The sequence below is a fragment of the Notamacropus eugenii genome, chromosome 2 (assembly GCF_028372415.1).
Source record: "Notamacropus eugenii isolate mMacEug1 chromosome 2, mMacEug1.pri_v2, whole genome shotgun sequence".
NCBI classification, from domain to species: domain Eukaryota; kingdom Metazoa; phylum Chordata; class Mammalia; order Diprotodontia; family Macropodidae; genus Notamacropus; species Notamacropus eugenii.
Window position 1 is genome coordinate 186,425,671 of NC_092873.1, and position 521,874 is coordinate 186,947,544.

At 38.4% G+C, this 521,874-nt stretch overlaps 3 protein-coding genes across 8 annotated transcripts; 1 reads left to right on the plus strand and 2 right to left on the minus strand.

The window, feature by feature from the left end:
- The first annotated feature begins 57,147 nt into the window (after positions 1-57,147).
- Positions 57,148-70,126, plus strand: MTRES1 (mitochondrial transcription rescue factor 1). Of its 5 annotated transcripts, XM_072642976.1 has the most exons (5): positions 57,201-57,328; positions 60,725-60,776; positions 63,203-63,666; positions 65,202-65,274; positions 69,547-70,126. In XM_072642976.1, exons 2-5 carry the CDS (start codon positions 60,765-60,767, stop codon positions 69,724-69,726), a joined length of 729 nt encoding a protein of 242 aa, XP_072499077.1. In that variant the 5' UTR covers positions 57,201-57,328; positions 60,725-60,764; the 3' UTR covers positions 69,727-70,126. The 5 variants fall into 5 exon arrangements, with proteins under 5 accessions (XP_072499079.1, XP_072499077.1, XP_072499082.1 ...); XM_072642978.1 differs by lacking the exon at positions 60,725-60,776 and having other exon boundaries at positions 57,148-57,328; XM_072642981.1 differs by lacking the exon at positions 60,725-60,776 and having other exon boundaries at positions 57,202-57,444.
- A 10,065-nt stretch (positions 70,127-80,191) lies between these two features.
- On the minus strand, positions 80,192-153,213 carry BEND3 (BEN domain containing 3). Of its 2 annotated transcripts, XM_072642974.1 has the most exons (4): positions 153,124-153,213; positions 125,648-125,695; positions 124,158-124,369; positions 80,192-85,940 (listed from the first exon to the last, which is right to left on the minus strand). In XM_072642974.1, the coding sequence occupies exons 2-4, from the start codon at positions 125,682-125,684 to the stop codon at positions 83,682-83,684; spliced, it is 2,508 nt and encodes an 835-aa protein (XP_072499075.1). In that variant the 5' UTR covers positions 125,685-125,695; positions 153,124-153,213; the 3' UTR covers positions 80,192-83,681. The 2 variants fall into 2 exon arrangements, with proteins under 2 accessions (XP_072499075.1, XP_072499076.1); XM_072642975.1 differs by lacking the exons at positions 124,158-124,369; positions 125,648-125,695; positions 153,124-153,213 and adding an exon at positions 94,121-111,769.
- Positions 153,214-202,655: 49,442 nt separating this feature from the next.
- Positions 202,656-487,307, minus strand: PDSS2 (decaprenyl diphosphate synthase subunit 2). The gene is made up of 8 exons (XM_072642982.1): positions 486,855-487,307; positions 366,552-366,686; positions 307,468-307,666; positions 280,427-280,501; positions 263,581-263,754; positions 262,513-262,644; positions 242,190-242,222; positions 202,656-207,301 (listed from the first exon to the last, which is right to left on the minus strand). The coding sequence occupies exons 1-8, from the start codon at positions 487,127-487,129 to the stop codon at positions 207,143-207,145; spliced, it is 1,182 nt and encodes a 393-aa protein (XP_072499083.1). The 5' UTR covers positions 487,130-487,307; the 3' UTR covers positions 202,656-207,142.
- Between the last annotated feature and the right edge of the window lie 34,567 nt (positions 487,308-521,874).

A 521,874-nucleotide genomic window follows, 5' to 3' on the forward strand; every position in this document is an offset into this window, starting at 1 on the left:
TCTGGGTTAGTGTTATAATTTCCATTAGAATGTAATACCATGAGTGCAAGGACAATTTATGTATTTATACACAATTTTACATATTATATTTCTATAAATATGTTTATATAAACATATATATATATAATTTATACTTTATATTCCCAGGCTTTAATGTAACAACACAAAAAGGACAACCCAGAGCACTCTACCTACTTAATAGGTACAGTGGAGTAACAGACTTGTGGTCTGAGAAGCTTCCTGGGAGCTGTATGGTTAATCTCAACTCACTCACCTGTTCTTTTTCCCAGGGCTGGGGACCTGAAGTCTTCCTACTCTATCCTAGGGGAAATGTAGCTACTTAGTAGGTACTTAATAAGTATTTAATAATTTCATTAAAATTCATTAAAAAGGAGGAAATCACTGGCCCCATGACAATAAAGATATTTTCTTACCTAATTCCCTGGTGATCTTTTTGAAGTTTTGTGCAAGGATATGCCAGGACACTTTTGTGCCATGTACCAAAACTCAAGTGTTTACTGAGAACCTAATGTTCATCTCAAAAAGCATTTGTTGATTACCTACTATGTGCCAGGCACTGTGCTAGACACTAAGAACATAAAGAAAAAATGAAATAATCTTTATCCCAAAGGAACTGTGCTGAGCCCTGTGGAGGACATAACAATGAATAAGACATAATATCTGCCTTCAAGGGATACCCAGTGTTTGGAGGGATGAACACATATGGGAAAACGTAATGAAAAATATAATACACAAGAGATTCCCAAAATAAAAAATTGACTTTTATCTGAAGTCTGTAGCAAATTGGCTCTAGAGAATACTTCATTTAGAAATCAAATTGAACTAATGGAAAATTATATGTATGTGGAACAAGTTGGTGTTGTCCCCAATTAGGACCATAGGGCAAGTAATCAAAAACCACCCAGCCACCCACACTGTTATATCCTGAGTTCTTTTGTTAATTAAGGTGAGCCCCTCAGAGGCTCAGACCCCACCTACTGGCAGTTTTTTCTAGATCCAATGGACTGTTTCAGTCATGCAAACCAAGGGTGTGCTGGTTTATCAACAGGTTCTCAAAAAAAAAAAATGTATGTACTCTTTTAGGTTTAATCTGCACTATTAACATTTTCTCCATTACTTTTTTAAATCTAGACAATCAATGAAAACAAATCAAGCCCTGATTCAAAGCATTTGCCAGTTTCTGAGATGTAAATGTTCATGCTGAAAATTTAACAGTCAGTTTTCAGGAACCTGAATGAGCTAGGTCTAGCACATCCCTGCATGAAAATCAAGGTCATGGCTGGTAAGTAAAATTAGTGAAAGGATGGCAGAATCAAGACAGTATTATATTGGTTAGTGTATCATATACATATTTAAGTAAATAAGTAATAATAAGAAGTTTGTTGTTTACTCGTATCCAACTCTTTTTTAAATAAATTATTTATTTTTAGTTTTCAACATTCATTTCCACAAGATTTTGAGTTCCAAATTTTCTCCCCATCTCTACCCCCTGCCCACCCCAAGACAGCATGCATTCTGATTACCTTTTTCCCCAATCTGCCCTCCCTTCTATCACACCCCTCCCTTCTCTATTTTCTTGGAGAACAAGATAGATTTCTATACCCCATTGCCTGTATGTCTTATCTCCCAGATGCATGTAAAAACAATTTTTAACATTCATTTTTAAAACGTTGAGTTCCAACTTTTCTCCCTTCCTCCCTCCCCACCCATCCCCACTGAGAAGGCAAGCAATTCAATGTATGTTACACATGTGAAGTTATGCAAAAGACTTCCATAAAAGTCATGTTGTGGAATACTAACTATATTTTCCTCCATCCTACCCTGATTCCCATTTATTCTATTCCCTCTTTTGGCTCTATCCCTCCTCAAAAGTATTTACTTCTAATTATGCTTTCCTCCCATTTGCCCTCCTTTCTATCATTCCCCCACCCCAGACTTCTCCCCTACTTTCCTGTAATGTAAGATAGAGTTTCATAGCAAATTGAGTACGTAAGTTATTCCCTCCTTAAGCCAAATCCTCCCCTCTCTTCTTTTCCATTGAAAAAGCTTTTTCTTGCCTCTTTTATGTGAGAGATAATTTGCCCCATTCTACTTTTCCCTTTCTCCTCTCAATATATTCCGCTCTCACCCCTTAATTTAATTTTTTTAGATATAATCCCTTCCTATTCAACTCACCCTGTGCCCTCTGTCTTTATGTATATAATCCCTCCAACTACCCTACTACTGAGAAAAGTCTCAAGAGTTAAAAATATTGTCTTTCCATGTAGGAATGTAAACAGTTCAATTTTAATAAATCCTTTATGATTCTCTTTCCTGCTTACCTTTTCATACTTCTCTTTATCCTTGTGTTTGAAAGTCAAATTTTCTATTCAGTTCTGGAGTTTACATCAAGAATGCTTGAAAATTCTCTGTTTCATTGAAAGACCATTTTTCCCCTGAAGTATTATACTCAGTTTTCCTGGGTAGGTGATTCTTGGTTTTAATCCTAGTTCCTTTGACTTCTGGAATATGATATTCTATGCCCTTTGATCCCTTAATGTAGAAACTGCTAGATCCTGTGTTATCCTGATTGTACTTCCACAGTACTCGAATTGCTTCTTTCTGGTGGCTTGCAATATTTTCTCCTTGACCTGGGAGCTCTGGAATTTGGCTACAATATTCCTAGGAGTTTTCTACTGGGGACCTCTTTCAAGAGGTGATCAGTGGATTCTTTCAACATTTATTTTACCCTCTGGTTCTAGAATATCAGAGCAGTTTTTGATAATTTCATGAAAGATATCTAGGCTCTTTTTTAATCATGACTTACAGGTAGTCCCATAATTTTTAAATTGTCTCTCCTGGATCTATTTTCCAGGTCAGTTGTTCTTCCAATGAGATATTTCACATTATCTGCTATTTTTTCATTCCTTTGGTTTTGTTTTATAATTTCTTGATTTGGGGGGTGGAGCCAAGATGGTGGAGTAGAAAGACGCATATACTCTAGCTCTTTCCCCAAAGCCCATAAAATACCCGTAAAGAATGATTCTCAACAAATTTTAGAGCAGCAGAAGCCACAAAATGACAGAGTGGAGGTCATTTCCAGTCCAGGGTGACCTGAAAGGCCAACGGAAAAGGCCTGTTGCACTGGACACAGAGTGGAGTCCAGCCCAGCCTTGACCAAGAAGTGCAGGGAGGAAGACCAGAGCAGGCCTTGGGGGCAGAATCCCCAGTGACAGCAGTGGTGGTTTGCAGATCCCTCAACTCACAGGCACCAAAGGTCAGTGAGAGGACTTTTTCAGCTGGCCCAGAAGTGAGCAGAGTCCCCCCATAGCTCTGGCTTCAGGTGGCAGTGAAAGAGACCTCAGCAAGCAGGTGGCAGCTCCCACAGCAGGCAGCATCTGACATCCATTGTTGGAGGCCTCATTGTAAAGCCCCTGGGAGAACTGAGCATCTGATCTGAACCTCAGCCTTGAGTGGTGGCCTGGTGGAACTGGAGGTGAGGATGTTGTGGAGAGGAAATTCTACTACTCACAGATTCTGGGCACAAAAGTTTCTGGTGGCTCCCAGATCAGTGTTCAGGCTTGATTGTACCACCTTGGAGGAGATGAGATCTTACAGAGTATACCCTACTCTTGACAAAGAACCGAAAAGTCAAGTAACTTGTTGGGGAAATGCCCAAAAAAGGGACAAAAAAATAAGGCTAAAGAAGGTTACTTTCTTGGTGAACAGGTATCTTCTCCCATTCTTTTGAATGAGGAAAAACAATGCTTACCACCAGGGAAAGACATAAAAGTCAAGGCTTCTGTATCCCAAACATCCAAAATAAATATTCAGTGGTCTCAGGTCATGGAAGAGCTCCAAAGGGATTTTGAAAATCAAGCAAGAGAGGTGAAGGAAAAATTAGGAAGAGAAATGAGAGAGACACAAGAAAATCATGAAAAGCAAGTCAGCACCTTGCTAAAGAAGATCCCAAAAAAATGCTGAAGAAAATAACACCTTTAAAAATAGACTAACTCCACTGGCAAAAGAGGTTCAAAAAGCCAATAAGGAGAAGAATGCTTTCAAAAGCAGAATTAGCCAAATGGAAAAGGAGGTTCAAAAGCTCATTGAAGAAAATAGTTCTTTCAAAATTAGAATGGAACAGATGGAGGCTAATGACTTTATGAGAAACCAAGAAATCACAAAACAAAACCCAAAGAACGAAAAAATGGAAGATAATGTGAAATATCTCATTGGGAAAACAACTGACCTGGAAAACAGATCCAGGAGAGACAATTTAAAAATTATGGCACTACCTGAAAGCTATGATCCAACAAAGGGCCTAGACATCATCTTTCATGAAATTATCAAGGAAAATTTCCCTGATATTCTAGAGTCAGAGGGCAAAATAAATATTGAAAGAATCCACAGATCATGTTCTGAAAGAGATCCAAAAAAAGAAACAACTCCTAGGAACATTGTAGCCAATTTCCAGAGTTCCCTGGTCAAGGAGAAAATATTGTAAGAACTAGAAAGAAACAGTTTGATTATTGTGGAAATACAATCAGGATAACACAAGATCTAGCAGCTTCTACATTAAGGGATCAAAGGGTGTAGAATATCATATTCTGGAAGTCAAAGGAACTAGGATTAAAACCAAGAATCACCTACCCAGAAAAACTGAGTATAATACTTCAGGGGAAAAAATGGTCTTCCAATGAAATAGAGGACTTTCAAGCATTCATGATGAAAAGACCAGAACTGAAAAGAAAATTTGACTTTCAAACACAAGAGTGAAGAGAAGCATCAAAAGGTAAACAGCAAAGAGAAATCATAAGGGACTCACTAAAGTTGAACTGTTTACATTCCTACATGGAAAGATAATATTTTTAACTCTTGAAACTTTTCTCAGTATCTGGTTAGTTGGTGGGATCACACACACACACACACACACACACACACACACACACACATATATATATATATATATATATATATATATATAGAGAGAGAGAGAGAGAGAGAGAGAGAGAGAGAGAGAGAGAGAGAGAGCACATGGTGAGTTGAATAGGAAGGGATAATATCTAAAAAAAATAAAATTTAGGGGTAAGAGAGGAATATATTGGGAGGAGAAAGGGGGAAATGGAATGGGGCAAATTGTCTCTCATAAAAGAGGCAAGAAAAAGTCTTTTCAATGGAGGGAAAAGGGAGGAGGAGAGAGGGGAAAAAGTGAAGCTTACTCTCATCACATTTGGCTCAAGAAAGGAAAAACACTCACACTCAATTTGGTATGAAAACCTATCTTACAATAGAGGAAAGTAGGGGAGAAGGGGAGAAGCAGGATAGGGGGGATGATGGAAGGGAGGGCAAATGGGAGGAGAGAGCAATTAGAAGTAAACACTCTTGGGGAGAGACAAGGTCAAAAGAGAGAATAGAAGAAATGTGGGGCAGGATAGGATGGAGGGAAATATAGTTAGTCTTATACAACATGACTATTATGGAAGTCATTTGCAAAACTACACATATACAGCCTATATTGAGTTGCTTGCCTTCTCAGTGGGAATGGGTGGGGAGGGAGAAAGGAAGAGAAGTTGGAAGTCAAAGTTTTAGGAACAAATGTTGAGTATTGTTCCTGTATACATCTGAGAAATAAGAAATACAGGTAATAGAATACAGAAATTTATCTTGCCCTACAGCACAAAAGAGAATATGGGGATAAGGGAAGGGAGGGGTGTTAGAAGGAAAGGCAGATTGGGGGAAGGGGTAATCAGAATGCTTAGTATTTTGGGGTTGGAGGAAGGGAGAGATGGGGAGAAAATTTGGAACTCAAAATTTTGTGGAAATGAATGTTGAAAACTTAAATAAATAAATAAATAAAAATAATAATTTCTTATTGTTTCATAAAGTCATTAGCTTCCATCTGCTCCATTCTAATCTTTAAGAAATTATTTTCTTCAGTGAGCTTTAGGACCTCCTTTTCCATCTGGCCAATTCCGCTTTTTAGGCCATTCTTCTCTTCATTGACTTTTTGGATCTTCTTTGCCATTTGGGTTAGTCTATTTTTTACAGTGTTATTTTCTTCAGCATTTTTTTGGATCCTCTTTAGCAAACTGTTGACTCATTTTTCATAATTTTCTTGCATCACTCTCATTTCCCTTCCTTTTGCTCTACTTCTCTTACTTGATTTTCAAAATCCTTCATGAGCTCTTCCATGGCCTGAGACCAATTCATATTTTTCTTGGAGGCTTTAGATGGAGGAGCTTTGACTTTATTGTCTTCTGTTTGCATGCTTTGGTCTTTATTGTCACCAAAGTAAGATTCTATAGTCTGATTCTTTTTTTCAGTTTTTGCTCATTTCTCCAGCTATTTACTTGACTTTTGAGCTCTTTGTCAAGGTAAATCCCTGCTTCCAGTGGGGATGGGGGTTATACCGTCCACCACTTGATTCCACTACAATCTGTGGGCCTAGAGCTCCAGAAACAGTTGCTGTCTTTGTCCCTCCTGCTGCTGTGGCTGCTGTGGGTTCCTCCGCCCCCTTCTCCCTCTGCTGATCTGGGGTAGACTACTCCACTCTTCCACACTAGTCCCGCAGGCTTTTTCCACTGACCTTTCAACTTGTCCTCGGTGTTTTGGGGTCCTGAAGTCTGGAAACTGCCACAGGTGTGAGAGATTCAGTCTCCCCAAGGCCTACTCAGGTCCCCTCTGTGCACTCATGGCCCAAGCTGGACTGCACTCTACTCCCAGTGTGGTTAGATAGACACTTTCCAGCGACTTCCCAGGCTGTCTTAGGCTGGAGATTTGCCTCACTCCATCATTCTGTGAGTTCTGCAACTCTAGAATTTGTTTAGATCCATTTTTACAGGTATGTGGCTAGGCTTGGGGGCAGCACTCTAGAAAGTGCAAGCTATTACTCTGCCATCTTGGCTCCACCCCCTTATCCAACTCTTCATGACCCCATGGGGGGGGAGGGAGTTTGGCAAAGACAGTAGAGTTATTTGCCATTTCATTCTCCAGCTCATTTTACAGATGAGGAACTGAGGTAAACAGGGTTAAGTGACTTGCCCAGGGTAAGTGTCTGAGGCCAGATTTGAACTCATGAAAATGAGTCTTCCTGATTCCAAGCCCAGTGCTCTACGTACTATGCCATTTAGCTACCAATAATAAAAAGATTATCCTATATCATAAAAATGTGAGATTTTAAACTCTTTAGCTCTAACCCCAAAGTAAACATCAGCCTTCATGTTGGAGGCCATTTATACTTCCTTCAGTTTTCTGAGTTGCAAGACAAAGAGATGATCAAGTAATTCATTTACTCAAAATGCCCATCTTCACATAGGTTCTATAAATACCCTTGTACAAATAGTCCTTTTTTCATCTTTAGCTGGCTAGTAGGACAGAAAAGGTAAATGACAAATGTTGGCAGGGATATGGAAAAAATGAGATATTAATGCACTGTTGGTGGAGTTTTGAACTGATTCAACCATTTGGTAGAGCAATTTGGAATTATGAACATAAAAAAAAGAAATTAAAGCTATCTATAGTCATTTGAAAAAATGCTCTAAATCACTATTGATTAGAGAAATGCAAATCAAAACAACTGTGAAATACCACATCACACCTATCATACTGGCTAACATGACAAAACAGGATGATGACAAATGTTGGAGAGTTAGAACACTAATTCACTGTTGGTGGAGCTATGAGCTGATCCAACCATTCTAGAGAGCAATTTGGAAGTATTCCCAAAGGGCTACAAAAATTTGCATACCTTTTGATCCAGCAATATCGCTTCTGGGGCTCTATCCTAAAGAACTCATAGAAATGGGAAAGGGTCCCACATGTACAAAAATATTTATAGCAGCTCTAATTGTGGTATCCAAGAACTGGAAACAGTCCATCAGTTGGGGAATATGAATCAATTGTTGTGTATGAATGTAATGGAAGGACTTATATGAACTGATGCTGAGTGAAAGGAGCAGAACCAGGAGATCATTGTACACAATAACAACCATAGTGTGCAAGAAATTTTTCTGGTAGACTTAACCTTTCATAGCAATATAAGGACCTAAAACATTCCCAAAGGACTCTTGAGGCAAAATGTCATCCATATCCAGAGAAAGAACTATGGAACTGGAACACAGAATGAAGCAGAATATTTTCTCTTGTGCTATGTTTTGTTTTGGTTTGCTTTTTCTCACGGTTTCCTCCATTCATTTTAATTCATCTATGCAGAATGCCTAATGTGAAAAATGTGTTTAATAAGAATGTATGTATAGAAACCATATAAGATTGCATGCCATTTTTGGAAGAGAGGAGGGAAGAAGGGGGAGAAAAATCTAAGACTTATGGAAGTGATTGTAGAAAACTGAAAACAAATAAATTAATATAATTAATTAATTAATAATTTAATTAATCTAAAAATTAATTAATTTTTTAAAAAAGACATGGGCTGATGCAAAGTGAAATGTACTGTATATGAAGTACATTGTACTGTATACAAAGCAATATTGTAAGGTGATCACCTGTGAATGACTTAGCTATTCTCAGTAATACAACAATCTAAGACAATTCTTAAGAACTTATGATGAAAATGCTATCCATCCCCAGAAAAAAGAACTGATGGTGTCAGAATACAGATTGAAGCATACTTTTTTTTACTTTTTTTGTTATTCTTGAGTTTTTTGTCTATGTTTTCTTTCACAACATGACTATTATGCATATGTTTTGCATGACTTCACATGTATAATCTATATCAAATGATTTGCCTTCTCAGTGAGGGGGGGATGGGGAAAGAGAAAAGGAGAGAACTTGGAACTAAAAGTTTTAAAAACAAATGTAAAAATGTTTTTACATGTAACTGGGGGGAAATAAAACACTAAATAAAAGATTCTGCTCAAAAACTTTAAATTAAATTTGAAAGAATACAGACCTAGTAGTGGTACTACTGGATTAAAGGGTATATACAGCATTTTGTAACCCTTTGAACATAGTTCCAAATTGCTCTCTACAATGTTTGGCTCAGTTCACAACTCCACCAACCGTGTATTAGTGTTCCAATTTTCCCACATCCCTTCCAACATTTAACATTTTGCTTTTCTGTTACATTAGCCACTCTACTAACTGTGGGGTGGTACCTCAGAGTTGTTTCAGTTTGCATCCCTCTAATTAATAGTGATTTATAGCACTTTTTCTTATGACTATAGATAGCTTTTATTTCTTTGAAGACTGCCAGTTCATTTTTTTTTTATCATTTATCAATTAGAGAATGTCTTATATTTTTATAAAATTTGACTCAGTTCTCTATATACTTGGGGAATAAGGCTGTTATCAGAGATATTTGCTGTAAAAAAAATTCCTAGTTTTCTGCTTTCCTTCTCATTTTGGTTGCATTGGTTTTGTTTGTGCAAAAACATTTTTAATTTAATATACTCAAAATTATCCATTTTACATTTCCTAATGCTCTCTATTTCTTATTTGGTCCTAAATTCTTCCCTTATCCATAGATCTGACAATTAAACTATTCCATGCTCCCCTAATTTGCTTATAGTGTCACCCTTTGTGTTTAAATCATTTTCTTCCACTTTCAATATCTGTGTGCCCAATGCTTATTATGTACCTCACACACAGGTCCCTGGGGAGTTACTTTTAGGACTCACATACTCCAGCCCATAGGCCTCCAGGAAATTTAGTCTGCCAGGAATACTTGCCTACTCAAACAAAGATCTCCTATTTGTAAACACACACACATAACTTCCTGCCTGACACCAATACAGAATCATGGGGTTGCAAAGGATCACAAAGGTAATTTAGCTCCATTCATACCTGAAGCATCCTCACATATCACAAGTTCCTCTATTCCAAAGTCTCTCTTTAAGATGAGCTGAAAGTCAGTGGATGCATTATGCATACAAGGGTTCTCTGGGAGGATAAAAATGGAGGAGCATTGACTTGAATATTTCTATAAGTCAAAACAGCACATAATAAAATATTAAAAGAATGATACATGTAATATCCTGTTATACTAATCCCCTAACAGGGACAGAATCTCCTTGTAAATTCTTTCAGGCTTTACAGAATTCTTTCAAAATCTGTTAACTAACTTGTTCCAAGATACCACTCAGTAATATGGAAACCAGATGCAGGTTTCCATCTTTTCCATAATCATTTGTAAATGATATTATTCTCACCAAAGCAACAAGTGTTCTGGGATATTAAGCTATTAAAATGAAGCCAAATGCTTTAGATTAGCTAGACTGCAGCCTAAAGACAAAATTCTCCTTTGAGAGTCTTAGTTTTAGATTTAGAAATTTCTCTATATCTAGATGTTTGCCTAAGGTGCAAAGATTAATTTAAAATTTATTCTTATAATATTGAAATTGACAAAAATTCCAACCCACAAGGGTAAAAAAAGATTCTACACAAAAATAAAAACTCTATAATTTAGTTGTTTTTTAAATGTGCATATGAAATTTAACAAGATTAAAAAAATGTCCTATTTGCTGCCAAATCCCCTTCCAAACTGATTCTTTGTATTTTTCTAGACTTTTTGGCCAGTATTATTTTTATGCATACCTGTACCAATGTTGGTATACTATTGGGTATATTATTATCCAGAGTCTGCTCTCATCACTTTGCATCATTTCATATAAATCTTTCCATATTTCTTCGTAGTCTTTATAGTTGTAGCTCCTTATGGTGAAATAATGTTTATTATGTTCATGTACCATAGTTTCTTTATTCCCCAGTTTTCTGATACATATGTTGCTTCCTGTGATGTAATATTATTAATAATATAGATACTTATGTACATGTCAAAGGGGTGAACTGGTGAACTCCTTGATTCACAGAGCATATACTCCTCTTCTTAAAGCCCCCCAGTGCCAGGATAGATAGCACCTGTCTACCAGATAAAAGGGTTCCCCAAATTACCCTTATTTCATAAATATTGATCTTTTCCCCTGCCAGTTACATCGTAAGTACTTAATACTGGGCTCATTTGGTCTAAAGGGCATAAATAGTTTTTAACTTATATGGTAATGTGGTCATATTGTTTTCTAGAATCATAATTCCACCATCAGAGTAACAGTGTTTGTTTTTCCACAGCCTTGTCAGCATTTAATTTTTTGGTTTTTAAACTATCTTTGTCAATTTAATGAATAAGGTAGTGTGACAATTATTTTAATTTGCATTTATCTGATTATAGTTTATAAAAACTTTTGGGAGTTTACTGTGGTTTTTTCTTTTATAAATTGCATAAACTTTATATTCTTTGACCACTTAACTTTTAGGCATGGATTTTGATTTTATAAATTTGTGTCAGTACCCCACAGATTTTGAATGTCGTATTTTTATCAGACATATTTATAGTAAAGATTCACTCATTCAAACAAATAAATGCTTCAGTCTTCCAGCACTTGTTGGAAGCCACCTTGTTTTGTCTTTAACTTCTCAGGTCAAAGGCTGGGAAGAGTGTGCAGCCAGAGTCTTGGAAGACTCACTTGTTTCTTCATCATAGAATACTTAGCATCTGACTGGTCTGGGAGTCATGTTTACTTCATGATGGGGCAAGAATAAAGGACAAGAAAGAACAGGTTATTGGAAAACATAAGGTATTTAAACGGAAAGTAGGCCTGAGAGGGGCATTTGGAACATTCAGAAGGCAGCCTGAGAGCATTACACTCTTTAAGGACATAGATTGAAAAACAAAAGGATTTGGGAGAGAGAGAAAGGTACAGAAAGGCAAATGGGTGGGATCCAAAGAGTCATTTTCAATTTTGCCTAGAGGTGGTATGTTGTCTTCCCCTAGAAGCCAAGAACAAACGTCACTAAATTCTTAATGTGTTCTTTCCCTTTCCTGTCCCTAGAGCATCATGCCCATCATATCTACATCAAGGACCTGGGTATGCAATGAGATGATATGGAAATTTGATGTCATGATGGAGATATTTCTTGTCATAGGACCTTGTCTTAAATTCCAGTCATCTAACATGATATTGTGTTGCCTGAGGAATTTTGCAAAGCCAAGCTCTTATAACATACAGTAGAATTTAGGTCCTCAGACAAAATAAACAAGCTGATAAACAAACATACATTTATTAATTTCCAGCTTACCAGGATCAGGACCTCAAACTTTTATCTGACTCAGGGATAAAAAGTCCTTCTAACTCATTTTTAATGTTTGATTACCAGTCTATATCCATTCAGCACCATTTTAAGGGCTTACCCTTTCTCAATAAATCACCAGTGTTTACTTGAGGTCTGAAACCTATCCCCACCATTTTTCTCAACTTGGAGATTCTTTTAGATCTCCCATTAAGATTAATGGGAGAAGTGAAAGTCAACAGAACAAAAACCTCTAAATAGAGTTGCTTCAAGGCCTCACCTTCTGCTTCAATCACCTCAATCCCTTGTTCCAGATTCCTGCCTTTATTATATAATGTATGGCTGGCAGCAAGCAATACTGTTTGGATTTGCGCTGATAAACAAAAAATATTTTCCTAATTAGCTGGCACCTGGGCACCTGAACCATTTGGCTCTGACCACCCAAAATTCCTCGATGTTTGATTAAACTTTGGATGATAAAATTTGGATTCATCTAGCTCTATGAAAGTACATTCTCTTGGCCTTCCAGTCAAGAGAACAGAGGCAGACCATTCAGCTCACACATATTTTCTGCAACAAAATTCTGAAGTTCATAACAGACTGAATAATGATCAAGAAATGCAATGAGAAAATATAGTAAGTGACTTCTTTCACCCCAGAACTTCAAAAAAGTAAGCCAAAAGCCCAAGGGCAAGAGGAAAGGGAGCTGCCAACAAAGTTAGTGCCAGACTGGGCAAACTTGTTAGTAGCTTCCCAGCACAACCAGAAATGTAGGTTATAGGACTCTGTGATCAGAAGCAGCAGGAGTAGAGAACTCCCCAAAGAAAAATCAGGGTGATTAAAAGGACCAAGGGCAGAGACCTTGGAAGTGACCAGGAGCAATAACTCAAACCAACATAGCCCAGGCTCCCAGGAGCTCCATGGTCTCTAACATTCTATATTGAGAAACCATAAAAGGCCTTGAAGATCCAGTACTCTGAAGCTCAAAGATCCAGATCTCCTTAAGCCCAGGAGACAGAGATCAATGTAAGAGCTTGGGTGAGCCAGAGTGAGACCAAAGAGGGAAAACCCCACCATCCACGTGATGAACAGCAAGAGAAGGAATCTGGCCCTGATGCAAAGCAAAATGTATTCCAGAAACCGAAGCTGAAGAGATGAGTAGACTAGACAAAGACACTAGCCAGTGTAAAAAGTTTTGGTAGATCTAGAGATCTACACCTAAAGATGCCAAAAAAATTTAGTCTAAAAGGCGAGATTAACTTTGTAACAGCTGTAAACAGAGACCAAAAAAAAGTTGATTTTCTACAAGGACTTCATGAATATGTGGAAGAAATGAAGCAAGAGACAAAAAATAAAATAAAAATTCTAGAGGAAAGAAATAACTTAAAAGAGAAATAGTAAACTTGACCCAAGAAATGTAATCACTGAAAATTTAAATAGATCAAACCAAAATCAATGGCTCTATGATCCTGAAATAAATATTAGAACAAAATCAAAAGATTTTTAAAAAGAAGAAAATGTAAAATATTTGACATCAAAACATCTGACCTAGAAAGTAAGTCAAAGAGTGATCCTTTAAAAATCATGGGACTCCCTGAAAAGCATGACTTACAAAAAAATCTGGACACTATATTTTAGGAAATCATAAATGAAAACTTTCAAGATCTATTAGAACTAAAGAGTAAATATAGAAATAATAGAAAGAATCCATTGAATACATCCTAAAAAAATCTTCCAAAAGAAGTTCCAAGAATTTTATAGCCAAAATCCAGAGGTTCCCCCAGAAAAAAATACTGTAAGCATCCTGAAAATGGGAGTTCAAGTACCAAGCAAACAGTTAGGATCTCACAAGACCTGGTAGTTTCCATTATAAATGAGAGAATATCTTGGAATATACATAATGTAGGAGGTAAAAAATATAGACTTATGACCAAGAATAACTTGCCTTCTAAAATTGAGTATAATCCTACTGAAGGAAAATATATATACATATCTTTAATAGAGTAGAAGACTTTCAAGCATTTATGATGAATAGTGCTGAATAGGATATCTAGTGTTAGCTTTTTGTACATTATTCCCTTTCCCACACTGTATGAAAGTCAAGAGAAACCTAGAAAGATATATTTCGAGGATTCAAATCCCAACTCTGTCACTTATTATCCAGGTGACCTTAAACTACGCATTTAACTTCTCTGGGTCTCAGTTTCCTCATCTCTAAAATTAGTTTTTACTAATAGATGACTTCTATGATCTCGTCTAGCTCTAGATCTAGGCTCCTATGAACTGTGTACTTTTGTATAAGTGAAGTTACCCTTCAGGCTGTTTATATTTATGCTAAAAATGTTAATATTTTTGTGTAGCTGAGAGACAACACAGCATAGAAAATGCTATCCTTTGCTGCAGGAAGACCTAGTATCAATCCTTCCTCTGACACGTATTGTCTATGTAATAATGGGCCAGTCACATAACCTCCCATTGCTCCAGGCTACCCTAAGAATGTAAGCTTTAAAGCAAGTGATGTATACAGATAGAGGGAGTTTCGTTACTCATTGTTCCTAATAATAACATTTATATAGCATTTTAAGGTTTGCAAAGTACTTTTCAAATTTTATCTCATTTTATCCTCACAACAACCCTGGGAGATAGCTATTATTCTCCCCATTTCATAGATGAGGAAACTGAGACAGAAGTTGTGATTTGGCCAGGGTTACACAATTAGTAAGTTCTAAGGTTAAATTTGAACTCAGGTTTTCTTGACTCCCCAGGCAATGCTGTATCCACTAAAGCACCACCTAGTTGCCTGTGTCAATGAAATCACAGATCCAGTACAAAATGATCTCCATATCAAATACATTTAATGCTTATTATGTTTCTAAAAAATTATTTTAACTCACACAGGAATGAATTTATGATCACACTGCCCACTATTAAAAATTCTTGGGTGCCCCTGACTAAAACCATAACAACCTACAAAATTTTTCTTTTAAGAAAAATGAGGGGGAGGAGACAAGATGGCGGAGTAGAAAGATACACATATGCTAGCTCTGAACCCACAGCCCATAAAATACCTGTAAAGAAAAACTCTTAACAAATTCTGGAGCAGCAGAAGCCACAGAACAATGGAGTGGAGGAGATTTCTGTTCTAGAGAGAAATGAAAAACTGACCCAAAAGGTCCGTCGTGCACCAGGCCCGGAGCAGAGCCCAGCCCTGCTTTGGCGGCACAGCACAGAGAGGAGGAGATCCAAGCAGGCTTCAGGGACAGAATCTCCAGCAGCCACACAGGTCCCTCTACCCACAGGTGCAAAGGTCAGTGAGAGAGTCTTTTTTGCCAGACAAGAGGGGAGGGAGGTATCTCCATAACTCAGGCCCCCTTGGGAGGCATCAGCGGAGGGGGCAGCAGACAGGGGCTCCCAAAGCAGGCAGGAGCCCAGACCCATTGTTGAAGGGCTCCTCATAAACCCCCTGAGGGAACTGAGCCCCTTGTGGCGGCCCTGCCCCCACCCAAGCACCTGAACTTAATCTCACACTGAATAGCAGCCCTGCCCTGCCAAAGCCCTGAGGCTGGGAAGCAGCATTTGAATCTCAGACCCCAAGCTCTGGCTGGGTGGATCTGCAGGCAAGGTGGATGTAGAGAGGGCACTCAGAAGTCAAGTCACTGGCTGGTAAAATGCCCAGAAAAGGGGAAAAAAAATAAGACCATAGAAGGCTACTTTCTTGGTGAACAGGTATCTCCTCCCATCCTTTTGGATGAGGAAGAACAAGGCTTACCAACAGGGAAAGACATAGAAATCAAGGCTTCTGTATCCCAAACATCCAAAATAAATATTCAATGGGCTCAGGCCATGGAAGAGCTCAAAAAGGATTTTGAAAATCAAGTTAGAGAGGTGGAAGAAAAACTGGGAAGAGAAATGAGAGAGATGCAAGAAAAGCATGAAAAGGGGGGGCGGAGCCAAGATGGTGGAGTAGAAAGACGCACATACACATAGCTCTGAACCCACAACCCATAGAACGGCTACAGGAAGTAACTCACGGCGAATTCTGCACCCAAAGGCCACGGAACATTGGAGCGAGGGAGATCTCTGTTCCAGAGAGACCTGCAAACCTCTCACAGGGGGTCCTTCGCGCTGCAGACTGGGCGCCGGGACTGGGAGCTGAGTGCAGCCCTGCCGCGGCCGCGGCACCAAGAGGTACAGATCCGAGCAGGCTTCAGGGACGGGATCTCCAGCAGCCGCGTGGGTCCCTCCACCCACAGGTGACGGGGGTCAGTGAGAGAGTCTCTTTGGTGGGTCGAGAGGGGAGTGGGATGCCCCCATAACTCAGGCCCCCCCGGGAGGTAGAAGCTGAGAGGCGGCTGCAGACCGGGGCTGCCCAAGGGGGCAGGAGCCTGGATCCATTGTGGAAGGTCTGTGCATAAACCCCCTGAGGGAACAGAGCCTGAGAGGCGGCCCTGCCCCGACCTCAGCACCTGAACTTAATCTCACACTGGATAGCAGCCCTGCCCCTGCCAAAAGCCCTAAGGCTGGAAGCAGCATTTGAATCTCAGACCCCAAACACTGGCTGGGAGGATCAGGAGGCAAGGTGGGTGTGAGGAGAATATTCAGAGGTCAAGTCACTGGCTGGGAAAATGCCCAGAAAAGGGAAAAGAAATAAGACTATAGAAGGTTACTTTCTTGGTGAACAGGCATTTCCTCCCTTCCTTCCTGATGAGGAAGAACAATGCTTACCATCAGGCAAAGACACAGAAATCAAGGCTTCTGTGTCCCAGCCCACCCAATGGGCTCAGGCCATGGAAGAGCTCAAAAAGAATTTTGAAAATCAAGTTAGAGAGGTAGAGGAAAAGCTGGGAAGAGAAATGAGAGACATGAAGTCAAAGCATGAACAGCAGATCAGCTCCTTGCTAAAGGAGACCCAAAAAAATGTTGAAGAAAATAACACCTTGAAAACTAGCCTAACTCAATTGGCAAAAGAGGTTCAAAAAGCCAATGAGGAGAAGAATGCTTTCAAAAGCAGAATTAGCCAAATGGAAAAGGAGATTCAAAAGCTCACTGAAGAAAATAGTTCTTTCAAAATTAGAATGGCACAGATGGAGGCTAAGGACTTTATGAGAAAGCAAGAAATCACAGAACAAAGCAAGAAGAATGGAAAAATGGAAGATAATATGAAATATCTCATTGGAAAAACAACTGACCTGGAAAATAGATCCAGGAGAGACAATTTAAAAATTGTGGGACTACCTGAAAGCCATGATCAAAAAAAGAGCCTACACATCATCTTTCATGAAATTATCAAGGAAAACTGCCCTGAGATTCTAGAACCAGAGGGCAAAATAAATATTCAAGGAATCCACAGAACACCGCCTGAAAGAGATCCAAAAAGAGAAACTCCTAGGAACATTGTGGCCAAATTCCAGAGTTCCCAGGTCAAGGAGAAAATATTGCAAGCAGCTAGAAAGAAACAATTCAAGTATTGTGGACATACAATCAGGATAACACAAGATCTAGCAGCTTCTACATTAAGGGATCGAAGGGCATGGAATAAGATATTCCAGAAGTCAAAGGAACTAGGACTAAAACCAAGAATCACCTACCCAGAAAAACTGAGTATAATACTTCAGGGGAAAAATTGGTCTTTCAATGAAATAGAGGATTTTCAAGCATTCTTGATGAAAAGACCAGAGCTGAAAAGAAAATTTGACTTTCAAACACAAGAATGAAGAGAAGCATGAAAAGGTGAACAGCAAAGAGAAGTCATAAGGGACTTGCTAAAGTTGAACTGTTTACATTCCTACATGGAAAGACAATATTTGTAACTCTTGAAACATTTCAGTATCTGGGTACTGGGTGGGAGTACACACACACACATGCACACACGCACACATACATAGAGACAGAGTGCACAGAGTGAATTGAAGAGGATGGGATCATATCTTAAAAAAAAAATGAAATCAAGCAGTGAGAGAGAAATATATTGGGAGGAGAAAGGGAGAAATGGAATGGGGCAAATTATCTCTCATAAAAGAGGCAAGCAAAAGACTCATTAGTGGAGGGATAAAGAGGGGAGGTGAGAGAAAAACATGAAGTCTACTCTCATCACATTCCACTAAAGGAAAGAATAAAATGCACACTCATTTTGGTAGGAAAACCTATCTCACAATACAGGAAAGTGGGGGACAAGGGGACAAGCAGGGTGGGGGGGATGACAGAAGGGAGGGCATGGGGAGGAGAATGCAATTCGAGGTTGACACTCATGGGGAGGGATAGGATCAAAAGAGAATAGAAGTAATGGGGGACCGGATAAGATGGAGGGAAATTTAGTTAGTTCTATACAACACAACTATTATGGAAGTCATTTGCAAAACTACACAGATTTGGCCTATATTGAATTGCTTGCCTTCCAAAGGGAAGGGGTGGAGAGGGAGGGAGGTAAAGAAGTTGGAACTCAAAGTGTTAGGATCAACTGTCGAGTAATGTTCTTGCCACTAGGAAATAAGAAATACAGGTAAAAGGGTATAGAAAGCTATCTGGCCCTACAGGACAAAAGAGAAGACGGAGACAAGGGCAAAGAGGTTTGATAGAAGAGAGAGCAGATTGGTCATAGGGGCAATTAGAATGCTTGGTGTTTGAGGGGTGGGGGGAAGGGGAAAATGGGGAGAAAATTTGGAACCCAAAATTTTGTGAAAATGAATGTGAAAAGTTAAATAAATTTAAAAAAATAAAATAAAAACGGTAAAATTACATGTAAACCAAAGAATTGTTTTAAAATAAATTTCTTTATGATTTCTGATCAAAAAGAAAAAGAAAAATGCGGAATTGACAGATGAGTTTGTAACTGAGGTCTTGCCTCCAACTGCCCACTCCCATAGTGATATGGTGGTATTTGTTTTACAATAGGTTGTCCCAGAAGAAGAGAAGAGGAGAGGAGGGGAGAGAAGGGGAGGGGAGGGGAAAGAAGAGGAAAGGGAAAGGAAGACGGAAGGAAAGGGAGAAGAAAGAAAGAGGAAGGAGGGAAGGAAGGAAGGAAGGAAGGAAGGAAGGAAGGAAGGAAGGAAGGAAGGAAGGAAGGAAGGAAGGGACAGGAAGAAAAATAAATGTACATTTAACACACTTTTAAGTTTAGTTCATACTATGGACTTTTTCTCTATTACTTTCTTAAGACTGAATGATTAGCAAAAAATAAATAGACATAGCCCTGATTTGTAATATTTGCCAACTTCTCAGGTAGAAGTACGTATGATGAAAAATTAACAGTTGTCTGGCATGTTGTTGTTACTTAGTAGTTTTTCAGTCATGCCTGACTCTTCATGACCCCATTTGGGGTTTTCTTGTCAAAGATACTGGAGTGGTTTGCCATTTCTTTCTCCAGATCATTTTACAGATGAAGAAATAGAGGCAAATAGGGCTTAGTAACTTGCCCAGAGTCACGCAGCTGGTAAATGTCTGAGGTCAAATTTGAACTCAGGAAGATGAGTCTTCCTGACTCCAGGTCCAGCACTCTATCCACTGTGCCATCCAGCTGCCCCACTGAGGCATAGCCTCCCTACATTCCCATAAAAATCTCAGATCTCCTTCCTGATCTTCTTTGAGAGGCTCAAAATTCCTTTCTTGCTAAGTCACCTGCCAGAGTTTGTTCACTACATGGGGAAATGTACAAAAACCAGGAATGTTTCCAAATGTGGACCCAGGATTCATTTGCCCCTATTTAATAGGAAGTATCTATAAAGGTGTTTTAATCATGTATAACTGATTGACTACACATGCAAACATAGGACTATTGATTTAGATAATTGACAAAGAATTTAGGAATTATCAAATTTACAGGTAAGGAAACTGAGGTCCAGAGACAGAAGTGACTTGTGCAAGATCACACAGCTATAGAATGCCTTTATCATCATCCTGTCTGTGCTTTTACAGGCAATCATTCATTCATCATCCTTTCCATAAACATTATTCAGTCTCTTCAGTGATCTGGGCATTGTATCAGACAAAAATTAAATACTCCTTGGCCTCAAGAAACTTACATTCTACTGGAGATTACAACATGTGCACAGAAAAGTAAATGCAAAATTTATACAAAGTGAACACAAGTCATTTCTGGGAAAAATGGCACCAGCAATCAAGAGGAAAGATAGATTAGGACAGGTCTTGTCTAGGAAATGAACCTTGAAAGAAACAAGAGATTCTATGAGGTAGTGAAAAGAGAAGGCATTCTAGGCATGAGAGAAGAACTGTACAAAGGCATTGAGGTAGGAGATGGGATATACAGGAAACATCAAGTTGACCAGTTTGGTTGGACCATAGAGTGTGTGAAAGGAAAGTCAGATACAATAAGCCTTGAAAGGGAGGCTGGAGAGAGACTCTGAAAGGCTTTAAGTGTCAAACAGAGGGATATACATCTCATCCTAGTGACAAGTGAAATCCATTTGAGTTTATTAAACAGAGGAATGACACAGAGAGATCCATGCTTTAGGATTATCACTTTGGCTTTTTGTGGAGGATAGTTTAGAGGAGCGACTGAAAGGAAGCAGACTAATTCAGAGGCAATTCCAACAATCCAGGAATGAGTAATGATAAGGGTGGAGGAGGGCATGAGGGTGGAAAGTAGGGAACAAATTCAAGAGACATTTGGGAGGTAGGATCAATAAGACTTGGAAATAGTCTTGGTTACAGGGAGTGAGGATGGTGAAGAGCTCATGATGATGCTAAAGTTGAGTTAGTATCCTCAACAGAAATAGGGAAGTTCAGAAGAAGGAAGATTTGAGAGGAAAGGAAATGAATGTAATTCCTCTCCCATCCCCCAAGGCCCAGGTAGTTGGGGCAGTTTCCTAAAGGATAGCACTATGATGATGCATTCTACATAAGTAAAGGAAGACTTGACTCCTGATTGGCTGAAAGACTAGTGACCCAGAGATATTAAATAATTGTGGAGAAACTTTGGAAAAGGAGAAAGAAATAAAGTTTAAGAGAGACAAGTTAAAGAAACAACATGAAAACTTTTTACTGGATGATGAGAGACCCCAGAAACACAGACATGTGGGAAAAGCCTGTCCCCCCAATATGTCCCTTGATGCCCAGCACCTGTATTCTTAAAGACTGCTAAAAGTGAACTTTTCCAGTCATTTTTGCTTTCAATCAAGCTAAGATTTTTCTCTTGATTTGGAATTGAAGAGAACATTAATCTTGTGTTTCTATCGTCTTCTACTCTAATCTATATTTCCCCTGATTTCTATTTACTATTTGCTTAGATAAATATGTTGCTTATTATTTATGATTATTTTTTGTGTGACCAGCAGTTGTTGAAAGGAAGTAAAGCTGACCAAGAATAAGCCAACTACTACCCTCCCTTTCAGAGAGATCAAGAAAACGGCTCCTAGACTACAAGTATCTGAAGTATAATAGATAGGTATACATCTAACTTAAAACCCCTTTTGGAGACAGAAGAAGGAAGGGAGGACTTCCTAGCCATGATTGTCTGGATCCTGCCTGCCTTTCCCTGCTAGGCTACTACTCCTATAGGCAGGACATTCAAGATCCTCCTGAAATTCTCCGAGAAGGGGAAAGGATGGGCCAGATCCCAAATCAGATATCCATCTGTCCTATCACAGATAATCTAGTCAATCTATATTAGACTCATCCATAGTTGAACTAATTAGTAATTAATTTGTCTATATGAATTAATAAAAGGGTTCTGTTTTACACATGCTGAGTTTGAGAAGTCCACAGAATACCTAGTTCAAAATATCCAAAAGGTAATTGGAGATGTGAAACTGAAGCTTGGAAGGAAAACTGGGGCTAGATATATAGAACTAAAAATTATTTGCATGGAAATAGTTGAACCATAGAAGTTGATGAGATCACTAAGAGAGTATGGAGAGAGAAGAGTGTCTAGGACATAATACTGGCAGACAACCACACAAGAAGGGCCAGGACAAGGATGACGGTCCAACAAAAGAAACTGAGAAGAAACAGCCAGTTGGGTTGGAGGAGAACCAGGAGAGAACAATATCAAAACCCAGGGAGAGACTATAGAGGGGAGGAGGGGCTCAGTAGTGTGAAATGGAAAAGATAGGTCAAAGAAGGACTGAAAAAAGGCCATCAGATTTGGCAGCTAAAAGATCAATGATTACCTTGAAGAAAGCAATTTCAGGTAAAGAATAAGGTGAGATGCCAGGTTACAAGGAATTTTGATTTCCCCATGCTGGATCATAGCCCCGTGAATAATTTAAAGTTAACCTTCATCTTTTAGTTAATTCAGAATCTACAATATAATTTTCCAACATTCCCTCCTCTAAAATTGTGCTTTTAAAAAGAATTCAATGCATGATTCAAGCAGAATGTGGAAAAATCCCAGTTTCCTCCTGATTAATTGTATTAGTCTCTAGCACACATGTTGATTCCATTAGTGACTATTAATTAGAAATAAAGGATGTAGTGTAGGCTTTGCAGCATTAATTAGAAATAACACACACAACACAATGAATAAACAAATAATTCAAAATAATTAGCATTTATTTGCTGAATGTATAGCTGTCATGGCTAATAAGGAAGTTTAAAATAACTAGTGCTTAATTTGCAATTGCATTTTCGCTTTAATTGCATCTGCCACCTGCTGTTAATTTGAACAAAATAAACCCCCAAGGGCAGCATCCAAAGGCAGAGAGATAAAGCCAACTTTCAACAGGAATTGTAAAACAGTTTCACCCATTTTTCAAAACAGGCTGAATCGTTCTTCCAGGAGTGACAAACCATTTCCCAATTAGATAGTATATCACGTAAATGAGCCAGGTGATACCCAGAATGCATCAAGCTTCCTAAAGCGGGGTGAGGGAACCTAGGCTAGATGGTGCCTCTTCTCCCTAAAGCTGTTACCTGTTTCAGTGCTGAGTATTAAAAGTGAATAATTTTACAAAGATCTGGTTAATTCAGGAGATACTTAATATAAGTGAAGTAGTAACCAAATAGGCCTATGGGGAATTCAACCACAAAAGAATTACACATATACAATTATCCCCAAAGAAGGGTGAGATATCATTCAGAAACTTAGGAATGCAGGGAGGTAAATGTGTGGGACTATATCTGTTTTCTGATTTGAGACTTCAGACCAGAACTTGTCCTGACTATTCACCAGGGCCCAATTTTCTCCGGCACGGAAGGAAGAATGGGTTATGGCAGCTATGTGTACAGATAAAAATCATTGTTTTTCCAGATTCAGGCCAAGTAAGGTAATTTTGATCCAGCTCTGCCTCACTGAAATTCAAGTCATGTACAAGTCAATCCATCACCCTTGTGATGTCATTGGTTCTTTGAGAATGAAGAACAAGTAACAATGGTAATTTTGATCAAGGACTTTCTGGAAGAAACAGTCATTCCGCAGCTCCAAACTGACCATACTTAAACCATTCCTAATTGCTATTCAGGCAGTAGTGGGAAGTAGAAAGTGGAGGGATTGTTTTGTTGGTATTATCCAAAAAGTTCTCTGTTTTCCATTTTGCTTTATGAGTGAAAATCTGACCTAAAGATCCCTATGTCCTCATTTGCAAAACAAGGATACTGAATGAAGAGGGTTGTCATGAGTTCTGCTTTGCAATCAATCAATCAACAAGTATTCATTAAGCACCTACTATGTGTTTAGCATAATGCTAGGCACTAGGAATAAACAAAAAAGAAATAGTCCCTTTCCTCATGGAGTCTACATTCTATTGGAGTACACATGAATAGAAACACATATATGTGTATATGCATATGTATGTAACATATGTATATATGTGTATATTATAATCTGTTCTAGAAATGCTACTAAAACTAATTTGTACCAATATTTTTTTTCTCAGTGGGCAAGAATAACATTCCCCCATGACTATGATGGCTTGTACAACTCCCCCATAATAATAGAGGACTCCTTAATAACATGGACTTCTACATTCTGTAGTGTAGCCATTTCTCTATGAGTTATGGGCTATAACATTTGCATTTTTGCTAGGGAATCTAATAACATAATTCAGAATCAGTGTGGTATAATGGGAAAGAGCACTGAACTAGCAGATAGTTGCTAAGAATGTTGGTTCTGCTATTCTGGAGCTGTGAGACATTCAACAGTTTGATCTTTCTAGGCTTAGCTTTCTCATTTACAAAATTGGATGATGGAGTTGACTAAATGCTCTATGAGATACCCTCTGTCTCTAACATTCTATGATTTTATGAGTCCCAGAGGAATTTGTTCAGTTGTTTTAGTTGTGTCCAACTCTTTGCGACCCCATTTTGGGGTCTTTTGGCAGAGATACTGGAGTGGTTTGCCATTTCATTCTCAAGGTTATTTTACAGATAAGGAAACTGAGAGAAACAGAGTTAAGTGACTTGCACAGGGTCACACAGTTAGTAAGTGTAGAGGGTCACATTTGAATTCAGATCTTCCTGACTCCGGGTCCAGAACTCTGTCCAGTTCAACACCCAGGAAAATAAATAACCTTAAACTATTTGATGGAGTTTGAGTTTCTTCATGATTTTTTTGATCTTTCCAAATTAAATTAAATTAAAAGGTGAACAAATTTTCCTCAAGTTTGCCCACAACACAGTTGCCACTGGGTCCCATCACTCTTTACATTTAATTTTCATAAAAATGATGAGATAGGTACTGTAGGTTAACTATTAGATACTGAGGGTCTGAGGGGTTAAATGAGTTGTCCATGGTCCTAAAGCTAATACATGTCAGTGGTGGAATTTGAACCCAGATTTTTTTGGAATTCTATTCATTAGTCAATGCCACCTTTCTTCTATGTTTCTATGTGCTGTTTCCATAAACATAGAAACAATGGTATAATAACCATTTATCCATCCATCTTTTCAACAAATCTTTAAGCACCAAGAAACTGTAGCTAATCACTGCGGAGATACAAAGATAAATGAGACATCCCTGGCCCCTGAGAGCTTCCAACATAGAGAAATAAGGTAATTAGCTATAGCATCGAGGGAGAGGGAGGTCTTGGAGACCACTATAAGGTGTGGTACATACCCAAATGGGCTACAATTAGCTCCAGGGATCTTGATGATACAGGTACCAGCCATCTTCTAGGGTCAGCTATGGCTACTTCAGCACTGCTGTACTAACAGGCATCCTCAGAGAAACTACACTGTTGCCTTTACCACACATAGTGCTATTGCTAAGCTTTCTTATACCAGATTCACAGGAAAGTCCAGGGATATGTGTATATGTAATGTATTGTACATTCATAAAACCAATTTACTTTTATGTATGTCTATTAGGGCAGATGATACTTATAAGACTCACTTATCAATGCAAACAATCAAATTTTATCGATTTCAGTAATACAAACATCAGCTTTTCTAGGTATAAACAACCAACCTGATTCCTAAAGGTCCCAGTAAGCATGTCTCACACTGGTGTCCATGACAAGGTTTCCTCTCTGCCCAGTCAGAAACCCTGTTTGTTCCTCTAAGTTGGTATTCATTCATTAGTACTGCTCTCTAAAATGGTTTTTAAAAATGGAACCATCATTTACTGCAAATGGAGAAGTTTTTAATATTGTGGATAAGTTCACTTACCTCGGCAGTATACTTTCCAGGGATGTACACAATGATAAGGAGGTTGGCACACCCATTGCCAGAGCTAGCTTAGTGTTTGGGAGGCTTGGAAGGAAAATGTGCAAGAGAAGAGGTATTAGACTGACTACCAAACTGAAGATCTATGCTGACAGTGCTGACCTTATTGTTATATGTCTGTGAAACTTGGACAATCTACCAGCACCATGCCAGGAAACTGAATCACTTTCATTTGAATTACCTCAGGAAGATTCTGAACATCACCTGGCAGGATAAGATACCATACACTGAAGACCTTTCTTGAACTAAACTGCCAAGCATTCAAACATTACTGCAGAGAGAGCAACTCTGATGGACTGGCCAAGCTGTTCAAATGCCAAATGTACAATTGCCTAAAAGACTATTTTATGGAGAATTCACATAAGGCAAGCACTTACATGGTGGTCAGTAGAAACAATACAAGGACATCTCCAAAGTCTCTCTGAAGAACTTTGGAATTGATTGTGACGTGGGAGACACAGGCACAAGATCGCCCACCATAGCATTGCCCTCACCAAAAAAGGTGCTGTGCTCTATGAGCAAAGCAGAATTGAAGTAGTTCAAAAGAAAGGTGAGATGCATAAATTTAGAAAATCCGTCCCAAATGTCCACATGGAGTATTTCTGCCCAGTCTATGGTAGAGCATTCTGAGCTTGTGATGTCCGATCAAGTACAGTGGGACACATTGTAACTTAACTCTTACATAGTGATGCCATTTTGGTCCTCTTTGAGAATGAAGGACAACAACCACCCAGCTGCTCTCTAACACAAACACGGAATGCTTGAATTTCCAAGTGTGGGGAATGCAAAAGTCTGTCTTAGTAGCAGGAGCAGGGTGATGACTGGGACTTCTGGTGGGTTTTCATAGTGCTGGCTAAGAGTGTTTACAGATTCATCTAAGTTCTGTCTACTAAATTTATGATGAAAGGAAACTATGAATCATAACTAACATGATTAGCAACTGTTTAATGAGTTGGCTTACTAGATTTAAAATATACATCATTAGCAAGTATTTACCAAATCGGGAGTATATCCATCATTCATTAGTAACTGTTTAGCAAATTTGGAAGACACATATCATTGCCAAATAATAGACATCGTAAACTCAATATGTCCAAAACAGAACTCACTATCTTTCCTCCTAAACCTTCCCCCAGTCTCTACCTTCCCTATTAGGGGCAGCTAGGTGGTACAGTGGATAGAGCACCAGTGCAGGAGTCAGGAGGACTTGAGTTCAAATCTCACCTCAGGCCCCTGCCACTGACTAGCTGTGTGACCTTGGGCAAGTCACTTAACCCCCATTGCTTCATCCTAGGTCATTTCCAGTCATCCTGATGAATTATCTGGTCACTGGATTTAGATGGCTCTGGAGGAGAAGTGAGGCTAGTGACCTGCACAGCCCTCCCTCACTCAAAACAAAGTCAAGTGCAAGTCATGTCATCATTTCTCTGATGACATGGCCTTCTTTGGCAACGAAGGACGAACACACACACACACACACACATACACACACACACACACACACACACCTTTCCTATTACTGTACAGGGCAACATCATCCTCCCAACCTAGAAGTCATCCTAAATTCCTCACTATCTCTCGCTTTCCATATTTGAGTTATTGCCAAGACCTAGTGACTTAACCTTTGATATCTCTTCAATATGCCCCTTTCTCTCCTCTGACGCTGCCACCGTTCTGCTGTAGGCCCTTATCATGTCACACCTTGATTATTGCAAAAGCCTACTACTGAGTCTGCACTCCTCAAGTCTTCAGCCACTCCAATCTATTCTCTATTTAGCCACTAAAGTGATTTTCCTAAAATAATGTCACCCATCCCCCCACAGATAAATTCAGATTGCCTCCAAGGGCAAATACAAAATGCTCTCTTTGGCATTCCAAGCCCTTCATAACCTAGCTCCATCTCACTTTTCTAGTCTTCTTAAACTTTATATCCCAACACTTACTCTTAGATCCAGTGACACTAGCCTCCTGGCTGTTCCATGAACAAGATCCTCTAACTCTTGGCTCCCAGCATTTTCTGAATGGTTCTCTCTCTACCACTCCCACTACTGACCTCCCTAGCTTCTTTAAGTCTCATCCAAAATCCCACCTTTTATAGAAGCCTTCCCTAACCTCTCTTAATTCCAGTTCTTTTCCTCTTTTAATTATTTACTATCTATCCTGCAAATAGCTTGCTTAATATGCATTTGTTTGCATGTTATCTCCCCTTTTAGGTTGTAAGCACTAGAGGGCAGGGATTGTATTCTGCCTCTTTTTGTATCCCTAATGCTTAGCACATAGTAGGTGTTTAATAAATGTTTACTGATTGAAATAATATTATTCCAGTGCATATCTTATTATAGAAAACAGCTCACATAACCACTGCTTAGTCCAAAATGAAGGCTTAAAACAAAATGGGATTGTCCATCTTAAATTAGCATTCTTACTCCCACAAAACACACAGATGTATTTTTAAGCATATACATTCTGGAAAATTATTTTAAAATAGCAAATTTTTTTTCTCTTTTTGACTGTGGTTTCCATCCCAAGTTTCTGCTAAAGGAAGAAATGCTTTCTCTTCCTCAAAGGTATGGGTTACCCTCTTTTACTTTCAAACTTTGTGTTCAAGAATTTGGACATATATTATACCAAGTAGCCGTGATTTACATTGGATTTAAATCATACCTCTGACACTTACTATGTGACCATGCACCAGTCACTTAACTGTGAACTGTGGGGATTAAAATTGTCCAACCTACAATAAAAGAGACTGAGGCAGAGCTCTGAGCCAATGGCACTTTATTAAAGTATGCATGGTCCCTTTTGATGAAGTAGACCTCAGATCTTCATGATCTGAGATGCTCCCTTCTTCCAGGACCTTATTTTTCTAAGTCTTGATACCAGATTTAATATCTTAACTTTCTAAGGCAATACAAAGTACAGAATCCCTTTGGTTGATAGATCTTGTTTTAAGAGCCAAAAAATGATGCATCAGCTAGAAATGGTATGTCAGTTATGGGGTCTCAGGTTGAGCAAAGCATGGGGAATCTACATAAGATGGTTACCTGCTCATATAGGACAAGGCAGAATGGTCCAGAGGTACAAAAAATAAGTTGGGGGACTTTTCATATAATTGAATCAGCTCTGCCACACTGGGCTTGGTCACCATAACAAGGAAAAAACAAGGGAGGAGGGCATCTAGTTGGCTTCCTATGATTAAACAAGTAAACATATTCTGCAGCTCTCAGCTTGGGGGCCCAATATACAGAACTTACAATTGCTACTCCTTTGGAATCACAGCAAACTGATTAATACTGATTGGAATAGAGTAGGAGTCCAAATGAATTATTTTTCACAGAACCACAGTTTTCTTCTCTGTAGAATGGGGGTGATAATTTCTGTCATTGTTCAGTTGTTTCAGTTGTGTCCAACTCTTTGTGACCCTATTTGAGGTTTTCTTGGCAAACATGCTGGAGTGGTTGACAATTTCCTTCTCCATTTTACAGATGAGGAAACTGAGTCAAACAGGGTGAAGTGACTTGCCCAGGATCTCACGGCTAGTAAGTGTCTGAGGCCAGATTTGAACTCAGGAAGATGAGTCTTTCTGACTCCAGGCTCAGCACTCTATCTACTGCACCACCTAGCCGTCCAGGGATAATAATACCCCACCTAAATAAGATTGTTGTCAAAATCAAATTAGATAATTGTAGGAATAATAATGGCGCATTTATATTGAATTTAATACTTTTTTGCATCTTTGCATTTATATTGTATTTTCAAATTAAATTTTTTTTATTATAAACTCAACAAATGAACAAATATAAACACACACACACATATGCACAAAAAGGGTCAAGAATGGAGACTGGAAAAGAAGGAAGAAGGAAAGGAAGGAAGCAAGCATTTATTGAGTTCCTCTTATGTGCCAAGTACTGTGCTAAGCACTCTACAAGTATTTATCTCATTTGATCCGCTCTACTACCCTGTAGGCGCTATTATTACACACATTTTACAGTTGAGGGAACCAAGGCAGAAAGAGGTTAAATGACCTCTTCACACTGTGTGTACCCAGGGGCCCATAGCTAGTAAGTATCTGAGACCATATTCGAACTCAGATCTTCCTGATTTCAGACCCAGTGATCTATCTACTATGTTATCAAATTACATTAATCTATCGTATACAGTTCATTTTAAATATATATGCATATGTATGTATATATATATGTATATGTACATGCAGATAGACACACACACATACACACACACACACACACATATATATATAAAATTTGGGGAAGTTCAAAGACCCTCTTACTTCCCATTTCCCCAATTTCATGGAAGTATGGACTAGGACAGGGCAACTAGGTGGCATGGTGGAGAGAGTGCTGGGCCTGGAGTCAGGAAGACTCATCTTCTTGAATTCAGACCTCAAACATTTATTAGCTGTGTGACCCTGGGCAGGTCACTAAATTCTTCTTGCCTCAGTTTCCTCATCTATAAAAGGAGCTGGAGAAGGAAATGTTCAACCACTCAAGTATCTCTTCCAAGAAAACCCCAAATGGGATCACAAAGAGTTGGACATGACTAGAAACTGACTAGGATAAGAAGAAAAGGGTTAGTTTTCTCTTAATGGTTCCATGCTAATGTAACATTTCTTTTTTATTCAAATCTGATGTATTGAATAGTTTAACAAGTGACATTACAAATTATCCTTTCAGTCTTTATGGTACTATTTATGTCCTGAGAGAGTTTAAATGACTCCTCAACTTGTCTCCGTTCCCCTAGGGGTGAGCTTATACACTAAGAGAAGCTAGCTTGGCAAGAATCATCTCACCCTTTTTCACCTGGGAAATCCTTAACTACTTTGAAACAGGAATCAGAAATTTTGCTTGAAGCTTAGGGTCATTTCTCCCTCTTATCTCCTACCAGCTCCTGGGCCAACCTGACGTGAAATTAAGAAATTTCTAAATAAGAGTTCCCCTGTGACTGTAACAGGAGCTGTTACAACTGGCTCTTAAAATCTTCACTGAATAATAATCAGATGGCATATATACAATTCATAAAATGCCTATTGGAACCAGGGTGGAAAGGTTATAGCACTTAATTCATTTAATGTCAATGTGGTGAATAAGCATGACACTGTACTTACAAAGCTTTTTCTGGTTCATTATATGACGAGTATTAGCTGAATTCATACAATACAAAGAGAACAAATTTTGAAAAGGATGCCATCTCAAATAGAAAAGGATGGGAATGCTCGCTCATTGTCCTCCAGCTCTGCCCCTCCACCCACTCACCTTTCACTCAGCAGTCCTGAAAACCTAAGAGTTAAGTTCTGTTGTAAGAGCAATGAACCTCACAGAAATGCTTACGTGATGGATTGCTGGGTGACCCTCCACCCTTCCAGTAGACAGGCATTCCTGCTGACCAGCTGGCCCTAATTTCATATAATTACAATGTTCATAAGATCCTGATTCTAATTACAGATCTCTTTTCTAATTTAAGCACCCAAAATGGTTTCTTTTGCCCACTGTGGAGGTTACTTTCACATTATTTCTCTATTAAATTTTAAGTTTTAGCTCTCTAGCCTATAGTTTCTTTCTCCCCTTCAAAATGAACACATATTAAGAGCACAGGCTAACTGAGAGATCATGAGTATTCCCATGTGTGTCCAGGTTGTACCCCCAGAGCCAGCCTTTGTCCTTGGAGTGATTTCGGATGGATCAGCAGAAAACCTAGCAAAGCATTTTGCTAATACAGCTGCCAGGGGGGCTCTTCTCTTAAAGTAAAGGGTAGAAAAAGTGTAATATCAAACAGTCTGAGGTTGATTTTAAAGCAAAAGCTAAATCCCAATGAGAAAGCTCACTTTTGAGAAGCCAAAAAGACAAGGCAAGAACAGGAGAGAGGAAAGATCCCTGGAAAGGATTAAATCCATCCTGAATATAAATAAAAGTCTGAAAGCAGATCACAGGTAAATTTATAGCACACAGTAGTACCTGGCACTATGAAGAGGACAACATCAAGGGAATGGAAATGAGGAGCTGTGGATTCAGTATATTTATCATCTCATAATGTCTGGGCAGAGGCAGTTAGGTGGCAAAGTGGATAGAGTGCCAGGCCTGGAATCAGAAGACTCATCTTCCTGAGTTCAAATCTGGCCTAGACACTTACTAGCTGTGTCACCCTAGGCAAGTCATTTAACCCTGTTTACCTCAGTTTCCTTATCTGTCAAGTGAGCTGAAAAAGGAATTGGCAAACCTCTCCAATAAAGAGGGTAATGAAGAGTCAGACACAACTGAAAACTACTGAAGAACAACAAAGGTCTGGGCACAGAGCTGGAAGAAACTTCAGAGGTAGTCTAATCCAACTCATTCCTAAATGAAACTCCATCCTATAGAATCACTGACAAATGGTAATCTAACTTCTTAAAGACTTCAGCAGAAGCCCATTCTACTCTTGGTTAGGAAAATTATCCTTACATGAAGTCTAAACTTACCTCTCTGAAACCTCACACATTGTTTTATTTCTATTCTCTTTGAGTTAAGGGAAACAAGTCTAATTGTTAGGCCGATGAGCTACCCGAGTCTTCTTACCTTTCGCAGGTCTTCGGTGGCCGTCCGGATAAATGTATTGAGAGAAGAGACTTTCCAGAGTCAAACAAGGGTTAGGCTTTATTCAGGGTCTTAGTTACGTATCCATATGCAGGGAGAATTCTTCCCCAGGAGAGAGGAATCCTCCTCCTCCCAAGGGGCAAGGATCATACAGCAAGAGGATGGGAGCGGAAGAGGGGAGGGACCCCCTGCAGGGGACCCCGCAGCAAGAAGAGAGCCTTCAGGCTTTCCTGTCCCTACTTAAGCTCTCCCGCCGCATAGTTTGCACGTGAATGCTGTGCATGCTCTCAGCCCCTAGCTAATTAACAACAGGTATGCTCAGACCACGGACCAATCTCAAGGGTGGGATGCTCTCCCCAGCAAGTTTCCCACTGAGAAGAGGTGGAAATGCACGAGATAGCCCATGTTTCACGCCTCAATCCCCAGCTGTTCCCTGGGGGGCCTCATGAGAACTCTGAGGTTTAGAGGTCCTCACTTTTACCTGCCCGAGACTGTCCACATGAAAACTGAGCTTACACCCCAACATCTGATGACTTTCACATGACAATCCTTTAAATACTTGAAGACAGTTGTCATGTTCCCCTAAGCCTTTGAAAATTCTACAGCATCCCAAGCCACTGTTTGTGCCTCCCAGGGTCTCTGTCTCTCCCTAATTGGACAGTGTGCTCAGGTCTGTCATGGTTGCCATTTAACTGAATTTGTTGAAACAAGTTGATTTGAAGGTTAATTTTAGGAAGGTTGCCATCTGGTGCCACTGATGCCTGAATGACTGGGGACTGCACAAAGCATGGTGGGATAGCATTCAGGATAGGCAGAGGGTCCTTCATGAATGTGACCATACAATAATATTAATAATGGCTGGCATTTACATAATGCTTTAAGATTGGGGAACCACTTTATATGCTTTTTCATCTGATTCTCACAACAACCCTATGAGGTGGGGTGGGAGTGGGGGTTGGGAAGGGGAAGAAGCAGAGTGAGACCAAGGAGGACCTCACCTGGGAAGCCCCTGGAAAGTGTCATGGGTTTAACTAATTTTAACTAATTGTTTTTGCCAACTAGATGCTAAGTTATAAGATATTTATACACTACTAAGGAACTGAAAAGAGCCAGCATGGTATAGAAAGTTAGCCTATGAATCCGGAATCATAGATGGAAAGGATCTCAAGGTCTATCTAGCCCAACTCCTCATGTTATAGATGAAGAGATTTAGATCCAGTGAGACTGTGTCTTGCCTAGGGTCATCCAGGTAATAAGCAGTGGCATTAAGATTTGAATCTAGGTCCTGTGACTCCAGTTTCATTACATTTTTCCCCTGTGTGAAGAAGTTTATTGGAATATAATCATTAAAAGAATATATAAAATATGTAACCTATATCAAATTGCTTGCTCTCTAAGGGAAGGGGGAGGGAAGGGGTGAAGACTTTGGAACTCAAAATTTTATAAAAAGTTAATGTTAAAAATTGTCTATATATAATTGGAAAAAATATAATACTATTTAAAAGAAAAAAGAGGATATGTAAGAGAAAATAACAAAAATACATATAGACCTTTGATTTAAGAAGATATTTGAGCTATTTATCTACTGGATAGGCTATTCACATGCTAGCATATTCAGTTGCTCTGTTTACTTTATCATACTACTACCATCTCCAGAGGGACACCTGAGTTCAAATTCTGTTGCTCACACACACGATGTAGGACTTTGGGTAAGTCATTTAATCTCCATGCTTTGGGCAATTCTCCAAAACTATAAATTGCAGTATAGTTTGTAGGATAATAGGATCACAGATTTAGAGCAGGAAGAAATGATACAAGAAGAAAACATAACAAAAAAGGATATGAAAGAGAAATTCTAACCATATTACCCAAAGGGCAACAGAAAGACAGAGGTAAGGGGATATAAATAGGGTACAAAAGTTAATCAGAAACAGACTAGAGTAGATTACTAACAGTGATTTCCATGTAAGAAAAATCATCCAATGTATGTATTGCTAAAAAAGATGAGCCTGTAGTTTAGTGAGAGTAAAGGATAATGGATGGACAGGAGCCCGAGTGTGTCATGGTTTCCTTCATGTTAAGAAATCTAGAAGAAGATTCTCCACTCATTGAGTGGACCACCATTGGAAGATTTATGTAGGTGAACACAGAGGAGAATTGTAGAAGACAAGAAAGTTAGATGGGCTGCAATCTGTAATGTTGGAATCTGGAACAATGAAGTCAAATTGAGGACAGTAGTAGTAGAGAAATAAGTGTAAATGTGCGTGTTCTGTTCACTTCACTATCAGTTCCTGTAAGTCTTTCCAGATTTTTCTGAAATCATCCTGTTTATCATTTCTTATAGCACAATAATATTCGATTACAATCATATACCTCAGCTTGTTTAGCCATTCTCCAATTGACGGGCATTCCTTCAATTTCCAGTTCTTAACCACAATAAAAAGAGGTGCTATAAATATTTTTGTACAACTAGGTCTTTTCCCTTTGTCTTGGGATATCTTTGGGATATAGACCTAGCAATGGTATTGCTGGATCAAAAGGTATGCACAGCTCTATAGCCCTTTGGGGATAGTTTCAAATTGCTCTCATGAATGTTTGGATCAGTTCACAACTCCAACAGGGTTGCCCCAGCTTTCCCACATCCTCTACAACATCCATTTTCCTTTTTTGTCATATTAATCAATGTATTACGTATGAGGTAGTACCTCAGAGTTGTTTTAATTTGCATTTCTCTAATCAATAGCGATTTAGAGCATTTTTTAATGTAACTATAGATAATTTTGATTTCTTTGTCTGAAAACTCTCTGTTCATATCCTTTGACCATTTATCAATTAGGAAATGATTTGTATCTTTATAAATTGGACTCAGTTCTCTATCTATTTGAGAAATGAGGCCTCTATCAGAGTCACTATGAAAGACATTTTTGAAATATAAAGTAAATTGGTCTTACTGTGTTGCTTTCAAGACAGCTCTGTCATTCAAAAGCATCTTGATTTACTTCTGGTTGTCCCTGATTCAAGGGTCCACAGGGTACAATGGAATCTTGGAATCGATTGAAGCCTTGCCCCTATGAATCAGACTGAGGGAAGGTACATTGACTCAGAGTCTAGTCAAGGTTAGGGTCATCTTCTCTGAGTCAGGACAGCCCAAGGAGGTATCCTTATGAGTCCCTTTTGGTCAGCCCAGCTGGGTGAGGGCACTGGTTTCCTACCACAAAGACCCACTCCCAGGCATGTCTTTTGATGTGATTGAGTAGTCCTTTAAATTCATGCTCAAGTCTCTGAAGTGCTTCCTTCAGTAAAAGACTCTTTTATGAACTGATGCATGGTGAAGTGAGCAGAACCTGGGGAACAATTTATGTTATAACAACAGAAAAACAACTTTGAAAGACTTTAAGAACTTTGATCAATGCAATGACCAACCAGAAGACCAATGATTAACATCCTAAACACTCCTTGACTGAAATGTGGAGAACTCAAGGGAGAAGACTGAAGAATATATTATTTTGGATATGGACAAGGAAAGGATATATTTTCCTCGACTACGCATTTGAGTGGGGAGTGATGCCCAAGCGACAGGGCTGTTCATAAAAAAAAGAAGAAAAAATGTGTTTAATTTACAGAAAAGAACAGAACGAAATGCAGAAGAAAATATAGGCAAAAAGGACAACTTTGAAAGTAACATGTTGAATTTATTATATGCTTTCTTGAAAAAAGCAGTATGTTTAATAGAGATTACCAGTTTGGCAAAAAATACTCTTGCGTTCTACTTTGCATGTGAAAATGCACATTTTATTTGGTTTTCAAACCCAAAATAAAAATAAAATTAATTTTAAAGAAAAACTTCTTAGTCCAAAATGGTATTCAGTGAGCAAAAATGATCCTTAATGGAGTCTCAGCATAGCTTTAGCTATCCATCTATACTTTACTTGCAATTGGAGCACCCCCAAATAACTAAGTGCTCTAATCTGAAACTGCCACCTCTTCATGCAGAGGGAGTAAGGCTCCCTTTTCTGCAGAGGTTCTCAATTCAGAGTGCTACTCTTCCCAGACCTGTTGAGAAAATCTGTAGTTAGGTATTTTTTTCTGTTTAAAAATAATTTTAGGGGTAGCTATGTGGCATACTGCATAAAGCACTAGCCCAAGAGTCAGGAGGACCTGAGTTCATATCCAGTCTCAGACATTTGACACTTAGTAGATGTGTGACCCTGGCCAAGTCATTTAACCCCAACTGCCTCACCAAAAAAATAATAATAATTTTATTGGCATCTTTTATTTTTTATAACACCTACATTTCCCAATATATTCTTGCCCCTCCCAGATGTCATAACAAGAAGAAAAAATGGGGAGGCAGAGAAGCAATTCACTAAAACTAACCAAGATTAGATAGACAGATAGATAAATAGATAGATAGATACAGATATAGATATATGTATAGAGAGATAGAGAGATAGAGAGAAAGAGAGACAGAGAGAGAGAGAGAGAGAGAGAGAGAGAGAGAGAGAGAGAGAGAGAGAGAGAGAGAGAGATACTATATTTGGTGTTTCATATCCATATCTCCCTGCTTCTTCAAAGAAGCAAGGTAAGGTACCTTCTCATTTCTTGGGAGATGGGGGAATGGCTAACAGATCTTTTAAAAACATATATATTTTCTATCTAAATATATATCTCCTTCATTTATGAATAAATATACCGTTGGCCAATCTCTTCCCTAGCCAGCTAATCTCTTGTGATAGAAGATAATATAAAATAAAAGACAGTTCAGCAAAACCAAGACTTTTGCCAAACTTCTGATATAAAAGAGAGAGATTGATAATCTCAGAGTTTTCAGCTGAGTTACTCCCTCTGTGCTCCAGAGTTCAGTTGCCCTAGCTGCCCTGACTGTGTAACAGGCTAGAACTACATAGAAGTTGAGTCTGCTCTGCTGATACTGCTAGATTTGCAAAAGCGTTGTTGATACTGATCAGAGGCTTATTGGTTTTTACCTCCCAGAGGGAGATAGATGAGTCATCAATTTCTGGCTTTGAATGCCCTTCCTCCTTCCCACAGGAAATAATGACAACCCCAGAGAGAAATGGACAGATATGAATGTAATTGCCAGGGGCAGTTTCAAATCATCAATGGAGCTTTGAAGATCAATGGGTGGATTCAAATTTACTGATTTGGAATCCCCTAGCCAGTGATGTACACAAACAGGTCAGACCTGGGTAGAATTAGAGCCTGCTTAGCCTTAGTGGATAGAATTCTGGTCCTGGAGTCAGGAAGATCTAGACTCAAATCCAGCCTCAGATCCTTAGCAAGTCACTTAGCCACTGTATGCCTCAGTTTCCTCATCTGTAAAATAGAGTTAATAATAACATCTTCCTCCCGGGGTTGTCGTACGGATGCAATGTTATGATATTTGTAAAACTTTTTGCAAGCCTTGAAGCACCATGTAAGTGTTAGCTGTTATTATTATATAGGGAATACTCCACTTCTTTTGGGATAGAGCACCCCACTAGCTGATTTTTCCCCTTCAGTAAAAGTCCATATGTTTAAGCAATATTATGATTATGATAGAATAGGGAAGTTAGGTCTACAAAAATTAGCAGGGCTTGATGAAGGTCCGGTCCTATCATTAACAAGATGCAATACCGCATTTTTGTGGAGATGGAGAGACCACAGATTAATACACAAGAACTGTCCTATGCCTAACTGCAGGCTCTGAGGGTGTAAAGGGAAATGTTTAAATCTTATGGAAATGCCAGCAGAGAAAACAGCTGCAGTTACTTATTAAGGCAAAATCAGAACTGTAAATCCCAGAGAATGTGTGTGTGTGTGTGTGTGTGTGTGTGTGTCGTTGCACAAATGTATAAAAAGAATGCACAGAGCAGCCAGATGCTGAAGCGTATGATGCCAAAGGCAGCGCCTGCTGTGGTATAAACAACCAAGCAGCTACTGGATATGAGGCAGATGGCCTTCATAGTGTTACAGTGTTACACTCTGAAACATCTGGTGTGATCCTCATTCTTGGAGGGTGCCGGCAGCCATCTTCCAGGTTTCTTCTCATGACAATGAAAATGTGGCTGACGGTGAAAAAGAAAATTAAACTTACTTCTTTATAATACCATTTCTTTCTGTTGCCCCAGCAATTCCCCATTCCTGAAAGCATAACTTTTCAGTTCCCTATCCCAAGTCAGCCCTCACAAAAACCTCTAAGATCTAATATTGTAAAAAGCATTAAAACACAAGGTAGTTTCAGAGCATCACACACACACACACACACACATACACAAACACACACATACACCCCTGAATCAAGGTGGCTTCAGAGCAAAGACAGTTATTTAGTACAAAGTATTACTCCACATAAAATTGCTGGGAAGAGTGTGCTGATTTATACACTGACTTATTCCTGTTACCAAGTAGCCTGAAACACCCCAAGCCCTGGGGCTCACAGAGACTGAGTTCCATCACGGACTTACCTAAAATATCAATCTCTCATTTGGCTTGTTGCAGAGTTTACTCCAGGAATAATCACCAAATATAACTTATGAGTAGGTCTCTAAAAATGTAGGTAATAGGGTCCCTGGATACCATACAAACACTTAATGTAACAAATGATATGAAGTACAGGATAGCCTTGATTTTTATCCCACAGAGAATTCAAAAGATGCAAAGGACTTAGAGGTTCTGTTCCCAGTACAGATTTGTATAAGGTTAGAGTAGATAGTCTCTGAGGACCCTTCCAGCTCAATGATCCCATACTATGATATACCACCCACTTTTTTTTCTGTCGGGAGTCAGTTTTGAATTGTAATGTACTCAACAATTCAGCAAAACTGTATTGCTAGCTATTTCCTAATGTCGCCCTGCTCTCTAACTCAGAGGCAACCACCAAAGCTGAGGATAATTTTCATCTAGGAAAAGATAGATGGGGTGTAAATCAAAATCCAAAAGGTAATCTGGGTCAGAACTAGAGTTGCTTAGGTGCCAAGATCCAAAGCCAATCACAAAATCTGAAGGTCCTGCTCAGCAGTCCTCAGTTCCATGGAGTTTTTCATGATGCGGCCAGCTGGAAACCAGTATCACCTAGACCATAAATTCAAAGGGGTTAAAGAATGTCAATCCCTTCATTTCACAGATGAAGAAACAGATCCAGGAAACTTACCTGATTTGTGTAAGGTCACAGAAGGATCCGAATTTGAAAGCTTGTGGTCTTTCCCTCCTCAAATTTTCAAAAGCATTTTACCTAGCTCTCTTTTCCTTTTTACTTTATCATATCCCACTTATCTCTGTACATGCTGTATCTCCTCTATTAGATAGTAAATTCCTTGAGGGCAGGCACTGTCTTCCCCCCACCCTCATCCCTATGTCTTTTTAGATTTTTATTCCTAGCACAATGAATTACAAATAGTTGTTTGTCCTTCATTTTCAAAGAGGACATCACAGGTGATGTCTGGTCAGTGAAATGGATTTCCATGAGGCAGAGTTGCACAAAGTGATGCATCAGCTTCACTCTCTCTTCTTGAGTCATCCAAGTCCAATAGCAAGACAAAATTCAGGAAACTGGTGATGACCCAGGATATGGTGGATGACCTTGGCATCTTCAATGTGTGGCCAAGCTCTGACTTCCCCACAGCCTTCATGGTCATAGGAACAAATTGTTCTCCATCCATTCTGCTAGGGGAAGTCTTCACATGCTTGGGGTAGACATCCCCCTAACTCAGCGACAGGTTTGAGGCCCATCTGCCAAGACAGTTTTACTCAGATGTGGCTGCTGGGTTTTCAGCTTCTTGGAGCCACAAGTGAGCATCGGGTAACAGGGGGCCACTAAAGGTGTGGGAGTAGCCCTGAAAAGGGCTCAGCAAACCTTCACACAAGAGTGTCCTCCTGAACACCCCATTGCAAATCGTAGTCACTTAATAAATGTTTATTGGATTGGATTAAATTACACTAATTGCAGGAGATCCATAATTTTCTGTACACTTATTCTTAACAAAAGGAAAGAGGGAAGGGTAGTTCATGTGTCTACATCTCTCATAGGACACTTCTTTTTTTTTTTATTTTTTTATTTTTTTAATTATTTTTTAATGTTTAACAATCACTGCCATACAATTGAGATTTTATCCCCCCCACACCTACCCCTCACTACCCCTCTCCCTCCCCACAACTGCATACAATTCTATATAGGTTCTACATATACTTTCCTATTCAGTATATTTTCACTATAGTCATGCTATGTAGTCAGACTAAGATAAATGAAAGAAATCATATAACAAATCAAAACATGATACACAAAAACCTACACATACACAAACATGATCTGCTACATTTTGCGAATGATTTCCATATTTCTTTCTCTGAGTGTGGAAGGCATTTTGCCTTGAGAACCACCTTTGGGATTTTTTTTTTTTTATAAGAAGTTCTTGCGTTATTACAAAATTCCAAGTCTACCAGAAAAAACTCTCGCACACTGTGGTCATTGCTGTGCACAAAGTTCTCCTGGTTCTGCTCCTTTCACTCAGCATCAGGTCATATAAATCTTTCCAGGCCTCTCTGAAGTCTTCTTGTTCATCATTTCTTATGGCACAATAGTACTCCATTACATTCATATACCATAATTTATTCAGCCATTCCCCAATTGATGGACATCCCCTTGACTTCCAGTTTTTGGCAACTACAAAGAGTGCTGCTATAAATATTTTTGTACATGTGGGACCCTTTCCCATTTTTATGATCTCTTGGGGATACAGTCCTAGTAGCGATATTGCTAGGTCAAAGGGTATGCACATTTTTGTAGCCGTTTGGGCATAGTTCCAAATTGCTCTCCAGAATGGTTGGATGTGCTCGCAGCTCCACCAACAATGAATTAGTGTTCCAACTCTCCCACATTCTCTCCAGCATTTATCATTTTCTTGTTCTGTCATGTTTGCCAATCTTATAGGTGTGATGTGGTACCTCAGAGTTGTTTTGATTTGCATCTCTCTAATCAATAGTGATTTAGAGCATTTTTTCATATGATTATAGATATTTTTAATTTCTTCCTCTGAAAATTGCCTGTTCATATCCTTTGACCATTTATCAATTGGGGAGGACACTTCTTTTCAAGCCTCTAATTACATGATCACACAACATGTGAAATTAGCTTGGTTTTCTTTTATAAAACTACCAACAAAAATAACTCACAAAAGATATAGATACCTGGACTCAAATATAGCTATTGGGAGAAAAACAACCTTTCATGGCTAATTAGAACTAATGATGGATCTGACAATTACAGAATTTAGAGATTGAAGATAATTACACAAAACCATGAAAACGTCCCTACAAACATTCCAAATCACACAACACATGAAAAAAGAAAGATAAAATGAAAGATAAAAAGAACTTTTTGTTCTTGATTCAGTAGTTAAGTTGTACTTCCGAGTTTGTCCTTCATATCTAAGAGGACAAATATAAAACATAATTAAGAGAGGAAAACTCTCCCCAAATACTGCATGAAACACTAAGGGTTCATTTCCCACATAAAAAAAGTTTTCTTCATGTTAAATGTATCTATCACAGTTTCCCACAGGTATCTATTGGTATTAGTTTCATCATTTCTATTAGAGATGCAGGGTGACACAATAGATAGATAATAGACAGACATAAAAAGAGAGCCTGACTCAGCACCAAAAAAGTCCTGGGTTCAAGTTCTGCCTCTGACTGTGTGACTCTGGGCAAGACACTTAACCTCTCAGCATTCTAGGCAACTGGAAGACAGCTGTTTTCAAAGTGTGGTCCACTGAACCCTAAAGGCACCTAAGGCTCTTTCAGGGAGTCTTCAAAGTCAAAATAATTTTGATCACAAATATCAAGATTTATTTGCCTATTAAAATACTTACACACATCTGTGTGAGGCCAGATTTTTTTCATCTACTTTAACAAAAAACACAACAGATTTAATGCAGAAGTAGATAAAAGAATCTAGCTGTCTTTTATTAAACCAAACATTAAAGAGGTTTGCAGAAATATGTAAAACAATATCACTCTTCTCACTAAATGTTTTAGTTTTGAAAAATGGTTATTTTTCACAAAAATGCTATTTACATTAACACAGTGAGTTTCTTTTTTGGACAGGAATAAATAAATATTTTTAAATTTTATCAGTTTAAATTTCTAACACAGAAATATAAATAAATATATCCTACATAAACAAAAGCTCTTCAGGGCTAGGAATAATTTTTAAGACTGAAAAGGGATCTTGAGACCAAAAATTTTGAGAATCTTTAATATTACAAGTAGGTGAAAAGGTGCTGGCCTGCATTGATACAGGGAGTTTCCTCAACTCTATACTATCGAATCACATATCCAGGCTCTTTTCTCAACAAAGATAAATCCTTTGAGGAAAAGTCTGTAATTAAATCTATAGAATTATGGGTGACTTAAAGACAGAAAAGTGTGCTATGCTCAATTAGTCTGATCCAGTATGTTATCACCTCTGCCATTTTCCCACAGGAAGTAGAGCAGTGATTGTGATGTGATTAGTGCTTGACATATAACATTTCTATATTGCAAATTAGGAATGGATTTACCACAAGGTAAGCTGGGTCAAATGTCATGAACCCCGACTTGGACCTTTTCTCATGGACCCTATAAGGAATTATTAGCACAATACCTAGCACATAATAGATGCTTAATAAATCTTGATTGATTATTCTTCCCTTCTCTTACCTCTCTCCTAAAGATGAAGGAAACTCCCCTGGACATCAGATGTAAGTGAATTACAGCAAGGATTTTGTTTTCTTTTGCTTTACTATCTCCTGAGTACATAGTAGGCACTTTATAAAGGCTACTTAACTGATGGATTGAATGTTGTTAGTCTGACCAAAACTGTTAGGCTCCTGGGGGCTGTGTTGTAAACAGTGAGAGGCAGAGTGCTACACATGTGTGGTAAGACTCCATATGTGTCCAGAAATAAGTGGCAAGGATGATGTCTTTATGTGTGTGGCTTAAAAAGAGGAAAAATAGAAATCTCTAGCTTCTTCTGCCCCCACCCTTCTCCAAGTAAAGTTTAATTCCTGCCAGGGAAACAAGAAGTTTCCAAAGGTAGCCAAAGGCTACCCTCTGCTGTACTCAGAGAGAATGGGTATCAGGCTACAAGTATATCTATCTGTTCCCTTAAATATTGTTGGTCTAAGGGATCCAATTAGATTCCATCTAACTTTTGATTGCTCTGTCATTTCTGATGGAAGAAAACCCTAAGCTTGACCATTTTCCCACCAGTATCAGTTTCACCATGAGCACATAGAAAATAGCAAAGAAACTCATTTATCCAAATCATGGCAAAACAGAAATCAGAGAAGGTATACATACCAGACAACACAAAGCAAAGGATCTTTCTCATTGGGAGAGAGATAACTCACATCAACCAAAGAGAGTATCCTAGAGCTCATTTAAATGGAAACTCACCAAAGTCTCTAAAGTAGCAAGCTGGCAATAGGCACATGATGGAGACTGCTCTGTCTTCTCATATCTTCCCAGACTTCAGCACTGTAGTGGGGTTGGCCTCTTCCATTTTCTCTCTAGAACCAGGAATGCTAGAATCAGCTTGACTCTTGGAAAGTCCCCAAAATTGACTAGAAGACTGGCTGAGAATTCAAGCTTTTGCCTCCTACCAGCTAAGGGTCTCCTCTTATGCAAGGCAGGGATTTCATCTCTACCAATAAAGAGAGAGTCCCATACCAATGGGGACAGGGGATAGATATAGATATGGATATAGATATTCACACACACACACACACATACACACACATATATATATATGCACACACATATATAAATATATATAATATGTAGCTATTTATAAGAGCTTATATAATGGGCAAATATATATATATGTATATATACACACACATATATACATATATTAAGATATAGATACTTACAAGAGTTCATCTAGGGGCAAAATTTACTTCTAAAAGGATAGTCTATTTTCAAAGGTGATTAGGGGAAAAGGGAAAGAACCTATATGTTATAAAATGCTTATAGAAGTTTTCTCTGTGCTGGCAAAGAAATGGAAATTGCAGGAATGCCCATCAATTGGGGAATGACTGAACAAGCTGTGATATGTGACTGTGATGCAATACTACTGTGCTTTAAGAAATGATGAGCTCAATGATTTTAGAAAAATATGGAAAGACTTGCATGAAATAATAAAGAGCAAAATGAGCACAACCAAGAATATTGTATATAGTAACAACATTTTAAGAACAACTTTGAGTGAATAAGTTATTTTCTGTATTATAAATACCCAAAGTAACTATAAAGAAACTATGAAGAAAGATGCTATCTGCATCCAGAGAAAGAACTGATAAATAGAAGTATATATGGAATAATTTTACATATATATATGCATATATGTATTATATTTTTATTTTATGTAATTTTTTATCATATAATTATGTAATTTACACACACACACTATGGAGATATATATATATATATATATATCTCCATAGTGTGTGGGTGAGTAGGTGGGTGGGTGTGCTTGTGTCTAATGGAAGCCATCTCTAAGGGGGGAAGGGAACAGGAAGATACAATGAAAAACATTTACACAATAATTTTGTTGTATATTTAAAAGGAATAACAAGTTGTGAATAGCAGATTTGCAATTTCATATACAATCCTCTTTTTTTTATTTTACTATGTTATGGAAATGCTTGTTTTATTCCATAAATTAAAAATATTTTTTAAAAAAAGACAGAAAAAAATGTTTGAAGCTAATTTTTTTTCTAAACTTTTTGGATGACAGTATTTCAGCTTGGAATAGCTCTTGGTGTTGGCTCCAAGATTTTCCTAAGTGCAGACCATGAAAGAGCACTGTATTTTTCCAGAAGGTGAGATTTTTCTCCCTTGGTTGGCAGCACCATCTTGATTCCTGAGTGCTGATGCTCCCAGAGACCCAGCCAAAGGTGAAGTTAGAATCTCCTGAGGACAATTGTAAAAGCCACTTTTGCCTATGAGAAGTTTAAAAATGTATTATATTTTTAATAATATTTCATTTCCCCCCAATTACATGTAAAAACAATTTTTAACATTCTTTTTTTTTAATTTTGAGTTCCAAATTCTCTTCCATCCTCCCTTTCCTCCCTCTCCCTGAGATGATAAGCAATCTGATATAGGTTATACATGCGCAATCATGTAAAACATTTCCATATTAGTCAAAGAATATATTTTATTAAGAATTTCTTTAACCACACCTGTGATTTCTTTGGTCTAACTTTCTCTACCAATTCAGATCAGGACCTTCTCTGAAACACTTAGTTTTAGAGAGTTGTCTGAGACACTGAGAGGGTATGACTAGCCCAGGGTCATATGCCTGATATGAATTTAATATTGAAAAAAAAATACAATTAAATGTGCTTAATAATTATTTACATTGAAATTAATTCATTTCAATGCATAAAGTATCATCATAATTTTTCAATCATTCCCTCTAAGTTCTCATCAGGATATCTTTGTCTTTTCATTCTCATTTACTTTTTCCCTTTATATGGTTGTAATTAGTATGTACTCTTCTGCCTTTTTTTCTGCTTTGTGTTATTTCATAAATTTCTTTCCAGATTTCTTCCTATTTCTCATGTTTATTATTCTTAATTGCATTATAGTTTTCCCTTATTTCATTGTACCATGATTTACTGAACCATTCCCAAGTTGTTGGACATACTGTTTTGAAGGTATAACTGAGCTTATCTAATTCAATCCCCTTATTTTACAGATAAGAAAACTGAGGCCCAGAGAAATTATGACTAGAACATGATCACACATGTAGTATGTAGCAGAACTGGAATTTTATTTTAGGACTTCTATCTCCAAATTCAGCACTTTTTTTTTTCACTACGCATTTAGAGTGCTCCCATTTTCTTTTTTATGCAATTACACAGAATTCTACCATCTTTGAATACTTTTTGTTTTGTTTTCAATAACAACTTTAGGGTATGTTCACCAATAATGGGCATATTCAATTAAAGGGAATCATTATTTTAACAACTTTTGTCAGATTACTTGCAAAAAGATGGGAGTTTGCAATTCTGCCAGCAATGAATGTATATCAATTTCTCTATAAGGCTACCAGTATTGTTACATCGCTTTTAATTATTTTTTGCTAATTTAATGGGTACAAAGCAAAACCTTGAAATTGATTTAATTTGCATTTCTGATTATTGGCAAGACTGAGCATTTTTTCAATTGATTGCTAAAATTTGGGTTTCTTTTTTCTTAATTGTTTAAGAATTATAAACCATTAGTGGAGGCAGCAGCAGACAAGGGCTCCCAGAGCAGGCAGGAGCTCGGATCCATTGTTGAAGGTCTCAGCATAAACCCCCTGAGGGAACTGAGCCCCATGTGGCGGCCCTGCCCCCACCTGAGCACCTGAACTTAATCTCACACTGAATAGCAGCCTTGCCCCCGCCCAAAGCCCTGAGGCTGGGAAGCAGCATTTGAATCTCAGACCCCAAGCTCTGGCTGGGCAGATCTGGAGGCAAGATGGGTGTGGAGAGGACACTCAGAAGTCAAGTCACTGGCTGGGAAAATGCTCACAAAAGGGAAAAAAAAATAAGACCACAGAAGGTTACTTTCTTGGTGAACAGATATCTCCTCCCTTCCTTTTGGATGAGGAAGAACAATGCTTACTATCAGGGAAAGACATAGAAATCAAGGCTTCTGTATCCCAAACATCCAAAATAAATATTCAGTGGGTTCAGGCCATGGAAGAGCTCAAAAAGGATTTTGAAAATCAAGTTAGAGAGGTGGAGGAAAAACTGGGAAGAGAAATGAGAGAGATGCAAGAAAAGCATGAAAAGCAGGTCAACACCTTGCTAAAGGAGACCCAAAAAAATGCTGAAGAAAATAACACCTTGAAAAATAGGCTAACTCTACTGGCAAAAGAGGTTCAAAAAGCCAATGAGGAGAAGAATGCTTTAAAAAGCAGAATTAGCCAAATGGAAAAGGAGGTTCAAAAGCTCACTGAAGAAAACAGTTCTTTCAAAATTAGAATGGAACAGATGGAGGCTAATGACTTTATGAGAAACCAAGAAATCACAAAACAAAACCAAAAGAATGAAAAAATGGAAGATAATGTGAAATATCTCATTGGAAAAATAACTGACCTGGAAAATAGATCCAGGAGAGATAATTTAAAAATTATGAGACTACCTGAAAGCCATGATCAAAAAAAGAGCCTACACATCATCTTTCATGAAATTATCAAGGAAAACTGCCCTGAGATTCTGGAACCAGAGGGCAAAATAAATATTCAAGGAATCCACAGAACACCGCCTGAAAGAGATCCAAAAAGAGAAACTCCTAGGAACATGGTGGCCAAATTCCAGAGTTCCCAGGTCAAGGAGAAAATATTGCAAGCAGCTAGAAAGAAACAATTCAAGTATTGTGGAAATACAATCAGGATAACACAACATCTAGCAGCTTCTACATTAAGGGACAGAAGGGTGTGGAATATCATATTCCAGAAGTCAAAGGAACTAGGACTAAAACCAAGAATCACCTACCCAGCAAAACTGAGCATAATACTTCAGAAGAAGAAATGGTCTTTCAATGAAATAGAGGACTTTCAAGCATTCTTGATGAAAAGACCAGAGCTGAAAAGAAAATTTGACTTTCAAACACAAGAATGAAGAGAAGCATGAAAAGGTAAACAGCAAAGAGAAGTCATAAGGGACTTACTAAAGTGGAACTGTTTACATTCCTACATGGAAAAACAATATTTGTAAGTCTTGAAACTTTTCAGTATCTGGGTAGTGGGTGGGATTACATACACACATACACACGCGCACACACACACACACACGTATATACACACAGAGACAGAGAGTACAGAGTGAATGGAATAGGATGGAATCATATCTTAAAAAAATGAAATTAAGCGGTGAGAGAGAAATATATTGGGAAGAGAAAGGGAGAAATGGAATGGGGCAAATTATCTCTCATAAAAGAGGTAAGCAAAAAACTTTTTAGTGGAGGGAAAAAGAGGGGAGGTGAGAGAAAAACATGAAGTTTACTCTCATCACATTCTACTAAAGGAAGGAATAAAATGTACACTCATTTTGGTATAAAAACCTATCTTGCAATACAGGAAAGTGGGGGATAAGGGGATAAGCAGGGTGGGGGGGATGATGGAAGGGAGGGCAATGGAAGGAGGGAGCAATTTGAAGTCAACACTCTTGGGAAGGGACAGGATCAAAAGAGAGAATAGAAGCAATGGGGGGCAGGATAGGATGGAGGGAAATATAGTTAATCTTACACAACATGACTATTATGGCAGTCATTTGCAAAACTACACAGACATGGCCTATATTGAATTGCTTGCCTTCCAAAGGGAAGGGGTGGGGAGGGAGGGATGAAGAGATGTTGGAACTCAAAGTTTTAGGAACAGCTGTTGAGTTCTGTTCTTGCTACTAGGAAATAAGAAATACAGATAAAGGGGTATAGAAAGTTATCTGCCCCTACAAGACAAAAGAGAAGATAGGGACAAGGGAAGGGAGGGATGATAGAAGAGAGAGCAGATTGGTGATAGGGGCAAATAGAATGCTCGATGTTTTGGGGTGGGGGGAGGGGACAAGTGGGGAGAAAATTTGGAACCCAAAATTTTTTGAAAATGAATGTTAAAAGTTAAATAAATAAATTTTTTAAAAAAAGAATTATAAACCATTAAGAGCTGTGTGGAAAATTGCTCTAACTCACTAATAATCAAAGAAATGAAGATCAAAACGAATCTGAGGTTTTACTTCACTTGTAGCAAATTGGCAAAGATTACAAAAGATGGAAAGATGAATAATAGAAGGACCTGAGGGCCACAAGTACACTAATATACAATCGATGGAGTTGTGAATTGGTTCAATAATCCTGGAAAGCAATTTGTAATTATATTAAGGAAGTGATTAAAATGTCCATCTCCCTTTAAGTCAGAAATCACACTGCTAGGAATGTACTCCAAGGAGGCCAAAGACAGAAAGAAAAACACCACATATGGCAAAAATACTCAAAGCAGTATTTGAGTTTTTTTGTGGTAGTAAATAATAGAGAGAAAAAGTAGGCATCCATCAGTTGAAAAATGGTTAAACAAAATATGGCATAAGAATGTAATAGAATATTACTATACTATAAGAAACAATGACTATGAAGAAGTTCAGAGGTACATGGGAAGATTTATGTGAGCCGAGGCAAAGTGAAATAGGTAGAACCAAGAAAACAATATGCACAACTACAGCAGTATAAATGAAAATATCACTCAGATGAAACTAACAGTGCAAGCATGATGGCTAAACTGAGACTTGGAGAAGGCCTGAGAAAATGTCCCTTCCTCCCTTCTCTGTAGAAGTGAATTCCTTGTATTTAACATTGCTTTTTTGTGTAGGAAATAAATACCTACCCCATACCTAATTTATATCTTACATTGTGTACCTTTTTGCTACCCACTCTAGAGAAATATTAGACATAAGACAAACCTAAACTTTAAAAACTTTCTCCCTGGAGAGTGGGTTTGGGGACATAAAGAATTAAAAAGTATGAAAAAAAAGTCTGGTCCTTCTTTTAGGTGATTAGGCTGGACTGAATTAATGGGCCCAGACCACCGGTCACTTAGCAGAGAGGAAGAGCTTTCAGACTCCCCAGCCCTAGACCTACACCTCCAGGACCCAGCAGCAGTTATTAATTGAGCAGCATTGACATTTTCTTTTAGAACCTAGAAAAATGTAACTCCCTGAGGTTAAGCACTGTTTTTCATTTTGTCTTTGTATTCTGAGCACCTAGCATTATGTATGACTTGTATCTACTAAGCAGTTGCTAAATGCTTGTTGAATTAAATTAAACTCCTTTTCATATATTAAGGAACAAGACAGTTTCATGATTTGTTAAATAATATTCTAACATCCATATCTGGTGAGTATTGAAGAAGCTAGGTTTATTACAAGTAGAAGCTTTCCAAAGCAGACGGTGGGTATCAAATTGTCTGCCCTAAATATTAAAGAATACACATTTTACATTACAAGTTCCATCTTGTTTTCCCCCATCATGTTTCCCAAGGATTGTGCAGTAAAGGGATTAGGTTTAATACGGGTCTCTTTTTCAAGGTACTTGCAGTTCAACTGGGCCTCTCTCTGCTCATGCTAAATGGAACAGGTATTTTTGTTCCTCATTGACTGGATAGAGGCTGAAATGAAGAGAAAGTAGAGCAGGCAAGGGAAAGCTAAGCAGTGTAAAATAAGCCTTTTTGAGCCTCTGGAAGAAACCTTGTCATTTTCCTTCATTAATAGATTCTTCAAATAGGCCTGTCAAGTGAATCCATTATCTTTCCACAATCAGCAGAGTCTGGCGATTGATCTGTGGAACTGGAAGGCAGCAGCTGTTGCCAATAATTCTAATGAGAGCACCAGTCTCTCTTTCCCTCTGAGGCTACCCACAGACATCTTATAAAAGCAGGGCTATCCCCAATTTTTGAATCAACACATCCAATTAACCTTAATACGGAAGAGCAGACTTAGTTGGAGGAAAAAAAGAGCTGGGACTGAGCAGTGAAATTCCAAATAGTCCAGTTACATGGATGGCTTTCTCTGTGTATCTGTGTTCCCCTGCATTGTAAGAGTCTTTACCACCAGCTGCTTTAGGTCTTAAGACATTAAAAAGGAGTTTCACCCCAGACTAATGCTACCAGAGAGATCTGCAGTCACATCTTGCCCCTCCTCACCTACAGATTGTTGCATACTGAGACAACAGTAAATGTGTATATAATATGTGGTCCTCCTTTCTTTTGCCAGAGGGAATCTAGAGCCACTACCCACCCCTCCTTACCAACACTATACTACCATGAGTTTTCATAAATGGGATTCCCATTCTTATGGACCATCTGTTTCTCTGTGTTCTCATCTTCCCCAGGTGAAATGGCTAGATAAGAGCAGCTGGAATTTTTGGTATGTGGAAAAGACAATGTGCTATCATACCTAGCCAGGTAATCAAAAAAGCCAGCAGATTGTCCCAAGCTAAGGTTGTCTTTAGACCTCTGAATGCTGGCTCGTAGCCCTTAGTACTAGACATGTATTTGACTTGAGGTTAAAAATTCCTTTTATCTCCTATTAATCCCTGATTTTGAGCCTATATTCTCAAAATCCATTACAAAGACTCTGCCCTTCCTTAAATCTCGTATGATCTTCATGGAGGCTCAAATCCTAAGGCTCACCTCAAAGATCCTATTTGATAGGCATATAATGAAGCTAGGAGTCAGAACAAAAGCTATGTGATAAAGGGGGAACCATTACTCTCCCCCACCTCGTTCACATTCTTGATTTTATCACACATATCTGCCAACAATAAAACTCCTGACTACATTTCTATATTTCTATGATTAAGGAGTCCTGGGATCTAAACAACTGACTTAGAAAGTTTTGACATAAAAAATTATCAGAATTAGGAACTCACCCTACAGTAGTTAGCTAATATGTAATTATTACAAGTAGAAGCTTTCCAAAACAGACAGTGGGTATCAAATTGTCTGCACATTTTACAAGTTCCACCTTGTTCTCCCCCATTATATTTCCCAAGGACTTACTATGTGCCAGGCATTGTGCTAAGTGCTAAGGGTACAAACACAAGCAAAAAGACAGCTAACCCCTTCCCTCAAGGAGCTTACATTCTTATGGGGAAGACAACACATAAAAGGGAGCTGAAAAGTGGGGTTGAGGGAGAAGGCATGTACCCATGTGGTGTGAATGATGGGAAATCTAGAGAATGAGAATCAGATAGGGAAAAAAGTGGATGACCATCCTGGGTCCTTCCTCAACATGAAGGTTCCTGGACAAACTCCCCAATGAGGGCATACTGGAAGCCAAGAGAGATGATACAGAATGAGAAGGCAGCTGAGGCAAGGTGGCAAAGTTTGGAGAGTCAGAAGCAGAGTGTGGAGAGGAAAGAAATCTGGCTATCCTAGGCCCTCTTTACTTTACTAAAAAAAACAAACAAACCAGCTTTTATTACTATACTACTTTAATAAATTCCAGTGCCTAACAACTACACCTTATTTTTAGCAAGTCTTATGTCTTCAAAATGTTTTTCTTTCTATCTCCAAAGCAACTTACCAAGCATCTCTAAAATCTGTAAATTAATATATAAAAGTTCTACTTCAACATCTCATCATAGGTGAGGTAAGCCTGGGGTTCTCATGCTCTGGCAGGCCCTACCAAGGCTGGAAAGGTGCCCACTAGTAATGGACTATATGTTAGTCATCTGAGGACCAGCCTTATTAAATCTGAGTTACGCATCACCAGTGTGGTCCTTCACAAAGACCATCTGTTACACTATGAAGAGGATGTGACCTATGTTGGTAGGTGGGAGTATCCTCACCAAACTCATGAATCTCTGAAGTGTGAAAGCACTAATTGAGGATTAGTTTCTCTTTCCATATAATTCTGTGGGAGGAATCTACTCTGGAAATCTAGACCCATTTTTTTTAATCACTACTCTTATTTATATATTAAACTAACTTTAGATTGCTGGAAGGTCTGTGGTCAAATTACAGTGCTCTCTCTCTCCCACTTTTTTCTTCTTTCTTTTCCTTTCTTTTACCGTACCTCCCTGAGAAAAGCCATATGACATTTACAACAGGGATTCTTCCCCTTTTTTATGTCATGGCCCCTTCGGCAGCCTGGTGAAAACTATGGACCCTTTCTCAGAGTCACGTTTTTAAAAATTGAAGGAAATACTAAATTTCACTTAGAGGTTAGTGAAAATTAAAAAAAAATTTCTCTGTCAAAGTTCATGGATTTCCTGAAATCTATCTCAGATTAGGATTCTATGATAGGAACACCTGATCTAGAGAAAAAAGAGTAAATAACACTCTAGGGAAGAGAGTGTAAATAGCATGGGATATAATTTCCACAGTACATTTTAATCTGACTACAGTATCTGAATATAGTTTTTCTTTCTCTTTTTGGTGATAACTGGCACTTTTCATTTTTAATTTAACTTTTAGCTCATAAACATAATTAGATTTTACTCCAGGAGTTAATATCATCAATAGTTCCCTTTGAAAAAAAATGTGATGCAACTTTATTGTAAAGAAACATACATAGCTATCTATATGTATATGCATATGTATATAATAATAAATTACAAAGAATATGAGAGACAGTATAATATGGTAGAAAATGAACTGGACATGGTGTTAGGAGACTGGTTGTGAGTCCTAATTTTGACACTAGTAGTGTGACCTTGGGCATTTATCCTTTCTGAGACCATTTTCTCATCAGTAAAATGGGGCTAAGAACACTTGCAACTTAAGAGAGTTTTTGTTAGGAAAGTGACTTAGTAATACGGAAGCACTACAGAAATATCAGTTAAGATCTAATAAGTTTTTTTAAAGACTAGTTACCATTTTGATTTTACATGGTCCATTAATAAGCTATTTTAACTTTGCTCCATAACAATAATATACACATTTTATTTTGATCCAGACCTGCGATTTCATTAATATAGAAAACTCCCAATAAAGGAACTCCCCCATCCCCCTCTCCCCTCAAAAAAGCTTCTTCGAGCAAGGCCTTTTTTGCCTTTCTTCTTTAGGCTCACCAGAACCTAGCACAGTGCCTGGCACATAATAAACAGTGGAAAAAATGTCTGTTGATTGATAGGTTGATGCAGATGAACACTGTGTCAGGACCAGGGTTTCTTCATTTCCCTGCAATAGGGATTAGGTTTCTCTAAAAGATACCAGAGCTGTTCCTGGAATCTAACTGGCCCCTGACTCCCTGAAATTTCTTGATCAACTATGGTCCTAAAAAGTCCCAGCCATGTGAATTCAGTGCCCCTCTGACTTGTTGGCTATATGAACATATGAATGACCATACCCTGATGGCCAGATGCATTTCTATATGGAGATTCCAAATTTTAGAGAGGCTAAGGTGTCATTATATCTTTATTGTACATCCTTGCTGTTTAAGGGCATTGGAAACCTCCTGAATATCTCACTTTATCCTAACTTCAAACTAACAGCATGCTGGCATTATGCCTGCCCCTAACTGGCACCAACTTTGCAATTTAGTCTTAAAGAGCTGTCTGGCACACTAAGAAGTTCAGTGACTTGCTCAGAGTCATATAACTGGTATGTCAGAAGTAGGACACGAAGGTAGAGCTTCTTGACTTCTAATCCAGCTCTCTGTTCTCTATATCCCACTGCCTTTAAATTTATTGTCCTACTATAATATTAATCCTTTTTTAAGCACCTTAATAGAAAAGGCAAAAATATATATAACACACAAAAACTGCAGAGTATATGTGTAACCACCAACACGTGGCACATCCTTTTAAACTAATGTGTGATGCAACAGATAAACACTTTAGCTAAACTGGAGGGACATGATATACATCTTTTGCATTATCTTCCAGCTTTAAATACAGTATACAATTACTGATACAAATTTTATAAGCTGGTGTTACTGGATACAGTAAGGAAAGCATGAGGACATTGCAAATCCTCAAGGTAGAATTGCAGATATAAAAAGAACCAAGAAACTTGTCTCCAAAAGTAGGGGAATGGTGATACTGTTTCCTGAACTTAAACTAGCATGTTTCCACAAGACCATCTACATGAAAATTAATAAAACATTATAGACCAGATTGTTTTCTTGAATTTCCTTCTTCAGTTCCTGGTTACATCTTATTGAACTGGGGCTAAAAGGCTAGATTTCAACAATGTATAGTCCAAAGTCCTATTTTCAAAGAGTGCTAGACTTTGGTCACCAGATCTTATGTGAGAGCAACCTGACGAGAGTGGCTGGGCCTTTCTTCTCTTTCCTCCCACAAAGTGTTATAGCCTACTGTACAGAGGGCTGCTTTTGCTGACCAGGGAAAGGTTCCCTTATCCTTACAACAACAACAACCACAATAAACCAGCACCAAGAACAATAATCAACAATAACTGTAGCTAGGTGAGATCTTATAAGCTGTAATGCCTTATGTTCTTCGTGGTACTTTGACAAATTAGATGACACATTAGATGAATGAATCAAAGAATTTTAGAGAAGGAATAGACACCATTGGCTATGTGTTATAACCCATATACAAAAGGAATCTCCATCATAAGCATACTGAAAAAATGGTTATCCTCTGCTAAAAATGGTTCCAGTTCTGCCTGATGACCTCCAAGTATGGGAAAATCATCATCTGTCGGATAGTCCATTCCAATCCTAGACAGTTCTAGTTGTTACAAAGTTTTTCCCAATATCAAGTCTAAATTTTCTTCTTTGCAACTTCCACCAATAGTTCTGTCCACTGTGGCCAATCAATCAACATTTATTAAGAGCCTACTACATGCTAAGTACTGGACTAGAGTAAGTCTCCTTCATCTTGACATCCCTTAAAATATTTAGTTGTTGTTGTTTTAATTGAAGGAGATGTGATAACATGTTGGTACCACTTTCTGGAGAAAGAATTCTCTAAGCTTCATGTAGTGTTTCCCCCTGCCCACGTCTGTTGGAAGATCATCCTGGCAGGTCACTGATTATTCAGCCTGGATTCTGCCGCTGACAGTTCTCACTCCTCTTTAGGGCTAGACCCTGGAGAAGGTTCCATTTCCAGGGACCCAAGAATTAAGAGAGCAATAACAGCAAAACGCAGAAGAGGTAAAGAAGGTGGAGATGGGGAAAGGCTAGTAAGTTCAAAGGTAAAACACATGAAGGAAAGAAAGGGGACAGAAATGTTAGTTCATTGATTAGTTGATTGAAGGAGGGAGAGGAAGGGAGGAAGAGGGGAAAGGGAAAGAAGGTAAGTAGAGTAAGAGGGAGAGGGAAGGAAGGAAGAAAGAGTGAAGAAGATAGCATAAAAGAGGTGAGCAGGGAAACAGGAAGGAAGAAGAGGCAGAGTAAGAGGAGTAGGAGGGTAAGAGAGGTGGTGGACAGAGGGAAGAGGAAGACTGAAGGGAAAGTAAAGGACAGAGCAGGGAGAAAAAGAGTAATAAAAGTAAGGGTATAAGTAAAAAAAAAAAAGAGCCAGGAAGGAAGGAGAGGAAAAAGAGGCAGGAGGAGATAAAGAGAGAAGGAGTAGGAGGGAGAAGGGAAAAGAAAAGCAGGAAGGAAAGGGAGAGAGGAAGAAGGGGGGACATAAAGAGAGGGAGTAAGAGGAATGGAGAGGAAAAGAAAGGGGAAGGAGAAGAGGAGAGGGTGGAAAAGAAAAGTCCCACTTTCTACAGGAAGCCTTCTCTAGCCCTCTTACTTCCAGGGCTCGCCTCCTTTTTAATGATTTCCTATTTATCCTGCCTACGGCGTGCTCCGTACATATTTGTCTGCGGTCTTTTCCCGCCAACTGCAAGCTCCTCAGTACGCTCAGCAGAGCGCTGGCACGTAGTAGGCACTTAATGTTTATTGACCGGTGGATCGAAGAAGGGAAGAGAAGGAGTAAAGAGGAGGCCAAGAAGGAAGGAGGAGAAAAAAGGATAGAGGAGAAGAAGAGAGCAGGGAAAGGGGAGGGGAGAGAAAGAGAAAGACCTGGAGGGAGGGGGGAATGAAACGGAGGAGAGAGAGGGAAGAAAGGGAGAAGAAAAGGCGAGAAAAGAGGCAGAAGAATGGAAGAAGAGGGGAAGGGAGGAAGGAGAGAAGGGAAAGGCAGAAGACCTTGGGAACGAAAAGTCGGGCGACCTGGAGGCTGCGTGGGGCAGGGCGCGGGGCAGGGCGCGGGGCGCGGCGCGGGGCAGGGTGCGGGGCGCGGCGCGGGGCGCGGCGCGGGGCAGGGTGCGGGGCGCGGCGCGGGGCAGGGCGCGGGGCAGGGCGCGGGGCAGGGCGCGGGGCAGGGTGCGGGGCAGGGCGCGGGGCAGGGCGCGGGGCGGGCCCGGGGCAGGGCTAAGTCCTCCGAGCCCGCATCCCCAGCAGGGGGCTCTGCTTCTCCGTCCCATCACGGCCGCTCTCTCTCAGCTCGCCACTCTCCTCGCTGCTCTGCGCCGGCGCCGGGGTGGAAGGGGAAGGGGCTGTCAGACCAGGCCGGGGCTGCCGTCGAGGGGGTCCCCGCCCCCTTCACGCACTGAGGTAACCCGCCCCCATCGGACGCCCCCTGCCCGGCCCCAGCCAGCTGGGCCCAGCCGGGCCCGAGCGGCCCACCCAGGCCCCCAACGAGCCCCGCGTGTCCGTGGGGGTTTGTGCACGTGGGTGTGGGGGCCACAGGGGAGTGGGGGGGCAGCGCCAAGGGAGCGGGGCCGGGAGTTTCTGTGTTACGGAAACCTGAGCGCCTGGTTTCTCCTTGCTCTTGACCTTGGGGAAAACGCGCTACCCTCCGTGGCCGCGTGCTACGGAAACTGGGGGGGAGGGGGCCCAGGGGCGGGGGGGCGGGGGCAAGGTGACCCCGGGGCGCAGCGCACTGGGCGCTGTGCCTGGAGTCGGGAAGATCCTGCTCCCCTGGAACCTCTGGACGGTTTTCACAGTCTGCTAGCTCTGGGCAAGTCGCTTTTCCCCAGCCTGTTTCCTGCTCCGCCTAAAAGTGGGGCTAGCAATAGCCCCTGCCCCCCGGGGTGGTCGTGAGGGTGGCTCACACTCTCTTTGCACCGCGACAAGAGCTAACTGGTTACGGTTCCGAGCACTTGGAGAAAGGCGACCCGAGTTCAGTACAAGCTCGGACCCATACACACTTCGTCACTCGGGCAAATCACTTAACCTTTGCCCATCTGCAAAATGGGGGTGATAATAGCATCCACCTTCCAGGATTTGTGTGAAGACTGTATGAGAATCTAGGTAAAATCACTTTGTAAACCTTAACTGTGCTATATTAACGTTAGAATGCCTTTCTGAGAAGCCCAATTCTCTTTATAACTCCAAGGGTTTCTCCACAGGAGTGAGTGTGGAGCTCAGTGAGTAGAAGATTCCGTTGACTTCGAATAGGAGTTCTTAATTTGGGATCAATGATGTCCTGTAGATAGGTTTCATGGAGTCTGAAATTGGATGGGAAAAAAATTATATCTTTGTTTTCACTAATCTCTAACTGAAAATTAGCCTTTCCTACCATTAGGAATGTAGGCAGCAAAGGCTAATTTTCACTAATCTCTAACTGAAAATTAGCCTTTCCTACCATTAGGAATGTAGGCAGCAAACCACCGTTAGTAGTGTTAGCAGTTCCTGTGACATTGTCATCAATAGAAATCAGATGTTTTCATAGCACATTATAATTGGAGCTATCTCAAAATATCGTTTATGCTCATCACTACTTCAAAACTACTGTAGTTATTAGGCCTGCTGTTACATCCTATATGATTGCAACCCTCACATCTAATGACTGTATTTCAATACAGTTTGTTTCCTTCGGAATCTCACGTATTTTATACATTAAAAACATTTTGCTGAGAAGGGGTCCATAGGCTTCACCAGACTGCTTAAAGGATCCATGACATAAAATCAGTTTAAGAACTCCTTACAGGGAAAGTCAATTGAGATTGACAGAGGTATCTGTTGTTAGCCTCATTCCTCTCTTACTAAATTTCCCTCCTCCCCTTCCCTCAGTGTGGGTACAGAACTTTGTTGGGTTTAGCCATGATCTTTAAGGAGTTTAGAACGCAGGGCACAGTTAGAGGAGATAACATACAATAGATGAGTGGTCTGTGGTATGGTACCAATTATGAGAGCTCTAAGATCCCCTTCAGCGTCCTGGTGGTGTGACTCTAACCTTCAGAACAGCTTTGTCTGTAGAGTGAAAGAACCTGCATTCAAATCCCACCCATAACATTTGCTACCAGTGTAACTTTGGGCAAATCATTTATCTTACTTGGATCTGTTTTTTCCTCTGTAGAATTAGGCGGTTGGATCAGATGGCTTCTGAGGTCTGGCTTCCAGCACTGGTTTTGTTGTTTGTTCTTTATTCTCAAAGAAGACCATGACATGAGGGAGGTGATGCCATGACATGCAGATCAATTGGATTTAAGTGATGGAAGGCTGTGCAAAGTCACCAGCCTGGCATTCTTCTCCAGAACTATCAGGGTCTAGTGGTGAGATCTAGATCAAGACCAGGGAAGACCTTGGCCTTTTTAACTGGTCTCAGTTTAACTGAGACGCTGCCCAGTTCAGTGATTAAGAAAGGAGACAGAAAATGGCCTCTTAGTTCAACAGAAAAAAAAAAATTAATCTGGGAGGGGAATACCCTCAGGATTTTTGGCCACTAGTTTTATGATCTTGTTATCTCTTTAGGCTAGAGTAGTTTGGGAAGGGCTGGGTAGGAATTGTGCTTGCAAAAAGGAAAGATTTGATGTGGGATTAAGGAAATGATATAAAGGTCAAAGCTTGAACTCCTATTGAAGGTAGTAAGACACCTTTCCAACCATCTTGGTGCCTTGAGGCCCTTATCTTTACCCACTTTTTCAAGCCTGGAATTATCTATTCTAAGTGGAGGTCCTAAGGGTCTAAGTGACTTACTCAAAATCTCAACCAGCAGAATTATAGAGATTTAGTTTGAATTCAGAATTTTTGACCTCAGATCTTCAAGATGAGAGTTCAGTTGGCATAGGACATGGAGTCGCTGGCTTTAGAGCTTTAGAGGAGGGGCTCTAGAAATCCTCTACACCATGGTTTTTTTCTAGATGAGACTGAGCAAGGGAGGTCAAGTGATTTCCGTAAGAGTACGCATTTATATTCCTAGCATTTTACGTAGAGTAGTAACTTCATAAATGTTGGCTGAATTGAATTGACCTCCAAATCTAATAGGCCCAGCCCTAACCTCTAACCTGAGCACCAATGCTACATCTGATTGTCTTTAGGACAGCTTTGTTTTATAGTGGAAAGAGCTCTGGTTTGGGCTCAGGGGTCCTGGGTTTTAATCATAACTCTGCCACTTACTACCTGAGTGATCTTGGGTAAGTCATTTGACACTTCTGGTTCTCTCAGTTTACCTATCTGTAAAATGAAGAGTTTGGACTAGCTGATCTTTAAGATCTCTTCTAGTTTTAAATCTTTGCTACTATGTCCCATACTCAGGGACTTAGAGTTCTTTCACGTGAATGCCAGAAAGCAAAAAATAATTTGTTGAAGTGCATTAACAAAAGTGATAAAAACCTAGGACTTAATCCTTCCCCACTGGGTAGGCATCCCACACATGCATCTAGTTGATGCCCAGCAACATGTTGTAATTTTGAGCTAACTGATGCTGCCAATGTTAAGGGCCCTAACCACACAAAGTAGCTGTTGTGATCATGGGCAAGTGTCTGCCTCATTTTCTTCATCTGTATGGGGATAATAATAGTGTCTACCACCCAAAGTTGTCATGAAGATTAAGTGAGAAAATATTTGTAAAGTGCTTTGTAAACCTTGAAGTGCTATATAAATACTAGCAATTATTAAATTTATTATTATTGATGGCAATGGAAGGACTTGAGCCTGAAACTTACTACAATACGTCATAGGAAAGAGACCTCTGAGACCATCTAATCCAAGCCCTTCATTTTACAGATGAGGAAACTGAGGCCCAGGGAGGTTAAGTCACCTACCCATGATCACAGAGGTAAGCCTCAGAGATAGTATTTGACTCCAGAGTCACTGCCCTTTCCCCACATCCAAGATAAGCAATATTTCCTGTCTGAGTTACAGATGGTTCTTCCCTACTATAAAGTACCTCAGGGTCTTAAGGAATGTATATTCTTTCACAGAAAAGGAAGAGGTTCAGTAACCAAGTCTTGGTTACTTGGTGATTTAGGGTAGGAGAGGAAGTAGATTTTGGAAGTGCTAAAAAGCATGGGGTATTGAATGAAGAGCAAGTCTCCTTAGGTTCAAGTCTTAGTGCTGACATATCACCTATTTCACTGGGTTAGTCACCTCACCTCTGAGTGTCCCAGTTATCCAACTAGCCCAAGTCACCTAATCTCTGAGTTTCCCAGGCAATTCTTTAAAACTTCAAGTTGCAGAGAAAATCCCAGTTTGTACTGGTAGAGGAAACCAGAACGGGGTCCTATACTGGTGAAATCACAAGTTTCAGTCCAGAAACAAAATTCAAAGTGATAGAACAGATCATACCCTTTCTGGGTTGCTAGTGTTTTGATGCCTTGCAAACCTTAAGTATTATATAAATTTAAATTAAATCCTATTACTGTTAACATGTAAATTCACTGGAAGCAGCCAGATGGCATAGTGGAGTCCAGTGAATAGGAGAGACCTGAGTTCATATCCTGCCTCAGTTATTTTAGTCATTGTGATGCTTTTCTCTCAACTTTAGTTTCCCACTTTTAAAGTAGGGATAATGATAGCACTTACCTCATGGGGTTGTGAGGATCAAATTAAATAACATGTAAAGGCCTTGGAAAGCCTTAAGGCCCTATGTAAGGCCAGTGGTTGCTATTCTTCTTATTGATCCAGATCTTCTTTGTCTCCACGGCCTTCTCTGGTAACCTACTCTGAACTGAGCGTTCTTCTGTTAATAGTTACGACCCATCTTCTGCCAAATGGAACAGGATGGGATGGAAAGTCATTTCTGGCAATATTTTTTCATCAGGATGAGTAAGTGACTGAGAGTCTGTGGCCTGTAGTTGGGTTAGCCATATGACAGTATATGGCTTTCACCACCTGATAATTGTTTACATCAGAGGAAGTACTTTCTCAGGAGTATCTTAAATCATACCTCTTCTGTAAAAGCAGCCACTGATTTGGGCATGCTTTATTTCCTACATGAGCTGCAGCTGTAGACTGGGGGACCATGAAAGCATTAGAACAAGAGGTTATGTGTTTAGTGTTCTATCTCATCAAACCAGCAAAAAACAAGGCCCAAAATGGCAGCAGATGGAGGTTAGTGACATGTCACAGTAGCTTCCTTGCTTTTATGTAAGACTTGTGGGTGGTTGTTAGTGATCACTTTGTGTTATATGGTGAGATGAAAGGGGAAAAAAGATAATAAATTGAAATTTATTAAATTTGAGTAAAGTAAAATATAAAGATAATAGAAAATAAATAAAAAGAGGGTCATTATTAAAGGATATCAATTGTAAAGTATAACCTTAGCAAAAAAGTACTTTTTCAGACTCAGGTACCCACTTGTTGGCCATTTAGAAGGCATTTGTGTTTTATGGTTATCGAATCAGTTTCTAAAACCAGTTTTGTACACATTAGGAAGCGTATTTATCTATGTGTGTGTGTATATATATATATATATATATATATATATATATATTCTCTAAGAAGGTAGTTTCTATTGACAGTGGTGGTAAATTGATTGCTCTTTGGCTCAGTTTGGTGGTATATGAAAATTTTTATATCTGACATTGCCCTCCCTCACTCCCTTATCTTTTTGTTTTCTGACTTAAGAATTTTTCTTCTATGGCTTAGAGAAGGGACCTTGCCTGTGGTGACCTATGTGGAGCCAAAAGTCCCTTCTGTTCATCCAAATTTTCACCCATTTTCTATCAGATAGGACAAGATAAGGAAAATGCTAAGGGAAGAAGAGTAAGTGAAATTCAAATCTCAATTTGGCTAGTTAACTGTTTGGGTTGGGGTCAGGAAGGAAGTTGAAATGAGGGAAGGTTGAGAATTTTCTTTGGATTTCACAAATCCTTGTTGTCACATCTCATTAGTATAATCAAAAACTCTAGTTATAGAAAAATTATCCTAAAAATTTTGTCTACATAATTTTCCAACTTTAAAAAAATAATTATTAGGAAATCACTACCAATAATTGTGTGCACTGGCATAGTTGGCCACTATTCCCAAAGCTAATTCTCTTCTGGAAGTAGAACCAAGACTGTGTATGAATAAATGGTTTAATTACTTTGAGTGTATGCAGCATGCCCACTCACTGGAATCATATCTTCTAGCTGTAGGAAAGACTTAAATTTGACCTAAGAAAAGGGGATGGCAGATCTGCATTGTGAATTTTTTATATTATGTACCTTCAATAATGCCACATGTGGAAAATGCATCTGATTTAATGTTTGTCTGTTTCAGGAGATGTATGCTATGACTAGTCTCAGATTGCCCCTCCATGTTTTAAGAAAACCAAATGCCTGGATTGGACTCTGGGGGACATCTCTTGCACATAAACCCTGTACCTCTTGGAGTCACTACATAAATTCTTCTAGTTATCAGTTAAATCCATCAAACTATAGAACACTGTTCTTCTATAGCATTTCCTCCGTGAAACTCCCAGGGCTTTTAATATCCCCAGAATGCATTTCGCTCTTTTCCATAAGACTGAAAAGCAACACAGGATCTAAAAAGACCAGTAAAAAGGCTTTGCGGAAAGTAGATGATGACGATGACTCTGATGAAGATCGGGGAGAGATGAGTGAGCAGGAAGATGAATTTGAAGATTACTCCAATGTAGTAAAAGACTATAAGGATCTGGAGAAAGTTGTCCCCTCTTTTCGGTATGATGTCATCTTGAAAACAGGTCTGGATCTTGCAAGAAAGTAAGTTTGGAAGGTATATGATGGTACTACCCATTTGTTTTTTATATCAGTTGCTGTAATCTAGCTTTACAAATATTCATGTGCCCACCCTGGGTGACTAATAGTATAAAATAATAAAATCGCAGAATTTCAGAGCTGAAAGGTTCCCAAGAGGTCCTCTTATCCAGTATTCTCATTTTACAAGTAGAGAAATAAAAGTTTAGAAATATTAGTGACTTGACACCCCAGTCAGTTTTGGGGAGATCTGAGAACAGAACTTAGGTCTTATGCCTCTTAGACCAAAGCTCTTTCCACTTTTCCATATTATTTATACTACAAATGGGGGGAATAAAAAGTTAATTTTTGGCCTTTGGCTGCTTTTGGATCCATGAGGAAGGGTGAGGCATAGGATGATTATGGTCACACAAAATGATTTTTTTAAACCATTTTTAGAGAGTTATTAGTGTTTTTCTGTACCTCTTGCTTAGCTAGCTATAAAAAGAGTGAAGATTTTCATGAGGCTGAAGTTAAAGTGTTTTAGAGAGCTCTCCACAATTGAGTTTATTAAGCATCACTTTTCTCTGTTACTTTGTTCCTTTATTATTCAAGTGTGCAATTTGCCAGACATCCTGTGTTTATATAGAAGATTGTTTAGTTTTTCAGTGCCTTGATGCATCTTCAACTTGTATCTGGACACAGAATGTATTGGAGCTTCAAGCAATCAATGACTCCCATCAGCACAGTGTCCTGATTCTCCTCTGGTCAGTCAGAATGATCCCTATATTCTCCATTCTAAAGGTGGCTTCTCTGTGTACCACAGGAATATCTGCTACTTAGTTTATATAAGCCAAATCACAGAGATCAGGAAAACAACAATAACAAAACAAAAAAAGAAACTTGTTTATTGTTTAACAGTCTTTAAAAAAAATTTTTTTAAAGCCAAGGTGAAAATGAACTGACTTTTTTTGTGTCTTTTAATCTAGCTGCTGACATAAATTTCAGTAGGATGCGATAAACATGGGAAATGCTTATTTAGCATCTGTTTAATTGTAGTACAGCTGTGGGGTTTGTAGATGGCACTCACTGTACATACTGCTTCTGATTTCCTAGAACAAAAACATATGATGATAAAGAATATAATAACTCTTTTTAGAAGGATCCCACCAATTGGGGCCACTCTTAGTTGATAAGGTTGATAATCAAGGGCACATTAACTTTGTAGACAAGTTCCCAGCTGGTGGGATTCCATAGAGTCTGCAGCCCTAGATAGTAACTTCAATATGTGTCCATATTGGGCTCGTAAGAGTACTGGTAGGCAGCACATGGTCATTGTGACATCTGTGCATCAATTCACTGATTCGGAAATGGCCATTGGTGTCATTGTTTTAGAAAGACATAGAATTAACCCTTGATGTCCCCTTGCTTTCAACATGGACAGTCAGTTTAGACTTCCAGTCATTCGTTCACTACTGCTGGTAGACTTTCTCCAGCAGGTCTACTGACCATTGTAAATTTAATACTACTCTAGAACATCTCTCTCTTTTTTTTCCCTAAAGTAAAATAGAAGATGCATTCTATAAAGGTGAACTCAGACTGAATGGAGAAAAGTTATGGAAGAAAAGCAGAACGGTGAGTTGTTTAAACTTAAACTGATATTGAAATACATTTGTCAGAGAGACTACCAATCCTGAACTGGTGCCACTCCTTCCCTCATCCCAAATCCATTCATTTCCCTGGTGGAACATGAGTGTTCAAAGCATAGCCAGAGCCAGTGGCCCTTAGGAAATTCTGGTGGGAATGAGAGACAAAGATCATATTAAACAGTTTTATTCTTCAGGAGCCTCAGCTGTCATTTTAATGATTCATGTCTTTTTTCTGTACTGTTGCAAGTCAAAGTCAGAACCTAGTGAGATCACAATTGACTGAACCCCTGAGTTTTCTTTGCTTCTTCCACAGTAATATACCCTGAATAGCAGTGGAGAAAGGTTTTCTTTTGAGGGTTTCTTTGGTTTCATATCAAAGAGCCAGTGTTCTGTTCAGTAGTCAATTAAACTAATAGCCCAGTGCTGGGTCCTATAGAAAATACATAGTAAGCACGTGACAAGGCCTTTGCCTTCAATGAACTTGCAGTCTTTGGAACAGCATGAGGCAGTACCGAAACTGGGTTTGACCAGAGATGGTACTGACAAGCAGTGCTGTAGGAGTTTTGAGAATTTAGAGGAAAAAAAGATGCTGAATTCTTTAAGGGTTCAGGAGAAAGTAAGACTTGAGATGGACCTTGGGGGAACAGGAGGTAATGGTTAGATGAAACATTCTTAACCTGGCATTTAAAAATTTGTTGTTTTCTTAAACTGAGGTAACTATTCTAATTATTTTCCTTTGTAATTCCATATATTTTATTTTATTCAATAGAAACCCTTATTGTAAGAAGGGCTCTGTCAGTTTCTCCAGATTCACTCCTAAAGGGGTTCATGACGGAAATGGTTAAGGACCCCAGATTCATACAGAGAGAGGAAAGAAAATAGAAGAGCATGTGGGGTAGATGAAGGACAGTAAAGAAACATTGGACTTTGTTATTATCATTATTAGATTAAAAACTTTTAAAAATTAAACATGTTTAATGGATATTTTAGAATCATGTATTTTTTTTTCCTATGGTGTGAAACATGTATAACCAATGCTTTCAGTGCCCTAAAGGAACTACTTTGCATAAGCTGTAAGCATATGAATTTCAGAGGGCACCTGTTACTGTAGAAGCTTCCTTTGAAAGCCAGAATCATTTTTTCAGGTAAGAATTTAATAGGGATCCCAGTAATTCTGGGAAAAATAGCTAAGGAGCACTTTTTATTTTCCATCATAAACTCCCTTTTCATTTCAGAATGAATCATGGCATATTAGCTTCTGAGAGCAGTGCCTTGGTAATTCTGGGGTACTGAATGGGGATGTTCCTTGTTTGGGGAATGTTATTATATAAGCTCTCCCAACTAAACATACATGATAGAAAGAAAACCTCTTTGTATCTTCCCTCTTCCTCCTAGTTTCATAGCCCTTGCCCTCAGCCAAATGCACTCTTCCTCTTTGACTTTTATAGTTTTTTATGGTGGGGGACCTCATATCAGTCAGTCACTGCAGATATAAATTACAAAAATAAGTCATTCATCCTAAAATTGGACTGAGCATTTTGTATCAGCTTTTTTTCCTTGAACTTAGTCCAGTGACTTCCTCAGCTAACTATTGTAATATTTTGTATACAATGTTCCCAGAGCAAAAAATGATTGCATCCCAGCCTGGCCATCTCTTCCTTCCCAACACCATGCCTTTTTTCTTCCTGCTATGATGTGCTGTTAACTGCCTAATTGCTTCTTCCCCAGCCTATCTTCAGTTTTATGTTGCCTCACTGCTTTCCAGATTTCTCTTGGGGGTCAGTGGAGGATGAGGGCAGTATTAACATTCTGCTGTCTGAGAGGTTGGCCTGCCTTGTTACTAGGAAGTGTGGTAGTCATAGTAACAGTGTAACTAAGTAGAGATTTGAAATGTAGATGGTTGGAACCATTGAACCAACCCAACTCTGCTTTTTGTAGATATCAGGCCTAGTTTTCCTCCCTGGACCCCACAGTAGGGCAAACGAGAAACAAAGAATTTTGTTTCATTTTCATTTCATGTATCATTTGGATGCCCCTTCCTAGGTATCATTCCTGGCTAATCCCTTGTTCAGCATCATAGCTATGCCCCAGCATAGCAGAGCCAGTAAAAACTTTTCAATATGCTAAAAGTGAAGTGCTTTTCAAGTGTTGATCTGTGGAGCTAGTAACTTTGTACAAAATGCAAGATAACTTTGTATAGCAGTGCTCTGTCAAACTCATCTGCCCCTATTTCCTTTAGGCTCCTTAAATAAGCATTTATTATTATGAGAACATACACGGCATCAGAAAAGCATCGAAGACATTGTCCTCCATTCCTCTGAATGAAGCCAAGGGGGAATCCAGTCTGAGGTGCATGATAGCATAGTGTAGTACTGGCCATAGACTCAAGCGAGGGGTTCACATCTGAGCTCTGATGCTTATTAACTGTGTGACCTAAACCTTTCCTCAGATATAAAATGAGGGTAATTTATATGTGTACTGCCCACCTCAGAGGTCGCTCTAGATTGTAAGTAATGCCAGGGTTCTTGTGAGGAAAACATTATTTAAACCTTACAAAGTGCTACATAAGTGCAATAACTTAGTGTTATTCTTTCCTCATGGGACAGAACAGACATTGTCTATTGCCTTCATGCACTTATTCTCCTTTTCCTCCAGAAAGTTGGACTTTGGGTAACAATAAGAAAACTCTGACCAGGTTTTATAATTCCTTAAAACTGGTCCAACTCACTTGTTCTCTGCTCTGAGGATGGAGATAAACATCTTGGAGAACATGTTTTGCTTCTTTTCAGTGTGGGGGTGACTAAATTGATAGGTTTTCATATCTGCTTTTTCATGGGAATATTGTGCATGCACTGGCTACTGAATACAGTTTTGTACCAAGCTCCACTGATTTGCCAGTTTTTCATTTGAAACAAAAGGTCTTTGATGCCCCCATTTGAGGTAGCATTTGGGGAAGGTGGTTCATGGGTGATTCTCAGTGTGGTACTTTTTAGTCTGTCAGAGCTGAAAGTCAGGTCAGTCAATTATCATTTATTAAGGGCCACTGTATTGTGCTAAGGGCTGGGAATTCAAAGAAAGGCAAAAAAAACCCCAAAACCAGTTCCTGCTCTCAAGGAACTCTCACAGTCTGATGAGGGAGTCAACATGCAGACGTGTGTGTGTGTGTGTATGTGTGTCTGTATGTGTGTACACACATATATACACAAATAGATGTATACACACACAGGTTTTCCTGTCTTAAAGGACATTTAGAGCTAATTTTACACATTTATAGAAAAGAAGGTAAAAATAAGACACTTGAACCATATTGCTTATTTCTCACCTGTAGGGCAGAGTAAGTTAACTAGGCTTCCTAAGTGTCTGTGTGTCCTAGTCATTTTATATAGGAGGAAACCAAGGTCCAGTGACTTAAGTAACATCACAGTAAGTAGAAGAGTCAGGATTTGAACCCAGGTCCTCTGACTCTGAACTCACTTCTTTCCCACCCTGCATCTCCTGGGGTCTGTTCCTATACAGCCTGATGAGGTAAAACTTCTGGCTCCTTTCTTACTAGGACTCCCTGTGGACATGCTGTTTCCTTCCTCTCCAAGAAAATTCTCAGTCTCTGAAAGAATGGATGACTGTGGGTTCTACAACAACCAGAATGAGTCTGTGCACCGAGGTCATTTGGCAGACAGATAAACAGACATAATTTGAAACCAACAAAAAATGTTGAACCCTAACTTTCCTTTGCAACACATGTTCACAGTGGTGTAGGGACAGCTTATTACAGCATCCTGTTGACTTGCAAAGTGCTGCCCTGCGTTCATGCCTGGTGCACGACTTGTACTTGAGTCTCTACCTCACAAGTGAGCCCTTTGGAACATGCCAGCATAGTGAGTGGTGTCATCCCCAAAGACTTCTCAAGAACTCAACAAGCAACAAGTTATTTGAGCCTGAGCTTCCTTCTACAATGAATCATAAGATCATAGACTGAGAGGTCATCTAGTGCAGCCTCTTTGTTTTATGGCTGAGAAAGATGAGGCCCAGAAGTTAGCTCAATGGTAGGCAAAGAACTACTGGTGAGCAGCCTTAGAAGAAAAACCAGGCTTTCTGTTTGTACTAAGTCCCAGACTGCATTCTAGGAAAGTGGTCACTGTACTCTGTTGTCAGTGCCAGCTGAATTTCTAGCTCATGAAAAACAAATCAAATTCAAATGGTTGTTATATAAGTTAATCTCTTTTCCAGAATGTCATGATGGTCACTTTTAAATTTTCAGGTGAAAGTGGGTGATACACTGGATCTTATCATTGGAGAAGATAAAGAATCAGAAACAGAGACAGCTATGCGAATTGTCCTGAAAAAAGTGTCAGAAGAGAAAACTGAGTCTGAAAAGTACCGAGTGCTTTTACGCCGGTGGAAAAAAATAAGATTGCCCAAGAAGAGCATTTCTAAGTAGCCAGATTCCTGTGGTAGCAAGAATCCAGGAATGCAAGTGGTTTTCATCTAGTGGGGAAATGGGACAAAAGGGGCCTTTCTGAAAAGGGACATTTTTACTAAAATAAAATCTCATCAGATCTGGAATCTGCTAGACCATTTTGTGAAAAAAGGGATAAGCACATCTCCATAAACGCCTAGTGCTAGGCTTCAGAAAGTTCTCTTGGTAACTTGGTTTGTGCTTAGTTTGACTTTTTTCCTGGGTGTGGGAATGAATAATTTGGTTTCTAGGTCATTTCACTCAGCATAAGATATGCAGTGAATGAATGAAGTCTAGAGAGCTTTTTTAATGATTTGCCTGTTTTCCTAACTTAACTACCTCATGACTGTTGTAAAATAAAACTGGCCTTGTCATTTCTTAATGTTTTTATTTGTTTTATACTTACCAGTCAAAATGCCTCTCTGAGACTAAGCTTCCACTAGCAAAGCTAAGCGCAGGGAAGACTGCTCTCTGTCCAGATAACTCAGATAAAGTATTGGTAACAGTTGTTTTGGCTCAGATTACCCACATTCATGCGCCTCCCTTCTTTCAACTCTTTTATCTCCATACCTTTGGGCAGCAGAGGCACCATGTGACCAACCAGACAAGGTCTGAACATGATCCCAAATAAAATGGTTTAGTAGCCCCCTGGAAGGTGACTGGCTAGCACCATAAGCAGAAAGGTTCTTGTTGATTTGATTAAGGACAGGCAATGTCAACAAGACTATATCCACTTTTATGAACTCTCTTTTGTCTTCAATTTTTGAGCCTTCTAGGGTTGGGAAGTTTCAATTAAAAGGGCTTTCTAGTAATAAAAAAAGACTTGCTAAATGTAAATCAAAGCATATGGTGCTAGGGCCTGTGACCCTTAAGTCTTCCATCAGTCCTGGTTTTTTTTTTTAAAACAGGTTACAGAAAGGTTATAGAAAATTGGTTTTTATTAAAAGGTGAAATAAACTCTCAGGAGCTCATAATCAATGTCTTCTGCAGTGTTGCCAAGGGAATAGTTTATTTTATGACTGGTTAATCTAATTTTTACCACGTCATGAATTATTAATGAAATACTTGTGAATTTGGATCCATTCTCAGATTTTTTTCTCCTCCCCCCCAAACCTTCCCTTCCATAATGAGAAAGTTTAAGATGGAAATGCATGGGTGGTGGGAGCAACCTGTTACAATGGTAAGAATATGACCTGCAAGTCAGGAAGACCTGACTTCTATTCCCAGCTTTGCCATTAAATAGATATGTACTTGGTCAAGTCACTTACTTTAACTAGTTGGTAGGTGGTACAGTAGATAGAATACTTGGTTGGAAGTAAGGAAGATTCCAAGCACTAGGCTTGGAATAAGGAAGACTTATTTTCACGAGTTCAAATCCTGCCTGACATTAGTTTTCTAACCCTGAGCAAGTCACAGTGTCTTAGCCTCAGTTACCTGGTCTGCAAAAAGAAGGGAATGGGTTTGATGCTTCTATGTTTGTGCTCCTATGTTGTTGTTGAGACGTTTCAGTCACATCCAACTCTTCGTAACCCCTTTGAGGTTTTCTTGGCAAAGATACTAGAATGGTTTGTCACTTCCTTCCTCAAACTATTTTAAAGTTGAGAAAACTTTGGCAAACAAAGGTTAAGTGATTTGCCCAATGCCACACAGTGTCTGAGGCCAGATATTAACTTGTGAAGATGTCTTCCTGATTCCAAGCCCAGTGCTTGATCCACTGCACCACCGTCTAAGCTGCCCCTATGATCCCATGTACTTCTCTGTAACTGAGTTTTTTTATCTGTCAGAGTCTGTACTTGTCATCTGATTGGTATAGGGAATTTCCAGATGAGAAAATTCCTTCGTGAATTTAGGTTGCTGCCTTTTTTTGCAGTTTATCTTTTTAAAACACTGTTCTTCACCAAGTTTGGCACAGTTGAGTGACTTGCCCATGGTAACATAGCCAGCATGTCATAAGCAGGTTCTCCTGACTTTGAGGCCAGCTCTCAATCCACTCCATTGAAGGAGAATAATACTGTTCCACTTCAGGTTAATGTGAAGATCAGAAGAGATGAAAATACTTTGAGAATGTTATGAAGATCATGGTTTTTCTCCCTTGAGCTCACAGAATGATTGACAAATGAGCTTGATTCTCTCTCTGGGTTTGACCTAGGCCAGACTTGGTCTTCCTTAAAAGTCAAAGTAAGGAAAAAGCATTTGGTTACCAAAAAAAAGGCATGTATTACAAAATTCCCTATGGGTAAGAGGAACTAGTAATGTATTTAGGAAACATTAGCAGTGGCATAAAAGCAATTAATAAATGCTTTATGGGACTCTTGAAACTCATTCATTACTCTATACTAGTGACAGCTGCCTCATAAACTAATCATAGTGAGGTTCCATTAATGAAAATGTGAATAGAATGAAGAAAAACAGTTTAAGAGACTCATTCATTACTATAACTACTAGAGGAAGAGATTCAGGGCCTTCTAGGAAAACATGGAAAATGCCTCCATTTTTCTGCTTGATACTTTTTTATGGATGGTCTAGAAGTCTAAATTTCAGCATGGCAGCTGACAAGAATGAAAAGGGGAGGGAAGAACTCCAGGTCTTTTCTCAGTAGATATCATCTCTTCAAAGAAACTTTCTTTTGAGAAATATGATGCTAATTTTATTTCTCTGATAAATGGCACTTACTGTTTCCTGGAAAACTGTAGTATGGATCACTAAGCAAGAGTTCCATTTTTCCTTTTTCATGGAAAAAGCAGCACTTTGTGTATAACTCCTAAGTTATGGTTTATTTGGGCAGTAATGGGTTAGAAAAGCTATCACTTCAGGAAACCAAAGGAAAACTGATTTTGTCTGAAGGGGAAAAAAAGCACATCAACTCTTCTAAAGATCATATCTTGTATACAGGAGTAGGTAATGCTTTCCCAGAACTATTTTCACATAGAAACCTTGCATTTAGAACAAGGCTACTGTATTATATTGGTTAGAGAATCGTCAGTTACCAAAAAACTCCGTTAAAGGCAATATGGTTAGGGCACATGGGTGGAAGGAAGGAAGGAGGGTGGTGGTAGTACTAGGAAAGAAATATAACCAAAAGACAAAAGCTTCTGACCACAAGTCAACTCTCCTAGCTGCTGGTTAAGAACCAGGAAAACCTATTTTAGGTGCAGACTTTTATTCATGTGATGAACAGAGAATGAGAATTCTAACACTTCAGATTAGAGGTGGGTAGAACCAGTCACTCTTCAGTAGGAACACTGGGGTTAACTTTTATATGTCCAGCCAAAGCATCCTGAAAATAACTTTTAATCTATCTGATCCAAGAATGACATTATTGACAGGTAAAGTAATAGTGACCAACAAGAGCATTTCTAGACAGGATTTAAAGGACATGGGTCAGAGCACAATCTAAATGTCCCTTGTTTCCATCTCATGATTTAAATATCCCCTTTATTAATAATTCCCTTAACTTCTTCTGATCCATCTGATGATGGCAATATTATTACCCCCATTTGAGAAATTCAGAAACTGAGGCAGAAGTGAAGGTAAGATGTTTCAAAAATCCAGTTTTCTGCTTGTCACAAGGGTACAGACTAAGGTTTAACATCCTAAACAGGACAATACACCACCACAAAGCCAGGCTACTGAGCACTGCTAATAGCATTCACCTCACACTTAACAACTGTGTATTTCAATCTCCAGAGGAATAAGAGGGCCAAGAAATGGTGCAGCCCTGTGGGCATGCCTTAGGCAGGACAGCAATCCAACCCTATTTGCAATGGTCTTATCTCACTATTTGCACCAAGCAGAAGAACAAAATTCTGGATTTGGTTGTACTTGAGTTTTTATTTCTTACACACTAGTCTCAGGGCAAGGGGGAGAAAGTAATTTTTGAGCTAGTTACCACTGGAAACTATCTTCTGAAAAATAGTTATCTTTTGGCCAATTGGACTTAAGAATTATCTTGATTTTTTTAATTTTTTTTTTTAAATGAGCTCTTTCTTATATACCAAAAATGATGCTCCTGATAATAGCCTAATTTCCTAACAATTTTGATGGGTCTGCCATCAGAAACATATACTGTCTCCCTACATTCCCCAGTAGAGGCCAAGATGGCAGCTTTAGTCTTCTTAGATGTTGGGTAGTTTTTCTTTTTTTAAAAAAATTTAAGCCTTACATTTTAAAAGGATAGTAGTTGAAGACCAAAGAAAAATTCCTTATGGCTATACAGATAATTGAAAATGTAAAAACAATTATCATGTAATTAACTAGAAAGCTAAAGAGCCATGTCTGTCTGCCCTGCCTTTAAAATAAATATAATCCCGGTGGGTAAGGACCAAGGCTTTACTTGTTCTTAGCAATTGCTGAGTTGGTCTCTAAGCATTTGTTAAATACCTACTAACGTACCAGGCATTGAGCTAAGTACTAGGGATACAAAGACTTAAAACTATCCTTTTTCTAGGGGAGTTCAGCTGAACATGAGAGTCAACATGAAAACCACTATGCACAAACAAAATTTACAGGATAGAGACAGAGCTAAGATGAGGGAGAAAAGGCAGGCGCTCTCCTGAGCCCTCCCCCAAGCCCCTCCAAATACCTTTAAATAACAACTCTAAACAAATTCTAGTGCAGCAGAACCCACGAAAAGATGGACTGAAACAATTTTCCAGCCCAAGATAACTTAGAAGGTCAGCAGGAGAGATCTGTTGCACCAGGGTGAAAGAGGAGTGCAGGCTAATGCGGACCAGGAACTGGTCTCAAGGCAACTGAATCAGTGGTAGCAATGGCAGTTTCCACACCTCTCAGTCCAGAGACAGTAAGGGGATTGGACAATGGGTTCGAAGATTTACAGGAGTCACTTTGCTGGATCCAAGGGCAGGTCTCTGTTGCATTGCTTATACTTGAATCTGGGTCACAGTATTGTGTCTTAGTCCCAGTGTTAAAAGGAGCACTAACAGCAAAGCTTCTGGTCACAGGGGAGCAGGAACACCAGTCACAGTTCGAGAGCTGGAAAGAGGGCTAGTGATCACTCACGAACCAGAGCACAGTATAAGAGAGTAGTAAACACACTTCTTCCCAGATCATACCACCTTGGGAGAGCCAAAAAGTTACAGGTCCCCAGAGTTACCTCTGAAAACAGCTTCACAAGAACCCTAAAACTTGGGACAGTGCCCCCTCCACTTGGGAATCACAGCTCTACTTTAGCATAGAAATAGGCTGGGAAAATGACTAAACAGAAAAAGAAATTCTGACCCTAGAAAGTTACTCTGGTGACAAGGAAGATCAAGACACACACTCAGAAGAAGACAACAAAGTCAAAATTCCTGCATCCAAAGCCTTCAAGAAAAATATGAATTTGTCTCAGGTCATGGAAGAACTCAAAAAGGATTTTTAAAATTAAGTTAGAGAACTAAAGGAAAAGTTGGGAAGAGAAATAAGAGTAATGCAAGAAAATGAAAAAAAGAGTCAAAACCTTGGTAAAAGAGGCACAAAAAAACACAACACTTAAGAAAATAACACCTTAAAAAACAGAATAGGCTAAATGATAGAGAGGCACAAAAACCCAATGAAGAGAAGAATGCCTTGAAAAGCATAATTAGCCAAATGGGAAAACACATACAAAAATTTAGTGAAAAGAACGTTTTAAAAAGTAGAATTGGCCAAATGAAAAAGATACAAAAGCTTGCAGAAGAAAACAATTCCTTAAAAGTGAGAATTGGGCCAAGTAGAAGTAATGACTTTATGAGACATAAAGAAACAATCAAACTAAATCAAAAGAATGAAAAAAATAGAAGAAAATGTTAAGTATCTCATTAGAAAAGAGATCCAAGAGAGATAATTTAAGAATTATTGGGCTACCTGGAAGTCATGATCGAAAAAAGAGCTTAAATATCACTTTTCAAGAAATTATCAAGGAAAACTTCCCTGACATTCTAGAATCAGAGGGTAAAATAGAAATTGAAAGAGTCTATCAATTACCTCCAGAAAGAGATCCCCAAATGAAAACTCCCAGGAATATTATAGCCAAATCCCAGAGCTCCCAGATCAGAGAAAATACTGCAAGTAGCCAAACAGAAACAATCAAATATCATGAAGCCAGTCAGGATAACACAAGATTTAGCAGCAACTTCATTAAAGGATCATAGGGCTTGGAATATCATATTTCAGAAGGCAAAAGAGCTAAGATTATAACCAAGAATCACCTACCCAATAAAACTGAGTATAGTCCTTCAGAAGGGAAAAATGGACATTCAGTGAAATAGAGGACTTTCAAGTATTCCTGATGAAAAGACCAGAGCTGAATAGAAAATGTGATTTTCAAGTACTAGATGCAAAAGAGGCATAAAAAGGCAAACAGGAAAGAGAAATCATAAGGGATTTGATAAGGGTAAACTGTTTACATTCCTACATGGAAAAATGATATAACTCCTAAAAACTTTCTCATTATTAGGGCAGTTAGAAGTATACATAGACAGAAAGCAGAGATATGAGTTGAATATGACGGTATGATTATCTAAAAAAAAAAATAAAGGGATGAGAAAGAAAAATGGTGGGAGAAGGTGAAAAGGAGAGGTAGAATGGGATAAATTATCTAATATAAGAGGCCTGAGATTTTACAGTGGAGAGGAAAATAGGGGAAGTGGGGAGGGGGGTACACAAATCTTACTCTCATTGGAACTGGCTCAAAGAGGAAATAACATACACACTCAGTTGGGTGTAGAAATATATGTTACCATGCTGGGAAGTAGGAAAGGAAGGAGTTAACAGAAGGGGGGAGAAGGGGAGACAGCTGATAGAAGGAAAGGCAATATAGGGAAGGCAAAAGTCAGAAGCAAAACACTTTTGAGAAAAGATAGGATAAAAGGAGAGAGAGAGTAGGATAAAAGGAGAGAGTAGGATAAAAGAGGGGGGAAATAGGATGGAAGGAAATATATATATAGTCAGTAATCATTATTGTGAAAAAGAAGTTTTTATAGTGAGTTTCTCTGATAAAGACTTAATTTCTCTAACATATAAAAAACTGGGTCAAATTTATAGAAATAAGAGCCATTCCTGTTGATAAATGGTCAAAAGATATGAACAGACAGTTTTCAGACAAAGTAATCAAAACTATAGTCATGAAAAAAATGCTCTAAATTACTATTGATGAAAGAAATGCAAATTAAAACAACTCTGACCTACTACCTCACACGGGCCAGATTGACTAATATGACAGGAAAGGAAAATGACAAATATTGGAGGGGATGTGGGAAAATTAAAACACTAACGTACTATTGGTGAGGCTGTATATTGATTCAATCATTCTGGAGAGCAATTTGGAACTATGCCCAAAGGGCTATAAAACAATGCATACCTTTAACCAAGCAATACCACTACTACGCCTATATGCCAAAGAGATAAAAAACAAACAGGAAAAGGACCCAACATGTACATAAATATTTTATAACAGCTTTTTTAGTGGTGGCAAAGAATTGGAAATTGAAAGGGTATCCATCAATTGGGGAATGGTTAAACATACACCTGTTGTATATGACTGATGGAATACTACTGTGCTTTAAGAAATGATGAATAAGATGATCGCAGAAAAACATAGGAAGACTTAACATGAAGTGATACAAAGTGAAATGAGCAGAAACAGGAGAACATTGCACATGCTAACAGCAATATTGTATGATGATCTACTATGAATAGCTTAACTATTCTCAGCGATATGATGATCCAAGAGAATTCTGTAGGACTTATGATGAATGTTTTCCAGATAAAGAACTGGAAGGGCCTGAATGCAGATCAAAGATACTTTTTCTTTATTTTTCTTGGCGATTTTTTTGTCTGTTTTATTTCACAGAATGGCATGTTTTGTATGACTACACAAACATAACATGTCAAACTGCTTGCTTTCTCAATGAGGGGGAAGGAAGGGAGAGAGAGACTTTGGAACTCAAAATTTGAAAAAAGAATATTAAAACTTTTTACATATAATTGGAAAAAATATTAAATAAGAAAAAAAGATTTACAGGATAAAATGGAGATAATCAACAGAGGAAAGGCACTAGCATTAAGTGAGATTAAGAAAGGTTTCTCCTAGAAGATAAGATTTTAGCAGAGACTGAAAGGAAGCTGGGAAGCAGAATATTCCAGGCACATGGAAAACAACCAGCGAAAATGCCCAGAGCCAAGAGATAGCGTCTTGTTCATAGAATAACCAGTAAAGTAAGTCAGTATCACCAGATTGCAAAGTATATGGGGAGAGGAAGGAAGTAAGGTGTGAGAAGAAAGGCAGGAGGGACCAGGCTGTGAAGGACTTTGAATGCTAAACAGGATTTTATATTTGATCCAGGTGATAGGGAGCCACTGGAATTTATTATGTGTAAATGAGTGTGATTTTGTGTGAGACACATGGTCAGATCTTCACTTTAGGAAGATGAATTTAACTTCTGGGTGAAGGACAGACTGAAATGGGGAGAGACTTGAGACCAAGAGAACAACCAGTAGGCTACTGCAATAGTTCAGCTGTGACATGATGAAGGCCTACACCAGGGCAGAGGCAGTGTCAAGAACCGAGAGAAAGGGACATAAAATGTTGAGAACATAGTGCTTTCTATCTGTATTCTCATTTGATCCTCACACAACCTCGTGGGGTGAGTTCTATTATTATTCCCATTTTACAGATAAACAAGTTGAAATAGGTTAAGTGACTTGTCTAGCAAATATCAGGTGAGATTTGAACTCAGGTCTTCCCCACTCCAAGTCCAGCAGTCTTAACCACTTCACACTTACATAGTCCTTTTTGGTTACAAAGAGCTTTTTAACTATATATTATCCCTTTTTTGAGATTGTCACTTGCCTACCATGGTACAGGTAGTATTATTCTCACTGGGACCACGTGGAGTTGGGAAGACCTGAATTCAAAACCAGCCTAAAGACACTAACTGTGGGACTCTGGGCAAGTCACTTAACCCTTCTGCCTCAGTTTCCTCATCTGTAATATGGGTATAATAAGAGGATGGACCTTGAAAGTTTGTTCTGAGAATCAAATGAGATGATAATTGTAAAATGCTTATTGACACAGTGCCTGATACACAGTAAAAGCTACATAAATGTTAGCTATTTACTATTATCATCATTGTCATCTTTACATCAGGAAAATGAGATTGAGAAAGCTGAAATGATTTGTCCAACACAGGTCACACAGCAGAACTGGGGCTTCAATCCATGTTTCTGACTTCATATCTACTCTTTTCCACCATCCCACCCTGTATCTTATTTGAGGAATGGTAAAACTTAAAAATGTTTTAAAACTGTTTATCACAATATATTAAGCTGTTCATAGAAATCCCTACTTCTTTAAAAAAAAATCACCTATATATTTTGTTTTTTCCAGGAAACAAGACCCCAGTTATAAGAGGAATTTCAAAGAACTCACCTTTTTTCCAGCCGACTCTTCATTTAAACCCACAAGTGATCTGAATGTTACGTCCTCGCTTTTGTGTCTGGGAGCACCAATCACATAGTTCAATTATCACTCACTAATGCTGTAGGTCTACGGTAGTTACTACTACCTTAGGTCAGAGTACCCTAAATACAAGTATTTACCCAATTCTATTCCACTGCTATCAAAAGGAAGAAAAACAAAGCAGAGATGGAGAATTATCTACTGCCAGAAGTATTCAAAATCATGTCCTACACCTTCACATCTCAATAGCCCCTGAGAGGAAAATCTCTCTCCCAACACAGTATTAAAGTCCCTCTCTCTGCAATGAATTTATAAATACCTGAATTTATAAAATAGCAAATTCGGAGGAGATAAGAGGAGAAAGAACATGGGGCCTTCCGGCCATCAGCTAATAATAGAGACCAGCGTCAATGAAGTGAATCCAATTTAATCCAAAATGATAAAGGGGAGAATTTCATTAGGCAATGTAAAAGTGTTAGAAATGGTCTGGCATGTGACCAAGGGGTCACCAGCCTCCACTCAGAGGCTCATGAGGGAGAGGGCTTGTTAATGAACTCCTCTGACTGACTTCTATCAGGGAAGTATCAGGCCTAATTGTGACTGAAATAAAAGACGCAGCGGTTAATCAGCACCAGGTATTAGATTCCAATGCACCCCACTGGTAGGAATGACCAAGTAGTTTTTATATTCTTTGGTACAGAAGGTGTTAAGGAACTGGCCAAACTGGAAAGGCAAAAATAAACCAAGCAGCTCACAAACCCATGGCCTGAAGATGAGGAGGGGGACCCCAAAACCGCTCTCCAGATTTAAAACACTAGATTGCAAGACTCTATACTTTTTCTATGACATTTTATATAACCCATAAAACAGTGCTTGTATAAAAATTCACACAAAGTTGCTAAAGAGCATACAATTACAAAAAAAAGTCCTGGGTTTGTGTTACATTCAGGTTTCTAAAGACGCATTTGAATCAAAAGGAAGATGCAGCCATTATGGGGTATCAGTTCATTATCTTTGGTAAAACTGTTTTTATTTCTCTACAGAAGGTTTTTACCCTGGCATCCTCTTTTTGCATGGTCTGTTATATCTAGAATGTCAGAAAGGGTTAAGGCTGGATCTACACGGGCAAGCTTTTATTTTTATTGGTTTTTTGTTTTTTTAGTTTTTTGCCTCCCCAGATGCACAAGGTAAGAACTCACTTGGCCAAAGTCAATCAGAAGATTTTCTTCTCTAGACTCACCCCTACCCCACCCCTAATCAAGCATAAAACAAAACATTCAGAGACCAAGGTGGGACCAAAGGCCATAGCATACAGGTCCATAATAACCAGACCAAGGCCAACCCAATTCCTCTTACCACTTTTAACTGCCAATTCAATTCCCTACAAAGTAGATCCAATTGATTGATGATTAATCCTTCCCTCCCCTTCCTCCCTTTTCTCACCCTCCCCCAACCAAAAAAAAGAAAAAAAGACAGTGAAAAGGTAAACAGTGACAAAGTGGGATTTGTTCCCTCACTTAGACATTAAAGCACCTATTACCCAGGGCATAATTTTATTCCCTGTTGGATTGTGATAGTGTAGACACAGCCTAGGAGAATTTAAATTACATTCATAACTGTACATTCTTTTTAGATGCCACGAACAGGTGATGGCTGTTGAGTGTGTGCTACTTTAGGAGATAACTGTGCTAATTCTTCTGGCCTTAAAATACAAGGTTTAAAAAAGAAAAAGATTTTAGAAGCAAAATAGAGTGCCAAAAGGGTGTCAGAATGCTTCTAAACTCCTGGGGAAATATCAAGTACTCTGTACTTCTATTGCTTAAATATAAAAAGTGGGCTGAAGTGGCCTGCTAATGACAACACAGAAGACACCATAAGGACTGAGTAAAGATGTGGAGGCATTTCCTGGCTAGAAGAGATAAGAAATGGCTTTCCGGAGTTATTCTACAACTTTATACTGGAGTTTATTCCTTCCAATTACTTTCTGGAAGGCAAAATCCTAGGCAGTTAAGATAATAAAGGAAGAGTGAGCTCACCACAGATTTGGAAAGAAGACTGACTTCTCTCTAACTCAGAGGTTACAAAGAAGCTTATCTGATTCCTGTTTCCTGCTAATTTCTCTTAAAAAAAAAATTTTTTTTTTTAAAGAACAGGGGAAATGGGTATTTTAAAAATGAATTATTAAATGACTGTACCTTTGTAGGAGGAACTGGGCTGTGTTCCATCTTCTAAAAACAAGGATAATTTTCATTGGCCTTAGGATCCTCTCCAGAAGAGTTCCAGAGGACAGGTACTAATTACCAACTTACCAAATCCTCAGTAATTCAGTTCAGCTATCTCACTGAGTAGTGATGTTGCTAGGAGGGAGATGCAATCCACAATCCTTAGAGCAGACCAATGAGGGAAAGCTTAGACATAATAGAAAGGCCTAAATAAAAGAAAATATGCCTCTGGTGACTCCCAGGGCAACCCCTGGCTGTCTGGACATTTCTGAAGCCAATGAGGGCTTTTGTGATTTGGACAATCTTTGTGCACATTGAAATTTCATTAACTTAGGAATCGTTCCTAATGTTTGTGGGTGGAAAGAAACAACATATACCCTGAAGTTTAAGACAACTACGCATAATGTTTTCCAATTCCAGATGCCGAGATAAATTTATAAATATTAAGATAAAAAGGTAAACTGCTCAATGGCTGATGGAATTAATTGTGAATTTCAAGAAAAATTACAGATGAAAAAAATCTTTTAACATCTTTTTTTGGGGGGGGGGGGGGGCGGACAGGCAAAGAGGGTGAAAATAGCAGAAATATATCAGAGGCGAGACTTGAATCAAGGGTCTTCCAGACTCCCAAGGCAAGCCTTAGGCCATGCTGCCTCTCAAACTGTATTATTAAACTTTAAAAATTTTAAATTTTAAAAATTTCACAAGGATTTCATAAAGACTGTGGATGCAATCTATTAATTTCATGTTTAGCCTACTCAATTTTCAGTGAGAGGTACCTGTATCTCCTTAGGTATTTGACCACATAAACATGTTGAAGTGTCTGTGACATCATCTTTTTTATAAGGATTTCTCTGAGTCTCTGAGAGTTATAACTCCTTGAATAGCATGCCACTAGGCTAAAGTGGTCTTTCTTCATTAGCTAGACAAACAGGACAGTATTCTACTGACATAACTATGAGCCTAAGAAATAAAATAGGCACTGAAAGAGAAGATCAATTTAAAGAGTCCACAGGGAAATTTCAAAGAGGATACTTTGAAGGTGAGTGGGATGTAAAAATATGGTACAGTTTGAGGCCGAGTGTGGCATTTGTCCCCAACTGCAGAGGCTCTGGGGCAGGCACTGAGCTAGTCCCGAAGTATAGGATCTTTTGATGGATTCCCTGGACAGCCGCTGAGGTGTGGTGAATTCTCTCCACTCTCTTGAGATTCTGTGACCTGAAATCACCACGGTTTCTAGAGTTTGCCTTTTGGAAGATATCTAGGAAATGTAAGTGGTACCTTCTTATAACCATAAAAAGAACTGTTTTTAGGCAGAATAGTGAACCTAATGGCAAAATTGCATTTCACAGAAAATGTGTTTTTCCTTTCCCTATGTGAAATAAGGGGGAGAAAAAGCGATAGCTAAAACTCTGATGGTGCGCTAAATGTGGGTTTCAATATCTGTCTACATTCTTATCATCATCCAGTGTTTTTTTTCCCTATAGATAAGTGAGTCTAACATTCTATTGAGTGTGGGATCACAAGAGATAACACATGTACACCATGCCTAAACTTCAGTATTGATCACAGTGAAAAAAAAATGTGGGCAGTTTCACCCTACTGACATCAATATAGTGATCTTGGTCATGCCAAAACCAAGCATTAGGACATGGACAGCAGGACTCATGGCTGATATACCATGCCTGATGCTGAGATCGGCTCTAACAAGCATGGCATTTCCAAGGATTACAAAAATCTTCAAATGTCTTTTTAAAAAACTCTTAAGTTTGAAAATGTCTAGTTACAGTACTTCAGCTCAACTGTGTAAAAGCTATTTTTTTCCCATGAAAACTGCCCTCAAAGAGTTCAATGATTTTTTTTTGTTATTTTCCTGTTTAATTTTTAAAAAGTGATAAAAATGGAAGATGCAAAAGTGGGGAGAGGAACAATACAGATGCATGACTTGCCATTTAAACAGTAAAAAGGAAGGAGTAAAAAGTCCTTCCATCCTAGGCTGGAAAATTATTGCTCAGAGCAAAGTCTGTCTGCCTGAGCGCTAAGGGAGCTTGGTGCATATGCATTTTAGACCAGGGCCAGAAAAGATTCAAAGCTTTCTTTTGCTTTGTTTTAGTAGGTCTCTACGTGTGCAAATGTAGTAAGCCACTTCCCACTGTTGCAAGTGAGCACCTCTGTGGATGCCACACCAATGCTAAAAAATAACCATCTGAGTCTCCAAGTAGGCCCTTCACTAAGAACTCAGTGACCCCAAGTTTCAGAGGTTCAACAGTTTCCTATCACTTCTTTACTTTCTTGGCTTTTTTCAAGATATCACACTTTTTTCTATTGGGTCTCCGACACCTCTCATCAATGCTGGGGATACATTCATAATGCCACACCTCCTCCATCTTCTCCACAGGGTAAACAGCTTCGACATAATGGCGGATCAGTCGCAGTCGGGTTGGGTCGAGTTGTTTCTTGTTACAAGCACCAGAGTGGTTATATTGCAGTCTCAGGTTCTCTGGGGTAAAGAGTTCTGGGAAAAGTCTGACCAGGAGACGGGCAGCAAAATTGCCCACGGAGAGGCTCTGCTGCACGATCTCCCTGACCTCCTTGTCAGACAGAAGGTAGAGAGAAGGCACGGGGAAGTCTGGGGAAGGGACAACCAATTCATCTAAAGGGATCTTACAGAAGTCCTTGCTGCTCCTTTCTGGAGGCAATGGGGGTCCTTCAAACTCTTCTCGGAACCTCTCGGGGTTGATTGCATAGTTCATGAAGTCCCTCCTCTCGAGGCCCGGCACGAGCACTTTTCGCTGCTGCTGGTAGGTGCGCCTCTGTTCTGTGTCTCTCCGACGGCACCTCTCATCCAACTTGCCAACAAACTCCAGCGTCCACACCCGGTCGTTTTTGGCTCTGGGGTACAAGAGCTGCACATAGTGTCGGATAAGCTTGATCCTAGATGGATCAAGTTGTTTCTTGCCTAGAGAACCACTGCAATTATACTGTTTCCTCAGATTCTCATGGGTGAACAGTTCAGGGAACAAGTGAACCAGGAGCCGAGAGGCAAAGTTCCCTATGGACAGGCTGCTTTCATAGATGCTCCGAATCTGTTCCTTATTGAGCAGATAGTCAGCCATGGGCACTTCAAAGTCAGGAGGGGGGATGTCCAGTTTGTCAAAGTCAATAGGAACCAGCCAGATCTTCTTGGACCTCCGGCCAGGTCTCTCATACTCAAAGCTGTCTTCCACTTTGATGATAGACACATCATCAGGAAGGCTGGAGGAATCGTAACAGTCATCCCTCAGCTGCTCACACTCGCTGCCGTCAAGGCAGAGGCCTTCCAGCTCATCGTTGATCCTCTGGGCACACTGCTGTTGCCACGCCTCTTCCTCCTGAACATCAGGGAAATAGATTTCTGTGTAGCGGCGGATAATCTGCAGGCGCTGGGGGTCTAACTCCTGCTTGCCACCATCTCCATAGCAGCTGTATCGTTCTGCCAGCTTACGGTGATCAAAGAGCTCGGGGAACAGTCGGTGGAGGAGAAAGACGGAGAATTCCCCGGGGGAGGAGGCCTCATCTAAGAACTCATTGAGGTCCTGTGCATCAAGGACAAAGTCAGAGGCAATGGTACTGCTGCGGTCCAGGGACAAAGCTTCTTCTTGCTCTTTGTCATCTAGAAAGTGGGGGGTTTCCACCTGTTCTGTCTCATAAAAGCTGGACGTCTGGCCTCCTGGCTGACCACTCTCCATCTCCCGCTGGGCCCAGAAACGATTGAAGAAGTCATTGACCTGAGGCAGGCACTCCACTTGCCACACAGCCGTGTTCTTCACTGAGGGGTAGCAGACTTCCACGTAGTTTCGGATGAGCTGGAGATGGAGAGACTCGAGTTTCTTCTTGTTCACGAAGCCACAGGCAGTACAGCTCCGATTGAACTCATTGTCACTGAACAGCTCTGGAAAGAGCTGCACCAGCAAGCGGCAGGCCAGATCACCCCCCGATGAGCTCTGGTCCACAATCTGCTTGAGCTCGGCTGCAGTGAGCTGGTACTCAGGTGGCGGCTGGAATTCGGCTACAGACTCTGTAGGGCTTACTTGCTTCTTGATCCGACTGACTTCCAGGGAGAGCAGATCCACTTTGCTGTGCAGCTGGGACATGTTGGAATTCAGTGTGTTTAGAGTATAGAACATCTTCTGAATTAAGGAGTAGATGTTGGGGTCACTGTCAGCCCCAGCAAGCATGGCCCCTGGAGCAGTGTTGTTGGAGTCCCGTTTCCTCTGCTCATTCAGAAGCCGGAGGGGTGATGGACTGCTGTTGGAAGTGACTCTCTCATAGAGCTCGTAGTTGGTAAGCTGGTCTCCACTGGGTGGGTTCTTCTTTTCAGTGATCTTGTGTGAGATGCCGTACAGAGGCTTCTTGTAGGAGGGGGCGGTCACATCGCTCAGGGCTTCCTCCTCACACAGCCACCCAGTCCCAGAGCTCTTGCTTTTGCTGGCCTGCTCTCCATTCCCCTGGCTGGGGGAGCTGGTGTCTCTGCTCTTCATGCCAGCCAGAAGGGCCTAGGGGAGAAAAAAAAGTTTTCCATAGTGGTTAGGTGGGTACTACCATTTATCTATCCTCTCGTCCCCCCACATCCAAGGCAGACACACTGAGAAATGCTAATGACTGATGGAGATGTGAGGGCAGGTTAATTGGAATAAGAGAGAGAATTTTTCCAACCCTGATCTTAGTCCTTTCAGAGAAACCCAATCAGCTAAAGTTCACCTAGGCTATTCAACCCTCAGCTCTAAATCAGCTTATGACATAAAAATTAGGCAACATATGTATAGTGCTTTGCATACCTTAAAGGCTTCCTATTATTACTAATACTATTCTTGTTGTTATTATTTTTTTATTATTGCTACTGGTGATAGTCCCACTTCATGGGACTGGTCCAGACACGGCTCTGAGTTTCTTCTCCCTGAAGAGACAACAAAGAAATGAGAATCTGGAGGAACTCCATTAACTAACCTGACCTGGCGTTGGCCATATGCCCTCATACAGTAAAAAAGTATGGGGCCTGACTATATATTTTTGCAAAAGAATTGAAAACACAGGGTAGCAGTCTTGGGTTCTAATTTGGACTCTGCTACTATCTAGCTGTGTGACAGGCAAATCATTTCACCCCTTAGGTAAATGGAGACAATAAAACCTGTTATCTCTCCTTCCTATGTTTTTTTGAAAATAAACTGAGAGAAAATCTGTTAAAAAAAAAAAAAAAGCCATCAAAATGAAAAAATACACAAAAGCACAAGAAGTCAAGACCAGCAGATGGCGCCATAGCGCACAGAGCACTGGCCCAGCAATCAGGTAGATCTGAATTCAAATCTGTTTTTGTATACTTAATAACTGGGTGAACCTGAGCCAAGTTACTCGCTGCCTGCCTCAGTTTCTTCATCTATAAGATGGGGATAATAGTAGCACCTGCCTTCCAGGTCTGTTGAAGAGCTAATGAGATACTTTGTAGAGCGCTTTGCAAACCTCAAAGTACTTTATAAAGCATGGACAGCAGAAGCTAGTCAAAATGCGTCTGGGGGGAAGAGAAGCTGCAGCAGTTTAATTGCACCATCCTACCTAGCTTCCAAACCAATTTCACTCCTTCTTGAACAAGTCCAACCTCTAGCATTTATCTTGTAGGGGATATTTCTCTGCAGAGGCAGGAAACAACTTGCTGAATTTCCCAGAATGGCAATTCTGCAGGCCCTACTCCTTATCCCTGTAGTCCATGATTCTAGTAGGTCCAGAGGGAATCCTTTCCCATAACAGAGATCCCAGCAAAGCCTGGATGGGAACTTCTCTAAGCTCTCCTCCTAGAAACATCCAAAAAAATGTAGGCAATTCAAAATCCCCCAGGGAGGCTTAGGATCCAAAGAAGTTTCCCTAAAACTGTTCTTAGTCAAGGGTGTCCTCAATCTCTGGTCCTAGCATAAACTAGAAATGGACTGCTCAATGGTTGATACAGTGAATATGAACAGAGTATGGGAGCCCCTGCAGCCCAAATCTGTGCCTCCCCCAATGGAAAGTCTAGAGAGCAGAAATGAATTCCTCCAACCACAGGACTGAGAGAGCATTGAAAAGATGGCATCCCCCTTTATTCAAACTGTACCCACATTAATTCATGTGCCAGGAGGATTTTCCATAGTGGTTAAGTGGGTTTTACCAGAAGAATGGATATCCCCAGGCAGGCAATTATTTCCTGTGGAAAGGGAGCTGGAAATTCGCTTATCCCAGTAAACTTTCAACATCACACTTGGGGAGAAACACCTCATTTTATATCAGTTTTAAGTAACAATCAGTCAATAAGCATTTTGTGTGTGTTTTATTTTTACTTTTTCCCCACTTAACAGTATTTTATTTTTTCCAATTACATGTAAAGACAGTTTTCAACATTCACTTCAATTAGTATTTTTTAAGTGCTTACTGTGTGCCAGCACAGAGAGAGGCGGCACCTTGACCTCAGGGAACCCCCACAGTAATGGGGAAGACAATACATACAAGGAGAAGAAGGGGAAGAAAGTATCCTTGTCTGGGGATAGTGATGTCTAGAGAATAACAGATGGCTGGTTTGAGACCTTCCCCAAAGATGGAGGTTCCAGGAAGAACTCACCAAAGGGAGAAGGAGCCCATGGGAATAGCATCAGGAGGCAGCAGGGTAAAGAATGTAAAGGGAAATGGCCTGGAAGTAGGAAAACCAACACAGCTTGTCAGTAGAAGAATTAGGACTAAAACTCTAATGAGTCTTTCATCTTACGCTGGTGTTTATCTGTAATACTAACAATATCTAGCATTTACATGATACTTTAAGTTTTATTAAGTACTTTACAAAGGTTATTTCATTTGATCCTCAAAATAACTCTGTGACTTAGGTATTATTATCCCCATTTTACAGATGAGGAACCTAAGGCAAGACATGAACTCAAGTCTTCTGACCCCCAAGTCCAGACCTCTACCACTGAACTACATAGCTGCCTCTAACAGATTTCCTGGATTCACAGGTAAAGTCAAACTCATAGGCTATGAAAAGAAGCACATTTTCCTCAATACATTCTTGGAGAAAACAATATTATTTTGGTATGATTTTTTTAGTCTGACTCTAATATATACATCAAATACCCATGAGTTCAGATTCCATGATGCCTTCAACAGCTGGTATTTCTTACTGGCCCTAGCTGCCAATAGCCTATGCCAGACTTCTCACCTTTGTCTTCTAAAAAGAATGTTAGAGGGCTTTTTGGTTGTTTGGCTTATTAAATGGTTGCCTTGTAATACAAAGAGATGCCTAAAAACAAATGGGAATGTTGACTCTGCAGATCTATAGGTAATACTCCAGAAAGAATACAAATACTAGCTAAAAGGGGGCAGAATAAGTGGTTAACAACACTGAACCAGTTAAGTCCAAGTGGACTCTAGGGTGCCAAATCAAATGCAGACTTGCCACAAAATTCTAAACAAGCCTCAGTTTTTCTATAAAGGGTGGAAAAGGAGGGGATCTTAAGTTTTAACCAGTGCAAGGGATTTTTTTCTCAAGAACAGTATCATATTTCGACTTGATGGCATAAATAAAAAGTAAATGAAGCCAAGTTCACAGATGTATGTAATCTGTCTGTCTGTCTGTCTGTCTGTCTGTCTATCTATCTATCTATCTATCTATCTATCTATCTATCTATCTATCTATCTACAGCAAACAGGATCTATCTATCTATCTATCTATCTATCTATCTATCTATCTATCTATCTATCTACAGCAAACAGGATCATCTTTAAATATTCTCCAGTGTTTCCTAAAGGAAATATAAATTTTGACTTTACTTCTACCCCTAAAAAGTGATATTCAAGCTTCATAAAGGTCAAAGGAATTGCAGAATTGAGGCAGGAGTGATAGAGGGCTACTCCAAATGGTTCATGTGGAAACAGGGAGGGGGAAGCATTTATATAGTGCCTACTACATGCCAGGTATTGTGCTAAGCATATCATGATTACTGCTTCATTTAATGTAGATGCTGTTATCCCCACTTTACAATTCAAGAAACATGTGAAGTGATTTGCTCAGGATCACACAAGTAAGAGTTTGAGGTCAAATTTGAACTCAGGAAGAAGAGTCTTCCTGACTCTGGGCCTACCACTCTGTATACTATGGCACCACCTTGCTGCCCCTAGTAGCTCATAGGGGTGATAATATACCCTATTCAAGCACAGTATGTGTCAGCTGTATTGTCTAAAAACACTGTTTCAAACATGGGAAAAGAAAGAATTGTATGAACTAAGACAGAATCTAAATAAACAGAACCAAAAGAACAGTATACATAACGTAACAATGTAATTAAAATAGCAATGGTCCCAGAGAACAGAAAATGAAACATACTTTGCTCTTCTCAGTAGAAAAGTGGAGGTGATAAGGGCGGAATGGTACATAGACTGTCAGATTTGAAAAGGTGTTAATTGTTTTACTCAACTGTTTGTCTTCTTTACAAGTGGAAAGTGCCAACCCATATCTATCAGATTAGCTAATATGGCAGAAAAGGAAAATGACAAATGACAAGAGGGGATGTGGGAAAATTGAGACACTAATGCACTATTGGTGGAATTGTGAACTGATTCAACCAATCTGGAGAACAATATGGAACTGTGCCCAAAGGGTTATAAAACCTTGCATACCTTTGATCCAGTAGTACCAGTATTAGATCTGTTTCCAAAAGAGACAAAAAACAAAAATGAAAAGGAACTCTATATACAAAAATATGTATAGTAGCTCTTTTAAAGAGCAATGGCAGAGAACTGGAAATTGAGGGGATGTCCATCAACTGGGAAATGGTTGAACAAGTTATGATATGTGATTGTGATGGAATACTATTGTGGCATAAGAAATGACAAGCAGGATGCTCTCAGAAAAACCTAGATTTACATGAACTGATGCAAAGTGAAGTGTGCAGAACCAGAACACTGTACGCAGTAGCAGCAATACTGTACAATGATCAACTGTGAATGACCTAGCTATTCTCAGTAATACAATGATCCAAGACAAATCTGAAGGACTTAGGATGAAAAATGCAATACACTACCAGAAAAAGAAATACAGATTGAAGCATACTTTTTAAAAACTTTGTTTTTCAGGGGTTTTTTTGTCTGGGTTTTGTTTTACAACATGACTAATATGGAAATATGTTTTGCATGACTACACATGTATAATCTATATCAAATTGCTTGCCTTCTCAATGACAGGGGAAGAAGGAGGGAGAGAATTTAGAATTCAAGACTTCCTAAAAAGAATGTTAAAAATTGTTTGTATGCAATTGGGGGGAAATAAAACATCAAACTAAATATATTTCACAAAGAAAAAAAGGACAAATGAAAGTTTAATTCCTAGGTAGAATGGGAGGGGAGGAGCTATATCCAATAATGACTCTCCTATTGCGAAATAAAACCCAAAGTAATAAATTATATCTTTTTTAAAAATGTATTTCTTCCACTTTCAAAGTTCCTCCAGTAGACTGACTCATCTGCCCTCTCAGTAGAGACAGACAAACAAACATGGTCCATTAAAGGAACCTAAATACCCAAAGAGTGGTTATCTAGCCTTTGAATCCAGCCCCTTCCATTCTGGGACAGGCCTAATTACTACAAAGTTTCTTCTTACACAGAGCCTAAATATGCCTCTCTGCAACTTCCTCTCATTACCTCTGGTTCCTGGGGTCACAGAGAACAAAAAAGACAGTTGATCAGAGTGGCCCTGGATATAGTTACTGCCGAGACAATCTTGACCTCAATATAGCAGCACCCTAGACAGTAACTGACCTAGCTGATTACTGTAGGACTATAACCCTCAGCAAATGGCAAGCTCCTACTTATATCATTGCTTCCATGAGGGCAATCCCCTTTTGATTCCCCCTATCTGATTTGTGGGATTCCATAGCAGGAGTACAGCCCTACCTGCCTGACAGCCCCTAGTGGATGCTCTTCCCAAAGTCAGTGACAAAATTGCTGGCACAGCTAATTTTCATTGTGCAGTACAAAACCTGCTAGCTTATTGAGAAATTCCAAAATCTGTATGCAGCACAGTACACCCAAATTAAGTGAATTTTTTTTTCAGGTTGAATTTTATTTGAATGTATTTTTGAGGGCTTCATTAAACAATCAGACATGGTAGAGAGTAGACAAGCTGATTAATGGGCACTTTTAGATGCACAGGGAAGTACACGGCTGGACCTAAGCAGAGTATTAATCAGCAGTGACAGACACAGTCTTATTACACTTAGAAAGTGAGCATTCAAATGAGGAGCATTTTTAGGTCACATGTCCTCACCTGGAAGAGGAAGGGTCATCTTCAACCAGAAGGGCAGTAGCTGCTATCACTGTTGTTAACTGGCCAGACACAGTCTAGTTTCATTTGCAAGTGTGATCATGTCACCCTCATACTCAATATACTCGAGTGTCTCCCTATCACCCCCAGGATCAAAGACTTACATAACAATCCCCTTTAACTACCCCCCAAAAAAACCCAAACTTTCCAGTCTTCTTAAATCTTCCTCCCTGTCATATACTCTTTGACCCTGTGACACTTAACCTACTTTCTGTTCCTCTCACAGGACACTCCACCTCTCTCTCCTGGAAATTTCTCTAGCTGTGCCCCAGGTCCAGAAATAATCTCCCTCTCCTGGTTTCCTACAACTCCCAACTAAAATCCCACCTTCAACAGGAAGTCTTTCCTAACCCTCTTAATTCCAGTGCCTGCCTTCTGTTAATTATTTCCTATTTGCCCATATTTATTGGCTGCTTCTCTCCTCTACCAGACTGGGAGCTTCCTGAGGGCAGACTTGCTTTTGCCTTCCTTTATATCCCCAGCACTTCTTACGGTACTTTGCACATAGTAGGTACTTAATTGACACTCATTGATTGACTCTTTTCTTTAAAAGTATGGAGAGAACAAATTTTATTCTCTGAAATACTTAATTCTGCTTGCTGAAAAATGCAGAGAGAATCCCTAGAGGAAAACCACAGATGCTGTACAAATACCAGTGTCTGGTATGTGACACAGGACCCAGAAGATACCACTCTAGCGATGGTCAAGAAATGGAGATTGCCTAACACGGGCACATAAACCTTTAGTCCTTCAGTATTTTTCCCAGGCTTACAGAGATGTATCTCATTTTCATTGATTGTGTTAAGGATCTTCCCTTTAGCGAATTAATCTGCATCATGTTAAAGAAGGATTAACTTTGCTCTGGCATCTTCCACAAAGTCAATAGATGTATCTTAAAACAAAAATACACTCACAAATTAAATCACAGCCACTTTACTTCCCTAATAGCCATAAGTCAAAGAAAATCAAATTAGAGCTCTAATGACCTGATGAGTGGTTCAAATGCCTTGCTAGAGCTGCCTGTGACAGCTAACGAATGACCAGGGAGAGCCCTTTACTAATCCTGCTCTCTCTTCAGACCTGATCGATGGACCACAGTCTCCTAGAGACAGATCAAAGAATCTACAGAGTGGAGGGTCTGTCACAGAAAATGAAGGCTATACTGTGCTAAGTATAAATGCTTCGGACACAATATGGTTTATTTAATAGCATCTAGAATACCAAGTTTTACGTAAGTTATTTTCACATCACAGCAGAAAGCCCACAGGAACAGCAAATAATCCCTACCCAATAAATAAATGAATACATGAATGGAAAGCCCTCCTACTGTTCCTGACCTAGTGGCAATCCAGTTCTACACTGGAAACGACTGTGTGATACTTACACTGTTACTTGGGATGGACAGAGGAAATCTGAGTTCTACAGCTGAGCTCTTCATGATCCTGTCGCTCTGCCTTATAGCAGTAATCACCAAATTAGAAACAAACGTGCCTAGACTCTGCCCCACAAATAATTCAGCAAAGAAAGCCTGCAGTTCACGTGAATGTGTGCACATGAAGAAGCTAAGGGAAGGCAAAGGGGGAATGTGGGAGAGGCAAACGTGTGGATTGGATTTCTCCTTCTTACCCACCCCCCAAGAAGTTCAAAGCATTTTCCTTTTTTGTTTTGTTTCCTGTAGACTGGGAATGTGGTTTCCAACAATGTTAAGTCATGATAAAATACCACCACAATAAAAAGGCTTTTTTTAAGTCCCATTGGTCTTTAAGTTATATAAAAAAAAACCAAACCAACAAATTTACAAAATGAAGAAATTAGTACATGATTATTCACATTACAAATTATTTTGAAAAAAAGAGTTAATGAACAAATTCTTTAATGTGTGTATGGGGGGGAGGGGAGGGTACTGCCCCATTGCCATAAGTTAGAATTGGATTTTAAGATAAATCTTCAGAAACACTACAAACCCACGATAGTATTAGGAATGTAAATGGGAGATGCGCTGTATATACTGCCCAGATAGAAAAAGCTACATGTTGAACCACAGAACCTCCAAGACAGATGACCTAATTCAATCCATGCCAGAAAAAGTCATCGCTGCAACACAGCCAATAAGTGGTCCATCACTGCTCAGATGACTCGCAATGAAGGGGAACTCATGTTCTAAGACAGCTCATCCCACTTTGAGAGAGCCCTAATTACTGTAAAGTTTTCCCTGACAAGGTGCCTAAATCTACCTCTTTGTAGGCTCTATTCATTATTCCTGGTTCTGCCTTCAGGGGCCAAACAGTATATCTCTAATTCTCATTCCATGTGAGATTATATCATATATGTGAAGACAGTTACCATGCTCTAGGACAGCCAGATGATGCTGGGCTTGGAGTCAAGGAAGATTCTTCTTCCTAAGTTCAAATCCTGCCTCAGACACTAGCTGTGGGACCCTGGGCAAGTCACTTTACCCTTTTTTTGTTGCTTCAGTTTCCTCATCTGTAGAATAAGCTGGAAAAAGAAATGGCAAATCATTCCAGTATCTTTGCTAAAAAAAAAAACCCAAATGGGTCATAAAAAGTCAGGCACAACCAAAAAAATGACTGAACAACATCATATCCCAAGTGATTCTTTTCTTCTTTAAGTTAAACACTCCCAGATCCCTCAACAGATCATCGTTTGAATTCAAAACCCTTATCTTCTGGGTTCTTTTCAACCCATGAATGTCCTTTCTAAAATGTGCTGCCCAGACCTGAGCATCATACTCCAGATATGACCAGAGCAGAGTACAATGGGACTATCATCTCCTTACTCCAAGAAGTTCTGCCTCTCTGTAGCCCAAGATTGCATTAGCTTTCAGGGAGGCTACCAAATCACATGTTGCCTCATCCTGAGTTTTCAAATCCACTAACCCCCCAGATTGTTATGAGAACTGCTGCTAGCCATACCTCCTCCACCTTGTATTTATGAAGTTAATTTTTTGAACTCAAGTCTAATACTTTATAGGGTAGCAAGGTGGCACAGTAGACAGAGCGCTGGGCCTAGAATCAGGAAGACCAGAGTTCAAATCTAACTTCAGATATTTACTAGCTGTGGGACCCTGGGCAAGTCATTTAACCTTGTATGCCTCAGTTTCCTCATCTGTCAAAGGAGTTGGAGAAGGAAATGGCAAACTACTCTAGTATCTTTGCCAAGAAAACCTCAAACGCATTCACAGAGTTATAAATGACTGAACAAAGACAACTAAGACTTTAAATTTATTGCTGCGAAATTTCATCTGATTAGAGTCTAATTTTCTTTCTCGCTGAGATCTCTTTTTGGATGCTAGTTATTGCAGCTCACTTGAGAGTCCCTCCCAGAGCTTCCACCATTTAAAGAGCCTATCTGGAGCATTCACCTCATCATTTGCAACCTGGCCACTTTCTTGGACTTTATGATGTCCGGAAACTCATCTTTTGGCAAGATGAAATCAATTCTGAAACTCTCACCTCCTCAGATGATTTCCCACCCAGCTGCAGGCCCTCATCATGCCCTGAGTAACAGCCCCCTCTCTATACCCCCTTTCTGTTTCCCCCAATGAGACCATGAACTTCTTAAAGGCATCAATTGTATTATGCCTTTCTTTGTATCCTTAGCAAATGCTGAGCACAGTGCCTAGCACACAGTAGGTGCTTAATAAATGTTTATTGACTCTGAAATTTGATAAGCATTTTATCTGTCCTTTTATTCAGGTCACTGTTAAAATTGTTAGACAACCCAGGGACAATCGTAAATGCCGCTCCATTATAGAGACTGTTTCCAAGCTAACATCAAACCATCTGTCTATTCGGGGGTCCAGCCATTCAACTAACTGTAGTATTCCAAATCCAACTAACTGTACTATTAGATGGTAGCTGGCAACCACCTATCTTTTCCACAAGAGTAACATGAGATGCCTTATCAAATATTTTGTTAAAGTAAACTTAATAGTGTTCTCTTGATCAACTAGTTTATAACTGTCAAAAAAGAAAATCAGGTTAGTCTAGAGGGGGTTCTTAAGGAACCTAAGCTACCTCTTTGTAGCTCCCAATTCCTTTTCTAGACATTCATAAACCATTTCTTTCTACAAGCATTCTACAACATTTCCAGAAGTCTATGTCAAGGTCTACATTCATTCATTCTCATTTCTTTCTCTCTCTCTCTTTCTCTCTCTCTCTCTCTCTCTCTCTCTCTCTCTCTCTCTCTCTCTCGCCTTCTCCCTCTCAAATTAGTACAACATTTATCCACCAGTCCCAGGGAACCTCTCTATTCTTCATATTCTTCACTGACAGCAGCTCAGCAATGACATCTACCAGTTCTTTCAATATTCAAAACTTGATTTCATTTCACTGAACTGAGAATCAGAGCACTCTCTTACTATCACAGCCCTACTCAGCTTGGGTATCAACTCCCTATTAGCTATTTTTATTCTGTCTTTTCCTTTCCAAAGGTCATTCTCTTTAGCAAAGAAAACTGAAGCTGAAGACCTTTTCTCTACTGAATGTAACTATATGAAAACTAGCATCCAACAAAAAAAAAGCCTTTCAATTTCACCTGGAAATTGTTTGTGTCCACTCACATAGGAATCACAGAATCACAGGATATTGGGAGCTAGAGGGGGCAGCTAAAGCGCCAGGCTTGGAGGCAGGAAGACTCATCTCCCTGAATTCAAATCTGGCTTCAGACACTTCCTAGCTGTGTGACCCAGTTTGCCTCAGTTTTGTCATCTATCATATGAACTGGAGAAGGAAATGGCAAATCACTCCAGTATCTTTGCCAAGAAAACCCCGAGTAGCATCACGAAGAGTCAGACATGACTGAACTACCACAACAACAGAAGGGGCAAGAGATAATCTTGTTCATTGCTTTTATTTCTCAGATTTAAAAAAAGGGGGAATAAGGCTAAACAAAGGAGGAAAAAATCAGGACTGGGTGGGAAGTCACCTAAAAAAATACTATCATTCGTAATATTCCAGCTGACCCCTTCACTTTCCTTTCCCCTCCATATCTAATCAGTTTAATCTAATCCATTTCTACTTCCACAGCCTCTCTTGCAAACCTCTTCTCTATACTCATACAGTAGGAGAACCATCTTAGTTCAGGTCCTCATCACCTCTCTCCCCTACACTGCCACAGTCTCCTAACTGCCCCCAACCTCCAAGCTCTCACCTTCTAGTCCATGCTAAATTTGGCTGCCAAACTAATTTTCCTTCAGTGGTGCAGATCTAACCACATGACTCCCCTACTCAATCAATTCTAGTGGCTTCCTTATTGCCTCTAGGATAAAATGTAAACGACTTTGTTTTAATTTTTAAAGCCCTTAACAACCTGGCCTCAATCTATTTGCTCAGTTTCACTAGTCATTTTTCCTCCTGGCTGACTCTTCAGTCCAGCTAAACTGACTTTTTCTTGTGCTTCACACAATATAGTTGATTTTGAGGTCCCATGTCTTTGCACACAGCATTCCCCCATGCCTCCAATGCAGTCCCTCCTTACTTATGTTTCATAGAGCCCCTCCTTTTTTTAAGCTCTAGCTCAGGTACCTTTGTTGAAACAAAGTCTTTCTTGATCCCAACTGCTGAAGCCTTCCCACTTAGACTACTTTGTATTTATCTGAATTTGTTAATTTTGTTATTTATTTGATATTTTTTATTTGTTATTCATTATTGTTAGTAATTATTAATTTTATATTTATTCTCTACATACTAACATGCATACTTGTCTTCCCTATTAGAATATAAATTCCTTTAGTGATTGTTTAATTCTTTGTACTTATATCCCTACCCAGTGCCTAGTATAATAACTCATACCTAGGAGGAGCTTAATAAATAATTGACTGATGAATAAAAATATTTTGATTCCTACTGAGGTTTAAGACTCCTAAAAATCCTTGCTCTTGTTTTAAACATTTTGGACTCACACGTTTAAAAGAGAAATTTGCCAAGCTCCAGCAGAGGGCAATATTCTTCATCCAAAGAAACCTTAGATAAACAACACAAAACAAAACCCTTTCACCACAGAGAAACTTCTTAGCTGTCCCTACATTCTCTGTCCTGTCAACACAGTGTTCTGATTCATTCTGCTCACGCTGCCAAGACTACAACAGGGCTGGCTGCACATTACAGCTGGCCGATGATAAAAATCACTCCGCTCAGCTGTCCAGGAGTATCGAGAAATCTTTAAATCTGTGCTACTTGGCAGAGTGTTTCCTGGCTCACATTGTTCCCAATCCTCTAACTTGTCCTCCAGCCTTATGGGAACCTTTTAAGCTGCTGTTCAAAATCTGGGATGCTGATTTACTCTCCAAAGCCAGATTCAGGTGCCGAAGTAGCCCTTGTGAATTCGAAAGCAACCTTCCCCTGGCCACCCCCCCACCAACAAATCTTAACATAGAGGTTCAAACAGAGCCTGAGGTCACTGCTACTGGGCAATCACCAAGGGGGTGGTTAAGTATGTGTCTGGGGTAGTTCCAGGCCATCATGTCAAGTTCAGTGCTGGTTATCAGATCACCAAGGACACCTTCCAAGAATTCAAAGACCTTCACTAGGAATCCAGGCACTGGATTCTGCTCACTACATAGGAACCTGTTAAATGATGCACAATCAGCCCAGGAACTGTGATACCAAGAACCCAGGAGAAGATCTCAAACATGAACTTGACTTGAGGTGAAGAGGCAGCCCACACCAGGTCCAGCTAACCTGCTGTGAGGAGCATGGTACTATACCAGCAGCTAAACTAAATGGGTATTAGAAACCTTCCTGTGTAGTATCTGTTTCCCCAGAAATATCTCTTAATATCAAATGGCAAGGCAGAAGTCGTAAATAACAAGCCCTGTCTTAATGAGAGATTTATACCCAACAATACAAAGGTCATCCTAACACCTAATAAAGCATGTTAAGAAGCCAAATGGTAACAGGACATCTAAATAATTAAGATTCTTATACAAGTATCATATTAAGAGTATATTTACCTAGCGCTTTAGGGTTCATACAAAGCATTTTGCATGCATTATGTCACCTGATCCTTACCACAACCCTCTGAGGTAGGTACACGAGTATCATTTTCTCTATTTTACAGAAGATGAAACTGAGGTGGAGAGAGATTACATGATGTGGCTAGCATCACATGACTAGTGCTGGCAGTACTTCAGCTGAAAGTCCAACGGAAAGGGCCCATGGACTTAGTGTACAGCGAGAGGTACAGCAGATGTTAATGTCTCTTTGTGTCATTTCAACAGATAAAATGGTATCAGTTTCCAGTCTCAGACCATTAAAACAGGATGCCTTTAATTGTATTCCCTCACATCAGTCCTATGAGGCGGATAGTGCAGATATTATTATCCCTACTTTAAAGATAATGAAGATGAAATTCAGGAATGCTAAGCAGTTTGTCTACTGTGACTCACAGAGATTGAGCTCAAATCCGAGAATGTGTGATTCCAAATTCAGTGACCTATTACTCCCCAAAGTTTCACAGCATGCTACTGTGCCCTCATCTCTGAGTTTCCACCAATCAGGTTCAGTCTTGAGGACTTTTCACAAATCACTCATTAGTTCACATCCCTATCTAGGGTTTCTTTTAGAATATCAGGATTTGGTTTGTATCTAATGAGAGTATCAGTATATGTGTCTAGATCTCCCCAGAAAAGGTAAAAGGATCCATGGCTCACTCACATGCAAGGGTTCAAGGCTAACAATATGTCAAATACAGGACATAATTAATTTATACCCTCTCCCCAAAAAAACCCCACAAAGAAACAGAAAATGGACAAGATTCACACCTGAGTTCATTAGCAGTCAAAACAACTCTCCTTCCCCCAAGAGTATAAATTACTCCAGACTTAGAGTTCTATTCAGTGGTTAAGTTCTCCCAAAGAGGAAACTATTTGAAATTACTATTAAGTCCACTCCTTCAACAGGACACAAATCACATGGCTCATACGTCAATTAAGTGCGGGTAAGATTTGTGACTCTATGTTATGGCCCTCGTCCTTACTGCTCCCTGGCATGAGTTCCTGCTTAATTCTAGAACTCTTGCTTAGTCCAAGAACTTCAATCAATCAATCAATATTTATTGAGTACCTATCTTGTACCAGGCACTGTGCTAAGCTCTGGAGATACAAAAAGAGGCAAAAGATTAAATCAAGGAGCTTAAAATCTACCATCAAACAACATATGCAAAGCAAGCTATGTACAGAATAAACAGGAAATAGTTAACAGAGGGAAGGCATTGGAATTAAAGGGGTTAGGAAAGGCTTCTTATAGAAGATGGAATTTTAGTAGAGACTTACAGGAAGCTGAGGAAGTCAATAGGCAGAGTTGAGGGAGAACATTCCAGGCCTAGGGGACAGTAAGAGAAAAGGCCCAGAAAAGGGCTGGGATTATTGGAGGAAAGGTAGAAGGGGGCTAGGTCAGAAAGGCCTGTAGATAGATCTGATCCAACTTGCTGCTGTCTGTGAACTCTTCCTCTTCACTCTATAAGGCTTGGTTCAGGAATTGCTCTGTTTGTCCAGGGCCATTACTGCAGCTACTACGATGTTTTTCTCTGTGACCAAGTGAAAGTTCTTCCTCCTCTCCAAGGGCCACACGTGATTCCCTTCCAGATGCTTAGCCCTTCCCTCCAGGGAACTAAGCTTAGTCTCTGTAGCCCTTGTCTAACTGCAATCTCTTAGTTCTCATTCTGCCATCCTCTGAAGTTAACTATTCTCTGCTACTCCCATCTGCTAGAGCTGCCTGCTGGTGCCACAGGCTTTGCCCTCAAAGGAAGTGTTATCTTTCTTTTGTGATAACCTCTAGAGCCAACTGGTCTCAGCACTAATTAATCTATTTCTAGCTCTTTTGTAAATCAGGCCCACAGTCACCTAGGCTAACACACAAAAAAGTCAGGGAGCTGTCCAGATCCTTTTAAAACTTCAGTCAATGTAAATTCCTTGAGAGCAGAGTGGGTTTTGTTTTTATCTTCGTATTCATTTCCAGCACATGTTTGTGGTTAGGGTCTTGTAGTATTGTCCAGCTCTTTGTGATCCCATTTGAGGTCTCCTTGGCAAAGACACTGAAGTGGTTTGCCATTTCCTTCCCCAGCTCATTTTTACAGATGAGGAAACTGAGGCAAACAGGGTTAAGTAACTTGCCCAAGGCAACACTTGAGGCCAGATTTGAGCTCCAGAGGATGACTCTTCCAGACTCCAGGCCCAGTGCTCTGTGCACTGCTCCACCTAGCTTTCCTCCCAGCACACAGCAGACACTCACTAAATACTGGTTGAATTCAATCTAATTAATGTCCTCTCCCACTCAACCAAACCAAGGATAGCTCCTCAACCTTCCCTCCTTGTAGTTCTGGAGCAAGTCAATTCCTTTCAGGTCCTATCATGCCTCTGGCAGCTAGCACCTAAGCCATGTAACTTACCTTCAAAGTCTGGCAAAACTCAAGGAGGCACTCAGCAACCTTTGGTGGGGGTGAGGGTAGGATGGGGGAAGAGGATGAGCAATATCCTCCATTTCTGCCACTCTAGCAAAGGTTTTCCCCTCTTACATTACAGAAGTCTGTATTAAATAATATTTCTGTCTCACAAAATGCAAAAAAAAATCACATGAACATTTCAGAATTCTTACAAAACAATGAATTATTGTGTCCTTGGGTGGGGAAAGATAAGAGAATAAATGCTAACTTCTACCTGGCAGAGAGCTTTTGAATTTCACCCACACTTCTGTGAACAAAAAGAAGTAGGCACTGGTACCAACAAAAACTTTGGCTCTTCACCTTCACCATCTGCTCTATCTGGCTACAGAGCTTTCAATGGTGCCAAACCAGTCTCTACATGGCCTTTTGTTTGATTTTTTTGAGGATGGTATTTTTTTCCCCTCCCTAATGTTGCTCTGGAGTGGTATAAATCTGAATGTAGGAAAGTTGCCCTTGCTTGAAGAGAAAATGGCCCTAAGTCCCCTTGATTCTCTTTCTGAAAGGGAAATAAGGAGAATGGGATCAAAATGAGGTGAAGATTGTTTGATGAATGGGAAAATCATAGAATTTTAGGGTTGGAAAGGACCTCAAAGTTCATCTAGTCTATCCTGTTGTATAACAAAAATCTCCTCTATACCTTATGTGACTAGAGTCATCCAAGTTTCACTTGATGGGGAATTTATCACCTCCTGAAGTATCTCATCTGACGTTGAGACAGTTCTAACTGATGGATATTTTTCCATTACATGGAGCCAAAACTCTCTCTGAAAATTGTCTAAGTCATTGTGGGAGGTGCTAGGGAATACAAAGATGAAATAGAGTCCCTATACTCAAGTATCTTACAGAGTTTTGTGTGTGTGTGTGTGTGTGTGTGTGTGTGTGTATAAATATACATATACACAGAGATATACAGAGAGAGAAGAAGGGGGGAAGGAGGGAAATGAAGGAAAAACAGAGAGATGAGAGAGGGAGGGAGGAATGAGAAAGAGGTAGAGACAGAAAAAAAATGAGAAAACACACTTTTAGCTGATGTATCTGGAAAAGCTTTATGGAGAAGGTGGTACCTGAATTCACCTCTTGAACAAAGAGAGATTTCAAGCAATAGAGATGAGGAAGATGTGAAGGAACACCTGATTGAATATACTGGAGGGAGAAGAGGCAAGGTGAAAATGGGGAGAATTTTTTTTAATTATGAGAATTCTTTTTAAACAGTTCCTACCTTCAAGGTGTTAAACATTCTAATGAGGGAGACAACATGTAAATAATTAGGTACACACAAGACATGAAGAGTGAACTGCTGAGTGGTGTCTTACTCTTCATGACCCCATGGACCATAGTGTCCATGGGGTTTTCTTGACAAAGATACTGGAGAGGTATAGGGATATTCATCCCACAAGGAACTGGAATCACTGAAGGTTTTTGAGAAGGCAAGCAACCTCTATGAATTAGGAAGCTCACTTTGACAGCTCTGGAAAGATGAACTAGAGAGGTGAGACACGAGAAATAAAGGGACTGGTTAGAAGAAGTGTTACAGTAATAGTGCAAGAGAGGGGTGATAAGAGTCTGAAACTAGGGTGGTGGCACTGTGAGGGAAGAGGAAGGGGAAGAGTGAGAAACGTCATACAGGTAAAAAAAGACAGAACCTGGCAACTGACTGAATATGGGTGGGGATGAGAGAGGGAAAAATCAAAGAGGATTCCAAGGTTTTGAGCTTGGGTAACTGGGAGGCTGGCATTGCTCTATATAAAGAAATAAGAAAATTTAGGAGAAAGAATTTGTGGTGGAGGAATGGAAGATAAGTTTCGTTTTGGATACGTTGAGCCTTGGGGGACAACTGTAATTAGGGGGTGGGAGCAGGAATAATGAATGAAGGAAACTGAAGAGAAATCAGGGAGGTGAATACCCAGACAGCAAGCAGCGTAACAGAAGCTGAGAGATGAGAGAAAAATCCAGGAAGAAGGGGACAACAAAATCAAATGATGAAGGTCAAGACGGATGAAAACTTGGAAAAGGGTATCAAATTTAGCAATTAAGATGTCACTGATATGTTAAAAAAGTTACTGAACTATGCAAACTCTTTGGCTTATCAATATTGCTGGTAAGTCTACACTCCAAAGAGATCAAAGAAAGAGGAAACAGACCTATTATACAAACAGACCATATACAAAAATATTTATGGCAGATCTTTTTGTGGCAGCAAGAAGTTGGAAATTGAGGAGATGCCAATCATTTGGGGAATAGTTGCACAAGTTATGGTGTACGAAGGGTATGGAATACTATTGTGCCAAAAGAAATGATGAAGGGGATGGTTCCAGAGAAACCTTAGAAGACCTGTATGAACTGATGGCAAAATGAAGTGAGCAGAACTAAGGGAACAATTCACAGTTACAGCAATATCATAATAAAAGACTTATGAACTCTGATCAATATAATGGCAATCACAACTCCAAAGGAATCATGATAAAACATGCTATGCCCCATCCAACAGAGAGCTGATGGACTCAGAGTACAGATTGCTGCATGTTTTCTTCTTTTTTATTGGATATGGCTAAAATGGAAATTTGTTTTGTATGTTTTGCAATGGATTCTGTTGCCTTGCCTTCTCAGTAGGTAGGCAAGGGGGGGAGGGGAGGAGGGAGAGAATACAGAATAAAAAATAATATTGAATTTTTTTTAAATGAATGGATGTTCAGAGATACCTCTGAAAATTTGTATGAACTGATTTAAACTGAAGTGAATAGAATGAGAAGAACAATTTATATGACCATGATAACTTAAAGAAAAAGCAAACCTGGAAGATTACAGAACTTTGAATGCAGTTACCAATCATGATATCAGAAAACTGGTGATGAAACATACCTCCCACCTGCTGTTAGAGATGCAATGGGCTAGACTAGAGGAATAGAATGAGACATATTTTCAGATACAGCTAATGTGTTTTTTCTCTTCACTTATTTTTTAAACAAGGGAGGAATTCTGGGAAGAAGACAATGAGTAATGACATAAAAGGGAGAAGAAAAGAGTATCAATGAAACATTAAAAACACACAGACAAGGACAGAAGACACTTCTGCTCAGGCTTTGCTTGAATCCTCTTGAATTTGAGTTAAGTGGGTGAGTTACAATGAAACTTAAATTTGAGATAAGTGGGTAGTGGGTAAGGTTACAAAGGTGGACAATACAAGGATAGAATTGAGTCTGAGTGGAGGTAAGAGAAAAGCTTTGCCATTAAGCAAGTTTCTCCGGTAAGGGAGAATATTAAATCCTTGACAGCTTAGTTCTTAAAAATTGAATTAAAATCAGTTTTCAAAAGAGGACATAGTCAAGCAAGGTAGTCTTGTTACTAATGTGTTAACTAATGTGGACTCAAAAATGGTCCATAACAGAAGTTCATGGTTTCATATATCTATTCTTTTATATCAAAAAAGTTCATGTTTGTGGATGTTAAGTTCAAAGTAATTTTTTCTTAAAGAGGTCATTGGTGAACTTTGAGAGTAGTTTCAGTAGAGTGGTGAGATCAAAAGTCAGATTATAAAGGATTGTGCAACAGGCAGTAAAAAAAAAAAAAGCTGAAAATGTGAAGTATTCTTCCCATGAGTTTAGCAATGAAGGGAAGGAAATATAAAATGATAGTTTTGAGAAATGGAAGGGAAAAGGAAAAGTATTTTTTTAAGATGGGGAGAAATGAACATAGATGAAGGATTCTTAACATTATTTCTCAGAAGGGAGCTTGAATTCAGCTTTTTCTGACTCTGGTACACCCCTGTATCAAAACAATTAACTTTTCAATGTTATTCCAAAATTATGGCACTCAGAACAACTAAACATATACATACTCTGGATGTGGTCTGAACAAGGAAGAGTATAGGGCAAACACTACTACTGTTAAGGGCTCAGTCACATAGGCTAGCCACCTGTGTATGTCATCCTCAATCCATCATTCTCTCTCATCCCAATCAGCTACTAAGTCTTGTCATTTCTGCCTTGCAGTATCTCCCATACATGCCTAGCCTTCTCTCCTCTGGCACTGCCACCATCTTGTTGCAGGCCCTTATCACCTCATGCCTAGACTACTGCAATAGCCTGCTGGTTGGATTCCCTGCCTTATCTCTCCTTTACTCAGCTATCAAATTGATATCAAATGAATTTGATAGATCTTCCTAAAACACAGGTCTATGTCATGCTCCATTTCAAAAAACTCCAATGGCTCCCTATTATCTCCAGGATCAAATATAAAATCCTCTGTTTGTCTTTTAAAGCCCTTCATAACCCGGCCCCTTCCTACCTTTCCAGTCTTCTTAAGTCTTACTCCCCTTTAAGGACTCTACAATCTAGTGACACTGGTCTCCTGTGCTGTTTCTTGAATACAACCGGACAGCTAGGCATTTTCACTGGCTGTTTCCCCTGCCTGGAATGCTATCTCCTCATCTCTGCCTCCTGGCTTCCCCAAAGTCTTACCTTCTGCAAAGAGCCTTTCCTGGTACTGCTTATCATTATTACTTTCCCTCTGAGGTTATTTCCAATTTGTCCTTTATGTAGCATGTTTGTACACTGTTGTTTCCCCTTTCTAGGCTGTGGGATACTTGGGAGGATAGATGGCATTTTACTTTGCCTTTCTTTGTATCCCTAGTGCTTAGCACAGTGCCTGACACACAGTAGGTTCCTGATAAAAAGCTTATTGATTCAACTTAGTCCATATACTCTATTAAAGGGTGTATGATACCAGGAACCATAAGACTTGGTTCAAATCCTTTTTCTAATGCTTAGCCTATGAGGTACCTTCCAGTACTAGATATATGGCAAACACATATGCATACACACACACATATACACATACATTTATATGCAGGCAAATAGATATATGATTCCTTGCCTCAAGCACAATGCCTATCAGACAGTAGGAACTTATTAATAAATTGTTGATTGATTGAAGCAACATTAGGCAAAATGACAAAGTAGGTACTAGACAAAAAGTCATCTCTTGGGAAGAAAAAGTAGAATATCTCAAACTGTGAATATTAAAAAAAAACAATCCCTGAATGAACATAGTTTCTTTCTGTAAGGGCCATCATTCAAGAAGTTAATTAAGACTGAACCTAAGCAAAATTGTGAGAGAACAAATATGTCACTGTAAAATTGAAAACTGATTCTAATTCAATTTTTAAGACTTAAGCTGGCAAAGATTTTAATATTCTCCCATACCAAACAAACTTGCTTAATGGCCAAGCTTTTCTCTTGTAATTACCTCCACTCAGGACTCAATTCTATTGTGAACTGAATCTCTATCCTTGCATTGTCCACCTTTGTAACCTCCCCCACTACCCACTTATCTCAAATTTAAGTTTCATTGTAACCTCACCCAACTTAACTCAAATTCAAGAGGATTCAAGCAAAATTTGCCAGATCTACATCCAGGTCTGCAGACTAATTCAATCACCTGAGGTTTACTCCCATCTTCCAATGAGGAAGTAATGGGGAAGAGCTTGGGTGATTCAACCAACCTTCTCATTAAAATATCTACCAATCAGGATTGCCATGATGTAATGTCAGGCCAATCAGATAAGGTACACTTATAATACTCTAGATTTTGCTCTGTCATCTTGATAATTGTCACAAAAGACCCTGTCAACCCTCACTCAGGATCTCTGGTCATTGAGAGAGATCATTGACCCAATTTATTCATTAGTACTAGCTTAACTAATAAATTGATCATGCTCAGAACCTTGTCTCTCAGTTTACCTTAATTTTCAAACCTAACATCATAAAAGTCCTCTACCCCTTTGTAAATCCCTTTTTCTTCCCTTGCTATCCTTTACCCTTGTATCAATAGCTCATATAGTCATAAGATGATTAAACTGCTATTATGCACCAGGCATTATGCTAAGCACTTTATAAATGTCATTTGTCCTACGAAACAACCCTAGGAAATAGGCATTATTATTACTTTCATTTTACAGTGAGGAAACTGAGGTAGAAAGAAATTAAGTGACTTACCCAAGGTCACATAGCAAATTATTTGAATTCAGGTCTTTCTGACACAAGCCTAATGTCCATTCACTGCACCATCTAGCTTCCTCTAAGAGACACCTTAGAAATAAATCATTTACAGCAGAGGTGTCAAACGTGCATATGGTCTACAATACTCCCAAGTGCAGCCTGACCCAGATTAAAATGCAATTGGGAAATACTTAACAAAATAAATAAAAATAAACATAGATAATTTTAATATATGGTTTTTAAATTCAATATGTGCCTGCTTAGTGCCCTGCCCCTCACTTCTGTTAGAGTTGACCCCAATGATCTTCAGGCAGTACCCTGAATATACCTGCATTTAACTTCTTTCCTGCACTGAACAGAACCAACTAGTTCAATCAGTTTTACAGATAAGAGCTACCTCACGGCAGAGCTGGGCCTTGAAATCTGAGCATAGGCACACCTTGGAGACACTGTAGGTTTGGTTCCAGACCACTGCAATAAAATGAGTCACACAAATTTTTTGGTTTCCAGTTCATAAAAAAGTTATGTTTACACTATACGATGGTCTATTAAGTAAAATGCTGACCAGCATCTGAGCCTTCAGTGAGTCGTAATCTTTTTGTTGGTAGAGGTTCTAGCCTCAACCTTGATGGCTGCTGAGTGATCTGGGTGGTGGCTGCTGAAGGCTGGGGTAGCTGTGACAATCTGTTAAAATAAGACAACAATAAAGTTTGCCTCATCCATTGACTCAGCCACTGCAGAGTTCTTAACTGGCCTAATTTCAATATTGTTGTGTGTCAGATAATAGAGAGGCTAGAGGAGAAGGAGACAGGGAAGGGGATCAGTGAAGTAGTCCAAACACATGCAACATTTATGGATTATGTTCACTGTCTTCCATGGGCATGCCCCAAAACAATTACATCAAAAATCACTGATCACACTATAACATATTATAATAATAATGAAAAAGTTTTGAATGTTGCAAGAATTACCAAAACGTGCCACAGAGGTGCCACTGTGGGAGCACATGCTGTTGGACAAATGGCGCTGACAGACTAGATCAACACGGGTTTGCTACAAACTTTCAATTTGTTAAAAAATGCAATATCAGCTAAACACAGTAAAACAAGGTACATGCCTGCACAAGTGTCTGGAAAACAAAATGGTACACTAAAGGTCACTGAATTTAGAGTCAGAGAACCTATGTTCAAATATTAGCTCTAGCTTATAACACAAACTGCCACTTGCTTCCAATGTCACTTTGGAGAAGTCACCTAACCTCTGCCTGCCTCAGTTTCTTCAAGTGTAAAATGAGACTGTCAGACTTTTTGGCTTGAAATCCAGGCTCCTAGAGTGATAGTTTCTAATGTAGTTGTGCTCCTTCTGCCTAATTCTCACTGGGCTTCTAAGAGAGTAGGGAAGAGATAGTAGAAAATGTATATTAATTAAGGACTTTAGTGGCTTTCAAAGTGGGAAAGTGCTTTGTATACAGCAACCTCTCAAAAATGGTTGCTGAATCATCAAAACCACTTGGTACTGGCTAAGAAATGGAGGGGTAGATCAGTGGAATAGGTTAGGAACATAAGACACAGTAGTCAATAACTACAGCAGTCTACTGTTTGATAAACCCAGGGACCCCAGCTTCTGGGATAAGAACTCACCGTTTGACAAAAGCTGCTGGGAAAACTGGAAAATAATGTGATGGAAACTGGGCATAGACCAGTACCTGACACCATACACCAGAATAAAGTTCAAATGGGTACAATATAGGTATAAAGGTTGATACCATAAACAAACTAGGCGAGCAAGGAATAGTGTATGTCAGATTTATGGAGAATGGAGAAATTTATGACCAAACAAGAGATAGAGAACATTATGATATGCAAAATGGATAACTTTGATTACATCAAATTGAAAAGTTCTTGCACAAACAAAGCCAAGAAATCAAGATTAGGAGGGAAACAGAAAGCTGGGAAAGAATTTTTATAATTAGTGTCTGTAATAAAGGCCTCATTTCTAAAATATATAGAGAACTGAATCAAATTTACAAGAATACAAGCTATTCTCCAGTTGATAAATGGTCAAAGGATATAAACAGGCAGTTTTCAGAGGAAGAAATTGAAGCTATCCATAGTCATATGAAAAAATGCTGTGAATTACTATTGATTAGAGAAATGCAAATCAAAACAATTCTGAGCTACTACATCACATCTATCAAATTGGCTAACATGACAAAACAGGAAAATGATAAATGATGGAGAAGTGGGAGAACCGGAACACTGATTGTTGGTAGAGCTGTGAGGTGATCTAACCATTCTGGAGAGTAATTTGGAACTATGACCAAAGGGCTACAAAAATGTGCACACCCTTTGACTCAGCAATACAGTGTCTAGGGCTATATACCAAAGAGATCATAAAAATGGGAAAAGGATCCACATGTACAAGAATATTTATAGTAGCTCTCTTTGTAGTGACCAAGAACTAAAAATCGAGGGGATGTCCATCAACTGGGGAATGGCTAAACAAGTTGTGGTATATGAATGTAAGGGAATACTACTGTGCTATAAGAAACGACAAACAGGAAGACTTCAGAAAATCCTGGAAAGACTTATATGAACTGATGCTGAGTGAAGAGAGCGGAGCCAGAAGAACATTATACATAGTAACAGCCACTGTGCTTCAGGACTGTTTTTGATAGTTTCGGCCCTTCACAGCAATGCGAGGATCTAAAACATTTTAAATGACTCGTGATGCAAAATGCCATCCCAGAGAAAGAACTATGGAGTCAGAATACCAAATGAAGCAGACTATTTTCTCCTTTGTTATGTTTTGTTTTTCCTCATGGTTTCTCCCATTCATTTTAATTCTTCTATGCAACATGACTAATGTGAAAATGTGTTTAATAGGAACATATGTGTGGAACCCATATAAGATTGCATGCCATCTTGGGGAGGGAGGATGTATCAGCAAGGACTCCACCATACACAAGAAAGCCTGCTGTACAGGTTCCTAGATCTGCTCTCCTAAAAGGAAAGCAACTTTTGAGGGGTCAACAATCTACTTTAATCAAGCACATATATCATTCACTTAGTTCAGGGGGAAAAGTCAGCACCCTGAACTTCAGGGAAAATACAAACAGAAAAATAAAGACCAATACACAGGACTTCCAACTGTCTGACCATATGCAGTACATAGTTACCAGAGAGAAGCGCCAACATCTGGGCTTTCAAAGCCAGGGGCTTCCCAGAGTCAAACAAACACATGCAATAACTAAGCCCCAAGTAAAACCTCACCTCAGAGTATTTATATACTTTTCAGAGCTGGAGGGCAGGACTCTCTTACCCTGTGCCTCAACAGAAATTAACAAAAGGTATTAAGGCCTATTAATGGGCAGGAAAGATCTTTAACTCTTTCCTCCACCCACCATTAACCTTGCATTAACATTACTGAGGAGGAAAAAATTTGGAACTCATGGAAGTGATTGTTGAAAACTGAAAATAAATGAATAAATAAATTCCGGGAAAAAATAGTTGCTGAATGAAAGAATGAAATGGAAACAGCAATGCTAACTGCAAAGAATGGACATCAGACTCTATTGGCAAGTCAATGGACAAAAAGAACTTTCTCAAGGAACTCCAGTCTAACCTTCATGAAGATGGTAAAGCCAGCCCAGAGACCAATTATTTAGTTTGTAGATTATCAAAGTTTCTCTTCCTCTATCCAAATGGTGAGAATTCTCACTTCTTTTGAAACTTATTATAGCACTTCTGCCCAAACATCTGAGGCTGGGAAGAAAGGGGGCTATCATGGTGTTTCATTTATCCAAGCTCTTCAAGCCTCCCAGTGCAATGTTTAACAGGGCATGAAGTTGTTTTTCTCTGACTTATTCCAGTGACTGGAGTTCTATATTTTTAAAAGCCAAATCAGGAGAGAATCAGGCACCTTTGTTCAATATAAGGACTATTCATTTGGACTTGAAATCTTTAATAACATAAAAAATACACATTTGCTATAACTGCACATAAGTGACAGACGGTTTCTGCTGAGACACCGCCTTATGCCCTCTATCACTGAAGAGCACATTTTAAAGAAGTAGACTGCTTGGATTTCTCTTGACACTTTTCTCCTCAAGTATTTCACAGCCATCAATGGATTTCTCCCCCTTATCTCTGTAGCCAGCGCAGGGACCTTTCCCCCACTTCTTTTGAAAGGTTTCCCTTGTGGAGAGAATGCATTTGGGAGGATTTGGAAAATGCACAGCTGAGGGGGAAGGGAGGAAACATCCTCAGCACACTTCCCTTGCTAATTTAAATAATCCCTCTCTGAAACCCAGAGATCCTTCAGTATTTGAGAGAGAGAATAAGAATGAACTGAACCACGAGACTGTGCTTCCTCAGACTGAAAACCACCCTATTTGTGATCCGGTCAGAGAACACCTTCATAGTCACAGTATGGGAACCTACACTTGGTACCAGGATCTCTCAAGAACAGAGGTTCTTAATCTGACATGTGAGAACTTGGTTTAAAAAAAATTATAAACACATACATATCATCATATATATGTATGATATATATATGTACACACATACATGTATGTAAATAGAGAGAGAAAAAGAGAGAACTATTTCAATATAAATGGTTTCCTTTTTGATCCTACAAAATATATTTTATGGATATTTCATCCAGAAGGAATAGGGAGCCACTGGAGTTTACTGAGGAGGGAAGGGAGTGACCAAGTCAGACCAAGACTTATGGGATAGTTCTTGGGAGTCTGGATAGAGTTGAGGCTTGAGGCAGGGAGACACATCAGCTGGCCAGGCCAGAGGTGAGGAGGGCCTACATCAGTCTGAGTGGGCAACTCTGTTGGGTGGAAACACCTACATTAAAATAAGTCATACGTTTAGGAAAAAAACTATTTAACAAACCTTTTAGCCTTCAAACATTTAACAGTAGATGAGAATTTGAACTGTAAGTTTATTCTAATGATTAATAAATCTGAAACAACAATCAACCCAAAGAATTGTTCTTTAAAATTTATTGATACTACCATAAAGTTAGTGCAAGGAATAATATGGTATAGCCTCCTCAACTAGTAAACTGCTAAACAAGGAAGTTACTCTGACAGATTAACACCAGGCTTAGTAAAAGCCCCAGGTCCCAACTAGAGGCCAATTTCCCAGAAGTCTTCCCTCTCATCACTTGCATGAGTCAGTATATCAATCCCCCTGTCCAGGCTCCAGCTCTCTTCCCTCAAAACTTAGGCCTATTAGATCTAGATCTAGATAAGATCCTATAAAAAACCAGCAGGTTACTGGGAGAGGATACCCCATAACTTCTATTGCCTAATTTCACCCAGGGTTTTCCTTCAATATTTTGTTGTTGTTGTTCAGACACCCACTTGGGTCTACTTGGCATAGATACTGGAGTGGTGTGCCATTTTCTTCTCCTGTTCCTGCAGCAGAAACTGAGGCAAATGGAGTGACTTGCCTAGATTCATACAGATAATTAAGTGCCTGAGATCACATTTGAACTCAGCTCTTTCTGACTACAGGCCTGGTACTCTATCTACTGAATCATCTAGTTGGCTACTTTTCCTGCCTAATAGTGAGCTCCATGTTTCCTTTTACTAGGTCTTTGTTATTCAGAATTTCCTAGAGTCTACATTAGCAACTCCATTCCTGAGTAAGCAGCCTGGCTGCCCAGGTCTGAGAGTCAGAGGGCCCGTGGTTTAAACCCCAAACTTGCCCCCATCTCCCTACTTCCTCCCCACCCCAGACCCTGGACAAATTACTTAATCTCTATGGACCTCTATTTCTTCATCTGTTAAGGGATGGGGTTGGACTCATGACCTCAAGGGTTCCTTCCAGCCTTAAATCTATGATCCACTGTGGTATGAAAGGGATCTGCTTCAGGGGGTGGAGTACCCACACCAAGGTGTAGAGCCAACAGCAGGTTTAACAACCTGCACCTAGATGACTGGTTAAATCAGTCCCTGGACAGCCACAGAGCAAGAGAAAGGTGGGGGCAGCTAACCAGCAGAAGGAAAAAAAATGTCTCAGGTGAAGAAGCTACTTGAGACAAGTCATGATGCCTACGTTTCCTTTGAAGAGTGTTCTCCATGATGGACTTTGGGGCACTCCTAGGGCTTTGGGCTTTCAGCTATGAATTCTTTTCTGCCCTCGAGTATCGTTTGAATTTGGTTACCTGGGAAATTCTACAGACCAGACCACTCCTGTGCCTTTACCCAGTTAATTCTGAGTCCATCCTCTTCCCTGAGTATTTTATTATTGTTCAGTTATGTCTCTTTGTGACCCCATTTGGGGCTTTCTGGGCAAAGACACTAGAATGGTTTGCCATTTCTTTCTCCAGCTCATTTTACAGATGAGAAAACTGAGGCCAACAGGGTGAAAGTGGACTTGCTCAGCGTCACACAGCTAATAAGTATCTGCTGCAGGTTCTGAAATTAAGTCTTCCTGACTCCAGGCCCAGTGTTTTATCCACTATACCATCTAGCTACCCATGAGGTTTGGGATTACTCAATCTAGTTTCAAGATCAAAACCAAAACAAATCCCAGTTCCCCTACTCTCAACTCAAGACAACAGGAAAATCCCTGTTAAGCCCCTAAACTGGGCCAGAAATCTGAAGAATAGGTTCCTCCCCTAGAAGGGTCTGAGATCCTGTCTAAAGCAAACGAGTTACTCTGGAAGTGGGGTCAGTTGTTGGGTCATTCATTTACTACCTAAGTGACCCTTGATCAAGTTACTTAATCTCTAGGTTTCAGGTATCTTATCTGTAAAATAAAATGATCTCTGGTCACTTTTAGCCTTAAATCTGCAATCTTGATTCTTTCTCAGATATGGCAGAAGACTTCACAGGATTTCTGGTCTAAGAAACTTTCCATTTCTAGGTCATGCCTCGAGTGTCCCCACAGATTATGCCAAAGTGGCCTTTGTCATATTCTACCTGGTAGGGCTGACTACCATTGGCCCATCTCCTACCTCACATGAACCAGGAGCCAATCATAACTTGTAGATGGATTGGAGAGGAATTATAAAGGACTTCTGGCACATCCTTGCTCCACTCCCTTTCCATTTGAATTATAATTATAATTCTCACTACTTGTGGTCCCTCAGTCTGGTTTGGACTGAACTGAATTTGCCAAATCAGGCAGGGGTGAGGGGCTATGCTTGTTCCTTCCATATTTTAAGTCAGAATTTGTCACAAAATAGTCCTGTCTTGATTGCTTAATGTCTAGAAAAGTTAGCCATATTGAATTTTTCATGACAAATTAGCCCAAAATGAGGTATCAGTAACCAGCTTGTTTATGCTTGGCCTGACACATCCCCGTATTTTAGTCTTGCCTTGGATTGGGCCTGAAGCCAAGGGTGGTCCCATCAGCACGTTCTGAGCCTTCCTGCAGTCTCTCCTATGTACAGAGCACAGAAGGGCACAGAAGAAGGTCTAGCCCACCTAAATCCTAAGTAATACAGAGTCATACACAGGCCAGTCTACTCATCACTATGGGTAAAGGCAGGGGCATACTGAAGCCAGCCCAGGAGTAGGAGTATTTACATCTCAGATACTGGCATACACTACAAATGCAGGCTCAATTTATTGATTGTTTAGCCTTAAGAAAGTGATGGAAAAAACATTAATGATGCAGATTAAACTGAAAAGTGCATCCTGCTTCAGAGGGCCACTTGTTAAATATTGACCAGCACATCCCTGGGTAAAGCAACCACAGTAGCACCTCCTCCCAACCTGTCCTCAGGCATCCCAATTAATTACTTTTTTTTTTAAGGCAAATCAAGTTATGTGACTTACCTAGGGACACATCTAGTAAGTATCTGAGGCAGAATTTGAACTCAGGTCCTCCTGATTCCAGGACTAGTGCTCTATCCACTGCACCACATAGCTGCCCCTAATTACTTTTTTAAATATTAATTCAGGGGGCAGAGCCAAGATGGCGGAGTAGAAAGACGCACATACACATAGCTCCGAACCCACAACCTATAGAACATCTGTAAAAAGTAACTCACGGCGAATTCTGGAGCAGCAGAGGCCACAGAAAAGTGGAGCGAAGGAGATTTCTGTTCCAGAGGGACCTGCAAACCTCTCGCAAAAGGTCCATCGCGCTGCAGATGTGGAGCCCAGCCCAGCCTTGCTGTGGCCCCGGCACCAAGAGGAGCAGATCCGAGCGGGCTTAAGGGACGGGATCTCCAGCAGCTGCGTGGGTCCCTCCACCCACAGGTGACAGGGGTCGGTGAGAAGGTCTCTTTGGTGGGTCAAGAGGGGAGTGGGGTTCCCCCATAACTCAGGCCCCCTCAGGAGGCAACAGCAGAGGCAGGAGCAGACCAAGGCTCCCCAAACAGGCAGGAGCCTGGATCCATTGTTGAAGGTCTCTGCATAAACCCCCTGAGGGAACTGAGCCCGTGAGGCAGCCCTGCCCTGACCTGAGCACCTGAACTTAATCTCACACTGAATAGCAGCCCTGCCCTCGCCCAAAGCCCTGAGGCTGGGAAGCAGCATTTGAGTCTCAGACCCCAAGCACTGGCTGGGAGGATCTGGAGGCGAGGTGGGTGTGAGGAGAATATTCAGAAGTCAAGTCACTGGCTGGGAAAATGCCCAGAAAAGGGAAAAAAACCAAGACTATAGAGGGTTACTTTCTTGGTAAACAGGTTTCTCCTCCCCTCCCTTCTGATGAGGAAGAGCAGTGCTCACCATCAGGGAAAGACACGGAAGTTAGCGCTTCTGTATCCCAGCCCTCTCAATGGGATCAGACCTGGGAAAAGCTCAAAAAGGGCTCAGAAAATTTTGAAAATTATGTTAGACGACTGGAGGAAAAACTGGAAAGAGCAATCAAAGACATGCAAGCAAAGTATGAACAGCAGATCAGCACCCTGCTAAAGGAGACCCAAAAAAATGCTGAAGAAAATAACACCTTGAAAAATAGGCTAACTCAATTGGCAAAGGAGGTTCAAGAAGCCAAGGAGGAGAAGAATGCTTTCAAAAGCAGAATTAGCCAAACGGAAAAGGAGATTCAAAAGCTCACTGAAGAAAATAGTTCTTTCAAAATTAGAATGGAACAGATGGAGGCTAATGACTTTATGAGAAACCAAGAAATCACAAAACAAAACCAAAAGAATGAAAAAATGGAAGATAATGTGAAATATCCCATTGGAAAAACAACTGACCTAGAAAATAGATCCAGGAGAGACAATTTAAAAATTATGGGACTACCTGAAAGCCATGATCAAAAAAAGAGCCTACACATCATCTTTCATGAAATTATCAAGGAAAACTGCCCTGAGATTCTGGAACCAGAGGGCAAAATAAATATTCAAGGAATCCACAGAACACCGCCTGAAAGAGATCCAAAAAGAGAAACTCCTAGGAACATTGTGGCCAAATTCCAGAATTCCCAGGTCAAGGAGAAAATATTGCAAGCAGCTGGAAAGAAACAATTCTAGTATTGTGGAAATACAATCAGGATAACACAAGATCTAGCAGCTTCTACATTAAGGGACTGAAGGGCGTGGAATAGGATATTCCAGAAGTCAAAGAAACTAGGAAAGAATCACCTACCCAGCAAAACTGAGTATAATACTTCAGGGGAAAAATTGGTCTTTCAATGAAATAGAGGACTTTCAAGCATTCTTGATGAAAAGACCAGAGCTGAAAAGAAAATTTGACTTTCAAACACAAGAATGAAGAGAAGCATGAAAAGGTGAACAGCAAAGAGAAGTCATAAGGGACTTCCTAAAGTTGAACTGTTTACATTCCTACATGGAAAGACAATATTTGTAACTCTTGAAACTTTTCAGTATCTGGGTACTGGGTGGGATTACACACACACACATGCACATGCACACGTACACACACATAGAGACAGAGTGCACAGAGTGAATTGAAGAGGATGGGATCATATCTTAAAAAAATGAAATCAAGCAGTGAGAGAGAAATATATTGGGAGGAGAAAGCAAGAAATGGAATGGGGCAAATTATCTCTCATAAAAGAGGCAAGCAAAAGACTTATTAGTGGAGGGATAAAGAGGGGAGGTGAGAGAAAAACATGAAGTTTACTCTCATCACATTCGACTAAAGGAAGGAATAAAATGCACACTCATTTTGGTATGAAAACCTATCTTACAACACAGGAAAGTGGGGGATAAGGGGTTAAGCAGGGTGGGGGCCATGATGGAAGGGAGGGCATGGGGAGGAGAATGCAATTTGAGGTCGACACTCATGGGGAGGGACAGGATCAAAAGAGAATAGAAGTAATGGGGGACAGGATAGGATGGAGGGAAATATAGTTAGTCTTATACAACACAACTATTATGGAAGTCATTTGCAAAACTACACAGATTTGGCCTATATTGAATTGCTTGCCTTCCAAAGGGAAGGGGTGGGGAGGGAGGGAGGTAAAGAAGTTGGAACTCAAAGTTTTAGGAACAACTGTCGAGTAATGTTCTTGCCACTAGGAAATAAGAAATACAAGTAAAGGGGTATAGAAAGTTATCTGGCCTTACAGGACAAAAGAGAAGTTGGAGACAAGGGCAGAGAAGGATGATAGAAGAGAGAGCAGATTGGTCATAGGGGCAATTAGAATGCTTGGTGAGTGGAGGAGAAGGGGACAAAAGGGGAGAAAACTTGGAACCCAAAATTTTGATAAAATGAATGTTAAAAGTTAAATAAATAAAAAAAATATTAATTCATAAAACTTCCAAACCAGCAGGTATTGCAGGAACTAGCTTTGGTGAACTCAGGGATTCCCATGAATTTTATGGATGCCTGGATGAACAAGCAAAAGTAAATTCCTTGTTATACCCATTCCTCATAAGAGGACTGTCCTCCATGCACAGGTAACCTGACTGACTTGTACCTGTAACCTACCATCCAGGAGAGTAAGGCCTAGCAGGTCTACATGGGAAACCACAGCCAAGTATTCAGTCTACAAGTAATCCCCTCCTCAGTGGTGTTCGGGCCCAGCAGATGATGCAACAACTACTGCAGAACAATGGCAACATTTCAAGGGACTTAGAAAAGGTCACATTCCACTCCTAGCACTGTGGCTAAATGAGGTCTCCTACCAGGATCTGAGTCAGACTTTCCTCCACAGCACTGAGACTTAAGGGACATTTTTATAACTATCAAGGCAGAAAAGTTATCCCCACAGAAGTAGTACAACTTTATAAATGAAACAGTTTGGGGAGGGTCAATTCTGGTTCTCTTCTAATTTTTTTTTTAAATGGTGTGATATTTAATATTCAGTTCAAGTATTTCCTGGGAGCAACAATTTTAGTCAATTTACTCACTGACCAGGGCACAGCCTATATTGACTCTGCAGGAAGCTTATATAAAAAGAGAGAGAGAGAGACAATCTATCTACCTTTCTCACTAAAATTCTAGAATCAGATTGGGGTTATAACTCTATTATATTATAGAGGGGCAGTCAGGTGGCCTAGTGGAAAGTGACAGGAAAAGTGATCTTTCTGAATTCAAATCCAACCTCAGACACTGACTAGCTGTGTGACCCTGGAAAAGTCACTTCACCCTGTTTGCCTCAGTTTCCTCATCAGTAGAATGAACAAGAGTAGGAAATAGCAAACCACTCCAGTATCCAAATGTCGCCACCAAGAGTTGGACATGAATGAAACAACTGAACAATAACAACGAATTATTATAGAACCTTGAATATTATCATCACCAAACCCTGGACAATGCTACTGATAAAGTGAACTTTTAGAACAGTTGGCAGAGATAGTAGTACTACTTGCCAAACTGGATCTCTGGGGTTAGGAGAGGGATATGCTACCTTATCCAGATACAGGAAGGGGACAAACAGTTCTAAAACTAGTATGGTCTATAGCAATGTCACAGTATACCCTTTGGGTTGTACTTTGTCCTTGCAGTTCCCCAGAGGTTCATGAACTCAGGATTTCAGACCCTGCTAGGGTGGGGAGGCTGCTGCTTTGATGATCTCATCTATTGCTAGAATACTGCCCAGAGTCCAGAATTGATCCAGGCTCTCCTCCACCACCAGAGCCAACACCACCTTTTTCCTAAACTGGCAGAAAAGCCAATTCAAGAAGCAGGAGTTCAATATCCTAAAGCAGGTCAATGGGTAGGCTACCTGACACAATTTTACATCAATGAAAGAATTACAGGATTCTTTCCCAAGGCAGGGGCTATGAGTGTGTGACACTTGATGTGCTGTTGGACTTGACTGATATACTGGTTAGTTTTGTTAAACTCCTTTTTTTTCACTATTTGTCATAAGGAACGGCTCTCTGGGTAGAGGAGAAGGAGGAATATATTGGCAAATTACAGTGATGTGAAAATAAAAGATAATTTTTTTTACAAGAAAGAACCACATTTCTTCCTTTCCAAAGCATAGTACTATATTTTTTATAAGCAGGTTTCCTCTGCTGATAGAGATTCTCACTGATGCACTCAAACCCCCAACAAAGCATTGTGGTGGACATGGACTGGGAAAGGTGTTTAATGAGCTTAAGAGCTGGTTTACTTATCACAGGCTATACCACACTCCCTAGTGTCACAGACCTGACAGTATTTCTCTTCCACAAAGCTATTAGCTTTGAAAGCCACATTTGAGGGATGGAGGTTAACATTTGAAAGACTTGTTGCCTGATGTTACCTAGGTTAAACCAGCATGGCAACTGTTTAACTTTGTCATCACTCATGCTCTAGGTCTCTGAACTATATGGAGTACTGTGCTGTCATGTGTAAATACATAAACAAACAGATAAATTTGATATTACCCACTAAAGATAATTTACATATTTTTGTTAAATTTTAAATAGTGAAAAGTTTGTGATTTTATAATAATCTTTCTTAATTTTTTTAAATTTCTGTATTTCTTTGCTGTTAAAAGTCCTATACAAATGCTCAGTAGTATAGTAGAAAAAGCATGGGTCTTGGGCATCAGGAGGACCTGAGTTTGAATCTTGCCACAATTAACCAGCTGAGTGATCTTGGACAAGTCACTTCAGCTCTGTCTGCCAAAATCTCCTCATCTATAAAGTGAGGATAATGATAGGACCTGCCTCCCAAGTTTCCAATAAGATAATATTTACAATGTGCTTTGCAAACTTTAAGCAGCTGAATGTTGGCTATTATTACTCTTCTTTTTCTAACTAAAAGAAAGGATGATTTTCATATATTAAAGCTCAACACTTTCTATGAAATCCTTAAGTTCTCTCATATATTTGAGTCTGTCAACTTTAAGTACACCAGAATTTTTAAAAAATAACAAAACAGAGGGCTAGGGGGTGAGATCTCATCATTTTTCAGCTAATGATGTATGATCCTTGAAATATTTAGAACACCGGCTTGGAGAGATCCTCAGAAGTCAAACTGAGATGTTTATCTCGATTACCAGAACAGCTTGAATCTGCAAAACTAGTCTGGAAAGCTCAAGGAAAACATTTATGTAAATTTTATACCTTTCAGCTTTTAATTCCAGGTGAGGTGACTCTAACATGGAATCATGGGGTCCTAAGATATTTAAAGAAATCAACCATTTCCCTTCAATCATGACCACATCTAAAGTGGCCCAATCCAATGAGAACCACATCTGGACTATACTAATTACCTTAAAAGGTTGAATTCATCCCTTCACTCCCTTACTCAAAAACCTTCAATGGTACCCTTATTACTTAGAACAGGGGTTTTTCTCCTTGGTTCCTTGAACTTTCTGGTTATTCATTTATTGAAAATTCCATTTTATTTTATTTTCAGTCCCCAAATCTCTCCTTTCTACCAGCTCTCTCCCATTCATTATGAAGGTAAGAAAAAGAAAACATACTATAAATACATAGTCACAAATTTCCACATTAGCCATATGAAGGAAGGAAGGAAAGAAAGAAAAAGAAAGAAAGAAAGAAAGAAAGAAAAAAAGAAAGGAAGGAAGGAAGGAAGGAAGGAAGGAAGGAAGGAAGGAAGGAAGAAAGAAAGAAAGAAAGAAAGAAAGAAAGAAAGAAAGAAAGAAAGAAAGAAAGAAAGAAAGAAAGAAAGAAAAAGAAAAGGGAGTACGCTTCAATCAGCACTTGGTATCTATTGCCTCTCTATCAGAGGGTGGGGAGCATGTTTCATCATGAATCCTTTGTGTTGATCAGAGTTACTAAATCATCATGACCTTTTAAAAAATATATGTTTTGATAACTGAATTTCAATAGAATTGATTTCCTTTGTAATACCATGTATTTTCTTTTATGTATTTGAAAGCATTATTCTGAAGAGTCCATAGGTTTCACCAGACTGCCAAGGGGGTCTATGACACAAAAAAAGGTTAAGAACTCTTGACTTAGAGGATAAATTCCAAGCTGAGGAGTTTACATTGAACTCCTAGGCAGCAAGGTGCCATCTACATATCTGACAAGGCATCCAGGCTCACCATAATCTGACTTTTTATTCTCTACTTCTTCCTCAAAGACCTCTCTACTTTAACCAGGCTAGTCTCCTCACTTGCCCATCCTTATTCCCAGATCCAAGCTGCTACCACAGTAGAACAGATAGGGCAATTTGAATTTTAGTTTCAGCAAGGGACTAGCTCTTGCAAATAACAAGGGTACCACAAGCCCCTGTCTCATTCTAAGACTGTTTCTAAGCAACATAGAAAGCTTGAGCTTCCAGAATGGTGGTCCCAGATTGGGCTCTTCATGAACTTCTTTTAAAATTAAAAAAAAATTTTTAAATAGACTTTTTCATTCTTTTTTTCCTCCTATTCCTTGAACTCCTAAAGCATTTACAAATTATAAACTCATCAGGCACTGATCACGAACTGCTATGGTTGTAATGCTGGCTATAATGAAAAAAGGAAAAGCATTAGAGTCAGTTAAGCTTTCTTTGTGGCAAATGTGTGGCTTTTAGAAGACTAGTTACTTGGCTGGTATCTGTGCTTGTGCTCCTTTATGTTAAGTGTATATCTAGACAAAATCTTAAGATTGCTTAATTGCTTAAGCATTGTGCTATAAACTGCCTGAGACTTGGGCAAAACATACATCAAAGGAATATACAATGGTGAGACTGTCACAAAAAAAAGCCCCATCTTTAACAACAACCTTGGAACCCTTCCCTAATTCCCTAAGCTAGGTCTGGGACAAAGGTCATGTGGCCCCTGACACAAGCCTTTCCTCATGCTGTTCCCCTCAATTGAAATATATACCCCTCTTCTTCATAAGAGACACACTTGAAAGAGAAACTTACACAAAGAGTTAAAATAAAGGTCTAGGGCAAAATCTATTATGCTCAAGCTGAAGTAAAAAAAGGCAAGGGGTAGTAATCATGATCTCAAAGCAAAAGCAAAAAGAGACCTAATTAAGAGAAATAATCAGGAAAACTACATTTTGCTAAAGGGATGATGAAGTAATATCCAAAATTTGTATAGCAAGTTTCTCTGATAAGGGCCTCATTTCTCAAATACATAAGAAACTGAATAAAATTACCATTTTGGAGAACAATGTGGAACTATGCCCAAAGGACTATAAAACTCTGCATACCCAACAACACCACTACTAGGTTTGTACCATGAAGAGATCAAAGACAAAGGAAAAGGACCTATTTGTACAAAAAATATTTGTGGTAGCTTTTTTTGTAGTGGCAAAGAACTGAAAATTTATAAGATGTTAATCAGGGAATGGCTAAACAAGTTGTGGCATATGACAGTGATGCACTACTACTGTGCTATAAGAAATAATGGGGGAGGGGAGTTTCTGAAAAAAATCTGAGAAGATCTATATGAACTGAAACAAAGAAAAGTGATAACCAGGAGATCATCGTGCATAGTAACAGTAATATAATGTAGAGAACAAAGGGGCATCAACAAAAATAAGATGAAATAATTTTTTTAAAGAGATAGGGGGCTTAGTTTTTGAAAGAAGCTTTGTGTGCCAGATAAGACTCTGGGCAGCCACTAAGCAGCCCCCCAGCTTTGAAAACCCAGATGTTGTGCTTCCTTCTCTGGTAACCATGTATGTATGTATGTATGTAATGGTCAGACAACTAGAAGCCATTCTGTTGGTCTTTATTTCTCCTTACATTTTTCTCTATTAGTGAATGATACATGTGCTTGATTAAAGGAGATTGTTAACCCCTCAAAAAAAATAAAAGATAAGAGATGGTTCTTGCTGACATGAAACTTAGTTAAAACATACTCAAATAAAAACACAATATAACATAATTGGTTATGTGACCCTGGACAAGTCACTTAATATCTCAGGCTCCCAACAATTCTCTAAGATTAGCGACAACGAGGTGGAACCAAGGATAGAATAATGGGCCAGGAGTCAGGAAGACTAGACTTCAAATCTGGCCTCAGATAATGACTAGTTGTGCAACCCCGGGCAAGTCACACAAGTTCTGTCTCAAGCTGCTTTAAATAAAAATAACGATGATGATGATGATGACCAATGCCTACCTCCCAGGACTGTTATGAGAATAAAATGAGATGCTATTTGTAAAGCACTCTGCACCTAGAGTGCTATAAATACTAGCTATTACTACTACTATTAATGACACTAACGATGATGAAGATGATGCCAGTGATAATAACAATAGCGACGATGATAAATGGTAAAGAAGATACCTCTCCCTACACTGGCAGTTTCCTCATTGGAAATTCCCTAATATTTATAAAGCATTTTGTACAGAGCACTATAAAAATACGAGTTATTACTACTATAACTAATTACATGATGAGCAACAATAACAGTGACAATAATAAATTGCAGAAAAGACATGTCCACCTACATCACCAGAGTCTCCTCACTGGAAGTTCCCTATACCCATGAACTCACTGGTCCAATCCCCATGCCTGTAATGAGCATACGACAGCATCACAAACAACATGCTATATAACGTTAACAGTCCTAGAAGACACCTGACCAAGCCACATGAAAAGTCCCATAAAAGGGAGACCCACCTCAGGGATCAGACGTCTCTTTTTCACACTAGGTAAAACGTCCTGCTGGCCTCCAACGCCATCACTTGCAGTCTGCTTACGCTTGCTGGAGTCCTGAAGGGATGTAAACGAGCCATCCGATGGGGGCTTCTCGGCAGCCCTAGACGTCACAGAACAATCCAGCACAGCATCCCCAACTTCTGTCTCCACTTTCACTGGATTATTTTTTATAACTGCCATGGGGAGGAAGTACAGGAGACATGATCAGGATGGTAAATCAAGGCTGCTATGTGTTTCTGCCTACTTAGCACCCCACTCAAAGCTTAGCTATACTCTCTTAAGTGGTCTTGCCCTCTGACTTCATCTCATAGAGAATTCTAGTTCTAATTCATTTCTAGTCACAGAAAAGCAAGTTTTGATACAAAGCTATTTCTCTCTCTCTCTTTTTTTTTCAGAGAGGGGAAGGCAAGGCAATTAGGGTTAAGTGATTTGGCCAAGGTCACACAGTTAGTAAGTGTCTGATGTCTGAGGCCAGATTGATTTTCTCTAATTTTACAATACTTTAAACAGAATTCCTACTTCAATATTTCAAAAAGGTCTGTGACTTTATCACAGATCAACATAAATCATGACTGTAAATATACAATTCCTTCTAAGTGAGCAGTCATCACGAATTGCTTAAGTCCTCAAAATAAAAATTAAATGCTGTTTAAAAAAACAAACCTGGTAGCCAAACAACTCTGCATTTATTAATAACAGATAAATTATTTAGTTTGCAAATAATTTTATTTATGTTATCTCATGTGAGATAGATGCTGTTATCAGCCTAATTTTATAATAAAGAAACTGAGGCACAGTGATTTGCCCAGGGTCACACAGCTAGTAAAGGTCAGAGGTAGGATTTAAATTCAGGTTTTCTTTCTTCTAAATCCAACATCCTATGCACTAAGCAACCTTGATGTCTTAGCTATTCTGGTTCTTAGCTGGAAGCCATATATTTTGTCACTAAGTCTACATATAATCCTTTTCTATGTCAGGAGCCAAGCGGTGTGGGGCATACGTAGAGTGGCAGGCCTGGAGTCAGGATGATCTGAGCTCAAATCAGACCAAACACACTTAACAGCTGTGTGACCCTGGGCTTAACTTAAATGCTATCTGCCTCAGCTTCCTCAACTGTAAAATGGATAAAGATGATAATAGTAACTACCTCTCATAGTTGTTGTGAGGATCAAATGAGATAATAATTATAAATGCTTAGCACCAAGAATCTGGAACAAAAGTAAGCACTATATAAATGTTAGCTGTTACACTTATTTTAATAGCCTTTGAGATCCCAGGGTCACCTGAAGGTCATGACGACCCATGAGAGTGTAGCTTTAGAGTGGCTACACTAAAGTGCCCGCCCAAGTGCATATCTGTCCAAAAATAATGTTTAAAGTTTTTTTGGGGGGGGAGAGGGCAGAGGGTTGGTTGGGGTGGTGGTAACAGACTAACAACGTGGTGTATTTTACCTTCTTCTTCATCATCACTGAATTCAGCTGAGTTCATCTTCTATGCCACTAAATAAAAAGACAAAATATCCATCAGAACCTAAAAATCTGCAGGACACACAGAATCAGGAGTTGGTTTTTATGGGGAGTAAGTGATTGTTGTTAAGAGTTTTATTTGCCCAAACCATAGAGAAACAGTTGTATAATAACAAAGAGAAATCAATTATCTTACTCTGATTTCTAAGTCTTCATTGGGAACCAGTCCTTGGACACATACTAATGGTAGCCCTTCTCAAAGATTTATCACTGCTGAACAGAGGAAGTATTACTGGAGTGCCACTTTTAGGGTTGTGTGGAAATTACACGTTTAAATCAAGAATTACAAAAGTCCCTAGTTTGGGTAATTTCATTTCAGTCTCTAAGGAATATACCTTATTAGATGATGGAAGCATAGGATGTAGAGCTAGCAGGGTCTCTAGTGACACTGCATCTAGTCTCACTTCCTTGGTTTAGAGATGAGATCCAGAGAAATAAAGCAGCTTGATCAGGGACATCCTGACAGTAAATAGCAGAGGGAGAACTCCAACCCATGTCCTACCTCCAAATTTGGTATATATGACAAAGTGGAATTAAAAAGGTTATGGATCATTCTAGACCAGAGTTGGCCACATATAACTCTTAGATTTCAATAAGTAATGGTAAGAATTAAAAATATTATGTCCTAAGAGACCTAAAATATTACAATGCAGAGATAGCATGACAATGAACAAATGAAAGGATAAATAAATGTATATGTGTTAGTTTAATTTAAGATAAATTAATTAAATTGATGGAAAGAGGGATATAGGGGGATAGGGCTAAATTTTAACCATCTGTCTAAGATCTGCTGAATTCTGTCTCTTCCCTTTGGCTAAGCTGGCTGTCCTAGCAAGAGGCTAGCATTAAAACTCAAAGATCCCATTTCTTCCCTCTAGAGCATCTGCCCACCCATTAGCCACCTCCCAGTCATTTTTCCTAGTCTCAAGAATTCCCCAGCCCAAATCTTAATCAGCAATTCTGAAGTCATAGGCATTAAAAAAAAAAAGGCCTAGGAAATTAGAAAACACACCTTGGGAATCCCCTTCAGGGGTTTGGCATATTCAAAAGATGAAGTTTTCTGGATCCTAAACAACACAAAAATCCCAACTGACATTTCTCATAATTATCTGCTTTGGGGCTATCTCTTGCTCTTAGGTTCAGGTTAGGTTAAGATTCTGGTAGGGAAAGAAATGTAGCCTCCTAATTAAAGTCTACTATTTAATCTCTCTCTCACTTTCACGTCTAATCAGGAAGGTGTTACAAGTGAACCAAACAGGCAAAGAGAACAAACACAAAGCTCCCATTTTTTTCTTCTACAAAACAGAAAAGAGCAGGCAAACATCTATTTGGTCAGTCCCTACCTGCACCTTGAAAGGTAAATTATTAACTAGTTCATGTAAGGGGGGACGGAATATTCTGGTTAATCAAATGTTCTAATTATGGTACACATTCACTTATATGTTAAGTCATACCTATATTACTAGTGGTTTTTAAGAAAATTAGAATACAGCTAATCTTAGAATATACTTAACACAAAGCCCATTCATGTTGTTCTGATATCTATGTTCTAGATATAGATATCTATATATTAGATATATATGAATGGGTAAACAGATATTGTTAACAGAATTTTACTAAGCCAGACCTGGGAATGACCAGAAACAAAGTGCCAGTAATCAAGTAGTGATTGAATTAATTAGTTTCATTACAAGGAATAGATTTGCAAATCTGGAATTCTCCAGACTGGAATTCCATCTTGCTATAGTGAAGGCAGAGATTGTATGCACAAATCACAAGTAGGAAGGGAGGGAAAAGGTGGATTCCAAGCAATCCTTTCCAGGGTCTGAGTGATTTCCCACAACAAGCCTAAGGGTCCACAATGCAAGTGTTCTGGAGTCCTGTGGGAACAGCATTGTTTCAGGTCATTGGAGGTTGTTACTTGGTGGGTCACAGGACCAGAGTTCTGTGGCAGGAACAGGTTCTACAATCTTTGATTCAATTCACTTAGGGTATACAGGCAGAAGAACTCAGAGATTGTGAGAGCTTTATCAAGGGTTTTATTGATCATTTCAAGCTGCACTGCAAGCTTCTGACTTGCAAGCCAGAAGAGGCATTTCTGAGAAATCTAAATTATTAGTATATTCATTACACATATCATATTGATTAATATGAAAATCATAATTCCCTTCACAATATAAATATCTAGATATCATTACAGTCAGAATGGGCTTTATGTTAAATATATTCTAAGATTAGCTGTATTCTAATTCTCTTAAAAACAACTGATAACACAGGTATGACTTTCATGTTGTAACGCCAATCCCAGCAGCATACCTGAGGACAGCTGCTGTGAATGATTTTAAGGCTCTAATCACACAGGATAACGAACTCTGTTCATTTAGCAATAAACTAAACATGGCTCAGTAAAGTAAATCATAACATTCATAGCAACATCTAATACATATATGCGTCTCACAACACTCAGTCTATCACGTGGCACCCCAAAGTCAGGGGGTCCCAGGCTAGGGTCTTCCCTATCACAATGCATCTATCCCTAGCTCAGGGTAAGAACAATCTCTGTAATTAGACACAGTGTCCAAAGAAAATCTTTTCTCATTTTGACTTGAGAAGCCGATTTCCAAACCCCATGGCTACCACTCCCAGCTCTCGCTGAGTTCACACATAGGTAGCAGCTCTCTCCTCCTGCTCCGTATCTCAGCTCACAGGGACTGTTGCACTCCAAACTCTTCCTCTGTCTGCCTGACAGCAGGCTCCAGGGGCTCCTGCCCACAGCTATGTTTCTAGGAAAACAAAGCTTAACAGATCTATAACAATATTTATACACATTACCAGCACCATCATCTCAATTCACTCATAAAGACCAACAAACAGCACTTCTGTCTGAGCAACTACCCCAGATCAACAGGCAGGGCTTCCAACTTCACAAACATTCTTTCTGCCAGGCTTCCCCCACAACCAAGTTCCCCTAGCCTGCTCACGCTCACTTCTCTCTCTCAAATCTGCTTCTCTCTCTACTCGCTCCTCTCCCTCTAATCAATACAATATATGTATACGTATATATATATATATATATATATATATATATATATATATATATATATATATATATAAAATGTTTCCAGTCAAAGATTCCTGATTCAATCAAAGGCACCTGACTGGCTAAAACTCAATCCAGAAAAATAGCAAAATAATCCTACTTTGCTTGCTGTTACACTTGTATGTGAATAAGTACTATAACAGATATCTACATCTAATAGATATCTGTATCTAATATATGGACATCAGCACAGCCAGAATAAGCTTTATGTTAAGTATATTCTAAGATCAGTTGCATTATTCACATTCACACACACACAGACACACACGAAACTGAGACAGAGAAAGCCACAGACAGAGAGATAAGAAACAGAGAGGGCAGGTCAAGGGAGAAAGGATGGGGAAGAGAGAGGAAGGAAAGCTGGGAGAAAAAGAGAGGAAGGAAGGGAATGGGGAGAGAGAAAGAGAAGAGGACAGAGAGAGGGAGAGAGGAAGACAAGGAGGAAGGCTAGAAGAGAGAGAACTAAGTGAGGGAGTATAATATTGAATAACTTGTAGTTGAACTGAACTGAATCATCATTAATGGGTTTATATAAAGGGTGGGACATATAGTAGGAAAATAAAGGAAAAGAGTGGAGTTCATTGCTAGTAGTAATAGCAATACCCTGTGAAGCCTTTTAGCTGTTTCATTTGCCATCAGAGAGCAACTCAGACTCTGGGGTTACAGAAATAAGTTGCACAATGAGTATTCTTATGAACCCACCCTTATATGGATATTTCTCTGTCTCACCTGGTATGCCAACTCTCAGGAACAGGGCCAAGGAGTCACATGTGTGCCTGTGTACTCCTTCCTCCCAGGTGTCTTCTGTGCAGTGACTATAACAATAATATTAACAGCTAACGCTTACATGGCGCACTTTAAGTTTTGCAAAGTGTTTTATGTATAGTATCTCATTTGATTCTTACAGCATTCCTAAAAGGTAGGTGGTCTTACCTTCCCTTCTTTGTAAATGAGGAAATAGGCTGGAAAATGGTTTAGTGACTTACTGAGGGGCACACAGCTAATAAATCACCACTATCTGAGGCAGAAATCGAACATAATTTCTTCAAGACTTGTACTTCCACCATTCCCCACTGACCAGGGTTTGGTCTTGTAGTGTAAGTTCATATTTGCCAATGAGGCCTTTTCTGATACATCTTTTAAGCTGCATCCCTATGTGGCACCAACCTAAACCTCTATTCCAATCAGCCATGAAGGTACCTTGAGAGTTCTATAATACATACTTTTCAGTAGATCCCGTATCATGTTTAACATTATAAAAATAATGGCTCAACATTTAATACATGAATATATATATAGGGCAAATAATAAACTAAGCAACAAATTATCTTTCAAGAGTCCAAGATCTACCCCATACAACTGAAATTTTACCAAGACTGAAGGTGGAATTTAGTACTTCCTTTCCCATCAATCAGCAGGAATTCACTATTGTATTTTAAGGCAAGATGAATAACCATTAGCACCCTTCAACTGAACAGTTCAAAGTGTATTACAGATATTTACTAGGTAATTCTCTCAGTATCATTCAGCAAGTTGACAGGTATTAATATTCTCATTTTAGAGGAGACGAATGCGGAGAGATTACATCATTTGCTGTACAGTGAGTCAGTCTCAAACACAGAAGAAACTCAGGTCTCTGAATTCCCCACCTAAATGAGGTTAGTCTGATGGGCTCTTAAAGTCCACTTAAAATATGGATTTTTATGTTAAAAAAAATCAAAAAGTTAAAAAAAAAAGACTTCCTTTTAATTCCAATATATGAGCTTAAAAATGTTATTTAGAGAAGCCCACAGGCTTCACCAAAATGCCAAAGGGGCCTATGATGTAAAAAAGGTTAAGAAGCCCTGCCTCAGCACTTCTCTATTGCAAAGTCCAATAATAGGTACTGTCACATGGCCCAACTGACTAACCCAAAAAAACTTTCCGGGCACTGTGGTATAGTGGAAAGAATGCTGGATTTTGAGTCCAAAGACCTGGAGTCTGAATCCTAGCTTTGTCATTTTTGAGGAAATAACTTCAACCTTTATGGGAGAGAACACCTAGGTTTTCTTGTCTTTAAAATGAGGGAGGGAGAAGACCTAGTAGTTGCCTTCCATTATAATCATTATAATGATGATCTAAATCGGGTCCAGTGATATGTGGGGAGAAAATACAGAAAAGACAGGAGACTAATACTAAAAAAAGAATAAAAGGAATTTCTCCAGAGGATAGGAAGGAATGTTTCACCAAATGAATGACAAGCTATACACAAAAATTGAAATAACAAAAGAGAGGAAAGAGGGAAGAAACTTGACAAAGAATAAAGCCTTTGAATGAACAAAGAAAAGAATTTGAGGGTAAAATAAACAAAAAAGGGAGGGGAAAATGAAAGAATGAAAAAATTAGAGTATGATTTTTAACAAAGAGACAGTGGATAGCACCACAAAATGCTAACAGGCAAGTCAATTTTATTTATTTGTGATTCCTCCACTGGACACCCTAGAGTGGTTAGTGGAGACAGCTATGTGGCACATGGGGATAGAGTGCTAAGCCTGGAGTCAGGAAGCTCATCTGAATTCAAATCTGGCCTTAGACACTTTCTAGTTGTATATTCCTGGGCAAGTCATTTAACAACCTTGTCTGCCTCAGTTTCCTCATCTGAAAAATGAATTAGAGAAGGAAATGCCAAAACCACTCCAGGATCTTTGCCAAGAACAGTGGGACTGAAATGACAACACAGTGTGGACTAGGGAATCACATTATGATTGAAAGCACTGGGATTGGAGTCAATACTGTGGCATGTCTTCATAGGAAATATGACTTGGAAAACAAACTGGAGACCTATTTTCTGTGAAGCTACTGCAGCAGCAAGCAATTTAGCACTTGCATTTGGAATCTCCCCCAGAGATTCAAGCATCAAAGAATGATGATGAGAACACCTGAGTCACCCTCTAGACAAAGGTAAAACAGAGGGAGAAGAGCCTCAAAGGCTCAAAAAGGGAGAAAAGAGGGAGGCTGTCACGTGTCCTGTGGCGTTAAAAAGCTTTCAGACTGCATCTATGTTGGAAAACAGTTCCATGTTCGCTTATATAAAATGTTGTCAGATGTTGTGTGTGTGTTTGTGCCTTCATTGCCAAAGAAGACCATGCCATCAGAGAAATGATGACACGACTTGCACTTGACTTTGTTTTGAGTGAGGGAGGGCTGTGCAGATCACCAGCCTCACTTCTCCTCCAGAGCCATCTGAACCAGTGACCAGATATTCATCAGGATGACTGAAGATGACCCAGGATGAGGCAATTGGGGTTAAGTGACTTTCCCAAGGTCACACAGCTAGTGAGTGTCAAGTGTCTGACGTGAGATTTGAACTCGGGTCCTCCTGACTCCTGCACTGGTGCTCTATCCACTGCACCACCTAACTGCCCTGTCAGATGTTGAAGTTTCCCAGAGCCCAGTGCCCATTTCTTTCCAGACAGCTAACAAAAAAGTTATTTCTTTCTGAATCAGGAGGCAAAGTTCAATCATTTTCCAAGAGTCCAGTTCACAAGTTCTTGAAAATTCCAATTTGTTTTTTTTTGTTGTTTTTTGTTTTTTAAACATCAGGCTACATCTGAAAATGTATGGCTCTGAATCCACTGAGTTCCTCAACTCTCTGTTAGGAGATGAGTACTAATGCTTCATCTTGATTCTTTTGGCAAAGTGGTTCATCACTGTGTTAATCAGAGTTCTAAAGCCAGCCAGATATCAACAAGCATTTATTAAGTACCTACTATGTGCCAGGTACTGTGCTGAGCCTGTGAATATAAAAAAGGCAAAAAAAAAAAAGTTTCCCCAAGATCTCACAAACTAATGGTCTTTCAAAGTTGGTTATCTCTTTAATATTATCACATTATAAATCATTCTCCTAGTTCTGTTCACTTCTCTCTGCATTAGTACATAAAGGTCTTTCCAGTTTCCTCTGAAATTGTTCATTTCATCATTCCTTATGGTATAATGATATCTCATTACCTTCATATACCACAATTAGTTTAGCTATTTCCTCCTCTAACTTCCAATTTTTGGCTACAATGACAAGAGCGTCTCTAGTTTTGTACATTTATGTCTTTTCCTTCTTTGATTTCTTTGGGGTATAAGTACTGATTTTTTAAAAAAATGTTGTTGTCACTTCCCAATAACCCTTATCTCCCTTTCCCCCAAAATAATCTTCCTTTATAACACAGAAGCAAAACAAACCAACACACTAGCCATGCCTGACAATGGATGCCTCCATTTACATGTGTACTTCACCACCTCTCTCCTACAAGAAGGGAGATATCGTTTCACTATCATTCCTCCAGAGTCAAGATTCATTTAAATTGGGTTGATGAGGAGTTAAGAATCTAGGAATCTAACAGCTAAGCAAAAACAAAACAAAACAAAAAACCTCTCAGTCTTTAGAATTCTTTTGCTGGGAAAGCAGGTGTCATCTCTAGGCTTGGCTCTACCAGTGCTATAGCAGGCAAGCGGACCACCAGCCAGCAAATGTTCCCAATTTATTTCCTATCAGCTGCATGTAGCAGTGGAGAAGAACCTGGTTTTCTTTGTTTTTAAGTGAATTCTGTCCACATGTTATCACACAGAGAAATCATGAGAAGTGGTATGTCTGTGTGTGTGTGTGAAAGAGACATCCATTTATTTATCGAGATGAGCATTTCGAATAGTACCTGAGAGACACTTTGACAGGGATGCTCGATTAGCGAGAATAAAATACACCATCCACAATCCACAATTCCACTGATTTAACTCCCAGACAACACATTTACTACAGTCATGATGAGATAAGAGAGGGAATTGAGTATCACCCCTCCACATTTCCTGGCAAGACCTTCTGCCTAGGTGATCACTACCATCCTAGATTAGTTACTTACGTAATGTGATTTCATTGTGAATACAAAACTGGATACCTGAATATCTAACATGTCAAAGAAATGCTTTTTCCTTTCAAGACTATGGGCTGTTTGGCTAAAGAGGGAACTGTGAAAACATAAAGCTATTGGGACACTAGCATGATTTTCATTTCATAGCTGGGTACTGGATTTTGCTGGGGGGAGGAGGGGGTGCACTGAGAGAAGTCGTCTCCATTTCCATAAGCTTTCTCTACTGTCCATATGACAAAAATCTATTCCTCCCTCCAAGTACAGTAAACATTATTCTACTTTGACTCCATTCTCCCCCAGGGAAGCAGCTACTTGTCTGAGACACAAATCCCTCAAGTTCCCCAAACTGTCTTGGATTATACCGTGGGAAGAATCAGATAAAATAAAAAGTCCAAAATGAGATGTGGATGGCTCATTGCTTTGAATTAAATGTCCACAGATTCTAAGTAGCTGAACTGCTTATTGGTGGATCATATAAAAAAAAAAAAAGTATCACTCTCTGGTGGTTAATTTAACTAGTGAAAATGCTCATTATTTTTTGACCAAAGATTCTGTGCAGCTTGAGGCAAGGTACAGAAAGTTATGAGCTCAAATCTTGCTGAGTTGTTTAAAAAAAATAAACTAAAAATTCCAATTTTCTCTTTGACTTCTGCTTAGTTTGCTTATTTTTCTAAGCAAAGGAGAAAGGGAAAAAAGAGAGCAGTAGCATACAAAAGTTTTGTTGTACAATACAAACAAACCAAATTAGAAAGGGGGAAAAACCTCACAACTCACAAGGTCAATTAGAGATATGCTTAAAAGCCAATTGCAAAAGATTATTTTGTTTCAACTGGCAACACAGATGTGAAAGCCAGCCCTGTCTGGTGAATCTTACTAGTACTCAGCAGGATGAGGTTCATTTGAGTATAGCCTATCAGGGCCTCACCGACAGGAAGGGATGGGAAAAAGAGAAGATTCATAAAGAACAGGTTGATGAGATAACCATCAGTTAGGAATGGTTCACCTATGGTTCATGTTATGGAGAATTATACTCATTTTACAAGTGAGGAAACTGAGGCAAACAGGGTTAAGTGACTTACCCAGGGTCACACAGCTACTAAGTGTTTGAGGCCAGATTTGAAATTAGGAGAACTCCAGGCCTAGCACTCTATACACTGCCACCTAGTTGACCTGGAATCCCTCCCCCACCCACTGAGAAAGCAAACAATATTCTATTAATTATACATGTGAAACCATGTAAAATACATTTCCATATTAGCCATGTTGCAAGAAAAATAAAGTGAAAATTGATACTTCTACGTGTACTCAGAGTTCATCGGTTCTCTCTTTGGAGGTGGAGCGTTTTTCACCATGAGGACTTCATAACTGTTTTGGATCACCATATTGTTAAGTCTTTCACAGCTGACCATCGGACAATCTTGCTGTTACTATATACGATGTGTTCTCCAGGTTCTGTTCATTTCACTTTGCATCAGTTCATAGAAGTCTTCCCAGGTTTCTTCTGAAAGCACTTTGTTCATCATTTCTTACAGCATAATAACACTCCATCACAATCATATACCAGAACTTGTTTAGCCCTTACTCAGTTGATGGGCATCTCCTCAATTTCCAATTCTTTGCCACCTCGAAAAGAGCTGATAAGAAATATTTTTTGTACAAATAGGTCCTTTTCCTTTTATCTCTTTGAGACACAGACTTAGTAGAGGTATTGCTAGGTCAAAAGGTATGCAGAATTGGTATGCAGAGTTTTATAGTCCTTTGGGCATATTTCCAAATAGTTCTCCAGACTGGTAATTTGTTCTTCTTTAAAAGTAGAATTTTGAGTTTTAGTTTATACTCAGCAAATTGTTAATGAAAAAAATTAAAATGTTGAAGATGCAGTGGGAAAACAGGCACTTAAAATATATTGCTGGTAATACCATGATTTGGCCCAACCATTATGTAAAACAACTTGAAATTAAATGGGAAAAGTTTTTAAACTTTTCATATCTTTTTTGACTCTATGATCCCAGTACTAAGCATACATCCCAAGGAGGCAAAAAAACATAAAGTCCCCAAATACACCAAAATAGTCATAGAAGCCCTCTTGTGGTAGCAAAGGACTAGAATTAAAGAATTAAAATTTATTATTTTCTGGAAAATGGCTGATGACTATCTAGAACACAGGAGGCAGTTAATAAATGCTTACTGAATGACTGACTAATGAATGCTACTTTGAGGCAGTTACAAATAACGAATATGAGGAATTCTAAGAAATATGAGCACATATAGGAAGTGACGTAGAGTCAGCAGATTCTAGAGAACAACACACAATAACAAGAATGCAAGTGAAAAGAAGACTAATATAGAAGCTAGACTTGAACAGCTTTAATGATTAATTTTGGTCTTCGAGAGCAGATAATTCTTTTCTCTCAGCAAAGACATGGAAAAACTACAGAATATTACATATATATATATTTAGATATGGTCACTGTTATTATTTCTGCTGTTTTCCTGTGGTACAAGGGAGAGCTCAATACTGGTAGGGTGGAGGGGTGGCCTGCGGGAAAATATCTGAAAATGACTGATGAAACAAAACATAAAAGAAATATGCACTGAAGTGGAGGACCCACAGGGAACAGTGCAGCTAGACAGACTCCAAAGGATACCATTAGAAAAAAATCTTAGTTTTAATTCACCCATAAATTTAATTCCCAGGCTCCAGGACTCCCAAGTTAAAAAGAGCATTTTTAAAGTAGGAAACAGTTCCTATAGCAAGTCTTTCCAGTTCAGATCACCCAGGAACACTTGCCAATAATGAGAATTTTTTTTAAAAAGAAATTCTAGGATATGATTTGCCACAAAGGAAACAAATTTGTAGCTAAATGTAATTTGTCTGGAAAAGGTAAGCATGATCCTTGAGGAGGCACAAAAAAAAAAAAGCGGGGAATGGTGGTGGAACTTTTAAAGAATTAAAAACTTCAGCATCTTTTCTGAGAAAACCAGAATTAGTGCAAACATAGGGTGCAAAAGAAATTTAAGAAAGGTATTCATGAAGACCCTTTGCTTCTAAGCTATCCTGTAAGACTTCCAAATAGATCATTTGAATCTTGTCCCTAAGGAAATTGTCATTTTCTAGGTAGTCTTTCATGTCTCTGATAACTTTGATTATTTTACTTGTAACATATATAACAAAAAAAACAAAGAAAAAAAGTTGACTGCATTTTTGGTAACAGAAGCAATGGAGAGGAGGGGAAGCATCACAATGAGTGAGAAATGAAGAAAACCAAGAATCATAGGATCAAAGATTTAAGGCTATAAGAGATCTCAGGGATTACTGGGTCCTGGAGTTCCTAATCTTTTTCTTTTCAATGCCATGGTTCCCCTTGGCAAGCAGTCTGGTGAAGACTATGGACCCCCTCATCAAAATAATGTTTTCCAAATGCATAAAACAAAATATACAGGGTTAGACAAGAAACCAATTTCATTGAAATAGTTATCAGAATTGGGGGCAGGAGGGGGCAAGGCAATCAGCGTTAAATGACTTGCCCAGGGTCACACAGTTAATACCTCAAGTGTCTGAGGTTGGATTTAAACTCAAGTCTTCCAGGGCCCATGCTCTCTATCTACAACTCCATCTAGTTGCCCCCAGAATACTTTTTAAAAAGTTCACGGATGCTGCCCCCTCCTGAATTAAAAACTACATATATAGTCCTATGCTCTCATTTTTCAGAGGAGTTCAGAGGAGTGAAGTGAGTTGCCCAAAATCACACAGACACTGTGCCAACAGCACACCTCTCTAGAACTCTCATTTTAGTGAGGCACATTTGTACTCCATTATTCCAGTCACTAAGGTGCCAACTTATACACCACCGTAACACACAAATCAACACTTTTCTAAGAAAACTTGTTTCCTCGTGTTTTAAATTATACATGGAGGCACTATACCATGTGTATTCCAAGGTTTTTCCAGTACAGTACAGTGAAGAGAGCACTGGCTCTGGAGTCAGAGGACCTGAGTTAATAATATACTATCCCTGACACTTGTTTTCTTATCTGCAAAATGAGATGGTTGTCCCTTAACCTCTTAGGGATCTCCAAAAGGACAACTCATTAAAACTCTGCTGCACAGGTTGAATCAAAATCACTCTCATCATCATCGAAGTAAGATGATGTCCAAAGCTCTCTGACCTTGAACTGAAGAATTAATTAGATGATGATCTTCCATCATTCATCAGGCTAAAATCCAGGGACATACCTATCTATTGGCAATCCTAACTCACATCAGTTTCTCCCACCCCTGAAATCTTATCTTATATTTATTTATACTTAGGACAGTGAACACAGAACATACTAGGCATGCAATAAATATTTGCTCGATTCATAAAGACTTAGAGCTAGGAAATACCTTAAAGTAAGTTATTCAAGAATCTTTATACATTTAAAATAAGTTTTTTTATTGATATCATTCTAAAAAAAGTCACCATAATCTCCTCCAGTATCTCTCCATCCTCCTAGAGACCATAACATAAAAAAAAAATTTTTTAAGCAAAAAAAAAGGATGAAGAAAGAAGCAATCCTTACTGATGCATACATACTAAAAGTCTGAAAATATGTGAAATGTATTATACTTTTCAACTCCTTAAAAAGGTGGGGGCATCTTTCCATATCTCTTTTTTTCAGCCATGTTTATTTTTTGTAATTTTGCAAAAGTCACTTTTGATTTTGTGTGTCAATGGTTATTCATTCCATTCACACTGTTTCAGAAATAGTGAATATTGCTTTCTTGGCTCTACTTTCTTCATGTACTTCAGTTCGTGGAGCTCCTTCTATGATTTTCTATATGAATCATATTTATCATTTGCTAAAGCAGAGTAATAGCTCATTATATTTGTGTACCACAATTTATTTGGTCATTCCCAGATTGGTAGGCATTTACTTTGTTTCTAATTCTTTGCTGCCATAAAAAGTTTTGCTATAAACATTTTGGTATACGTAAGACTTCCTCGTGAACAGCTTCTGTTGGGTATAAGCTCCATAATGGGATCTTACAGTCAAAGGATATGAATATTTTAGTCACTTTATTTGCATAATTCCAAATTGCTTTTTGAAGCTGTTGTACTGATTCACAGCTCCAACAAAAATGCATTCATGTGCCTATCTTTCCACAACACATCCAACATTGTTTTATTGACAGCTTCTCACAATCTTTGCCAAGGTAGTGTATGAGGTGAAACCTCATTTGTTTTGAATTGCATTTATTTTTTTATTAGTTATCCAGAACATTATTTTATGTACTTATTAACAGTTATCAATTATTCTTTTAAAAACTGTTCATCACGCAGTTTTCAGAAGAAATTAAAGCTACAGTCAATATGAAAAAATGCTTTAAATCACAATTGATTAGAGAAATACAAATTAAAACAAAACTAAGGTATGACCTTATACCTTTCAGATTAGCTAGCATTATAGACAAGGAAAATGACAAATGTAGAAGGGGATGTGGAAAAATTGGGACACTAATGCACTACCGGTGGAATTGTGAACTTATCCAACCATTCTGGAGAACAATTTGGAACTATGCCCAAAAGGCTATAAAACCGTTCATAGTCTTTGACCCAAAGGTCTATATCCCAAAGAGATCAAAGAAAAAAGGACTTATAGGTACAACAATACAGACACTCTTTCTGTGGTGGCAAAGAATTGGAAACTGAGGGGGATGCCCATCAACTGAGGAATGACTGGAGAAGTTGTGGTAGGTGATTGCAATGGAATACTATTGTGCTACTAAGAAATGACAAACAGGATACTCTCACTAAAACCTGGAAAGACTTACATGAACAGATTCAGAGTGAAATGAGTAGAGCCAGGACATGGTGACAGCAACAGCAAATGGTGATCAACAGTGAATGGCTTAGTTATTCACAACAATACAATGATCTAAGACAATTCTGAAAGACTTATGATGAAAAATGCTATCCACCTCCAGAGAAAGAACTGATGAAGTCTGAATGCAGATCAAAGCATACTATTTTTCACTTTATTTTTCCTGTTTTTCCCCCATTTTTTTGGTCTGTGTTCTTGCGCAACATGGCTAATATGGAACTATGTTTTCACGACTGCTCAGGTATAATCAACATCAAAGTGCTTGCCTTCTCAAGGAGAGGGAACGAGGGAATTTGAAACTCAAATTATAATAAAAAAAAAGGAATGTTAAAATTTTACATGTAATTGAGAAAAAAATATTTTTAAAAAGGACTTCACATGCTTTGATCACTAATCTACTCACAGTTGTGGTTTTTGGATGTGTGTGTGTGTGTGTGTGTGTGTGTATCTGTTAAGGTTTTGAATTTCATGTAATCAAAGCAATCTATTTTATTTTCTATAAGTGTCCGTATCTCTTTATTTGGTTAAGAATACACTTCCTACCCTTGGCTGAAAAGTATGTGATTCGTTCTTTTTTTAGTTTTTCTCTAGTATGATCATTAATATTAAGGTCACGTATCCACTTTGAATGCATCGTGGAATATAGAGTAAGCCAAATTTTTGTCCTATTGCTTTCTAGTTTTCCAAGCGATTTTTATCAGACAGGGGTTTCTTTTCTAAGTAGTTTGTTTTCTGGTTTATTAAATACTGGATTATTGGCTTCCATTGTTTCTTATTATCCCCTGTCCAACCTTTTACACTGATGGTCCTATTTTTTTAAACCAACGTTAGATGGTTTTGATGATTGCTGCTTTATCGTATAGTCTGAAGTCTGAAAGTGCTATTCCCCTTTTGTCCTGCCTATTTTCATCATTTCCCTTCACACTCTAGATATTTTATTTTTCCAAGTGAATTTACTTAAAGAGTTGTATAAAAATCCTCCTGATAACTTAACTGGTATAGCATTAAAGCATAAACTAACTTTGCTAGCATTGCCATTTTTATTACATAGGCATGGTCCAGCAACGAATGCTAAATATTACTCCAGTTATTTGTTCTTTAATTTTTTAAGGAAAACTTGGTAATTGAATCTACACGAGCATTCTGTGTGCTATTGCAGACTGACCCCCAGATACTTTAAACACTGTGTAGTTTTGGGGCAGGGAGGTGGCTCAGTGGATAAAGTGCTGGGCCTGCAGGCAGGAAAAACCCAGTTCAAGTCTAGCTTCAGACACTTAGCTATGTAACACTGGGCAAGTCACTTAGCCCCATTTGTCTCAGTTTGCTCATCTATAAAATGAACTGGAGAAGGAAATGGCAAACTGCTCCAGTATCTTTGCCAAACCTCAAATGGTACCACAGGAGAGTCAGACACAACTGAAAACGACTAAACAAGAAATATCAATGTATGGATTTGTTTCCATGTTAGAATGTAAGCTCCTAACAAGGAAGGATATTTTCATTTTTTGTGCTTGAATCCCCAGTATTCAGCATGATGCTTGCCCCATGGCAGGAGCTTAAGCAAGACTTGTTGATTCAGAGTTAGGAGACCACACACCAGTCAAACCTCACATTGTAAGGTCCTTTACTGGCTTCCATCTTTGAGTCTAGTTTTTTTTCCATACATGTTTTCATAAATTCTACTTCCACACAAAGAAAACTATTAGCTTTCTTCTACTCTCATCTCACTCTCTTTCATTTGCCAAGGCCCTCTTCCTTACCCAGAGCTCATCTCCCCCATGTGCACACTTCTTTCTGAAATCCTCTTAGAGGAAGCTAGATGGCACAGTGAACAAAATGGGGAAGACCCGAATTCAAATCTAGCCTTAGATACTTATAAGTTGTATGAATCTGGGCAAGGTACTTAACCCTCTGTCTGTACCAGTTTCCTCATCTGTAAAATGGAAATAACAATGCCATCTACCTCCCAGGGTTGTTTTGAGGATCAAACAAGACAATATTGTAAAGTGCTTAGTACCATGCACGTTATTAGGTGCTTAATAAATGCTTGCACTTTCCTCTTCAAGGCCCAGCTCAACAACTGCTTCCCAGCTCAACAACTGCTTCCTCTATGCACTTTTTCCTAATCCCTCCCCAGCTGAAAGTAACTTCTACTTCATCAAATTTCTTATGGAACTAGAGGTTCTTGACCTGGGGGTCTCTGTATTAGTTTATAAAAATTCATAGTTGTACTTCGATATAATTGGTTTCTTTTGTATCCTATATATTTTATGCCCTTAAAAAGATTATTCCAAAAGACTTATATGAACTGATGCTGAGTGAAAGGAGCAGAACCAGGAGAACTTTGTACACAGCAACAACCACAGTGTGCAAGGAATTTTTCTGGTAGACTAAATACTTCATTGAAACTCATGGACTTAAAAAATTTCCAATGGACTCTTGAAGCAAAACGCCTTTCACATCTAGAGAAAGAACTATGGAATTGGATAGGAACAGACCATTTTCTTTTGTATTATGTTTTGTTTTATGGTTTCTCCCATTCAAATTCTTCTATGCAACATGCATTTAATAGGAATGTACATGTAGAACCTATATAAGATTGTATGTCATCTCAGGGAGGGAGTAGGAAGGAAAGGGGAAATGAGGGGAAAGAGTGGAAAAAATCTAAGATATATGGATGTGATTGTTGAACACTGAAAACAAATAAAATAATTCAATTAAAAAAAATTATTCCAAGAAGAGTTAACCAAAATGCTAGAGAGGTCCAAGACACAAAAAAGTTAGCAAACTTTGTTTAGTCCTTTCCTTTTTTTTATTTTTATGTTTTTATTAATTTTGACCCTGTATTATTTCCCTCCATTGGGTTGCATGCCCCTTGGGAACAGAGAATGTACCGTTTTTCCAGCTTTGTATCTGCAGGGCCTGATACATTAATAAGCATTGAATTTTTATTACCATATCAATATAAACTCATCAAAAATCTCCATTAAATTAGGATTTATGGTTTATAATAAACATACTACTAGCTTTACTTGAATTCAACAGAGGGATAGTAAGATTGACCCAAGATCAACTTCCAGAACAGCCTGCTCTGGATTGTCTAGAATGTTTCAAGAACAAAAATGTTCACCAAAACTAAAGCCTCTTCTTAGGACCTTAGGACAGGGTATGAAGAAGAGATATATGTAAAAAGTCAGCCTCGGCAAGAACACTACGTTATTCCTGAGGTTTCTAGACATTTAAGAGTTTCTCAACTAGAGTCAAAAGCAAGAATATACTTGTCAGAAGGCTCTCCTCAGGAAATAGTGACCTGAACACACTCTGCCCTTAAAGGATGAGTCAATTAGACGGTGTCTAGGATTGATTTCTTCCACAGACAGGAATTTTTTTAAAAACAACAGGACAAAATGTGCTCCCACAGCCAGTCCTCTTGAAAGGGAAGCCCAGAGAAGGCTGGGATCCAAAACCAAGGGGGATTTTGGACTTGGAACTGGGTCTCTCTGCTCTATAGGTGGAGCTAATAAGCAGTGGACCTAATTTTCTCCTCCTCCCCAGAGACTTGAGACGGTCCAAGATGGGAGCAGAAGGATAATGCCTTCCAAGTGTTGGAAGAGGTCAACTTCAAGGTCAACTTGGTAAAGGCACCCAAGCTGATGGAATAGAGTAGAGCATATTCCCCCCCAAATTGGATGAGCCAGGGCCCCCAGCCAGGCCCCGGACTTGCTACCATTGTTGTAGTCTCTAAGCTCTGCCTTCTTAACTTCTAACACTCAAAGTCAATGGACATGTCATGATGTTAAACTCCAATTACTCTGCTTCATAATCATAAATTATAACATATTTAAAAGTTCACTGGGGGAAACTAAAGGCAGAAACAGTTAGTTATGCTCAAAATTACACTCACAAGTAGAGACAAGAATAGTTATTTCTGTCAAATCAAATCATTCTAACTTCGAGCATTTAAAATATTCATGCCACAGATAACAATGTACCAAACATTAGAAAAGAAGCAAACAAATGTGATCACCAGTGTAAATATGTTGGTTAAGAATTTTTTCACTTTGTAATTTTTACTGAACTGCTGGTCACTGACAGTGGAATAAGGCTTGTAAGCATTTTTAGATCAGAAAAAGTCTTGGCCATGTGTGAATAAGGGAATAAAGATGTGCTTTGCAATCATGCTAGGAAACACCATTATTTCCTTGTAGGTGCTTCACAGGATATACCCATGTAATTTATGAGCATTTAAAATTCTTCTTAAGATGAAATGACATCTCAGAAAAAAACCAACAGACTAAAGTCTCCCCAATTCTAGGATTTTCAAAACAGTTGTGCTGGAGATCATTTATACGGGACTTTTATGGTTGGCTGGGAAAGCTAATGGGCTGAAGTCATTTCAACAAGATGTGGACACCCAAGGAGCTGTTTTACTATATTTTGATTGATGGGGGTGGGGAGAACAGAAAAGACCTTTAAACTATATTTTTCTTTCCCAGATCAATTAGGAAGATGTTTTGGAATAATAACTCCAAGTCTTCCCTTTTCTGACACTTAAAAAAAACAGAAAGACCTGGGTTCCAGGTCTGTGTCTGACACATATTAGCTGTGTGACCCTAATCTCTCAGTGCCCCCTCCTACCCTCTTCCTTCCCTCCCTTCCAAATTTCTGGATTTGTACACTGCAGTGATTAATTCCCTAAGGGCAGGGACATTCTTTGCTTTTGGATGTGTATCCCCAGAGCTTTTCATAGTGCTTGGCACATACTAAGCTCTTAATAAATGCTTTCCCAGGCTTAATTCACTCCCTTCATTCATTCATAGTAGGAAGAGGTTTCCTCAGTGAGAAATCCTCAAAGGAATAAAATCATAGATCCACACACAAAAATATTTTTAATTAAAAAAAGATATCTTCATATCTTGATCACTGCAACCTGAGACTTGGAAAAGTCAGAGAAATTTTTACAGATGGGGACACTTAAGGTCCATGCAGATTAAGTGACTTGACCAAGGTCACACAGCAAGTAAAGGGGATGGTAAGGTTGTTAGCTAAAACTGAATGATTTTGGACTCACCCAAGAATGTGCCAATTCTGGTGCCACCTCTGAAAAGGAAATGTTTTCCCCGCTCAGTTCAAAGCCATCGGATGGCTTCTGATTCCATTGAATGGAATCAGCATGAGTCCAACCAGAGAAGTATGATTCCAAGAATGTTTGCTGTTTACCTAGAAAGCATTTTTTGATTCATCTTCAGGAACCCCCAAGTTCATACATGGGTGATACCTAAGAGTCTTAGGTTTTCCAATCTAAACTATTCCTAGCACTCCATGTCCTGCAGTGAAAGGAGAAAAGGTGGCTGTCTCTCTCTCTCTTTCTCCCCCCTCTCTTTCTCTCTTAAGCTCTTGTTTTAAAAATCCTTATCTGAATCCTTATCTGAATGTATATACACGTAACTGTACACAGTCTCTTGAGCCTCTTAAAATCCCTGCATGATCAGGCAAAGGTTTTATAGAGTAGTCCCTGAGCCAGAGTGTAAAAATCTGGTCCAGACATAGGAGTACTTGGGCTTCCAAAGTTCAAATCTCAGCCTTTGTACTTGTTAAAGCAGATATGTTCCCTGAGGTTTGTGAGGTTTGTCGTAAGGTCTCAACACAGGACTGGCTTTCCACAAAACATATGGAAAACTTAGTACTGTCTTTGAAAAACTCATTTGCAAATGAGGGAAGTAGGTGATACTGCTTAGAGCTCTGGGCTCGGAGTTAAGAACACCTGAGTTCTAATCTAGCCTCAGATACTAGCAGCGTTGTGTGATCCTGGACAAGTCATTTAACTTCCGTCTGCCCAAGTTTTCTCTTCAGCAGAATGGGAATAATGGCACCTACTTCACAGGGTTGTTGTGTGGTGTTAAGTGACATGATTTAGCCCAATGCCTGCATATTCATTTAATAAATGCTTGTTTCTTAGTGTCTCTTGTATGACTCCTTTCCCCAATAGTGTTTCTGTACTCTCAGAAATTTTCCATGAGAATATGATCCATTATTTATAATGTGCTTTTGGAAGGAGACTTGTGGTGAGTGGCATGAGGAAGCTTCTCACTTAAGAACAAAGGCAACATATGCTAAATTTTCTTTTATTACTTCTAAGGTGTCACTAATAATAATGGGCAGCTATGTGGCACAGTGAAGAGAGTGCCAGGCCTGAAGTCCAGAAGATGCATCTTCCTGAGTTCAAATTTGGCCTCAGACATTTACTTACTAGCAAGTTACTTAGCTCTGTCTGTCTTAGCTCCTCATTTGTAAAAGAACCTGGAGAAGAAAATGGCAAATCACTCCAGTATTTTTGCCAAGAAAACCCCAAATGGGGTCATGAAGAGTCAGAAATGACTGAACAACAAAATAATAATAAATAAGACTTAGAAAAGAAACTAGACAGCAATGAAATCAGAAATATCTATCCTTTTTTTTTTTAAGAACTGCCATAACCTATTGATTTATGTCATGATACCTCTCCTCTTAAAAGAGCTATAGGGAAGTTAATTACTTTTAAAATTTAAGTTAATTAAAATAAATGCTGTTGTCCTCCTTTGAAATAATTATAGAAACTCAGGGGAATATTGCACCAGGCTCAAAAATATCTTGTTTTCATGAAAGGCACTTTCCTGCCATATCATTGAACTATAAATGTACTCTGACACCATATACCTTTCCCATCAAAATGGAGCTTTTCCTGAGAAGAAGTAAGAAATTGTGAGCCTAAGAAAGTAAAGGCAAAAAGGATAGAGAAATGTCCTATTGTCTTTGCCTCATTCAGGTTTCCAAGGCCTGGGTGAGAGAGTACCTAAAGACACTGCCAAATCTAATGGCCTTTTCTGTGTCTTCATCCTTCCTGACCTCTCCAGCAGCCTTTCACAGTGCAGACAGTCTCTCTTCTGTTGGGTTTGCATGATACCACTCTCGTCACTCCTCCTACTTATCTGACTAATCTTTAGCCTCCCTTACCAGATCACATCCTTCCCTTAACTGGAGGTACACCCTAAAGCTTTATACTGGGCCACCTTTCTTCTCTACACTCTCTTGATAATCCCATAAATTCCTATGAGTAACTATTACCTCTATGCAAGTGAGTCCCAAATCGATGTACCCAGGTCTTGCCTCTCTCCCAACTGCAGTCCAGCATTGCCAGCTACCTATTAGACATTTCAAACTAGATGTCCTGAAGACATCTCAAATCCAACATTTCCAAAACAGAATTCCTTGTACCTTCCCCCACCAAGCTATCTCTCTTCTGAATTTACTGTCTCTGGTCAAAAGCACCATCATCCTTCCAATCCCACAGGTACCCAACCTTTAGAGTCACCCTTGATACCTCACTCTTCCTACCCTTCTTGCCTCCTCCCTATATCTGATTAGTTGTCAAATCTTTCAGATTCTACACATCTATCATCTTTCTAACAGGTCTCTTTGCCTCAAATATCTCCTTTTTCCAATCCATCTTAAATACACAACTGCAGAAGTGATTTTTATAAAGTATAGTCCTGACCAGGTTCACTCTTTATTTGATAAGCTCCAGTAGTTACCTTTAGCTTCTAGAATCAAATACAAACACTTACGTTTGGCATTTAAATAAACTGCTTCACAATCTGGCTGATGTCCCATAGGCATTTCAAATTCAACATGTCCAAAATAGAACTCATTAGCTTTCCTCTCAATATCCTCCCCCCTCTTCTACCCCACTTTTCCCATTACTGTCATGGGCACTACCCTCTTCCCAGTCACCAAGGATCAAACTCACTCAACTCCTCACTTTCATTCACTTCATGTATCCGATCAGTTGTCAAATCTTGCCACTTCTGCCAGGTAATATCTCTCACATCCAACTCTTCTCTATTCCTATAGTTACCATCTTAGTGTAGGTACCAATCTCTCACCTTGATTACAGAAATGGTCTTCTAATATGGTGTTCTTGTCTCAAGTCTCTCTCCACTCCAATCCATCTGCCACTCGGATGCCCAACTGAATCTCCCTACTCAATAAATGCTAATAGCTCCAACTTATCTCCAGAATCAAATATAAAGTTCTCTCTTTGGCATTTATAGATATTCAAAACTTGGCTCCCTCTTCCTTTTAGTTGTCTTACATAATACTCCTTTTCCCAATCATCTTTCCATATTGGCCTACTACATTTCCCATCTCTGTTTCTTTGCACAGGCTTTGTCCTGATGCCTGGAGTGCCTTGTTTCCTCATCTTAATGTCTCAGAATCCCTAGTCTCCTTCAAGACTGTGCTCACCTTCAGCAGGACTTTCTTAGTCCCCTGGATACCAGAGACTTCCCCTCTCTAAATGCCTTCCATATACTCAGTATGTATCTAATTATTTACATCTCCTCCACTGTGCAAGCTCCTTCAAGGCAGAGACTGTTTCATTCTTTGTATCTGAGGTACTCAGAACAATGACTGATACATAATTGCCTAATAAATCCATGTTAAATAAATAACAAATGCTTATTGATCAATTGCTGAAAGGGGGCTCAAATTTCATATATATGTGTATATACACACACACACACACACACACACACACACACATATTTCCTATAGAGATCCCTTACTGTAGTGAAGTAGAAAGTATACAAAGAAAATGAAAAAATAATAACCTAAGTTAAATAAATCTCCAGAATAAATCTCTAGAAGAAAACTGGCTTCTTTGCTAAACTTCCAAGGGGCATTACTATATTTAAGGTCACAGAATATGAGATAAAGGTGGAAACATATTTTAAGCTGGGAGGGGAGGACTTTCAAATTAACTGCTTGAGAAGAGCATCATATCCTAAAGAAACTGAAACACTGGGGGGAGGGAGCAGTTATACACATATACTCAAACTTTAAAACCTTATCAAACTTTTCTTAAAAAAAAAAAAAAGCATTCAGGTGATGAAACCAAATAAAATGCTATCTCTATGGCCAAAAAAAGAATGTTCCCATATTTTTTTACACTTGTGTAATCTGGTGTCTCATCTGCTTTTATATGGAAGATTGGGAGCCTCAAGGCTGTGCTGAAGCCTGTCTCACAGTGGCATTCTGCCCATGGGACTTACAGGGCATGTTCTCAATTTGTTTTTATTTTTAGTTACATCTGCTAATGCAGTTTGAAAAATACCGGTCCTCTCTCAACCAGGGCAATTTTTCCCACAAGTTTTTCTAAAGCTGTAACTGTCATCGCCTGTCCTTATGAGCTGTCAAATGGCAAACTCATCGTCCCGTGCTCAATGCAGAACTAGATTTGTGTTTATTTTCAGCTCTTCAATCCTGACTACCTGTAATTTAGTATCTTGTCATTTAGTCACTGTGGTTGTGTGTTTGCTACATTGACAAGTTGGTCTTCCTCCGCTTAGGCCTCAAATTCTCTTGACTTTGTTCTTAACTCTCTAGTCTTAGACACCAGAGAGAAAGAAACAAAAAAAAAATGCTCATAATTTAAATAATGGCAAAAAAATAATGGCAATCCAAGAAATTCATTATTTTAAAAAAGACTGATGGCTCAAGGAGAGAGGGAAGACACCTCACTTTAACAGTGGGAATAGAAAAACTTACATTTAGAAGCAAAATGGGACCTCAAAGGCCATTCAATTCAATATCTTCATTTTACAGATGAGGAAACTGAGGCCTCAGGATATTAAATGATTTGCCAAATAAAAAAATAAGGATTCAAACTCAGGTCCAGTAACTGGAAAGCCCATTTTTCGGCCCTTTGTTGGTCCTTTCATCACAACCAACGCACAGTCAACAGTACATACACTTGGATATGTTCTCCAATGGAGACGAAATTGTTCCCATGGATCCATTCTCTCTCTGCCCTCTCACAAAGCGATGTTAGCACAAAGTTCAATTCAACATAACAAATATTAAAAGTTGCAAGTTACCAGGTTGGGGATATAGTTTGAGAGCCTGGTGCAGTGGAAAGAGTACTGTTTTTGAGTTCCAGATTGTTGTTGAAGCATTTTTCAGTCATGTCTGACTCTTTGTGACCTCATTTGGGGTTTTCTTGGCAAAGATCCTGAAGGAGTTTGCCATTTCCTTCTCCAACTCATTTTGCAGGTGAGGAAACTGAGGCAAACAGAGTGAAGTGACTTGCCCAGGGTCACATGACTAGTTTCTGAGGTCAGATTTGAACCCAGGAAGATGAATCTTCCTGAGTTCAGGCCAGCCACTCTATCCACCGCATCACCCAGCTGTCCCAGAGTCCCAAAACTGGGATTCAAATTCCAGCTCTGTCATAACTTAACTTTGGGAAAGTTATTTCACGTACAGAAAGAAAGGGATGGATGAGAAAACTTCTAAGATTCCTTATAGCTCTAAATCAGAGTAGGTAAATCATGCAATCTGTGAGTACGTAATAAAGCAAAGCTAACTGGTTCACACCAGGACTGAAACCATGACCCAATGTGCCTCAACAGCACAGATGTTCTAACCAAATTAGCAAATCTTCCATGGTCTTCTCACCTGACAGTGAGGCTCAAGAGAGGGAGCAGGGAAGTACTTGACTGAAAGTATCCATATTCTGCGTTTAAAGACCCTTTATTATTTTGCAACAGTACTAGGGACACACAGAAAACACAATGTTTATGTTTATTTTCCAGTAGTAGGTGAGGCAGTGTACACTTTACATTCTGAGAGTTCTATAGTCACCTCTGGTCACTAACAGCAAATTAAATATTTTGGTTTTTAAATAAGCAGGGATAAAAGTAAGGTGTTGTAAAACTCTGGCTCAAATACACTTATTTTGTAATTAAATAAATAATCAGGACCTCCCAATAACAACATCAACCCCCAAGTCACCACTTTCATGAAATACCATCACTGAGGTTAAATGCACTCAAAGTTGACATAAACATGAAAGTCTTTTATTTTAGCTTGGCATGCACTGGTCCCAATGTAGCAGCCAATTCCAGACCACAAAAGCTATGGATTGAAATAATGAAGTTGTAAAAGATGCTGTAGTAGTATCAGAGGGAAAAGCAGCACTGTCAGATCTGGAGAGGAAAGAGACAGGCAAAGTAAGAGCAGATTATGCTCATGGGGGACATCAAGGCACTAACTTGAAAATGAGAAGAACTACAGATGCAGCACCAGATTCACAGGATCCACAGCAGCAGACAGGCTTAATTCTCACCTATCCAAACTTCTCATTTTATTGATGAGGAAAATGAGATCTGCAGAGGTGAAGTGACTCAAGGGCAGAGAGGTGAACAAGAGAGTATAATGGAAATGACTTCCATTCTTATCCTTCACATACTAGATTACCAATACACAGTCCAATCTGGGAGTTAATCATTACAGTGCTATTTCTCCCTACATAAGAACTCATGGTCTTCCAAAGGATATTCCTTTTGCAAAGTCTTGTTAAAAATGACACTTCCTGGGACTCAATGAAGAAATACGAGAAGACACTCCCAAATTGTGGAGGTAGGAGCTCCATAGGTATTACACATATTTTTGGACTTTCTTAATGCATCCATCAGTGGTAACTTTTGTTCTTTCAAATAAAAGATATTATTTGTCATATGGGACGGCTCTTAAGAAGGGAAAAGGCACATAAGGTACCTACAGTAAGGGAAGAAACAGAAAATATCGATTAAATTTTTTTTTTTTTAGGAAGTACACTTTGTTATCTTGAAATTAGGATCATGGGAAGATGTGCCCTGTACGACACACCTGCCTCTGCTGCCCTCGCCTTGGGCAGTGTGGTATCCAGCCAACAGGCTGGATCTGGAGAGGCCCAGGGAGCCTGGGTTCAACTACGAAACTGCCCTCAGGTAAAATGGTGGGGATGAATGAGATGATCCATAAGGCCTTCTCCCATCTTAAACCAATCACCTTGCTTTAACCCCCTTCCCCAGTGCCATTGTTAGTTATGCCGCTTCAAGCAGGAGGACAGCCCTGGACACCTGTCTGCGGACTGAGGACGAGTCCTGAAAAGATCACTGAACTTCCTGAGGGTTCCAACTGTCCTCCAGGGCTGCTAAGAGAGAAAACCAGACTCCCGGATGCCAGTCTGCGGCGCGCTCCACCTCAAAGCCAGGAGCCGCATTTTTTTAATTACACCAAATCGACTCTTTACTGGTATCGATGGGACGGAGCTGCTTGCCGACTTCGGGTTTTCCAAGCACGCTTCCAGTTTCCTCTCAATCACCTCTAGGAACTCCCTCGCCTACCACCCAGAGGCAGGCGTTTAAAGGGGGCCAGGAGGGGGCAAAGACTCCTCCCTGCTCCGGCTCCAGCCTTGGTTGGGGAAGGCAGAGGAGGGCCCTGACGACAAGCAGAGCCCGGCCCGCACGTCCCGGCCGGCCCCCCAGGCTCCCGCTGCTCCTCGGGGCCCCCGCCGCCCTGGCACATAAGCCAGCCCCTTTTCTTTAAGTCCTGATCTATACGTACGCTCAGAAGCACAGGTCCGCACGCGCAGCTGGGCACTGCCCGGCTTTCCTTTCCCTGCTGCGGGATGCGTGCGGGACCCGGGAGGAGGTCGGGGCAACTTGAAGCTCGCTGCTTTGGGAGGCTTACAACGCGCTTTACGTTCTTTACGCTCTCTGATAAAGTAAGGGGGCAGCGAGCGGGGGGTACTCGAGAAGAGGGCACAGGGGTCACCCCCCTCCCCTGGTTCCCCCTGGACTGGGATGGGCAGCATCGTCAGTCTGGAAAGGCGCGACCACCAAGGGCGGGAAGGCGGGGAAGAGGGGGGAGAGCCGGGGAGCACGGAGGGCAGCGCCCCCTGGCGGCGGGGCGGGCTCGGTCGCCGGCCCCGGGCTCGCTCGGCTGGACTCGTTCGGCTCCTCCGAGCGTCTGTCTGCCGGCGGCTTCTCCAGGCTCCCAGCCGCTCAGCTCAAAACTCTCCCCCCCCCCCAGACTCCGCCCCTTCACCCGCACTCACGTACACTCACACACACGACACTCCCCAACACACACGCACACAGAGGTCGGCCCGCTCCGGCCCATCCCCGGACTCTACGATTCTTCCGCGGGTTTGGCGGCCACAGCCCCCGTCGCCGCGGCTGCCCGAGCTCGGCCGCTCCATAGTTGGGGGAGCGGCGGGGGTGGGCGGGAGGACGGCGCGGAGTGGGGCCGGCCGGCGAGCGGACGACCGGACCGTTCCACTTCGCGCTCCCCCCTCCCCCCCGCCTTCCCCTTCCCCGGGCCCGATGGAGGAGCCTCCTCGCGCTCGCGTTCCGCGCTTTCGGCCTCCCCCTCCCCACCCCCTCTCCCCCGGCGCGTGCTCCTCAGTACGCCATGTAGCCGAGTTCCGAATAGGCACAAAGGGAGACGCCGCACAATGGGGCGAAACGGCCCGCGCGGCGTCCCCTCTGCCCGGGTGCAGCGCCGCTCCCGCCACTCCGGGCGGGGAGAGGCGGGAGCTTCCCCCGTGTGCAGCCGGCGAACGCACTCGGGGCACCCCCCCTCCCCTGCTCCCGCCCCCACCCCGCATGGATGTGGCAGCCCCTTCTCCCAGACGCCTGCAGCCGTTGCAGCCGTTTTTATTTCTCTCACACACTTACCTGGGACGAGTTCTGTACTTTGCAAGAGCGGGAGCCAGCCGAGTTTGGGCTGCGCGTGTTGGGGAACGGGGCCGGGGAGTGGAGGGGTCCACAGGAGAAGTGGGGGGGAAGGCCCGACTGGGGCGGCCCGGGGAGTTGCTAGGGGTGGCGGGCGCCGTGTTTTTTCCCCTCTCTTTGTGTGTGTCCGTGCGCTGCGCTCTCGCGTGACGTGACGGGACTCCGTGTGTCATTTCCGCACAAGGACACAGGGAGCCCCCGCTGCAGTGGAACCACCAACTCCCCTCCGCCTCCCCCGCCTCGCTCCCCCCCACCCCGCTCCTCCCCCTCCCTGGGCGCAGCGGGGCACACGCGGGACGAGCGACTGCGCTCGGGCGTGAACAGCCCCGGGGGGAAGCGCGCCCGCGGAGGGACGTGTGGTCGGCTCGGCAGCCTCTGGGCGGCGAGGCGGGCGCCCTCAGCGCGCCGCTCCACGTGGGATGGGCTCGCCTGTTCCCAGTGTCCCCGGCCCCAGCCCGTGGGGACTCCCCGCCCAGTAAGTTTCCCTGGGGAGGAGCCGCGCGCGCGGAGGCCTAACTGGCGCGGCTTCGCTCGCGGCGGCCAACGTGGGGGAGCCACGGAGCCCGGCCCCGACTCCCCGCAGCCGCGCCCGCAGCCCTGCGAGGAGCGGGGAGACGGCCACGCGCGCCGTGTTTTGCCCTTTCACGTGCCGCCCGAACGGGCTTGCTCCCGCTGGAGCGCCACGGGCAGCACGACCCTTTCCACGGGTCAGCCGCGCGCTGTAGTAGTCCTAGTGGCTTGCCCTCTTCCCTCCCGTGGCTTTCCCACGTCATTAGCTTAACCGTCCTGGCTGTAAGACGCTTGCAGAAACCCGCAGCGCTAACAAGGCCCACTAGGGGCTTCGGGAGAGGCTGCCTGGGGCACCGGGGAGGACGGGCACCCATGGTCTCTCGGGATCCGCCATGGAGGCAGGCAGAGAGGCCGAGGGCGCCCCGCGCCGGGGCTGGCCACGGAACCAGAGCGCCCTCTCCGAGGGGTCTCCTGCACGAACAGCCGCCCAGCCCACGCGGGAGCCTGGCTCGGGGTTCGGGCCCCGCGGGCGGGAGGTCGCAGCCTGCCCCGAGAGCTTTGGTGAGGCGCGGCTCCCGGCCCCGCAGAGAGGGGCAGCGCCAGCCTGCCTTCCATTCGGAGCTGCCACCGCAGAGACCCCCAGAGCTGCGGCGCGCCTTCCGTCCTCCAACGGGGACAAACTTACAAAGAGGGAAGTCAGAGAGAACTAACACCCAAAGAGCCGGCGGGAGAGGACCGCAGCCCGGCGCCCGGCCCCGGGGGTCAGCAGAAGCGCGGGCCGAGCTCTGTCCGATCCGAGACCCAGAGCGGGGACTGAGCGAGGCATGGCCCCTCCGGAGCCTGCCCTTGGCCCACCGCTTCCCACACCACGTGGGAACGGGCCCGTTGTTGCCTGCCTTCAGAGTGTGCACCGAGAAACGAAGCTGCAGTTTTAAACGAAGAGCTGCAGGATAAACAGAGGATAAACTGAGGGCAGAACTAAAACAAAGGGGCCGGGAAGCCCTGAGCAAGTGGGCTGGAAGGGTTCTCCGTGGGCTGGGCTGCCATTCAAAGCCGGGGATAAAAGGGCTAGCCCCAAAGAGCCAGAAGGCAAAACTGGACCCTTCACATTCAAAATAACTTCTAAGTCCCATCTGCATTTGAAATGGAAGAGGGAAGGGGGGAGGAGGCTAAGTAACCCGGGCAGACAATGGCTCTTCTTAAGGGAAGGTTCAGCTTTTACCCTCTTCATGGCAGGGATTCAGATTTCTGCCGTGATTGTACTAAAGAACAAAGACAAAATTACTGGCCTCAGCCCTTTATTTAGTCTGTCTGTCTTATCTGCTGTGTGTCCTTCTCTGTAGTTACCTCTCTGTGCTTATTTATTTATAACTGCTCCGTCAAAAAAAGACCAATTACGTTTGAAAAGGTGTTACTTGAGTTACTTCCAAGGATTAGAACTTGAAATAGCTGGAAGTGCCATTTTGCAATAAGAATTTAGGGAAGTAAAATTTATTAGTACAGATTGTAGCAAGGGGTGGCTAGGTGTTACGGCTCTCCAGAAAGCCACACCTGATTTTGTTCACCACCCCATCTGAGGTTTTCTTGGCAAAGATACTGGAGTTGATGGGGTGCTTGGCCTTGGACCCCAATTCCAAGATTTCTCCCAGACTCAAAACACTCTCCCTGACAGTTTTCTCCCCAGCCCAAGGACACCATGCCTAGTAATTACTCATGAGTGGGCCCCAGTAAAACAATCTTTCCCCATCACAACAACAAGCTGACCTCTGGAGAAATTTGCTTGTAACCACAGAATTATCATGTACTAATTCCCATACAAGCCAGAGGTCAAGCTATAGGGATCAACTCTCAAAGCTGTCAGATGCAACAGACCAAAAGTGTACCCCTTAGAAACTCCTTCCCCTGATTGGCAGTGGTGAGTGATGCCTCTGACCCAGGTTGTTAAGTTATCACCTCATTAGTATATCTTCCATATAATCCACTACTTTTCCTACATAAGCTTTAGCATTCTGTTAAGTTGCAAGTTCCCTAAGGAACTCTGCCTGCCGTGTTGGCATTACAATAAACCTTTGCCACCTTGACTGGAAGAATGCTTCAGTCTGTGAATTCATTCCAGACAACCCTCTCCTGTACTCCAGTCTTCAAGGGGTCCCTGAGCCCCTTAAACCACATCAGAGTGGCTTACCATTTCCTTCTCCTGCTCACTTTAAAGATGAGGAAACTGAGGCAAATATGATTAAGTGACTTGCCTGGGGTCACATACCTAGTAAGTGTCTGAGGACAGATTTGAGTCTTCCAGATTCCAGGATTGGCACTCCACTGCACCACCTAGCTGCCCTTGGACCACCCGATTAGCAAGAAATATTCAGGAAAGCATCAATGTTAAAAGCCCAGGGTTAGACCACAGAGAGACACAAAGAAAAAGTGAGACGCTTCCAGCATTCAAGAAGTTTGCATTGTAAATGAGGAAATTATAAGAAAAGGACAGAAATTAAATCGGTTTCATTTTTACTCAAAGCTAAACAAAACTTTTCCAAGAATTACCTAATCTTATTTAATGACAATTTTCTATATAGAGAACTGTTTAACTTCTGGCCCAATTATTTTAAATGATCAAGTTGCTTTTTTTTTTTTTTAACATATTTCCTTTGGACAGCTTGAGCAAAAAGAATTGCTCATTATTTTAAGTGAATGACATAAAAAACTGGCATCAATCATAGTTTTATATAACTGACAAGTAGTTTCTTTAACCAAGCCATGGTTGATTCTAAGAAATTACTAATAGATAGAAGTCAAAGTAGTATTAGGTTATATAGTATATAGTATATATGGGATTTGAAATATTTCTACCTAAGATGCTCAATGAATGGCACTGGGTGGAAAAAAGATCACTGGCCCTTTTCCCTGTGTAATCAGTTATTACCTGAGTGAACATCTGCAAGTGACATCATCTCTCTGGGCTCCATTTCCTCCCCTGTAAAATGAAGATATTAGACTACACAGCTTTCAGCTCTAAATCCAAGACACTTTTTTTACTCTTGATTTTTTTTTAAAGGAAGAGGTCACATAAATAGCTTACTATTATCTGATATATATATATATTTATGAACAGAAAATTATAGAATGAGGAGTGAAATGAGCAGCACCAAGAGAACATTGTATACAGTAACACCAATAGTGTTCAAAGAATAATGGTGAATGACTAAGTTATTTTGAGTAGTTTAAATACCCAAATCAATTATCAAGAACCTATAGAAGATACTATCCACCTTCAGAGAAAGAACTGATAAATAAAAGTATGCATACTATGTTTTTACACATATATGTAAATATATATCAATATCGGTGTATTGATGTACATATATACATACATATATATACATATATATGTTAGATGATGGTCTTCTCTAGTACAGGAAAGGGAAGGAGGAAGGTAGTTTGAAACTTAAAATGTAACAAAAAAATAAAATTTAAGAAAGAGAACAAATTTTAGAGCCCTGTTTTCCCCCCTGGTAGTTACTAAAGAGAGTAAGGGGGAAGGCAGTTTAGAAGTATTGGTCACAGTATTGTCCAATTCAACTCTACGCTGTTTTTTCTCTCTTGAATCCCTAGCTCCTTTATCATATCTGGGATTTCTGCACACATGCTGCTGAGAAAAATCATACAACTGTTCTGACAGGGTCCCCTTTAAATTTATTTTATACAATCTCAACTGGGCCCTTACTGCTGCTAGGCAACTCTACTATAGCTCCCTTATCCACTCACTGTCCCACCTTCCACAATGGTTCTTTGAAACCTTTTCAACCCTTATTAAACCTCCCATGGCTCTCTCTCCCCCAGTTTTCTCAGCTGGGAACCTTGTTTCATATTTTACAGGAAAAAAAAAAGGAGGTGATTGGTGTGAAATCCCTGTTCTCTTCCTCATCTTCTCTCACTGAGATGTTCTGCCACTATCTCCTCCTTTATCTGTCTCACATGATGAAATGAACTTACTAGTTAAGGCTAACCCCTCCACTTGTTCAGGGGATCTTATTCCATCCTTACTTCTCTGACACATTGTTTCCTCTGTCATCCCTATATTTTCACTTATTTTTCAATCTCTCCCACTCTACTGTTTCATTTCCCACTGCCTATAATCATGCCCATGTATCCCCCATTCTGAAAAAAATCCTTGCTTGATCCTTCCATCCCACTCTCATCCTATATCTCTTCTGCCATTTGTAGCTAAACTCCTAAAAGGACATTTATAATAGGTGCCTCCACTTTGCTCTCACTCTCAAAGCTGCTCTTTTCAAAATTACTAATGATTGTTTAGTTGTCAAATTCACCAGCCTTTTCTCAAACCTCATTCTTGATTTTTCTACAGCCTTTAACACCACTGATCACTCTTTCTTCCTTGACACTCTCTTCTCCCTGTGTTTTGGGGACACCATTTCTCCCCTTGTTGTCTTCCTCCCTACCTGACCTTTCTCTGTCTCCTTTGATGGATCCTCCTTCAGATTATTCCCTCTAACCATAGGTGTGCTTATGATTCTGTCCTGGGCTTCTTACTACATTACTTGGTGATCTTGTCAGCTCCCTAGGATAACTCTCAAATTTTATTTGTTCTGTCCTAAACTCTAGACTGACTTCCAGTCTCACATATTCAACTACCTTTCAGACATCTTGAACCAGATATTCAAGAAACATCTTAATGTGTCCAAAATGGAACTCATTATCTTTCCCCGTAAACTATCCCCACTTTTACCTTCCCTATTATTTTAGAGAGTAAATCCTCCTAATTCTTCAGACTCACAACCCATGAGTTTTCCTTGACTCCTCTCTATCTCTCACCCCACCATCCGTATTCAATCTGTGACCAAGGCCTGTTGATTTCACCTTTGCAACATCTGTTGTATATGCCCCCTTGTCTCCTCTGAAGCTGTCACCACCCTTGTACAGGCCCTCATCATCTCCACCCTTGTCCATGCCCTCATCACCCCCATGTCTGGACTATTACAATAGTCTGCTGGTGGCTCTGCCTGCTTGAAGTCTTTGTTCCCCTACACCTCATCCCCCACTCAACAGACCTCAAGGACACATGATTGCCTCCAGAATTAAATATAAGAAGTCTGTTTGGCATTTAAAGCCCTTCATACCCTAATCCCCTCCTACCTTTCCAGTCTTCTCATACCTTACTTCCCCAGGTGTACTCTTTGATCCAGTAAGACTGATCTCCTGGCTCTGCTCTTGACTATCTCCTATGCCTGTAACACTCGGCTGACATCCCTGACAATACTGACATCCCTGACTTCCTTCAAGTCCCAGCTAAAATCCTGCCTTTGCAAGAAGCCTTTCCCAACCCTTCTGAGTTATAGTGCCTTCCTTTTGTTAATTCGTTCCTATAAATCTTATATATAAGTTTCTTGGTATATATTTGTTTGCATGTTGTCTCTCCCGTTAGACTGTAAGTAAGGGCTATCTTTTGCCTCTTTTTGAATCCCCGGCACTCAGCATGGTGCCTTGACTGAGTGAATGTTTAATAAATGTTGATTGTCTATTTCTCGATGTCAGTACTGCCATTTTAGGAAACAGCCTTCATTTCAAATGTTAATTTGAAACTTTAAGATTTAATTCCTTACATTATTTCTTAAAATACTTCCTTTGACAAAAATGTATAGGAAATATTAATAATATATATTTGTAGCGTATTTTAAAGTTTGCAAAGCATTTTGCCATGTGAGCTTCCCAACAGCCCTGTGGAATATCTAAGGCAGCTATAATTCCAATTTTACAGCTGAGGAAATTGAAGCTCGGTGAGGTTGTGTTGTGGTCATCTAGACAGTAGTAAAGACAGGCTTTGGGCAAGGGAGGGGCGGGAGATGGAAACAAATAACTGATATTTATATACTTTAGACTTAAAAGTTTGCAAAGGTTTGACATGCATTATCACCAAACCCTGTGTAAGTAATACTGTATTATGAGGATTAAAAAATAATATTGGAGAGGTAAAGGGACTTGCTTGTAGTATCACAGCTAGCTGCAAAACTACTTCAGGGCAGATAACTGCTAATGGCTAATTAGTACATTTATAAAATATTGGATGAAAAATTAGAGAACTCCTAGGGCTGGATTTTGGTGTTTTCTTTTATTGAAAATAACTAATTAATATTTTGCATGACTGTGCATATATAATCTATAGCAAATTGCTTATTTTCTCAAGGAAGGGGGAGAGGAGGAAGAGATAGAATTATCAAATTGCTTACTATCTTAGGGAGGGAGAGGGGAAAAAGGGGGAGAAAAATTCAGAACTCAAAATCTTATAAAAATGAATGTTAAAAATTGTCTTTACATATAATTGGACAAAAAGTATTTAAAAACAAATGTTAAAATTGTTTTTACATGTAATAAAAAATTTATAAAGAAAATGAGTATCAGGTAACATATAGAGCACTTATAAGGCTTATGTTTCAAAATCAGCATGTAGGCAGGACTAGAACCTCTGGTGTGAGGGTTTGCCCTTTTCTGGGCTGCTCATCCACCTTTGGTGTCCACCTTTACCCAACTCTCACCTGTGGCTCCAAGAAGCTGTAGCATGTGCGGCTACAAGTAAAACCTCCCTGCTAAACCAGGTTGAGGGTAACCAACAGGCCTCAAACCCTTCAGAGAATTAGGGGGATGTCTACCCCAAGCATGTGAAGACTTCTCCCAGCAGAATGGGCCTATGAAAACAGTTTGTTCCAATGGCAATGAAGACCCCTGAAGAAAGTGCTGTGAAAAACTTGAAGCTTGATTAGACATCAAAGATGCCAAGGTTACCCGCTACCTCTGGGGCCATCACCAGTCATCTTGTCTTCTGTCTTGCTGCTAAACATTGATGACTCTGGAAGAGAGAATGAGACTGATGGCTATGTGCAACTCTGCCTCACTTAAATCCAATTCACACAAGCGTCAAGACATCCCCCTATGATGCCACTGGTCCTCTTTGGAAACAAAGAACATACAACAACATCAGTAAAACATTGTAATAATAATCCAATTAATAAAAATAAAAAACTTAAAGAAAATTAATTGAAATGGCATTTTTCAATACTTCAGATTAAAGCTGCAATTAAGATCATTCAACCATTTTTAAATTGACCTCAGTAAAATAGTTTAAAAAAAAATAAAACTAGGCCACTCTGCTTAGGACAGATCATATCTTGCATGCTTTCTCATTTACAGATATGAAAAATATAAGAAAAAAATTACAATAAAATTAGAATACAAAGTTTTGGAAAATAGATATTAAGTTTTAGTTACTTTACACTATTAAAGGCTTTAATCTCTTATATTTACAGTTACTAAGAGAATATTAAAAATATATTTTTGTAAAGTAGTCATGTTAAAACAATGTCCCAGATTTCTCTGGCCACTTGTGAAAATTTTCTACTATATTTTTTGCCTGCTATATGCATTCTTTTGCCAAGTGTTCAATTTCAAACAGAAGTAGCTAGCTGATCCAGGTTTCTTCAGCAACAGAAAAGATGAAAGGGAGGGAGAAAGAAACCTTTAATTTTAATAAATAGAGTTTAATAAAAGAAGTTACCTCCCCCTTTTCCCCAACATACCCAGGCGAATAACAACCACTCTGAACCTCAGTTTCTTCATATATAAAATAAATGAATTGTGTTACATAGACTCAAACATTCCTCTGACTCTTAATCTATGACCCTGGTAACTAGGGGTAGGGAAAACTTTTGAATACCAAAACCATTTAATCAAACTTCTTCCCTTGGGATTAGAAGAAAATCACAGACTTCAGGAATTGGAAGAGACTCCAGAGGCCCCCTAGTCCAGTCTGCCCCAGAACAAGAATAAATCATCCAGACTCAATAAGGCAAAATAAGATGATGAATAGAAAACCCTATAGATAATGAGACTGCTTGCTTATTCCCCTAATTGAACTTTCTATAATGCCTCAATCTCATACCTCCAAACCTTTGCATAGGCAGTGCTCCCAGGCGGGGATGCATTTCCTCCTCACCCTAGCTCACAGGAATGCTGAGCTCCCTTCCAGACTCAGCTAAAATACAAACTCTCTTTCTGGCCCTCTCCCCCAGTGTTCCCCACTAAATTAACCTAGTATTTACTCTGTATTTATGTAATACTTACCAATATTCTTATGGTTTCCCCAAGTAGAAAGTAAGCTCCTCGAGGGCAGAGGTTGTTTTCTTAGTATCTCTTAGTATCCCATGAACCTTAACTGGTCCAAACGAATCAAAGTGAACTTTTTGTAATGTTGTAGTTGGGTAGAGCTGACCTATTAATACATGACTGTTGTTGCTTAGTCATTTAGTTATATTTGACTTTACATGGCCCCATGCAGTTTTCTTTTCTTCCCCCACGTAATAGTATTATTTTCCAGTTACATGTAAAGATAGTTTAAAACATTCACTTTAATAAGATTTTGAATTGCAAATTTTTCCCCCTTCCTCCCCCCACAAGGCAAGCAATCTGATATAGGCTATACACTTGTAATCGTATTAGATATATTTCCACTTTAGTCATGTTTTGAAAGAAGAATCAGAACAAAAGGGAAAAACCACGAGAAAGAAAAAAAATAGTATGCTTTGATCTGCATTCAGACTTCATAGTTCTTTCTCTGGAAATGTTGAGGTTTAAGGGTGCTGGGACCCCAAAATAGTGACACATGGGTCCTGTCTGAGTAAATTACACCCAAGCCTTCTTCCAGCCAAAGATCTGTTAAAGACCTGCCATATTGGCTAGACTATTACAGAATCTAAACATTTGTTTGTCTAGTGGAAGGGAAATGATTGAATCTGGGCCCGTTAATGGAGGTCAAGATGGATCTTATATACAGAAAGACTGTGGGAGGGATCTAGGGTTGGCCAAGTAGTCTGGGGTGATTGGAGGAGGGGGTCTAGGGAGGCTCTTGATGGGAGTGGCCAGTAGGCTGGGGTGACTTGATTGGAAGCCAAGAACCAAGAGAACAGGGTTTAGATAGGATCCAGAATGGGAAGTAGCGGGAGGCAATCTAGAGGTAATAGACAATGAGGGTCTGGGCTAGGTTAAGGGTAACAGAGAATTGGGTGTAAGGGATAATGAAAGGCCAGTTGAGGGGATTATAGCCTCAGGTGAATGCCAGATCAAGTGAGAAGATTCCAGGAGAGTTCTGGGGGGTTTCCAGAGCCTGTACCCCATCAGATGTGGACAATATTTTCCATCATGTGTCTTTTTGATTTGAGTTAGATCCTTGTATTGGTGAGGAGAGCTAACCAAGTCTGTCCCAGTTAGTCATTGCACAATGTGGCTGTTACTGTGTACAATGTTCTCCTGGTTCTGTTCACTTCACTGAAGTTAGCTCTTCTCACCAATACAATGATCTAAGACAATTCCCATGGAATTTTTTTAGCAAATATACTGGAGTGGTTTGCCATTTCCTTCTCCATTGTGCTCTCATTTTACCGATGAGGAACTGAGGCAAATAGGGGTTAATTGATTTATCTAGGATCACACAGCTAGTAAATATGAGGCTGCATTGGAGCTCAGATCTTACTGAACTCAAAACCAGTGCACTAACTACCTGCCCACTTGATAATACATAACATGGTCATTTAAGACTTCAAACACCTATCAGAGTCGTCTAATTTAGTCGAATGTCTGGCTTGTGCAGTAAGATAGCACAGTAGAAAGAGATGCATGATTGTAGGCCAGCTAAACTCTCTGACCCTCACAGTTTCCTCATTTGCAACAACTTGCGGGGGTTGAGCTAGATGAACTCTAAAAGTCCCTTCCAGTTCAGTCATTCTAGGATTCTGCAAAAAGAAGCAGACGACAGCAAGAAAGCTGGTGCAATCTCAAACTCAATTTCAAAGCCTTCGAGAAAGCAGTTGCCAATTTGAACTTGGGCTCATTTGATTCTCCAGTGCAGGCCCGAGGCTTTGCAGCCACTTGGGGCCCCCAAGCCCAGAAGGGCACCTGAATGGCTTGAAGCCAGGTCTTCAAGGACAGCATGCCACTATCACTGAAGAGTCAGGAGGAGGCTCGGCTGTCTCCAGGGAGTGCAAGGAGCAAGTTTAGACTGGTTTCCTAATAAGTCAAATCTCATTAAGGGGGAAAAAATGGCCTTATAGCTACCCTAGTACTAACTGATTTTATAAATGGTTTTGTGCTACAGATCAAAAGACTTTTTTAAAAGCAGTAATTTGTTTATTTTAAAAATCTTTTCAGTGGTTTTATTTAATCTCCCTCTTATTGCCCTTAATCTCACCCTTCCCCAACCTATCCATCAATCAATCAACAGACATTTATTTAGTACCTAATATGTACCAACACGGTGCTAGGCATTGGGGGATACAAAACCAAAAATGAAGCAAATTCTGCCTTACACCATATCAGAGGAGGCAAATATTTTCCCCAAAACCTTGAAGAAACTAAAATTGAATCAAGACTGATTAGATCAGTTAAATGGGACCCTAGACAGGACAGTAAGTTGGGGAGCAACAAAACTTTATTTAATTTCAACAGTTCATACCCCCTCCTTAACCCCCCATACACACACACAGTCACACACAAGTATTTATTAAACAGCAGTCGGGTGTCACAGATAGAGTTCAGATATTATCCTGGAATCAGGAAGTACTATCTATGACATGATTAGCAGTGCTGAACAGAACCAAGGCACTTGACCCCCTCAGTGTTCCCAGGCACCAACTTGACAGTGTCAAAAAACTGACAGTCTATGTGGATGGAAGGAGTTATGCAAACTGATGAAGTCACAGATCCCAAGCCAAAAATAGAAATGCACAAGGTAATGTTGTTTGTGACCCTATTTGGCAAAAATAATGGAGTGCTTTGCCATTTCCTTCTCTAGCTCATTTTACAGATGAGAAAACTGAGGCCAAGAGGGTTAAGTGACTTGCTCAGGGTCACACAGTAAGTGTCTGAGGCCAGCTCTGAACTCAGGAAGATGAGCCTTTCTGACTCCAGGCTCAGTGCATTATTCACTTTGACACCAAGCTGTCACTGCTAAGCACTAAGGAAATAAAAATGAATCAAATGACAGGTGTTTATTAAGCATCTACTATGACACAGAGTATATAGTTTTGGGAGGAGGTGCACTAATAGGTGGGAGAATCATAAAAGATACGTAGAAAGTAGCTCTTGGGCTAGGTCCTTCACAGAGACTCCCAGCCTCTCCACCCCCAACCCCCACCTCATCATATTGATCAAGCAACTTAATTATCTCTAAATCTTCTCCATATATTAGGTCCAGAAAATCCTGGGGAAGAAAAATAATTGAGCTCTATCCAGCTCTCAGCAGAATTCAGAGTCATGGAATGTTAGCAATGGAAGGAACCATATTGATCAATTAGTACAATACCTTCATTTTGCAGATAAGAAAACCAAAACCTGAAATCTGGACCAGAATCTAGATCAAATGCTTCTTACAGCTACTGTTAAGGAAAGTTGGCTTAGCCTAGCCCTTATGAAGTGGGGCAGCTGGTGCAGTCTTAGTGTGGACTCCGGGGTATGCACACACTCTGTCACAGGATCCAATCTGCTAACCTTTTGGGGAGGAGACAGACTTCCACCTGGTTGCTGAACAATGCTTTCAAAAGCTATGACCTGGCCCAAATGATCCTGTTTCTCTCTCCTTCCTTCTCAGGCTGGAGGCTGTGGAAGTCGAGATGTTAGCTGGGAACTGAAGGGTGTCATCAAAGCTGGGAGATAAAGATGGGAAATCCCCTGAGTTGGGAGATGGAGTATCTTGAGTGAGGAACAGCAAGGAGGCCAGTGTTACTGCATCAGAAGAGGGAGTGTATTAGATATATGAAGACTTGGGAAGATGGGGAGGAGGGGTGAGCTTATGAAGGGCTTTAAATGTCAAATAAAGGATTTTAGTTTTGGCCTCAAGGGGGCCAATGGAGTTTATTGAGGGGATGGGTGTGACAGGTTCAGGTCTGCACTTTAGGAAAATCATATTTTCTTGAGTGGAGGATAGACTGATATACTGGAGTATGGAGAGTCTTATTGACTGAAACCCCCTTGAACTCCCCTGGTATCTTAACCTCTTGATCTGACATTCACCTGAGGCATCTGCCCATCCCAGTCTATTGACCTTTCATTGTCTGCATCTGGCCCCACCCTAGACTTCCCACCCTGGATCTTATCTAGACTTCGTCCTCCTTTGGTCACAAGGTCCAGGTCCCTGGTTGTCCTGGCCCTCTCTGTTACCTCACAGTCACCCCAGCCTATTGGCTATTCCCATCAAGATCCTCCTCAGACCCCTCCTCCAGTCACCCCAGACTACTTGGCTGCTCTTAGATCCTTCCCACAGTCTTTCTGTATATAAGATCCTTCTTGTTTCCATGAAAGTGCTCAGATTCAATCTCACTTATATTAGCATTACAAATGTAAAGCTTCCTGAAGAGTCTGGCCAATATGGCGAATTTTTAATAAACTTCATTTTTCTTTGACTGAAAGAAGGCTTGGGTCGAATTCATTTGGGCAGGACCCATGTGTCACTATTTTGGGGTCCCATCACCCCTAAACTTCAAATTAATGGCAAGCAAACCAAACAGCAGGATATTGCAACAGTCCAAGCATGAGGAGATGAGGGCCTGCACCATGGTGGCGGCAATGTTAGAGAAGAGAAGGAGGTATACTCATGAGATACCACAAAGGTGATGAGAGTGAAGAGTTGAGGATGGATCCTAGGTTACTATCCTCTGGTAGTGGTTCCCTCCACAGTAATATGGAAATTGTTAGAGGGAAAGGTTGAGTTGAGAGAGAGGGAAGAAAATCGTGGCTTCAATTTTTAAATACCGAGTTTAAGAGTCTACAATTCATCCAATTCAAGATGTCCAGTAGGCAGTTGGAGATGAGAGACTGGAGATCTACAGAGAGGTTGGGGCTAGGTAAGTAGATCTGAGAGTCATCAGCATAGAGATAATAACTGAATTCATGAAAGCTAATGAGATCAAGCGAAATAGCATGGAGGGAAAACAATGCACAAGACAGTACATTGGGAAACACCCATCATTTGTGAATCTGATCTGGATGAAGATCTAGCAAAGGGGCCTGAGAAGGAATATTCAGATATATAAGAGGAGAACTAAGAGACGGCAATGTCCTGAAAATTTAAAAGAGGGAGATCAGCAATGTCATGGGCTGTACAGAGAATAAAGAAGGATAAGGATTGTGAAAAGGCCATTAGATTTGGCAATTAGATCATTAGTAACTCTGAAGGGAGTTGTTTGTTGTTCAATTGTGTCCCACTCTTCGCAACCCCATTTGGAGTTTTCTTGGCAAAGATAATGGAGTGGTTTACCATCTCCTTTTCTAGCTCATTTTACAGATATGGAAATTGAGGAGTTAAGTGATTTGCCCAAGGTTGCATAACTAGTAAGTGTCTAAGGCAAGATTTGAATTCAGGAAGATGTCTTCCTGATTCCAGGCCTGGTGCTATATCCACTGTGCCACATAATTGCCCAGTATATCAGATGATAAGGTCAGAGCCAGACTGGAGAGAGTTAAGAAGAAAGTCAGAGAAGAGGAAGTAGAAGCAACCTTTGCAGACAACCTTCTCAAGGAGTTCAGCCACAAAATGGAGGAGAGATATGGGATAATAGTTAGCAAAAGATGGATGAATCAAGGGGATGGATTTTTTTTTGAGGATAAGGGAGATTTGGTTATGTCTGTGGACAATAAGAAGTCAGCCAGTAGACAGGGAGAACTTGAAAGTAAGTGAGAGAGTGGGGATGACAGAGGAAGCAATCTACTGGAAGAGAGGAAAAGCTATGGAATGGGCTCACTTGTGCAGATAAAGGAACTTGCTTTGGACAAGGGCCACTTTTTCTTGTGAGTCAAAAGGGAAGGAGGAAACAGTGGTAGAAGGTATTTGAGCAATATGAGATGAGGAAGCAGGAAGGCAAATAGTTCTTGGCAAATAGCTTCAATTTTTCTGTAAAATATGAGGCAGAATTTGCAGCTGAAAGGGTAGGAGAGAAGGAATCATGGGAAGTTTGACAGCGATAATCTATAAAGGAGCTTGAAAAGAAGGCTCAAGATAGAGCCTTACAGGGTATGGGAGGTGGATATTTCTTGATGGAGTAGAATCAGAAGAGGACAGGGTCAAGAAAGCAGAGGAAGGAGGAAGGGGAGGGTGGTCAACAAAAGCTCCAGAGAGGTCAAGGAAGGAAGAAAGCTGAGAAAAGTTCAAGGAATCTCAAAATCACATAATTTCAGAATTAAGAGAGACTTCTGGGGCTATCTAGTCTCACCTATATCTGAAAAAAAACTTCCATAATGGGAATTATTGGGGAGGAAAAGCATTTGTTAAGCACTTACTTTGTGCAAAGCACTATCCTGGCTTTCGGGGAGTTCACATTCTAATCAGGGAGACATCATGACTGCAAGTCAGTTGGAAATGTCTCATGGTCCTCAGGATGCATAATGTTCCTAAGAAGATGTTATCAAGTTTTTTGTGTGAGGACATCTAAGTCATGAAGGTCTTGAAATAAAAGGTCCCCAAGACCTTTTGCTTGAAGAACTCCCTATTTCCTAAGTAAGCCAATGAAACTGAGGGTTAATTCTAATTGTTAAGAAGCTCTCTTTAGTCAAGCCCAAATCTGCCAGTCTGCAGTTTCCAAGCATGATTTCTAGTTCTGTCCCTCGGGACCAAACAAAATTAATCTACTGCCTCTTCCTGATGATAGCCCTTCAGACATAGAAAGATACCTATCATGGCCCTTCTAATCACTTTTCTTTCCAGGCTAAACATTACCAGTTCCTTCAAATGATCTTCATGACTTTTCACTCCTCTAGGCACCACCATTCTTGCAGACACATCAGTGATGAGTACAGACTCTGGGAAGCCCCTTCAACTGATTTCTTCCCCCTTGATCTGGCATTTGCCTGAGAACATAAGCCTTTCATTATTGCTTTGTCCAATTGCCTCTGGCTACTTCCCATCTTTGATTCTATAGCCCTCTATTGTCTGTTACCTCTGCCTACTTCTCACCTCAGCCCTCCATTATCTGTTACCTCCAGATTACCAGCTGTTTTCCACCCGTTATCACATCAAAATCCCACTCTCTTGGTTCTGACCTCCAGTCACCCCAGTCCCATCAAGGTCCTCCTTAGACTCTGCCTCTCTAAATCCCTTTTCCCATTATCCCAGACTACTAGACCACCCCCAGGTCCCTCCCACAGTCTTTCTGTATATAAGATCCTTCTTATCTCCATAAAGGTGTTCAAGTGCTAGTTGGCTCAGATTCTATTTGGCTGTTTGTCAATACAAGCTTCACAAATGGTGAGGCTTCTTAGGAGTCAATCCAATATGGCGGATCTTAAGTAAACTTTGTTTTTACTTTGGATAAAACAAGCCTTGAATCTTATTCATTCAGGCAGGACCCGAAGTATCCGTATTTTGGGGTCCCAAGCACCCCAAACCTCAACATATAGTTCCCTGACCTCAATATCAATCTCTACCTCTTCATATCAGTCTCTACCTCTGAGACATAAATTTAGACCTTAGCAGTCATTGATTCCAGTCTTTTTATTTTATAAACTGAGGACCAGAGAGGTTTGTATGCAGTTTGTGACCAAGGATCAATAATAGTTACTTAGTTTCTGAGGCAGAATTCAAAACCAGATCTTTCTGAGTCCAAGTCTAGAGCTGTATACACCTACTGTACCCCAGAGTTTATGTCAAATCAGCTGCCAAATCTTGGTAATTTTACCTCTACAGAATTTCATGCATGTGGCCTTTCTCCTCCACTTGTGTGGATATGATTATAATTCAATTGTTCATCATCCCTTTGCCTGGATTCTTGCACAAGCCTTCTAATTGAATCCTGGCTTCCAGAATCTTTCAGCTCCAATCCATTCCTAACACCAGGAGTTCTAAAACCCTTTGGGCTCAGGACCCCTTTACACACTTAAAAATTATTGAAATGCCCAAAAAGCTTTGATTTATGTGGGTTATATTAGAAATGAAAACTGATAAATTTTTTAAAAATTATTTACTAATTTTAAAAACAATAAAGATAAACCCATTATATATTAACATAAATAACATTTTCATGAAAAATCCTCTAATCCTTTTTACCTCTCAGTTCTCTCCCAGGTCACTCTCTCCTCTTTGTCTTGACCCTTTGGTGAACTATACCAAATTGACACTGTTTTCTTCTCGTGAATTTCTGGCCCCCTTATCATATTGCTGATTTTTCTCTGCCAAGCCTTAGCCTTGGATCACTCCCTCCATCTACACCTTTACAACATCTCTCCTGTGATATTGCCAAGACCCCCAGTGCAGACTGTGATCTCCTCACACCTGTATTATTGCAATAGTCTGAATTTGCCTGCCACTAGTCTCTTCACACTCCAATCCTCCATTCTGCAACCAAAGTGATTTTCCTAAAACATGGTTCAACCATGTAACTTCCATATTCAGTAAACTCCAGTGACTCCCTATCACCTCCAGGATCAAATGCAAAATTCTGTGTTTGGCACTGAAAGCACTTTATAACTAACTCCTTATCCCTACCCACATTTCCAGTCTTCTTACTCACCATTATATAATTTTTGATCTCCTGACACTGGCCTCCTTGCAGTTTCTAGAACAGGGCACAATCTCCAGACTCCATGCATTTTCACTGGCTATTGCCTATGCCTGAAATGTTTTCCCTACTCAACTCTACCTTCTGGCATCCTTCATTTACCAGCTAAAGGCTACCTTCTACAGGAAGTCTTTCCCAATCCCTCTTAATTCTAAAGTTCTTTTGTCTGCAGATTATTTTCCTGTTTATCTGGTATAAAATCTGTACAAATTTGTTTGCATTTTGTCTCCTCCATTATATTTTGAGGTCCTGGAGGGCTAGGATTGTCTTTTGCCTGTTTACAATGCCTGGCACATAGTAGGTGCTTAATAAATGCCTATTGAGTATTTTCCAAAACAAAAAAAAATCAGTGAGAAGAGTTCTATTATGTCATATATTTTTGAAAATCTCTTTAATAGATGCTTAATAGATGACAGCTGCTTCTGCATTCAATCTGTTGCACTATTTTGTTTTGGTTGAAGTATACAAAGAAAATCCAGCCTCACACAGATGCAACCCCTGGTAGCCAAAAGCACCCAAATCCACTTGACTTGGAGCTTTATGAGTCTCCATTTATCCAATTCTAATTTTTAAGCAATTATTTTCTTCAGTGAACTTTTGTACCTTCCTTTCCATTTGACTGGTTCTACTTTTTATGGAGTTGTCTTCTTTGATAAATTTTTGTACACTATTTTTCTATACTTCCTACTTCCTCTGTCAATCTCTGGCTTCTTTCTATATTAATCTCTTTCATTATTCTCATTTGTTCTTTCAACAACTCTGCTAACTCTCTTATTTCCTTTTGAAAATCCTTGCTGAACTCGTCCAGGAGTCCTTTTTGGACGAGTGACTCATTCACATTTTTCTTTGAGGCTTCACTTGAAATGTTGACATTCTTGTCCTCTTCCAAGTTTCTGCCTTGATCCACTTTCTATGGTCAAGTCTGCGTTTTGGTTTTCACTCATTTTTCTGCCTATTTTTTGGAGCAGCAAGGGAACTGTCCTAAGGAGGGGTAGGCTCAGGGTTTTGCTGCTGAATAACACTGAGAGCAGGGCTTTGCTGCTGACCCTGTGGGGTGTGCTTGCTCCTGCTGCTACCCAATCACACTCCCCTTCCACCCCAATGCAATACACTTTTGCTGCTGACCTTCCAAACTATCATAGGCTGGAAAATTGCTTAATCACCCCACAATTTATTCCGGGGCATAAAAATTGCAAGGTTGTTTGGAAGGGAATTTGAGAGAATGCAAACAAGTTCCTGCCTCAGTCCTCTATCTTGGCACCAGAAGTCTCGAAGATCTTGAGTAACTTGGCTTGGAAGACTTGGAATGAACCTGAAGGAGAGTCCAGACTCAAGAGCAGCCCTTTGCAAAGTCCCTTGGTGAAATCAATAAGTGTGTATTCAGAGTCTCCTACTCAAAAGTCACGTTGAGGACCAATGAGAAATTTAAAGAGGAAATTTCCTGAAGTCTGTCCGGTAACAAGCTGGAAGCAGGGACAAGATGGCAACTAACAGTCTTCCAAGAGTCTTTTCCTTCAGCAACTGGAAGTGGGGTTGGTTTCTACAAGAGCCTGGAATGAGACTGGAGAAAAGAAAATCACTGAGCTTTATGAGTCTCAAAAAGGGACTGAGCCCTGAAGAGTCCAGAAGGGGGACTGACAGAGGCTAGAACTCACTAGCCTCTCACCAGCTCCACTCAGTCTCTCACACAGAGCAAGGCATTCAATCTCTACTATCAACAGAATTTTGAATGCAGTCCAGATTGGACTGGTCTCTAACCTGGGAACGGCCAGAGCCAAACATAGCAAACTTGAGGCAGGTATGTCAGGACTCAAGGTAGCAGTATAATTTATTTCAGAGTGAGGAAAGTGACTTCCCTAGCAAGGGAAGTCCACCTCCTAAGAAGGAAGGCTCAACATATTGCAGGGTAGGACTATGACAATCATTCCAAGTAGTATTTTCCCAGGGCAGGCTCCTGCATGGACAAGGTAGGCATTCCTGGATCCTGTGGGAACAGTCTCCAAATTGATTCTCTCAGAGCCGGGTAAAGTACCTGGTTCAGTTCACTTCGCTGTTATAAGGAACTGACCTACCCTTATGGTCAGTAAAAGAGAGGCAGATAAAGCCAAGATTCCACAAGAAGCCTATTGGGCCAGGACAACATGTTGCCTGAGAGGGAGAGAGGTCTACTTCTTTAAGGGGACCTATTTGGGCCCAGTTTCATTGCCAGCTACTCTTATTATATTAGGAGAACAAAGAGGGAAGGCCACATGCTTGAATCTGGGCCTTGGTGGTTAGGCACATAACATAGATTCAGTTTCAGCTGCGCAGGGAAAGGTTCGAACAATGCAATGAAGTTATTCACACATAAATTACATTAAGTCAGATGCAGATCAAACTGCTTGGAGGGCTCACAATGGACTAGTTCTAAGAAAGGAGATTTACATGTCACCAAGGTAACCACGGAAACTTAAACATTAACATCAAGTCCCATCTACAGAGGCATGAAGCTAACAGACTGTGCAGAAAGGATAGGCCCAGATGTTTCAAGTAGTTAGCCGGTCCCTCGATATCTTCTCTTGAATAATATGCTTTATTCTCAGGACAGTTCTAAAAGGGTTCCAAATCTAGAGGTTACTAGACAATTCTGACATAATATAGTTTAGTACTATCACTTAAATTTGGTTTTCAACTTTTGAAACTTAAGAGAATTTCTGTTTATATACCACTTGCTAGTTCTATCCTTCCCTAAATCCTATACTTGATATAAAAATCTTTTGAAAAATTTATGATGGCTTAACTGAAAATGAACACTTCTGCTTTTTAATTATCAGACAGATACTTTAATAATGGGAAAATAATTTCATTTTTTGCAATTATCAATAAAATTTATGTGTAAAATCCAAATAATCCTTAATTAATAAAATCTAAGAACTGATTACCAAACTTAATACTAAAATCTGAATATCCATGATAGATAAATTTTGGAAGCCAATCATATATATATATATATATATATCTGTGTATAGTTCTTAGAAAACACAGTATAATCCTGTTACTTTTCAAAATTTACTATTCCATTTAAATAGAAAACTTTTACATTACACCTTTGCATATTATCCCTATATTATAATTTGACTACAAACATGTTAAAATTGTAAGACGCTCACACTTGCATTCTTTTATAGTAACTCAGAGATGTTCCAGTATCAATCTATTACTTGACAGATTTAGTATTGTACTTGCAAAACTTGTTAACTATAGAAATTTTCTGTGAAAGGAAAAAGAGGGATATAGTTATAACAATGTAAGGGGTGGGTGGGAATTCCTTTACCTTTGTTTGATTCTAGGCATGAGTCATATATGACAACCAATCATGTAGTAACAGAGTGTTAAAGGCAAGGCTTAGGATTAAACAGGTGGCGAATTTTCCTTTCCAGAAAGGAAACAGCACAATGAGGAAATAAAGTCAGGGGGATCCTATGTACACTGTGTCCAAGGTCATCCCCAAAACCTTTCCCAGGCACAGGCATCCTGTAAGCAGTTCTCAGACTGCTGCACATGCCATTTCTACTCCTGGCTTCATGACAATTCAGACAACAATCCCTGTAATCAAAGTTCAAAACAGTAGTAAATTATAGTCCTGGAAATTTTTACCTTAAATAGCAAAACTTCACTAACCACAACTTAGGACTTGAATATCTTTCCTGATGTTTCCCTAACAGTTAACACATTTGTTAATCCTTTACTTATAAGTTAAAACTACCCATTTGTTGTTGTTGTTGTCCTTCATCTTCGAAGAGGACCAAAATGACATCACCATGATGAAGTGAGATTTCTGTGTGTCTGACTGTGACTGATCAGACCAATATGAGCTCAGAATGCTCTACCACAGGCTGGGCACAGATAGTCCATGTGAATATTTGGGGTGGATATTCCAAATTTGCGCATCCTGCATTTACTTTATGCTGTCTCAATTCTGCTTTGCTCAAAGACACAGCACCTTTTCTTACGTGGGCATGCCATGCTGAGCAGTCCTGTGCCAATGTCTCCCATGTTGCACAGTCAAATCTAAAGTTCTTGAGAGAGACCTAAGAGTGTCCTTGTCTTGCTTCTTCTGGCTGCCATGTGATCACCTGCCTCATGCAAGTTCTCCATAAAACAGTCTTTTTAGCAAGGGTATATTTTGCATTCGAACAACGTGGCCAGCCCATTGGAGTTGTGCTCTCTGAAGCATAGTTTGAATACTTGGCAGTTCAGCTCAAGCAAGGACTTCAGTGTCTGGTACCTTGTCCTGCCAGGTGATCCTCAGACTATTCCTAAGTGGAATGGAAGTGTTTCAGTTTCCTGGCATGGTGCTGGTAGACTGTCCATGTTTCACAGACATACAACAATGAGGTCAGCACAACTGCTCTGTAGACCTTCAGTTTGGTAGTTAGTCTAATACCTCTTCCCTCCCAAACTTTTCTTTGGAGCCTCCCAAACACTAAGCTAGCTCTGGCAATGCGTGTGTCAACCTCATTGCCAATGTGTACATCCCTGGAAAGTACACTACCTAGGTAAGTGAACTTATCCACAGCATTCAAAACTTCTCCATTTGCTGTAACCCATGGTTCCATGTATGGATGATGTGGTGGTGGCTGATGGAGCACCTGTGTTTTCTTGGTGTTAATTGTTAGGCTAAAATTAGCATAGGCAGCAGAGAATTGATCCATATTTTGTTGCATCTCAGCCTCAGAGACTGCATTGAATGCACAATCATCTGCAAACAGAAAATCATGCACCAGCACTCCCTCCACTTTGGTCTTGGCTTGTAGCCTTTTCAAATTGAAGAACTTACCATCAGTACATAGTTGACCTTGATGTCCTGTTCATCCTCATTGAAAGTATTTGTCAACATGGCTGAAAACATCATGCTAAAAAGCATGGGAGCAAGCACACAGCCTGTTTCACTCCACTGGTGATTGGGAAGGCACAAGAGCTTTGTCCATTATCCAGAACCCAGGCAAACATGCCATCAGGAAATTGACATACAATATTGATGAACTTCTCTGAGCAACATAATTTTCTATAAGCCCTCATGACTAACAAAGGCCTTGGTCAGATCTACAAACATTGTGTACAGACCTCTGTTCTGCTCCTGGCATTTCTCCTGGAGTTGTCAGGCAGCAAACACCATATTGACTGTTCCTCGGCCCTTTCTGAAGCCACACTGGTTCTCAGGTATATGACCATCTTCCAGGTGAAGGATCAGCCTATTAAGGAAGACTCTAGCAAGAATTTTGCCAGCAATGACTAAGAGAGAGATCCCCCTGTGATCGTCACAGGACAACTTATTCCCTTTACCCTTATAGAGATGGACAGTGGAGGTATCCTTGAACTCCTGGGGGATAACCTCCTCTTGCCATATAACCTGGAAAATTTCAGTCAGTTTTTGTATGAGTAATGGTCCCCCTACCTTGTAAATCTCAGCTGGAATAGAATCACCACATGAAAGGAGCCTAATGGCCCTCAAAACCTCTTCTTCAGTTGGAAGTTCAGCTAAGGAGGGATTGACTTCAACCTGAGGAAAATGGTCAATGGCCTCAGCATTGATTGATGATGGTCTGTTGAGAACACTATGGAAGTGTTCAGCCCATATCTCTAGGATCATGCCCTTATCACTAATCAATGTGGCTCCATCAGCACTGAGTAGTTGTGATGCACCATAGGTTTTTGGTCCATAAATAGATTTCAGAGAATCATAAAAGTGCTTTGGATTGTTACTATCAGCATAAAACTGAATTTTATCTGCCTTCTTACTGAGCCAGGAATCCTGAGTCTCTCTAAGCTTTGCTTGTACTTTGCTTTTGATGGAATTAAATGCTGCCTTCTTAGTGGTGGATGAACTATCCTGCTGGTAAATCCTGTGGGGTTCTTGTTTTTCATTTAGCAGCTTCTGTATTTCCCCATTATTTTCATCAAACCAGTCTTGGTGTTTGTGAGTATTCTCACCCAGATGAGTAAAAGCAGTGCTGTACACCAAATCTCGGAATACTGCCCACTCCTTTTCTGCTCCATTGTTGCCAACTGTGTTTGGCTCAACTTTCTCTCCAAGTTAGCAGCAAACTGTTGACACTCAGAGAAGAGCTCTAATTTGTTGACATTAATTCTTCTGGTAGTCATTTTGCTTTGGGGTTGGTGCTTTTGATGAATGCGAATATTTAGCTTGGAAAGGATAAGTCTATGATCAGTCCAGCACTCTGCATCATACATTGCCTTTGTCACTCTCACATCTTGTCTGTCTCCTCTCCTCACAATCACATAATCTATTAGATGCCAATGTTTGCTGCAAGGGTGCATCCATGAAGTTTTATTGTGTTTAGGTAAACGGAAGACAGTGTTGGTGATGAGAAGGTCACGTGATGCACAAGTCTTCAGCAGTAAATGACCATTGCTGTTGCTGTTTCCAACTCCATTCCTCCCTAGGACTCCCTGCCAAGTCTGGTAGTCTGAGCCTATTCTAGCATTAAAGTCACCCAGAATTAGAAGCTTGTCTTCTTTTGGCACATTGACAATAAGGGTCTCTAGGTCTTCATAAAATTTTTCTTTGACTTCATCAGGGTTTGTCATGGTGGGAGCATAGGCACTGATGATGGTGGCATGGTGTTTTCCTACGAGTGGCAATAGCATTGTCATGAGCCTGTCATTCACTCCTTTTGGCAGGCATGCCAGCTTGCTGATTAGATTAGTTTTGATTGCAAAACCCACACCAGTTTCACGGTGCTCCTTTTCACTGTGTCCACTCCAGAAAAAGGTGTATCCAGCTCAGTAAGCTGGCCTTCATTTGCCAACCTTATTTCATTCAGGGCTGCTATTTGGATGCGATACCTGTTGAGTTCTCTTACAATAAGAGCAGTTCTTCTTTTAGGTCAACTTGATTTTGTGTTGTCTATTAGCATGCGCACGTTCCATGTGCTGAAAGTGAGTGGAATCATCTTTGCAGACGTTTTCGTACTTTTTTTGTGTTTCAACCAGAGAGTGGTATTCCCTGCCTGCCACAGTAATCGGGCCAGGGTTGGGTAAACAGGCAATGTTTAGGGCACCTTTTCTATCCTCCTTCCTCACACCAGGAGGTGATTAGTACGATCTTTAAAAGGCTGCTCATATACTCAGGGGGCTGCCGAGTCCCCCTGCTGCTTCCAGTGAGAAATGACCCTATGGCCTGGGCTGCAGGGTTGTTACTACAGCTCCCAGTGTATCCGCACCTACTGCTTTATCACTTGCCTATCACCACAGGATTTTGAGGCATAATAGTGAAGTGGTATGGGTGATGTCTTTTGATTCGTGAGTAAATTGGACTTAAGTGAGGCAGAGTTGCACGAAGTCATCAGCCTCACTCTCTCCTCCAGAGTCATCATAGTCCAGTGGCAGGACAGAGTCAAGACGACTGGTGATGGCTCCAGATGCAGTGGATGACCTTGGCATCTTTGGTGTCTAACCAAGCTCTAAGCGCTCCATATTGCCTGCTTCATCTACCTTCACAGCCGTTGGAACAAATTGTTCTCATCTGCCCATTCCACCAGATGAAGTCTTCACATGCTTGGGATAGATACTCCTCTAACTCACCAATGGGTTTGAGAACCCTTAGTGACTCTCAACCTGGTTTGGCCTATCTGCCAAAATGGTTTACTGGGGTGTGGCTGCTGCTCATGCTGCAGCTTCTAGGAGTCACAGGTAAGAGTTAGGTAGAATAGGTGGACACCAAAGGTGGAAAGAGCCCCAAAGGTACTGGTACTGGTACTGGTCCTCCCTGAACACACCCTACACCCTAAACAAGTTGGGGTGTAAACTACCCATTCAGACATACAGCAAATACCTAACATTTGACTCATCATTAATATGTTAAAACTACATCTTTAAGCTACCTTATACACTTTCATAATAGACAAGAGTTGCAAATGAAAATTTGCTATTATAGTAAATACTAGTTGTGAATAACTTTTGTTCTCAAAGAAGAACAACATGACATCACTATTCTAGAGTCAAGTTTCAGTGTGTCTGACTGCGGCAGATCAGATTAATATGAGCTCAAAATGTTCTACCACAGGTCAGACACAAAGAGTCTGTGTGAACATTTGAGGTGGATTTTCTAAATTCGTGCATCTTGTGTTCTTTCTGAGCGATTTCAATTCTGCTCTGCTCATCAAGCACAGCACCTTCTCTGATGTGGGCATGCCATGCTGAGCGGACCTGTGCCAGTGTCTTTTATGTTACACAGTCAATTTCAAAGTTCTTAAAAGAGACCTTGAGAGTATCCTTGTATTGCTTCTTCTAACCACCATGTGAATGCTTGCCCTGTGTGAGTTCTCCATAAAATTGGTTTTTTTGGTAAGTGTATGTTTTACATTTGAACAATGTGGCCAGCCCATTGGAGTTCCACTCTCTGAAGTAGGGTTTGAATGCTTGTCAGTTTAGTTTGAGTAAGGAAATCAGTGTCTGGTACCTTATCCTGCCAAGTGATCTTCAGAATCTTCCTAAGACAATTCAAATGGAAGCAATTCAGTTTCCTGGCATGACACTGGTATACTGTCGAGGTTTCATAGGTGTCAACAGTGGTTCTGTAGATCTTCAGTTTGGTAGTCAGTCTAATACCTTTTTTCTCCTACAGTTTCCTTTGGAGCCTCCCAAACACTGAGCTAGCTTTGGCAATGTGTGGTCAACCTCATTACAATGTGTATTATCATCATCATTGTTATTATTGTTATTAGTAGTAGTAGTATTACTTGTTTTATAACTAAATATACCTCATTAAATATTTAACGATTTTTAAATATCCAATTTTTATCACATCCTTTTAAAAGCCCAATTCATAATTGAATAGCATCCAGATTAAAAGAGAAGTTTGCCTAACAGCATTTCTGGTTTACAATAGTCTTTCAAATTTCACAATATAGATTCAGAAATACAATACAATTTAAAAAATATACTAATAACACAAACAATAAACTTCAGATGACATCATTTGCATTTCCAAATTATAACATATAAAAATCATTGATTTTATTATCTTTAGCATTTTAAAAACCACTTTAGAGTTATCAGGCATGGAACAATAACATTCAATTAAAGAAACAATAATTACAAATCAGGAAACTGGAGCAAATAGAGATAAGATAACTTGCCTAAGATTACACAACTAATAAGTTTCTGCAACGAGAACAGAGAAGGATAGGCTTACCAAGAGCAGAGGCTGGCTACCTCTCCCACCTTGTATTGCCATGCTAGTCATTGACAGACTCTCCCAAGCAGCAGCTGAGTGGGACCTGCCAAGGGCTAGGGCTACCCTAGAAATACCAACTGACTAGGCTTGGGGGGGGGGTGGTGGCAGAGGGTACTGCCTAGGGACCTAGGTGCCAGGCCCTTCCCATTGGTGATGGTTTCTGGTGATGGTTCCTGGATCATTGGTGATGCTGGCTGTGGGGCCTGACCATCCAACACCGTCTCCACACATACACACACACACACACACACACACACACACACAAATACGCAGAGCTTCAAGTCACTGAAGTCATTTGCAGCTGCTGGGGAAGGATGGGCAGTATGTACTAAATTTCCCTACAATTCTCTAGCCTTCCTCTTTTGTTAATCTGATCTGAGATGAGAAGTTTAACAGAATAAAAGGGAGAGGGTCTCTGAACTGGGGGAGGGAGGATTAACAAAAGGTGTCCTTAAAGTGCAAACTGTTCACCTATTTTTTTCACTTTCTTCATTCTGGGATTTCTGCTAACTAGCTTTCCTTCATTACCCTAGAACAATGAAACGATTAATCTTGTCAATTACTTAAAACTTTTAAAAACTTTTATAAGATTTAATCCTTATTTTTCTTTATAACAAATTCTACAGAGTGGTACCCCAAAACTTACTAAAATATTTCAAAAGTGAGTGAGTTTCTGTAATTACTTCAAAGTCTCAGGAATTTTCTCCTGCAATCTCAAAAATGACTAATTTCCAAACTCCTTAACAATTAATCTCCAAACCTCCAGAATCTGCTAAGATGTTTTTAGTGGTTCTACAACTTTGATTATCTGACTTTAATTATCTGGGATTATGTCTGTAATCCTAATTTTGCCAATGGTTAAAATGACAGAAAAAAAAGTGTTGTGTGGGCTTTTCTTATAACCTAATCTCCCACAGAAAGTCTAAAGAGGAGGTTAGTCTTGTTACTGGAACAACTGCTTCAGCTATGAAAGTTCATTAATCTTTACCAGTGTTCTAGCTATAACCCTTAAAAGTTTTTCTGGGTGACTGCATTTTAAATCTTTCAAGGTAACAGAATCTCGCTCACAACACAAACATAACACAGACATTCTGCATTTTATAGAGACAGACAAAATGACACAACCAATGCAAATAACAAAGTACACAGATCTTATTTTACCCGCTTGACAAAAGGCACACAGACCAGAGGCCTAAGCAGAAAGTCCCATGCCCATGGGCTTTGGGACAAGGGTAACAAGATGTATAGTTGGAAAAGGGAGGAATATTTTAATAGGCAAATATCATCTTAGTATTATTATGAAAATAGCATTTGACCTTGAGGAACCCCTGAAAGTGTCTTGGGACCTGCAGGGGTCCATGGGCTACACCTTGAGAACTGTTGCTCTACACAGTTATAGAAACCATTTTCCTGGAACTCAAGTCTGACTATGTCACTTCTCTCACCAAAAATCTTTATTCATTCTCCATTGCTTCCGTTGAACCCCACTCAAGAGAGCATTTCCTTTCTGCTCCATCTCCTCTCCCAAACCAAGGACAGTTCTGAGACGGTATTAGGGAGGCTACACTTCTAAGACAAAATAAAAACTTCATTTTTAAAGACTTTCACAACATAATCTGGTTCAATTTCACTTTCCCAGATTTATTTCATATTAATCCAAAAAGGATGTTACAACCAAACTGACTTATATGCTTTCCCCTGAACTCTGAGCTCTCAACTAAGAGCCTTTGTACAGGCTGTCCCCCATGCCTGGAATGCACTCCCTCCTCATGTCTGACTTACAATTCCGGGTTTATAATGATAAAAACAACTAAAATTTATGTAGAGTTTTAAGGTTTGCAAAGTACTGTACATATATTATCTAATTTAGTCTTGAAAGCTAGGTACTGTTATTATCTCTATTTTACAGATAAGGAAACTAAGGCTAAAAGTGGCTCAAGAGACTTGCTCTCACACAACTGGATTTGAATTCTGGTCTTCTTGACTCCACGACACCTCCTAGCTTTCCTTAAAGATTCAGTTTATTTTGTTGTTCAGTCATTCCCACTGTTTGTGGGGGTTTCTTGGTAAAGATACTGCAATAGTTTCTGCACTTTGAAGCTCAGATACCATGGGGCCTCTGCCCCCTGCCTAAAGGCTCTCTTCTGGACCCTGCTGGCTTTAGATTGACTATCAATAGTAACTGCTGCTGTTTCCTTCCCAGCCTGATGTCTTTCTTTTCTTTGCCTCATTAAAAGGGCCATGCCCTGACTACTTCTTAAACAGTCCTATTCAATGAATGGGCATTACCTCACCCTAAGTGAGTAACTGCAAAGACCTTGGCCTAAAGGAGCCAGTGCATCCTGGGTCATCTCTAGTCATCCTGATGAATATCTGGTCACTGGATTCAGATGGCTCTGGAGAAGAAGTGAGGCTGGTGACCTGCACAGCCCTCCCTCACTCAAAGCAAGGTAGAGTGCAAGTCATGTCATCATTTCTCTGATGGCATGGTCTTTCTCAGTAACGAAGGATGAACACAACAATAACTGCAGTGGTTTGCCATTTCCTTCTCCAGCTTTATTTTACAGATGAGGCAAACAGGGTTAAGTGATTTGCTCAGGTAGTAAGTGTCTGAGGCCAGATTTGAATTCAGGAGGATGAGTCTTTCTGACTCCCGGCCCGGAGCTCTATCCACTGTGTCATCTGGTTGCCCCTTCAGTTTATTAGCCCTCCACCTATTGGAAGCCTTTATGGATCACTCTAGTTGGTAGTATCTTCTCCCTGCTCAAGTATCTGTTTATATTTAATATCCTACTCAGACAGGGCTTCTTAACCTGGAGACAGTGAAATTATGTTCTTCTTCTTATTACATGGCATATGATAATATACTATATACCATTAAAATATTTTGATAAATCTATTTCCATATAATTGCTTTCCTTTTTACAAAGAAAAACAATTATGTGGAAACCAATTTATTAAAATAAATCTTTTAAATATATCCTCTATCTTTCGATTTATGCATTTTAAAATATTCTTTTGAGAAAAGTTCCAGAGTCTTCATCAAATTACCAAAGGGGTCTATGACACAAACCTTGGCCTAGAGCAGTGGTGGGGAACCTGCAGCCTCAGGGCCACATGTGGCCTTCTAGGTCCTTGGGTGCCACTTTTTGATGAGTCCAAGTTTTACAGAATGAATCCTTTTATTGAGGGGATTTGTTCTATGAAGTTTGGATTCAGTCAAAGGGCTGCACTTGAGGACATAGAGGGTCACATGTGGCCTTGAGAGTCTAAGTTGCCCACCTCTGTCCTAGAGGATGGTAAACTCCTTGAGGGCAGAAACTGTATTTTGGTCTGTTTTCAGTAGCCCCAGGGTCTCATGAAGTGCCAGGAACAGGGTAGGCATTTAATATTCAGTGCATTTTGGATTGAACTGAATAGACTTGGTGGTTTTTCCTAATCCTAGTTGCCCTCTTCAAGACCCTTTCCAGAGAAGCAGAGAAAGCATTTTAGAAATTTAGAAAATTATAATCCTTTAAGTAGCTGACCTCATTATTACCCTCTTGACCTGTATAATGATCATGGCATAAAAAGTAATAATCACTCTTAAGAAACCCTAGGGGTGTGAGTCTAAGAAAACAGCCTGAGGAAACTAATAACCCACATTTAACTTCTCTCCTCTAAATGTTTTATATTGGAAAGTGAAGTTTGTTCAGGAAAGAAACCATGTCTGCAGAAGGAAGCAGAATACATAGTGTGGTATGGGTGTTATAGAAAAAAATTTTTATTAACACAAATTTCAGAGAACCATATTATTCTTAAGTGGTGGTGGAGGCACAAACCAGTTATGTAGTTCTTTCAGAAGAAATGGAAATCAAATCATTATAGTATCCCCTACCAAATATTTTATTTCTATTGCCTGTAAACTTGATGTGAATGTTTCTTTAGGGCAAAGCTAGTGGCTGTCTAGAGTACAGTATAAACAATTATTTAATGGTTTAAAATTCATACTATTCTAACCTTGAAGAACTGAGGCTGGGCCTACAGAGACTGCAGGTACAGTGTCCCTACCTGTTCTGTACCCAGGCTTCCAGTTTGGATTATATTCAGTCCTAAAGGACCTTGGCCTCTAAGGAGACCAGTTAGGTCCTGCAACCCACACCCTGGAGCCCCAAGATGTTTTTATTAATAGCTTAACTGGGGGTGAGGAACCTGTGGCCTTGAGGCTACATGTGACCCTCTAGGTCCTCAAATGTGCCCCTTTGACTGAATCCAAACTTCACAGAATAAATCTCCTTAATAAAAGGATTCGTTCTGTAAAACTTGGACTTGATCAAAAGACTGCATTCAAGGACCTAGAAGGCTACAATGTGGCCTCGAGGCTACAGGTTCCCCACTCCTGGCTGCAGTTTATGCCTAAGGTCTCCCCAAAAAGAAGGAATAAGAAAGATGCTAAATGTACAATGCGAATCAAGTATGGGGTGGGTAATTTATTCCTACACACAAAAAAAGTGCTAAACATAAAGGACTAACCATCATGCAACTGACAAAAAACAACTTAAACCAGGATTCAGTACCTTATAACTGTTGTTTTAATCTGCCAAGAAGATGATACCTACACATCATTAGGACATAGAAGAATTTGTGGAACTATCAATTAGGCATTTTATATTTCACACCAGGGGGCAGTTAGGTGGCACACTGGATACAGCACTGCGTCTGGAATCAGGAAATGTTGTTTAGTCATCTTTAAGTCTTCTCTCCATGACTTCATTTGTGGTTTTCTTGGCAAAGATACTGGAATGGTTTGCCTTTTCCTTCTCCAGCTCATTTTACATTTGAAGAACTGAGGCAGACAGGGTTAAGTGACTTGCCCAGGGTCACATAGTTAGTAAATATCTGAATTCAAATTTGAGCTCAGGCCATCCTAACTCCAGGCCTGGCACTTTATCCACGGTGCCACCTAGCTGCCCCACTGTGCCAGATACCTCTTAAGTAAAAGCTGAAGAATGTTTATTGAATTATTGAATTGAATTGGACACCTGAGGTAGGCAGATTGAAATAGAGGAAAGAGCTCTGGATTTAGGGTCAGCAGCTATGAGCTTGAATCTTACATCCTTTCATTTCTCTGGGACCCAATTTTTTCATCAGTGCACTAGATCTCTAAATGTACTTTCTGCTCTAAATTCTCCTAGTAAGCCTATGTCTTATTTAGGAAAGAGAAGATAACATAAGAATTATGAGTAAACGAATTACTTTAACATAAAAGAATTTCCAGTCTTGCTATATACCAATATTCTCTTGAAGAGGTTAACTGCTAACTTAAGTTCCATGCCACACATATGTTCAATATGGTTGTTACTCTTTAGATGAAATCCTTCAATTCTGAAATCCTCTCTTTGTGTGTTGCAAAGTTAACTTTGCATTAATGAAGGCTGTTTACTCATAATTGCTTTTAAATCAGTAAACATCACCAGTGCTCTAGATCCGTGGGGCAAAAAATAGTGTCTACTAAGGTGCCAGGCATTCAGAGGGCACTAAATAAATATTAATTTATGATAATCAACTGACAATTGAGGAGAATATTCTCTGGGCATAGACTACATTCCTCATTAACCCTTTTAATTTTCCCTCAAGGGAAATTCACCTCTTCTCACTCTGACATGGCTTTCACTATTTTCTTGCTGCAATTTGTATTTTTCCTTTAACTCACCTACAAAAATCTTATTTTTTAAAAATTAGTATTCTTAATTCCACTGCTCCTTTCCTAATGCTCTTTTATTTATAATTCCTAGGTTTAACTGACACAAGCAGCCTTTCTCTTTCCCTTTTACAGGCTTTTAAGTTAAAGGTCTCATAAACTGGGTTCTCAAGGTAGGTTCACAATTGAGCTGGGAAGAAGAAGCAGTCACACAGAAACTGTAATACAGATTAGAAGAGTTCCGAACCTAGCAAGTGCTATCTACTCCTCGATCTACCTGGGAAAGTTCCTTCCTTTGGCTAATTCGTGGGGTTAACATGTGGGGGGAAGGGCAGTGGGACCTTGGAGGTGGAAGGTTTAACCTAGGAGGTTTGGCAGGTACTGATCTTGATAAGTCCATTTACCTTGGACTCACTGATCTAGAACTCTGTCTCTGAAACTTTAAAAGCCTAATGTTCTAGGAAAAGGAGATGAAAAGACTAGGCAGCACAGTGGGAGAGGAGGAAGGGAATAAACCTTTATAATGTTGTTCAATCTCAGCTGATTGTTTGTGACCCCACTCGGGGTTTTCTTGGCAAAGATACCAAAGTGGTTTGCCATTTCCTTCTCCAGCTCATTTTACAGATGAGGAAAATGAGGCAAACAAGAGGGTTACACAGTTATTAAGGGTCTGAGGGCAGATCTGAACTCAGGAATATGCATCTTCTTGATTCCAAGACCAGTGCTCTACCCGCTGAGCCACCAAGCACTGTGGTAAGAGCTTTACCAATATTAGCTCATTTGATCCTCACAAGCATTTAGCACAAGAAGGGAGGGGAGCAGATGCTACTATTATCCCATCTTACCGCTGAGGAAACTGAGACAGACAGAGGTTAAGTGCCATGCCCAGAGTCACAAAAGCTAGTATAGGTCAGAGGCCATATTTGAACTCAATCTTCCTAACTCTGATCTATCCACTGTCTCCTGTGGATAGGGGGTTGGACTTGGAATCATGAAGACCTGAGTTCAAATTGTGCTTCCAACACTTACCAACTGTGTGCCTCCCCCACCCTCCAAAGCAAGTCATTTCATTGCACTCTGCCTCAGTTTCCTCATCTGTAAAATAGGGATAATAACATCAAATGAGATATGTACAATGCTTTGCAAACTTTAAAGTGCTATAGAAATTTCAGCTATTGAAAAGAATTTAGAGAGCATTAGAATGAGGATAAGCTAGAAGGATGAGGCCCAGGTAGGATACATCAAACTCTGGGATTCTTCATCTAAGCAGGTCCTATACCAGGTAATGAAAACCACATTATGTGCATATTTCTATTTTTAAAAGCTAGGGTTATTATCACTTAAGTCACAGATGTTTTTATAAATGCAATAAAAATCTCTAAAGAATACAGAAATGCAATTTTTAGTACAATTTTCTTCTTCGTAGACTCAGTTTTTTTTAAATGCTGGTATTGAACATAATAGTGTAAGCAACTAAGCGTAATTGTAGAAATTATTGCTAGGAATTAGCATATGAAATATACACCTTTTACTGCCTCTAGTTGGCATTGTTTAACTAGGTTATAAATAGTACAGCTGAAATACTGCAAACAGAAATCAGTTTATGATGGGCACATGCTTTGAATGGAAGAAATGTTCAAATTTGATGTTTAAGTTGGAAAGCTTTCATCAAAACTAGCCAAGGGGGAAAATGGTTCATTTCCTAATCATGCTCTTGGTTTTAAGAAGCTAGTCATATAAAGAAGCTCGGAGCACGGCCTTCTAAAAACAGATCTGTGCCATTATTTGGATAAATGCTTTTCCTTCCTTTGGGTAAATTCAGTGATATATTTCACTTATTATTGTTTTAGAACTCCCTAAGTTTGACTAAACATGCATTTGAACACACTGGGGTTATATGTACTAAGAAAACTTTTAAGGAAATTCCATTTGGCTTCAAAGATCTCTCATTATAGGCTGTATGTAGGATGGCATTTTACCTAAAAAGTGGTCTGGGGCAAATAGAAAACATGTTTTTCATTTGTAATCTTCTGAAAGCTGGAGCTTCAGGGTAAGGGGTTTTGCTATACAAAGTCCTACTTTAATACCTCATTGTGGTGGTTTTAAATTTCAGTTCAGAAGAATGTAAGCCGGCCTATCATAATGAAAAGGCTTCAAATCTGGTCCTGGGAGAAGGTAAACTTTCTAAGAATGAGCTAAGTACAGAGAGACTCATGACCACTTGGTGATGAATTTTTTGGACATATTGTTGTTATGTTATTTCTGATATTGGAGTGGTTTGGTATTTCCTTCTCCAACTCTTTTTATAGGAAACTGAGGCCAACAGGGTGAAGTGACTTGCCCAGGGTCACACAGGTAGTAAATATCTGAGGCTGGATTTGAACTCAGAAAGAAGAGTTTTCCTGATTCTAGGCCTGGCTCTCTCTCCATTGCACCACCTAGCTGCCCTCTAGAAAAAAGGAAAATTACAAAATGTCCTTCCAGTACCGTTCATCTCCCTTTCACTTCTTTAGTAAGGTACTACAATGGTAGAAATGGTCACCAAGAATCACACGTTTCTTTTTCAGTCATGTCAGACTCTTTGTGAGTCCATTTGGGGTTTCCTTGGCAAAGATACTGGAGGGGTTTGCCATTCACTTCTCCAGTTCATTTTACAGATGAGGAAACTGAGGCAAGGATTTGCCACACAGTAAATCACCCAGTTAGTAAGTGTCTGAGGCCAAATTTGAACTCAAGTCTTCCTGAGACTCTAGGCTTAGCACTTTATCCACTGAACCATATTTTTAGAATGTCTGTAAACTCAGCTGTTAGTACACTAAGAGTGAGACCCTTATCCAATGGTCAATGGAGGAACATGCTACTGGAAGAAATGAACCCTATCAGTCAACATTCTCTTACTAAATGAAACCAGAAGACCAAAGAAAATTGCCCCCAAATGGAAGGTTCTCCTCACAGATTCTCCTCAAAGAGGAAGCAAATAGACAAGTTGGCCATTTCATGAGTCATTCGGTGATCTCACATTGTAGTGCTCAAGAAAAGTATTTACAAAAAGGTACCTTGAAAGGTTACCATTGCAGATTATACAATAGCATCTACTGCAAAAGATGAACTAGAGAAATTTTATAAACAACTCAATGAGACCCACTAAATTAAATCAATATATACTTTGATACTTGATGACTTTATGGCAAAGGAGAGCATACGTAAGCATAGTGAAAAAAGATTAGTTTTGGTAGAAGAATAGATGGAACAGATTTATACCTGTACAATATGACTACTTTTTTTTTGAGAACAGAATTAGAAGGCACTAGGCATGGAGAAGAACACTGAATGACAGCACAAAAATGAAACTGATCATATTTTAATAGACAGGAAATGACTCATTATTGATGTTAGAGTTCCTTAATCAGCTGTCCACTTACTGTCAGACTACAAATTTGTTAGAACAAAACCTGAAATTTAATGACAAGCTAGAAGAAATAATTAAAATGAGAAAAGATATAGAACACAAATGAAAACAATTCCAATCAGGCCCACACAAATTACTGATGCCCCAGATTGGGGAATAGATTAAAGAAGGTATGTTGATACAAACTATAACAATTTTATATAGAAATTTACTCAGTATAAATCAGCTTCCATAACAAGGAGTCTAAAAGAGTGTAAAAACCTCCTTAGACATCAACTATTTGACCAATTTGCCAAGCAAAGGTAGATGGAAGTCAAGGAAAACATTGGTTTAGAATAAGAGATTGCTTATAAAATCTTATGGAGAAGGATGTTAGAAGATTGTAAATCATATCAACTCTTAAAACAGGGAAAAGCAATGAAGGGCAAAAGGAGCTGAAAGAAAATTTGGTGAGAGTTCTGACTACGTAAAGTCATCCTGAAAACATTTAAGAAGGAAACTAAGGATAATACAGAGATAAACGATGGAAAAGATCTGTAAAGATTGCTATGAGAACCTCTTTTCACTATTAACAAATGGATCCTTCACATCTCGACTCTAACATCCTCATTCCAGATGTGCTTCTTGAAGAAAATAAAGATGGGAAAAGCAAATGTATTAGATCGAGTATAAGGAGACCCATGCTGGAGGTAATACAATTTTTAGGTTATTGAAGGATCATGTCTACTTTCTGATCAGTATAAATGCTTTATGAGAGTAACCTATACATATATCAAAAGAATTCCTGATGAGGTTAAAGAAAAGAAGGGTCAGGTTCTCATAAGACAGATACTGAAAGATTTGGGAATACAAAATTCCACTGGGTTTGTTGACAATAAAACAAAACAAAAACCATTGGATGTTGTAGAGTAAAACACTATCATAAAGCTCTTTGAGAGTCTGCAAGACTTTTTTAATGACCCCAAACTTCTCCCTGAAATAAAAGCCTCTTTTTTTAAAAAATAAATTTTTATTGGTATCTTTTGTTTTTACATCACCTAAATTTGCCCCAAATCTCTCCTCCCCATCCACAGTGCCATCTGTCATAAAAATCATTTTAAAACAAGGAGAAAAAAATAAACAGAACAGATGAATACATTAAAAAAATCTGAAATTATTTGCAGTGCTCCACTCTATTTGCCTCTCACTTCTGCAAAGTGGGGTGTTTGGGGGAAGTATCTTCTCATATAATTTTTTTGGGGATAAGCTTGTTCTTTGTATTTTTGCAATATTTATTTTCAATTGTTTTGTGATGTTGTCCTTTCAATTTACATTGTATTTATTGTTTTCTTTATTCTGCTTGCTTTGAATTCATGCCATACTTTCTATGGTTCCCTGTATTCAGCGTATTCGTTTCTTACAGTACAGTAGAATTCTATTACATTCATATGCCACAATTTGTTTGGCTGTTCCTCTATCAATACACATCTACTTTGTTTTCAACTTTTTCTACCACAAAAACTGTTACTACAAATATTTTGATGTATGTAGGGCCTTTAAAAAAAGACTCATGACCTCCTTGGAGTATATGCCTAGCAGTGGATCAAAAGAAGATGAACATTCTAGCTACTGTATTTTCAAGATTCAAAATTTTTTCCCCCAGAATGGTTGTACTAATTTATAATTCCACTAACAATGCATTAGTGTGCCTATCTTTCCACGACCCCTCCAAAACTGACTATTCTCATCTTTTGCCAATTTGGTTAAGAATTCATCTATCATGAAAACACATGGTCTGCTTCTCTTTTAATGTTTGTATAGCATGATCTCTACTATCCATTTTGAACCTGTTGTGGAATTTGGTGTAAGGTGTTGGTCTAAGCTTAATTTCTGCCAGACTAATTTCCAGTTTTCACAGCAGTTAGTAGCAAGTAGGGAGTTTTTTTCCTAGGTAATCCATGTTTTCTTTGTTTATTGAATGCTGAGTCACTGAATTTCTTTATTTCTGATCCTCCCTTGTCTAATCCATTTCATTAATCTACTTTTCTCTCTTTTTTAAACAAAACAAAATGACGATGATTGCTGCTTCATTGTAGAGTTAAAGGTCTGGAAGTGCTATTCCTTCTTTATTTCTGTTTTTGTTTATTATTTTACTTGATAGTCTAGATCTTTTGTTCCTCCAAAACTTTTTGTTATTATTTAGTCCAATTCTGAAAGTATCCTTTTGGATGTTTAAACAGTATAGCATTTGAAGTACAAATTAATTTTGACAGTACTATCATTTTCATTATATTTTATTGCCCAGTTATAAGCACTGAATATTCCCTGAACTGTTCAAATTGTTCTTTATTTCTCTAAAGAGCATTTTGTAATTGAATCGATATAAGCATTGAGTGTGCTGGGGAAACTGACTTCTAAATATTTTAAAATTATTTTGGATGACATTTCCCTAGTATTGCTTTTTGGATTTTGTTATTTTATAAAAATGCTGTTGATTTTTGTGGGTTTATTTGTTTTTTGAAGCATATGATTGTGCACAGCAGTTGCTGATAAAGAGAAAAAGAACAATTTGAATAGCTGGAGGAATAGTCAGTGTTCATAATTAGGAATGAAATACAATAAAAATGAAAATACTACTAAAGTTAATTTATAATTCAAATGCAATTGTATTAATTAGTTTCTTTGCTGATTTCCTAGGATTTTCCAAGTAAGCATGTCATCAACAAACACTGTAGTTTTGTCTCCTCTTTGCATACTTTTACATTTTTAATCTCTTCTTGTCTTATTACTATTGCTAGAATTTCTAGAACTATATTCTTGATGTATTCCTATATTTATTGGAAAAGCTTTTTGCATCACCATTGTATATGATGTTTGCATTTGTTTTTAGATAATACATATGACATTAAAAAAAGTTCCACTATGCCAATATTTTGTAGAGTTTTCCCCTCCTTTTTTTAAAAGTATAGGTGGGTGTAGTACATTGTTAGGCTTTTTCTGTATGTATTATGATAATCATGTAGTTTTGGGATGTTTTTATTTTTAATATGATTAATTTTATTGTTTTCCTAATGTTCAATCATTCTTGCAGCTTTGGCATAAACCCAACTTGGTCATAATGAATGATTTCTTGGATAAATTGATATAGTCTATTTTATAGGACTTCATTAAAAATTTTTGAATCCACATTCATTAATGATGTTGCTCTATAGTTTTCCTTCTTTAAAAACTTGATAGAATTCTTCTGTAGATTAATCAGGGTTAGAAGTTTATTTTTTTTTAAATTTTGGTAGTTCCTTACAAGTAATTTGATTTCTTTTTCTAAATTGGATTGAGTTCTTTGTTGGTGTTCTTTTAGTTTGGCTATTTTGTATATTTGAATATAACCTTTTATTTCTTTTGTGTTCTCAGTTTTATTTTGGGGGACATATAACTGTACATAGCAAGTTCTGATAATCCTTTTCATATCTTCTAATTTTGTTATGATTTTTACCTTATTATGTTGCTATCTTGATATTCTCCCCTCTTCTACGATTGGTCAATTTTTAAAATTCTTTACAAAGAATTACATTTTAGTTTGATCATTTCTATAGTGTTCTGTATTTACAATTTATTTCTCCTCTAGCTTTTAAGATTTCTTCGTTTGTCCTTATTTTGAATTTGTTTATATATTGGGTTTCTAATAAAAAATGCATATTTACTACTACTACTACTACTACTACTACTACTACTACTACTACTACTACTACTACTACTACTACTACTACCACCACTTCTACTAAACATGGGATAGGTAGGTTGTGACAATGAGGTATAATTTCTGATCAGCTTGAGTGGTTCACTGATAACTCTGTAATATTAGAACTCAAGTATGTTGAGAGAATTTAAGTGAGAATGGATACGGATGAAGATATGGGGCTGCAACCTGAATAGTTTTTCTCACCCCAGTGAGAGAGTAGATCCATTTTGAAAATAAAATCCATTAGAAATGGAAGTTGAAGATGAAAAGTTCCCTAGAATTTCAACAACCATGAATCATTAGAACTTTGGAGAATGAATGCTATTCAGTTTCATGCTAAAATTCTGCCATCACCATTTAAAAATTTTATATATCCTTATTTTGAAGATTTTTACCTTTACAGATGAAAAAGTGACTTACTTTGATTGTATGAATATAAAATTATATTAATAGAATAGTACTTTTGCCCATGTTTTACATTTTAAAGGGCAACAATCCAGACACCTCAGCTGAAGATGTCTTGTAGGATCACAGATTTATAGCTGGAAGGGACCTTAGAATCTCTCCGTTACAGGTGATGACAATGAGGCACAGAGAGAAATCATTTGTCCACGTTCAGGCAGAGCTGGATATGAACTCAGGTCCTTTGACTCCAAACTACAAAATATAAGCAAAGGGAACCTTGATGGCCTTTTCACAAACATAAAACACAAAAATCTTTAGACTTTTTTTCCCTATTATCATGAGATATAATTGTAATGTTTCAAAACTTGTCATTGCTGGTCAGTTGTGTCAGACTCTGTGATCCCATTAGGGTTTTTTTTCAGCAAAGATACTGGAGTGGTTTGTCATTTCCTTCTTTAGCTCAATTTACAGATGAGGAAACTGAGGCAAATAGGCTTTAAGTAACTTGCCCAGGGTCACACAGCTAGTAAGTGCTTGAGGCCAGATTTGAACTCAGGAACTCAGAAAAATGAAGTCTTCCTCATTACAAGCCCAGGGTTCTATTTACTTCCCCACCTAGCTTTCCATTCCAAAACCATAGCTTTGCTTTCTCTGTCCCTTTCTGGGGTTGTGCAGAAGGGGTTAAAGGGGAGTGTGGAGGAGGACAGAATTAGAGATCATAGATTTTGTTTGGCTCCAGAATTCAACGACCATTTGGAATACTCACCTTTTCCTGTAAAGGTATTGTCATTTATGAGAGGGATTTATGATATGGCTGACTGTACAATCAAATCTGGCTCTGGAGGTGAGGGGACCAGAGACAAGTTGTTTCCCCATATCTTCATGTTCAGTGTCCTATATTTTTCTCGGAGCCAAGATATCAAGGTGATTGATAGCTTGGCAACAAATAGATAAAAATTAAGGCAATTCATCTTCTCTGGTTTTGATTATAGAATGGCAACAGCTGGGAATATGAACTCTAGGCCCTCAATGTTAAAACAAAAAGGTAACTTCCCCTTTCCCTTACATCTCTCCTTATTCTATGCTTTCTTCCCTTCCTGTGTTCACAAATAACTACGACAACGGCATACCAACCAAGATCTAAAACAAAAGGATCAGAATTGACGATTAATGCGAGGCCCAAGAAAGGCAGGGCATCCCAGGGGGACAGAATGAAAGGCCTGGGTTTAATTCCTGCCTTTGACACTGAATAGCCTGTGTCACTTAGCCTTCTTCAGCCTCAGTTTTCTCATCTGTAAACTAGGGATAATAATACCTGTATCACCTACCACAGGGTAAGGAAGGCTCCAAAGAGGAAGCATATGTAAAATGCTTCACAAACTTTATTATGCTGTCTAAATGTTTGTTGTGTTATTACAATAGACTTAAACCATTAAAAAGAACACAATGAAAAGTGCTTTTGTGAAGAATCTAGGTTTAGAAATACTGAATTAAAGAGGGGAAAAAAAGCATTAAAAAAAATGTCTCGTGGAGCCTGAGGTGTTACAGAGGTTGAGATGAGTGCTTTGTTGTTGTTTTTTAAAGGATTTGGAAGAGGTTAGAGATAAAGGTACATAAAAACTCAAGTGCCCTCCAGTTACACTGGAGTGATGTCATTATTCCTGTCGCTTCACCGGTCTATATATAGTACAATGTATTTTCTCACTGTTCTCACCTTGAAATTTTTAGGAGTCAGAAAAAGAAATAATCCTGAAGGGGGAAAGTCATAAATCTAGAAAGATAAAGAGGGGAAGAGGAAGTTACAAATATTAAGCACCCTACTATGTGTCAGGCACTGTGCTGAGTGCTTTACAAATATTCCTCAAAGAATATATAGAGAAAATGGTTTTTAAAAACCTTTTTGTTTTTTTAAAACTTTTGATTGTATGCCACATGACCAGTAATAAACTAGTAGGACATGAATTAAACCAAACCATACCATTGCTATTGAGGCACATAATAAGTGAAGGGATGTAATCAGGTAAATGGTTGTTACTCAGTTGTGTCTGACTTTTTGTGACCCTGTATGGAATTTTCTTGGCAAAGATACTGGAGTGGTTTGTTATTTCCTTCTCCAGTGCATTAGAGCAATCAGAGGTTAAGTGACTTGTCCAGAGTCACACAACTAGTGAGTGACTGAACTCAAGCCTTCCTGACTCTAGGCCCATTCCTGAGCCATCTAGCAGGCTTAGTGCCAACTAAGTGAAGTCCTGCAATCCTGCACTTTTATTTTTATTTTTTTTGACTATTTAAGCTTATTTATTGAAGACAGGTACAAACAAAGAATTCTCAACACATTTGGTCAGAAGAGGAGGAAGAGGAGACACAAGGGCTACTGTTGCTATGGTTGTTAGGAAGAGGCTGCAGCTGCTGCCATTTCCCATCTCTCGCAGCCAAAGCCCATTTCTTGTGGCATGTGGTACCACTGCCTTAGGTCCCCAAAACTTTCTCACAGAAACCTGCAGTTCTAAAAATGAATCAAATAGTGGAACCGGTTTGATGCAAACTGGAGGGCTCCCCAGTGGTCAAATGGCACCACCATACTTGCCATACTTGCTTCCAATGCAAGGTTTAGCTGCTCAGCCCCAGTGTGGGGCACAGAGGTGATGACCAAGAGAAAGGGAGAACAAAGAGAAGATATAGGACTTAGCTAGGAGTAGTAGCAGTATGGCTTTATAGATCCCATAGCTGCAACATCCCCAACTGGGGGAAGGAGTGCTGGAGGTTGACCAGCTGGTGAGGCAGGGAAAGAGGCTGTGGCCAGAACAGTCCTCCTTAAGTTTTTGCCCTGAGGGTTTTGGCAGAAGGGGGATGAGGACAAAGGCATGTGTATCTCCATGATCTCTACTATCCCATCAGTCAAAAGATCAGTCAATTCCTTTATTAAAACTCTGGACCCAAATGAACGAGCCTGAAGAAATTCTGCGGAGATGGCGAAGTTGTACATGGTAAGTCCCATCACCACTGGCTTGAGCTTCTTGAAGAAATTCCTGCATTTTTAAAAAATAATAAATAATTTATAAATTTAATATCAAAGTCATATTAAATTAATAATTTATAATTTTAATCAATACTTTTAATAACAAATAATTTAGTTCGTCATAGTGGCACAGAGATTACTCTGGGTTCTCAAAGGCTATGTCAGCCTTCTGGTTCAAACTATTTACTTTGCAAACTGAGGAATAATTAAATACTGCCAAAAAAGATCCAGAGGTTTGTGAGATATGTATACACACCTGCCATTGTAGCATTTTTTTCAACAGGTGAGTATGCTAATGAGATGCATAAAGTTGTGTCACTGGCCAGGTAAGAAGTCTGGTCACTATTTACATTCTACATTTGATCAGACCCCAGAAGGGCTAGCTTTCACAATTCAAAACCTAAGAAGAGCATTGGAGAACATGGAACCCATACTACGACATCAACAAAATGGTCTAAAGCAAGACATGGTAAATGAGGATCGGACAGGGACTGGGTCCGAGATTTCACTGACACTGGGAACTCCTGGGTGAGGAAACTCCTCTTACCAATGCTTGTCTACAGCTCTTCTGAAACTAGGCAAAAATAAGAAATTAGTAAAAATGTGGAAAGAGTGAATGTTTAGAAAGGGAAAATAGGATTAAAAGGGAATGTTCTTCAAAAGTTCATAGTACATTCTAGAACAATCATTTTTCAGAAAGAAGCTGGAATTCTAGAAAGGGAAACATCAAAGTCTTATCACTAAGTAAAATGGATGATCTAAAGAGAGGGGCTAGGGGACTGCTACTTTAACTGGTTTAACTGGCTGCTAAGGACATAGTGGTAGCACTACTACAGGTATGCTAAAAAAAAAAGTTAAAAGTGTAGTGGAATTATAAAAGTATCAAAACCATATAGTGATCAACAATCATTTATTAAGTATCTACTATGTGCCAGGCACTGGACCAAAATGGTAGAGGGCACCATCAAAAGAGAGAAATCCTTATGCCTAGTTAAGAATTGAGGCTTTTAAAAAAATCTTGCAAGTGGAGAACTTAGACATCTATCCAACTTCACCAGTAGAAGAGTTGGTGAAATGTATGTTTTCAGATCTTACAAATGAACAGGAGTGGGGAGAAAAATCAATTTAGGATTTCCATGAAAATGGATTTAAGGAAAATAAATGGCACCTGAATTCCTATGTCCTCTCCCTTCTTTCTTCTCCCTCAGCAGTCAAGAAAATTCCAAAGAGTCTAAGAAACTGAACAGAAATTAGTTTGTGAAAAATTCTTCCAGTCTCCAAAAAGAGAATTTTTCAGTGGTCTAGACACAGGACATAGTTACCACTACCGAGGCTTTATAGCATATTGCTCATTAAGGAAAAATAGGGGAGGGCTGAAGAGCAAAGGGAGATAGACATAGATGATTCTACAAAGTTGGCATCCAGGTTTCAGACCTAATAATTGAAATTGATGTGCAGCTTTGAAGTATGTATACAAAGTGCTTTCCTTAAAATTATCCTGTGAGATGGGTAGGGGAAGTATTTCCCCCATTTTATAGATGAAATCACTAAGGGTAATGGAAGTTATCTTATGTACATAGGCACAGTCACTCCCTCCTTCCCCTTCATGGTTTCTAGTCTTCTACTCTGCAGGAGGCAGAGCTGACAGAAGCTGGACGAGAACAGCTGTGACGTCTGAGGAAGTTCCAAGTTCACATTTTGTCAATCCATGGGTAACTTGCCTGTTCTTTCATCCACTGTTGTCTTCTTCATATTACTTTACCCTTTCCAAGAATTAGACAGGAAGCAATTTCTGATATAACAAGAAGTCACGTATAAATAGCTTCTCTCAATGGTGGTTTTCTGCAGATGGCTGCCACATGTATGGATGACTCTTAAACCTGAATCTATACTGACCTTTCTCTGGAGCTGCAATCCCACATCTCAAACTGTCCAGTTGTTGTTATTTAGTAGCTTTTTGGTTGTGTCCAACTCTTTGTGACCCCATTTGGGGTTTTCTGGGCAAAGATACTGGAAGGTTTTGCCATTTCCTTCTCCAGGTCATTTTGCAGGTGAGGAAACTGAGGCCCACAGGGTCAAGTGACTTGCTCGGAGTTGCACAGGTAGTAAGTGTCTGAGGCCAGATTTGAACTCAGGAAAATGAGTCTTCCTGCTCTGGTTCCCAATGCTCTAACCATTGTACCACCTAGCTGCCTCCCAAACTGCCCAGATATCACCATTATTGACTCAAGCTCAATACATCCAAGATAGAACTTATTCTTTCCCCAAAACCTGCTCTGCCTTTTGACTTCCCAATTTCTGTGGGTAGCACCACCAATGACCAAATTTTCCATATTAGGGATGTTGCTATTGTGTTCCATGTCTTTTTCCCTATACCTCCCTTTGAGGGCACACCAAACACTCTCAAAGGCTACTGATTTGACTTCTGAAATCTCTCAAATCAATTCCTTGTTTCAATAATCCCATCACCACTACCTTTGTTAGGAACTTTATTGACCACTGAATCCAACCCTGACATTTTACAGATGAGCAAACCGAGGCACAGAAGTGGCTTGCCCAGGGTCACACAGCTAATATCTGAGGTGGTATTTGAACTCACGTTTTTTCTGATTCCAAGTCCAGTGCCCTCTCATTACACTATGTAGTCTCCTATTTTAACACTGATGGCGGCAGAATTAGCCACTCTGTACTCAAATTCTTTTTGGTCCCTGCAGGTAGGTGGCACTATGGTGCACAGAGTGCCAGGCCTAGAGTCAGGAAGCCTCATCCTCCTTAGTTCAAATCTGACCTCAGACATTAGCTCTGTGATCTTGGCTAAGTCACTCTACCCTGTTTGCCTCAGTTTTCTCATCCGTAAACTGAGTTGGAGAAGGAAATGGCAAACCACTTCAGTATCTTTGCCAAAAAACAAACAAAAAAAGCCCAAATAGGGTCACCAAGAGTTGGACTTGACTAACTGACTAATAATCCTTCTAGATAGAGGGCACAGTGAAATCCTTTCCAGGTTTTTCTTTGTGTCACTGGTGGATGATTTAATGTGTTACCCCTCTGTTTCCTAACTTCTTTTTTTTCAGAGGATTTAGTCAGCCATGTCCAGTTAAGAGAGTTAGCTTTGCCTCTCTACCCTAATTTACATTTTTTATTTCTAGCTAACCTTTGGTCTCTATTTTAGGCAAAAACAAAGAGAGTGGAAATGTCCAAATAAGAAGCCATTAGAGTATTTTACAATGTCTGGTATTGGGAAAGGATGGAGAACAGAAGTGAGGGAAAGGGCAGACCTCCAGTTTTGGTCCAAGCAGCCTGCAGGGACTCATGGCCCACCCAGATGTCTCCCTTGGTTCTGCCCTTGTTGTCCTGTGCCTTTGAGTCTTTCCATTTTGGTATGTGGCTGTAAGGTTTGGCTTTGGTAGCCCTCATTCCTTTGTTGTGTCCAATAGTGTGTCCCTAGTTGTAATCCCTAATCGTTACTAGCAAAGTAGCTTCCTATTAAGTCCTACCTGTATTCACTAGCTACACCAATCCATCCACCCCTAATATTCCTGCCAAATTAATCTTCTTTATGTATAAATCTGATGTCCAAAACATTTCATTGGCTCTCTCTCTTATTTACTGAACAAAGCCCAAGCATCTTAGCCTGGCATTTAAGGCCCTCTACAATCTGACATTACCCTATCCTTTTCTCCCTTATATTTAAACTTTCCATGTATGCTACAATTTATCCAAACTGGACTACTCACCATCCCCAATCTCACGCTGTCCTGACTGTGCCGTGGCTCTAACTGGTCTATGTCTGTATTCTTCCCCTTATTCTGCCTGTTGAAATCTTCCCCACTACATAAGGGATAGATCAAACGCTATCTCCTTCATGAATTCCATGCTTCTTATGTCCAGTTAGTGTCAAAAATTCTCTACCTTGGACCTTGCATTGTACTATACTACATAGTACTACTTACACATCTATTATGTACTAATGTATCGTTTTGTATTGTAATTGTATCTGTTATAACCCACTAGATCATAAGTTCCAAGATGGCGCAAGTCAAGGAGACCTGAATTCAAATCCAGATCCCGACACTTTGTGTGGCCTTGGGCAAGTAACTTAACCTCTGCCTGCCTCAGTTTCCTTATCTATGAATTGAGGGTAATAACATACCTTTCAGGGTTGTTGTGAAGCTCAAATAAGATATCTGCAAAGCAATCAGCAGTGTCTAGCACATAATAGTAGGTGCTATATAAATGTTAGTTGTTATTATTATCATTATTTGTATTTCTTCTAGTGGCTAGTACAGTGCTCCATCTAGATCATTTTGAAACTGAAGTAAGTAGAAAGGCTGAGACTTGAACCCAGGTCTTTTGACTCAAGGTCTAGTTGTTATATCTTTCTAGTTTCCTATTTCCACTCTGAGTGAGAGGTATTGGCAACATTTGAGGCCAACCCCTGGTGAACAGGCCTGTAAAAAGACAGCTAATCCCCTAATAAAAAGACTGACCTCCTGACAAACAGTGTAATGTAGTGGTTATAGACCTAGCTGAAAGGTGAGCAAGAACTGGGTTTGAGTACAACCTAAGACGTAGTAATTGTGTAATGCAGCAAGTCAATTTTTGTCTCTGTGTCCCCAGGCAACTCTCATGGATACAGATCCCAGAAAAAAGTGATGGTAAAAACATCCTTATTATTATTGTTTTAGTTGTTTCTGACTCTTTGTGATTCCATTTGGGGTTTTCTTGGCAAATATACTGGTGTGGTTTCCCGTTTCCTTCTCCAACTCATTTTATAGAGGAGGAAACTGAGGCTAACAGGGTTCAATGACTTACCCAGGGTCAAACAGCTAATAAGTGTCTGAGGCTGGATTTGAACTCACTTAAATCCAATTCACCTGCAAGTCAAAGACATCACCCTCCTAATGTCATTGGTCCTCTTCAAGATTGAAGGATGGTCAACAATGAGTCTTCCCAATTCCAAGCCCAAGGCTCTATCCACTATGCCACCTAGCTGCCCTTTGCTCTATGTCAGACTGCCTTAGTTCTGCCTGAATCTTGGGTGAGAAGACCAGGGGCAAAACAAATAATTATTCTCTTAGGGTGTTTTGGGAGAGGTAGCATTAACTATATTAGGAGAAATGGTGGGTAGTAGTCTTCTTAATCTGAAAACTTTATCCTTAAAAAATAAGATTGATTTGCTCTAACAGCTCTTCCAACATAGTGATTAGATTTTTTTTTTTAAGTGCTCATTAATGACCTTTTGCTCAGTTAGCAGAGGGTGTGTCATTCTTTCACCAGAGACACTAATTATAGGTTCTAAAGGTAGGTGTGGAAGAGCCTTCAGTAGGCAGGAAGGTAAAGACAACAACCCGCCTTGACAGTGGGAGGATAAATTAAGATGGAGGTGGGCATAGGAAGAGGACACAGAAAAGTAACCTCAGACTAAGAATTCTAGCAAAGATGTTTGAAAGGTGAGATTCTTCACACTGATGGAAGTGAAGGGGAAATATTGAAAGGGAAGGTGGTGGTGGTGGCATGGAATGAAGGCTGGATTCAAAGTCAGAAGAGCTGAGTTCAAATCCTGGCTCTCCTACTTATTAACTTGTGTCATCTGCAGCAAGTAATTTAACTTCTCCAGGCCTCAGTTTCCTCAACTGTAAAATGAGGGATTAAACTAGATGACATAAAGTTTCCTCCTGCTCTTATTCTATGATGATCCTTTAGACCCATCGTTGTTTTATAAACCCAAGAGAATGTCAAAAAAGAGGTCTTAATTAAATACCCCATTTGTATCAAGAACCTGTTAGGATTTCAAAGGACCTAATTGTGCATCATTTTTGCCCCCAGAGGGCTGGGTGAGGTTTAAGTTAATTGTTCTACATGTGATTTTCCTGCAAACTGTGCTTAACTATCCTTTTTGGTGCATTTTTTTTACTCTGTTATTTGTATTTTGTGACATTCTTTTTTTAATGTAGTATTTTATTTTTCTCCCTAGTTATATGTCAAGAGAAATTTTAGCATTTGTTTTCATAAGATTTTGAATTTCAAATTTTTTTCCCTCCCCTCTTCTGAAAATGGTAGGCAGTTTGATATACTTTATACGTGATATGTAAAAAATATTTCCATATTAGTCACAGTTGTGAAAGAAAAAACAGATTAAAAAACCCTTCTGATGCATTTTGAACTGAAGTTATTGTCTTCTTACATAGACTGAACCTATCTATGTAAGTAATGTACAGGAATAACAACTGTTATTTGTAATGTACTTTAAAATCTCAAAAGCATTTTACATGTTATTTTGCTTAAATCTTAGAACATCCCCATGAGTTAGGCTAGACAGGTATTATTTCCTCCCACTGTACAGATGTGGAGCCTGATGGTGATAGGAGTTAAAGGATTTGCTTAGTCACATATTTTGTAAATATCAGAGTCAGGATTTAAACTTAGAGTTTACTGACTCCAAAAACAATGCTCTATCCTTTCTTTATTCCACATCATTTCTCAAATACCTTTGGACTTCAGCAAAAGCTATATGCCAGAGAAGCCAAAATCCAAAACACTAAGAATTTAGCCTGAACTAGTAAACTGTGTTCCTTCTTGGTTGCTGTTTAGTTGGTTTTTAGTTATGTCTGACTCTCCATGACCTCATTGGGGGTTTTCTTGGCAAAGATACTGGAATGATTTGCCATTTCCTTCTCTACCTTATTTTATAGATGAGGAAACTGAGGCAAAGGGGGTTAACTGACTTGCCTAGGGTCACACAGCCAGTAAGTATCAGGATTTGAACTCAGGTCCTTCTGATTCCAGGCCCAGAAGTCTATCTACTGTGTCACCTACTTGCTCTGTGTTCCTTCTACTTATTTTAAAGTGATAATTGAATGACCATGGTACATGAGCAACAAACTACGAAAACTGAGTCTACTTTAATAGAGTTTAGTGTTGTAATCAAATAACATTTACAACAAAGTTAATCAGACACATATTTAATGAAATGCATAATTTTGTGCTATATGATAATTAGGAACAGATGGTAAACCATTCACCCAAATGACTCTTAATAAGTCATTTACTAATTACTGTGTTTTAAACAATCAAACCAAGAATTTCTAGGGTCAACTTGAGGGAAAGGAATGGGTAAATCAGGATGAGCTGGGACTCTGCCCTGAGGTTCCTCTGAAAAGACTCTGTCATACAGGGAAGATTTCTTTTTACAGCAAGTGGTGGTACATACCTGAAGTGTTGTATCAGCTCTCAGGTGACAATTGCATTCACCCCCCCAAAAGCCAAGACAGCAAAGGCAGGTACCTGGATGATCAGACTCAAAGAGCAGTCATTAAAAGTTCAATACTGATATGGCAGATCTCCACTGAAGTAAACCAGGGATCTGTCCTTGGTCCTGTGCTGTTTAATATTTGGATGAAAGCATAGATGGTATGCCCACCAGATCTGCAGAAGACACAAAACTAGAAGGTATAACTAACTGGATGACAGAATCAGATGAGGGCTTTTGGCTCATATCATATGAGATGAAATTCAATTAGGACAAAGGTAAATTCTTGCAGTTGGGTAAAAAAAAAATCAACTTTACAAGTACAAGATGAAAGAAGGCATAGATTGACCAGAAGATGTTCTGAAAAAGATCTGGGGAGTTTGCAAGTAGACTACAAGCTCAATGAGCATGCTGTGTTATGGAGCACCCAAAACAGTTAATGTGACCTTGTGACACATTGAGAGGTTTATCTTCTAGGAATTTGTTGTTATTCAGTCATTTTTAAGTTGTCTTTGACTCTTCATGATCCCACTTGGGGGTTTTCCTGGCAAAGTTACTGGAGTGGTTTGCCATTTCCTTCTCTAGCTCATTTGACAGATGAGGAAACTGAGGTAAACAGGGTTAAATGACTTGATCAGAGTCATATAACTAGTGTTTGAGGCTGGATTTGAACTTGGGAAGATGAATCTTCCTGATTCCAATCTAGTGCTCAATCTAGTACCACACAGATACCCCACCTTCCAGGAGTAGGGAGGTAATATAGTCTCACTATACTGCTTTAGATTTCATCTGTAATGTTTGGTTTACAGTTATGGTACCATGGTTTAAGAGGCACATTGATGAACAACAATAAAAATGTCCAGAGGAGGGCAACCAGATTAATGAAGGGTCTTGAGTCTATGACATATAAGGATCAGGTGAAAAAAAATGGGCATCTTTAGAGAAGACTCAGAAAGTATAAAACAGCTGTCTCTAAATACTTGAAATCTATGGAGGTCTTCAAGCAGAGGATTGAAGGGTAAAATACACCTTCCAGGCATTAAAGACACACTTCTGTGTTGGACTAGAAGGTCTCTATGGTCTCAGCTCTCAAATTTTTTGATTCTGGGACATACCCTCCCCCACTTCCCCCCTTCCCTCTCTCTCTCCGGCAAACATCATTGAAGAACAAAGATCAGTACAAGCAGCTTAGACTTCAGGTCCAGATAGAAAACTGGTGAAAGATTCAAAAAGAGAAAAGAGATCAACTTCTTGAGAAGATTCGGCATCTTCAGGAGCTGCCAAGCTTCTTCTCTTAATATAGTTCTAGGTGTTAAACAGGAGAGTAGACTAAATGGTCTCACTTAAGAGTTCTCCACATTTTAGTCTGAATATCCAACAGATCATTCCCCAATAAGGGCTAGTAGCCATCTCTCATTCATGTCTTAGCATAAATTAGTTCTGAACAACTTGCTTCCCTAGTACTAAGCTAAAATAGTGAAGCTTAAGGTTGGGGGTAAAGGCCACTTCTGGACCACAGAAACACTGAGAAAGAGGCCAAGATTATACAGGAGTCTGTACTATGAGAAGTACTATGCAAACAGAAGGCAGGATGAGGACACCTTGGCCTGAGGGTTGGAAGGTAAAGGAAAAAAAAGCTAACAGGATGTAGGAGGCAGGAATAGGAAGACAGGTAGAAAGGAGGGACTCAGAAAGGGAGGCACAAAGAAAACAGGAAGGCTTGCACAAAAAGAATGGGGCACAGAAAGGGAGATGCTAAAAAAGGGGAATCTAGGATTGTGCTCAGCACATAGAAGATGTGCCCATGGTATTTTCTGACCCGTGTGGCCAAGCATTAGTGTCACTTAAAGGGATCTATGCCAGCAAATCTTCTGCATTTCCTCTGTCTGACTCTTGGTCTACAGCTTGTTCCCTTACCCTTTCTGAACACATTACTTCTAAATGTGTAGGTCCCTTTAGACCCTTTGTTTTCAAAGTATTTTCCCAATCCTGTCTCAAGAACACTCAACCTTGCAGGAGAGTCCTCTCCCCTATGATGTTTGGAATAGGTAAGGCATGAGTATGTATGAGTGAGCAACACAAAAGCCTATGGCTCTGGCTGTGGAAGAGGAGATATAGGAGTTGGTAAAGAAATATGTAAGATCAGAGATTTAAAGCAAGAAGGAACCTTTCAATCTCTTCATTTTTATAGATGAGGAAACAAGAGATTAAATGACTTGTCCAAAAGTTAGTTATACAGATGACAATAAGTGGCAGATTTTGAACCTTGGTCTTCTGACTCCAATACAGTATCCACAGTGGTTACTGTCTACCTGGGTGATCAGGGATCTCCTTTTCAAATTTCTTATTTTTTGTTTAGGCAGTAGGAGACAGGAAATTTTTACTCTATAAAATGTAAACATCACTATTCATTTTCTTAATAGGAATTAAAGAACATTTAGGCCCCCATCTGAGGAAGATAAAGCATTAGGATAGCTTTTCCAGAAGTTAATGATTAAAGAAAAAGTCTGATGGAGTATATCTTAACTACAGTTACTAATTAAGCCAACATCAGTGGGAGAAGTAATTTAAACAGAAAAATAAAATGGTCTACTAATCGACATCCTATAATGCATTCAAACCATACTTGCATAAAACCAATTACAATGATGTTTCAAGTACATTTTAAATATTTTTTAACAACACGATGATTTAACATATATATAGTTTTATATCTTTTATTCAGATGTGCACCACCCATTTGGTCCCTGATAAAGAAGCTGTATGACTTTTTTTGGGGGGGGGGGAGTAAAGAATTTAACAGAAATAACTCCACTGAGAGTCAGAGTGAAGGATGTAATGAAATCTGTTTGCTGTGCTAGCTGTCTCCAGATTGGGCTGTAATTATACCACATAAGGAAGAAAGGTAGCTGAGTCTCAATCTAGATCATTTATGTAAACTCAGCCTTCTTGTCAACGCTGTTCTCATATTGCATGCATGCAAACCACAAAAATCATCTCCTATGAACAAAACAGAGACAGTGTCAAGTTGCTGGCTTGTGATATTCCTTATATTCTTTCTGTAATTGGATGTCTGTGGTTCAAGACTTTCAAATTCAACATTGTGAGGTTAAACAAAATCCCCCCAACAAATTCCCTGGTACTACGATTAAACCACGGAAAATCTGTACAAATAAAAAGAGTATTCCTCAATCCTAAGTATTACAAATTTATACATTTCATTTGAAAGACAATTCTGCTACCAATCAAGGAAAAAGAATGGACTACTGTTAGAGAACATCGACTTTGATCAAGGAGAAAAAGTTTGGTTCTCTGAAATGGTGGTTAAAAATTTAATCTACAGGAGACAGAGAGAGAGAGAAAGAGAGAGAGAGAGAGAGAGAGAGAGAGAGAGAGAGAGAGAGAGAGAGAGAGAGAAACAATTCCCTCTTTTATAAGAACCAAGTGAATATCAGATAGCTTTTCTACTTATGACACTTGACACATCTTCTTAGTACACTTAACAAATATTAAAAACATGAGGCACAAAGTATTTTCATATCTGAATATAAAATGAGAGGAGAGGAGACATAATTGCAGAGAGAGACAGAGAAAGGGTTTTCCTTCTTAATTCATTGGACTTCCCTTCACAATGACAAATTGCTACATTAATTCTTGACTTTATATACTCTTCTACTTTGGCCTGCTTAGAAAGGGTTGCTCCTGACACCTGCAGCTGCCTGTCTGCCCCGCTGCGTCCTTTTTAGCGCAGGGAAACCACAGGCCATCACCCTGGCGCCATCCCTAGCCCGGTCCAATCAATATGGACTTATTTCCTGTCCATTTGCTGAGGTCACAGGAGCGAAGCTCATTAATTATTTCTGCTAGAGCTGCCTCAAGTATGCTTCTGGCATGCCAAGTGAAAACTGTCTGACCTTTTTTTTTCCTTCCTCTTCTCCTTCTTCTGCTAATTCTGTTTGTAGCAGCTCCAAAATGAAGGCAAATCTCATTCAGTTATGTGGTAAATGAAAAAAAAAAAATTAAACCACTGATATATTTAGATGGTTCATAGTGAAGACCTCTCCCCCCCATCTTCCCTGTTATTTTCAGCCAACGAACAATAGTCTCTTTTAGATTCTGTGTCAAGGAAACCTGGTGACAGCATACACAATGTTTTCTAAAGCAGATCTGGCCTCAGAGGGAGGAAAGCACTCCAGGGCTTCCAGGGCCTTGTTTCCATGGTAACGACATAGGTCAATAGCTGAAGTCACACCTTTGCCAGCCAGGATCGCTTCTTGCAACTGTTAGGAAACATGAATAATAAAAATCAGTTTTGAAGATACCCAGTAAGCGCCATACTTATGTACATCTAGGGGGTAAAAACAGATTATTGATTCAATATTTCTCTTACCTTCTTTTCAGGTAAAGAAGGTGGCATCTACAAGTGGTCAAAAGGAATAACCACTTTACAGGTGCTGTGTCCTTCCACCCGAAAGGCACAGTAAGTCCCAATCCCGGTAATTATGCCACCTCCAACATGACGCCGCCTCTCCGAAACTTGAAATGTTCCACTCTCGAGGATGAATGTAATACAGGTGGAGGGCATTTAAATATCTGGCATTTTGCATTCAGCAGCGTGGTATTTTTATGGGCAGCATGCTTCACTGACATAGTAGTTAATCACTTATTTTCTTTTACACCATATGCTGATACACTCGTCCAAATGAAATTTTAAAACAGATACAGAGTGCTGCATCCAAACGCTGTAAGTCAAACACTCTGAGACTTAGCTTTGTCTGATGTAAGGCAGCAGAGTAAGTTGTGAAGAGTCAGAAGAGCTGGCTTTGTGATGTATTGGTTGTATGACCTTGGATAAGTCCTCTAACCTGCTAGAGCCTCAGTCTCAGATCAACTAAACAGAAGTAGTAACACTAGCATCACTCACCTCAAAGGGTTGTGAGGATTTAATGAGATAAAATACGGAAATTGATTCATAACTGATAAGTACAATGTACTTGACTGCTACCACTATTATGAAGCAAAAGTTCAGTACATAACTCCTCCAAAAAACAACCAAACAAAAGCACCTCCTAATCAGTAGAGAAACTGAAATTTCAAACCCTAGGGTAAACTTTCAGAAATGGCCCCTCTGCCCTTCGTCAAAGCATAAATAAACACATGCCCAGGGTTTCAATTTTGAGTAACTCTTGATCATCCATCTTTTACTCATACAATAAGCAGTTATTAAGTACCTACTATGTTCCAGGCACAATGGGAGGTACTGGAACAAAGACAAAAAGGAAACTGTCCCTATATTCAAAGAACTCATAGTCTACTAGGGGGAGGGGGAGCAATATGAACACAGAGACATAAATATAAAGTAGTTCAGTGGTGTGGAAGGATCAAGACAGGCTCAGTATAGGAGATGGCATCAGAGCTGACTTGTGAAGGAAGCTAAGGATTCTGCCAGGTGGAGGTAAGGAGAGCATGCCCTTGAGGAGAGAGAGGGCAAACTGCAAAGGTACTGAGATGGGAGTCAGAATGCTGTGAATGGTCAAAGAGCAAAACCAGTTTGGCTGGAAGGTAGTAGTGAGGTTCCATAAGCCTGGAAAAGCAGGCTGGATGGAGGAGCCAGATCATGAAGTCAGTCGGTCAATCAACATTTATTAAGTATTTGTTATGTGCCAGGCACTGTGCTAAGTGCTGGAGATATAAAGAAATGCAAAAGACAGTCCCTTCTCTCAAGGAACTCAGTCTAATGAGAGACAACACAAACAACTATAGACAGGAAAAACTGGAAATAATCAACAGAGAGAAGGAGGGCCAGGGAAGCCAGGAGGTGGAGATGAGGAGGAAGAGCACTCTAGGTATGGGGGGACAGATAGAGAAAACGCCCAGAGCTAAGATGTAGAGCCAGGAGGCCAGTGCGTCACTGGACTGCAAGGTATAAGGGGTGAGCAGAGAAGAAAGTGAGAAGGGGTCAGGTTATAGAGGTCTTTAAATGTCAGATAATTTTATATTTGATTCTGGATGTGATAGGGAGTCACTGGAGTTTAATGAGTATTGGTGCTGTTGGCATGGTTTAGTTCAGGGGTGGGGAAGCTGTAGCCTTCAGGGTACATATGGTCTTCTAGGTCCTCAGGTGTGGCCTTTTGACAGAATCCAAGTTTTATAGAACAAATCCTTTTATTAAAGGGATATGTTCTGTGCAGTCTGGATTCTGTCAAAGAGTCACACTTGAGGGCCTAAAGGGCCACATGTGGCTTCAAGGACGAAGATTCCTCACTTCTGGTTTAGTCTTATAGGAAGATCAATTTTGTGACTGAGTGGAGGATGGACTGGAATGGGGAGAGAGTTTGGCAAGGAGATCAGCCTTCTTAAGCTATTAAAGTTAATAAGACTTTAAGATATTAAAGTAACTGCAATAGTCTAGGCATGAGGTGACAAAGGCCTGTACCTGGAGCTAAGCAGTGTCAGAAGACAGAAGGGGTCATATGTAAAAGATGCTATGAAAGTAAAATTGACAAGCCTTGGCAAAACATTGAATACGGGGGATGGACAGAGAGTGAGGAGTTGAGGGTGACACCTACATTGTTAGTTTGGGGTACTGGGAAGATGTGTTGTCCTTGATGATAACAGGAAGTTTAGAAGAGGTGAGGATTTGGAGGGAACGATAATGAGTTGAGTTTTGGACAGGTTGAATTTAAGATGTCTTTAGGACATCCAGTGCAAGATGTCTAATAGGCACTTAGAGATGAGAGTCTGGAGATTAAGAGAGAAGACATGACTGGGTAAGGGATCTGAGAATCATCAGCATAGAAATGATAATTGGATTCTTTGGAGATGATGAGATCACCAAGTGAAATAATATAGAGGGAGATGAGAAGAGAGGTAGGCAGCTGGAGATGTGAGATGTGAGATGAAGGTCTTTAAATATCGAACAGCAGTTTGCATTTTATCTTAGAAGTAGCTGGGAATCACTGAGGCTTTCTCAGCTGGAGTCTGAACCTGTGCTTTAGCAATATAATTTTGGTAGCAGTGTGGAATATAGATTAGAAAGGTGAGATCCTGGAACCTGAGGAGAACAATTTGGAGGCTGTTTTAATAGTTTTTAAGAGAGAGGCAAAAGCTTAAATGATCATGGTGAACATGTGAATGGAGAGAAAGGGGCATATGTGAAAGAAGTTGAAGAGACAGAATTGGTAAAACTTTGCAACTGACAGGATATAGAAGTGGGAGTGAGGGAGAGTGAATAGCTGGGAATAATTTCTAGTTTGCAAGCCTGGATGATTGGAAGGGTGATTTTCTCCACAGAATTAGGGAAGTCAGGAAGATGAGAGTTTGGGGGGAAAGCTGAGAAGTTTTGGACATGGAGGAGAGGCATATACCCCAAATAAAGCAATGGGAGCACAGGAGCTTGCCAAAAGTGTAGAGAGAGAAGAGAAGTAAGCCAGGGCAGGTCTTTGGGATATGCTTATAATTTGAGGATGAGACCCACATGATGATCTAAGCTCTGTCATGAAAACCCATGGAAAAGAGAATACTCAGGAGGAAGAGAGGTGACTAATAATGCTAAATGGTGTAGAGGGCTCAAGAAAGATGAGGATGGAGATACTATCAGATTTGGTAATGAAGAGGTCATTGGTAACTTTAGAGAGAGCATATTTCAATTAAGTGATGAGGCTAGAAGAAAGAATGCAAAGAGCTGACAAGTGAGAGGAAAGGAAGCATTTATGTTTCTTCTTCATATGAATCAAATAACTATAATTTAATGACATCCCCTTGCCTCACAAGATTATTAGCTTCATTGTTCAATAATTCAACATATATTAAGTACCTGCTATGTACAGGGCTCTTTGCTAGGTTCAGGGGGGAGCCAAAGGTAGAATTAGAAGAGTTTCAATAAATTTACAATGTAATTGGGGAGAAAGGCATACACAAACAATTACGCTATAAGACAGAATGAATTAAGTGCAGAACAGAGGTAAAAGACAAAGTGTTATGAGAATTTGAGGAGGGAGAGCTAAATAGGTTATGTGAGACTTTTACGAATTTGGTATGTTTATGAAGCAAGAGTCTTTTTTTGTGTTTCCCCTCCCTCCATTCGGATGGAAGCTCCTTAAGTCGAGGGAATAGGCTTGTACAGTATTTGCACTGTGCTAAATACAAGGCCCGACACATAATAAACATCCAATAAATGCTCTTTCTTAATAAATGCACTAAGAATATTGTTGTTGTTCAGTTATTTTCAGTTGTGTCCAACTCTTTGTGACCTCATTTTTGGCAAAGATACTGGAGTGGTTTGCCATTTCCTTCTCCAGCTCACTTTACAGATGAAGAAAGTGAGGCAAATAGGGTTAAGTGACCTATCTAGGGTACTAAGTGTCTGAGGCCAGATTTCAACTCAGCAAGGTGAGTCTGTCTGACCAAGCCTGAGGCACTTTATCCACTGCACCATCTAGCTGCACCCCCTGCACTGAGGATACAAAACAGAAAATTAAGTTTGCCTTTGTTGTCAAGGAGCTCATATTCTAACGGGGGAGACAATACACTTAAAAGGTTTCAGCTCCAAGTCACATGGAAACATCCCATGGTCCTTAGGGTATAGCCACAAAGCAAATGCAATGCCTCTTCTTTAATGTCATTTCTATGGATAAATCTTATCAGTTTATAATACTGAAGCATTTGATAGTATCAAGGACTTTGGCGGTAAAAACTTTCTTTTCTGGGTCTTCAGGAATACTGGCTATAAAACTAACAGAAACAGTTTTCAGGTTTTATCTCCAAGGGGTTTTCTTCCTGGGATGATGGCTATGGGAGTTGACCTGGAAGCAGGACAGGTAGTCTGGAGGATGTTGCCATTTCCATGCTTCTGGCCTTATCTGCCTGTTGGATGAGCTGGTGAGCATTTGGTATTGGTGGTATTGAGGAAGGTGGACCCTATTTTCATAGCAACAGTTTCTCTCAATGTTGGCTGTGGCACCCACGCTAGAAGCAGGGCTAGCAGTCTATGTGGTCCTATTATACTGTAGTGTTTTATGCTCAGGGTCCTGGGCCATCCTCACTGGAGTGAGATGATGGTAGTAGTTTGATATACCTGGCACATGCCACCTTTTGGTCTTTCCCTTAGGACACCTTGCTATCTTAGCTGGGATGGCCTCAAGTGGAAGTTGGATGTCTTGATAAGGAGTTCAAGCTTTATGCAGCAGGCAATGGAGGAGAATCATTCAAGGTTTTTGAGTGGTGTGATCAATGGTACATTAAAAAATTACATGTATAGTTATCCCTTCCATGTTGCAGGAGTTATGGATGTAGCACCCTGATAATCTGGAAAATCCATGTGAAATTTTTTGGTCCCTCCTTTGTACCAGAGAAGAAGTTTGAATTATGATAGTATTAAAGGATAAAACATGTTAATATTACATAGTATTCTATATATTTTATGCATTTCTGAATTTTTAAACTTTTTCTGTGTCACCTGTGGCTTCTGCAAAACTCCCCCAAAAGTCCCATTCAATTTCTTGTGCTGACCCCTTGATATACAGAAACTGCTATGGGGAAAGTTACAATGTGCAAGGGATAACTGTATAGCAATAGGAAGAACAGATTTAAATGGAGATAGATTTGCAGAAAAAATGACTAGCGGGCTGATACAATAATCCAGGTTACAAGTCACAGGGCCTAAAATAGAGTGGCTTGCAAAGTTGGGATTGACTTCAGAGATATTGTAGATTTAGAGCTAATAGAATACAGGTAGGTCAATAAGTGAGGGGAAAGAGTTGAGGGTGGAAGCTCTGTGATTTTATACACACACACATATGTGTGTGTGTATATATATATATATATATATATATATATATATATATATAAAAAGATATATATGCATATACACATATGTGCATATATACATATTTCCCAGGGCTTAACAATGTTCTGCATATAGTAAGTTTCTTAACACCTGTTTATTAAATGGATGGTCAAAGTCGACAATGAAGTCTTGAGCCTAGATGACTGGGAAGATGTTGATACCACCAATCAGAAAGAGAATTAGGGGAGGGATAGATGCTGGGAAGAAGGTGAAAGGTCATTTGCACAAAGATGATCATTAAAGCCACAGGACTAACATGGAAGAGTATATAGGAGGGCCAAAGGCAAAATCAAAAAAAGAAAGAAACATATTTAGGGAGCTGAAGAAGGCAGAGAAGTTAGCAAAAGAAACAGAAAGAATGGTCAGGAAGAAGGGAGACCTGGGAGAGAGTAGTGTCACAGAAACTAGGGGAGGAGAAAGGTATCAGGTGGTTCACAGTGTAAAATACTGAAGAGAGTTTAAGAGAACAGACTGAAAGAAGTCACAGGATCTACTGATAAGGAAGGAATGTTTAGGCTGGAACCCTGAAGAAAAGGAGACGAGGAGGAGGAAGGTAGGTAGTGGTGATGGTAGCGGTGTTAGTGGGAGGACAGTATAGATGTCTATGGATATTTGCATTAAGAGGTCGTTTAGACTAGGTCTGCTTGGTCGAGATGGCCAAAGAGTAGGAGTAATGGATAGAGACTACAAAGAAGCAATTCAGGCATGACCTAAGGAAATACTTCCTAACAGTGAGAGCTGCTCAGATGTGGGGTGAGTTGCTTTGGGCCCCTCACTGACACTTAGTGAGGATGCGACAAAGGGGATTTGTGGTGTTCAGGTCTCACTCACACTAGACATTGTCTCTGTGGTTCCCACCAGCTCTGAAAGTCAGTAATTTTGTGACACTGGCCTTAGAGAAAAATATTTCAGCAAAGTGATAGGGGCAAAAGTTAGGTGGTAAGAGACTGTGAAGGGTGTGGGTGGAGAGGGCACTGAATATAGACTACCTTTTCTAGAAATCTGACAGTAAAGGTAAGAGTATAGCTCAAAGTGGAATAGCAGGCTTGAAAGAATGTTGTTTTAGGAAGAATGCTGTGACCTGAGAATATTTGTAGATGTCAGGGAAGAAGCCAGTGGAGGAAAAACTTTTGAGGATGCAAGAGTGAGGATCTCTGATTAAGCAAGGCATGAAAAGAGACAGGAGGGGTCAGCCTGCAGTTAGTCTTGACAAGGAGAGCCACCTCCTCTAAGACCAAAGGGAAGGAAGAGAGTAAGGAAAGGGACACAGACAAGATTTGGGGAGTGTAAGAAGGAAGAATCAACAACTGATGGCCTGTTTTTCTTTCCTGAAGGAGGCTGAGAGTCATGGTTGGAGCATGCAGCTGGGGGGTGAGAGAAGGGAAGGCAATAATGATAACGATGATGACAACGATGATGATTTAGATAGCTAGTATTTACATAGGGCTTACCATGTGCTAGGCACTGCCAGGAGCTTTACAAATATGATCCCATTTGATCCTCACAACAATTCTGGGAGTCAGTCGCTATTATAATCCCGATTTTACAGTTGAGGAAAATGAGGCAACAAGAAGGTAAGGGACTTGCCCAGGGTCATACGGCTAGTAAGTGTCTGAGGCCACATTTCAACTTGAGTCTTCTTGACTCCAGCCCCAGTGCTCTCTCCACTGAGCTACCAGCAGTCTTAGTATAGAACAGCTCCTCTGTAGAATGTGATAGAGATAATGTGCTGTTTGGCTAGCACACATTAATTTATAGTCATGTGGCAAACAGTTCATATAAATGAATGGTGGACCCAAATACTTATTTCCTGGACGGGGTGGGGAAGGGACGGAGGGAAGGGGGAGGAGAAGACTGGTTTGACAAATGGTCAAAAACCCTACAGAGCCAATGGCAGAGGATTGCAGAATTACAGTTTTCTGGACTTGAAGTGAGCTTAGAACCTACTTAGTATGACAAAGAACCCACTTAGAACCCAGGCTTCCTGTAGAAGGCACGATTTTTGTTGAGACTTAAAAGAAGCTAGGAAAGTCAGTAGTATGAGTGGAGGAGGGAGAACATTCCAGAAAATACCTGGAGCCAAGAAACTGAGTGTTTTGTTTGAGGAACAGTCAAGAGGCCAGTGTCAGTGCAGCAAAAATGACATGTTGGAGAGTGAGACATAAGACTAGAAAGGTAGGAGGGGCTAGGTTATGAAGGGCTTTGAATGCCCTTTTGTATTTGCTCTTAAAGGTAATAGGTAGCCACTGCAGTTTATAGAGTCAGGAGGTGACATGATCAGACATGAGTTTTATGAAAATCACTTTAGTGGCTAAATGGAGAATGGATGGTAGTGGGGAGAAGCTTGAGGCAAGCAGGCTATCAGTACCTATTGCAATAATTCAGGTGTGAGATGATGAGGATCTGCACTAGAGTAGGGGCAGGGTCAGAAGAGAGAAGAGGGTGTATAGGAAAGATGTTGCAAAGGTGGGGAAGGGGTGAGATAGGGAGGAATCCAGGACGACTTCTAGGTTGCAAGTCTGAAGGACTGGGAGGGTGGTGTTCTCTATTCTTTCAGATCCATCCACAGAATAAAGGCATTTTATCTACCCTCCTAAGGCAGCATGTATTTGAACTGATAACACATGGTAGTATTTTGGGGCTCCTGATGATTCAAATTTTAAGTATGACACACATTTAATGTGCAATGCCAAGAGAAAATACAAATTCTTTGTAGTTCAAATTCTCCATTCCCTCCCCACAGGTAAGCAACCACATACACCTTCATGTTCACAAAGACAAAAAGGGACAGATTATGTTTAGAATAACATTCACAGTATTCCAGACATAGTAAGTGAGGTTCAAATACACATTCATTGGCGGCTGGTATCATTTTTTTATTGCATATGAGAAAAGTGATTTTATTCCTGGAACTGGAGAAAAATCTGATAGCCAGGATAAGACAACTTAATGTCATTCCTGCCACAAAAGATCTAATTTCTCTCTAACAGAATCTTAGATTTTGTGCTTCAACTTGGTCATCTTACAGGTGAGGAAACTGATGGTTAATTAACTTGTTCAAGGTCACTGGGCTCATTAATCTTCGAGCAAGGACCAGAACCCAGGTAGTTTCCTTAGCTTGTTTTCATCACATTTGCTCTCCTTTAACTCTTCATTAACTGAATCAACTGGAGTAGGGTATTATTCTCCTAGTAAATATTTGGCTTAAGTTGTCTGTGGAAAGGGTACTGGATTTGGAGTCCGATGACCTGGGTCTGAGTCACAACCTTACCACTTAGAATTCTGTGACTTTAGGCAAATTCTTTCATCACTTTGGTTCTGAGTTTCTTCAACTATAAAATAAGGAGATTGCATTAGGTGAGGGATTCTTAATCTGGGATTTGTGAAATTGTTTTAAAAAATCTTCCTATATTCCAATACAACTGAAACTGTACCTCAATATAATCCATTTCCTTTGTAAGCTTATGCACTTTCTTTTAGTCTGGTGAAGAGTCCATGGGCTTCACTAGATGGTCAAAGGAGTCCACATGCAACTTTAGAACCATTTCCACTCCAAATGTTTATATGGTCTATTTGTAGTTGACCTGTGGTAGAACCTTCTGAGCTTGTATTGATCTGATCAGTCACAGCTGGACATACTGAACCTTGACCCCCAACATAGTGATGTCATTTTGGTCCTCTTCATTTCAAATTTGCATGTTTCAGTTACTAAGTATTAATGTTCTGATTTGTCCAATAACCCAATTCTTTATGGAAAGCATTCTTTTATGTGTGTATATGTGTTTATATATACGTATATGTATGTGTATATAATATGTATATGTAAATGTGTGTGTGTGTGTGTGCGCATGCATGCGTTTGTGCGCACCCTAATGCCAACTAAATATCAGATGGATGCTGGCTCAAAGAAAGCTCTTTTTGTTATCAAACAAAAAAATTTGTAAAGGAAATGGCATTTTTAATTGCAAACAAGAATTGGTGGTGAATTTACACTAGTAATAGACAATACCATCTACGGTACAAAAGGTGATATCACAAAAAGCCCTCTTGATTAGGAAGGCATGCACTTTGAGTTGCTTCTTCAGTGACAGCTACAAGCTTGCATTTTTCTATCCATATTTTCATCTTGTTCCCTATGTAATGACAAAAGAAAACATTGGCCAGAAAGGCAGTCTGTCACCTTGGAACAAAGCTGTCTTTAAGAGGGATGGAACCCATGACCTTAGCTTCATTGGTCCAGTGATGGAACAAACTGAGCTAACTGGTCAATGACACACAGTGGAAAAAAACAAAAAAACCTTCAACATCCTACATTACCAATGGAAATTTGCGGGAGCTGTCAATTTTTGCTTCATCAGAAAGCTCTGATTATTGGTCAGCACTCTCACCTACAACATGATTTTGTAAAAGGTCAAACTGATCTTGGGGGCCCAAAGCTCCATATCAGGATACAGCTGGATGAAAGGGCCAAGCACAACATATGGCCTCTCTTCCTCTTGTTGCTTTAACCCTGTTCATATCACAAGTGGCAGGCCAGTTTGAGCTTTATTTTCCAATATAAACCCCAGGGCACAAACTTTGAAGTTAAACCCAATTAACCCACTGAGTAATGGGGGGTAAGTGTAGCATCACCTGAAATAAATTATGTTTGATTCCCCTGTCAAAGGATTCAATTAAGGGAATTAACTAAGGGAAAAGAGGACATAAAGTATTTAATATGAAGTACATTATTACTTAATGTTCATTAAGTATGTTCTGAGTGATACGTGCCTCTGTTAACATAAATGATGGGTCTTGGCTAAAGAAGAGATAAGCAGGCTGAGAAGACACAAGCCATGGACAAATAGAAGGAATTCAATTCCAATAAAACTTTCCACTTTTTATTTGTGATTTTTAAAGAGGTTTTCTCCCTATGTCTCTCTTTCTTCTCAGGGACAGGAAGGATGGTGGCCGAAGCAGAGCACTGGCCTTGATACCCACCACTGCTTTTCTCCTCTCTGGACCTCAGCCTGCCGACCTCCACTGTCAGTGATGACTGCTATTCTCTGCTCACCTATCTGAAAAGACATGGTCCTGCTTCTCACTTCTGGGACCTTCTTAGTACGTCTAATCTGTTCATGGGGATAACTGAGTAAGCAAGCCACAGGAAAGCTTATTTATTTAATAAAGAGGACAGTGCAAACAGACTGTTACTTCCTGGAGGGTGACCAAAACTGGACCTACCTATGGGCAGGGAGGTGGCACAGTGTTTGATAAAGCACCATGCCTAGAGTCAGGAAAACTTGAATTCAAATCTGATCTTGGCATTTACACAAACATTACTGTGACCTTGGGCAAGTCATTTCTGTTTATCTCAGTTTCCACAACAGTAAAATGGGGAAAATAGTAGTACCTACCTACCTGGCACAGTGGATAGAATGCTTGTAGTCAGGAAGATTCATCTTGGCGAGTTCAAATCTGGCCTCAGACACTGACTAGCTGTGTGAACCTGGACAAATCAATTAACCCTGTTTGCCTCAGTTTCCTCATCTCTAAAATGACTTGGAGAAGGAAATGGCAAACCTCTCTAGTATCTTTGCCAAGAAAACCCCAAATGGGGTCACAGGGAATTGGACATGACTGAAAATGACCAAACAGCAAACAACAACAAAAACCTCCCAGAGCTATTGTAAGGATCCAATCAGATAATAATGTAAAGCACTTAGCACTGTTCCTGGCACATAGTAGGTGTTATAAAATGGTAGGTATCATGAATATCATCATTATTATTAACACTTTATTCAGTTGTGCCCCCACTAGGCCAGCATTTGGAAATGCTAGAGACATACTGAAAGCCTTACATCCCTGAAATTAAGGAGGCTATATACTGGGACCTAGATGGGTTGGCCACATGCAGATTTGTCAGGTCTGTGAGTTTTCTAAACTCCCAGTCTTTTTGAGATACACTATATTTTTTGTCATTGCAGTGCAACAATTATTTCTTAAGTGCGAGCAAGGTACCACATTAACTTGGGGATGCACAGATGAATAAGACAAGTGTTGCCCTCAAGAAGGTTAAGGTCTAGAGTAAGGAAGACAAGTCATATACACAAATACTAGAAGACAAAACAGATCATTATTGCATGCAGAGAAGAAGTACAAACAGCATTGCTGTGAGAAATCCAAGGAGGGGAAATGAATTCAACCTGGAAGGATCCCAGAAAGTATCAGAACTAGGCCAGAAACTGACATTCTCCGTAACGCTTATTAAGACCAGGAGAAATAAGTCTTGGCATGGATGTCTATACGTCAATATAGGAAAAAGAATAAAATAAATTTAAAGTCTGTCACAAGGAGGTAAACTTTATGTCAGATATCTCATAAGTTGGAGAGACAGTATTCATGGCTCATACATGACAATGGAAAGGTATACATTGTATAATAAAAGAAATCTATCTAACAGAAGATAAGGAGAACAAATACTATATGCCAGAAAGGTCTATGACTGTATAGAAATTCTGAAACTGAAGGAAAAGCATGATGGACAGCATTTGGTGAAAATAATAAGGAAAGAAACAGAAGTGACCTTATTGAGGGAGTGGTACACAGGCCATATAATAGATAAATTCCATATGGTTTGCAGACAAACATTTTAAAAAGGAAATGTAAAAAAGGCTGGAATAAAATACAGTAATATTCATCTCAACTGTAGAGAGGGAAGAGATACATATTTGCCTCCTGCACATTTTTTCTTATATATTAATCTAGAACAAAAGAATAGATTCAACTGTATTAACAATTCAGGTAGCATAGAATTCTACACATGGAGATGAGAAGAACAGAGTTTGAATCTTCCCTTTGACAACTACTACCTCTGTAAGGTTAAGTTAAGGGGATTAGGTGACTAGAGGTTAAGTGACTTAACCTTTGTCTGCCTCAGTTTTCTCATCTGTAAACTGTGTGTAAGAGTAGTATTTGCCTCATATCACTGAGCATCAAATGAGATAACCTATGTAAAGTGCTTTGCAAATCTTAAAATGTTATGTAAATGCTTGCGATAAAACCTATAATAAAAATATGATGAAGCTAAAAGCAGCAGGGAAAAATTATTTGTGGCAAAACAACAGAAAACTTGACATTTAGAACATGCAAGGAACTAATGTAAATATTCAAAGGAAACATCAACCCCTGATGGATATGTTAGAAATGGATATGGACATTTTATAAAATTTCTGAGTTACATATAATTATTTTTTAAAAAGCTAATCTAATCAAAGAATTGCAAAGGAAAACAACTCTGAGGCAACCCCCCATATTTATCATATGAAGAAAAATATACAAAAATAACTAAGCTCAATGCTTCTGACATTTTAGAGAAACAGGTACTTATACAATGCAGACTGGTGGCATTTTCTGATAAGAATATGGCAGTATACTGTAAGAGTTATAAAAAAAATCCTATCCTTTAATCCAATAATTCCACAAATAGGAATACGCTCTAAAATATTATCAAAAAGAGAAAGGAGCTCTTGGTTCAATCATATTATATGCAATATGAAAAAAATGGAAACCTTAATTTTTGGCACCTAGATAATAGCTAATTAAATAAACTATGGCTGTAAAATGCAATGGAATATAATGCAATGAAGAACAAATATGAGAAATATGAAGAAATATAAAAAAGAGAATAATGTGAATTAAAGAATGCAGAACTGGACTGTATTCACACTATAACTACATAAAAGGTAAATAAGTACACAAATAGAGGCAAATGGACAAAAGCAACAGAAAGGGACACAGAGGCAGCAAACTGAACTGCCCATTGGTAATTATAAATATATGTGTATGAATATACATGTATCTGCATGTGGAAAGTTATTTTCCAAACAGTTAAACTGTGGTAAATTTAAGTTTAATTGGTTTTATAATTTAAAGTTAATAAATTACTTAGAAGAACCCCTAATGTTGCTTTGTGGGGACCTCTTTGGTTTTTTTTTAATTTAATTTTATTATTATTATTTTTTAATGTTTTATAATCACTGCCATAAAATTAAGATTTTATCCCCCCCATACCTACTCCCCACTACCCTCCTCCCTCCCCACGACAGCATACAATTCTGTATAGGTTCTACATATACTTTCCTACTGAGTACGTTTTCACTATAGTCATGCTATGTAGTTAAACTAAAATAAATGGAAGAAATCCTATAACAAATCAAAACATGATACACAAAACCACTCACACACACAAACATGATCTGCTACATTCTGCAAATGACTTCCATATTTCTTTCTCTGAGTGTGGAAGGCATTTTGCCTTAGAAAACCACCATTGGGATTTTTTTTGTTTTAATAAGTTCTTGCATTATTACAAAATTCCAAGTCTACCAGAAAAAACTCTCGCACACTGTGGTCGTTGCTGTGCACAAAGTTCTCCTGGTTCTGCTCCTTTCGCTCAGCATCAGATCATATAAGTCCTTCCAGGCCTCACTGAAGTCCTCTTGTTCATCATTTCTTATGGCACAATAGTACTCCATTACATTCATATACCATAATTTATGCAGCCATTCCCCAATTGATGGGTATCCTGTGGGGACCTCTTTGGAAGGAGTGTTTTACAAAATACATATATAATGAAGAACATGAAAAGCAGGAATGACTACAAAAGAATGGTACAACCTGTTGAAAATGACAATGACAAACCAGCATCAGGACTTTTGTTATTGTTGTAGAGTCATTTCAGTTGTGTCTAACTTTCTGTGACCCCATTTGGGGTTTTCTTGGCAGAGATACTGGAGTGGTTTTCCATTTCCTTCTCCAGCTCATTTTTAGAGATGGAGAAACTAAGACAAATAGGATGAAGTGACTTGCTCAGGGCTACATAGTAAGTATCTGAGGTTAGATTTGAATTCAGGAAGATATCTTCCTGACTCCAGGCCTAGCACTCTGTCCACTGCACCACCTAGCCACCACAGTATCATGATAGCAAAAAGTAAAAAGAACTGAGGCTTGTGAAAATTGGTAAGCACAAGAAGGTAAAGCTATGTCCAGAAGAGTAAAAGCTATAAATGAAGAGAATTAGTATTGGTGGGAAATGGGATAATGTTAACAGATGACAAGAGGCAACAAAACAACTCAATTTCTATTTTGCTTTTGTTTTTTCCAAGTAGAAGACTGCTTTTCAAAATGTTAACTGGATAACAAGCATATTTTGAGAGGGAATTGAAACAATATCAGAGAGAAGATTGAGCTACTTTTTATGAATTTAAGACTCCAGACCTAAAATAATTACATCCTAAGGTATGAAAAAATTATGTAGATGTGATTAAAGAATCATTGTTAGGATCACAAGATAATTTATTTAGTGCTGGAAGGGACCTTAGTTAATTTAGTCCAATCTCATTTTAGAATGAGGAAACTGAGAGGCTGGAAGATGTGGGACTTGAATCTACATCTTCTGAGTCAGTTCAGTGCTTTCTCCTACACCATTCTTCAACACTTGAGGTCTTTAGGCAAAAGCTTGAAGCAAAGGCATCTTTTTCAGGTAAGGGTTGGACTAGTACCAGATGTTCACTGAATTCCAGACCTTACAACTTGGTTTTTCTGTGATTCTCTCAAAGTCAAGAGAATGCTGGAGGATAGAACTTTGGGATTTTGTAGAGTGGATTCTTGGGAAGGCATAGGCTGTATCTTTCTGAGGTCTCTTCCAACTCAGAGATTCTGTGATTCTAAGGTTAAATGACTAGTCCAAGGTGACAGAGAGCTGGGATGATAATCTTTTGCAAAATCTTGGATAGCGAGGTATAGTTGTATACATGTGTAATTCTTGCTATTGGATGGGCTGAGGCTGGTGGATTGCTTGAATCTGCGAGCTCTAAGTTATAGTGGGCTAAGCTGATCAGGTGTCTATACTAAGTCTGAAGTTAAAATGGTGCTCCTCTGAGAGTCACCATACTACCTCATGACCACTGAGTTGCTCAGATCAGAAAAATGGAAGAGGTTAAAAACCCCACTAGTAGTGGGACTGAGTCTGTTTGTGGCTGCTGTACTTCTATTCTAGCTGAGACAGGGAGAATCTATCTGCTGCCCTGCCCCCTCCTGTCCATGTCAGAAAACTAAAGATAGGCAAGAGTTGGACCAATAGATTTGATGTCAATCCCATGGAAAATTCTAGAAAGGGTTGATAATAATAATATAGCACTTATATAGTGCCTACTATATGCCAGGTCCATTACAAATATTATCTTATTTGATCTTTACAACAACTCTGGGAGGTAGGTGCTATTATTATTCCCATTTTACTATTGAGGAAACTGAGGTAAATTGAGGTTAAGTAACTTGTTCAAGGTCACAGAGGTAGTTAAGTGTCTGAAGGTGTATTTGAACTGAGGTTTTTCTGACTTTAGGGTCAGTGCTCTATCCACTGCTTCACTTAGCTGACTCTGGATTATAAAACAGGTCTATAAATACTAAGAAAAAGAAAGGATGAGTTTTTAGACTATGTTTCACTAGAAATAAATTTATCTAAATTAACTAATTTTTTAGATAAGGCAACCCAACTAAACAAGAGAAAGTCAAAGACATTAGAATATCTTAATTTCAGCAAGGTATTCAATTAAGTTTCTCTCTCTTTTTAAAATAAAAGATCATATTTTTATAATTTATCATGGTGTTTCTTTCATTTTTCTGAAAATCTAAGTTTCCTGGAATATATACATGGATAAGATTGAGAAATGAGGATTGTGCATCACATTTTAGTGATCAGATGAAGCTGGATGAAGAAGAGTTGAAGGAATTGAGGCTATTTAACTGGAGATGACTTAGGAGGGAAATAATAGTTATCTTCAAATATCTGAAGGCCATTATGGAATGACTGAGATTATGTTGTTTCAATGGGAGGAAAGGACTAGAGAGGCACATTTTAGCTTTATGTAAGGAAGAATGAACAAAACTAGTGCTGGTCAGAAATTGAATGAGCTCACATGATTGAGAGCTGGAAGAGATCTTAAAGATCAACTCATCTAAGCTCCCTCATTTTACAGAAGAAAAACATGAAGCCCAAGGAAGTTAGTTAAGTCATTTGTCCAAAGTCATATAAGTATTAGGGCATCCAGGTGGTACAGTGGATGTAGTGCTGGGCCAACAGTAAGAAAGATTGATCTTCCTGAGTTCAAATTAAGCCTCAGATGCTGACTAGCTGTGTGACTCTGGGCAAATCACTTTATCCTGTTTGCCTCAGTTTTCTCATCTCTAAAATGAGCTGAAGAAAGAAATGATAAATCACTCTAGTATCTTTGACAAGAAAACCCTCAAATGGGGTCATGAAGAGTTGTAACAAGACTGGAACAAGACTGAAAGAACATACAGGTATTAAAGAACCAAAATTTGGACCCAGGTGTTCTTTTCAGCAAAAATATGCTGTATTATATGAACCTGGATACAGAAACACAAGAAAGGCTATGGTCCTTTTACTGTACTTCTTTTTTCATTATTAAATAATGACTGAAATAGAGCAAAAAAAAATTATTAGAGAATACTACACATGTAGCACACATACCCTTTGGACTGTTTCATCAAGAACTGTAAGTTCATACAGTGGTCTCCTTTTATGCATAAAGGATAAGAAACAAATTCCTTAGCCTAGAATTTCAGGTTCTCCACAGTCTGGTGCCAAACTATTGTTCATAATTTAGCTTTATTTTGTGCTGTGATTTTATGCACTCTCTCTCAGGAAATCAGATCAGTAATTGTTGCTGATATGTATGCTTGCCTCTGGATGTCTGTGGTCGTGCCCTATTCCTGGAAAGTACTCCCTTCATATGTTCAATTGCTGGAGTCTTTCTCATCATTCAAGGATCATTTCAGGTGCCACTTCCTCCATGAAGTCATGCACGACCAATCCTTCCCAGCCTCAAGTTGAAAATAATCACTCCATCAAGTTTTACCCCTGTATCTTTTTGTTATAATATCACATCCTCCTCTGTTGTGTACTCATTGTATCCTAGTCATTAGAATGTAAACTGAGATTATGTGTTACTTTGTACCCTTAGGACCTAGTGCAGGTCTTTAATTGCAGAGTGAACTGAATATAAATTTTGGGAAAATGGAATTTCATTTTGCTTATTAATATAACTGACATTAATCAATAAACATGGATTTGAACGGCTACTCTGTGTCAGGCACTGTGCTAATAATCATTGAGGATATGAGGACAGATGTGAAGTAGTCCTTGACCTCAAGGAGCCTTCTAATGGGAAAGGTCACATGAACACACATATAAGTATAGGGAGCAAACAAAGGAGAGAAAAAGCCATCTAGGATAAAAGCAATGTTGTTTTTCAGTCATTCAGTCATGTCTGACTCTTCTGATCTGTGAACCTTACTATCCATGGGGTTTTCTTGGCAAAGATCCTGGAGTGATTTTCCATTTCCTTCTCCAGCAGATTAAGGCAAGCAGAGGTTAAGGGACTTGCCCAGGGTCACACAGCTACTAAGGATCTGAGGCCACATTTGAACTCAGGTCTTCCTGAAGCTAGGCCAACCTATAAAGGAAGCCTGTAGTAAATGAAATGTTCTCAGATAGTGTTTCCAACCACAAATATCTTGCCCTCTGAGTATTATATAGTTGACCTTTTTTTTCTTCCCCTTTCCTGGAGGTAATAGGTCCACAGGTGTTAAACATTGCACACATTTTCTGAATACACTGATCAGTTGGGCTAACTCTCCCCTCCTTCCTGCAGGGTCCTCAGGCATCAGTCAGAAGAGGGACGCAGGGCAAAAGAGGGGAGAGTTGGGGTGGTGGAAGAGGTTAAGGGAAGGAAGGAATTGGGTGTGTGAGTGGAGAAAAGGGAAAGGGAAGGGGGTAAGAAGCAAGAGAATTTTGACCTGCTTGTGGCCACCTCTCCTGACCCCAGGGAACATTTTGGTTGCCTCAAGGTTGGTCCCTGTAAAAGCTAATCTTGTTTGAGAAAACTCACACCTCTCATCTTGGTCACATTCTGTGAGAAATAAAGGTAAACTGAGGCACACACATACAAAAAGAAGTGGAGCTGAGGAAAGAGAGAATCCTAGGAGTGGGAGACAAGTCAGTGCAAAGGAACATAAATGAGAAATGGGAGCACTATGTGAAGGGAACAATGAGCAGGCCAGCTCCATGGTCTAGAGAAGAGGAATGTGTGAGGGGCCAGACTGTGAAGAGCTTGTAAAGTCAAACAGAAGAGTTTATATTTGATCCTTAAGATAACAGGGAGCCACTGGAGTTTACTGATGAGGGGGACTATAGTCAGGATTGCACTTTAGGAAAACAAGTGGCTGGGTAGAGGATGGATTGCAGCGGGAAAAGGCCGGAGGCAGAGGAGAGCATTAGGCTCTTTTGATAGTCCAGGTGAGAGCTAAGGACAGCTTGAACTAAGCTGGTGGTTCTGAGTGAAGAGAAGGGGTAATACATGAGACATGCTGTGGAGACACAAATAACATTTATATATCCCTTCATTGTCTACAAAGCCCTGCATCTGAGCCTCACATCAGAGGTTAAGTACTTAAGGTAGTATTATCATTCCTGTTTTCTGGATGAGGAAAACAGATTCAGAAAGGTTAAGTGACAAACTGCTCCAAGTAAAAACATTTGTATAAAACCAAGCTTTAGGAGAAGTGCTAAAAGTTTGAAGTCCTCATTGGATTAATTACAAGTATCATATAGACTTTTTACTGAGTTTGGGACAATGCCATGTGGTTCCAGAACAAGTGCCAACAGAAATCAATGGAATATTTCCACATTTTCTGCTAAGAAAAAAATCCCATGAAAATCTGTGCTGATTAAAAAGATTATTTTTTGTTTTCTAAAAAAAAGATTCAGATATGATCACATCAACTAGAATTTTACAACATATTTTGCTTTTATGAAAATTTTCAATCTGCAATTATGCCTCCTGCCCTTATAATTGAAATTTAAAATAATGACAAGATCAAATCTTATATCTGAATTTCAGTATACTGTATAAATGGAGGGTATTGCTTGATCACTATGTTTAAAGTGAACGAAGAGCCAGAAAGCTGCTGAACTCAAAATACTACTTATTCCTATTTTTTGCAATTAGATATCTTAATTCTTTTCTGCAAATCATAATCAAATTCTCTAAATTTATATAATATCTATGATACTCATTTGTTTAAAATTTAAAACAGATTCAATTTATTTGTCTAAGGAACAGATAATCTGGAACCAAGGTATTATTCTATGTGGGAGAAAGAGTTCTGCAAAATTCAATTAAAACATTCATTTAACACCTAGTGTGTACAAGGAGGGGCAGTTAGATGGCTCAGTGGATAAAATACTGGGCCTGGAGTCAGGAAGACTTGAGGTTGAATCTGGCCTTAGACATTTATTAGCTATGTGACCTTGAGCAAGTCATTTAACCTCTGTCTGCATTTATCCTCTGGAGAAGGAAATGGCAAATCATTCCAGTATCCTTGCCAAGAAAACCTCATGGACAGCATAGTGCATGGGGTCATGAAGAGGCAGATATGACTGAACAATGCAAAGAACTGGCATTGTTGGTTGTCCCTGAAACCCTACAGGATGCTAGAGTAATTCAATGGATGCTAGGAACTGGGTCTTGAAGCGGAAATTCTGATAGGCAGACTACCTGTGGAACATTGTGTTCACTCTGAAGGGTCAGTTTCAGAAAGGCATTGATGAAACAGACTGAGTTCAGAGGAGGCTGAAACTATGTCATCTGGGTATCAGTGAAGGGGCTGGGAAAGTTCAGTTCAGAGAAGAGAAGAGCTGGGGAGGGGTGGAGGGAAAATATGAAAACTGTTTCCAAATATCTAAAGGGCTCTTGTAGGTGAAGGGGTCAGAACTACCTATTTCTTGATTTGTGTTTCCTTTCTCCTCCTCCTCTTTTCTTTTTGATGCTAGATCTCCCTATTTTGCCAAGGCTAGCAGTATAATGGCCACCGTACTTTCACTGATCCCAAAACTGATTGTTATCTGCTCTGTTTTTCTGAGTTGAACTAGTGCCCTTCATGATCGACAGCTTGGTGACCTTCTGCTCCCAGGAGCTCACCATATTTGTACTGGACCAAGTCTGGATCCCTGATCAGATTTAGCTCCTACTACAGCTCACAACTCTTACTGATTCATCAGCCTCAGTTGCCCCCAGTAGCAGGGATTGCAGATATGCACCAACATGCCTGGCCTGCTAGATGGTTTCCAAGATTACTTCCAGGTCTAAATTCATGACCCTGTCAATTAAAGCTAGGACCACAAGGAGCTAGAACAGCAAGAGATGCTAATAATGATCAAAAAAGATGTGGTTCTCTTGTGACAAGAAAAGAATTCTAGGGCTGAGGTATCTTCTTGAAAAATGAACATTTTAAAGAAAAGGATCAGGTGTGTTATGTGAATTGAAATTACATGCTCATGCATAAGCCTTTTCCTTAAGAAACAAAGCCAGCAGCAGGAGCAAGGAAGAGATGGTAAGTGATATGAAGTAAGAGAATATTTCTGAAAGACATCTGTATAAATGAGAAGGAACAGGCCTCAATAATGCATTAAAAAGGAAAAAAGGCTACAGAAGTATTCCAGTGTCCCTTTGGATGAATACTCTGATTAGGAAAATCATCAGCCTGAGGACAGAAAGGTATGAGGTGTCAACGGTGCCATTGTTTTAATCTTATAGAGACAACCATTTTTGAGCACAGATATCTACCCAGCTGCAGAAGTGAGAATGCCCTTAGGTTGTGGATTTAAGACTTGTTTGTTCAGATTACAGGATCATAGGATCCAGATTTAGAGAAGGGAAGGTCTCAGTGGTCATCGAAGTGCAACCTCTTCATTTTACACTCGAGAAAAGCAAGGCCCAGACCTGCCCAAGGTCACACAGGCAGTAAGTTGTAGAGCTAGGATTTGAATCCAGGATCAAATCCAGCACTCTAGGCAGAATAATGTTGAAAAATTGTTTCTAATAGATATATCTGTTAAATAGCCTTGGGAGGAAAAACATTATTCCAAGTTAAAGAACAGCACTATTTAAAAAAAAAATCACAACCGAAACACAGTTCAAGATCACAAGCTGAAGCACATTTTCATTCAGCAGGTTACTATTTCTTTATAAAAGAAACACATCACTGATTATACAACAAGACAAAAGAATATTCCATTCTCTGAGCAATATTAATATAGTCTGTGACTACACATAAATGCTAATTTATTCCTTTTAAAAATTATTACTAGGTTTCCTATACTACCAAAAGGGAATGTAACAAAGTTACCTACAGTGGTCAAACCTGGACTACAAAAATAAAGGCCTTCAACCGTGTTTGAACAGTATCTTCTAAACCTTATCAAGTCATGAAAGGAATAAAATCTCCGAGATAAAAGTATCTTATGCAATTTCTACAGAAGTAAGAGCTTCCACAGGGGGCACTATTGAGCCACGCACCAACAATCTTAAGAAGTTCAAGACTGGGAGAGTTGAATCAATGCTTTCTAAATTCTGTAATATGGTAAATTGTTCTTCATCTTTTGACTCTGACTATGAGCCAGAGAATAACTGAGATCTTTCACTGCGACAAAGAGACAAGTTAAAATGATGAAGAGAATTCACATAAGCCCCAATAACCCATGCTGTAGTCTCCTCGTCGCCTTTCTGCCTTCTGTGATTTCATTTTAAAGTTCAAACCACCCGACCACCTTGACTTTTCAGGAAAGGCCTTTGAAAGCATCGCCAAGGATCAATATCCTGTCTGGATGTGGTGAGGAGATGGACTGGAGCTTCCAGACACTTCTTAGTAATCATGTAAGGAAATGGCTTCCAATATAGGGACTCAACAAATGAGCTTTCTAAGAGACCAAGCTTCCTGAGATCACCACACTTTAGTAGCAGATAAGGATAGGCTACAACTATGAGTATTGCTATTTAAGTTCAGGAACCTAAACCTTGTTATTTATCAAAGAATGTTTTTTTCCCCTTTTAGCTTACTAAAGCACCTAGACCTAGTTCTCATTTCCTCCTATATTTTTCCTTTTCTCCTCTTTTTCTCAAAAATCTTAATTGTAAGGCCTTATGCTACTCCATTTTTTTTTTCTGAACATGTACTTAATAGCATTCCCTTCAGAGCTAGTCAAAACTATTTTTAAAGAACTTCACAGGTCACTTACTACTAGGGGGCATCCAGGCTCTCTTTGCTGCCCGGTGGGTTTCTGACACCACAGACTGGGAGTAATAATTGAATCCAGATATCCTACAGTGTAAAGCATTAACCCACAGAACCAGCCTTGGGGCACTTGGAGTTAGTTTTCCAGACTAAGATTCAAAAGACAATTCCAATGAAATTTTTGTTTCAATCAAGGTTGGGAAGAATTAGCTGCTAGGGTGAATGCAACAGGAAACCAAAGAGAAAACAAATTTGGTTACTGGGTTAAGACAAAATGTCACAAGCATACTGAACACAAAATGTAGCAAATCTTTGTTCAGAATCAAAAAATATCTTAATCTACAACCTACCTCACAACTGACTTGCTGACAATTTTCAGCTCTTTCACAAATATTTATGAGTCTACAGTGGGGGTCAAGTCACAAATCCGTGATTTGAAAGAGTAGGTAAAAGGATGTTTTTTCTCTTAATGTTATTCCTATGACCAGATAATTTCACATTTAATACTATGAACTAGGGATCAATAATTGTGGAATATATGTCTTTAAAAATCACTGGTATGGTTTCTGGTGGTTCTGTTTGAACAATCAGATGTTAGCGGTGTCAGTGTTTGAGGTTATCTGAAAGGGTAATGGAAGTGGAAATCATACAAGATATAGAAGTTTCAATGATACTACTCCTGGAGTTGGTATATATTTAATATTTTAATTTATGACTTGGTTGGAGGAATTTGAGAGCACATTCATCTACTGATACCATTGGGTTAAGATGTTAATCCCTCAGAGGATGAGAGGACAATTTAAAATAGTTGTAACAAATGAGAGAAGGAATAGAGACTAGATCTGTGATTTAAATGGTATGGGGAATTCTCAGGTAAGGAAATTTCCTCTACCAATCCAAGTGAGCATTTCTCTACAATTTACAGTCTTAAGAGCTGCGTAATGCACTTAGAGGTTAAGTGATTTGCAGAGGGTGACACAGCCAAAGTGTGTGATAGGTGGGATTTCAATCCCAGCTTTCCTGGTACTTTGGACAGCTCTTTAGCCATTATGCTGTCACTCTCTAAAAATTAGCGAAAGAACCTGTTAAAATAAGATGATGTTCCACAGACATAAATGAAAAGCTGTCTACCTAGAGGAAAGGAAGGCAAACCACATAGATTCTTGATGAGAAACAAATGACTAAAGGACCCCAGAAAAAAGACCTAACATAACAGTTGAGAGCTTCAGCTTACGAATTTAAGATTAAAATAAGAGTAGTTTTCTATCTGTAGTTTTGTGCAGAGTGTATTTTTGGTTTTAAAGAAAGCATACATAGTGCAGAACCTCTCCTGTTCCAGTCTCTGAAATAAGTTGGTCAATGATTATTTTTTCCTACCATCATTAATGTAATTTTGAAGCAATTTTGAATTCAGAGCAGTATTTCACATTCCCACTCCCAAATGGTTTTTAAAGAATCTAAAGGGAAAAACAACTTCAATGGGATGTCAAAGAATCTTAGAGTCAGGCAAGATTTTAGAGATATTTTAGTCCAACTACCTCATCTTACACACAAGGAAACTGAGACAGACATGAAGTGACTTGCCCAAGGCTCAGGAAAACCTGGTCTAATTTACTAAAACAAAGCAATGTTTTTGTTTGAATCTGTTATTATATGATCAAAGGATCATAGATTTAGTGCTGGGAGGGTTTTCATAGGCCAGGGTGGGAAATTTGCAGCTTCGAAGCCACAGATGGCCCCCTAGGTCCTTAGGTGCAGACCTTTGACCAAATCCCAACTTGAAGTTTGAATTTTGAAGAAATTTGGATTCAGTCAAGGGGATGTACTTGAGAATCTAGAGGGTCAGATGTGGTTTCAAGTTTCCCCACTCCTGTCATAGGCCATTCAATCTAGCTCCCTCTTTTTATAAATGAGGAAACTGAGGCACAAAGAGCAACTTGCCTAGGGTCATACAGTTAGTAAATGTATGAAGTGGGATTTGAAACCAGCCTGTTCTGACTCAATCAGTATTCTAGGAGCTAACCAGAATGGCAAGAAACTTTTTTGTTTTTTGACTCTTAATGAAAATGTAAAACTTCAAAATGGCCCAGAAAACCTAAAACTGCTTAACAATAAAAAAATGCTTTTCAAAAGTATTACTTAGGTTAAGGGTTGGAAAAACCTGGATAGAATGCTCTGTCCATGTTCCACCTACCTTCTTCTATCCTCTGATTCTCCATCTAAAGCTTTAATATTTAGATGCTGAAGGAGAACCTCAAGAGGAAAAGGAGGCCTGATTATTTAAAAATTTGACACTTTCAAAAAAAAATTAGAGTAAAAATGATAGTTCTCTAATTTTTCCTTTCTGCTTTGTAAAGTAATCTATTGCCTTTATACTGGCTTATGAATCCAGACACCTAGAATCTAATCTCAATTTTATCATTAAGCATGTGTCTCAGAGCAACTTAAATTATCAGGGCTTTAGCTCATCATCCACTAAATGCTTCTTTCCAAATCAGAGGGACATTCTGAAGTCTAGTAAGAAAATAGAAATTCCCAGATTAGAGGATGAGACATTAAAATGATGTTTAAAGAGACTACTGGGATATGCTTAAGCTTGGAGGAAAAAACAAAGATAATATGTGGAACATTTTCTGTGAGAATCTGTTAGGACAAGCTAAGATAATATTTCCTCGTGAAATAAAGGATCCAATCAAGATAAAGGTGAGGGGGAAAAGAAAACAACAGCAACATCTGGTTTCCAGACCAAACTGCAGCATCCTAATGGCTCTGTCTCTTCAGTTTCTCCCCATTTTAATCTGTTCTTCACATTGTTGCTAAAGTGATATTTAGGTTAGACCATGGCCCTACCTTGATCAACAGGGAACTCTGGTGGCTCCCTATTCCCTCTAGGGAATATATACCAACTCCTTTGTTAGCTCTAGGAGACCTGCAAAACCTTACTCTAACCTCCCTTTCCAGGATGATTACACATTAATTCTTTCCATGAACTCTACAGTCTGGCCGACCTGGCCCTCTAATTTCTTCATACGATATTTCAACTTCCATTTTCATTCTCTGAGAGCTGTTTCTTTATCATCTTCATTGATCAGAATTCCTAGCTTTCTTCAAACCTCAAGTCCTCCTCAATACCTTTCCTGATCCCCCTTGCCCTTGCCCAAATCCCTAGGAAATTATCTAATATCAGAAGAAAACTGGCCAGAGAAAAACTTTTAGTCAGTCATGGGAAAACTAGGAAGAGGTAAATAAGAAAAGGCTGAAGAATGGATGTCTGAATTTGTGTTTAAAAGGAATGGATACAATACACATCTCTGAAATTCCACTGGTGAATAAAAAGTTCTTTGAGGAAATTCCTGCTACCAAAGCTGATCTGCAATTGTTCTGCAAGGTCTAGTCTTAGAGAGCTACTTGGCACACTGAGAGAATAAATGACTTGCCCAAGGTCACATAGTCAGTAGTCTTAGAGGTGGGACTTGAACCCAGGTCTTCCTGACTCTATGTACAACCTATGATGCCTCTCAGACTTCTTTGTGGTGGGAAAATAATTTTAAATAGGTATTATCAGCATTTTATATAATAAAACATGTAAAGATTTAAAAAAAAGATTTATAAGGCTCTCTATGTAAAATATCTTCTGATCTCCATAATAATCCTATGAGGGAGTGATACAGGTAGGTACAACTATTACCCCTATTTTGCAGATTTCATAGCCAATAGGTATAGGAGATAGGATTCACACTCAAGTCTCCCTTAATTTAGTCTATTTTTTTTTCATGCCACCTTGCCTCATGAAATATTATATTGAACTAAACCTCCATATGGAAATAGTGCAAAACAAAACTTCTCTAAATTTTTGTTTTCACCAAAGTTTGCCACCCCCTTGATGGGGTACGGAGGAGTACAGAAGGGCCATATAAAGGTGGGATTTTAAAAGAAGGTCATTATAGCCAATTTGTATTACTGTACGTAATTAGTAGGGCTGCTTGAGGCACAACCCTAGGCACACAAACTACATACTTTTGGCCTGACAATACTTTGCCATAGCTGAAGATATAGAGCTGTATAGCTATGGAAAAAAAATGAGAATGGGGAGAATGTGTCTCTGTGAGATATATATTTAAACAAGCCATTTTGAATCTGTTAAAAAAATGAAAAGATCTAGAAAGTCGAACCATAGGTGCCATGTTTTGCCTGCAGTGGTAAAAATACCATCTGCCTCAGTCTTTTAGCAGTATGCTTATTTCAAGTAACAGTAGGCTAAACTACAGGCATACGCTAGTCTCCAGCTGGTGAAAATACACAGACGTTTGTAGATGTTTTTCAAAGCAAGAGTACTCAACATATTCGTTTTCCTCTAGACATATATATGTATATACATGTGCATGTATATACATATATATACGTGTATATATATATACCCATAGCAAACCAAGCATGAATTTGGCCTGACATGTTTTTTCCTTAGTCCGAGGGATTGCTTAGGATTCGATAGGTGGCGCTCTTCCCTCTAGGACAGGGCTAAATTAACACTACTCCAATATGGGCTAGAAGGTGATGCAAAGGAAGCTTGTTCAAAAGGCATTGAGAACCCAGGTCTTCAGGTCAGTTATTATAATTAAGATTCCCATAGTACTGTCTGTAAGAGTAGAAATGTTAGCAGCAGGTTTTTGGTCAAATTCAATTCCAGTAATTATACTGTGACTAATAAAACTTCCCCTATAGTTTAAACTGAGGAAGATACTCTTTGCTTTGCATTTAAAAACTCCTGGGTAGTGTTGTCATACACAATTAGACAGCTGCCTTTCCTTCCTCCCAGAGGTGGCTGCATTTCAGAAGTGGATGGAGTGATGCTTGCTTCATCTACCTTGCAGAAGTGTTGAGAGCCTTAATGAATTAATAGTTGTCAAGTGCTTTGATATCCTAGGATGAAAGGCACTATGAAAGTGCAAATCATTCATATCCAGGCTCTTTCTCTCTTTCTCTCAACATGAACTCAATTAAAAAGTAATTCAATTTCTGCTATAAGTGTCTGAGTAAAGACTACTGTTTTGCTGAATGTGACAGACATTTCCAAGATCCAGCTGAGATTCATTTTGAAATGATCACCCATCCTGATTCTGAGATAGGGAGAATTACACATACAGATACAGACACACACACATACACACATACACACACACACACACACACACACACACGTGTGTGTATACATAAGTACGTATATGTATGTATCAAATAAAACAAGAATAAAAATATTTTCAGTGGTTCTGTGAACTTATTGATTTGATTTTTTAAGATCAAAAGGGCTTTTGTTGAAATATTAAGTACCTGCAAACATACATTATTCACAGTACTAAAACTAAAGTGCTTTTGTTTCAATTCATGCAGTATACAGTCAAGTTTTCAAACATTTTCTTATAGATAAGATGTTCTTCAACCTATGGAGCATTATCAATCTAGGCCCTCTAATGACTTCAGGCCATGATATTTATTATCATCATCAGTGGAGAGATGGTGTGGTATAGTGGATAGAGGGAAGACTTTAGAGTCAGGAAACCTAGGTTTAAGCTCTGCTTTTGTCACATACTAGCTGTGTGAGGAAGGCAAGTTTTTTTACCTCTCAGTTCCCCAAAACGTCTCTTTAGACTAAAAGTTTCTGATCCAGCTTCTGACCCCAACATTCAACTGAAACTGCTTTCTTTAAAGTTACCAATGAGTTCTTGGTAAGAGAATCCAAGAAAATCTCATAGGAACAGAAAAGGCTAAATTCAATGGCCTTTGCAGCTTTTGACATTATCGATCACTCCCTTTCTCCTTGACACTCTCTCTGCTTTTGGTTTTTGTGACACTCCTTACTCCTCGTTCTCTTTCTACTCATCTGTTCTTATCTCAGTTTCCTTTGTTGGGTTTTCATTCATGTCATGTCTGTGAGCTTTGGAAGTTCCCAAGGTTCTGTTCTGGGCCTCCTGGTGATTTTATCAGCATCGAGGGATTCAACTATCATCTCTGCAGGTAATTCACAGATCCGTTTGGTACGGCCTAAGCTCTCTGCTGACCTCCATTCTTGCATCTCTAACTGCCTGTTAGACATCTTGACTGCATGTCTTGTAGACATCTTAAACTCAACTTTTCCAAAATTGACCACATTACTTTTCCTTTAAACCTTCCCTCTTCCTAAATTCCTTATTGCTGCCAAGGGTACCAGCATCCTCCCAGTCACCCAGGCTTCAGACTTGGGTTTCATCTTCAATTCCTCATTCTCTCTCATCCACATATCAAATCAGTTATCAAGTCTTGTCATTTATATTGTCTTACCAGCTCTCCACTCACACAGCTGCCACCCTGGTGGAGGCCCCCATTACTTCAAACCTGAACTTCTGAAACAGCCTTCTGCTTGGTCTCCCTTTCTCAAGTCTCTCCTCACTCCAGTCCACTTAGGTGCGACAAATATTTTTGTAAAGCACAATTCTGACCATGTTACTCTCACTATTTAATAAACTCCAGGGGCTTCCCATTACCTATAGGATCAAATACAAAAGCCTTGGTTTGGCTTTTGAAGCCTTTCATAACCTGACCTTTCTTCCTTTTATACTTTACTGCCCTCTACATACTCTACAATTCAATGACACTAACCTCCTTGCTGTCCCTTGAATAAGACACTCCATCCTTAATTTTCACTGTCTGTCCCTCATGCCTAAAGCGCTTTCTCTTCTCATCCCCATATCCTGGCCTCCCTGGCTTTCTTCAAATCTCAGCTAAAGTCATTTGTTCTGTAAGAAGTCTTTTGCAGTCCTTCTTAAATCCTAGTTTCTTTCCTCTGAAACTATCTCTACTTTATTCTGTACTGCTCCTATGTAGTTGTCTGCATGTTATCTCCCCCTGTCAGATTATGATTTCCTAGAAAGAAGAAACTCCTTTTTTTTTCTTTTGCTTTTCTTCGTGTCTCTAGTGCTCAGCACCATGCCTGGCAAAAAGCAGGTACTTAATGCATGCTTGTTGACTTGACTTACAACAATGGAAGATACACTAGGAGGCTTCTAACCTGATGATATCACAGATCTACAACAAACAAAAAAGTTACGGATTCAGTTATCACTTCTCTGTAGATCACTCTTAGATCCATATACATAGCTCCAGTCCCACATCACCAACAAATACAAAGGACAGAAGTCCTCCTAGGCTTTCAAAAAGAACTTATTATCTTTTCCTGTAAATCCATCCTTCCTTCTAACCTCTTTATTTAAGTTTAGGACACTACCATTCTTCCAGTCATCCAAGTCTGCAATCGAGGAATCATCTTTGACTCCTTTTAAAAGTTTATGCTTTTAAAATTCTGTCCTTAACAAACACCAAATAATATGGGTCCTTCCCTATTCATAGTAGAACAGAAAAAAGATTAATGGCTAAAACTGCCAATCTCTATTATGAATATTATTTTATATGAATATTATTTTTATTTTAAAATGTAGAATCAATTTAACGTGGAACTTTTCAAGGCTGTCTTGCTAGTTTTTGATTATTTTTGGCCTTTCCTTTGTTCTCTTCTGTGCCGTTTAAAAAATGCTTTAATGGGCCTCCTTTCTTTTCAATTTTTTTTTTGTTTTGGTTCCCCATCCTTATTCTTCCTCTCCTTTCCACCCTTCTCCCCAGGAAAAAAGAAAATTCTTGTAACCAATATGCATGGTCTAGCAAAACAAATCCCCTCATTCTTCAGTGTCTAGAGTCCATTGCCTCTCTCAGGAGGGTCATCTCTGACTCTTCATTTCCCTCCTCCCTTTGGCAGTTGCCAAGTCTTGCTGATCTGACCTCCACAACATTTCACATCTACCCATTTTTCTCTGCTCACATCAGTATCCTAGTTTTTGCCTATATTACCTCTCACTTGGGGTGTACAACAGCTTTCTAACTGAACTCTATTCTCCTAGCATTTAATACCATGCCTTCTATACAGTAGAACTTAATATTTATTCAATTGAACATAGTTAATGTTACAGAACTGATAAAACACAATTTTAGCTACAATTTCTTTTTTCATTATCACAAACATGTATTTAGCACATATAGCACGTAGTTTTGTGACAGTTGCTGGGAATGCAAAGAGATATGAGCCTCTAAAAAGATCTAGGGATCCATGTGGCTCAGTGGAACAGAGTATAGTACTTGGAGTCAAGAAGTCCTGAATTTGAATACTACCTTAGATACTTACTATCAGTGTGACCCAGAGCAAACCACTTCACTTTGTTTTCCTTATCTGCAAAATGTTGATAATAGTATGTTGTTGTGAGGATCAAATGAGCTAACATACGTGAGGGATTTTACAAATTTTAAAGTACCATATAAATATTGGATATTATTATTAGTTAAGGAAACATGCCGTCTATATAAAATGGTCATCTTAAAAAATTCAACAACACTTATCAGGATTAGTGGGATATGAAGCTAGAAAAGTAGGCAAAGAGCACTAAAGAACCTGGAATTTGTTTAGTAGACAATAGAGAGCTTTGATTTTCTTTTCTTTAAAAAGAAAGCATAGAAATTACATGATCCTTAAAAGAGAAGTGATCACCTTTGCCACTGGTCTATTCTAAACCTTCCTCTTTCTGCTGAGGGCACTCACCCAGGCTGAAAGTTTTGTAGTCATCATTGACTGATCTCTTTTTTCCTCAAGTTAACTCTCTGAATTGGCTGACAAATCTTGTCAATTGTACCTTCCTATATCTCTTCTTCCTCTTGCCCCTTCTCACCATTCACATGGCCAACATTTTATTTGATGCCCTCATCTCCTCTTGCCTAGAATACTGTAATAGTTCCTTGACTGGTCTCCTTGCTTCTCACCTCTCCTTTCTCCAACCTATCCTTTACAGAGTATACAAAATAATCTGTTTGAGGCACATATCTGAAGTCATTCCTATGCTTAAAAAAGTTTTAATAGTTCCATACTACTGCTACTTTAACATACATATTCAGTCAGTCCAGTGTTTAAAGTGCTTTAGAAAGGTAAGTTCTAAGCTACCTTTCCAACTTTCTGTGATCCTATTTATTATACTATATCATTCTACACTCTACATTCCAGATGAACTGGAGTGCTAGTTGTTCCTCAAACTCAACAAACCACCCCTTGTATCTATTCAATTGCACAAGCCATCCCCAGCACCTGGAAATGCACTCTCCTTCTCAGCCTTGCTTTTTTTAAATTAAAAAAAAATTTTTTTTCAGTTAACAAGCACTCCTTTTATCTCACTTTCACTCCTTCTACCCTGAAAAAGAACAACAAAACCCTTATTAAAATATTCATAATTAAATAAAACAAATTTCTATATTTTTCATGTCCAAAAATGTCTTATTGCATATTTGATCCAACACCACTCTGTCAGGAGGTGGATGGCATTCTAAATCATGAGTCCTCTGGAATCATGGTTGGCAACTAGATTGCTTAGAGTTCTTAAATCCTTTAAAATGTTCATTTTTACAATGTTGCTGCTTTTATAGTAAAAATTATTCTCCTGACTCTGCCTACTTCACTCTGCATAATTTCATACAAATCTTTACGGGTTTCTCTGAAACTGTCCCTTTTGTCATTTCTTACAGGGGAATAGTATTCCATTATAGTCATAAACCATAATTTGTTTGGTCATTACCCTACTGATGGGCACCCCCTTAGTTTTCAGTTCTTTTCATCACAAAAAAAACTATTATAATATCTTTGTATACATAAAGCCTTTCCTTCTTTATTTAATGTCTTTATAGGGCTTCTGGTGGTAATGCTGAGTCAAAAGGTATGCACAATTTGGTGATGGTTTAGGACCAGCCCTGCCTTTCAAAACATTCTCCTTCTTTCAAGTCTCAGTTCAGGTACTGATGGCCCTTCATGATGCTTTTTTCTAACTGCTCTAGGAGAATGTAAACTGTCTTCTAGTACAGAGAGTTTGGGGCTTTGCATTCCCAGTGTCTTGTACATCAGCACTTTTATTTCTCTAAGAATGATTGATTACCATAGAATCCTAGAACGTTACAGCTGTAGGAGATCTTAGAAATCACCTAATCCATTCCTCTTATTTAACTGGAGAATAGTCTCAGAGAAATGAATTGACTTGTACAAGGTCAAACAGACTATCCAAATGACATATGCTTTCTGACTGTTCTAGAACTCCTGTAATACAGACCTGAATCTCATTGAATCTCTAAGGACATCTCAAAATCAATGGCTCATCACCACTCTTCTTTCCAATACTCTCATGTGTGCAACATGCTCTCCAAAATGGTTCAGAGAAATGCTTACATCCTAATATCATTCATTCATTAATAATCCAATACTAAATCACAACATTTCTTCCTTTACAATATCATTGATGGTTGTCATCTATGTGTTTCCTGTCAAATTATTCCTTCTTCCATCCTAATATATATCACTATTCAAATATTCAACAATGGTTCCTCACTGCTTTCTGAATAAAGAAAAAAATTCTGAGAATACATTGTAAGGTCCCTCTAGCTAATCCAAATTACTTATATCACTTTCCTTTACCTTCTCACTTTTCCTCCCATCTAGTTTTCCTCTTTCTAGTTTTTGGTTTCTTTGTACTTACAACTTCTTACATATATAACCACACACCCTTTAAAAAATGGTGTCAATTATGTTTCCACCTCTCTTAATGGCTTTTGGAGTCATACTACCATGAAGTCTTTCTTAATTAAAGAGTGGGAATAATTTTTCTTGATTGTGTTGCATCAGCACAAAAAAAAAAAAACAACTTGAAATTCCAAAAACAATGTATATCATCATGTAGGCCTTTATTTTTGTTGGTACATAATTTGCTATTTGCTTTCTGTGTGCACCTGGGTGAAACACTTGGAGCTGCTATGAAGTTGGGACTTCTCACTTCTCCCTAGTCTCTGATGATACAGAGCAAAGGCCCTCCAGATCGATGTATAAACAAACCATGTTCCTATCACTTCTCTCTGGGAAAGGAACTACCCAGTTCCTTCATTCATTCCTTGACGCATTCACTGGACAACCATTTTGAGTACCTGCTTCTGTGTGAAGCACTGTGCTTGGAGAAAGACAAGGAAAATTAATATGGTCCCTGTCTTCATGGAACTTACCATCATGTACAAATACACAACATAACCTATGGTAAATGCCAGTTTTCCACAACCGAAACGTTATGTTTTTATACCAGTGAAACCTCTTTTTTCTTTAAAAATTTTTATTACTGTTATGAATTTTACAAAAATAAATATTTTCTTATATGAAGAACAGAAAAAAGGAATCTATCAGAAAACAGGAATCTTTACTATACACAATTTGATTTTTATATTATTTTAAATTTAACGTGGTAGCCCTACACTGCCCTGCTTATCTATGTTCCCTCTGAACTTCCTTCTACTCTCTTGTCTGTATTTTTATAATATTTATTGACACTCTTTTCTTCCCTATATTCTTTGGCATTACTATCCCTCCACTTCTTCACCCTTTACAACTCCTCCCCAATGGGAAAAAAAAAAGCCTTCTCTTGTAATAAATAAGAATAGTCAAGCAAATCCACACATTGGTTGTGCTTAAAAATATACGTCTGATTCTGCATCTCTAGTCTATCATCTCTCCGAAAGGAGGTAAGAAACACAATTCCTTGTATGTTGTGGTCTGTTTTCACCTGTGAATACCTTGAAGACAGAGATTCTGTCATTTAAACTATCCTTTATGGTGTCACCTCTGCACACTCTCTGATGATGATGACAAAAAGGGCAGCACTGTACAGACAGAGAACTCTGGACTGGAGGGGTCTGGAGATCACCATGACAGAGACCTCCAGCTGGACAACCTGTCACATGGGTAAGCACGGCAAGTTGTTCCTATATAAATGTAAAGTATTATTACTACCATTATTATTATTAAAAGAAAAGGTATCTTAAGTTGTAGGCAATATTAATGTTTCTGATAATGTTCAGTGGTCTTATATAAATTAACATGTTAATGTATGAAAAAAGAATGAAAAAAGCACTTTTAAAATGCTTTACTATGTGCCAAGCCCTAAACAGAAAATCTCTTAATCTTTGATCATGATTCTCTTCCCACATTTCAAAGTTAAGTATGATCAATAATTCAATCTCCCTTCATATATAGATTATATGTTTATATATATATATACAGAGACAAATATCCATATGTAAAATTCACTTACCTTTGAATAATTTAAGCTCCCTTTTTCTTGAGCCTTAAATGAAAAAAAAACATGAATTAAAATTTTGAATAATAGATCATCAAAAACTATGAAGCATACCAAGGAACAGAGAAGCTCAACTACCCACTTAAAAAAATGTTAAAATGGATTATTTTAGAAATCTAATTATTTTCTTGAGGATTTAGAACCAAACACAGTATCTGGGTTAAATGCTTCTAGACTAGAGGATCACCACAGGAGGTTATAGACACAGTTTAGATAACTTAACCATTTTCTAGCATATAATACACATCAACAGCCTCATAGAAAAACTGAAGTATCCACTTCTGTGTTTATTAAAGTCAGCAGTTATATTCATTTGGCACCTGTAATTCAGTCCAGAACAACTTGTTCACAACTCAGGCTTCAAAGGAATGTTTTGGAATGGATTTTCACATTGTACAGACTGAGCTTTTGCTCCACCTTCGGCTAAATCATTAATCTGCAGGGATCAAGAGCATCCCCCAGCTCTGCCACCTTTCTCTTTTGTCATAAGAATGACAAATACTTAGCTGGTACGTCAGTGTTTTTGGAGCTCAACTATGAAGTCTGAAGTGTTTTGGTTTAGTCATCTGTAAGTTATTTGTAAACCTCAAGCATTAGCATTCTAAGCTCTCTCCTTCTCTAGTCATTCTCTCCAACACTGCTAATACTTTGTTCTATAAAATACCACTACAAAAATAACTAATGATAATACATTTCCATCCATTCACAATTACCTTTTAAAAGTTCTAAAAGCAGAGAACGAAAGCAAACATTTGGGCATGGCACGGATCATCAACATCTTAACTTACACTGACTCTAAACACGCAAAGGTGTCTTTTACTGTTGGTTGAATCTTACCTGAAAGAGATTCTTTACTTTCCATGCTACAATTAAGATTTTGATTCTATATAGACATTTGCCCCATGGGGCTATTAAAAAGTTTCATGAGGAATAAAACCACAGATACCAAAAACAATTTGCAGTTTTTGCTAAGAAAACAGTGAAAAAACATTAGTAAATTTTGAAACATGAATTGATAATTTTATCATAACTTGGGGAAAAGTATGAAAGAATATAATTAAATGCTTCTCAAGATTTTAGCAACATAAAAGACTGGTGCCAGTTGATATCTGCTCGGTTGACAATGGAATATCTGATACAAATGTTGTTTTCGCAGCAAGTTTTTACAACTGATGGGCAGAAAGTAAACTGGAAAACTGATTCAAATGAAGACAGATAACCCTGAAAAGTGATATCATTTCTTCTAATAATTAACTTGGACACCTTAAGAATCTTCTATTCTTATAAGTGTGGGTACTCTACCACTAAAGATTGTAAGAATCTCTGTGACTGAAAAATTCACCACTTCCTGACCAATCTGATGACAATCCTCTCTGAAAATAGCAAGGGCCAGACCTCATGTGACAATCCTTCCTATACACTTTCCATCTTGAGAAAACTTGACCACTGCTATTACCTTTAAGAACCCAGAGTTTTTCTTATACCATATGAGGTATGAGAGGAGAACTCTTGCAGAGGTTACTCTATCTTCTAACATACATTCTTATAAAAGAGGTAACTTTTCTTTTTTTGCTGGGCAAGTGGAAGAGGATACAGCTTAGATGATTTTTACATGGTTTTTTAGGGGCAGCTAGGTGGTGCAGTGGATAGAGCACCAGTGCAGGAATCAGGAGGACCTGAGTTCAAATTTCACCTCAAACACTTGACACTCACTAGCTATGTCACCTTGGGCAAGTCACTTAAACCCAAATGCCTCATCCTGGGTCATCTCCAGTCATCCTGATGAATATCTGGTCATTGGATTCAGATGGCTCTGGAGGAGAAGTGAGGTTGGTGACTTGCACAGCCCTCCTTCACTCAAGTGTAAGTCATGTCATTATTTCTCTGATGGCATGGTCTTCTTTGGCAACGAAGGATGAACACACACATGGTTTTTTAAGACAGAACTCACAAAACTCCAAATACATTTGTGGGTCAGAAACTCACTTTTTTCTAATTTAAAGAATGATTCATTTTTTACATATTAATAACATACTATATATAAATGAGAAAGAACTAAATAAGCTGAGAATAGAGAGTAAAGATCACAGCTAAACTACTTCCATTTAAGATTTCTTGAAATAGGATGTCTAGGCTTTTTTTTTTTTTTTGGTCACGGAATTCAGATAGTTCAATGATTCTTAATTTTTTTCTCTTGGATCTGTTTTCTAGGTCAGCTGTTTTTGCTATGAGATACCTTATATTTTCTTTGATTTTTTTTTTTAAGCCTTTTGACTTTGTTTTAATATTTCTTGATGTCTCATGGTATAACTGGCTTCTATTTGATCCACTCTAATTTTAAGAGAGTTTGATGCTTGGACAAATTTTATATCTTTTCTCCCAAGAGATTCTCAGTTCGTTCTTGCTTCATCTCTTTCAGGAATTCTATTTGAGTTTATGTGCACGCTGTGTTTTTCACTAAGATGCTGCCTGTAGATGTTTTAGAGTCACCCTCTTCTTTTGCATCCCTGTCTTCAGGATGACTGCCTCGACAATGGCTTATTATGTTGGAGTTCTTCCTTTGTTTGCCCATTTTTCCAGCCAGCTTCTTGACTTCAGACTCGCAGCTAGGGCTGCCCTTTGCCACATCTCTGAAAGGAAAGTCTGTTGCTGCTTTCTTGGATTATTGAATGTTATGTTATTCCAGATCTAAAGGACAGCCTGTGGACTTGTAAGCTTTCAGTGCTCCCTAAGTGGTCTGATCTAGGGCAAATTTAGATTGCTACCCTCTGAAAATTCCTGACATGGGTTTGGGTCTATGCAGGAGTATACTGCTGCTAGACTCTACCCCTATGATCCAGCTAGAAAGTTCTGTTGGTTCAGTGGCAGAATTGTAAGTTCCTCTTTGGTTTGGGATTCCTATCTTCGTTATTCCTCTGAAAGCTGGGCTAGATGCTGGAACTAAGATCCCATTCTGCTCCTGGGTTCTGAGCCACACCACTAATGCCACTTGCTTTTGAACTTTCTTTTTTCTGGGGTCTGTCTCCTAGGGTCTACCTACCTGTGAACTGCACAGGGGGTACCCTGCTGCTCAGCCTCTCCCTGGGTGTTAGAGTGCTCTAAGGACTCTAAGGGATACAATATGCTCTTGGCCCAATCCTATCCCCAGGATCTGCAGACCTGTCTCCCCATGCTGAGTTGGGCTGGACAAATGACTCACTGTGACTTTTTCTCCATTAGGACTTAGTCTGGGGCATTTTCTGGATCTATCTGGAGGAGAGTTTGCTGTATGGATTCCTACCATACCAGACATGTCCCTAATCTCTGCCTTTCTAGCCACGCTGTCCCTCCTGCATTCCGTAATCCAGAAACACTGGCTTTCTCTCCATCTTAACACAACACTTACTCTTCCATCTCAATCCTGGACCTCATTTCTGCCTCATGGACTTCCTCTTTCCTTTAAGACACCATCTTTTGTGCCAAGCCTTTTTTGATTTCCCCGGACTGCTAGTGCACTCCCCATGGGTTTGTACTTATCTCTATGTATCTTGTCTTCTCCATTAAAGCATAATGTCCTTGTGAGCAAGGATTGTTGTATCCTTTGTATTTGCATTCCCAGTGCCTAGCAGAAAATCTCATACACACTAAGTGTTTCATACTTATTGACTGTTATTATTAATTTTAGTTGTTGAATATGAGAAAGCTGGGTAATAAAGTAGAAAGAGTCCCAAACCAGGACATAGGACACCTGGCTTTCCATCTTCCTCTGCCACTCTTTATTTGTGATCTTGCGCAAGTTTCTTCACCTGGGAAGACTTGTGTGAACTAATTTGGAATTAAGTGAGTAGAACCAGGAGAATAATTATACTATAGTATCAATATTATAAAAATGAAAATTCCAAGATTTAAAAATCCTAATCAATCCAGAATAATAATGAAGAATGCTGTCCACCTCACTACACAGAGGTGATGAATTAATATGCAGAATAAGACATACATTTTTGAACCTTGTCAAAGTGTGAATTTGTTTTGCTCAACTCTGCTTATTTGTTACTATGGTTTGTATTTTTTTTCCACTGAGGAGGGATGGGTGGAAGAAAAATGCTTAATAATTACACTTTTTTTTTTAAACACAAGAAAGCTATTTTTTTTTTTGCTGGGTCTCAGTTGCCTCACTTTTAAAATTAAGGGGTTGATTTATATGTTCTCTGAAGTCTCTTTAAGCTCTAGAATTCTATTTGGACTAGGGTTATTTTAGTGACCAAAGGAGAATAACTAAATAAGCTCTCTAAGCTTTAAAGAGGATAAAATGCTCTATTTTTCTACTTTCATGACATCTGCCAGACATCATGTATTTCTAGAAAAAGAAGATATATTAAAAATAACTTTCTCACTGGGGCTCAAAATAGGGGGATATTAAATAAATGCAAAACAGGAGGGCATTTAAACAGCCAGCAGTCTTAAGCTGCTTCATGCTACACTGTGCATCTACAGAAGCAACTTTAAATTTCAGTCTACACAGAGACTCCCTGGAGGCTTCATTACAAGGGTCTTTTAAAGGGGCTCAGCCATCTTTTGGGCCCTTGCTGGAATGCCTCTTGCCAACTGAGGTCATGGGAAACACAAGTAATTTTTTTTATCAATCTGTAGTGGTTCACAGAGAATGTGTGGTTGGAACCCTACATTATCTTGAAAAATGTGAAAGTCGACAAGATAGCATACCAGTGTTCATAACTCTGCAGACTGCTCTCAAGTAGCTGCAGTCAGCAATGTAAAATAATATTCTGTACAAACAGAAAAAAAAGCTGGTGCTTTTGACTGAGAGGATGTATAAAGGGATTAATTCCAAAGGTTTATATACCTAGTCTCTATAGACCAAAAGGAGATCCCATTTTGGTAAGTAATGGACATACAATGTGGTCTTTTACTTTAAAAAACAAATGCTGTTTTATGTCTGGTAACAAAGAGGAATTGGGTAACATAAATGAACTGTCTCCAATTTCCAACTGTTGTTATCTAGACTGGTGAAGGTTTGTTCTAAAAGCAGGAAAGCAATATTCCATAATATAGAGTGAGCTGAGAAACTGATCATCTTCTAGCTAATCTGACAGTCAGATTCCTGAATAAAAGTGACATATATACACACACACACACGTGTGTGTGTGTGTATTTTTCCCCCTTCCTAGAAGATCTTCATTCCTATGGGTTTTCTTCCTACATATTGGCAAAAATTTCTTTTAGGTAAAAAAAGTCTTAGCTATAATGAACAATCTGTGCATCAGCAATGGTGTTGAAAGATTTTTTTTTTTAAAGGAAGAATTTTGGTACTTTAAGAAACTGCATGGAGGTGTCTAAAGGGGAAGGAAGTGCCAAATGCATCCAGGAAAGGCTTTCCTGTAGAACTCCTATATGGGGTAAAATTCTTAGGTCAAAGTCCTATTAAAAGGCAATGCTAAGCCTGGTAGGACTAAAATTAGAGCAGCCAGCTGTGTTTTGGTTTGGAGGCTTATGTCATTACCCACTGCTGATGTGATCAGGTAACTAGTACAGAGATTACCAGAATATAAAGGAATACTCCTCTGCTGAAGGGCTTTTAAGCCTCCTCTTCCACTTCTGACAACCAATAAGAGTCCAGGGAAGACCAGGGCCAAAGAGCACAATGCTGGAATAGGCTTGTTATACTGTAATGCTGATTAAATGGTTTTAACATATCCCTCCCTAAGGGAAGCTAATCAATTTTTTGAAATTGTGAAATTGGCTCATTGCCTTATTGGTTAACTTTTCAGCATTCACTTTTCCTGAGGCTCAATTAAGGAGGAGTAAGCGGGGAGAGGTGGAAGAGATTTCTGAGCCAAAGAGTAATAGGGCCTTCTGGTCTATACATAGCAAGCCTCTGTGTAACCAAAACTTTCCTTTTACATTTTCAAACCCATTTTTCCTACTACCTATATTCCTGAAATCTAGAGGATGGAAATAAAACAAAGAAGACAAAGCTTTAGCAAGGACAGAATTTACCCAGATCTCCAAAAGGCCCAGAACAGAAGGTCACACTGGCAGCAGAATCAAGCCAAAAACTTGCTAAAGAAGTACAGGTGTTTAAGAAATAAAGCTTGAATTTGGAAGGAGAGGGTAGGAGGATGACTCAGAGTCATTTTTCATAATTTTTATTTTGAGGAAACCCCAGAAGTTACATGACTTACCCAAGATCACAGAGGTGTAGCTACTGACAGAATGGAGACTCAGACTCAGGACACCATCTTTTCTAGTCCTCTAGGCTCACAAAATAGGTATCATCCTCACCTCCTCATTCTCTCCCACCCCCAAAGCCCCATTTTCAATAAATACCAAGATTTGTAAATTTCACCTGATATAGGCTCTCATCACCTCATAGCTGGACTACTGCAATAGCATGGGGGGTTGTTCTGCCTGCCACAAGTCTCTCCACTCCATCATCAAAGTGATTTCTTAAAGCAAGGCTTCTTAAACTTTTCCCCCTTGCAATCCCTTTTCCCGTTTTGGCAGTATTCATTGGTACTGAGTGGCTTGAGGGCATGTGCAGTGCAAAGTGCACATACTGTGTGTTCAGAACCAAGGCTGCAGTGAAGTTGCCTTCTGCAAAACAGGCAAGTGCTGCCAGAAGCACCTTGGAGCCATTACATGGTTGATTTTTAATTAACTTTTAGTCTTTGCACGTTCAGAAACCTTTTACTGTTTGCCAAATTTCTCAACCCACAGTTTAAGAAGCACTTTCCTAAAGCACAGGTCTGACCACCTCATGGTCATTACCCTGCTCAACAAACTCCAGTGGCTCCCTATCACCTTCAAATATAAAATCCTATGTTTGGTGTTCAAATCTCTTTATAACCTCCAATCTCCCCCTTTTCCAGTCTTCTTACATCTTATCCCCTACCCCATAATCTTCAATCCAGTGACACTGGCTTCCTTGCCATTCCTCAAAAAAGACACTCCATCTCCTGCCTCTGGGCATTCTCACTGGTGATCCCCCATGCCCAGAATTCTCTCTCCCTCTTCACCTTTGCCCCCCGGTTTCTGTTCCCTTCTTCTCAAGTCCCAGTTAAGATTCCACCTTCTCTCGAAGGCCTTTCCTGATCTCTCTTAATTCTAGTATCTTCCCTCAGTTTAGTACCTTCAATTTATCCTGCATATATTCTGTTTATACATACCTGCTTGCATATTGTCTCTCCCATTAGACTGTGAGCTCCTTGAGAGTTGATGAATCCATGAAGAAAATATGTATCATTGTGGCAAAGTATTCAAAGAGACTGATGTAGTTGCAAAGGGAACTCTTAGATGAACTAAAATTTTTTATAAAGACATAACAAAGAAGAGATGCGGAGTGGTGTAACTGACAAAATGCTAAACTTGAATCAGAAAGGCCAGGGTTCAAATTGCACCCCAGACAATTACTAGCTTCAGGACCCTAGGTAAATTATTTAACCTCTTTGGGCCTCAGTTTCCTCATCCATCCAGTGATGGTACTGGACAAGATGACCTTTCATGCTCCTTTAGCTCTTAATCTGTTATTCTGTAATTCTTTAAGCAAAGGCTTTTAGTTGAGGTTGAATATAAGGAAATGGTAAATGGTAAAAGAGCATTGAAAAGGTCAAACCCTGGAGAAAAGATAAACAGAAAGGGCTGGGCACTGTCTCTTTTAAAGCTTTGTTCCTTGGACTGATGCAAAGTGAAATGTACTATGTACAAAGTAACAGCAACATATACATATATCTATATATGTTGTCACATATATATACATACGCACACACACAAACAGACACAGACACAGACACACAAATGAAAATGAAGTAAAAGAAGTCTGCTTCAACCTGTATTCAGACACCATCAGTTCTTTCTCTGGAGATGGATAGCATTTTTCACCATAAATCCTTCAGAGTTTTCTTGGATTGTTGTACTGCTGAGAAAAGCTAAGTCATTCACAGCTGATCATCTTACAAAGTGATATTCCTTAAGCAAAGGTTTGACTATCACTTTCCTTGATCAATAAACAACAATGGCTCCCCATTACTTCTAGGAGCAGATACAAACTCCTTGGTTTGGTATTTAAAGTCCCTCACAATTTGCCTCCAACCTATATTTCTAGGCTTATTCTACATAATTCTGCTTTATCCATTACTCTCTAACGCAGCCAAACTAGGATTCTTGCTATTTTTACACAAGATGTTCCCTCTCCTATTTCTGGGCCTGGAATGCATTCCTTCCTTACCTCTTCCTGTTAGAATCCTTAGTTTCCTTCAAAACTGCTACCTCCTACATGAGACTTTTCCTGCACCCCCTTGCTGTGCCTACACTAATTGTAGACATGCTGTTTTCTTTGATAAAAGCAAGCTCAAGGGTGGTTACTATTTCTTTTTTGTCTGTATCCCCAGCACAACGCCTGGGTGCAGTCAGTACTTAAAAAAAAATGTTTATTGATTGATTCTTGATTTTTTTAGTCTCCCTCACACCCCATGTACAATTAATGATGTCTTATTGATTCTGCCTCCACAACATCCTTCGAATAAATCCCTCTCTCTCCAGGCACACCACAACTACCCTCCTCATCTCTTACTTGTGCTATTGTACTTGCCTAATTGGCTTACCTGCTTCAAGCCTCTAAGCCAAACTCCAGAAGGCTGCCAAACCGATATCTTTAAAGTACAGAACTGGTTATAACTCATCTGTCTACAAAACTTCAGCAACTTCTTATTATTTCCAGGAAAAAAATTATAAATTTCTCCATTTTTTGGCATTTAATTTCCTTCTCAATCTGTCTGCAGCCAATCTGTTCAGACTCCCTCTTTCAGGCAAGTTTCAGTCTGGCCATGCTGGCCTATTGGTTCTTGGTGTACAACATCCCATCTCATGCCTCCTCACCTTGTCACAGGATGCTGACCTTATGACTGGAACGCTCTCCCTGACACCTCAGACTTCTGGTCTCCCTATTTCTCTTTAAGGGTCAGTTTAACTGTCACTACCTACAATAGTTCTTTCCTGAGCCTACTGTTAGTGCCTTTCCTCCAAATTAATTGTATTTATTTGGCATACATTTTTCTGCATACATGTTGTATCCCTCCAATAGAATATAAATTCCTTGAGGGTAGGGACTGTGCCTAGCACAGGTTGTTGCACAGTTAGTGTTTAATAAATGCTTGTTAATTTTCTTTTTAAATTAAAGTGAACTTTTATATTTAATTTTAATGTGAATAAATTTGTAAATGACTTTAAACAGAAATGCATGATCTTTATTCAATTTTTCCTACTCATAGGCTTCATTTTTTGTCTTCTGGAGATGCAAAAAGTCTAATCACTGGTCCTTCAGGCATTAAAAGATAGCTATCATGCTTCTTCCTCAATCTTTTCCCAACAATTCTCTTTTCCAAATAATTCAGCCAGCCATCCTCAATTCCTTCAATTTTTCCTGAGATGACATAATTGTAAGACCTCTCATCATTCTGTTTTCTTTTGACATATTAGGGGTGTGCTAGTGCCAGCTTGAACTGGCTCATGAGAGGATTGTTAAACTTCCACATGGACATTTTATAAACAAATGCTACAAGTCATGGCCTGATTTATTGTTTTGTTGTTTGTTTAGATTTCTAAATTCTCTTTTCCAGACTCTTGTCTGATTGGCAGCCATGATAAAAACATAATTTGTGTCCCCAAGATCTTCAATTTCTTGCCCAATATTCATAATTTTCTGCCATCTCTTGTTTATGTTATCATTCTTAGTTTTGCGTTACCTGTGATTTAGATAAGCATGCTATGTGTCTTAATGTTACTTGTAGAGAATGTGATAGAAACATTTTCCTGGTTAGCTATAAGTTGTACTGATTAATCTCTGATGTGTTTTCTAATTCTTTTTTTATTTTATTTTTCATTTTTAACACAGTTTATAACAGATAAAACAATTCAAACTTTTGGTCAGGTGATCCTCCTTTTTAAAGCATTTACAATACGGACCACAAAAGAATTTATTTTTTTAAACATTAACCAACTGAGACACAAATAATATTTATGTTGCTAACTTCACAACCTCTTGATCTAATTGTCTCCACAGTATTACTAAGAATTAAAGGACCCTAACTTGTTGTTGTTGGTCTAAAGTCCTATGCCTAATAGCTTAATTTTAGACTTAACCTTGGATGTTCCCCTACCAACAATCTATAATTTAATAGATCTGGTATTAAGCTTACAAACCTTTTGACTATAGGAAATTGCCACTAAGAGTAGGGACGTTGCAGGGATACAATATCTCCCCAACTTCATGTCAGTTCCAGGCAGGAGTAGATTGTCCACCTGCATTCAGTCAGGCTTAAAGTCTGCCAGGTGTCAGTGGGGAAATTGAGTCAGGAGAATCCTACCTCAGCCCAGGCTGAACAGCAGCTCTCCCACCCTTCCATGAGATCACCTTTTGCAGTTCATACCAGCATCTCACAGGCTTACTGGCATCATGGATTGGAGGCTCAGACCACCTTTCTTGCTATCCATACCTGGAGTTAGACTCAGAAGAACAGTCACTTAATAGTCCCATAGCATCTAAAAATGGCAAGTTCCAATAACCAGGTTTCAAATATGATTATAATTTCACTTTGGCTAAGGAAAATCTTTTGAGGCAAGTTTTAAGTGGCTTACATGCCTTTCTATACATGTTCTACTTCCTGATTAAACAGCAATCATAAAATCAAATTTACTGTTTAAACCTTAACTTTTCCATCAATGCCAAATTTTACCTGAGGTTACCTTCTTCTAGGAAATTTAGACTAAAATTTTTTACCTTAAACTAAAGATGTCTCTAATTTAGTCTCAGTAATTAATTCAGTCAATTGTTTTAATACCAATTGCTTTTACCTCACTTTGTACCATGTCCAACTTTTCTCCCCATCACTCCCCTCCCCCTACTTCCTAATATCTTGCATTCTGATTACTCCTTCCCTCAATGTACCCTCCCTTCTATCACACCCCACCCTTCCCTTATTCCCATCTTCTCTCTTTTCTTGCAGGGCAAGATAAATTTCTATACCCTATTCTCTGTATTTCTTATTACCCAATTATACGCAATAAAAATTCTCAACATTCGTTGCTAGTACTTTGAATTCCAACTTCTCTCCCCCACCCCTCCCCAACCCCACTGAGAAGGCAAGCAATTCAATACAGACTAAAAATGTGTCATTTTGCAAAAGACTTCCATAATAATCATGTTGTGTAATACTAATTATATTGGCCTCTGTCCTACTCTATCCCCCCTTATTCTTCTCCCCATAACTGACCTTGTCCTTTCTCGAAAGTTTTTATCTCTAGTAACTCCCTTCTCCCATTTGCCCTCCCTTCTATCACTCCCCTCACCCCACTTGTTGCCTCCTCCTCTACTTTCCTGTGCTGTGATATAACGTTTCATACCAAATTCACTGAGCATGTTATTCCCTCCTTCAACCACATGTGGAGAGAGTAGCTTCATTTCTCCCCTCTCCCCTTCTCCCTTTTCTCCTCCATTGAACAAGCTTTTTCTTATCTCTTTTATGAGTTACAGCCTGCCCTGTTCCATTTCTCCCTTTCTCTTCCCGGTATTTTCCTCCCTCACCCCTTAATTTTTATTTTATTTTATCTTTTTTTGTGTGGATATCATGTCTTCTGATTCAACACATCCTGTACTCTCTGTCTATATATGTGTATATGTATATATGTGTGTGTGTATATGTGTGTGTGTATGTACAATCTCTCCATCTACCCAAATACTGAGAAAAGATTCAAGAGTTATAAATATTTTCTTTCCATGTAGGAATGTATACAGTTCAGCTTTATGATTTTTCTTTCCTGTTTACCTTTTCATGCTTCTCTTGATTCTTGTATTGTAAAGTCAAATTTTCTATACAGATCTGGTCTTTTCCTCAATATGAACGATTGAAAGTCCTCTACATCATTGAATGACCGTTTATTCCCTTGAAGTATTATACTCAGATTTGCTGGGTAGGTAATTCTTGGTTTCAGTCTCAGTTCCTTTGACCTCTGGAATATTCCATTCCAAGCCCTTCAATCCCTTAATGTTGAAGCTGCCAGATCCTGTGTTATCCTGATTGTATTTCCACAGTACTCAAATTGTTTCTTTCTAGCTGCTTGCAGTATTTTCTCCTTGACTTGGGAACTCTGAAATTTGGCCACAATAATCCTAGGAGTTTCTCTGTTCGGGTCTCTTTCAGGAGGTGACTGGTGGAGTCTTTCAATATTTATTTTGCCCTCTGGTTCTAGAACATCAGGGCAGTTTTCCTTGATAATTTCATGGAAGATAATGTCTAGGCTCTTTTTTTGATCATGGCTTTCAGGTAATCCCATAATTTTTAAATTGTTTCTCCCGGATCTATTTTCCAGGTCAGTTTTTCCAGTGAGATGTTTCACATTATCTTCTATTTTTTCAAACTTTTGATTGTGTTTACTAACTGCTTGGTTTATCTCATAGTCATTCATTTCTCTCTCATAGTCACTCAATTCTCTCTTTCAGAGAACTGTTTTGTTCAATGAGCTTTTGAACCTTCTCCTCCATTTGGCTAATTCTGCTTTTTAGCTTTTTGGACCTCTTTTTCCAATTGAGTTAGCCTCTTTTTAAAGCTGTTATTTTCCTCAGCATTTTTTTGGTTCTCCTTTAATAAGCTGCTATCTTGTTTTTTAAGCTCTTCTATTGCCTGAGCCCAGTTTAAGTTCCCTTGGGAGGCCCTGGAGGCAGAGGCCTTGATTTCCTCTGAGAGTATGCCTTGTTCTTCCTCATCCCAAAGGATGGGAGGAGATACTTGTTCCCCAAGAAAGTAACCTTCTATGGTCTTATTTTTTTTCCCTTTTTTGGGTATTTTCCCAGCCAGTCACTTGCCTTCTGAGTTTTCTCTCTAGAACCACCTTGCCTCCAGTTCCACCAAGCCAGCATTGGGGGCTGAGATTCAGATGAGCTGCTCCAAAGCCTCAAGGGCTTTAGGGGGCAGGGCTGCTATTCAGTGTGAGATTAAGATCAGCTGCTCAGGTGGGGACAGGGCTGACATACAGGGCTCAGTTCCCTCAGGGGGTTTCCAATGAGACCTTCAACAATGGATGCAGGCTATTGCCTGCTTTGGAAGCCCCTGTCTGCTGCTGCCTCCACTACTGCCACCTGGGGAGACCTGAGTTATGGGGACACCCTGCTGCCTTCTCAGCCAGCTGAAAAGACCCTCTCACTGACCTTTGGTGCCTATGGGTTGAGGGATCTGCGCTGCCGCTAGAGATTCTGTCTCTAAAGCCTGCTCAGGTCTGCTCCTCTCAGTGCTGTGTGGCCAAGGCTGGGCTGGGCTCTGCTCTGAGTCTGGTGCAACAGACCCTTCCCATCTTTCAGATCACTCTGGGCTAGAAATCTCCTCCACTCCATTATTCTGTGGCTTCTGCTGCTCTAGAATTTGTTGAGAGTTTTTCTTTACAGGTACTTTATGGGCTGTGGGGAAAGAACTAGTGTATGTGCTTCTTTCTATTCCCAATGCTTGTTAAATTGAATTGAATCTTGCGATGCTCAGGTCCTATGTCAAGTTTGAGGAGTCATGGTTTAGTGAAAATACCAACAAATCAGGGGAGTCCAGAAACATTTATTGAGTTGGATTATAATCAGTCAATACTTAAATTAATTGAGGCTATTCACTGGAAGGTCAAAGATGAAGCTGAAGCCTAAATACTTTGTCCACATAATAAGAAGATGTGACTCACTGGAAAAGGCTCTGATGATGGGAAAAGTTGAAGGCAAAAGGAAAAGCGGATGGCAGAGGATGACCTGAATATGGAAACAATGAATATGACCTTGGACAGACTTTTGAGAGATGGTAGAGGACAGGGCCTGGTATGCTGTGGTCCCCAGGGTCAAGAAGAATCAGACACAGACATGAAACGAACAACAATAATGTCCCATGCATTGTGGGAATATGAAGAAAGGAGCTTACAATGTAATGGGGGGAGACAACAGGGAAACAATTATTTACAATTAAGATACACAGTATGAATGGAAGGTAACCTCAGGGAAGCCCCAGCATTAAGAGGGACTAGGAAAGGCTTGATGCCAAAGGTGAGACTTCAGTTAAGTCCTGGAAGGAAAAGCCAGGGAATCCTGGTGGAAGAGACAAGAATTTTAGGTGTGGAGGACAGCCAAATAAGGGGCACAGGACAGTGTGGAGTCTTGAAGGTCCTAGGGACATATAAAACCATTAAGAGTATTCTGAGGGCCATAATGTACAATAATGTACAAAAGAGATTAGATGGTTTTCCTTAGTGCCAGAGAAGTGAACTATGAGCAACAGGAAGAAATCATAGGAAGAATTGTGTTAATAACAAAGACTAAACCAAACCAAACCTCCCTAACAATTAGTACTATTTGGAATTGGATTCTGTAAAAGGCATTCCTGCTTTAGAGAGGGGTTGGATGACTACTGAGGTACCTTCCAGTTCAACAAGTCTATGATTCAAGTGTTTACACTATCAATATTCATTGTAATTTGGAGAGGAAGGCAATCATCACCTGAAGTATATAGCATCAGAATGGAGAATAGTGTGTATGAAGACTTCTTGAATATATGACTTCTTTTCTATGTGTATGTTTCAAAAAAGGAAATTGGAATTGTTATTTTCTAGTGCATTCATACTGCCCTCACACACTTAGCTTACAAGCACAATCAAGAATAGATTTTTGAATGAGAAGTGAGACTGGAATGTCTGGTAACAAGTAAGTTGTATTTATGAATTTGTAAAAGGTAACATATTTAGTGAATTTATGATTAGTTATAATGGTGTCAGAATGTCACAAACTCATATGACACTTCAGTACTTCTAGGAATAGCTAAGATAACATAATCACAATTTTTATTTCTCCTGTGGCTTAGAATGGAATCAGATAACTAGACAGATCATTAAAAATCCAGGATGCTGATCTGCAGTAAGTAGCACCTGTACTCCTTGAGAGAGACAGAGGCCTGCAACTCTCTGAAGATGCCCACTCTCTTTTATTGGGAATCAATAAGATAAGCAGCTAATGACTTCACCTCTCAAAGAGCGAATTACTCATTCTCTACCTGTATGGCTACAAATATACATTATGTGTGTGTGTGTGTGTGTGTGTGTGTGTGTGTGTATATACACACATACATATATACACACATATACATATATATGTATTTTCCCTGATGGCTGTAGGACTGTCACTTAAAACTAAGTTATTGTAGCCCTACACTCACTACTATCACAGAAAGAACAGTGTTAATTGGAAGCAGATACATATAAACAACTTCAGGGTTACCCTGACACCTCATCATTTCCCAACATCTACTTCTTAAAGTACTACGTAAAATAGCTATAGTTTTGTGCTTGTTACCGTTGTTCTGAGGTAGTGTAGGAGGTAAGGGTGGAAAACAGACATGATCAATATTAAAAGTACCAAGGGATAAAAATTTCTCTCCGACTTCTCAAATGGCATAATGGGACACTATGAATACATGATTTCTTCCTTACCAATATAATTAGCTACTCATCTTTCTCTTGCTATAGTGTGAACCTCAATGAGTAATGGAAAAAGACAACTGGATCAAGAATGGCAAGATCTAAGAACAAATTTCTGCAGGTAGAAACTATAAATGTTGGATTAGCTGAAATCTACATAAGCAAGGTAAATATTCTTATGCTAAGATTTTGTATTCTTTCTTTTACAATAACCAACCAGCAAGAATTTGTTTATTAAGTCAATCAATCCACAAACATGTAGTAACAGTATACTATGTGGCAGGCACTGTGCTAACCACTAAAGATACAAAGGCAAAAACATAGTCTACTCTCAAGAAACTCCCAATAAAATGGTGGAAGCAAAATTATAATCGCTGAGAGAAGACACTAGGGACCTGAATAGGGTAGGGCAATGAGAGGCCTCCTGTAGAAGGTGGGGTTTGATCTGAATTATGAGAGAAGCCAGGGGGTGGAGGTGAGGAGAGATGGTATTCCAGGCATGGAGGACAGCAAGTACTTGTAGTAAGAAGACAGAGTGTTGAGTGTGGGAAACAAGTAGGTCAGGGTAGTTGGACTGTAGAATGTGTTGAATGGAGGAAAATATAATAAGCCTTAAAGATAGGAAAAGATCAGAATATGAAGGGCTTTAAATGACAAAGTATTTAACATTTGGCATTGAAGGCAATATGGAGTTACTGTCACTTACTGAACAAGGGGTAATGTTTTGGTAGTAGAATGGAGGATGGACTGGTGGGGAGAAACTTGAGGCAAGTCAATGAAATGATTATTGTAATGGTCAAGGTGAGATTTCCTTAAGACCTTTAATTAGTGTAGTGACTATGTGACTACGTGACTGTGTGTGTGTGTGTGTGTGTGTGTGTGTGTGTGTGTGTGTGTTCGTCCTTCATTGCTGAAGAAGACCATACCATCAGAGAAATAATGACATGACTTGCACTTGACTTTGTTTTGAGTGAGGGAGGGCTGTGCAGGTCACCAGTCTCACTTCTCCTCCAGAGCTATCTGAATCCAGTGACCAAAAATTCATCAGGATGACTGGAGATGATGCAGAATGAGGCAACTGGGGTGACTTACCCAAGGACACACAGTTAGTGAGTGTCAAGTGTCTGAGGTGAGATTTGAACTCAGGTCCTCCTGACTCCTGCACCGGTGCTCTATCCACTGCACCACCTAGCTGCCTCGACTATGTGACTAGAGAAAAAGGGGAATACTAGAGTGATGATATAAATGAGAAAACAAGACTTTGCAATGGACTGGATATGGGGGGTGAGTCTGATTGAAGAGTTGAGGACAACACTGAAGTTGAAAGCTTGGGTGACTGGGAGTGATGGTGTTGCCCTGGAGACTAATAGGAAAGTTGGGAAGAGGAAGGATTTGGGTAAAAAAAAATGAGATATGCTTGGGGCATATTAAATTTAAGATGTCTCTGGGATATCCAGTCAGGATGTGTAAAAGGCAGCTGGTGATATAGGAGATGTGCTCAGGAGAGCAATTATGGCTGGGTATATATATATATATATATATATATATATATATATATATATATATATATAAGATAGATAGATAGATAGATAGATAGATAGATAGATAGATAGATAGATCGATCGATCGATCTGGGAATCACTTGCATAGAGATGATAACTGAACCCATGGGAGATGATGAATTCATGAAGTTAGATTGTATTAAGGGAAGAATATGTCAGGCGCCTGAGATACAAATACAAAAAAGAAAGAAAAAAATCTATTCTCAAAGATGAGGTGTCCCTGTTACTAACCCTCCTCTACAGGACCTCTACATATGTCTTTTTTTCTTACTTTGGCATTTTGATGGATCTGTATATTTCATCTGTGTGGCTACACCCTACCCTAGTTAGTGTCTTCTCTCTGAGATTACAATCCATAGTATGAAGATCATACTATCTCACTCAGTGGGATTCTTATCCACATTTTCCTATAAATGATCTACCCAATGCAGCAGAGGCCTCCATCTTGTTCTTTTAGTATTACAGTATTTATCTACTTAGTCTCATTTTTATAATATAATCCTATTCCAGTCATTCATCTCCTTGATATTAAGCAAGCATGGTGCAGTGGAAAGAATATGTGGAATCATAGTACTTGCATTGAAATATTGGCTCTACTACCTTTGTTTTATGCTTATGACCTTGGACAGGTTACTTTATCAATACTTATTAAGCAATTGCTATATGCAAGGCACTGTGCTAAGTCCTGGGGATACAAAAAGAGGAAAAGAGAGTCCCTGACCTCAAGAAGCTTACAGTCTAATGGGAGAGACAACATACAAACAAATATACAAAGCATGCTATACACAGGAGAAATAGGAAATAATTAATAGAGGGAAGGCACTAGAATGAAGAGGGTTTGGAAAAAGCTTCCTGTAAAAAATGGAGTTTTAGTTGGGACTTAAGAGGAAGTTAGGGAAGTCAGTAGACAGTTGAGAAGGCAGAGCATTCCAAGCAGGCAGACCTCAGTTTCTTCTTCAATAAAATGAGGGTATTGTACTGGACCACCTTTAAGGTCTCTATGATTAAAGCATAGATTTGAAGCATTTTACAAGTGAGGAAACTGAGGTTAAAGGTAAGCAACCTGCTCAAGGGCACATAGGTAGTCAGCATCAAAGCCAAAACATCAGATCTTCTGACTCTGAATCTAGCCCTCTTTCCACCATATCAGAGGCTATGACCCTTACTTTTACATCACATCTCATGTATAAGTTATCCTTGGCAATAGAGCACAATCTAGATGTCCTGAATGCAAATGTCATCATGTTTCGATTATTTGTAATATTAATTCTTCTGAGACTGTGTCATTCAACAATCTACAACTTTAACACATCAAAGGAAAAATGCTAGCTTTAAAAGAGATGGATTCTGTTGGGATCACTTAAAGTATAGTATCAATTCTCAACATTTTCTAGTCTTGCCCAAGAGACACTGTAATGCAGCAGATACTGAGAGGACTTTGAAGCCAGAAAGATCTAGTTTCAAGTCCTGTCGCTGACACCTACTGGCTCCATGATTCTGGTCAAATCACTTAAAGTTTCAGTAATTGTACTCAACTTTCTAAGATTTAAATTGTAGAGAAGGGGCTGGTCCGCTTTGGCAGAAGGAGTTTCTTTACCTGCTTCCCTTTACCAATGAAATCACAGGTTCAGTTCTTATCTCTACCTAGTCCTCTCTCCTTCTCCTTAATTCCAGGCACTGGAAATGACTACCTGTCATTTCATTAGCTATCTGCCTTAATAAGATGACTGTCCAGATGCATATCATGATCTGGGTAATGTATTTTTAATCAACTTTCCCCAATTTTTTTAAAGCAAATATGGGTCGACAGATCTGCTGCTTTACTATAAATTTCAGCAAGGAGTCTTGAGACTTGATGTAAGTAGTGTAATGTCATCTGAGAACAAGAGGATCTGGAGCACCTCACCATCCTGGGAAAAATGTCTTTTACTTGGACTTCGTGCAGGACCCATTTTATGACACTGCTGAACAAACCTAGTGAAAATATCTCTCAGTAAAAAACACTTCATTTTATAAAGTCATAAAGGCTTTGACAGCACAGTACAAAGCTTGGGCAGTTCTACCAACCTTGAAAACAGAGCCTCATCCAAAGAGCAGCTTATTTAAATTCAGAGAAGCTCACCTTCAGAGCTGTTTTAGATTTACCACCTCGTGGTAAAATGTTTTTGACCACAACAATGAGGCACAGAAGAAAGAATGCTGGATATGGAATCAGATGACTTGAGTTCAAATCTCCACTCTGCTAGTTACTACCCACGTGCTTAAGACCAAGTCAGTTAACCTAGGTGGCCCTCAGTTTCCATCTAAACCTATAATCCTATGAAGATCATCTCCTGAAGCAGAAAATATGCAGGGAATACTCATAGTAATAAAATCATGGATGTGGAAGAATGGAAATGTTAGAATTTTACATCTAGATCTTTTGTCATTTATAAGGGCAAGTGGGTTTATTTTCATTTTGAAGTATATAGTCAGTTCTTGCTCTATAGAATTAATTTAAAAATATTAACACGTAATATTCACTTAACACAATTCCAGCAAGTAACATTATACATTTCTGAATTGTTTTTTTTTCAGCAGCCATAAAGAATCCTTCAACAATTTTAAGTCACAGAATCTAATGATGTCTTAGATAAGAGGAAAAGATCTTGTGTACCTCAATTGTTGGTACAACAAAGTAGTTAGTGAGAGCATTAGGGGATGATATTTAAGGCCCTTTCCAGCTCCAAAATACAATGATTTCTATCCTCCCCCTTCCACCTCCATCTCTTTTTCTTTTAGAATGCCTCAGAGCTCACTCAGGGTCCTAGTTTGTTTTAAAATAACTCAATGAGTTGACAGACGGAGCTCCTGGAATTCTGCAGCCTGTGCTAGAGTCTACAGATGGGAAATTGCAGTCAGTTAAAGGGTGGTGCTATTACCATAGCACAATTTTTGAAAGCCTTTGGAAAAAAAAAACTGAATTAATTAGCATTCACCACAGGCACTAGCCTTGTGTTGCAGTATTCCGGGACTTAGATAATAAGAGAATGCAGAATTATAATTTTCTGACTTTTAAATGACAATGTTTCGATTCATTAAAAATCTAGGTTTCTATGAAGAAGAAATTGTACCTGCTCCTTGACAATGCTCTCATACAATGGAATGACAGTGTTTTAAGCAATCATGAAACATATATTGAAATAAGTCAAACACTACTAGCATCACTCTATATAGAATTAATTTTAGGTTACCTCTCTGATCTGCTTAATCCACATTTCTCTTCCAAGAAATTCCTGATGTAAGACTACAGGAGCTGAATTTAAATTAAATGCTACGAAGCCACCGCTCTTCCCTCTAATAAAAGGCTGGAGGTCAGAGTTTATCTGGAGACAATGGACAAAAAGAGTTATGTTAGAGTATTGTAACCTGAAACACTTATAACTAGTATATTTTAGTCATGAGAAGAGACATTATAGTAACTGAAAAAGACTAAAGAAAGGACTTTTTAGATGAAAATATTGTGTAGATGAATGTTTTGAAATATACTAACCTTCAAATTTATCTGAGGCTATTTTTTCCTTTTATAACTCCCCTCTAGCTTTTATTTATTTTTAAAATTAGAAGCAAGGATTTGGTAAACATCCTTTCTTGATAAAATTCTACATATTTTATAAACATTCTCCTCAAATCTGTTTAGTTTTATTGTAAGAGAAAAAAGTCACCCCCGCCCTCCATGAAAACTATTTTCTCCAGTGAAATGCTTGACTAGCATCTGTGAGATATATACTATTAAATATATTTAGAAATTAGTTTTAAAAAAATGAACCCTGAAATTGCTAATCTCAGGGTGTTTGCTTTATTCTGTACATTAAAAACAGCAATTAGAACTAAAGCATTTTCATGTTTCTCAATAACCTCTAAGCTTTCATTAACTTCCCTCAATTTCTAATTTTCAAGCAGTCATAAAGGAATAATAACAAAAACTTCCATCTTCTTGCGAATGTCCTTCCAATTGTGTGAATGGCAGCATTTACTCATTATATCATAATTTCCAGTAGTTCTGTCAGGAGCCACTTAAGGTAGTAGGAAAAGAAAGACATTCCAAATACACTGTAAGTAAATGGTGGCTTTTTATGAAAAGTACATAGTATCATGTTATACAGTCTATATTATATAACAGATAATGATTAAATGACTGATGAGTCTTAAGTACATGCTAAACATTTTTGAGACCTAAAAGGTCATTAAGTACTAAAAGGTTCCACATATGTCATTTTAGTTATTTAAACACTGGATAAAGAGAAAGGGTATGCCAATACCTTATGACTCATAGACATGTGCTTTCCATACTGAAATGCCATATCCTGGACCTCAGTATCATGCTTTGCTAATTCCATTGCAGCTTGGCAGCTTTTTGCTAGCAAGGCACTATGGGAGAGGAAAATCTGCTCCTTCCAAGTCGATATTCCGATATCATCTGTGATACAGTTTTCCTGAAAATGCAACAAAAGCCAAGATGAAAAAGCTTTAAAAAAATTTTTTTTAAGTGGCTCAACTGTTTCAGTTGCTGAAGAAGATAGGACTAGGCAACAAACACTACAAACTATTTTTCACTTGTAGGTGATAAAAGGAAAAATGCCAAGACTTGACCTCAAAAGTCATTGCTTTTAAAACAATGGAGAAGACAAAAATTAGAGGAAATACGATAAATGTCAGTTTCAGAGCCAGGGAACTGTTACTTTTAAATGGATAACCCAGAACAAACTGAGGTGAAATGAAGCAACATGGGACTTAGAACCAAACTCTTTGTTGAGAGAGGTCTGTTGCACCCCCAAATCTATGAAATCTTATGTAAGACTACAACTACCAACGAGAAAGAAAAGGACAAGGGAATCATGGGGAAAAAATTCTCTGGTCCCACAGTATAGGGGGCATGGATTATTTCACAGAAATACACCAAGGCCAGTTACTATGTTAAGATGTTGCAAAGGGAGTATATACAAAGGGTAATTATGTGCTTTCAGGTAATCTATGGATACCTGCTTTCATCTTTAAACTATTAAAAACCATAAAGCAAACTGAAAAAGAACTACTATTTGAAGTTTAATCCCATACCACAAACTTACCTTAAAACTCTGACCAACCAGAACCCTCAATAATTGTGATTTTAAAAAAAATACTCATTTCCACTTTGAAGGGAAGGAGCAAGAAAGTAAGTTTATACTAGGGATTCAGTCTAGGAAGCAATACCTTCTCCTTTAAAAAAAAGTCCCTTATGGAAGGAAGATTACCGGATTTAGAGTCACCAAGGTCTGGGTTCAAGAGTTCATCTTACCACTTCTAGGGTCTGCGATTTCAGGCAGAACACTTAACGTCTGTGAGCCTCAGTTTCCTCGGCTATAAAACATGGAGTCAGATGAGAGGATGTCTGAGGTCACTTGTAGTTCTAGCCTTCTGAGGCTATGATTTTATATTCTGGGTCTTAGCATACAATTCAGTTCATTCTTTTACAAAGGGTGGAGAACTTTTAATTTAGGGCTGAAGTCGGGTGGTAAATCTAGTTAATCTTTCCTAGGTTTATAACAACAAAGTGGCACCGTGAGTGTTATTTTGGGAGGATCATGCTGGTAATCTATATCCATATACTGCTTTAGTATTAAAGAGAGCCTTCTACACATTCATTCCTGGGAAGTAGGTAGTGCAAATATCCTTTCAACAGATGAGAAAATTGAGTTGTGGACAGATACGGTGACTTATCGATGGTGGAGGAACTCGAATATGAACTTGTTTTCAAATCCTTTTTTCTCCACTACTCCAACTCATATAAGAGGGATGCTGTTCTATAAATTCATTCTTTTGCTTTGTAAAATGAGATGAAACACTTTACTCAAGAGTGGAAAGTCAGCGTATATCTTTATTGAACGTGAAGGGGACAGAGAGGATTTCAATAAATTCATGGTTCCAAACTTTTTACTAAAAACTTCAAGCCATGCTTATCTCCTGTGTAATGTGTAGGTTAAAAAAAAAATTGTAGTAAATAGTAATGAGTCATCTTTACTCCCCCCTCTGTTTTTCTGTCTTTACTCATCAATTCCTTTTCTTCATCTCCTGCCTTTGTGACAATAATAGAGAACTAAAATTGAAAATTAATTGTTTGTTTCCTTTATTAGGAGTTTTTTATTTTCTGTAGTTAATTTTAAAAGTTGCTAAGTAAAGTCTTCTCTCTGTTGCTTAAAAACTTCTACTAAATAGTTTTTGGCTTGGCATTCCTCATTTCATTTTTCTGTGGATCATCTGCTCTCTACAGAGGGAAAGGATTCCCCAGACTTATACCTTCTAAAATGACAATACTGTGCAATTGGAATTCATATTCAGAATAATGAACCTTAGATACTCTAAGATTTCTAATTATTAAAGAGTCACATGTTCAGCATATGGAATTTACCCAATCAGAAGACTATTAGACTTGAGAAACTTTTAAAAATAAAGGGTTTAAACAAAACATTTTCCAACAATCCTCATTTATATTGAAATAAAAAAACCTAAAATCTAACCTTTGCGTGCTTTATTGAAGTATTGTGGTACATTTATGAATAGGATCTAAATCAGACACTATCGCTTTCTAAAGCTATTATCTGTAAAGAAACTGGTAACAAATGAAATTTAATCCCTCCATTAATCTCTAATCTGCCTGTCATGTGTACATGCTAAAGGGTGCTAGGTTACAGGGCAAAAGAGAATATGTGACTAATGGGAAATGTATCAGAATTCTGAAATGCAAAGAAAATGATAAGATGAGTATTACATTGAAATTCATTGTTTACTGACACTCCATTACCCATTGTAGGCAGGAAGGTGACAGGAGCAAATATAATCTGGGTTTTACACATATCTTGTAATACTGTATTAGATTTCTGTGCCACTCTACTAATATTCATTCTAGACTTGCTTTACAGAATACATGAAAAAATCACTAATAGCATTTACATTAGTGGAACTTCTAATTTTGAGAATGGAGCTATGCATACCTACATACATTTTTTGCTCCAAATTAAATTCAACAATTTCAACGGACAAAAATCTATTTTCTTTTTCATGCCTTCCCTTTCTTTTAAAACACATATCAGCTAAGACTGCAGTTTCTAGAACACAATTAGGGGTGGGGTTCAGAAGAGTATATATCATTGAACAATTTAGGTAGCAAGAAAATTCCAACCATGGAAACCACTGGACTGTTCTTGTGTTCACATTTATTACACACTGGGATCAAGCAATACATGAGACGCACACAATAACCCAGCAAATAGGGAAACAGATTAAGGATCTTGAGATTTAAGGTCTCTACCACTGAACTGCTTTATAACTTTTTAACAAGTCACTGACCTTATGCTCACACAGTTGCAAACCAGATAAAAGAACAGAAATTTAGAATGGAAGAATCATGTCTGAGGCATGAAAAGAAAGAACAGTAGATTTTGTGATGTGAATGGAAAATGGAACTTAGCTGCTGGAGACATGAATTTAAAACAACCATCAAACGACAGACCCATTTCACAGGGATATAATATGTCTGTGGCAGAGGTTATCTTGGAAGCCATTACTTTGAAAGATGGACAGAATGAAGAATTATACAAACACACATCTGTCAGCTTGTAATACAGCATTCTTAATAAAAAAGCTGATAGTGAAACTTTGAACCCTTTCTTCCTTAAACCTAATATTGCTCTAATATTTTCTTTGCAAATAAATGCTCCTATGTTACTAATTGTATATACACTTTGCTAAAATGCCATGCATATTCATACAAAAATCATAGTATATTCATATCTAGCCATTTCACTTAAAAATGAATTTAAATTGTATGAGATACCTTCCATATTCATGGTGGCTCCATTCTGAATAACCCTTCAGAGAAACAAATCTGTGAATAGCTGAATTATATTCTAAGCTCCTCCTTATAAGTTACTGAAGTGAGATGGCCAACAAAATTCCCAGAAAAGATTAGGCAATGTAATGGTGGCTCTGGCATTAGGAAGACTTGAGTTCAAATCTTGCCTCAGATACTTAGTAATTGTAAGATGCTGGGCAAATCCCTTAACCTCTCTCTACCTTGATTTCCCTATCTGTAAAATGAGGGGTTTGGATTCAATGATCTGTAAAGTCCCTTACAGATCTAAATCTATGAACCCATGATCTGGAAGAATCTCTGAGAGGGCTGCTTACTTGTACAGTGAGATCATCTTGGAACCTAAAATGGGTACATGACCCAATTAAGGATTTGGGGATGAATTTACATAAATTTATCACCTATCAGTAAAAGTGTAAACCTTTAATCAGAGCCATGCGTGGAATGAACTGCCTTTATTGAAAATAACATGGAAGCTGCAAAATACATATTAGTTGATATTTATGCCATTTCATCACTCATCTGCACTTGAAGTTGACAACCTGTTACTTTGGTCACACTTCCTGGAAGAGCTTGGCTTGTTTAATACTTACATTTTCTTCATTTTTTTCAAATATTCCTTGGCAAGGCCATAAGAAAAGCCTTTGGGTTGCCAAGAGAGATTTCATAGTCTTTTTTATACATACACGTTTATGACTTATCACCACCAAAGTCCTTGATATTGTCAAATGGTTCAACAACAGAAATACACAGGGTTTTATTAATGGAAGTGACACAGAAGATGCATTACTATCTGTTTGTCACTGTACCTTAAGGACAGCGGTCTTTTTAATTTGACTTCTAGTTAAAAGCATCTATATGTAATTTCTCCTCCATTAGAATGTAAAATTCTTGACTGATTTTCTTTTTGTATCTTCAGCATTTAGCACATTGTAAACTCTTAATAAATGCTTTTCATTCATTCATTCATTCATTCATTCATTCATTCATCAGTAATTAGTCCTACCCATAGTAAATTTATATTCTGTGATGTTGCATGATGCTCACTACGTCCTGTATCTTCTGATTCTCTTATAAAATAATAATGAAACAACAATAATAATCACTATTATTTATGTAGCACCTTAAGATTTGCAAGACATTGATTAAGTATTATCTCATTTTATCCTCACAGCCACCCTGGGAGGTAGATGCTATTGTAATCTCCACTTTGCAAATAAGGAACTTGAGGTAGAGAGGTTAAGTGACTTGGCTAGTATCTGGAGTAGGATTTGAACTCAGGTTTTCCTGAATCTAGATGCAGAGCTTGATCCATAGTGCTACCTAGCTTCCCCTAAGCTTTTTTTTAGAAGAAAATATTTATGATATACTGTATAGGAGTTCCCTAGATACCTGTGTCCTTTTTTAGTTCTCAAACCTTTGCCACTCTTTCCAACACAACTTTTGCTCTACTCTTCTATGCCTATATTTGTAATGAAATCACTTACTACTGAAGTACATAATGACTTGGAGAGCTCTATGACAAAATTCTTCAATGTCTGGAAAAGTTACTGGCATATAAAATGCAACTGTCTTCACTGTAATCTTTTTGCTTAAGCTCATCATCCATACTATGAGATAAGATGACCAAGTGTTCCATGTTTCTTGTTGCCTTAAGGCACATGAGGAAACCAACTCCACCAATGTCTTTGTTGCTTCTTCTAAGAACATGGTGTGGAGATGGTCAGTGGCATACAAGACTCAGAAGTACCTGCCTACCAAGCCGAAAAGGCTTCAGACACAGTTAGTGACAGTCTCTCAGTGGACAACTCAGTCAGGAAGTACCATGTTAAAGGCTTACTGTATGCCATGCACTATGCACACAGGCCTGAGGCCCAGCCTCGTGGAAGTTCTGAGAGATTTCTCACCAGGTGAGCTGCAAGTTAAAGGGTTTTTTGGCCTGAGTAAATCCCAATGCTATCTGCATTGATGAAAAGTAACAACAAAACTGATGAAATCACAGATATTAGAAATATTTACAATTTGTTGTTCACTCGTTTTCAGTTGTGTCCATTATGGCAAAGATACAAATGTTTGCCATTTCCTCCTCCAGCTCATTTTACAGATGGGCCAACAGGATTAAGCGACTTGCCCAAGGTCACACAGCTAGTAAGTATTGGGAAGCTAGATTTGAACTCAGGAAGATGAGAATTCCGGCTCCAGGCTCAGCACTCTATCCATTGTGCCACCTAACTGCCCAATAGTTATTCTTTATTAGAGGCACAGGGAAAAGAGTCCTGGACTTCGAGTCAGATAGACTTGCCTCTGATCCATACTGTTTATATCGCCCTAGGTAAGTTACTTAGCTTCCCAGTGCTCTAAGCAACTCTATGACTGTAAGTTGCAGAGAAAATGCCAACATTAGTACAGAGTTTCCTCATTAAAGAGTTCTGAAAACCAATGAAATCACAGATCTAGTCCTTGTTCCTAGTCTTTGAACCTTACTTATATCATGGACCTGTTCTCAGAAAATGGTTTGTTACTACATTCATAATTGTTTTTATTTTTCTGGAGGCAATCTGGTTTAACTGATTTGCCCAGGATGACACAGCTAGTAAGTATCTGAGGCCAGATTTGAACTCAGGTCCTCCTGACTCCAGGGCCGGTTGCTCTATTCACTGAGCCACCTAACTGCCCCTATTCGTGTCTTTTAAACAATTTAAATAAGCAAATTGTTTGACCTTTCAAGTGGCTTGTAAAACTCAAAAATATTACAAAAATATAATTTATTATTAATACCAAGCAAAACTGTTAAAATATCTGTCTTTCAAGGTTGTTGTGTGGTACTGACTAATAATTTGTAAAGCTTGTACCCAAATTCTGCATAGATTTAAATTTAATACTATTCCTTCCCCTTCAATAACAACAAAAAAAACCTCACACCCGTCTGACCCATTCTGAACTCAATGGCTTAACTAATCAAAAATGGCTACATTGAGCAACTGTAACTTTTCCATCTTTTCACTTCATAGCCAATTCTGACTCAAGCTGACATTCCTCTGTCTGATGGGTAATGCTTTTACCTCATACCAAGTTTGCTTGTTTCTTTTCTCCTTTGAATCTAAATCATTCCTGAAGACATCCGCACAATAGACTTTAATTCTGAATCAATTTCAACATTTTCATGTTCAATGGATGATTTAAGAGAGACTGTCTACTTCAAAGAAAAAAAGATGTCAGTAAAATTATAGGTATTTATCATTATCACCATTGCCATCATCAAAGTCTTGGATTTGTGACTGATGTTAGTGCTAACAGATGCCCAACAAGCAGTAAAACATGACACAGCATGTTTTATTAGCTCATTAATACATGCCTTGGGTATAATGTGAGGGACAAGGTTGTGAGTAAATGAACCAATAAAATATACCCTGGAGTATTTTAATGCTTTCATATAGCACTTAATGTTCACTTTTTAAATCTCTTAAAATCCATTTTTCATTTTTAAACCTATCTATTCTGAATTTTTAACTTGAAAGAAAGCAAAATGTATTTCTCCTATTTCCAAACTATTTGTGAAAACTTTAAAACTTTAAATTTTAATTCTCTTTCACTTCATAGAGTTAATTAAATCATGCATTCTTAGACCTCCTCTTCCATTCTACTAGTACTCCCTTCTATGTTTTTTAATTGCTATATTTTGTCAAGCAATAGCTATTATATGGTGTGCACAGTGAGAATAGTTTTCATGTGCTGTACGGAACCTTGAAGACCAAGGCCCAAACCTCAGTCTATCTCCCCAGCATCCAAAGCCAGCCTTTCACATCACATTCTAGTTCTGGCCAGGGCTCAGGTCCCCAGCTCCCCTGGCCTGGTTCCCTAGGTCCCTACAAACTATATTTCCCCCCAATCATGAAGCTCAGTGCTATTGCTCAAGGGCAGAAATGCTGTGCTTATGGGAGTTATGCTTTCTCAGGGAAACAGATTTGAGTGAATTTGTAAGAATCCACTGTATCGCTGGGGAGATGTGTGAGTATGTCTAGAAAAAAAGGAGAAAGGAAGAGAGGGGGAAAAGGGGAGAAGAGTAGAAGGGCAAAACGAGAGGAGAGGCAGAAGGACAGAGAGTGAGCGAGGATATGGGGGAGAAAGGGAGTGAGAGAGGGTTTTTATTCCTTTTGTATTTTTAATGTGCTCCAATTATTTTTTTTAAAGAGAAAGTACTATTTAGGGAGAACTATATTAGAATTAACAAACTGCCAATGCAAAGAACAGGTTAAAAGAGAATGAACATGATCTTGCTGAGTGAATGAAAAGTTATAAGTATTAAAATCAGAAATATACATCACAAACTACTTATGGAAGTAGGAGTCAGGAACAGTTGCTGAATTCATTTTATATTTTTATTTAATGTTCACTTCCACTGCCAACACCTTTGTCTAGGCCTATGATACTTCACACCTGGATTCCTTCAACAACATCTTAATTAGTCTTCTTGTTTCCATATTTGATTTCCAAGTCATTGTATATATAACTACCGCAACAATAATGAACAAATTTTCATTACATTGTAATTACATTACCTTTACAGTGGCTCTGTACATACCACATAAAATGTGAATTCTTCAATCTAGCCTTAGCACAATGTGGGCTACTCTGAAAATATCAGGTTTTTGACAAAGGCTCAGTGAATCTGAATTATTTTGGTTGATAGCTAAAAGTATTTAATAAGTCAATTTTACATCACAATTATTTGCATAGGTCACTATATATTCATATACATGATATACACAGTGTTATATAATAGATGCATAAGAGATTACATATTTTTAATGTGATCATTAATATACCTAATTAAAGAGATAATCAGGGAAACTACATTTTGCTAAAAGGTACCATCAATAATGAAGTAATATTAATATTAAACATATACACATCAAATGGCACAGCATCTAAATTCTTAAAGGAAAAGTAAAATAAGTTACAGGATGAAATAGCAAAACTATAGTAGTGGGGGACCTCAATTTATCACTTTCTGAACTAGATAAATTTAACTATAAAATAAATGAAGAGTTAAGGAGAGGAATAGAATTTTATTAAAATTTAGATAAGGTAGATCTCTGGAGAAAATTGAAAGGGAATAGAAAGAAGTATACCTTTTTCTTGGCTGTACATGGCCCCTTCACAAAAACTGATCTTGCATATTAGGGCATAAAAACCTCACAAACAAATGTGGAAAAGCAGAAATATTAAATGCACCCTTTTTGGATTGTAATGCAATTAAAATTCTATTCAATAAAGAGTCTTGGAAGTATAGGTTAAAAATTAACTGGAAAATAACCTAATCTAAAGAATGAGTGGCTAAGAGAACAAATCACAGAAACATCAATAATTTCATAAAAGATAACGACAAGACAACATACCAAAATTTGTGTGATGAAACTTAAGCAGGACCTAGCGGAAAATTTCTATCTCTAAACACTTACATTAATAAAAGAGAGGAAGAACAAACTAAGGAGTTGGGCATACCATACAATTAAAAAAAAAAATCCAGAAAACTAGAAAAACAACAAATTAAAAATTACCAATTAAACACCAAAACCAGAAATTTTGTAAATCAACAAAGAGAGCAATAAAATTGAAAGCAGAATACTAATTGTAGCATACTGTGAACAAAAACTCGTATTATCTCCAGAAACTCAAGAGAGGAAACATGGTAAAGAGTATTAGGGTGATGATCAACAGAGGCAGAAATGGAAGCATATTTATTTTCCTTAGGACATACTACAAACTTTAAGAACAGAAAAAAAGAAATAGATTAAGAATTTGGGGAAGAAATTTGAAGCCTGGCATGTAGGCATGACATGGCAGTGATGGGACACTGGACATCTGGACATTCTCTGGACATCTTTAAAAGTTTTCTCTGTTAAAAACAGAGAAATTAATAATTCGATAACTTCATATTTCAAAAGGCCAGTCTCTAGTTTGGATCTGATTATCAGAAATGATAATTAATTAGGTGCTAGAAGAGAAATTATGATAAACTTATGGAGAAATGACCACCCCATCTTGAAATTTGTGATAGAGGAGAGGGAAGTTTAATGTAGTATGACATGGACCCTAGGTTTCGGGAGAATGGATTTCAAAAGGATTCAAATGGATTTCAAAATTGAATTCACAGAACCATAGAATCTCATAATTAGAAGGGACCCCAGAGGCTCTCTGGTCCGACTCATATCTGGAAAAAATACACCTACTACATTTACCTTAATTTTGAAAAACTGGAGGGAAACCCTAGAATAGCCCATTCCATTTTTAAATATCTCTAATATTTGAAAGATTTTCCTTATAGCTGTCTGAAATGTGCACCTCTACAACTTCCAACTACTTGCTCCCTCTAGGACCAAAAAGAAAAAATTCAATCCTTCTTTGCACATGAGGGTTTTTCAAATATTTTAAGAAAACCATCATGTCTTTTCCCTCCCCACTCTCTTACTGAGTATTCTCTTCTCCAAGCTAAACATCCCTGGTTCCTTCAAACAAGTCTTGGTATGGCACAGTCTCAAGTCTCCTCAATATCCTTCCTGAAACATGTGTACAGAATTGAACACAATATTGCAAATGTGGTTTGATCAGGTCAGAGTATGACAGGACCGTAACCTTCCTTGTCCTGGACAGTATGATTTCTTAATACAGTCTAAGATGCTATTATTGTTAGTGTTAAGTCTCCTGTTCACTCATATTGAGCTTGCAGACCACCAAAATCCTGAGATCTTTCTCATCGGTACTATTTGTATAGCCACAACTCTTAATCTAGTACTGTCCAGGATATTTTTTTAAACCCAATTGCAGAACTTTATGCATATTAAATTTTATCTTACTATATTTGGCTCATCTTGAACTATTTAAAATCTCTTTGAATTCTGTCCCAGTCAACCAAAAATTAACTGCACAGAAAAGACTGTTGAACTAAAGAGAACAGCACCAAGGACAGATCCTTGGGTCATTTCCCCTGAAGACCTCTCCAAATTGACATCAACATAGGCGATGAATGCTCTCTGTATATCAGTGCTCTTTCAGTTCCCAAGTAGAGATTACATACTATTCTCTGGCTCCAGATTCTGAGCTTCACTGGGATGCACTGGCAGGGAGCTAAAGATCTTTGGACTGGAATCTTTGGGTCATGTCATCCTGTGAGCAATTCCACAGACTGAATGAATAGCAACTGTCTAAATGCAAACTAGTTTTGCTACATAATTTTTTGCTTCTCTAGGTCAGAGAAGCAAGTTCTTCAAATATGCACACATCAGGTGCATTTTTATATGCCCATCTTTTCAAGTACCTCTGACATATTTTATGCTAATCTTTTCTTTCCAAAATGTTTCTCTCAACTTGAGGCACCCACACTCAAGCCTTTTACAAGGCAAATCAGCTTAAGAGGAATGGACATTTATCAAAAATTAAATTCTGGAATCAGAAAGAAAAATAATTTTGATGAGAAGGAAAAGAAGGATTTGTTTAATAAGACCAATGTGGATACCTAAGGAACTAATCAACCCAACAGAATTTTTACAACATTATAGATGGAAACAAAGGCAGATAACAGAAAAAATTACAAATATGTGGTACAATACTCTAAACAGTCTCAGAAGAACAGAACAAGCATTTATTAAATACCTACTATGTGCCAGGCACTATGATAAGACCTGATCTCTCAGGAGAGATCAGGAGTGCAAAATCCTTCAATGAACTGTGGAAAGTAAGGGAAGCTAAGTGACCAGTGATTTTCAGAGTTGAAGGGATCTCATCATCCATCTAGTCTAACCCCAAAACTTTGGGCTTATGCAGACCACATTCAACATTAGGTAACTTCTTTTTAATATGATCAGTATGTGCTTTACACAACTTCAATCCTTTGACCTACATCAGAGACTAGGGTAAGGGATGATGGTATGTCTCTATTTGGGAACTTCTAAAGGTGGCCCATTTTTCAGTCTCCTCTGGGGTACTTGAGTCAGTCCACCAGTCAGCAGCCAAGGCTACCAATACACATTTGTAACATAATGCATGTTTATTACAAGTATATAAGGACATAAATGGGTTTTGCCTTCAAAGGTAATAGAGCCTCTCTTTTTCTCTTTTCCTAAAGGGGGTCAGACTCATTCTATTCTCTCATAAACTAATTTATAACAACAAAAAGGGAAGTAAGAATAGCACAGAAGGAGTTGGAGAACTTCCATGATGCTACAGGTTGCACATACTTCATGGCCTGGTTCCCTACCATCAGATCCTCATTCTAGGTCTATATGCCTGGATAAGATTGTTTTTAGAGATCTCTGTTCCTCTTCAATCACCATCTGCTACTTTAGACCCAGGGGATTTTGGAGAGTAAGACTTTTTCTACTTCTTCCTAATCATGGATGTTCATGCTATAAAAATGTCTATATAAATAATGAAAAAAAATTATGTACAACTCAATATGCTTCTCTTTCTGCCACAGTGGGTCAGAAATTTAGAGTAAAAAAAAAAATCAGTTCAATTATGATAACCATCTAATTTCTGGCTCCTGGTGACATCTATTCCCCTATATTTCCTCTATATGGTCTTTGTATTTTTGTCTCTCCCACTGTCTCATTTGTGCTGTGTTTAAATTGTAAGTTGTCTCACGTCTTTTTGAATAGAGGATAAAAATCCAAATGCCCAGAAATTACTACGTCCAACATGATAGTAATAATATTTCTATTGGATAGTAAACACCATGCAATATTTTCAGCACTTCCATCCTGAAGTAAATCTTTTGTTAAGAAATATTTTGCATCTTTTTGAGATTTAGGCTTAACCTAAGGTAGGAAAGTAGTCCTGCTGTTTATTACCTCAATTACAAAGAATATGAGTGTTAGCAAAGTATCTCATCAAGAGCAATTGCCTTCCTTAACTTTTGCTAGAGCACTCGGGAACTTCTTAATTTTCCCCTATCACAGTCTACCTTGTTAAACTGTATTATACTTGCTTACGGATCCTATGTCCCATTAGATTATAAATTCCTTGGGGCAAAAACTGCATAATCTTTCATCTTTGTATTACAGTGACTTTCACACAGCAGGCAATGAATAAATACTTGTTTCAGTGAATTGGGGCTTCTTAAAAAAAAAAGAAATAGGAATGAGTGGCATTAAGAATGACAACAGGAAATCAAGAAGATGACATATTCTAAAAATAATTCCTTATATATCCTCTTTGTCATATTGTCGAATGGAGAAACTGCAAAAAAAAAAAATGAGAGGGAAAAGCGAATAAGGTCATCTAATCCAGCCTTCTTATTTTTACAAATGAAAATGTTAAACAGGTAGGTATGTGACCATCAAGATTAGAACCCACTGCCCCAAATCCAAGTCCCTATATTCTTCCCACAAACAAATGGTGCAAATGGAGGTTTCTATGTTCAAGAATGTAATGGTGCCAGACTCATAGATTGAAAAGCAGATGTGGCTCAACCCATGGAATGAAGGCTTCCCTGAGGTGACCTGGTGACCTAAATAGAAAAGCAGCACTGAATATACAGTCAAAGATTGCCATTTGGGGTAGTATGTCAAAATGGAGCAAGAACAAGATCTGCTACGAATGACCCTCTTTTCTTCATTGATGAGAAACTGACTTAGGCAGCAATCATTGAGGCAGAATTCTACTTGATACACAGTAGGTGCTTAAATAAATGCTTTTTGAGTGGTTCTAGTAGAAATAAAGTCAGTTCCTTTTCTAGAGTAATAGGAGGGCCTTTCTTCATAACTTCTGAGAATACACCTTAACTTGTCATCTCATCCAGCTACATTTTTCTCAATTTTAAAATGAAGAATTAGTCTAGATGATCTAGTTCTAACATTTTAAGAAACACATGCACAAATCCTTAGAAAAAGATTTAAAAACATTTCAAGTAAATATTTCAAGGATAATATCAGAGAAGAGGAAATAGAGCCTGACCTTTGAAACCCAATCTCCAAGTGAACCTTCAGATTTTGAGATGGTTAACTACAAAACTGGAAATCAATCCTTACTCAATTTTCTGAGCAGGCCTTTAGGCACAGAGTGGGAATCAACAGTGCTTAATAGATACCACCTAGGTCTGTAGGGGAGATTAGTTGGTCCAACTGTTAAACCTGTTAGATTTTGTATCTTCTAGTTGATAAATGAAATGAAAGAAAAAATAATCCAAAGCTGCTAAACTAAGGGTACAGAATTAACCCCTTTTTCTAGCTCTCATTTGGTAATATAATATATCACTTGTTGTTTTATAATGTGTACAAGTGGGGGGGGGCAGAAATTGAATGTTTGCAGATACTGCATATATTTGCAATAACAGATTTTAAAAATTAGAAATAAAAATCAAGAGTTAGTTTATAAATGGCTGTGGGTATAGAAAGAAATCTGTTGGAGTGGAGATGTTGCTAAATTTATGAGAATGGGAATGACCACATCCTTAATGTTACTGGAAAGTGAGGAAAACAGTATATAGTTGGTCTCATGAGCAGGTATTATGTTTAATATACTTGTTTTTTCAATGACATTACCTCACAAACTAGCAACTGTGGAGGTTGTGAAGCAATCTTTAAATATGTGAAAAAGCAAAGGGCAATGAAGTCCCTAAATTATTTTGTCCATTTAACAAGGCCAGAATTCAACTGTACTCTGTAGAGAGATTAAATCTTACTAATACAGAAGACCTATACTCAGAAAAGATGAGACCAGACTTTCAATGAAAATCAGGTAAATCTGGTGCAGCCTACATACTTGGTCTTTTCTGGACTAGAATATCATTTTGGTTTGTATCCACAGTGACAATACTTTTCTCCAGTTAATCAAGCCCTGGCTTTTAGATACCATTCTACCAAAAGCTATTTTTGTACTGCTCAAGCTTCTTCATTATTGCATCATGTTACCATAGAGGAACAAAACACCATGGCAGCCACTTAACCCCTAGAGAGATAGAAAGGTTTGCAGCTTATTTTAAATCACAAAGCAATTCTTTTGTGTACTGAATTGGTCCAAGGCTAAGGAGGCGGTGCAACCACTCACAAGGAGGCAAGACTGGCTTCCCACATGACCTCCACCTGTGGGCTGCTTTACAATCCTGCCAAAACAGGAAAACCTTGAAGCCACTCTGATGTGGGGGCACTGCTCCTCCCTCTCTGCTTCTCAGAGAATCATCCTGCCAAGTCAAAAGAAACCAGATTCTGAAGAGCTGTTGCAATGGCAAACATACTCAGAGACAGCCAGAGCTTTCTTGGTAGGGAAGGAAATGTGGTTAACCTTAATTGGACCTGGGGTGCAAATGGAGGGACCAAGAAGCACTCCCACTGCTGCAACTGAACTATGAGCTCTCTTACCTCTTTTCCCCTACATTCTGCCCAAATGGTTTGGCTTTGTTCAGAAATTCAGCTGGCCTGAAAAGAGGCATTTCTCTGGTTCTGAGGAAGTCTGGAGAAAGGGTATATTATGGTAAATATGATGCTATGGCTTTTTAAAATGGGAATTTAATGCTAATAAAAGTTGTCAGACCAGTGTTTTCTAAGCTGTGGCTCATTTATCATCAATGATACTGAAATGTTCTACAACTTACCTTCCCCTTGACCAGTTCTCCCTTTACAACCTCTGATAGAGGGGAGGACTCTGCAGTAGTTATGGCGGTTGAATGATTTCTTTTTTTAATCAAGCAACAACCTTATGGTTAAAAATAACATTTTTGGGGGGTAGGGGGAGGTAATTGGAGTTAAGTGACTTGCCCAGGGTCACAGAGCTAGCATGTGTCAGAGGCCAGATTTGAACTCAGGTCTTCCTGACTCTTGGGCCAGTGCTCTATCCACTGTACCACCTAGCTGCCCCAACTGTAACATTTTAAATTGAAAACTGCCTGAGATTTCACTTCATATCCAAGGCTGGCACATCTGTATTACATACTGTATTTTTATCTAACTGATGTAGCTCTTGAAGAAATCCTTGTAAAGATTACTACCTAATATACCCTGATAGCTGTAAGGGCTGGAGTTCTCAGTTCATAAAATAGGCACTAAGGATCACGTGAGTTGTCAATAAAGGCCTCATAAAGTTACCTATGAAGTGACTACTAGGAAAGAACTAGACTAAGATTAGCCACCTATTTCACAGATAGGAAGGTAACAAATGATGATAAAAGTTTTGCAACACATAGGGGTCTTATTCCAGCCCATTTCCCCTAAAACACTTTAGCCCTAACACCCTTGAAGTACATTTTTCTCCCTCCAAGCTGCCCCTCCATAGCGTCCCCATTCCCTGCAGAGACTGCTTGGCTCTTGGGAGACAGCTATTCTAACAAATGAACCTGGGCTGAATGTTTGCAGATGACCAAAACAATACAATTTTGTAGGCATATTAACAAGTGTCTAGACTTTCCAAAGTGTACCAAGGTTATACCTTTAATATTTATGTTTCTTAATGGCTTGCTCATCTCATGAAATCTCTCTCTCTCTCAAGGTCAAAGAGCTTAATATCTGCACACGTGCAGTCTCTTGCCAATTTCTAGTTAGTGATATTGTACTATTAGGCAAGATGCACAAGTTAGAATAATGAAGGCAATAAAAGGAATCCCTTATTACATATATAAAATACTAAATGATGATTGTGGTAAATGAGGCAATTTCTTGATATCTAATGCACAGCTAAGATGAAAATTTTTTTAGAAAGTATGACAAAATCTTTCCCAAGAAGTCCTGTTAAATGAGTAAAAAAATCTTAATTCTATTTCTATAAAGTTAATCAAAATAATTCTTCTATGTAACCATCATGATTATTACTATACAGAAATGAATAAGGTAGCAACTCTTTCTGGATAGTAAAAATGCAATTAGAAATACAAACTTAAGCGTTGAGCCATTTTTCTTGGACCACAGTTAACTCTTTGGTGATATATTTAATACCAGCTCCTCTGAGGAAAGCCTAGGCACAGCTACCTCAGCAGAAGATTCTCTTTAAGCTCCACCTTATATCAAAGTTACTTATAGACCAGAAGGGTCTCTCCCAGTTGGCTGGGGTGGTACTGCAGATTGAGCAGACTGTAAGTCCAGCCAGAGGAGAAGAGGTTATATTAATTGGCTAAATCTGTTATGTACTAAGCATATGGTCACGTAGTTTTTAGCCAAAACACTTATCTAAAAAAAATGTTATGTATGATTTAAACAACAAAAAAAGAAGGAACTCATATTTTTCTTAAGTGTTTTAAATTCACTCCTTTCTAGGGGCTTCCAAATTCTTACCTCTGCTGAAGTAGAATTTTCACAGTATATTCCTTGTACTAAGTCAATAAGAGCACTTGATACAAGTTCCACAACCTGAAAAACAACGGGGAAAAAAATGAAAAGAAGCAATTTGAAAAAAATCATTTATCCTCATCTTGTCTCTGAACAGAACACAGGGCTCAATGTACTGGTAGGATTATGTGGCTTGACAGTATGAATAGGGTTACCAGCCAAGACCCTGGCACATCTGAAAACTAAAACCATGATCCAAATCCTCAAACCCACTGCCTTATAATCTTAGTGTGCTATTAATATACATGAAATAGTCAGGAGTCATTTGGAACATCTATTTAAATTTCAGCTAATCAATGAAATCTTAAATCAATCTAATTTTTGCATGTTTATTTCTGTCTGGCAGGTAATTTTTTTCAATACCTCATTCAGGAAACAGTTACAATTCTAATCTTCATTCTTAATACAGAAAAGGAAGACAGAATTGAAAGCAGAGCTAACCTTCCAAATGTGATCATTTGGCACTCTGCTGTTCTTGAAATGTGCTGGAGATGTATTTAGTGCATGGCCTGAGGGTCGGCTGTACCACACACACTGAAAATGTCTGTAACCTAGCAATGTTTAAATCATATTTATCAATTTGTATTGTCTTGAGGATTCAGACTATTAAAAAAAATTGAAGCAAAGCTGAAAAATCTGAACTTGTTCCAGAACATAAAACAAGCAGTCAGTGGTCTCCCTGGAACCATGGTACAATTTAGAGTTGTTTGCACAAACTATCTTAATTCAAGAGAACAAAAATGATGGAGTTGGTTATAAATTTCAATGCAGCTTTTTCAAATAAGGTTTTTTTAAGGCAAGCCCATCAAAGCCCACAAGTTTTAATTTCTTGAGCGTTTAACTTCCTATGTGTAATTTTCTATCTGATCCCTCTTCTTTGCTTCCTAAAATTTAGCTTTAGTTCTGATTGACTTAAAAGCTTTTGTTGTTATCACTCCTGTAATTGAAGACATTAAATTGAAGGATACAGACCCAAAGAAAAAATACTTGAGTCTCAGAACTCACACCCGATAAATATTTTTGGCCAAATCATTTGCCTCAAAATCTCAATACACAAGCATTTATTTCTATATTTATATTTACTGACATACTGCATAACATACTGGCACAGATGACTGTACAAATTCTGCTGGTTAATGCACATTTTTTCTAGCAAAACAGATAGGATAATTTGTAAGACTTATAATAAGTCTTTTTTTTTTTAAAATCATGTTGTCCTTTAGGTAACCAAATACTTAAGAAATATTGTGGTAATATGAGCTGCATAGGAACTGGAAGGACAAAGATCCTACAGTATTACCAGATGTGTTGAGTTATTTAAGTGGGGAACAGAGAAAATGAAGGGATTTTTTTCCCCCTAAAGGTATCAGATAAGCTTCATTCTCAAATCCAGAAGGATTGAGTATCACCAATAGGTCTATGAAGGACTGTAACTAGATGCGAAGTCTCAGATTATATTACCATTAATACAAGCACCATCCCAAGATTCTCCTGATGGCTGGGACACATAATACAGATCAATCACTCACTAAAAAATGTTATGGTTTGTGAAACAGCCCGAGTTCTGTGACTAACGCTGGTAATATGAAGAGGAATTTATAAAGACAGAGTACTATTCTAAATGTCAAAATGATACTATGAACATTTCACAATGGATCTGGCTAAGGATTACTAGACCTTTCCCTTACTCTTGAAACTCTAGACAAAATAGCAGCAACAGAGCATTCTTGGGTGTTTCCCCCTACCTTTTATTCAATTAGCAAGGACAGGCTGTCTCTGACTTATACACCTGACTTACAAATGACCTAAAACTGCTGTCACGGGATGTTTTCCACCTCCTCTAGCCCACACTCTGCAGGTCCTGACACCACTGTCCACAAGAGCCATCAAATCTGAAAAAAACCTAAAATGTTCAGACAATGGGTAGGTTCTTAAAGGGTGGTAGGTCAGAAATAGAAGAAAAAATTAGGGAAACTAAGCCCTGAGGACAGATCTGTCTGCCCTGCCCAGTGCTGGCCCCTCTGCTCAAAAATATGTTTCTTCAAGTAGTCTGATAAGTTTTGCTTTACTTTGATATGCTGTTTAAAATTTTGCCATTTGGTACATTATTTGGACTAACAAATATCCTCTTTAAAAAATTTCAAGAGGCCATTATTCATGTGCTTTTGTAAATTATTTAAATTAGATTATTATCTAGAATACATGGTAGAAATAAGAGTTTTCATTGGGGTGAAGGAAAGGAGATAAGCTAGGAAAGGTAAATTTTGAAGCATGGACAGACATGGAAGGGAGGACCAGGACAAGGCACCAGGAGTCCAGCAGGTAGAAGAATGACGTGGAAACAGAAATGGAGAACCTGCCAAAGACATTTCACCCATTATGAAATTTTGCCTACGGCCAGTCCTACACAGGGAAGAGGGAGGAAAATTACATGCCTCCTCTCCCTTCCCAGACTACAAAGCCCTCTGTTCTCTAGGATATGCAGCTCAGGCAAATACTGTATTTCACGGACAATTTGCATTAAAAAAAGGTTTTTGTGGGCTAGCCTGGCAATTTCACCATGACTTAAAATATAATTCCTATGAAAAAATGAGCATCAAATTCCAAGTAATTAGCTTACAAATAAACTTTAGAATGTTTTTAAGTTAGGGATGGCCTATGGTTATTTTCCTAAACTTTTAAATAAGTTATTTTAAATGTACACTGCCATAAGATAACAGAAGCTTTGGTCCTCATCCCCTAAAACTTAAAATCTCTCCATCTCTCCCTAGCCCATTTTTTCTTTTCCTACTCCTTTTCCTGTCTTCCATTACTATACAATCTACTCATTTCTCCTTTTGTAATCTGGGTTCCCCCTTTTCTTTATTGAAACAGCTCTTTCTCAGGTTACTGATCATCTGCCAAATCCGTCCACATTTTTTTGCAGCATTTGATATTGTTAGCGCCCACTTCCTTCTGGTTATCCTCCTCACCTAGTTTAAGCCCATGACGCTGCTCTTTAGCTCTTAGAATTTTTTTCTGACTCCTCTCACTGACTCACAGGATTTAGAGTTATGAATTGAGAACTAGAAGATACCTTAGAATCCAGAAGTGTCAAAAACGTGGCTAACAGGTCCCACGAGGCCCACAACACCCCCAAGTATGGCCTGAATTAGATTAAAACGCAATTGGGAATTATCTTAAAAAATTAGTGAAAACATAAGATAATGTTAAAATACAGTTTTCTAAATCAATATGTGGACCCCAGGAATCCTTACATGTAGTTTAGTGGTCTTGATTTCTATTTGAGTTTGATACCAGTGATCTAAATCAACCCCCTCATTTCACAGATGAGGAAACTAAGGCCAGAAAGTCTAGGGTTCTTTTCACTGTGTGTGTGTAAGACTGCCTCCCTTTTTTGTCATTGTTTCTCTTGACTTCTAAGTATATGTTGTCTTCCCTGCCCCACAAAGCTTTTTCCTCAATCCTCTTTCTCTTTAATAGACCAGGAGGAGAACAATGGAGAATAGAAATAACTCTTTCACAAGGCAAAAGAGAATAAGGAAGTCCATTATGAAGTAAGGAGCCCCATGGCAAGCTGGTGCAGAAGGATTCCTGGCATAATCAATGATATGGCTTCCAAATACAGTCCTGATCCCAACCCCTGAGCCAGCCACTCCCACAGTGGTAGCCCTAGCACTGATGAAATGGGCTTCTGTGTCAGCATCCCTTTAGATGGGCCTGCTTTGGAAGCCACATCTGTGGATGGGTGAGGTCAGGGAACCTGATGCCAACATGCTGAGGCTCTTTTCTGTTTGAACCTCTGCTCGCTTCTGAACCACTACAGACAACAGTTGACTGGGCAGCCAAGAACTGCTCCTCACAAGGCAGGGGTAGAGATGAACTCATCAGAGGCAGACATTTTCATTAAAGTTAAGGGGAGGAGCAGAGAAGCAGCTCTAGTTCTAAACTTCAAACTGTCTGATAAATTGCAAAATCTCCACCTGTGTATCCTGCCAACACCAAAAAAAAAAACCCAAAAATAAAAAAACCAAACACATCCCAAATAGAACTTGTCATTTTTCCTTCAAAAACTGCCCCTCTTCCTCATTTTCTCAATTCTTTTGAAGACATTAGCACTCTTGCAGGCACTCAGGCTCAGAGTCTTAAAATTTTCAGTAGCTAAGTTTTATTGACACTACCTCTGTATCTATCTACATTCATGCCTTCTTCTCTGTCACTTCTCATGCCACTGACCTAGGTCAGGCCTTCCCACCTCTTGCTTGGACTATGGCAGTTGTCTCTTTCTAAAATTTCCACTGATACTTTTTGATTTTTATACCACAGTCAATGACTGATAAAATCACAATATTCCTTAAGGCACTCCTTTATGCAAAGGAAAAGGGTTATATAAAACCAGCGAACATAATGATTGTTTTTGACAGTAGTGGCAATTGTACATAGTCAACAAGCATTTTTTAGGTGACTACTGTGTGCTAGGTACTGTAGATACAAAACCAAACAAAAATGAAATAATTATTTCTATCAAGGAATTTACATGTACCTTTAAATCCCTTCACTTCCCTACTGAGGAAAGAAGTATATACCATCATCTGTTCTTCAGGACCAAAAGTAGCCAATGTATTTATCTGATATAATATATCATAACAAATCATATTATGTGCTAATTTACATTATTACAATCATATGTATTCTCTAGATTCTACTGAGGCAGCTAGGTGACACAGGAGATAGAGTACTGAATTTGGGGTTAAGAAGAACTAAGTTCAAATCCTGCCTCATCCACTTACTGAGCTGTGTGATCTTGGGCAAGTCACTTAGCCTCTTTCAGCCTCAACTCTGTCATCTATAAGTTGGGGACAATAATTGTAGCTACCTTACAAGACTGTTGTGATGCAGTATACGTAAAGTGCTTTGCATACCTCAAAGCACTATGACTACAACTACTATTATTAATATTATTCTACTGACCAGCATCAGTTCATGCAAATCTTCCCATAATTCTTCACATTCCTTATATTTGCTATTTCTTATAGTATGTAATAGTCCATTACATTCACCATAATTATTTAGTCATTGTTCATCAGTTGATGGTCACCCACTTTATTTCTAGTTTCAACAAATAATACTGCTACTTCTGTTTTGGAATAGATGGGACTTTCTTTTTGGAGTAGATCACCATGGAATATTTCATCAGAAAGACCTGAAAATAAAAACTGGGGGGAGAAACATGAGATCCCTACCTGGGTCAAAGAGTATGAAAAATTTAGAGATTGTCCTTAGATAATTCCAAATTGTTTTCCAGACCATTGGCATTAATTCACAACAGTATATTAGTGTACCAGATTTCTGACAGTCCCTCCAACATCATTATTGCCTTTTATCACGGGATCATCAATTTAGAGCTAGATAGGACCTTAGAGTTCATTTAATCCAATTCCCTTCATTCTGGAGCCCAGAGAGGTAAAGTGATTACTTAGAGTCAATTAGGGAAAAGTAGCAGAGTCTGGATTTGAATCCAAGTCTTCTGACTCTGGAGTCCAGTAATCCCTTCATTATCCTTTACTTTTTTCCAACAAAATACTATGAGAAGTCTGAGACAGAAGTGAAGATGTAATTGTGGAAAGCACATAAAGTAAGTGATGGAGCAGGGATTCCAACCGAGCTCCTTCATGAGGCCGGCTCTGACTCTCTTGCCACTGCAGCATGCTATCTCTCCAACTTGCCACAGAGGGTGATACTGGGCAATTCATTTTCCTAAAGACTAGGGGTTGGGTCTCTTGAGACTGTTAGGCCTTGAGAAGTCTATTGAACAGTTTCATTATTCTGGGTTATAGCCATCACAATATAGAAGAAATAATGATCATAACAGCAGTCCTTGACATAACTTAGGTTATTTGAATTTCACAATAACCCTCTGAGTTAAGGACTACAGATGTTATTATCTATATTTAAGAGATGAGGAAATAGATTTTAAAAAATTTGTCTGGTTACTTGGCTAGAAAGCAGCGGAGCTAGGATTTTTTTTGGAGGCAATTGGGATTAAGTGACTTGCCCAGCGTCACACAGGTAGTAAGTCTGAGGCAGGATTTGAATTCAGGTCCTTGTGCTCCATCTACAAACCCACCAACCTGCCCCCCAGAGAGAGGTCTTAAGCAGTCCTGGAGGAATCAATCAATGGGGCCTATCACCTAGCCTCACATTTCAAACCTATCTTCTATTCTGGAGAAAATGATGTCATTTATCTGTTCCTCCAAAGTGACACCAAATTACTGAACGGTCAGCAAACATCCACCAAAAAGCTGTGCATGATTAGATCAAATTACCACCTTCCCTGTGCAAATCTTAAATGAAGAAGATAATAGTAATGATGATACCTTCAAGAAAACTGATTTTCTGTTATCAGCTTGGAATATTTTTAAAAAACTGAGGCCAAAAGACCTTAGCAATCTTCACTCTTGGGAATGAGAAAAATGTGATCTGTCCTTTTTTTTCTTATATGGCATTCATCTTTATTTTTCTATTTTCAGTGACTGTGAGAATAGCAACATTTACTCACTATGCATATAAATGTACAAGTGTTCTATATTTCATATTTTCAAAAGTTTTCTGTAATGATCAGCAATGGTATCTATTAATTCTCAATCCAATGTTCACTTTATAGTCCCATGTCAAAACCTAATTTTTTTTTTTTAAAGAAATGAGTGCCTAAAATGACAAGAATATCAGATCTTTTTGTTGGTAGGCTGTTTGCTCTCCCTAATACCAACCACCACTGAAAGGGACTCTCTGATCATATTACAACTAGGCAGAAGCTCAACATCCCAAAGCTAACACTTACTGGTTTCATCATTCCTGTCCTCTGCCCCCAAACATCCCTTTGCTTTTTTCATGTCAAAAATAAAAGAGTAAGCAAACTAATATATTACTTTTAACAGTTAAAAAAAAGATCTTAGTGCTTCCTTCCCCCTCATCCCCCTTTAAATACAACTATAGATCTGTTCCTGCAAACCCTTGAAAAGGATCACTCTTTCAGCTAATGATGTTTAAATATGCAATTAGAAATCAGGGAAGAATCTGAGGTTCCTTTAACCTGTCTCTTCTGGCAAGTAATAAATCATTACTGTATATTTTAAAGGTTATTTACTAGATATTTATGGATCTCCTATTTTCAAACATAGATGTCCCCCAAATCTCTCTCCTTAACCCTTTTCCTTCTCTCTCTACATCTACTTTGAGGTTCTTATCAACCACCATGGATTCAATTATCTATATAGATGACTCCTAAATCTACATAGATGACTCCTAAATCTATATAGATAGCTACAATTTCTCTCCTGAGCTCAAGCCTTGCACCATCTGCCTAGGAGAGACCTCTCTCTGGACATCCAACAGGATTCTCAAGTCCAGCTCATCCAAGAGTCATCTCTGAGGCTTCTCTCTCCTTCAAACCCATATTTAATCTCATCTCCACAACATCTCTTGCAAATATTCCCTTCTTTTCATTGACAAGGCCACTGACTTAATACAGGCTCTTCTCATTCCCCTAAACTGTAGTAGCTTCCTACTGGACACATGTCTCTATTTCATCCTCATTGCTGCCAAAATAATCTTCTTAAAGTACAGATCTGATGATGTCACTCCTATGCTCATGAAACTCCAGTGGTTCCCTCTTGCTTCTAGGACAAGATCCTTCACAAGATCACAGGTGTGGAGCTACAAGGGACTTTGCAGATAAACTGGTCCACTTCATTTTAGGGGTGATGTTGAGGCACAGAGATGGGGCAAAGACACATAGGTAGGAAGTGGCAGCTATGGGGTTTGAACCTAGCTTTTTGATTCCAAATCCAGTCAACTTTACATTTTATTACACTGTTACAACTTCCTTGGTTTGGTATTTAAATCCTTTGCACTCTGACCAACTTTTTGTTTGGGGGGGGGGGGCATGATTTTTAATATCTTTTTTTATATTGCCTAAATTTACCCATGTATCTTTCCTCTTTCTCTTTTCCAGAGTGATATCCCTATATAATCAGGATTTTTTTAAAGGAAAAAGAAGAAAAAAAATGAATCAGTGTATTGAAAAAAATCTGACGTACTATGTACTGAGGATTCTCCACCTCTTAAAGAAGTTGGGGGCATTATCCTTTGCTCTCTCCTCTCTGAGGTCATGCTTGCTCTTTGTAATTTTGTATAATTCATTTAGAATGTTCCATGGTGGTTGTTCTTTCCATTTACTTGGTTGTAGTCATTTTGTACACATTTTTTGGATCTGCTTACTTCACCCTGTTTTAGTTTATGTAATGTTTTTTATGCTTCTCCATCTTCATTTTATCTGGTGTTTCTTATAGCACAGTAATATTTTATTACATTTATGTACCAAATTTGTTTAGCCTTTCCTCAATTGATGGGCATTTATTGTGTTTCCAATTCTTTGATATATAAAAAGTACTGCTATAAATATTTTGGTGCCTTTCTTTTTGTCAAAGACTTCCTTAGAGAATTTTCTTGGTAGTAGAATCTCTAGGTCAAAGGGTATGGGTTTTTTAGTCACTTTACCTAATTCTAAATTGCTTTCCAAAATGGTCGTACTAAATTCACAATTCAACTAACAATGAATTAGTGTGCCTATCTTTGTATAATTCTTCCAACATTAACTCTTCCCATTTTTTTTGGTCATCTTTAGCAATTTGCTCAGTGGGAGGTGAAACCTTAGGTTTCTTTTGAATTGTATTTATCTTATTAGTGATTTAAAGAGTTCTGCTCAAACTTTGTTAATAGCTTGTGATTATTCTTTTGAGAACTGTTTTTTCAAATCCTTTGACTGTTAGTTGTATATATATCTTAGATATCTGTCTTTATTAGAGAAATCTGATACCATGAATTTCTTTTTCCCCTTTTCCCTCCTTGGAACCTAGACATACTAATTTGTTTGTGCTTTTCAATTCCATGTAATCAAAATGATCTATTTTATTTCTTAAAAATTCACTCTATTTCTTTGTTGGTTAAGAGTATATATCCTACTCTTTACATGAAAAGTATATGATCTGTTTGTCTTCTAATCTGTTTTTATGGCATGATCTTTAATATGAAGGATATGTAGCCAAAATTTTGAATTTATTGTGGAACATGGTATAAGGTATTCAGCTAAGCTAATCCACCAAATTCAGCCTACCATTGTAAACTCATTTTACATTATTCCTGTCTACATATGCTTCTATGCAGTCAAACAAGTCTACTTATGCTATGAACTAGACACGACATCTCCACCTTTGTACCTTTATATAGCTTAACTCATATGTCTAGAAAGTATATATTCTCCTCTTAGAATACCCAGCTTACTTCAAGGCTCAGCAGGGATATCATGTACTATGAAAACATTTTCTTAAAAAAAAAACACGTTTTCATGATACTTTTGTTTTTACATTACCTACATTTTTCACTGTGGCTTTCCACAAAACAAATCAGGACACTGAAAGAATATGTCATTATATTCAATGCCCACAGTCTCAGACACCCTCTGACAGCCCATCTAAGTGCCCTGGGTTAATCAGTCAAGCAATCAATCAATAAATGTTTACTAAAAGACACTGTATGTCAGGCATTGTGTTAAGTGTTGGGGATATGAAAAAAAGGCAAAAGGCAGTCCCTGCCCTCAAGGAATTCACAATCTAGTTGGGGAGACAACATACAAACAAATATATACAAAGGAGCTAGATATAGGATAAACAGGAAATAATTAAGGGAGGGAAGGGGCTGGAACTACAGGAGTTAGGAAAGGTTTCCTATAAAAGATGGGACTTTATTTGAGACTTAGAGGTAACTAGGGAAGTCAGTAGGCAGAGCTGAGCAGGGAGAGCATTCTAGATATGGAAGATGGCAGAAGAAAATTCCCAAAGCAAAGATAACATGATCACCAAGATAACATGGGTTGATCCATCATTCACAACGTGAAGGGCTCCGTACAGCTGAATTCTTTGGTATGTGCTGCTTCCCCTATTAGAATGTCATTCGTTTTGAAATCAGGGATGAACTATACTGATTTTCTACTTCACTTAGCCCAGTGCTTTTTATATATTAAGTTCTTAATAAATGCCTTTCCTTTCATTCATTTACTTGTTTATTCATAATCCTCCAACTCTGCAAAGGTAAGGGATGGTGATGGAGAGTATCTTCTCCTTTCTTTTCTTAGAGACTGGGTGATTATTATAATTACACAGAATTCAGGTTTGTTTGTTTCATTTTTGTTATTTCTACTTACATTGCTGTAGACGTTGCATATAATGGTTTTTCTACTTTTGCTTACTTCATGTGTCAATTCACACTGGTCTTCTCACGTTTCTCTGTATTCCTCATATCAAACAAAACACTGATATCCCATTAAATTCATATACTACAACTTCTTTATACTCTAATCAGTGGGGAGAGTTTGTTTCCACTTCTTTGCTACTACAAAGAGCATTGACACAAATGTGTATATGTGTGTGTGTGTGTGTAAGTATGAACTTTCTTTTTACATTTCCAAACGTATGTGTCTAATCATGGGGAATCTCTGAATCAAAGGGTAAAGACATTTTTGTCATTTTCCGAGTATAATTTCAAACTGCTGCCAAGAAATGGCTGAATCAGTTCACAATTCTACTCACTCCACAACCCTTCCGTCATTGACAATTCTCATCTTTTGTCATCTCGGCACAAGTAAAGTCCCAGAGTTGTTTTGATATTCATTTCTTTTATTACTGATGATTTGGAATATTCTTCCACATAATTGCCAATATTCTTTTGAGAATGTTTGCCCAGCCTTTGACTACTAGCTATTTGGGAATGGTAGGAAGCCTTTCTTGATTCTCCAATTTATTAGTTCTCTCTCCCTTCTCAATCATCTTGCACTTAAATGTGTTGCATATTGTATTCCTCCAGTAGAACATAATGTCCTCAAAGGTAGTGTCTTTTTTTATTTTATCTTTGCAGCCCTAGTGCCTTGCACATAGTAGACACTTGATAAATGTTTAGTAAATTGAAATTTCTCCTAAATAACATGGTGTAATTATAATGCTTGGCTAAAAAAAAAATGTAGTTACAGCAAACTCACCAAAAAAGAAGAAAGGGAGAGAATGTGGGAAGGGACCAAACAAAACAAAAACCAGACACTAGCTTATTTACATATAGTTAAGCACAGACAGACATCAAAAGCTAGGCTATGTCCACAAATTGATTTGTGGAATAAATCAGTCAAAGTTGGCCAGGCTTGAATTGACACAGACACTGTCTGTAAGTAGTGTTAAGTATTCTGCATAGACAGTTTGTGCCTTTGTCAATAAATGTAATTCAGGAGTATTGTCATTTAGCAACTGACAGATGGAATCGACTTAACAGAGCTGCAGATGTTTGTTAAACTAGCAAATCATCAGCTCACTCCAATGTCTCATAACTTAAAGTGATCAGATTCCCAAGGTAAAATAAAATATGGTGGAATTTTAAAATATAAATGTTAAATACGAACTGAAATGGCTTCATCAACCAATGGCAAACCGTAAGTAATACTGACATCAAAGTAGAATAGTTTTAATTCACAGAAAGGTCACAACATAATTTATTTTGCTCAGCATGTCAAAACCCTGGAAAACATTCAAGATTTATAATCTTCTTGCCAACTGCCCTCTAAACTTTAATTTTAAAATCACTTTTATTACAATGTAAGAAGACAAAAGTATTTAGAAGGCAAGTGAACAACATACCCTCTTTCCTAAGCAGCTGTTTGTAGACCATGACCGTGTGTACACACGTCTGTAAAATTAATAGCATTAATTACACACAAATTTATCATGCTTTTTCTCTTTCCAATGGAGAAAAAAACAGCAAAGCTACAAAGCAGAAACAGAGGTAAAATAACTTTAGGGAAGATTTAGTCTTAACGCTTATCTTGGGATAAGCACACCTTAGGCCTATCCTTTCAATGAGGCTTTCCAGGCTCATGAAGTCAGGGTTAGAAGAAACCTTAAAAGTCATCTACTTCAATGCTTTCACTTTATGGGTATGGAAATGGGGGCCCCCTGGGGTTGTGATTTTTTTTTTTAAAGTCACAGAGGTAGTATGTGGCAAAGCTCAATTTGGAATCCAGGTTCTATAACTCCAAATTCAATTTTCTTTACATAGCAGAATAGAGAAAAATAAAATCACAAAAATTAGCCATAACTATCAATAACATCATCTTATAAAAATGTCTTTTTAAGTGAATATATTTTGTTATAGGTGAAATCAGCTCAGCTAATTTAACTTCTTAGGGTTCACATGATCCAGGTCAAGGTATTTGCCATAGTGGATCCTCTTATTTTCTGCATTAAAGTACTTCCAGTAGATAAAACCACTCTGTTGGCAACCTCAAGGTAGCAGCAGCCCCTGAAGAAAATCATGAGCAACGGTACTGGCCAAAATCAGAAAGAAACCAACTCACTCACCACCTGGGACAAGAAAACCCAGATGAGCCCTAAACTATATGCCAATATTAATATAAATTAATTGCTTCAATAGAGCACTGTCATTGGTCTATAAAGGACCTGCATTTTTTTAGACCTCTACCCAACAGTTGAGGACTAAGAAAAATGAAGATAATGCTTAAAAGTCCTTTATAGCAAGCTTGTTGACTGAGAGGGGTTCTGGAGGGATTTACAAACTTTTGGGTTTCTGGAGGAAGCCTTTCCTAATGGTGCCAAGTCTAGAGCCTTGCTTATTTGTGGGAGGGATGACAATCTGTTTCACTGGGCTGGAAATTCCTTTTGGCGAAAGGTAGAAGGGAAGATAAAAATGGCAAGACTATTAGTACAGGTGCAGTAAAAAACAGGCAAATTGATATCTTTAATTTTTAATTTGGAACAGCTGATACATTGGTTTCTAAAGTACAGTTCCAAAGAAAGGGCACCTTTTTCAATAAATGTTGAAGAAATTCACAGAACTCAAGTGATATAACTAACTATGAAGCAAACAACTTCAGGTTTATATAATAATAAAACTGATTGTTGTGTGAAACCTCTCATTACTTTATCATCACACCTCATGCAAACCAGCAAAATGTGGATATGGATAAACTGCAGTTACTCCAATTACTCGACATACACCAAAGCACCTAATAGTAAACTGTGACTATCACTGTTTTTTTTAAAATTAAGTATGATTACCACTTTTCATGTTTCTGAAATGAATTTTATTATTGAGTTTGAGGTGCTGATGTAACATTCAGGTGGAAATGTCATGGAGATGCAAGTCCAAAGCTCAGGTCTAGAGTCCTCTATACCTAATACAGTGCTGGGCACATAGTAGGCCCTTAACAAAATACTTATTGATTGATTAATATACATTTGGAAGTCATCTTTATGGCTTTCTTTCAAAATCATTTTCTCTCCTCTCCTCTCGACTTCAAAACCATGGTATTATCTTTGGCTCTTCATTCTCTCACCATATCTCATAACAAATTGGTTATAAAAAGTCCTGTTAATTTTACATATACCACAACTCCCTCCTTTCTTTCCCTACAGCAGCCACCTTAGCACTGGTCCTCACTACTTGTCTAGATGACTGCAATAGCCTCCTACGGCATTTCCATCTCCATCCTCTTTCCCTTTTCAATCTATCCTTTCTACTCCTATTAGATTACTATTCCATTTGCATAAAACTAGATAATGTCTGTTACCCCTCTGCTCCAAAATTTTCAGCAACCTCCTATGGACTACCACATAAACTTCAAAATCTTGTGCTCGATTCTCCACAGGTAGATGGCATGCTAAATAGAGTGCTGGACTTGGAGTTCAAATCCTACTTCAGACACATGGTGTGATCCTGGGACAATCATTAACCTTTCAGTTTACATCACATTGCCTGGCACACAGCAAACTCTTTATATATGCTCCATCTATCTATCTACACCTACTCACCTATCTACCTACTTATCCATTCTCTCTCTTGCTCTCCTCCCCCCTTACCTATCTACTACACATAATAGTACCCACCTTGTAAGACTGTTGTGAGGATCAAATGATCCTCATTTATAAATTGCCCTATCTAAATGTTAGCCATTACTATGATTATTGTTGTGACTGTTGTTTTCTACCACTCATCTCCCACCGGTACCGTGTTTTCCTGTCTTATATGTCTTTGATAATGCCCAAAATTCATTTAATGAACATTAACAAGTATTGATTGGCAGCAAGGCATTGAGGATACAAAGACATAGATGACTTTTCCATCATGGAGTTCACAATCTAATTGGAGGATAGGGACTATGATATAAAAAACTATGCTACAAAGGAGAGATAAACATAAAGGATTGGTCTCGGAAGGCAAAGAAGTAGGAGGCATTTGAAGAGGGAGAGATCACGATGGTGGGTCAGGGAAGACTTCACAGAAGATAAGGCACGTAAACTATGGCTTGTGGGAGGAAGTCATTTCCAGGATAGGAAGAAGACACATATAATGTCCTCTTGAAAGGAAGGGACAAGATTAGAAATGGGAGGAATAAATAATAATAGAATTTGATTGGAATGTAGAGCATGTGAATAAAAGTTCGTATTTACTTTAAGTTTTACAGAGTGCTTTCTTCACAACAACCTTGTGAGATGAAAAGTACAGGTATTATCTTCATTTAAAAGTAAGGAAATGGAGGCTCACTTAGGCAAAGAGACTATCCTAACATCAAACAGCTAGTTATTGTCAAAGCACAGATATGAGGGCAGGTCTACCCTGACTCCAAATCCAGTCCTCTTTCCAGGACACTACAATGCTGATCCTTAGAGAGGCGAGTTACTGCCTTGGGGGGCTATTTAATCCAGAGCTCCTATCAGAGAAAAAAAAAATATTGCATGCATCCAGAAAGAAGTAATTCAAATACCAAGGAACTATGGTTCAGGATCACACAAGCCCTGGCAGCTTTTACTATATTTAACAGAAGATCTTGGAATGCAATATTCCAAAAGGCAAAATAGGCTTACAAGAAATAATACATTCTAAAGCTGAGTACCTTTAATGGAATAGGAGACTTAAGCATTTCTGATAAAAATAAGAAGAGTCTAATAGGAACCTGAAATACATATACAACAGTCCATACAAACCTAGAAAGATAAATTTATTTAAGGAGCTGCATAATGATATAGGGCTAACATTCTAATTGGGGATGAAGAGTCAAGCATTCATTTAGATATGAAAAAACCCAAACAATTCTTGTGGGGCAGGAAATGACTGATTCCTTTCTGAGGGTTTTAAGAGGGAAAAGAGAAGAGAGGGTAAAAAGAAGAATATCATAGTATAGAAAGAAAGGAAAGGAGAATAGAACTGGTTATTTCTTGTAATTGGGGTGTGTAAGAATATACAAAGGTGGAGGAGGGGGGAAGTGAGAATCAGCGAACCTCACTTTTATCTGAAACAAAAGAGGATTATATTCACACACAGTTTAGTACAGAAATACAACAAACTCAGCAAAGAAACAAGTAAGGATATGGAGGGGGTGTTTTAGAGGGAAGATGATCCTGGGGAGGTAATAGTTATAGGCAAAGAAAACCTCCTCCTAGTAAAGGGGAAATTAAAAGGGGGAAAAAGAAAAGAACGGGGTCCCTTGGATTCCCTCTTTGACAAATAAGAACTGGCTGAACAAATTGTACACGAATATGATGGAATATTGCTGCTTCACAAGAAAATTACAAAAGAGACAATTTCAGTATGAACTGTTGCAAAGAGGGCAGAACAGGTGAACAACGTATATTAACACTGTGAAGAAAAGCTATGTTGACAGACTTAAAAATACTGACCAGAACACTGATCAACCATGTCACCAGAGAACCTATGATGAGGCATGTTATCCAACTCTTGACAGAGTTGACTGGCACAAGGTGCTGAGACATACAATTTTGAACGTGACCACTGTACAGGTTAGTTTTACTTGACTATGACTATTTGCTAAAAGATTTTTTTCCTCCTTTTTCTCAGTTAATTAGGTGAGAGCAAGTGGCAATAATGATAAAAAAGAGAGAGTCATTAAAACACTTTAAAAAACCTACAGAAAAGAAAGAAATTTTGAAGGAAGCACAGACAGGCAGGGCAGTTTTGAAAATAATAAGTAGAATTTATCATATACTTAAGCAAGTAGTATGAAATGGAGATTCATGATTTCATATAAAATCCTATTTTTTTGTTCGACTATATATATGGAAACTTTCTTTTTTGCTTAGAATAAAAATATGCTAAAAAAAAAGTATCACCAACATATACTCAATGCAGTATGAAATTATAAAAACTTGGTAATGAGACACTCAAGAAGATGATGGGATAGCAGCATTCAGGGATGTCCCCATTAAGGTAGCAAAATAACAACCAAGTTCTTTGCACGTTTCTGGCTGATTTGCTTATAGTCCACAAGACTGGACAGAGAATAAACAAGGTTAAACCACGTGAATGGCAACAGAAGCGGATTCATGCACTTTCCTATTATTTTAAAAGAGGAACTTTTCTTTGGCCCAGCCCTCCTTCCTCACATATACTTCAATGTTTTCACAGTTTATAATATCAGAAACGACCTCCAGGTCAGGCATTTGTCAGTTAATGACCTGCTGGGCTAATGGCCTTTAGCTTTGCCTAGGGCACACAGGTCCTCTAGTTGGTCATTAGCTGCCAGGGAAGGGCATCCCTCCAATCACTATTGCTAAATAAATAAAATTTGCTTCGGGGCTAAGACCTTATAAGCCAACTTTGGCCTGGGGTGGATTTTTTAGTTGAGTGTTTACAACTCTGAGGACTGAAGAAAATGATGGAAATGCCAAAGCCTTAACTAGATCAGCCCAACTGGGCTGTGCATCACTACTAATGAAATGTGTCCACGTGGATTTTTTTTTCAGAGGTAGTAAAGTGTTTTGTTTGTGGTTATTCCAATTAGGTCTTATACTAGCAGTCCCACAACTTATAAACACATTATATTAAAAAACAATTCACTTATGCCTTAATAGTCTAGCACTCAAAACCTATTTTCTGAAAGGAAGTTGTAAACATCTCATTGGACTCTCAGAACAGCCTTGTGAGTTAGTCAAATATTATTAGTTACATTTTACAAATGAAAATCTAAGGTTTAAAAAGGTTGAAGTGACTTGTCCAAGGTCACAGTTATTGTGTCTATGCTCCTTCTACTCTGCTAGTCTGCTACAGCTGCCCCCTAAAGCTGATCTAGTCTAAAATGTTGGTGACACACTGTAGATTGAAATGAAAAATAGGAAAAAGCAATACTTTCCTGCAACACTAGTAATTAAACCAAGCAAAATTGAATAAGAACCATTTAAAACTTTATTTTGAATGCTAGCACTTGATAAATAATTTTCAAAGAAATAAAATGGGAAGATAAAGACTCATGGAGATAATGAAGGGCAAATCTAAGTATTTCTAAGGCCTTTGCAGGTTGGTTTAATTTTACTTTCACACTAATGGCTTTTCTTGTAATGGATATATCATTAGCTGAATTTTCCCCCTTATATTTCATGATTAGGATTGTTCACAAAGCGAACAGAGGACAAAAAGAAAAGGAATGATTGCATAGGAGAAGAAAAGATAGGGGCAGGAGAGTAGAACATGATTGTTTTCTTCAAATATTCAACTGATATACAGAAGAAGGATAAGGCTTCCCTCCCTCCTACAAGAAGAAAAATATTCACCAGGAGTGGACATTATAAGGAGGGAGATTTCAACTCATTGGAGGGAAAACTTACTAAAAATTAGAACTGTTCCAAAATGCTTCATGAAATTTTGAGTTCCCTATCACTACAATTTTTTCAAACAAAGGCTAGATGACAACCTATCAGTAGATGTAGCTATAGGGAGGGATTAATGCTTCAAGTAATTAGGTCATCTCTGAGGTCCCTTCCAGCTCTAAGGTACAATGACTCTATGACTTAAAAAATTTATGTTACTGAAGAATGCAAACTATGATTAAATTTGTTTGATTCCTGGAATATGTGAGAGAGAGAGAGAGAAAGAGAGAGAGAAAGAGAGAGAGAGAGAGAGAGAGAGTTGGGGAACCAGGAAGGAGTAGTGGGAGAGAGAATAAGGAGACCAATAAAAAACTCTGGATAGGAAAAGTTATTGTACTTAAATGTCAGTTATAATAACAATGACTGAATTTTCTCTCGCAGTCCTGTAAGTCACTGAACAAAGAAATAGTTAAAATGTGTGCATCTTTCATTCAAAAGGATTAGTATGAGACAACAGCCTAACCAAGAGCTAGTTTGGTGTCTCAAATGCTAGCAGTCTTCCTAGAATCATTGTTGGAAGGGTCTTCCAACTAGCCTTCAGTGGAGTATTTCTAGGGAGGCAGAATCTGTTGCTTCCTGGGGTGGCCCATTTCACTTCTAAAGATCTTTACACTGGGCCTAAACTGGCATTTCTGGAACTTCTAGTCACTACTCTTAGTTCTGTCCCTGGGACTAAGTAGAATAAATCTAATAATTCCTTTTCCACATGACACCCTTTCATGCATTCAGGTCTCACTAAATCCATATCTAGGATTCTACCTACTATGCTATACTACATAATGTAGTATACTACATGTTACTTACTGTGCTATACTACATTACATGTACTACATCTTACTTCTAAACATTCCCATTTCTTCATGTAGCATAATCCCCAGGCTCCAGAGCACTCTTTCTCTCTCTCTCTCTCTCTCTCTCTCTCTCTCTCTCTCTCTCTCTCTCTCTCTCTCTCTCGCTCCCTCCCTCTCTCTCTCTAGTTTGTCAATGTCATTCCTAAAATGTGTTGCTCAGAACTGAACAAAATATTCCAGGACAGGAGGGCTAATTAGCTTTTGTGTTCTGTACATTATACTCACCCCTAAATGGAATTTCTGATCATATTTGCTATCTTGGCTGTTATATAACAGTACTGACTCACACTGGACTTCCAGTCTACTAAAAACTCCACATCTTCTTAAATGGATTCTTTTCAGCCATATCTCCAACACATTATACTTCTGAAGACTTTACATTCATCTCAATTAAATTTAATCTTCATAGGTTTATCCCACTGTTCTAGTTGGTCAAGATCTTTTTTTGGATCCTGTGTCCTCCAATATGGTAGCTATCCTCCAAGCTTATCTGTTACATATAAAGCTGATAAATATGTAAAAATTAATTTCAAAAATATGAGATGAAGATTTTAATGGACTGCAAACTGTATACAACTTTACATTTTATCTCATTAAATTTCAGCTTATTAGATTTGATATCATTTAAACTGCTTAAATCTTTTGGGTAGTGTGTCACCAATAAATTCGATAAGCAATATACCTACACTTTGATCCTTCTCACTGGTAAAAATATTTAAGGATCTCCAGGGGACATTCCACTAAAGACACCTTCTTTCCAAGATTACCATTCTTTGAATTCAGTTTTCAGCAAGTTCTAAATCCATCCAACTACTATCATATCCCAAAATTTAAAGTAAGTTGCTTTCAGGAGACAATTTAGGGTTTTGTTTTTTTTTTTTACCAACTTGAGGTTGGCTTCTTGGTCAACATTCTTTGGATATGTTTCACACTTTTCCAATTGCTCGACAACTATGAAATATCTAAGCATGCCAGGCAATGTAAAGGACAGAAAGTACAAAGAATAAAATAATCCCTACTCCCAATGAACTTAATTCTAATGAGAGAAACAACAAATACAAATAACAGCACATATAATAAGTTAATATATATGTATACACACACACACACACACACAAAAGGTAGTTAAATACATGGTAGTTTGGGAGGGAGAGCACTAGTAGTTCGGGATATCAAGAAAGGCTTCATGTATAAAGAAGATGGTGCTTGGACTGTGTCTTATAGGAAGACAAAGACTCTATGAGGTGCAGGTAAAGAAACAGTATTATTTCAGACATGGGGGATGCCAATGCAAAGGTGTTGAAAGAGGAGATGGAGTGTCATGAGTTAGGAAATGAGAGAAAGCCACACTGCCTGAATCCCAGAGTTGGGATGAGGGGGGAATAATTTACAATGAGGTTGGAAAAGTATGTTAGGGCCAGGTCATGAAAGACTTTAAAAACTAACCAGAGGAGTCTATATTTCAATCGAGAGGGAAGCCACTGGAATGGGTTGAGTGGGAAAGTCACATAGATCTATATTTAGGGAAAATTACTTTGCCAATGAAGCGATGAGAGACTTGAAGCAGAGAGAACAATTAGGAGGTTGCTGCAATTACTGAGGTGAAAGGGGCAAAGGCTTGAACTAAGGTGATAGCTGTGAGTGAAGTGAAGGGGGTCAGATGCCGTTTGTTGTTTGTCCTTTGTTCTTGAAGAGGACCAATGACATGAGGAGAGTGATGTCCTGACTTGCAAGGGAATTGGATTTAAGTGAGGCAGAGCTGTTCCAGTCATCAATCAAACTCTCTCCTCCAGAGCCACTGGAGTCCACTGGCAAGACATAGGTCAGGACAATGTAACAGGAGACCTTGGCCTCAGTTTCTCTGAGGCAACACCCTTTCAGTAATTAAAGGCTGGTTAAGAATGGAAGCAAAAGATAGCCTAGTTTGTCTTTACAAAAGGATCAATCTGGTATGGGGAGATCCTCAGAGTTTCTGGTCAGAACAGAAACAACTGTTATTTATACTCAGAGCCATTAAAACTCAAATCACGACCAAATGAGGCTTGGGTTGGGACTTATTTTTGGCCAGTGACAGACAGAGCAATTTGAGTTTAAAGGCATAGTCAAGTAGTTCCATTTGAATTCCAATGGGCTTTATCACAGCCTAGTTTTCTAGAGTTATATTTCAAGAAATCATAAATGAAAACTACATGAGACAAAAGAGTTAACTTTCCCAGTTTTGGGGGAAAAAAGATAGAATAAATGAGTAGGGAAGAAAAAAAAATCTAGCCCTCAAGCCCCAAGATATCTAGATGCTAGAAATGTTACGAAGGTAGAAAAGGCAAGAGGTGGTAACTGATATTTGTTTAAGAAGAGTGAAGAGTTCAGGATAACGCTGAAATTATGAACAATGGGAAGGTAGTGGTGTCTTCAATTTAAACTGGGAAAACTGGAAGAGGGGAGGGTTTAGAGGAAAAGATAATTAGTTCAGTTTTGGACTGAAGTGTAAGATTTTCCTGGGTTATCTAGTTTGAAATATCCAATAGTCAACTGAGTGATAAAGGACGGAAATTCAGAGAGAATGGAGCTTTTTATGTAGATATGGGAATCATCTACATAGAGATAATTATATTCATGGAAGCTGATGAGGTTAACAAGAAAGAATACTGAGGGAGAAGACAAGACTGTCTAGGATATAATCTTGGAGAATATGAACAGTTAAGAGGTATGATGTGGATGATGATCCACAGAAACCTAGAGTGTCCTGAAGAGATCCATAAATACTCAATAGTTTTATCTGACCATGAACACAGTATCCACCACCATCACTCTACCTAATGAAAATGTTCCCTGTATGTGGAATGAATTGTTTTCCCCCACCTCCATACTCTTCTTATACTGACATCTTAGCCATTTTTAAAGGCTCTATTCAATATCATATCACACATGAAACCTTCCCTCATTTTCCAGCTATAAGTGATTTGTCCCCTCCCTCATGTAACAAGTAGCATTTTATGGAATCTCTCAAAATGTCTTATTTATTTTTATATCTCTATCAAAGTGCACTGAACACAGTGGATACTAAGTGAATGTGTGTTGACTAACTGGTAAACACATTACCTACTAAACACTTTAACTTCAGAGGCAAGGGTAATAAAGTTCACATAACAACTTTGAAAAATACTAGATTTTTTTTTTCTGAATCAATCAATCAGCACTTATTAAAAGCAAGACACTATGCTAAAAGCTGGTGATATAGATTTATACAAAAATTTGAAGCATCAGAAATATAGGACAAGGTAGAAAGGAGCTTCTTAAAAAAAGCTCAGTGTGTTTCACTGGCTTCATGTCTCTATGCAAAAATGTTTATATGCTAAATGTTTTCATGAAGATAAAGAGTAAATGTGCCACCTCCCTTGTGACCAGATCGAAAGTCATTCTATCTTTTGAAAACATACATCCTTCTTATGAGAAAGACTACATTTCAGTAGGTTATCATGTAAAAAAAAAAAACCATGGATCTTAGGTTGTATTAGCTTTGTTAAAGATGCTAAAGAGCTATTAATTCAATAATTTCTGTAAATAAAACGGAATTTTCCAGCCCTGACATTACAAAAAACACCGTCACATAAAAGTATATATTTTATTTCAATACAGCTCTTTTTTTAGATTATTGTACTTATAATATCAACTCAAAACTATAATTTAATATCATAGACAAGATAAATAGCAAATCAGCAATAGAGGATTCTTTAATAAAATGTATGTTAGATTTGGTGTAAGAGGAGTAGATTTACATGCATAAATTGGGAATGTTTATACAAACAAAAGTCTTTCTTGTAAACAACATATTTATGCCTTTAGGAAAACAAAGTTTAACATAAGGAAATACATCAGCTATGTAAGGAGTACATCTGTTGCCACTGGTTATTTATAAATGTAAATCACTAATGCATAATAAAATAGTACTCAGGTGTGACCCCATGGTAGTGTTCCGGGCTGTCAGAGACAAAAACCCTGGTTCAATCACAGTACAAAATTTTATTTCCCCAGTTTAATATATGAAAATTAGGCTACTCCATGAAAGGAGACATTCAAATCCATAAAAGTATGGTAGGATCTAGATCTTTAAATATATTGGCCTACATCACTAGTTAGTAAATACTGGCTAAATGATTTTTTTTTTTTAAATGTATGTCAAATAGTTAGGGCAGCTAGGTAGCACAGTGCATAGAGTGCCAGGCCTGTAGTCAGAAAGACTCCATTTTTCCAAGCTCAAATCTGGCTTCAGACACTTAATAGCTACGTGGCCCTGTTAGCCTCAGTTTCCTCATGTGTAAAATGAGTTGGAGAAGGAAAAGGTGAATTGCTCCAGTATCTTTGTCAAGAAAACCCCAAACAGGGTCATGCAGAGTCGGACACTACTGAAAAACAACTGAACAACAACATGTCAAAGAGTAGCCTAGGGAGTCAAACTTGAATGGTGGCCTAATCTTAAAATACAAATCTAGTCTACAAATAAACAGAGTCTAAAGAGAACCTGCAATAGTGAATTGGTTTTAGAAAACTGGTGCCCTCTGCATTCTGTAATATTTTCCCCAATTATTCAGCATGTCTCTTTGATAGGCTGATTTTCAAGTACTAAGATTTTAGGCTGCCATAGCCCCATCATTACAATAGACAGTGATGCTTTATATGAATACAACACGGCAACTAACCTCAACGGGGTCAGGTAACTTATGGCTTCAGAGCTGATATTCTGAGATATCTTTATCTGAAGGTCCTCACAGAACTAAAATAAAAAATTACCCTCAACTCTATCATAATTGAAAACATATGAATGAACCTCAGCATTAATAGCTTTAAATCAATTGTGAGCTTTTTCCTCATGAATCATAAATCTCATTTGTGCTCATGTCACTACTGAAACAGTATACAGCTGTAGCAAGAAGAAAATTACCAGAGGATTAATATAACAATTTCTATACTTAGTGTTATTTAAAAAATCTAAGTGTTACCTAAGGCAATTACCTTGCAGACCTTTAATATCTTCAGGGAAAGGCCTAAGGGAAAATAATTGACTTTGCTAATTTTACCCATGGCAATTATAAAATAGCTCTGCATTTCATTATGACTGTGGAATCCTTCATCTAATTGTCTGCCCCAAGAGAAGTAGAGAGATAAATAAACCATACAGAATCTCAGACAAGAGTCTAGCAGCACAATAAAATCACTTTGCTAGAATGGATGTAAGTTCAAAAAAATCACGTTCAGTTACAGTAAATAAAAAAATTTGGGGTTGTTTTTGTTCTCCTGACCTGTGATTTTACTCATGGACTCAGCTCCCTGGAACCAGAATTTCTCTTATCAATGCCAATAGGGAGCTCTTCTGCAATTTATATGTTAAGAGAATTAACTGGGGGGTATAAGTAACTTGCCCACAATTCAAACTGGATTTGGATCCAGTTCCTCTAGACTTCAAGGCTGTTTCTCTATCTGCTAAGTCATGTTGCCTCTAATTCACTAAGCCAAATCTATAAGAAAAACTTAACTTATGTTACAATTGTATTACAAATAAAAAGATATTATCCTTTATTTATTATCCAATTACTGAAGCTTATCCAAGATCATTTATTTATTCATTTACAAGCACCTACTATGGGAAAGGCTCTTTGTTAGACACCATTTTAGCACTATAAAAACAAACAAAACCCCTCTGTATTTACATTCTTAATACCTGAGAATTTTATAAAAAAAGAAGTTCAACATAATTGGCTAAAAATTGAAGATAACATAATGTAGAACAGACGTTCAGATAAGAAGATTCAGTGAAGTCCTTTTAAAAAATGCCTAGAAAATATATATAATTATAAACATAAGGAAATAATAGCTTTAGTAGAGTAATAATGGAAAAGTAGTGTTCAATAAACCCAGATAATAAATGACTTAAAGAAGATATCCATATTTGACAAGAACTAGTTGGAAAACAGGAAGGCAGTTTGGAAGAAATTCACGTTAGACTAATATCATACCATATAGTATAACAAATTCAAAATGTATGTGGCCTGAATATCAAAGGTCACTCCATAAAAAAAAAAAATAAGAGTACCCAATCAGGCAATTTTCATATCTATGGTTGGGAGAAAATTCTTAACCAAAATAGGAACAGTGGTGATCCCAAAGGATAAAACTAGTATTTTTTTATTGTGTGAAGTAGGAAAGCATTTCCACGTACAAAATCAAACCTATATGAATATAATACCTCATTTGGTTGATGTATTGGTGAGTTTTACTGAACTGTTCTTCCTTTTCTTTCTTTTTTTACATTTTGTTACAAAGACTGGAAGTCTGGGTAAGGTAGAGAAAGGGATTTATTGAGAAATGAAGGTGAAGTAAAAAACAGCATCAATTTAAAAACGTATAAAGAGGTGGTATTGAGGGTTTTCCCCCCTGTTTTCTAAGTTTTGTTTTGTTTTGCTCTTTTGCTGGTTAGGTACCTGAGAGATTAATAAATTATTCTATTTCTGAGACATAACTTCGATTTGTATGAAAACTATTCTGTTGGGAACTATAAGTCCTTGAATGAAAGGAACCTTTTCAGCACATGGAAGACATTCTTCAAATACATTTCTCTGGATGCTAAGCACACTAGTATCAACCTATGATCCTTTCACTTTCAAAGACGATCCACATCATTTAGAAGTCATCTACTGTGGTTAAAACAGTGATACATCAAAAGCTGAGATTTACAGAGGCTCAACCACAGAACACTGAACAGAGTACTACAGGTATTTTAAACAAAATGAGTCAATGAAGCTTCTTTTGAAACTGACCTTGTAGAGATTTCAATGACCCCTTAAAGAACAAAGGTAGAAACTCTAAAAATCAAATACCCATGTTTAGGATAAGGAAAAGAGAGAATTGCTGAGAATAAAAGCTACAAGACATAATTGTCAAATTAAGTGAAAACATGCCATGATTTAAAAAGGAAAAAAGTCTCCCTACAGAAAGACTGATGAAATGAAATCTAGGAGTACAAAACTCATGCAGGGAGCATGTGGGTGAGAGGTTTACTGATAGGAAAATAAATGGCTAATCATTGATTTCAAGAAGCTTCTAGCTGAGATGCTGATTTGAAATGTTAAAGATTATTACTTTTTTTTTTTTTAAATCAAGAAGTGATGTCGAAAACCAGTGCCTAAGGGAGCAGATGGTGGAGGTTTTGGACTCTGGGAACATTTACAGCAATGGCTTTGCATGTAAAATACAGAGTGAATTTCAGAGACTTCCTGGTTTGATTTTTATGGAAATAAAACATTTAATTCTCATAAATTCAAACAGTTATACAATATAGGAGGAAAGAGTATATGTGAATAACAAAGTGCTGACTGAGTGAAGAGAATACAGCAGATATTATCTCACAAAGATTTAAACTGATTTTAAACAAGCCATTAATTTCCACTTCTTATAATGAAATATTATATACTATTTAACATAAACAACATTTAACACCTTAAATTTATGTAGCCCTTTCACCAGGAAAAGATCAAAATAAATTAAATTGATGCTTGGGTAAGCAAAAGATGAAACTGCTAAAAGTGATAAGTTAAATCTTCTTTTATTTTTTGGGGAAAGAGGTCTTATGTAAACACAAATTCCATAAATTATTGTGAAATAATAGTATAGAGCATTTCCCACCCCCTAAAATCTGGTACTTATACACAATCCTGAGTGTGCAGAGCCCAAAGAACACAAGTACCTCTGTGAACTCCAAACAAAAAAATTCATGCAGTAACAGAAAAGAAGAACTGTCTTAGGAGCAAGAATAGGAATTGGGAACATGGAACTCACATGTGAACTACAGTGCAAATGGAAATACAGCACAGAAGGTAAAGCACAAGAGACTTCACTACACTGAAAGTCTAGGAAGTGACGACATGGAAGGGGCACTCAATGGAAGGGATTAATCATCACTGAGGGTGGGATTAGGTTGAGGTATATGGGGGGACACTTCTTTTTACTGTTCCCTTTTCTATATAAATGCAAATCAAATGGCAAAGTCATCATATGTTTTCTCTTCCCATAATCAATGACTTGATCACTTCTCAAACTGTGGCAGTCTTGATCAATGATGATTTTTGATTAATATCCTGGAGCACCATCAAAAACTAACATTTAGTCAGCATTTACTTATGAAGCATCAGGCTGCTGCATTCATTAGTCAATGTGCGCATATACAGGTAACTGCCATTTTTACAGATTAGTCAATGATTAGACAATAGTATGTATATGTAGAATGAAAATAACCCACATATTTCTATACATAGGTATGAGCATATGTGTGTGTGTGTGTATGTTTTCTTTTTTTTTTCTTCTTTACCTTAGTGTTCTGCAACTGGGCTAGTCCAGTGCAGGCATTTGCCAGAAGGAAGTCTCCACTCAGGATGGCTATTTTATTTCCAAACTGCATGTCTTTCAGTGGACCATCAGAAGAATTCAATTCACTTAAATTTACTATCCCACGATGCACAAGGAAAGCGGTGTGGATAAGTTCTGTGATCTCTGCCAGACTTCTTTGACTAAAACATAAAAGTAAGACTTGTTATAGAAGTTCAGGATAGAAAAAACAGAGTATAATTCTACCATGAAAATCAGACTGAAGTTAACAATAAAAGATGCTTTTGATTATTCGTTTTCCATGTAGCTTTTAAGCAAAAGTCTCCAACCAAAAGATCATGATCTACTAATAAGAGTCTAAAGCCCTGCTGGATGGTCCTTTAAGCTGGCAGCCCCTGTCCCCCTCCTCCCACCGCCTCATTCCTCCATGGTTTACTAGAACTCCCAATGGGGAGAGTACAAAGATAACAATAGCAATGTTCAAGTATTTTATTACTAGCCCATCCACCTCTGGTAGTCTCAAGGCTTCAAATTCATTTCTTTACTAAATAAATGATTATCATTGTCAACATCACTCTTATACCTAACACTATATAAATAAGAGTCACATATAAATATTGCATATTAGTTTACAAAGTGCTTTTGCCTCAATTTTTTTTTTTGACATAAGTGGAACAAACATTAGTATTCCCATTTCACAGAAAGAGAAACTTAGGTTCTAAGTAATTAATGACTTACTCAGAGGTGAAAGAGACTGAATTCAAACTGAGGTCTCCTGATTAGAAGTTCAATACTTTTTTGATTACATTGTATACTGATAATCCCATTTTACACCTGACAACTAGAATGTAACCCCCTTGAATTGAGCTTTTATATGAAAGGCACTATGTTAAACATTTTGTTACAGAGATAAATAAAATATAATTCTTACTTTCAAAAAGTTTACAATCTCACAAGGGAAATAAGACATAAAACACTAACAACTTCAATGGAAAACAAGCTACATGCTAAGTACCGTAAGAATGGCATGAACTGTTATCATGCTCTATGGCAAGATACCTTACTTCCATTCAAAGTGGTCCAGAAAGGCATTACAGAGGGTAGTCTTTGACCTAGGCTTTGAAGGATCATGGGTTTTCTGAAATGTGGAGGTGGGGAGGAAGAGCATTCTAAGTGGAGGAAACAGAATGTAGAAAGGTACCAAGGTAGAAAAGCTCCAGGCATAACCAGAATGACAAGTGGTACAGTGTGACCAGGGCACAGGACATTTTCTCATAGAGGATTACTGAGGGCCTTCGATGGCAGGCTAGAGAATTTGGATTTAGGCAATGGGAAGTCATTAGAGGGCTGTCAGAATGAGACCCATTTAATTATAATACTGCTTGTTAAAGAAGAATATTCTAGTAGGAGTTAAGAAGGATAAATTAGAAGAAAAGAGACCAGGAAGACAATGCAATAGTCCTAACAAAAGCCTGAACTAGGGTTGTAATTTTAGGAATGGTTAGTAAAGAGGAGAAAGAAGAGGTGGTTCTTCCTTATAAAAAATGGAAAGAAGATTATGGTAACATGCCCATGGAAAGAATATACTAATACTTAAATATAATTAATAAAACTTTGCTTTTAAAAGGAAAAGCTGTATTTCTGATTCATTCACTCTCAAAATACTTAAGATGGAATATAAGTATGATTCATCCCTAAAATACATGAGAGAGGGGAAGAAAGGTTACATTATATAGTCTCCTAAAGGTTTTTTTCATGAGACTTTCAACTGAACAAATTCTCACTGAGGTCTACTATGGAAAACACATTTGTAATCTTCCCTGAGTAGATGGCAGGACATTGTGCTTGATTTTTAAAAAGGAGGATAATGAAATTCTGAACTAAAGCTGCTGTTAAGTTAGGGAAAGGGAGAAGAATTGGTGTAGACTAATGTCTCAGTAAACAACAAGAGAGGATGGCACTCTTCTTTCAGTTCAGTTCATCAAGTACTTTGAGTATCTGGCTCTCTGTTAGGCCTGGAGATACAAAGGAAAAAATTAAACAGTCCCTGAACTCCAGGGGTTTACATTCTAGTTGTCAAGGTAAAGTGGGATTATTAGGATACTAGAGCATACTGAGACTAACTGGAAATAATTACAGTTTAATCTTCTCCTGTCCATCCTCCACACAGCTGTCAAAATAATCTTCTGAAGGCACAGATAGGTCTGACTATGTAATGTCTGACTATGTAACTCTTTTCCTCAAAAGTCCTCAGTGGCATTATATTGTATTATATTACAAATTTCTCAGTTTAATATTTAAAGAACAAAGTGGGACTCTAATTTATCTTCCTATCTTATTATATGTTTCCTCTTCAAATACTGTATTTTAACCAAAATGGCCCACAAGCTGTTTGCCAAACTGGACATCCCAGCCCTTACCTGTACAAATGATTTCTTCCTGCCTTTGTAATATACTCTCTCAACTAGATAGTGGAAAAAATAACTGATTTGGATTCAGGAAGCAGAAATAGAAATGATTTTGTAGAGTATATATACTACATACCACCTAAAAAGAAACAGGAAGTAGAAGAGGAGTTTGGGAAATATCACAAGGCCGGCAGAGAGAAGATAAAGTAGTGATGGAGGATTTCAATTATCCAGACATCTGCAGGAGCTCTCTCTCTGTCAAAAGAAGAGCAGTTAATAACTTATTGTCTTGCCTAAGTGATAATTTAATCCTTCAAAAGGTAGAGGAATGGACAAAGGAAAATTCTACTCTGAATCTGATTCTCACTAATAAAAGGGAGCAACTGGTTACTGGGGGAGGAAATGATGGGAACTCTGGGGGTGACCATGCCACCTAAGAGAGAGGAGAGGAAATCTAGGTATAGTTTGACATGCCTTAGTTTTCAGGCATGCAAACTTCTAAGAGTTCAGTGAAGGAAAGACAGCATGCTAGGGACTAATGCTTCAACAGAAATTGGCCTAAGTGGGATGAGTTGCTCAAGAATGAAATTCTGTAGACATACAGGAAAAAGAAGTCTGGTGAAGAGGAGAAATGGGATCTGTCTGAAAAGACTAATGTGGATTTCATAGGGAACTTACCAACCAACCTGGATTTTAAAAAAGAAATATGCAGAAAATGCAAACAAGGCCAGGTAACAGAAGATGGATGGGAATGTAGCATGGTCCTATAAATAAAATCTCAAGGAAACTATAAGCCAGTAGGTTTGATCTGAATTTCTGAAAAAGTTCTCAAACCAATCATTAAAGAGATTATTGCTGAACATACAGAAAAGGAAATAATGATTACAAAGAACTGATTCACTAAGAACAAGTAATGCCAAACTAACCTCATTCTCTTCTCTGACTGAATTACCAACTCATAGATGAGGGAAATAAATGTTGTAAATACAGTTTACCTAGAGTTTGGTAAAGCTTTAGATAAAACTATCCTATATTATTTGTATAGAGAAGATAGAGAGATATCTATTAGCTATAATACAACCAGAAGGATTTAGTACTAGTTGGATGGCAGAACCCAAAGTGTCAAGGGTTTAAGATCAAAATTGCAGGAGGTCTCTAGTGGAGTACCTCGGGATGAATGATTGGCTCTGTGCTAATATTTAACATATTTACCTATAATTCAAATAAAGGCATAGATGTTATGCTCATCAAACTTGCAATGACACAGAATTTGGGAAGGCAGTTAATACATTGCATGGCAGAGTCAGGATCCAAAAGATCTTAACAAACTAGATTACTGGGCTGAACCTAACAAGATGATATTTAATAAGAATAAATACACTTGGGTACAAAAGACCAACTTCATAAGTATAACATGAGGGAGAAATAGACAGCAATTGTTCTGAAAAAGTCTGAGGATTTTTGTGGATGACATGCTCAATATGAGTCAGTTGTGTGATTTGGAAGATTAAAAAAAAAAACAAACCTAAAACTAATGGGATCTGAGACTGTATTAAGAAAGCTATAACTTTCAGGAATAGGGAGGTGACAGTCCCAATGTACCATGTCTCTTTTGAGACCTCATCTAAAGTATTGTATTCAGTTCCAGGTACTAAAATTTAAGAAGGAAATAGACAGGTTTGATAGACAACATCCAGAAGAGGGCAACAAGGATGTCAAAAGGCATTACATCTGAGATATACAAGAATGGGTTAAAGGAACCGAACATGGTTAGCTTGGAGAAAAAAGGCTCAGGAGGAACATGATAGCTGTTTTCAAGTAGCTGAAGACTGTCATGTGGTTGAGTGGTTAGACTTGTTCCGTTTGGCAGAACCAGAAACAACAAGGAGAAATTTCAAAGAAGTCAATAGGCTTGATGTCAAGACAAAACCTCCTAACAATGAGAACAGCTCAGAATTGGAATGTGCAGACTCCAGAGACGGTGGCTTCTCCCTCCTTGGAGGTCTTCAAGCAGACTTTTTTTACTTAGCAGGTATGTCAGAGGAGGCATTCTTTTGTGTATGGTTAGAACTAGACAGCCACTGAAGGTTGTTCAACTCTCAAATTTCCCTTTTTCCAACTTCAGTTTTCTGCCTTTGCTTCACAACACTAACTCTCTTTGCTACCTCCTCCACTGTAAGTCCCTTGGGAACAAAGAAAGAAAAGGGCTGGGGATGTGGGCTAAGAAAAGAGAAGCAGAATCTCAGCTACTATTAGTAGTTCTAGATCTCCACTTGCCTCCACTTTTTTATTGTCACCTTAAATGTTAGGTATGCCATGATTCTTCAAGGCAAAGAATACCATGAGTAAAAAAGGCCTGAGAGTCACTGTTAAACATCAATTCCCGTCTATAGTCTATCCCTCTCTATTGACAGTAGAGAATCTTACTTCATCTTTAGTTCTCTGGCACCAAGATCTGACATTGTGTATACTCTGAATTCTCATGTCTTTTACTGCTGTTTTCATTTAAACATTATTGTAGTTGTTGCGTACATGCTTCTCCTGGGTCCTGGCAATTACTTTTCAACAAGGAAAAGGGATGTGGTAAACAGTCATCCTTAAATCTGTACTGACTTGCCATTACTGTGTCCAGTTCTGAACTCTAAGCTGACATGAGCACATCAGAACAGATATCTCTTTCATTAGCCTATCTAAATATGTGTCACTTGGAGCAATACATCACCTTTGTTGAAGCTTCAGCTTTCTTTATCATACTGCTTCTTTACTTTGTCATTTTTATACTCATAGGAATTTCTCATTCTATATAACTCATTTTTGGTAATGGAGTAAAAATGAATATCATTTTGGTAAAGTAATTAGAATAAGATATCAGCACGCTTAGCAATAAAAAACTTGAATTTAACCATTTCCCCAAATTTTCCATGGGCTGCACTTGATGACCTCAAGTCACTTCCACTAAATAATAGTAAAATGTTCAGCAATTTCACATTAATGTGTTTGATCTCTCTGTTTTCTATGAGTTCTTCCAAAACTTTTCTATATTTATCATAGGCCTTCAGATATATAATGAAAATCATACTACACATAAATAGTAAATATTTTTATAGTCAAACCCTGATTAGTGAAATTGTAAAATCTGTAAAATTCTGTAACAGAATTGATTGACTCAACTCACTCTTAATTCTAAAATTTAAGAAGCGAGTAATTTCACAACCATCAGTTAGCCCAAGATAGCAGGATACTGTGGATTTCTATTTGGAAACTGTTTTAATGAAACCTCACAAAGGACTGAGCATTTGTATACTACAAAGTGCTTTATACATATCATCCCTTTTAATCTTCTCTACAACCCTGAGAAGTAGGCCATACAGGTATTATCACCCCTATTTTATAGATAAGAAAACTGAGGATCAGAAAGGTCAAATGATCTGCCCATGGTCCCACAACTATTAAGCATCATCAGATATAAAATTTGAACCCAGGTTTCTCCTCACTCCAAAGTCAGCAACTATGCTAGACTGTGGCTATCCTACCAAAAAAGAAGATATTTATTTTAATATTCAAATTTGAGAGGAATCATGAAAAATTATCAGTATTCTTTTCATAATACATTGTAGTATAAAACATTTACTTAAAAATCCAATGAACTATCATAAAATAATTTATATAACATATGATCAATCTATGACATTTAATATAGCAGTTTTTTCAAAAATACCTGATAAGGCAATACTGTGAAAGAGAGAGTTATACAGCAACATGCCTTTTGAAAGACTGTGTAAATTCCTAGCAAAGACTCGGAATGGCAATATATCCCAATTCAAAGCCTTACCTAATCGATACGTAACAGATACTTATTGAATTGAAATCTAGTAAAAACTCAACTCCAACCTTTTACTGAAGTTTTCCCTTATTACACCACCCTCAACCACCTCTCATCAGAATATTTAAAGCATTCTGACTCTCACAAAGAGATCCTCAGAATTAAGAGATAGGTTGTAGAGTATCTGGATGAGGAAATAAGAAGACTTCATAATAAATATGGAGAGAGAGAGGTGCTTTAGCAAGCAGAAGGGAGAAAAGGTCGTTAGAATTAGCATCTCTGCTGACTTTATCTCCCTTTTTCTCTACTCCCTCTCTAAGTCCCATTTAAAATCCATTTCACTAAAGGCTATCAATTAGAGACAGATTTGATTAAAATAACCTATACTAAGGTGTGAGTGACTAATAAGCTTTATCTCAGCTATTTGCATTCCTAAAGAAAAACAGATTGACACAAATTAATCTGTAATTGGTAGAATATGTATATATATAATATACATTATATATATATATTTAGTCTTCTGGTACTCTTTTTTTTTTTTTTACTACTTCAGGTGAGTGTCAGATCTGGTATCATAAGAGGAAGGAAACAAATAAACTAATAAAGCTTGAATAGAACTCTCAGAGAGGAGATAAACATGTCAAAAATAACCATAATGTGGTTCTGTAAACTCATATTTAAAAGAGAATTTAACTACAGACTCAATTAAATGGTGGGTTGGATAGCATGGTAGAGATGAACAAATATAAGAAGGCTAAGCTTTTTTAAAAGAATTCTAAAAGTCATTTTAGTTCAAACTAAAGCATTCCCTGTTAAAAGATGAATGTATTTAACATCAATTTAAAATATTTTAATTAAATATTTAGTTACAGTAAGTTATGTCAGTTAGGAAGACCTTTCTTCATAGCATCCATCTTGTATTCAAATGAATCAAAATTTTATTTTCATAAGTATACCATAGGAATGAGGTCTCAGGAGATTCTAGTCAATTTAAGCCCCCCATAAAGAGAGCATAAAAAGCTTCCTTAGTTTTGCAATTTATTCATGTTGACATCTTGTCTCCATTAAAATTACACTTTCAAATTTAGGTGTAAAATGACAGCAGCTTCCCAAATCATTCTTCTCATTCATTCCCCTCTTATACTGCACTATGTGAATCTAACCAAAATGCAGAAAAATCTCATTCACTGAAAACAAAAATGGTAAATCTATAGTTGGGAGAAATGTTAACTTCTAAGCAGCACCCAGGTTACAATGTTCCAAATCAAAAATGACTGATCATAAAACCAAACCAACAAACATATAGTGTAACCTCATTTCCAGCTCTAACAATACTTACTAGGCAATCAGTGAACAGCTGTGGTCTCTGAACCTCTTCTGGTGATAGTTCATGCTGAAAACTCACAAGATATCTTCTGGTTTATAGGCTAGATTTCTTTTTCAAGGACCATGCCTTAAACTCAAATCACTGGCTCTTATTGACTGGCCAACAATAAATAGGTCCCAGCCCAGACCTGGCTTGGTCATTGTTTGGGCTCAGATGGTTGAGAGCGAGTGTAAATAGCAATTGTTTCCGTTTTGGTCAGAAACCCTGAGGGTCATCCCCCTCCTAGATATTTTTTTTTTTGACTAGGTAAAAGAAGACATTCTTTGCCTCATTTCTTACCTAGCCATAATCACTCACTGACTGGGTGTTGCCTCAAACTGAGACTTGGGAAAGACCTTAGCTTAATAAGGCAAAGGTCTCCTACTGCATCCTGGGCCATTGCCAGTCGTCCTGATCTATATCTGGTCACTGCATCCAGATGGCTTCATAGGAGTGAGACACAGTCCTGCCTCACTTAAATCCAATTTATTTGCAAGTCCTGACATCACCTTCCTGATGCCATGGTCCTCTTCAAGAATGAAGGACAAACAATACTTGACCTCCAATGTTGAAGTACATAATAAAGAGGAAGATTTTTTTTTTTTTTTAGAAAAGGAAAGTCTTGGAGAAATGATGCTCAGTAGCTGGTCTCATTTTAAGGAGATTAAACACCTGGGACTGTGTTAGAATCCTGTCATGTTGTGCAAATACACGGTTCAGATGTAGCTAAGGACAAAAATCGTTTAAGTAGATCTGCAGAAAAAGTCTTACACAAGCACACACAGACAAAGATACTGATACAGAGTTGTAAGTCACAGCTGCGCACTGCTAATACTTTTACCTATAGATGCTGAATTCAGAAACAAAATTACAGCTTCACAGATTAAGTTCTCTATGCTTATTTCTAAAGAGGACAGTTCAGCATTGATCCATTCTGTAAATGAATCTCCCACTGACACCCTTGCACTGATCTACAAATAGGTTAGATAACTTGCACAGGGGCATCAATGCCTCAAAAAGCACACAATGGGGGAAGGGGACCAAAAGATCATTGCTTTTTACTATAAAAATTAGCTGACCAAAAAAGATTCTTGCATTATTCTATCCCTTCTTGCATGGGAAAAAGACACTCAGAGGACTACTTTAAATGTCACTACCATGAAAGGTACCTAGTGTTTAGTTTTTTTTTTTTTAACAAAAGCGTGACCCCTCCAATATAAACAACTACCCTGCAGGACAGTTAGTTGCCTATGGGGAGGGAGTGCTTGTGATGGGCGGAGGAAGGGTGGTTAATCAACAAGAGATGTGCCTGGTACATGGGGAACAAGGTTCGAGATTGGAGAGTTTTCTGCCAGAGAAAGACAGATCACCTAGGCAGCCAGATCCATGTCACTAAGATTACTTTTGTGTCTTGTAGTCTCAAAAAAGGGTTAAAAATACTTGAGTCTACAGAAAAAGACTAACAAGACATCTAGATGTTCTGGCTGTCATTGTCAGGGCAGCCCTTGGAGGGAATGCCCATATCAATTCAGTTTATCAGATGGACAGCTGATCAACATTAAACAGACTTGCTCTGGGCAGATTGAGCTGAGTTACCTGACATGAATACCAATGAGCGCCCTCTGCTCTCTACAACTGAGCTTTGCCATTTTTTACTGCTGCAGATCCCAGGACATATGGGAATCCCTAGTGATGAGCACATAAAGCTGCCGCTAACTCAAGTGACGGCTCATTTCCCCCAGCTGAAGGCAGACATTAATATCCTGAGGAGATCAGACCCGCCTCTCTGACCCTCATCTACTGAGGCAAAACGACTGTTCTATTTCTTCATTTAATAAGCTTTTAATGAAGGAAACCAAAAATCTCCCTTTTGACTTCAGCCTAGCTCTACATGAAAAGGTTACACAAATATATCAGATCGAGTGTCATACTTCTCCAAAATATCTGTTCCTCCCATCCCCCATTATATATTAGATTATGTCATCCAACATCCCATAGTGCTCATTCTTTCAGGGCTGCCTCGGTAGGTTCAGCTCTCCGCTCCAGTAATTACAGGATGTCTCCATGGTACAGCAGGTGGAGTATTAAAGAACTGATTACAAAGAACACAGTGGTCTTGCCATTTTCATTACAAGTCCTTTCTTTGGGGGTTCATAATTCAGCTATGAAAACTGCTTTATGCACAAACTTCCTGGGAGATATGATAGTCCAGTGGACAATAAGATGTGAAATCAGAGAATTGTTCTTATCTGAATCTTAATAGGAGATCTGGAAATCTTTGCAAGTTAGATTCACGGTGGGTTGGGGTTTTTTTTTTGGCAGAAAGTGGGGGCAAAAAAAAAAAAGAACAAGGAAGCAGGGCAGATTTTTTTATTTGATTATGAAAGGAGTCTGTCTGAGAAGAAGGGGAATTTGGATGGTTGCGGAGGTTTTGCGTGGACCTGGCTACCTAGTTTCCAGGCTGCATCACCTCGTGAGAGTAGCTGAGGTTGGGTTTTTCTCTTGCTTCTCAAACAGATGGGGGCTAAGAGTGATGTGGAGGCTGCATGTTAAATAGAGCAGAGGCCCCACTGAAGGAGGGAGATGTCACTCTACAGTGACCTCTCTGACTGAATCACAGGAAGCACCGATGGACTGAAATGGGAAGCCTGGCAGGCTTCACTTGCAGCTACTAGGGATGAGAGGCAAGGTGAAAAACTAAAGGGCAGAGAACTTTTCCTTAGAAGAGAAAGGTGCCAGGGCTCAGAGTAAAATGTGAAACATCATATTAAATTAAACTGGATCCAGTCAAATCATATAACTGAAGAGCTACAAGAACAATTCTATAAAGCAAATAAAACATTTAAATCAAGACTTTTCACACAGTATATTTCCCTTGAATACTGACACAACAGACCATAACAGCTATGCACATTTCATTAAAGAATTATTTTCTTAGAAATAAAAGGAGGAAAAATAAAATCTCAGATCCAATTATGATGCTGAATTAAAGTTCCAAGCCAAAATGAGAGAAGAAAAGTTGGGCTATTCAGTTGTATGGGGAAGAAAAAGAATTCAAAATAGAACTGCATTATGCTCCAGAGAGGTGACAGGTTATTACAATCACTTGCTATATAAAAGCAAATTAAAAGAGGCTTTTATAGAGAGGAGATGGTAGGAGAAGGTGAGAGTAGAGGCAAAATGTATTTTAAAAAGCATTTTTACAATTGTCAAAATATTGGCCAAAGAGTCTAAAAACCTAGCTACTCCCTCAACCCAAGAGGTAGTGAGTCGCCAAATCAGATTTTAATTAGCGTAAACAACATCAAGAAACCTTAGCACAGCTACTGAAAAGTCAGTCAGAACCAAGTGAAATTTGAAAAAACATATCAGGAGGGTTTTTTAAAGTTCTAAATTCAATTCAAAAGAAAACTCAACTACTAGCACTGTCACCAAATAACATTTCAATATACAAAGCCACAGGGAGCTTTTCAAATAGCACAGGTGTCTGACAATTTGCATCCTGCAGAGATTAAGGATACTAAAAGTATTAGAGTTGCATAGACATCCAGCAACTTGGCTGTCACATTTATCCCCTTTAAGTGATACTGGTCATGTGCAATAATGAGGCAGAATGGGCCAATTATTGCTTTTCTTGGTCAAAGATCAAATGCTGCAGCAATAAATGCCATTCACAGACTTGATCACAGCTAAATGTAATATGTAAAATGTTATCTAAGAAAAGAAACTAACTAGACATGCAGTGGAGTTTCAGAAGAAAGATGGAAAAACAAATCATCACTTTAAAGCAGATGGACCATTACCTAAAGGATTTCTACTGCATATATAAATCAGTCAATAAATCAATCAGTTACAAAAATAGCCACTTTAATAAATTAGTGATTAGTCAACAGGAGTTATTTTTATGAATTATGATTCTAATTTTTAATTCATATTCATCACAAAAGCACAAAGATGAAATTAACCAAAAGTACAGGAATGAGATATCAATGAAATTTATTAATATGACAAAATGAAATTCTGAAAACAATCACAAGTGATTCTAATAAGAAAATGAGGAAAGAATTATTTAAAGAAAGAGATATAAGTAAATGTATAGTTTTGTAAAGATGAGTGACCTAGATATAGAAATGTACTGGATAATACATTTAAGTGGATATATTGCCAGCTCAACAACTGTAATGGAAAGAGCATCAATTAAAGGATTTATGTCAACTTGGAGGAAAAATCTCTAATGCTGCTATAGAGACCTATCATATGTACTATTCTATTTAATATTTTAATTACTGTCATATATAGAGACATGCTTAACAAATGACATAAAGCCGAGAAAGAGAGCTAAGTTCAGTGCTGTTTTGGTCCTGAATTTAAAAAACAAAACAAAGAAACAAAACTCAATATAAATAAGAGGAAGGAATATTTCATAGAAAAAGAGAAAAAAGTGTCAAAGTACATAAAGTAAAGTTTAAACTCATCTAGCTAGCTAGCAGTCAAGACCTTCCCTAATCTAATGCCACCCTACCTGTCTGGACATTACTCTTTTCCAGCCCACCTAGAATAATCTGTCTCCAACGTACACTCCACTCTCATACATCTGTGCCTTTACTTACAGCACTCCTTATGCCCAGAATGCACTTCTCTTCGTCACTTTGCCTTTTGAATTCACACCTTTTAAGTACACCTTGGCTATTTCTTACAGGAAGCTTGCTTCAATCTCCTTGATGAATAAACTTAATGACCCTTTGACTCATTCAGCACTTTATTTTGTAATAAATGCTTAATGACTGATTGATCTAATGTACTTTCGTAATACTTCATATACTAATTATCCATGCTGGCATCCTGCTCCATGGATTTAAACTCCTGGAGGGTAGGGATTACGTCTTATTTAAATTTTGTCTCTCCTTCAGCACTCAGGAAGAAAGGAAGGAAGGAAGTTAACAGACACTGTGCTAAAAGCTTTACAAATACCTGATCTGATCCTCACAAAAACCCAGGGAGCTAGGTGACATTATTATTCCAATTTTACAGTTGAGGAGCTTGAAGCAGAGTCAAGTAACTTGCCTAGGATTCCACCACTAATAAACATCTGAGGCCATATTCAAACTTGGGGCTTCTTGACTCCAGGCTCAGCACTCTATCCCCTACCTCACCTAGCAGCCAATATTAGCATAATGTTCTGTATACCACAGATACATAAATATCTATTATATTTTAAGTATAGGATACTGGTGATCTGGAGTAATGGCAATTCATGTTATAAAAAAAGAAAGATGAAGTAGTTTTAGTAGACCTAAAGGTCAACATAACTCAATATTGTGGCATGGCTACTTAAAAAAGCTAATTGAATTGTACGATACAGTAATCATATGAATCTAGAAATATGGAGGCAAGTGAACCACTTGAATCAATGCACTCATTAGATCACATGTGCACTACTGCATTTAATTAAGTGTACTATTTTTCAAAACAGGTTTTGACAAATTGGAACCTATCCAGAGAACAACCAGGATGGTGAAGTCTGGAATAAATGCAGAGAACAGTTAAAAAAAAAATGAATGGTCAAGACCGAGAAATATGAGCTGGATTATAATATTACATTCTTTAGCTGTGTTAGGGAACAGTTGAAGGGTTTGAGAATGTTTAGCTCAGAAATGAGAGGAATTAGATAGATAATAACTGTACTCAAGTATCTGAATGGCTTCCATGTAAAAAAGGGACTGCATTTTTGCTTCCTTGGCATTGAGTCTCTGAGTAATATCCAAGCATACCCAATATTCATATAGTTCCTGATCCTCTAAGCCCATATTACTTCTGGCTCTCTGATCCCAATCTAGCTAGCTCACTGTGTCCTCCATGGCACCTGGCCATTTCTATAATGTCTAGTTTTGGCTCTCCTGATCCATAGTTATTTTTTCTAGTTTGGGGAGGCAAAGGAAATGGGTACTCATTGTGTTGAGTCCAAATGCGGGGGAGGAGGAATAAATAAGTTTCTAACAGAACTACTGAACAAAACAAGTACGCGTACCTATTGTTGCTACAAAACAACCACTGACAATTGGTATTTATGCATGAGCTTAGGGACTTGAAGCTAAGCAGCAAAATTTAAAATTCTATAGTATGTTCAGTGTCTCTTAACTTTTTTGTATGTGAAAACTGAAACAAAACTCCCTCCTAAATTTGAGATGGTTATTTATATTCTTCCAAAGGACCTGGCTTCATTTTTACTTTCTGCGCCTTTCCCGTTGCTTTTCACGTCTCTCTAAAGTTCTGGTTTTAGTCAACTTGACATTGTGTAGAGGCAAATTTGGGGTCTGTCATTCAAAAAATCTAGCGAGGGGAGTCAGATTTTGATTGAATAAGAAGAAATCACATATAAACCCCACTCTCCCGGGTGTTTCTGCCAGGGAAAGAAAGGAAGAAAGTGAGTGACAACAGAATCTTGAGGTTCAAAATACTTTGCTACATGGAGGACCAAATGGGAAGGCCTGACTGATTCTAAACCATGATAATGATCCTCAGCAGCATAAAAGAAGGTACGGAAAGAAAACCATGCATTGCTCCTTTGGCACTAAGCTCCTTTGACTTTCCTCTTTATAATGTTTTTGCTTTCATTAACAGTGACCAATTTCTCTTTTCCTTTCTCAGATTTCAGTTAATCTGTGGCTTTATTTTAAATGCCCTTATGTTTTCATGCTTCCTTTCATGTTATCACGTGAACTAAAATAAAGTTTTTGACTTACAAACATACAAAGTAAAACCTCCATGAAACAAAGAAACTGATGGAGTGACACAAAGTGCTTCATTCAAAAAGTTATACAATGGTAGAGAGCAAGACATCTGTCTCCAAGTGACAGAAGTTCAAGAATTCACAGTCAACCAGACCAGTCATTTATTAAGCACCTGCAAGGAGCTTAATAAACATCAGTGGCAGGCACTGTCTTCAGAACTATGGACACAAAGAAAGGTAGAAAGTCCCCAGTTTTAAGGAGCTGACTAATAGGGGAATCAAGATGCAAACAACTATGTACAAACAAGTTACAACCAGCATAAATCTGACATACTCGGTAGAGAGAAAGCACCAGAATTAAAAAAATTTTTTTTTTAATATATAATTTATTTTCAGTTCTTAACATTCACTTCCACATGAATTTGCATTCAAAATTTTCTCATCTCTCCCCACCCCCATCCCAGGAAAGCATGTACCCCATCCACCCCTTCCTCCAGTCTGTCCTCTCTTCTATTACCCACCCTTCTTTCATCCCCCTTCCCCTCTATTTTCCTGTGGGGCAGAATAGATTTCTATACTCCATTGCCTGTATAGATTAATTTCCAGTTGCATGCTAAAACAATTTTTAACATTCATTCCTAAAGTTTTGAGTTCCATATTCTCTCCTTCCCTTCCTATCCACCCTCATTGAGAAAATAAGCAATTTAATATAGGTCATACATGTATAACAATGCACTTCTATAAATAGTTGTGTTATAAAAGACTAACCACATTTCCCTCTGTCCTATCCTGCCCTTCATTTATTCCATTCTCTCCCTTGACCTGTCCTGCCACAATAGTGTTTGCTTCTGATTATCCATTTCCCCAATTTGCTGTCCCTTCTACTATCTTCCTTCTCCTATCCCCTTCCCCCTTGACTCCCTGCAGGGTAAAATAGATTTCCATATTCAATTGAGTGTGTGTTATTCCTTCCTTAAGCCAAATCCTATGAGAGTAAGGCTCAGTTATTTCCTTTCATCTCCCCCCCCCCCTTTCCTTCCATTGTAAAAGCTCTTCCTTCCTTCTTTTATGAGAGATAATTTGTTACATTCTACCTCTCCCTTTCTCTTAGTCCTAGTACATTCCATTAAACAGTAAATTTTAGTTTTTTAGGTATTCTCCCTTCATATTCAACTCACCCTGTGCCTTTATCTATCTATCTATCTACACATATACACCCATGAACATATACATACCTACACACATATAATATACACATACATACATACCCATACCCACCTACAAATTTAAATATTAATATATATATATTCCCTCTAACTACCCTAATACTGAAAAAGGTCTCATGAGTTACAAATAATATCTTTCAATGTAGAAATTTGAACAGTTTAACTTTAATGAGTTCCTTAAAGCTTCTCTTTCCTGTTTACCTTTTCATATTTCTCTTCATTCTTGTATTTGAAAGTCAAATTTTCTCTTCAGCTCTAGTCTTTTCAACAAGAATGCTTGAAAGTCCTCTATTTCATTGAAATTCCATTTTTTCCTAAGTATTATACTCAGTTTTGCTGGGTAGGTGATTCTTGGTTTTAATCCTACCTCCTCTGACCTCTGGAATGTCATATTCTAAGCCCTTCAATCCCTTAGTATAGAAACTGCTAAATCCTGTGTTATCCTAATTGTATTTCTACAATACTTGAATTGTTTCTTTCTGGCTACTTGTAATATTTTCTCCTTGTAATATCTTCTCCTTGACCTGGGAACTTTGGAATTTGGTTACAATTGGTTACAATATTCCTAGGAGTTTTCCTCTTGGAATCTCTTTTAGGAGGTAATCGGTGAATTCTTTCCATTTCAATTTTACCCTCTGGTTCTAGAATATCTGGGCAGTATTCCTGGATAATTTCATGAAAGACTCTTTTTCTTCAAGAAAGGCTCTTTTTTTTTTGATCATGGTTTTCAGGTAGACTAATAATAATTTTTAAATTTTCTCTCCTAGATCTATTTTCCAGGTCAGTTGTTTTTCCAATATGATATTTCACATTGTCTTCTATTTCTTTTCATGCTTTTGGTTTTGTTTTGTAATTTCTTGATTTCTTATAAAGTCATTAGCTTCTATCTACTCCACTCTAATCTTTAAAGAACTATTTTCTTCAGTGATCTTTGGAATCTCTTTTTCCATTTGGCCAATTCTGTTTTTTAAAGCATTCTTCTCCTCACTGGCTTTTTGGACCTCTTTTGCCATTTGGGTTAGTCTACTTTTACAGGTGTTATTTTCTTCAGCATTTTTTGGGTCTCCTTTAGCAAGCTGTTGACTCTTTTTTCATGATTTTCTTGCATTGCTATCATTTCTCTTCCCAATTTTTCCTCCACCTCTCTTACTTGATTTTCAAAATCCTTTTTGAGCTGTTCCATGGCCTGAGACGACTGCATATTTTGTTTTTGAGGTTTTGGATGCAGAAGCCTTGACTTTGATGTCTTCCTCTGACGCTATGCTTTCATCTGAAACAATGGAAGAAAATACCTGTTCACCAAGAAAGTAACCTTCTATAGTCTTATTTTTTTTCCTCTTCTTTGGATGTTGTCCCAGCCAATTACTTGACTTTTGAGTCCTTTGTCAAGTGGAGGGTGTACTCTGGGGACCTGGAAGTTCTCAATTCCTCCAAGGTGGCACAATCAAGGGAGAGGAGTTCACTCTTGTCCTGACCTGAGCTCTGTTCTGTGAGCAACCATGAGCACTTTTTTCTACCCAGGATTTGTGAACAGGATTCCCTCTCCAGAGCTTCCACCAGCTCCACTACGTCAGCTCTCCTCCTCACCCCAGGGCCACCACTCAGGACTGAGACCCAGATCTGCTGCTCAATTCCCCCATGGTCTTTAGGCCTAAGGCTCTAAAAGTGGCTGCTGCTGCCCTGGGGCTGGAGCCAGGCTGCACTCCCCTCTCACCCAGGTGAAAGAGCTTTCTTATTGACCTTTGAAGCTGTCTTTGGCATTTCTAGGTTGAGAAATCTTGGAACTGCAGCTGCTGCCTGTGATTCCATGCCCTGAAGCCTGCCCCAGTCCTGTCATGAGGCCAAGACTGGCTGTGCTCTGCTCTGAGCCAGGTGTGACAGACCTTTCCTGTTGGCCTTCCAGGCTGTCTTGGGCTCAAAATCCCCTTCACTCTGTCGCTTTCTGGCTTCTGCTGCTCTAGAATTTGTTTAGAGTCATTTTTTGCAAGTATTTTACGGGCTATGGGGGTAGAGGTTGAGCAGGTCCATCCTTCTACTTTGCCATCTTGGCTCCACCCCTGAAAGCACTAGAATTAAGGGGAATCAGGAAAGGCTTCCTGTAGAAGGTGGGATTTTAGCTGGGACTGAAAGAAAGCCAAGGAAGCCTAAAGGTGGCAATGACGAGAAAGAGCAGTCCAAACATGGGGAACTGTCAGTAAAAATGCCCAGGGTCTGGAGATGGGGTGTCCTGTTCAAGGAACAGCAAGGAGGCCAGTATCATTGGTTCACAGAGTACTAAGGAGGGGTGGCGGGGTGGGGCAAGTATAAACTGTAAGAAGACTGAAAAGGTAGGAGGGGCAGATTATTAAGGATTTGAAATGCCAAACAATTTATAAGTAAAAACAGGCTAAAACACATTTAATCAGCAAAGGTATATTTGAATTAAAAGAAGCACACACCTAATCTAATTAGCAATAAGACTAGAGGAACTGTGCTACTTGGATCATTTGGGCTCAAGAAGGATCTGAGTGGCTTTAAATCTAGAGTCTAAAAGCAGAGACTGAAGCTCTTCTTCATCCTCATCCTCATCAAACATCTACTGAGATCCTTAGTGTGAGGCATTACGCTAAAGAGGCATCCTAGAAGGACTTTTGATCCAGTTAGGGAAATAGGATTTAGACACAAAAAGAGAAATAATAATAAAGTATGAAAAATTCCAAGTGAGTAATACTGAACAAAATCACAGAAATATATATATGGAAGGGATAAGAACACTAAGGACTGGGGTAGTGGAAGAAAGTTCCATGAAAGAGGTAGGATTTGAGATATTCTTGGTCCTATTCAGTGGCCCTGCTGTCATTTACTGCCACCATCTCCAGTCCTCTCATGTACCATTAGAATGTAAGCTCCTCAGGAGTAGAGACGGTTTCTTTCATTGTACTTGTATCCGCAGTACCCAACACAGTGGCTGTGAATATGTAATTACTTAATAAATACTTACTGATTGCTTTCTTGATTGGGAATTTGTGAAACAGTACTCTTTACTAGCATCAACTAAATTTACCAGATTTAATTGACTATTCTACTAAAATGGATAGCAATCAATGGGAAGAGAAATAGATGTCAAAATGGGGAGAAAAATCTAGGAAGAGACTAGAGCAGAAGAACAGGCCCTAAGACCAAAGAAAATACGAATAGGAATAGCCCAGGGACCTATATTATCTTCAGGCTCCTGCCTAATATGGCCTAGAGACCCCAATGGACAGAACAATTGGGACCCAGATAGAGAGAATTCTACTCTATGTAAAAATGGGGATTCCACAAAGCCTGAAAAAAAACTAGGCTGTGCTTAACATATATTCTGTATGGTAAATTAAGTTAACTAATCCACTGGTCCTGCAGATGACATGTGGGCAAACAGTTTGGTCTTTGACATGTTGTATAGAATGACAAAATATTCTGTACTGATTAACAACCAGGAGTATCTTATAATATAATATGTATTTCTCACTTCCATGTTTTTCTTTTTGACACAATTGGTTCTTTTCCCTATCTGCCTGTAATATAATCAGGTGAAATCACTACAAAGAGAGACATGAACAGGGCTAACCCACTTCCTATTATCAGTTTTTTACAGTGAAGAAGAGAAAACAGTCATAAATAAGAGATCAGACACTGCCATACAGCAAACCCTATAGCAGAAAATCACAGAATTTTAGATCTAGAATGAACTTTTAGAAATCTTCCTTAAAGATAAAAAGATACCTACTTTTCAATATAAGGTTGTTAGCAATTTACATGGTACCTGCCCTCTTGCTGCAAAATACTATTTAAAAATTGCCCTTTCCCCTCTATGTTCCTTGCCTATAGGAACAGGATGAATCATAAGTCAGGAAAGTAAGGAGAGGACTACAAAAAGCTATCCCATTTCCCAGGTGAGGCTGGATATTAAGCATCCATGCTATAATGTAGTTATCACAAATCATGCCACTACTATTTTAGTTCATTCTATATTATGTAATTTATTTTGTGTTCAGTTTTGTGACTACACTTTTTTCCTTAGTTGGATTTTTATCCTAATGTATTCAAATTTGGGATCAAAGGATAAATATTTTGGAGTGGAGACAGGATGTCTCTAATTAAAATTAAATGGAAGCACAGAAAAATTCATATTAAATGAGTTAACAGCAGATCAACATATGAAATTCTAAATTGTAGTATAAAATCTTAGTGTTAGGGGGACTTTTAAAGGTCAGCCAATCTAATCCCTAAGCAAATCACAAATCCTCTCCACAACATCCTTGATGAGTGGGGTCACCCAGCCTCTAGTTGAAGTCTTCTAGTGATGGAGAACTCACTACCTTTCAAGGCAGTTCATTCTGCTTTTGAAAGCTCTGACAGAAAATTTCTCTTTACACTAAGCAGAAACATACTTCCTTATAACTTCTGCACGTTTGGTTTTCATTTTGTTTTCTGTGAGTTAGCAGATTAAGCCACAGAACCAAAAATTGGAAGGGAGCTTAAAGGCCAAGTAGACCCATTCCCTTCATTTTAGAGATAAGGAAATTGAAACTCAGAGTAAGTAACTTAAGATACAAAAGCAGTTAAGTAGCAGAACATGACTCCAGGTCTTGTCACTCCGAATTTGGTGTTCTTTTTACTATGCCAGATGTCCTTATCAACTGTCTTCTCTCAAAAATTAAATTCCCCATACAGGTGTAGTTTCAGGTCCCCTTATCATCCTGTATGCCCACCACTGGACATATTTGCCAATGTCTTTCCATAAGAGTGGCCCAAATCAGAAACTATACTCCAGATGTGTCCTGAATAGTGAGAATTAACAGCAGAACCATCACATTCCCCTAAAAATCACAACTGGGACTCTTTTGGTCTCCTCATGATTGCAGCTCTTTTACATTTGTTAAAATTCTTTAAGAAATACAATCAGACTTAATATCTTTACTGTTATCCAATTCCGGTTGTCTGAGTGCTTATTTAAGTAGGCTGGACTGGGGATATTAAAATTAGACAGTTTCTTCTCATCTTAATGTGGCATTGATTCTTTGATCTTTGCTAAGTGATTCAACTGGACACAGATAGTTGATTCTGAAATGACTGGCACGATGGTCACTAGTCTCTTCCTTACTGTTAAGGCATAGTCAACTTAATATTTCGTGATGTTTAATGGTCATTATGTTTGGAACTCTCTTCTTGAGGGAAATATCAATAATACATAGATGTGAGATTTCTAAGCAGTCTATGAGTCTTTGTTCTGTCATTTAAAAATCTTGAATTCTATTTGTTACCATTTTTCACAACGAAGTCAGCAAATGCCAGGGTGTAACTTCATTTGGATTGGAGAATTTGTCAAGTTTCTTATAAAATTTAGCTGCTTCTTTATGCTCTGTAACATATTTGTAGTCCTGGTGACTTTTTTGCTTGGGCTCACCATGAATGCTACAAGAAAAGAGGAAGTGGCATCCCATTAAATGATATTGCTTTATACTTCAGATGCAGGATGAAACCAACTCTGACAACTTCACTATTGCCCTCTTAAAGGAGAACCTGTGATCCATCCATCCATTTAGGGATGACTTCTGTATCTTACCTGTTTTCATTTATAGAAAGAATAGGAATATGGATGTTGTCAGGTTCTTAAGAATACCAATGATTCCCAAAATGTTTGAAGATAGTCTAAAAACTTTGTGATTCTTAGGATTGTTTTATCTTTCCTGCATCTGTCCCATAGAAACAGAGGCATGCTGCAGAGAAAAGGTGGGGCATTTTGTGATTTACTTGTTGTTGCAAACCAAGAATTCTTAGTGGCCAAACTTCTGGAGATGAGTCTCTCTATATGAGATAGGCTGGTCCTCATACAGAAGATCAAGGAAAGTTACCTGCAGGACCACACTTGAAGCCTTTAACTCAAGAAGAACCTGCCAGAGGCTGTGGCAAAGTTTTTGAGAATCCAGAGTCTCCTTCACATAATGTCATACTGGAGTAAGATTTGTGAAAAGGCTTTTGGTCTTAGATGACATTGTGCTGAAGGCATTAAGCCCGCAAGACCACAGGACCTCCTCAATGAGTTCCATACAAGAGAGACTAGCCTAGTGTACCACATAGGAAAACCAAGTGGATAAAGAAGTACCCCAATTTGGATGTGCCGTTCTACGGAGATCTCACTGAAGTAGCTCATCAGAACATATATCTTGTGAAGGCACTGCAGATGGGCCCAGAACCAAACAGGGGAATGAGGCTGGACTGGAATGTGTTTGGCAATTTGTACAATGTTTTCAAAGATCTTAAGTTATTTGCTGTCCCAAAAATTTGTTTTTGCTACCAGTAATTTCAAATTCCCCTCCAAACAACTAGAAAACTGCCTCAGAATTTGTCTAGGAGCAAGAAAGTAGCTTATCAGCCCATCAGGAAAGGTCTATCTCACTGGAGTTGGAGTGGGGTAAGGTAGCAGCTAGCCTCACAGCAGGGGGGCCTGTCACAAGGCTCCAAGCTTGGGGAAATCAAGCAGCAAGGTCCACCCTCCCTTAAACTAGCAGCCCCCAGGCCAGTGGAATAGTCTGTGCATAGCAATAAAGTCCTACCCCAGCAACCCCACCCCCAGCACAAGCCACCAGTTAGGCCTTGACCCCATGGCTGACCAATGGTGAAGCCACACACTAGGGCTGGCCAACAGGAAGACCCCTCCCCTGGGACCTACCAGTAAAGAGGCCCTGTTTCCATAGCAACCTAGCAGCAGGAACCCACTCCTGAGGCTGATCAGCAATAAGATCCCTAATCCAGGGCCAGCCACCAGAAAGACTGGTACCACAGCAACCCAGAAACTAGGCCCCAGCCTTGCAACAGGCCAGCAGATAAAGCCCACATCCAGGGGAGGCGCACAGGGAGGCCCCTCCCCCCAGTTCAAGCTAGAAGGGAAGTCTGTCCTCCAGAAAGAGGAAGCAACTAAGCCCTAAAGCCAAGTAAAAGTCAGCAGTAAGATCAAGAGCCCCAGCACAAAAAGTCTGGGGCGGTGCAAGAGCAGACAGACAGACAGACAGACAGACAGACAGACACACACACACACACACACACACACACACACACGCGCGCGCGCGCGCGCGCACGCGTGCACACAGCAGGAAAATGAGCATAAAACAAAAAATAGCCATCCCTACACACCACTCAATTGTCCCATAGTTCCCTTCATCATCTTTGTGGCTTCCTTGAACAAGAATACATTTTCTTGTCCACCGCTCTCCTACCAGTGTTGTTTCTTCCTATAAGAATGCCAAGCCTCTTGAAGGCAGAAACTGTCTTGATCTTAGTATGTGCATACTGAGCACAGTCTTTGGCACTTAGGAAGTGCTCAATAAATGCTCTCTTCTCCCTTCTCCTCCTTCCTGGTCCGTAACAGGTGCTATCTTCTTCCTCCAAGAAGGCTTTCCTTGTGACCTCAACTCGAAATCATGCCTTCTGCCTTACATTTCTTGTAGCACTGTTTTGTAAGCATTTATTTTCTCTCCCTCTTATATTCCCACCCTGCCATACACACAACAAAAGAAAAGAAAGAAAACCTCTGTAACAAATATGCATAATCATGCAAAGAAGATTCCCTTATTGTTCTTGTCCAAAAGCATGTCTTATTCTGCATTTTGAGTCTTTCATTGATCAGAATTCTCAAGTCTTTCAAAGTTCTTTGACATCCTGTCAGAATCTCTCTCCTTTGCACTCATCACAACCTGAATTGTCTTATTTTATTTGTATACACATTTTATCTCCCATTAAATTACAGATTCCTTGAGGTCAGAGACCATATTTCATTTTCATATTTCCTGGTATCTAACACAATATGCTATGTACAAAGTAGGCCCTCAACAAATTTTTTTTAAAATTAAATTGATGAACGATAACAAAATAACCAATTTTGTCGCTATTAACTTCGTGAATATAGGAAATAAAATGTATAATCTATATCTACATGCTACAACTATAAGGATAAAAGATTCTTTTTGTATTGCCTCCTAGATTCCAATGGAATTGCTTTACCCAAGGCCAAAGAAAATTCATAAAATATTCCATTTGGTTCATACTGGTCTTCTGACATGATGGCCCCTAAACTGGAAAACCAGTATTAATCTGGAGTGAAAATGCATCCCTATTCTCCTTCAAAGACTAGAAACTGAAAAGAAACTGAAAGTCCATCTATAAAGATATTGTGTACATGCATGTGTGTATATTTTATCTAACTATATATATTTTCTTTAATTACAGTTTCCCATATAACCATTAGTGGGTTCTAACCATGCAAGTCACATTTATTAAAGGCAGCATGTCAAATAGGAGTTGACAATTACAGGCTATATCAATACACATTATGCCAGATGGTAATGAGCCATACACAAAGGGCCAGCCATCCAAAATAATCACGCCATTTTCCACAGAAATGTCGAAGAGGTTATGGTTTATTACACAGTGCTCATTAGATATACAGTGGCAGCATTAGCAATTTTTCCTTCATTTGTGTCTCATTTAAGGCTCTGCCCCCACAAGCACAGTCAAATTAGTACACAAGGTTAAAACCATTATGCCTAGAAAAAAAATTAAGTTGCATTTTATTTTGTAGTAATGGTGGATCAAAGGTTCTTGGAATCTATTATTTCCTAAACCATTATCTAACATCGAATATTTTAAAAAGAGGGAGAGAAAAGAAAAGCACTGCCAGTAGAGCTTTGACATGAACAAAGACAGGCAGTTTTAAATAAGCAAACAGCACATTACTTAATTAAACACCAAAAAAAAACTATTTAAAAAATAACATTAAGGTTGTGACACCAACTGACAAAAGTTGCAAAATTAAAGTTAATGATAAAGTGTCAACCTATACTTTGAAATGCCTCATTTACATCAATTTATTTTTAAATAGTTTTCATTTTACATTGCCTTTGTGTATACCTTTTAAAAATTCATTAAAGGTTACAAATTCACTGATGGTTACAAACATTTATATTTTCTAAAAAAAAAAAAAGGCAATATTGGGTCCTCATCACTGCCTATGCTGCAAACTCACATTTATTTATATTTAACGAGAAATAATTTACTCAGTCAAATATTACTGTTCAAATACACATATTTTTTTTGGTAAATTACAGGCATAAGTATTTTATACATTTTCAAAAATAATTCTCCTTAAATATTCAGTATTACTGAAGACCTCCAAAGAAAAGTCTGGGCAAAAAAAGTAAGACTTCAAGCACAATTCAGTTAGGAGAGATAATCACCAGAAACTGCCTAGTAAGGTATTAAGGGGTTGTCCTTTGTATTTGTGGAAGGAGTAACCCCACTGTTAAAATCACATTTTTTTTTAAACACAAAAGCATTTATACTGAAGATATATTCTATGCATACATACATACGTTTATATAAAAACTATGATATAATACCAATAATACCATATTATTGCTGTTCAGGTGTGTCTGACTTTACAGGACTTCTCTTGGCAAAGATACTGGAATGGTTTGCCACTTCATTCTCCAGTGTGTCCCCATTTTACAGATAAGGAACTCAGGCAAATAGGGGTTAAGTAACTGCCCAGGATCATACAGCTAGCAAATATCTGAGGCTGGATTTGAACTCAGATCTTCCTGACTTTAGGCCTGGTGCTCTATCCACCTACCTGCTCCAATAATAATATTAGTAATATAATACTAATAATGCTTTACTTATAAATTTAGCCCTCACAATTCCCCTGAGAAGTAGGCAGGGAAAGTACCATTATCTCCATTTTACAGATAAGGAAACAGAGGACAGCTGATGAAGGGATTTGTGGAGAGTCACACAGTAAGTATGAAGACCAGGATGAAACCCTAGTCTCCTGATGTGAGTCCAGCATATTCTCCTATACTATCTGCCTCTTTTAACATACTCTTCTCTTCTTTTTCTAGTTGCCCTTTGTTGCTCTGTTACCCTTTTTCATCAACATCTCATTTCTATAGGCTTGAAATCCTGGGTCACTAGATTTCTCTTTTTCCCCTCTTCTGGTAGACAGGTGTTATGGAACAGACTGCCACTGATTATTCTTTTCTTCCAAATCTGCCTAAATTTACTTAATGTAAATGAATTCTGAGTTCTTTCTATTTGAAATTCTGAGTAGATGGGATTTTCTCCCTCCAGAGCAGTTTTAAATAGAGAGTATTACAGGTCACAAAGGCATGGGTAATTGTGGCAAGATCAGCAGAAGGCAAGAAGTTGAAGCCAAATAAATAACAAGGGGGGCAGGGAGGTGTGGAATCTGACCTAGTGTATTATCAGCAGAGAGTGGAATAGTAGTAGAAAGAGTAACAGTGTTGGAGTTTAAGACCTGTATTCAAATCTAGCAACAACACTTATTAATTGTGTAGCCCTGATGAAGTCATTTCCCTTATCTAAAAAGGGAGTCTTCATCCTTCATCTGTAAAATGGAGATAATAATACCACTAAGAGACATAGTAAATAGACAGGTGATCTATTACTTAGAAAGACCTGAGTTTAAGACCTGCTTCTGACACATAGGAGCTCTGGGTCCTGGTCAAGTCATTTACTTCTCAATGTCCTAAGCAGTCTTAGAGACTGTTAGCAGGTGAATTATTGATCTACACAGGTCAGGGGTTCTTAACCTATTTTGTATTATGCTCTCCTTGGGCAATCTAATGAAGCCTATGGACTCCTTTTCAGAGTCTTGTTTTTAAATGAATGAAATAAAAAATAGAGGATCACTATGGAAACAAATCTTATTGAAATGCAGTTATCAAATTATTTTTAAATATGAGTTTGTGGACCCCAGGTTAAGAATCCTGGCATAGGTAGAAGACATTTCTATACAAGGAATTCCCTACATGGAATAAAATTCCTAGGATCACAGATTTATAGATGGAAGGGACCTCAGAAGTAATCTAATACAATTTCTTTTCTTTTTATTTCAGGATACTGAGGCGTAGAGAGCTTAAGTGACTTTTCCAGGGTCCTACAAGTTTAAAATATGGTTATAGTGATATAATATTGCTGAGAAGCAGAATGCACTTCTTAAATATTTTTAGCTATTGAAATTGTGACCTCTGCTATTTTGCTGCAGTTAGTACAAAAGTATCACCAAATATCATGGTCACAAATTATTGACACGAAGTAAGAATTAATTTTTTTGGTTGTAAATAAATAGGCAACAAAAGCTTTGATCATATTACAATACTTGCTCTACCACTCAGCAAAAATTTTTCCTATACAAATAGGAAATTTGGATAGCTAAAACTCAGAAATAAGGCAAGTTTTTTGTTTTTTAAACTTGTATTCTCTTCCTGAACTACAGATCTGCATATAGTAGTAAGGTCACTCCACAGGCAGCTTAAATTCTTGCCTGCTAAATCATGTAAGGAGGAGAAAAGTCACCATTTTAGAAACATATTATGTAGTTAAATGACAACCTTGTTCTTTCCTCTGGGAGGTGCTTTCCAGTCGACCACTTGCAAGGACCATAAGTCAAGATTCAAGCTCTGACAGCCCTCTTCCTCCACTTGAGCAAGAAGGTGACAGCAACAAACTGTTGGGTCTTCCATCACAGGGACCTAAGTCAAATCCAGTAATCAGTTTTCCTTATATGGCAGAATAATAGAATGTTGCTTATTGGTTATGTAACTTAAATCTGTCCCTGCTATATTGTTACAAAATCAAAAACTATTTCCGGAGCAGGCTGATGCTACTATCAAGCAATCTTCCTTAAGACACTAATAAATCTCTTTACCTTTCAGTTTGGCTAGTCTATTTCATCACTCACTGATGGATGAGAGTCTTCCTGGGATCTTTGATTTCTAAGAAATTCCCTTCTAGTTACACATTAAAAAAACTTCCCCCCTTTAAGTTAAAGTCAATTAGACAACTACAGTTATCCCTTCTACATCATGACTTTCCCCATCATGATGTCAGTATATCATGGGTCAGCATAAGAAAATAAATGGGAATTTTGCTGAAGTTGCAGATGACAACGAAGGCCGGCAGATGACACAGAAAATGTTCAGAAACTCAGAAACGCATAAAATATACGTATAGTATTGCAGAATATCAACATATTTTGTCTTTTGATACCATAATCATTCAGAATTCTTCTCTAATACGAAGGAAGGCCAAAAATTTTCATGCAGATTTTCCAGATGACTGGGGTGCTAGGCCCCTAAACTCCTGTGGCATAGAAGAGATAACTGTATTACCAATATCCGGGGCCAGCAAAGAAGCAGAACATGAGTCCTCAGGCTCCAAATTCAACACACCTCCTACTGCACTATACTCACAAGTCCTATTTAAAATAAAAAAAAGACACATTCTACCTATCTCACAGTATTATAAGAAAAATGTGAGATGCTACATGAGCAAAGTATTTTGTAACTCTTAGTTATGTGAGCCATCTATTATCTAGTTCAAGACTTTTTTGTTTTACAGGGGCCAAAACTGTTGAGAAATGGAAAATTTCTTGTCCAAGAGATAAGAAGTAATATAAATGCGGTGCTTTCTCTTTGCACATTGCTGTATTTCTGTCTTATAAATGTGAATTGTTGTTCTATAGGGCTCCAGGAAGATAGGTATGCGATGGGCTATTTGTCTACTTAGTATGAAGTTCATTCCTGCATGACAACAGTATTAAAAGAACAAGAGCTAGAATAAGTTTCAGTGAGACCCATGAATGAGACCATGGAACACAACAGAATCAAAGGCAAAATAGTAAATGGCAACTAGTAGCTCTAAAAAAACAATGTTGCTTTTCTAGGAAACATTCATTTCCTATCAGATACGCTCTTTTGATCTGGACTCTCATCATGATCAAATCCCCAGGAATTCTCATCCTCAGGAAACTTATCATCTTGGGTGACTGCATCAGCTTTGGTACTCACATCTATCTCATCAATATCCTTAATATCCCCTGCCTCTCTGACAGGAGGGGAAAAGAACTTCTCCCGAAGTCAAATCTTTATTTTCCATCAGGTACACTCTTTGGACTGGTCTCCACCATGTCTGCCACACCCACATTGGGTACCTCCTCCCTCCTTTTCAGTTTTCTTTTGTATGACTTCTTCCCCCATTAGCTTGAAACCTTTCTGAGAACAGGGACTACCTTTCTTTTTCTTATTTGCATCCCTAGTCTTAACAGTGCTTGAAACATAGTAGGTGCTTAATAAACATTTATTGACTGACTGAAGCATCCCTCCCCCCAAAATAAGCCTAGCACCAATAATCAACATTCACTGACTATAACAGACGAATCACCCCATAAATAGTTAGAAAACACATGACAAAGTGTAGCAAGAGGTAAATGGATCTGAAATTTGAGAAGAGCATGAACAATTAATGGCCACAATCACAGATTTATTTAAATGATGTTCAGGGAAAGAAAAGGTCCCTCTTTTCTGGTAACAGTTGGTAACAGGAAACATCGCCTCAACATTTGACTTGGTAGACATGAATGTAAACTTTTAAAGGATTAGCCAAAATACTCTATCTAAACCTCTATTTTCAAAAAATAACACAGGCAAAGGCTCCTGTTTGTCCTAGTAAACAGTCTTATGATGTCATCAGAGTTGATGTTATTTCCTCTACTATCTATTTACACCCTCTAGTCTAAAAAAGTTAAATCTCATTGAAGCTATAATCTGCAACCATGACCTAGGGTAATTCTTTTGTAAAACTAAAAACTGCATTAGTTTTTAGCAAGGGTCTTTATTCCTCAGGTAGAAGGTTTTTAAAAGGCATATTATACTAACCAATAGTATGACAGTCACTTTAGAGACATGTCTTCGACACAGTCTCTATTGGTTTATTCCCTATTATCCCTCTTCCATTATGCAACACAGGTGTCTTAAGAGGGAGCAATTAGCTCTTCAAAATTAGATCCAAAAATTTGCCAGAGGAGGTCACTAGAGAGCAGTACTTGACACTCCCATCCCAACTCCCCACCCCCCACCCCCACCCCCCCATAAACCAAGCATAGTTTCAACAATTTTAGTTTCTTTTAACACAGATGATGGAACTGAGGAAAGTTATAATGACATTTCAAAAACTGTTATTTTAGTCCAATTTCTGCCTACTTTAAGGTTGAAATAAACTTGTAAGTAAGAGAATATTTTAGGGCAGTTTCCCTAAATATGACTGATAATACAATGTAACTTTTTAAGGGAAAACAATTGCCTAAAGAAGAGCAGATATCTGTTATTCCCTTAGAGTTGCTGTGACATATTTCCTTAGGGATAATAATCTACATAAAGCCTTACATGTTACAGGTACACAATCACCTTACATTACATTTGGTAACTGGGTTTAATCTGTGTGGGCTTTTTGGTTTGTTTTTAAAAGAATTCACAGTTGATGCATTTACAAATAAATGAAATAATGATTTAAAAAACAGCCAAGAACGATAAATTTCCCACTTCAAAATTGATTCTAAGACAAAAAGAAAAATGAAAGATGTTTTATCTGGTAACTGAATAAAAATTTCCCAATCTCTCTGGCAAAATGTCAAATGACCAAAATTAAACATGAGGTACACAGAGCAATAGACAAATCAAGAGAATACTACATTCAGTCTTCACTGCTTTATATACCATTTGAATTAAACTCTTTTGTTATAGTGTTTTTTCATATGCAAATTACTTTGTTTCCAGTATGTCTGCTACATTACAGTGGTGGTAAAATCTTTAATGACTTTTATAAAATATTAAGGAATGATTCAGACAAATGTCCTGCCCTTATCCAAAAAAAGAAGACAATTTGATCTATTTATAAAAACAAGTTGCATTTCCCCTAAATGATTTTAAAAGAGCTCAAGGAACTTGGATTATAGGAAGCAATATCAGCAATCAAGATCTACTGGGTGTTTCCTCATTAGCATATCAGTTTAGAGGAAATTGGTTCCCTTACCACCCCAGATGGAGAGTATATACTTGTCTATGGTAGGCATTACTACACAGCAGGCTCTTTCACTATACAACTACTCTAGCAGTCATTTTCCACACTGCAGATGTGGAGAACAGACACTAAAGTGTGAGCTCATTCCCTATGTGCCTCCCCTTTCCCCTATCACTTCACACTTTTCTTGATATTCTCCATCTCATTTAAAGTTTAGGATATGGCAAGTTCAGGATCCTGTGCTGAGCTTGTTCTACCTGTCTCATTCAAAACCACTTTACTAAAGTGTCCACTGTTCCTAAGACAAGTCCAAAAGGTTTAAAAGTCTTACAGCTGGGAACATCTATCTCTCCTGCAGAGCAGAAAGATACTGTGGGTGAAGTGTGGAGCACTGTTACTAGGGAGGCATTCTAGGAACTTAGAAATGCAAAATATTTTTGACTTTCAGAATCCCTATAATCTATTGGGGGTGAGGGGGGTACAAACTGATGAAGAGAGAAAATACTAATAAAAGATCTTTAAAAGATATATGTAACAAATTACAGCTTGCCTGCCCTCTAACCAGCCTATTTAGGTAATTATTAGGATGTGACTCAAAACACCAACAGTTTTTTCCCCCTTAATTCTTCTGGCAAAGTATGGACTAAAATACAGATTTTTATGCCAGTGAAACCATAAACTGAATGAGTTCATTTTATTAATTTTTACCATTCCAGTTCAATTCACTGATAATTTCTATTGCAGCTTGGTGTTTGGGTTAAACAAAGTTGTTCTGGTCCACCTACAATCAAATATATGGAAAAGTAAATTCCCATTTTAAAAGAGAAGGAAGACATTAATACAACTTTAAATAAAGTACAGAAATACAATGCATTTTAAGTGCCATGTTTCACTTACCTGTTGCCAGAAAGATAGCTTACAAAGGGAAAACCAGGTAATTTCATGGCATATTTTCTCAGTTGCTTCTTCAGTGGGAACATAGCCGTTTGCATGATATATAATATGCCTTAAATTATAAACAACAGTTTTACATAGCCAACTGCAAAGACAATTCTGCCAGTTTTCTGCTATACTGGATAGTATTCAAGTGATTATCTATGGTCTTGGAAAGAAGGAGTAGAATCTTGATTTGCATCTCAGTTTGTTGGTACTCTTACTCAAGGTCTCTGAAACTGTTACATTAGCATTTAAATAACTTCACTAGAGGAATAGGTGGCCCAGAAAAACACTCAGTATCCATCTATAGTAACAGTTCTGATGTGGGCATAATTATCCTCATTTTTTAAAAAAATAGTATCGTCAATAAGTGTGACTACTGGGGTATTCAACACACCTTTGTTGTTATTCAGTTGCTCAGTCATGTCTGAGTCATGACCCCATGGAATGCACTTCGATCCTCCACTGTCTCTTAAAGTCTGTTCAAGTTCATGTTCATTGTTTCCATGATCCTATCTATCCATCTCATCTTCTGCCATCTCCTTTCCCTTCTGCCTTCAATCTTTCCCAACATCAGGGTCTTTTCCAATGAGTTGTCTTCTCATTACGTGGCCAAAGCATTTAAACTTCAGCTTCAGTATTTGACCTTCCAGTGAATAGCCTGAATTAATTTAAGTATTGATTGATTTGATCTCTTTACTGTTCAAGGGACTCTCAAAAATCTTCTCCAGTACCACAATTTGAAAGTGTTGATTCTGTGGCATTCAGCTTTCCTTATAGTCCAACTCTCACAGTCATACATTGCTATTGGAAAAACCAAAGCTTTGACTATATGAACCTTTGTCAGCAAGGTGATGTCTCTGCTTTTTAGTAAGAATACACACTAAGCATCAACACAGGAGCTATAATACAGTTGACTTCTAAAACCAACAGGTTCATACTAAGGACAAATATAAAAGGGAAGCTTATCAGAAAGACCTGTTCAAAAGCTAGCCTGTAGAAAGAACATATTCCTCTGTTAAACCAAACCTGAGCAACAAAATCTATTAAATAATTGATAACCAGTACAGTTAAAATATGACAGTTAAAAATGCATATACAGTAGAAAGAATTTTTCCCATCTGCTACTCCTAACCCCAGATCTCAATAAATCCTTCAGATCATGGTACTGGGTTAGAAAATGTTTCTTGTGTACAAGTCTGTCTCAATCATCAAGTATTTATTGTGTATATACTACATATTGAACAGTGTCCTAAGTATGGCAGGTATAAAGGCATAATTCTTGTTTTCAAGGAGAATTTAATTTGAATGGGAGGAGGTTAAGAGGCACTGAAAGAGACTTGTACTCCAAAATGCTTCCACAATTCCACTAATTATAGAATCACTTAAATTACCTAACTCCTTTAATAACAATGTTATGAGAATTTTTATGTGATTTTTTAAATTATTATTCAGGGCTCAGGACCATTTCTCCCGCAACTTGTGGTGAACTGAAAGCCTGTCTTCTGTTAATACTCACAGAATAATAGTGTTAAGGGGAAACTCTTTGACATTCCTCAGACAGAAGTCAAAGTGGAGTAAAAGTGATATATTACTTTACAAAGAATCCCAACTGTCCCAAACTCTTTGGTTATCTTGGTGACATGTAAATCTCCCTCTCAATCAGCCTACTATGAACCCTCTAAATGCAGTTTAATCTGTCATTTAACTTAGTTAGCCAAAAAATTTAAGTAGGTTGTTTCCTTAGGGGACATATGAGATTATAATTGTGTATAAATTTGTTCAAATTTTGTGACACTGAAGGAAGCTGTAACAGCAACCACACTGGCATACTCAGGATGACTGCTAGCACAGGTTCTTAGATCTGCTTTACTAGGAAAGATAGCTGTTTAAGAGGTCAACAATCTTTTTAAATTACATTCAATAAACATAGAAAATATAAGCAGAGAAATAAAGACCAACAGACAGGGCTCTACTGCCTGAATCAAAGTGACATTGCTATACATTTTACATACATCCCTGGATCAGGAGAGCTTTTACTTCTGAGCAGTTTATCTGGGGGGGGGAGATGTTTCTGAACATATGGTCACTCAGAGTCTCAACCTGGTAATCATAATCACAAGCTCCTTCTCATAAGGGAACCCCCAAAGTAAAATACCAACTTCCCAGAATATATAAGAAAGACTTGCCTCCTGATTGGCTCAGAGTCAGTAGGCACTGAAGCTTACATGACTCAGCAAAGTGGTGAACTATTAGGGTTCAAAGGAGATTGAGCCTTCAGATGCTCACAATTTAGCCTGAGCCTGGGAAACTGAACTCCAAAAAGAAAACAACAAATCCCACTCTGCTTGCTGTTACAGAAGCATAGGAGTATGCCTTTTTGTAAGAGATTGCAATATGTAAAAGAGTTATTTCTCTGTCACTCTGATGTAAACTTGTCTATTGTTCTATCTCCTGAACCTCTGCTTAAGCATAATAAAGTTAGATTTTCACCTCTATAACTTCTGTATTGTGTTAGAACTATTTCGGCACCAGTTACCTATCACATGAACTCAAAAAAAGTAGAGACTTCTCCCAAAACAAACATTAACACGTATTTTATATAACACTTTATGTCTTATGACAGTCAAGACTGAATGTGATCACCAAAGATCATTAAGGAGAAGGGAGTCTCTAGGGTGCAGTCTTGGGAGATACTCACATTTGAGAAGCAAGATACTGAAACAACAAAAGAAAATGAGAAAGGAGAATAGAAGGGGTAGGAGAAAACAGTGTCACAGTCAGAGGATTGTACAGAGTATACAGAGGGGAGGGGTTCACAAAATCAAAAGCTACACAGAGGTTGAGGATATGAAATAAGAAAAGGCTATACGTAATGTGCCTATCATAGGAGTTTTCTGTGTGTGTGGAAAAAGAAACCTGGAAAAAAGGTTGGGGTAAACTTAATAAACTGTGGTATAGAAATTTAATTCAGTACTACTGATGAGGTTCAGACTCTGGGAGCCTCCTTGAGCTCCCCTTGAGTCTTCCCACTTAATCTGATCTTTCTTACTCAAATCTAATCTTCCCATTTGTTCCGGCAGTCTCAGGAAGCCCAAGGGCTTTTCATTCTTGCACTCCCCACCCCTGATCCCATCAAAACCCCATGCCCCAGGCTGCCGACCACTCCCATCAAGATCTCTGGATTGCCCCACCTGCTTGCCACCTAGGCGCCCCCTAGTCTGCCTCCTAGTCTGTCTCATGATAGCCTCCAGGTGTTTCCAGCCTTTGACCCTCCTTGGATTCCCTCCTTGGACTTCTCCTCAAGACCCTTCCTAAATCCCTCCTTCCATCACCCTGGACTACCAGACCACCCCTCCACCCCCCCCCCAGATCCCTCCTATACTCTTTTCATTATTTAAGTTCCATCTTGCCTCCATGAAGGCGCTCAGATGCAATCCAGCTCAGACTCTGTGTAGCTGGGATTGTGTCTGGCCAGCATATGAATACAAGCGTTACAAATGCTTAGGCTCCTTAAGAGGCAACCCAATTTGGCGAATCCTTAATAAACTTTGTTTTCTTTGGTTCTAAGAAGGCTTGAGTCGAATTCATTTGAGCACGACCCAGACCGTCGGTATTTTGGGGTCCCCGATCACCCCTCAACCTCTTCACTAGTATGGAATACCTATGTGGTTACTGAAATGATGAATATGAACAATTCAAAGAAACACAGGAAGACTTGTATGAACTGAAGAGAAAAGCAATTAGAACTAGAACTTATAGAACAATTATAATATAAATTTTTAAAAAAACATTAAAAGGTAACGAAAACCAGAATTAAATGCAAAGATCAATCTTGGTCCCAGGAAACAGATGATGAAATAATATTTCTCTCTTCTTTTACAAGAGAGTTTGGGGGTAGGATTATATGTGCAGAGTTTTTATATATGCCATATATGTGTGTGTGTGTACATACACATACATACATGTATACGTATTTAGGGTTAGGGTTAGTTATGTAGTTAGTACAACGATAGTTCTTCTTATCTCTTTTCCTTTGTTATAAGAATGGGTTCAAAGGGAGATATATTAAGTAATGAAATGTGTTGCAAAAAATAAGGCATTAATAAACTGTTTAAAGAGGAAAAGGCCATTTGATTTAGCAGTTAAGAAACCACTGATAACCTTTGGGAGAGCAGTTTCAATAGAGCAGAGTGACAGGATAGATAGGAAGCCAAATTGCAAGAATTTTGGAAGTAGGTGAAGAAATGAAGGCATCAAGTGTTGACAACTGTTTTGAGAAATATGGTAATGAAAGAGAGTATAGATGTAGGAAGATATCCTGAAGGGATGCAAAGTCAAGTGAAGAGTTTTTAAGCACAGGGAAATCTGAGAACCTATATCCTTTGTTTCCTTGCACCACAATAGTAGCTACTTAGGAGCAGAATTGTTTCTGTTCTGTCGTTAGCACATCTAACATTCAGCACTAAGTGCTAGGTATACATATAGTATAGTGGCTAAATGTTGAATACTGAATGTTTTTAGGAAAGCACAGAAGAAGTTAACAGATAGGGAGACAAAATGGGAGCAAAAGAGGAAGAGAAGACAAGGAGGCAAGATGAACAGTATAAATAGTACAATCAACCCTCTTAAGGAGAAGGGCTACCTCAACCTCAGAGGCTAAAGCAAGGGATGGGTGAAGTTGAAGAACAATTTTCAGGTGTGGAAGGTGAGAGATAAAGGACTTATAATGGAAACTGTCAGTGAAATGGTAATTAAATTCATCTGTTGGAGAGAGATCTTGGAGTTAGAGGCTTGAGGAAAGAGGATTAGAAAAAATTGTGTCAATTATAAAACAGAGTAAATTAGAATAATCTAAAGGACTTCCATGAATGAATGAATGGATGAAATATCATTTATTAAGTGCTCACTATGTGCTTGGCACTATGAAAAAAGCTGGTGATACAAGCAGAAAAAAAAAAGACAACTCTTGCCTTCAAAAACTCCTATATTTTATTCAAAAACAGAACAACAACACATGATCATCAGGGAGGAGTGTTTTGGTCTAGGAAGTTACAGGGCTGGTGAATAGAATCACAGAGAAAATGAATGACATCCTTTCCAGGAATCCTAGTGTTGGCATGATTATTGTTCAAAGACCTAAAGATAGAAAAGGGGGTAGGGGAAAGGTGAGAGGAGTAGTGAGAAGGAATATGGTATGAAGATGGCCAGTGAAGCAACTGGGAGGGAGTGGGGGAGAGTTTGGATTGGATTAGAAATATATAGACTCAACAATCAGGAGCCAAAGGCCCTTAGACAATTTGGTGGGGTGCTGATATATCATAAGCATCATTAAAGGTAGAGTATGGAGTGGAGGAGCATGGAGAGAACATGGCAAGAGGAAACCACAATGTGGTGGTCTGCATTGGGTCTGAAATGATGCAGGCTCACTAGTCAGAAGTATTCAGATTGAAGTTGGAATTCTACATTGAGTTTGTAATCTGGAATGTTGGGAACATGAGGTGAAGATGACTGAGGAATATTTTCACGCAGCAGAAAGGGCTCATTGAAGATCAGTTAATATGACACAGAATTTTATGACTTTTCCCAGCAGCATTGGTACCCTAGGGGTAGGAGCAGAGAAGGTGAATGGTGGACATTACCCAAATTTGAGTACTGAACAACAGAAGATATTCTCCTCACTGAGGAAAGAGGGGCAAGAATACAAGTAGGCAATATAGTCAGATGACACCAACTGCAAAGTAACAGAATGTATTGAGTGATGTAGGTAGAAGAAGAGTCTAAAAGTCATAGTGAGAATCACAGAATATGCTGACTCCTTGTCCTATAGGGGTGAGTGAAGATGGAGGGAAGATAGAAGCAAGGAAAAGAATGGCATGCATTGAAGATGGAGATAGGAGATGCCCTAACTTCAGGAAAAAGTAAAGTTTCAAATATTGCCAGAAGATGGAAGAATTGTCAGAAGGCAGAGTGGAAGAAGAAGATAATGAAGGATAGGGGCAGATGTTAGAATATAGGGAGAGATGAGAGTTTTGGGTTTTCACTCAAACAAGATTCTAAATCACAGGAGTTAGAAGAACAAGAGGAAAGAATGTGCCATTATGGGGCACAGGGATTATCAAGTAGGTGGAATACTATAGATTAAATTGGGCATGTATCCTAAGAATGTTGGTGAAAAGGTGCCTGTACCTTTGGCAGATGGTCATTAATGGAAAGGTAAGTCCGTCCCTATACTCTCATGCACCTGCCCACTATATCTACCATGATGTGATATTTATGTAGTAAATGCAATTTATTGTATTCATGTAATAAATATATACCCTTATTTATGTAACATCCTACAGAGAAAAGTGAGAAAGAAGTACTACTTTCAGTTATATTTTGTAATCATATTCATTCGAGTATTTATCGAGTAACTGCTATGACCAACTCACCTGAATAAAAGCATACAGCAAATGAATACTTGGGGACTTGGATTTAGTTTGTGAAATTTAATCTTTGTATTAAGCTTGTATTTTGCAAAACAAAAATAAAATTCAACTTTTTCTTGCTCACCTGGTAAAACCAACCCATTAGCACAACAAAAAACTCAAGCCCTGCCTATTTAACTGAACCTTAAGATATGTTACATCTAAATATTCCAGAATGCTCTCCCTTTCTGGAAAAGCTAAAAGTTGGAGGAACCCATACTAATATCCAAAGGGATACATAAGTGGCAATTAGTAGCAATTTCTCTGTATTCAACATAATGTAAAATATAATGTGATCAGATTTCTTTTATCAACTTGGTAATGATGATACTAGTAGTAATCCAAGTTAACTTATTTAAAATGCCAATATGCAAGAGAAGATAGCCTCTTCCTCAAAGTGCAAATTCATTTTATTTCATAAATCTACTCTTGTAGAAAACTACTATAAAACAGAGAGCAAAACAAATGTCATTTTAAAAATGAGAACTAAAAAGCTGTGCTCAGGTTACAAAGTCAGTCATTCAGACAGCAGGGGAATTACAGGCTTAGTGATTTTATTCTTAAAGCAAGTCCAAGATTGTAACAGGTGTCTAGCTCATAATACACTTACTGCTTTATTTAATACTCCAAAACCATGGCCTCTCAAAACATGGAGAGAGGGGGAAACATCTACCTCCATTTTTAATATCACTCTGCTTAAGAAGCACTTACCTAAAGCATGACTTAATGGTCAACACACCCATCCATGCTTGTCCCTCTGCAGGGCAGATGTCACTTGCCTATTAAGTCCTATAACTTTCCATCCAATCCACCCAATGTGCTAGGGCTTTTCCTCAATTTCCCTTGACATCACAAGAATGCCAACAGAGCACAGAGGAAGGCTCATCTTATTTTTCTACTCTTCCCTAACTGATTCACCATTCTGCTCTTCAAAGAAATTCTTCTAGCTGATTTCACCTTCCTACCTCTGAAGTCTTCTATGACATCCCCTCTTACCACACTCTCAGCTGAGGACCTGGCTTTCTCATAATTTACTGAAAAAATTTAGGACATTTCCTATGAGCTCCCCTGTTGCCCCTTTCCTCTTCTAACATCACTAAGACACCTTCCCCTACCATGACCTCCTTCACTTTGTTCTAGGGTGAAGAGGTGGCCCTTCTTGCCAACACAAATTATTTATCATATTCCCTCCCATTTACTCAAGTGGATTGCAGCCAATATATCCCCTTTCTCTTATCATTATTCTCTCCCTATTTCCTTCCCTGTTGCCTATAAACATATCTCCTTTATTCTTAAAAATAAAACAACAAAACAAAACAAAACAAACCTTTGTACTTGATCCAACCATCCCCACTAGCCATCATGACAGATATCTCTTCCTCTTCACAGATGAACTGTTTGAGGAAGCCATCTAACCCTGGAGACTCTGCTTCCTCTACTACCATTCTCTTTTAAATTCTCTATATTCTAGCTTGTGACCCCATCATTCAACTGAAAGCGTTCTCAATGATTTCTCAAGTGCTACCAATGATTTCTTAATTGCTAAATTTAATGGCTTTTTCTTAGTCTTCATCCTTGACCTCTCTGCAACATGAGACATTGTCAATCACTTTCCTTCTGAGTTTTCATGACAGTGTTTGTGCTGGTTTTTCTCCTGTCTGTTCCTTTTTCTGGTTCTTTTGCTGGTCATTGGTCATGCCCACCTAACTATGAGTGGCCCTTAGGGATCTGTACTGGGTTTTCTTCTCTTAGGACTCAATAAGGGTTCTTAACCTTTTTTGTGTGTCATGAATCTCTGTGACAGTCTGGTAAAGCCTATTTATCCCATTCAGCAGACTGTTTTAAAATAAAACATGTCTAAAAAAGAAACCAATATAGAAATAGTTATCAAAATATTTTTAAATATTCATGTAGCCCATTTTAAGAACTCCTGCATAATATCTCACTTAGTGGTCCAATCAGTTCCCATAGATTTAGTTATCATCATTATGGATAGATGATTTCTAGATATATATATATCTAGCCCTAGTCTCTTTTCTGAGCTATAGTCATGTATCACTGATTGCTTTTTGGACATTTTGGACTGGATGTCATGGGCATCTCATATATTTTATGTCCAAAACAGAACTCATTATCCTTCCCTCCAAATTCTCCTCCCCACAACTTTTCTATTATTGTTGAGGGGACTACCATCTTCCTAGTCACCTAAGCTTGCAACCTCAGTTTCATCCTCAGTCCTTCACTGTCCCTTAACCCAAATAGCAAGCCATTGCTAAATCTTGTCATTTTCTACCTTCACGATATCTCCTATATGCATTTCCTTTCTACTCACGCAGTTGCTGCTCTGATTCAGGCTCTCATCACCTCTTTACTAGACTATTGCAATGGTTTTATAATTTGGTTTCTCTGTCTCCAGTATCTCCTTATTCCAATCCATCTGCTATATAGATGCAAAAGTGATTTTTCTAAAGTCTAAGTCTAACCATGTCACCCTGGGCCTTGATCAATAAACTCCAATGGTACCCTATTATGACTTTATGCAACTCTGCCTCCCTTAAATCCAATTCACATGCAAGTCAAGATATCACCCTGTGATGTCACCAGTCCTATTCGATAATGAAGGACAAACAACAATCTCCAAGAGAGAATATAAAATGTTCTGTTTGACACACAAAGCTCTTTGTAGCTGGGTGCCTTACTTCCTTTCCAGCCTTCTTACACTTACATCCCTCCAGATACTCCATGATTCAGCCACACAGCTTACCTGCAATTCTTCACACACCTCATTCCATATCTCACTTATGTGCCTTCACACATATCTGCTGTACTCCATGAAGTGTATGGAGTATTCAAAGAGGACTAGCACCTCTGCTGTGGTTCTTTTGGAGGGAGGGGTTTAAGGATTTTGATTTTCTTTTTTTTTTTTAAAGTTAATTTATTCATTTTGAGTTTTCTACAATCATTACCATAAATCTTAGATTTTCTCCCTCTCCGTCCCCACTCCATCCTCAAGATGGCATGCTTATAACCACATTTTCACATTAGTCATGTTGCATATAAGAATTAAAATGTATGAGGGTCTGCAGAACTCCTTTCAGGACTGCTCATCCACCTTTGGTGTCTAGCTGACACTCAACTCTCACCTGAGGCTCTAAGAAGCTGTAGCATGTACAGTGGTCACATCCTGGTAAAACTGTTTTAGCACACAGGTGAAATCAGGTTGAGAGTAACCAATGGGCCTCAAACCTGTAGATGAATTAGGGAGGTATTTACCCCAAGCCTGTGAAGATTGCCCCCAGCAGAAAGGGTGGGAGAGAACAATCTGTTCCAAGGGCCATGCAGGTGGCCAAAGCAAGTGCTGCAGAATGCTTAGAGTTTGGTCAGGCAGTAAAGAGGCCAAGGTCATCCGCTCCATCCTGGGCTATTGCCAGTCATCCTGACTTTTGTCTTGCCACTAGACTTGGATGACTCTGGAAGAGACAGGTAAGGCAACTCTGCCTCACTTAAATCCAATTCACATAGTCAAGACATCACTCTGTGATGTCACTGGTCCTCCTTTGAGGGGGAAAAATGAGTGACAAACAACTCCAAGCATAGAATATTCTTCCTCACCTCTGCCTTTTCATTTCCCTGATTTCTTTTAAGTCTTAGTTCTAATCTCACTTCCTGCAGAAAACCTTTCCCAATTCACTTGGCTGGTCAAATACCTTCTCTTCTGATACTACCTTCTATCTAATTTGCATGTATATTATTTTTCTCATTAGAATGTAATCTACCTTAAGGTGGGGATTGTTTTTGTTTTTCTTTGAGTCTTTCTTAGAATAGTGCTAGGCACATAATAAGCACTTAATAATTGCTTGTTGACCAAATGAATGGTATATGAATTTTTAGAAGTCATATTTTACTTGGCTTGTCTTTTGTAATTCCCTGTTAGCTATATAGAAACACTAGAAATTGAGCTATTATGATGATGAAGCTTTGAGGATAGTTGAGTGTCTATCCCTTCAAGCAGTAAAACCTTTTCCATTTTAAACATGTGGAGGAGGCTGGACTGTATGACCTCCTAGGTCCCTTCCAACTCCTGAATCTATTATCCTATAAATTAAAAATTTTCTAAAATGATTAGATTAGGAAACAAGATAAGAAAACTATCTATTCTTGCAGACAATATGATGATATACTTGGAAAATCCCAAAGACTAAACTAAAAAGTGAGGTGAAACAAATTTATAATTTTAGCAAAGTAGCAGGATATAAAGTAAATCCACATAAATCATCAGCATTCCTATAAATCACAAACAAAATCTTACAAGAAGAGATAGTAAGAAATAGCATTTAAAATAACTCTAAAAAGTACCAGATATTAAACTATATTTTAAGTCAGTAATTATCAAAACTATCTGGTGCTGGCTAAGAAATAGAAAGGTAGATCAGAGAAACAAAGCAGACATACAATTTACAACAAAAAAATCACTCCATAACTTTGTGTTTGACAAGTGTAAAGACTTAAGTTTTGGAGATAAGAATTCATTATTTGGTAAAAATTAATGGGAAAGCTGGAAATTGGGCAGACCAATATCTTACACCATTGACCAAGATCAGGCCAAAATAGATATATGATCTAGATATAAAGAGAGATATCAGAAGAAAATTTGGACAAGGGATATATTACCTACCAGACTTAGAGACAGACTAACAATTTATGAATAAATAAGGGCTAGAGAGAACTATGGGGTGTAAAATGAATAATTTTAATTATATTAAATTAAAGAGGCTTAGTACAAATGAAACAAATGTAGGCAAGATCAGAAGGAAAGCAGAAAACTGGGGGAAATTTTTAATAGCTAGTTTCTCAGATAAAGGTCTCATTATAAATATATTAAAAACTTTGTCAAATCCATAAGAATATGAGTCATTTTCCAACTGATTCATGATCAAAGGATATGAACAGGCAGCTTTCCAATGAAGAAATCAAAACAATTTATAGTCACATGAAAAAATGCTCAAAACATTATTGATTAGAGAAATGGAAATTAAAACAACCTTGAAATATCATTTTACACGTATCAGATTGGCTAAACCGATTGAAGGGGAAAGTGACAAACGTTGGAGAGGATGTGGGAAAATTGGGACACTAATTCACTGTTGGTAGAACTGTGAATTGATCCAACAGTTCCGGAGAGAAATCTGGAATTACGCCCAAAGAGTGAAAACACTGTGTATGTATACCCTTTGACCCACCAATATCATTATTAGGTCTGTTTCCCAAAGTTATCAAGGAAAAAGGAAAAGCACCCATATGTTTTAAAATATTTATAGCAGCTTTCTTTGTGGGGGCAAAGAACTGGAAATTGTAGGGGTGCCTGTCAATTGGGGAAAGGCTGAAGAAGTTGTGGTATATGACTGTGGTGGAATACTACTCTGCTCTAAGAAATGATGAGCTGGTTGATCTTAGAAAAATATGGAAGGACTTGCACAAAATAATGAGTAGAACCAAGAGAATATGTATATAAGTAACAGTAATATTGTTTAAAGAACAACTGTGAACAATTAAGTTATTCTGAGTATTATAAATACTCAAATCAGCTACAAAGAATCGATGAAAAAAGATGCTATTCACCTCCAGGGAAAGAAGTGATAAATAGAAGTAAGCATAGTATGATCTTATATTATATATGCCTATATTTATACGTATATCAATCTGCCTGTGTCAAATGATGGCCTTCTCCAGTGTGGGATGGGAAGGAAGGAAAGGAGACAGTTTGGAATTTAAAATGTAACCAAAAAAATTGATAAAATTTTTGGAAATAGTGTAGCCCCAGGCAACTGCCTGCAGAACCCATCTCAATAAAGTGATACATTCCTCTTGGTGAAGTACTAAGAAGGTCCTTGTTCACAAAAGACTGGTTTCAGAGAGTGAAAAAAAGTTTTAAAAAGAAAAATTCAAGCAATGAATACATTTTGACATCTTCTTCCCCTACAGACTGAATGAAGCCTGTGCAGAGTGATTTTCCCATTTTGGAATGGTCAGGCAATTTATTAAAAAGCTAAACATCATTAAAATCTATATACTTTTTTCACCCTCCAGACAGAACAATTATGATTTTATCTTATTTCTTCCTCCATTTCTATTAGCCAATCTAGGAGAACTGAAACTTCTTGGTGTCTCAACTGCTATTTTCCCTTTTTTGAAGCTACTCTCCATGGTACCTAACTTGGGGGGGAATACATGTGGGCAGTCTTATCACTACCTCCCTGTCCCACCCTATTCTTTTTAGTTTAAAATTCCTTTAATTAGTTTTGCAAAGCACTTGGCAAACACATTTATAACTGCCTTTCTTAGGCTACTCCATCCTTGGTCAGGAATCTGTTATCCCTATATCAACTCATCCTTCAGTATAAGGAAGGGAATTTCCCTTCCTCACCTCAATTTATGTGGTCAGGGAGGGTTCAGAATGACAATGAGTAAAGTAGATGTCAAGGAATTTTCCTGCAACCACACAATGAGAAAATAAGTTATAAATCAATCTGAAACAATTACAGAACCTTAGCATTGGATGAAGTCAACTGATAGAACACAGGAAACATCTTGTGATTAGCTGACAGAATCAGTCTTACCCCCTGGACCATTTATAAAAGAAACAGGTCATTGTTTCCAGAGAAGTCACAGTTCTTCAGGAAAGACTGAAAGATCCTCGCCTGTACTAAAGAGTAACAAAGCAGGGAGCAGACTTTCCTTTCTCCTTATATTGGCCATGTCACTGGAGTTACTATATAAATAGGAGAATATATATCTACCTAGAAGCAGAGACATACCCAGATACATAGAGACAGTCACTGAGGGGAGGAAGCAGTTTCATAAATCTTGGCTCTTCAAACTAAATTAAAAAGACTGCTATGAACTTAGAGTGAAAGAATCTATAAGCACTGCTGAGCGGCTAACCCAGGAGTCAACCAAGGGGAGCTAATCCCCAAGGGGAGCATACACAGAAGATAGCAGACATCTTTATTGTTGTTTGCAGGTTGACAAATAGTTGCCTCAGTACTTCTGAGCAAAGAATCAACAAGCAATATTACATTTTTTTTCTTCTTCGGACCCTTACTGGATAATCTCTTACCTAGTAGTTTCTGCAGCTCTCCAGTATTATTCTTCAAAGAACAGGCAATTTCTTTTTCCTCAGTGTAACAGCCATTATTTCAGGAAGAGTCTCAATCTTTTTAAGCTCTAAATGTCAATTCTGTCTTCTCCTCTTTTTCTCCTCTAAACAATACTTTTCCACTGTCCAAATACTCAGATTCCTTTTTTTTTCTCATTGAAGCCTTGCATCTATTTTATTTAGGCACCCTTTATTTTCCCCAACAATTTTGAGTGAGGAGAATATCATAATAAAAATAATACTCAGTGCTTTCAGGATCTATTGGAGTATATAGGGCTATTTAAATGGACCCGGATGGCTATATTTTTCGAAGTCTTTTATCTATTTTTGTCCTTTTCCTGCCTCTTCCCTTAATGCCAGCCATCCCTTCTCACTGAGGTCAGTGTGTTTACCTATATCCCTTTAATTTCCTGTAGCTCAAAACCTATATCATGCTTGAGAGAACTGTGATTAATGTATGAATAAGTAGGCTCTGAATGAATAAAGTAAATGCATTTTAGTGTGAGGACTTTTTTATTTTGGCTACTCAGTTATTATATTTACTTCCTGGTTTTGTCAGTTTTTAAAGGGGTAGGGCATTAATGGATAGCAAAACCTTTCTCTAGATTAGAAAGTAGGATCTGTTTTAGAAAACAAAGTGCCCCAATACCATTAAAATTTGAGTAAATTCACAGTCTAAGAATTTTTGAGTTGGAGGGATCTTTCCACAGTAAAGTAGTACCAGAATTAGAACTCAGCACTCCTTACACTTGGGCGATAGAGTGCTAGGTCTGGAGTCATGAAGACTCATCTTCCTAAATTCAAATCTGGCCTGGGCAAGTCACCTATCGCTACATGACTCAATTTCCTTATATGTAAAATGAGCCAGAGAAGAAAATGGCAAACCACTCCAGTACCTTTGCCAAGAAAACCCCAAATGAGATCGTGAGGAGCTGGGCATGACTCAACAACAACAACAACAACAATCACAACAATACTCCCAGCCTCAATGTTCTTTCTACTGCAACCAATTGGATTTATGTAATAATGTGGAAGAAGGGAGGAGAGAAGGATGGAGGGAGGAAGGACATCCAGTATGAGAATAAAAATTCAAACTAATTGTAGAAGATCAGCCTGGATTTGGAAAAGTCTTCATGATAAGATTATTAAGTTAGCAGGTACTTAATTTAGGCAGTGATACACAGTGGATAAAGCTGAATCACAAGATCAAATATTTAGAGCCAGAAGAGGCCTCGGAGGCCTCCAACTCTTTCTTAGTTAAAGAAGCTAAGGCTGAGAGGTTAAGTGTCAGAAGACCTGGTTTAGAATTTCATCTCAGATATTTCTAGCTAACCTAAGTCACTTAATTCCTTTGTGCTTTAGTTTTCTCATATGTAAAATGGGATGACAGAATCTAACTTAGAAAGTTATTGTAAGAACCAAATGAAATAGTATATGTAAAGTGCACTGCAAGTGTTAAAGAACTGTAAATATCAGTTATTTCTGTATGGAGGGAGATCAGTGAGTATGCGTATAGTGCTTAGCTGATTCAATCTGTTTCCCTGCCAGCCTGATGTAGTTATTTTTCTTGGCCTCATTAAAGGGGCCTTGCCCTGGCTACTTCTTAAACAGGCCTATTCAATGAATGGGTGTTGCCTCACCCTAAGTAAGTACCTGAAAAGACCTTGGCCTAAAGGCGCCAAGGTCTCCCACTGTATCCTAGGCCATCTCCAGTCATCCTGATGACCATCTGGTCACTGGATTCAGATGGCTCTGGAGGAGAAGTGAGGCTGGTGACCTGCACAGTCCTCTCTCACTCAAAACAAAGTCAAGTGCAAGTCATGTCATCATTTCTCTGATGGCATGGTCTTCTTCTGCAATGAAGGATGACAACGATTCAATCTCCACATGGAAGAGGCTAAAGAGCTTACTTCTGGAAAGGAAAAATTGTGTGTGTGCACATGTCCATGTACAAATACAAATACATACATAAACATATAAACATACACACATATGAATATATGTATACATATACATACACATATATCTAATGGAAGGGTTTCCCAATTTGGCACATGTGCAGCCATTCTGTAAGTGGTACAGAACAAGGGTACATTCAGAAGACAATAACTAGCCAAAGCAAGTCTCTTAGGATAGCTCTTTTCTGCCTGGCTGGTATTCAAGGAAGATGAACTACCATAAGCCTCTGGGTAGAGACAGACTTTGAGCCCTTTTAATGAAGTTGTAGGGTTAAGGCCCTCTGGTTGCTTCTGTCTCTGCTTTGTCTCATCTCCCTGCTTTTAGGCAGAAGAATATTGGACACAGCTATGCTCTTGTGAACTTCAAAGGTCAGAATAGCAAGCTATGAGACATCCAAGAGCTGGAGTCTGTGACAAGGTATACAGGCAAGGCCCAGCAGCAAGACCCTGATGAGTGACCTAAGGAACTCTGCCAGACTCATGAAAGGATTATTCTATATGTGGAGGCTAAATTTGTGGGATCAATGCTATGTAGAAAGTACTTTAAGTCTGGGTACACTCTCCTTAAGGACCAATGTAGTGGAGGAGTGTATTCCTTTCTGTGGGAAGTGGGGAGAAATGCTACTTCTTTTATTGATATATATTAGGGTAAATATCTCTTTGAAAAAGCTAAATTACGTTAATTGGCTAAATGGAACTAGGACAGATCCCTGGTGGTTAACAGCAGGGACCGCACACTGAAAAACTTTAGGGAAAACCCCCCCAACCACTGAGGGGTGCCCTAAGACCTTGAGAGAGATATGTAGCCAGTCTGTATTGCTGCATTTTTATTAATTAAAAGAATACATATAATAACTTATATAAACTTCTTATGAATATGTTCTCCTAGTCAATACAAAGATAAAAATTTAATTTGGGCATAATTCTATAAACCTTAATGGTTTAATCCCTTACATTTAGAAAAAAAACCTTCAGAAATCTTGATACTATTAATTTTAACATACTCTCTCTTTACCTCTAGTACAGCTGAGATTAAGTCAGATCATTACAAGTTCCAATAGCCTGAATTAATGCACCTCTAGAACCCTATCCTCGAGAGAGAGAGGAATAACCAAGGCTCCTAAAAGCACTGGAGGCTGGCTTTGTCAGAAACAACAAAACCACACAGATGATACAACAGTTGCCAAGTAAGCACAGGTCAGCCTTTTCTCCCTGGTATTCTTTTCCTCCCTTGGCCTCTGACTCTCCTCTCCTAGTTCTGCTTTTTCACCATCCTTTTCAATCTCCTTCTCTTGTTCTTTTTCTTCTTCCCTGCCCCCATCCTGGGAATGCGCATTCCCAAGGTTCTATGCTTCATCCTCTCTCGCCTTCTCTTCTAAGGCTTTAGTTACTATTTCTGCTGGAATTTCTATCTGAATATATGTTTCACCAACACCTTAACAAGTTCAAAAATAAACTCAGTGTATTTCTCTTAAACCTGACCTTCTAAGCTTTCCTTTTCTGTTTATTCTTCCAGTCACACAGGCTTTAAACCTTGGGACCATCTCTGTCTCCTCCCTCTTCCTTACTGCCTATATCCAATTCATCATCATCTCTGAAATATCTTACGTGTATCCCCTCTTTTACACTGCTACTGCCCTACCTGATACACTTATCTCCTGCTTAAACTATAGTAATAGGTCTGTTTGCCTCCTTCCTGATCTAATCTGTCTTTCACACAATGCCAAAATAATCTTTGCATAAAATTGAGCTTGTCACTTTCAGTAGGTCCCTTCTGCCTATAGGATTAAAATAAAAAATCTTTTTGCTGTATTTAGGCTTTCTATAGTTTGGCTCCAACTCACTTTCCAGTATTATTTTACGTGACACCCACCCCCTTTATAAACTGTACATTATAGGCCAAAGTTTTTACCTTATTGTGTCACTCATCTTCTGTGCGTGTGTACATTCTACTCCCAATATTTGGCATGGTGAAAATGATGCAGAAAGGAACAAGGAGGATCCGTTGTTAGCTGGTGATTAGGAAGAACTCAGAAAAAAACAGTAGTGACCAAAGCCAGATTTGACTGCAGGAAGTCAAGGAGTGGGTGGTGAGGAAGTAGGGCAGCAGGATTCACCAAATGACAAAAGTGAAAGCATTCTCAGGGGCCATCGAATTCAGTCTGTACTTGAACAAGAATCTGTTCTACAACACAGTGGACAAGCAATAATCAAGCCTTTGCTTAAAGAAGTTCTGGGGGAGCGGGAACTTCCCCCACTCCTCCAGAGGTAGCCCTTTTCTCTTTTGAATATCTCTACAGCCACCCTCCCTTCCATATAGTGACTTCCCCACTGTGGTATCAACACATCACAGGTTGGCATAAGAAATTAAATGGGAATTTTGTGGAAGTTGTGAACAACACATGAAGGCCAGTCACAGAAAAAGTTTAGAAACTCAGAAATGCATAAAATATATGCAAAGCAAAATATCAACTCAAATTTACATTTAAAATAAGGTACTGTAAAATCACATAAAAGAAAAAGAAAAAAAATCAGATTTCTCTAGCACAAAGGAAGGGTCAAAAAATTTTACGTGGATTTTCCAGATTGTGGGGATGCTGTACCCCTAATACCCACAATATGGCAGGGATAACTGTATTTGTTACCTAGTTCTTCTTTCTACTAAGCTTCAATTTGCCTCTTTACAACCTGCATTCACAGCTCTGAGTCTGCTCTTCAGAATCAAGGAGAAAGCTTGTACGGCCTTTTTTTTTTTTTCAGACGACATCCATCAAATATTTGAGAATGTCTAATATCCTCTAACTAACTAAAGAACTAGCAATCTCTTCTTTACCAAGCTAAACATTCCCATTTTTTTCAACTGTCTCTAAGAGGACACCACCTAAGGTCTTTCATCATCCTGGTTGTCCTCTCCTGGTCACTCGCTAGTTTACCCATGTCCTTCCAAATAAATGGTGCCCAGAATTGAACACTGTAAACTGACCAGAGCAGCAGAGCAATCATGATGTCTGATAAGGAATAAGAGAGACTAAGGCCTTCAAAGGAAGGCTTTTGCTTTGGGATTGGGAGAGACCTAAGTATATTTGTACAGAGAAGAGGAGGAGCCTGGCTAGAGGGAAAGACTAAAGATCCAAGAGGGAAGGGCTTACCTACTGGCTTCATGTCTAATAGACAGTATTTCTTTTAGAAAGAGAGCTAAAGCTTTTCAGTTATTAAAAGAAGAATTTATGCTGTCTAAGTCTCTCCCTGCCCCCAAACTACCACTTCCTTAGTGAGTCTGATCTATACTATGTTATTTATATACGATAACAAACTCTCAGCTCTGAAGTAGATTGGTAAGTTTGCCCACCTACTTTCTGTTGTTAATTACACTTGTTTTGTAAGAGGCTGATCTTATTTTGTTTTCCCAACAGCTCTGGTAAAGCAATGACTTCTGATGTACTGTACATTGAACATAAAGGGCCTTCCCCTTTCCTGCTCAACATATAATTGCTGCATTTGTGCATGCTGTGTATGTTGAAAATAACAATAAAAAGTTAATGAAGAAAATAAGTGCTGGTTGTAATGAATTAGTAATATTGCTAGATTTGTATCTGAAGTTTACTTTTATTGCTGTGGGTGGAATATAATCAATAGGAATATGTAATCAAACAGTATACAAGCTTTTATCTCCTGAGATTTCTCTGTAAAAAAGATTACGTGTCTTCAATTTATCTTGGAAAGAACAAGTTAAACTGAATAATTCAGGGTAATCATTTAATGGTGTCACAAGCATTCCTCATGTTAAAGGTTTTCCTAGGAGAAAAGCCCCACAATACATTCCTTCAAAAACATAAAAACTCTCACAGGTAAGGGTGAAAAGGCAACAGGCACTCCCTGGTGGGAAAAATTCCCTCTACTAATGACTGTTGGTGCCTTCTTTTTAACCTACAGACTCAGAGAATTAAGAGTTAAGGGAGTTGTCTAGGGTCATTAAGACAATATAGGTAAAGAGATAGGACTTAACTCAGGGTCTTCCTGGATCAAGGTAGTCTCTATCCATTATGCCATGCTGCCCCTCATATATAAAAAAAAAAAAAATAACAATTTTGTTCAAAAAATTATCAGAGTCATATAATACTGGCTTAACTAAATGCTTTTAACATTATTCATTTATCCTTAATAGATAATTAAACCCTAAGACAAAACATTTTTTTCAGGTATTCTTTTATAAACACAGCTGTTTAAAAAAAAAAACAACCCATATGACAAGACCTGAATAGGTCAGTCCCAAAAGTAAAAGACAAGCTGGAGGAAGGAGGAGTGGGGTGGTAAGAAGGGCTGTTTATTTGTTTAAATGATGAACAGAATCCTAATGTGCACAGTGGAGGTGAGGATTGATTGTTGGATCCTATTGTTACTATAATTAGAAGTCACCAGACACCAATTAACACCACATTAATAAGATAAATCACTGCAATATCTGCAGCTGAGACCAAGTCCAGTCTTCATGCTGGGATCATGGAAAGAGAGACAGTGAACTTCAGAGCTTTATAATTTCTTTATCTTCTTCCCTGAACTAAGAATTCACATATATTTATTGTTTCCCATCTTGCTTTCCACTGAATTTGAGGAAAGAAAATGAGAGGAACACTATGGTTATTCATTTGAATTGGGTAAGACCCTTTCTAGATACAACTCTGAACAGTTAAGCTTTCATACAATTCTATATATTAGACCGTGAAGCAGAATAGTTATTTTGGTTATGTCATCTTTTTTAAACTTTGATAAACAACTGAATATATCAAGTTGTAAGAATGACTTAGTGATTCTATGGTATTATATAAAAGGCAAATTTAGTATATTTACCCAAAGAACCCTAGTGATACTGAAAAGCTCATTCTTTACTTGCTTTATATACTTAAGAGTCTACAATGTGCCAGGCAGGCATTTGTTGTAAGCTCTTGGAATACAAAGAAAAGCAAAATGCAGCCTCTAGTCTCAAAGGACTCACATTCTAATAGGAGAGACAAAGTAAAAACAACTACTTATGAACAATATATAGAGAGTATAAATGAGAGATCATATTAGAGTGAAGGCACTTAGGTCAAATGAGGACCAGAACAGACTTCTTGCAAAAGGTGGGACTTTAGCTGATACAGAATGAAGCCAGAGAAGCTAGGAAACAGATGAGGGCGAGCAGAGGAAGTTCCATGCAAGGGGGATGGCCAGTGAAAATGCCTGGTGTCTAGAGATGGTGTATCCTATGGGAGGAATAGTAAGGAGACTGGTGTCACTGGATTGAAGAATACATAGAAGAGAAGGTATCAGAAGACTGGAAATGTAGGAAAGAGCCAGGTTATGAAGGGCTTTAAAAGCCAATCAGGATTTTATATTTCATTCTTAATATAACAGGGAGTCACTGAAAATAACTGAATAGGGGTGCAACATGGTTAGATCTGTACTTTGGTTAGATTAATTTTACAGCTGAGCAGAGGATGAACCGGAGCGGGGAGAGACTTGCGGAACAGACAACAATCAAGTGGGTCATTGCAATAGTTTAGGTGTGAGGTAATTAGGGCCTATACCAGAGTGGTGGAAGTGTCAGATACAGAAGGATGGATATACCCAATAGTACTCTGTCCATAATAGATACAAAATAAAGAAATGCTTGGTGAATTAAACTTAAGTGGAAACAAAAGGACAGCTTAAAAAAAAAACTACACAGCTATTATTTCACTCTACTTCTATACAATTTTAAGGGACTTGGGGAGAGTAAAATCACAAACAGTATTATTTTTTATGACATTTTCTCTTATCAATAGGGAGCCAGGCCCTTTAAGCAACAGGATATGGTTCCCAAGGCTACTTGTAGGTTTAGTAATCTTCAAAGTGTTTAGTAATCAGGATAATCTGAAACATGGATAACAAGCACACAATCAAGAATTGACTGAATGCCCTCTATCCGCATTTTAAATAAATACAAAAGATTACCTGCCTACAAATTTTACTGTTATTGACCTGCTCCTACTGCATCTAGGCAGCTATGCAGGTAATAGAATTCTTGTTAGAGAAAATAAAATCAGCACTCTTTACTATTTGCCAAGTGCACATTACCCACCTAGACAAGTGGCTATTTACGAGGCTGATATGGCCATAACTACCTTATTTCTGATTCATTTAATTCTTTCTCACGCTGGCATGTTCTACTTTTATTACCACATTTCTCTTTGTGGCCAACAGGTAGATTATGAGGCAAGATGGACGTAGAGAAAGGTAATGATCATCCTACACTGTGCATCTTCATTAGACACTGTGGCTCTACATTAAAAATACAGTAGATCTTCATTAGAGTCTGTGAGTGGAGCCCAGACTTGGCAGGAGAACCTGGTAAATCCACACTGAAAACCATCATGTTCACTCTGCTGCAATCTTGATGGTAATTGCAGGGTTCCTACTACGTCAGTTCACCTCCCTACACTAGGGACAGCAAAAAAAAATCTTAGAGTAACACAAACTTAGGGGTCTCTGAAAAATACAGGTAAAACTACTAAGCCAAATAGAGAAGAGAGAATAAATGGGAACTGGGGAAGGGAAGGATCAAGAAGGTAAGGAAATCCAACAAAAGTCTATGTTGAAACACAGTTTTGTAAAACAGATTATCTCTAAGAAATTAAAAATTGGTGGCTTGTTTATAAAAGAAAGACAGCATGGGATAGTGGATAAACAACCAGGGAGACTTGGATTTAAGTCTCACCTCTAAAACATACTGATTGTGTGACGCTGAGCACATCACTTTACCTCTAGTGTCTAAGACTAGAAGCTGCAAAGCAGATTTTGATTTGTACTGACAGAGAGAGTTTCCTCAATAGGAATTAAACATACCAATAAAATCAAAGATTCTACCTATCTCTTTAAAAATTTTTAAACTTTTGTTTTATTTACACATATCCCCTTTACCTCCTTTGTATTACTTATATTTTATTTAATAGAATTGTTTTGCATATTTTGCTTTTATATCATCTAGATTTCCCAATATATAAACTGCCCCATGGGTGTAGAAAAATTTAGAGTGCCTAGCATGCAAAAGGGATATAATAAAAAAATCCTTGTGCACTGATAGGCAGAGAGGGCCCACATTGTTGAAACTAGGAATTCTTGAAATATATATATATATAAAAGCCACTATGCTTTTGCAATTTTTTTTTTGGAGGGGGAACAGATCAATTTATGGATGCCCTATTTATGTCATCATTTTTATAATTTTACCTCCTAAGTGGACCATATCACAAAAATTTAGGACACAATCTCAAAAAGATGTTCTTGAATACCATTATTATTCATGTCTTCATCTGGAGACTACACTGTGTTATATGCCAGGTTCTGCCTGTATAAGTGGAGAGAATGTTCTGTTAATGAGTACTATCAGCTTAAGAATGGTTTCTAATTACAATTTAAGACCAAGGAAAACACTACCCTGAGGAAAAAAAACAAGATGCATGTTACTGGGAAAGCCCACTGTGAACAGTGTAATGTGGAACCAACAGCTGTGTACGGGGACAAATGTCCAGTGTCCATTGGTCCAAGAGAGAGAGTTTATCCTCTCAGTTTAGTCAAGGAAAGAAGAGGTAGGGGCAGGTTACCAAGAGGCACTGATAGAGAATTAGAGTTGATCTCCAGTCTCATGTTGGGAAAAGTATGGAGGCAGGGATGAGGAGGAAGGGGGAAGGAGAGCACAGGATACAAGCCATGTTCAGTGACAGGTATTCAATAAACTCTTTGTGCCCTCTTGTCCTATCCCTTTTACCATCAAGCTTTTGGAGGCAGAAGTAAGAAATGAAAGCTCAAAGACTTTGGCTTCATTAGTAGCACGGTATTCTTACCAATGGGACTAACTAGTCACAATTTCTGTAGCACTTTGCATTTTATAAAGTACTTATCTCACAATGAACCTATGAGGCAGGTATTGGAAACATTAACTGTTTTACAGATAAAGAGACTTTCCCCTGACATTCTTATGGCCACAACACTAAGAAGTACCAGAGCCAGGTCTTTTGATGTTAAGTCCAAAGCTCTTTTCATTGTACTAGGTAACCACTGTTTATAATCAGCTTGATTACTAATTTGTCTTAATTAGCACTGGATTTTCAAAACTCACACATTTTATCTTAGATTTAGATCCAATCACCTGATATAAGAACCATTTATCCAACACAGCTAGAATGACCAGTTACAAATAGCTAATTTGTGCATTGGCTATATAAGTCATATTATTTCCTGAGGCCAGGTTAAAAGTGGTCATTTTGGCATCCCCCCTTAGGATAATTTATCAGTCTCAATTACCTAAAGAGATAAAAAAAACAAGTTCTATGGGAGAAAAATGCCCAAAATGTTAATCTAAATAGCCTGAGGGTGAATCAAAAACCTTGATAAATTGATATTTTTTTTAAAATGTTAAACAATTCACTTTGGCATCAGAGACAAACATAAGCCTAAAGCAAATCTAACAATTAAATTAGAAAGAACCAACCAAAATAAACGATTTTACTGAGAGCTAAGTGAACTATGGAAACCACTATAGAACTACTGAAAATAACTTTTTTTTAATCACTAACACTTTCTTACATTAACAACTATGAAAAACATTCAAGTGCCACCAATATATTATTGTATGAATTCAGAATGTTGGGAGCAGTCCAAATCAAAATGTATTATTTTCCCGAAATAATAGTATAGTCTTGCTCTAGAACTAGAAACAGGGGTCCATAAAATTTATCTAGAAATTAGTATATAAATTAAGCTCTTTACACTTCCTATTTTGCAAAGTGTTATACAATCATCCAGATTACAGATTCTAATAGAAGCACAAAACATGTGTTTTATAAAAGATCAACAGTATAGAAATTTTGACTGTATTTTAAGTGTAACTTTGATATTTTGAAGGATCTGGGATTTCAAAAACATGTGACTTGTCCAAGTACTCCCCCAAACATTCCACTGGGAGTGTACTAAATATGCTCAGGATCTTGATCTTGATATTCCAAAGCCTGTATAAGAGCTTGGAGGGATGTCCATCAATTCATTTCCCCACTGCATCATCACTATCATCACCAAAACATCCAATGTTTATATAGCACTTAAAGGCTGGCAAAGTTAACTCATCTGATCATGATCAAACCACCTTCTTTTCCATTCATATATACTTCTGATGATATGTACTGTACAATTCTTCATAACACCCTGTCTTTACCTACTGTGCAGTAGTATCTCTCTATTGGGTTTTTGTTAATCCTCCATTTTTATTATTTGCAGACTATGAAATCCCATAAGCCAGTCAGCATCAATGGAATAAGACTGATATTAAAAAGCCAGTGAGATCCTCCAGATGCTGCAATTTGCTCAGCACACTGTGTTGAGCGAATCAAGCCCCAGAAGACTGCAAAACTTCCTAAAATGTAGAAGCATAATTATTCAAAATAATTCAGCTTAACTATCCAAGTAGGAGAGGGCTAAACCAAGATGATGGCAGAGTGGTAGCAAGCAATGTGGTGAGCTCCTGTCCAAATATTCCTGATGGAGAAATACAGAAAATATAGAACATACAGAAAAAGTCATAGTGAGTCCTTGGTCCAGCCTAGTTTGTCACAGGGAGATGGAAAGGGAGGTCTATGTACAGTAGGGATAGAATTGAACCAGGAGCAGTCATGCTCCAAGCAGTACAATGCACAGGGAGAGACTGCATACCAGGGTAAGAGAAGCTCCAGACTCCTACTGGGACACTCTCAGACGTGTAGTGGGGCATTGCAGAAAGGACAGATGCCAAGTGGCAGCTCTGTCATCTATTACCCAGTTCTAGGTCACAGATAAGAGCAACTGAGATAGGGACCTGTACAGGGAGTGGTGTCAAGGTGTAACACCAATGCGATACCCATACCAGCTGCTATGAATATGCATGAGTATTTCCAGAGTAAATTCACAAAAATATAATAAACTCTCTTCCTCAAAGATAAAACCAACATATTTATTTGGGACATCATTAGAATACCAGGAGGTAAGATTTAACAGGGTACTTATCACTAACCCAGAGAACACCCACATCTTAAACCTTATTTCTGTCGGCCTCCCCAAAAATCAAGTTCCCCTAGACAAATTTCTCCCTCTGCCCATTCGCAGCTTGCTTCTCTCTGCTCTGCCTGCTCTCACTCTGCTTCCTTAGGCAAATTCCTCTTAGTCTGAGCTCCATGTGATCCAGGTTCCATGTGACCTGGGCTCCATGTGTTAGGCCTATTAATGGGCAGGGAAGATCTTCCTGTTCTACTAACATTACACAAGGGGGCCATGAGCAGTATATGGAGAAAGGACAAAGTGCAGAGGTCAGCAACAGCAGTGGTGTGGCTCAGAGCCCAAGTTCAGAGCAGGTTCTCATTTCCAGGACTTCCAGCCTGCAGAATAACCAGTGTGGGAAAACTAGACCAAAGGGGAGCTTATAATTCTGCCTTTCGGAACCAAAAGAGCTTTCTAACTAGCTAACAGTCCATAAGTAGTCTACCCTTGCACAGACCCAAACTCAGGTCAGAAACTTGCAAAGCTGAGGAGTGTGAGGGTAGGAGGGTGGGGTAGGATCTGCAACAAACAAACTCTGGCCTGGATCAGACCATTCTGAGAGCACTGAAAGCCTACAGGTCTCCCAGCCTGTCCCTGAGCTCCTAGAATAATACAACACTCAATATTCTCCTAAGAAGCAATAACAGGACTAGCCTAGACCTTTCCTCCAGAAGTATGGCAGAGTTCAACTCCAACATCATGTCCTAAGTCAGTCTGGAAGAATGGGCAAACAAAGAAAGAACCCTACCAAAATGAACAATTATGGTGGCAGGGACCCTAAGACACAAATAGAAGAGAATGACTCCAAAATATCCACAAGAAATGCCTCAGAGAAAAACACAGCTTGGGCATAAACTCAACTAGAATTCTTGGAAGAGATGAAATAAGAGTTTAAAAAATAGTTAAAAATATTTTCATAAATGGAATGAGAGCACTTAAGCAAAAAGTCAGAAATGAAATGAGAGCTATGGGGGAAAAAATGGAAAGAGAATGAATAGCTTGGTTCAAGTGGTACAAAATCTTGTCCAAGCAATAAAGCTCTCTGAAAATTATAATGGACCAGATAGAAGCTAATGACTCCATGAGACAATAAGAAATATTAAAACAAAGTCAAAAGGTTACAAAAATAGAAAAAAGAATAAGGTACTTCACAGCACCACTGTTTTCATCTTGATCCAGGCCTTATTGTAGTGCATGCATCTGAAAAGAACAGCAGCCTCCTCTTCTGGAGTGTCTCAAAGCTCTTGTTTAATCCCTGGATTTTTTTAGGTTGATCACCTACCTACCTCTTGTTCTTTACACAGGCCACCATTCTATCTAAAGCCACTGTCACCCTGGCTTTGTCTGGTGTGGTCATCAGAATGCCATCAATGTAATGATGGACATCAAAGCCTTCAGGAAATGGAGTCTCTTTCAGGTCTAGGCCTATCCAACCAAGGCATATGAAGTAGCCTTCAGGAAGGAAAGTAAAAATATACTGCACTCCTTCCTAAGTAAAAGTTAACTACTAACTAGTTTCAGACAAATGAATAAATATACAATGAGGAGGTCAATAACCCAATACCATACACCTAAGTCCTCGAGGTACACTGATGAGGCCAGAAATTACCCCAATACTTGGTGTGACAACCATGTTTAGCTTCCCAAAGTTCACTGTAAGCCCCCAGGGGTCATTTGTCTTCCTCACTGGTCATATGGTATTATTTTAAAGACTCTACTCCATCATCATAACCAAGGAGGAACTAGACTTCACTCTCCAGGAAGGCCTGGGGTGAGATGGTAACAGTGGTACTAGAGGTACATTACACTTTTTCCATTTCTGTAGCTTTTTGACTTTGTTTTAATACACCTTGTTGCCTCAAGGAGTCATTGGTTCTCTTTGCCTCAGAGAATGACAGAGCTTAAAAAAAAAAAGTAAAGTTCATATACTTAATCAATAGCTATAATTATAGTCTGCCCAACCAATGTATATTAATTTAAAAAAAAAAAACTTTCTCAAGGTCAATTTCTTCTTACCTGGGATAAATTCCACTGACCATGTCATGCTTGAGAGACAATGCTGCAGTGCTACTGGGTCCAGCAGCTTTGGAAATAAGTAAGACTACTAGGCCACGCAGCTGGAGGTTATTCCGACTGTCATGTACAAGCCTCCTAAAAACACCAAAAAGTAAAAGATGAATAAGACCTTCCATTATTCATTTTAACAGGATTCACGAAATCACAACAGAATATATATCTAGTGGAAAGTATTCTGGACGTGGTCAGAGAGACCTGCGAGACCATGAGCAAGTCATTTGCTATCTCTGAGACTCAAGTTTCTTTATATGAAAACTGGAGATTGCACTCCTATACTCCCAGGATTAGGAGACACATTAGATAAGTAAATGAATGGATATGCAAACTTTAAACCACTCTATATACAGCCTAGTTAGTACACAAGTATTTATAAAACTCAAGATTTCTGAGAATATATAAGTATTGTGAGGGAGTGGATGGATTAAGAGGCAAAGCAAGAAGGATTTATGAGGTGCTTATTATGTTGTCAAGCACTGTGCTAATAAACACTGGAGATACAGAAGTATACAAAAAGACAGTCTGCCTTCAGAGAGTTTACATTCTAACTGGGGAAGACAACACAAAAAAAGGAGTTTAAGATGAGGTTGGGTAGGAAGAGAACAAGTGCAGGGACATGCGTTTAAATCACAAAATCAGAAGCAGAGTTGGGAGGGGAGATCACCGGGCATCTCCCTGAAATGTTCCAAGAGGAACTCATCAATGTGAGACATGGAAGGGTATGACAGAGGGATGGTCAGGGGTCAGAAGGCAGAAGGACAAGGATATTCAGGGGGAAAAGGCTCCAAGCATAGAGTTCCAGGGCAAAGCGGGGAAACTCATAAGCAGAGTCGGGAGAGTAATGCAGGAGGAACAGAGTTTTCAGGAGAATTTTAAGGAGGTCCTAGGAAAAACTAAGCTCAATCCCTATTTAGAGATAAGACTGATAAACTGTAGCTACAGGGGAAAAAAAATGGTCAGGATTCTTTCTCAGTTTGAATTCTCAATCCAGTATATCCACCTTCTAGAGGAAAAGATATCCTAAGACAGAAAATGGAAGAATAAATCTACAAACGACATTTTAGTGGCAGCAACAGTATGAGAAATAAAAATAGTGGTGATTTTTTTCTCTAATTTTTGGTGAAAGGGTGATATAGGTCAAAAAAACCCTCAGAATTCTTGCTGCTTAGGTTGGAGATGTCTAAGAGCCAAGGGATCAGTTTAAATCCAAGCAAACCCCTCAATTCACTCATAAGCAAAAAGAAACATTATCCGCAACATCTTGCTATTTTCCATTAGTTATTTATGCAAAATATTATCATTCCAGACAGGTATAGGCTTCAATCTGGAATATTAACTTCCTTTTGCTCTGCATGATGAATTTCCAGGATTTCCAATGCAGTCGGCAGGAATATTTTGAGGTGACTGTTGCAAATGGTAATTCTGTAAGAAATGAACAGTGTCATCTTTTAAAACTAAGGACAGTATTTTATGTTATCTAAAATAACTTTTTAGTACTGAGGAATGGTGCCATGCTCACAGTAGGCATATAGATATTTTATATAATCTCACAGCATAAGGAAAAATTAAACAGAATGGTTAATACGCAAAATGATACACATACATTTTTATATTGAAGTCGTAAATGTAGTGAAGTAAGCAACAAGAATGAAATAAATTGTTATTTCTCAATCACTATGCCCTAAACTTATTGAATATTAATATTCTGATAGGTATGTTTTGAGGAAGGGACCAATTTAAGTTAAGGCAATTTCAAAATAAAAGAATCGGTCCAATATATAAATGGGTCAAACACAGGACTGTCAAGATCCTGACAAAAATGCCAAAGAGGTATTTTGCTTTGTTAGTATTAATATGGTTAGATGTATGGCCCCTCCTGCAATACAGAGTTTTCTAAATAAAATCTGTTTCATCTTCTTTAACTAAAAAGGGATCCTTGGTCAGTTAGAAGACCTCTCCATTTAAGCTGAGGTTCTTAAAAAGCTCCTAGGGAACGAGCTGGCTCTGTACAGTAAATGACAACATTGTTCACACCTTTTTGAAACAGTGATCCCATTAATAGGGCTTTATGCTAAGGGTATTATCAAAAAAAAAAAAAAAGACTTACCTGTATAGGAAAGTCATAGTACTTTTATTTATAAAAGCTTTAGAAAAGTTAAAAACAACCCATACGTCTAACAGTTGGGGAGTAGGTGAACAAATTACAGCATACAAATAATAAATGTGATAAAGAAATACATGAGGACTACAAAAAAGTATGGGAAGATGTATATAAAGTGATGTGGAGCAAAGAAAGCAAAATGAGAACAAGCAGAGCAGAAGCAGATAAGAAAGGCAGTAACTACAACTGAATTTTAAAATAGAAGAAAACAAATCAGAGAGGAGATCAAAATAAAGCATTACTGTTATTTTGTGGAAAGTCAATACACACTTTAAAAACCAAATTATTAGGTGTCTTTAAGGGTATGATTTTGCATATAAATTTTTAAAAATCTAGTTAATATTTACTTAAAAATTTTAGGTTCTTAGGTGAAAAAAAGAATAAAAGCTACTAAAAATATGAACTAATTGTATGTAAATTTGTTCCAAATTCCCATAGTTCTATGTTCTTATACAATACCTTCTTCAGTTCAATCTTGCTCATATGAGTTGGCAGGGAATACTGCCATTATTTTGCAAAAGATAAGAGGGCCTTTTCTGAGAGCTGACATGGATGTTTGAACACTCTGAATTTAACTCTATGCCACCATGTTTTTATTTGGGAGTTATTTTTTCTTCCATAATAATGCTAAAAAGAAGTTCTTGTTTCTAAAATCTCTATTCCAGGTTATTATAACAGGGAAGAAGGAAGGAAATGAAAATTTATCAAGTGCCTAGTATGTGCCAGGAACTGAGCCAACTGCTTGGGACTGAAAAGTGACTAGTACCTCTAGAACACAAAATATATTATGAAGTAGGAGTCATCAAAATGATTTGGTCTTCTTTCCCCTCATAAAGTTATTACCATTCTTTCCTGAACTATTTCAACAGCCTTCTTCCTAATTTGTATTCCTGTCTCAAATCTCCCAGCACTCTAATCCATCTTCCACATAGTGGCCAAAGTGATTTTTATGAAATGTGAATCTGGCCATGTCACCCCCTCCTACTCAATAAATTTCAGTTGCTCCTAATTACTTTTAGTATAGGCCAGGTGGTACAGTGGATAGAGCACTGGGGCTGGGAATTGAGAAGACTCATCTTCCTGAGCTCAGATCTGGCCTCAGACACTTACTAGCTGTGTGACCCTGAGCTAGTCACTTATCTCTGCCTCAGTTTAGTTATCTGTAAAATGAGCTAGAGAAGGAAATGGCAAACCACTCCAGCACCTCTGCTAAGAAGCCGCCCCCCCCCCCCCCGCCCCAAAGAGTCAGACATGAGTGAAATGACAACTAAACAATTTTTTTCTAATTTTTGGTTAAAAATTGATGAAGGTCACAAAGCCCCCAGGACTTTTGCAGAATAGGTCAAACATGTCTGAGAACTAAGAGATACGTTTAAATCTAAGGAAATACCAGGATTCACTCTAATGAGTGAACTGGCATTTAAAGCTCTTTAAAACCTAGTCCTTTCCAGCTTTCTAGTTTCCTTACACAATATAACCCTCCTTAAACTCTCCAGTCCACCATCCTAGTCACCTTACTGTTCCTCATACTCCCTCTCTGGCCTTCTTGCCTTTGCACTCTAAGCTCCCTACGTCTTCCTTAAAAGCTCAGCACAAGAACCACTTTCTGCATGAAGCCTTTCCAGATCTTCCCCAAACTGCCTTGTGTTTACGTATTTATTTTGTATACACTTACATAAACATGTTGTTCCTCCCTCCCTGTCTGTCACATAATAGAGGCTCCTGGAGGTCAGGGACTGTTTCTTTATCAATGACAGTCAGCCCTTAATAAATACTTGCTGAGTGATAGAAGAATAGGAGCCACAACAATCTCTAATATACTATATCACTCAAAAGTTGCATCAAAGAGCTTCAAACAAAGCACTCACTATATGAGGCCTAAAGGAGAAGGTCTTTTGGGTGGTGAAGGAAGAAGGAGGCAACATTTGAGTTGGAATTTATAGGACAGGTAGGAGCCTAAAACATAGGAGGAGGAGGCAGCAAGGTAATGTGGCAAAAAGCAACATATTTGGGAATTCACTGGTCATCCACTTCCTCATCTGTGAAAATGAAGTTAAACTGAATTCTCTTTAAGGTTCTTTCCAGCTCCAAATCCTATGATCCTATGTTTGGAAGGAAAGATATTAGATGTGCAGGATAGAGGATTTGGTATTGGGTACATAAGAAGAGTCAAGAAGTAAAGCATTTATAGGGATTCTGAGACAAAGCAGAAAGAAGAGAATAACAGTGAAGAAGTATGGTGGTACAGAAATGGTTGTGAACAAGGTTGTATTTACAGAATTTGGAAGAATGACAGAATTATGAAGCACATGCTATTTTTGTAGGTGCATCTAGATTTCATGTGTAAGAGCACTGATTTTGGAGAAAAGAGGAAAGAAAAGATAGAAAAATCAAGTTATAAAAAGTAAATACACAATTTTTAAAAATGTTGATGTTGTATAAGATAGAATACTTGTTTTGCCTACTAATTGCTTTTTCTGGCAAATTCAAAACAAACATTCCACCACAGTTAATTTAAAATGTATACAAGCACACACACATAATGTTGCAAACTTACCAAAAAACATCTGAAAGGTTAATTATTTAAATCTTCAATATTGATGTTTCTTACAAAAATTCAACATAACCACTGTCTTGTGCAAACAGATCACTCTAGTTGATTTTTCAACTTTGTAAAAACTTTCATCACTGCTACTCAGTGACTGAAAGGACTGCATTTGTAATCCTAGCTTTAAAATCATCCAAAGAATTAGGTTTTATGCAGCCATGACAATTTTGATGTGACAGTACAATAAAGAGTCTAATGGAGTGACCAATCTGGTTAAGCAAGAAGACTTCCTCTATCAATCTACATGTCTGAGAAATTGGTGCATATACAATGTAAATAGGGTATCCTGTCTGGTAAAAATAAAAAATTTATTATTAAAAATTTACAAAATTAAGAAAATACAGAAGAAATTTAAACAAACTTTCAAATGATGCTTTGTGTAAATCTGAAGCACTTATATTTCTAAAGTTTTTAAAGCTTAAAGTCGCACTAAGATTTTTGGCAGTGTGTATGTGTGTGCGTGTGCTTGTGCACATGCAGACCTCAGTTGTTAAATAAGTAGCTCTGATTGCAGATCATTTAAAAATATTTTGTAGGCCTTTGAAAGTTACTTTCATACAGCTACATGACCTGTTTCCTTTAAAACTCATACATGTTAGGCATCCAACAGTACATTTTCAGTTGGAGTAGTGTTTTAATGACTCTTTTGTCCTAATTTCTTAATATCAGCTCAAAGGAAAATAATTTCAGGAAACATTGATGATAAGGATTGGAAGCTACTAGTTCGTATTTTTGTCTGTATGATAATATCATAACATATCATAGCATAGATTATGCCCTGGTTTTATGTTTTCTAGATTATAAAATACTTAAATATGGTAAGATGCTATTTCTTCATGTCTACTCAGCCTTGGAAAAATTTTGTCCAGCAAATTCTGAAGATACTTGAAAACCTGTAGCTTTTTGGTATTTGGAGAAAAATTTCTTTTCCTTTTTTAGCAGTGAGCTAATTTTTGAGCTGTAGGTGTTATCGGTTTATCTCATCATGACTACTTTTGAAAACGGTGCTAATGAACTGAATTTAAGGATATACTGTTTTGGAAACAGTTACTTAATTTATTCAAGCTGTTAATCTGCCCCTAGAGTAGTAAATTCACTTTTTTTACATGAAAATCTATTTCACTTCTTTTTACAATAGTTTCCAGAAGCCTTTTTAAAGTTAGTATATATTACAAATATCCTCTTTTTTGAGTTTATTGATAATTCATCAAATGAGGAGAAAAGAGAGGAGGACAGGCAAACATCAGTTGTGACTGATTTAGAAAATAGTTTATGGCAACTAGTCTATGTGTGAACCCAGAAACAATAGGAGGGGTGGTGTGGTTATAAAGTGGCTTTCCTAAGGGTCATTATGGCCAGAAACTTTTATTTCTTGTTTAAAAAAAAAATGTTTTATTGGTATCCTTTCATTCTTCATTATATTCCTTTCTAATGTACTCTTTCCTTTTCTCCTATCCAGCAGATCTTTCCTTTTAATGAAGATTTTTTTTAATTCAGTAAAAGCAACCAAAACGTTAAATACATTGGACAACATATCCAACATTCCACACATATAGCCAGTCATTTCTCCAAATTAGGGAGAGAGCTGCACTTTTTCATCTCTTTACCAGGACCAATTTGAGTCATTATCATTACATGGTGTTTAGTTTTATATTTGTGTTCTTTCTACTTATATTACTGTAGCTTTTATGTAAGTTGTTTTCCTGATTCAGCTGACTTCACTGTTTTTTTTTTCAATTAATATGTTTTCTTATTTTTCTCTGACTTCTTGATATTCATTATTTCTTATGGTATAATATTTGTTACTTTCATGTATCACTATTAGCTTAGCCATTCCCATTCTGTTTCTAATTCTTTGCCACCATGGGACCTTTCCTTCTGCCTCTGACTCCTCAGGGAATAGACTCATCAATGGAATCGCTGGTTCAAACAGTATAGCAATTTTAGTCACTCTTTGAGCATAATTCAAAATTCTTTTTTGAAAGTGACTGAGTCACTTCACAGCCCTACTAATATTGTATTGCTATCCCTGAGCCCCTACAGCATTGACTATTTTTATCTTTGCCAATTTGTTGGATGCAATATGAAACTTCGCAATTATTTTGATTTACGTTTCACTTATTAGTGATTTTGGGAGAAATTTCATATAAGTTAATGGTTTGCCATTTTTTTTTTTGGAGAACTGTTCATATCTTTTGACTGCTTAAACATTAGAGAATGGTTCTTGATTTCATACATACGTTAATTCCCTTATGTCTTAGATATAAGATCTTTATCAGAGGAGATATTTGATGCAAAGTTCCTTTATTCCCAATCATCAGCTACTTCTCTAATTGAGTCGTGCTATTTTTTCTTACAAAAGTTTTTAAATTTCATATCATGAAAGGTACCTATTTTATCTTTTATCAATTCTTCTGTCTCCTACATTATTAAGAATTCTCCCTGTGCCATAATGGTGATGGTACTACATCATTTTCTTCCAACCCTTTTTATGAAGTGATCTATTTTATTTGTGTTGCATATCCACTGGAGCTTATTGTGGTATATAGGCAAGGTGATGGTACATATTTATTTTGTGCCAAGCTACTTTCTAGTTTTCCCTATATTTCTGGTTATACAGGGAGTTCTTCGCTGACTAGTTTGTTCTTGGGTTTATAGAGCAGTTATGAAGATTTAGCATTGAGATGAATCTCAGAGGTCATCTAGTTAAGTTCTCCCAATCCACAGAAAGGAAACAGGCCCAGAGAGGCTAAGCAATTTGCCTAGGGTCACAAAGGTAATAAATGATGGAGCAAGGATTCAAATTCAGGTTGTCAATCTAATGTTCTTTACATTAACCTATGGAAAACTCTTCATTTTATTACTTCCTTTCCCAATAACTAACTTGCTCCCTGCCCACTACTTTAACATTTAACTTCTCTGAGATTCTAATACCTCTCACAAATTACAATGACTGTGGCACAAGACAGCAAGTACTTTGAAGTCATAAACCTGACATCAAAGAGTCCTCCAGTTCCTTCAGAGAATAGGCTTTATAATTACAAGGAAAAAAAACCCAAGTACATTTTAAAAACCATGTTTTCTTAATAAGAATATCTAATAATATATTTTAAACAGTTCTTATACAAATATTGCCCCCCAAAGGATATTTTGATTAAAATGACTGCTAAATGGGAAAAGACATAAAGAAACTAATCAATTTACATTGGATTTAATTGAATGAAATTTATTATAGTCATATGAGTCAAACAATTTTAGTTTCTCCTATATTACTATAGATAGCCTTTAACCTAGAATTGGACATTTTGATAACAATCACTAAAATGAGATTTGATTAATGTTAATCTAAGAGATCTTTTTTCATTCACTGAATTGGACATGTGAAGTACTATCTCTTTAAAGTACTATCCTTTCACATGTAGCACTTTGCTGCTGAGTTAAATAAGCTTAGTTCATCTGTCTAGGACATAAGTCTGCTCAGAGTCCTAAGAGGAACTATTACTCTGACTCAAGAATTTTGACACAGCTGTTGCTCAATTACAATGTGACAAGTTAGAGTATGTTGGAAATAGATGGGCACCAAAAAATGTTTTAAGAATATAGGACAAATACAATTTATCTGATGATAGACAGATACGATGAGAACTGTTACTAAATAATAAGCTAAGCTGGGTCATTCAGAGGAGGGTCTAGAGTATAAACCTAGAAAGATAAGAGCGATGAGAAAGGAAATGTTTCAGAACTACATCAATTAAGCTCAAAGCTGGAGTGATAGATACTACTTTGCTGTTAAGTAGTAAGTTCTGAGCAGAGGAACAGCTTGAAGTAGGGAATCAGAGGTCACCCAGGAGATTGGTTTGCTGAGATGTAGCGCACAGTGAGGTGTTATTCCATCATAGCATGAATCAAGTCAGCTTAGTGTGGAAGCATCTGTTCATCACAGAAGTTAGTTTCATCAAGGAATTTTTATAGACAGTTACCAAGACAGAAAGACAACACCAAAGTTTATAGTTCTGGAACTATAAGTCACTCTGAACACAGGTTTTTCTCACTCGTATGACTCCTTGGCAGGTTTCTGCAAGGGTATGCGTAATCTACAGATCCTTAGTGCCTTGGAAGGAGATTACTCAGGTTTGTGTGGATTGAGATGTATTTATTATGCCCACGTTTACTTTAATATATGAATACTTCTATTGTTTTACTGTTTCTTTTGTGTTATTGTTAAATAAATGGTCAGCTTTCATCAAAGGTATCATCCTTTGAGTGTCTGGGTTTGTACAAATAAAAGTTCATCAGTGGCAGCTCAGGAGCTAAAGTGGTCAGTAGGGGCAGTGCATTCTTCCACAATAGAATTACTCCTTGGAGTAAGAGTATAACTTTTCAGTGGTAATCATTCTTTGGTAACCTAAACTTTCCAATATGTGGACAGACTGCAGAGACAGCTCTGAGAGTGAGTAGATGACTGAATGTCCTCTATGAGAGAAGTAAGGTGTTATACTGTGGGAATTTAAGTGACTTGCCCGTGATCTGGATGGGGCTTTGAGATCTCAAAAAGCAATTGTAGTCTTCCCTTTGCTAGCATCAGTGTATTGGCTACTGGAGCAGCTGTGGTAGAAACAACGATAACCTCAGAGTGATTGAGAAGGAAAACAGAATACAGGGAAGAAAGAGGCCACTTGGCATTGATGATTGATCCACAGAGGTGAAATGTAAAATAATTTGTGGGTAGCACTATTCACATGCTTACCAAATCAGCTTACTAAATACTAGCTTCTCGCTGTAATAATCTTTTTTTTTTTTTTTTACTACTTAGTAGTTCCTTTTCTGTTTGGGAATAAAACTTCCTGTTCCATATCTAATTCATGTTTGTACTATAGATATCTTTTTAATTCCCCCCCCCCCCTTCTTCCCACTCCCTTAGAATTAATCCAAAAATAGAACTGTTCCTTGTTAATCTGAAGTGGAGTTGTAACTAAAGCACTGGGACCCTAGCTCCCTTATTGAAGAGACAGACAACTCTAAGAGCAACAAACCCACAACAAATCCCAAAGACAGGTAAGGGACTGGGATTAGTGAAGGTCACCAATGTGTGTGTGTGTGTGTGTGAAGACCTCTCCATGATATACTAAAAGGAATGGGAGAAGGAAACACCATATCCAACTAAAAACCCAGGTCCATTTGACTCTTAAGTCCAGTGCTCTTTTCTGGCAAAAACATACTACATATTGGTTAACCCATCCAGTAAGCAAGCATATAATATTTATGTTTATATGGTCTATTAAGCTAAGAAAGGGCAGGTAGGTGGCACAGTGGATAGAATGCTGGGCCTGGAGTCAGGAAAACTCATCTTCCTGAGTTCAAATTCAGCCACATCCAGCTACTAGCTGTGTCACCCTAGACAAGTCATTTAACCCTGTTTGCCTCAGTTTCATCTGTAAAATGATCGAGAGAAAGGAATAGCAAGCCACTCTAGTATTCTTGTCAAGAAAACCCCAAATGGGGTCACAAAGAGTCAAACATGACTGAAGTGACTCAACAACAAGCTAACAGAAATGAAAAAATAAAATAAAATAGGAAGAGATGTGATGTATTTATCATGTTTTAAAGAGAAATCTACCTCTACATGCTAACAAATTTATTGCTGTTGAGAAGTGTAAGCTATTTTTTCTAGGAAGGTAAAATAGAATTTTTAAAAGGCTAGATTTCATATTATAACTGTGTTTTTAAGTATCTCCTTAAAATCTTTTTCATCAGTACATGTATACAAAACCATTAACTGCTTCAAGACTTAGATGCAAGACCAAGGTTTAAGATGTGCCAGAGAAGAACTGATATTTTAAAAATATATTTAACAATGCAGTCATACTACCATTTTGTATACTTCGTTATACAAAATAAATCAAAGGGGGCAGAGGCAAAAAGGCAGAGAGAAGGTAGGGACTTTCCTGAGCTCTGCCCCAAAGCCACCAATGATCTTTAAATAATGCCCTAAAACAATTCCTGGAGTGGCAGAATCCCCAAAAGGACAGGGTGAAACAACTTTCCAGCCCAATACAACCCAAATGTTTGGTAGGAAGGGTCCATTGCAGCAGGGTGAGAATGGAGCAAAATCCAGTTCAAGTCTCACTAGCGTAGACCAGGCAGGCCCCAACAAACCAGGAACAAGGGAGTGAATTCATCAGCAGCTACAGTGGCTGCTTCTGGAGCTCTCAGCTCACAGACAGCAGGGGGTCAAACAACTGATCACAAGGAGATTACAAGGGTCTCTTTGCTGGCACTGGGGGCAGATCTCTGTTGCTTTGTCCTTACTCAGATCCAGGTTACAGTCCAGGGTGGCAGGGGGAGGAAGAGCACTAGCGCATTAGTGCTTGTGCCTGCAGTGGAGAAGGAACCCTCATCACGGTTCCAGGGTAGAAAAGAGTGTTTCAAAGTACATACCAGGAGAGTAGTAAACACAAGACTCCTTACATCATACCACCTTGGAAAAATTGAAAACCTTCAGGTCCCTAGAAGTATTTCTGAAAACAGCTGCACAAAATCTCTGAAGCTTGGGACACTGTACCCTCCACCCTGCAAGCAGAGGCACACTTTAACTGAGTTAAAAGCCAAGAAATAGGATGAAGGAATGAGAAAACAACAGAAAAAAATTCTGACCATGCAAATTTACTAGGGTGACAAAGACAATCAAAACACACACTCAGAAGAAAAAGGCAAACTCAAAAATTCCTACATCCAAAAATTTAAGAAAAATATTAATTAGTATCAGGTCATGGGAGAGCTCAAAAAGGATTTTAAAAATCAAGTAAGAGAAGTAGAGGAAAACATGGAAAGAGAAATGAGAGTGGTACAAGAAAATCATGAAAAAAGAATCAACAGCTTGGTAAAGGAGGTACACACAAAAAATACTGAAGAAAATAACACCTTAAAAACAGAATAGGCTAGACAGGAAAAGAAGAACAAAAGTCCAATGAAGAGATGAATGTCTTGAACAGCAGAATTGGCCAAATGGAAAAGCAGGTAAAAATCTCACTGAAGAAAATAATGCTTTAAAATTAGAATTGAGAAAGTAAAAGCTAATGACTCTGTGAGACATCAAGAAATAAAAAAAACAAAAGAATGAAAAAATAGAAGACAATGTGAAATATTTTATTAGAAAAACAACTGACCTAAAAAACAGATTCAGGAGAGATAATTTAAAAATCATTGGATTTCCTGAAAGCCATGATCAAAAAAAGGATCTAGACAACTTTTTTCAAGAAATTACAAAGGAAAAGTGCCCTGATATTCTGGAACCAGAGGGTACAATAGAAATGGAAAGAATTCACCTATCACCTCCTGAAAGAGATCCCATAATGAAAACTGCCAGGTATATATAGTCAAATTCCAGAGCTCCCAGGTTAAAGAGAAAATATTTCAAGCAGCCAGAAAGAGAAATGCACTGAGAGAAAGACAAAGGGAGAGGTAGATTGGGGCAATTTATCTCACATAAAAGAGGCAAGAAAGAACTATTACAGCGGAGGGGAAGATGGGGAAGGTGGTGAGGAATGCTTGAACCTTACTCTCATTGGAACTGGCTCAAAGAGGAAATAACATTCACACTAAATTGGATATAGAAATCATGCTTACCCAAAGGAAAGTAGGAGGGGAAGGGGATAAGAGAAGAGGAAATGTGCTGATAGAAAGCAAGGCAAACTGGGAAAGGGGTTGGTCAGAAGCAGAACACTTTTGGGGAGGGACAGGGTGAAAGCAGAGAAAGAATAGAATAAAGAAGGAGGAAAAAGGATGGAGGGAGATACAATTAGCAATCATAACTGTGAAAAATTTTTGAAGCAAGTTTCTCTGATAAAGGTCTCATCTCTTAAATATATAGAGAAATGAGTCAAATTTATAAAAAATAAGAGCCATTCTCCAATGACAGTCAAAAAATATGAGCAATCAGTTTTTAGATAAAATAATCAGTTAACTATAGCCACATGGAAATAATGCTTTAAATCACCGTTGATTGGAGAAATGCAAATTAAAATAATACTGAGGTACTAACTCACACCTATCAGACTGGCTAATAGGACTGAACAAGAGAATGACAAATATTGGAGATGTGGGAAAATTGAGTCGCTAATGCACTGATGGTGGAATTGTGAACTGATTTAATCTTTAGGTAGAGCAATTTGGAACTATGCCCAAATATTTACAACAGTTCTTTTCTAGTGGCAAAGAACTGGAAATTAAGGGAATGTACATCAATTGAGGAATGGATGAATAATTTGTGGTATTTGATTGTGATGGAATACTACTGTAATATAAGAAATGATGAGTTAGATGCTCCCAGAAAAACCTGGACAGACTTAACACAAATTGATGCAAAGTAAAATGAGTAGAACCAGGAGAATGCTGTACGCAATAACAGCAATACTGTAAGATGAACAACTGTGAATGACTTAGCAATTCTTAGCAATATAATAATCCAAGACACTCTGAAGGACTTACCATGAAAAATGCTATCCATCCTCAGAGAAAGAACTGGTGGGTTCTGAATACATATCAAAGCATTCTTTTTAAACTTTCTTTATTTTTCTTGGGTTTTTATTTTGGTCTATGTTTTCTTTTACAACATGACTAACATGGAAATATGTTTTGCATGAATACACATGTACAACCTATATCAAATTGCTTGCCTTCTCAATGGGAGAGAAGTTGGAACTCAATTTTAAAAATGCATGTTGAAAATTGGTTTTACATGTAATTAGGGAAAAATGAAATATGAAATAAAAAAATAAACCAACAGTCAAAATCCTATGTAAAAAGTCAAAACATATGCAACAGTAAACCATTATATAACTTGAAGCAGACTATAAAAAGTTTGAATTTTGTAGAATTTTATACAAAATTAGCAACAGTTCCAGAAGTCAATTTCCATTGAAAATTGCATTTTTACTGATATATGCTGAGTTCAAACCACTCTATACTTGAAACAAATTTAAGGCCTGAGGTGACCAGCCTTTAAAATCTAGAAATTAGAGCGGGCCATCTGACATGGCTTCTGGGCCACATTCACATAGTACCTGAATGAAATTCTCAAGAGATAGCCTGACCAAGTTAACTGCTACAGAAAAGCCTTCCAGAAGTTGCAATTAGATTTGATGGATTTGTGGCAGAAGACAGGTGTCTATAAAAAAAGAAAAAGAAGAAAAAAAAAAAGAAAGCAGGGTGAGGATGAGAGGTGAGAGAAGCACTGGGAAAAAAATCACACTAAGGACTTATTTAAAAACCTAAATAGCATTAACCAACAGCAGGCTACAGAGAATACCAAAGTGAGATCAAGATAGATAATTAAAATTAAAGGAATAATAGACTGGTCAGGTTTATGGCAAACTAAAGACTGGACACCTTAGAATTAAGGAAACAGTAAGAAAATGGTATGCTTCATGAATCTGAGCATTATAAAAATACTAAGGGATTTTTAAAAAAGACCACTTAATATAATCATCCAGATTTTATATATAACTTCTTTGATCACATTATTTAAAATGTTCAACGTAGTTTTGGAGCATAGAGGTAGAAAAATTGAATTCTGAAACATGTACATCATTACACTATACAGACATAAGAGACTCTCACTAGAATTCAGACAGTGACACTGGCTAATAGCTAATGTACTGTGAATTACACCTCCTACTACCACAGTTCGTCTGTTGCAGAAAATAAATCAAGCAAACATGAATGAGTGTTCCCTTAATGCTCTGTGCTTTTTTTTTTCAACTTGTAGCCCCAAATTCAATGGAATCCATTGTCAAATATAAGAAAAATGTTTTGAAATTAATCTCCTGTAATTTTATTCAACTGGTAAACAGCCATATTCTATCAAAAAAAACAAAAACAAAACCCACACCAAACCTCAGTACAAGTAATGAATACTTAGTACTCAGAGTATCAGTCCTATTAGCTAATGATGGTTGTTCAACTGTGCAGAATTTAGAAAATTTGCCTCAGTAACAAGTTGTGATAGACAAAAAATAGGGTGTTGTTCAAAATAATGCCTTTCACATGTATGTAGCTGATTATTAAGGTCAAAGTTAAACATGAAAAATATAATAGCAGATGGGAGCTGGTAAAATTAATAAATCAGAGAGAAAAAAGAAAGAAATGTTTTACTAAGAACTATATAAAGCCTCATGGGGGAGGGGGAAGGAAAAGCAAAAAAATGAGGAAATTAAGTCGGGAAAGTGTGTTTAAAATAACAATTAGGAATCTACTTGTAGTTTAACACAAATTTGTTAATTAAAATGTACTTGGTTTGGGAAAATAAAACTGTTCTCCATACGCCACAGTTATTGAAAAACTGTACTCAAAATTCTGGTGTGAACTACAGTATGATATCTCAATATAGGAATTTTAACCTTCTGAAAAAGACAGGCCGCAGTAATGATTACTTTTGGGAGTGAAAACTGGAAAGCAGTCTGATGGAAAGCAGGGTTAGACCAGTATCTTACATGATATGCTGTAATAAATTATCAAAGGATGAAAAAACTAAATATAAAAAGCCATACTATTAAAAAACTGGAGGAAAATGAAAGGCTCTATCTCTCAAAATAGGATAGGGAATGAAGTTTTTACTAACCATGACATAAGGAAAATCTTTATAAAGACAAAATATATTACCTACTTGGATTATATAACCTCCCCTCCCCGAAAAAAAGAACTTTGGGAGAAATTTAAAAATTAATGCAACTGATTTTCCTTGTACAGAATTTTCTTAATATGAAATATAAGCTTACCACATTCCTGTGTTTGCACCTATCTGCTCTCAGAAACTTAAATATGGAGTAGACAATAAAAATGGATAAATGATAAACAAATGAGTGGGGTAAAAGCGAAAGACTACTGTCATAGTGGTAGTAAAGGTCTCTAAAACATCACTTGGAAATGAAAATCAGAAAACATAATCTGCTATGAAAAAGTTTAATTTTCCTACTATTTCATAGTATTGTACTTACTGAATACTGAATTTAAGGAGGAAGCTGGGCTCAGAACATTTCCTCATTTCTCACCTGGTTGCACTTCCTTGGGACATCTCTGACTTTTACACCATGCCCTAGGAAGTTTATTTTGGGGAAAAATCTCATCATCCTGCAAAAAGATCTATTGGCTTTGAGACTTCACCTCATCACCAGCCTCTATCTCTCTGCTGGAGGGTAGAGCTATGAATTCCCAAACCTCCATTGAAGGAGGGAGCTTAGCTGAGACCATCTCTTTTCTCACTCAGCTGCTCCAATTTGGGTTTTCTCTGACTTTTCTACCTTCTCTAGCCTTTTTCTTCTCTATCCTCCTTTTTAGCCTTCTTTTTGCCCTCTATGTGAGGTGTTCCCACATAAGATCCCTGAGGTCAGGGCCTGTCTTCCTTTTTTATTTGCATCCCCAGCATAGTGTCTAGCAAATACTAGGCACTTCATAAATGCTTATTGACTGACTCACTGAATATTCTGGAGTGTAGAATTTCCAACCGAACTCTTAGAGGAAAATGCCACCCATGGACCAACACTAGGGCAATTCACAGGACAAAGTGCAAGTCACCACACATAGCTTTTGAATTAAAAGAGAAGAAGTAGACTCTAAGGTTCAGGGGTGTTAAAGTGCCATACTTAAAAGCAGGAGGTAAGAGCAATAAAATAGAAATAGTTTCAATAAAGCACTTGTGAAGTGTCAGTTGCTCAAAATGAGAACTCTGCGTAGGGTAACTTGTTAGTTGCTGTGCAGGTGCTGATGATACAAAAATGAAATTGGAAACAGCCTGCCTAAGAGTTCAACGTGGTGCAGACATAGCTGAGTGAGAAAGAAATGGTGCTAGCAATGTTGCCACCATAAACACAGAGACTGCGTGAGACAAACTATTATTTAAAGATGCTGTGAATTGCTTCCTCCATAGTGTTACCTGGACTGCTTAAAAGTAAACTCCCCAACTATGGATTACTATGTGACAAAGGGCCATTCTCTTCACTTCTGGCTCTCAGTTTCTCATCTGTAAAATAAAGGGCTTTCAACTGGATGGCCTCTAACATCCCTTCCAACGAGCTTCTAAAAAGATCATATTCAGTTGGGTCACTCAGAAAAAGGTTCATGGGGAAGGTAATTACAGACTTGGGCCTAAAAGTTGAGATGGGGAGACAATTCTAGGCATATGGAAATGGCAGAAGCCAAGGCACAGAAACAGAAGAGAACAGGATAACAACACCTATAGTAGTAGAGGCAAGCTGAATGTAGAGTATATGAAAAAGGTAAGGTGAGGCTGTACAAGCAGTCATACTGGAAAGGGACTTCAAGGTCAAATTAAGGAATTTATCCTTTATTTGGAAGTAAAAGGGAATCATTGGAAAGATTGGAAGACTGGCATGATGTGATCAGAATGGTGTACTAAGAAATTTACTTGAGATTAGAGCAACTAAAGACAAGAAGACCAGGAGGCTATTACTACAATGAGATGATAAAGTCAGAATTAGTGTGGCTGTTGTGAGAGCAGAAAGAGGGGATGGTATGTAAGTGATATCTCATTCAAATGTGGAGTTAATAGGACATAGAAACTGAATGGAGGTGGGAGGTGAAGAAAAGAGAAGACTCAAAAACAGCTCCAAGGTTTTGAGGCCCTGTGACTGGGAAGATAAAAGATTTCCCACTTCTTTAGAACCAGAAAATTTATTTCCTTCTACTCATGAGAGGAAAAGTAGGGCTAGGCCAGAGAGAAGCCTTGAATGACCCCCATTCACATAGGTGTTCAATAGGAGAAATAACTAAGAAATAACTACACTACAGTAAAAATGCTGTCCTGGTTATAAAACCACAACTGAAAAAAAGCCAGACAGCAGTGGCTGCCAGTGTCTACTCTATTGCCTATGAAGTCTCAATTTTAAATTGGGAAATACAAAGATATATCTCATCACTTAAGATTTTGTGCCTTTTAGTGGCCTGTGGCATCTGTTTCACCAAAATGGTATACAAGATTATACCTTCCAGGGAAGGAAATGGACATTTTTTCGCTCATCTTTTCCCTAAAAGACACCTCAAACCTTAATCTCTTCACTTGTGGATTGCTAAAGAATTTTGTTCCCTATACAGAAATAGTCAGTGGAGGGTTTGGTTTTGGGTTTCTTTTTGTTTTTTGTTTTGCCAAATGACACACTTAAAATATATTCTATATTTTGCATTAATGTTTAAAAAAATAGTAATGCATATCTGAACACTACTCCCTCCCACTACCCTTTTGCTTTTAATATCTGCTTTCTGTCCTATAACAATGCTGTAATAATTTTATTTTAAAGTGAGGAAGGACTGAGGAAAAAGGTGGTTTAATAGATCTGTAATACAAACAGAAAGCATACAACAGATGCAAATATCTCTTGCCATTACTGGGTTTCATCTCATTTAGATGCAGTTTCTCATCCATGATTTTTTCTTCTCTAGAAAAGTCGATGGGTATGCTGAAAAATGATATCCTGTATTTCATCAGTAACGAGAAAACCCTGACAAGAGCAGCTATGCAATTAGCAAAAGCTTTGTGCCTAACAGAAGGTTGGTTTTCCAATAGGTACATAATTACCTTTCCCTTACTTGTTTTTTTTTAGGTAAAGCTTTGCTTTGTGCCTATTCAGTAATAATATTTGCTATAGACACACATTTTGGGACTTAGGTAATATTGAGAATAGCAGGAAATTGTGGGAATGGCACTAGAGATTGCAGAAAGGGCCAAGGAAAATATATCGGCCCAGTGACTTTCTTTTAAAGAACAAGAAGGGTTTTTTACACTGTCCAAGGTAAAAAACAAAAACAAAACAAAACTAATTCAGCACTGACCACTTTTAAAGTCACTTAAATTGCAAACTATCATGTAACAGAGATTTTTAAAATACTTCTCAAAATCTGGATTTGCTGAAGTCAATACTTAAAGTTCAAGAAATATAACACTTAGATTTAAGATCTAAATGTTTTTCATTTTTAAATCACTGTTGAGTATGCAGATTTTAAATATTTCATTATTTTCTAAACTAAATTTCTAAAAAGCTTTCCCTGCCTTGATAGAAGACAAAGTATAGAAACAAATTGCTCTCTAATGATCCCAAATTCTAAACACGGACCATTTATTTTTGAGAGGACTATCTTAAATGCTCAATTCTGAAAGAAAAAATAACAACAACAATAATATAAAGTTATTGTGTGTGTGTGTATGTGTGCTATGCATACAGCTGGGATTCAGGAAACAGGCACAAATTTGCAAGAAAACTGTGAATACAGCCTGTACTGAAGACAGTAATATTGAGACAACTCTATTTATTCCTATGGTCAGTTTACCTCTGTTACAGAAAGATGGTGCTACTACCTGAACCAAGGGACACTCATTTTAATTTAGAGTGAGATCGGGACCATTCTAAGTGAAAATATTTTAGTACCTTACTTACATAAGGTAAGATTATATGACTTAACAACTAAATAATTGAACAAGGAATGTCATTAAAGCTTTATAGTCAACGCTGCCTCCAAACAAATAAATTTTTTTAAATGGTGATTTTTTTCAGAAGATGATACAAAATATATAAAGTCTGTAATAGAGCAAAAGGAGAAGTGATAATACAGAAAAAAGTATATGCTTTTTCTTGAGCAATAAAGGTAAAGTATTTTTTTTTTTGCTATACATATGTAAAAAAAAAATAAACTGAGTTAATGAGAGCAAAGACAAAACAGCAATAACTGACCTTCTGTACCTCAAACACAGAACCAAAAATTCAGAATTTAAGGACAGTTCTGAGGACATCTGCTAAGAAGCCTAATAACATTTATGTAGATAAACATTCCAAACAAATGAGAGGAAGTGATCATTCCTATTACGAAGCTCCAGTGAAGCTATGTTAGGACCATTTAAGATTACGTGTCACCCTACAACCAAAGTTTATTCATGAAATAGTGGCAATATAAGAACAAGCACGAGAAAACAGTGGCTGTGGGCTCTTAAAACAAGAAGAATAAAAGGGGTAGAGTGGTCCTGGGACTAATTTTTCAGGATGATTCTCCCTCTGCTATTCATGCCCAGGTAGAAATGCATCATCCTGCCAGAACTGTCATAATATCAGTGACAGAAATTCTAAGGTACTAAACATTTTAAAATTAAAGTATGAAAGAGAAAGAATCTGTTTATAACCTATTCTTTGAGTTCATCTATTTTATCATTCTTACTTTCAGTCAAATGACTCTTAATTGTTGCACAGCACTCAAGTTCTAAATAAGTCAGAACAAAGAAGTTCAAGCACCTATCCATTCCTACTATCTTTCCCTTGTCATTCATCTTTCAACCTGGCCTCAGAATACAATGTGAACAAAAAGCAGAACAGACAGCCTGTGTCAAAAAAAAAAAAAAAAAGGCAGCATTTCCATGTGATTACTTTAGGACAACTAACAGGTTTGCTCCCCTCATATGTGCAATTACAAGTGTTGTACTTAAATAGGCAGATGGCTATTTTCTTTACATTCTTCCTGAATGTTCTTTATTTAAACATAGTGGGAGGTCTAGCACTCATTTATCAGATAGACTATTAATGGATCTATCCATACATTAATACAAATCTTTCAAAGTGTGCTTCCAAAAGAAAGAAAAAATATTCTGAAATTCAAAAAGAATTTCTTAAGAGTTTTGCTGGATTTTATGGGAAATTCTGATTCTATGTGTGCATGTGAGCTTTTGCTTATTTTAGGAAACAAAATTTCATGAATGACAGAAATGATTTAACTCTAAGCTAATGAATTTACGTACCTCTGGAGACAGTCTTTTGATTAATATTGCAATCACAAAGTCTGTCAGAAAATGTATTTTTCATTAAAGCAAACTCTTCTACAAAAATTCTACAATGCCCACAAAACTCAATATTATTTCTATACAATAACAACAAAAATCTAGAAATCATTAACAGAAAGGGAAACCTCATTCAAAATAAACTATAAATGCATGAAGTATTTGGGAGTCAATATATCAGCACAATACAACAAAAAGCTCCTAAAAACAACAAAGAACAACTAAAATAGCCAGAAGGTTATTCAGTGCTCATGACTGGGTTGTGCTAATGTAATAAAAATGACAATACTACCAAAGTTAAATGACAAATTTAATGTTATATCAATCAAATTACCAATCAGAAACTTTAAAGAGATAGATAAAATGATTTGGAGGAACAAAAAGTCTAAAATATGAAGGAAAATAATGGGAAAAAAGTAAGAATTAAGAGACAATAGCATGTCATTGTTCATTTGCATTTAAATGTTATGTGAACTGTTTCACAGGTGGTTATAGGTGTTTGCTATCACTATTATTATCTTTTTCCAAAATTTGTCATTCTAACTGTACATCTTTGTACAGGGCAATTAAATCACCCACATCCATTAATGTGGTAAAGATATATCAGAAGCAGATTGGTTTTATTTAAAACATTTCAAAGTGTTTAAATTTCACTCAGTTTGTCTGGTGTTAAAGGAAAACTAGGATGGCACAGAGTAAAAGTCTGAATAAATAGTGAGAAAAAAGAAGAAAAGGGGAAAAATAGCGCACGCAGAACTATATCAGACATATCAGAAAGCTTAAACTATATCAGAAAGCAGCAATCATCAAAACTATTTGGCAGTGCTTAAAAATAGAAAAGCAGACCAATGGAACATGCTAGATAATGGAAATCAGAAACAGTAAAACTTAACTATACCTGAAAATATAATTTACATAGGAAAAGAATCCCTATTTTTTAAGAAGTGCAAAAACTGGAGAGCAGCCTGGCAAAAAATTAGGCTCAGACTAAGATTTTACACCAAATTGCTAAGTGATCTGAGTACTAAAGACTATATTATAGAAACATTAGAAGAGAAGTTAGTCATATATATCTTTCACAGCTAAGGGCTGAAAATGAATTCTTAACCAACTAGGGATAAAAGTATTTACAAAACATAAAATATAATTACACGATACATTTGCAGAAGCAAAATTAATGCATCTAAGATATGAAGGACAGTGGCTGAAATGGAAAAAAATTCTTTGTATAAATTTTCTCTGATACGGGTGTGGTATCAAAGACAGAAACAACAAACACTTAAGATCAAAAAGTATTCTGCAAGAGAGAAGTGGTCAAAAGAAGTAACAAAAAGGTCTCAAATGATGAATGGCAAACTATTAACAAACATATTTTTTAAAAGTTCCAAGTCACTAATAGTTAAAAATACAAATTAAGCCCCAACCCCAACCCCAAAGTTTTACTTCATACCCTACCAATTAGCACAGAATATAAAAATGGCAATATTCGGTGTTGGAGGCAAAGACAGGAACACTAATACAGTCAGTGGAGCTATGAATTAGTACAATCATACTGGAAAGCAATTTGGAATTATGCAAATAAAAGCAGCTAAAATATCCATATATTTTGACTCAGAGATTCATTGTTAGGTATAGTCCAAGAACGTACTGGAGAAAAACAAGTTTCATTTATACTAAAATACAAAATAGGGGAGCAGCTAGGTGGAACGATAGAGCGCTGGGCTTGGAACTAGAAAGACTCATCTTCATGAATTCAAATCGAGCCTCAGATACTACTTCCGAGCTGTGTGATCCTGTAAGTCACTTAATCTTATTTGCCTAAATTCCTCATTTGTAAAATAAGTTGGAGAAGGAAATGATAAACCACTGAAGTATCTTTGCCAAGAAAACCTCAAATGGGGCCATGGAGAGGCAGCCTTGACTGAAAAACAAACAGAAAATGATAGCAGCACTTGTTGTGACAACAAAAAACGGGAAACAAAGGTCTCCCCTCCCCCACCATTAACTGTAGAAAAACTAAAGAAATTATGGTACATGAATGCAACAGAATATCACTGTGCTATAAGAAAAGACGAACATGAGGAACAAAGAGAAGCATGGAAAGATTTACTTGAACTAATGCAAAGTGTCGAAAGCTGAGCCAGAGAAACAATGTACACAAAGAATGTGATAATGTAAATGGCAAGAACAATGGCCATAAAATAATTTTTAAAAAGAATGTTGCAAAACTCTAAGGAACAATCTTGGCTCCAAAGAAGAAATAGAAGAAAATACCTTTCCCCACTTTTTTGTAGAGATGCCAAGTTTAGACCACTGCACAAAATACATTTTTTCAATGTATTGATAAGTTTTGCTCATTCCCCACTCACCTTTTCCTCTTAAAAAAAATTCCTGTCGTAAGAGACATCTTTCTGAAAGGGATAGTGAAGGATTCAGAAGAAAATCTAGGCAAAAGAAAAACTCTCAATAAAAATCTAATTTTTTAAAAAATAAATTCTACAATGACAGCTGAATTACTGGACATAGAATCAAAGATTTACAGCCAAAGGATGCCTGAAAATTCATCAAATCCAACCTCCTCTTTCTACAGACAAGGAAACCAAGTTAGATGACTTACACAAGGGTATATAGAGCCCATTCCTTACTCTTCTTCCTTTCCTGACCTATGATAAACCCTTGGCTTCATCGTCCACTTTTACTCCAATCTCTCTATGTTCCCTTGATCTCATCCTCTCGGTAATCTCCCTCTGTCTAATCTTAAACCTTTCCCATCTTCTGCTTGCTTCCTACAAACATGTTTTAGTCTCCTCAATTAAAAAATAAAACCAAAAAAAATTCCTTGATCCCTTCTTCAAGTTATTGTCCTTTATTACTTCTCCCTTTGTAATCCCTACACTCTCCAAAAAAGTTCTTTACACTTCTTGATTCTACTCCTACTTTCATTCATTTCTCAACTATTTGCAGTCTGGCTTCCAATCTTTTAATTCAACTGAAACTGCTCTCTCCAAAGTTTTCTCTTAATTGTAAAATCTGACAGTCTCTTCCCAACATTTATCCTTTTTAATCTCTCTGTAGCACACTTATCCTGGACAGTCTCCCCACTTCAGGCTTTCATAGCACTGCTCTCTTGGTTTTCCTCCTGGTTTGATCACTCCTAAGTTTTCTTTGCTGTTATCATCATCCACATCATATCCCTTAACTGATAACTTAATACTTAAGACTGTTCAGGGCCTTCTCTCTCTATTGAGTGATTTCAACAGCTCTCATTGGTTCTATTATCATCTCTATGCTGATGACTCCCAGATCTATATTTCCAGTCTCTCCTGGGTTCTAGTCCCTGATCACTGTCTACTGGACATTTTGAATTAAATGTCCCACAGGCAAGTCCAACTCAAACAGAACTCATCTTCTCCTTTTCCCCCAAACTCACCACTCTTTTGACATTTCTTATTAGTGTAGGAGGCAATACCATCCTTCAAGTTCCCCCAATTCACATCCTTGGCATCATCTGCCAGTCCTCATTTTCACTCACTCCATATAACCAATCGGTTGCCAAATCCTATCTATTTTCTATGTCTTCAACATGTCCTGAATCTTTTCTCTTCTCTCCACTCCCACAGCCGCTAATTTAGGCCCTCACCATCTCTTGCCTGAACTACTACCATAGCTTCCTAATTGGTTTCCTTGCTTCATGTCTTTTCCCAATCTGATTCATCTTCCATGAAGCTGCCACGATGATTTTCCTAAAGCATGGGTCTGATCATGTCACTCCAGTGGCATCCTATTACTTCATGGATCGAATATAAAAACTCCTTTGTTCTCACATTTAAAGCCTTTCACAACCTGTTTTCAGTATTAACACACACTGCAGTCAAGCCTAATGGGACATCTCTCTGTTCCCTATATAGGGCTCTCTATATCCCATCTCCATGCCTTTGCATTGGCTATTTTTCATACCTAAAACTCCCTCCCTCCTTTCCCTTGCCTCAAAGAACCCCTAGTTTCCTTCAAGGTTCAGGTCAAATGCCACCTTCTCCATTAAACCTTTCCAATTTCCCAGCTCCCAGTGCCTTTTCCTCCAACTTACCTTGAATCTATTTTGTATACACCCAAGTACATATGCCTTTGCTTCCTGGATAAACTGTAAATTCCTTAAGGGTTGAACCTGTCTCATTGGGTGGTTGTTGTATCTAGAGCAGAACACAAAGGAGGTGCTTAATATCTCAGAGTAAAGTAGATAGGACTCTGGACTTGGAGTTAGAAATGCTTGGGTTCAAATCTCACCACAGACACTCAAAGACTCTGGTCAAATCACTTAACCTTTCTGCGTTTCTGAAAAATTAGGTCACAGGACTCCATGTCCTCTATAGTCTCTTAGACTTCTAAAGGTAAGGTCTTATGATTGATTACTGTGATCAGAGGCCAGTTTTTATAGTATAGTCTTCTGACTCCAGCTCTAGCACTTGGCTCACTGCACACCAAGTGTCCTACATTTTAAAAGTAATAAAATTTCAAGCAAAAACTGGCAAGATAGATGCTGACATAAAAAAATAAAAAAAAAATTTTAATAAAAAATTCTAATTAGCATCAGGAAGTTATTCATTCAAGAAATACTTATTATGAGCTCACTCTGTAAAATACAGTTCCACGTAGGTTTCAATATAGTAATCCTATTCAAATAAAAAAAGTATCCTAGATGCAACCCCCCCCAAAAAAACCCAAACTAGGAACCTTAGTTTAGCATTTGTAGCTAAGCACATGAAATGGTTTGCTTCCCCCCCAATGTCATTATACTGAGATCAATCACTGATTCTAAAAATCCTGTCATCCAAAGACCCCATTACATCTCTGTAGTTATGACAATGTGTTATTTACTCCATTCTAATTCATTATTGTTTTAAAATTTTGTTCTAATTATTGTTTTATAACTCTTAATTGTTTTAAAATCATTATTCTAAAAATTCTGAATCTTAAGAGTACACGTATTTTAATATCCAGAAAACAAAGTGGAAATAATTTAACAGCAATCAGTAACTAAAGAGGAGGGGGAAATGGTTTTGTACCTATTCACCTAAAGAAATAGGGGAATACAGCAGTTTATTTAGTCTTAACCTATTCACTACATGATATTTTGATCATTTCTGACCCTCTCGATAAAGGGATGGCATTCCAACCTCATCCTGCCCTGTAGCAAATACTGGGAGCAACCTTTAAACAAGAACTACATGAAGGCTGGAAGAAGATGCTTTTTCCTTTCCGTGCTGGCACAATGTTTGTTCTGAAGAAAACATACACAGAAAATCCAAATATAATCTTGAATAAGCAGAATTAAAAGGTCTGAGGCTCCACTCATATTAGTTTCAATTTTTTAAAAAGCACGGATCTATTTCTTTGTTTTTGACCCCAGGGAACATGAACAGATCCTACATCAAGTAATTTCACAACTAAGTGGCAAAGCTTTTCCGCCCTTCCCCCTCAATTTTATTTTTTCAATATCTATAATTCTTGTGAATATATTGGCTCAAAAGTTAAGCTCTTTTCCATTATAATTTCTCATTGACTGGCTAACATAGCTAATATTGGCTTTTTCAGTGAGATACAAAAGATTATCTTCCATAATTAAATTCTATCCACTTTAAAAAAATTTTCTTACCACACAAGTACCAGCTTATATTTCCATTATCTTTACACATATATATGAACCCCCCCCACACACACACTTTGTAGTATAATACCCAGGATTTTTTTCTTTTTAAAGTCAAACTACTGATAAAAGGTAAGTACTCAACAAGACAGCATTAGCATCTTCTAAACATTTGGAAAAGCCAGAAGACTATCAGTTTATAAACTACACATACTTTAATTTATGAAGCCCTGAAGCAAAATATATCTGTTGAAATGCTAAATGAATTTTACAGAGGACTGTTAGAAAATCACTGGAAAATTTTATATGTATTTCTTTCTATTCTTCTCAGGAAAAAGAAATCTCAAGACTTTCAAAGGTTGGAGAATTTAAGCAAACACTCGTGGTTTTGGAAATGTTAGTTTCCAAGGCAACCAACATGGTCTTCTTTATATAGCATTATAAACAGATGGTAAAGAGTGGTCATGTTTGTTTCTTTGCCAGCATATCAATAAAACTGCTGTACTACTGTATCGAATACATTTGAGTTATTTAATAAATTGTGTATAGTAGTAAAAAAAAAAAGAGCTAGTAATTCTGACAGGCAAATATAATTAACTAGTATCTGAATTTTTTTTTCATAAACACATGAAAATTTTGAACAGTAAAGTCACTGTACTCCATATAGTCAACAGTCGTCTTTGGCAACACGCTCTACAAATGTTTTCTCAGCACTTGCCATGCAGGGCATATAACCACAAATATGAATCTGACGAGGAGAAAATAATGAATTAAAATAATTAAAGTACAACCCCAAATGTACTAAAATTTAAACTTCTGAAATTATACTTAATTCACCATCTCCTCTAAAAACTAAAATCATAAATTAGAAAACAAAAATTATCTTTGCTAAAATTTATGTTAAAAATGGTGAAGATTTTTTATCAGATACTATTTCATGTATATAGTAGTGGCTTTGATACACACAGGTGCTCTGAGCTGGGTTGGTCTGAGTTGTGGTTAACTGGCAATGTACTATTTGTTAAGAAAATGAAAAGAGCCAAAAAAATATTAATGTGATTAGTTTGGCAAGGTTTGAATGGTCAATTCCTGCATATGCTAGCTGTCAACAGTGATGTGGCAAAAAAAAAAAAAAAAATCCCCAGCATGGGAGGAGTCCATCAATCAGTAGGGGCCCAATAGAGTTCTGGATCTACCCCCCCCCCGCAACTGCTTTTTGCAGAGTATGAATGCCTGGAATTAATTTTGGAGGCTTTAACTTAATAACATTAGGACTGACTTTGACAGCACAACAGTTTGCACATCAAACCTACATCAGAATCACTAACACGGTGAGATCATCATAGGAACTTGATTTACCTTTATTCTCTACCTATGTCAAGGCTATTGTGAAGGGCTGAATGAGAATACGCACATAAAGCACTGTGTAAACTTTAAGGTACTATATAAATGCCAGTTATCATTATGAAAGGCAGTCAAGCACAATGGTTAGAGTTCCAGACTTGGAATCCAGACCTCTGCCACTTCCTAGCTGCAGGATCACAGGCAAGTCATTGAATGTTTCTGAGCCTCGTTTTCCTCATCTATGAAATGGCATGGCGATCTCTATAGCACCTACATTCCTTACAATGTTATTCTGAGATTCTAATAAAAAAGGAAGGCACAGTGTAGTGGAAAGAGCCCTGGATTGGAAGTCAGAAGACATGGGTTCAAATCCCACCTCTGCTACTAAATGTGTGACCTCAGCCAAACCACTTCATCTCTATGAAACCTGGTTTCTTGATCAGTAAAATGAAGGTGTTTTTAAAAAGCTCTATGTAAATGTCAGCTAAAGCTGCTATTAGTATAAAACATCAAATTTTCTATTTTTAATAGTACAAGAGGTCTTTGGGGGCTACAAATCAAATCGTGCTGTACAGATGCTATTTTATCTTAAGAAATCAAAATCCTGTCAAGTATTACTATTCATTTCAGAATTCCCCGACCTACCACTGATATTTCTACTTTAACTTTCTTTTCTCATTCTCAATTCTCTAGACTTTGAAGGAAAAAGAGGCTAAGATTGGGAGTAAGATACTGGTGCAATGCGAACCGAAAAGGAAAACAGAGATACAGCAAACAAATCAAGAGAGATGAAGGTTAAAAAAAAGACAAAGTAATGCAGGGAAACACATGTGTTATCATGATTTAACTGAAAAGCACAAGATTTCAATATTTACTATTTTTAGTAATTTGAACATGGAACATCTTAGATTTGATCTTAGATAAGAAGAATATTTTTTTATCTGGCTCACAATGGTAAGCATCAATCTCTAAAACATATTTAATGGCCAAATCATATACCAGAAAAATCTACAGGCAGAGCCCCCCCCCCCAAAGGTGAATGTCAATGGTAATAAATAAAACTAAGGAAATATGGTATACAATCTTGTGATGAACAGACATGCTCATCCACTTTTGTTCACTAAAACACCTGTATGGGAAGGATCCAAAAGCAATAAAACAGCAAGAAAAGTTCTTTAACTACTAGAAGAGAATGATTTCCTTTATCCTTAATAAGGTGTTTCCAATATACATCTTTTTGTATTAATTTTTGTTTCAAATCATGAAAAGTTATCTTGGTAATTAGTAAGCCCACTAGTAAGTTTTACTGTCTCTAAAAAGAACAGATTGGGAGAGCACTGTTTCTCCATTAAACAAGATGGAGATGATAAAGTTTCCACCAGGATATCTAACGCACCTGAATTCCTCCTCTAGATATTAGATTTTCTTTCTTTCTTTTTTTTTTTTTATTATATTGACTCCAAGTGAAGTCAAGTCAACAAGTATTTATTAAACACCTATTATGTGTCAGGCAGCGCGCTAAGCACTGGAAGCAATCAAGCAAGGCAAAAACAGTCCCGGCCCTCAAGGATTTCATAGTCTAATTGGGGAGACACAACATGCAAACAACTGGGTACAAACAAGCTATATGCAAGAAAAACTAGAGATAATTTCACAGGGAAGGCATTAACATTAAGGAGCATAGGGAAAGTCTTCTTGCAGATGGAAGCCAGGGAAGCCAGAAGGCAGAGATGAGGAGGGAGAGAATGTGAGTAACAGGGGCAAGTGAAAATGCTTGGAGCTGAATGGCTGAACAAGTTATGGTGTATAAATGTGAGGGAATACTATTATGCTGTAAGAAGTGACGTAGGAGATGGTTTGAGAGAAACTTGCTAAGAACTGTATGAACTGATGCAGAGTAAAATGAACAGCACCAGGAAAGCAAGTTATATAATGACAACAATACAGTATAGATAAAGAACTTTGAAAGAATTAGTAACTCTGATAAGTGTAATGATCAACCACAATTTAAGAGGACTAATAATGAAACATTAAGAAAATGAAAAGAGTCATGAAAATATTAATGTATTTAGTTTGGCAGGGTTTGAATGGTCAATCCTTGCATATGCTAGCTGTCAACAGTGATGTGGCAAAAAATTCCCAGCAAAAGGGGAATCCATCAATCAATAGGAGCTAACCTCCTGAAAGTGCAGAATGAAACATTTTTTTAAAAACATGGCCAATGTGGGGATTTGTTTTGCTTGAAAATACATATTTGTAACAGGAATTTTGCTTTTCTTTTGCTCTCAATTAGAGGTAGGTATGGAAGGGGGATTTTTGCTGACTGAAAAAAACTTTTTAAATGCACAAAGTTGGGAGATCAGTTCTCCTATGGGAGGAACAGCAAGGAGACCACTGAATGGACTAAGTAAGTGGAAGGGATTAAGAAGGAACCAGGGTATGAAGGATTTTAAAAGCCAACGAGGATTTCATATTCGATTCAGGAGGTAATAAGGTGCTATTGGTGTTATTGAATAGGTAAATGTCATGATCAGACCTACATTTTATTTTAGGAAGATCACTTTGACGGCTGAGTGAAGGCTGAACTGCAGTGGGGAAAGACTTGAGGAAAGCTGACCCTACAGAAATTTATTGCAATAGGAAAGGCATGAGGTGACGAGGGCCTTCACCAGGGTGGTGGCAGTGCTGGAGGTGGCAGTGCTGGAAGAGAAGAATGGGCAACAAATTGGAGATGGGGGAAGAAAGAGAGTGAGGAGTCATGGGTGACAGCTATTTTGGGAGCCTGAGTGACGGGGAGCATAACAATAAATAATAGGGAAGTTAGGAAAAGGGCAGAGTTTGTGCGAAAGAGATAATGAATTCAGTTTTGGTCTCCCAGGGTCTCCCAGGGCAGTCGATAGAACTACTATCTGTTGCGCTGGATCCTGTTAGTGAATTCTGTTGTAACTAGAACATGACAAAGGGTAAAGCATTCTTGCTCTGGAGCCAGAAGACTAGAAACTGCAATCCTGGGTCTGCCACTTAATTAATAAGCACTGTGGCTTTGGGCAAGTCACTTTACCCCTTTGAGGTTCACTTACTTCATCAGCAAAATGAGTGTAATCACAGCTAATGTCTCTTCTGCATGATAATCTACTTGAAATATTCTCCCCAGCATTTCAACTATCCTTGTGGTAAGATTGCTTCAGTACTATTTTATCTATTAGAATCAATAATATTAGGATTAAGAGTTGTGAGTAGTGAATTTATTATTTAAGTCCCTTTGGGATGGTACATACCAAAAGAATTTTTTGTTGGTCTGTATAAAATGAATCCTTCACATCTATTGTTCTGTAAAACAAATGTTTTGTCTGTTCCCAGTACATTTAACCTAATACTGATATGAATAAAAATGCCAAATTATCTAAGGTTTGTAAAAAAATTTTCACTTCCTACTTACTCCATAGCAGAAGTTTCAACTGAAATCAGAGGGAAAAGGGGCTGAACCTCAGAACTCTTCAACTTCCTACTTCCTTCAACACGCAGATCACAAATACTCATCCAAACAACACAGCCACCCAACACACCCACCCAAGAGCCAAAAACCTGGGGGCAGAGGAGGATGAGGGTCAAAGTGTATGAGTAGCACCTTCCATTTTCTTCTTTCTTGTCATGTGCTCAGTTTCTGTATGTTCATCAATTATGATCTGTCTACTGTATGAGTTTGTAAATTAACTTTGCAAGCCAGGAGATGGAGGTCCATAATACAGTGAAAAGAGCACTGGGGTTGAAGCAGGAGGACCTAAGTTTAAGTCTCAGCCACTTAACAGCTATGTGACCTTGGGCAAATCATTTAACCTTTTCTAGCCTGTTCTTTTGATCTGTAAAAATAAGGAAATTGAACTAGATGACTTCTAGGAATCCTCCCAGCCGTGAAATTATGATCCTATGAAGAGGATTCCTTTTAGGGTCTTTAAAAAAATCCATTCTATTTTTTTTTAAACTAATAGCTTTTGTATTTATATCACATTCATTTAGGAAAATAAATCTCCCTTCCTCCTTTATCCCAGCATGCCTGCTCTTATAATGACAATTAAAAAAGAAAAAAGAAAGAATTCAGCAAACTTATCAACTGCATAGAAGAGTAAATGCAGAATCAGGAATATTATTTCTAGCAATATACTCATTACAACAAAAACTACAAAGAAAAAAAATCTGAATGCCTGTCACATATCAGTTAGAGGTCTGACTTACGTATACTTTTTTGTTTGGGGCTCAAAACTAAAGAATTGTTTCCTTTATGTGACCTGGAAAACAAATAAGACTAATCAGAGACATTACGAATGTGCTGGGGATAAAAAAGGGTAAAAAGTAAATCTATAGGTAATTGTCAACAGCAACATGTCGTATGTAAGAATCACATATCACAGACCTTGGCATATTGTTTCTAAATCTGATTTTTTTCCTCTTATATTTCTGCAGGCCACCAAAAATTTCCCAAAGTCATCTACTCTTTTCCTGAGAATCTTTGTTTGGCTACTTGTGTGTCTGATGGTATTAAATAATCATAATTTTACATCAAATCTTCACCATTAACATGATTGAGGTTCAATACCAAAAAGATACAAAACACACAAAACAGGAAAAAACATCACCCTAATGCATTTTGGAAGAAGCAACCTATTAAAGACAGTAAGTATGTCTGGCAGAAATCTAGAGACAATAGAAAACAAGAGGAAATAACAGGGCTTAATGTTATTTAAATATGCACAGAGGAGACAGGGAGATGTGCTAGGATGGAGAAACAACAGGAACTCTAGACTTCCAACATATCAACCAGAACTTCTTTAACAATAAAGGAACAGGTGTCTTTGGACTCATTTATTCAGGCTATTAACTATTATGAGCTGCCAGTATCTAAATTCATTTTTTTAGTACCAGACAACTGATTAAAAATAAATACAATTTAAAATTCCAACAATTACAGGTGAAGGCAATGTTTGGGGTTCCAGAGGCCAAATGAAAACAAATGTTTTTTCAAATGCACACAATCATAAGAGGATGCTACAACTTCATATATAAATATTTCACAGGTTGAAGAATAAAAACATTAAAATTAAGCTTAATTTTGTACAGACAGCAAGGGTTTAAGTAGCTGAATTTCATGAATGGCCTGTTATATTATCTTGATAATGTTAAACTCCATTTGAAAAGAATTCCTGCACAGATTTATAGTTTATTATAGGTTAAAAATGATTAGCATCATTTTTGCAAGCTTACAAATCAATCAACAGCACGTGTTAAGCACTTACTGTGTGCTACATATGTGCTAGGCACTGGATAAAGAGATAACTGTGCTTGAACCCAAAATCAGGACATTTTCCCCAGTGCTATCTGATTTTATACTGCTTATCCTGAAAAGCCTGAGGTGGCTGTGGTTAATGTTGTCTTTACCAGCTCATCTTCCTCTAACTTTTGGATACAAGTCAGGAAACAGAAACCAAGGTAATTATTTTAAAAAGGTAGAATTCAAGAAGTCCTGCTTTTTAAAAAACTCAATTCAAGCTGCTAAAATATAAAAAATGGGCAGTGAGGTGACACAATAGATGGAGTACCAGGGCTGGAGTCAGGAAGACCTGAGTTTAAATCTGGCCTCAGACACTTACTTGCTGTGTGATCCTGGGCAAGTCACATAACCCTGTTTGCCTCAGTTTCCTCATCTGTAAAATGAGCTGGAGAAGGAAATGGCAAAACACTCCAGTATCTTTGCCAAGAAAACTCCCAAAGGGATCACAAAGAATCAGACGTGACTGAAAAATGACTAAAAAACAATAAAAATATACATAATACATCCAGATACAACCCCACCTAACACTAAGAAAGCCCATTGGAAACTATAATTCTCTCTAAAAGATGTAATCGACTCCTAGATATCAAGAATTATATTTAAAAGTGGGACTCTTAAATATTGAAATCACAAACCAAATACCAAAATGCAATAATGGTGTTGGAGGCTGGGGACTTCTGCTACAAGCTTCCAAGGAATAAATTCCAAGTAAATTAGACAAGTAAATTAACTAACCGTGTGTCAGGTATCCTATCACATCAATGTTTCCTAAACTGTAGGAAAGAAGCCCAAAAGAAACGCTAAAGAGCTTTTAGAAAGTCAGAGAAGTAGAGGTGCAAGACAATGGTGAGCACAAAGTATGGTGCAGAGGAATGGGATGAGATGATTCTATTTCTGCATCTTCTCTGTACTCCTTCCAGGCAACAGACCTTAGCTGTGACATGCTGATTTAATGATGGCTGCAGCTAAATTGTAAGCAAAATGTAGGATCCAGGGCACAGAGAGACTTGCCTGGAAATGGAAGATGGGCAGGGGCCACAAGAGAAAAAATTTAAGAGCTACTTACAAAACAATGAGTGAGTGCTCTCAGGATCAAGTGTGTAAGTTGTTAAGCACACTGGAGGCAAAGTCCTGGAGACAGGCCTGCCATTAGTGCCCTCTCTGCTTACAGGCATCTTCAGGGTCTGCACAAAAAGTCAAAACACCCTTTGGCAATACACTTCTACTTCTGGCGGAAGATGAGAGCAAGATTAACTTTCTCCACATGCAGCATGCTGCTGGATGGACTGAGCATTTAGGTAAACTTGAGAATCTTGAGCAGAAGGCCAGCATAAGGAAAAAACCCACTAGTTTTGGCTTCCGTTGAGGTTTTTCAATTTAATTCAATTCCAGCAGTTCTTAGGTGTCTACTGGGTGCAAATGGCTACTGTGGGAGATACTAGTGATACAAAGCTGTAGTAAGGCACAATCCCTGCCATGACAGAGGAACTTAAAATATAGAAGAGGAGAGAGCAGCCAAAGCCAAAAGAAGAATACAGGGGGCAGCAGGGTGGTGCAGTGAATAGAGAACTGGCCCTGGAATCAGGAGCACCTGAGTTCAAACCTCAGACAATTGACACTTACAAGCTGTGTGACCTTGGGCAAGTCACTTAATCCCAACTGTTTCACCACCTTCCCTTCCCTTTAAAAAAAAAAAAGAAAGAATATAAGTGTACGAGAGGTATGAATAGTATACACTACCAACTGAGGGAATGAGGAAAAGCTTCTTGGAAGAGGTGGTACTGAGATGGCCTATGAAGGCCCAAAGTCTTTCATTAGGAAGCAGTAAGAGGATCAAAGGTCTGTGTCTGATTTTTGTAGTGGTTCTACCCCTCAGCATATAGACTCAATCTGGTTTAATTGAGACAACTGCCACCTTGAACAATCCATGTGCTTTTGCAAAACAAGACATATGAAAAAACCAGTATATGAAAACTTCTCAAATCTGCTTTGTTTTGGTTGTGAAGCAATTATTCTAACATTAGTAGCTAGGACAGGATATATCGTCAAGTCTGAATTTACCCCAAAATAAAAAGTATTTCTTTAAAACTAATCAGAATAGCATTTTCATTATAGCACACAAAAATGCAATTTCAAATGTTGAAATACAGAAAAATCTGGTCTATGTAGAAGATAAACTATTTTTAGTTAAAGGGACTGTAATACCCAACTACACTGTATTTAATGTTATCATTTACATAAATTACAAGCTTCATAATTTATGATAAATATCCAAACTACATTATCCAGAAAACCTTCACTGCAGACAAATGAGAAATTTTAACAAAATGCTGCTCCAAATTTCAATGAATGATCCCATTTAAAATGAACACATATACACACCGATCTTACAAAGGATATTAAATCCACTTCCAAAAACCCCATAAACATTAATTTCATGTTCCTTGAAATAATTCTAAATGAAAAGCACAGTACATATAGCATATATATTTTTTCTTAGAAATACTAAGTCCTATAAAAATGAAGTATACTCCCTGAATTTTATGTGGGCATTAGGGACATTACACACAGGTGTTGAATTAATCCAACAAAAGGCATTTTTAAACTAAAAATAAAAGGAAGTAGCATGTTATCAACTACTGGGGATAACTTCTGGGATAAATGAAGCTTTCTAACCCATTCTGGATTTCAATTAGAATTTAAGAGATGACATATTTTCCTCTTTGCCCCTTTAAATGCTGAAAGCAGTGCTTCACTCGGGTAGTAAATCATCTTATTTATATGCAGGGGTAATGAAGCCAAAAGAATAAATTTTAGCCAATCAAGGGATCCTTTATAAATAACACTGCCATGAAATATACAATCAACGGTATTTTTGTACAAGAAAAGACCTGAATTCACTCTTTAAGAGGTAAGAAATAAGAGCAGAACTGAGTCAGTCTTATTTCATTAGCATAGCCGAGAAGGTAAGAACACTCTAGAAAGTCAAAGGATCTGGGAATGTTGGTGGGGTGAGAGCAAAGAGTAAGGGAATGAGGAACTACTGTGTACCAGGCACTGTGCTAAGTGCTTTCCTGATCCCATCATATTCGATCCTCACAACATCGCTGTGAGGCAGGTACTATTAATAAGCTCTCCATTTTACAGCTGAAGAAACTGAGGCAGACAGAGGCTAAGTGGTTTGATCCAGGGTCACATGGCTAGTAAGTGTCTGAGGCTGGATTTGAATTCAGATCTTCCTGACTCCAGACCCAGTGCTCTATCCACTTCATCACCTAAAGGCCAGAGGGAAGGGTCTCAGAAGCCATCTGGTCCAACCTACAACTGAAAAAGACTGCAGTCCATGCCTGAAGACTCCAGTAAGGGCTTCCATTACCTCATAAGGCAGCACATTTCACTGTCCCTTCAAATACTTAAAGACAAACTATGTGTTCCTTCTCCAATCCCCACCCCCAATCCGTCCTCAAAGACGTCTCCAGGATAAATAACCCTGCTTCCTGAACTCATCTATTTTCTCTTACTGTCCAGGTAGAATTTAGTATATATGCCCATAAAAAGATTGCTTCTATTTCCATTGATCTTTGTCCAAACACTTTATACCATGCTTTATTCCCTTTCTCTTTCTTCTACTCCTGGATTTCCTCATGAATAGATACTTAAGTATCTTTTTTTTTTAAGTATTTTATTCATGTTGTTTGTTTTTTTACATCACCAGAATTTTTCTCAATATTCTTCTCCCCTGCCCCTCTAAGAGAGCCATCTCATATAACATATATTTTAAAGAAAAAAATCAGCAAAAAATGATCAAAGCATTCTCAAATTCTAAAAATATGTGAAAGTATAACATCTGTGGACTTCCCAACCCTGAAAAGAAGTGGGGGAGGGGCATCATCTCCGGTCTCTTCTTTGGAGCCAAGCTTGCTCTTCGTAATTTTGCAACATTCACTTTTGTTTTCTAGTTTTTTCCATTCACATCGTTGTAGTCATTATGTATCATTTTCTTGGCCCTTTCCTTCTCTGCATCAGTTCATGTAAATCTTTGTATATTCCCCCATCTTTATTCTATTCATCATCTCTCATAGCACAGTAATATCCCATTACATTCGTGCGCCACAGTTTGTTCAGCCATCCCCAACCAACAGGCACCTACTTTATTTCTAATTCTTTGCTATCACAAAAAAAAAGAGAGTACTGCTATAGATAATTTGGTTTATCTGAGGTCCTTCTTCTTATCAATGGCTTCCTTGGGGCATAGACTCTTCATTTTCTAATTCCAAACTGCTCTCCAAAACAGCTGCAGATTCATAGCTTCACCAATAATACATTGGTGTGGCTATCTTCCCACAACCCCTTTCTGATCTACTATAATACTTATTATAATATTGCTATTATAATACTTAAGGTTTTGATTTGCATTTCTCATACTATTGGTGATTTGGAGTATTTTTTTTTCATACAGTTGTTACTGGTTTGCAATTCTTTTGAGAACTGTTCATACCTTTGACCCTTTATTTGCTAGGAAAGGGCTTTGGTTTTACATTAGAGGATGGCTGCTGGGGGAACCCTCTATTCCCTCCCCCACCCCCACATCCTTCAGAATTCTTTCTCCTTCAGCTCAAAGCCTTTTTCAGAGTCTTGAACTCTGAATTCTAACTTCTTTACTTCACTATTAACTTACTATATTATTTCACTACAGTTCAGTTTCTCTGCACAATCAGAAGAGTAATCAGTATTACTGATGTTATGACTATTTTGAGAAATATTACAGGAACAAAATCTCCTCTAAGACAATTCAGGATTTTTTTCTTCCTGTGTAGGCTTTTGATGAATTCTTTCTTATTTGTCTACAGAGGTCGTTCTTTTCTCTTCTGCTCATTTACCCTAAAGTATGTCCTACTCTTTCCTACCTCTTTCTTATTCTGCCTTTTGACCATTCTGTGAACAATGCATCTCTCAAGGCCAAAAACATGGAATTGATTTTGAAGGTTGGAAAGGAAATTGCCCTTTATCTCATCTAATTCCCTTATTTTATAAATGAAGAAAATAAAGGTCAAAGGGACTAAATAAATGACTTGTCCAAAGTCATTGGGTAGTAGAGTCAGGCCTAGAATTTGCTTCTTGATTGTCATTTCAGTGATCTTTTCACAATAAATGATGAATGGTGAATCACTTTGAACTAGGTAGAGAACTCCCCTATTAAGGTATTAAATGAACTTAAGAAATATATAGAGAGTATATTTTGGAGAAAGCAAGCAACTATATTCTAACTGCAAAGCACTCTCATTATAATAAGAAAAAAATCAAATATCTCTCAGTTCATGCTTTACATGTTCACCTTCAGATCTCTGGTGATAACAACTTCATGCTCAAACTATCATTTACTGTTTTTCGAATGAAAGGATATGGATTCCACACTGCCTTTTGTTAAACTAGTGCGTTACTTTTCTCTATTTTACTTAAGAACATGATTAGGGAAAGATTATCAGTGATGATAACTGTAATCTCTGCCTTTAATTTTGCATTTTATCACATTAGTGTTGACTAACATGTTTGAAGTTCAGCATTTTTAATTACAGAAATTTAGACTATCGAACAACAAAAAAAAAGAGCCAATACATTACAAGGACACAACAAAGACTAAAACCCACATAATTTGTATAACTTGCTATCTATATATGAAGTTTGGTGTTGCTATTAAGCAATTTTCAAAATATAGAAAAGAGAAGTGAAAAGTGCTTTGAGAAGACAAAACTGTGGCACAATACTGAAAAATAAACTGCAGCAATAAACTTCCAAGAGGTAGCATCACCAAAGATAAGGAGGGAGGAGGGAGAGGGACCTTTGAGAACATCACTTTGCATTCAAGAGTTCCATTTAGTTTCAGATTATGTTTAAAGAGTGTGTTGGAAGACTTGATAAGCTTTAAGGATCATCAACCAAAACCTAAATTCACATTTTTTTTTTTTACCATGTAAAACATCTAAGATTTAGAATATAAAGTACATTCACTGATGGGACATGCTTCAGTGTCCCCTAGAAGTTATCAGCTTCTCTTTCCACATAAGAATTGAGTAATTTGCTGCCACTTTCAAGGGCAAACCCATTTTGAAAGAGGGATTCGGGGAGGAGGGAAGAGATGTGGGAGGAGAACCACCAAGGATGCTAAATCATTTTATTTCCATGAAGGATTTCTAACAATCAAACAGACCTTCTCTTCTCTGCAAGCTCTATTACCATTGAGATCCATCTATATAAAAATGTTTTAAAAACAATGGATGCGGAGTCTCGAGAAACTGATATCTGAATCACAACTCCAGTGATAACTAAGTGACCAAAGCCAAAGCACTTAACCTCTCATCCCTTTCCATCATCTGGAAAATGGGAATAATAATACTTGTCCTACCTACTTCAAAGAGTTGCTGTGAGGAAAGTGCTTTGCAAACTTTAAAGCACCAAAGAAATGTGAACTATTACTGTTATTAAATTAAAACTTTTAAATGATTGGTTTTAAAACACTGAATTTTAAGTCTCATAGTCAGGCATAGGAAGTGTATTTCAAAGAGAAGAGCATGTTAACTACCAGTAATGAAATTTTTATTTGTCCCTCTCCAGTTAAAATATAAAAGATTCAATTGCCAAATTTGTCCCTTCCCCATTTAGCAAACATCATTTCTGTACCCTTAGATACCAATCTAGAATGATTAATTTTTCCCTTCCTTTCAAACGATGGAAGATAATTTAATGGAGCCAGAAATTTTGCTGTTAAGATTCCTATCTAGTCTTCTATTCTCTTCCCAAGATCAATCACAACAACACTTTTTTTCTCTTTTTAAACACAGAGGCAATTAAGTGTCTGATGAAATGTCAGAAACCAAGAGACAAAAAAAAAAAAAGTGAGAAAGAAGTACAATATTTGCAGTTTTCCTGTAAAATACCATTCAGAAAGGGCTGTTTATAAGTTATAACAGCAATTCAATTCAAACAAGAAAGGAAAAACCTTTATTAGATTTCTTCTCACAAAATGTTTCAGAGGTTCATAAAATCCAGGTAAAAAAAAAAAGTAATTCCAGAAAGAAAATACAAAAGTCAAATTGTCAGCTGATCATAGCAAGATTCAATGTCAAAGAAACTACCTATAATATGTATGTGTGCTCCTAACTTTAATCACAGACTGATAGTTTCTATATGAAATACTTTTAATTTACCAAAACTTTTTAACATATTATCATTTCTCCAAATATCAGATCAGGACATTTCTGAATCCTGGGACATTCTCAGGTAACAAATCAGTTGATGTGCATTCATCCCAGGAAGGGAAAATGAGGAACTTCTGGAAGCTATAAAAAGCCTTTGGAGCCAGAGGTTCTCTAATCAGGCATACCAGTATTCCAAAGGTCAAAGGTTCTAAGGCTAGAAGGGACCTTAGAGGTTATCTTGTCCATCCCCCTCATTTTATAGGTGAGGACACTGAAGCTCTGGAAAGGAGAATGATTTGCCTAATGTCATTCATAAGTGAGACAAGATGTGAACCAAAGAACCTGGACTCCAAATGCAATATATTTTTAACTACACCATTTGAAAGGCATACAAAATATTAACTGGAATGTTTGTCAAAGATTCTAACATTAATGACTATACCTGATCAGAGACTACACTCTCTTCCTTCAAGTATGTAGAAAAGATTAAGAAAAAGCAGCTTATAGGTTGAAATATGGTACTTTCCAGATTTTTCTGGTAGATAGGGCAAGGCTCTTTAAACAGAACAAAGGGAAATGTTTCATTAAATGCTACTTATTCTGACTTGTCACAACTCTTAGTCTTTCGTCGCTACGTATTTTTGACATAAAAGATCTTGGACAGTTATAATTAATGAGTCAAATTCAGATTTTTATTTATAACAAAGTATTCATTGAGTGACAAAACTATTCAAAGAATCACTACACAGATAGTCAACTAGATGTCATGCTAAAATAAAAAAAAAATTATCTCTGACAAGGAAGATACTTCCATAACTTTCATCCGTCTTCTGCATGCCTACATATTCACATCTATCCAAGCACATAATTATGTCAGTTTTTCTAGTTTTTCCAGTGGCAGGACTATAAAAGGATAACATGATATGGGGGAAAAGTTAAGTAGATTCATAATCAAATTTGTCCCAATATTACACACTATTTCCTTTTGTGTGGTGTATTGTAATTAGTAATAAAAAATAAATAAAAAATACTGTACCTACATATTTTACCCTGTAGTCTAGGGATACAAAATTTTGGAAATGACTTGAGAATGTACATAGTTTATGAGGGGAAATGGTAATACCTAGGCTTCAAAAGAAGAGCACTAGTCTAAAAATAAAATAAAAAACTTGTCTAAAGAAATAGTTCACTCAGTAGAATATAAAGTGGAAGGCTACCATTCATTTATACAAGCACCTGTATCCTGGATGCCTGGCACAGTGTTTTGCAAATAGTAGGATGTTTTTGAATAGGACATTACAGGTTATGTCTTGACTTAGGTTTCACTGGATTTAAGTGAGGCAGAGCTGGGTAAAATCATCAGCCTCACTCTCTCTTCCAGTCACTGAAGGCCAATGCCAGGACAAAAGTCAGGATTGCTGGAGATGGCTCAGGATATTGTGGATGATGTTGGTGTCTTCAACGTCTGACCAAACTCTAACTGCTCACATGGCTGTTGAAACAAATTGTTCTCATCTGCCTACTCCACCAGGGAAAATCTTCACATGCTCAGGGTAGGCATCCTCCAAATGACCGACAGGTTTGAGACCTCAACCTGTTTTAAGCTGTATGCTGAGATGGCCACCATGTATGCTATAGTTTCTTGAAGCCACAGGTGAGAGTTGGGTGAAGGTGGACACCAAATGTGGATGAGCAGCCCTGAAAAGGCTCAGCAAGTTCTCCCCAAACACCAGTCAATCCATATTATACAATCCATATTATACATAGTATAAGCTCATTTTACAAATGAAGAAAATGAGGCCTGGAGGTTATGGATGACACCCAAGGTTACAAAGGTAGCTGGGAGTAGAGATAAGAACAATGATGAACCTTCAGCTCCAATGTAGTTCTTGTGGTACCACACTCCAAGTTGCCTCTCATTTGTTGTATTTAAATATGTCTAAGACACCTTATTATAACCAGTTACTCAGGACTACATACAAAAAAAGGAGCAATAATTAATATTGAGGTTCTCTTTTCAACAACCTCTTCATTTTAGCTTTGAAAAAGGGTATAGCTTCTCCAAAGTATACCCAAACATTTATAGCAGCATTTTTTTCAGCAGCAACAAACTGAAAACAGTTTAAACTCATGGAATGGGGAATGGCTAAGCTGTAGTACCATAATGTAATTGAATAATGCTAAGCTACAAGAAATAATGAGATGGAGAAAATAGGAAGGCATGGGAAGATTCATATGAACTGATATTCATTTCTCTTAACTGATATTCACTTCTCTTAAAACCATTTTTATGGACTGTTTCTAAAACACAATACATCATATTCTTTGTTTGGGCAAAATATGTCCAAAGTATATTTTTTTTAAGCAAAAGAAGCTAAGCATCTGTAGGAATCTAGTTAACCACCTGTTCATGGTATATTATAATCCTATAAATATGGGACTAACCTTTTAAAGTTCAGTTCAGAGCTGTAAAAAGCAGAGAATACTAGAATATGAATTGTACTGCCCACCAATTTACCAGCTTCTTCTAGTAACCAATCTGGTTATTCATAGACTCACATAATCAAAGGTATGCATCAGTTTTCACAGACAAGATCATTTGTATGGAGGGAATTTCAAGTATCTAACAGTATAGCTTCAGGCAATAGTGTGCAGTGAAAAGACCACAGGCCACTGATCACTGCCCGAACTGCCATAAACCAGGGACGTGACCAGAAGTGAATCAGTTAATCTCTTGGTGATCAATATCCTGAGCAGTAAAATGATGGCAATGCCTAAGGGTACTTTCTAGCTATAAAAAAAAAAAATCTATTCTCTATGATTCTATAGGATAATGATAACAGTGATAAATAATGATGATAGCTAGGATTTCTATAGGTCTTTAAGATTTGCAAAACCATTTTCATATGTTATTTCATTTTATCTTCATGACAACCCAGAGAGGTAGGTACTACGGTTATCTCTGTGGGAAAAAGATTAAGTGATTTGCCTAGGGTCACACAGATAAGTGTGTGGGGCAGAATTGGAACTCGTAGCTGAACCAAACCCAGCATCCCATCTATCCACTGAGCTGCCCAATTGATCAATGCATGGTGATGTTACATCTAACCCAGTAAAATCTAAGCTCCTTCAATTTAATTCAGCATACTTGTATTGTCTCTACTATGTGCAAAAGACAAAATGAAATAATCCACACCCTCAAGGGGAGAATGGCATTCACCTGGAGGGTAATACCATGTACAGAAATAAATAAAAGAGGTAATTTGAGTAGAGAGAGAAATAAAGAACTAGGGGATCAGAAAAGGTTTCACGTAAATAGGGATTCTCAAGCTAAGCTAGGGACTCTGAGAGGCAGAAGTGAAGAGCAATAGCACATGCTTCTTTCTTCGACACAGTCTTATTTTATATTTTTGTCATTAGTTTGAAAATAGAGGTGGCATACTTACCAGGTTGTTTAATGACAATGCTGGAAACTGTTAAGTTTGATAACAGAATTGGAAGTCTCTCTTTACTACAATTCAGCCTTTACCTTGCTTTCAAACTAATCTTTTTAAGGAAAAAGGTTGGTCATATCATTCCCTTCTTAAAAAGTTATCAGAAATTTGTCATAACTGCCCTAAAAAACTACAGATTCCTTTGCTATTCAATGTTTTCCATTTATGACTTTATTTCACAGTACTCCCCTTTATGCATACTACAATCCAACCAAAGAGAACTACTTCCAAGTTTCTTCATCTTAATCCTGTTCCCTTTCATCTCTGATGGTTTTTTATACACTATCCTTCAAGTCTAGATTTGATTCCCATTTACCTCTGTCTAATGATTTTTTTTCTCTCCCTATAACCAAGTTCAGTTGCTACATCTTCTATGAGACCCTTCCTTATCACCCTGGACAGAACCAATGTCTCCTTATGACTCCCTTGGGTCACTCATTGTGACCTCTCCTAAAAATTTTCTCATTTTGAAATCTGAATTACTAGTACAGAAGAAACCATCATTTTTCCTCTACTAGACTATAGGTCTTTTGGGAAAAAAGGACTGTGTCACTGTCTACATTTTTATGCCCAGAGTCTAGCATATACACTTGAATCAGGAAGATCTCAACAAGCTAAAATGATGGACTCTCATAAATTGAAATTAAATAAGCTCAAAAATATACAAATGTGCAAATATAGCATGATGTAGCCTTAGCTGAACAACAATTTGTGTGAAAAGGACCTTAGAGTTTTAGTGCTTCATAATCATCAGTATGATAGAATAGCCCCCCCAAAAAGTTAACTTGGTCTTAAGCTACATTAATAAAAGCAATACTGGAAAGAGGAATATGTTTCATACTCTGCTTTGATAAGGTGATATTGGAGTACATGCAATGTGTCAGAACTTGAAGCTTCATTTCAGTAAGAATATTAACAAGCAGAGAAGGGTCATTTTAAAGATAGGTAAGAGATTTTTAACCATGCTTCATGAGATTCTATTGAAGGAATGGGGAGCCATTTATAATTTGAAGAAGAGTTACGTACTGCTGTTCACTTGTTTTCAGTTGTGTCCAACAGGGTTAAATGACTTGTCCGGGTTACAAAGATACTAAGTGTCTGAGGCCAGATTTGAATTCAGGAAGATGAGTCTTTCTGACTCCAGGCCCAGCACTCTCTCCACTGCACCATCTAGATGCCAACAGAGGCACGCTAGCTAACTTCAAACACTCGGAAGAGGCTAACATGCTTAAGGAAGATTAGACATTTTTGCCTGCCCCAAAAGGTATAACTGGATACAATGAATAAAAAGTTACAAATAGAAAGATTTTGGTAGGATGAGAGAAAAAAACTTCTTAGCAACAAGAGCTTTCTAAAACTGAATTGGTCGCTTTGAGGGGCAGTGACCTCCTCAATTATGGGGCACTTCAAATGGTTGCTAGATGACTATTTGTCACAAATGGAGAATCCTATTAGAGTTACACATTGGAGTCCAATGACTTCTGAGGTCCATTCTAACTCCAGAGATCATGATTCTACTTATTTCAAGTTTCCATGTGCCCCATCAGGTCCATAGTGCCTGATTACTCAACTGAGGTGGTTTTAAAGTAGTCCAAATTATCAGGTTCCATTTTCCTCCCTTCTGCTACAGTCAGTCAACAAGCTTAAGTGCCTACTACATGCCAGGCACTCAATTAAACTCTAGGGATACACAGGAAGACAAAAATAACTACATAAGTTTGGTATTTTTAAATAGCCAGTAGTAACAAAGTCATTAACACTCTCATTTTGCTACCATACAACGGAGGGGTTTTGTTTTGTTTGTTTGTTGTTTTACCTCATTCATGGATCTCTTGCATTTTCTTGTGATGCTGTGATTCTTATTTAATTATTTTTTCATATCCCAGGATATAATAACTATATTTATTAGGTGCAGCTCAAAGAAATAAGGCAATATTGGTTAAATGTATAATTAATTTTATTTTTGATACTTGGCACTTTAAGGACCACAAGTAGGGTGCTTTGCTTAGCATACTACTAGGCATTTTATTTAATGTCTCTTTAATGCTTTCACAATAAAATGACTTTTTGAGTTAAATGTTATGATCCAATTTTAGGACTTAAAATTCACTACTTTAAAATTTTCCCTGTCTATGGATTTAAAAACAATTCATTATAGTTAAAGTACATGATTTCTGCTTTATTGTCAAAATTCTACACAGTAGTCTTTCTAAAACAGTAAAATTTAACAGTCTGCATATGTGTACAATTGAAAGTATAAATAATCTTTGTAATCTAAAGTAGTAAGTTTTCCTGTTGATTTTTAGCTATATGGAACACTAAAGAACTACTATTATTGCATTAGCAATGATTGCAATTTAGCACTCCTTTTAGTCACGTCGGAGTAAAAAAAAATGAAAAATGGAAGTCTTTAAGGATGGTGTTGCCCAAATTCTTCAGTTTTAAGGTAAAGAAACTGAGACCCAGAAAAGTGAAATTACTTGCCCAGTAACCAATAGGTTAGTGTTACACGATGCTAGACTAACATTAAATCAGGCATGTTTTTTTTTTCATTTTCACACATTCATAGCATTCCGATATTTCTAATATTAGAATACCGTTCAAAAATGTGACTGATTTAATATTAACACTCTATTTGACATGATTGTACTTTCTTTCATAGGATTCCTAAGCTTAGGAATGCTTTATTTCTTCCTTCACATGACAGTTGTGCTATAATTTTATCCCCAGAAGGTATGCAATATTAATTACTTCGTTCAAACATTTATTTAGTACCCACTTCATGAAACATGCTGTCCTAGAATCAGGCACATAATAAAAGCAATACTGCTTCCCTTAACCACTTCCCTTAAGAAGCTGACAAGGTAGTTGACAAAATAATAATAATAATAACTGGCATTTACATAGATAGGCTTGCATGTACTTTATATAAATGATCTCATCCAATCCTCAAAATAGCCCTTTAAAGTAGATACTACAGGTATAATTATCCCCATTTTACAAATAAGAGGAAACTCAAGTTTAAAAATCATTAAATGACCTGATAATAGCCAAGTAGCTATGGCAGAATTTTTTTAAAAATTTATTTATTTTCAGTTTTCATCATTCACTTTCACAAAATTTTGAATTTCAAATTTTCTCCCCATTTCCCCCCATTCCTGCCCCGCCTTTCCTCCAATCTGCCCTCCCTTCTATCATCCCCCCATCTTACCCCGTCCCTTCCCTTTTATTTTCCTGTAGGGCAAGATAATTATCAATACCCCACTGACTACATATCTTATTTCCTAATTGCATGTAAAAACAATTTTTAACATTCATTTTTAAAACTCTGAGTTCCATATTCTCTCCCTTCCCTCCTCCCCATTCACCCTCATTGAGAAGGCAAGTAATTTGATATAGGTTATATATGTGTGGTCATGCAACAGTTATGTTGTGAAAGACTAACTATCTATATCTATATATGTACACACATATACATATATTCCCTCCAACTATCCTAATACTGAGAAAGGTCTCATGACTTAGAAATATCATCTTTCCATGTACGAATGTAAACAGTTCAACTTTAATAAGTCCCTATGGTTTCTCTTTCCTATTTACTTTTTCATGTTTCTCTTGATTCTTGTATTTGAAAGTCAAATTTTCTATTTAGCTCTGGTCTTTTCAACAAGAATGCTTGGAAGTCCTCTATTTCACCAAAGTTCCATTTTTTTCCCCTGAAGTATGACATTCAGTTTTGCTGGGTAGGTGATTCTTGGTTTTAGTCCTAGTTCCTTTGACTTCTGGAATATGACATTCCACGCCCTTTGATCCCTTAATGTAGAAGCTGCTAGATCTTGTGTTATCCTGATTGTATTTCCACAATACTTGAATTGTTTCTTTCTAGCTGCTTGCAACATTTTCTCCTTGACCAGGGAACTCTGGAATTTGGCTACAATGTTCCTAGGAGTTTCTCTTTTTGGATCTCTTTCAGGCGGTGATCTGTGGATTCCTTGAATACTTATTTTGCCCTCTGGTTGTAGAATATCAGGGCAGTTTGCCTTGATAATTTCTTGAAAGATGATGTCTAGGCTCTTTTTTTGATCATGGCTTTCAGGTAGTCCCATAATTTTTAACTTGTCTCTCCTGGATCTATTTTCCAGGTCAGTTGTTTTTCCAATGAGATACTTCACATTATCTTCCATTTTTTCATTCTTTTGGTTTTGTTTTGTGATTTCTTGGTTTCTCATAAAGTCATTAGCCTCCATCTGTTCCATTCTAATTTTGAAAGAACTATTTTCTTCAGTGAGCTTTTGAACCTCCTTTTCCATTTGGCTAATTCTGCTTTTGAAAGCATTCTTCTCCTCATTGGCTTTTTGAACCTCTTTTGCCAATTGAGTTAGCCTATTTTTCAAGGTGTTATTTTCTTCAGCATGTTTTTGGGTCTCCTTTAGCAAGGTGTTGACCTGCTTTTCATGCTTTTCTTGCATCTCTCTCATTTCTCTTCCCAGTTTTTCCTCCACCTCTCTAACTTGATTTTCAAAATCCTTTTTGAGCTCTTCCATGGCCTGAGCCCATTGAATATTTATTTTGGATGTTTGGGATACAGAAGCCTTGATTTCTATGTCTTTCCCTGATAGTAAGCATTGTTCTTCCTCATCCAAAAGGAAGGGAGGAGATATCTGTTCACCAAGAAAGTAACCTTCTATGGTCTTATTTTTTTTCCCTTTTCTGGGCATTTTCCCAGCCAGTGACTTGACTTCTGAGTGTCCTCTCCACACCCACCATGCCTCCAGATTCACCCAGCTAGCTAGGGGCTCAGATTCAAATGCTGCTTCCCAGCCTCAGGGCTTTTGGTGGGGGCAGGGCTGCTATTCAGTGTGAGATTAGGTTCAGGTGCTCAGGTGGGGGCAGGGCCACCATGTGGAGCTCAGTTCCCTCAGGGGGTTTATGGGGAGACCTTCAACAATAGATCTGGGCTCCTGCCTGCTTTGGGAGCCCTTGTCCGCTGCTGCCTCTGCTGCTGCCTTCCGAGGGGGCCTGAGTTATGGGGACACCCCGCTCCCCTCTCAGCGAGCCAAAAAGACTCGTTGATCTTTGGTGCTGTGGGTGGAGGGACCTGCTCTGCCTCTGGAGATTCTGTCCCTGAAGGCTGCTCAGATCTGCTCCTCTCGGTGCTGCAAGGCCAAGGCAGGGATGGGCTCTGCTCTGGGTAAGTGCGCAATGGACCTTTCGCATCGGTTTTTCAGGTCTCTCTGGAACAGAAATCTCCTCTGCTCCATTGTTCCATGGTTTCTGCTGCTCCAGATTTTGTTGGGAGTTCTTTACAGGTATTATATGGGCTGTGGGTTGGGAGCTAACATATGTGTATCTTTCTACTCCGCTATCTTGGCTCCTCCCCCAATATTAGCTAGAGTTAGTCTAATTGTAAAGCTGTTATTTTCCTCACCATTTTGGGGGGTTTCCTTTAGCAGGCTGTTGACTTGTTTTTCATGAATCACTCTCACTTATCTTCCCAATTTTTGCTCTACTTCTCTTACTTGATTTTCAAAATCCTTTTTGAGCTCTTCCATGGCCTGAGACCAATTCATATTTTTTGTGGAGGTTTTCGATGCAGAAGCTTTGGCTTTGTTGTCTTCTTCTGGTTGTATGCTTTTATCTTCCTCATCACCAACGGCATAAGAAAATACCTATTCACTGAGAAAGTAAGAATCTATAATCTCTTTCTTTTCCCCCCATTTGCCCATTTTCCCAATCAATTATTTGACTTATGAGCTCTTTGTGAAGTGGAGGGCTCCAGAAGCAGAGGCTGCTCCCACCCTGGACCTGGAGTGAGGCCATGCTCACCTCTCAGTCAGGTTGAGAGACCCTTTCCACTGACTGAATTTGTCTTTGGTGTTTGTGGGTTGAGAAGTCTGAAAACCACAGCAGTTGCCAGCAATTCAGACCCTTAAGGCCTGCTCCAGCTCTGTCTGTGCAGGCACAGTCCACGCCGAACTACACTCTGCTCCCAGCCCAGTGTGATCGACCCTTCCTGTCAACTTCCTAGATTGTCTTGGGCTAAAAATTTGTTTCAGTCTGTCCTTTTGTGGCTTCTGCAGCTCTAGAATTTGTTTAGAGTCATTTTTTACACGTTTTTTTGAGGGCTTTGGGGGGAGAGGTCTAGTAAGTCACTGCTTCTATTCTTCCATCTTGGCTCCACTCCCCCTGCAGCAGGATTCTCCTTGCTCCAAGTTCAGCAATTTTCCACTATACCACACTGCCTCTCAAATCAACAGGCTTCAATACTTTTTTAAAAGATCATGCACTCTTTGCTTTTACCTACCCTGATCACAACAAGCCTTTCAGGTTTAATGAGTTTGTGAGGCCTCCAAAACAAAAAATTCCTTGACAACCCACCTTCAGACAATAAGCCTTTCTGAACTTAGCAAGGTTAGTTGGCAGAAAACAGACAAAGTCACATCACCCAAAAGAATAAGTTTCTTGAGGTCAAGAATTTGTTTTTGTGACCCTAGTCTTTGTACACAGTAGACATTGAATTAAATGTGTGCTGAATTAAATGCCAAGGATAGTTACCTGGTCTCCATCTGAAGAACTCCAGTGAAGGGAAACTCACCAGAAGTAACCCCATCCCCTCTCCTCAAACCTATAGCTGTCCAGTTAATTTCTAGACCCAAGAATAATGACCATGAGAAGTTTTAAGGGTCAAATTTTGGCTTAAAATAAGGTACAATTTCCCATTTTTAAACAATGAAGTTGTCTCCTTCAAAAAATATTGAGTACCCTATCCCTGGAAATGATTAAGCAAAAGGAGGATGACCTCAGTGATGCTGTATAAGAAATTTCGGTGGAAGGTGGGAGGTTGGATAAGATGACCTTTAAAGTGTCTTTCAACTCAGAGATTTTACAAAGTAAAAGCTAAAAGGGGAAACTGCTATTGAGTTATTCAATCAATATTTGAATCTGCATTTTAATAAGTCCTCATGAGACATGATTGGAATCACCAAAAGATGGAAAATATCCCCCAAGTATCTAGAATGGACATGAAACTTGCAGTCAACTCTCCCCAATATTATGCTGTATCATTTGCTTCCTCTAAAAATTCATAGCATCTCGGACCTATAAAACACATTTTTATTCATTTGTATACTCAACTTTAATTATGTTATTTCTTCTATTTTTATTCTTCTCAGATTATAAACTCCCAGGCTGTTTTTAGTTTACTTTGTAGTATGGTGTGTAACATCAGCCTGGGTATATCTAATTACTTAATATATGCTTTTTTGATAATAATAGTAATAATAATGATGAAGTCCTAAAAGTGTAAATAGGCATGAATTCACACTTCTGATCTCTTGCTTAGAACATTTTCATTGATTTGTCAATAGTACCAGGAAAACTCTAAAACATTATTGATATTTTGAATACCTGCTGAATCCATCAATACAGAAAAGGCCAAATTATTTATAGTATATTTCCCAGTACCAGGATAGTGCTTTCATTTAGCTAATAAAAATGAGATTATATACTGAATTTTGCCCAAGAAATAGTAAAGAAGTCTTTCACTGTTCTTTGCAATTTCAAATAAGATCTGATAGAAGTTCATGATCCTATATGAACTATGGTCCTTTTCATTTTAGAAATCAGATCTTTTTCCTTAGGTTAATAAGGAGTGGGGAAAATGCTAGAATAATTAAAGAATTCCCAAAGCCTGCCCCTCTATGTAGAATGGGAAAGCTCTTCAGTGTCCCAGTCCTGTTCTCTCATACCAATTTCTCCTCCCCATCTGCCCCAAAACCTTCCAAACAAACACAGAAATTCCCTTGTTTGTCAGTGGACAGGTGCTAAGATTTTCAGTAAGTAGAAGTCCCATAGGGCTTCTCACAAAAATCAGAAGACTAGACATTTATTCTTTTTATCTAATACAGGGAACCCCAAGGTTATCCCTTCCAGTAAACTGTTAGCACCTTACAGGCACAGCCACAGCCACTATAAACCCTCTCACACCCATTCCCAGGAGAGTCACCTGTCTAAATCCAAACCAGATCTAGGGCCAACAGTCAACTAGAATCCTCAGTCAGCAGGGAAACTACTCTCCACTCCCACCCCCATGTCTCCCCTTTCTCTACCAGCCAATCAAGTGAAAGGACAGAACCAGACCCAGCCTAACTCTTTTTCATCCTGGATCTCTTTCTTTCACACTCTTCATGTCTTAGCCCTTACCTGGCTCCTCCAATGATACTGTGTCATTCTTGACTATCCCCTTCAGCACTGCCTCTCACACTCCCTTAAGGTTTGTACCAATCACGGTTCATGTTTTGCTCTACATCGGGACTTTCCCCATCACGGTTTCAATATATCGCAGGTAGGCATAAAAAATTAAATGGAAATTTTGAGGGAGTTTTGAGGAAGCCACAGATGACAGTAACTCAAAGGCCAGCCCATGACAGAAAAAGTTTAGAAACTCAGAAATGCATAAAATATACGTATGTTATTGTATAATATCAACATATTTTCATCTTTTAATACCATAATTCAAATTTCTTTTCTAGTACAAAGGGAGGGCCAAAAAATTTTACACAGATTTTCCGAATCATGAGGGTGCTGTGCCCCTAATTCCCACCATAATGAAAGGGACTGCTGTACATAGTAAAGATTAGGATTACATAAAACTGATTGTGAAATCACCTGGTAAATATGAAATGTCATTCTGAAGCACTAAGTTGCGCTAATCATTAGTACCAGGGCCCCATTTCATGCAGAAATAATACCAGTTACATTTTATTTTAGCACTGACCTACGTGAGTCACTTTTAACCAGGAAGAAATATCTCTTAATAAAAGGATCAAGAATCTGTTTGGCTCTACCATCACAGGGCAAGTTTCTGTGTGAGGGAGACTGCAGAAGAATTTATGGCTAAGTACCTCTGGGAGGGTGAAAAAAGCCCAAACATATTAAAAGTTGTAGTCTTCAAAGAGCCCCCCCACCCCCACCCCATGCCTATAATAACAACAAAAAATAAAATAGGAAAGGTTATTTAGAATTCTCTCCGCCATTATTTTCCCTAGCAATAAGTTCAATATTATTTTGTAACTGAGCTTAGATTTAAGAAACAACCTCATATATGCAATAGGAAATTTAATCAGCAAATTCCCTCACGTAGACTTGTTGGAGACTCTCAGTCTTCTGCCAAATATCATACTTGCTTTCTGGGTGATCATTATTTTGGGGTGAGTTCCCAAGGGAGGGTCTGGTTTGACCTACCTGGCCTGTGACATCTGGAAGTTGGTTCTTTCCCTCAGCATTTTCCCAGCTTTAGTCACAAAATCTATGAAGGTTGGCCAGCTATTCTCAGGGGAGACAGGCCTGGAGATGTACCTGTGGCCTCTGACCTGAGAACTGAGATCCTACCTGTATGATTGACTGAAGAAGTAGTCTGAGCTTCCAGGAACATTTGTAACTCATTTAAATGAATTCTCTCTCTATAGAGTCTTCTGAGTGACCAACAGGGAGGGGTGGTTTGTTTCAAAAACTCTTTCAATGAGCCTTGAACTCTTTTTGCTTACATCCTTTTTGTACAAGAAAAATTGGGGTCACCAAAGGAAAGCAGATCTTAAAAGAAAAAATTCTGCTCTAATTGCTTAAGCTTAAGGTAAGGCAGAAAGAGCATTTGCCCTAGGCTACTGAAGAATAGTCAAGCTACAACTAGAAGATAAAGAAGCTTTCTATACCTAATGCAATTAGACTTATTTGATATTACTCTTTTAACTATTAATAATACAAATAAATCTTACTAGTTATCCTTACTTGATATTTAGAAATGGGGTGAACCAAAGGAGAGTCAACAAAAGAAATTAAGGGATGTCTCTCCAGCCCTGAAAGATTTCCTATTTGAAGCTTTCTACCCTAACGGCTACGTTATTACCCAAGTCTAAAGGAACCCCATTTCTTCCATCAGATGTAGTACTTTAAAAAACAAAACAATAATTCCAATGTAGCTTGAGAACCAACTCAGTGATAAAAATGTGTAAAGCTACTTGTGGTCCCATAAAAGTCAAGTCACCACAAGCTCTTTAAAGCACCAAAAGGGGTGTTGTCACCCTACTTTCTTTTGGTTTTCCAGTGATTCTCCAACCACTTTCTTGCATATCTATTAAGGGGCTATTTGCCTTGGTTCTCAGCCTGCTTCTTCATGATCACAACTCTGGAGCCTTCAGCTTTTTGAGAATTCAGCGTCACCATCTACCTGCCCTCAGACCCCACTCTCCCCCCCACCCCCACCCCCGTTATGGAATATTTCCTGTGAACTTTTTACCCCAGAAATCACCTGTTCAGTTATGGGGATCAGGGTAATACTGCTCTGGTTCAGCCAGGATTCTGCTGCCCTCTGCTGGCTCCTCAAATCATATGGGCAACGTATGGAAAAAGGAAAATTGGATCCGGATGTAAACTGGATTCAAATCTGTGCTCTGCTGTTATTATGTGACCTTGGACAAGTCACTTCACTTTTCCTGGCCTCGGTTTATTCATTTCTAGAAAGGGGCTGGGGATGAATTCTCTTAAGTCTCTTCTAGTTCAAAATCTTCATTGCTACAATTTACATCTTTAATAATAAAAACTGTACCCAAATGAGAAGTGTAGGGAGTGACAAGCAATGACAAGATTCCCAAATCAGATCTTGTCAAAGAAGCTATTTCATCTGGCCCCCTTTTCTTTTCTCACAAAGTTGTGGGAAAGGTAACATGACTGATCATTTCCATTATACAGAAGTGGAAGTGCTTCAGAAAGGTCAATTGACAAAACTAGTAAATAAGGGACAGCTAGGTAGCACAGTGGATAGAGCATCAGGTCTGGACTCAGGAACACTCCTCTTCCTGAGTTCCAATCTGGCCTCAGACACTTACTATCTGTGTGGCCCTGGGCAAGTCACTTAACCCTATTTGCCTCCGCTTTCTCATCTGTAAAATGAGCTGGATAAATAGCACAGGAGTGTATTCAAACCTAGGTCTCAAGATGTTGAATCGCAAAGTGATTCATACCTAGAGTTATGAAGCAGTCAATGGTAAAGTTGATGGCAACAGCCTAGATCTTCTTAAAATTCTCTACTCCTTTGCTAATTCCTCACCTAGAGAATAAAAGACTTACTTCTCTCAGTCTTTCTGAACAAAAGAGAAAAAAAACAACTGTGGAAAGAGGAAAAGGGGAGAAGTTTTCTCACAAAATGTTAATACTGACAGAGGGACTTCTTTTCAGGTTCTGGATATGGATCTCAAGTACTTTGATCCAGAAAATAAAAAGGGGGACTTCCCTACTAGAAAACCTGTCATCTCCCTTCACTGGCCTAGAGGTAGTCCCAAAGCCCTGAACCTCTAACCAGGTAGAGAGAAAACAGGAGAGGGAGGGAGGAAGAGATGGAGAGAGAGAGAAAGAATTAGGTAAAGGATGGAAGAATGGTTACTGAATAGCTAGTAAACAATCATTTATTAAGTGGTGAATACAAAGAAAGCTCCCCCCCCCCCAAAAAAATTCCTGTCCTCAAGCGTATCACATTCTATAGGGGAGAGAATATACAAATAACTATGTACTTAAAAGACGTACACAGTATAAATGGAAAGTAATCTTAAAAAGAAGGCACTAGCAGAAGGGCTCCCCTACTCTGGCCAGCCGCTGGCGGCTCCTTTCATTGACCCCTTTGCCTGGTCTGAAAGAACATTCTCTTAGAAAAGGTTTCTTTTGCCTTCACAGCTTCAAAGTAGAAAACGGATGGGGGAGAGAAAGAGTATGGAGAAATTATTTGGGGTAAATATTTTCTTGATATTCTGTTCAACATGTATAGAGGGAAAATATATGGGGAATGCATGCAAATGCTGTAAAGTCCATGTTCCATATAAACTTATGGAAGTAAAGACTCCAAAGTAACTGGAATAACTGCAAGAAAGACTTTTCAGTCAATTCTACTTGTGAATTTTATGACCAAAGCTTAATGTAACAGTAGGACCACAGCCCCCATCTCCTCTACTCCAAAAACTCATTTTTTAAATAACTGTATAACTCCCACTTTTGATAAACTAGATAAAATAAGTAAAAATAAAATAAACTTTTGATAAAATAGATGAACTTCTGGCCACTTTCTAAGCAGGGAAAATTCCTGTTTAAAGAGATAACCCTAAACTATAAAAAGTAAAACAATTATTGCAGAAATCCTCAAGTTAAAAAAGCCAGTATGAATATCATAGTTCTCACTGACTGCAGGACAAGTGAACCCAAATCAACCATTTCCCTTCAACAAAAACATGCCCAATAGAAGTTTTAGCCACCATTTTCATACTCAGTTAATAACTATTTATTAAACACCTACTGTGTGCCAAGTACTAAGGTAAGCATACAAAGAAAGGCAAAAAGCCAGTACCTACTTCTCAAGAAGCTCATAATCTAATAATAGAGACAACAGGCAAATGACCATGTATAAACTAGTACAGATATCTATCTATCTATCTATCTATCTATCTATCTATCTATCTATCTATATGTATGTATGTGTAAGTAAAGCTAGAAATAATCAATAGGGGGAAGTCACTAGAATTGAGAGGGACTGAGAAAGACTTCTTGTAAAATGTGGGATTTTATCTGGGATCTGAAGGAAGTCAGGAGGTGAGGTGAGGAAGGAGAGCATTCCAGGGCATGAGGTCAGCCAACACAAATGTTTAGAACTGGGAGATGGTGTATTTTGTTGCAGGAACAGAAGAGAAGGGGGATATTTGTGGAAGATGTAAGGTATAAGGCATGGTGACTGTTGGAATGGTGGGGGTGGGCAAGATATGAAAGAATTTGAATGCCAAATATAGAATTTTCTATTTGATCCTGGAGATAATAGGAAATCACTAGAGTTTATTGGGGGGGGGGGGTGATTGGTCAAGGCCTGTACTTCAGGAAGATCACTTTGTTAGCTGAGTAGAAGATGAAATGGCACACGGAGAGACTCAAAGTAGGGAGACCAACCAAAAGGCTATTGCTATAGTACAGGCATGAGGTGATAGTAGTATCAGGAGAAAATGGGGTGTATATGGAGATGTTATGAAGGTAAAATCAATTAATGGGCTTTGGCATCGGATTGGATATAGGAGGGGAGTATGAAGAGAGAGTAAGAAGTTGAAGATGACACCTAGGTTGTGAATATGGGGTACTGGGGGGATGGTGGTGCCTTCAACAATAACAAGGAAGTTAGAAAGAGAGGAAGGTTTGAGAAGAAAGATGAGTTCAGTTTTGAACATGTTGAATTAAGATGTGTGTGGAATAACTAGTTCAAGATGTTTATCCAATAAGCAGTTGAAGATACAAGACTAGAGGTCAACAGAGAGGTTGGGGTAGTTATGTTGATGTGATGAAGATAATAATTAAATCTATGGGAAAAGATGAGATGATCAAGTGAAACAGTACATAGAGAGAAAAGTCTACACTAAAAGAGTCCCATCATGAAAAGCACAGAGGATACAAGTCCACATTTTGTCAACGCAAAGTCCTAGTTTGTAAGGAATAAAGTTACTTATAAATACACAATAGCTTTGCCTGAACCATGCCAGAGACTTCATCAAACTTCCTGACAATTTCTACTTAGCCCTTAGCAAATAAAACTACTTGAAAATGCCTACAGCAGCAGAAGACAAAAATGATTTTTTAAAAACCTCTACTATTCTGACGGCTGAAAATCGCCTTCCCTCTTTTAAGAAAGCTCCAGACTTGCAGTGTCATCTTTCTGAATTCCTTTGGCTCCATGTTCATCTTCAAAATAATTCTCAAAAGGGAAGTTATCTTGCTCAGGTATTTTTTCACCAAATATTCTTTTAAAGTAAATGAAACATGATCCATTGACACAATTTTGACAGTAAAAAATTACTACATCTCAGGACTCTCTTAGCCACCCTGGGTCTGAAATGCAAAGGGCAGAATACTTCCAAAATTAATCAAGTATATATCGAGCTTTCTCATTGGACATATCACTGCAAGGGAGGGATGAGGTATGCCTACGGTACCCACTCTTGTCCTCAAAGACCTAATAATTTAGTTGGGGAGCTTGGACCAACATACATTACATTAAAAATAAAGATATTAACCTAGTACTTAGTGATTGTGCTAAACAGTGTTACAGAAAATCAATCATACTGTTTTTGGGGAAAGGGAGATTAGTTACTGCATATGACATAAAAGAATTTAAAGACCTAAGGATCACAAAGAAATCCAAACAAAAATGTAACAACATAAGGGCACAGAAGAACAAAGGATATTCAAAATCAACTTTAAGAAACAGTACAGGCATACTCCATATAAAGATGCCCACACCACAACAAAAAGTCAGTTTGGGTCCTAAGTCAGAAGTTAACCTCAAGGACTCTGCCAGAAGAGGGATATCCCCTCACCAACATCCTCATCATATAGGATCAACACTACCCTCCTGAAGAGATCCAGAAATAAGACTCATTAACTTCCAGGGTCGTTATTCTACTTGGAGACAGTTTTAATTACTAGCTGTGCATACTAAGACAAAACCCGCCCCACCTAGTTGTTGACTGCTCTTTGTCCTGCCCTGGAGGCCAATCAGAACAAATAGAATAACTGTTACCTGGTTCTTTAATTACTTGTGGACAGCAATCCTGTCCCCTTAAATTTTCTCCTATCCAAACTAAGCATTTCCAGTTTCTTCCCCCCCCCCCCCCCCCCCACCTTTTGGACAGCCATGTGACTATAAAGATAAAGCCTTCCAGTTAATCTTCTCAGAGCTTTATCAAGGTTGCCCAATATAGATTATTCTAATTAATACTGTTTAGAGATAGGCATTTCCAATTTTCATAGAGAAGATTTCAAGTCTCTTCACCTACCAGGTAACACATCTCTGAACCCATTCCACTTTGTCAGAATTCTTCCTAAAATGTTCCAACCTGAACAACTTTTACAGATCAGAGCAGAACACAGAGGGGCTCTCACTTTTCTCATTTTGGATTCTAATGTAGACTAGTACAGGAACAAGGGTGATGGCTCTAGAGTCAGAGAACCAGTGTTCAAACCTCACCTCTGCTCCTCGTGCCTGTGTGAACTTGGACAAGTCATTTAACTTCCCTCTGCCTCAGTTTTATTATTTGCAAAATGAAAGAGTCTCGCTCTAAATCTACAATCCTATAATCCTAAAGCTGGCTCTTGACCACTGTATCTTCTTTGTATTTCATTGTATCTATTCACAAATCATTCCTTTAATACCGTAATCCATTATATAAGTCTGCCAGAAATTGAAGGCAAGAACGCTGACAATTTGAAAAATCTATTGTTTCCCTTTCTGAAAATCAGGATCTCATCTGCCCCGATCCAGTCCTATGGCTCCTTGCTCATTCTCCAGAATTTCTCAAAGATTCCTGAGAGCAACTCATCCATCACACCCACAAGTTCTTTTAGTACTGAGATGTTCCAGATGACTTGGACTGACATTGTTCAGTCATTTTTCAGTTGTGTTTGACTCTTTGTGACCCCATTGAAGTATTCTTAGCAAAGATACTAGAGTGGTTTTCCATTTGCTTCTCCAGCTCATTTTACAGATGAGGAAACTGAGGGTTAAATGATTTACCCAAGGTCACACAGCTAGTAAGTGTCTGGGGTCACATTTGAACTCAGGAAGATGAGTCTGTCTGACTCCAGACCTGGCACTCTATCCCCAGTGTCACCTACCTAGCTGACACTAGCTTATTTTAATGGGAACCTCCTAGATTCAGCATTCTATGCCAGGTTCAGAGCTGGAGAGGTATAGAATAAGGAATTAAACTGAAAACTCCTTGTGCTCCTTTTTTCATCTTTATATTCCAATACCTAGCACACAGCCCACTTTACATGCATCAGGTGCTTAACAAATGATTATTCAACTGAATGGAAGACTCCAAAGTTTGCATTTAGTGGATTCAGCTGCTTCACTATCAGCCAAAATCATACCAGATTGCTTGAAAGATATAAAAGGTGTAACTTCTTTGAAGGGGTTTCCTGTGGTTTTTCCACAGGCATGGAAAACACCTTATTAGTAGAGCACTTGCATCTCGTCCTACAGGATCCCAGATTTAGATGTGGAAGGGACCTTAGTGATCATCTAGTAATACATGCTCACTTGATAGATGAAGAAATTCTGCTGAATCCAACGTTTCTGTTTGTTTGTTTTTAATAAGCACAGTGTAATCTTGTAGGGGATGTGTTGGGAATTGGGTAAAACACAATGGGGCGGAGCCAAGATGGCGGAGTAGAAAGACGCACATACACATAGCTCTGAACCCACAGCCCATAGAACATCTGTAAAAAAGAACCCCCGGTGAATTCTGGAGCAGCAGAAGCCACAGAACAACGAAGCGGAGCAGATTTCTGTTCCAGAGAGCCCTGCAAACCTCTCCCAAAAGGTCTGTCGCGCTGCGGACGCTGACCCGAGCCCAGCCCTGCAGTGACTGCGCAGTGCTGAAAGGAGCAGATCTGAGCAGGCTTCAGGGACAGAATCTCCAGCAGCCACATGGGTGCCTCCACCCACAGGTGACAGGGGTCGGTGAGAGGGTCTCTTTGGCGGGTCGAGAGGGGAGTGGGGTGTCCCCATAACTCAGGCCCCCTCGGGAGGCAGTGGCTGAGGCGGGAGCAGACCCGGGCTCCCCAAGCAGGCAGGAGCTCGGATCCATTGTTGAAGGTCTCCCCATAAACCCCCTGAGGGAACTGAGCTCCATGTGGTGGCCCTGCCCCCACCTGAGCACCTGAACCTAATCTCACACTGAATAGCAGCCCCGCCCCCACCCAAAGCCCTGAGGCTGGGAAGCAGCATTTGAATCTGAGCCCCTAGCTAGCTGGGTGGATCTGGAGGCATGGTGGGTGTGGAGAGGACACTCAGAAGTCAAGTCACTGGCTGGGAAAATGCCCAGAAAAGGGAAAAAAAATAAGACCATAGAAGGTTACTTTCTTGGTGAACAGATATCTCCTCCCTTCCTTTCAGATGAGGAAGAACAATGCTTACCCCATCAGGGAAAGACATAGAAATCAAGGCTTCTGTATCCCAAACATCCAAAATGAATATTCAGTGAGCTCAGGCCATGGAAGAGCTCAAAAAGGATTTTGAAAATCAAGTTAGAGAGGTGGAGGAAAAACTGGGAAGAGAAATGAGAGAGATGCAAGAAAAGCATGAAAAGCAGGTCAACACCTTGCTAAAGGAGACCCAAAAACATGCTGAAGAAAATAACACCTTGAAAAATAGGCTAACTCAATTGGCAAAAGAGGTTCAAAAAGCCAATGAGGAGAAGAATGCTTTCAAAAGCAGAATTAGCCAAATGGAAAAGGAGGTTCAAAAGCTCACTGAAGAAAATAGTTCTTTCAAAATTAGAATGGAACAGATGGAGGCTAATGACTTTATGAGAAACCAAGAAATCACAAAACAAAACCAAAAGAATGAAAAAATGGAAGATAATGTGAAGTATCTCATTGGAAAAACAACTGACCTGGAAAATAGATCCAGGAGAGACAAGTTAAAAATTATGGGACTACCTGAAAGCCATGATCAAAAAAAGAGCCTAGACATCATCTTTCAAGAAATTATCAAGGCAAACTGCCCTGATATTCTACAACCAGAGGGCAAAATAAGTATTCAAGGAATCCACAGATCACCGCCTGAAAGAGATCCAAAAAGAGAAACTCCTAGGAACATTGTAGCCAAATTCCAGAGTTCCCTGGTCAAGGAGAAAATGTTGCAAGCAGCTAGAAAGAAACAATTCAAGTATTGTGGAAATACAATCAGGATAACACAAGATCTAGCAGCTTCTACATTAAGGGATCAAAGGGCGTGGAATGTCATATTCCAGAAGTCAAAGGAACTAGGACTAAAACCAAGAATCACCTACCCAGCAAAACTGAGTATAATACTTCAGGGGAAAAATTGGTCTTTCAATGAAACAGAGGACTTTCAAGCATTCTTGATGAAAAGACCAGAGCTGAAGAGAAAATTTGACTTTCAAACACAAGAATGAAGAGAAGCATGAAAAGGTGAACAGCAAAGAGAAGTCATAAGGGACTTACTAAAGTTGAACTGTTTACATTCCTACATGGAAAGACAATATTTGTAACTCTTGAAACTTTTCAGTATCTGGGTACTGGGTGGGATTACACACACACACATGCACATGCACATGCACACACACACATAGAGACAGAGTGCACAGAGTGAATTGAAGAGGATGGGATCATATCTTAAAAAAATGAAATCAAGCAGTGAGAGAGAAATATATTGGGAGGAGAAAGGGAGAAATGGAATGGGGCAAATTATCTCTCATAAAAGAGGCAAGCAAAAGACTTATTAGTGGAGGGATAAAGAGGGGAGATGAGAGAAAAACATGAAGTTTACTCTCATCACATTCGACCAAAGGAAGGAATAAAATGCACACTCATTTTGGTATGAAAACCTATCTTACAATACAGGAAAGTGGAGGATAAGAGGATAAACAGGGTGGGGGGGATGATGGAAGGGAGGGCATGGGGAGGAGGGAGCAATTTGAGGTCGACACTCATGGGGAGGGACAGGATCAAAAGAGAGAATAGAAGTAATGGGGGACAGGATAGGATGGTGGGAAATATAGTTAGTCTTATACAACACAACTATTATGGAAGTCATTTGCAAAACTACACAGATTTGGCCTATATTGAATTGCTTGCCTTCCAAAGGGAAGGGGTGGGGAGGAAGGGAGGTAAAGAAGTTGGAACTCAAAGTTTTAGGAACAACTGTCGAGTACTGTTCTTGCCACTGGGAGATAAGAAATACAGGTAAAGGGGTATAGAAAGTTATCTGGCCCTATAGGACAAAAAAGAAGATGGAGACAAGGGCAGAGAGGGATGATAGAAGAGAGAGCAGATTGGTGATAGGGGCAATTAGAATCCTCGGTGTTTTGGGAGGGGAGGGGACAAAAGGGGAGAAAATTTGGAACCCAAAATTTTGTTAAAATGAATGTTAAAAGTTAAATTTTAAAAATTAATTAATTAATTAATTAAAAACAACAAAACAAAACAAAAAACACAATGGAACCAAAACATATCTTTGGTCAACTATGTGACTATAAAGACTTGTTACTCTTCTCAGAGCTTTATCAAGGTTGCCTTTGATGAATATACAGATCATTTTAATTAACACTTTGTAGACATGGGCAAGTAGAATATAGATCATTAGTTATATTTTTCAATTGTCTTTTTTAGAGGAGAGGGGTAACAAAAAGATTCATGATTCCACCTTCCCCATTCCTCCCCTCCCCCAACATTTGGTATTCTCTATTTGTTGAGAATTTATTACCTAATTCCCTTAAAATTGTGTTTTCTCCAGCATGAACCTCCTTTATATATACTTAGTTTCATCCTGCTGCTTTTTCCATCTTTGATTTTAGTGCTATTTCTGCTTTTTTATGCAATACTCCTCTGCTGTACACTTTATACCTCCAGTGTACTTGTCAATCCAGTAACACTGGCTTCCCAGATGTTCCAAAAACAGGACACTTCATCTCTTCCCTCCTGGTATTTTCTCTGGCTGACCCCAGAGCCATGAATGCTCTTTCTCTTCAACTTTGCCTGCTGACTTTCCTGGTTTTCTTTAAGTATCAATCAAAATTTCACCTTCTACAGGAAGCCATTCTCAATCCCTCTTCAGTCTAGTCCCTTCCCTCTGTTAATTATTTCCTATTTATACAGTACAGGAGCACCCACGTGTTTTATTGCACTTACTAGATACTGCATTTTTTTACAAATTGAAGGTGTGTGGTAATTCTGTGTTGAGCAAGTCTACTGGCACCATTTTCCAACAGCATATGCTCACAAAGTACCTCCATGTCACCTCTGGTAATTCTCACACTATTTCAAACAGTATTGTATGTGTTATGTTGATTTGTGATCAATAATCTTTGCTGTTTCTTAGGAAATATTGTGTGTGTTCTGATTGCTCCACTAACAAATTCCCCCTCCTTAAGCCTTACTACTCCCTGAGACACAAGAATACTGAAATTAGGCCAATTAATAACCTTACAATGGCCTCTAAGTGCTCAACTGAAAGGAAGAGTCAATTGACAACAGTCAACTTCACTGTTGTCTTACTTTAAGAAACTGCCACAGCCACCTCAACCTTCAGCACCCACCAACCACTCTGATCAGTCAGCAGTCATCCACAGTGAGGCAAGACCCTCCAGAAATCCAACAGCAAAAAGACTATGACCTGCTGAAGGCTCAGATGATGGTTAGCATTTTTTTCTAGCAATAGAGTATTTTTAAATTAAGGTATGTGTATTTTTTTAGACATAATATTGCACACTTAGTAGACCACAGTACAGTGTAAACACAACTTTTATATGCACTGGGAAATGAAAAAAACTTGTGTGACTGGCTTTATTGTGATATTCATTTTATTGAGATGGTGTGAAACCAAACCTGAAATATCTCTGATGTATGTACGTCTTCACAGAGCTTGTTCCTACATATTGTTCACTCTCTTCCCCATTAGTTTGTGAGTTCCTGGGGCAGGGACTGTCTTTTGCCTTTCTTTATAGCCTCAGCACTTAGCAGAATGCCTTACACATAATAGGTGCTTCATAAATGCCTGTTGACTGCTTATTGACCAACAACACATCAGGGACTGTGATTTCAGAATCCAAAAACGGAGACACCTTTGCCACTGATGAAAAAAAAAGTTTGTTATAAAAATCTTGACTGAGTTTTTTTTTTTCCATTTTTCCTTTCTTAGATTCAATTTTAAATGCCCTCACAATTGATTTTGGCTATTTGGGACTGTCACCAAGTTTTCTAGCCACCAAGTTTTTCCTCAACGGGAGGGTAGGGGAGAGGGGAATAAGCCAATGCTATCTAATTAAAACAAGATTTAGATCTCTTTAGATATCATCATCATGATCATTTACTGATTACTGGTAACGTGTAAGAGAGTAAGAGCTCAGTATAAGACAGTTCCCATTCCTCAAGGACTACACACTCTAAGGAAATCAGAAGGCAGATATATACATAAAAAGACAACAATGCAAATTAACATATGTTGAGTGTCAGATTAGATAGTATCCTTATCAGGATACTTGCCATGGCTAACAATAATAATTCATATTCATATAGTGTATAGAGCTACAAATGTTTTCTATACATTAATTTCTTTGATCTAGCCAAAATGAATTTTTAACCATTCCTTGATTTTGTCCTGTCCTTTCCTATCTCCATGCAATTTCTTCCCCCACATAATAAATGTAATCATAAATCAACCACTTACTAAGATTTTAAAGTGTAATGTAATTCATTTTGTTTTGCTTCTTTTAAAAAAGAGTTTTGCTGTTGCCTTCTGTTTTTACACCAGTCATCCTTCCCCCTCTTCCACTGAAACCTTCCTTTTAACAAAGAAAAACATTTAAGGCAAGCCAAAAAACATAACTACTAAGTCTGACAGTATCTACTGCATTTGGCATCCACAGTTCCCACCTCTTCACTAAGGAGTATCAGTTCTCCAAGACTTAGACTGCTCATTACAATTTATCAGAGTTTGACTGTTTTGGGGTTTTTTTTAGTGTTTTTATCCCTTTCATTATTGTTGGCGTAACAAAGAGATGTCCAGAATATTATCATACCCCATTAACACACGAGATGTCAAAGAAACCAGAGAAGGCCCAACAGCATATCAAGTAAACTGCTCAATGGCAAATTTAAGGAAGAACAAGGGCAAAGGTCATACTGGATGGGCAGGCCTGGATTGGTTAGGAAATACCCAGGTGAATGAGATCACAGATCCATGTAAGTATCTGACAGTCCTTGCTGCCCCAATATTTTTGCTTACTTACCCTTTCTTATCCAGGTTCCCAATCTCCTCCCCTTCTCCTCACTCACAGTTTCCTTTAATTGGTTTATCATATGTTCATTATAAAACACAAGAAGAGGTTTCCCATTGTGTTCATAATTGGTCGTAACAACAGATATAATAAATCTTAGACTTTTTGCTTACTTCTTAGAGTGATTCAAACGAAGTTGGAAATTCATAAATTAAAAAGCAAAGAACAGGTCCACCTATACTACAAGATAAACATCTCTTTGATCAGAACAAATATTTTCCTGATGTCATGGGTGTCTAGCCCCTACTGGCTCCTACTAGCTTTACTCATGAGTTCAGGAGGTAGGGGAACCAATGGGTAAAAAGTTCAGGGTAAGCCTCTAATTAAGTTCCCTCCCACTCCTTGGGATAAACACAGAGTTCACTCTCCTACCCCTAGAACTTTATATTCCTTAAAACAAATCTCAGGAGGTGGGTGTGGCTACCAGGAGGTTAGACCCAGTACTTGGCAAGGGTTGACAGGCCTAGGGTATCCAGACACAGTGCCAGAGGTCAGGCATATCTAAAGGTGCTAGAGAGATAATTCAAGCACCAAGGGCCCTAGAGGTCAGAGGTTAAGTAAGGTAAGCAGATTTATTCCACATAATCTCCAGGAAGAGAACTGGCAGAGGAAAGGACTCCCTGTAACCACAGGATGTATCATCTTGGATGGTGAGTGCAGGAATATGGTCACAGAGGAGAGTTTATATAGGGGTCAAAACCAGATCAAGGCAGTTCCCTTTTTTCCCCCAACCCTTAAAGAGGAATTTGCCTGGGGCTTGTTACACTCATGCAGGTAGGCAAGTAAGGCTCCCAGGAGAGAAGTGCCAGTGGTGGAATAGTGATAAAATTTAAAAAAGCAACAAAAGGGCAAAGGTTCATATTCTGATATGCTAATCAGGCAACTCTTAAGGTGAAGTGTCCACAACAACTATGGAGAACGGATGTTATCACTGCCCAGGACACCTTAGGGTAAGTAGACCAAACGTTATTATATAGAACATTAGAGTTTTAGACACTGAAGAGATTAAGATCATGGTGCATAAAGATAAGACAACCAGAAATAGATCCCATCACATACAAACAGAAAAAGCAGAGATGTAAATCTGCTCTAATTAAGAAATTTCCTTTTAATATTGCTTTCTGCTAGATCTGTAGCTTTTTTGACAAACAACATCAATATATCACTGTTTAGTGTGACAGGGCCAGGATTTTCCCAATGAAGCTTTCCCACCACACCCCAAAGGCAACATAGGGTAGGGCTAGGATAAAACTGCCTTTGGGATTTGATTGGTCCCAGCTTCCCTGGTCATCTAACATAAAAAGTCCCAGCCACATGAAGCAGAGTCCGGCTAGGCCTCTCAGACTTGGGGGGTGCCTAAGACTATATGAGTGTCCATAACATGATGATGTGTTGATCATGTTTCTGTGAGAAAGAGAGGGAGACTGAGTCCCCCAAAGCTGAAGACCACAGCATCCAAACTGCTTATTCTTGCTGTGTTAGACAAAAGTAAACTTCCTTTGTTAAATGTTCAATAACTTATGAGTGCCTCATTTCCTCCCAAAATTGAACCTGAATTAAGGGAGTGCTGATGTTAGAGTTGTACCTCTAATGATTACTGGGGAGGGAGGAATCTTAGAGCTCATGTTATAATGGAAGGATAATACCATACATTATGAAAGGGCATAGGAAGGCCTATACATTATTAGTACAATATAGGAATCAGAAAATAAGTTCACGAGAAGAAAAGGCTTGTAGATTGAGAAAACATTCAGCAAGGCCAGCTGGCTGCTCATAAGTCAGTTACTCCAAAATGTAGACTTTAATTCAATGGCACATAAATCAGAAGAAGACAATGACAAAGAAAAAATAGAGAAACTATTCCTGATATTTAAAGGTCTATTACCATCTAATGTTATTGGGGTTTAATTCATCCACTAAGTATATATTATTAACAGTCAGTACTACACACACAACACTATGTATGCAAAGGTGCATATAGAGGGCATGGCCTTGGCAATCTGAAACGGACTGAAAAAGGAGACAGTGGGGAAAGATGTTTGAGTAATAAGAGATGAGGAGAAAAAAGAAATAACTGAGCATATGTCCTCAATTTTTCTGGTGAACAGGTGAAAGGAGGGGGATGTGGGGGAAGTTTAACAAAAGATGAGAAGATTTCAAACAGCTGCTATGGAGAGTGATACAGCAAAAGAATGGAGAGGAGTAGAATGATTGCCCTGCTGCAGTAAGGGCCCAGCTGAGATTAGAGAACATAAATTTGTGGATAACATAAAATTAGTGGATCCAATCAACAATTCTGAGATTTCCTCAAGCTAAGTTTAATAGCACATGAACCCCAAGGCTGGGGTTTGGCAAGGAATGACAGGCAGTAAGACAAATGGGCAAGGGATGTGAGAGTAGAGGATGGTATAGGACTGAATTAGTTCACCAAGAGGTCAGGAGAGCACAACCAATATGTTATTGCTATTCGGCTGTTTCAGTCACGTCTGACTCTCTGTGACTCCATCTGAAGTATTCTTGGCAAAGACAGTGAAGTAGTTTGTCACTTCCTTCTCCAGCTTGTTTTACAGATGTGGAACTGAGGCAAACAGGGTTAAGTGATTTGCCCAGGATCACACAGCTGTCTGAGGCCAAATTTGCACTCATGTTTTTCCTAAGTCCAGGCCTGGTGATCTATCCACTATACCACCTTGTTTGCCAACAGCTAGTACAGACAGAGGTAGGGAAAAAACTGAGGAATAGAGAAAATGGAAGTCACAGTGAGGAAGAACAGGGTTAGGGGTTATAAGGTATAGGGAAAGACAGAATAATGAAAGACTACAATCAGATAAAGGAATTTCAGAATTCATGAACATGAAAGTGAAACACTTGCAGATGATGGAAGAATTAAAAGTATGGCCATCTCTGTAATTGGGGAAGAATAAGGAGCAGCAGGTCATGGGAATTAAGAGAATGAGGGACTGGGAAGTTAGGATATTTTAGGGAGAACTGGCATGTATGTTGAATTCCTCTAGTATGAGGATGTGGAGTACAAGGGAAAGACTGTAAACAAGACAATGGTCTTATTGAGAAAAGGAGAACATCCTGAAGGAAGGGGGTGGTGGGGTGCAGTCAACAGATAAATGGTTACCTGTATCTAGATTGGGTGATAAATCTGAACAGTATGACTATCATAGGGAAAAGAGGTTGCTCTCACCACCATATGATGGTGGAGAGAGAGTCTAGACATGGCAATGGGGAGGAAGGAGTATTCCAACCCACCTACCTCAACTACTATAGGAGATATGATAAAAAGTATAGCCAGTATTAGAAAAGGAAGAAATGTTGATGAGCATCATGTCCCAGTAAGAATCAGAATATGGAAGGAGTGAGAAAGGAGGGTGTTTAAGATGAAATGAAGCTTGATAATTATGGATCAGAAGTCATCGAGGACACAGAGCAAGGGAAAGGTAGGACTGAGGTGCATGGAAGTAAAGGAATAAAGAACTGAGGATGAGGAACAGAGTTTGTACACTGGCTCCTGGGGATCGGGTAGAGTATTGGGGTGGGAACATGCCAGTCACTGAGAAATCATTATAGTCAATATCAACAGTTGATAAGGCCCATGGAGGAAAGCACATGAGGTGTTCTATCAGGCCCCAAGAGGCCTGCTTTACAACAGGCAGAAGCAGGAGGAGCTAAAAGAGCCTTGTCTGGAGGCTTCCATGTTGGGCCTGTGGAGAAGGGCACCACGGTGGAAGGTCTTTGTCCCAAGACCTCAGGCAATGGAGGAAGAAGAGAAGGCCATGGGAAGCCAGACGGATTAAGCTGATATGGCTGACCAGGCAAGGGTCTCCTTCCTTCCTCACTGCTCCAATGATCCACTAGCACATAAACCTAGCTCTTCTGATACACTAGTCTAATACTTTCTACCAAATGAAAACCAACAAAGTACTATGGAGAAATTATCCTTAACATATATTGGACTAGTTAATGTCTAAGACCACCTCTGGCTCTAAATGCTATGATCTATTTCTAATTAAAGGGGCCACAATGTGGAGGTAATAATCATAACAAACATTAGCACAGTACTTTAAGGTTTAAAGCACATAACAACCCTGTGACGTAGTGTAAGTGTTATTAAAGTCATGTGTTTATTCATAGAAAAGCCCCTCAGCTCTTCACTCAGAACCTTTTTACAAACACAATTATTAATAACTTGAGCTGTCAGGTTTCTGTGCCCACAGCAGAGTAAAAGTAGCAAATAGGAAGGGGCTGAGAAGATATTGACAAAAGCCAGAAATGACAGCATACAGCAAGGGAGAATTCTGCCAAAACCTCACAAAAAACCAGAAATTCTGAAAAAGCATTAGCAGCCATTTTGCATACAGATGATCCACTTAAGGTTGTCGCAATCAATGGTGCAAGTGTCATTAATATATTATAACCAAAGACCACCATAAAGTTACTGTATTCCACTGAAATGATATTTAAATAAATACTCATTTGTAACATTATATATTCAGAAAAACGTACCCCTAAAATGCCATTTTCTCCTAACGTGTTTTCCTCAATTAATCAATCATTTATGGTACATACCAGATGCTGTCATTAATGACCCTATACTATGTAGACCTGCATGGAGCTCTCTGTAGACCCTGAGGACTTTATTATGGAAGTATAGATTCTCAGAGTTGTAATGGATCTAGTCATATACTCCTACCTCAACCTGAAACATGAAATCCCTCTAGAACATACCTGACAAGTGATCGCTCTTTTTAAAAACCCCTCATCATAAGGGAATAGGGGTAGAAGAGATGAAAGAGAGGTGGAAAGATTACGTTGCATGCTAAGGGGAAGATGCCAAAATATAAACCCTAATTTTTGCCTTAAGCATCTTGCAATCTCATTGAAGGAGAGAGAAACACAAATATAGAATATAGGCATACCTCGAAAATACTGTGGGTTTGTTTCCAGGCCACTGCTATAAAACGAATATTGCAATAAAGTGAGTCACATGAAATGTTTGATTTTCCAGTGCATATAAAAGTTATGTTAACACAATACTGTATTCTGTTAAGTGTAAAAAAAGTATTATGTCTAAAAAATACACATACCGTAATTAAAAAATAGTTTATTGCTAAAAAATGCTAGCCATCATCTAAGCCTTCGGTGAGCTGTAATCTTGTTGCTGGTAGAAGGTCTTACCTCAGTGTCGATAACTGCTGACTGATGAGGGTGGTCGCTGCTGCAGGCTGGGGTGACTGTGGTAACTTCTTAAAATGATTCAGTAATAAAGTCTGCAGCATCAATTGACTCTTACTTTCACTTGAACACTTAAGAGGACATTGTAGGGTTATTAACTGACCTAATTTCAGTATTGTAGTGCCTCAGGGAAAAGGAAGGACCAAGTACAGGGAGAGAGTCAGTGGAGTAGTGAGAACACACACATCAATTAAGTTTGTTGTCTTATAAGGAAACAGTTTGTGGTCCTCCAAAACAACTGCATTAGTAACATTAAAGATCACAGATCACCCTAGCAGATATGATAATAATAATAATAAAGTTTGAAATATTGCAAGAATTACCAAAATGAGACACAGAGACATAACATGAGCATATGCTGTTGGAAAAATGGCAGCAATGAACTTGCTCAACACAGGATTGCCACAAACCTTCAATCTGTAAAAAAAAAAAAAAATGCAGTAGCTATAAGTGCAATAAAATGCTGTATGCCTATAATATTATAAAAATTGATATTACACAAGTATTATGAAGTAGTCAAGAAATTCAGAATTATTCACGAAAGGCTTACTATAAGGTATGAAAGGCTTACTGTAAGACTCAAGTCTGCAATCCAGTTTTGGAAAAAGAAAAGGGCACTGATTGGCTATCTCCTCTATTCTTTCCCCAAAAGCTCCTTAAATATCTTTAAAGAAAAATGCCTCTCACAAAATTGGGCTTATTTTCTAATAAGCTTTTCCTCCCTCCTTGGTGAATTATAATTTAGCCTGACTTCCAGATTTCTACAGGCAACAAAAAAAGTACTACATAATGGAGAATCTAACTACAATTCCCAAGCCAAAAATATACCTGGGTATCACTAGTAAGTGAACGTTACATAAGAATTATTTTCCCCCAAGATATATTCTCCATGTGCTAAAAAGTAATTTTTCTACATATAACATTTATTGAACAGTTATATAGACCACATAATAACAGATGATTTTAAAATGTTTGTAATTATTATAATTGCAGGATGAGACACCTCCCCTCTAAGACTTTGATCAGCACTAAGAAATCATTACTGAAAGCATTCAGACCATTAGCCTCAGGCTAGCCAAAGCTCTGCATGGCTTAGCATCCCAAATTTGTGCTTCAGAAATCACCAGAACATCCTCAACCCTGAAATGGCACATTATATTTTCACTTAAAGAAGTTCCTGCCTATTTCTTTAAGATATTTATAAATTTCTAGTAAGTCATGCCTCCCTTGGCTCCCTCTCTACTCCCTTAACTCTCTGGTTATTCCTCCCCTCACCAAAAAGATGAGGGTTAAACAATAAATAAGCTAAAAGAATAATGGATTTTTAAAAAAAGAGATACATAGAAGTAATTTTACTTAGAAACGTTATATGTCTGTATCAATATTGTTATCTACACACACATACACAGACTACACAGTATGGTTTTAAAAAAACTACACTTGATTCTTCTAGAATCTGAGTTATAAATTTCACACTGTTAATTTCTAAACCATAAAAAGTAAGGTTTACACTGTCAACTTTGACAGAAAAGTTAAGTATTAACTTCACCCAAGGGAACTAAAGAATGGCTCAGTCTGGTTGATAATATAGTTAAAGCAATGCTAACTTTTTCTTTAAACAGCAAAAGAACTATAGTCTTTAGTCCAATTTCACTCTATCCATATCTCTGAAATTTATAAAATAAACTTTAGGAAAATATATCCACCAGGTAAATAGGCTTGGGGTTTAAACTTATGATTCTCTAATTTCACAAATGTACACAAGCCTGGGTTAAATGCACCCCTCAAAAGATCTGAATTTATAACATCTTCAATAGCCAATTAAACTCAAATATATGGGAAGCAGAAAAAGCAACTGCTGATTTCTATTTAACTTCCAGAAAAAAAGAAAAAAATCTGTGATTTTTTTTTTCACTCTGTCTATAAACAATTACAAAAGCACTGCTAATACACCATCATTTCCAAAAGGTTTAACAAGGTACTCAGCTGAGTTTGTGGACAACTCAGAAAGACATGGATTTGTTGTCTTTCCTCTTCCTTTTTAAATGTCTACAGCTACACCCATTCCCCATCATCCATCTAGAAACTACTCAGGTAATTTTGTTTCCTTCAATTCTGTGCAGAACCTGAAATGATCTTAAGATAATCTTAATCTTCAGGTACCAGGAAGATAGTGAGATAACAGGAATCAAAAGGCAGATGCATCAGAATAGCTCTAGCTAGTAATTAAGAATATAAACATGACCTTTCCATCTCATTCTGAACAGTGAACTGGGTTGAGAAAAAGGTTGATGTAATGAGAGAAAGAGAATAACCATAAACAAATCTGTACCAGAAGATGATAATACATGGCTGGAATGACCCAGGTACTAATAATTAGATGTAGTCATTTACACACATAGTATATGTGTTAGCATACATGCACATTCACACATGGTGGGATTCACAGAGCCCAGGTCTAGCCATGTCACCTCCCCCTACTCAAACTCCAATAGCTCCCTATTCCCTCTAAGATTAAAAAAAAAATCATCAGACATTCAAAGTCCTTCATTAACTGCCCACTCTATTTTTCGACCTTCTTACACCTTACTCCTCAATATTCCGCTCTGCACCCCATATTCTGCAATCCAGTGCAACTGGCTCCTTTGCTGTTCCTCATACAAGACACTCCATCTTCTGATTCCAAGCATTTTCATGTACTTCATGCCTGGAAGGCTCTCCCTCCTCACCTCTGTCTACTGGCTTCACTAGCTTCCTTCAAATCACAGCTAAAATTCCACCTTCTAATTCCTCTTAATTTCTGCACCTCCCTTCCACTGATTATTTCCTATTTATCCTGTATGTAGCTTGTTTCTACACTGCGGTTTGCATGTTGTCTATCCCAATAAACTATGAACGCTTTGAGGACAGGACTATCTTTTGCCTTTCTTCTTATCTTTAGTGCCTGGTGCCTAATAGGAACTTAATAAATGTTTACAGACTGACTGACATACACAGACAATTCTGAGAATGAGCATATGTCAGAATGAGCACTTCTGTAAATATAGTAACTTTTTATCTGATGCTTATTTAGTGAACTATGCCAAGATGAAATAGTTGAACTTAGTTGAATTTCTAGAGCAAATGGTGACATTAAATCCCATGAAATTTACTATCAGTGGCAGTAAAGGAACAGAACAAGGAATGCATAGTATGGTCATTTCATATATTAGCTACACCAAGAAAGAGCTTAGATACTTGAGAAACTGAAGAGCCTAGAAAAAACGAACACTTCATAGCAGCTACATAAGCTGAATCATTTGGGCAAGCAACAAACTAGCCTTTCCTACTCTCAGTATGTTACCTATAAAGCAAGCTACATTTAAACTCTTCTTCAGTTACCTCTATATACCCTATGGTAGATCAAAGAACTAAATAAAATAATCTTCCCTATAAAAGCTGTAGTCAACATTTCATTTCAGGGAGCATAGTGAACAGAATAAAGACATGATTTAATACCTGCTTAAAGAATGCTTAAAAAGGAAAACCTAACACAAAGTAAGTGTTAAAATGACACACTGACTTTTTCCCAATTGGTGTGAGCCGAGGTGAAGCAACATAACAGCAGACTAAAAAGTGGCATCAACTCTCCAAGTTCACCATCACAAATCATATGATAGAGGATATAACCCCAATGATTCATAACCACCTCTGTTCCTGTTGCCATAACATGATACATTTGTTCACAATCATCATTCTAGGTCATACAATTTTGGAATAAGCTTGATTTTTACAACTTTAGTTGCTATGACAAATACAGTTTGATTATTAGATGCAATCATTTCCAACTTTCCAACTGACAAATCTATTTGGTGTATTTTTTAAAATTGCCTACTATTTGATGAAAAAATTAAGGAAATATACTTCCACAGGGCAAAAACAGTATAATAAGCAAATAAAAAAGGTAGTTTCATTATAGTATTACTTTGACATGGAAGCCAAAAAGATGGTTAAAGAACTGAATGTCCTATTCTTTTCTTCTCACAGATATTCTACCAATGGTATAAAGCCCAACTCTTCCTCTGTCCACAGAGAACTGAAATCTCTACATAAGGTTTAGCCTATGGAGTTTATTATTTATCTATAGTAAATATTTTCCTCCTACAACAACAAAAGTGCTTAGCCTCAGCAATCACCTTTCCAAATTTGGCTCAAAATCTCTAATCAATCATGCCTGTTCATAATTTTAGTAATTTAAATATTCATTCATTCAGTAAATATTTACTGAGCCATCCTACTGTCCCAGTCACTGTGAAGGATATAAAGTTGTACAACACAGAATTGAGCATGATGTAATGGATTGAGCACTGAACCTGGAGTTATTAAGATGTTATCGGAATCCTACTAAAGACATATTGCTGTGTGACTGGACAAATCACTTCACTTCTCTGGGTATCAGTGCCTCATTTGTAAAATGAGGGGATTGGATTTCATGACCTCTGAGGTCTGATGTCATGAAATCCAATCCACCTCTCCATCTATGATCCTACCCTCAAGGAGTCTGCAATTTAATATGAGAGATAACAGAGATTATTTTGCCAAAATATCAATTTGCTCTAAGGTGAAAGGTTGATTCTTTGTATAGTAATAATAGCACCAACACTGAGAAATACCTTCAATTCTACTAGTAAAATACTACACTACATCTATTATTTAATTTAGCCTCTCAAAATAAGATCTAAATATCCCCCAGGGAAAGTTACTGGACGGAAATCAGGGGACAAGACCTCTTCTATAATTCATGTACGGGAAACATAAGATAATGTTTCCAATATAATTCCCTAAATTGGTGACAAGAGAAAGTAGGTGAAAACTAGGGGCTAGAAGGGATGGGCAAACATAAGCAGATAGCCACAGCTGTTCTTTTAAGGCTATGCCCTTTTAAACTAATTTAGTTTTTGATTAGCCTAGGAAGTATGGGTCCATTCACAGGTGTGGCCTTTGATATATAAGTAATTTATTTGTCTGTATAGTGTGAGGTGAGAAGACACAACAAGGTCTCATTTATCCAGAAACATCTCACCCATTAGCCTATCACAATGCCACTGTCTTCTACTTGGCCTAAAATTCCTAAAAGAATTACTCTTAAATAAGCTCACAAAAGCAGAGGCATTGCCTGGTAAAGGGTACTGTGAAAATTCACATTACCTGAAAGGAGAGGGAAGATCCTAGAGGGGTCACAGGACCATGAATTTGGAGCTGGTTAGAGTCAGAAAGTCCACTGGAAATGATCTAATACTACCTTCTCTTTTACAAATGTGGTAGTTGAGGCTTAAAGAGGTCCAGTTCACACAAATAATTTAACACAAATTCTCTGACTTCTAACCTTCTTGCCATTGTGATACTCTACCTCCCCTCTCTAATTGGCAAGAATTAGTTTATCAGATTAGTTAATGTTCATAAGGAAGTCAAGGAAAGCCTTATCCTAAGGGATTATTAACTTGGGAGGTGTGAAAAAGATACAAAGCAATTAGAGAAGTAAACAAGAGTGTTTAAGGGAAGACAAGCCTAGGCAGGTGTCTCTTCAGAACCCAGGACAATAAGGACAAAAATGATGGAGGATATATTTGAAGAGGACCTTGGGTGAAAGTGGTACAGAAAGTGAGAAAAGATGCTAAGGGATGACCCTGAGGCCAAATCTCACCTTCATCACAAGTTCATCTAGTCTGTGTTGCCCTAGTCCACAGAAGTGGGGGCCAACTGACATAAACCCAAAGTTTCAGGGAACGCAAACATATCTAGACTGAACTGAAATGGGCTCACCCTACAGTGGAACTATACCCTTAGATCAACCAAAAAAGTCTAGTCCCTGCAAGATCTTTACCACAAGAGGTTGTATGAGGCCTCTTTCTCCAGACTATTACCAAAAAGTGAGGAACTGAAGTCTGGGTGGGACCTTTTTTTCCTAGAAGTATCATTTACCTCCTGTTTATATGCTTATGTTTATCCTGTTAACACAAAAATCCACTAATTAAAAAACAAAATGGAAGTCCCTTTTGTCTTCCATTTCCATTCTCACTCCAGCTCCCCAGAATCAACTTCATAAAAACTACTGCACTTGGAAGCAGTACATCTAATTTCTAGTATTTTTCCAGGCAACCTAACACTGCACCAGTGGCTCCCTTATTCCCTTTTGATACCCTCAGCTGTGTAATCACATGATCAAGATGTTTTGAACATATGTGTCCTTGCACCACAAATGTCAGGGTGTTTGAAAACTGTGACCATGGGGCATAAGCAATACAAGTCACCTTAAAACCATTAGGGACCATCACAAATATTCTGCAGAAACAAACCTTACATAGCCTCTGGTGGCAGTACTAAATCTGTTTTCTAATTATGTTACTCTTCTTTTACCTGGTGAATTTTCAAATGCACTAGATAGCAACACTGGCCAGTCATTCAGCAGAATCCCCATGAGTCAGTATGCCAGAGGTAGAAGAGAAGAAAGTCACATCTAAAAAGATTCTTTCCTTACAAAGGTTAGTTTATACATAAACGCTGTTTAAAATAAAGCAATACATGCAACTGAACTTTAGGTACACTTATTTAATACAGTTCTGGTCACTAGGTAGTAGAAAAGTAAATATTTTATGTCCTAATGAAATATACTTTATATCACATCAAAAGTTAATATTTTATATCATAACAAGCAAGAGAGATTACAACATTTTCCTACCCTTCTCCACTAGATATGTATGTGAGGAAGCACTTTCACTTCATTCTCCTTTTAAATCAAATACCAAAATAAACTGGATATGGATCCAAATTTAAGACTGCGTTTGTCTGGTGTTGAGTCAGATACAAACCTCTGTTCAAATAAAAGAGTCCAATAATGAAATTAAATTAAAACATGAAAGGAAGGGAGAAGGAAGTCCTTACTATGTACTTGGCACAGTGTGAAGTATTTTACAAATAAAATCCCATTGGATCCTCACAACAACTCTGGGATATTGGTGCTATAATTATCCCCATTTTACAATTGAGCAGACTAAGGCACACAGAAGTTAAATGACTTGTCCAGGGTCTCAGAGCTAGTAAGTGTTTGAGATAGGGTTTAAACTCATGCCTTCCTACCTCCAGGCCCAGCACTCTACCCACTGTACCACCTGGCTACCTCATGATTATTATGTAATCATGATATATGATTATGAGGGTAGGTTAATAATATAATAATGCATGATTACTATGTTATATGGAACACCTTCCACCTTATTTCATTAAAAATGTTATATTTTAAAAATTTATAAAACAAAGAAATTTAACATGAAATCTTGCAAGTAAGTATAAGAGGTCACTATGGATTATTTCTTTTAATTTTTACAGAATGTCCCACATAAAGAATTTGTAATTTTTAAAATTATAAATTTTACATTGTTTTCATAATTATAGGAAGAATAAAATTTTATATTTTATAATTATAATGATATAAATTTTAACTTGGAACTTTTGAGGGCAAAAGTTATCATTGTAATTATTATAAATACCTAATGAATAAATCAAAAATGTTATAAGTAGAATATTGAATTACCTGGGGGGTTCACAACAGTTTGTTGTTGGAAAGGTCTGCCAGAACAAAACACATTGGGACCACTGACCTATGACATCACCTCACTGAAATTGCAACTCAACAGTTTTATACTTCTTTGTATAATTCTCCATAGTGCCTGCCATAGCGTTAGGCACACAGTAAATGGCTCAATAAATACTGCCAATTTAATGGGCAGAATGCTACCAACAATCACTTTCATTGTGATTCAGTGACATGGGTCAAACATTGTGTATTCTGCCCTTAAGAGTAAGAAAGCAGAAAGGCCAGGAAAAGGCCAGAACATCAGAGAACTGCATTCACTTTAGAAAGAAAAGTTTATTACTCAGTATCAGCCCAGAGGAGGAGATACTCTCAAGCAAAAGGAATAAGTGATAATTCTTATTCCAATTTCATTTTCAAACACACATCTCATAGACCAACTGAGATGTTATAGAAGATATTACAGAATCTAACAGCTACCCTTGTGATGAAAGCTATATTTATAAGAACTAGATAAGATTAAAATCACACCAACTTAAACAAGTATGAACACATATAATGGTTTGATTTTTGGAAACAGCTTATCTTATCCTTAGTTACAGAAGGAAGACAAATTTTTATCCAGCTGTAAATGGCAGAATTCTGCCAGGCTACAGCAAGGGCTCATTTTGAATAGAAGAATTTTAAAATGCAACATATCATAAAACCACAGAATTTAGAATAAAGATGCAAGGAATATGGAGTAGAGAAACCAAAGTGACAGTCACAAAGACATTCTGGGGTAATAAATATTATTCAGTGCTTCAAAGTATACCATGCATATTTTTCATTGACATTAAACGAAACACTCCTCGAAGTATAAAAGCTATTCAACAAATCACCGATGGTCTGCTAGAAGGTACTTTTATTATAAAAATAAATTGTAGTAAAATTAAAGAGTATTAACCTGGTTAGAGTCACAGGGCTTACCATAATTCAAAATCTTCTACATGTTCACAAAACAATCCTTATTTACAAAGCACTTTAAGGGTGGTTAAAGTGCAAAGTGTTTTACATCCATCCTCTCATCCAAGCCTCATGAAAACCCTGGAAGCTAAGCCCTTCAATTATTATCCTCATTTTACAGACAAGACAACTCCAACTCAGAGACATTAAATGATTTGGAAGTAATTGTTGGTGGCATTTTACTCAGGTGACAATATTTATTGAGTGCTTACTATATGCCTAGAACTTTTTGGTACTTTGGGGAGATAGAAAGAAGTATAAATATGTAGCTGAGTTTAAAAATCTCAACAGAGAGATGTCTTAGATAATATAATATCACAGGGCATTTTTGGTTTTATTATCAGTATCATTTAGCACAATGCCTACCACATAATAAGAATTTTTAATAAATGTTTTCTGGTTGATTGCTGGTGGTCACAAAGCTGGTGTCAGAAGCAGTCCTTTTTCATTCTGTAGCATAGAAAGAGCAGTGAAGGTAGTACATGGTAAAAGTAATCCAAAGGTGAAGCTTGGCAGGACAAAACTAATGATAAGATAAAGGCACAAGGAACTAGTGAAAAAAGGACAGTGCAGAGTTGAAATGGTTCATCAGGGGATCAAGATGGGAAAGAGAGGAAAGTAAAATCTGTGTACGGGTGAACTAGAAGAAAACAGATGAAAGCATCTTTCACAACCATGGTTTGGCACAGAACTCAATCAAAGAATGGAGGAAATAAGGATAAAAATCAGAAGCTTCAATTGCATGAAATGGAAAAAAAATTTCATAAACAAAACCTATGTGGTGGATACAGGAAAGGAAATTACTCATTGGGGGAATAAAGCTTTTTATCAAATACAGATGATAGGGGTCTGAAATCTGATATGTAGGGTTTTTGCCTACACACACACACACACACACAGAAGCAAATAACACATGTACATAGTACACATTTATGTGTATATATTTAGCATATATATGTATATATGTATATATAAAATCAGGAACTATTCCCTAATATATGTCTTAAGGATATGAACAAAAATCTCAAGAGAACTGCAAACTAAAAATAAATGTAAATTAAAATATCTTTGAGGTTTCAGATCACATCCAGAAAAATAAAAATGAGAGATGAAAAATAGTCAACAGTAGAGGGACTTAGGAAACACAGGTACGCTAATACACTGTTGGTAGAACTGTCGATTGATCTATCAGAATTATGTTAAGAAAGAGACTAAAAAAGCCATACACTCTTTGACCCAAAGATCTCATTGCAGAATATATACTCCAAAAAAGCAAAAACTATTAAGTTCTCAGGTATATCAAAACATTCACAACAGCACTTTTACGTAGCAGCAAAGAACTGGAAACAAAGTGTACATCCATTGAGTGGAACACAGCTAAACAAATAATTCTATATGAATGCACTGTAAGAAACAATGAATATGAAGAATTCAAAAAACATGGGAAGACTACTATGAATTGCTGTAGAGCGAAGTAAAATGAACCAAGAAAATAATATATACGATGCTACAAACAATGTAAAAAGGAAGGAACAGTAAAAACAAAACTATACTTTGTAATTATAATAAGCAAACTTGGCCTTTAAGAAATTCTTTTGAAGATGGCAGAGTAGAAAAATACACATATGCTAGCTCCAAAGCCACAGCCCATAAAATACCTATAAAGAAGAACTCCCAACAAATTCTGGAGCAGCAGAAGCCACACAAGAACGGAGCAGAGGAGATTTCTGTTCCAGAGAGACCTGAAAAACTGACCCGAAAGGTCCTCTCGTGGACTGGTGGCCCTGCCTCAGCCTCGAAGCACCGAGAGGAGCCAATCCAAGCAGGCTTCAGGGACAGAATCTCCAGAGGCAGAGCAGGTCCCTCCACCCACAGGCACCAAAGGTCAGTGAGAGGGGCTTTTCAGTTCTCGGAGAGGGGAGTGGGATGCCCCCTTAACTCAGACCCCTTTGGGAAGCAGCAGCAGAGGCAGCAGCGGACAGGGGTTGCCAGAGCAGGCAGGAGCTCGGATCCATTGTTGAAGGTCTCCCCATAAACTCCCTGAGGGAACTGAGCTCCATGTGGTGGCCCTGCCCCCACCTGAGCACCTGAACCTAATCTCACACTGAATAGCAGCCCCGCCCCCACCCAAAGCCCTGAGGCTGGGAAGCAGCATTTGAATCTCAGACCCCAAGTGCTGGCTAGGCAGATCTGGAGGCGAGATGGGTGTGGAAAGGACACTCAGAAGTCAAGTCAATGGCTGGGAAAATGCCCAGAAAAGGGAAAAAAAATAAGACCATAGAAGGCTTTTTTCGTGGTGAACATATATCTCCTCCCTTCCTTTCAGATGAGGAAGAACAATGCTTACCATCAGGGAAAGACATAGAAATCAAGGCTTCTGTATCCCAAACATCCAAAATGAATATTCAGTGGGCTCAGGCCATGGAAGAGCTCAAAAAGGATTTTGAAAATCAAGTTAGAGAGGTGGAGGAAAAACTGGGAAGAGAAATGAGAGAGATGCAAGAAAAGCATGAAAAGCAGGTCAGCACCTTGCTAAAGGAGACCCAAAAATATGCTGAAGAAAATAACACCTTGAAAAATAGGCTAACTCAATTGGCAAAAGAGGTTCAAAAAGCCAATGAGGAGAAGAATGCTTTAAAAAAGCAGAATTAGCCAAATGGAAAAGGAGGTTCAAAAGCTCACTGAAGAAAATAGTTCTTTCAAAATTAGAATGGAACAGATGGAGGCTAATGACTTTATGAGAAACCAAGAAATCACAAAACAAAACCAAAAGAATGAAAAAATGGAAGATAATGTGAAATATCTCATTGGAAAAACAACTGACCTGGAAAATAGATCCAGGAGAGACAAGTTAAAAATTATGGGACTACCTGAAAGCCATGATCAAAAAAAGAGCCTAGACATCATCTTTCAAGAAATTATCAAGGCAAACTGCCCTGATATTCTACAACCAGAGGGCAAAATAAGTATTCAAGGAATCCACAGATCACCGCCTGAAAGAGATCCAAAAAGAGAAACTCCTAGGAACATTGTAGCCAAATTCCAGAGTTCCCTGGTCAAGGAGAAAATGTTGCAAGCAGCTAGAAAGAAACAATTCAAGTACTGTGGAAATACAATGCGGATAACACAAGATCTAGCAGCTTCTACATTAAGGGATCAAAGGGCGTGGAATGTCATATTCCAGAAGTCAAAGGAATTAGGACTAAAACCAAGAATCACCTACCCAGCAAAACTGAGTATAATACTTCAGGGGAAAAATTGGTCTTTCAATAAAATAGAGGACTTTCAAGCATTCTTGATGAAAAGACCAGAGCTGAAGAGAAAATTTGACTTTCAAACACAAGAATGAAGAGAAGCATGAAAAGGTGAACAACAAAGAGAAGTCATAAAGGACTTTACTAAAGTTGAACTGTTTACATTCCTACATGGAAAGACAATATTTGTAACTCTTGAAACTTTTCAGTATCTGGGTACTGGATGGGATTACACACACACACATGCACATGCACATGCACACACACATAGAGACAGAGTGCACAGAGTGAATTGAAGAGGATGGGATCATATCTTAAAAAAATGAAATCAAGCAGTGAGAGAGAAATATATTGGGAGGAGAAAGGGAGAAATGGAATGGGGCAAATTATCTCTCATAAAAGAGGCAAGCAAAAGACTTATTAGTGGAGGGATAAAGACGGGAGGTGAGAGAAAAACATGAAGTTTTTCTCATCACATTCGACCAAAGGAAGGAATAAAATGCACACTCATTTTGGTATGAAAACCTATCTTACAATACAGGAAAGTGGGGGAGAAGGGGATAAACAGGGTGGGGGGGATGATGGAAGGGAGGGCAATGGGAGGAGGGAACAATTTGAAGTCAACACTCTTGGGGAGGGACAGGATCAAAAGAGAGAATAGAAGCAATGGGGGGCAGGATAGGATGGAGGGAAATATAGTTAGTCTTACACAACACAACTATTATGGAAGTCATTTGCAAAACTACACAGATTTGGCCTATATTGAATTGCTTGCCTTCCAAAGGGAAGGGGTGGGGAGGGAGGGAGGTAAAGAAGTTGGAACTCAAAGTTATAGGAACAACTGTCAAGTACTGTTCTTGCTAGGAAATAAGAAATACAGGTAATGGTGTATAGAAAGTTATCTGGCCCTACAGGACAAAAGAGAAGTTGGGGACAAGGGAAGGGAGGGATGATAGAAGAGAGGGCAGATTGGTGATAGGGGCAATTAGAATGCTCGGTGTTTTGGGGTGGGGAGAGGGGACAAATGGGGAGAAAATTTGGAACCCAAAATTTTGTTAAAATGAATATTAAAAGTTACATAAATAAATTTTTTAAAAAAGTAATTTTTTTCAAAAAAATATATTATCCTCCTTTCATCAGGGAGGAGGGGAGATAATAAAAGACTACACTTGTGTAATATTGCAAATTTCATCAGACCTGGCTATGTAGGATGATTCTGTTAAGCCAGTATTGTTTTTGTTTTAAATCTTTGTTACAAAGAAAGAAGGATACATTGGGAAATGGATGTGATCTTTTAAAAATGTATTGATAGCTTTTGTTTTTATAAGTTTCAGAAACAGGATTTGAATCCAGGTCTTCTTTACTTTATACAATCTAACAATAAGTTTGATGCACTTCTCTAAGGAATAACATCTTAAAATATGATAAGAATTGTTAGATTTCTTTTCCAGCCTTCTTATCTCTCCCTTTTTCCCCAGCTCATTTCCAATTTGAAAAAAAAAAACAGAACTACTGGGAACCCAGTGAGCTTTCAAATCCATTCTTACCCACAAAGGCCTTTAATTTGTTTCAAAACAACTAGACTGGGTGAAACAGACAGTGGCTGTCACTCCAGCAGTCTCTAGTCACAGCTGACTGACACTTGGCTTTGGTTCATTATGCATTCATTCTTTATACATGCAGATCTGGACTCACAAAATCCCAAAGGTTTTCATTTTATCTCAATAAATCTTTCTGAACCTACACTTAACCAGAAAGGAACATACTCTTGTGTTATAATCCATACCAAGGAAGTGATCTTAACCAAAACCTGAGATACAACTATATAAGGTTGTTTTCATTGAGGGGAGGGAAACAAATGTTTCTACTCATAAGTGTTCAAAAAAAAAAAAAAACGCTCTCTGCTATAAATTAATGCACTCACAAAGGCAGGACTAAATTTAGGCCTCACACTGAAGTCCATCTCAACCTTTGACATGAACCTCCACAAAGGCAATGAATAAATCACTTTAACCATGTTTCTTAAAGTTTCCTGGCTTTAGGAAAGGTATCAGAAAAACTGTGTGCAGATATATGCTCCATAAGGACATCCTTATTAACTCTTACCTCTGAGGATTTAGATTCAAATGAGATCAGATCATTAATGGAAGTTTCCTTTAATCTTTACCACTGAAAATTAATTCTACTTTACATAATTGTTGTCCTGTAGACTTGTAATCTCTGACCTTTTATAAGATGTATCAGAAATTAAGTAAACCGCTTAGGTAGAAAAGTCTATCAAATTCCTGTACATAATGGGTCCCTAAGAACAGAATATTTTTTCTTCCCATTTTCAAATTAATCCCGACTTTTTTAAAAAAAACTTCATATATTATGGCAAATATTGACTTGTTACTGAAAAGCTGATTTTTGGGTTTTGCTGTTGCTTTTATATTTAGAAATACCACAAGTTTTAAAATAAATTACTGATTTCATTGTGCATATCTTGGTCAAGCCCTCATATCACCTCAGATTCACACAGCAGCAAAAGCCACATTTAAAAAGGCATCATTATCAACCAAAATGTGTCCATAGATTTGTGTCTCCATAGCAACAGTAACTGCCACACATGTAGTGTACAAGGCGTCAGAGTTAACACCACATGCACACAAAGTATTTGGTATTATGTGATCTATGCCATAGCTGCTGTAGAAATACAATCTCAATTCCCTTGATTACAGTAGGGATAATGAAAACATCAATAGCAATCCTAGGAGAGAAGCTTCCTTGAAAGGCTGTCTAGTCCATCCCCTTGTTTCCAAGCAAAGATGCACCATTATGCACATAATTTCCTTTGCATTATATAGTTTATTTTACAAGAAGTATTCAGTCACAAAACTCCTCATGTTGAAGATTTTTCAAACTACCTTTTAAAAAATGCAACTAAAAATCTTTCCGCTCAGAATTAAACTACTTATTTCTTCCTGTTCTTAGCAATAATAAAGATCAGCTATCGACCACAGACAATATTCTTTCACTCAGTCAAACAAAGCCTTTCCTTAGGCAAAGGAGAGCCAAACTGCTCAAAAGGGCGGGTCTTCACCAGCACCTAGTAGGGAGGCCCTACTAAAGCCAGTTAAGCTTTGCAAAGCACTATACAAAAATTAGACTTTATTTCCATTTTATAGATAAGGAAACTGAGGCTCCAAGAGATTAAGTTAACTTGTTACTCCATGGCAACATACCTAATATGTACCTGAAATAGGATCTGAATTCAGATTTCACCTGATTCTGGGACCAGTAATCTTTTTACTACTGTCTAATCAGAGATGTGAGGGGAGAGAATCTTAATTTCTGTCTTTAAATTAAAAAAAAAATATTTTCTATCTTGAGAGGCAATATGGTGTAGTAGATGGAGAATGGGTCTTAGAAGTCTTCCTGGAACCCAGGAACGCCTGGGTTCAAGCCTCACCTCAATACATACTGGTTGTGTGACCCCTGGCAAAACACTTAACATTTTGACTCCAGACAACATTCAGTCTGTAGATTGTGGAGAAGATGCCTGCCTTCATTGTTAGAAAAAGTTTCCAGAAGTTCCTTATACCAAGTAAGCCATGGTTCCAACCCCCATCCATAATTCTGCATAGGGGACAGGGATGGAATTTGGGATTTTTTTTTTTTTTTAGTCATTATGGCTCTGATGAAGCTTGGATGTCACTTCTTGCACACAAGTCAGGATCCAAAAAGGATTAGAGTCACGTAAGTATTTCGGGTGAGAAATAACAGATGGACATCTGGAAGGCTATACTGTTAGTAGTGAAATAGTCCCAGAGGAAAAAGACCCAGAGGAAGGTCACCAACCACAGTGAGCAGAGCCTAACTGATCTCCCTGTGACAAGTTTCTTTTCTCTCATCCTTCACAGAGATGCGAAAATATTTTTCCTAAAATACAGTGTCTATATTTTAGGAAGTAAGGCACCTCTGCTCAAACTCCAATGGTTCCCTCTAACCCGTGGGATCAAATCAAGGTCCCCTGGCAGTTAAAGTCCTTTAATAACCAGTCATCTTATCATTGCATACACATACTATGGTCTAGCCAACCTGACCTTCTTGTTCCCCAAACACAATGCTGCAGAAACTTTTATGTCCCATCTCAGAGCCTTTGCCTCGCTTTCCCCCATTGCCAGGACTGCGCTTTACCTCCAGATGTTAGAAGCTTTTGTTTCTTTCAAGGTTCAGCTATCTTTTATGTAAGTTCTTTCCTGATTACCTGAGCTCTAATGTCTCTACTATCTTGTATTTATGTTGTATATCCTTATATGTGTATATGTTCTCTCCCTTAATGAAATGTAAGTTCACTGAAAGCAGGCATATCATTTTCATTTTTGTATCCCCTCCATCTAGTACTTTTTGTTTGTTGTTGTCATTTCAGTCATGTCCAACTCCTCATGGACCCATTTTGGGGTTTTCTTACAAAGATTTGCCATGTGGTTTGCCATGTCTTCTCTGACTCATTATACCGATGAAGAACTGAGGCAAAAACGGTTAAGTGAGTTGCCCAGAGTCCCACAAGCTAGTAAGTGTTTGGGGACCAGATATGAACTCATAAGGATGAATCTTCCTGATTCCAAGCCCAATGAACTAGCCACTGTCACCTAGCTGGCCATATCTAGTGCAGTGCCTGGAATATAATAGGTGCTTAATTAATGCTTAATGATCAATTGATCATTTATAGAAGATTTATACAATGACATGGACAAGACCAACGAGTTGAGAAGGCATAAATGGCCCACACTCAAGAGATCATAGACCATGTTAGCAGCAAATTACTGCAACTTCTTGGAGCTAGGGAATGTACAATCCTCACTCATAATTGGGCTGGGAAAGAGTTGAGAGACAGGCCCAGATACAGAGATAGTGTGATGCAGCAGTAAGAGCACCATACTGGGGTTCAGCAGACAAGAGCTGTAGTTATAGCTTTACTGCAATTAGTAGAGTGACCTTGCAGAATTTATTTAAACTCAATACGCTTTAATATCCTCAACTGTGAAATGATAGGGCCAAGCTCTCTGAGGCCCCTTGCAGCTCCAAAGTTCTATGATATTTGTGGCTTTCCTAGATTTTTTCCAGCTAACCAGCCTGGTCTTTAAATTAAGTCTTCTAAACCAACGAACCTCTTCTGATTTACATAATTTCCAAAACTTGTGGAATAATGTAAGTTCATTTTAGTTAAAATGTTTGGTTTTTCTACTTTTACAGGGAAATAATAGGAGTGTCCTATTATATACATTCAGAATCTTGGGGGAGTGCATTTCTTGAAGAGCATTTTTGGGTTTTGTTAAATTTTTGCCTGTTTTATTAAAATAAAATTTGTCAATAAAAAATAAAATCATGGGTTTCAAACTAGACCAGGGCTCACTTGGGAAACCTGAGTTCAAATGTCTGCTCTAACCATAACTTCAAATTTCTGCTCTAATACTTACTACCTATGTGACCTTGGCAAATAGAAACAGATTGCGACAGCAGAAAGAGCATCTAAGACTAAAATTTTGCCTATTACACATAACTACTTATTTAACCTTTCTTAGCTTCAGTTTACACATTTGTAAAACAGAAATAACTACAACTACAACTACGTAAGAGAGATTATGGAAAGAGTACTTTGTTAACTTTCAAGCACCTTAGAAATAACTGCTGTTTTAACACTACTGCTAGGTCTATGTCCTAAAGATATCAAAAAAAAGGGGGGGGAAGGGACCTATTTTTACAAAAAAATATATTTATACAAGCTCTTTTTTATGGCAGCTAAAAACTGGAAATCAAAGGGATGCCCATCAACTGAGGAATGACTAAACAAGCTGTGGTACATGATTGTGAAGGCATATTATTGTGCTATACGAAATGACAAGCAGAATGATTTCAGAAAAACCTGAAAGACTTGCATGAACTGATGCAAAGTGAAGTGAACCAAACCAGGAGAACGTTGTACACAGTAACTGCAATATTGTACAATGAAGAATTGTGAATGACTTAGCTATTCTCAGCAATACAATGATCCAAGACAATACCAAATAATGAAGCATACTATCCACCTCTAAAGAAAGAACTGATGGTTTGAGTATAGATGAAAGCATACTAATTTTTGCTTTCTTTTACTCTTTTTCTTTTATTTAAGTCATCTTGTACATAATGACTAATAGGGGAATGTTTTACATGATTGCACATGTATAACCTATATCTGATTGCTCACTATTTCAGGGAGGGCAGGAAGGGAAAGAGGAAGGGATAAAATTTGGAACTCAAAATTAAAAAAAAAAAAAAAGAAAACCCAAATGTTAAAAAATTGTTTCAACATGTAATGGGGGGGAGAAAATATATTTAAAAATTAAAATGAAAAAATAAACAGCTGCTGTTTATGAGAAGTTATATGATACAGTAGACAGAGTGTTAAATGAATATACTTTGGGAAACTGATTATGATCATGAACAAGTCAGAGAATCAATGACTTCAGAGTTAGAAGAGACCTAGTCCTACCTGTAGAGGAACATGAATTCATTCTAAAACACAATAAATGGCCAGCCAGCCTTTGCTGGATGATCTCCAGTGAAGGAGAACCTACTAACTCCAAGGCAGTCCAATCCACTTTAGAACAATATTAGGAAGTTTTTCCTGACCACAAGCCTAAATTTTTCTATTTAAAACTTCCATCTCTTCTAAGTTCTGCATTCTGGGATCAAGAAGAACAAGTCCTTTAGCCTCTGTCCCTTTATAAAATGAATGATATAAGTTGCACTCTATTCCTCACAAGGTTTCTGTGAGGAAAGCACTTTACAAACTATAAAATGCTATACAAACATAAATTTCTATCATTCCTTTAGAATACTCCTTGATGGTACAGAATTATAAAAGATTATAGCAAAAAGAGATAGACTCTGGCAAATTCTGGTCCTGGCGATAGATTATCAGTTGTTTTGATGACCAAGTCAGGTAAGTACTGTTGCCTTGACAGTACTGAGGCTCCTCACCATGAAACTGATGGAAATCTTCCCTCTCTTGTAGAACATGCCAGAGCCTTGTAACTTGGCTGACATAGTCATCAATAGCACAGGGTCACCTCCACACTAGGATGAAGTCCAGGAGTTGGAGAGGAGGAGAGGAGAGAAAAAAGCACTTAAAATATGTGAGAAATAGCATAAAGTTCTCATTTTTTTAAATGTTACACCTGCACAACATTCAGTCATAATTGCAAATTAGCTATGTTAATCCTGTAAGAGCGTCTTGAATTAAAATTTAGTCCTTTCCTTTCTCTACATTTTTGCTCATTTCACCTAGTTCCTCTGGCATTCCCTCTCCCACCTCTAATTTTATCTAAATCCTACCCATCTCTTGAGACCTAGTTCAAATTCCTCCCTCTTCTGCAAAGCCTTCCCAACTGTTTCCATCCCCATTCCTAAGTCCTCTAACACTTGTCTACACCTTTAATTTGTGAATTAATTATATATTATCAAAATTAATGTTAGTTCTTGTATTTGCTAGGTCTAATTACTCACTTAAGTTCAGTCAAATCAACCTCACTTTTTAATTCTGCTACTTAAATGAGAGATACCCATTATACATTAGGAAGGTAACAATGTAGTAGAAAGCAAAGAACTGGAAGCAGAGGAATGACATTCCAATTTGTGCTCAAAGGTTTAACTTACAAAGTAGCTTCCCCTGATAGCCTCATAAAAGTGATCCCATCCTCTTTGAACTCATTTTCTCTCTTGCATCACTTTTACAATCCTCCTGTATATTACATGTACCAGTCCAAACTCACTAGACTGTACACTCCTTGAAAGGATGGTTGCTGTTTAGTTGTGTCTAACTCTTCATGACCCCATTTGGGCTTTTCTTGGTAATGATACTGGTGTAGTTTGCCAGTTTCTTCAGCAGCTCATTTTTCAGATGAGGAAACTGAGGCAAACAGGGTGAAGTGACTTGCCCACTTGCTAGTAAGTGTCTGGAGGCCAGATGTGAACTCTGGAAGATGAATCTTCCTGTCTCCAGACCTGGCATTCTCTCTACTGCACCACCTAGCTGCCCCTTGAAAGGATGGACATTGTTTTACTTGTGTCTGCTTTCCAGCCTACAAGAGTGTGAGATAAGTCTCGGTAAATGCTGAACTTAATTACTGACCTCAGCCAAATCAATGAAGGGGGAAGAAGAACAGGATAAACATTTATATGTATTTTGTACACGCCGGGCACTGTACTAAGCACTTTAGAAATATCTCGTTGGATCCCCACAACAACCGTGGGGATATTATTATTATTCCTATTTTGTCATTGTTATTTATTATATATACATTATATAATATATTATTATTAATTATTATTCACATTTTACAACTGAGGAAAATGAGACAAGCAGAAGTTAAGCAATGGGGTTAACACAGCTAGTAAGTATCTAAGGCAGGAGTGGAGCCCAAGTCTTCCTGACTCCAGGTCCAGTGCTCTGTCAACTGCTCAATCTAGCTGTCTCTCTGGCCCTTATTTTTCTTATCTATATAACAAGGTCAAGACTAAATCTTTATGATTCTATATAGCTCTAACACTCCATGATACTTACATTAACATACTACATACAACTTTAACTAAACTGAAATTTTCTTTGAGGGCAGGGAGCATGTCTTTATAATCTTTGTATCTACCATAGTAGTTGTTTATACAAAGAGACTTGGTCTCACAAAATACTGAACATATTCATTTTTTTTAAACCATTAAAGCCTTTCAAAGTTACCACTTGAGAATATTTTAGTGCTTACTTCAAGGATCTATGATTTTATAAGGGTTATACTCCTTCTACAAAATCAGATACCCCTCTACAATTGGGTAGTTGGGTCATCAAAAGTTATGGCTGAAAAATTCATCAGGTGATGAGCATCTCTGAATTTAGCTAAGCCATCCTCAGACAACAGACAACCCATCCATTATCATGACCTTCCTTGAGTCGTCTAATTTTGGCTTTGTCATACCAAATGGAGTATGCACTCCACTAATGCAGCCTTCAAGAACTGAGTCATTTCCATACCATAATGAGCCATCAGAGCTGGATCTTAATAGAGGATTCCCCAAGCAAGTGACACTAATATTTTCTAGCAATGTCTCTCACTTACTCTCTGTCCTACCCTCATTAAAAAAGAAACTGCAAAGGAATTTGGACTGATACAGATCCAGAAAAATGAATGTTCCTCAGATCAGTTCCTTCTTCCCTATGGCAAAGATCCACTAACACATGCTGTAAGGAAACAGGGTGAAAACAGAGTTGAAAGGAACCTTGGATATCATCTAACTCAACCCTAAATTTTATAGATCAGGAAACTGAACCCTAAGCAGTTAAGAGACTTGTCTGTTACTACACAGTAAATTAGTGGAAGAGCCAGGACCTGAATCAAGTCTTCCTGAGTCCCTTCTGAAACTTCTTCCGGGGGGTGGAGGTGGGGGGGGCAGAGAGAGAGGAGATAATTCAAAAACTTTAAATTGTCACTTATGTGTTCTTATATAAAATTCAAAGAATTTTAAATGATCAGATTTAGACAGTGAGACTTAGTGAAAACGGTTTGTGGATAGCTTGAATGTCTCAACTATTTATACAAATCAAAAACGTGAATCGGGAGTTGCTTCCTGCGTTTGAAATGAATTTGCCAACAATTTGGATATTGCCAAGCAATATTTGGATACAGCTGTTTCTGATAGAGGAGCAAGTTATGGAATGACAAATTCCTTCAAAAAAACAAGCCATATTTTTGTGGAAGTTAAACACCTGCTGATTTGGATTCATTCTTAAATGCTGTCTAAAGCTGCACAGTCCTAAAGCTAGTTTAAATATTTGCCATGTTTAATATTATTAGACACAACCGAAACCATCTGCAACACATTTGTACTATATACTGGTGGTCTGAATTCTTATAAGAAATTGTAAAGTACCTCAAAAATCATGTGATTTATCTCAGCTTTCAAGAAAAACCATTGTTTATAAATTGAACTTTCCAATAGGATGGGCAACCCTATGTAAAGAAATACTATTCCTAACAACTAAAACTAGAGAGATCATCCTTATATCTAATCTGAATTCATTTCTTTCTCTGCAAGTTTAGCACGTTTTCTCTTTTGTCTTCAGGGAAAAACAGAAAAGCTGGAAATCATCTTATTTAAAGTTGGAAGAAAACATTTACACTTAAATAACTTTCTTAACATAATTTAAAATTGCTTTCCAGAACAGTTAGACCAATTCATAGCTCTACAAAGAGTGCATGGTATTAGTGAACCTGGCTTTTCACAGCCCCTCCAACATTGACTATTCTCATCTTTTGTCATTTTTTGATGACTTACTGGGACACAGAAAATCACAGCATTGTCTTGATTCGTAGTCCTCTTAATACTGATGATTTGGAGTGCACTTTCATATTTTTGTTAAGAGTCCACAATTATTCTTTTGAGAACTGTTTATTCCTATTCTTTTACCATATCCATTGAGAAATGTTTCCCTATTTCTTTTTTTAACCAACAAATATAATAAGCATAATCTATAGTTGCTAATAGTTATCATCAACTCCTAATTCTCTTCACCAACAACTGGAACCTGCTACGAGTCGTCTATCTGTGACTTTGGAATGGATGTTCTGATGCTTTTATTATGCTGAAAGTACTATTACTGTACCTGACACAGGGATAGTGCCTTATACTGTTCAAAGCATATTCACCTACATTACTCAATTGGCCTTCACAATAATGCTTCATAGACAGTGAGGAACAGAGAAGCTTAAATAACTTGCTCATACTCACAGAGCTAGAATCCTTGTCTCCTGAATGTTGCTTTTTCAAGAATACTGTTTACAGAACTACAGTTAGTACTAAAAATATTTTAAATTATTTTATTTACTAACAAAGAAATAACTGCAGGGTCCTAAAAAGAGACAACACTTAAGGGATTGCAGCGGAAAAAGCACTTAACTTGGAATCACAGATGTTCACTTTTGTGTGGCTTGTTCAATTTCTTCTCTGAAACTGGGTTGTTTAGATTTTGTGTTGTTTTCTTAATTTGGCATTTTAAATTTTTCTAAATATTAACATCTCTCTGTCTCCTTCTCTCTCTCTCTCTGTCCTTGTCTCTTGGTCTTTTGTCTGTCCAACCATCTTATAACACTTAATATCTGAATGTTCCAGTGTACTTTTTAAGTGACAGGCAAGTTGCCAATCTATAGGGAGTTACATATTGTGAACTGTCCCATATTATGAATATTGATTTAGAAAAATATGAAATATTTTTAAAATAAAAATAAATATTTAAGTTGTTGGCACATAGTTCAGCAAAAAATTATTTCTAATAACATCCTTTATTTCTTCATTTGTTGTGGATTTTCCTTTTTATTTTTGATACTGATAAGCTGGTTTTCTCCTTTCTGATCAAATTAGCTAGTGATTTATTGATTTTTATTGTTCCTCCCCACCAAAAAAAGCCCCTAGGCTTATTTAGTAATTCAATTTTTTTGTTTTGAAATTTGTTAGCTTCTTTCATTTTAAGAATTATTATTGAAGTTTTTAATTTGCTGATTTTCTAGTATTTTTAGTTCCATTTTCAGTTCATTAATGTGTTCTTTCTCCTTTTTTGTTAATGAAAATGCTAAGAGATACAAAATTTATACCCCCTCCACATTTTGGAATGTTGTCTCATTATTGTCATTATCTTTACAAAAATTACCTTTCATTGTTGTAATTTGTTTTTGACTCAATAATTCTTTAACATTTAATTATTTTAGTCTCTAGTTCATTTTAAAAATACTTTTTCCAATGGCCTTTAATATAATTTTATTTCATTGTGATCAGTAAAGCATGTATATGATCTTTCTGCTTTTCTGAATTAGTGAGATTTTTATGTCCTAAAACATGAACAATTTTTGTAAAGGGACCAGCCTCAATTCAGAAATATGCATACTCTTTTCTATTTCAATTCAGTAATTGCCAGAGGTTTATCATATCTAATTTTTATGAAATTCTATTCAAGTCTGTAACATCTTTCTTGTTTATCTTTAGGTTAGCTTTATCTGTAGATGATAAGAACAGATTGAGATCATCTGTTATTATAGTTTTATTACATATTTCTCTTTATAATTCAGTTTTTCCTTTAAGTATTTAGAAGTCATACATATGAATGAATACATATTAAGTTCCGAAATAAATTTATTGTCTATATTACCTTTCAACAAAATAGCTTCCCTCTATCTCTAATCAAATCTGTTTTTGCTATTGCTTTGTCTGAAATCGCAATCGCTACCCCTACTTTTTTATGTTCACAACAGGCATGATAAATTTTGCTCCAACCCCTTATTTTAACTGTGTTAATGCTTCCAGTCGGTCTGTTGTAAACAACATATTGTAAGATTTTGATTTCTAGTTCATTTTACAAACATCTTTCATTTTATGGGTAAGTTCATCCAATTCACAGTTATGATAGTTAATTGCTCATCTCCCTCTGTTTTATTCTTACACTTTTTCTTCTCTATATTCATCTTCCCTTGCTTGCTTCAAGTCATCCTCTTTTCTTTTTATTACTCTTTTCATTATCTCCTTTCCAAGCTTAAGGTTTACTTTGCTTATAATAAATCCCTCCCTGAATTTACCTTTCCTTTTATATTCCCCTTTCCCATCTTCCTAGGCTTATATCTATATGTATCCCATTTGGGTTAAATTAATTTCTACACCAAAGCGCGCGCCTCTGTGTGTTTTTGTGTGTTTGTGTGTGTATGTGTGTGTGTGTGTATGTGTGTGTGTATAATCTCTTCTAACTAGTTTAGATAGAAGTGAAGTTTAAGTGACACCCATTCCCCTGCTCCTTCCATGTTTGTATACGGTCCTACTTGCATAATTCAGTCAGTAACAGAATCAGAGAAACAATATATACAATGGCTATAATGATGCTATAGAAATAACACTAAAAAGAAGCTAACTTCTCAATAACTATAATAGCTAATTTTGATACTATAGAACAGATAAAGAAAGATTCTGCCCTCCACTCTGCAGAGATGGGGGACTAAAAGGATTGAATCAGTTGTTTTACTTACTTTTTTATTTGTTAAAAGGGAGGTATCTTTTTTTTATTTTGGGGGGAAGGAAAGTTTTGAAGGAGGAAAGAAATCCCCAAATGTCTGTGATACAAAACCAAAAAGCATTAATAAAATTTTTTTTTCAAGAAAAAGACTTAGCACGTCAAGACTATGTCAGAAGTCTACAACACTTTTCCTCTAAAACCTCAATATTTCAGAATATGGCCCTTCTCAAATAGTATAGTTTTTCAGTCAGAAATTTCTAAAATAGAAACCCAGAAGCTTCTTTCTTTAAAAAAAAAAAAAAAAAAGGAAATATACTGACATTAGAGATGATCTAACAGCAACAGGAAAGAGTTCTTAGGGATGTAAGTAAACAGAAAGAAAACTAATAAGGCAGGATATTTTTTAAGTACCCAAAAATTGCTGAATGGAACTTAGAAATAAGTCTTTGTCACAAAGTAATCAATAACCTTGAAGAGACTAACAGATAATATGTCATCCTTCCAATAACTGCCCAGTAAATTATCCTATCTTTCTAAATGTAAACACGATCAAAATGTTTTAAAAGCAAAGGCAAGATACAGAGTGTTTAGACAAATATTATTCCCAAGAATCAAATCTGCCAAGATACCAGAGATGTATCAAAATAAATTGAGGTTGCTCAAGTTTAAAGTAAACCAGAAATAATTCTACATTGATAAAAATGACAAATGACTATCCTATTTAATAGAATTACCATCATCTGACACATTTAAGCACCTTTTCATTTAAGTTGGGTAGTTGGTTGAACCTGTATGAAGCATTTAACAAAAGATTTAAAAGATTAAAAGTAAACAGAGATCAATTCTCTCTAATGATGGCCAACATGTGGCCTCAGGCCAAAAGTTGCCCCCCTGAGGGGGAGAAGGATGCAGGCCACTTGAAATTTTTAGCAAAAAAAATTTTTTTTACCTAATTAGCTAGCACATAGGAACTAGTAGGACCTAACCACCTGCCAACTGCTGTTGTGTAACTGACTGCTGCCAGGTGTCTTGCTAGCAGGCTTGGAGCAATTAGTAATTATAATTGAAGTTGAATGTAATTAATTATATGATTAAATTTATGTGGCCCACACACATATGGATTTTTGATCATGTGGTCCACCACTAAAAAACTTGGCTCCTCTGCTCTAGACAGAAATATTTAAGACACTTTAATAAGATGAATTTAATATTATGTTAAATGAAAACGAGAGAAATGCATTTAGTTGGGTGTGATCTCTATAAAAGATGCAGATTTTGAAAAATGGGAAGGATCATCCCCAAGTATTTCAACATCATCTTAGTTGGACTTTACCTCTAGCTCCTTCTTCTTCCAATCATCAGGGCCAGGTTAATCTTTCTACAATGCAATCATAAGAAAGCTAAACTTTCTTGATGAAGAACTTACAACAGGATCTTTTATTGTCTTCATCCAAACACCTCAGAATTCAGAAATGGAAGGAACCTAAAAAACCATTCAGTCCAACCTGGACTTACACAGAAATTCTCTCTGTATTGTGCTGGTAGACATGTAGTCACCCAGCCCTTCTTTGGTTTGAGACAATCAAAGAGTTAGAAGGAATGCATTGGCCATGTAGCCCAGTCCTTAGCTGAAAAGAGATCCACTCAGCAATATAACTGGTAAGTGGTCATTCAGCTTTTTCTTGAAGACTTCAAGAAAGAGATGGTGTAAATAAAGAGCATATATATATATATATATATGTATATGTATATATATATATATGTATATGTATATGCATATATATACATATACATATATATATAATATGTAAATTTATAAAGTTTTTTGTGTCAATGTACCTAGGTTGAACTCATTCATCTGATACCACCTCCATAGACTTGGACAAATCACTGAACCCCCATGGATGTCAGATTCTTCATCTGTAGAATGTGAAGGTTGGACTAACAACTTTAATATCCCTTCCCACTCTAAATCTATGATCTTACAAGCTAGCTTCAAATTCTTCTTTTGCCATTTCCAAGGTATATTACCTTCAACAAATCATTAGCCTCTCTAACAAACATTTTCCTTGTCTGTAAAATAGAACTAATGAAACCTACCAAACCTACTCTTATGGGACAACTTAACAATCAAGTGAGGTGTCTATGAAAGTGCTTTGTGGTATGAAAAATGTTATACTAATAGAAGGTTCTTAAGATTTAGAATCGGAAAGGAGTGGTCATCTAAATTACTCCCTCCCCACTTTGCATCTGAGAACCAAGACACAGGTAAAATGATATGTCTAAGGTCACACAAGTAATAAGCAAAAAAGACATGATTTTAATTTAGGTCCTTTGACTCCAAATCCAGTGATTTTTCCACCATTCCTTTCCACTTAGTGGCTATATCACAATTTATTACTTAAGGGTCTATGCAAAATCTGGACACTATATAGACACATATACACACATTGCTGTTGGATGGAGGTGAGGGGGGAATGTTTCGGTTTTTCCCCCCTTCCCTATGGACTCTGGGATACATACAACTTGTTGTCTTGTTGTTTTGTTTTGTTTTTTTTTGCGGGGGGGGGGGGGGTGAGGCAATCAGGGTTAAGTGACTTGCCAATATCACAGCTAATAAATGTCTGAGGCTGAATTTGAACTTAATTCGGCCTAACTCCAGAGTTGGTGATGTAGCCACTGTGCCACCAAGTTGCCTCAGTATTAAACTCTGGTTATTTCATTTCATGTATCCTTCATCCCTCCAACTAGACTATAAACTCCTTGGGGGTAAGTTTCACATGCCTATAGCTGAGAGTTCTGAGTTAAAACCCCAAAGAAGGGGGGACAGAACCACGATGGCAGAGAAAAAGCACTGATTTGCTAGAGCTCTCCCCCAAGCCCAACCAAATACCTATAAAAAATTACTCTAAACAAATTCTGAAGCTGCAGAACCCACAGAATGACAGAGTGAAGCAAATCTCCAGCCCAAGACAGCCTGGAAGGTTGATGGGAGATGTCTATCGTGCTACTCTACTAGCAGAGAGCAGTCCAGTGTAGGTCACCGCAGGCACAGACAGGACCTGGGCAGGCCTTGGGGGAACTGAATCTCTGGCACCTGTAGCGATTTCCAGACTTCACAACCCCAAAACACCAAGGACAAATAGGAAGGTCAGTGGAAAAAATCTGTGGGACCTGTGTGAGAGACTAGAGTGGTTTAGATCCAGTCCCAGGGCAGCAGAGAGGTGGTAGAGCCTGCCCAGAAGCAGCAGGTGCAAGGACAATGGCAGCAGCTGTTTCTGGAGCTTTAGGCCAACAGATTGAGGGGGGATCAAGCAGCTGACAGTATAAACCCTCCCTCCCCCCACTGGAAGCAAAGAACTATCTTGACAAAGAGCTCAAAAGTCAAGTAAATGGCTGGGGAAAAGAGCAAAAACTGGAAAAAGAATCAGACTACAGAATCTTACTTTGGTGAAAAGACAGACCAAAATATACAAACAGAAGACAACAAAATCAAAGTTCCTACATGCAAAGCCTCCAAGAAAAATATGAATTGGTTTCAGGCCATGAAAGAGCTCAAAAAAGGATTTCGAAAATCAAGTAAGAGAAACAGAGAAAAAATTGGGAAGAGAAATAAGAGAGATGCAAGAAAATCAAAAAAACCGAATTAACTGCTTGCTAAAAGGAGAACCACAAAAAATGATGAAGAAATAACACTTTAAAAAACAGACTAACCCCAAAGGCAAAAGAGAACCAAAAAAACAACGAGAGGAAGAATACCTTAAAAAGCAGAATTGGCCAGATGGAAAAGGACTTACAAAAGTTTACCGAAGAAAATAATTCCTTAAAGATCAGAATGAAGCAGATGGAAACTAATCTTTATGAAAAATCAAGAAATTATCAAACAAAACCAAAGGAATGAAAAAAATAGTAGACAATGTGAATATCTGATTGGAAAAACAACTGACCTGGAAAATAGATCCAGGAGAGACAATTTAAAAATTATGGGACTACTTGAAAGCCATGATCAAAAAAAGAGCCTAGACATCATCTTTCAAGAAATTATCAAGGAAAACTGCCCTGATATTCTAGAACCAGAGAGTAAAATAGATATTGAAAGAATCCACCAAACGTCTCCTAAAAGAGATCCTAAAAGGAAACGTCCTAGGAATATTGTAGCCAAATTCTAGAGTTCCCAAATCAAGGAGAAAATATTGCAAGCAGCCAGAAGGAAACAATTCAAGTACTGTGGAAACACAACTAGGATAATACAAGATTTAGCAGCTTCTACACTAAGGGACTGGAGGGTTTAGAATATGATATTTTAGAGGTCAAAGGAGGTAGAATTAAAACCAAGAATCACCTACCCAGCAAAACTGAGTATAATACTACGGGGGAAAAATGGTTATTCAATGAAATAGAGGACTTTCAAGTATTCTTGATGAAAGAACCAGAAATAAATAGAAAATCTGACTTTCAAATATATGAATCAAGGGAAGCATGAAAAAGTAAACAGGAAAGAGAAATCATAAGAGACTTAATAAAGCTGAACTGTTTACATTAGTACATGGAAAGATAATATTTGTAACTCTTGAGACTTTTCTCAGTATTAGAGTAGTTGGAGGGATTATATACATATAGACTGAGGGAACGGGGGGTGAGAGAGGAATATTTTGAGAAGAGAAAGGGAGTAACAGAATGGGGCAAATTATCTCTCACATAAAAGAGGCAAGAGGGAAAGAGTGAACTTTTTATCATATTTGGCTTAAGGAGAAATAACATGCACACTCAATTTGGTATGAAAATCTATCTTACACTGCAGGAAAGTAGGGAGGAATGGGATAAGTGAGGATATGGGAGATGACAGAAGGGAGGACAAATGGGAAGAGGGGATACTTAGAAGTAAAAACACTTTTGAGGAGGGACAGGATCAAATGAGAGATTAGAATAAATGGGGGGGCAGGAAAGGAAGGAGGGAAATATAGTTAGCCTTTCACAACATGACTGTTATGGAAGTGTTTTGCATAACTACACATGTATAACCTATATTGAATTGCTTGCCTACCCAGTGGGGATGGGTGGGGAGGAAGGAAAGGAGAGAAGTTGGAACTCAAAGTTTTAAAAATGAATGTTAAAAATTGTTTTTACATGCAACTGGGAAATAAGACATACAGGCAATGGGGTATAGAAATCTATCTTGCACTACAAGAAAATGCAGTGGAAGGGGATGAGAGAAGGGAGGGGTATGATGAAGGGAGGGTAGATTGGGGGAAGAGATAATTAGAATACATGCTGTCTTTGGGGTGGGCGGAGAGGACAGATGGGGAGAAAATTTGGAACTCAAAATTTTGTTGAAGTGAATGTTGAAAACTAAAAATAATTTTTTTTTAAGAAATAAAAATAAAATTTAAAAATTGATCCCAAAGAAGCCCCCACCAATATAGCATCTGGGTCTCCTCCTCTCCACAATCCTTACTAGCTACCCTAAGTTCTAGGTACTTGCTGGGTCAAATCATGTAGCTACTGTCTTCAAGATGGAACCTGGTAGGTATCTCACTTACCCCCTTCCAAGTCTCACATCTCTGCTTCAGCTAATCTTCGGCTATTCTGTTTCAAAGTCACCAAAACCCTGTGCAACACTCACTAGGAATGCTGCTTATGGGTAAGCCTCACAGATAAATTCTTCCCAGGTCTCTACATCTCAAACTTCTTTGTATGCTCTAGAGGATCCAACAGAGTGTCCAGTGTAAAAACAGATGCTCAACAAATATAAATCACTCTTACCCAAAAGTCAGAAGTAGTTAACATAGAATCATAGAAGGAAAGGATGTTAAAGATAATTGAATTTAATTCCTTAACTTGCTAATAAGAAAAGTTAAATCTAGAGAGCTAAAATTATTTGTCCAAGGTCACTAATTCAATTGATATTTATTGAAGGCACTGAATGAAATATGAAGACAAATAAAACATATCCCTTCTTTCAAGACCTTAGAATTCTTGAATTTCCTGTAATGTATGACATCATTCACTATTCTCCTTTCTTGATGACCTCTTCTCCCTTGGGTTCCATGACACATCTTTTTCCTGGCCCAATTTGGTCCAGTTTTATTTAGTGTCAAATTTATTATGTTTACACAGTTCTCTTCATTCCTTTCTGCTACGTCTTAGTCTGGGCAGCTAGGTGGCACAATGGATAGTGTGCCAAAGCTGGAGTGAGGAACACTTATCTTCCTGAGTTCAAACCTGGCTTCAGACACGTAAGAGCTGTGTGAGCCTGAGCAACACATTTAACCCTGTTTGCCTCAGTTTCCTCAACTGTAAAATGAGGTGGAAAAGGAAATTGCAAACCACTCCAATATCTTTGCTAAGAAAACCCCAAATGGGGTCATAAAAGACTCTGACACAACTAAAAACAACTGAGCAATAAAACTTCTTTAGTCTCATTTACTAATTCATCTTCACCATTATGTGCATTTCCCAATATTCTGTTCTAGGCTCTATTTTTCTCTACCTAAGTAACGTTATCCACTTCCATAAAGTTATATATTTAAAACTGTAAGGAATTTTTAAAAAGATCAAGTAATCCAGAGACTCTTAAACATTTTCGTGTGTCATGAATTCCTTTGGCAGGCTAGTGAAATCTAGGTAACCCTTCTCAGAATGTTTTAAAATGTATAAAATACACTACAGGACTACAAAGGACACTAATTTTGTTGAAAGAGCTATCAAAATATTTTAAAAAGCAAGCTCACAGACCCCAGGTAATGAACCCCTGAACTAAGTCTAAACTCATGTTACAAATAAGGAAATTAAGGCCAAAACTAAGCGACTTGCCCAAAACTTCAAATGTAATGACAAAAAGGTTTAAAGTCAATCCTTCTAACTCTATAACTATCACCCTTTCTATTACACTGTGCTACTTCTCTTACATGGATAGCTCTCAAACATATGCGTGTGTGTGTGTGTGTGTGTGTGTGTGTGAACAGACAGAGAAACAGACAGACAGATCCAGGTCCAATATCCCCTACTAAGTTCCAACGTCACATCTCCATCTGCATGCTAAGTAACCTAGATCTCCTACACTGACACCTCTAATTTAATATTCAAAATTGAATTCATCATCTCTCTCCCTCCTAAAAAAACATACAATAAAACCACACCCTAAGAGAGAGAGAAGCAGATGGCAGGCAGGTCAAACCGTCACCACCATCTCCTCTCAGACCCCAAAGGAGACAACCCAGGACCCTGAATCTAAAAGCACTGGAAATAGCAATGCTTTCAGACCAGGACCCTCAGCCATCACCCTGGGAAGCAAGCTCTATGGAGATGCAGCCTGGCAACAGCACCTGCAGGTGCCATATAGCCACAACTCCAAAAGATTCAGAAAAGGAAATTTTTGGCATCAAAGTCCTTCTTAGCATTTTCAAATGTTCTAACATAAGAAGCTAATATAATTTATCAGTGAAAATGACACTAAAGAAAAAGCATTACCATCTGCTTTACGGCTGCACCATAAAGACCAGGGGACCTTTCCATCTGACTTGCAATGGAAACTTTCCATATGTGTTGTCATCCCCATTAGAATAGGAGCTCCTGTGAAACTGTCTTACTTTCATTTTGTATCCCCAATATTTAATACAGTGCTTTGTGCAGAATAAGCACTTAATGAATTCTTTTTTCATTCATTTATTTCTCTTTCCAAATTCTTTTTTTCTGAACAACACCACAATCTTTCTCCTCATCTAAACTCAAAGTCACCTTTAGTCTTTTTCTCCCCCAGACTCCTTCCTGTAAAATCCAATTAGCTGTCAATTCTTTGCTGCTCTTTGAACAAGACAGCATTTCCTGATTCCCTGGCATTTCTAAAGGCTATTCCCCCATACCTGGAATGCTCTCTCACTTCATTTCTACTTTCAAGTGTTCATTATACATATACATATATATTTCATATATTATAAACACTTTCATAGCTGCCTACAAGTCCCAGTTAAAATCCCACCTTCTACAGGAAGCCTTCTTCCCTCCTAGAGATAGTTGGATTTTCTCCAATTTATCCCGTATGTAGCTTGTTTGTACATAGTTGCCTGTATGTTATGTCTCCCATTAGACTGAGAGATCCTTCAAAGCAGGCACTATCTTTTACCTTTATTTATATTCCCAGCACTTAGAAAAGCACTTGGCACATAGTAGGCACATAATAAATGTGTCACGGCTGACTGACTGAAGTCCTGGCAAATCTACCAGGCTATTATCTCTTGGATTAATCCCTCCCTTAACACTCACAAAGCTATCCCTATTGTAAGCCCTCATGGCCTCTTGTTTGGACAATTGTAATAGCCTTCTAACTGACTTTTCTACCTCCAATTTGCCCTTTCCCCAACTCATCCTTTCTCAGACTACCAAAAGAACCTTTCTAATACACAGATTTGACCTCTGCTCAAAAATCTATAGGTTTCCTAATGGAGAAAATACAAAGCCCTTAAACGGGCTCTTAATGCCCTCCACAATCTGGCCTCAGCCTACCCTTTCCATCTAATTTTAATTCTACTCCCTTTTCATATAATTTACTGTATTAAACTCATCTCATTGTGCAGTCTCCTGACTGAGCATTTGCAGAGGTGGTTCTCCCTGCTTTCTCATCCCCCTCTTGAGATCCTTCTCTTCCTTTCAGGCTTAACTCAGGTGCTAGCTCCTTTAAGAAGCCTTTCCTGATTGATCATTCCAAGTGAAAGCCATCAGTCTCTCAAATTTTAAAAAAAGTTTTATCAATATTCTTTTTTATATTCAGCCAATGAACATTTATGAAGTACCTTCTATAGTACTAAGAGCCAGACACTGTGATTAATACTGGCTGTATAAAGAAAGACAAAAACATTCCCTGCCCTCAATAAGCTGACATCCTAATGAGGGAGACAACATGTAAATAGCTAAGTACATGCAAAATATATGCATGAGATGATGGAAAGCAACCTCAGGAGGAAGGCACTAAAAGCTAGGGGGAATGAAAAGCCCTAAAGAAGACAGAATTGCACTAGGTCTTGAAGGGAGTCAGGGAAGACAGAAGAGGTGGTGAGGAGCGAAAGCATTCCAGGGATGAGGGAGATGAGAAGATCTGAGATAGTCCCTGTAGAGTACGACAAGGAATTAATTGGGAATGGAAGGACTGCCTTGCTGTAGTGAAATTCCAGGTTGAGATTAGATAAAGTAAATTTGTAGTGAACCCAATCAGCATGGTCCAGTAATCTCTCCCAGCTCTGTCCAACAGCAAGGAAGCAGATGGTGGGTGTAATCCAGGGTTTACATCATTGCCACTTCCCAATGGCTCCTATCCCTCCATAGAGGCCTCCATGATAATAAGTACAGTTAAGCAAAACAAATAAACACTTTAGCCATCTCTAAAAACATATTCCTCATTCTGTACCTCTTGTTACAATCCTTCTGCTAAATGGCAACTCCTCAAGCTCTTTTGTAACATGTGGTCTGTATCTCTCCTTTGCCCTTATTATATTCTACCTTGGAACATTATTTGTATATATACCACATTGCTCTTTTAGATGATGTCAGAGACTGAATCGTTTTTTCTTCTTTTCTGTATTGCCAGGGTCTAAAAGTGCCTTACATATAGTAGGCACTTAATAATGTTTGTTGAATTGCTGAATTTAGTAACAGAAGATGAGTTTACAAGTAAATATAATACAAAGTAGAAGGTGTATACACAAGGGAAAATCTAAACAAAATACCATAACAGTTTACAGAAGGGAAAGAACATTTCCAGCTGTGGTAATATTAAGAAACATTAGTTCATAATGGGTAGAATGGAAACCATAACCCAATCCAGTGCTCTTTCATCTTTAGCATGCTACCTCTCAGGTATGCCTCACTATAAGTATACCTGTTTTACAGAATTCCAGATGTACAGAATTGATAAATTAAGGAAGAGGTTCATTTTACTAAACCTGAGGCATTTTGTTCAGTCATTTCAGTCATGTATGACTCTTTGTGACTCTAGTTTTCTTGGCAAAGACATGGGAGAGGCTTGCCATTTCCTTCTCCAGATCATTTTACAGATGAGGAAACTGAGGCAAAAAGGGTTAAGTGACTTGCCCACAGTCACACAGCTAGTAAGTGTCTGAGGTCAGATTTGAACTCAAGAAGATGAGTCTTCCTGACTCCACCTGGCATTCTATCCATTGAGCCACCTAGCTGCCTGTAAACCTGAAGGTATACATTTAAAGAATTCACAAGGTATAATATTCCAATAGTATCTTCAATTGAATCAGGTTATTTCAAATGAACTCCATTTCTATTTTTTCATGTAAAGCTAACAACAACTTCCCTGTGAGGAGATTGGCTCCCCAGACTGATGTCTGCTTGCTGGAGCCAGCTTTCCACTATTAGAAGGTACTAAGGACTTCCTGGAGAAGGGTACTCCCCAAATGAGGTCAGAGAGGAGGTCTGAGGAGAGAGAGAAAGGGATCTCCTCTCTTGTTGCGACCGAATATTAGAAAACTAACTAGAATTTCACAGCCTCATTCTGCCCTTATCTCCAGGACAAGATCACAGTTCTTCTCTCTTCCTCGGCTTCATTTTCCAGGGAAAGGCTCCATTTCTCACCTTGTCTCTCAAAGGAAGGAAGAGGACTGAGACTAGACAAAATCTTAAAGTAGGTGAAGTTTGTTTTGTACACCCTTCCACTATGCTTCCTGTCTTTTTTGTCTCATTATCTGGTACCTTGTACCCTTTATGCTATCCTCTACTTATCCAAATTTCCATTGTGCCATATTCCACCCAGGTCTTTTATCCTCTTAAGAGTTCTCCACCTGAAAAATAGAACTCTCTTTCCTTCTTCCACTCAAACAAAATTCTTTTCCTTTAATGTTGCTTAGTCATTTTTTAGTTGTCTGGCTCTTCATAACCCTACTTGGTCATGGGGTTTTCTTGGCAAATATACTAAGATGGTTTGCCATTTCCTTCTCCAGCTTATTTTACAGATGAGGACCCAAAGACAAGGTTAAGTGACTTACCCAGGGTCACACAGCTAGTAGGCCCCACTTGAACCCAGGAAGACAAGTCTTTCTGACTCCACGTCCAGTACTCTATCAACTTTGCCACCCAGCTTCCTTTAGCATAGCAATGACTCTCTTACAGAGGTATTCAGACCATTAAACAAATTCACATAAAGGTGGGAATCAAATCTCCAAAGGATATATAAACTTTCCAAAAGACATATGCATTTTTAAAAGTAGTTTATTAAACACCAACTAATCCCTAAATGGTGGACTTTCAGATTAAGTAACTAATTGATAAACTTCAAGTAGCCAGATGATATTTTGAAGCAAGGGCAACTACTAGCTGGCAGTTCAAAACAGGGAAGAGATAATAGTTCTGGGTTACTCAAACTCCAGTCTGGACATATTTAAGTAACTCTAACATCACCTAGCCTAATTTTAACAAATAAGTAATTTTCAGGGAGGTCTCAGAGCAGCTTTCTTACCTTTCTCCACCCTACCTCCTAGTGACCTGCAACCCCTCATTGTGAGCCTCCCTCTCTACCCCCCAATCACTCGGCATCCATAATCTCAGCTGTTCCTGTTCCTCTGCTCCCTGGGGCATTAGATGTAAATCACTGGATCACCTTAGCCCAGGGTTCCTAAACTCACTCTAGATAGAAACTAGGTATGACGGTTTTTTTTGGGAATCAAGTAAAAAGAAAAAAGCTGATACCCCAAGCCAGTAATAAAGTTTAGTTTCATTAGGCTCTGCTGTCATAGTAGTAGAATTGTCTGCTTAAGGCTCACAACTTTTAATAGTTGGTTATTACTTAAACATATATATACATATGACTTGAACATATATAAAATATTACTTAAACATATGTAAATTATACATTACTTAAACATATATAAGAATGCAAATTATGTGTTTTATAATCAAAATTCACCCCTCAGATTGAAAAAAAAACCCTCCAATGGCTCATAACTACCTAAAGGATAATCTATACCAGACGACCTAAATGAACTGATATACTAGACATTTCCCCAACCCATCTTACACCTCCTTTCCTCTGAGACCTTTTGTTCAGGCCATGTCCTCTTCCTTGAGTAATTCTCTCACACTGCTTTCTAGATGAACCATTTGGAATCCTACCCCTCCTTCAAGGCCCAGTTCAAATAGCACCACCTCCATGGACTCTTTCCTAACTTCATAGAGGCTATGCTACTACTGATTTAAGTGGGTAATCTGTATTCGGAAAAATGCTACCACTGTGGCAAAAATTCAAATTTAATCTGAATTTTTGGAAGTTGTTATTGTTATTCAGTCATTTTTCAGCTGTATCAAATGCCGTGGGACCCCATTTGGGGTTTTCTTGGCAAAGATACTGGAGTGGTTAGCCACTTCCTTTTCCTCATCCTTTTATAGAAGAGGAATTGAGGCAAACAGAGTTATGTAATTTGCCCATGGTCACATAGCTAGTGTCTGAGACCAGATTTGAACTCAGGAAGATGAGTCTGTGAATAGACCGAGCTGCCTGAATGGGGATCCAGCTAGCTGGGTAACTGAGCTCATCCGCTCCCTTCTGTCCCCGCCCCCTTCCTTCTCTTCTCCAAAGGAAGATAAATTTGGACGGCCAATTAACTTGGGGTTTACAGGCCAGATCTTTCTTTCTTCCTTCTTTCTTTCCTTCCTCCCTCCTTTGTTCCTCTCTCTCTCTCTCTCTCTCTCTCTCTGTCTTTGTCTCTCTCTCTCTAAACCCAGTGCACGCCAAAGCCCATACTTTCCACAACAATAGGTCCGTGACCAAACTGCACTTCATGGCTCTTTTCAGGACCCTCCTGCCTTCAGATTATCAATAGTAATTGATACCTGTTGATACCTGTTGCTCTTTCCCTTCTACCTTCACTAACTTGTTTTTTTCTTTTGCTCATTAAAGGGGCATTCCCCATTTATTTCTTAAACAGGCCACCAATGGAATGAAAATGGGTTGTGTGCTCTTGCTGCCATACTTTTCAGTATGACGTTTTTAGCCATGTTGACAAATGCTTTCAATGAGGATTAACATGGCATCAAGGTCAACTACCATACTGATGGTAAATTCTTCAATTTGAAAAGGCTACAAGCCAAGACGAAAGTGGAGGGAGTGTTGGTGCATGAATTTCTGTTTGCAGATGTGCACTCAATGCAGCCTCTGAAGCTGAGATGCAACAAAGTATGGATCAATTCTCTGCTGCCTGTGCTAATTTTGGCCTGATAATTAACACCAAGAAAACACAGGTGCTCCATCAGCCACCACCACACCGTCCATACGTGGAACTGTCAATTACAACAAATGGACAAGTTTTGAATGCTGTGGATAAGTTCACTTACCTTGGTAGTGTACTTTCCAGGGATATACACATTGACAATGAGGTTGATGCATGCATTGCCAGAGCTAGCTCAATGTTTGGGAGGCTCCAAAGAAAAGTTTGGGAGAAAAGAGGTATTAGACTGACTACCAAACTGAAGGTCAACAGAGCCACTGTGCTGACTTCATTGTTGTATGCCTGTGAAACATGGACAGTCCACCAGCACTATGCCAGGAAACTGCATCACTTCCATTTGAACCGTCTTAGGAAGATACTGAGGATTACCTGGCAGGGTAAGGTATCAGGAACTGAAGTCCTTGCTTGAGCTGAACTGCCAAGTATTCAAACTCTGCTTCAGACAGAACAACTCCATTGGCTGGCTAAGTTGTTTGAATGCAAAATGTATGCTTGCCAAAAAGACCATTTTATGGAGAACTTGCATGGGGCAGGCAATCACATGGTGGCCAAAAGAAACAATACAAGGACACTCTCAAGAACTTTGAATTTGACTGTGCAACATGGGAGACACTGGCACAGGACTGCTCAGCATGGTATGCCCACATTAGAAAGGGTGCTGTGCTCTTTGAGCAAAGCAGAATTGAGATAGCACAAAGTAAACGTAGGATGCAAATTTAGGATATCCACCCCAAATATTCACATGGACTATCTGTGCCCAACTTGTGGAAGAGTATTCCAAGCTTGTCTGATCAGCCACAGTAGGATACACTGAAATTTCACTTTATCATAGTGATGTCATTTAGGTCCTCTTCAAAGACTAAGGACAACAACCACTTCTTAAAGAGGCTTATTCACTGAATGGGCATTACCTCACTCTAAGTGAGTACCTGAATAGGCCAAGATCTCCCATTACATCCTGGGCAGTCTTCAGTCATCCTGATGAATATCTGGTCACTGGATCCAGATGGCTCAGGAGGGGAAAGTGAGGCTGGTGACCTTGCACAGCCCTCCCTCACTCAAAACAAAGTCAAGTGCAAGTCATGTCATCATTTCTCTGATATCATGGTCTTCTTCGAAAACGAAGGATGAACACAGACCCAGCAGTCTATCCGCTGTACCACCCTCTTAGTAAATAAAGATCTCCTGTGTTTGCTTGGAATAAATATGGTGACATGTATTACTTGAATAAAGAAGAGATCTTTAACTAATTATATAGCTCCAACCTCTGGTTCTTTGATCTTTTTCACTACATTATTCCTTCACTCAAAATCCTTCAAAGGCTCCTCAGTGCTTACAAAATAAAGTCAACTTCAAGGAGTAAGAACATAGAATTCAAAATCCTCTACAATCTGGCCTCATTTTTTTCTTTACAATACTCCCCTATACAAACCCAGAACACTTTATCCAAACTGGTCTACCCATTGTCCCTCATACATAGACCTTGGCTAATACCGTTCTACTTTTCTGAACATTGTTCTTTTTCCTCCTATCTAATTCTTATCATCCTTCAAGCCACACCTAACCCCAATATAGTGATTTCTCCATCCTCTGCACTCACTACCTACATAAATCCCAACCAATTGTCAAGTCTTGTTGATTCTTTATTTTTTTTGTAAACAGAATTTTATTTTTTCCAATTACATATAAAGACACTTTCCAACATTCATTTTTTATAAGATTTTGAGTTCCAATTTTTTCTCCCTTTTTCCCCTTTCCAAGTAATACAGGTTACACATGCACAATCATGTTAAACATACTTCCACATTAGTCATGCTGTAAAAGAAGAAAAAAAACAAAAAGGAAAAATCATTTAAAACCCCCCCCCCAAAAAAGTCTTTCACTTATTTTCAGTCTCTTTACTGGCTCATTTCCTACTGTCTACAAACATGCATATGTCTCCCCCATCCTGAAAAAAAAAAAACCCAAAAAACACCAAACTCTCACTTGACCCTTTGACCCCTGCTGACTATGGCCCTATATCTCATCTACCCTTCGTAATATAGTAAACTCTTCTTCACAAAGGTCATCCACATTAGATGCCTCCACTTTCTCTCCACTTACTCCCTTCTTAATCCCTTATAATTCAGTTTCCAGCCTTTCCGTTCCATGGAAACTATTCTCTACCAAGTTACTAATGATATTTTAGCTGCCAAATCCAATGGTCTTTTCTCAGTCCTCATCTCGTCCTCTCTGCAGCCTTTGACACTGCTAATCACTCTCTCTTCCCTGATACTCTCTGCTCTCCAGGTTTGTGGGTTACCACTCTCTCTAGGTTCTCTGCTATCTATCTGATCACTCCTTTTCTGTCTTATTTGCTGGATTCTTTTCCAAGTCACCCTTTAACCACAGAGGTCCCTCAAGGTTCTGTCCTGGGCCTTCTTCTCTTCTCCTTCTATAATATTTCACTTGATTTCATCAGTTCTATATTTAATTAGCACCTGTAGGCTGATGACCATCAAATTTACCCATCCTGCCCCTAATTCTCTGCTGATCTCCAAACTTGCGTGTCCAATTGCCTTTCAGATATCTGTCTAAAACAGAACTCATCATCTTTTCCCCTAAACCTTCCTTTTCTCCTATATTCCCTATTACTACAGAGGGCAACACCATCTTCTCTATCTCTCAGGTTCACGATCTAGGAGTCATACTGGACTCCTCACTATCTCTCGGACCCTTCTGCCCCATAACCAATCTGCTCCCAAGGCCTGTGGTTTCACCTTTGCAAAATCTCTCAAATATGCTCTCTTCTCTTCTATGATACTACCATCACTCTAGTACAGGCCTTCATCCCTTCACACTTGCACTACTGCAATAGCCTGATGGTAGGTCTGCCTGCCTCAAATCCATTCCCACTAATATCCATTCTCCATATATCCACTACAGTGATTTCCTAAATAAAAGTCCAATCATGTCAACCCCTCCTCATCCCCCAACTCAATAAATTCCAGTGGCTCCATATTATCACCAAGATTAAATACAAAATATACTGTTTGCCATTTGAAGCCCGTCATAACCTAGCTCTCTCCTACCTTTCTAGTCTCCCTACATCATAAAGCGAATTCCACACTCTTCAATCCAGTGACACTGGCCTCTTGCCTCTTCCATGAAGAAGACACTGCATCTTTCTGTTCTGGGCATTTTCTCTGGCTGTTTCCAGTGCCTGGAATGCTCTCCCCCTCCACTTCAATGACTGACCTCCCTGAATTCCCTTAAATACCAACTAAAATCCCACCTTCTGTACAGAAGGCCTTCCCCAACTCTTCTCAATCCCAGTGCCTTTCCTCTGTTATTTATTTCCAATTTATTCTGAATAATAACTAGCTTTATATATATTTGCTTGCATGTCGTTTCATCTACTAGACTGTAAAAGATCCTTGCGGGCAAGGACTGTCTTTTGCCTCTTTCTATATCCTTAGCAAAATGCCCGGCACTTGGTAGGCACTTAAAATTTTATCGTCTAATCGATTTTAAAACTACAACTCTCAAATTTATCCTCTTCTGACATTCCCCCAGTTCAGGCCCTTATCACCTGACATCTGGATTATTATGACAGTTTCCTAATTGGATTTCCTGCATTTCAGTGTCTGCTCTCTCCAATTCATCCCTCAAACAGTCAAACAAAATTGACATTCCTCAAAACAAGTCCACCCATAGCACTCCCCTACTCAAGATGCTTGGCTCCCTACTGTCTCAAAGATAAAATATAGACTTCTCAGTTTGGTAGTTAAAGTCCTTCCACATTCTGACCCCAACCTACTTTTCCAAGGTGATTACACCTATTCCCTCTCACTCACTCTAGATTTCTGTTGCCACAGCCCACTTGCTGCTCTCCATCCCTGTCACTGACTCTCCATCTCCGTTCTTTGTAAAGACTACTATCCAGAGTGCTCTCTGTCATCACCTGTACTAGTACCACTAGTTTTCTTCATGGTTCAGCTCAAGTAGCACCTTCTACAAAAGCCTTTGCTTATTCCCTAGTTCTTAGTATTTCTGATATACCTGAAAATTAGTTTGTATGTTACACAGACGTATGTGCACATATATACATAGATATACATACATATAACATGTACGTAGATAATACAATCTACATACATACATGTATATGTATACAGATAAATAAATCTATGTGTATATGTAATATGAATATGTATGTATATGTGGGTGTGATTTATTTATCTGTGTAAACACTATTTCCCCTTCCCTCCTACCCTCTCTGCAACATAACTTAGAGGGCAAAGATGATTTCACTTCTGCCTCCATAATCCCAGCACCTAGCAAGGTCTCTGGCATATGGTAGGCTAAATAAACTTGTTGAATTCAATTACATTATCTGCCTGTAAGTGTTTTATCTTCCCAAACAGGCCATAAACTCTATCAGTGCAAGAACAGTGTTTTACAGGTCTTTGTATTTCCTACAGTGCTTTGCAAATAGTGGGCACTCAAACATGTGATTGATTAATGAGGACTTGCATACCTAATTGTAAATGTACGCTACAGAGAGATATTTAACACCTAAAAGAACAAGGGGAAAACAATCAGCTAATTGCTACATTGTTGTAAATGGCATAATTATCATCTATCCAAGAAAGATCTGGGAACTGTTGCCAACTGAAATATGTATTGTTTTTCCTTTTCTTGGTAGAATGGCTTTGGAGGATGGGAGAAAGTTCCCTGAGCAGACAAATGGGTAGGATAAAAGCAGGAGGTAAGCAGCGGGCTTTCCTGAAGGTCTTTTTTCCAGAAGAAATGACAGTGGTGATTAGAAAATCTGGTACTTATGCAAGGCGGATTTTAATGCATGACCCTGCATTTTTACTGAACCAGCTTATATGTGACTATCTAACAATGCAGGTTACCTTTTCCCTCCCACAAGATATAGGTTTGACTTCTGATTGTGAAAATCATAAGCACTCATAATGTAATCTAGTTCTTCATGCATACTGTGTAGCAAAATTTCAGATTAAACAGTGTTAGAGATTGAAAATTATTTCCAAATATTATGTTATACAAATCTGAAAAGTTATAAAAACAAAACTACAAAGAATTCTGAATTCAGTATGGCATTATTAAACTATGTAAATATTTATAATTGGCTACGTTACAGGAAAGGAATCAATACAATTTTACATATTTCAAAAATGAAGTCATTTCAGTTGTTTCTGAAATGAAGAGTAAATATAAATACTATGTTTCAAATTTTATGGTTTAGAATCCTACAGCACAAACCATTAAGATGTTAACTATAACCTTATACACAGACTTTCAGGAATCTACAAATAAAAAGGCATCACAAGGCAACAATTAAGCAATAAATCTGTTCATTTTGAAAATGCCTTAAAAAGGTTTTTTTAAAGTCACATTGCAGAGTTATAGTAACTACACAAAAAACTTATACAATACTTTGTAAAAACAAAATGGTAAAATGTTGGTTGAGTGAAATTACTGGTAATTATTAAAAACTTGAGTACTTAAAATGAAACTTTTGCCTTCAATCATTTGATTCCTACAATTAGATTTACCAACAATGCAATAGATATACACTATTCCTCACCATTTTTTCCTGTTACATTATAGGTTTACTGCTTAGTGTAATCATTTAAAAGTTAAAACTTACTTCCACTACAAAGCTTAATTGCTTTCAGTAAGAGAGAACACTGGTTTAGTCTAATAAATGTAATTTTCCTGAAAGTTCCCAAAACCACTCTTTCAAAAATAATTAAAATTATGCTCCTATGTTATCTAAATTTGGTGGGTATCAGATTTTCACCGTCAACTTTATTTAAATCCATCTAGATGAGAAATTGATCTATACTCGGAAAGTGAGTCTAAGCTCTGAAGATGACGCTGATGAAAATTTAGAGAATACATTCCTTTCTAATCTAAAAAACACATACTAGTTAAATTTCATGATATGCTGCAGTTGCCTCACTTTGAGTTTCACTGCATAGTCTCTGATGGTCCCTACTACATGAGAGTATGTCACTTGAGTAATTTGCAACATGTCAGTAATGTTTTACTCTGAACTATATATCATATCCTGTTCAACAACTAGTGTCTTCCTGACCTGATTTCAAGTAATTCTATTAAACTTTTATATATGGAAAAAGATGCAACTCATAAATTCCTGCTGATGAAAGTGAACCACTTGCTATAACTGAAACATTTTGGTACTCATGCTTCTTGGTATAACTGTCTTTAAATGCTATCCAAAATATTCTAATGAAACTTGACATGCTCAGCAAAAGATTCTGCAGGTGTCTACTAGGTTTCAGATATTTATTTTGAAAGAATTTCCTTGTGAGTCTAAAGTGTAGATAATACAACAGAAGATGAAAGTTTACCACTGGAATGAAGTCAGAGATGAGCTGGTCTAACCTTCATGACTTATCAAATGAGGAATTTGTTGCATACAGAGGTTAAGAGACTTGCCAAAATTGCCCAGCAAAGTAATGTCAGAGCCAGGACTAGAACTCAGGTCTGCCGATTCCTCGTCCCATGTGTTTTGTACTAAACAAGCCATGCTGCCCCTCTCCTAACAATAAGCTGACTGTTCTTAAAACAGCTTGTACTAATCTTTATGCCATTCTAAATGTTAATGTCAAAATTCCCAATCTGGGGCTGTTTTATTTCTTCTCACTAGTTAGCAAAATCCATCTCTGACTAGTTCTGTGGGAAAGCCACACAAAGGAAATTTCATGTTTAGGCTAAAACAAGTTTCACTATCTCCCCACTACTACCCTCCAACGGAGAAACTGGCAAAGGTTAGGAGAAAGAGATAACTATGAGACAAGGAACATGACAGGACCCATCCCTTCCACTATATTTCTACTCTACCTCTCAGGTTAAATTATCTCACTTATCATTCTACCACTAGCACTGCTACCTCCCCAGCCCCTATGGACAGCATGTTTCTAAACTGATCGAATGCCAGATTCCTACTCTTCAAATATAAAATTCAAAAAGGGTGAAAGAATTCTAATTTCCTATTAAGTTTATTCAACAAGGATTCTTCTTATTAGCTATAACATAGAAAGTCTAATTACAGTTATTCCTTCCACATTGTGTGGGTTAAAGGTGCCCCAGCCCTGCCCATCCTCTGGTGATCTTGAAAACCCTTGTAAAAATTGTTGTCCCTCTCTTTGTACTAGAGAAGTCTAAATTATTATGGTATTGAAAGATAAAGTGTGCTGATATTATACTATACCATACACATTTTTTTTTTGCATTTGAGTTTGTAATTTTTTTCTGTGTCATCTGTGCTTCCGCAAAACTCCCCCCAAAATTTCCATGGAATTTCTTGTGCCAACCTGTGATATAACAAAACTGCAATGGAGAAAGTTGCAATGTGGAAGGGATAACTATAAAAATCATATTTGATTAAACAATTTAACTCCCTGATTAGACTTGTATGAACTAATGCAGTGAAGTGAGCAAAATCAGAACAATTTACAACATCAATAATACAAATTATTCAAAATAAACAATTTTGAAAATTTGTATAAACTGATGAAGAATGAAATAAGCAGAACCAGAACACTTTATATGCAACTAACAACACTGTGAAAAACAAAAAACTTTGAAAGTTGTAAAAACTCTGATCCATGCAGTGACCATCAATGATTCTAGAGCACAAATGATGCTCCCCATCTCCTGATAGAGAGCTGAGAGATTCAGAGTATAAAATAATATATATGGTCAATGAGGGAATTAATTTTGCTTGATTATACTTATCTGTTACAGGGACTGCTCCCACCCACTCACCCAAGGGGTAGGGAGTGAGAAGGAAAGAAAATAAATTTGCTAGTTGAAAAACAATGAATTTAAAAAATAACTTCTTCATTAAGTTTCTCTTGTCTTTCTTCTTGATACTGCGTCAAGACGTGATTCTCAGCAGTAAGTATATCAACAGGTAAAATTACTGACTCCAGAGTCAAATGGAGGTTACTTCACTAAAGTTCTATTTGGATGCCTTATCATGGCATTGCAGTAACCCTGAGTTCTTAAAGACTATGCCAGTGAAGAACAACCTTGGCAGGCAGATCCTATACCAAGTTGGAGAGGCTTGAAGTACAGGCTTAACCACTGACTATTCAGTCCAAAACCCAACCTAGGTCAAGGAGGCTCATCAGTAGGAACTTTGATAGACAATCCAATGATAACTTTCTGGACCATAGCAATTCGTGGAAGTTTGGAGGGAGTTTCCATTTATACTGATGAAAGGGGTATGTGAATATGTGAAAATATAGAACTTTTCACTATTAAGGTAGTATTCCTAAAAGTTGGTCTTGACATGCAACAAACTGCATGGTACAGCTAAGAGTGCTAGGTTTGGAATTAACTACAAACTTCAATACGTGGAGTCAGGGCTTGGCTCGAGTCTGAACCTAGGCTGTGTCACATTGGACCTGTGTGTTTCAGGGCAAGTCATTTCCCCTTTGTGACCTCAGTTTCCCCATGATAGTACTGGACTAGTGATCTCTAGATTTCCTTCCACTTTTAAATTTATGATACTATTGATAGGGAATCAACCTGTGATTTCATTGGTAGAGGGACCATCCAGAAGAGAAAATTACCCCAAGAGTGTAGGTTATTATTATTATATTATTTTATATATTTATATGTAATATAAATATATTCATGTATTATATTATTATATATAACTTATTATATCTTACAGCAGGCCTGCACAACCTGCAAAAAATGTATAGGTTTCCTCAAGCTGCTCAAAATCCTTTGGCATACAGCAAGTGATCCTCGGGCTGTAGGTTGTTCAGGCCTGTCTTAGTGCTGCCTGGAGCACTGAGAGATCAAGTAACCTAATCCAGGGTCACAGAACCAGTAAGTATTATGTCAGTGATGGGACCTAAATCCAAGTCTTACTGGCTTCAAGGACAGCCCGGTATCCATTATATTAAACTGCCTCTACATTAAATGTCTACATTGTGCTGGAAACACAGAGGAGAACAAAAATAAAAGAGAGACAGACAGATTGGCATGGAGAAAAGGGAAGCAGGAGAAGAACTGAGTTCTAGTATTGGCTTGGCACATACTAGCCACCTAAGACAGCGCAAAAATAAATAAATGACACAAGGAAGCTTCCTGAACCTTAATTTTGCCTTTTGTCAAACAGTAATAATATTGATACTATCTACTTTTACAGGGTTTTCTGTTCTAAAACTCAAGTGAGCACTTCAGTGTTCATTTGTATGTGAATCACTAACTAAAAGTGATATATTAACGGACATTATTCTTACTAGTAGTAGCAGTATTGTTACTCTTACTCTGGTTGCTATCTTCAAAGAACTCATAATTCTGGAGGTTACCAGAAAACCAAACTAGGAGGGAGAATTTTCAATATCTGTTTTAATCTAATTACAGACCTTTCTTAAATGAAGATGGACTCGCAGCAAGAGGTCTGACATACAATGGTGGCTGCAGATGAACAAGAAAGGCCCAGGAAAACATGCAGAATTCCCACGAAGATACTTAATGCTGTGCCAGACCTCTGCTTCAGGCATGACGAATTCCCTGGGCACGGTCTTGAACAAACCCCAACCCAAGTCAGAGCTGTAGATCCAGAAAGGGCCTCTCTTCCAGAGGTAATATATTCAAAAAGGTCCAGGGGAAAAAGAGAACCCCTTCCAGGAAGTTGATCTAACAAACTCAGATCCCTGTGCTAACCCTACACATATTTCTGATAAATCTTATCCCCTTCCCATGCATTTTTATTTCAAGGATTTCTGGTGTCATAGGCACCTAGGTGGTATTGATAATGCACAGGACTTGGTGTCAAGAAGAGCCAAGTTCAAATTCAACCTCAGACCTTCAGCAAGTCATGTAACCTTTTTGTATCTCAGTTTCCTCATCAATAAAATGGGAGTGATAATACCACCTACATCAAAAGGTTGTTATGAGGATCAAGAGAGATAACATATGTAAAGCACTTTGCAAACTTTAAAGCAGTAATAGCAGCAGCAGCAGCAGTAGTAGTGCTAATTAATGTGTGAACTTTCTCTACTCATGCAGATGCCAGTGAGTCTTCGCAGACAGTCTTCCTGAGATACTATGGCAGAAAAAAATCGAGTTTGTTGTCAACTTCCTGATGATAAATGTCTATGTTTAATCTGTCCTTCACATGGAAGACATAAAATCCATGCATCCTTCCCAGCTTTGTACTGGTTCTTTTTTCTTTCAAACCATGAGGAATCACTGGTAGGGAACCTTGAGTGGAAGTAATTCTGCTATGACAGAAGTATGTCACCTCTCTTACCAACCCCCTGGGACTCAGTTTCCCCATCTATAAAGTGACAGGGTTAGACTAGAGTCTTTCCAACTTTTAGTGGTCTGAGGAACCGATAACTGAGATTGCTAGTGATCCTGGGAATTGCCTCTCTTCTCCTCTCCCCTCAATTGAGGGAGCATCTAATATTTTGTAAAGTTAAGAACAAATTCAATAAACATTTTTTGAGCCTTTACTATGTTCCAGGCATTGTGCTAAGTACTGGAAATTTAAAAAAAAAAAAAAGGTAAAAAATAGGGTTCCTGCCCACAAAGGGCTCATGTGGGAGTTTTCTTTCTTCCAAAACTTTCATACAGCTCCTTCCCAGACAGCCTGAGCTGGGAGGTATAAAATGCTCACAAATAAATACAACACATGGCATAAGAGAGGTCCAGACAAAACGTTCCTGGACGTTTTGAGGAGACAAGGATCATTTGTGGCTGAGAAGGCTGACTGGAAAGGCTTCACGGAAGGATTCCCCAGATCAGTCACCTACCAATCGTTACACCGACTGATCACCTATTACACAAGCACACACATGACGTGGCTAGCTGACTCAGTGCACGGGCACTGGGCCTGAAATCAGGACGCCCAGAGTTCGAATCTGCCCTCAGACACGTATTAGCTGCGTGACCCTGGGCAAGTCACTTAACCCTGTTTGCCTCAATTTCTCATCTGTAAAATGATGTGGCAAACAAGCGCGATACTGCCAAGAAAACGGCCAGCGGGGTCGCGGGGTCGGACTTGGCAAAGCTGACGAGACCCGGTCGCCGCCGTGCAGGAGCTCACGATCTAAGCGGGGCAGGAGAGGGCGGGCGAGAACGGAGCAGACAGCAGGGGCGGCCTCCCCGACACGGCTCCGAGGACCAAGGAGGCTCCCAGAGCAGCGAGGGTGCACCGCGGACGGCGCGTCCCAGGGGCAGCGCGGGGCAGGGGCAGCGCGGGGCAGGGGCAGCCCGCGGCGGAGCGCGGAGGCCCAGGGGCCGGGGTGGGCGCGCAGGGAGCGCGCGGAGCGCGGCACAGCGGGGCGGCGAGGCGGGGCGCGCACGCGCGCGGGCTCACCTGGCCGTGTAGAGCAGCGGATGCCGCGTCCCGACCAGCTTGCGCACCTGCATGGCGATGTTGCTGAGCTCGTCGCTCAGGAGGCAGCGGAGGCTCATGAACGAGGTCGGGTAGCCCACGATCTTCTCCGCTTCGGACACCACCTGGTTCCAGTGGGTCGGGGATCCCGAGAAGAGGCTGCGCCGGGGCGCGCGGGGCGGCGGCAGGAGCGCCCGCCACAGGGCGCTGGGGGCTCCGGGGCGGCGAGGCCGGCGCAGCAGCTCCCGCAGGCTCATGGCTCTGCAGCTGGCGGGACCGGGGCGGGGAGGGGTCGGAGGGACGGGCCCAGCAGAGCACAAGTCGGCCTTCGGCCCGTTCAGCACCTTCGCCTGGGCGCCGGTGCCCGAACCGCGGGGGCAGCTGCCGGTGCCCTGGGCGCGGCCATCTTGGGCTCCGCAATCCGGCCTGTCGTAAAGGGGGCGGGGCGTGACAGGCCCCGCCCCCCCGTCCTCGGTCGGGCTGCGGGGTAGCGGGTACTCCTCGCTATCCGGAAAAGCCTCCCTGGGACGTGCTGCAGGCTGTGTGGGGAGGAAGGCGTTATGTTTCTTAATTAAACTTAATTGTTTAAAATTAAGGCCCGGAGAGATTAGTTAGGTGACTTGTCCAAAGTCCCACAAATGGTAAGCAGTAGAACAAGATTTTTACTCCTAGTTCGTGGAGGCCAAATTTTGGCCACCAGGAACGGTATTCTCAGTCTTTTCTAGATTACAGAATCTTGGATCTAGAACCAACCTCTTTTTTTTTTTTTACATTTGAGGAAAGTGAAGCCTCGGAAGGTCCACCAATTCAGTAGTAATAATAACTAACATCCTTAAGGGATGATGCTTTACAATTCTCACCGAATCCTCCCAGCTTTGGGAATAAGATTTCCTTATTACCTCCAATTTACAGCTGAGGAAATCGAGGCAAAGGGAGGTCAAGTGACTTGTCTAGGGTCACACCAATCATAGGAATGGCTGTTCATGTAGTGCTTATTCTGTCCCAGGCACTCTGCTCAGCACTTCACAGTGATTTTGTTGGATCTTCATAACAAACCGGTAGTTAGGTGCTATTAATAATAATGCTGTTTGTTTAGGGTAGCTAGGTGGCCTCATTTAAAAATGAGTTGGAGAAGGAAAAAACCTCTTTGCCAAGAAAACCCTAGACAGGATCATGAAGAATCAGACGGGACTGAACAACAAAAATATTTATATAGCGTTTACTATGGACCAGGCACTATATTAAGTGCTTTAAAATTATTATCTTACTGGATTCTCCCAACAACCCTAGAGTTAGGTGCTATTATTATCCCCATTTTACAGATGAGGAAACTGAGGCAGAGAGGTTAAGTGACTTGCTCAGGATCACACAGCTAGTAAGTGTCTGAGGACAGATTTGAACTCGGGTCTTCCTGACTCCAGGTCTGACTTTCTCTACAGTCTACCACCTGGCTGCCCCCAGTGCCAGTTATTAGGAGTAACTTGCAACCCCACAGCTGGAGAAGAATAGGGTTTTAATTCAGCGAAGTGATCCACAAGAGCAAACAATGCTGGGCCCAGATCAAAGCCAGAAAGTCATCAAGGGAATCAGGCCAGAGGCCTCAGCAAAGTCATAAAATGAAGTCTGGGCCAGGTCCAAAGGGGAAGAAAGAAAGAAGACAGATTGATATGCATGGGGTAACCTCAGAAGGAACTTGGAGAGGAGAAACAGAAAGTGTTAACACATGCAACTTGTTTCATTCACCGACTCCACCTAAGCAGACCTTTCTTGTAGTCAGCATACCCTGCTCCTCCCTCACCTGTGTCAACACTGCTGCAGGCCCAGGCATGGCAAAAAGGTGTCCCCATAGCCTTTAAGCCATGGTTTAGTGAGTTATCATTAGCAGAAGCTGCAGGAGCCAATGGGGACTATGTCCTGGACGTTATCCTGTGATTCCCACGCTCTTTCCTCAGGCCTTGTAATCCTACTAGTCTGCTAGATAATAGAGGAAACTCAAAGTCTCCCTTCCATTCCTTGCATTTGTCCATCAGGACACCAGGGGCTAACCAATGCATGCATCTTGCCTTCTGTCTTTTAAGCTGTCTACCTCTTCTGCTAGGAATAGTGAATCTCTTGATTCCACAATTCTTGGAGTTCCCCCACAGTTTTGAAGCTTTGCCCGAATCAGTGCTGCCCAGATTTGAGGGTCAGTAAGGCAGTCCTTACCTCAGCCCTCTATTTATAAATGGCCCCAGACGTGCAGACCATACTTCATCTCACCCAGCCATCCAGGATTCCAGGTCCTAGCCAGCTTGAGCATTTTGCCACTTGTCTTATCACCCAGGACGTACCCCCTCTCCCTTTTCTTATCTTGCTCAGGAAGCAATAATCAAATTAAAATTTCTATTGCTTATAAAAGGGGCATGACAATCTACTGCTTTGTATCTCCACTCACAATTTGACTGCCCTAGATCTAGACCAAAGCTACCTTTCTTGGCCACCACTGTGTAATCTGTATCCCCCACTAGCAGAATATAAGGTCCTTGAAAGCAAGGAAGTTCTCATTTTCCTATTGCTATTCCTTGTACCTAGCCAGATATCTAGAGCATACTAGACACTAAGCAGTAGGTCATCCTGCTGGGGAGAGACTGCCAGGGCTTTTTTTTTTTTCCTTTTTTTCATTCATTTTATTCGGTTTATTTTGTCATCTAGCCTCTCAAGATCTTTCTTTTTTTAAAATCGTTTTTTAAAAATTTATTTATTTAAGTTTTCAACATTCGTTTCCACAAAATTTTGAGTTCCAAATTTTCTCCCCATTTCTCCCCTCCCCTGCCCCAAAATGCCAAGCATTCTGATTACCCCTATCACCAATCTACCCTCCCTTCTAACATCCCTTCCTTCCCTTATCCCCATCTTCTCTTTTGTCCTGTAGGGCAAGATAAATTTCTATACCCCATTACCTGTATTTATTTCCTAGTTGTATGCAAGAACAGTACTCAACAGTTGTTCCTAAAACTTTGAGTTCCACCTTCTCTTCCTCCTTCCCTCCCCACCCATCCCCATTGAGAAGGCAAGCAATTCAGTATAGATCATATCTGTGTAGTTTTGCAAATGACTTCCATAACAGTCGTGTTGTGTAAGACTAACTATATTTCTCTCCATCCTATCCTGCCCCCTATTTCTTCTATTCTGTCTTTTGACCTTGTCCCTCCCCAAGATAGCTGACTTCAAATTGCTCCCTCCTCCCATTGCCCTCCCTTCCATCATCCCCCTGACCCTGCTTATCCCCTTCTCTCCCACTTTCCTGAACTGTAAGATAGATTTTCATATCAAAATGAGTGTGCATTTTATTACTTCCTTGAGTTGAATGTGATGAGAGTAAGCTTCGTGTTTTTTCTCTCACCTCCCCTTTTTTCCTCCACTGAAAAGTCTTTTACTTGCCTCTTTTATGAGAGATAATTTGCCCCATTCCATTTCTCCCTTTCTCCTCCCAATATATTCCTCTCTCACTCCTTAATTTTATTTTTTTATATATGACCCCATCCAATTCAATTCACCCTGTGCTTTCTGTCTCTCTCTCTCTATGTGTGTGTGTGTGCGCGCGCGTGTGTGTGTGTAATCCCACCAACTACTCAGATACTGAAAAAAGTTTCAAGAGTTACAAATATTGTCTTTCCATCTAGGAATGTAAACAGTTTAACTTCAATAAGTCTGTTATGATTTCTCTTTCCTATTTTCCTTTTCCTGCTTCTCTTGGTTCTTGTGTTTGAAAGTCAAATTTTCTCTTCAGCTCTGGTCTTTTCATCAAGAATGCTTGAAAGTCCTCTATGTCATTGAAAGACCAATTTTTCCCCTGAAGTATTATACTCAGTTTTGCTGGGTAGGTGATTCTTGGTTTTAGTCCTAGTTCCTTTGACTTCTGGAATATGATATTCCACACCCTTCAATCCCTTAATGTAGAAGCTGCTAGATCTTGTGTTATCCTAATTGTATTTCCCAATACTCAAATTGTTTCTTTCTAGCTGCTTGCAGTATTTTCTCCTTGACCTGAGAACTCTGGAATTTGGCTACAATGTTCCTAGGAGTTTCTCTTTTTGGATCTCTTTCAGAAGGTGATCAGTGGATTCTTTCAATATTTATTTTGCCCTCTGGTTCTAGAATATCAGGGCAATTTTCCTTGATAATTTCATGAAAGATGATGTCTAGGCTCTTTTTTTGATCATGGCTTTCAGGTAGTCCTATAATTTTTAAGTTGTCTCTCCTGGATCTGTTTTCCAGGTCAGTTGTTTTTCCAGTGAGATATTTCACATTATCTTCCATTTTTTCATTCTTTTGGTTTTGTTTTGTGATTTCTTGGTTTCTTATAAAGTCAATAGCCTCCATCTGTTCCATTCTAATTTTTAAGGAACTGCTTTTGAACCTCCTTTTCCATTTGGCTAATTCTGCTTTTTTAAAACATTCTTCTCCTCATTGGCTTTTTGACCCTCTTTTGCCAATTGAGTTAGCCTATTTTTCAAGGTGTTATTTTCTTTAGCATGTTTTTGGGTCTCCTTTAGCAAGGTGTTGACCTGCTTTTCATGCTTTTCTTGCATCTCTCTCATTTCTCTTCCCAGTTTTTCCTCCACCTCTCTTACTTGATTTTCAAAATCCTTTTTGAGTGCTTCCATGACCTGAGACCATTGAATATTTATTTTGGATGTTTGGGATACAGAAGCCTTGACTTTTAGATCTTTCCCTGATGATAAACATTGTTCTTCCTCATCTGAAAGGATGGGAGAAGATATCTGTTCACCCCATTTTGGGGCATTTTCCCAACCAGTTACATGATTTTTGGGTCCTTTGTCAAAAGCAGGGTATACTCTGGGGGTCTGTAAGATCTCAGTTCCTCCAAGGTGGTACAATCAAATGTGTACACTGGTCTGGGAGCAAGGAGAAATTTTTGTGCCCAGAATCTAAGTAATAGAGTTTCCTCTTCACAACCACCTGGCCTCCAGTTCTGCCAAGCCAGAGCTGGGTGCTGAGATTCAGATAAGCTGCAGGGGCAGGGCTGCCATTCAATGTGAGATAAAGATCAGCTGCTCAAATCCCCCAGGAGTATTAGGGAGGGGCAGAGCCTCTGCGTAGGGCTGAGGTAAGAATCAGCTGCTCAGTCTCCCAGGGTTTTACAATCCAACAATGGATGTGGGCTGCTGTAGAGGCTGCTGTGGAAGCTGCTGCTGCCCACCAATATGGCCTCTGAGTCTGGAGCTATGGGAAGGCCCTTCTCCCTTTCAGCCAGCTGAAAAAACCCTGTCACTGACCTTTGATGCCTGTGGGTTGAGGGATCTGCAAACTGCTGCTACTGCAACTGGGCATTCCGCCCCCAAGGCCTGCTCTTGTCCTCTTCCCAGAGCCTCTCTGGGCAGCCAAAGCTGAACTGGGCTCTGCTCCACATCCACGTGGCAGATGTTTCCCGTCGGCCTTTCAGGTCACCCTGGGCTGGAAATCTCCTCCACTCTGTTGTCGAGAGTCTTTCTTTACAGGTATTTTATGGGTTGTGGGGGAAGAGCTAGTATATGTATTGTATTTCTACTCCACCATCTTGGCTGTACCCCCAGGGCTTCTTAAACTTTTTCTGTTCTGGACCTCTTTTTCCATTTCCCCATGTTTTTCAGTGCAACCTGACCTAAGAGCATGCATAGTGCAAAGTGCAAATGCCTTGTGTTCAGAAACAAGGCTGCAGTCAAGTTGCACAATGCAGTGTGGGCAAGTGATGCCAGAAACACCTCAGATTCATTAAGAGTTTTATTTAGAATTAATTTTTGGTCATTGCTGTGAGAAACATGCTCACCTTAAAGAACAATATTTGTGAGATCAGGAAAGCCTTTATCAATTTTTACCTTCTTTCCCTCTGAATGAAAGGGTAGCTCCTAGGGGAGTGCTACAATTTGTTCAGACCACTGCAGACTCCTTTATATTGTTCCAAATTGGAATCTCCCACCTGATCATCTTTTGGCTAGAAGGAGCCTCCTGAACACCCCACTTCACATTCTCCTCTCTGATAGGCTTCCCCTCAAATAGCTTGTCCAGCCTGCGCACAAGTTTCTGACCTTTTGTCTGACCATGCTAGGTCACAACTCTGATTAACTGCTATCACTTAAAGCTGGGAGGAGTTTTAACCCTGTGGAAACAAAATTCTTTTTTTGTTTCCTACAATTGCATATTCAGAAACCTTTTGCTGTTGCCCAACTGGGGGTTGTAACCCACAGTTTAAGAAAGGTCTTAAACCACCATCTCTACTTCCAGCCCCAGTCATATCGCAGGGGAGCAACTCTTGGGGGAAATGGAACCTGGCACTGCCACCAATGAGAAGGTAAATGCAAGAGCCCCCAGAATAGCAGCACCACCCCAAGCCACTGACCCTGCTTCCAGGCTGATCTCAGCAGCTATCTTTCTGGGAGACAAGCCTGTTTTAAGCATGGGACTTAGCCACTGATAATGCAGGCACAACATCCCTACCCTCCATAGCAGAAAGAGCTACTAAAAACCTGGGGAAAGAAAGTCTTTGGCACTAGCAAATGGTTCAGCAATGGATGTGTTTTCCTGTGAAAATGACATTAAAGAAGCTTTTGCACCTTAAGGAACACTGGATCTTTCCATCTCACTTGCAACTAAAACCTTCAATATGTGTTGTTTCCCCTTATTAGAATATGATGTCCTTGGAATCAAGGATTGTTTTGCTTTTCTCCATGTTTTGCTCATAGTAAAGGCTTAATAAAATATTTTCATTCATTCAATAAATAATTGATTGAACTTGAAGATGACACATTCCTCTTATTTGTCTCTTATTAGTAAATGTAGCCAAGGATTATGTGGAAGGAGAACCTTTTGTATCAAAGACCTGTAGATGGAGGGTGAATGGATATTGAGGAGAGTAATAATAGCCCTGGGTAACCAGGAAGGAACATAAAATCAAACAATGAACAAACATTTATTTGCTTCTACTTTGTACCAAGTGCTAGGTGCTCTGTTTCAAAGACAAAGGTGAAACAGTTCTTGCCCCCAAGGAACTTACATTCTGTCCAAGGAAACTACAAGTACTCATGTCTATGTAAATTAAAAATAGGTGTGAGATTCAAAGTGATTTGGGGAAAAGAACTCTAGGAGGTGGTTGCATTAGGAAGCTCTTCATGAAGGTGACTCTAGAGGGGAGTCTTGAAGGAAATTTTTTTTTTATCTGAAAGCATTAGAATTTAATAATACATCACATTTATGTAGCGCTTTATGTTTACAATTTTTACTGAAGTGCTACTACCAATATCTCTTCATGGTGAGGAAGTGATGTTAGGACCTTAGAGGCCTTACTGGCAGAGAGTATTGTCCTTGTAATGGATGATATGTCCAAAGACCGGCTTATCTATGTTTCTAGAGACCTTGGCTAAGGGATGAAGTGTTTTTTATGACATGTTGGTAGAAGAAGTACATATATTCACAATTACATATCCTTGATTATTTAAAACTTGTCATTTTGAAGTTGTATGTTTATAAAGTGTTTTTGAATATAGAATCATTGATTTTACATTGATAGAAGAGTTGATTCTGAGAGCTGGAAGGGCTCTCAGAGACCAGCTAGTCCAAACCTCTCTCTTTCTGCAGATGATATAAATGCAGTACCCCATTATGAGAAGAAGTCTCAGTTTAAGCCTTAGTGTTGAAGGAAATTTCTAAGAAATGACCTTGTGGAAGAGTAAGTTCCAAAGACATGAAAGCAGATAATGGAATATCATGTATGAGATACAGTAAGGTCAGATTGATTGAACTATATACAGTGCTTGAAGGGGAGTGATATATAATAAGGCAGGAAAGAAAGGCAGGTTAAGTCTAGGTTGTAAAGGGCTTCAAAATGCCAGAGAAGAATTTATATTTGATCCTAGAAGACATAGGGAACCAATGTTTGTTAAACAGGGAGTGACTTGTTCAAATGTGCACTTAAGAAAAAACTTTTTGACATCTTTGTGGAGAATAGATTGAAGTGGGGAGAGACTTGAGGTAGGGAGATGAATTAGAAGTCTATTATAGTAGTCAGGTAGAGGGGTGATGAGGCCTGAACTAGGGTGGTGCCTTTGTGGGTGGAGAGAATGGAACTTAGTGGTGGTGGTTGTCCTTCCTTCTCGAAGAGGTACAGTATGTGTATCTATCTCCATAAAGCTGGTAGACTTCTCTTTTTGTTAGAGGGCTGAGCTAGGAGAACATCATTATGACTTGGTAGTTGAAAGCATACGTTGCCAGTATCTTCTTTTTCAAATAAACTATTCCCCCATTTCTCATTGTTCTTTCATTGCTATAATTTCAACTCATCTTTTTAGATTAAGTTTTATGTTACTATGAACTTTACAAATGTCAATATCTGAACATTTTCATAAGCAAAGAGTGAAAAAAGAACATTATATATTGAACTGTGAATCTGTTACATACAGCTTGTTTCTAGTCATGAACTCTTTTCCTGTCTTTCCTTGTGATACCTACCTGCTCTTCTGATTTGCTTATAGTATGACCTTTTATATAGCTCAAGTATCCATTTGGACTTTACATAATGTGGGATGTTGATCCAAACCTAATTTTTGCCAGACTGTTTTTCAGTTTTCCCTGCTGTTTTTTATGGAATAGTGAGTGAAACTTTATAACAACAGTTGATTACTGAACTCTGTGCCACCATATTCCATTGCTTCTGGGTCTTGTGTATCTAATATGTTCCGTCACTCAAAGATATTGTGTGAGTAGAGGGGACTGTTACAAAACAAAATTGCTACTCCTGTAGTCTAGTGGGTCTTGGAATGTACTACAGTCTCCCATACACATAATGGTTCCATTCAACAATTCCAATGACAAACAAGAAATTCTACAAGTGACCAGGACAAAGATTCTCAAATGTAAAGGTAAGGAAAATGGAATAACAAGACTGTGACATCCACCAGAAACTGTAAAAAGAGTAGAATAATTTATTCCAAAGAGTAAAGAAGCTCAAGATGGAACCCAAGGTGACCTGTCCTACAAATCTGAGCCTAACCATTAGTGAGAAATGATAGATGTTAAATAGAATGAGGAATTTGAAACATTCCTAGAAAGAAAATCAGACCTGAAGAAACTATTTGCTTTGTAAACACTCTAAACAACAGAAATATAAGAAATACTGCAACCAAGGATAGCATCAACAAAATAAAAATAGAAACACTCTTAAGAAATATCTTTTTAAATGCACACAAAGCAATAAAATGAAAACCAAAGTCAAAAATGATAGTGGAGAAAAAACTTGAAATATCATGGACTAAATCTAACCACTCCACTCCTTCCTATCATCCCTTCTTGTGCACAAGTCAATCAATGTTTTTTACAGGACTAAATTACAGAATGAAAGGGCACATAAAAAGGAAGAAGTAGAAGAAGACAGGATAAAATCAGGTCAAAAACTAAGGGAAATAACTCATTTGGTCTCTCCAGAAAAAGATATCCTATAGGAGAATAGGCAAAGAAGTAAAGGGTAGAATTGAAAATGGGGGGAAGATAGGGAGAAACCTTGTTTCAGTGGTACCTTTGATGAATGCTTATATGAGAGAAAGAACTATATTTACAATGGTTATAACAATTAGCTGGAATTTGGTGCTTAGACCACTAATTCTGCCTCAAGAGAAAGGGAATCAGAGCACCTGGAGGCAGCTGAAACCCAGGAGAGTAGGAGGGCATGGACCTCGGGAGGAGATTTCAAGGCAAAGGGGAAGATAATGACTATGGAGAAGGCAAAGATCGATAATGAACTATACAATCAGGAATATAGGAAAATCCCTACCATGAGGCAATATCTTTTCTATCACCTGTAATAATTATTATTTCTAAGAGTGAGACAACAGAAAAAAGGGGGGGATAAGGGGAAAAGATCTATAAGGTAATAACATAGAAACTACTTAGAAAAAGAAACCCCAAATATAGTTATCTTAGAAGCCTTAATTCTATGAAGAATACAGAAACTAAAGAAGGACAAAAAAAGTATGAAAGCCTATAATATTAGATAAAGAAGAGAATTGAAGGAAAGAATTCCTTTTTAGAAAAAGACACAAAACCAAAAATTTGAAACCAACAAAGTTGAAGGGAAGGAAAGGAAGAATTTTATCTGACTACTTAACTGAATGGGAAAAAAGAGGAAGAATTAAAGTACTAGATAAAATGGACTAATAAGCAAAATCCCCCAACCCAGGAAATAGGTAACAAACCAAGGGAGCTTGAGAGAGAGGGGAAGAAAGCTGGTGGGAATAGGGTTGTCTTAAAATAGATTAATGTAAAATAACTGGAGACATAATATTGTGCTTACAGAGGAAGGGGGGATCCTAATTTAGAGGAGAAAACCATATTAGAGACAAATGGAGGAAAACATAAAAATAACTCATAACTTTAAATGTGAATGGATTAAATAATCCAATAAAATGAAATACAGATTGGATAAGAAAACAAAACCTAAAATGTATTGTTTATAAGACACAAAAAAACAAGGACATAAAATAATAAAAATGAGGAGCTGTTAAAAAATTAGTGATGTATTAAATGAGTCCAAAAAAGCAAGAACTGCAATTATGCTGTCAGACAAAGCAAAAACATTTGAATCATAAAAAGGGGTAAATGAGGAAATGACATTATGTGAATTCACAACAAACCAACATCAGTGTGAAACTGATATGCTCCAAATGCCTTAACATCTAAATTCACAAAGGAAACATTAACTTATCTACAAGAAGATGTAGACAGTAACACATAATGGCAGAAGATTTCAGTGTCTCTCAGTGTTGAAGAAATTTACAGGAAGGTACACAAAAAGCAAAACTGAACAAATTCTTCAAGGCACTAGAGCTAAAAGACTTGTAGCATCTTCTAAATGGGGCTGCTAAAGGATATACATATTTCTCAGCAGTTGATGGAACTTAAAAAAAAAAATTGACCATGCAGCAGGGCACATAGATAAAAGAAATAATAAATATGCCCTCTGTAGACCATAATACAATAAAAATGGTAAACAGCTGAGAAACCTTGAAAAAAGATAAAGCTAAAAGGTGGTTATTTGAAAAGTCTAATACAATTGGAAAACTTTTTTCCAATCTAATTAAAAAGAAGAGAGCATAAAATCAAATCACCAAAGTAGCAAGTGTACAGGGTGAAATCACACACACACACACACACACACACAAAACAGGAGAAAAAGAATAATCAGAAATGTATTATACATGGTCATGCTAGTAAAATAGAGAACACAAAAATATAGAGGAATGCCTTTAAAAATGTAAAATACTCAAATTCACAGATAACCAAACTACAAAGGTCCTGATAGATTGAGGGGAGTATTCTATCAACCCTTTAAAGAACTAGTACTAAATCCACTCCAATTAGTCTCAAAAATTGAGAAAGAAAGCACCCTGCCATATTAATTTTATGAGACAAATAGAGTCCTAATACCTAAACCAGGGAAGAATAAAGCACAGATGGAGAACCATAGACAAGAGCATTAATAAATATCAATTCAATATTTTAAAATAAAATCCTGTCAGACTACAGTGATTAATCCAAGAAATTATTTGTTATGATCAATTTGGATTTATACCAGGGATGCAAGGATAGCTCAACACTGGAAAACAATCAACGTAAGTATTCATATTAAAAACAAAAACATCTCAAGCCACATGATTATCCCAATAGATCAAAGAAAAGCCTATGACAAAGTGCATTTAAAATATAGCCATAGAGGAACTTTTTAACATCATTGAATGCTTCTATCTAAAACCAGAAACAGGCACCATATGCAAAATGGATACACCAAAATCTTTCCCACGAAATACAGAAGTAAATCAGCTAGGTGGAACAGTGGTTGGAATCAAGAAGACTCATCTTATGACTTCAAATACAGACTCAAACACTTACTAGTTATGTGATCCTGGGCAAGTCACTTAACCCTGTTTGCCTCAGCTACTCCTCCATCAAGATGAGGCAGACCACTCCAGTATTTGTCTTTGCCAAGAAAATCCTAAAATGGGGTCATGAAGAGTTGAATATAACTGAAATGACTGAGCGACAAAAAAGCAAGGATGTCTGCTCTCCCAACTATTATTTGATATGTTTCTGGAAATAAGAGCAATAGTAACAAAACAAGAGAAAGAAATTAAAGGCATAAAGATAGGTAAAGAGGTAAAACTAACCCATTTGCTGATATTTTGACTGCTTATTTATAAAATCCTGGGGAGTTAGCAGATCTAATTGATGCAATTAAAAGCTTCAGCAAAGTTGTAGGCTTTGAAATAAAACTTCAAAAATCAATTGCATTACTTTATAATAAATTCAAAGAGGAAATAATTTTATAGGAAATCCCATTCCAAGTAAATATAAGATGCATAAAGTATCTACCAAAGCACATATGAGACTCATGTAGATTGAATGACAGTGTTCTTTACAGAAATAATGAACAACTTAAATAGTTGAAGGAATATTAATAGCTATGCTATCAAAGTTAATTTATGCTTTTAATATTATACCAATCAAATTATCAAAAGGATACCTTACATAGCTTGAAATAATAACAAAATTAATTTGGAAAAATTAAATATCTAGAATATGAAAGGAAATTATGAAAAGACCACTCCCAGACCTTAAGCTATATAATAAAGTAGTGGTCATCAAAACCATCTGGTACTGGTTTAAAAATAGAGAGATGGATCAATGAAAGAGGCTTGACAAAGAATAATCAGAAACAATGGAACTCAGTAACTCAGTGCTAAATAAACTAGAAAACACAAATTATTTAGGAAAACACTTTGATTGAAAACTTCTGGGAAAGCTGGAAAGAGGTGTAGCAGAAATTAGACTTAGACCAGCACCTTAAAAGATGTTCTACTATGGAGGAATATGCCACTATCAAGGTAGCTAGACAGCACAGTGTACAGAACACTGGACTTAGAGTCAGGAAGACTTAAGTTCAGATTCAGCCTTAGATGGTGACAAGCTATATGACCCTGGACATGTCACTTAACTGCTATCTGCCTTTGTTTCAACTATAAAATGTAAAATATCAGGGTTGTTGTGAGGATCAAATAAGATGATATTTATAAAGCACTTAGTACCATGCCAAACACAAAATAGGTACTCAATAAATCCTTATTTTCTGCCTTTCCTTCATTTCATTATGTATTCTAACTGGATATGTATGTGACTTTTAATATTATGGATCATATTATAAAAATAAGTTAGAAAAGAAGCAGATCATATATCTCTCACAGCTAGGGAAAGGAGATACACTTTTAACCAAAGAAGAGATAGAGGCAATTACAAAAGATAAAATAATTTTAATAATGAAACTGAAAGTCTTATGCACAAACAAAAGTAATGTACTTAGAATAAGAAGGAAAGTGATTGAATGAGGAAAAAAAATTTGTATCAAATGTCTTTGATAAAAGGTACCCTATATATAATATAATATACATGTAGGTATGTATATGTAAGTAATTAATAGATATTTAAGACAAAACTCCTCTAATAAATAGGTAGTCAAAGGACATGAACCATTCTTAAAAAGAATTATAAACTATTGACTACCTAAAAGAATATTCCATATCAATAGTAGCAAAAGAAATGCAGATCAAAATGACCTTGAGATTTCATCTGATGCCCTGAAAACTGGAAAAAAAATGACGAAAATGGGAATAAATAATATGGACTGAGTGTTGGGTAGATAGGCACACTAGGGCATTGTTAGTGGAGCTATGGATCAGTACAGCCATTTTGGAAAGCAGTTTGGAATTATGCAAATAAAGTATCCATTGTCTTTGAAGTAGAGATTCTATTATAGTACTTATACCCCAAGAAGGCCATTTAATAACAAGGAAGTCCTTATATACACCAAAGCATTTATGGTGGTACTTGTTGTGGTTGTTGTTTTTTGTCTTTCATTTACAAAAAGGACCAATGACATCATGGGGTGATGTCTTAACTAACACCTAAATTAGATTTAAGTGAGTCAGAGTTACACAAAGTTATTAGCCTCACACTCTCTTCCAGAGTCATCAAAGTCCACTGGCAAGAGAAAAGCCAAGACAACCAGCCCAGGATACAGTGTGTACTTCAGCCTCCTTTGTGGCTCTTGAAACAACTTGTTCTCATTTGCCTGTTCTCCTAGGGGAAGTCTCCATATGCTTGGAGTAGACATCCCTTTAATTTGCTGATGAGTTTGAGGCCTTCGGTTACCCTCAAAGTAGCTGCTGCACATGCTACAGCTTCTTGGAGCTACAGGTGAGAGAGTTAGGTGAAATTGTCCAATGACAGTTTTTTATGTCCAGAATCCCACTTAAAGCAGTATTCTTTTCTGTAAAAGAACCTCTTCCCGCGTCAGGTGGATCTGTGCCTCTGTGGCCAGGGAGACCAATATTCCCCTAGTGGCAGTTCCTGAACGTTGGGGCTGGAGGGAAAGGGTACCAGACGCTTTAGCAATTTTGCCAAATCAAACCCAAAACAAAACAATATGTAATTTCAACCCCTAATATTAAAATTCTAAAACCACTTAAAATTTTCATTTATTATTTTCAATTAACAAAATCTATTTTCTTCTACTCCCCCCCCACACACCCATTGAAAAGAAAAACAAAACCCTTATAACCAGTATGCCTAGTCAAGCAAAACATCCCCACAATGGCCATATCCAAAAAATATACATCTCATTTTGTATCCTGAGTCCATTACCTTTCTCTAAGGTGGTAGGTAGCAGCAGTCCTTTAGAATCATGGTTAGTCACTGAGCTGATTAAAGTCCTTAAGTTTTTTGATTTTCTAAAACTATTTTTTAAAAAACTGGACCTATGATTTCATTAGCAATGAGAACTCCCAGTGAGGAAACTTCCTTACTAATGCAGATTAGCACCTATTCTGAAACATTGCCTGGGGAACGGAGAGGTTAAATGCCTTGTCCAAAGTCAATAGCCAGTACATGTCACACTTGAATCTAAGGCTTCCTCACTCCAAGGAAGGCTCTCTTTCTCAACTTTGACATACTGACTCCCAATTCTTAGGGATCAGAGAACTAATGCAAGACTATTAATATGCGGGATTACCCTCTTTTGTTGTTCAGTCATTCAGTTGCATGGGACTCTTTGTTAGAAAACTCTATTTGGGGTTTTCTTAGCAAAGATGCTAAAGTGGTTTGCTATTTGCTTCTCCAGCTCATTTTACAAATGAGGAAACTAAGGCACACGGGATTAAGTGATCTGCCCAGGATCACACAGCTTTAAAGTGTGTGAGGCCAAATTTGAGCTCAGGAAGATGTCTTCCTGCCTGGCACTCTATCCATTAGTCCATTTAGCTGCAGGATTACCCTCAGTCAACATACTTCACAATAACAGCATTAATACATTATACACCACCCCACCATCCTTTTGTATGATTGAATTATAGTATTTAACAATTTCCTGAGATGCGAATTCAAGACTCTATCACCTTCCAAGAAGAAATACTCTAAAATACTTTCTTATTTTACAGTAGACAGGAAACATCAGAAATTCCCTTCGTGAAGACATTTTGCTACAGAACTTTGAAGAAAAATTTAACAGTTTCCAAAAAAATGCTCTCTGGCAGAGTTTCAAGAAAGCTAGCCCCATGACCAGTTTTTCCCAGTGCCCCATTCTTCCATTTACCTACACCTCATCTATCCCTAGCATGGAATAAGTGAAAGTTTGCTCCAGCGTTGTGAAGAGTGTGGCAGAGTCAAGCAGGGAACAGTAAAAGTATTGCCTTTCCAGTACTGAGAACTCAGGTAATGTTAGATATCATGAAAGAGTAGTGGATTCCATTGACATGATTATGCGACTCCCTCTAGAAGCCTATCAGTATTTTGAAGAAAGGAAAGTGAAGTCATAACAAGGGTGATAGACTCGAAAAGGAATAGAGAGGCTGGGGGTCAGGCACTGGGCTAAATGTTAAGAATACAAAGAAAGGCAAAAGACAGTCTTTATCCTCAAGAAGCTTACAGTTTAATGGGGGAAGAAAACATTAGGAAACTGAAATGAGAAGGTACCAGTTGGGGCATAATGAAGTTTGGAGAATGAATTTCCCAGATAAGAAAGGTAGGCATGGACAACCTGAGTGACCAATTTAAATGGAAGTTTTGGCACAAGCTCTTCCCTTTCCTACATTCATCTTCTCCAGTCAGAGGGAGGAAGGGATCCCAGGGGCGGGGGAGTATTGATGATGTCTAAGGGTTGCTGTGATCATACAGGATTATGAGATTCCTCTGGGATGATGAAGTCCATAGGAGTTTAGCCTGTGGGAAATTAAGAGGTCACAGAAAAGACAAAGACTAGGTTTAGGAGGAGTGAGGAAGAGGGAAAGAGAAAAGGAGAAGAGGTTATATTTACATAAGGGAATTTCAGAATCTTGGGTTGTGAACGTAAATAATTTATTTTTCCGAGACCAGAGTGAAAAAGGAGATAATGGGAGAAGATATCAGAATAATGGGAAATGAGGAGGAAAAAGAAGGGAGTTCTTATTGAATGGTCTCAGTTTGGTGGGAGTAGAGACCAAAGGGAAGGTTATTTTCTTGGACTGCCCTGTGGTGGGAAGAAGGTATGGTCTTAGAAGATTCAGTTCCTCCCCAGATTTCGGTTGTTGTTCAGTTGTGTCTGACTCTTCGTGACCCCATTTGGGGAGTTTTTCCTGGCAAAGATACTAGAGTGGTTTGCTTTTTCCTTCTCTAGCACATCTTACAGATGAGGAAACTGAAGCAAACAGTTAAATGACTTGCCCAGGGTCACACAGCTAATCAGTTTCTGAGACCAGATTTGAATTCACAAAGATGGGTCTTCCTAACTCCAAACCTGGCAGCCAACTAGCTGCCCCTCAAAATCCTCAGGGAGTGGAATTTTAAAAAGGGCAGGTACCCAGACAACTCTGCTTCATAGTGACACCTGCTGGTTACACCTGGAATGTTTTTCCTCCTTCAAAGCACGGCTCAGATGTCACTGGCCTTTCCTGATCTCTCCCCACACAGCTACAAAACTGCTTACCTTCTATAAATGTTCTGTATGCTTATCTGTGTAATACAGTATTATTTTTTTAAAGGAAAATATAGACTGGAAAGTAGGGACTGTTAAATAATAATTTTTTTTTTCAAAAAAAAAAGAAGAATATTTCATTTGTGACTGTGTCTCTGGTGCCTGGCACTTGGTAGGTGCTCAATAAATGTTTATTTAATTGAATTAGTGACAGCATTTTTGATGCCTTCACAGCCCAGCTCAGCCCAATCCAGCCTATCCCATTATACCACAATGCTCCCCACTAACTATTCTTGTTCTCTTATTTCATTCAGTGCCTTGCTTTATTTTTTGAATCTCTTAGTGACTTCAAAGAGAGGACTACCTATAAGTGGTATGGCACTATGCTCCAGAATAAATTATTCTCCAGGCCAAATCATGAACTCCTTGTCCATAGTAATGTGGAACATATCTCTTTCTATTACACAAAGTCGATAACAGGGTCACAGGGGAATGAATAATATGGAGAAAACTATCTTATGAGAGACCTCATGAGGATGCTGGATTGAACTTCTCAGAAGTTTTCAACTTCTGTGAGACGATATGCCTGGGTGCAAGATGATTGTATCTCCAAAGCAATGGAGGCTTCTGGCAGTACAGAGGTTTTTCTTTTGTGCACCTTGGAGACCACATAGACAGCTGAGCTAAAATAGTGGCAGGAGCCAGGAGACCCAAAGTGTTCCAGAAGTCATTGGATTGTAGGATGTAAATACATACAGATATAGAAGATAGATACAGATTTAGAAGAGACTTTAGAAGTCATTAAATCTCATACCCTTATTATCCAGATGAGGAAACTGAGAGAGTGGTTAAAGTGCCTTGCCCAAGGTTACACAGGTAGCAAATGGAAGAGCCAAAGTTGAACACAGGTTCTCTCCAAATGCACCATTTCATTTGACCTGTTGCAAATCAGCTGACAATCTAACTTTCCATCCAGCTTCATCAGAGTCTGTGACATGTTTTCCCTATTTTAGAGGCATTAGTAAGCTATAATACAGGCTATTCTGGTGGACTATGAGGATACATGAATCTGGAAATGATTGTTGAGATTTTTCTTTCTATTGCTTTGCATTCAAATTCTATACTAATGAAATATTTTACTGTTTCAACATATGGTTCTGGCTTGGTCTGTTAGTAAGGTGTAAGCTGAATTTAGATAACCATGAGAAGTTCCCAGGGAACTGAATTGGGGTTCAAGCCAAATAAGGTAAACTATATTTATATGCCTGTAGTCTCATTGATGTGAATACTCCTTCCAAAGATGTAAATCATTACCCACTGATGACTACGTGTCCATGTCCTCCTCCAAATTTGCCAAAGAGGGCCCAATCAAAGTGCCACTACTCACTGGTTATCTTTCACTTTTGACACATGACTATTTCATCTTCTTTTATGATAATACATTTCTTTGATGCTATATATTTTAGATTGGTTCTTCACAGTTCCTTTGTTATATGCTATATCTCCTCACACTCAGAGTATGTGCCTTCCCATTGTTCTCTGAGTGATACAACTTATTAATAATTTGGGGACAGTCTTACATGTCTTACAGGCATGTAATAACACCAGTAACTATTTTTTAATGAACCTTTGTTTTAGAAAAAAGTTTGAGGTTTTTAAAGGCACGTTGCAATTTCCCAAAAACAATCTAACCCTTTCTTGTTCAAATCAGGTTCCAATACAGTTTTCATTTGCATCATTCTTCTGATATATATGCATGTAGATATGTATGTAGATATGTGCACATATCTGTATATGTACATATATACACATATATACATATACACATATATGTATATAGGTGTACACATGCATCCATATACACACTTACACACTGATGAACACGCTCTCTATATTAGAGGCTGGCAAAATATAGCTACAGTGGCCAGCCCTTCACCTATTTTTGTACCAGTGAGCTAAGAATAGATTTTACTTTTTTTGGCGAGGCAGTTGAGGTTAAATAACTTGCTCAAGGTCACACAGCTAGTAGGTATCAAGTGTCTAAGGCCAGATTTGAACTCAGGACCTCCTGACTCCAGGGCCAGCTCTCTATCCACTGCAGCACATACCTGCTCTAGATTATATATATATGTATGTATATATACATATATATATATATATATGTATATATACATATATAATATATGTATTGTATATATATGTTATATATGTATGTGTATGCATTATATATATATGTGTATATATGTATGTATGTATATGTATATACCTGTATAAAGTTTTATTGTGTTTAAAAATGTTAAAAAAAATAAAAGCCTTCTTAGCTCACCAGCCCATACAAAGAGAGGGGCAGGGTGGATTTGACCATTGGATTGTAGTTTGCTAACTTAGATTTTCTGTCTAACTGAATGTGATAATCCAGACGATAGGCATTTTAAATTGAGTTGATACCATCTGGTCACTGGAAGATCCAGCAGGATCAGATGTCATGTAGAGCCAAACCCCCAAAACTTCCTACAATGCTGACCCCACCCCTTCCATCACCACTCTCATTGGAGGGAACTCCCTGTTCTATTCTGACCCTCAATCTCACTACCCACTTCCCCACAGTTGCATATGGTTTACCATAGACTATCACTTGTGAAGACCTGCCTGTTCTCTGTTAATACCCTTATTGAGAATGCTCTCAAGGGATGCTGACTTTTTCTCATAAAGGTTTTATATAGGTGGAATAGTAGCACCAGAAATAAAAAATATTATGGAGCCAGGGATGCCCAATACACAAACCTAGAAGAAGAGAACTCTGTATCATGTGCTATTGGATCCTCAAAGAAAATCACAGATTTTCCATATGTCTTCTAGAATTCCTGTAATAAAAAAGGTAGACTTTTTTTGAAAAAAAGGTCATATATATGAAATGAGAGCTGTAGAGGAACAAATTGGAAGAAGAATAAACATTGCCAAGACTAACTCGTGACAAAATCCTTGAAAATTAGATTAGACCATACAGAAATCAATCACTCCACGATACAAATAATACTAGAAAAATTTGAAAGACTTAAAAAAGAAAAGCAAATGTAAGGTGTCTCCTACTTAAAAAAATACACAGCTGGCCTCAAAAATAGGTCAAGGTCTGACTCACAATCTAAAAATCATCAGGCCTGAAAAACTCAATCATAAAAAATCCTAGATACAATTTTTTTTTTTTTTATAAATGAAGAAAAACTTCCCAGATCTATTAGAACCAGGGAGAATAGAAAGAATCTACCATCTACTGCCTGAAAGAAACCCCAAAGTGAAAACTCCCAGGAATGTTATAGCTTTTGCCTTTTGGAATAACGTATTCCAAGCTCTTTCCTCTTTTATAGTTATGATGACCAGGTCTTACATAAGCTTGATTGAGGCTAGAGCTTCTAGGTTAAAGAAAAAATACTGCAAGTGATGAGGTTCAGACTCTAGGAACTTCCTTGAGCTCCCCTGGAATTTCCTTACTTAACCTGGCTTTTCATACTCAAATTGTACTCTCTGTTTCTCCTCACAGAATCTGACCTTTCATACTCAAATTGATCTCTTCCTGTATCTCCTCACAGAATCTGGCCTTTCATACACAGATCTGTGATCATTGTCTGTTATCCCTTGATTGCCCTACCTGCTTCCCACCCAAACCCTCCATTGTCTATCTCCTGATAGCCTCCAGCTGTTTCCAGCCTTTGACCATTCTTGGATTCCCTCCTTGGACTTCTTCTCAAGACTCTTCCTAAACCCCTCCTCCCATCACCCTGTACTACCAGACCACCCCCCCCCACCCCCCCCAGATCCCTACTATACTCTTTTCTGTATTTAAGTCCCACCTTGCCTCCATGAAGGCGCTCAGATGCAATCCAGCTCACACTCTGTCTAGCTGGGATTGTGTCTGGCCCGCTTGTGAATACAAGCGTTACAAAAGCTTAGGCTCCTTAAGAGGCAACCCAATTAGGCGAATCCTTAATAAACTTTGTTTTCTTTGGCTTTAAGAAGGCTTGAGTCAAATTCATTCGAGCATGACCTGGACCGTCTATATTTTGGGGTTCCCCTCTCCATTAACCTCATCACAAGCACTCACAAAGAAAGAATTCAAGTAACACGAAGCCACAATCATGTTCATATAAGATCTGGTAGTCATCACTATAAAGGAGGGAAGAGTTTGGGATATATTATTCCAGAAGGCAAAAGGTAAAGATTTACATCCAAGAATTAATTACTCCAAAGAACTGAGAAAAATCTTACAGAGGTGAAAAAAATGAGTCTTTAATGAAAAAGAGGATTTCCTGATGAAAGGAACAAAGCTGAGTAGATACTTTGAAATGCAAACTCAGTAAAGAGAAATAGAAAAAAGGAAATGCATTTGATCTTTCGGAAGAGAGAATGAAGCATTGACATTCGAAATAAGGGGAGAAGAAGCATCTTCTCAGAACCCTAATTTTTTCATCATAGTGTGAATAAATAAGGCAGGAAATCCTGAAGTAGTTTTGGCATATTTTGATGATCCTAAGAGAAAAAAAGGAAAAGAAAGAAAACAAAACAAATAAATTAGGGAAGAAAGGGAGAGAATTTAGAATTTAGCTAACTCACAAAATTGAAGGTGTGGATGATGGGAATAACCGGATAACTGGACCAAAAGTTTGAATCAATGGAGGATTTATAGAGTTCACCAACAAGAATGGCTCTCTTCCTCAGGCAGATTCGTACTATTTGGGGAGAGAGCAGTGCTTATATAGGGTCTGAGGTGGTGGAGAAAAGTAGAGATGGTAGTCTAGTGCTGTTTGGTAACAGTGCTATTTCCAGGGCTCTGGGGTAGATTTGTGCATTGAACTTAGGAAATTGCAGTTAAGCTAGTTCTTGGAATTGGGGTACAAAATAGAATATGTTGACATGTTGTACCAGGGTGACAGGATTGAAACCCATAGGGCATATGGGAAGAAAATTACATAAACATGAACCTCACTTTTAAACACACAAAGGGTTTAGTCGAAAAATATGGTAAACTCAATGGGGAATTAAGCCAGAACAGGGAGAAATAAGGTGAGTACAAAGTGGTAGGATACATTCAAGAAAGGATTTATCAGAATTAAAATTAACTCAAACTTTGAAGGGTAGCTCATTAAGGAGTAAATAAAAGAAATGAAAGAAAAGGGAAGAGTCTATAATCCAGACAAGAAGAGGACCAGCAGAATGGGAAAAGATTGCACTAAGTAAAAATAAGTAATGTTGAGTATACTTCTATTTTACCACCCTTTTCTTCTCCATAAAAAAGGCTTTGGGGGAGGGGTGCAGCAAAAAAGAGGAATGTTTAAAGAGGATGGAGAGAAATACACAATTAACCATACTGTGAATGTGAATAGGATGAATTTGCCCATACAACACAGGAGGATAACAATGCATGAGAAAACAAAACCTGACAATATGCTGTTTACAAGAAACACACTTGAAACAGAAAGATTCACATAAAATTAAAATAAGTTACTGAAATAAAATCTATTATATTTCAGGTAAACAACAACAACTACTACAAAAACCAGGTAACAATCCCGATCTCAGGCAAGGAAATAGAACTAATAAATTTTGTTTTAAAAGTTACAGGCAGAAAAACTACATTATGCTTAAAGAAACCATAGACCAGGCCTGCTCAACCTGCAGCCTGCACGTTACTTAAGTGAGCATATGAAAAATGTAAAGGATATTTTCCTCTACATTTTCCATGAGCTGCCCCAAATCGTTTGCTAGGCTGCAGGTTACACAGGCCTGGTATAGAAAACGAATTCATATAAAAACTTTATCTGTATCTGTATCACCATTTGTATGGCATAACATCTATATGCTAAAAGCAAAAGGTAATCTATTTATAATAAGAAATAGACAGCAAAACTATAATAGTTTGGGATCTTGATGTACTCTTCTCAGACCCAGACAAATCTTACAAAAAGATAAATAAGAAATAAGTTAAGAACTTCAGTACAATTTTTAAAAAGTTAAACATGTTGTGTTTCCAGTGACTATTTAATGTGAACAGAAAGGAGTATACATATTCTCAGCTGTGTATGGCACCGTTATTAAAATTGACTATGTTCTAAGTATAGGGGTGGGGAACCTGTTGCCTTGAGGCCACCTTTGTTCTGTGAAGTTTGGATTCAAAGGCCACACTTGAGCACCTAGAAGGCCACATGTGACCTCGAGGCTGCAGGTTCCCCACCCCTGTTCTAGGACAACAATTCTCAAAGTCAGGTCTGTGGAACCCTGGGAAATCCTAAGATCCTTTCAAGGGGTCTAGGAGGTTAAAATTATTTTCACAATAATACTAACCTTGCCTCTCCTTGTTCCCCCAGTTCATGGTTTGTTTGTTTGTTTTTTTTTAAAAACCTTTGGATTTCAAATATCCTAGACAATGAAGACAGCTAAAGTTGCTTTATCTTTCATGCATGATTTCTGTTTTGGAAAAGTGTGAGAGGGTTGTGAAGATTAGAGAAAATGTCTAAGTGGTGAAATGACATCTTGTTGTAACATGACCAGAAGTCCTAGTGTTTATTGTAATAGACTTTTGTGGACACATTTTGTTTTTGCAGTGCATAGATTCATCTGTGTTCCTTCTGCTACTTTTCCCAGAGATTATTCCTTTGTAACAGAGAACTTAAAAAAACCCAAAATGAATTAATCAATAAAAATTTATTGTGCCTACTATGTACCAGTGATTGTACTAAGCACTAGAATAAATGAAGGAACAAGAGAAGAAACAGACAACAAAACCCAAACATTTTATTTAGTGTTCCATGTCTGTGGACCCTCCAAATCCTTACTACTACCCCATACCCACAAAGACGTGGAGTGAGATATTTTCGTTTATCTCTTCCTTAGAGCCAAGCTTAGCAAACGTTTCTTAAACACTTACTATGTGCCAAGCACAATCTTAAGTCCTGGGAATACAAAACCAAAAACAAACAAAAACTTGCTTGCAAAGACCTTCCATTCTAATGCTTTTCGGAACCAGTTCCGGAGGTCTGCAAGCCTTCAGTTCTTTCAAGGTAGCATTATCCAAGGAGAAGTGTAGTCACTAGCTCTCCTGGCCTGTGCTCTTGTCTGTGAGTGATCAAAGGTACTCTTCTCTGCCCTGGAACCATGACCAGGGCCCTTGTATCCCACCTATAAAATGTGGATAATAACAGACTGACCTCCCAGCATCTGCTGAATTGTCAAGAGGATTCTAATGGGAAAGCAGACATATGGTCATTTTGGATGGGAACACAAAAGAGGTTAGGAAGTTCAGGAAAGTCTTCCTGGGAAAGGTGACACAAGGTAATTCTTGGAGGAAACCAGTAATTCCAAGAAGTAAACATGAAGAGAAAGAATATTCCAGGCATGGGGGACAGCTAGTGCAAAAGCACAGATATGGGAGAAGGATCCAGAGTCGACTAGAAATTAGGTTATCAGAGTTTTAACTTTTTCTCCTATAAGTCCAATAATTCCTCAACTAGAGTATAAGCTCCCCAGAGCATGGATCATGATTTATGTTCCTCTTGTATCTCCCAGCACATCTTGCATATAGTCAGCATTCAATAAATACTTCATGATGGATTAATTGACAATATTAAGATTTTTTAAAACTTTAAATGCAATAGAAAGGTGAATGATTTATAGTAGTAATAATTAAGACAGTCAGCTGTCCCACAATGGAGTAAATTCACCTTCTAGTGACAGTTTCTAACCTAAATGACCACTTGTTAGGGATATTGTCAAAAACATTTCTGTCTGAGGGAAGGGTTGGACTAGATTGAGAATTCCAAAGTGGATTACCCCAAGGGGGACTTCAGCTTCACAGGCTTGTCTGTAACACAAGTTCACCACTCCTTTCCTTAAACTTTACTCTATTCTGTTCCTTCCATCTCTAGTCTTCCCTTCTAGCAAAAAAAATTCCTACAAATTCACTTTTAAAGAGATAAAGGGAGAGACCACTAATCAAAATCAAAATCCTCGTCAAGCACCATGGTTCAAGTATCAGAATCAAGTATGGACTTCTCAAGAAGACTATAACCAACCTCAGCTCAGTAAAATTCCCCACCACCACCATCTCCTCTACCATTACCTTGTAGCTTATAAAAGGCATTCTTCAGCAGCAGACAGGCTTTAATCAGAGGCACTGTACTCCAGGGCACAAACAAATGTCTTACTGATATGGATAGATGAGGACTAGATGATCTTTGAGGTTTCTTCTCCTTATCAATGATTGTGATTGCTAGGTTACCACTGCCAGAAATGTGAGTCAGCCCTGAACTAGTGGAGTTGGAAATTATGTGAGGAAGGGGAAAATCCTGGATGTGGCTTCAAAGGACCTGGGTCTAAATCTTATTTTTGTCACTTATTTCCTGTGTGACTCTTGGTTTTAATTTCTCCTGTGAAGCTTCTGATCTGTTTTCCAACTCCATGTCCATAATGATTGATTAATTGATTGGAATGAAATTCTACTGTATGTTGAGCCACCAAGTAACCACCTTCTCTTCTCAGATTTGGCAGAAAAGCAGTAAGGTGGATAACATCCAGTGACTTCAACCCCTGTTCAAATCTGACTGCAATCTTGACCACCTTCCCATCCCACCAGGGGAAATATTATCAATACTTGCTAACAAAACCCACAGCCCAGTCTCTGCAGATTTAGAAGAGTCTCTCAGATTTCTAGATCTGTACCAGTCTCTTAAGTAATTCCTGTTCTTTTGATAAGTATTTCATATAGTGTATGAAAAATCCAGATTTCTGAAAGCAGTTAAAGTAAAGAGCAATTATTCAGTTTCTAAAAGAATATTTTGCTTCATGGAAAGATTAGCCATAGGAGTCAAAAATAGCAAATTCCTCATCAGATTTACAATACTGTTGCACTTATGCAGATTTAATTTACCTACTACATCTGTATGATAGCTATTACATAAAGTAAGGAATATTTGAGAGTGAATTCTTAACTTGGTGTCCACAGGCCCCAACAAGTGATAGATTTCAGGGGCCTATAAACTTGGTTGGGAAAAAAATTCATTTTTATTTTTACTAATCTATAATTGAAATTTATCATTTACTACAATTATGAATTTTTAAAAAGTTATTGAGAGGAGTCCATAGGCTTCACCAGAATGTCCAAGGGGTCCATGACATAAAAAGATTAAGAAACTCTGTGTTAGACCCATTTCCTGCTTTCAAAGAACTTATAGTACAAAATCAATTATGTTAGCCAAAATTTAAAAATAATTACCACAACAGGTATATCAATTTCTTGAAAGTAAAAATCACTCAATTCAATCTAAATCATGACAGTATAGATAGGGAGTTATCTCACAGATTAAAAAAGTTCCAGGACTTAGGTGAGCTTTGTTCTCCAAGGTGAAAAAAGTCATGGAAAAAGATGAGAGAAAAAGCTGAGTGTGATATATTGTGCACCTGAGGCTGATTCTTCAGAATCATGGTACCTTACGACTAACTTTTTGTGCAATTTCCTTAATACCAATTCACAGCATGTACCTTAATCTCTCCACAGAAGCCAAAAGCATTATACTCCGGTCATACCCTATTAACCAAGTTTTTGATTATTCATGGGACTCTTGGTCCCATTTACCTTGAATAATCAGCACTTTCTTCTACACTTAAAATTAAAATGTTGAGTTTAACCTGTATTTTACCTTGCAATGATTAGTTTTAGAAGAAGGATAACATTGTACTTACTCTTTAATCTTCCAAATAATAATTATTGTTGCAAAAGTCAATCTCATGAAGTGTAAGGGGTGACACTACCTCTGAGCTATCAGTGACTCTCTGGGGGACTAGCATGGCTTTCCAACTGACTTTCTGGACTTCAAAACCAGGCCTCAGCTGCTATCTCATCCTGGAACTTCCCTCAGCCTCTGGGATCTCCTTGCCCTGAAACATCCTTCTGCGACCCCCTTCTCCCACTGGTGAATTCCTCCTGGGGCTTCCATTTTGTGGAGAGGCTTTCATTCCCCTCCAGGCTCTGTTCTTAACCTTTCTGCACTTCAAAACCATGCCTTACCTTCCAGGGCTTTCTCTTTCAGAAATATCCAGCTACCCCTGTGACTTGGAAAAACACAGTCCCTGCTAGGAATGTTCTATGGAAAATTCTAATTGGTTTGCAAGGACCGATTGTTAAATTTGTGAGCATTTACCTCCTCGAAAAACGCAAATGCTGTAAGTCAGGTCTTTATTTAATTTTTTAATTGTCTAGACTTAAGAAGGTGATGAAGAAAATGTTAAATGATGCAGATTAAACTTAAAAGTGTGAAATATATGCATTTTTTTCCTGGAGAGTCAGTTGTTAAATGTTTACCAGGATACCCCTGATCCAAACTCTCAAGGAGGTAACCTTCTGTGGGCAGAGCAATTAGCAAATAATTATGTACACACAAGATATACACAAGGTATATGGAAGATAGTCTCAAAAAGGGGGTACTATAGGAAGGGGAATATAGCATAAGGTGGAGGCATGGGGAAATAGGTGGGAAAGGTCTTTTAAGAGAAGATAGTATTTGAACTGAATCTTAAACAAGGCCAGAGAATCCTGGAGGAAGAAATGAGCATTTCAGGTCTAAGAGATAGCCAATAATTAGGTATGGAATTGGGAAATGGAGTTTTCATGTATTACCACTGGATTGTGGAGTACACGGGAGAGAGTAAAATGTAAGAAGATTGGAAAGGTAGGAAAGGCTTAGCTGGTGAAGGGTTTTAAATGTCAAACCAAATATTGTATATATAATCCTGGAGGTCATGGGGAGACATGAGGAGACATGGTCAGACTGTCATCCTAGGAAGATTACTTTGGCAGCTGAATTGAAGGTGGATTTGAAGTGGGAAGAGATTTTAAATAGGGACACCGAGCAAAAAGCTATTGCAATAGTCTGGGTGTGAGGTGATGAGTGAAGAAAAGAAGAAATATAGGAGAAATGTTATAAGGGTGGAAATGATGAGACTTTACAACATATTGGATATATGGGGTATGTGTGAGTAAGAGGAGTCAAAGATGACATAGAGACTGTGAGCTTGGGTGACTTGGAGAATAATGGGACTCTTGACAGTAATAAGAAAGTTGAGAAGAGGGGAGGCTTTTGGGGAAAAATAAAATTCTGTTCTGGCCATGTTGAGTTTAAGATGTCTGTGGGACATATAGTTTGAGATGCTCAGTAGGCGGTTGGTGGAGTGGAACCAGAGGTCAGGGGAGAGAGTAGGACTAGATACATAAGTATTAGAATCGTTTGCATAGAGCTAATTGAACCCATGGCAGCTGATGAAATAATCAAGAGAGATAATATAGAGGGAAAAGAGAAGAGGGTCCAGGACTTTGCTTTGGGAGACATCCACAGTTAGTAGATTTGACTTGGATAATGGTCTAGAAAGGAGATTTAGAAAGAATAGCCAGAGAACCATAGGGAATGAGTGTCACAAAAGCCTGTGAGTATCCAGGAGAAGAGCATGATTGTATAAAAGGCTAGAGATTGGTCAAGAGGGATTAAATTGATAAAAAGATCAATAGATTTAACCATTAAGATATCGTTGGTAGATTTGAAGAGAGCAGTTTCATTTGAGTGTTGAGGTTGGCAGTTAGACTGAAGGTTTAGAGGTGAGTAAGGGAAAAAGAGGGCAGCCAGGTGGCAGAGTGGATAGAGCTCTGGGCCTGAAATCAGGAAGACTCATCTTCCTGAGTTCAAATCTAGTCTCAGACACTTACTAGCTGTGTGACCCTGGGCAAGTCACTTAACCCTGTTTACCTCAGTTTTCTTATCTGTAAAATAAGCTGGAGAAGGAAATGGCCAAACCACTCCAGTATCTTTGCCAAAAAAACCTCAAACGGGGTCAACAGAGATTCAGACACAACTGAAATGACTGAACAACAACAAAAAGGGAAAGGAAGTGGAAGCACCTAATATGGATAGATTTGTCTAAATTTGAATTCAAATGGTTTAGCTGAGAAGTGGAAGAGAGATATAGGAGGCTAACTAGTGAGTTAGTTAGATTAATGAGGATTTTTAAGGTTCAGAGAGATATGGACATGTTAGGTATCAGATAAGGAACTCGCAGATATGGAAAGATTGAAGATTAGAGAGCGGGATGATAGAGGAGACAATATGCTGAAGAAGATGGGATCAAGGGTGCATGTTGAAAAGTTTGCCTAGGCAAGGAGATGGGCCTCCATCTCATTAGGAATGGGAGCAAGGGTGGTGATAGTGGGGGAAGATGTCTGTGTGATGTGAGATGAGGAGGGGAGAAAAGGGAGCTTTCAGGAAATGGCCTTAATTTTTTAAAAAGTGAAATATAAGGCAATATAAGGCAATAATACCTAGATAGGATAAAGTAGAAGAAATCTATAGGATTCTTAAGAAGGGATGAAAAGGTTTAGAGAAAAAATGGGCTAGTGAATCATTTAAGGAAGTGTAAAAGAATTGTCTTGTAGTGAGAGCCCAGTTGAAATCATACAACATAAATTTCTACCGGCCCCAGTCAGCATTGGCCTACTAATGTTTCTGAAACTGAAATTATCTTAAGTATGGGAATAAAATGAGTGACTAATTGAAATTTGAACATTGAAATAAAATAGAAAATGACACAATCTTTGTATAAAACAGTAATTGCAGATATATCTGTACTTGGAATACTATATGCCGTTTGGTTTGCTATGCGTCAAGAAAAGACCCCAAAGTGAAGAAGGTTCAGAATTTTTAAAAAATGAAGGGAAAAGACATCTTGCTATAAAGAGAGAACACAAAAAATTAAGATGGAGTTACAATAAAAATCTATAAAATTATGAAGAGTATTTATTATATATCACTTCATGTGGTTCCTTACTGCTGCTAGGCCACTCTTCTATTTTACCCCCATCCACTCCCTATTTCATTCCCCATATTCATTGTTCTTGATCTGCATGTGATTAGGACACCTGTAGATAGGGAGGAAATGGACCAAGACATGGTATACTTCTTTCTACCTTTTCTTTCCCCATAGTGCAATAGTGTGAAATTGACTAGGATGGGGATGATAGTTAATTTCACACTAGGGTTAGCACCCTAGAGAAGAACTTAGACCTTTTATTTTCCAACTGCTAGTATTTTCCACTTTTATCTAGGAGTCTTTGCATGTGGTAAGGAAAAGTGAATTTTTCAACACAGAAGACTTTTGTTCAGGCATAGATAGAAAGGTGTAAAGGGCAATGAACTAGAAGTCTAGTCCTGGCTCAGCCACTAACTAGCTTTGTTCACTTGGGTAATAATAATAATCCCTCATATTTAGGTTGTTAAAAAAAGATTTACAAAGCTCAACAACCATCTGAAGTCAATAGTAGAAGTATCATTTTCCCCATGAGAGTGAGATGAAGTCCCAGACTGATTAAGTGACTTCCTCTTTGTCACAAAATTTTTAAGTGTAGGAGCCTGTATTCAGACCCAGAATGCTCATCTCTAAAACTTATTCTCCTATATGAGATTATTAGCCAACTAATTTCTCTGGGCCCATTTCCTCATCTATAAAATGTAAGAGTCAGTCTAGAGGCTCCAGGGGTTGGGAAACTGTGGCCTTCTAGGTCCTTGGATGTGGCCTTTTGACTGAGTCCAAGTTTTACAGGACAAATCCTTTTATTAAGAGGATTTGTTCTGTGAAGTTTGAATTCAGTCAATGGGCCGCACTTGAGGACCTAGAGGGCCACATGTGGCCTCGAGGCTGCAGGTTCCCCACCCCTGGTAGACATTCTCTAAGGTCCCCTCCAACTCTGGATTTTGAAAGAAACAGGACACATTATCTTTTTTAAACCTGAGTGGGAAGAAGGGGAGGATAACCATGGGGGGACAAGTTGAAAATTATCCTAATTCATTCCTGCAAATAGGAGAATATGTAAGCATAAGTTATAATTATATCCCCTAGACTAGGGATTCTTAACCCAAGGCATAATTATGAATGTGCATGTGTGTGTATGTATGACTATATTTCAAAGTAATTGGTTTCCAATTCCAATTTCAGTATAATTACAATCCTATATATTTAAAACATTATTCTGAGGAGGTTTCTATAGATTTCATCAGACTGCCAGTGGGGTCCATCACACAAAAACGGTTAAGAATTCCTGCCCCAGACCATACATAGAGAAAGAAGCTACTGAAGTAAACACCAACCTAGAAAGGATAAGCATTATTCAGGGTAAGAGCTGGGAAATTCTCTTAGTATTGGAGCTGCTGCAGTGGGAAGCTGCTTCTTTGCATTGCTCAGGTGTTTGTGGGTTTCTGCTGCCATTTTAGCATGTGTCAATTTGCTTATAGCTCACCATGGCTAATCACAAGCTAAGAGTTCTCCTAGTATCTACACTGCTATATAATGTAACTTATAAGCCTCATTTACATGGGCTCTACTTTCCCATTCAACCCCACCTCCAATAAATGCTACATAAAATCTCCTTGAATCATATTATCCCTGGGTCCTAATATTCATCTAACACATGACTCAGTTTGTAGGTAATGAGTGTAAAAGAAAAGAAATTAATGTTAATACTATACTCCGTGCTTTAGGCCAGAAACAATTTTATTTAATATCAAGGTTGAAAAGAGAATGATGTCCAAATTGACATAGTTTCCCATGCCTTCTAAGATGACCCTGCTCTATAAAGATTTAAAGTAAGAATTATAAGAATCTTGATTGAGGAAAATAGTATGGAGTCAATATTCTAAAACTACTTTATTCCTTCTTGGACAATTCTCTTTAAAGACTGAAAAGAACTCCTTCCTGTGACCAATATCTTAACCTTGAATTTCAAGAGAACAGACACTGTTCATAGGTGGGGTCCTGACACCCATCCATGTGGTCAGGAGGCAATCACTTTATCTAGGCATGAGGTAAATTGATCATCCTTACTTCATTTTGGAGGAAGGCCTTAGTTTTTCCCATTTTCCTAAATGGAAAACTCTGGAAAGAGTTTCAGGTTGGAGAAGTAGAATTTCCTAATATTTCTAGGGAAACTGGAAAGGAGGCTTTATCCACTCAAGGATAGATCATAAAACATAGTGTGTGTTTAGAGCTGAACTGAGCTTTCCCTGGACATGTCTGGGGAACATATGCTTAATCCTAGAAGTGGCAGAGCCAGAATTTCTTTTTGAAAATTGCCTGTTCCTACATATTATTTCACCATTAAGGGAATGATGCTTGTTCTTAAATATTTGAATCAATTCCTTGTGTAGCTTGCTGGGTATCAGATCTTCATCAGAGAAATTTGCTGTAAACATTTCACCCCGTTAATCATATATCTTCTAATTTTAGTTACATTTATTCTATTTATTCGGAAATGCTTCAGTTCTGTATAATTAGAATTGTACATTTTTTTCTCTTTTGATCTTCTCTATTTTTTGTTTGGTTAAGAGCTCTTCCTAGGTCCACAGTTCTGAAAAAACCTCCTTCTCTGCACTCTAATTTATTTGTGATATGACTTTTTATGTGTAGATCTTGTGTCCATTTAGAGATTATTCTAGTATATGGTGTGAGATGTTAGTCTAATCCTAATTTCTGCCAAACTACTTGTTAGCTTTCCAAGTATTTTTGTTGAATAGTATTACCTAAGTACTTGGAATCATTGGGTTTATCAAATACTATGCTACTTCGTTTATTTATTTTGGGGTCTTATAAACCCAATCATTTTTACTGATATACTAAAGACTTATCTTTTGAATATTAATGTTCTTTTGGTAATGGTCTATTTCCATGAACCATAGAATATTAAAAGATCTGAGGAATAAAAATTACAAGTCACTCTTAGAGCAAAAGTGAGATGTATGATGAGTATAAACACGTAGAATGTCAATGATTACTTACACACAAAAAAATAGAAAAGATCCTAAAAGATATATGCCTGGAAATGGAGGTAGGACAGTCAATACTGACAAAGATAGCATAGCCTGTGTGCTGCATTGGTATAGAGTATATAAGGTTAAAGACCTGAAAGAAGGCCTCCAGCATGTTCACTACACCCTCCATGGTAGATTTAGAAGCTTGCATTAATAAAGATCTTGGAGGACAAGTGGGAATGAATGGGTTGTGATCTGCCCCATTACTGAGTACCCACATCAGTGAGATCACAGACATACTGGATCACTGAAGTATTTTTCAAAGTAGTTCATCCCTGTGGAATGAACATAAATTACATGAATAATCATCCTGCTTCAGGCTCATGATTTCCTCTAAAATTGGAAAGGCTGAGGGCTATACCTATTTGAGACCCTGTAGTGTTAATATATTTTTGCATAATGGGAAGATCTTTCCCATCCATGAATAGGCCCGCAGTGACCTGCTTGAGTCACATGAGTCTATGGTGGAAGGAGCTTGCTGAATGGGTGGGGCAGAAAGGGTTGAGCAGAGCTGAGAGGAAGTCAGACATAGCAGTTAGAGATGGGGGAGAGAGAGGAAGCAGGCAGCAAGCTTTGAGTGTTCTTTTTCGGGAAGGCCCTAGCAGGCAAAGGCTTGGGAAAGGTGGTACCTCCTGCACTGTTACTATGTATAGATTTCTTTGTTGCTATGATGGATTTGGTTTTCTGGTGTTTAAATAAATATTTTGGTTCTGTCTTCCATGTGGAGAGTTTATTATATTTTTCAATTTAGAATTATGCTGGCATATTCATAGGCTCTGTAGGCACTATGAGTATCACATTGGCACTACAGACCCAAACTGGTCTGTTCTGTTAATTCAATGAAACTTCCAATTAATTCAGTGAAACCCAGTTGTTCTTATTGGATTGAATGTGTAATTCTAAATAGTCATTTGAGTGGGCCCCATATAGATTTAATCTAATTTTTATCTTGGGCAGCTAGATGACACAGCAGATAGAGTGCCAGGCCTGGAATCAGAACTTCAAATTTGGCCTCATTAGCCACTGGGAGTCACTATTTGTCTCAGTTTCCTTATCTGTAAAATGAGCTGGAGAAGAAAATGGCAACCACTTCAGTATCTTTACCAAGAAAACCCCAAATGGGATCAGAAAGAATCAGATATGACCAAAAAGAAATAAACAACAAAAATTTTATTTTTTTTTAAAATAAAGAACAGTCAGAAGATATATGAAAACATTTACTCTTAATATGAGACAGCTAGGTGGTACAATAGATAGAGTCCTGGACCTAGAGTCAGGAAGACTTGAATTCTTAGATACTTAGTAGCTGTATGACTCTGGCAAGTCACTTAACCTCTTTCTGCCTCAATTTCCTCATTTGTAAAGTGGAGATAGTAACAGCACTTATCTCTCTCAGCTGTTGTGAGGATCAAAGGAGATAACACATTACAATGTTTTGCAAATCTTAAAGCACTATCTAAGTGCTAGTCGTTGTTGAGGAACAAAAGACACCCCTAAAATAATTATTGCTTTCTACATTTGCAAAAAATGTTTCTCTTCACCCAGCTTGAAAATATAATCAGAATTTTTCTTTCTCATTCAAATTACATGCCCCTGGAAGAGGGATTGAACTGAAGGATAAGAAGAGACTTTCCAAAAAAGGTTCTTAACTTTGGTGATAGAGAAACAGTGATGTCAACATGCTGGGCTGTGAAGAATTTCTGAAAGACGAGCTGAGAATATCAGGTGATCAGGGCTTATCATGTAAGCCACTTCCAATAAGAAGCTGGCTTCTACACAAGAGATGTGTCATTGTCAACTCCTGCCATGTCAAAACTGGAGTCTCAACTTCTGGTTGAAATCACTCAGTACATATCATATTGATGTTTTGACTTAAAAAAAATTTTTTTTATCACAAGTAGAAAATCAATAAGAATGTGTGAACAAGATAGAGAGCAGTTTGAAGGAGCAAAGGGTAATATGTTTTAAATATGTGACAAGTAAAAAAGCAATATGCTTGTATCAATACAAATGACAAGTGTTTTATTTTCAAAGTTTTACAGAAGTGAGAAGTAGCATGGCGTATGGTGAATAGAAAGCCAGCCTCAGA

Bases quoted from the DNA above. Each gene is read 5' to 3' on its own strand.
- MTRES1 (XM_072642976.1), top strand. The intron at 63,667-65,201 runs GTAAGTTTGGAA...TTTTCCCTAAAG, and splicing joins GGTCTGGATCTTGCAAGAAA to TAAAATAGAAGATGCATTCT. The intron at 65,275-69,546 runs GTGAGTTGTTTA...TTAAATTTTCAG, and splicing joins TATGGAAGAAAAGCAGAACG to GTGAAAGTGGGTGATACACT.
- PDSS2 (XM_072642982.1), bottom strand. From the start codon at position 487,129: ATGAGCCTGCGGGAGCTGCTGCGCCGGCCTCGCCGCCCCGGAGCCCCC. The intron at 366,687-486,854 runs GTGAGCCCGCGC...TGGTGTTTTTAG, and splicing joins CCGCTGCTCTACACGGCCAG to GAGGCTTGTACATGACAGTC. The intron at 207,302-242,189 runs GTAAGTGAATTT...GTTTCCTAACAG, and splicing joins GGAGCTTAAATTATTCAAAG to TTGCAAGAAGCGATCCTGGC.
- BEND3 (XM_072642974.1), bottom strand. From the start codon at position 125,684: ATGAACTCAGCTGAATTCAGTGATGATGAAGAAGAAG. The intron at 124,370-125,647 runs GTAAAATACACC...TCCCCATGGCAG, and splicing joins CAGTGATGATGAAGAAGAAG to TTATAAAAAATAATCCAGTG. The intron at 85,941-124,157 runs GTGGGTCTCCCT...TTTCTCCCCTAG, and splicing joins AGAGACGTCTGATCCCTGAG to GCCCTTCTGGCTGGCATGAA.